At 32.9% G+C, this 479,547-nt stretch overlaps 1 protein-coding gene and 2 pseudogenes across 9 annotated transcripts; 2 read left to right on the plus strand and 1 right to left on the minus strand.

Moving 5' to 3' along the window:
- The first annotated feature begins 31,243 nt into the window (after positions 1-31,243).
- Positions 31,244-471,770, plus strand: LRRC7 (leucine rich repeat containing 7). Of its 9 annotated transcripts, none has more exons than XM_016148942.2 (27): positions 31,244-32,775; positions 131,363-131,460; positions 196,369-196,571; positions 225,551-225,668; positions 241,218-241,296; positions 253,840-253,929; positions 259,424-259,480; positions 315,313-315,376; positions 348,700-348,774; positions 354,385-354,529; positions 359,985-360,057; positions 369,031-369,160; positions 370,190-370,305; positions 373,678-373,747; positions 375,664-375,763; positions 377,713-377,837; positions 379,858-380,106; positions 384,793-384,993; positions 392,774-392,885; positions 393,083-393,263; positions 394,920-396,600; positions 400,393-400,533; positions 409,611-409,730; positions 426,767-426,988; positions 434,128-434,220; positions 451,036-451,110; positions 462,790-471,770. In XM_016148942.2, coding segments are annotated over exons 1-27 (4,728 nt in total). In that variant the 5' UTR covers positions 31,244-32,773; the 3' UTR covers positions 462,898-471,770. The 9 variants fall into 9 exon arrangements, 8 of the variants coding, with proteins under 8 accessions (XP_016004428.1, XP_016004431.1, XP_016004432.1 ...); XM_016148945.2 differs by having other exon boundaries at positions 451,053-451,110; positions 462,790-462,833; XM_016148943.2 differs by lacking the exon at positions 31,244-32,775 and adding an exon at positions 159,930-160,005 and having other exon boundaries at positions 131,370-131,460.
- LOC118606932 lies at positions 87,597-87,715 on the minus strand (annotated as a pseudogene).
- On the plus strand, positions 185,849-185,967 carry LOC118605153 (annotated as a pseudogene).
- Positions 471,771-479,547: the final 7,777 nt, after the last annotated feature.

A 479,547-nucleotide genomic window follows, 5' to 3' on the forward strand; every position in this document is an offset into this window, starting at 1 on the left:
CAGAGAGTGATAAATGAATTTTATAAGAAAACACAGCAGAACTGATATGCAGAAATCAGGGCCTGTTTGAGGTTCGTAATTATGAATTTAAAGTGAAATCAGTGCTATATGATTTTCTCTGGCAATATTCATTTCTTGGATACAGTCACAGAGGAGAAAATAATTTGGTTTCTCTAGAGTTGGGGATATCTCAGGTGATAACAACAGAGGGAGAGAGGGGCAAGTGAGCTGAGGATGTTTGCCAAGGTGTGATTATAATTATATACTAGGGAATTTAACCCGAACAAGGAATGCAGTAAAGACAGGAGGGAAGAGGCATAGTGTTAGTGAGAAAAGGTTGAGTCTGTGCTTTAGGTCACAAGGAAGTTGAAGAATTAAAGTTGTGATTCTAGAGTAAATATCTTAAAATACAGAAAGTATGGTTATATATTGGGATGTTTGAAATCTAGATCTAAAAGAAGTTTTAGTTTTTCATGATGACAACATTCAGTGTGCCTCCAGAAGAACAGATGGCTGAGGTGGAGTGGGAGTAATAGTCATTGGCGGTGGAGAGAAGAACGAAAATTCCAGCTTCTGCAGACATCACTGATAACGTAAATTGCTAAGAATGTGTGGAGGAGAGGAAAACTGTGAGCCAGGAACGGAAGTTTTCAATGTGCACAGTAAACCAGATTTTAGTCACTGTACCTACAAAGGACAGAGCATATTTCGTTCATTGAATTGGTCTTTTCAAGGCAGATTTATTTCTCTTTGGTTTACATGAGTTCATGAAAAATTGAACTTTTTTTAAATACAGTTTTTCAATTACAAATCCTGAAAATTTACTCGTTATAAACCAAATGCCTCACCACTGCAGCTCTGGGAAATGCTGAATCCAGAAATGATTGTGAATAGCTAGCCAACACCAGGGAAGTCACAGAGGAGCTAGACACCCAGGAGTAGAGGAGAGAAACACATTCCAGAGCAAATTACATGGGAATGGAAGGGGAATATAAATTTAGGAAAAAAAAAAAAATCACCTGATTGTTAAAAAGGCATGAGTTATATATTCAAGTCTTTTCTCCATTATATATGAGCTGAAGACTTGATCATTATACAGCCCAATTTCTTAAACATTAACATAGAGATAATAATACCTATGCCATCTGGTTGTTTTAAAGATTAAATGAGGGAAAATATGCAAAGCACATTTATTATGCAGCATATAGGCAAAGGCGCTATAACAAAAAGACCTAAAATTATAGTTACTTCAAAAATAAATTTATTTTTCTGCCATCTAACAGACCAGAGTGGTTAGGTAAGTCCTGCTTTGAAAGGCCATTGAGGGACTTACATTTTTTATAGTTTTCTTATATCCTACGGCCTAGTTTTGCTCATGTTTGAAGATGGCTGACCTTCATCTCTGTATCCTGTTTGTGGGGAAAAGAAAGAGTCCAGGGCAGACAGCTTATCTTCAGGAAGTTGACACATGCTATACTTGCTATTTCAACTTCTATCACACTAGCCCAGACTCAGTTGCATAGCTAGTGTAGTCTATAGCAGGCCAGCCTGGTTCTAAGCCTAAGTTTTGGAGTTTTGGAGTCTAATATCAAAAGAAATAAGAAAATGGATCCTAGGAATCAGTTGCTGTCTCTTCCACAGTACTTATCCAATACTTGATCCATATTATTAATAATTATTAGTTCCATTAATTAACCTTTTAAGGAATTCCTTTAGTCATCCTTTAAAAACTTTACTGACTTTTAAGAGCAAACATTAGATTTTTATTTATAACTATATAATAAAATTGGATTTCTTGATGATTATTGACATATCTGCACCAACATTTCAGGAACACTTTACATATACAAGTATTTAACATCATGTTTTGCTGAGCCTATTTCCATAACAAAATGTTGGCGCTTTGCATGGTTTAAACATACGAGAACTTTATTTATTTATATCTTTTCTTTTTCTCTTTCTTTTCTTCCTTCCTTCCTTCCTTCTTTCCTTCCTTCCTTCCTTCCTTCCTTCCTTCCTTCCTTCCTTCCTTCCTTCCTTCCTTCCTTTCCTTCCTTTCCTTCCTTCCTTCTTTCTTTCTTATGGTGACATTGGTCACTGAAATCTAGTAAATTTCAAGTGTACAATTCAACAGTAAGTCATATATATATACATGGAGGACTTTAATATGTACTTTAATACATTCAGACACTTGGTATGTTTGGAGATGGTGGAGATTTACCTATTGTTTGACTAAATGTGACAAATTTATATATGTGGACCCAGCCCAAGTAAAAATACTCATAACTAGCAAGTTAATAAAATGATCATAAATCAAGTTCTATTCATTTAATTTGGTAAATAACCTCACAGAAATATATTGTCTCTACTAAAAAAAAAAATTAAAAAAATTAAAAATAAAAAAATAAAAAATAAATCTGTGACTCTTGTTACATCTGTTTTACTTTATTAAGCATTTTTTTTTTTTTTTTGCTTATGAATACCTCTGGATATTCAGCATATGTCCAGTGAAGCAAGAGAACATTCACCTCTGATTCTATCAAAGCATTTCCAATAATGGCCCTATGCTGAATAAAGCAGCTGTAGCACCTCTAGGGACATGTAAATTAGGATGTTAATAAAGAACTGAATACTCTCAAATTTAAAGAGATCTCAGGAATAAAGCTCATAGAACTAATATAGGTCATTACTACCCAAAGTCATGAGGAAATATGGCACTTCTATTGGCAAATAAAGAATTTTGTAACAGGGACTCTATGAATTCAATGGAAAAAAATATACAGCTAATTTCATTTAAAACAGTAGGTTTTTTTTATATATGGATCTATATATAAAGTATCTTCTGATATCTCTCCTTTTTATCACAATACACTATCTTCTTTAAATTCATTTTATATTTTATTTTCTCCACGAAGTTCCCTGATTATTCCTTGGACCCTTGTGTTCTATTTTTAATGCTTTAAAAGTATTTTAAAACTTTTTAGACTTGTCGATATCTGGACCTGTAAAACAAAAACTATATTATTATGAAACTGATATGTAGTTAGCACATGTTATCTATCAGTTTCATTCACATACATATTTTCATTTAATCCAATGCAATATTGTATGATGGTTGAAACTCATGTCTGGAATCAGACAGTTGTAGATTTGAATTACCTGCTTGCCAATTTTTGTGTGTCACCCTAGACAAAGTAAGCCAAAAATCTCCATATTTTGATAATTACAAAAGATACTTAGCAATGATGAAGTTTCCTGGATAATGAAATGATGTGTATAAAGCACTCAGATTATCTTAATATGGAGGAAACAGGAAATAAATATTAGTTATTATTTTTGTTATTACTAATTAAGTCTGAAGTTAATGTATTATAAGTTCAGTTGTAACAATGACAAACCAAGCTTCAAATATTTTAGATAACTTGAAAAATCTAAGTGGAATGGAAGATTTAAAATCTAAAATCTAATGCCTCCTCCTGCTCTTCCTCCTCCTCCTCTTCCTCCTCCTCCTCCTCCTCCTCCTCCTCCTCCTCCTCCTCCTCCTCCTCCTCCTCCTCCTCCTCCTCTTCCTCCTTCTTCCTTTTTTTTGTATCTTGATCTTCACCAACACCTAAGCAAATTCAGTTATTTTCAGATCAATTACTAAAAGCAGCAGCCCACTTCTAAGCAGGGCGATTGTTGGATATTCTATATCCTGGATGGATTGAGAAAGAAAGATAATAATTGCTTTCTCATACATATTGGATTCTGTTGTTTTACATGGTATTGTTAGAAAAACCAATGTTTTTTTATTATTAAGTAGCTTTTGTTCTGCAAATCTAGCTGCCTGCCTCTCTGTGCCTTCCCTTTAAAGGAGCTGAGGGAAAAGAAACTTAAATGGGTCAGACCTGAAGCTAAATGTGTTGACAGTGGACAGTGAAGGAGCTCTGCACTGGGTTCTGAGAAATCTGCATTACTTTCTATCTGACTCCTAATCTAAAATTTTTACTGTACTAAAATATGCTATTTCTTCTTGAGAAAAATAATATTTATTATCTTCTTATAAGCAGAGTAAGAATTTAGGAGCTATAAGTATTGAGTCGAGCAAAGAGTTTAAAGAAAAATTCAGGTTCAAATAGCAAAGTAAAAACACAAATACCAAGTTTAAGGACTGTATTGTTCTTCCTGTTCCATGGGAGCGATTTGCAATGCAGCCATAGTTATGATGCTCATGTGTATACAAATCATGATACATGTTATATATAAAATATACATGACACCTTATATATATTTACATATATTATATATGTCATACATATTTATATATAATATATAAGAAATTTAAATGAAGTTAGTTGTGAGGCTTGGTACTTTGTTAATTCACAGGAAATTTATTTTATTTATCTCAAGACATGCCAGTATTTTGGGCAGACATGCTCTACTTCTACCCACCCATATCCTTTAGTGAAGCCAGGTGAAGAAAGCTCTATTTGATTCCAGTGCTCTGGTGAATGGACCTACTTTTAGAAGCAATAGATAAATGTTGCTTTGTTGGGGGTTGAAACTAGTAGCAGGAAAATAGAAGACAATTGCAATACTCCATGTGATAGGTGATAAGAACTAAATTAAGTATAAATGGGGCGATAGAGAAAATATATTTTAAAATACCTGGAAGTATCATGCTAGAGTACTTGGAAATTTAAGAGGAAATAAATGATAAAAAGGAAGAAAGTGGAATGGAACTTGAATTTGGGCTTTGAGGACAGATGAACAGATTTTTCATGGTAAAAGTAATTAGGAAAAAAATGAGTTTTAAGGATTAGAAATCATAAAGATCATTCAGATGAAAGTTAAGAATACACAGTAACCAAAAGTTATTTTATAAAAATAATTCAATTATTTTAAAATTTTATATCAAACACCTACTTTGTGCTTCATAGTAGCTCTTTATTTAAATATTTAAATATTTTGAGATTTAACATAGAGTATAATGTAGTATTTTTAAAGAAATCAATTGAAAATATTAAAGCTATAGTATTTTTATCTAATGCTTTTATCTTTACTTAAGTTTTGTTTTATTTTAATGTAAGGTTTTCTGACCCAATATAAAGATATTTTAGTTCGGTTATTGCTGTAACATTTGCAGACCAAAAGTTTTATGTATTATATAATAGGTTATATTTGTTTTAGTTAAAATGTTGTCTAAAAAAAGGATTTTTCAAAAACCTTGCTCATTGCTCTGATTTCATCATAATCAAGCAGCATTCATTCCACTTAGGCTGTTTCAGGCATCTAGATTGAGGTCAAACATTCAGTTAATTCAGATGAGCCATGAACATTGCAAATACCACCTCAAATCAACAATTCAATTTTAGCATATTTTTCATCAAAGAAAATGAATTTTCTCATAATTTCTTATATATTTTAGGATTGTATAGTTGTTCTAGATCATCCAGCTGTTTACCAAAATTCAAAAGGGAGACTTCATTATGAATATAAATGAAATATGTGCTTTACTTTTATTTAGTAGCATTCTTTTGGCACAGCCGTAGACAAAGCAGCACAGCCTTAATCAACACCTCATTTTTTTTTCTTTCTGTCACAGGAGATTTTTTATTTTAATTCTAGTGAATTGGGAATAGAAAATGATTTTGCAATGGCGATTACAGCTTTCTTTACCATTGTTCTCGTTTTGTACATACAGGCTGTTAACTAGTGTGAAGGAAGCATTCTAACAACATGAATTTTCTAATTGACGTAACTCTCTTTGTTCCTTCTTCTTCTTGAAAAAACTTTAAAAATTACAAAATATTTGTCTGCTTTCCTAGTTTACACAGTAAATATGAACACAGATTTGCATCCCTTAGATTAGGAAACCAGGACATCATTGCAAGTTTTATGACAATGAACAAGGCATTAAAACTCTCTGATCTTCAGTTCCCTTATTTATAAAATCTAATTCTCAGATAGTATAGCAGTGAGATGGTAATTGAGATAGCAAGTAAAATAGTAAGTATAGAGCATTTTATAAAAATGAGAAGCTCTATTAATTTCAAGAAGTAACTTGTGCATTCAACAAACATCGAACACATACTATGTGCCAGCCATTAGCAATATAAAGAAAAATAAAATAAAATTCTTCTTTTAAGAATCTCTCAGCTTAGATGAAGATGAAGATGAAATACACTATAGAAACACTGCCAATACAATATGACAGAAAGCATGATAAGGTGTGGCCATGGCTTTGAAAGTACATAGAGTACTTCATATCTAAATCTCCTAAGAAGTTTGCCTACAAGCATCCTTGAAGCATGAGTTGGAGTTATTCATTGGGTTGACAATTGTGAAAACTAAAAGTTTTCATTTAAGATCTAGAACAAGGTAAGAATGCTCAGTCTCACCACTTCTATTCAACATAGTATTGGAAATTTTAGCCAGAGCAATTAGGCAATAAAAAGAAATAAAAAGCATCCAATCTCTGTTCACAGATGACATGATCTTTTATGTAGAAAATTCTAAAGATTCCACACAAAAAAAAATTCAGTGAAGTTACAGGATACAAAAGCAGTATACAAAAGTCAGTTATACACTAAAAATAATCAAAAAATCAAAACTCATTTATATTAGCATGAAAAGAATAAAATACTTAGAAATAAACTTAATGAAGGAGTTAAAAGACTCATACACTGAAAATTATAAAACACTGGTGAAAGAGATTTAAAAAGACACAAATAAATGGAAAGGAGTGCTGTGTTTATGTATTAAAAGGATTGATATTTGTTAAAATGTCCACACTACCCAAAGCAATATAGAGATTCAATTCAATCTATTAAAATCCCACTGGCATTTTTTAAAGGAAAAAAAAAAAACCTAAAATTCATTTGGGATGAAAGAAGATTGTGAATAGCAAATAAATTTGAGCAAAATGAACAAAGCTGGAGGCATAACACTTTCTGATTTCAAAATACATTATAAAACCACAGTAATCAAAACAGTATAATACTGGTATGAAAAGCAATGAAACAGAAGAGAGAGCCCAAACATAAACCCATGCACATATGGTCAACTAATCAACAAGAGTACCAAGAACACATAATGAGGAAAGAATTATCTCTTCAATAAATAATGCTGGGAAAACTGGATGTCTGCATTCAAAAGAATAAAATTGAACCTTTATGATGCACCATACACAAAAATCAACTCAAAATGTAAGACTTAAAACTGTAAAACTCCTTGAAAAAAACATAAGGGGAAACCTTGACTGACTTTCGCAGTGATTTCTTGGATAGAACATCAAATGCACAGGTAACAAAAACAAAAATCGACTAGTAAGATTACATGAAACTGAAAAGTTTCCACATAGGAAACAGTTAACAAAATAAAAGGGGAACCTATGGAATGGGATAAATGGCTAATATCAAAAAAAGATAAGGAACTTCTATGAAACAAAAGCAAAAAACAAACAATGCAATTTTAAAATGTGCAAAGGAACTGAATAGACATTCCCTATAGAAGATATGCAAATGGCCGACAATTATATGAAAAGGTGCTTAACATCACTTACAAATCAGATGAATGCAAATTAAAACTACAATGAGATATCACCTCACACTCATTAGCATGGTTATTATATATATATATATATATTTGTATATATATTTGTATATGTATATGTATGTATATATATCTATAGATATATTGATACATAGATGAGTGTTTTCAATCATTTGGAGCAAAAGATACCCTTGTACACCGTTAGTGAGAATGTAAATTGATATAGCCACTATAGAAAACTATAGATATTTTTCAAAAATTTTTTTAATAATTACAAAATGATTCAGCAATCCTACTTCTGAGTACATATACATGAAATTTAAAGTCAGGATCTCAAAAAGATATCTGCACTCTCATGTTCATTGCAGTATTATTTACATTAGCCAAGACATGGAAGCAACTAAGAGTCCATTGGTGGATGAATGGATAAAGAAAATGTGATATATACATATAATGTTTTATTATTCAGCCCTAAAAAAGAAGAAAATCCTATTTGTGACAATATGGATGAATCCGAAAAAATATTATTTTAAGGGAAATAAGCCAGACACAGAAAAGCAAATACTACATGATACCACTTTTATAAGGAATCTAAAATAGTCAAACTCTTTGAAGCAAAGAGTATAATGGTGACTGCCAGAGCTTCCAGGTAGGGGAGAATAGGAAGTAATAAGCAGTGTACAAAGTCAGTTACACAAAATAAATAAGTCTTAAAGATCTACTATACACCATTGTTCCTATAGTAAGCAATAGTGTATTATTTGTTTTACAATATGCTAAAGGGTTTATCTTATCACGTTTTTAACCATGAAATACTAACAATAATAAATAAAGAGAGTAGAGAGAAACTTTTAGAGGGGATGGATATGTTTGTGATATACATTGTGGTGATGTTTTCATAGCTTTATACTTACCTCCAAACTCATTAAACTGTATACTTTAAATATGTACAGCTTTCTGTATATCAATTATACCTTAATAAAGTGGTTCAAAGAAGCACACAAAAAAATGCAACTCATAGCAGAAGTGATGAAAAAAGTGGGGAAAAGATAAATAGAAATCTAAATTAATAAGACCAAGTTTCTGTTTGCTATATTATGTGAACAATACTCATATTATTTCACTATATTATTTCAGTAATATTCACATAAACTTTTCAAAAGGAAAAAGGTTAATATTGTGTTCATGGATTGGAAATTTCAATATATTAAAGGTATAAATTCTCCCCAAGTTGATCTATAGCTTTAATGCAATTTTTTTCAAAATCCTAGCAAGGTCTTTTGTAGACTTAGATGAGTTTATTCTAAAATGCGTGTAAAAAGCTATAAATGCTAGAATAGCTAAAGTAATATTGAAAAGGAATTAAAGTAGAAAAAAATCACTCTGATATTGAGGCCTATTGTTATAGCTACAGTAATCAGGACAGTGTAATATTGGCGAAGGGATAGACTCCTGTATCAATGAAACAAAACAGAATATCTAGGAATAGGCCTGCTGCTGTACACAAGTCCAGCAAATTGATTTTTGACAAAAGTGCAAAAACAATTCAATAGAGTATGGAGTGTGAGTTTGATCTGCATCCAATGCTATCGTTTTCTTTTTTTCATTATGTAAAAATGTCTGACCGTGTGACTCTAAGATTTGTAGACTCATTTAATTATTTATACATTAGAGGTGTATTCTACTGTACTAACTTATGAGGAATATGTGCAAACTTTACAAATGTTTAAAGTAAAAGATAAAAATAAATATAATTAGGGATTTTAAAATTTTATTTCTACACCACAACCTATGTATCCTTGGGATGCAAACACTGCAGTTTGACAATGGCCTTTGTAAATAAACGGAAGTTATTAAAATATTTTTTCCTTTTGTTTTAATATCACTTTTGGATTTATTTTTTTCTCTAAAATCACTACCCTAAAACATTACAAAGGACTAATAATATAGGTGATATTCTCACAGTGTTAGACAGAGTATGCCATGGTTCTCTAGGGAATATTTTCTGTATTATTAATAGTGGAAACTTAACCAGTTTCTGGATGCAAGAAAAAATGTGAAGAATGTTGAATTTGCTCATTATATCTAAAATATGTTTGATAAGTTTAGTAGTGCTAAGAGTGCTGAAACCAAAATGCACTTTTTAACTTTGTCCTAATCAACTTCTTTTCACACTTTCTTCATTTTATCTCCCTGCAAAATATATAGTGATTGAGAGCTGTAACTGTTCACAGTATGCATACATATGTGTAATATTTTATTATTTAGAAAGATGATGAGGAATTACTGAACTAAACAAATATATTACCATAAAATGTTTATATCTTCTGTTTATTTTTTCTGTATCTTATGGAAGCAGGTCAGAAGAAATAAATCTGAGGTCATTCATAAAGAAAGGATAATGTCATTGTGTTGTATTTCTTCTTATATGACCAATCGACATTCTTTGATAAAAAAAGTTAGAAAGACTATTTTTTATATAAAGTATGAAATAATAAATATTCTAAATGTACCATGAAGAGCACTAAAAAAATAGGACTTCCAACCAATATGGTGAAATTTTTGAAATAAGTACATGTTTGCTAATAACCTCTTTTAAAACCAATGAATTTAACAACGAAGAAGTACAAATAGAGATAAAAATGTTGTCTATTCCACAATCAGTAGAGAACCCACCCTCCTGCCATTAATTCTGGTGATGCAAAACAATTCTGGACCAATTTAAGAAAGGATGCTGATAACCACTGTATAGCTCAGTTGTTGATGATCATGGTGCTGTGTTATGGGAATAAGTGATAAAGTTTGGTACTTTTAGGTGCTGATAAATGACAGCTAAAAATAAAAGTGGGCTTCGTTTTTGAACATAGAAGACTATTATTTCCTCATGTCATCATTACAACCATGGCTAGAAAAATATTATCTTACCAGGTTTCTCATGAGATAAGGTGAGAGGTGGAAGTAGACTTATCAGAAATAACTATACAGAGATAAATAATATTTGGGCTATGATGTAAAAAGCTTTATTAATTAGGTGGCATCTCTCTAACTTAAATTTTCAGCAAGGTAACTGCTTCACTCAGAAATGAATTAACAAAACATGCCAAAACAAACTCATAGATATGGGCAACAGAATGGTGATTATCAGAAGGGAAAAAAGGTGGGGGGGGGGATAGAGTAGGAAAAGGGGGTCGAATATAGGTAACAAAAGGAAACTAGACTTCTAGTGGTGAGTATGCAAGAGAATCCACAGATGTTGATTTGTAATCTCGTACACCTGAAAAGTATATAATGTTATTAACTAATGTTACCCAAATGAATTTAATTTTAAAAATGTTAAGTTTAGAAAGAAAGAAAGAAAGAAAGAAAGAAAGAAAGAAAGAAAGAAAGAAAGAAAGAGAGAGAGAGAGAGAAGAGAGAGAAGAGAAAGAAAGAAAGAAAGAAAGAAAGAAAGAAAGAGACGAAGCGAACGAGAAGAAAGACAAAAGAAGACAAAAAAGACAGCAAAACCTCCCGCCCTCCCTCCCACTCCCGCCTCCCCCATTCCCTCCTTACTTCATCCTCCCTTCCTTCCTCCCCTTCCTTCCTTCCTCCTTCCTCCCCTTCCTTCCTTCCTTCCTTCCTCCTCCTCCCTCCCTCCCCCCTCCCTCCCTTCCTTCCTTCCTTCCTTCCTTCCTTCCTTCCTCCCTCCCTCCCTCCCTCCCTCCCTCCCTCCCTCCCTCCCTCCCTCCCTCATCCCTCCCCCCTCCTCCCCCTCCTCTCTATCCTCCCTCCCCTCCCACGAACTTTCCATAAATGACCTTTACGTAACACCATCAGTGGGACAAAACTCATTTCTGGTTTAATGGAAAAAATCTGATGATTTTTTTTAAAAAAATGAGATAACCTAGGCTGCACTACTCAGGGTCCCAGCTCCTTGGGTCCTCAGTATGCAACCAAAGTGCTAAACAATGAATTTATAGCATTAGTTTCTAGCATCCTCAGGAAAGCCTTACCTAATACTAGCTAAATATGCATCAACCCTACTGTCATGCTTTACTACACTTTCACATGTCATTTTCTCTATAGTGCTTATTGATGTTTAAAATTATTCTATATATTAATCTTATTGCCTAAGTTTCCACACTAGAATATAACCTCCTAGAGAGTTGGTATATTGTCTGTCTTGTTAACCATTATACTTCCAGTACCAAAAATAGTGCTCAACAGAGAATGAAAACTTAGTAAATACATGTGCATTGACCACACAGATGAACACAAAGAGTGTCAAGCAGATTCTACTAATACTATGTGTGACATATGGGCTTAAATAGAATTTACCCTACCTAAACATAAATAAATGGAAAAAAAGGTCTTCAGCAAAAATAAATTAAACAAACAAACAAACAAACAAACAAACAAATAAATAAATTGCAAAAGATAAAAACGAGAAATATTTATAATGTAATTAAGGGAAACAGATTTTATGAAATGAAAGTTATGATAATAAGTATGATGAGAAAGACTAAAACAGAATAAAGACAGAACTATAGAAAACAATAGTGATAAAGAAGAGCTTATGAACAAGCCTAAGGAAAGAGAATGCAGTAAACTTTTCAGAAGATCAAATTACTGGCATGGGGTAGAGAATTCAGAAAATCACATAATACATTGGAAAGCAATTAAAAAAAAGATAATAAATGAGAAAGACAACAGATATTCAATACAAAGATTATCTGTATGCCTAGAGAACTGAGCTAGTAAATAAGAAAAAAATAAATTCAAAATATAAATGAAAAAACTTTTCTAAAATGAAAGATGACATATATCTACATCTCCAAAGAACCCACAAAAGTCCACTTGTCATAAAAAGATAGCAAAGATTGACAACCACAGATTCTATTTGTCATAAATTTTACATTTAGCCTATCTAAGAAGCATTCAGCTAAAAAATTACATCTCCTATAAAGAAAAATTACATCTCCTATAAATTGACCTCACACTTCTCTTCAGCAGCTTTAGCTATTGACAATGGAGCAGTGTCCAAAGTTGAGGGATAAGAATACAAATTGAGAACATTTTCTCATCCAGATGGTCATTCACATGTATTGACAATAAAAAGACATTCTCAAACTCACCAAGCCTCCAAAGGACGACCCATGTGTCATTGTTAAAAAATTATTTTGAAGTAATTGAGTCAAATGAGAGGTGAATCGAAATAAATAATTTATAGTAAGATTATAAAAGTAAAATACTGATAAAATAAAATATTTATGAAATGTTACATTTATTTTACTCATAAAATATTTATCCATAATGCTATTTAAGTTAATTAAATTTGAATATTGTGACAATTGTGGCTATAAACAGAATGTGGATGTAATTTAATCTTCAGCTTAAATTAGCTGGAGGAGTTTTTGTTACACAACTGAGTCACAATTATACACACAAACACACATATATAATCCTGATGTCTGCTACAAATGCCAGCTTCTCTTCTTACTGACCTTCACTGCCATGTATATGGTCACACCTAGGGTCTTGGATCTCACTCTGCATTGGCATCAGCTGCTAATATCTGGTGTCACTTGAGCTTTTGTCCCACATTCCACAGACTCTGTATCCTCTTCCTCTGTCTCTCAATATCTTTGTATTTCCAGCATTGGTTGTGATGGGGGGTTTGAGCTGGCGGCTCTGAATTTCTTAGTCACTTGTCTTCACCAAGTAGCAGTTGTCTTCAGATGATCTGTCTAGACACTTGCGCCCCATTATTTTTCAGTTTTGGTGGGAGTCTCTAAGAAGTGTATAGCCTCTCTGGATTTAGGAATGTGAAGTGAAATCCCTGCTACTCTATATAAGTACATTTTGGGAAGTCTGAGAACAGAAAGTCCATCTTTATCAAACACACATGCACCCACATGCATGCATATCAGGATTTGACCTGAAAGAGGTAGTGTAAAGTTAGGTTTTTAAAAATTGACAAACTAATAAGTGCTAGGAACTACCTTTTGAGCTTCCTCTTTCTATGGTTTTGCTTTATGGGAATCTCTGTTTTAGTCCTCTATACTTAGCTTTTTATAGTTAAAAATCAGCTTATAAATACAAGGACAACCTTTCCTTTCAACTAAAATCAAACATGTTTGACTTTCAAATTACTGTCCAAGTCAGAATTTAAATCTCTATTTTGAAACTCAAAACCGAGCAACGACTTCTTTGTTCTAGTCAGTATCTGCCTTCTCTCTGATTTCCAGTATTTCTAGGTTTTAAATTACACATAATAGGCTCAGAAATACTCTCCACTTTATCTTCATAAATATCTCTTTATCTGTTGGTTTTATTAATATTAATGTTGAGTTCGGTGTCTCTTTCATGGTGTCGGTTTTTCTTGAATTGTCAACAATTTTGTAATCTTTGCATAGATTCTCTCTTGGCCTCCCTGCCTGTGGTGCTCGTGATGAAACACCAGGAGTGGTTGACTAGTGACTTGTCTTTGGTGTTCAGGTGCCAAACCAGTTGGGTGCCAAAGTCCAGTGTGGGCTATTAGCTAATATAGATACTAATTTTCTCATGTTTCAATGTATACTTTTATACCTTTAAACCTATGGACAAATACTTCAACTACTCATTAGATAGTCAGCCAACCATGAGGAAAGAAAGGGACAATTCCTCAGGTGCTCCATATGCAGCTCACAGAGAGATCACCCTCATTCTTCTTGCCTCCACTGTATGCTCTCTGAACTCAGTTTTCCAAAATCATTCCCATCACCCCAGGAGTCTTTCCGTAATATTCCCTACTTTCTATCTCAACAGCTTCTCAAATTTTCTGGTCTGCTGTCCTTTCTGATTGTGTATAAGCAGAGTGAGAAGTTAAAGTGAAATAGGGTAAGGGAAGACATTGGGGAGAAGTAATATTTCAACACAGATCTGAACAAAATGAGTCATAATATATAATATTACATAACTTACTATATCTAAGAAACTAATATTCCAGGTAGTGGGAATAGCGAGTGCAAAGATCTGGAGAGAGAACAATTCTTAGCTTGTCCAAGGAATCCAATGACACTAGAATATAGAATGCTAGTTGTTTTTTGGTAGAATTGAGTGAGAAGAAACTTTGCCTGTGTCATAGTCTTATTAGGGTAACAAATACACACACCGTAAAAATGCAATCCAAAACAAAATAAGATGAAAATACACAAAGGGTCCTAATTACATGCTAAGTGACTATATAAGAATAGGTGAGATTAATTCTAGCATCGCAGATCAGGCAAGATTTTGTGAAAGACCTTAAAAAAGTGGATTTATTTCTTGTGTATGTTTGTTAGTTTGTTTGTTGACCCTACTGCATAACTTCAACAAGAGCCCCATTATTTGTGAAGTCCTGCTCTTGTCTTGAGTAGTATAGGAAGTCTCACCACTATATTGACACTGCAAGTAGCAGACAAGGGGCATTGCGCCTTCCTAAGAAGGGCAAGACTTGAAAATCACACGCATCACTTTTGCTACATTCCACTGGTCAAAAATTTAGTCATGTTGGCAACATAGCTGCAGATGGTAATTTGGAAGTATAATCTTTATGTGAGCTGCACTCTTTTTTTCAGCTAAAATCTCTATTACTGTAGAAAAAGAGAGGAAAAATATGTAAGGGAAAATTGGAAGTCTTTACAACACTTTCTAATAATGAAAACCTATCAATGATAGCACTGTTTACAGCTCTACTGATATGTAAAGTTTAGCTCCATTAACCATCTAAAGAATCACAATCATATTTGGGTGGTGGTAATATCTCACATTATATTTTGCTACAGATATTATGTGGAACATTCTTTGACTTATTGAATTACTTGACTAATAGATAGTAGCATGAATTAAGTAGACATTCTACATCCAAACAACATATACTTCATAGGTTACCTGTCAGATTCCAAATTATATTGAATAAAATTTTTATTACTTTACTCCCCATCACCTTCACTTATAAGGGTCCATTCTATTTCAAATTTGATGGATATGCATAGTATATGAAGTAATCTATATTTATGATCCTTGCAAAGACCAGAAGTTGACTATACACATCTAGAAGCTCCTGTCAAAATGTAGTTGTACACATCATGAATACATAATTGCTGCTGCAGCATCTGCAGTGCATTTGGCACAAACTGCTGCAGACTTTCAGCAGACTGCAGCAAATGGCAAATATATGCTGCTCTTTGATACAAGGGGGGCAATATAGCATTTTTATGTGTGTGATTGCAGTTCCCAAATTAGTGTATACTGCAACAAAATGCAAAAACCAAGTATTGCTGAACAGTTTTGATTTTCTATAAAAATCTACACTATGCTAATCTATAAGAAAATTTTATCCTGTATTATCAATTACTCCAAAATATGGATTCTGAATGAAACTTAAATTTCAATCTCTATTTATTAAAATAGCATTTCTGTGACCAGAATACCAAAGGCATCATCTACAAACATTTTAGATGCAAATGGAAGAAATAATTTCTAGTTTATTAAATGACATAAATAACTGCTATTTTGTATTAATTACATTGCCTAATAATAAATAGTTCTACAGTTAAATAAAAATAATAGAACGAAAGAAGTAGATGTTTTAACAATCAAGTACATTTTATTTATTTTTGAAAATAAAAGCCTTCAATTTAAAGTACTACAGTCAAGAAATGATCACAATTGAAATCACTCCTAATTGACAGTGTCCTATCCAGTATGTTTTGAAAAAGCAATGAGAACTATAATTAATACCATTAGGGAAAAAAATTACATTGATCAGAGAAAATTCTATAAAAATGAAACAGAGAAAGAATGAATTCTTAAAAGTGAGAAATATGATGACCAAAATGAAAATATTCAAAAAGTAGTTCAATGTGTTGAAAAATAGCATCACCTAGGAGGGAATAAAAAGACAAAGATATCAAAAATAAGAAGAAAAAGATAGAAATTAAAAGAGTCGCTATATGGGTTCATATATCTAAATAATGAAAGTTCTCAGAAGAATAGAGAAAAGGAAGAGAGATATTACCAAGGCATTCATAAAAGATGTTCCATAACCAAAAGACTTGCGTCTGCACTGAAAAGACCCAACAAGGATCTAATACGTTAAATAAAAATGATCCATACCAAGACAGCATTATAAAATATTAGAATACTGTGCATATCAAGAAGATCCTAAAAACCTTCAGGCAGGAAAAGCAGATTAGATAAAAGGGAATAAAGAAGAAACAAATATGGCGTTGTATTTCTCAGCTGCAACTCCAGATTCTAGGACACAATCAGCAATGCCAATATATTGAGGAAAAATGAGTTCCTACTTAAAATAGTGTAACCAAACAATCAATTGTGAGGGTAAAATTTTCATTCATGAAGAGTAAAAATCTTTACATCTCATGCACTTTCTTAGGAGACCAATAAATAGTGTACCTCAGCAAAATAAGGAAATCAAAGAGAAAAAAATCTGAGCAACAAAGAAGATAAGCGAAGGGAATTTCCAAAATAAAAGTGAAGGAAGTCCTTGAATGATCACTATTTAACAGGCTAGGAAAGAAATTTGTGCAAATTGGAGCAAAAAAAAAAAAAAAGAATTGTGTGAAGGAAAACTGGACAGGGAGGAAGATGGGGAGAAAGGAGATCAAAATAAAAGCATAGACATGTTAAATCACCTGATATTTAGCAATATTTGTGAACATTACTATAAGGTATTTTGCAAAACAGAGTATTTAGGGGAAAAAATAGCAATTGCTACATATAACACTAAGTAAGCAATATGGATAAAAATGAGACAATAATCAGCTTTAGGTAAAATTAAATGTTTTTTCAAAAAGGAAATATTATATTCATAGTATATTCCTTGGATTTGCAGGTTGTATAATTCTAGTAATGTAAATACTAACAATTTTATCAAAAATTATGATATGATTATATAAAGAAGATAAGAGGAAGAATACCCCTGTATTCTAAAGCAGGGCACTTGTAGAACTGTGTTGTACAGGCTAACCATGATTATATATGATTATATAAAGAAGATAAGAGGAAGAATGTTAGCTTATCCAAACTCTTAACTACTGTAATAAAAAATGTAATCAATTCTGGCAAAATTCATCTATAAGAGAAATTAGAATAAGCATAGCATTTAGAAATATGAATGTAAATATAAGAAGTAACTAGTTAAAAATTTGGAAAGTAGCTGCATCTGGGAGGCATGACAGTGGAGAAGAGGTGCTAGACACAGATGGTATTATTATATAGGTAGGATTCAATAAGGTGCAAGTAGAAATCAAACTGAGTCCTCCACTTATTTTCAAATGTAATCTGCAGTGTCTCTCTCTCTCTCTCTCTCTCTCTCTCTCTCTCTCTCTCTCTCTCTCTCTCTCTCTCTCTTTTTTTCCCTATACCTTGGGTAAAATTTCTAGTAGGCACAATAACTATTTTAGGTTATTCTCACATAATAAAATGTCCTCTGGTCATTTTTAAAACTAAGGATACTAATTACATTGTCCAGACTCAGGTGATAATTGTAGAGCTCCATAGTCTTCCCCATTTTAAAACCTTTCCCCGATCCTCAGGATTGTATTAAGCTGGGAATGGTTATGGGGGAGAATAAAAGTCTTCTTCTCTGTTTAATGCTGTTCCTTTTCCCTTATCCTATGATTTTTTTTTTTTTCTTGTGGACGTTTGTGAGTTTCTCAGAGATACTTTTTTTCTGGGGTTCCCCTAATTTAAGCTATTTTGCTGTGTACAGTAAAGGTTCTCTACTGGTTACTTGTCTTCTTAGGATGATATCCTCTGTTTCTGAATCTAATAATACTTTTAACCTGTAACATACACTATTTTAACTTGCCTCCAGACCTTCATATCTTATGAGTCCACTGGACTCATGGAAGTCTCACATCCCTGCCAGGTAAAATGAAAATTCAGCTTCCTTCCAAGAAAGAAAATTTTGGAAAAGCCTCCTCTGTTTTCTCTGCTGCCAGGCAGGCAACTCCACCTTCTACTTCTCACCTTTAGCCTTCCCTGATGCGAGTCAGTTACCACTATTTACATCCCTTTAAAACCTAAGAGATACATGCAAGTATGCAAGTTTTCAGAGTGATCTTCTAAAGACCCCATGGGTCTTGACAGGAAATGGAGGCATCCTTTACTCTCTACCTTATAGGAGTAAAAACTGCACAGCACATGGCAACACTCTTCAGGAATCCTCTCTTCTAGCTCTTTAGCGCGTGAGGGATCATCAAAGCTGGAAGAATCAGTTCTACAACTGGTTAGCCTGTACAACACAGTTCTACAAGTGTCCTGCTTTAGAATACAGGGGTATTTGGTAACGATTGTTTTGTTCTTGGCCTTTGGGCATCAGATAAAACTAAAAAGAAGTTTCATTTTACCAACCTACTGAATTAATTTTTTAGTACTCTCTTTTGAAACATGTGTATCTTTTATTTGGATTAAAATCGAAGGTTAGTTTTTCTAAAATGGAGGGAAAGTAATGAGACTCCACAGTATACATTAAATAATAGTTTGTAATTTCTTAATCTTTTTTGTCAAGTTTTTTGGTAAAGAAATACTTGGAAATGATGTATGTCATCAAGAAGCAGCAAGCTTCAGGTTAAGAGATTCAAGGGTCTGATCTGAAAAGTCACAAACTTAACTGCCTACAAGAACTAGACAGAGAACAGTCATACATGAAGTAGGATAACAACAAAAATTATGGTGCAAATCTCACAATAAATAGATAACTGAATGAATGAATGAATGAATGAATGAATGAATATGGTGATGGACAGACATTTGGTGTTTATTAGAAAACTAGAAAGAGATAGTCACAAGTTTGTTTCATAGAAGCTCAATGACAGGTTTTTTTCTTTTCTTTTTTTTTTCGATCCTGCCTCTCAACTATATACATGCACCTTGCTGGCTTTTTGTATCTGACTTGTTTCCTCGGGGTCACACAGTGTCCGAAGGAGGAAGAGAAGGAAAAATTCTTTCTCCCTCCTGTGGATTTCTACCAGGGAAAAAAAAATATTTCCCAGAAGTCTCTCCACAGATGTTTGCATATCAAGGGCCAAAGAGTAACTGAGATGAATGGGGCTGCTTAAACAAATAATGATAGGTTCTGACTAATGTTGATTCCTCTATGTGGCCAAACACATTGTTTCTTAAACAAAATTAAGGTTTTATTAGCAAAGAGGAAGGGATAAATAGTTATTGGGTAAGCCACTTAAAAAAGTTTTCCAAATTAATAGAAAAGCAAATATTTATTGTGCCCATTATATACGAGGTACTTTTTAATACAAAGAAATTGACAATGCAATGTATCAATGCAAAGATATCAAAAATAATATCCTGCAAGAAATGAAAATTTCTTGAAAGAAAAGCCATAAATAAAAACTAAAATACAATCTTGACTTGAGTATAGTATGGAAAGACAGTAGATTCTTACACAGAAAAGATCAACCATACAGTTGGTGATAATATCTTTTATTACTACAGTTTTTTAACCCTATCAGAATTGAGTATACACAGAGATGAATTCTCTTTTAATAATCAGTGGAATCAAGGATTTCCTGTGTAACTTTTAGAAACTGATCCCTCTTACTCTTTCAGTTGCAGGCAGGCGGGCAAGAAAATATCTCAAGATGAAATTACCTCTGTATCTGGGAATCAATAATATGTATACTTGATCAAATCAGAGTGCCAATTACTAAGTGCATTTTTTCCCTTTCTGTGTTTCTAGGGTTCTGCAGACAAATTAAATATGAATCTCTTTAATTCACAGACACACATCACTTAAAAGACAGTATGTCCTTCATGTATATTTTTAATCATTGTGTCCATTAATATTTGACTCTCACTTGTTTTCATTCTGCTCTTCCATGACACACATATAAAATATGATTTTAAATAGCAGGAAATTATTTATAGATACTCAACACACATCTTGTGTTTATAACCGGAGTCTTTTCCAAGTATATTACCCAAATAATGTAAAGAAATATAACCAGTAGAACCTCTCTAGGCAGAAAAGCAATTGATTGTATGTCTGGTTTACTTGCCCCTTTTCTCCAGCTATCTAACATCCCTAATTGCTTCCTAACCCATTGTGGCAGATGCTGTCAGTGCTTTGTCCACATTCGCTCAGATCCTTTACCAATTTTTCATACATGACCTTATGGTATTCTTTTCCTCTTAAGACCTAGCAGTTAGCACCCATGAATCTTTGCTCACAGGCTGGCCTCTGGCTACCAGAACCAGCTGTGTCCAAGCACAAGGAAAATATGATGTGTACAGGAGTTCAAAAAGCTCCTGCTCCTCTGTCCCTGATGAGACAGCTCAGAAGTGGCATCTATACTGTTCACAGACTTCTGTGAGATTAAACTAAAATTACCCTTTGGAGAAATGCACCCCCTTTCTTCCTTCCTGTCCCAATAACACTTCCTAAATCCCCTTGCACCGCATATTCATTCCTTGGGTCTGCTGTAACAAAGTACCACAAACTGGGTAGAAATTTATGGTCTCTTCTGGAGACTAGAAGTTCGAGATCAAGATGTTGATAGAATTACCTTCTTCAGAGGGCTGTGAGAGAGACTCAGTTCCATGACTTTACCCTAGTGTCTGGTGGTCTGCTGACATTTTTTGATGTTTTTTGAATTGTAGAAGTATCACCTGATCTCAGCCTTCATTTTCATATGGCATTCTCCCTGTGTTTATGCCTGTGTTTAAATTTTTCCCTTTTTATAAGGACACCAGTTATATTGGATTAGAAGCCTACCCTATTCCAGTCTGACATCACTTTAACAAAGTATATCTACAATGGCTTTATTTCCAAATATAGTCAAATTCACAGGCATGGAGGTTAGGTCTTTAACATAATTTGGGGGGACACAGTTCAGTCCATAACAAAATTTTTCTTAATAAATTACTTTCATATGAATTCTCATCTCAAGGTTTGCTTCTGACAAGATCATTCTGTACATGAAGTATTTTATTACTGTCTCAGTTGCAATGCCTTCAATTGGGAAGAAAAAATAGTTCAACTTAAGTTGACTTAAGTAATAAGAGGAATGTATCGCTTTATGTAAATAAAAAATTCAAAGACAGACCAGACTATAGGGACAATTTCATTCAGAGATTCATGAGTCATTCAATAACAAGGTTTTTAAATTTATGATGTTGTGAGGGTGGCAGCTATCAATATCGCAGCTGACAGACTAGGCAGTCCCCAGGATCTCTTTAATGGTTCTGGAGTGTGCTTTAGCTAAAGATCAGTGCCACGTGTGTTGGGCAGTGTTGACAGTCTTATCAAAAGCTATACTTTCACTGTACTTGATGTTCTTTTGCTCCTTTCTGTCTCTTGGTGGTTGAGAACTTGGATGATACCAGCAGAGGCAGAGGCACTGTCTCAATCTGGGCCTATCTGTTCTGAATGGTTAGTTGCTTTGTAATTCTCAGACCCTTCCAATCACTGGTCAGCACCAACCCTTTTTGGCAAGACAGATCCAGGGGCAAATTTTGGGGGCCAGGGAAGATGTGACGCCAACTTCTCCACTGCTGCGCCTCAAGTATATGACTTTGCTGTCTTTGTACATTTCCTGCCATAGTGGAGCTCACTGGTGTCAGATAAACCTGGATTCAGGTGGACAGAAGTAGCACCTTGCCCTCCATTGAGCTTAAAGTTGGAAGATAAAAGCAACAATACAATTGTATTGAGTGCTGGTTCTATGCCAGGAAATGTACTCTATTTTGGAGATATAACGACAAACTAAATAGAAACATTCCTAGAACTTAAATTAAGAGAAGACAAAAAAAATTTAAATAGTAAGTAAAATGAAAATTAGATGATGATAAGGACCCTGGAGAAAAAATAAAGCTGAGGAAAAAAATTCTCTTTTTGGTTTTCTCTTTGATTTTTCTCAACTCTGCCATCATCAGGGACCAGCTGCAACTTCAGATTTCTTTTCTCATGGCAGAAAAATGATTGTTTAATACTTCCTTGATAACTCCAGGAGGGAAAGAGGGCTTCTGTTTCTCCAACTATTGCCAATTATGTCCTTAGCTCCCCTCTGAATGAAATAACTTTGGTTATGTACATCATGTTTAGGAGAATTCTTATACCAGATGGCTTAGGATGAAGTAATGGGGCCATTCCTAAACCATTAACTGTGGCAGGAAACATAGAATTCCCCTGATCGTCTGAACCCAACTGTTGCTCATGGAGTGGTCACAATCATTAAGACCAGCATGGTGGCTATGGAATGGGAAAGACGTGACGTAGATGCTGGCAAGTCAAAAACCATGTCTACTACAAATGTGATTCCGTGATCTAAAAATTGTTTTTGACTCATAGATCGATGGCTCCCTTATTAAATATAATCATCTGGAAGCCAAATAATCATAATATAAGGCATAAAAATGCTTTGAAATGAGAAAAAGTGGATGGATAAACAGCACAGTGAATAAGCAAGTTGTGTTCATCTCTGTCAATAGATGATATCTTTAAGTCTTCTCTTGAAGAATTGCTCATCCTCCGGTTGCCAAATATGTCTTCTCCTTTGTTGAACACACAGAGTCATATTTGGAAGAATGATAAGTTTAATCTGATCTAATAATTTAAATAAAGTGTCTATAATTTATACTTAACTGCTCTATTGGGAAATATGTCAGAAAAGGTTACCTTAGTAAATCTCAGTGCTTTCTGGTTATGCTATCTTCAAATTGGTAATCTTTGATTATATTGTCAATCTTTGACCTTACTGAATACTCAAGTTTAAGAATGATCTGGATTATTGATATTGTCTTTGATTACGTTAGCCTCCTTTAAGATGTTAAGAACCATAACTCACATAAATCCAGAAAATGAAACAAGTCTTAAGTCATCCAGAATCACAATATCACAATCCTGTCCTTGACCAGGAACTAAATTCATCTGAAAACAGCATCATTTGGTTTGGGTAACTAAATTCTACATTAATTGAATTACTCTATAAATCTTAGTGACTTAAACAAGTCAGTATACATTTTCTATTCCAATTTATCATGTATCTAAGCTTTCATGAAGACTCTTTACTGTCACAGCCATTATTATGGTAATAAAGAATAATTAAAAATTATAAGTTCAAAGAGTGGAATGATATTTGCCAAGGGCTGGAGGGAGGAAGCAATGGAGAGTTATTTATTAATAGGCATAATATTTCAGTTAAGCAAGATAAATAAACTCTGGAGATCTGCTGTATAACACTGTAATTATGGTCAACAATACTGTATTGTACACTCAGACATTTGTTAAGAGGGTAGATCCTATGTTAAGTGGTCTTACAACAATAAAATAAATAAGAAATAATACCACCATCAACATAAATAGCAATAGCTGACTCATTCAATGTTAGCTGTGCACTAGGCACTCTTCTAAGTGATTCATGTATTCAACTCATTTCATTTTCACCCATTCTATACATGGAACTGAGACACAAAAAGTTTAAGTAACTAGCTGAGAATTCAAACAAACAGTCACTCCAGGGTCCATAATTATAACTACTATGCCAGTGGAAAACTGTTATCTATTCTATTATTTAAATTTGTTATATTACTGGAAAGAGTCAATATTTGTGGTGTCTCTGATTTCGAATCTAGTGACAAACATTGAAGTAAAAGTGCTAGATCTAACATTTTTTAATATTCTGATGTGAGCTCTATATCATTGACTCAATTGATTTCACCATGTACAGTAGCCACATTAAAAACAAAGAATTTTCAAGTGAATCAATTTTGTTGTCTAAATAGATACAACTTGATTAGTAAAATACAGAATAGTTGAATCTTAGTGGTAATGGGTACTTTAAACACCCCAATTTAAAGTAAATAAAATAACCATTTTATTTTGTTAGATTTCATTACTTTATGTTTCAAAATATTGAAAAGATTTATAACACTTGAAATGTGATAAGACTAGTATTTTTGTTTTGGTTCTATGTGTTAAAGTTATTTCATCTTCAAAATGAGAGAGAACTAGTTTATCTCTAATTTGCTTCTAGCTCTTACATTCATAGATAGAAAACTGATAAATTTTTTAAAATGTATTCCAAACATGATTTTGTTATAAAGTCCAAAGGCATCCAAATTGTACACTAAAACATTTATTAATATATTTTATATATAATGCACATGCATATACTTACACTGTTTCAGATGTATTAATTAAACAAATAGCCTTCTCTATCTCAGACAAATGACTGCAGGCTAAATTTCTATAGGCACAGTTACAGTAAATCTGTTAACAGTGGTACCAGTATTCTAAAAACAAATGATATAAAATAGCTACATAGTTTTAAATCCCAAATCTGGTTCTCATCTTTGTGTCAAGTTAATTTTAAAAGAAGTGGTAAGATTGAATTTTCGACATGGAACACAAAATTCTTACACATTCATTTTTCTTTTCTCCTATATAGTTTTTATGAAGTAGTTGTTTATCATGTATTCACCTTGATCCAAGGTCTTTGACCACATCTTAAATCTTAGGACAGGTGAAATAGACACAGCACGCAAAATACTAACAAAAATTCTGGCTTTTTTTCTGATATAGCTTTGTATTTTATAATACTCATTGAGGGTAATGAGTCAGACTTTCACTACAAAGCATAATATTCATGTTGTCTAGAAAGTCTCACCTAAAACTTTAACCAGCCTTAGGAAGGAAAGTTCTCTATTTGAAGTTAATGTCTTGAAGAATCATTCTAGTTATTATTGTTGCCTGTGGGTAATTCATTTAATCTCATCTTTGGTTTCCTTATCCATAAAAAGAAGATGACAGTGATGTTTAGCTAACAAAGTTGTTGTTAAGAATAAGCTAAAAATGTATGATCTTCTTAGTAAATGAATAGAATAAATGAATAAAGATCTTTCTCTTAAGCACTACATCTTCATATCCACCCAGCTGCTTAATAATAAAACCAAAAAATGATGTTAATTAAGCACTTATTATTTGTCAAAAAAAAAATAGATTTCAAACATTATGGCAGACTGAATGGAATGAAAAAGACTCCTGCTTACTAAACAGAAATATTTGTTGAAATATAGCATTTTTTAAATACATAATCAGACTCAAATGGAAGAGATGAAAAACTTCAGGAGACAAAAAGAAGTAAACAAATGCCATTTCAATAAGGATATTAGTTGATACTATGGAAACTTAGAGAGGCATTGGGCAGATATAATCTCTAGGGATTAGGGTTTGTGATTTTAATAGACATCAGGAAGCAGGTGATGAGACATCAGATCAGAATAAAATGAGGATGTGAAACTCAAATGCCTGTGCTAAGACAATATGCTGAAAGAGCTCATCTCTGCTCTAAAATGAGGTGGAGGAAGCTCTCATTTTACCTTGGGTCTTACATGGCTTGGGATTCATATTGGAACCACTTATATAGAATAAGAATTCTAAGATTTGAAGTATAAAAGTTGGTCCAAGACTGACAGAATTATATGGAGTCCAACAAAAAGCAAAACTTTGCATTATGGGTAAGTTTCAGAACTCAGGACTCATGGGGTGCTCACAGGGAAAAAAAAAACCCACAGGATATGAGGACACAACAGAAATGATAAACTGTGAAACTGGACTCCTAACTTACACCACTCACAAAATTAATCAAAATAAATCAAAGATTTAAATACGAGACCTGAAACCATAAAACTTGTAGAAGGAAACATAGGGAAGGTTCTACTCAACATTGGTCTTGGCAATTATTTTTTGAATATAACACCAAAAGCACAAATAAGAGAAAAAAAAATCAACAAGTGGTACTATATCAAACTTAAAAACTTCTGCACAGCAAAAGTAACAATCAACAAAATAAAAATGCAGTCTACACAATGGGAGACAAAATTTGCAAACCATGAATCTGATAAGGGATTGATATCTAAAATATATAAAGAACTCATACAACTCAAAAAAAATAAGTAAACAATTAAAAAATGAGCAGAGGAACTAAATAGACATTTTTCTGAAGATGTTCAAATGGTCAACAGGTATATGAAAAAATGGTCATTATCACTAATTATCAGGGAAATTCAAATCAAAACTAAGGTGAGATATTACCTTACACTTGCAAGAATGACAGTCATGAAGAAGACAGGAGATGAGTGTGTGCACTATTAGTGGGATTATAAACTAGTTCAGTCATTATGGAAAACAGTATGGAATTTCCTCAAGAAATTAAAAATAGAACTATGATAAAATCTGGCAATCTCATTTCTGGGCACATATCCAAAGAAAATGAAAACAGGTTAGCAAAGAGATTTATTCACCTCCATGTTTATTGCAGCATTATTTACAATCATTAAGGTATGTAAACAACATAAGTGTCCATCAACAGATAAAGAAGATGTGATATACGTATATGTGTGTGTGTGTGTACATATATACAAATACATATATGTACACACACACACACACACACACATACAGAAATATTATTGGGCCATGAGAAAGAAAGAAATCCTGCCATTTGCAACAACAACAGGGATGTGCCTTCAGCCTGGGTCCTAGAATGAAGAAAACTTAGAGGGAAGGCTACATGGACAATAAAACATGAGCAAGATATAAAGCATTATTTTTGTAAGACACTGATATTTGGGGATTGTTATCACACAGTTGAAGCTGATAGATATACTAGGCCACTGATAGTGTCTTCCACAATATTTACTATCTCATATAGATAGTAAAATAAATAATGAATAAAGTTTATTACTGTCATGTCCGAATATAGTAAGATCTTGGTGAATAAGAAGCAATTGACTTCTTTTGCTGCTTATTCTCAGCAAGATACTTTCTTCCTATCAGAACCTCACTTTTATTCAGGTATAACACCCTTCCCCAGACAGCTCATGTGGCTCAGGAAAAATGTCCCCATCTCTTAGCTCTGAGGTAGTACTGATTGTTTTCAGAGTCCCATTACTCCTTGTCTGGAATTGATTAAAGAATGTGCAAATAATTCAATTCTAGCCAGTAAGAACCAGAGAGAAATTTGGTAGAAGATTCTAGAAAAATTGTTCCTAACAGTTAAAAGAGAGTCATGAAAAGTCTATCTTCCTCATGCATCATATGTCTGTATATGAACAAGAAAGAATAAGGCTTCAATTACTACTAGTAACTACCCTATCATCTAGGGTGCCCATGAGTAAGGATACAGAAAGTACCTGGGTCTTTGATAACAATATTGAGATAGTAGGCCACTCGACCTTGAGAACTTTTCTACAACTAGAGCTCATATTATTTAAGCCAATGACTTTCCTCATTGGTTAAACTAATTTAAGTCATATTTTCTAATATCTGTAGCCCAAAGCATGCTAAGTGCCATAAGATAGTTATTTTTTATTAGCCGACTTCCCAATAAATAGAATTTTATAGATTTTTGACACTCATCTGTTATATTCTTGCCATAAGGAATAATTTGCAGGGCAGCTGATGTTCACTCTCTTCCATTTGTCTGGAACACCCTCCTCACTCATTTGGCTGATTGATTCAGGCCTCAGGTAAGACCTTTTAAAACTTTGGCTTTACATTTTTTATAGCAATAAAAATGTATGATGTTATACTAATAGATATGCTGTTTTAAGTACAATTGCCGGTGCTTTTACAAATGCATTCTTATCTTTTCAGCACTTTTGAAAACTTTATTTGAGAGTACATTATACCAAACCAAGTATTACATTGATGACTATCCAAGGATGTTGCTATTTTATTCAAAATGTATACTGTTTTAAATGTCATATTCGCTGTGTGGTGAAAATACTATATAAGTAGACTAAAATATAACCACTTAATTTATTTGTTTTAACTAAATCCACAGAAACTCCCCATGAATCTGTTAGAATGATTTTGATTTCATGTTAGAGAATGCCCAACAAAAATCACTTGTTTTTTCTATAATGACAAAATGTCTGAAGGTAAGTTGTCTCAGGATTAATTTAGCAGGCAAACAATGTTAGGGTTCCAAAGCAATACAAAAATTTGTTAGCAGTAAAGTGCATGAAACTTATAAATGTATAAATATGCAAATAAATATAAAATTTAGGAATGAGGTTACCTCTGTTGGGTAAGAGGAGCAGAAATAGAGGAAAAAAAGTGGAAGCTTCAATCTTTCCTCTTAAGGTGCATGGTAGGTACATCAGTGTTCGTTCTATTTTGTATATCTTAGTATGCAAATTAATATTGAAAAATAAAAATTAATTTTCCAAATGAATTAAAACCTACAATAAAGAAGTATTTTTCTTTAGCTGGATTTTTAATCTGAGAAATTAGTTTCATGGTAAGGGTCATCTAACAAGACTGAAGAAAAATCTTAATGATTTTTACTTCCTATTTAGAGTTTTTCCCCCACTTTTCAAAAGCTACACAACAAAGTAGCACTTCCTCCTACCCTTGTGGTATCCCACTGATTCTATCCTATTGAGCTTTTACAACTCTGAGCTCTACAAACTTGTATCTCCATACATCAAAATTTAGCAATGTTTTCTATTTCCCCAAAGACTAATATCTAATTAAGTCAATCCTGTTAAGACATTAACAACAGATAAAGCTAAAAGTGTTGTGCTTTCTATAAAGAGTTTTATTTTAATCAGGAATTGTCGGAGAGGAAATCTTTTAGGATACTGGTGACATTTCAGGACTTCAATGAGAAATATTAGAAAGATAGTTGGTATTGATTGTTTAAAATCACCCTGTCTTTTATTTTCAAATAAGGTCAGTTTTGCTTATCCTAGAAACAGATTATCATTTCAAAAGTTTTAGTGTTATGAGTCAGAGAAATTGATTAGCAATTTACAAAATTGTATAGGCTTAATGTCTAGTCATTCATAAGTGTTATCTGAATAGCTAATCTGTTAAAACTGCCTTGGTTTGATTTTTAAAGTTGTTACTGTTTTTGATGTTGAACCTTTGCTTGATTGACAGCCTAAAGATATTTAGCACTCTTCTTTCTTCAATTTTCAGATAGTCATCTGTATTTACAGAGGGTTGATGACAGGGCAACTTGGTGTTTAAAGACAGCATCTGCATTTGCATTTCAATGGAAACCATTGAAATCTCTTTAATATGCCTTATTGTTTAAATAGTGAAGGTGGCCACATTTTGTTCAAGATTCATAAATCTTAGAAAAAAATGAGCCATTGTATCCAAAGCCTATTTTACAGAGAATATTCTTCTCCCTTTTAATTTTTTTTTTTAATGCTAAAATCATGCTTCTTAAAACACAGGCACTACATCATGTAAAATATTTTATCCATTTGGATGTTTATCGCCTGAAATCACAGTTCTAGGCTAAGAAAAAGGGGAAGGAAGAACATGTGGTTTAAAGTATAGTATAGTAGCATCACTGATTTTTAATTTGGGATCCTCAAAAATATTTTTCTCCCCACTAGAAAGGAACAAGTTTGTTTTAACTTAGAAAAACAATTCGTCTTAACACATGGGAGATAATGTTGTTGGTAGGCATGTTGCCCCTTTGCAAGGATCTGTAGTTACTTGTAATTGGTGCGATTTTTCATAGAATTTTGATCAAATATTTTGGTTCAAGGGAATCTAATTTGGAGTTAAAAAATTCTGAGTTCAAGTGCAGGCAACTGGGTACCTTCCTGAGATGAGCCTTTGTGTCGTTCCTGTAAGTGTAGATAACACCAAGTAGTTTTAGGAAAGGATTAAATGAAAGAATATATGTGAAATATTAGATGACAACTGTAATTGAAAAAAAAATGCTGTGTGAATGTCTTGTGTACACTGTATTCAAAAGAACTGGAAGCCTATAAAGAATTGCTACAATTGTATAATTGTTGTGTCAGGTTTTTTTGGTTTGTTTTTTAGATTTTCAATCAGTACTTAAAATTTTTCATATGACTCCACTGACACACAGAGATGTGGCAAAATGTTTACATGAACAAATCTATGGATGAAAAAATAAAGCTACATAGAGGTCGAGTCAAAATTTTGTCCTTTTAACAGTTTTTTTCATCTCCTTGCCATTTCAGAATCCTTTCTCACTGGTGTTTTATAACACATTTTCAAATGATCTGGCTTTTCAAAATGTATCTCACCCCTTTTTCCTTGTACACGAAAATCATATGAAATACTGGGAAGCTGTCCTTAAAACTCGGCCCACCTTCATGGCCCAGATAAAGTGGAAAATAATCCTTCTTGGTACTCTGCAGATGAGATGTCAGCCTCCAAAGTGTCTTCCTAGAAAATCCCTAGCAGCCAGAGATGATTTTTGACCTTGAAGATTTTAGCATTGCAAATCTAAGAATATAAGCAAGTGCTTTTTTCTCTTTCTTTTTCTTTTTTCTTTTTCTTTTTTTTACTAAGCTGTGAGCTTACATCCTCCCCAGAGTGGCAATTGAATGTCATGCAGTCTGACTGTATTAGCAATGTAGAGAACTAAAGGGAAGATTCTTTCTCTCCTCTAATGAAGAAGCAACACCTATAGCCTATATTCCACAAAAGAATGATTTCAGGATGGTAAAGCCATTTTCAAAGAGAGAATTCAGCAGGTGGGTTTAGAGAATAAAAGAGGTCTAAATATAGTACAAGCTTTATTAATATGTTTAACATATTCTTGCTTATGAGAGTTTAAAGAGAAGTGTGTGAGAATAGTGTCTTTGTGTGCCTTTATGTGAGGGAGCACATGAGTGTGTGTGAGTATGAGAGTATGTTCATGGCAGGAGGAGCAGCGGTTGAAAGCATGAAGGGTAGTTGGAAAACCCCCTCTCTTTTTGCGCATTGCCAGGGCAGCAACCCCGGCCCCTAAAAAATGAAGTGAACGTGAGAGCAGGCACAAAAGGTCTCTGCCTTGACTGATGTGAAGCGACCGACCCGCAAGCAGAGACTTTTCTCCTTGGCAGCCAACAACCTGCAGCAGGAAAGGCGGGCGGGGGAGGAAACCCCGAGGAGGCGCTCCTGGCTGCCTCTTTGCTGAGAAAGCAGAAGCAGCATCCAGCGGAGCCACGAGCGCAGCGTCACTGAGCTCGTGCAGGTGCAAGGGCGCTCAGGCAGGCAAAGAGGCCGGGAGCCGCTTCTGCCGCCAAGGCGCCAGCGCTGCGGGACACTGCGCCGCGCGAGTCCCCAGGGCCAGTCCCGCACCAGGAGGAGCCGGTAGTCGCGTGCTACCCGGCGCGGTGCCTCCGGCACCTGCCACGCGCACCAGGGGCGACAGAAGGAACCCAGAGAGCTCTGCCTGTTGTCCCGTTCTCTAAAGGCAGCTTGTGACAGAGCCGGGAGAAAGCGAGCATTTTCAGTTCTCCGCCGGACTGCGATTTTTCTTCTCACAATTTGGTAGAGCCCAAGTAGAGGTCAGAGGGGCAAGCGAGAATCTCAAAAAGGGGCCGAGAGCTGTGAACGTGGTCACCCCCTCCTGTCGCTGTAAAATATCCTTGACATTTTTCACACTTTGAAGCAGCTGCAGCTAGTGTCGTCGGAAAAGGGGGTGGGGAAAAAGAGGGGGCGGGGAGAGCGAGGAGACATCCAAGAGCCAAGAGCAGCGCCTCCTCGCCTGCCAATCCTGGCACCTGTGCACCGAGCCACTGCACCGAGGAGGACTCCACTTGGGGCGAACCCCGAGCTTGAAACCACGGACACCCAGCCCTGGGCAGCAGGTTCTCGCCAGAGGGACCCGCAGTTGCCCACTCGGGCCAGTGCTGTCGCCTGCAGCCACGAGAGCGCACGGCCCCTGCGAACCGCCCACTGCACCCTGGTCCCCGGGGATCCTTGCCCAGCAGAGGCGCGGCAGCGGGCAGGGGGTGTTACAGAGTTGGGTGCACGATTCGGCTTTTCTGCTCCTCTCTTCTCCGCCTAGGATTTATTGTCTGTGGAGGCGTCTGGGGGTGGGGAGAGAGCTGTGCCTCTGCCATCGCCGCCGCCGCCGCCGCTGCTGCTGCGGTCGCTAGCGCGGCGCGCACGGCAGGCGGAGGCTGGGTAGTGGATGCGCTCCTGCCACCCCCGCCGGCGCTTCGGGCTTCCCCTCGTCCGCTTCCCGCCGGAACCTCTCCAGCCGTCCACCTGAAGGGCACCGGCGTTATGGTCTAACACAGCACCTGCCTGGAATCCCCTCTTTCTCCTCCTCTTCCTCTTCCTACACAACCCTTCCTCTCTACCTCCTCCGAGGACCCTCGTGTCCACTCCACTGCGGACCCAGACACTTTAAGGAATAGCCCTTGGCAGCTGCACGATTCAGTCTCTCCAGAACCTCATGGGCAGTTTCTCCTGCCGGCAATGTGAGTAGGATACTTTTGTTCGGTGGCCAAGGGGACTGCGGGGGGCCTCGCTGCGTGTGGCCGCGGCGACTGTGAGCGCTGGAGGTGTGGGACCCAAGCGGCCGACGGGGGGCGGGGGTGGGAGGACACGAGCCTTCAGCGCTCTCTGGGAGCTGCTGGAGCGGTGGCCCGCGGAGGCGGCGGGGATGTGGTAGGTTGCAGGGCGTTTGAAAATGGGGTGCTAGTTGTGTGGCTGCATGGGAACACTGAGTGGCCTGGGCTGATAGGGAACCCTAAAGGGTTACATATTGCAAAAAGGAAAGGTAAAGAGCGAATGTTGGGCGCTGGTGCTGGGACCATTGGTCGAGCCGAGGTTAGTCTTAGCTCCTCTTTATTATCACGGGAATCTCCAGTTTTTTTTCCCTGAAGATGTCTAAGGGTGAAGCGCTGTTTTGATCATCACACACACACACACGCACACACACACACACACACACACTTGTGGCAGGTCACATTTGTCCATTTATCTTGGAAGGTGTACTGTTGCTGTTTGATGTCTATTTGAAAAAATACAATTAGAAGATCTTTATGCCATTGGGGATTGAAGTGAAAGGGTGGGGTTAGAGGGAAAAGGGAGAGAAAAGGGAGTATGACAGACTAGAGGATGGAAAGAAGTGGGGAGCAATGGAGTGAAAGCTTTCCCTGGGAGTCAGGGAGAACCATGCCTCCCTCCCCCTAAGCCAGACAACTCCTTCCCACACATCTCCTTTGTGTTGCTCGGCAAAGCTTGTGAGCCTGCACTATTCCCATCCCACTGCTGAGACCTCTTCAGCATCCGTGTCCTCCTCTTAGAGTCATTAAGGATGCAGGACTAGTTTTGCATCCTATGTGGAAAGAGGGAGGGAAGCGCATTAACATTACTGTAATCATGGCACCCCAGCTCACGGACAATCAGATTGGCTTCCGAGATCGCTAGTCTTAACTGGTTTGCAGAGTCAAGAACCGGGGCGAGGGAGTGGGGCTTGAACAGAATGCCTTTAAAAATAGTGTGACTTCGTAATAACGGAGATGGCTGCAACGTTGCTTCATTATACTACTTCTTGGCCATCAGGGCTGAATAAAGGACCCGCCTCCGCCCTCTTCCTCGCTGTCTCCTCCCCACCAAGTGACAAAGCGAGCGGGCTGGGCAAGAGGGCGCAGCGCCAGGCAGAAAAGGGAAGGGGTCACTTTCACAACTCCAGGGAATCGGCTTCAGAAAGGAACCATCTGCGACTCCCACGACTCCCACGTTCCTTTCGAAGTTCTGCTTCAAAAGGAATTTAAAAAGACATAAAGGTCCTCCACCTGCTCTTTTTGGTTACTTTCATACTACACTTTCAACACATCGAATTTACCTGCAGTGGTAACTGGGTCAGCACGTAAATATGTGTACCTGTATATGTTGAAATGTGGCTCTTGTTAGATGAAAAGCAGTTTGTATGTGAACATATTTTTACCTGGGCGAATTTCTAAGCACAATAGAGATTTTATAGCGTGGGCGAGAAGAGTGCATTCCAGTGAAAGCAGGACACGTGATCTCTGCAACGGGAAAGATACAGTATTAGGAACTCGATTTTCTTTGTTTCAGGCTGAGCCTATGAGATGCTCGGCATCCCGGTTGCTTAAGTCCTCCTATAAGAAGGAAAAATATTAAAGTTGACGGTGGGAGGGAGTAAGGCCGCGGGGGTGGGGGAGAATAGGGGATAGAGAAGCACAGGTAGATAGATACCTGTGAAGGGCTTGAACTTTAGCCTTTGCCTCCCACCTCTCCTGTTTTACCGCCCAGCTCCCATCCTGCCCCTCAACCCAGCCAGCCCCCTGTTTAAAAGTGAGGCGGTCCTTCCCAGAGACGTGTCGGAAAAGTTCTCCAGCCCCTGCACACGTGGGTTCTCCAGCGCCTCAGAACCTGCTGCGATTCGCAACAGATTCTGCCACATCCCCAGTCCAAGTGTCACACTTCCATCCAGGCGTCCGTTGAGCTGACTTTACAGACTCTTAAGAGAACCACCACGAGATCGTTTTGCAAAAGACAGAACAGTCAAATTTGTGCTTCTTGGAAACCGTTGATCCGGGAAAGAATGAGAAAGTAGGAATGTAGGAATAATTTTATTTTTCCTTAAAAATGAGAGTCATAAAACTGAAGTATTTTGACAGAGATGTTTGACTATTTCTACATTCGAATTCCTGGGAAGATGTCTCAGGCCTGTGGAATGTCCTAAGGTGTGATTATTTATTAGTTAAATGGCAATAGAATTTGTTCTAGACCTAACATTTAATTAAGTTACCTGACTTGTAGATTTCTTATTTCATTTTTCACTTCATGTTTTATTAAGCCATCTTAATGTACTGAATTTTTTAAAATGTGGGCTATTTCTATCCTATGCTGCATTGCATCATACTAATTTATTGTGGTAGGAAAGAGTCAATTTTCATGACATATTATGAAGTGAGAGTTCTTTATACATTTTATTTTTATACTTAACTGTCCAAGAAAAGATGTATATTTACCATGGCAACCTTTACATTCTCCATCACGTGTGCCCGCACATATGCAGCTTCAGAATTAGAAGCAACTTCTTAAAGAAATAAACCTGGTCCAATTACAGTAGCCATGTTTTATTCAGAATTTTAGCACTACTTTAGGCTGACATTATGAATTTTTTAAATTAAAATATTCCACTTTTGTTTTGTAAGCTTTAATTTTTCTGCTTCTATAAAATACAGAACATAGCATAAAGTCTTTTAGTGTGTATAATTGCTTGCTTTGGATTTTTTAAAAATTGTTAAAGTATAGTTAATATCATTTTGAAGTTTTATCACTTATGAAAGTCACTAAATAACTATATTATCCACATGCTGTTAATTCCCAGGGATATTTCTTAGATATCTCTTATTTTCAGTATATAACACATGTTAATACTTGATATAATACACTTGGTTTCTTTAATTGTTACTTATAAGGTCCACTTTTAGAACAGTTGAAAATTGAAGATGTTATGTTTTAATTGATGTATCAAAATTATATTTATTTAAACTATAATTTTGTCTTATGACTATGGCCTCAATACAAGGATGGATCACACATTCCATGACATTATAACTTCATTCCATACCCAAAAGAACAGAGTACACAGAGTAACCAACTATTGATAAATTACCATCTGAGTTATTTCTGGATTCTTATTACACTTTCTTCCTTCACACAAAATATTTAATAACTTTTGGAAAATACTTTATTTAAAGAATATATACTATTTGCTGAGTATAACAATTACAATGATCACACCATCAGAAAAAGACATTATTTGGAGTATTTTGTTTTCTCCAATAACAATGACTGCTTTGTAGAGTATCAATCACAGTCTTTTTTGAGTGAGTGTAGTCAGTCAAGTATATTTGCAAGATGACTTTAGGGGAGCCATTAATTCAAATCTATGACACAGAACAGACCTTTACATTGTGCCAAGCCAAATGACCATTAAGTAATTAATTCCTATCTCCAAGGAAAGACACATCGAAGGTGATTCTAGGATCCTCTGAGAAGTTTTCACTTTCAGTCTCTTTAATCTGGGGACCACATCAGCATTCAATGGAGCATTTTTAATGCCTCAGGATGAAAAAATGGAATTTTAATATTATAATACAATCTGACCATATACTGTAGCAATTAAATTCTATTCTGAAAAAGCATAAAAGCAGAAAGGGGCTGCATAGATGGTAGGTTTTGCCATATGTGTTAGAATACTGAATCATAAATTGTCAGTGAAAGATAAAAATTAAAAGTGGCACTATAAATCAGTGATATTTGGAAGACGATGACTACAAATCAATATTTTTCCTTTATAAAGTTTTTAGCTGTGTTTTGTGAATCAAGTTTGCATGATTAGAAATATTCATATTTTTTATAGAAAATGCTCTAGTGAATCATGCTGAGGTAGTGAAAGAGAAGCAAGAAAAACTAAGGTACCTCCAGAATTAATATGCCATCTTAGGTAATATAAATCAGCCTCCTTTAATGCTATAAAATAGAGATCATATGTAACTGCTAATTTATAATTCTAGTGAACAGCAAATAATAAGACAAAGTGGTACATAGAAAGCATTTGGACATTTTAGAAGATTGCAACATAAACTTCATAAACTTTTTGGTACAAATAAGTTTTCCTATAGTGTGTGTGTGTGTGTGCGCGCGCACACACGTGATTGTATATAAATGACATTTAGTTTATATATAATATATACTACACACACACACACACACACACACACACACACACACACACACACACCTTGGAATTAGGTGATTATGCTCCAGAAATCCATGAGTTCTTGTGATCAGGAACCACCCCTGTCATCTTGCTTCCCTTACCAGAGTACATGAACTGTAATCATAATAACAACTATCTGTTGATAAACACCTACCATGAGTCAGGTGCTTTACTTCAAAGTAATCCTATAAGAAGCATTATTCTCACCATTTGAAAGATTAGAACACTGAGGTCAAAGACAACAAGCAACAAGTTCATGTCACATAGGTAGAAAGTGATGAAGATTTAAACCCAAATTTGGCTCTTGCACCTCCTTCTCCATTCCATGCTCACTGCTTTGTAGGCATAGATTGGAGCTTGTTAAATGACTGAAATCTGTAAATCATAGAACTATTTCCTAATGAATAAAGAAAAATTGACATTTTGAACCAGCTTTTCAAAGTGATCTACGTGTTTGCAATGATACACTATATTACTTCTGTGACTATCATTTAATATTGGTACAGAAGATTACTGGTGTTAATCTTCCTGACATAATTAATTCATGACAGAAACATTTAATAAGCTGTTAGAATCTGTCGTATTAAAGTCCATAAAGGAAGTTTTCAATAATGCAAGTTTTGAGTCAGTGGCTCTCATGTCCAGTTTGAAACTATGGTGACATATTTGATGCGTAAGCCTCTGGAGAGTTGTGTTATTTAAATTATTAACTATAATAGAAAAATTACCATTTATCATTCAATGACATATGGAAAATTATTAAGTAAATTTAATAACCCAAAGGATTTTCTGCATACACTCATTTTCATTACATTGTTCGCTGCTTGATAAATTACTTAAAATCTCTAAACAAAATTTTGTTTTACTTTAATACACATGAAAGCAACAGTAGTTACCAGAGATGAAGTATTGAAATTTACATTAGCATTGACATGATCTGTTTAAAGATTTTAATGATGGAGTAGATGCTTACATTGTTTAAAGAATTAATTTATTGGCTTCTTAAAGATGTAGTTTCTTCAGTTGTGCCAGAATATTTTTGCTCTACATGTTTAGTAAAACTGAGAGCACATTTAACATCAGAAAATAGTGATACCATGCCCAGGGTAGTAGCACAACAAATTCGTTAAGTTGAAAGCAAGGGAATCGTAGGGTACATGTGTAAATGTGTGTGCCAGAAAGGGAGGCGGGGGAGGGATGGATGCGTGTGGGTGTAAATGTTCAGATAGAATTAAATGTTGCGATATTCAAGTGATAAACTAGTATGAAAATGAGTAAGGAGCTGATGGTTGTAATCATAGAGAAGAGGCAACTGACCTGAAAAGAAAAATACTAATAGTGTAAGTAGTATCACTATCATGAGATTTTCATAGGAAGAAAGAGAAGATGGAACCATGGCATACAGAGTTAGCAGAGGAAAAGATGGGAAAAACAGTTGAAAAAGAGCTGTTTGAGTTAATTCACCAAGAAAAAACATAACTATTAAGGATATTATCATATTGAAATACATAAAGATATTTTTGGGTAGTGGCAAAATGTTTTATGGATGGATGGCAGCATTATAAATTATTTGGTAATACAAGGAAAGGCAAGAAATGAACCTATGGAGACAGTGCCTAAGCGTTATGAAGACATTTGTTGCACTAAAAGGTGACTAATGGACACAAAGCTAAAATATGTCAGCTGAATTTAAAAAATAATGTGACACAAATGGTGTAACTAAAATAACTTAAAAGTGCAAATGATTCAACTTCTGAATAGTAACTGCTTAAGTGTTTTGCATTTAATGCACTCAACACTGTAGTTCTGGAGATGTAGCTCAGACCACATATATTAGCACTGATATCACATCGAATATTTACTCCCATGTTACTCTGAGTCAGTGTAATTCAAGACATGAAAAAATTTTCTTCCCTACTTCAAGTGTGATTACTTTCTTAAGACAATTATAAAAGCTATTGTAATTAAATCAAATACCTATTTAAGCTTTCGGTGATTGTTAAATATTAGCAATGTCCTTAGGGTAATACCATATTGTTGAACATTGGGCATACCTCTCACATACCCACACAGCTATAATTGCTCTGTTTTACAATACACACACACATACACAGATGCACGTGCGCGCGTGCACACACACACACACACACACACACGTACACGCAGCTGTAATCTTACTTTTTCATTAAGCTCCTAACACTTCAGAGATAGAAAGGATTTGAGAGAATCTTATTTTCCAAAAGAGGAAACTGAGCCCAGCTACATTTGCTTTCTTGCTCAAGATCATACAACTGTTAGTGAGAGAGACAGAAATTGAACCAGATGTCTTGGCTCCCAACCTCCACCAGTAAAACCACACCATTGACACTGTTGGAGTCCTCTACACCACAGCAAAAGGAAATAGGAAAAAAGATCTTTAATCTAATTAATGAAGCCAGCCAAAATAGTGACCCTACCCAAAATACATTTCTTTCTCATTTCATTTTTGGCCAGAATTTTGGCCTGAGTTTCTATTTGGCCTAAGTTTTTTGGATAGTTGCCTTATCTTTCCACTTTGATTTGACTGTCTAGGCAGTTTAATGCTACAAATTTAACATCTATTACCTACTTTATTTTTAAAACATATCTTTATTTAAGAAATATGAAATTAATTTCACTAATGTTAAAGCATCCTAAATTTGGATACTATACCCTTTTTAATGAAAATTAAAATGTTCTTTGGAATTATTGATCTTTTTAATATAATGCCAACTAAATGAATATTAGATGATGAAGAACTAGTCAGTTCATTTCAGATAAATGAATTATCTTCTAAATTTGATAATTTACTTAAAGATTAGTGAGTTTTCTTACCCAAAAATGAGAATGATTTAAAGTAAAAGTTAGACTTTTCTATAAAATATTACCTTAAGTATTAATTATGAAAACATTCTAATCGAGAAAATAAAATACAGTATAGTTAGAATTTGTGAAACATACACACTTCTATGATTTTTTCTCACAGTTACATTTTGAAGGATCCTTTGAAATAAGTTCTTTCTTACTACTAAATATATATTTATGTATCTGTTATGACTTTGGTTTCATGAGACAAATTTGAAATAAATGTTTCTCATTTAATGGTTTTTCTAATGCTAATATTCTGAATCCACTCTACCTAGAAGATTTGGTTACTGGGAAACTTAAGGCAAGATGTCTTTTGCCCTAACTGCTAAAACATATTAGCAATAATTATAAAGCATTTTTGAAATTGTGATGTAATCTCTTAAAATATGTATTTGGTTTATATACAGTGACATAACAAACAAAAGTATTGATTTAACAAGACATACCTACATAGTCATACATAATTACACTCTTTAAAAGGCAAATTAAAATGTCTTAGTACAATAATGCTTAAAATTGAATAAAAAAAAAAACACCATGGTGACTAAATTAGTCCATTACATATCAGCACATTAGCTATGCTTTTTATTTGTAGAATCGTTCTTATTCATGCCAGCTTTCAATGTACTGTTCTGGGACTCGTGGGCGTGATAGAACGGAACATATTTCTGTATCTGTGAATATAATCCCACACACCATTTTACATGACAAAATCTCAGTGTCCTAAGACTAGGTGTTAAAGATAAGACAAGGTGTCAAGCTCTACCAGGGTTTGAACTACCACCATAATAATACCTGTTTTATCTTTCAAAGTATCTTATTTTATTTAATGAGCTTATTTAGACTTATAATATGAGGAGTTATGGGTATTTTGTGTTTGCTTGCTTTGCTCGCTTGCTTAGCTTTGCTTGCTTGCTTGCTTTTTCTGCCTCGACATATCTAAGGTTTGCTTCTTGCAAACAAAAAGCAAGCTGCTGAAACTCAAACAAATAGCCTCCAAAGTGGGATATGAAAAAGGCAGGAGAGCCGCAGAGGTGATGTATTTTTGTACCTTGGTACAGGATGAAACTACTAGAACTATAGTGCATGTTTATTTTTTATACAAAAAATGATAAAGAAAATATGATTTATTAATAGTTCATAAATACATAGATTAACAGGATCATATTCTATATTTAGATGAGATACATGCTCATTTATGAAAATATACTGGAATATTAAGAAGACAATGGGTAAAATTGAGAATGCATTTATCTCAAAGTCTAAAATGTGCTGGTAGGTAAAAAGTTAGAGCAAGGTTTGTATAAGCAGTGTTTAACATCTGTTTTTCCTAAATATAGTTGTATATATGTCAACCTTTAAGGCCTTTATGTATCTCTCCCTAAATATACTCCCTGAACCAGGCCAAGGACACTTCTGTAGCAGTTGGCAAGTTATATATCTTGTCTCCTATTTATTAATTAGCATAAATTTAGCCCTGAGTACATGGTTTGATGGTAGCTACTAAGGGAATGACATGTCGGTCTCTTTATAATCAGTCTTAGGGATGCAGTTGTCATTCCTTTTAGCTCTAAGTGTGACCAGACAGCTCCAAATTTGCATTTCTTCTTTGTATATATAAAATTATAGATAATTTTTTGAATGGAATATGTTCCTAATCTCCTCTTTTCCTGGTAGAATTTATTTGTATGATTATATGTGAAAGCTACATAGGAATGCAGAAATAAGAAAGTTGAATTTGGAATTCGGGAATATAGGTGAACATGTTCTTGTCTTAAATGTCACTTATGTCTCTGTTAGTGTTTAACAATGGATAAAATAGTATATTTTTTATGCAGAAGGTAGAACATTTTATAAGGAGTCAAGAATTACAATCTGGTGAGCTCATGTTATAAAAAGTAACATAATAGCTTCTAGTACTTACCTTGAAAAGGAAGGCAACAAAAAACTCTACAATGCTACTTGAAGAGTTTTGTACTCTCTTCTGGATTTGAGTCAAGAAAGACATTTAACCTAAAGTTAAGTAAAGATCACTGTTAAGTTTGTTGATTTTTGTTAGAGTTCTTAGTTGGATGAAAAAAATATAGACTATGACTATAGCTTATGAAACTAGAGTTCCTGGGTTACCCATTTTTTAACCAACCTTTTAAAAAATTTTATTAAATTTATTAAAGTAACTTTGGTTACTAAAATTATATAGCTTTGAAGTCTAAAATTCTATATACATCATCTGTATGTTGCATTTTTTAAATACTCCAACCTTGAAATTGTGTGATTTGTGTCATCACCCAAAGATCACTTTTCGTTGGTCTTTATTGGGATACTTCAGTATGTGAATATGCTTCATTCGTAGCATCGTTACGTAATTGTTTAAATGGCTGTCTCCAAAACCAGTACACACATATGACTCACTTGATTTTGTATCCCTGGCAAACTAGCTCATAGCATAATGCAGGAAAAAAAATATGAAGGTTGTATGAATGGTTTCACTTATGCTTCCAAATGCCTTTAAGTGATTCTTGTAGCCATTAGTGTGGTTCCCCTCAATTTCATTTCTTTCCTTTCTGGGAACATTATAGATTGTACTTCCCAGTGTCTCTTTGAAGTTAAACATGGCTTATAACTTACTTTGGCCAATGCAACAGGAACAAAAAATGAGACATGTCTTTTCTGAGTAGAAGTGTTTATGACCTAGTGCAAAATTTGCTCTTCCTTGATGTAGCAATTATAGAAGCATACATGCAAAGAAAACGTGAATGCATATCTATTTTCTAAATACTAAATTTTTCCAACTTTTTCTGCTATGTTTTAAAGTTTGGAAAGAACGGCTTACCCCCTGTCCTTTTATATTTGGTTTACTGCAATGAGCAGAGAAGTGTTAACCATAGGTACAGTTTGTTTTAAATAACCCATCTCAAGTACTTAGTAGCCTCTTGTAGCCCTGTAGCTACCCAGGTATCCATATTATCGACTTCTCTGGGCAAGGCCACACACATTTGCAATCATCCTGTGTGGTCCCTTTCCTAGAGCCCATCACATTTATAATATCCTGCTTTTCTGTCAGTTAGGACACACTAGAAATTGCTGCCCAGAGAGTGCATATATAAGAACAGTGGTAATTCTTTTTCCATGTACATATATCATGGATACATTATTTTGAAATATGTTAAGCTTCAAGTTACCAACAATTACTGGTTTGAAGGATCAAGGTAGTTATTTTACCCCTTCCTCCAGTTAGTATTTGCAGTTTTAACTAACAATTGCGGGACATCTCAATGGCTTACAACCACAAACATTTTTTTCTCTCTTATAGCTATGTGAGGCAGCAACAACTCTGCTTGGCCCTGTTCACCCAGTCTTCTGATTCCAGCATCCAAGATGAAGAAGTAACCCTCATTGGGGATTAGTTGTTTTCTTGATAGAGGGCAGCAGCAAGAGTTCAATCTGACCCACTAAAGTTCAGTGAAAGCTTCTGCTCACACATAGCATCTTTTAGCCATTCACACATTCCATTGGCCAAAGCTAGTCATATAACCAAGTATGGAGTGGCAAGAAAATGAATGAATGAACATCTAAACTTTTATCAAGACTTAGCGATGCTGTTAGAAACTCTGATTCTTTCCAAATCATTGTCTATCTTTTGAGTAGCGTTTTTAGCATGTATACTCTGAGTTTTCCTACCTTAACATAACTGCTTTCAAATAGACTGCCACCAAAAATAAGAGTGGCAGTACATATCAATTACAATTTCACTAGGTCTCTTTGTGTGTGTGTGTGTGTGTGTGTGTGTGTGTGTGTGTGTGAGAGAGAGAGAGAGAGAGAGAGAGAGAGATGTTGTTGTTTTAATCCTGGACAATCTGCAGATCTGTTTAATACAGTAATATTTGTGAATATATTTTGATTCTTTTTTTATTTGGTTGAGCCGAAATGTATTTTACAAATTTCTCAAACAAATTACTTTTGATAAACCCTGCTAATTCCCTAGCATGGGCACTGGTATAAAATAACATTCATCTTGAAGTTTAGGTTAATATTGATTCAGTTTTGTTTGGGGAAACAGAATTTTATATCCTTTCAAGCACTGAAGCTTAGTTATGAAATAAAATTTTATTTTTTTTATATAAATCTGGAGGATCTATAGAGTGATTTTGATCTTAAGAAGGGATGTACTTTGAAACTTTCAAGATAGCTATCAGTTCATCTTAAATGCCCTTTAAATGTATATTTAAACATTATATATTTTTAAATATATACTTTATATATATATTTTGCTCAGTTCCACTTTAGCACTTTGGTTTGTAATACATGTATTTTATGAAACATATTTTCACAAAGAAAATTTTATTTTTGTTTTGTTAAACAAAATTATTAAAATTGGATTACTTTTAATTAAAATCATTTCTTCAAAAGTTATGTTTAACCTCCTTTGGTGTGCTTTTGAAACCACTTGGGCTCCTACTTCGAATGGTAACAATTACTACTAGATGGGTGTTTTCAAACATTTTTGTAATCATGGAGTGCTTTTATTGGGTGAAATAGTACAAAAACTCCAATGCATAAATCAAAGACTAAAAAAAAAAAAAAATGCTATGTTTGAAAATAACCATATTTTATATTCAAGAATTATCATGCTAAAGTATAATTACTTTATAATTTCTCACTTTCTATTTTAACAGAAAAATATTTTACCTCCAATTGGAGAAATTATGAGAAAATATAGGCATTTTTTTTTCAGCTACAAATTATCAACAAATTTAGAGTTGACGAAGGTCATTTAAATTGTCTTTTGAATACAAATAGAGTTGCCCTGCATTAGCTCTTCATTTTTTTTCTTTCGATTGACAGAGGGCGATGTTATCGACACAAAGACTCTCCTATGGTTTCACTTTATCATACCAATTATCAGTGTGTATCTGAGGTCTCTCCAAGACAGAAAGGTATTTGAGACTGCCAGTTCCACCTCTTAATGAATATCTTCTGCGCCCAGCTAAATTAGCAAAATGGTAGAGAAAACACAACACCAGGATAATCTGAGACAGATGAAATGATTTACTCATTTTGTTGATATGGCTCATTAGGATGGCTTTTGTTTCTGTACTTGTCTGGGCTTGGGATCACTTCCTTCCCTCATCCTAAATATCCTGTTGAGACTGCTTACAGTTTTTATGAAAGTGAATTCCAGACTGATCAGCAAAAAAGAGCTGTAGGACCAAAGGTGGACAGAATTTCATTTCTCTATTATCCTATATAACAGAAATATTTGAAGGTATTTTGAGGGTCTTCTATTTTAGAAGACATGGAATTTTTATTACCGTTGTTGGCTAGCCTATATTACTCTCTTGCCTTCCATCACCTTAGTACTGAACATTTTATCAAATATCTGTCAAAATTTTATCTTGCTGGCATCTGTGGTTTAGTGACACGCATAGTTAAATTGCAGTGAGACCAAAATTATGAATTTAAATTTTTTCTGTTTCTTTCTTGCAAGGTATCCTTAAGAAAGTTATTTTTAACTCTACATCATAGTCATAGTTTACTCACCCTTGAAACGAGCATAACAATACCCATTTTACATAAATATTGTAATGATTAAATAATTTATGTAAAAGACAAAGTGGTATACTATTGTCCCAGTAATACTCTGGGTATGCAAATCAAATCACCTTATTTCCTTATTGAAAGGGGCTTATTGATTTACCATTTCTTTTGGGATAAAGACCAAAATCCATAATTTTTTCCTTAAGGTTCCTCAAGTTTGGCTAGTATCCACACTGCAGCTTCACTTTCTTACATGTCCAAAAATGCTGGCCTTCTTTCAATGCCTTGAAAAGGCCTCGTTCCCAACAACCTCAGAGCCTTACATGTGCTATTCTCATTAACTGTTCTTTTTGCATGGATAACTCCTACATTCTACCTTTTTATTTCAACTGAATGCTTACTTCCTATAAAAAGCTATTATATTGCCTTTTGGTATAGTGCTTCACAAAGTTTCATATGTGCTCATTGAGTGTGAACTGCTATACTAATTTACAGTTTTATCTTTCTGATGTTTTGAAATGTTTTATTTTGAACATTTACAAAAATGCTTCAAAATGAATTTATGTAAAATGAAATAAAATAGAAGAAAGGCTCTCGCACTTATTGGGAACCTGCTATCATTTCAGGAACTTATCTAGGCATGCTACATATGGTTTTCCTCGTGTAATCCTCACTAACTCTGTGAGCAAATATGATTTTTAGGAAAGAAATAATATATATGTATCATTAAGGTCTTTGTGCCAAATCAAGAGGCAGACGGGAAGCATGCAAATCAATTTATAGACTAAAAAGTACTTTTTTTGTTGTTGAAAAGCTAGAGAATTATAGGGAAGTTTTATTATTACATAAGAAACTTTTTATGTTGTAGAGTATTTTAATCCTTTTTTTAGGGGTATCATTTGAAGAGATCAGGCTCGATGAAATACAAAGCTTTTGAAAAGATGATAGTCTATATCTTGCACATAATTTATATATTTGTAAATTAAGTCACTATTATTAAAATAATTCCCATAATGTCTATACTTATTGCACCATAAATACAAAAAGAAAAGCTTTGAAAAAGCCTGCAGATGTCAAGAATAAATTGTGAGTGATGATAATAAATATTTCTTAGAAGTACAGTATGTGATAAAACACTTGCAGGCAGTTAAATGAGGGGCACTGACCTTGTCAGAATGACAGAGCCAGCCACCAGTGTATTCAGAAAGAACTACATGATCTATTATGAAGAAATATATCCTTCTAAAATTTTTAATTAGCAAACTGTTCTTGTTTACCTTATGTATTTTATAAGATAATGTCTTTGGGTTTTTTTATATCTCAAATACGGTGAACATGAACTAACTAAAAATTTTGGCTCACTAAAATGGTTCTTAAAATGAAAGGACTATGGATTCTTATATTAATTCGTAGAGAATGGAGGGGTTCTATAAATTTAAATCTACTATTGTTAAATAGTGGAGGTACGAAGAGCTGGTCTGATATTCAGCCAGGCTTACTGTCTCGTTATGTTCAATGATAAACCAGAATTTCATAATAAAATTAAGTTTCTGTCAATTTAAAATTTTAACCTACTTAAAAGTTTTTGTCTTTTCTTCTACCTCCTTCTCTATGTGTAAGAATGTAATATATTGCTATAATTGGTCTTTCTGACTTCAGTCTCCCTCACCCATCTGTCCAATTAATCTTTGTGAATGACTTCCTTGAAAAATTAATTTTCCTTCTGGGAGACCTCCAATAGTTCCCCACTGCTTAAAAAAGGCTCATTTCTTAAGTTGAAGCTCACAAGACTTCAAATTCAACTTACAACTTTCTCAGACTTATTCTCTCTTACTTCTTTACACTAATTCCACTCTGTTGAAACTGGGCTGAGTTCTCCGAAGGGACCAGGCTTCCTCATAGGAATGTTTTAAAGATCACACAGGATAATAGATACAAAGCAACAAGTGAAGAGCTTAGTACTACTAGTCGAGGCTTGATAAATGCTAGCCTCATACCACTTGCTTTACTGGGTTCTTACGTCCTAGATCACAATGAAATATATCTTCTATTGATTATAAAGACAAAACGTGAAGGGAGATTGTGTAGAATTTGTGGTCGGGAGCAAGGGCTTCAGCTTCAGCTGGTCTGGAACAGGTTCTAGCCCTGCCTTTCATCAGCTGTGAGTCTACAGATAAATTAGTTTCTCTGAGCCTCAGTTTCTGATGGGCAAATAATGCCAAGTCATCCTGTTCTGATAGATGAAGGGAGGATTAGTTGATACAAAAGATGCCATTTATTTAAAATAATTTCAGTAACTTGTGATAAATGGTATTTTTATTATAATGATAAAATAAGTCTTTTCAGTTTACTAGATGCCAATGTAAATATTTTTAAAATCAAAATATCAATGTAAAAAAGGCATTTTTATCAAACTATATTCTCGACATTTCAAGTATCATTTAAGGCTTTAATGGACACTACGTAAATGTTAATTCTATATTTCTCTAAAATACTATCCTTTGTTCATTACTAAGCAACAAAACCTAAGATCCTAAGAAATCCCATTTATTATTAAACCTTATATTTATTGTTTTCTGAATTCTGAGGAACAAAATAGAGACTCTAGTAACTCCCCACACATTCATGTCCTTTTCACAACTGTATCTAAATAATGCCATTTATAAGAGGTATCATTTTCTTGCCTTTAGTCTATTTATCTGAAGAAAAATATTGTACATGCTTGTATACTTAGATGCCTGCTTGTTATCTGGGGTATTTTTAAGTATGCTTGTGTTAAAATATGGTATAATATCATATAGTACTTTATTAATAGAAAATGTCTTTCTTCTTAAATTATTTCTCTTTGATTATTGTTTATGTTGCTTACTCAGTCACCCAAACTTAAAATCTCTTCCTTCTTCCTTTATCAGCATATGCTTTTGTCCCCCTAGTTTTATGATCTCTAATTCCTAAAGAGTTTTCAAATTCCTTCTCCCTCATCTGACCCACTACTGCCTCCCAAGTCAGGACCTCTTTATGTTTCTTCTGCCTGACTGCAGTGGCCTCTGACCCCTCCCTTCCTCTGAATTCTTTCTCCAGTGCAACCTCTATGGGGCTCCTCAATCTTGAGGCAAAAATACAGGTCTACTTAGGAGAGTTCTCCTGGTTGAAAACCATCCCTGATTGATTCTCTGTGCTCTGACTTGGACATGGATTATGTGTACACTCAGTGACTTCTGCTTTATCTCTTCTCCTATGTGCTTTTAATATTCTGGCTATATTGAGCTACTAGAAGCTCCAAAAATATACCCTGCCTTGCCCCAAGCCATGTCATCTGCCAGAAATATTGGCAAACTTGTTCTCATTCTTTGGGTTCTAGTTCCAAGTGTCATTTTCTCTATGAAGAGTTTCTATAACATTTCTCCTTTCAGTTAGTGGCTTTTCCTCTGTTTTTGTTTGTTTGTTTAATATTTGCATATCTCTCTATCAAAAGGCTAATTATATTTAAATTGCTTATGTGTTGTTCCTACTGAGATGAACATTATATCAGAAATAGTATCTTCTTTTCGTACTTCCAGCTCTTAGCACACAGTATCGATTCAATAAATATTTGAGGAATAAATGAATAGCAAGAATAAGTGAACTTGATAAGAATTTAACAACTAACCTATGCATATACATATTACTAATTTCATCAGAAATAATTAGTTTAGGCCTATATTCTAATTGTGTTTTTCCTGTTAGATGAAGATGAAGAATATACTAAACATTTAGTTTTTTTTTTTTAATTGAATATATCAACATAAAATAAAACCAATGTAAAATAATTAAGAAAGTATTAACTTTGGCATTGTAAATCCTAGATTTGGGTTCTAGCATTATAAGTAATAACTAGAAAATTTGGAACAGGCTACATAATTTTTCTAAGGGTTTTTTCTCATATGTGTGAAGAAAAATAATATTAATATCTACCTCCCCATTTGGTAATGAGAAGCAAATGAAATAAATAGATAGGTATGTTTTATAAAGTATTAAAGGCTAGCTGTTTTTAATTTTTTAGTAGGTTTAAATTTATAGTCACAGCCATAAACTCTGATGTGCCAAATACAACTCTCAAAATCTATTTATAAGATATGAAAGTATCTTACAAGGTCTCATTTTGTACTTGTTAAATTTATATTTCCTCGACAAATTTATCAAGTTACTTTTTGTCTAAAACAGTATGTTCTCCATCTTTTTTTTCCATGCCGCTGCTGCTCTTGGCACGTGTGTGGTGCATGCACACTGCCTGCAACAGAGACAGACAACAGACAGGGGTTGAGATACTGATCCCTCAGCCAACCTCTTCCTCCTCCTCTGGCCTCTGCTGAGGTATCGAACCACTGGGTCACCTGCCCTCACTGCAGCTGCCCTTAGCATTTCTATATATCCCACCTGGACCACTAACCACTCTGGTATCTATCTGTATTTTATGCTTTCCTTATCTAAACTCCTTATTCCTTCAGATACACCCATCCTTTCAGCACTTCATGTTTGCCTCAGAAACTTCATTCAGAAACTTTCTCACCTCACTGAGTATTAAGAACTTTATGAAGTGGTCCCTGGCCCCATGTCTGTAGAAACCTCAGTGTGTTGCTCAGATACCAGTTGTGGATCAGGGGAGTTTTAAAAGGCTTATACACTTTAATGGTTATATTTTGGGAAGAGAAGCACAATCAATCCCTGAAGAGATGCCGTTGAAGCTACTTGGATGTTTCTGTCACACACCCCCCCCCCCCTCCGAGATGTTAATTCTAATAATGGGCTGACCATTAGGCACCCATGGTATCCATTCTCTAATTTTGTTCACTTCGAGTCATTCTCTTTTCCTATATGATTAGATGGCTGTTTCCTTTGGGGGTAGTAAATCAATATTCAGTCATCAATCATTCTTTTGTGCTTTGTGGCTGATAGTCATAATCTATGCCCATTTATCCTAGCTTGATCCTTGATACTTAATGGCCAGCTTTTGAAATCCCAAGAAAAGCCTCTATCTCGACAAGTATTTGGCTTTCTGACTATTGTGCCTCATAAGGACTTTAAACACTCCACTTTGAAATTCAAGGTTGAGCAATAACTTCTTTGTTCTCAGCTATGTTCACTCTCTCTTTCTGCAATGAAGGCCACTGGTTCCACAGTTATAAGGGACACAAGAGGTATAAGAAAAAAATGTAAGAAAGAATATTATCCATGAAATATCTCCAAATATTATACAGTCATAATATCAGTCTTGGCAACTTAGAGATTCTACTGGTTCTTTAAGTTATTGATTATATCCTAAAATTTCCCAAAAGATCATTAACTAATTTGATTTTTTTGTTCTGTATCCCCAACTAGAGTATAAATTGAAGACAAAAGCTATGCTTAAGTTTCTTTATTTACAAACTGGGACTAATAATGTCTGTTTCATCAAGTTATTATATTAAATGTGATAATGTAAATAGAGCACTGAGTAAATTCCTAGCACATGGTAGATCTTAATAGTTAGATCCCTACTCTTCCTCTCACGTTGTTATGTTGTATTCTGCCATTGCTCTTAGCAAAGTTGGTTAGCAATCAGAATAAACAAAGTCTAATTATATTAACAATAAATGTTACAGTTAACAATTATTGCTTTGTCAGCTAGCTGTGGTGAACTTTTGCAACTTTTGCAGAAGCCTAAGAATATATAATGTTATGCATAAAGGAAGCCTACTATACTCCAAAAATTGTCAGCAAAAATTGGGAATTGTAAAGGCTTTAATGACAACTGATACACTAATATAAAATTGACTGGAATGTCAGGTGAAGACATGTCTTTGGGGCATTTTAAAGGTATTAGATGCCATGTTCCAGGTTTCTAACTTGATGGTGTGTCCAATTAATCCTGACAATGCCAACCATGGGCTAGTTGCATCTGTCAACTGATGTGCTGTTTAGAAATTATATTATGTCCAGTTCTAGACAGTTCATTAGCAGGCATAATATCAAATATGAGCCACAGGAATGAAAAATACATAAAGAGAATTATCTGTGCAGAAATTTAGTTTCTTTGAATTCTGTTACTCTTACAGAAATGTAAAGAATGAGAAAGAATAAATACGAAAACACCTTAAATATATGAGGTGCCATAAAATAGTATAATCATTTATTAATATTACTATTATGATATTAATAAATAATGGTTAGAAAACTATAGCTCTTTTCCTTAAAATTAGGAAAACTTAGCCATTCATAAATTGAAGTTTAATTTTCCTTAGATGAGGAAGATATAATAAATTGAAGTGGGAAAATAAACTCTAAAAATTCCTATAAAAACAGCAGTATATAATCATTGATCATTAATTCTGGATAGCATATGAAAGAAAAATGCTGTGCCCAGCAGTTATAGGAGTTAATCTGATTTACTTTTTGAAACTTTCCAAATATTTCCCCAAAATAAACAGGCAAAAACAAAAACAGTGATAATCCACATTTTAAAAAAAGTGAGGAGAATATTCAATCACCATTGAAGAACTTCCACTTTATCAACATTTTAGTTACATTTGTTCAAACCGGTGTCTAATATTGTTTGGAAGATTTTGTTTCCACCTCATAAAAGGGGCAAGAGGTAAGAAGCTATTTGGCAGAACAGTGGTTTCTTCAAAGATGTCAAGAGGAAAAAGCTCTACCCAGCAAACAGAAATAATATCTGCTTTGAAGTAAGGCCATATGATCCTCAAATAATCTCCCTATAGAAAAGCATAATAAAAACAATAGGTTTCATGATGGGTTTACTCCATGAACATTTATAAATCGCATCTTTAGTATTTTGAGAACTCCTTCTGATTTTACAGTTTTTTATAATCCAATATCACCAAGACAAATATTCTTCATTTTTCTATATTACCTGGAAATTCACCAGAAATCTAATCTGTGAATCAGGATTGATGATCAGGTAGGTACTTAACTACCCATTTCTTCATCCAATTAGAATAAATAGAAATTAGATGAAGCAAGGAATGACCATTTTTTATTCTTATTAATAAAGCATTAGCAAATTTATCACATCTACCTATGCAGTATCTCCTCAGGGCTGGTCTACTGTCTTACCTGAGTAATACAAAAAATTTCCTCATCTCTCTCAGTATTCTCATTACTCCTTTTATTTCCTTTTTAATATTTTTTCCTTCGTGGTCTGTAAACACTTATTACAAATATGTTAATATAATCACATTCCCTATTTGCAATGCATTATGTCAGGTGGTGGGGATGGACTTAATTCTTAAATGTCTTATAGTCTAGAGGGAAATAAAGGCAATTACATCATTTTATGCCAGATGCTAAAATATGGTGGTAGAGATTATCTTGCTTCTCACGTATTCTCTTTTCTGTGTTCTCTCTCTCTTTTTTTCCCTCTCTCTCTCCCTACCTACCCCCACACACCCCAACACACATGTACCTACCATATGTCTTCAGCCTGGAAAAAGCAGTAGATATTCCAATTTAATTAAATTTTTAAATAAAGTTAAATCATTACATAAAATCTGCTGTTTCAAAAGAATATAACATCACCTGAAAAGGGTCAACAATAAAAAATTAAGAGATTGTATTTTATCCCTAAAAAAAAAAAAAAATGACTCAAAAGAAAAAGAGAGAGCAAGTAACATTTTTTTTTTTTTTGCTGACTTTTTGAGAACACTTGACTGTTTTCATAATTGTTGAGTTTTAAGTCATTACCTTTGTGTATCTAATTCTAGCCATTTTTTATCTGGAGGGAGAATATTGCCCTATTTGAGTTAAGGACTAAATTTATGGCAGTTTTCTGTCTACTACGATTTCGACTAAAGTATAGCTGAGCAATTAGGGAGCTGTGGAAATTTAAGAACTTATATTGAGAGTAGAAATACCAAGCATCTTACTTTTAGATTACAGAATAACAGCTAATATTTCCATGTATCAGACATACTTTTATAAATGTCTTACATGTATTTAAGCTTCACAAAATTTCTGGGAGCAAGGAAGTTTCATGTTCTCAATTTTACAAATGAGGAAAGGATGAGTGATTTTCTCAAGATACTAAGAGGCAGAGCGAGGATCTAAACCCAGGAATCCTGACACTTAAATGCTATCTTTTAATGCCTCATAAAAGTTTTAGTTTTTTATTTTTGCATGAATATTTCTAATCAATATGTTGTTTTATGCTATCTGCGGGTTTTTCTAATCAGTTTTTTCAGAGAATTGAATTTGTTTGATTTTGTAGTATGGAAGAGAGGCTGAGTAATGGAGTATAAAATGAGAACTCTGTAATTTGCATTATTTAGAAATTTGATTATTCTTGGAATTTTAGTTAACTGAGAAATAATCACATTTTATTATAAGGAAATTAATAAAAATAATGTGTTTATGAAATCCACAGTAGAATCCAAGTAGTTTTAATAATAAAACTATATTGTTTTACATTGTTTTGCTTTTAGAATCAATTAACAGGTGGTTAAAGGGATATTTCAGAATTATTCTTAAGCAAATAGTAGATATTCAATAAATACTTCTTGAATGATTTTTAAAATATACTGGCAGTTTGAGATATCATCAAGAGACTTGGATATGTGAAATATATTATTAAATATTTTTTCTTAACTTTGATATACACTTGTTTTAAATGTCATTTCTTTTAAAACCAAATTGCAGCAATATGTGAGGAAATTTTTAAAACATAAAGCACAACACTCTCATTTCTCCTGTACCCTTCTTTTATTTACCTTTTAGGTGTATATATTCTATAGTTGAAACCACAGACTGCATGACGTTCATCTCTTGTCCTTTAAACATGACTTGGTAAGCCTGGTGCTTAGAGAAGGCTTTGTAGTCAGATGAACCTGACCTGAGCTTAAATCCTTGTTGTACTATTTCCCCTCTGTAGAAGCAGAGGATGGAAACTTCTTACAGCCACAAACACAAACAACTGACTCTAAATCCTTTAATACAACCTGTCCACCAACAATATGTCCAGTCCCTTTACTATTCATTAGCTGGGTGACCTTGGGAAATTTGCTTAATTTATCTGCAGCCTAATTTTTTCCCTTGTAAAAAGGGGCTACCAATACTATTGAGAATGATAATGGTTAAATAAAATAACTTACAAAGTATCTAATACCCTGAACTCAGTTAATGGTAGGAGTTATTAATATGTATATTTCTTATTGTCTGTATAACATTCTATGAAATTGATATACTACATCACTTATCTCCTCCTGAAGGTCATTCAGGCTATGCAGATATTTTTTCTGTTATCAATAATGTCCACATTACATCTTTGTGTATACAATTCTTTATCACTTTATTGCCTTTATTGACTAAACTCATTGAAATAATTTATTTGAAGTAAAATTCTTATATGATTGATTATGAACAGTTTTATGCCTCTTTATGCATGCCAATGAAATGTTTTCCAAAAGGATTATACTAATTTTTGGCACTTACTCTGACCAGTTTTATTTGGCAAGCATTCCAGAAAGCAGACAGTAACATAAGTGCAATCGTACTCTCTTCTTCAAAGTTACCCCCAGGAAAACTCTGTTCAGACTAATAATTCTGTTATAGCTCTTAACTATTCTGAAATGCCTTTGAATTACTTTTATAACTGACTTCTCAGGGATTGATATTGAATTCTGCCTCTTATTAGCCCCCTATATCTTTATTCATTGCTAAATCCTGTCTGTCTCTGTACATACAGACTTTGATGTTCACCAAGGCTTTTCTCTTCCTGTTGTCAGTGCCTTATTGTGAGTCCGGATCCTCATAATCTCTAGCCTGAAATAGTCCAATAGCATTTCAACTAGTCTCTCTGCCACCCATTTTTTCCCCCTATAACTCATAGTCTCTGATGCCAACAGGTGTCTCTCCTAATCTAGATATGGTCTAATCTTGCATTTATTTTCATTCATCTGTTGCTTCTCGCCTCAGTGCCTTTGTTACTCATTTGCCTGGATAACTCCTACTCAACCCGGAGGAGGTGTTACCTAAATAATTTTCAAGGATGAGAAGGAGTATTATATCATTCCCTTTTAATAGCAACATATGTAATCAACATACACTGAAGATGATGCCAGTGTACTTAAAGGGAGTTTTGTAAAAATGATCATTGTAACTTTTTTGAATATTTACCATATATCAGGCACTATTTTAAACATTTCATGTGAATTAATTTATTTAAACCTCACAATTACCTTATGAGATAGATAATGTCATTGCATCCATTTTTTTAAATTTTATTTTATTATTTAAATTAGTTTCAAATATACAGTACATTGGTTAGACATCTATATAGTTCATAAAACGATCCTCCCAATAACTCCCTTCCTCCCTTGGCCCTCTACCTAGTCATCATATAATTGCTAACTGCATTCCCTCCTCCATGCTCCCCATCCCCGTACCCAACTGTCAAATAACTACTAATCCATTTTTTTTTTTTTAATGAAGAAAGTAAGGCACAAAAAGTTTAAGTAACTTGCCTGAGGTCTCAGCTGGTAATAGGGCTATGTTTTAAACCCAGGAAGTCTAATTTTTTAACCACTACTAGACCAACAACTGCCTGGTAACTCATATTTATTCAGTAGTAATTACTCCACTGCGACTGCTAACTTTACAACATTATTTTCCTTACCTTGGTTTTCCTCCTCTAATGGTGTGATGTGAATTGCCACTCATAAACTTCAGTCTGTGCTGGCTTACTGTGTGTCAGATGTGATGAAATGGTGTGTCACTTTTATCATTTAACGACAATTAACTCTGCCGGGACAGATGGCACTTTACTAACACATTATGGTATATTATGAGATGTATACAGATATCTCATCACTTGCCTCTTATGAAAGGATTTAACTACAATTATTCCATTTGAGTTTCCAGTAAATTTTCTTTAACTTGCCCAGCTTTTATAATAAAATACATATTTTTATTTTTAAACATTTATATTCACTAATATATTCCATAAGTGACTGCCTACTCAGTCTATTAAGCTGTTTCATAAAGAATAGATCATACGATTTGATGTGAAGTTTTAATTACCTTTTTCTTGACTCTTCCAAGTAGTTATCCTCAATCACACACAAATGGACAGTGATACCTATGTGTCTATGTCTTATGGGAGGACTGTCCAGGCACTTTAAAGCAAGGACTTTGTGTTTTCTTTTCTAAGGAAAGTCTTTCGTAGTAAGAGCACTTAACTTGTACCAAGCATCATTCTGCTTTATTAAAATTACTTTCTTTGCTCTTTACAGCAACATGTGTTACTATCATTTTTGGATAAAAAAACTGAAAACCGAAAGAGATTGAGTAACTTCTCAAGACCACACAGCACATTCAATGGTGAAACTAGAACAAAAGCCCTGGCCATTTGATCCTAGAGCCCTTAACGTTAATCTCAGTGCAACAGCAGTCATGTGGAATGTCCTTGTGCCTGGACTCCTGAATAGAAATCTAATAACACTTCATATTTAATAGAGCTTAACTGAGACACAAGCAAATTGGCATATAATAAGATACTTTGAATTATGAAGATAAACCAAAGGATGGAAGCAGTAGTGTCTTTTGAAGTGTCTCAGAAAGATGACCAGTTTTATAACTAAACAGTGCTTAGAAATACATCTTCAATTTTCATTGTAACAAATTTCTTTCATTTCAAGTGAACAGGAAGTCAGTCGTCAGCATGTGTGGGAAATATGTCAATTTGTCAATGTGAGCAGCATTATAAGAGCTGCACTTGGATCTACTGTGAGCTAGTTAAGCATATTGATTGGGAACAGTCTGGTACCAGTCACTTGGTGTGTTGATGAGTCAGACAGATAAACTTTACAAATTAATTCAAATTTTCATCGACTACCCTATAAAACTGAATAATAAAAGCCAATAAATATCTCTTATCTTTTTTTTGATATTATTATAAAAGGATGTCTTTCTGATTTAAGATTACTAATGATACCTTACACTTGGTCAGCATTTCTCAATTGGCTTTCACAAACATAACCTTATCTAATCCCCACACAACTGTGGAGTTGATATTATCAGAATTTCCCAGCCAGGTCTTGAATCGAGGGTTTTAACCAACAAACCAGAGTTATTTCTAATGTATATTTATTAATTTATAATTTCATTCATACAATAAATATATATTGAGTAATCTCTAGGTGCCAGGACTACTCTAAGAACTCGGGATAAAGGACTGAACAAAAAAGTCAAAACTCCTTGTTCTCATGGAGCTTATATTTTGGTTGAGGGGAGGGAGTCAGGCAAGAAGGAAATAACTGAAAGTTGGTGAGTATTAAAAAAAAAGTAACATAGAGTACATTAATATAGTAAGTATTTCAATATCAATAGTTGACAACCTAGTTAATTAATTCATATCCAGATATGCTTTCTTAAGCAGGACATGTTGATTATTTAATTCTGATTTTGATACACAGATGTAGAAGCTTAATTCATAATTGTTGAATGAATAAAAAAAATGAACGAAGTAGAGACATGAAGGTCATTAGATTTAGGGAAAGGATTTATAATTTCTGTGCTGATTGTTGTTTAACTGATCCATTCTTTATTTGACATATATATATGTATATATATATACACACACACACACACACATATATATATAGCTCGAGTGTCTACTGTTTGCCCTAGAGATAAATATAAATCAAGAAATACATGGTTCCTGCTATCAGAATGTTAACATTTTCTCAGAAAAGACAAATTAAACCAAGAAAAGATTATAATTCTATAATAGGGACAAGTACATGATGATATGAGAGAGGAACATAGTCATCTAGCCAAGACTTAAAAAGACACAAAATTTTGAGTGGAAGTAACATTTGCATCTTGGGAAGAGAAGGGGAGGAAGCCGGAGAGAAAGAATATCATAGATTAAAAAGTAAAATTATGTACAAAGGTCCAGAGGCCACAAAGAGTACATTTGATTATCTAAACTATTGGAATCCTTTATAATTTAAAGGGTTTGGGTTCTATGAGCCTTTAGAAGGAAGAAAAACTTACTGTCTTTCGAACTTCCTTTAGCCTTTGTCTCCTTCTTCCATATACTATAAATAAAATTCCCATTAAATGAGACTGGTCCCAGTAGCTATAATTTAAGTAATAAATCTTCCAGATTGAATTTGAACCCCAACATCAAGCACAGTATCTCCAGCACCCAGGAAAATGCCTTACCCGCAATAAAAGCTTAATAAATTACTGTTGACTAAACAGTGATTTTTGGCTTAAAATCCAAAAGAGTGAGTGCTGAGACGGTACTATGAAGAGACATCTGAGAGGCAGTCTGCTGGACTGGCTTAACTTTCAGAAGATGTCCATTTATCTTTAACTTCAATATAAACTGCTAGGATATTAAATCAAACAATTAACATCACATAATAACCTACAGCAATATGATCATTTTCTTTGTAATTGTCACCTTTGCAAATATTTTTGTTACTCAGCGAGCTTATTTAAATTATAGTCATACAAAATAGGAAGAAAGAAAGTAAGAAGACTTGACGGAAAGAAAAAATTACTAAAGAATTTTCTGTGAGAGACTGTTCTTGTCCACAGAATGGAATTTTTAATGTGTGAAGTAAATTGATTTGAGGAGCAAAATTCTATTAATGTATCACTTGAATAGATTTATGTCTGAATGTGTTGCCCCATCTTCTAATACATACCTGGAAAGATGTGTTTAGTCACAGTTAACTAAATTATAGCTTTTTAATGAAGTGTGAGCTTTTCCTACTCTGTCGCTATAGAGTGTCAGGTTATCAAGCTTCATTTACCTTCAATCCTGAGACCAAGCTTCAGAAATATAGTCTATGGTATAACACCTAAGAGTATCTTTTGATCTGGTTTAAATATATTAAAATATGTAGTGATGGCAATATCTTGAGCAAACACAGTAGTATAATTCTGGGCTGATAATCTTAGCAAAGACCTTCTTGAACAGTAAGTTGGTATGTGGTTGACACAAGGGCAGGCTGACGGTTTTTCTCAAAAGTTATGAGATATTACTTTTTTGTATTAGAATTTTTTTCTAAGAATTTTTGAAAAATAAGTTTAAATTTTTGAGACATGGGCTGTGCTTCCTGGAAGCCCCCTTGTCTCCATCAAATAATTGATCTTTTTCTAGTAAGCAATGTGAATAATGATGCTTAACATGGTAAGAATTATTATGATAGCCATTATTATACTTTGTAATTAGAAAAAAACATTTACATACATTGATATTCATAGCTATCTTGTAATGTAGATGTGATTACTATCATTACTAAATATAAAAAATAGAAGCCCAGGGGAGTAAAGCAGCTAACTCAGAAGCAACCACGAAAACTTATCAAGAATTAGGAAATGGCAGAGCAACCTCCAACTGAAATCAAATCTTCTGTTCCCATTGTAAGTGCCTTTTCACTACGTCATGAAATGTTTAAGGTGGCTCAAGTTACATGCAGTAGTCACTCCTTATCCATGGAGGATACATTTTAAGACCCCCAGTGGATGTCTGAAGCCACTGATACATACATGCCTATGATAAAGTTTAATTTATAAATTAGTCATAGTATGAGATTAACAACTATAACTAATAATAAAATAGAATAATTATAATCATGTAATATAATAAAAGTTATGTGAATATGATCTCCTTTATCTGATAATCAATCTATAACTGAGATCACTACTAAGGGACTCATGGTGGTTAGCATATACAGCATGGATACAATGGACAAAGGGATTATTCACATCCTGGGCAGGACTGAGGGGGATGGCTTGAGATTTCATCACTACTCAGAACAGTGCATGATTTAAAATTTATGAATTATTCCTTTCTGGAATTTTCTATTTAATATTTTTGGACCAAGGTTGATAGTAGGTAACTGAAACCATGGAAAGTGAAACCACAGATAAGGGGGACTACTTTACTCTATTAATTAGCAAAACGAATCAATAGGATGTTTCTCTCTCTCTTCCTCTCTCTCTCTCTCTCTCTCTCTCTCCATACCCCTGTCTCTCTTTCAGAGGTTTTTTTTTTTTTTTCCCCCACTTTTTCTATTAAGGTTTAGATGAGGTTCATCCACATTATGGAGGGCAATCAATCTGCTTTATTCAAAATCTACTGATTTAAATGCTTATCTCCACCAAAAAGCACCTTCACAGAAACATTAAGAATAACATTTGAGCAAATATCTGGGCAATGTAGCCCAGCCAGTTCATATATGAAATTAACCACCACACATACCAAGGTGTTTCCAGCCAAAATCTACAAAGTGATATTGTATACAATTAATTAAGTCAAGGATGCCATTAGCAAAGTCAATGATCCAACATTCCATAGATTTCACGTTCCGATCTTTCTACTGAACACAACTAACTTTGGTCTTATTTGAGGCTCTTTCTTTTATACACACTTGCTTGAGACTATTTCAGAATCACCATGGCTTTGTTCATGTACTTTGCTTACCTGACCTGGCATGGCAAATGAACCATAATAATTGTCTTGAATGTGCCTGAAGCTCTAAGAAGTGTCTCTATAGAGAAAGAAAAAAAAAAAAAAGGAAAACTACATGTATTTCTCATTTCCTACTTTTAGCTAATGTGTACCTCACAAGGGTGAGGTAGAAATTATCTCAGTTTTACAAGTGAATCAAAGGACCAAAGAGTGAGAGCAAAAAGCCTAGCATTGCATAAATAGAATAGAGTGCAGACAGGGTTAATGCTAATTTCTTTCAGGCATACATGCACTTTTCATTTTGCTACACATACCAAGAATTCTTGTGCATACCTGAGGTTGCTGACTGGAAGCTTTCTTGATCACTTATTTTGTTGCAGTGCTTCTTTAATCTGTGAACATATGCACAGGCTAAATAGTCATGGAGAACTTTATTGTGTTGCTTGGAACCTTCTACTCTCATAAAATAATTTATGTAAATTATAAGACACTAGACAGAATATAGGTCTTACTCCAGTTTTTATGTCCCAAGCCATGTTGCAAGTTATTTGTCAGGTATTTTTTTTAAATTCAGTATAATAAAAATATAATAAGTCCTTCGATTATATAAGCTTTAGAAAATAATATATATATTTTTTATCTGGAAGTCACATCTGATAAACTAGAAGTAACATATTATAAATGAAAAGAAGTAAGATTTGGAGCCTGGAGTTTTAGCCTTGGCTCCACCATTAATTGGGGGATGACAGCAGACATAACTAGTCAAGTCATTTAACCTTTCTTGGGCTCAATTTTTTTAAATCGGTGGATATGATAATAAACTTACTACATAGGAATTTAATATAATAGTAGAATAAGGTACTTTAGTACAGTGCTGGGCATTTTATCAGCTCTAAATAAAGGCTAATTCTCGATAAAAGTTTATTGGCTATTTGTGCTACTCATTTCTGCTCTTAATTTGTTCGCCTTAAAAAATCTTATAAGCTTAGTTACCTACTTTCATTCCTATAGAAATCAAATATATATGTGTACATATATATATATATATATATATATATATATATATATATATATATCATTGTATCTTTATACAATCCTTAGAAGCTCAAAAAGGTTATAGATTGTTTCAGATAACATTGCTAAAAATTGGCAGAACCCAAGACCTCTGTTTCTGATGCTTTTTTTAATACAATATAGCAGACTTCCCAGAAGTAACAGAATTCGAGAAGAGAACTGGCTGCTAAAGGCTAGCAAAACATATGACAAAGTAAAAACTAGAAATATGGTCATAGGAGACAATATAGATGATCTCCACAAAGTTATTGCAAGGACCAAGTTTAGAACTGAAAGGCAGAAAAAAATACACACCTGTGTTTTTGGGGAATCACTGTATTGTAGAAAGGCGTATACATGGTGTTTAGAAAAAGTCGTTTTCACTATATTATGTTAATTTAAAAATTAAAATATATAATATGATATTCTCTAAGTGCTACTTACTATTTTCCGTAAATCTAGTAGCAAATTACTATGAGCTCTATTGAAATGTTGTTATATAGGTAAGTATTATTAAATTATGTACAGGGTCTACTGAAATGGAATCATCTGCAAGCAACAGAAAACTAAACCCATAAATTTTATATTTGTCTTTAGTAATACATTGATATTGCAGTATAGAAACAATACATTGAATTAAATGCAAATCTCAGTTTAGTTCATTTAATAACTTGTGACCATGAGCAAGTATGTATCTCAGTTTTATGTATAATGTGAGGTCAATGGAATAGGGGACTAAGTCTGCTTCTTTTTCCAGAGTTCCATGAATGCTCTCATTTTAAAAAAATTTTTAGAAGTGTAAGTATTTAGATTTATAGAAAAATTGCAAAGATATTATAGGGAGTTTGCACATACTCCCATGCCTACTTTCTCCTTTATTATCTTATATTAGAATGGTACATTTGTCATCATTAGTTAACCAATATTGATATATTATTATTAATTAAAGTCCATACTTCATTTATATTTCCTTAGTTTTTACCTAATGTCCTTTTCTTTTCCAGTATATCATCCAGAATAGCACACTGCATTCAGTCATCCTGTCTCCCCAGGCTCCTCTTGGCTGTGATAGTTTTTCAGATTTTCCTTGTTTTCTGTGACCTTGATAGTTTCGAGACATACTGGTCAGATTTTTTTTTTTAGAATAGCCCTCTATTGAGACTTGTGTTATGTTTTTCTTATGATTGTACTAGGGTTAGAGGATTTTAGGAGGAAGAACACGGTGATAAAGTGCCTGTACAGACTCATGGATTTTTATTTTATACTTTGGATTTTAATGCAACTTTGGTTATTTTGTTGCTCAAATCATTCCAGCTTTAACCTTAGGTGCTCTTTTCTTTGACATATACTCATGATTTTTATCACAGCCTTACTTTGTGGCACTATACAATGCTCCAGGCCTATCTTATATATTTCCTGTCCCAGCCCTAGAATCAGCCATTTTTTCCAAGGAACTCTGTTACCTTTAATTAAAGAATGTTTTAAAAACCAAACTTAGAGCACTAGGTGTGTTATTGTTACTAAAGTGTGATTGCTTCTAATGCCTCTCAACTGACAGAGCAAAGAAAAAAACATATATATATATATATATATGTGTGTGTGTATATATATATATACACACACATATATATATACACATATATATATATATATATCCAGAAATAGTTTATGTGTAACCATTTACATCCATATAAAGCTACACATGAGTTCATACTATCTCCAACTGTAATCCATTGTTACCACATGGATCATTCTGTACTCCTCCTCTTGTTTCTCTGTAATCTCCTATTCCAATAGTGAGAAACCTGTTTTCCACCATCCACCAACTATTTACTTAATCGTTCAATCCCGCTAAACCTGGATAGTGGCTTCAGAATTGTTAAATCATTTCCTTATGGGAAACAGCTTTATCAATTAGAGGAGAGTACTTATGTGCAATTACTTTTGCCTTTAGTGTTGTAGACACTTTTCATATACAGAGTTACTCAGGTTAGCACCTTTCCCCCTGCAAATATAGTCATTTTGAACATAATGTAATATTTAAATTGTTAATGATAAATATTTTTAAAACAAATATTAATATACAGAACTGTTGTAAATCAATATGAGAACATAAAGATATTAGATTATGCTACCAGTTTCTTTTATACTGTTTTCTTTTTCATTAACAAGAATAAAAGGAATACATGCATGTCTTTTGAGGCCCAAATGATTTTCTTTTTTTTTCCAAATGATTTTCAAATTTAAAATTTGTTTATGTGAAATATTACTTTTGCGTGGTAAGAAGCAGCCACTGCTTTTGACAGCCGGATTCTGTTTTGTAAAAGTATTTCCACTGGTTCACACATATATTGTCTTTGTAGTTTTCTGATCAAAACATTACTTAAATAAGAAAATGTTGAAGTACATAGCCCCAATGATGTATAAATCATCTGCTTATATGTTTTATTTTATTTCAAGGAAAATCTTAAGGAATTAGATGAGCAAATTTTGTCAGTGTTACTTTACAAATAAAGAAATTGATATTTAGTCCATCCTGTGTTCATATGACTTTAAAATGCCAGAGAAAGAAACAGAACCCAGATTTTTTTTCTCCTTGTTCATGGATAGTTTTGATACCATCTTTCTGTCATCTCCAAATAGATACACTAATACACACACACACACACACACACACACATATGTATATATATATATATATATATATATATATATTTTAAAGTTTATGATTAATTGGGGCTAAATGACAAAAATCAATGTTCCTAGTCAGCAGTGCAAGATTGACTATGATGCTTAATAATTCATATATTGTACACAAAGGAAGCTACAAGAGAGTAAATGTTGTTTAAAACAGACCAGTGATTCACACATGTGGTATATAGCTAGATGTTATGATACATATTTCATTGTATATCTGAATTTTACAAAGCTTTTAAATGGCAAATTTTAAAAGATAAGTTTGGATAAAACAAATTAAAATTAATTTAAAAAGTATTGATATTCATTATCATTTTTATGATAACTAATATTCTATAGTACAATATTAGTTTCCAAGGGCTACTGAAACAAATTACCATGAACTAGGTGACTTAAAACAACATCAATTTATTCTCTTAGTTCTGGAGACAGGAAGTCTAAAATAAAGGTGTTAGCAGCATTGATTCTTTCTGGAGGCACTGAAGGACAGTCAGTCTGTTTCATGCCTCTTTTCTAGATTCTGGTAGCTTAGGCTCAGGGAGCCCTTAGTAATTTTTGGTTTATATATGCATCACTCCAATATCTAACTCCACTTGTACATGGCTTTCTACTTGTATCTTTTTTCTTTTTCCTGTATGGACACTCATGATTGGATGCAGGGCCCACCCTAAACTTCCATGATGTTATCCTGAGATTCAAAGACCCTTTTTCTAAATATAATCATATTCACAGGTATCAGAGTTTAGGGCCGGGCATATCTTCAAGCAGCCACTCTTCAGCCTACTTAAGGTGTGTAGCTTAAATACTAGAATTCAGACAATTCAGAATTATATCAATAAATTTTGTTACTTATATGACCTTGGTGAAATTTGGTAATGCTCTTGATGGATAAATGGAAGAGTTCCTTTGCTTGTTAGTAAAAGAGCTTAAATATGTTGAAAATAATTTGATGTGTTATAATAATTCTATTTTATAACTTTTCATTACATAAAAATGTAACTTCTACATTTACTATAATTCACATTAATTATGTTTCATTACCGAAATACCATCTTACCAAATATTTTCTATGCATCATAACTTCTATTTGACTAATATCTTAATCCAAAAGACTAATGGAAACAAGTTTTTAAGCAAAAAATAAGTAGAAATGTATATTCTATTTACTGCTTTTTAGATCCTAGAGGCTAAATGTTTGGTACCATATAGCATAAAATTCTTTTATTCTTATGTAATATCTCTTTAATAATCTTCTAATCTCTGATTGTTTTTAAATTTAAATTTATTGTACATCCTTTGGAACACCAGAATGTAGGTGACAAGTTAGGCAGCATCATAACCACTCTACTTTGCAGCTGTTTTGCTTGGGCCTTTCTCTTTCCATGTCCCTAATAGTTTGATTTCATTCCCCAAGATTCGGTCAGAAAATAAATGAATTATTTTTCAAATATATGAGCCATGTAAAAAATTAATTTATATCAGCTTTATAAATTACTTTTTTTTGCCTTATCAAGCTCTTTAATATTTTGTTTATGTTTCTTTTTTCTTGGACCTGAGGAATTAAATTGTATATCTGGGATTTTTTTAGAAGGCAAATGTGACCTTTATGTTATTATTTTGGGACTTTGCATAGATGGATATGCTATTTTCAAATTAAAGATCCAAAACCTCTAACTTCTCAAAAATTATACAGTTTACTGTTTTTATTTTATTTAGCTGAGGCATTTCCGTTTTTGTCCTAACTCACAGAGCTAAATACTAAAGTTTTATTTCTGGTCTTCCCAACAAAATTTTTTTTTATTTTAAATTAGTGTCAACAAAAAATAATGTGATGTCTTGTATTGGCACTTTAAAATAATTTACAACTTGTAAAACCCCCAAATAATCCCCGTGATGGGTGAGGCAGATGAGTTATAGTAATCCTCTGTTAAGATTCAAATTTTATATGAAACGAGAAAAATACTAAGTCATTAATAACTTAACTTGATTTAGTTGTTTGGTTTATTGGGTTAGCTCTAGCAGAGAATAGGATCCCAAGAGAATAGCATGGATGATAGATTAGATTTTGAGGAATGTCTATGATGTCTTTGGCATCTCTTTTATTGTTTTATGGGTTTCGTTACAATCATTTTATGTACCAACATGTTTATCACAATCCCCTGGATTCGTTGGCATTACCTAATAGCTAGTAGCATATATTAGGTTGGCTCTAACAAACTTCCTGCCACTTTAGGATTTGAGAATAAGGTAATACAAATGAAAAAGTATCTATTCTATCAAAGAAAGTTAAACTATTTACTACTAATGGTATTATACAAATAAGGTAGGCAAAACCCATCATATATCTGTAACAAAATATTAAAATAAGTCATTCAGTAAATGTGTGAGAGCATTTTAGTTTTGAGATATGGTACCCCCATCTGACATTAGAGCGATTGGCCATCTAGGAAGGTGTCCTCCTACCTTATTGATGATGATTGTCCTGATAGAATGGGACTATTCTATTAAATACATAGAATGCATTCAACGAAGCTATTGACAACTTGCTTTATGGAAGACATTTGGCTACATGCCATAGAGGATACTAAATTAATAAGACAGAATGTCTTCTTTAGTAGTTAGGTCTGTTAGAGACATGTAATGCGTATACCGATAATCATAACTGAGGTACACAAGTAAGTGCTATATGACGATAATTCTGATTAAGTAGAGAAAACCACTGGCTCAGGTACTCAAGTATATTCTCTGGAAAAGGGAATATTTGATGTGGGTCCTAAAAGATGGGAAGTATTTCAAGAGCCCAAGATGAAGTGAATATATAGTATAAAACACACACACACACACACACACACACACACACACACGTAGGAAGGCATGAGTATTGTGTGTGTGTGTGTGTGTGTGTGTGTGTATGTATGTATTTTGAATGAAAATCTGCTTTGACTAGATAGAATGTAGGGGCTCAATGAGAGATATGGCCGGAAATATAAGTGTGCCAGATATAAGAAATGATCTTAATGCTAGGTCAAAGAGCTAGAGTAATATTCTCTAAAAATTAAATTTTAAATCAAACACAAAATTACTTTTTTATCTTATATTTAGGGGTCCCCAACCCCTGCACCATGTACCGATACCAGTCCATGTCCTGTAAGAACCTGACTGCACAGCAAGAGGTGAATGGCGGGCAAGCAAGCAAAGCTTCATCTGTATTTGCAGCTGCTCCCCAGCACTAGCATAAACTCCACCTCATATCATCAGGCATTAGACTCTCATAGGAGCACCAGTCCCTAGGCCCAAAAAGGTTAGGGATCGCTGTTATATAGAACTTCATTTTTAGAAGGACAAATTACAGTCACTTTAAAATTTTTAAATATGTGTGTGTGTGTGTGTGTGTGTGTGTGTGTGTGTGTGTACGTGTATGTATAGGTCTCAGACTCTCTGAACTGAAGTAATTCTCTCTTATTGGTTGATGAAAAACTTTATGTAAAGCAAGAACAAAATGTTCTTGTCATCCACACATTAATATTTGAGATTTTTGACTCAATAAGAGCTATCTTGAAAGTCTACAGCCTAATAATTTGTGATTTTGCTGAGACAATGTATATTTAGAGCTAGTTCAGAGCTAGTCACTTACCTGAACCCTGACTCTAAGAAACCACCAATTCTTGAATCATGTTCTCAAACAGATATTTGAGAAATTAAATACAACAGTTCAAAGCAAATAGCTGACATTCAAGGTATAACATTCTTTTCGTAGCTGTAGGCTATCTGGGGCTTTCTCACTTTGGATTTTTCATTTTTTGAATCTAAAACTAACACTCTGTTGCAGTCCAGGTAATTTTTTAAGTGTGAAATGTTAGTGATAATTTGGCATGGCACAGCTTCAAATGATTTGGCATTTGCCAATATCTGTAAGTTTTTATTCCTTTCTCTTTCATTTTTTTATGTCTTCAAGACTTAACTGAAAGGACTTGTTAAGGCACTGTTCTTTAGCCATCATCTGCTTTGGCCACCACCTCTGCCATAGCCTCTTCTTCACATTCCATGTGTCTGACAGGCTGTTGGCATGGCCCTTACTCTCAAAGACTGTGGCACCATCTCCTGTCACCTGCAACTTCTGTGACCATTCAAACTCTCCATTGAACTTGCCCATTGTCTGGCTGGAGGCGGACACATGATGAAAAGGTGTGTTGGGCACTCAGGTGGAGTCCTGCTCTGCCCGGCAGTGTCCCATAACACGCTAAAATAACTTAATAAAAAATATAAACCAGTTACCTTGATATATTCACTCCCCAAGTTATTTTCTTTTTAGCTTCTTCAGCAAATAGAGTAAATATTTGTTAAGTCCTTTCAATATACTGGACATTTTGCTGGACAGAAGTGAACAAGACGCTAAGAACCCTACCCTCAGAGATCATGATAGTCTACCAAATATTTTATTCAAATAGTTTTAAAATAAGAACTGATATTTTTCTCTAAGTTGCCATGTATATATTTATCTTTACATAGCATAAAATAAAATTTAACAGAAAACCTGTTCATATAGTCTAATATTTATAAAATTGGTATTTCTCCATAGGAAAAAATTTCCAGATGACATGTTAACTATATATATATATATAAAGAATTCTAAAGATTCCACCAAAAAGCTTTTAAAACTAGTAAATGAACTCAGTAAAGTGACGGATACAAAATTAATGTTCATTTGTCTCAGGGTATCTTTTGATTCTAGATAATGGAATATTTGATGATTAGAAAAGGCAGCATGAAAACATTAGGCTTTTTAGTTGTGAAAGAATTTTTCAGTAAAAAAACAAAGGAAGGAGATTGGAGGGAGACTATGGAATTCACAAGAGGACTTTGGGCCAACCTTACTTTTTATTAAAATTCTTAAATATTTCTTATGTTCTGTGCATTCAACCAGATAGTATGACATTTTATCTTCTGATTTTTCAAATCTAACCCACTTGTACGTATTTATAAAAGTGATTATTTAGAATAGTAGAAAATGGTTCAGTATGTTAATTTTTATATTATCCCAATCTTAGCTGAAGACAAAAATTACTTTATGAAATAAAAATGTTACATAAACTTATGAGTCTATCTTAATTTTTTATTTTTGTACATACAGAGAGAGTAATAGAGAGAAATATAGTAGGAAAAAAAAACAAAGAAAGGAAAAATAAACAATGATCCCACCACCCAGAAGTAAACACTGCTAACATTTAATCCTAAAAATATCTTGTTAATATGAGCACTATTATAATTACTATTTTATGAATGAAGAAGTTGAGGTTTCAATGGTTTGAGTAACTTATACAGTGGTTTATAGATGTGATCTAAACCTGTCTAATTAATTTCGAAGGCTGATTTTCAGCCAGTATGTATTGTCCTTGTAAATTATAATTTCTAAAGGATGATATATGTTTTTTATCTAACCAATACCCTATTTTTAGATATTCAGATTGTTTCTTTTTTTCATATACAATGCTACAGTAAACACTGAACATTTTTGCCCATTGTTTATAGAGAATAATGCCTAGAAATGAAAGGACTTACACAACATTTTTACACATACTTGTACTGGTAGTTTACAAACTATCTTTCAGAATTATTTTTCATATTTTTGTCTATATATATATATAAAAAAAAGTTAAAATAAACCCCAATGTATCCTATCAGCCAGCCGCAACAGTGATCATCATTTACTACTCTTGTTTCATCTATGCTGATTTTATATATCATTTTATTTCAGATAACTATATTATTTCAGATAATATATCATTTTACTCTTAAGTGTTTTAGTGTGTATAGCTAACAGATAAGAATTGAGCTTTGTAATTATTTCTGCTTCTTGCAATTTATATGTCGAAGAAATAGGATCATTTTTCATTAAAAATTTTCCATGACCTAGATTTGATTAATCCATTGTGGAGTTGTGTAATTTGTCCCCTTTCCCTTCTTTTTTTACCCTTATGAACTGGTGGTTAGATCTAAAAGCTTGATGATATTCAGGTTCAATTTGATTTATTTTACTTTTGGTGGGGGGGGGGGGGAGGGAGGGCGGTGAGACTATTTTGTAAGTGATGCTGAGTACCATATAAGAAAGTATACATTTCGGGTTGTCTCATGTTCTCTGATGACAAGATTGGTCTTTGTATTCAGGCACACGTCCTCTGTCTTCCTTCTTTTCTTCTTTCCTTTTTCTTCCCTTCTTCTCCAATCTGGTAGCCTGAAATTAGTAACTTGTTTTCATTTTTGTGATTACTAGTGATATTGATTTTTTTTCACATGCTTATTGACCTTTTGAACTGCTTTATTAAATTGTTTCTTTCGTTCACTACACTATTGCCATTATGGAAGATGAATACATTTTTATTGTATTTTAATGTAGTTAGATTAGGGACATGTTTAAATTTTTACATAGAACATTTTTCTCTATGGCCATGCTACCTTGAACAAACCTGATCCTGTCTGATCTTGGAAGCTAAGCAGGGAGGGAATTGGTTAGTAAGTACTTGGATGGGAGACCACTTAAGAAGACCAGGTGCTATAGGAGTAAAAAATAAAAAAATAAGAGATTGTAAATTGACAAGGTCCTTGCAATCTGTGAGGTCACCAAGGGTTGCCTCACCTAAAAAATAAAATAAAATAAATTTTTACATAGAACATTTTTAAGAGAGTGCTTATTTATTTATTTGTTTTCATTAAATTTATTGGGGTGATATTGATTAATAATATTATATAGATTTCAAGTATACAATTCAATAATACATCATATATTTATTGCATTGTATGTTCACTACCCAAAGTTAAATTTCCTTCTAGCACCTTTTCACCCTTATCTACCTCCCCCTCCTCTTCACTCCTTTCCCTCTGGTAACCCCTAATCTGTTGTCTGTATCTATGAGTTTTTGTCTTGTTCATTTTATGCTTTCAGTTTTATTACTCAGCCAAAAGAAAAGATAAAATAATGCCACTTGAAACGACATGGGCAAATCTTGAGATTATTATGCTGAGTGAAATAAGTCAGACAGAAAAAGTTGACAGCCATACGCTTTCACTCATATATGGAATATAAGAGATAGTACTTTAAAAAATGTTTTTAATCTAACACAATAACACATTTTTAATATACTGATTTAATTAATTATAACACATAGTGGTTATACTGGCATAAAACTGGTGAATGTATTAAATCTCCAAGGCAAAAAGTTTTCAGATATTCAAGGGAAAATACAGTGTTATACACAGAATATTTTAACAAATTTAGTTTTCTATAACAAACATCTTCGGGTTCACAGTTATACATAAACAGCTCTTGAAGTTTTTATTAAATCTAATAAAAAAGAAAGATCATTGCTCATATTAAGTACATTTAGGCAAGAAATTCAACTTTGTATTGAAAAGATAAAGAATAGGTATAAATTTTATTAAAGTGGTATGGAAAATGTACACAAATATTTGCTAAGTTCTTTTTCCCCCAACTAAAGATAATGAATAACCTAGTACTTTTATTCTCAAAACATGTATGACAACAGTTTTTTTTTACATCAAGTTTCTCATTAATACTTTTGAAATTTCTGACCAAAGATTTTAACTTAAATTTTAACAAAAGCAAAATTAAAGTCATTTGGGTCTTAATATATTTTATTTTCATTTATTTTTCTATCAATTTGGTTTTTTTCCCATATATTATTAATAACCTTTGGTGTCATAAATACTATAGATATTTTTCCTAGTTTGTCATTTGCCTTTCAGTTTATTTACCTTATTTTAGGTTTGTAGTAATTTTAAATTACATGAAGTAAAATATGTCAGGATAGTTGAGTTTTGTTAGTCATGGTAGTTATGTTCCTCTGAAGTTGCTACAAACACTGAGTTAGTGAACACTGAATCATTGCTCCTAGAGGAAATGTAGGTTTAGGTTCCTGCAAGCCTCTGGTGACAGCATTTTTATTGACCAATCAATATATAACCTTGTTTTATGTGTACACTATTTAAAGGCACCTTATTTAATATACAGCGTTGATTCATTAACATTGAACTCATGGCCAATGGCACTATAACTCATTTCTGAATGAAGCTTATCTACCTTTTTCTCTCTGTGAAGGGCATGACAGCTTTCTCTTGCTTAGGAACACTAAACAGCACTTTACATTATGCTTGGGGAACATTTTAAAGAGCAAAATCACAAACAAAAAGAACACAAATGCAAAAATGTAGTGCTAAATATGACAAAAGGGACACTTTTTTGAAGTATGAGAGATGAAACAAGAAGACAAAGCATCACCTTGTTCAACCTCAGCCAGAAATGTGCACATTGAACAATTCAATTTTTTACCGTTCTTTTTGCCACATGTCCACAAATGACCACAAAGGCACCACAAGTATTGGTATGGGGGTTACAAATAAATTTTTGTGAAAAGGCAATCATAAATTTAGAATCTCAAAATAACGAGATCAACTATGTTTTCTACTTTGATTTTTTCTTTGCTTTTCTGAGTCATCCACATTTTAAAGATGTCTTTGAATAATTCCTCTTATGATCTAATGTTATTGTCTTAGATTGTATTAAAAAGAAACAAATGTATTTAGCAAACTGCAATGAAAATAATATACCAAAACAGTGCTTTATGCAATCAAATAATATAAGTTAGATTTTTAAGAATTTAAAAGTTAAAGCGGCTATATTAAACCTTGATCTGCTATAAGATTAAAATAATTATCACTCATGCTTTCTTCCTATCAATAATAATTATGTGTTTTTTTTAATTATCATTTTTCTATATTGTTATGTTGGAGTTAACAATCTAATACCTGGAAAATATTTGAATACATGTAAATTAAGTTTGTGAGACATTTAAGAATTATGTTTTTGGATATTCTGTTATATGCTTTAATATAGAGAGTTTGAGTACCAAAAAGTGGTAACAGCTGTGCTTGAAAATAAGCCATTATGAAATGTTCTTATTGAGAAGATTGGGTTTATTCTGAAACTCTTGTTACTGACCTGGAAGCTCCCTTTTGACTTAAAGGAATACCTATAAAGAAGGAACATGTCAGGAATTTTAGACTGTTGGTGTAAAGAACTGTTTTTTTAGTTTGTATATTTTTATATCAGGTAATATAATTTGCCTAAAACATTTATGATGTTTTTAACTTAATTTTGTAAATTAAATATATGTACACATATAGTCATTTGTACAACTCTTAATTGAAGATATCGTTATCTCTGCTATACAAATAAGGAAACAGAGGTTCAAGGGTTTAACTTATTCAAGTCAAGTAACTTGCCCAAGATGATATAGCAAATAAGTGCCAAGGGCAAGGCTCATCTTGTCATTCTTCGCATTATAAAGTTTTCTTATTTGGCATTTTTTTTTCTTATTTCTTGGCCTTTCTATATGCTAGTTTCTCTTTATAAAATGATCTGACCTTCCCCCACCATCTTCACTTGATGAACTCTCACTCATCCTTCAGTTTTCACCCCAAGTATCACCTTCCAGTCTATAAGAGGTGTCTCAAAATATAGCAGCTGAACACTCAGTGCATCCCTGTTAATACCGATCACACTGTATTAGGTTTTGCCTTTTTTGATTGCACGTACAATTGATAAAATCAGGGAATATGTCTTGTTCAGTTGTATTCTTAGCCCCTAGCACACTGACTAACATAGAGTGGGCCCATTTGATTTGAAATATTTGCTGCTTAAATGAATGCATATTTCCAAAGGTTAATAAAGCCACATTCACCTAGATTCAGCAAATGTATGCATTTTGATAACTTCTGTAATGGTGGATATCCTGAAACCATTATAACTGACTTATGAGAAGAAGCTCTTAGAAGGACACATTATTCTGGAAAGATGTCTTTTCTAGTGTCATTAGGTTATAATTACAGGATAAATGGCAGAAAAAATATGTATCCAAGAGAAAGTGATAATGAAGAACAATTATGGATTTTTCATTAAGAACGTAGAAATAGTAAGGAGTAATGAGAAAAAATATATAAGAATATTTACCTAACATATGATTGTGAGAACACAGTATTATCATTCATGAAATTTCAGAGTTGAAGAACATTCATCGACTCATACAGCTAGTAGCTCTGTTCTTGACAAACTGGTTCACATTTTATTACATATTAATTAAGAGATATCCATGTGTACATCATATACATACAAACTCTTCACTGGAAAATGTTATTGGCTTGCTTACATTATCAAGAGCATTTATTAATCACTTTTGTGCTTAAAGTGCCACATGGAAGGGACACCAACATAACATAAGCATGACTGAAAAGGTCCTTTTCTCAGAGAACTTAATTTTAAAACAGATACCCAGAAGCATAGTAATAAACTTCAATTTCCAAACCCAATCCTGTTGTCAACACATTCAAGCAATATTAAATACAATTGGGATACAACCGTGAAGTACATGATAACTGTGTATCATTCTTTTCTGTGCCACTAAAACTGAATGCAAATCATCTAGGGAATGTGTTCATTTTCACATATCAGAGCTGTAGGCAGATAAAAGTCTTATTTGTCTTGGCCTCTGTGGCACAGTGATATCACTGACCAAACACCAATTCCTGCTGCCTTCTTTTGTGCAGGAAGGAACAGGAGCAATTTAAATCGCCCTTAGGCAACTTTCATTGTCTTCATTCAAGTTCCCTTTCTTGGCACTGATTACTTATCTTGGCTCTCCTATTAACTGCTGTGTTTCTTGAGGGATGCAGAAATTTAACAACCTGTGTGATCTATCTCATTTGTAAAAGGCAACTAATCTACTTACTGCAATGAGTCGAATTCCTAATAACACCAGGCAACTCTAATTACTTGAATGACTAGAAACAATTTACCACAAATTTGCAGTCTAGATATGGGTTATATAAAATGTCTCTCAGTGTGACATGTATACACCTTCGCTATGGTAGGATAGAAACTAGTTTAGGTACACTGTATTTGTGTCTTTGAAAAAGCCTGGGGTAGTTTTCTTCTACTTTTCCTTATTTTTACCTAAATATTTGGCATAAAATATTCAGATTAAATATAAATATGCTGGACTACTGTTTCATGTAATTACTCTTCTTGCTTTAAAACCATGTTAGATTTTTATCAGCAATTTAACCCATGGGGCGGGGGCTGTAAATACTCTTAGTTCACTTCTTCCTTGTCACTTACATTTATAAGGGCTAAAAAAAATTTCTCAGTTCCCAGCTTCCCTTGCAGAACATTATTATAGGACTAGCTGTGTGTGTTGGGGAAGGGATGGAGATGTCTTGAAATGGTTTTGCTTTAAGTAAAAGAAAGAGAGGCCACTTACTGACACTGTTCCTTCTCCCTTCTTATCACATTGAAAGAAATTTGTAGTATCTATCTTAAGAGAAAGACCAAAATAATAACAGAGAACAAAGAGCTGACTTTATTGAGCTATTAAATCAATGCCAACAACTTCCTACTTTCAGAATTTTAATAATGTGAGGAAAAATAAACTTTTATTTATAAAAACGACTATAAGCGGATTTATTTAATTATTTTAAGCTTAACACATTCTTGAAACAAGATGAAAAAGTGCATATATATGCATATGTACATATGAGAAAGTATATATACATATGTTAAAGAAGCAAGACATTTGACAGAAAAGGGTGCAAAAAATTCAGCTGTATGAAATACAAGTTTATGTTACTATGGGGTTAATGCATATCACTATTTTATCAAAAATAGTGTAATTGTAAAGATTTTTTAAAAACATGTTAAAACCACACACTGACTTGACCAGGCAGTAATCACTAGCCTCCCAGCACCCAAAACACAAACATCCACTTCACACCCTCACCACAGAGAAGATAAGAATTTTAGCTCTCTTGGAGCTGGTCAGAATATGGGTCTTAATCACCAATTATGTATTACTGAGATTCCTATTAATGAAACTATTGATTTACTGTCATTTAAAAGACAAAGCAACATTATCGAAGGAAGTGAATATTTCTCAAGTGCTATCTGTGAAAGCACTGCTGTGCTCTCATTGTGAGGTATAAAACAAGTATTTTTAATACCTACTTTTAAGAAGCTTACACTAAACATTGACTATATTTAAAATAACCTTCAGTGTTATAATGATAGTGCAGTAAATAAAATTTAATGTCAATGTTAGATACCTAGAAACTGGGTTTTATTAGTAAAATCCAGATTAATGAAAAAAGTATGGGTAACTTTTTTATTTTATGTTCTAAAATAATTAATGGATCAGTTATTTGCTGTTAAAATAAAATCTTTAGTTGTATCATACAACATATAAGTTCATAATAGTACTCTCATAATCATTTAGTAAAAAAATACTTTATGAAAATATCATAGTGAAGCCTTCAAGTCCTTTGTGTTTGCTTCCGCAATTAATTTAGCAATCTTTTTATTTAAAATTATCATTAATATAACATAGAAAGCTTAATATGAAAGTCTTTTTCCAAAGGCTTGATGTCTTGATATATTCATAGACTATAATTGGGGAAAATAATAATTTAAAGCCTAGAAAAAACAACTGAAAATAAATTTTACTTAAAATACTCCACATTACTAATGAATGACCAATGTTAGTTTGGGTTCTACCTTAAAGGCATGTTGCCAAAAAATGTTAGCCATACCAGCTCTTTAGAGAAATGAAACAGCCTGTGTTTCAAAGTGGAAGGGATCCATTCAAAATGGCAAGGAATGGCAAGAGATAGGCCAGAGCAAAGGCAGCGAGACAAATTAAAGAATTGTTCTATAATGAACTCTTTCATGCCCATTGAAACTTCCATGTTCAGAACACATTCCAGGAAACTGAGAGAAACATGTATTCCTGAAGAAATTGTCAGAACATGTGCCTAACTTTAAATCACTAGATGATATTTAAGTATTGGGAGTCAAGATTATTCTTTGTTCCTTGGGAAAAATTTAGTTTCCTGTTGTATTTGCATTTTTAATTCTACATCTACTTATTCTGGGCTATGTGACAAAGCAATTCAGTTTCTAATCGGTAGCACAACGGGCAATTGTCTTGTGACCAGTTTCATTGTTAGTGCCCCTCATTTTAAATACATTTTACTCACAGCTGTGATAGTTGAATGGATGTCCCAAATGCATTGGAATATGGATGGCAGACACAAGAGATTAAAGTTCAGCTCTAGGCTGGGCTAAAATGGCATCTAACATAAATCCAAAGGATATTACCACCAGCATCTTCTACAATGTCTGGCACATAGTAGGTTCCCAATCAATAGTTACTGAATCTCCAGTTTAAAAAATAGATATAATTCATCTTGGGAATATTATTTATAAGAAGGACACATTAGCAACGAGGATAGAATGTGGTACAAAAATATTCATAAGCCGAAGAGTGTTATATATTTAGAGTCAAAAATCAGAAATACTCCGAGAGCTTATGGGGCTTCAGTCTACAGTGGAGGAAATGATTTCATCTGCAAGACTCAGCATCTCAGCCTTTATGTTCAGGGTAGCTGATTGCTGTAATAACAAAAAATCCCTAAATCCCAATAGATAACTGCAATAAAGGTTTATTCTACATTATTTTCAAAGTTCGGTGCAGGTCAATATAGTGCACTCTACACAAGCAGTCATTCAAGGATCCAGATTCCTTCAATTTTCTTTTTCATCTCCTCGTTTAAATCTTTGGAATTTTCTGTATCAGCCAACAGATGGGGAAAGAGAATGAGGTATTTTTATACACAGAAATTGGCACACATTACTTCCACTCACATTCCATTGTCTAAGCATAAGTCACAAGTCCACACCAACGAAATATGGGAAATGTACTCCCAGTTTGCTCAGGGAGAAAGGGAGAACATGGAAATTGGTAAACACTAGCAGTCTCTGTCATAGTCCACTCTTAAAAACATCACATATCTGTTTCACACTTTTCCCATACATAGGACATACTGATTTTTCCTCCAGATAAGCGACCCAGAAACCCTTTTAGGTCACTGAAGCCACATTGATGCATAGGGCCAATACTTAGGTGATAGGAAGCTACCCCCATAGGATCTGGATGTGGTTCCTTGTGGGCCAGCAGCCTAAGAACTAAAATAAAATGTAATCCATAACCTCTACATAACAATAATATACAGTGATGGAGCACAATCAGAAAAATATGGTAGAAACTTGTTTTTAAATAAATCATGGAAGGCACTGGCTCATAAGAATTATGAAGTATGACTAGTAGAATGTGAAGATCCCTACTGTGATGGGGATGGGTGGGATAGCCCTTAATTAGACTTCAATTCTAAGAAGAACACACTCATCCATTTTTTTCCTAAGACCCCTGACTCCAGATTCTGGAAGTTTCTTTCTTTTAGCCTCCATGGCCAGATCTGATGTGAACATTGGGAGCATGCATGCCTTGGTGGCTGCCCAATATTCAGGGCTTACTTCTGGCATCTGCAAGTATGGGGGTGGGAGAGTTATTTTAAATATCAAATTGGTTCAGGCTCTTGATTTCATTGACCATGAAATTTCCTTGAAAACTCAGTAGGCTTTTGATCTATTTGATTTTAGTCATTTCTATGTCAGTAACTATACCCAGAATTCTTTCCTGTACATGCCAGTCTCTCTCTACTTAATGATAGCTATGTTAGGCCATCAGATGTGGCTGGAGAGGCTATATCCTGTGTCTAATCTTTTCCATAGGACTAAGACTTAGTAGGCCTTTGACTCTCAGAGACTTTTATTTATTTATTTATTTGTTTGTTTGTTTGTTTATTGGTCTTATTTCCTATTGTTTGGAATCTAGAAGTAGTTGTCTTCAGCACTCCTTCAATATTTCAACTTTATGGACTTTCTCTTCCCAATCATTTCTGCCGACAAATCTGCCAATTTTTTTTTAAGCTCATCTCTTTCTCATGATATTCCACTTGAAACAGCAATAGCATCCAACAAGCAAGATCATGTTAATTCTTTCTCGTTACTTCCCCTAGAGCTGTAGGCTCTGTGAGCAGATGCCTGCTTTCCAAGTTATCACTGGTGATAGTTTTACCAAATGTTTGAAAAGGCAGATAGATCTTTCCTCATAGCTCTGTCTCCTTGCCATCTATGGTGCAAACATTTAGCATTAGCTTAATGCCCCATATTTAACTTTTTGTCATGGTAACATCCAACTTCAAAGTATCAGTTTCTGTATTCAGAGAGGCATACTGCTGTAATAAACAATCTCAACGGTGAATGGCATAAACAAGAATTTATTTTTACTCATGTCACAGTGCAATACAGCTCTCTGGTTGGAGGGGTTGGCATGTATGCAGGTTTTGCTCTAGGGCTTTAAAGACACCTAGCCTATTCGTCTGTGTCTATTATCTACATCAGCAGTTCTCAAGTTGTAGTTCATGCACCTTTGGAGGGGTGGGGTAGCCTGCAAGGCCAAAGCTTTTTTCATAATTAACATTCTATGTCTTTTTCTGTATGTTGACATTTGCACTGATGGTGGAAAAAACAATAATGAATAGTACTGTTGGTCTTCACACAAATCAAAACAGTGGCATCAAATTGTAATAGTAGTCACTGTCCATCACTGCCACTCATTTGCAGCCAAAATTTCATCAGTTTCTTTTAAAAATGTCCTTGATGAAGGAAGAATAATTATTTTAATGTATCTTGTCTTTTGAGTGCAAATCTTTTCTACATTCTGCACAAAGAAATGAGAATTATGCATAAAGCACAAAGGGAAAGCCCTTGCTCTATTATGTGAGGTTCAAGCTGAACTTGTAATTTTTTTTTTTCTGGTTGAATACTATTTCTGCTTGAAAGAACAGACAGTTTAGACCAATATTTGGCAGAAATTTCCTCAAAAATTAACAAAGTGAGCCAATTATTTCAAGGACAACATTGTCAGTATTTGTGGCAAATGGTAAAATTCAAGGTTTCAAGTGAAAATTAGAATTTGGGGAACTGGTTTTTGCCACTATGAACTTGAAGTCTTCAAAATACGTAAAGACTTTTCCAATGGGATTGGTGGTGATATTGATATTGTAGAAATAAATGTACCGGCATTTAGAAGATATATAACTCAGTGATCCAATATTTTCCAATGACCAGTGCTTAGTATTACAAAATCATATATTGATTAACTATCCATTCACATTATAAGATAGAGTCATGGATTTTAATGTAATAGAAGAATAAAAGTTCATTGACATGATTTCAGATTTTTAAAAATTTTTTATTAAGTTTGTCAGGGGTGACAGTCATTAAGAAAATCATATGTTTCAAGTGTACAATTCAATAATAAATCATCTGTATGTTGCGTTGTGTGTTCACCATCCAAAGTCAAATCTCCTTTCATCATCATATATTTGACAGCCCCCCTTTATGCTTATCTACCTCCTCCCCAACTTTCCTTCATTGCAACAAGGCTTTTTGAAACAAGGAGCTTCCATGTAGTATCAAAGAATAGACAAAATTATCTTAAAATTCTCTTTCATTTTCCAACTAACTTGCCTATGTGAAGCTAAATTTTCTTTATTTGCAGAAGCATATAAGACAATCCAGTTATATTAAGCCAGCTTTAAAGAAATTGCAAAAATGCAAATAATGCCACTCTTCTCACTATTCTTTGTTCGTGCAATTATAACTAACTTTAATGTGGCTGAAGTTAAAAAGTTCTTCACAGTGTTCCTCCCTTTACAAGGATTGCTCTCATAATTTCCTATTCATTTCTGCTTATTTGCTTGTTTTGTAAATATGTGTCCTCTTTTTTCTGTAATTATAGTTTATTGTGCCCTCACTATGAATTGGCGCTGACAGGTGATTCGTTTTTATATTTAAAGTAATACTCAAAAAAACTTCCATTAGGTAGTGTCATTATCCCCATTTTACAGAAGAGGAAATACAGGTGCAAGATGGTGAGATAATTTACCCAACATTCTCTCATACCAGGAATCAAACCTAGATTTATCCAATTCCATTATCTCTGTTCTTTCCTCTTTCTTATACTCCATTTCAGAAAAATTATTGTCCCAAAATTATTGGCCATTTGATTTTCCATTAGAGTCTATTAGTTTTTATAGATTCTCTACTGTAACTCAGATTGTTTGGACTCTTAGGATTTTAGGGAATCTTTCGAACTGAGTTTATCATGTTCTTGACTCAGATGCATACAGGAGATTTACTTTCACTGAAAAATTTCCTGGCTGAAATATCATAGTTGTTTAATAATACACCCAATCTCCTTACTAGAGTATGGTGTTTGTTTTTCCATTCTCAAAGTGTTAGTTTGCAAATTGCCTTGTCAGGTTCCATCATGTTTATTTATAAAGATATGTCTGTACCAGACTTTCTAACTAGTCTAGTATCAACCACTCTAGTCAGTTCAGTCTCTAGAAGAAGAAAATTTATCACCACCTTTTTTTCATTTGCTGTCATCCTGGCTGTTAAGGATCTCATTGCCCTTCTCTAGAACTATTGCAAAAAGTATGCTGTGTAATTTACCTTCTTTTTATCTTTCTTTCTATTTGCCTCATTCCAGCTCTTCCCACTCATTACTGACTAATAGAATAACTTCCATCATTCAAACATTCAATGCCTCAAGTGCCTACTGTATTGAGTAAAAATTCCAGCTTGGAATGTACTCCAAGCCACTTTCTATGACTTAGTATTTCTTCCCTTACTACCATGTACTTTCTGTAAGCCCTTACGCACTGGACCGCTCCTTCTCTAATTTATATTGCATTTTCTCAGCCCCTTACCTACTCATGACTTTTCTTTTATCATTAATATCCTCTCCATCCTATTTATGCCTAATTAAATACTTTCGATTCTTGAGTGTCTATTTGAATCCTGAGCTTTTTCCAGTTTTGCCTAAATTCCAAAGATATGTAGCTTTGCTAAAAGAAACAACAGGTGTATGTGTCTAAATAGGACATTTAATTTCTCAGTCTAAATCAACTACTTCACAATCTTGAAATATGCCCCAAGAGCTAGGGCTTTATATTTGTGTAAATAAAAAATTCATAGCAGAGTTTTTTCCCCTAACAGTGGGATAACCAGGTATAAATTTAAACTTCTGTCATGTAGGAATCAAAATATTTCAAAAATATAAAATTGTATTATCATTTAAAAACCTTTCGAAGCTCACAAAAAAAGGATGAGTAATAATAGAATAGATGTCTATTTAGAGAGAAAGCTAAAGATACAAAGGAAGCTATTGTGTATGTGCCTTTTCTCCCATCTCATTTCTCTCTTTCATTCTATAGAAATAACTATTCCATTAATTTGAAATTTATCATTATGTACATGCCGTTAAAATTTTACTATATTTGTAAGAATTAAAAACTACATATGTAATTATTTTTATTGTTTTAAACTTGATGTGAAAGTATGATCAAACATATCCTTCCATAACTTGCTTTTTTTTGTTCAACATTGAGTTTTATATTTTTAGATTATGTTCTTAAATGGGTTTCTGCTTTATTAGCTTTGTAAAAAGCTATCACATTATAAAGAAGCCACTATTTATCTGTTTTTCTGTTGATGAACATATAAGTTGCTTTTAATTTTTTGTTATTAACAATAAAAAGTAATGTTTTCATTATTTAACTATCACGAGTTCCAAAAAAAAAAAAAATCTTGGTATCCAATGTCATAAAGACTAACTTTGTTACTCTAATGAGGATGAACTTTTTTTTCACATATATTTTGTAGTTTCTTTATTAAGTAGTTATGCAGATACTTTACCTGTCTTTTTATTAATTTAAAAAGTTTTTTATATAATAGAAAGAAAACACTTTATCAAATAGGTAAAATTGTTATTTTTCAGTTTATCATTAGTTATTTTTTGTTTTTTATTATTACACACAGAACACAAAAAATATAGAACCGAATGAAGTATCACAAATACAATATCCATGTAATTACACTGGTCAAGAACAGCAGGCATTGGACACACTCCAGACTCCTCTTCGTGTTCTTCCATCAACACTGTCTTTCTTTTCCCTAAGGAAATCACCAATTTGACTGCGAAGATAATAGTTAGTGTTGCCTATTTTTGAAAACCATAGAGTAAGACACACTTTTCTATGTCTTCTTTCACTCAATATTATGAGATTTAGTTTACCCATGTTAATTTTTGTATAATTTCCATTGTTTGAGTGTACCTGCTTCTGTTTGTAATGGTTGTGAACTTTGTGTTCTCAGTTTGGGGCTACTATAAATAATATTTCAGTGAACATTCGCTTCATGTACATGTGCACACATTTCTTTTGGGTATATACACCTAGTAGTTGAGCAGCTTGATGATATGATATATGTATATGCAAATCCTGTAGATAATGGCAAATTGTTTCCCAAAGTTAATTGAACTATTTATGGTCACTATAGAAGAGAATTCATATTGTTTTACCACCACTTTGCTCGTTTTTAATTTTAGGTATTCCAGTAAACATGTAGTAAAATCTTATTGTGAGTTCAGTTATTTTTTTTCTTGATGACCAATGATGTTGAGAACTTTTTTATCAGCCTATTAGTCATTTAGATATGTTTATTTATGAAGTTCCTGTTCAAGACTCAAATATATTTGTTTGTTTGTTCCCAGTCATCTTTCTCTTACTTCTTAGTAGGAGTTCTTGAAATACCCTGTTTAAATATTTTTTTCCACTTACCTTTTAATAAGAAGAAGGTTTTAAAATTTTTAATATCTAATTTTAATCTTTTTGGGTGGAATAAGCTTTTCATACCTTTTTTAAAGAAATATTTGGCTACCACAGTCATGAAGATATTCTCTTATATTACATTCTAGAAATTTTGTTTTTGTGTTATACTCATGTAGATTTGTCTTTTGTATGTGATTTAAGATAAATGTCAAGTTTTATTTATTTTTTTCCAATATGGCTACCCAGTTCATCTAGCAGTATTTATTAAAAAGTTAATCATTTATATTGGCTTTGTATTGTAGTTAATATATTCAGTATATGACATTTTTAATTTGAATTTTTCTTTTCAAAATCTATTGGGTCTCTCACATTGCTCTTAATGGTGAAAAATCAAAAGCTTTCCTGCTTAAACCAGGAACAAGGGAATGATATCCCCTCTTACCACTCCTCGTCAATGTCATTCTAGCTAACGCAGCAAGGCAAGAAAATGAAATAAAGGTATACAGAATGATAAGGAAGAAATCAAACGTTGTTTTCCAATGACCTAATCATTTGTATATAAAATCCAAATATTTCAACAAAGAAATTCTGGAACTACGAAGCAATTATAGCAAGGTTGCAGAATACAAGGTCAATATGCATTTTTCTTTTTTTTAGACAGCAGCCATAAAGAATTAGAATCTGAAGTTAGAAGTACAATATTACTTACATTAGCACCTCAAAATATTAAATGCTTAAGCATAAACCTAACAAAATATGTATAAGAGCTATATGAGGAAAACTAAAATTCTGATGAAATCAAAGAACTAAATAAATGGAGATACATTCCAATTTTATTGGTTGGGAGATTCAACCTTGTCAAGATGTCAGTTCTTCTCAACTTAATCTGTGCATTTAACAAAATCTCAATCAAAATCTCAGCAAGTTATTTTGTGGATATTGACAAGTTGTTTCTAAAGTTCATATAGAGAGACCCAGAATAGCCAATACAGTATTGAAGGACAAGATCAAAGTCAGAGAATTGGCACATCCTAATTTCCAACCTACTATAAAGCTACAGTAGTTAAGACAATATGGTACTGATGAAAGGATAGATAAATAGATCAATGGAACATAACTGAGAGCCCAAAAATAGACCTAAACGAATATAATTAACTGATCTTTGACAAAAAAAAGCAATGGAGAAAAGAAAGTCTCTTCAACAAATAGTTCTAGAACAATTGGATATCCACACGCCATAAAATGAATCTAGACACAGATCTTACACCCTTCACAAAAATTAGCTCAAAATTTATAATACAGTAAAATGTAAATTAAAAAACTATAAAACTCCTAGGAAGTAACATAGGATAAAATCTAGATGATCTGGGTTTGGTGATGACTTTTTATGTATATCATCAAAGGCATGATGCATAAAAAAAATAGTCCGATTTCATTAAAATTAAAAACTTCTGCTATGCAAAAGACACTCTCAAGATATGAGAAGACAAGCCACAGAATGGAAGATAATATTTGCAAAAGACCTATCTGATGAAAGACTTTTTTCGAAAATATACAAGGAACATTTAAAACTCACCAATAAGAAAATGAATGGCCTAATTACAAAATGGGCAAAGTATCTTAAAAGATATCTCACAAAAAAGGCATACAAATGGCAAATGAGTATATGAAAATATGCTCAATAGCATGTCATTAGGGAATTGTAAATTAAAACAAGATACCACCACACATCCATTAGAATGGCAAAAATCCAAAATACTGACACACACCAAATGCTGGTGAAATTGTGGAGCAACTGGAACTATCATTCATTGCTGATAGGAATGCAAAATGAATAGCCACTTTGAAAGACAGTATGGCAGTTTCTTACAAAACCAAACATACTCTCACCATATGACCCAGTAATCACACTTCTTGATATAAACCCCCAAAAGCTCAAAACTTATATTCACACAGAATCCTGCACATGATGTTTATGACAGCTTTATTCATAATTACTGAAACTTGGAAGCAACCAAGACATTTTTCAGTAGGTGAATAGATCAATAAATCATGGTACATTTAGGCAATAAAATATTATTCAGTGCTGAAAATAAATGAGCTATCAAGCCATGAATATTGAAGAAGCTTAAATACATATTATGAAATAGAAGGAGCTAATATGAAAAGGCTACATACTGTATGAGTCCAACTGTATGGCCTATGGAAATGGCAAAATTATGGAAACAGTGAAAGTCAGTGATTGTCAAGCTATAGGGGAGATGCAGGAAATGATCAATAAGCAGAGCATTTTTACAGCAATGAAACTATTCTGCATGAGACCATAGTGGTGGATACATACATGTAGTATATATTTGTATTATAGATTTATATAGTAATACATACATGCTAATATATGTATTATATATTTGTTAAAACCCATACATTGTGCAATACCAAGAATGGACCCTAATGTAAACAATGAACTTTGCGTGATAATGATATATCAACATAGACTTATCAGTTGTAACAAATATACCGTTCTGGTGTGGGATGTGGATAGTGAGGGAAGCTGTGGGTTGGAGGAAAGCAAGGTGTATATTGGAGCTCTGTGTACTTTCTGCTCAATTTTACTGTCAACCTAAATTTATTTAAACCTAATTGTATTTTAAAAACCCATTTGTTCTTCTCAAAAGATATTATAAAAACCACTTTGACGACAGTTTCAGTTGCATAGGGATTTTGTTTTGACTGCAACTTATACTATTAATTAAGATTGATTGACAGTTTTTGTTATTTAATATAGTATTTCTTTCAAGGAGTATGTTATTCATACCTTGGATTTTGTTATCAGCTGGAAATACAAACTATAACTTTACTTAAATACCTCACTCTCTGCAATCCGCCCTTCTCTAAGATCAGTCACTCAGCCTATCACTTTATCCTTCAAATATATTGAGACTCCATTCCCATGAGAATTCTTCACTTTTCTATCAATTGTTTCATCTCTATTATTGACCCGGTTTTGACTTCCTAATGTATTACTTAGACCACTGTCTCTCCTAATTTCTTTCTCTTTGTCCTTATTGCTCACTAACAAGTTTTCTCTTTGTCTTTATTAATTGTTGATAAAAGTAAATTACCCTTAAAGCAATGCCATTAGAGTTAATGTCTATCTGTTTGTTTGTTTGTTTTTCTTAGGCTAGGCAACCCCCGGTTGACCACACGGATTGCAAGGACCTTGTCAGCTTACAATCCCTTATTTTTTTTTTTTTTTACTCCTACAGCACCTGGTCTTCCTTTATGGTCTCCCATCCAAGTACTAACCAGATCCGACCCTGCTTAGCTTCCGCGATCAGACGGGATCAGGCTTGTTCAGGGTGGCATGGCCATAGACTAGAGTTAATATTTCTATATTTTACAATAATTCTCTAGTTATTGTATAACTGGCTATTTTTTATTCTTTTCACATCCTAAAAATCGTACTCGACTATATCTCCTCCAACTTTCAGTAACTAACCTACTTTTCTTCTTAAATCATAGAGAATATAGACACCCCAGATGTAAGACTTTTCACCAAATCTGTAATCATACTGGCTTGTGTACCTATTCTCTTCTCTTTTCTCTTACATCACAGGTCTTAAAAAGCGACTCTTTTGCTCATGCTACGAATTACATTGACTTCTACTTTGATCTGTTATCCAGTCTCTGTATTTCCATATTTCTCTTTATTGTTCCTTTACTTTCTCATTTAAACTTCCACAAGTATCCCATTCCAAACAAACAACTTGTCCTCCATTATTTTGTCCCCTGTCCTCTCTATTTATCGTCGATTTTCTCTCCTCTTGTTCACAGCTAACCTTCTTAAATGGGGTACCCACTTTTCTACCAGAGACTTTTTTCAGTTTTATGCTATTCCAGACAATAGTGAATTTAACACATATTTCTGTAGGGTAGATTTACGGGATTGCTGTTGATGGGTTATTGGATTTCAGTGTTTAAATGCTTGATAATTACTGCCAAATTGCTTTAGAAAAAAATGTCTTCGACAATTACCAACTTATCAACAGTTGCACCTATACTTGCTGCTATTACTTTGTTATTAATAACTAATTTTGGTTAATCTAAAAATTGAATATTATGCTTAATTGCTTTATTTTTTTCAGTAATGATATTAGTACTTTCTCAAGTATTCATTGGCTATTTCTTTTTCTATTGATTGCCTATTTGTATCCTTTAATCTCTTTATGTTTCTAAGAACTATTTATGAATTTATAAATATGTATTATAAATATTTTGCATTTATCTTACAAATTGCTTAAAAGTTATGTCACCAAATCTGTCACTCTTTTGCTTTCTGGCTCCTGAGTTACATGCTTCAAAAATCACTCCCTTTGAGGGAATTGTCTACATTGATTGCTTGCACTTCTCAAAACCTTGTTACATCTTAATCTTTTGCAGTGTGAATTTCTGTCTTTATCACTCCACTGAACTTGTTTTTGTCAAGGTCACTAAATGGCCACAGTGACCACAACTTCCATGAAATCCTTTTTTCTGTTTTACATGATACCATATTTTACTCATTTTGCTCCTTGCTTTCTAACCTACCCCTCAGTCTTCACACTCTTTTAACTAAAATTTCTTAATTATTTATATTATTGAGTTTTGTCATAGGACCTCATGTCTTCTCATTTTATACAAACTCTGTCTTGTGGCAATAATAATCATTTCTGAGTTTCATGTTAGTTTGATGATTTGGGGAGCGGGATGATGTTTAGTTCTCTGTGATACGTTATGGATTGCCAAAATCCTGCCCTGCCAGTCTCCCTTCTTTCCTCTCTCTATAATGCCCAGAAACACTTTTTTGACAAAGAACAGTAGCCAAAAATGGGAGAGAAGATACCATTTAGTATTCAACTTAACCGATGTCAGATAATCTTCAATAAAGTTAGCTCTGTTAAAACAAGTAATAGTACATTGTTTAGACTTCTGCCATCACCTTCCCCTAAAATTCTAATCTCTACTTTGGTATCTTACTACATTCTAGCTGACTGCTTCATAAATTAACTCACATAAACAGCTTCACAACCTATTTTTGATTCTGTAGCTAGCCGGTGTGTTTATCTTATTCTTAAATCTGATCATGTGTGTCTCCTTCTCAAGTCATTCTAAAGGCTCCCTGTTGACCTAAGGTTAAAATCTAAAACTTTTATCATGATTTGCAAGACTTTTTGACTGACCTCTGTTCTCAGTACAATCTGTTTTTTTCTTTTTTAATATTTTTCTTTTCTCTGCACTAGGCTGTCTGAATCTTGTTTAGATAATCTAATAAAATGTGTTCTCCCCAACATTACAGACTTTTCACAATTGTTCCTCTGGCAGTGACCCCATGCATTTCTTCCTATAACCCTTCCTTGAACTTCAATGAATGGCCACTCAGATATGCCCATAGCACCCATTGCCTCTCTCCATCCTGTGAGCACATATTACATTATATTTTACTTTCTTGGTTAGTTTTTGTAGCTCCCACACTAGACTTTGAGCTATGTAAGGAAAGAAAACAATCAGCTTTGTTCAATATTTTATCCCCAACACTTAGCACAGTGCATGGAATATATTTCTGGTCTATAAATATTTGTTAAAATAATAATTAATTGAGTGCTAAGTATTCCTTTATATATATTAAATTTCCTATATCATTCATTCTTAATTTTACATACTTTTAATTATTGAAATGTAATTACTATGTAAAATTCCACTCTTCTGGTTTTTATTTTTTAAGAAGATGTTTCACATTTATTTTTTCACTTTTACATCTTTCGGTGCTCCAAATCACGGTTATATTTATTATTGCATTTTGTTCTCATTTTCTGTTTTTTTTTTCCTTCAGTAATTTTATAACTTACTGGTTTATTGAGTGAGAGAGTGAGTGAGTGCCTCTCTTCCTTCCCCAACTAGATGGTAGGCTCCATTCAAATGAGGACTGTGTTTGTTTTGTTCATCACTGCAAATAAACTCAGTGACTAGAGTAATGAATATATATGAATTAATGAATATATGCATAACTTTAAGGTTATAATTTTGCTGAATAGTTTCAAGTTCCAGTTTTAATTTTTTCTCTAGCCTAAAAGTTAGTATTTTTATAATTTCCAAATAGTCAAGTTTTTTTTCTTTTTTTACTTTGCATTATTACTTTATTATTTTCATGCGATAAAATCACAAAACTGGAGCATTTATAATTTGTGCTTTTGAAAATTTGTTAGGACTTTCTTTGTGGAATAACATCTGATCAGTATTTTTTAATCTTCCATTATTAAATATAAAGTTTTCATAAAGTACCATGTTTGACATGCAGCTATTAAATTAACAATAATATAGTATATAATCTCATTTCTTATTTATATTTTTGGCTTACTTGTTCTGAAAAAAACTTTTTCTATAAAAATTATTTCACCTCCTATTATTATTCCCTTTATTTTAATTTTCTGTGTTTCTAACATATTTGAAGATTACATGTTAATTCTCTTATTATTACATTCATGATTGTGGACTATACCATTTATCAAAATTAAATCACCATATCGATCTAATTTAAAGCTATTTGATTTTCAATTTTTAAATATTATCTTGATTTTTTTGTTGTTCATGTTTGCTGGTATATCCTTTTCTAATACTTTACTTTTAATCTTTTCCATCATTTGCTCTGAATGGGACCTTAATAAATAGTGGACAGTTGGACATTTTCCTGTGATTCAGTTTGAGAGTCTTTACAGTATAACAGGAGGATTTAACTCATATATACTTAGTGGCATAAGAGTTAATATTTCGTAATAATATTTTGGAGGTACTTACAATGTGTGATGTACTGCTCTAAATACTTTTTATCTTTTAACACATTTAATTCTTATAATGGCATAATCAGATAAATAGTATTGATACACATTTTTCCAGATATGAAAATAGAGAATAAGTGAGTGAAAAAAACAGGAAGTGTACCTAAGGAGTCTCTTTACAGAGTCTGCTTTAACGAACAAGTTTTGTACTCATTGTGCACTCTGCAAAGATTTTTGATAGCCATTTAACAACAATGTTGCATGTATTTTTCCATGTAGTCCAGCTGTTCTGCTACGGTTTTCATCTATGCTCTGAATCCTAAAAATACCTCTTGATTGTGGAAGAAGGTTGTTCTACATACCTAATTTATGTTTCTGTCGAAACATTATGTCTTTTTTGTTTGTTTGTTTTCTGGGTGAGGGATGAAAGCAAGCGTCTCTACCAACCTAAGAATTCCATTATATAGCTGTAGATACCTGTTGTTTTATATTCATAGCATCCAAATTACCCTTTTGTCTCTTAGCTTTCTAGTTGTATGCCCGTAATTCCTGTGACCACATCTTTTAAAATACTTTGTAATCATTACAATACAACTACTAGCATTTCAACTTCTGGGAACATGGCAGGTTGTGGTTTTTAAGCTTAAGGATGATCATAGGAGGCCATTGAATCTAACAGTATAAGCAGAGACTTGACTGGAGATTGAAGTAAATATAAAAGAAAACTTGACTGAAAAGGAAAACTGAGGAGTGGGAAGTGTCTGACATTAAAGTATTTAAAATAACTTTAGCGTTTGCTTTAAACTTAGTGAATATGATTAATCCTTAATTACTAAAAGACTAAAAGGAAAAGAATATTAAAACTGCTTTTAATTAATTATGGAAATAATCATTTCCGTGCATTGAATTAATGAGATAAAGCAGTAATTATAAGAATCTAAAATAGATAATAAAGATTAGATCAAAAAAGCAGAAATCAGAGCTAATAGCATAAATGTTATGGGTAACCAAGTAATATAACTGTACTTTTGAAAAACAATTGACTAAACTTTTTATTGTTTTGTCCACCCAAAATACTTATGTAATGAAAATAATTTGAATTTTTTTCCTACTGGAATTTATTTTACAGGCAGCATTTTAATATAATTTTTTTCTCTTCCAGATTTTTAAAATAATAATCCCAAGCAAAGTATGATGTTTACTCAAGGAAAACAACCAAAAAGTTGATAGCGAGTGTGCACAAGTTAACAATATCCGTCCATTTCTTATGAAACTAATGTAATTAAAGAAATATTAAAAATAGGTACACATCATGCTTTACTATTTTTTTTTCATATATATCTTATTATGGCTACTTTGAATAGTGTTGCAGTAAAGATAGGAGTGCAGTTACCTTTCCAATATCCTGTTTTCAAGGGTTCCCTTTTTTTTATGCATCTCATCTCTTGCCTCTTGATGATAGCCATTTTAACAGGTTATTCACAATAGCCAAAATAAGGAAACAACCTAAGTGTTCCTAAGTGTTCGGGAATGGAAGATTTCTCAGTCATGACAAGGAAAGGAAATCCTGCTATTTGTGACATGGACAGACCTTAAGGGCATTATGCTAAATGAAATAAGTCAGATAGGGGAAGAGACAAGTACTATATGATCTCACATACATGTGGAATCTAATAACAGCAAACTCACACAAAGTAGAATGGTGGTTACCAGGGACGGCCTGATGGGAGAATTGGGGAATGTTGGTCAAAGGATATAAACTTGCAGTTAGAAGACAAATAATTTCTAGAGATCTAATGTACAACATAGTGATTATAGTCAACAATATTGTATTATATACTCAAGATTGCTAAGAGACTAGATTTTTAAATTGCTCTCCACCAAAAAGAAATGTTAAATATGTGACATGATGAAGGTGTTAGCTAATATTATGGTGGTAATCATACCGTAATACATAAATGTATCAAATCAGTACACTGTGTACACCTTAAACTTAAACAGTGTCATGTGTCAATTATATCTCTATTAAAAAATGATATTGACAACACATTAATTGAAATAAAATAGAGGGAATTAAATTAGTAAAAATGAGAACAATGTATATCAGTTTTTAACCACAATCCATGCACATGTTAGAAAATAGATTATAAAAAGTTTCCTTATATGTAGGATTAATTCATCATTTTAATTAGCAGGCTTTGTTTGGGACATATCCAATGAATGAGTTGAAAAAAATGAATGAATGCCGAACCAATTTCCTGATTTGAAAGAACTACTGTGCATAAATGCAATATTACCTAGAAAAAGCATAGAGTTATGCATTTCTTTTGAAAAGAGTAGCCGGATTTATGTTTACAGGCTGTGTAATCACATATATGATTTTATTCAATTTTGTTCTGCTCTAAATATGTTGAATACATTTTCTGCCCCTGGCATATGATGGTTTCTTCTGTTAGGATGCTTGCACTCTTCTTAGGCAAAAGGAAAGTATAAAGTTCATTTAAACTGCAAAATATGTTTTCCTTAACTAACAAGATAAATAAAATCCAGCATCACTACAGATCCAAAGGATCTTACAGATACACATGCACATACAATATATCAGAGATACATTTTGGAAGAGAAAGAAAGACTGTGGTTATATAAAGACTTCTAGAATCTTTGACTCATTTGTTTTCTTATTGTAGGCTGTGTAGGAGCTCTAGTACAACGTTAAATACAAATATTGTTAGTGGGAATATGTTTGTGTGTGTGTGTCCATGTGTATATTCATTGTTGTTGTTTGTTTATTTATTCGTTTCTAGTTATAAAGAAAATATTTCTGATGTTTACCATTAAGTATGATGTTTGCTGAAGGTAACCTTCCTTGGGTTAAAGAAATCTTGGTATTCCTAATTTTCTGATGTATGGAAAACTCAGAATTGAAATTCATCTAATTTTTTTTGCAGCTATTGAAGTAATCATATGGTTTTCTCCTTTAATATGTTCATTGGGAAAATTATAATAATAGACTGTCTAAAGTTAAACTAACCATGCATTTTTTTGTAATAAACTTATATTGATCATAAAAGATATAAATATTTATATCTGACTGGTTTTAGTTTGCTAATATTTTATTCATGATATTTAAACTATGTTTATGAATGAAATTAGACTCTAATTTCCTTCTCTCCTATTGCCCTTGTCTTGTTCTTTGACATAAAGGTTACAGTAACTTTAGATTAGTTGGGGCACATTCTCTCTTCCTTTCTCTCCTCTCTCCTCTGTCCCTTTCACCTTCCCTCTCTTTCTCTCTTTTCTTTCACTCTCTCTTCTCTACAGTAGATTGTCCAAATCATCTAGGCTTAGTGGGTTTTTTGTGGTGTTATATGTTTTATATTGTGTGTTGGGGATAGATTTTAAACTACTAGATAAATGTCTTTAATGGTTTTAAGTCCTTAAATTTAAATTTTCTAGTTCTTCCCTGAGTCTATTTCTATTGTTTATATTGTTAAATCCAGAACTTTAAAACAGTAAGGAGGAAATAAAATAGCTAGGAAAATTTTAAAAAACAAAAACAAAAACAAAAAACAGAAGCATGTGGATTGAGGCAGGATATTTTGTGACTCTAGATCCCTGGATTTTGTTCTGTGGATATTGTGTGGAAGCTGTTACTTCATGGAGTTGTCAACTTTATTTGAACACCTTGAGTGTAAGCTGTCAATTTATGTAGTTGTCTACCTGACTGAAGGTCTTTGTCATACACTTTATCATGCTCTCAAAGTTTGTGCTTCTCAAGAGTTCCTTAATGTCTTCAGCTTGAGGTCTCCATAAAGAATATAGATCTGTGGAACAAGGCTGTAAGTTTTAACTGTTGTTTGTAGTTAACACTACCTGATAATATCTCTTTCACTGTATCAAGGGAGATGTCTTTTCCAGATGATGTAATACCCAGAACATCACCGTAATGGTAGAGATTGAAATTCTCTATATAGGCATAACATGTGATTAATTTTTAAAGATGTATTATTCCATGATTGCCATGGAATGACATGTTATAAATAAAGTGAACTTTTTATTTTGTAGAATAGTGGGCACTATGATTGTACTTGATTAGAAAGCGTAATGGAACTGGTAACCAGACATGAAATCATTTTATAGTCATTTTACATTGTTCTTTGTGTTGTATACAAGTATATTTCTGAGAAATATACAATCATTAAAACTGATATTTGTATTTATATCTAATTAAGAGAACTGAATTTTTCTTTCAATTTGTCATTTTTTAAAAAAATTCTAAGCTTGGTAAATGAAATAGCTATAATTTTGAGTTAATTAAGATTTGGAGAATAAACCATGATATTATTTCTATTATCCTTTTATTTGTAATACAAAAGAGCAAAGATAATTTGGGTTTAAATGAAATCTTAATAGTTTTATTATGAGTTGGAACTTGAATTTGGAAAAGACAAAATCAATAAAGATTGTTAGTGGAGCAAAATAGTAACATAAGTCATGATATCTCTAAAGTAACTATAGGCAATATTTAATTATCAAATAACATAAATAAGATGATATTAGGGACTTACTTTTCTTTCAAAAATAAAGATATTTTTGACAAAATGATTCAGAAATCAAAAAGTGCATGGGAAAATAAAATATTTTTGAGTGGTAAAAGGAAAGTATTTTACCTAAATAGAAAAAATACTTGGACATTTTACAAAAAGAACCCCAATTTGAAATTTATTCCTCTACATCTTCCATGTAATACTTTGCAGTACCTGATTTATAAATGTATTGCATTAGAAATAAATCTACTAATATTGGGCCAACTGTAAAATTTTGGAAGACAATTTTTATATTTCTTCCAATTTACTATTCATAGGTACTAAAACTCTAGGCAAACCAAAGTTGCCAATCTCAGACTTTTTACATGCCACTGTGTCTTCAAATTTGTCTTTTATTATTTTTTATTAATTATAAATATTTAAAGTAATATTAAAATGTATGTGTGTGTTTAGACATATAAAATATATATAACCAAGTAAATATATGATGAAACAAAATCTCAACTTTAGGTTCGAAAGATAACTAAATTAATCCACATATCAAATAATATATATAATTTAATTTATTATATTAATAAATTTTACAGTTTCCTTTAGCCACAGAGAAACTATATTTATCAGTCTTATGTGTATTTTTACTTCTCTGTATTATACCTAACATTATCTCATTTATTTTAATTACCACCTAAAATGATTAACTTTTGTTTTTCTAGATAAAAGGGAGCACTAGAAAATATGAAATCAAGGGTTTTTTTTTTAGAAATTGTTCAAGTAGTCAAAGAGTATGTATTAATTAATTCATTTTAATAATAGCCAAAGGTTTTAATTTGAATAAATATCTAAAAGTTATAATTTAAGCCATCCATTAAGAACTCATGGTTGGTAACGTGGTAACATTAAAAGAATTCATTGCACTACACCATTTTAACAATACCCAGTTTATTGTTTCATTTAATTGAATACAATTTTATGTTTTTGAAATTTTAAAGCTTTGTGGAAACAATATTTCACAGGAACTGTTATTGAGATAAGAATTATACAAAGTTTGAATCATGAAATATTAAACCAAAATTTATTTTATTTGAAACATTGTGCTGACATTAATTTTACATAGCGATCAAATAGAGAAAAGATGTAGATTTGTGTTTAAGCTTAAATTTAATCATACCAGCTCCTCCAAAATATCAGAAATATTGCTTAAAATTTTTTTAACATAAATCTTATTTTTGAATATCAGATAGTTATGATCAATTGATTTCTAAAGATTCCTGAAAACAAAGGGAAAAGATGGGGATAGGAAGAAAAAATAGAGAAAAGGAGAAAGCTACCTTCAAACAAAAGTAAGGAGAACTACTATAGTCAATACAAGGACTTAATTTTTAGACAGACAAGACAAAAAATCTATTTGTGGGGAGTTTCTCTCTCTCTCTCTCTCTCTCTCTCTCTCTCTCTCTCTCTCTCGCTCTCTCGCTCTCTCGCTCTCTCGCTCTCTCTCTCTCTCTCTCCCCCTCCCTTTTTTTCTATTCTAAGGTACCTCTCAAATAAATACAATTGTTAATGTTAAAGTTTTCTCAAATAGTCACTGCAACTTCAGATTTTTCTGGACAAAATCATGCCAGATAGACAGATATGCATGTGACCCACAACGTGAAGAAAGTATGTGTTTAAGCAGAAGGCCAAATACTGAAAACTTCACGAGAACTGCAATGGCCAGTAAAAATAGTGCTTATAAAATGTGTGTCTCCAGAACCTGCCAAACATCAGTCAACACCAAATGGAGACCCAATGTAATCCCCATTTCCAGGCAGCTAAAACAAAGTAAAACAATGCTCAAGAAAACAAAGACAAAACTAATAAAAGTTTTTGTATGTTTTGAAAAGGTGAACCAAGGCAAAGTTATTCCAAAAAATGCCAGTCTGACAATCCCTCTAAGTTTGTTTGTTTTGAGGCTCTAAAATAGACTTAAAATGGACTTATCAAACATATATTTTCTTTCAATAAACTCCTTTTAAAAAATAGACTCACCGTGAAAAATGACAAGGACAAATAATGAGACCAATGGTGGTGTTGTTAGTTGTGTTATCATTTTTCCTAAAAAATCTCATCGAATAGTCAAAGAATTCCTAGACCAAGTAAAACTTGGCATTTGAAAGCTCTTGAAAAGAAATCAGAGCTTAAATTCAATGAAGAACCTTCCTCACTATCACAATTGGAGACACCCCGGAGCGGGAGATTGAAGGAAATACAAGGTAGAGAACTTCTTCCCTGTCAGGGGTTTTGAGCCACAGCAGTAAGAATATCTCGACTAGATCTCACTGGAGCTTCCAAATATTGCCTACTGTCAACTTTCCAAAGGAACATCCAAAAGACTTGTTGATCATAGCTTAGTGTATTCAACCTAGAGCAATAAGGAAGAAGACCATCTGGCGGAGTCTCAATAGTATAAAATAGAAAAGTCTTGGAAAAATATTTATATGATTTTAGAGCTTGGGTTGAATGATTTTAAGATGGATCTTGCAAGGAAGAGAACTGGCTGGGTTTGGACAGTTTATACATAATAACTTGGAATCATTGGACACTGGTGGGCAAGTGTCTTGAATCTGTCTTGATGAGTGAGCTGGTAGGCTTGATATATAAACTATTTAGTTAACTATTTAATTTTAGTAAATGAATTTAATTTTAATTAGTTCATACTCTCATCTTCAAATGTTACCTCCCATAACAGGTTGCTGTTGTTATGGTGCTGTTTAACATAAGCGTAGGAAGGTATGCCTGCACCCAGGATTGTTAAACACAGACATAAAAAATTATGTTGGCCTCTATTCTTAACAGTAGTGTAAGTGTATCTACATTAGAAGATAAATCTATTAAAAGATAATTTAATGTAATTGTAATATAAATCTCAAAGACTTTTGAATTATATGTCATTTCTTTTTTCTATTAGCAAGCAAATTATTCACTGTCACATAAATTATGTAGTTCTTAAAGGAAAAAGTATACTTTCTAAGTTCAATATAGTGTGATAGTAATACTTAAGTTTTTAAATTTTTTTTATGCAGATTTTAAGTGGCAAGTCTCAGCCTATGAAGCAAGAAACTTATATATTGGATGATAAACAGTGTGATTCCCTTTGTGGTAGATCATATTAAATTTCTTTTGTTAATAATTGTAATAATGCCTCATTGGACAGTTTGACATATTTACTGGCTTAGGAAGCTGCCAATAACTGATATGTCATACCAACAGTACAACGACTTATCCTGAATTAGTCCTTTACCTCTCCAGGATGAGCCCTCAGAAGAAGTTTTATTTTAAACTGTTATATTAAAATGTTAGTTCTAGGATGGTCCTGAAATGGTGAGCTTCCAATTCAATTAGTGAACTTGATGGTGGCGTGGTGTTAAATCATTCCTTAAGGTAGAGAGCTATAAACCATATATAAACCCTGTAAGAAAAAAAAAAAGTAAATCTTATGTATTAGGGATACAAGGTCTACTTTGGTTCATTATATGTATTAAAATATCCACAAACTAAATAAGTAACAGAGTGGTTAATACCATATTAATCCCAATTTGGAATGCGTCTTTCTAAATATGTACAGGAGTAATATATGGTGACAAGGGGCAAAGATTAAAATCTGTCACATGACTGTTCAAATACCAGTTTCACCATTTCCATCTCAAGGCTCAATTACTTCATTACTTCAGCTTTCTGAGCTTTCATTTTTACATCTATTCAGTGGGTAAAATGGTGTTGCTGAAAATTATTGAAATAGCATACATAAAATTCCAGTGAAATGCCTTGTAAAAACAAGTGATTTGCTATTATCCCTCTCAATAGATCATGTGATTATATTTAAAATCGTAAGCACTCTTTTCCTCTATATCGATCTTCTTTTTTTTCATATTCCTATATTATTTTTGTTCATCTTTCATAGCTTGTATATTAAACTTTGCTTTATATTTAATTCTGCTTATGAACTCTCATAATTCAATGGAATTCAAACATCAGTTTGGGTTCTCCCCAACCTTAATCCTTATCTTCTACCACACTCTGCCTTTCCTCCTGCCCCATAAAAACATATTTGGAAGATTCCATAATGTTCTCATCTTTCCGATATTTACATTTTTAGTCTAGTTTAAAACTCAACCAGAGAGCAACATTCTTCTCTCTCTTCTTCTAGAACCAGCTAGGTCTGTCTTCAAAGATAAGGTGAATGATCTGCTCTTTCACAAGTCCTCCTTCTGTTCTAAAACTCCTCTTACGTGTTGGGTCATGGAAGAGAGAGATGAAGAGCAAGTGCCTCTTGCTCATCTGTCCCCTAGCGAAGACTTGAGTTGACAGTTACAGTTATCACAAGTCATCTCCTATCAATGTCCTCTGGGTGGAGGATGTTCATTTGCTTGCTTCTTTTGGGGGTATAGATATAATTTTGCAAAAAAAAAAAAAAAAAAAAAAAAAGCTTGTAGAGGTCGTTTCTTTGTGCCTCTATTCTTGGACAATGGAAATGTCTATCCAGCTTATTCCCCTCAAGCTTCTCTCAGCTGTTTTCCTAGGGGTACAGTCCACATTCTTTTGCGGTTCAATCCTTCTCTCTTAATTATGAGCAATTTGTCTTATGACTGATTAGCCATAGGAAATTCTTGCTTCTTGTTAGATGAAGTAGTAGGTAATCTAAAATACTCGCAACTGTCTCTTGGTTCTAATGTTACTCTAAAATTCTTTGCTCTCTGCTTGACAGGTTAAAGGAATAAAATCAGATTATAGATGTAAACCATGGACATAAACTAAAAATTGTGTAATTGTTTGAAATACCCACTATTACTTTGTTTGGGAGGAAGGCCAAGTAACCTCTTTATTGGACTATGGGGTATACTCTCTGATTACTGCAAAATTAAATTAGAAATTAATTTTTTTAAATTAGGAAATTCCCAAATATTTTAAGTGAAAAGAACATATTTAAAAATAACCTGTGGGTGAAAAAACTACAAAAAAATTAGAAAATATTTCACCCTAAATAAAAATTAAGGCATATCAAATTTCTGGGATGCAGCTAAAGCAAGGCTTAGAGAAAAAAAAATAGTTTTAAAAGATTGTATTTTTCAATGCTCTGTATTTGATATATTTTGGAATATGCCCCTTGTGCACTTCAAAAGAATATATATTCTGCAGTTGTTGGATGTAGTATTCCATAAATGTCAGCAAGGTTAAGGTGACTGAGAGCGATGTTCAGATCTTCTATATTCTTATTGATTTTCTCTCCACCTATTCAGCTGCTGAGAGAGAAGAATAGAAATTTGCAAATATAATTGTAGACTACTCCATTTCTCTCTCCTAGTCTATTAGTTTTTACTTCATGCATTTTGAAGCTCTCTTATTTGGTTCATACGCAGTTATGATTTTTACATGTTCCTGATGAATGATCTCGTTTATCATTATCAAAAGTCTCTCTTTGTCACTGGTTACAATTTTTCTCTTGTATTTTACATTTTCTGATATTACTCTAGTCCCACCAGCTTTCTTATCTTTATGGCTTACATGATATATCATTTTCTATCCTTTTACTTTTCAATGTACCTGTGTTTTTATATTTAAAAGGTATCTTATGAACAGATAAAATCAGATTTTGCCTTTTTAACCAGATCATTTCTCTGATGAATTCTTTCAAGTATTAAAGGAAGTAATATTACCAGTATTAAACAGTCTCTTTCAAAAAACTACTGGAGGCGGAAACACTTCCTAACTAATCCTGATACCAAAACTTGATATTATAAGAATAGTAGAGACTATCTCACTAGGGAATAGATATAAAAACCCTTAACAAATTGTTAGCAAATTGAATCTCGATACATCATGAGGGAGGTTAATCTGAGACTTAACACTCAAAAATCAATGTAGTTCACCATATTAACAGAATAAAGGAGAAAAATTATATAATCATCACAATAAATGCAGAAAAAACATTTGACAAAATTTGATACCTTTTCATCATAAAAATCCTTAGCAATTCTGCAAGATAAAAGAACTTCTTCCATCTAATAACACTATCTATGAAAATTCATAGCTAATATTTAATAAGTAGTTGAATGCATGCCCCTAAGATAGGGCCAAGACAAGAATATCATCTCCCATAACTTGTATTCAACATTGTACTGGAAGTTTTAGCTGCTACAGTAAATTAAGACATAAGGTTCAGAAAAGAAGTAAAAATATTTCTGTAAAATCAGATGACATGATTGATTTTATAGAAACCTAATGGAATCTATAAAACAACTACTAAAACTAAGCAAAGTTAACAAATAAAATATGTAAGTTTAATAAACAAAAATCAATTGTATTTTTATACACTAGCAACAAACATTTCTAAGATTAAATTTTTAAAAATTTACTATAGCATCAAATATTATATAATAATCATATAGTGGGCCTTCACAACAGAGAGGCTCAAGTCTTCAATTCTGGGAAATCATCTTGTCATTCTATAAACTTTTTCCATTTTTTGTTCTTTTTGGAATTGCAGTGAGTCCAGATCCTGGACCCTCCAAATTGATATCTCTAATTTTTTTTCCTCTACTTATTCAACTTCAGGAAATTTTCTTCATGTTTTTTATCATTCTTTAGTTTTTATAGGTCAAGAAAGTGAGACACAGAGAACACAAGTAGTTGTTCAGATCATTCAGCTAATCATATTTGAACTGCTGTCTAAAAGTAGGCCATCTGACTCCAGAGCACATAATCTTTGTCACTGCACTCTACTACCTCTTTTAGAAAATCATTTTGTAATAAATAATTTCATGTTTAATGAAGAGATATGTCTTATAAAGAAGAGAAATCACAAAAAGATAGTATTATGCATAAGGCTATATTAAAGAGCAGGTTTTATAGAAATCATACTATAAAAGGTCCCAACTGGTTTGATTTAGAACTGTGATAAATCTTGGTGCCCCAAAGATTTTTCCAGTAATATTTAAAATTAAATCCAATGGAACTTTTTTTTATCCCAGATTACAAAAGTCTCAGAATCAGAGGCTATGTTATATTACTTTTCAGAACTTATAGTAGATAATTTACAATAATTTGTTATTAATGATGCATCACTAACATTTTAAAATTTTGATAATTATATTATTTATATGAATGACAAAAAATACACATAGTGGTTAATTCAACAACATATTTAGAATTAGGCTAATAGCTCTACACCCTTTTTTTTAAAACAAAGAAGTGTGAATAATGCATGTCATGTTTTAAATTTCATTTTTGTAGCTATAACAATAACAGAATTAAAGTGCTACAATGTCATATATTTATTTCATTTTATTCAATTTTTGATCTACTAAGAGGTGTTTTTAAAAAAATCTGAGGGTCAAAAATTTTTTTAATAAAAAATTTTTATTTTTGCATAGATTTCCTGATGAATATTTTTGCATAGACTTTTGCATAGATTTTCTGGTCAGAATTTTTGCATAGATTTCTACTTAAGCCATTGTTTTAAATTTTTTAAATCTTTTTTGGAGTAAAGCAATAAAATAGTATAAATAAGTGAATCCATTATAATTCAAACAATTACAATATGTGATTCATATATAATATTTAGAATAGCACTGATATTCAAACAAGATATTAGTGAATTACCCATATTTGTTTTCATAGTTTCTTGGCACTGTTAAAATTAAATGTTGACTTCCAACTTGAGTGTCAGCATTTTCTAATCTATCTAGTAGTCCTTGATGGAGTCAACTTAAGCATACCATAGATTAGCTACGAAGGCAAAGAAAGTTTGAAACATGAGATGGAAATTCATGAACAAATTTTGTGAAGAGAGGGATTCTCATTGGCTGCTATGCTGTGCTGCTGTAAAGAAAGAAACTTGCACCGAAAAACAAGAAGGGTGATCTCTGTGCTCTCTCTCTGCTCAGCACTCCCTCATTTGCACACATTTCCTGTTTCCCACATTATCTAGTCTTTGGTCCTGAAAAAAATTCATATTCAGTGCAGCTGAACCTAGTGGTTCCCAATTCTAGCAGCACTAATATATCTGTGCACATTCTTTAAATTATTTGACACCATCAGATTTAATTTGGGTAAGTTTAAAATGGAGCTTAATAAGAAAGCATAATCTTAAATATTCAGTAGAGGAGAAGAACACAGAAAATAATTTTCAATGAAAAAATTTTTTGAAAGATTGGTTGGCAAGTATTGATTGAAGAGTTATGGCCTATAAGAATGGAAGAAGAAAGCAATAGGGAAGGATTTGATTGAGATAAAAACAAAACCAAACAGAACAGAACAGAATAACTTATCTCATTTTCCATGCTATTATTTTCTAGCATTTTAGTTCTATTATTATCTTTACAGGCCATCAATTTAGTCTTATTTAATTTTTAAAGTCAATACTTATTTAGATTTACCAATATATTTTATCAATTTCTTTGCTGACCAATATTTTTAGCATTCTACTTTCCCTACCAAATTTAACTTCCTTCTTGCAGTACATCCTTTAAAGATTCTGTGAAGCAGAAGAATCTCAACTTTTTAATTAAAACGCCTTTATTTTGCTCTCAGTCTTGAGAGTTAGTATAGTGCATATAAAATTCTAACTTTTCACTTACTTTTCTCACTACTAAAGATATTTTAATTCTGGCTACCATTTTTTTCTCCTGAGAAGTCTACCACCATTCTGATTATTGATTCTCTGTAGACTCCCTGGTGTCTTTCAAGAACTTAACTTTTGTTTAATATTTTCTATTCATGTTACAATTTTTTCAGGTGTAGATTTGTTTTTTATGTATTTTGCTTTGAGTATATGGGCTTTTTAAATTTGAAGTTGTATAGTAATTTATTTCTGGAAAAATCTCTGTTAATTCTTTGAATACTGCATCTACCTTATTCTCTCCTTTTCAAAATACCATTTATGTATATTAACTCTACACAAGCAACCATGCGCACTCCTTGATATTTCTTTTGTATTGTTCATTACTCGTTAGTCTGTGTGCTGCATATGGGTGATTTTTCAGGACAATCTTATACCGTACTCATTTTCTCTTCAGTTAGTTTTAGTCTACTGTTTAAACTTTCCATTGACCTTTTATTTATTTTGGTGACTATATATTTAATTTCTATTTTCTTCTTTTTCAATTTCATCTGAGCTAGCCAGCTATAATTTAGATTCACACACATGTGCACACACAGAAGTATGTTACATCTTTTGTATTTTTGAATATTAAAAAATTCCTACTCTACAGTATCTATTGTCTGTCATTATTGGAGAGTAAATTGTGCCATTGTGCTATTTGTTGTTTTGCAGACCTCTCACATGGCAATTTGGTTCGTCTTGGAATCAACAATTTTATATTTAGAGTTTATTTTTAGTCAGTGTAATATTCCGTAGGAATCCCACTTGTCTCACTTGTTCTGGATGGTAGACTGCTCTATATGGTGCAATTTTGCATTTGTATTTCTGCCAAGACAATAAAGGAGTCATTATTTTTATATTAGTAAATGTATTGGCCCAGGTTAGAGTGATTCCAGCTCCTCTTGATTCACACGCTTACATTATCAACTTTTTATTACCTTTTTTCCTACTACTACTCTGGTTGGAGAGTTTGTCACAACCCCAGGATAGAGTAAAAAGCCACTCTAGCTTATTTCAGCTCTTATAGTTTACAGCTGTATGTATGGTGCTTAATTCTACATCCTAGCTACTAGAATGAACTCAAGAGATAGGGATCTTGTCTGCTTTGTTCACCGCTGTATTCTCAGGAAATAGAATTGTGCCTGACATATTATCAATAAATATTTATAAAAAATAATGAGTAAATGCACAGTAGTCAGTGTAATTCAAATATTTCTATTGATCAAAGAGGACTTATTAGTTTATAATATTTTGTAATAAAAATCTATTGAACATGATTTCTGTCTGAACTTACATTAAATAGAGTTCATCTACTCTGACTATTTATTCCCTGTCCATCATAAACCTAGTTCCTTTATTTTTCTTCTTACAAAGTAAGCACATTCCTGGTTAAAGGTTATCCTGATTTTACTTGATAGGATATATGTAATTCTTTTGTTTTTTCTTCCATAGTTGAAATAAGCCAAATAGGGACTTAAAATAATTTAGCAGGGTTTTTATTTTCTGTTTGTTTTTTAGGGGCTTAATGATGTTTAGGACTCTGATTCTCTTGGCCTTTCTGAATCTGAAGTTTCCAAAGGATTCCTCAGTTCCAAGCACCCCTAAAAGAAAGAAGAATTTGTCATAAAAAAGGATTTTTTTCTTTCTTGGGAAGGAATATCTTTCTCCAAAACCTCTCAATAGTCTTCTTCTACCCATAAACCAGAATCAGTTCACATGCTCACATCTGACAAGGCTTGATAGCTGGAAAAGAACTGGATTCCAATGATTTACTTAAAAAGTTATTGTTCATACCCTGGGGCTAAGCACATCATTCTCTCAAGCTAAATTGGGGTTTAGTTTTTAAAGAAACAAGAACAGCTGTTGAATTGGCACATGATAGTGTTTTCCATACTTCCTTGCCCACATAGGCTTCTTGATCATCATTACTTTCTTTTTCGATAGTAAATAAAAAGCTACTAAAATAAAATCTGTTTAAGACTTAGAAATCTTTATTCATTAAATGATTTTGCTATCGCTTTACATAGCTATAAGAATTAATAATAAAAAATGAGTTCTAAAGAGAAAACCCGCAAGTGACAAACTTCATACAAAATTGGCTTCACAATGACTCTTAACAGTCAAATTTTCACATTTTTCTTCCCTCAAATGTTAATGTATAGATTTATAACCTGGGACTCCATGGCTGTTTGTTTAATATCCAGCATACTAACTTGTCCCAGGTTAGATTGTAAAATTTGGTGATTCTTTTGAGTAAGTTTCTCTAAATACAAATGAAAATGCCTTTGACTAGTAACAAAAAAATTTTTTGAAACTTAGCCCAGCATTCTCTTTATCAGATTTCAAGAAACTTTAATGATTCAACAAAAAAAACTGTGGGTTTCCTACTACATGTTACAACCTATGCTAAACCCTAGGCTACTAATAGAAAACAAGATAGATATGGACCCTATCCTCATAGAACTTCTTGTGTAGAAAAAATGCATACTTAATTGTAATGATTGTCAGTAGGTTTACATGAGGATGTGGTAACATTTAGTGTCTGCCCCATTTATAATTGTGCATGAATTAACTTTTGTTAATTTTATTGCAAAATAATACTTGAGGTGCTATGAGAAGTAAATTTTATGGTTCTGTGGGAGAATATAAGAGGAGCAGGGAGATCTTCATGAGGAAAGCCTAAGGATGAGGCATTGGCCAGATGTGCAGGTCCGGGGCCTATGTGTCCTCGGGGCCAATCCTCATCCTTCCTCTGTCTTGTTTGGTGTTCCAGGAAGATGACCTGTTAGCTGGTTTATACCTGGAACTAATCAATGGGAGACTATGGTTAGAGAAGAGGTAAAGAGGAAAGGGAGAAGCAAGAATATTTCTCTTCCACTTCTCTGCCTCCAGTGGTTTTGCTAGCAACAGCTGTATCTCCTCCATGATTCTGTTTCCTACTGATCAGACTTACTGCGATTCCAGCTTCTGCCAAAGGAATTGACACCCTGGGCTTCAGAAACATGCCTTCTTGTTCTGTTTCTCATGTTGATAGTGGCTTCCTGCCGTTGCTGATCTTTGTCCATTGTTGGACTTCCCAGTCCTCCACCTCCTGTATAACCAATTTCCCTACATAAACATTCTCGGTAGTTTTTATTTTTGTTTTTTCTTGGTTATACCATGAAACACCAGGTAAAAATAGGTGATGAGACATGTTCTAGACAGTACAAAGAGCACAGAGAGTATATATGAAGGTCTAAATATGAGACAGTATATAGGGGATATTGTTTCTAACTCATCTCCCAAGATACTTTACCACATCTAGATTTATAAAAATAGGTGATGAATGTCACTCATCACATTGTTTCTATGGATTATAGAAAGCCAACAAAATGTTCAGAAAATAATATGAAAAATACTAGTGTTCTAACACAAAAATATTTATTTATCAATGATATTAAGTCACAGTTTTCTAAAGATTTTCAGTTTTCTAATACATTTTTTTTTTATTGGAATGTGAGCACACAGATAATCTTGGATTCTCTCTCTCACTATCTATACTCTTCAAATCCTGGCCCCATCACTTATTAGTTATGTAATGTTGTGTAAGTTACTTTACCTCTGTGCTTCAGTTTACTCATCTGTCAAATGGAAATAATACAATAACTACTTTATCTCATAAAGTACTTAAAATGGTGCCTAGCACACAATGAGTACTCTAAAATTATTAACTATTCTTCTTATTATTATTATTACTAACTCTCGATTGTGAGGGGGAAAAAACCTACTCTTTGCTCTGAAAAGTGAGGAATGATTTGTCTGTATGCTTTGCCTAATCAGATTCTAGGCAAACTTACAGGGCTATGGAAGAATAGAAGCGAATGCTGTAAGACTGATAGGCTTTGGATTTTGAAGGGCCTTGTACGATATGAAATTTCATTGAATATCATCTGGAATATGGGGAACCATCAGTTAGAGATATCTATCTTTTTATAATTTTTCTTTTTTGAAAATAATGTCTGATATATTTGGATAATGGAATTGGAAGGAGAAGAGGGTGGAGATTGGGAGGAATTTAAAAAGCTCTAGAAACCCTCCAGGACAGATTTCAACAGATTCCAATAGCCCATATGACACCTTCCTGCTAACTGAAATAAGGCTCCCCTTTCTCCATGTAGATGTAGATCAATGCCAGAGCATATGGCTTGGTGAACAGACCTCCTAAGCTGTGTCCATATGCAGTTAACAAACTGCCCCAGTTTACACTGCAAGCAGCCCTAGAGGCTTCACTCTGGGCCTGATGAAGACTGGTAAGAATGACTTAAATTAGAAAGCAGATTTCAAAAAAGAATCCCTCTTGACCTTCAATGATAGTCACATGGGGATAAAGGCTGACTTCTCAAGGTTTAATCTCAGTACATATATAAATGCTTTATAAATAATAACAGATAAGCATGCAATAAGAGATTATAAGATACAATAGGGAAATCTGTCACTATTTTCCAAACAAAATAGTCAAGTCAGCATGATTGTCTGCTAATGAAACTCCAGGACAGAGCATAACAGTAAAAACACTTCATTATTTATTTGGCGTTTTCTTTTTTTTTGAGGCAAATTATTTCCCCGTCATCTTACTAGTAATTCTATGTCTTCCTCATAAAAAAGAAAGCAACTTTATTCTTTTTACATGCTTTGGAGTAGTCTTGAAAAACTTTCTGATAAAGTCAAGCATCTATGTCATTTGTTACACAGGAATACATTGTTTTATGCAGTTAGCAAGTACAGTAAGTCCTCACTTAACATCGTTGATAGGATCTGCCACTTTAAGCAAAATGACATAAAATAAAACCAGTTTTTACCACAGACTAATTGCTATAAACAAGAATTAAGTTCCTACTGCATCTTATCAGTGTTAAAACAATGTTGAATGAACTGTTATTCATGGACCACTGTATTTATTAAGAACCCATTGGGGGCTGTCTTTGGAGTCTTTGACTCTTCGGTACATACATGTGTGTAAACTTTGTATTCAAATAGTGTTTCTATACATACATTTTGAATAAAATGTAATGTTTAATATCTTATAATCAGAAAATTTTAATATTCTTTTTAAATGTACTCTGAGTGCTTCAAATTTGCAGACACACTTTGGCAGGATTTGGGAGCATGTTGTAAGCATCATTTTTTTGGCACTGTGAAAAGCTTGCCTAATTTAATGGGTATATTTTAGCATATTTTTCATTCGATTATAGTTGCCACAGATAGGAATGCTAACCTTAAATGAAAGTTATAACAGTGATGACAAGTGTAGATGTCAATTCTAGGATTATGGACTGAGGCCTCCAGCTAACTCATCCCCAAGACAGTTTGGCACATCTAGATTCATAAAAAAAGTGATGAATGTCAACTCTTTCTAATTAGGTGACAATCCAGAGGTATCACCTGAATATAACTCAGATTTGGAATGAATTTAGGGACATAAATATAACTTTTTAATATTTTATTCATACTGTTTATATATAGTTCCAAATATGTAAATCTATTTAAAGATAAAAATGTTTCACAAAATTGTTTTCCAAGGCAATTTTAACCGAGTTTATAAATTAGCTATGATACTTAGAAAAAAAAGAAAAAAAGCATTAAAGTTTGGAAGAAAAAGTAAATAACTTTCTTTGTAGTTGAGACCAAAACTATGCATTTTTGGTCATAATGGAATTTTAAAGATCTAATAACATTTGTCACTTCAAAGATTATTTATTTTGTTTCATAACATTTACTAGAGTTTTTTAAAAAGGCAGTAGCAGATAAAATTAACTGGATAATTTATTTAAAAGTCAAAAACACAGTGAGGCAAGCATAGACATGATACTAAGGACCTTATATTTATCTTAGAAACAGCATAAGATATTAAAATGTAGCAATAAAAGAAACTTCCAAAAATATCAAAAAATGTGGAAGGTTTAAATTTATGTTACTGGGTTAGTTAGGTCATTAATTTCTCTTTTAGTGTATCTCCTTCATCTTACTAAGAAAAGTATATGTGTATATATATATGTATATATGCATATATATATATATATAAATTCAAATAACATTTTTAGGTGAAATATGAAAATGTAAACTGATTTCTTTACATGTTTTAAAACAAATTGAGATGAGAAAAGATATATCTTAATCGTGATTATTTCCATTTAAGTTTCTAATAGATATTTGCTTGCAAAATAAGAGTTGTATTAAGAAGAAACAACCACACTTACTGAAGTTGCCAGTCGAACCCTGCAAAGTATGCGCCAACTAGACTTTAAGATGCCTCTCTACCAGTGCACTTATGTAGTGATTCTAGATGAAATGCAAAGTTACAATTTTTAAAGGGACTATAACTTTTCAATTAAAAAAAAGCCATTTCTGAACTCTTGCCCAGTGTACTTCTTTTATGCATTACAGGTTCATTTTTTAAAAGATGATAGCTGCTATTAGGCTACAAGAGAAGCTGCACATAATATCCTTCTGCAAATAAGTGAGAGAAAAGTTATGACAGATTAATAGTAAAAATGGCAACTTGCCTGCCATTTATTTATTCACCATTAATAAGTGATAAATTGTTTTAATAACATAATGGGTTGTTCTTCTCAGAATTGAAATTAATAAAAAATATACATTTTGATGAGAAATTATCAAAATTATTTGAATCATATATGCTGGCCAGTATTTCAAATAAATTGGCTTCAATTTACTCATCATGATCAAGGTTTTCTTCTAAGATAATGCAAGATTCCATGTCTCACAGCTAATTGGTCTCATCAAGCCAATAAGCAAATGAAATCCTGGAGCAACTTAGGCATGTTGAGAAAGCTATGAACTTGCTCGAATTTCTTTGATAAATTTCTGCTGGATAAATATTTAATGGAGTGAAATAAAAGAATTCGCAGACCTTATATGTATGCTTGGATACATTTATTATTAAAAGACATTTGTATTACTTTGGATTATATTCAATTTGGAGTAATATAAATTCTCCAAAACTGACTTAAACCAGTATGTGTTATTTTTCTTACTTACTTCCCCTACAAGTAGTTGTATCAGGCCAATGAAGTAGTTCAGAAATGCGTCTAGAAACCTCAGCTTCTTCCACTTGTCTTCCCAGCCATGTGGCTTTTGCCCTACTTATTGGCTGCATATTGCATGTGACATGTATACCATATATCCATCAATGTTGCAATCACGAAGAAGAGAAAGGGCAAAGGGAAGAGACACAGAGAAGAAGCCAACAGGGCCTGTTTCTTTTAAAGAGTTTTCCCAGAAGCCCCAACTGACTTTGGCTTACAGAACTTTAAACTTGGACCGGGTCACATTGCCTCCTTGAAATTCAAAGGAATTTGAGAGACAGAGGATTCTAACATTTAGGGACTTACACCATCAAACAAAATTGGAGCTCTGTTAGTAAAGGAAGGGGGGAAAAAGTACAAGGAATCTACTAGAAAGTGTCTAAGAATTTGAAGCATTCACAGTACAATAATCACCAAAATAGAAACATTCTTAATAATTTGTCAAATTTTGAAATTTTGCCCTTGAACATTGCTCTAGGAAAATTTGATTCTTAAATTTATGAGATATATTAACTATCACATTATACATTGGCTTTTGTAACAATTATAGACTGTGTAATAACATGAACAAAACTGCAAGTGTTACAATAATGTTAACAAGGCCTGATGAGTTATCCTACAAATATATAATAATATTTGTAATAAGAGTTTACAGCCTAGAGTTGACTAATGCTGTTTGAAACAATGTGGCGGTTGGTTTAATTTGTATTGTTTAAAATGATAACTTTTTCTTGTTGATGAATTCATATATTTTTAGGTGACACTTCCTCTGAAATAATGCAGTGTAGTTTAAACTCCAGGTTTTATATTATCAAAATTTTATGTCAGTATTTGTTTATTTAACATTTATCAAATTGAGTACCAATTTGTCACAAGCACTTTGATTGAAGTTGAAGCTACAGTAGTGAACACGGCTCAGTTACTGCTCTCAGGTGTTGAGAGTTTGGTCTAGTGAATGCCAACTCATGGTTGCCAGAATTCACAATTCTGGAGGCCACTATTCACACTGTACTCTAAGTGAAAGATGCCACGCCCAGGTTGTTAAAATGAGAAGGCTCCATGTTGCCCATCTGTGTATTACAATAACTTTTCACTTTACAGCATAATTAGGAATGAGATTTTTCTCCAGGGGAAAAATATTACTCTCGCCATGTTGTTTGGAGGATTAAATAAGATAATACATAGGCATTATGTAGGCACAATAAATTTTAGTTTTTTTAAAAAAATGTTCAATTTCCTTGGGCAACAGCATGGGCTCTGGAACCAGAGGACCTAAATTCAAATTCTGGCTCCACCACTTTCTAGCTGTGAATGACCTGGAGCAAAGTATACCTTCCTCTGCGAGGAGCAAATAAGTTATATAATTCCTGTAATCACACATTCTTGATACATTTTGGTTTTTAGCTTATTAATTAAAGCTGGGTTATTAAGCCTCAGCATCTATTTTTTTGAATGATATTTGGTGGACATTTTCCTAGCCATTTTATGCACTTTGCCATTGTTAATAAAATAGAGTAAATATAATTTAAACTTTTTCTCATATTTAAATATTATTACAAATATTGATATTACACTACAACAAAATTAGCTCACAGTTATTGTTTGCTCACTGATCACCAAGTATTCCTGTAAGCATTTTATATGTCTAATCTCATTTGATTCTTAGAATAAACTTTGCTGTTATGAGATTTAGATGTTTTATTTTGTTTTGTTAATGGCTTCCTTGCATAGTCTCAGCTTTATTATTCAGATGGTTGAGGCTTCTCAATAACTGAGTGAAAGATAAGTAAATATGAGCATTTTTAGTACTTTGCAATGAACACTGCTAAGCTGATAGAAGCATTCTAGGTCAATGATTCTCATTTTATTTTTCCCAGATGGATATTTCTCAATAGAAAGAGCAACTATGATCTGACCTAGAAAGTTATCCCCACTTCCCCATTATAGCTATTTGATTTACCCTATTGATGATCACTGCTCTTAATGTTTGAAAAATTATGATTGACCAGTGTAATACTTCATTTAAAAAGATCCATACCCACAGAAAATTATTTAATATCGATTAATATCGATATAAAATTCCAAAATTACGGAAGAGATTTTTAAGAGTTAAACTTTTGTATTAAAACAGGTTCTAATTTTAAAAAAATCTTAATCTACACCCACACCGTAGAATCAGTCTCCCATCTCAGTCCAAAGTGACAGGCAACCTCAGAAAACAGTTTCTCTTTTGGCGGCAATCAGACCATAAAACCTTAGCTAATAAAACAGTCAACTTTTAGCACAAAAGATTAGTAGTGATGCAGTTTGTATGCTTTTGCTAGGGGTGTCATGACAAAATACCACAAACTGGGTGGCCTAAACAACAGAAATTTATTTTCTCACAGTTCCGAAGGCTCGAAGTTCAAGATCAAGATGACAGCAGGTTTAAATCCTCTCAAGACATCTCTCCTTGGCTTGCAGATGTCCACCTTTTCACTGTGTCCTCCCTCACATGGTCTTTTCTCTGTGTACATGCCCCTGGTATCTCTTTGTGTGTCCAGATTTCCTCTTCTTATAAAGACATCAGTCAGCTTGGATTAAGGCCTACTTTAACAGCCTAATTTTAACTTAATCATCTTTAAACACCCTATCTTCAAATACGGTCACATTCTGATGTATCAGAGGTTAGAGCTTTAACATATAAATGGGGGGCGGGTGCATAATGCAGTCCATAACACAATCTGTTTAGAGATCACTTTTCTGTTATGCCTCTTGGTTACTAAACAGTAAACTTCAGCTAAAATGCACAAAACGAGTTATGAAATAATATCTTTTCAAGTTGTACTAATACATAACAATTTTCTGATTGAGAACCTGATTATTATTTTAACAAGGACAGAGGGCTACTTATTTAAGTACAAGGTCTAATCTTAGCTTTAATGATGAGAGCTATTTCAGATTAGATCACAAATTGACATAAAATGTCTTATTAATGCTTCTATTTGTCTAACTTTGTGTTTTTACCAATGCTAATTTGCATAATGTTAGACAGTGTAGAAGAAAAATGTCATCCAAAGTCAAAGGTTTAGGAATTGTACCATTTAATGCTAGTAAACATTGCTTTAATTCAATACTAGCAAAATAGCTGATGATGGATCATTTTTAGATACTTCCATGTAAAATAATATTGCTTAGAAAATAAATTTTGTATAAAGGAAAGTACATTCAATAAAGATCGTTTTATTTGTTGTCATTTTATCCCCTTACTTTTCTACTGGAATTGAGCTGGATTTAAAAAGAAAATAATTTTTTTTGTTTCTCTCCAAATCTTCAGAGAGATTTTGTTGAAAGTATTTCATGATGTGTGTTGGTTATTGGTATTTGGATGGTTCAGTATTCATTGGTACATATTATAGTGCTTATCATTATAGTGCTGTCAGGCAGATAGCTCTCGAAATCAATTCACTGTGCCAAACATCTGAACAGGCAACACATATTCAAATATACTCACCCATTATTTACAATTGTACTTTTATTAATTTGATATTCAGTCAGCTACTATTTTCAGAATGCCTGCTGTGTGCCAGGTAGAGTCCAAAGCAGCTCATCTTGTTTTTTTTTGTATTATTTTCCTAAGCAGGGATATCACCAACCTCCAATTTACCAAGTTTGTCAAGAATGCCGTGTTTTCCTAAAAGATCCTCCCCAAGAACATGCAATTCAGTGATCTCCACATATTGGAATTTTACAGAGCAATGATTTTTTAAAAAATTGGGACATTTTATTAGAATGATAATGATAAATTTACGATTCATTATTACCACCATTTTGTGAGACAGAATATTTGAATACCAAAAAAATTCCTTAATGCAAACCTCAAAACATTGCTAATTATTCCCATTTCTATAGTGAAAAATTTGTCTTCCACAGTCCAAAATTTGGAAACAGCTAATCTGGAATACAGAACAGAGGGAAAGAGAGATAGTAAATATCAAGAGAACTAACTAAAGACCTGTGCATAGAATAGCACGTCCCTCCTCAATATGTTGCTGTGTAACATTTGAAAAATGACATTTAGCTTATTTAGTATATCCTAATAGATAATATTCTTTAAAAAAATTGTGATATTGTCTACTGGTAGCTTTAGTTTTTTAACAATATTCTCCAGGTTATTTAACATATCTTGTAGTACAAACATTTCTCTCAAAATAAAAAGTAGAGTTTCAAGGATTTTTACATTAAACAGAAACTTTACATCCTAAAAATTGATTATATGCTAATAAATGTCTCTGATATTAATGATAGTAGAGTGACAATATAATGGAAATCATTAAGAAATAACTACCATAATTCTTTACTACTACATTATAGTCATAAAAAAATAGAAGGAAATATAGGAAAAGAAAGAGAAGGAAAATAGAAGATACAAATTTTTAATTAGAAGCAAAATCATAGTGATTTTTTTTATACAGTCAGTTATAGACCCAAAATTAGATACTTGCATTGTAAGTCTGTGCTTGTGAGAGACACTGGTTACTGACCCATATTCACACTGACCCAATTTCTCACCAGCACTTGGATGTTTCCAATAGTGATAAATATTCCTGATATATTATACTCTATAATTAATCTGAAACAGCAGAGTATTATAATATTTTCAAAGTATAATTAGTAGTCAAAACATAATTATTTGTTTAAAACAATTTACTGGAATCTTAATTGCACTGTCTTTTGAATAGATGATTTTATGTGAAGAATTACCACCACCACTGCTCCAAGATACTTCTTATAGGTAGAATTACTTCAGAATGACACATAGAACTGTATGTGGGACCAGATTAGGAAGTTACCTATATTGTCAAATTAGAAAAGTATTATAAAGACTACTGAGGATTCCGTTCATTCGGTTGCTTTAAGTAAAATGCATACATATTATTTTTTTGCCTGTTGTATCTTAGATATCAAATACTGTAAGAGAAATAGTGAATGAATCCACCACAAGATATTATTGACTTTCCCAGCTCTATAGAGCATGTAGATAAAATAAAGGCAGAAAAAGCATAAGAAATTAGGAAAATGAACAAAAAGAACTTTCGGGCTCGTGTAGAAAACCTTTTTCCTATTTAAAAATGGTGTCTAGGTATAGTCCTGCTGAAATCACCACTTTTTATCATGTTATCTTTCGTGCCGTTCATTATTTCAGGTTATAGATTTATTTATCCTCCATACTTGTTCATAGAACATTCCTGCCAAGTGGAATAAATTCCTTTGATTTGTTAGTAATGAAAATGATAGAATCCATTGGTTAAAATCTGCATAACATTTTACTAATTCTCTCTAGTGTACCTTATAACAACTATTTTTTAATTTATTACTTTTATAGTAATAGCCTAGACATTTAATGGCTCTTGCTTGAACCTAAGGTACACACACACATATATATAGGTACATATATATATATACACACACACATATATATATACATATATATATATGTGTGTGTGTGTATATATATACACACACACACACACACACACACACACACACACACACTTGGCAATATTATTCTGATAAAATATAAAGAAGTCAGGGTCAGTAGAGGTCTTATAGCTTAGAAATTTTGGAATTAGAGAAATGTGAATTTGAATCCTATCTTTCCTACTTCCTATTCATGTCATCTTCAGCAGCTTATATAATTTAGCATTTCTAAGACTGTTTGCTCATATTTTGAATGCAATGGCAATATTCTAAGTAATTTCTGTTAGCTTATTTTTCATTTCTTCTAAAATACATCATCATGACAATCAAATTTGTCTGTTTTAATATAACTTCCATTATTATTAGCATGAAGCACTAGATACCTTAAAAGTACTTTCACATGAAAACAACCAAATATTTTGTAAAAAATATAAATATTTCTTTAAATGCATTGTTGAGCTGACTAGCCAGTAGCCAACAGCTGAAGGAAGAAGAAAATCCTGGAAGGTGGGTAAAATTGAAGTTAGATCTTATCATAAGGGTATCTGCTAAACTCTAGGAATCCTGAGCTTCTGTTTTAGTGGCTGGAGATGGCCAGGCAGTCAGGGAGGGAGTAAAGCTTAGATCTGCTCTAGAGTAAATATGCTCCACTCTGGACCTCAAAGATAAAATTTCCAAGAAAAATGAGTTTGTCATATAAGATCATAAAATACACAAAGGAACCAGAAATATTAAGAAGCATGGCACCATAAATCAAGAGTTGGTGGAAATAAGAACCAGAAGAATCAGATCACAAAGTCTTCAGATATTGGAATTTTCTTAGATGCCTGTATTTTAAGAAATAAGGAATTAAAATATGAGAAAAATAACAGGAGTCTATAAAAATTACCAGCTGGATATATTAAAAAAGGATAGGCAGAATTAAAGAAACCAACAAAGTATAATGAAGCATCCTAGGGTCAACAACAGCAGGGAGCCATTTTCATTTGTGTCTCAAGGAGCATGGAAAAGAGAGGTTATGAGAAACTGGAGAGAATTGTAATTATAGCTAGAGCAAAGGGTCATCTGAGAGGAGCTACAAACTTTGGTAGAAGACAGCAGCTTCTGCTGACTCACAACTCCTTAAGGACACAGCTGGGGAAATAAATACCCTTCCCTCTCTCCTCCCACACACAGTGTCTTTGGCCAAACACACATGATGCCAGATTCAAGACATAGAGGTCAGTGTGCCAGGACATAGAGCAAAGTGAAGAAGGGAGGATTAGAGGGGCAAAGAGAATTCTCAGCACAAGAAGTTAAGAGACATTGAAGATCTGGCACAAAGGCTTAACTAACATTTAAACATAGTTATTAAAGAAAAAATAAACAAAGAAAAACAAATATACAAAGATAAAATAATTGAGATTCTTTTAGAATTGTGGAAAGACAATATACCTCAGATCGAAAAGGAAACCCAATATAGAAAGAAATTCACAAATAGACAGTATCATCATGAAACTGAAGAACACCAAAGATAAAAAGTTCTTAAAATCAGCTAGACAGAGAATAAAGATTACCTACAAAAGGAGAGCGGTTAAAGTCATAACGGATTTCTCAGCAGCAACAACAGAGCCACATTTGGAAAGACCAACTTCAGTGAACTGTGGGATATCCATCCATGTTTAATTCGCACCTTTCAAAGCTATCTCTCAAGAAGAGATGCAAAATGTAAACATTTTCAGATGAACAGCAACTGAGAGGTTTAAAATCTGATCCACTTTAAAGACAATTTCAAAGAATAAACTTCAGGAAGAAGGAAAATGATCAGAGGTAGAAGGTCTGAGATGCAATAAAGAATAGTAAGCAAATATTAAATAGGTAGATATAGCTAAACATAGAAATTATAATTTCCAAAGCAGAAGTCAAAAAATAGAATGAAAACAGGAAAAAAAAACAACCCACCTCAATTCAAAAAAAGAGAAGAAAAATAAACTCTGTATAAATGGAAAGCACAAAATGAAATTGTAGAAATTATTCAAAACTATTATCAGTAAAGTCAATGAATGCAAATATAATGTTCTGATTAAAAACTTTAAGAAAAGTTGGTTTTAAACATATAATGATATTTTATTTCTAAGAAACGTACCTTAAATATAAGGATCTGCTCCCTACCCCCACAAAAACAAACAAACAAACAAACAACAACAACAAAAAACTTAATCCAAAGTATGGAAAATAACATTCCAGGCAATTGTTATCCAAGAGAGCTCTTGAAACTATACTATTATCAGATAAACAAATATTAAGGCAAACAGCCTTTTTAGACTGTAAGATTACTATATAATCACTACACTAAATAATAAAAGGTTCAGTTCTTCAGGATGTCATAACTTCTACATACTCAATAATATAGCTTCAAATTATAGATAGCAAAAAAATAAAAAGAGAACTATAAGCAGAAATAGACAAATTTAGGGTAAGTATTCACACTTCCTCATTAATAAACAGAAACAAAAATCAGTAACATTTGAATAATACATTTTTTCAAAGCACATATGAACTTTTATAGTCAATAAATAATGAATTCTTCAGATTTCATAGATTAAAAATTGTGTTAAAAGTTAGTAAATACTATCATAAAGAAAAACATAGGACAGAGTACAGAGGATCAAAAGTGTTGGTACAGGAGTGAAATATTGGGGAAGTTATTCAAAGTGTAGTGTTGAATGTGGTTGTCAGTATAGACATCATTCAAATAGTAACTTTTGAGTAAAGGTTTGACCATGGTGACTAAGGCGAAGGTATTCCAGAGAGGACATACTGTATATGCTCAAGTGGATTGGTTAAGAGGTGAAGAAAAGTTCATGAGAGGTTACAGGCAGAACTGTAAAGAACACAGAGGGCCTTATAGGCCATGTAAGGATTTAGCATTTGCTCTGAGTGAAATGGGAAGTTCTCAGAGTACTGGGAATAGTATAATGAAACAATCTGACTCATGATTTAAAAGCACTTTGCTGCTGAATTGAGAATAGACTGTAGGAAAGCAAGAGGCTATGAATGTATGCTTTAACATTTCTTTAGTGGTTGATGGATTTACTTACCCACGAAAGAGGCCTTTAGAAGATAAGTAAAAAGAAAGGAAAGAAAGCAAACGCCTCTGGCTGTGTAGTGGGAAGGAATTGAGAAAGAAATGCCAGGTGAGGATTTTTAAGCGGAAATTGTTATGTAACACGTGATGTGATTCTTTCTCATGACCCATAAATTTTTAAGAAATGCAAAAAGATTTTATAAATGCTCCTAGAATTAACACATAATTACTTGATGTCCATTTGAGTAGTTCAGGCTGTTCGAGTAGTCACTCAGTCTCAAAAATAGGAACTTAAGTGGGTTTTTCCTGAAACTTATCTTCCTAAATAAATGAGTCATATCAACTTTAGTAAAAGATACAACATGTTCCATTTTTCTCTTCCTAGTAAAAAATGCTAAGTCAGAGATTGAAATTATTTGTGGTTACACATACTAGAAATTATTAATGATTCTGATTACATTTTTCTCATCAATAAGAATCGTGACCACAAGCAAACAGTACTCACTTGATTAATCATACCAGTTAATTTAACAAAATGCTGACTATCTTCTATGTCTCACACAATATGCAACAACTCTAAAGAATCCACTAAGAGAACATTGTCATCACATTCACAAATCTCACATTCACAGTCTAGTGACTGAGAACCATTGGCTAATGGGAAATAACTACAGATGAAAGAGATTCATCAGCTAGGAGGCAGGAGAACAGGCTGAAGGCAGAATTCTAGTAAGAACTTGATTTTTACATTCCTGGATTACAAAGACTATGATGCTGTTTATATTTTACATTACGGTATGTGTTTAGATATGTATGCACACTTTGGAAAGAATATTTGTATTTGCCAACTCTACTCATTTTTCTTTGAGAAAGGAATGCATGCTTTTCTTGCAAAATAAGTCCTTCCACAAACATTTTTTTCTCCATCTAAACAACTACTTTACATGATAGTAGTCCCTTCTCTGAGACTTCAGACAGCTCCAAGTGAAAGTGGAATAATCTGGAAGATGAGCAGAGTGATTTCTTTATTTAGTCAACTGTGCTCAGGTAAGATCAGGAGGAATCAAAAATTTCAGAATCCAGCTTTGATATATATGAAGATGTATAACCGTAAATCACATTAGAGCTGTATCGGGCATACATTTATTTCTAAAACCATTCATTCAATCAATCATTTAAAAAGGAATATTTAATTTTTACTCTGCTCTATGAATTGTGCTATGTCCTCTGAGATGATACAACTTCTGCCCTCAGAGATTTTTAGTGGAGGCTGGGATGATAAGATGTATGTGTAGGACCCTATAATAGAACAGAGACAGAGAATATTTGGGGAGGTGGGCACATTTATAGGTTTTCCAGAGGAGAGATGATTCTGTATTCTGGTGTCATTAGTCTTCTCATTTCATAAGTGTTGACTGAGAATCATGAAACTCAAATGTTAACACAGGTGTTTTTCACTTTAACATCAAAGTGTGGGAGAAGGAAAGAGACTGGATAAAAGGAGGCCAACTAGGCTTATAAATGTATTAACTTGTATTAATTTCTAGATGGCAGGTAATTATATTGTATTTTTGTATTTCACCTTATTCCAAATACAAATTTAAAATGTTTCCATATGCTATTAAATTTTTAAAAATGGTAGATAGTTTAGGTATGATCTTTTATCTTTATCTGAGTGGTAATAATAATATTAAAGCACATAGCATTTTGTCTGTATTTTTTAGTATCAGTTTTATCTTTGCATAGTTATATTGATTCAGCATGAGAGATCTTTTTCAAGAATTCTCACTATTCTTTAATTGATATATTTCTTCTACATCACCACCTCTTTTTTTGCTCTTGAGGGTATTTTGAATGCATTGATTTATTTTTGACTATGCCTTTTTTACATTTTTGCCATCCTATGAATGTCATTCATTTTTCTAGGCAAATATTTCTATTAATTTATTTACTTAATTTACATAGTGTTAAGAGACTTATTTTCTGAATAATTCTGACTTTGGTAAACCTAATTGGTTGTCCTTTTGTGATATCAGCAATGAACATATTCCTAAATCTTACATGTAAATCAATTATTTCTGTAAGGACCTTTACTAAGAGAAACTTGCTATTTCTTATATTAACTCAATTTTTTCATGAAAGGTCTTCGTAAAGATAACAGACTTCTGATACAGTATTACTTTGAGTGTGGGTAAAAAACACAAAAATATATTTTTAAAAAGGAAATAATTCCATTTAAAAACTAGAATTTTATGAAGAGTGTGCTTCCTGAATTTATGAGGAGCTCGACCTCTTTTCAATTGCTACACATGCTTTTCTCATTAATTTCATAGATTTTTTGCAGGGATACAATTGTTTGCTACAACATCTACAGAGTAAATTATATACCATTATAAATGAGCACAGCTGCATAAATAAGGAACGGCTCTGCTCATTTTCAGATCATCCCACTTTCACTTGTCTTCTCAACTCTCAGAGAAGGGACTACTATCATCTATAGATTCTGCCAAGGTAGAATCTAGATTTTCAAGAAATCCATAATAATACCCTTCTACTCTGAATTCTATTTATTTGCAAAAAAAAAAAAAAAAAAAAAGATGAAAACCATATACTGTTGTGTTTGTCATTCTCTAAATATATTGATATGATAATGTAAAAAATTTCTCCTCTCTGAGATTATTAAATTTTGGTGTATCATTGTATTTTTGGTAAATCATTACTGCTTTAAAAATCAAGTACCTGACCCTGTTCTGTTAAACAGTTCACTTTCTTTCTAAACAGATTAAGTGTAGTTGAGATGTGATTTCTTTTCACAATAACCTTGCTGTTTAACTTCAGTTTGTCCTTATTAACTATCGACTCAACACATTTGGCTGAGATAATTGGGTATTGATTATTTTTGCACTGTCATTTACAGTTCAAATGGGATCTTTATAAATACTTGAGAGTCTTTTTAATGGCTTTTATAGGTTTAATATACATTCATAGTTCTAGTCTAGGGTTTGGTTCACTGTGCTGACCGAATTCAGGCTCAACTTTCCTTAAAGAAACAGCAGCTCAGTGATAAAGCGAGAGCACTTTCCACTGCTTCAACTCTCCCTTCTTCTTTCTTGAATTCTAAGCTAAATAAGAAATTCTGAAACTCTGGATGTTGGGGTCACTTGGTATTAGAACTTTGTGAGAATCGATGTTGACAGCTTATTGCCGCCTCTTTTCCTGGGCAGGACAGAATATTAATCGTTATTTCCAAAAATAATATAGCAATTTTATTCTTCCTTTTCCACATGCATGCTTAAGCACACTTTGATTTTTAAATCCTTGTTATTTTTATTTTACTTTGCCACGAATTATTTCTGTTGAGCTTTTAGACCTACAGAAACATAAGTCAAAGTGACAATAATTTATAAAGATTCAGTATTTTAAGATTTCGTAAAATCTATGACTCACTTGATAAGAATCCTACTCTATAGACACTTGTTAAATGAAAGACTGACAATATTATCTATGCATAGTGGTGTTATGAAATGAAGAATGGGGTTTGGGAGTCAAAGGATCAGAGTTCAAGTCCTTCCTCTGCCCTTCCTGTGTTAATTTGCATATACCAGTTAATTGTTCAGACTTCTAGTTGCCTCATCTATAAATAGTGATGTACTAATACATATTTCAGAATTCTTATGAAAATGAAATAAAATAAATTATAGGAAAGTATTTCGACAACTGTGGTACACTACATCAGAACCCTCAAAAGATATAGAATCTATGTGAGTAAAAGGCACAAACATTGAAATGGATATTAACACTAGCTAGAAAATCACTGCATATTCTTTCAAACATTTCCTAGATATAATATGAAAGATTCAGAAGGCAAATCCAACCATCAAAGTAGTTGGATTTGTTTCTGAATGGAATTAGTACTAAAAATTGGCCTTCAAGAATGGGTAAAATTTGTAATGTAAAAACAGAATCTTCCAAATATTCCTGCTGGGAAGAGCAGACTTCATTTATCCATTCGTTAAATCATTTGTTAAATATTTATGGAGTGTTTACCATAGTCTATGCACTGCGTTAAGGGATATCATGGAAAATGAAGAGGCTATGAAAAGAAAAAGAGTTTTAACTTTTGTCACATGGTATACATTATAATCTTTGACAAAAATATTACCCCAGACTAATAGGGTGGATTTTCAGATTGTAGTCAACTTTGTAGGACTTCGTACTTTAACAGAAATGTTGCTTGTACATTCATCGTCTGAATGAAGGCAACAGATGAAGGCAACTATTTTTTACTCTGTATCTTACTAAGGTTCTTATTAATGTTGGCTGTCATTTTAAATATAAGGGATTGTGTTTGTTTATTATAGGTATATAGTTTATTGGTTTAATTCTGCTTATAATCAAGTTAAGTAAAAGCTCAATAAAATGCTAGTCTTATTTTTTGAAATATGCCTTCATCTGTTCAAGATTATGTAATTAAAAATAATTATTAAAACATGAAAAATTTTACTTTCTTAGAAACTAATGTCAAGGATATTTTCTCTTTTTAATTTATCTTATATCTACTTAACTGATTAAAACATTCCTTAAGGAGTTGTAGGGAGCCCACAGAGCACAAAGCAAATACTCAACTTATTGCTTATGTACTGGCTTTCATTTAGGGTCTTATCTAAATTGTCCATTTATCAAATAAACCCATTTAAGCCCTACATATCTCCAGTTTGGATTATGCTCACAAAGCAGCAAATATAGTAATATACTCAATGAGAGGGGGAAAAATAGCTTCAGTATTTTGGGTAATTTGTAAGGATAACAAGTTAATTTTACTTTTCAATGGATTTTTTTTTGGGGGTGATGAGATGATTAAATCATTTTGCTTGGTCATAACCCCCTTCTACTGGTGGGGGGACCTGATCCCCATGTGGTTGCATCAGCTGAAAAGAGGAGCTCCCTGATAAGCTGCTCTCACCCTGCCCCTCCCATCCCCTAGGCCCTGCAGCAAAGGGAGTCTTGAATCAATCGGGTGACCCAATCCTGATAGCTGGTGGCGAGAGCAATGGTGAGAGGCTGCTACTGAGCACAAGATGATGGACTACAGGGAAAGTGTTAGGTGGTGCCAGGGAATGACTGAGGGAAAACACACAGGTTGGAATGGACAACAGCTTTATTTGGAAGGTCACTCACTAGTCTGACTTCCTGGCTCACATGGAGTGATCACGGGAACATTTATTTTCTCTTGTGGCAGGATTTGGGGAGATAGATTTATTCATTTATTCGAATAAGAAATATTTCATGAATGCCAAACACTGTACTAAGTTTTTCCAATAAAGTGGAGAATAAAACTGACATTGTCTCTGCCTTCAGAGAACTTACAGTCCAGGAAAAAAGCAGAATTAAACAGAAATTCCAGAAGACTAATATATAGTTGCAATTTGTAATAAGTGCTATGATGGAAAACTTTAGGCTGAAGGGTGAAATCATATCTAGGGCCCTGATTAGATTAAAACATCAAAGTGATCCCTCATTATCTCAGAAAGTGCTATTATAACAAAGACTAGAAGAATCAGCAGTTGTGCAGATAGAATAGGAGGAGGATCATATGAGGCAAAGGGAACAATATTTGTAGAGGCCCTGGGATAGGAAGAAGTTTTGAATGTGTATTCAAGGCACTTAGATGTTCTTGGAGGAGAGCTTCATAGATGAAAAGCATAGTTTCATGAAAAAGCATATTTCTGTAAGGAGGCACTTAAGAGGTTACCATGAGCCACTTCTACAGTGAGGAATTAAGTTGTTCATTTGTCTGCAGAGACCCTCATATAGAACACTTTTCCAAGACTTGGCTTCCCTGCTTTCGTTGACTTCAATTCAGAGTTCTTCAATAGAAAATTGTACTTTTATCAGTTACATGCTAAATAAGGGCTTCTAGATATGCTATGCTTTCTACTACACAATAGTCAAACATGACTATTGAAATTTAAATTTAAATAACTTAAGACAATATGATTTCAAAAATCACAAATTCAGTTCCTCAGTCATACTAACCATATTTCGAGTGCTTAATAACTGAATATGGCTAGCAGCTACTTATTGGACAGTGTAGGTATGGAACATTTCCATCATTGCAGAAAATTCTATTGCACATTTCACATAGTAAATAGCATGGGCTCTAGAGTCAGGCAGATCTGTATTAGAATCCTGATTTTTACACTTACTTGCTAAGCAAGTTACTTAACACTTCTGAACCTCAGGTGAACTCTAGTAAAATAAGAATAACATAGGTAATGTATATATGAAAAACATAACACAGCACCTGGCACGTGATAGACATATTAGAAATATTATACTTATACCTGAAAACTTTATTCTCTTAATCCAACTACCTGTCTTCTAGTGACTCTATCATTCTCTATATTCCTCCTCCATCTAGTGTAAACCCACTTCAACCATATTTTCACTCAAACTTCACTTTCTTTATTCACTAGTCACACTCCCAATCCAATTCTATGTCAACCCAAACTTGTTCTCTGATCCATCTGAGTCTGCCGAGCCTTGTTGAAGGAAATCATTTTTTTTATTGAAGCTATCAGCCTTATAAATGAGCAGCCTCCAGGTTCAACTGGTTGACCACCAGACAACTTGGCAAGCTTTGATAATACCCCTTTGACTACTCTTTTCCTTTTTTGTAGTACCTGTCCTATCTGCAGTGTGCTCCCCAGACCTTTACCTCACCTCTGTATCAGCAGATGAATATCTCTGGGGATGAATTCACTGAATTTGCTTTTTCTACATCTCCAACTGCATATTTTTTATTTAGAGGAGTTTTCAAATGTCAGTATTGGAACCAGTGTAAAGCTACTTTAGAAGCACTTGATTAATGTTAAAGAATACATCTACCTGGATTTGACCCCAGCTTACTGAGTGAAAATCTTTAGAACTGGAAATAGGAGAATTTGTCTTTAGTTAAAGCTCCTCAGGTAACTTTGTGACCTAAGTTTGGGAGATACCACCAAAAGAGCTGTGGACACCTTTGCTCATAACCGTTGTTTTATTCCATGCTTTTTAAATATGAATCTGGCTGCCTCTATTTCTTCCCAACAGTTGACATGTAGGCTGCACTTTTCGGAGCTCTTCAATGAGTTGTTAGAGCATCTGTCTTGCCTGTGGTCATCACACTTAATCTCTCCTTGCTGGAACTGTTAACACACTCCTGCTGGTGGCTTGCCAAATTAGAATAGCTTTTTGCTGTGTCCTGGCTGTGCTCCAAGACTTCATTCCTGGTCATTTTGTCTGACCGTTTAATGTAACTGTAGATTATAGGTGACACTGGTGGAAAAGTTCAAGCAGCCACAAGTGTAATCTCAGAAAGATGGAAGTCTCACAGTTATACAATAGTTTGGACATGAACATTGCTCTGTAAAACTTTTAATTTGATTCAAAGTGTTTTCTGCTGGGTGCTATATTTAGCATTCCAGAAAAAAAAAAAAAAGTCATTTAATGCTGTTTTAAATCGTTTTCATCCATTAGTATGTTGTATATACAATTTATAGTTAGTTTCTTTGGCTCCGGTCATCTTTTTAGTGCTTCTCAAAAACTTAAAATATCATTGATAGAGGCAAACATTTTAGTCAAAATAGCTAAGTGATCAAAAATTGACATGTAATTAGCAGATCAAAGCATATACAAATATACATGTTTGTGTAGTATTATATTTTTATATTTATAATATATATTATTTATATATAAGTATATATTAATATAAACATCAATATTATGTTTAATAAAATTTCATCACAATTAAGTTATGATTACATATAGAATCTTAAGTGTTCAGTCTCATTGTAGAATTACAATTAATAATCAGAGAGTCATGGAATTAATGGATTAAGAAGCAAGTAGAAAAAGATAAAGTCAGAGAATCTTGACTCAGCTAAGCATTTTACTTCTAAGAGCGTGTCACTGAAATTTCTGAGTCTTAGTTTTCTCATCTTCAAAATGATCTTCCAGAAGATTGTTGTAGGGATTAAATGGAATTAATGACACATGATAATACATTATAAGATATGCTTACTGTTCTTTCTAAGATCAAAGAGCACCGTACAATTCTTTAAATTTTTCTAGATTCTCTAAGAAAGAATAAGTTATGTAGCACTTTAGTTAATACCTGAAGATAATAACTCGCCTTTATCCATCTCAGTACTATTGAAAGATTATCATATAGTAAATATAAAATCTTATTGAATAAAGTATATTTTATTAAGTTTATTTTTGAAAACTGATAATTCACTCGTATGGCTATTTTGTGTTTTTCTAATGACCAGAACATTTAAATCAGAATTTTTTTTCTGAACAGTGCCATCTGCTCTGTTTATAAAATGAAGGCCAGTTTTTATATTTTTCTAACATCCTGATGATATAAAAATTTAGTATATAATTTAATTTTTATTTGAGATAATTATGATGAATAATAGTGCATTTGGTGAGCTCTTGCATTGTGACAGACACAATGTAAAGCATTTTACATATATTAATTAACATATTTAATCCTCACAATTCTATGAGGTGGCTGTTATTTCCATTTCCTTATGAGAAAATTAAGGCACAAAGTAGGTATCTTTCCCTGAAGTCATTCTTTAGAACAGCAGTCCTCAACCTTTTTGGCACCAGGGACTGATGCTCCTCTGAGAATCTAATGCTTAATGATCAGAGGTGGAGCCAAGGTGGTGATGCTAGCACTGGGGAGCAGCTGCAAATACAGATGAAGCTTTGCTTCCTTGCTTGCTCCCTGCTGCTCACTTCCTGCTGTGCAGCTGGTTCCTAACAGGCCATGGTTATTACTGGTCCTTGGCTCCTGGGTTAGGAACCTCTGCTTTAAAAGGCAAAAATTGAGTTTGAACCCAGGCAGTCTGTTTCTAGAACCTAGGCTCATCACAGCTAAGCCATACTCCATGCTAACAAAGTGTAATCTCCTGCAGATCAGCTGTGAGCATTCCCAGAATGCAACCTTTCAGTACCATGATTCCTGGAGGATTGACTTGGGAATCTTTGATACCAATAGTGACCATTTAAGTGAAATTCTCCTGGATCCCTGTTAGTACTTTCTAACTTGTATTTTAGTTTTATTGACATACCCTCAAGGCTACTTACATGGAAATCAACTAGCCCACTCTTATTTTCACATGTTCCATTGTTAGAGATATAAAGAAAATAATAACCCATTCAAGACAGTGGTTTATATAGATTTCCAACCAGGATAAGTTGCCATTCTTCATCAGAGTGTAATCATAATGAGTAAAATTGGTTTCTAAAATTACATCACAATTTTATGTAGACATTTGCATATGTAAGTTATGTTTGGTGTGATTTACTATCTTGATCTTGTAAATACTAGTGAATAATTATTAGGTCACTTAAATTATTATTACATCACCAATAGAAATTCATGGTTTTGCTGAAATGTAATCAAAATTGCACATTGAATTAGTTCAAGAGTCAGAAACTAGAAAATTTTATATAATTTAATTTATATGGCTAACCCTAATGGTGAAACTGCAGGAGCAGATCTAGAAGCTTAATTTTCCCTACTCCCACATATAATGTTAAAACAAATTTTGTATTAAGCTCTTCAGGTTTTCACTTGGTTTCCTGTTATTTTATTGTTGTTACCTTGCCAGAAATAACTCTTTTCTCACTTGAAATTACCTTCGAGTAGAAATTACCTTCGAGTAAAACTAAGTTTCAAGTTATCTTTGCACATTGAGAAATACTTTCTTTTACTTATATACACAGGTATGGACATATGAACACACACACACACACACACACACACACACACACACACACAAACACATAAAGTATCCCCTACATATAAATGGACTGATTTCAAGAAGTATATTTGCAAAAGTGTTTTTAAGAATCAGTGACATTTTCCCACAGAAATAGTGTTATGTTACTACTCTAGTACAAAAGGTTATTAATTCATATTTTGCATCATTCTAAATAATGCTTTTATGGAATTGTTCTTTTCTAGTTTTCCTCTCTAGATACCAGAAACATAATCCTCTGTACCACTAACCCCAGAAGGTCCTGCATCACCATAACCTATAACTTCCATGCTGTTTTCAAAGGCATCCATGCTATCAGTCAGCACACTTATCAAACCTAATGATATCCCATTATTTAGTTATATAGGTGTTAAGAAGCTATATTTATATTTTAAATGATAAATAAATATGCTTCTGTTCTAAATTTTCAATCCTTAATACTCACTAGTTTTTTTTTTTTTTTAACAATATTGAAGTGAACAGTTTACACTGGTGGCATAAAACTCTAAGATTTATTGAAACCAGAAAATACTGATCACAAAGAATACGCTGTTAAATATACTAGCCCAAGTTGCATTTGATGCATTCATTGTTACTTTCTGGTTGTTGAAATTGCTATAGTAACTGAGAAGTGTACTTTATATTAGCCGCTCTTTTTTTTAGAAACCACAATTATTAGAATTAGAAAATCCTCCCAATTTAGTCATTAGCCATGGAAGGAAAACATAATTCCACTCTTAAAACTGATATTCAAAATGTCGATGAAAGATAAGTTATTTTCTTCTAAAGGGTGACCTTATTTTTGATAAATTTATTTTCATGGCAAGTAATCACTCTTTAGTCAATAGGCCTCTGCCTTAATCAGTTGAACTGCTATAGCAAAATACCACAGACTGAGTGGCTTCAACAACAGAAATTCATTTCTCACAGTTCTGGAGCCTGAGAAGTCTGAAATGAAAGCGCCAGCAGATTCAGTTCCTGGTGTGAGCCCTTTTCCTGGTTTGCAGATAACTGTGTCCTCATATGGCAGAGAGAGTGAAGAGAGAGGGGGAGAGAGAGAGGGGAAGAGGAGGAGAGAGGGAGAGGGGGAGAGGGAGAGAGAATGAGAGTGAGAGTGAGAGAAGGAGAATGAATGAATGAATGAGAGACATTTCTGGTTTCTCTTTCTCTTCTTATAAAGACACTAATCCTACCAGGGCATCCTGCCCTCCTCATGACTTCATCTAAACCTAATTACCTCCCAATGGTTCTTCTCCCTCTAAATGCCATTACTGGGGCTTAGGGCTTTGCCATATGAATTTGGGAGTGGAGGCATAAACATTCAGTTCATAATAGTCTCTAGTTGGAGAATTGCATATGGATTTTGTCCACATGGCATTTTTACATTTTTAAAGTGAAATGTCTTGGAAAGGTAAAGCATTCTGCAGTTCACAATGGTCCCTACCACTCCCCACTCTATCACCCCTTGCTAGATGCTCGATGGTTATTGTATACCAAGGCTCTGTAGATACTCGAATGATTAACTCTTTATTTAAACCATTTAACTTCACAAAATTTATCAAGATTTTGGTATTAACATACTCTTTTGATTCTCTCCTATAGGATGGAGAACCTAATAAGGGGAAGGAATCCCCCACAATATCAGAGAAGTCCTTGTAAAGAAGTTCGTGCAGCACTTCGGAAGAGGCCTGAAGAAGAGTGTAAGTATGTTTAATGGGATTAACTATGTTAATCTAGATAGATTTTGGTGAGTAGCAAACTAAAGGGTTAACCTTTAAGTAATTAATCAAATAATAGAGATATTTAATAAATATCTGTTGTATCAAATTGAGTGTGTTTTTGAAAAGGTATTAAAACATGGTACCTGGATTCAGAAACTAAGAGCATTGTTAAGATGCTCTACTTATAATTGGTTTCCATGTTCAAATGAGATTGGAAAAGACTGCACAATCTATCACATACTTTTTAGATATTTATATCATAAATATTAATGTTTCTGAGGAGTCCTGGAGTTAAAAAAATTGAAATATGTTTAAAATCAATATTTCCAGTTTTCTTTGACAACAATGATCTTTCAACAGTTTTTAAACTGAGGACTCTAAAAACCACTGCATTAGACTATAGAATAAACATATAGTGGCGAATATAAACCCATTGGCCAAAGAGAAACATTTGATTTAATCTCATATTGGAAAAGATTTTAGAAGATGAAAGGCATGTATCCTACCATAAACTCATTTTACTCTATCTTTATATTATTAAATATTAGAATACATAATTATAGATATTTCATTGAAATATTTCTAACCTATAGCATTGTTGGAAATGTTTGACATAATATTTGCATTTTAAGTATCTAAGATGACCCATAATACTAACTTTCCTCATGGTATTTGCATATAATTATTTTCAGGGAAGTAAATCATGTTCCATTATGACAAAAATTTATCTCAATTTTGTCCTTTTGCAGGAACTTAACATTTTATAAGGATAGAGCTAATGCAGTGGGTTCACTGACATGTACAGTTTAGTAGACTTTTAGATTACATTGGAATTTTAAATTAGTTTGAAGTATATTGTTCTGAGTAAAGACCAAATCCACTGAAACTAGGCACACTCGTGACAAGTAGAATGCTTTGTTTTGTTGTTTTATTATAAAGTCTATAGACAACCTGTTTTGATTGGCATCTATGTCATTCAATGTAGTGTTAGTTTTATTTTAATTGGCAGATTTACAACTTCTAACACTGTAAACAATATCCAATTAAAACTTAAATTTGAATATGAAGATTGAGTTCAAGTGTATCTTAAAACAAAAACTATAAGATGCAGACTCTTGTATTAAAGTATTGCTTTTTTATTGGGCTCATAGGAAAGTTTTGTAGTTTTTCCTCTATGCCAGTTTAACAAAATCATCTTAGTCTCTGGTATAGTTCTACAGATTCCATTTAAAAACTTAGAAGGGATTTTTGTAAACAAATCTGTAGTTGATTCTCACAGAGGCTATTTAACATATACGAAGTAATTTTTCAGGCCTTTTGTACTGAGTTGGTCTATGTGACAGGTTGACCGACTATGGTCTGTTGACCAAATCCATCCTGACACCTATTTCTGTAAATAAAATTTTATTTAAACACAGTCATCTTCTTTTTATTTAGGTATTGTGTATAGCTGCTTTCACACTACAAAGGAATAGTTGAATATTTGTGACATTCTATGGCCCACAAAGGTTTGAACCTTGCAACTCACATATACTGAATCAAAATCGCTGAGAGTCAAGTCTTGTAATCTGTGTGTTTTGAAGTAAGCCTTTCAGGGAATTCTGATGCAAACTCAAGTTGGAAAACCGTCGTTTAAGTCAAATTACTAGCTGCAAATGATAATTAATCATCATAGATCAAAAGACTAATGATTATAAGCATATTTCAGAGTTGAATTTACGGCCTGTAATATAACTGATGCTTGTATTATAATAAGAAAGTCCTCATCAGCTGGATTGTGGCAGTCAGGGCCATTTTGGAACTATCACTATAGGAACTCAGCTGGATTGACTATGCTACAGAACATGGAAGGTCATAATGATAAATGAGAATTCTATGAAATATTATTTTTTTCCAGAGAGGTCTTAATTATCCTTTGTTAGTATAATGAACAGTTATTCTTGTCCTGTTACAGACCAGTGTTAATTCCCTAAGAAAGAAACCCTGTTTTTTTAAAGAATAGAAGCAGTGTATTATATTAGTTAATTAAGACCTTCCATTTAGAGTCACAGAGGAAGGGTTTATTCTCTAATGTGACACTTAGTGTGACCATATGCAGGACTCTCAGTATTTTTTTGACTCAGTTTACATATTTGAAAAATGAGAAAAATGATAGAGCCTATTTTGTATGATTGTTTCTAGAATTAAGGGGGATATTTAGATAGAGTACTTGGGATAGAACCTGGAACATAGGAAATTTTCTTTCTTTTCTCTCTTTGCCCTTGTTATTATTGTTTTTCTTATTTCAAACTAATGATATGTGTGAGGATAATAAACCATGTTTCTGATCACAGAAAGGAAAATCCACAGAAATTACTACCACTATTGTTAGAAACAATGCATGGCAAAGAATAGGTTTTAAACAAATGACAGAAAGCTGAAATTCTTGCAACAGTATGAGATAGTAATGCATATTAGATAGTAATTTGTCTCACGTGATGGAATAGTTTTTTTTCTATCATTCTGTGAATTCAATATGGGATACAGACAAAGACTTGTTGGTCAATTCTCATGGAAAACTGTCACCTTAGAACACCATCACAGAAGGACAAATGGCAATGGCTTCCCTTACTGAGAGTAGAAAGAACTTAGAGGATCTTCCAGATGCAAGTAGAACCCTCTTACATTTAGGATATTGCATAAAGAAGTTTTGCTAAGTTGCATAATTCATATAGCTTTCTTTTATAATATTTTATACTATTTTACAATATTTTCAATGCAAAGATCAACTTTAGGTCACCAGACATATCTCTTAACCAGTTATTTCATGTGAATTATATCTAACTATGTTGCATTCAGCATAGCCAAGAAATTTTCAGTAACAATAAATTGTTCCTTATAAAAGAAAAACTTTAAAATGTGCTCAAGTTACTTTCCATTAGAAAATAAATCTTTGTTCTCAAAACCGCCCATTCAGCTACAGTTGCACATTCCTGTTCTATTCCCAGGTGAACCTCTCTAAAGAGTCATCTATACTCACTCCATTTACTTACCTCCCACTCACTCTTCCAAAACCATGTAGTCTGGCTCCTATCCAGTCACTCTACTGAAACAGCTTTCATTCACACCACCAATAATCTCTGTTGCTGTGTTACTTTTCTATTGCCGTGTAACAAATTACCACTAATTTAGTGGCTTAAAACAGCACTTGTTTACTATCTCGCAGTTTTTGTGGGTCAGAAGTCCAGGCAGGGCTTAGCTGGGTCCTGTGCTTCAGGGTTGTACCAGGCTGTGGTCTCATCAGAAGCTCAACTGAGAAATGATCCACTTTCAAGCTTCATAGGCTATTGGCAGAACTTATTTCCCTGTGACTGTATGACCAAGAACCCTGCTTTTGGCTGACCTCCTCCTAGAGGCCATTTTTAGGTTGCATAGGCCTCTCGCGGTTCCTGCCTACATGTACCATCTTGATATGACTGCTCACTTTATTGAGCCAGCAAGGGACTCTGTCCTCAGGGAGGGCGTGCCCTTCTTTTAAGGGATTTCACCTGATTATCAAACCAGGCTCAACAAAGATAATCTCACTTTTGATTAATTCACAGTCAACTGATTTGGGACCTTAACTACACCCTCATTCTCTCCATATTTTGTTGGCTAGAAGCAATTCACAGGTCCTGACAATCCAAGGGGAGGCGATTATATAGAGCTTGAACATTTCAAGTGTAATAATCATGGAGCTGTCTTAGAATTCAGTTTAGCACTTGCTAAATCCATAAAGCATTTTTATTTTCAGGGATCTTCTCACTGAACTTCTTAGCATAAATCAATACAATTAATGAGTTTCTGTTTTTGAAAACCCTCTAATGTCTTGACAACTGTGATACAATACTCTCTTGCTTTTCCTCCATCTCCCTGGTTATTATGCATGCTCAACTTTCTCTTTCCAGTCACTACATATTAGAATTTCTAAAAACTGAAGCCTTCTTCTAAATAAACTCTCTCCCTAGACAATCTTATTACATCCACAACATCAGTTATTCCTATACTCGGATGACTCGAAAATTGATACCTCTAACCCAGACCTGTTTTCATATATCCAAATGTCTGCTTGACACATTCTCTTGGATATTTTGGCAGTGCTTCAAACTCACCAAATCTATGCCCTTTTTCTCAAAACCTGAGCTTTTTTCAGTGCTATGTTTGTTTGTTTGTTTTTTGCTCTGAGTGTGGTACTTTTAACAAGATTCAAAGGCTATAAATCTAAGAGTCATCTTCCATACTTTCTTCTCCTACATCCATTGTAGTTTCAAGGCCTATTATTTTACCTGAGTACATTTTGAACCTGTTCACAAATCACCTCCTCTGCAAAGAGTCTAATATTCTGCCAGATACTCCAGTAAGTGGCTTTTCTATACATGATTCTGAATGCTTTTCACTTTAAAATGATCCTATGGTTATTATCCCTTCAAGAAAGATAAAAGCATAACTATCTACCACCCCTTCAGCTTCATCTCATGCTTTATTCCCTTCCCCTTTGTGTTCTTTTAATTTCTGAACATATTTAGTGAGAGGAGAACAGAATTTATATATATTTTAATGTTACAGAACCAGAACAAAACAGTTACCTTGGAAAGGAAAAGTATACTTTGGAAAAATAATAAATGCAGAAACTAGAAGAAAAAATTCGAAAGCTGTTTAAACTTTTCAATAATCAGAAGAAGATAAGTACTCTATGAAATAGCTGCAAAATAACATAGAAAAAAAACAGCAAGCTTTTTTAAAAAAAATTAAAAGAATGAACATTGATGAGGAAAGGAATTATTTTTAAAAACTGAACAGGAAGAGCAGACTTAAAATCTCTACTGGAGTCATTTAAAGAATTATCTGTGAAAATACCTGGAATTTGAAGAACAAATACTGAGTATTCCATAAAAACGAAGGAAGTATGACCAGAAAATAAACATGAAGAAAAATGAGAAATGTATAGAAATAAAAAATGGATATCTATTATAAATTGTCCTAAGAAATCAGACCAATTTAAAGTATTAACATCATAAAAGACTTAATTGAATATATTTTCAAAATCATAAAAACAGCTGACTACATATTAAAAATGTCTTATAGTGTATTATACAAATCAGTTAAATGAGCTCCACACTCAGATACATCCAGACAAACATTTTTAATTACACTATCAGCTCTTTGAAGACATATATCATTATGTTGATAACGTACAGCACAATGCCTGGGAGTTAGATGTTTAACAAATATTTCAGAACAAATGAAGAAATTAACTTTTTATTTTTTTAATTTTTATTAACATATAGCCAACATACAATATTGTATTAGTTTCAGGTATATACCATAGTTATTCAACATTTATATACCTAAAGAAGTGATAACTATGATAAATCTAGCAACCATCTGACATCGTAAAACACTATCACAATATTATTGATTATATTTCCTACATTGTATACCACAGTCCCATGACTTAAATATTTTATACTTGGAAATTTGAACTTATGCTCCTTTACTCTCCTCCTTTTTTTTTTTTTTTTTGATTTTTCAATTATAGTTGACATTCAATATCATTTTCTGTTAGTTTCAGGTATATAGCCTCATGGGTAGACATTTATGTAATTTATGAAGTGATCCCTCTGACTAGTCTAGTAACACCTGGCACTAAACACAATTATTATCATATTATATTCCCTATCCCCATTTTTTACTTCCTAATTCCTTCCCCTTTTTCACCCAGCACCACCTCTACATCATAATTACTTAACTTTTAAAATTAAAGTGCACCATAGGAACCTGGAGAGAAAGGAAAAGAAAGGAAGGAAAGAAAGACGAAGAGAATCAAGGAAGAGGAAGAAGAAAAGAGGAGAGGAGAGGAGAAAAGAGGAGAGGAAATAGGGAGAGAGAGGAGAGAGAGGGAGAGGGGAAAGAAGAAGAGGAGGAAGAGATGGGGAAGGAGGAAAGAAGGAAGGAAGGAAGGAAGGAAGGAAGGAAGGAAGGAAGGAAGGAAGGAAGGAAGGAAGGAAGGAAGGAAGGAAGGAAGGAAGAACAAAAATCTGATTTTGGAACAGAAAGCACAGACTCACCTTTCCTAGTTCCTCCCTAAAAATGTGATTAAACACCTTGGAAATTATTCAACAGACCACGATAAAAGGACTCTGAAAACTTAAAAGAAAAAGGCGGACAGGCCTGAACTTCAGGACTTGAGGAAAAACAATGTGATGTGTTCCTTGGATTTTCTTTTTATCTTCCATATGTCTCTGGATTGGGCACCAGAGAGACCTACAGCCTAACACTGTGAAATGACCTAATACTAATATTAATAATATTAATACTAATACTACTAATACTAATACTAATACTAATAAAGCAAGAAGAGCCTGTCCTCTCAATCCAAAGGAACAAAAGATGGGAAGCCCAGCAGAGACCCTGCAGAGAGCCCAACCTCCATTCTATAATCCCAGCTGACAGCAGTTTGACCCACCTGCAGCAGTAGAAGAGTGAGACTCCAGGCCATCCCAGCCCTGCTCTCCCTGGCAGGCAGACCAACGTGGTGATAATGGTGGCAGCAGAGAAACCCTGTGCCTCTGCACTGTCCACCCAGTGGCATAAGGAGACTCATACCCAAAGGTAACTGAGTAACATTAGGGAACCCAAAAAAGCACTTTCCTGCCCTGGCAGATGGCAGCTGTAGGGTTTGAGCAAGAGCCTAGTAGTGCCAGAAGAACAAAGCAGACCAGAGTAATACTGGCATTAAAAGGGATCAGAAACCTTTTCCCCCTTGAGTGCCAGCAATGCAATGAATGTGAGTCTGTCTAATGGCATGGTTTCTAGTCTGGTGAGCAGATGTCTTTGGTCCTAGAACCCTAGTGGCCATTGTCATGAGTATATTGTGATGGAATTGCTAAGTCCTATGCAACTGCTGTCATTCTTCTCTTTCTCTTCTGGAGAATTAACCTCATCATGTTCCTAACCCAAAAGAGCTGTTGTTACTGTGGAACTGTGTGCCTCTAGAGACCTAATGAGGCTATGTGTCTGCCATTTCAAGAAACTTGATTTCCTCAACATTGGACTGTTCTGGCCAGGTCTTGAGTGGAATTTCTTCCTGCTCTTTTTTATAGAAGTGAAATAGTCATGTTGTGTTTCATCTTCCTTTATTGTTTTACTGCTTTTAGGGTAAAGTTGTCAGATAAAATACAAGAAAACTGGTTAAATTTAAATTCAGGTAAGCAACAAATAAATTTTTAGTATCAGTATGTCTTAAATGATATTCAGGGCACATTTATACTGAAAATTATTCATTCTTTTTCTGAAGCTCAAATTTAACTGGGTGGCTATATTAGGGTTCTCCAGAAAAAACAGAAACTAATAGTGTGTGTGTGTGCACGCGCGCGCACGCATGTGTGCATGTATGTATACACATAGACATACACATACATACACAAACACACACACACACACACACACACACATCTATATACACGTATATATGTTTTCCAGTGAAGACAAGGCCTATCGAAGGAGACATATGATTTATTAAAGAATTGGCTCACATGCTTATGAAGGCTGGTAAGTCCAAAATCTTCAAGTTAGGTCAGCAGGCTGGAGACCCAGGGAAGAGCCAGTATTGCAGTTCAAGTTCAAAGGCCATCTGCTGGCAGAATTCCTTCTTTCTCAGGGGAGGTTAGTCTTTTCTTCAAAGACCTTCAATTGATTGGGTGATGCCCGCCAGGTTATAGAGGGCAATCTACTTTCCTCAGTGTTCACCAATTGAAATGTTAATCTCATCCTCCAACACTCTTACAAAAGCATCCAGAATAATGCTTGACCCACATATCTAGGCACTGTGACCCAATCAATTTAACATAAAATTAACCAATAGAGTTGCTTTATTTCATTTGCTAAATCTTTAAAACCTACACCAGAGGGTCTGAACTGAGTTTCTAAGAGTTTAAGTTGATCCCTTATTTGATCTATTTCTTTCTTTAACAATGTAAAACTAGTACTATTTTCTAATACTTTTTATTTTTTAGTTTTTGTTACTTTGGGATTCAAATATATATTTTTCTAACATATTTTCCTAAACTTTGTCTCTTGAGGTCTCCCATATAGGAGATGTAAAATCAGTAATTTCTAAGTCTTTCAAAAGCCTCTACTATTCAGACAAGTCACATTCACCCCCACCTTCCTCAACTGGATAATCCCAGCGAGGACTAAGCTTTTCATGAAGTCGGCATCAGACTCAACCCTGAACTTGATCTTGTTCTGCACGCCTTTTCCTGTACTATATCTCCTTTAATATGGTTTATCTTTGCCGAATCTTCTTTTACAATGCTAATTCTGTAAATTTCTGGAATGTTTCTAAAGGGTAAGGCACTATCTGTACCCTTACCTCTAATGATTTTATCATTTTGAAACTCGCTTAAGAATGCTTTAAATATTTTTTTGTTGGTTTTCTGCTTTCTACCCTTAAATTTGTCCAGCTTTTGTGGACACTTGTATGACATCCTCACTCTTCAAGCTGTAGTTCCCACTTCCTGTCACACTGGACTCTATCCACAGCTTTAAAAAGCCATATTGTCAGTAGTTTCCCTGATTCTATTCTCTCTCAGAGATTTATTCTAGGTTGCTCTCTGAAATTTCATCTCTCTTCAACGGTTAGATTTCTTTAGGCTCTACTCAAAATGGTTTGATTTCTTAAAGCTGAAACATCTCCTTCTCTACTTGCCTCTTTAAATTAGTGAGAGCTGGATCTCCTTATTTCTTTTTAAATATTTGTTTCTCTCAACCTTTAAGATCCCATTTTCTATTTCATATTTAATCTATCCTATAAAATCTCAATATCTCTCCTAAGGAAATCTCTCTTTTCCTCCAAAGTAAGCAGCAGTTTTCTTTTATTTTGTTTTTATTTTTATACTTCTAAAAATTCACCATTCTTCTATGGGCATATCCACAATGAGAGTTCTCTAAATTTTAGGGCCATAGACACTGCTTATGTGATTACCTAGCCCAAAGCTCAAAATCATATAGCAATAACTCAAACACAATGACCAGCATCCACTAAGGTCAGCGGGATCAATACAGTGTTGTTAAAACAGTCCCATCTGTGAGAAAACAACCACTTATTTGGGAATAAATCAGCCGTGAACTATCATAAGCCCTGAAGTCAAATCCTGCATGGCCCACTTGCGGCAGCTGAAAGCCCATAGCCATATGCCCTGGCCCCATCGAAAACTTCAGCTGTTATTTGAATCACCAATATCTACTTTTTGTCTATTTATGTTTAATACTGATAAAAATGATACTGAAAGATGTGGCTCAAGTGCATGGCTACATTGATCCCACCCAGCTTCATCCTGTGGGGCCTGCTGCTGTAGAGCTGAGGCTTAGGCAGACAAAAGCAAATGTCCCCAGGCAGGACCCAGAAGGAAGAGAGGGGAAAGGTCTGAGCTCTGCACCTGTGCTCAGTCCTTCAGATCTTACCAAGCAGATGACTCCTTCCACATCCGTGGAAAAAAGAACGGCGTAAGAGCCCAGGAAAATGTCTTCTCGTGGAATCCTGAGATGTAAGAAGCAAGTCTGTCCCCTCCTACAAGACTACTATGGCCCTTATAACTATGAAACAGCTCAAGCAGAAGTTTTTGTGGGCTCAGTCTGCCATGACGTGACTGTACATCAATACCTAGAACACTTGTTCCAGGACAAAACGCCAACCTAGAGAGCTTCTCCTAAAATAACACGTATGTCCAGGAAGCACCAAAACTCTATGAAGAGTGTCCTATGCTAGTTTAATTTAATTTTCAACCCTCAGTACTTTTGTATGCTGATGCCTCTCTGGTGCCGGACAAAATTGACCCCCTGCCAAAACACTTGATCCAGAATGACTTCCAAACCATGCCCCAGAAGGCAAAGGCTCCATCCAGAGCTGCTATTAACTAAATCAACAAGAAGCCTCACATAATTTGAGAATCGGATCTGGCTCTCCTTTTATTTTTCTGCTCCCCAGGAATATATAGAAAAGTGCACCAAATTTTTAGTACCCTTTCTTATCCCTATAGCCAAACTCTGTATATTCTACTTCTTTCCTAGACATCCTTGTGTAAGATGTTGAACAACCATATTTCATGATGTAATTGAAATGCAGCTCTGTTTTTATTTCCCTCTGTCCATTTAAAGGGGATAATCTTCCCCTGCCCCTGTTGTCATTGACCCACTCTTAGAGCATAGAAAGTCCTGTGATTGCTTTTAGTCACAAAACACAGCCTCAATTTTGTCATTAGACGATGTCCGTCCAAATTATTGATCAATGCTTTAATCTTCATTTAAATTTAAGACTTTTCTTCCCTCACCTCATCCCATCTGCAGTTTGTCTGACTTTTGTCAAGAAGGTGTGGTCAGAGCCTTTTTAATCCCACCCTCTTCACTTTACCTCTGAATTTTGAGCAATAGTTTTGGAGCCCCTCAAGGTTAAGGTTAAGGAAGGAGCTAGAGAAATTGTAAGGGATAGGGAAGCTCTTATGTGGCTAGAGGGCCTTTACTCTTTCTAAAAGACATTTAAAATAACTATTTGGGGAGTGACTTTCAGAGCATTTCTTTGGAGAATCCTTTCACTCATAGAGCTTCTCCCTGGCCTCTGCAGATACATCTTTTTTCTGAATGTCATTGCAACAGCTTCTGCAGATCCTAGGAATTCAACATTTGCCTCTAGGTTCTTGCACTTGGGTTCATCTGTCCTTCTAGACAGCTGTATTGGACAGGACCTAAGATTACTGCCCATGACTTCTCTCCTTAATGTGCCCTACTTCTAATGGATAGGAATATCACACATCCTTTGCTCAGATGAACTTTGCACAGCCATGTAGCTTTCTGTAACCTGCTACACAGGCTTCATTTGCCCTCTAAGCATGAGTCAAGCACCAGTCTTCCATGTTTTCAACTGCAGGAAATACATTTCAAGCTGTCAGAAGGGTTCCATGGACACCTCTTTTATCAGGCTGAAGTGATGAAAGTAGCATTACAAATTTCACTGCCAGGTGGGACAAGTAGTCAAAGTACAGCAATAGCTGTTCCAGAAAAATCCCTTTACAACTTCTCCTCTTTTAACAGTTTGATCCCTTTTAAATTATTGATCTGACTGAGGGATCCGAAATTTTTAGAACCTGAACTTAGCTAGCACGGAACAGTTAGGAGTGGTTTAGAACACAGATCCTGGAGCTAAGCTGCCTGTATTTGAGTGATAGCTTTACTATTTACTAAGCGTGTGATACAGACAAACTTCTTAATTTCTCTGTACTTCAGTTTACTCATTGAAAATAATGATGAGGATTAAATTAGTTAATATATGTGAAGCTTTTAGAACAATTTCTGGAATATAGTAAATACTATGGAATTATTTGCTGTGCCTATTCCTTTGTAAATTCTGCATTTGTCATTCTGGCTTTGAAATATCACATCTATGGTATTTTGCTGCCTCTATTAAAGTCTCTTTTTGAACATCCTGTTATACTTGTAAGTACATCCAGTCCTTTTGTTGGCCTAACAGAAAACCACACTAACCTGGCACCTTCATATGTTGTCCACACAGCATTGGATAGTAAATCTCCTTTTGTTTAATAAAACCAGATTCCCTGGTTTTATTAAACAAAAATTAACTGTTTAACCAGAACACACCAGCGAAGCCATAAAAACTTTCTATCTGTGAGGTTGGTTCCACTACTTCATAGAATAGCAATGGTAGCCCCTAAAAATGTTACCCAGGAGCTTGGCAGCAGATCCAACTTCCTCACTCAAGCCAAGGGGGAGAAAGATGAGTTAAAGAGGAAGAAAAGGACAGGACCTAGAAAATTATAGGGAACTCAGCAGTGGGACTTTATGGCTGTTGTCTCTCACACCATTAAAGTGACTTAGTTCCAAAGACTCAAAATCAGTATCTCCCTAATTCAAGTTTTATTTTTTAGCAGAGGGATAATGTGACCAGCCCATTCCTTTATGCCCCAAGTCCAGGATCATGTTTTCTTGTATATTAAGGCCATTCCAAGAAAGAAGGAAGGAATTCTTGTTGGCTATATGACTTCCCAGAAAGTATCCACTCTAGTTTGGGTACATGATATTCTTATGGCCAATTTTGACCAACTCTATAATTAACTTCTGGTATCCTTGACTTCTGACCTGTTCAGCCCTAGCTGCAAAACCACAAGTGATTTGCTTTAGGGTCAGGTACTTTTTTAACATTGTACTAGATAAAACTACTTGTGGCTTTAAAATGATGAATAAAAGATACACACTAAGCCTCAAAAACTTCATCTATAAATTGTCAATTCAGATGTTGCATATAAAGGAACAAAGAAGTTCATTAAAAGGACAACTTATCAGGTAGGAAATCAATGCATTTCAAATGTTTCAAGTTTATTGGAATAAAGCTAGTATAAAATACCCACCCACCCCAAAGCAGAATGCTATTAATAGAATGTCATGTTGTGAATTTTGCTTTGCTAGACTCTTAGGTCTGTGGAGACAGGGACTGTGCCTGTGTTACATTTGCAATGCTGAGCCAAGCACCTGGTATATGGAGATGCTTGGTAAATACCTGCACACTGAATAAATGAATAATAGAAGACATCTTCATTTTTTAAAAAATACGTACACTTCAATTTTTGTTGTTTTATTGTCCATACTAAATGAAAAGAAGTCATTAAATTGATAGCATATCAAAGTCAGGGGTGTAATTATGGATTCATTCTTTCCTTGAAGTTTACTGATAGACCTATTAACAAATAAAACTCTGATCAATGTGAGGCTATTTTCATATGTTGAATAAGTAAGTGTTTTTAAGAAACAAACATTCTGAAAACAAGAGATGTATTCTAACCCCTTTAGAAGAGTCTCTGTTTTTATTAGATTGAAAAACAAAACCAAAACTTAACTGTTTAATCAGAGCATGATATCTTAAAAAACGTTGGTTTAATTTATTTTCTAATTAGCATACAGAATATTTGTACTCAAAGATTTTAAAAGTATCTCCTGTATTGTATAGGATGGAGGAAAGATTACATTTTCCATGTTTTAATTGTTTAAATTGATGGTGGGTCCATGAAGTACAGGGCATCTTTGCTTCAGTAATTTCTAAATTCTGTTTTTAAGTTCTTTTACATTTTTTATAACAAATGTCCAAAAATCAGGCATTGTGTTGTTTTATTATAAGCTTGAACAACCTGTTGTTAAGAGCAAAGCTAAATACTTCCCTTTTAATTTTAAAACCAAAAATGTAGGTGACTTGTTCTCTCATTTGTCTGCATGCCTGAAGAGTGAATAATGTTACCTGTCTGCTGACAGGTCACTACAGACCATGTTTAATCAAGAACATCTTTTCACCTATAGTATTTGGCATGTCACACACCTATCAGTTTACTGTCAGGTAAGATAGAACGCATTATAAAATGCATCAGTTCTCACTGCTGTCTTTTGGAGCCAAGCACTGCAGATGACAGTAAACATGACAGCTTTTGTGATCAGCAACATTTTTGCTGGCATCTTGTTATTGATAATACTTTGGCTAGACAGTATTACCAGGGATAATCCATGGTGGAACAATCGTTTCTGCGTCATCGGCCACAAAATGATTTTTAAGTTTTTCTAAAGCTTTCTGTTTTGCAGACTTTTTCTCCCCTTCAGCCTAACTCTAAACGTCATAAAATTAACTGGGAAGGGGAAAATAATGGAAAAGAGACTATTAAAGGCCACTCTAATTCTTGACTCAAATTGCTGACTTTTAAGAACCACAATGTATACTGAAGTATACAATCAAAACACAGTGTGATGGTGATGTGAACTTAAAGTATATAAAGAATGCAAAAATGATTTTTGATTGACTGTACAATTACAGTGTTTGGGAAACATTACTGAGATGCATATTTATGATGATATGTGAAATGCAGACAATTTTTTAGGCACTGTATACTTTGTATTTAATAGCCACAATGCCTTTTTGTGTTTTAAAAAAAATCAGGGGGTCAGGAAAGGGTGAGCAGCTTTATGACAAGCCATTATCCAGGCATGTTGTCCTCCCCTAGGATCAATTGCAATGTTTATTACATAGATGTAATTTGTATTTCTGATGTTATGTATTATCTACACAATCACTAAGCAAAGTTCAGGAGGTGGCCTGTTCCCTAGCTCACTGATCCATCTGCATAGATTCCAGACTTCAATTATTTAATGTGTTTTAGTTTTTGTGAGATCCTAGAAGAGTCTGAAAACACTAAAACTTTTAAATGAATTCACAAAACCACCTTTCATTTTTATCCTGATTTATTTTATCTCAAAAATTCTCATGGAAATGAGTCTCTCCTAGCATGTTTTTTAAGATAAGCTGTTAAAAAAAAAAAAAAAATAGATCATTTACTTTCGTGAATTGTTTAATGTTTCAAGATAAAAACAAATCTAGTTTTACTTTGTTTCATAAAATTTGTGCTCTATTTTTATATTTCATTGTTAAATTTAAGTGTTTTAGATAAATTTTTAGATGGGACTATGTGAATTGAGGAGGTTTTTTATTTTTAAATTTCAATTCTTAGCTAATTTATCTAAGAATGGGATAACTTTAGAGTTCTTTATGCTATCCCACTGATTACATATCTGCATATCTATTCTGAGAATAAATTTAAATCTCTGTTCTATAAAAATCCTTCAACAGTTTATGTAATTGTTGCTTTAAATTTCCAAAAATGTGTAAATACATGTTTGTTAGTGTGTGTACATATATAGCACATACATAATGTATATTAATTTTATTTTTGACCCTACCTTTTAATTAACATAAAAATACTTCATAGCAAACAACATAAAAGGACAGATAGATGATAGATAGATAGATAGATAGATAGATAGATAGATAGATAGATAGATAGACAGACGATAGATAGAAAATGATAGTTAGATGATAGATACATGGATACATAGATACGTGGGTAGATCAGCGATAGGTAAATATAAATAACATGCATTGGACTTAATCCTTATTCTTTATTTTATTGAAATGCCTCCCATTTCCTTTAAAACTTGAAAAAATAAAGGATTCTGTTAATGTTTAATTATTCGAGGTTATGAGATAAATAAATCAACCAATTAAACACATTTAAGAATTTTGTATCAAAATTGATGTGCTTCCTTGCAAAATATTAAGAAAATTTGAGGCCTATACTTTTCCCTTGCTGCCTGTCTTCCAAGAAGCAAAAAGGTACATTCAATGTGAAAATACAGTAAACATATTAGTCTATTAATAAAATCTTTCCTTTTTTTTTCCTTTTTATGATTCTAATGTTTTTTTTTTTTATTTAAAACTACTTTGTACCTATCTTTTATCATAAGCCTCCTCAAATACTTTTATGAAGGAGTAAAGAAAAGGAAAAAAATACGGTGTCGGAAGGTTGTTGGACTTATAGTGATCACTTCTTTAAGTATATAAATGTTGCATAATTATAGTGTATACCTGAAACTAATATTATATTGTATGTTAGCTATATACTAATAAAAATCATTTAAAAAAGAAAAACAATAAAATAAAATCCCTATGTTTTTTTGCACTTTATCTATTAGTTCAGAGTACTTACCGTGCAATTGCTATGTGCAGTTTCTTTTTTAGGCACTTTATGTAGAATAATTTTTTTCTCATTTTAAGGAATGGTTCATATGCTTGGAAAAGCAAAACTTTTTCAAAAGAAAAATCAACCAGATATTTTTTCCAGTATTTAAATATCTATAATAGCTAAGGCCTTATTTATATTTGATAATTTATAAAACTTTTATAAACACACATTAACATTTTAAAGGCAAAAAAAATAAAGTATATTTTAGGAGCATTTAAAAGTCATTTTGCAAATTGTAAAATTACCAAATTGAGTAAATTACCAAAATTTTGGTTTTGGATGACTTTATCTGAGCCTTCATTTCCTCATCTATAAAATGGGAAATGTATTACTACTTCATAATGACTTGTTGTGAGCTTTTAATGTTACAGAATGGCTTTTGTGCAAAGTAAAGACTATTTATAGCTATTTGCACTTCAAATTAATTTCCCTTTTATGAAAATTAAGTTTCAATGTTTTTTTTTTAAATTTCAATGTACAAATCATATTCTGTTTATAAACCTGGTAAGTTTTAATTCTACTTTAAAATTTTATTATTCAAAAACTATTAAATTTTAAAAAGCATTTCCATTTTCTTCATAAATCTAATAAGTTTTATCTTTATTTTTATTTTTTAAGTTAAATTTATTGGGGTGACATTAGTTAATAAAATTATATAGGTCTCAAGTGTATAATTCAATAATACGTCATATGTATATTACATTGTGTGTTCACCACCCAAAGTTAAATTTCCTTCCATCACCACGTATTTGACCCACTTTACCCCGTCTACCTTCCCTCTCCCCGCTTCCCCCTACCCTCTGGTAACCACTAAACTATTATCCATGTTCATGAGTCTCTGCTTGTTAGTTTTGTTCGCTTGTTGCTTTGAGTTTTATATCCTACATGTGAGTGAAATCATGTGGTTCTTAACTCTTTCTATGATTTATTTCTCTTAGCATGATAATCTCAGGATCCATCTGTGTTTTCTCAAATGGCAGTATTTCATCTTTTCTTATGGCTGAGTAATATTTCATTGTATATATGTACCACAACTTCTTTATCCAATCACCTCTCAAAAGGTATTTCAGTTGTTTTCATGTCTTGGCCATTGTGAATAATGCTACAGTAAACATCGGGGTGCATATATCTTTAAGGATTTTGGGGTATAGATACCCAGAAAAGGGATTGCTAGGCCAAATGGTAGTTCTATTCTTTTTTGGAGAATCTCCATACTGTTTTCTATAGTGGCTATACCAATTTACATTCATACTAGCAGTGTGTGAGGCGTCCTTTTTCCCCACAACCTCTTCAACACTTGTTAATTATTTGTCCTATTGATGATAGCCACTCTAACAAGTGTAAGGTAGTATCTTATTGTGGTTTTGACTTGCATTTTCCTAATTGCTAATGAAGTTGAGCATCTGTTCACGTTGCTTGGCCACTTATATACCTTCTTAGGAGAAGTGTCTATTCAGGTCCTCTGCCCATTTTTTAATTGAATTGTTTGTATTTTTTGTTTTTGAGTTGTATGACTTCTTTGCATATTTTGGATATTAACCCCTTATTGGAGGTGTTGTTTACAAATATCTTCTCCCATTCAGTTGGTTCCCTCTTTATTTTGTTGGTGGTTTCTTTTGCCATGCAGAAGCTTTTTAGTTTGTTATAGTTTCATTCATTTATTTTTGCTCCTACTTCTCTTGCCTTTAAGGTCAAATTCATAAAATTCTCTCTAAATCCAAGGTCTATGGGTTTAATACCCAAGTTTTCTTCTATGCAGTTTATTCTTTCAAGTCTTATATTTAGGTCTTTGATCCATTTAGAGTTAATTTAGTGTATGGTGATATATAACAGTATAGTTTCATTCTTTTGCATGTAGCTTTTCAATTTTCCCGGCACCATTTATTGAAGAAGATTTCTTTTCTACATTGTATATCTTTGGGTTCTTTGTCAAAAATTATTTGCCCATATATAGTGGGGTTTATTTCTGGGCTCTTAATTCTGTTTCATTGGTCTGTGTGTCTGTTTTTCTGCCAATACCATGCTGTTTTGATTATTTTCACTTTGTAGTATAATTTAAAGTCAGGCAGAATGCTCCATCTGGCCTCGTTGTTTTTCTTAAGGTTGCTTTGACTATTCAAGGTCTTTCATGATTTCACAAAATTACAGTGATTTTTTGTTTTATTTCTTTAAAAATATTCCATAGGTATTTTGATGGAGATTTCATTAAATATGTATATTGCTTTTGGTAATATGGCTATTTTAATGACGTTGATTCTTCCAATCCATGAACACAGAATTTCTTTCCATTTCTTTGTGTTTCTTCAATTTCTTTTAATAATGTTTTATAGTTTTCAGTGTTTAGGTCCTTCGCATGCTTTGTTAAGTTTATTTCTAGATATTTTATTCTTTTTGTTGCAATTGCAAAAGGAATTATTTTTCTATTTCTTTTTTTGAAATGTTATTGTTTTTGTATCCTGTAACTTTACTGTATTTGTTTATTGTTTCTAATAGTTTGTTGGTGGAGCTTTTGGTGTTTTCTATATAGAGAATCATGTGATCTGCAAAAAAGTCACAATTTGACTTTTTTATTCTTTATTTAGTTGTCTTTTATTTCTTTCTCATACCTGATTGCTTTCACTACGGCTTCCAAAACGATATTGAATAGCAGTGGTGAGAGCAGACAACCTAGTTTTATTCCTGATCTTAGAGGAAAGACTTAATTTTCACCATTAAGTATGATATTAGCTGAGAGTTTGTCAGATAAGGCCTTTATTACGTGTGTCACTTTCCTTCTACGCCCATTTTATTAAATGTTTTAATCATAAATGGATACTGTATATTGTCAAATGCTTTTTATGAATCTTTTGATATGATCATATAATTTTTATCCTTTATTTTGTTTATGTGGTATATCACATTAATCAATTTGCATTTGTGGAACCATATACATCCTTTCTAGACTGAATTACAAAGAACTAGAAAATCTAAATAAACTGATCAACAGTTAGGATATTGAAACAATCATCAAAAACTTTCCAAAAAAGTAAATTCCAGAACCAGATGGCTTCACTAGTGAATTCTACCAAATTTCAAAGATGATTTAATACCTGGTGAAGAGAAAGCAATACTTCCTCCTAACATTTTAAGAGGCCAACATTTCCCTTATCCAAAACCTGGATTAGGATAGCACAAAAAAAGAAAACTATAGACCAATATCTCTGATGAATACAAATGCAAAAATCCTAGACAAAATACTAGTAAATCAAATACAAAAATACATTAAAAGGATTATATATCATTTTATCCTCTTTATTAGGTACTTTCTGCCCTGATGTAACAAACAAAACCTTCCCAAGGACATAAACTACTCTTGTACATCTAAGCAATTAAATTTATAAATGTAGTAAATTTCAAGCTCTCTTAATCATTATAATACTGTTATTAACCAACTAAATTAAATTCTGCATATTTCCACTTAACCTCACAACTCAGCAATTCATTTCTCATTTCATTTGGAACAGCATATCTTTCTCCCCTAAAGTGTCAGCTTCTTTTGAATATTATCAAACCTTTTAATACCATTTATAAATTCTTGTTACATTAAACTTTAAATTATGAATGAACAGTAGTTTACTTCAGGATCTCGAATTTTAATTTATAAACTTTTCAGAATTAGAAAGATATGTTTACTCATTTCTTCTTATACAACTTTTACCATTGCAATGATAAACAACCCCAAATCTTAGTGTTAAAGCAACAAGGTTTATTTTTCATAGCATTACATATTGGCTGGGGCTCTGCTCCACCTTCTCTTTGCTACAGATTTTAGAAAGAAAATGGAATCCATATCTAGGATTCACCACAAAGGCAAAGAGCATAAATAGAAGCACAGGCTGGCTTAAAGCTTCCCATTGGCTTGGATTCCGTATTTATGACCTAGGCTAACATCAAGTATGATCTTTCCATAGGAAGAAGCACCATAATGGGGAAATGCCTCAAATATTTTTGATCAATCAATGTGTTCTACCACATCTTCCCTCCACGAATACATGTTTATATTATTACCTAATTATTTTTTATGTAAATTTTTGACCTAGTATTCAAGCTACAGCTCTCTTTTCTCAGTAATTTCTTTACTGCATGACAGAATGCTAAATTCCTTTTTTATACTTTTATCAAGCCCTTCAGTCATGCTGAATGACCTAAGGCTTAAATGAGATAATGTAAATAAAAGCACCTATACATCCTTAGCTAATATAAATAGGAATACATTGTTTTTGTTCTCTTGTTTCTGACTTCATTCTTTTTGGTTTCATTTTGCTTGTATAGTTGTGTGGGTTTTGTTAAGGGTCAGCCATCTGAAGCGAAATCACTTACATATGCGTGGATAAAGGAATTTTGATTTTTTTACCATTACTCTGTGTTCCAGTCATTTTGGCCTCAGAAACAGACTCTTGAATTCACCATCACTCATACTCGCCCCTCTGACTACTCTAGAAATTATATTTGCATTCAGTTAGCCTTTTATATTGGACTTTTTAGAGATTGGATCACACTGTTTTCTTACATTAAACTAATTATTGGTAAGCAAACTGCAAGTCATTTTCGCATATGGTTTTAAGCAACTTTTCATTCATTTTTATGTACTTGTGCACTAATTATTTTTTTTAAGATGCAAGACTAATATAACTAGCCAGCTTATAGAAGGAATAAAAGTCAGACAGAGGAGTTTAGATTTATTGATGTAAGAAATAGGAAATTATTGAATTTTCTGAGGCAGGAAATAGGAAAACGACATGGTATCATTATCACAATATAGTACAGAATATGGGATTTAATGGTATGCCATTCTAGATTGGAATCCTGTCACCATCAGTATAGTCTTAGTATTCCTATCTTGTAATGAAGGTCACTCTGCTTACTTCATCGCTCTGTCATTCCTTCACTGATTCAATAATTATTGCTTCCTAGTTTCTACTAGATGTTGGCGAACAAAATAAACTCAGTCCTTAATCTCATTATACATGCAGTCTAGGGACAAATACAGAAAATATATAAGAAAAGAAGCAAATTCGTAGTGAACAATTGTGATAAGGGCTCACAAAGAAAGGAACAAGTCATAGAAAACTGGAGTATGTGTCTTTAAATTTAGCGGTCATGGAAAGCCTCTCTAAAATGGTGATATTAATCAGGAATAAATGAGAAAATGGTTCTGTAACTGTTGAGGGCCCTCCCATGTCCACTTGTCCCTTAGCATCTGGTATGTATATGCCCACGGCATCAAGAAGCGAACACTGTCTAATCTTCCTGAGAATGCCCTTTCAGCTTGTGTTTAGTGTAGCCTGAAGTACAGAGTTAATGTTCCAAGTACAGCCTTCAGTCATTAACAGATGGGAGTGGGGCAATCAGTAGCCCACCTTCTTCCCCATGCCCCTGGCTCATCCTGTGGTACACTGCACACTATCTCCCCATGTCCCCCAGCAGGCCAGAGCCTTAGTTACCCAGAGTTGTAATTGCTTCATTACACACCCATTCCTGGCTTCCTTCCCTTCTGTTTCTTTTTAAATTTTCTGCCCATGTTTCCTAGGATTGCCTCTCAAATAAAGTATTTATTCTCAAATCTTTGTTTTAGGTAGAATCTGTTGCAGGGTGAAACCAGACTAATATCACTTCTAATCACCCAGGATAACGTCTGGAATAAAATATGCACCCAGTAAATATTAATTCTCTTTTTCTTCACCCTTCTTCCCCTGAGTCAAACATGCATGCTGGGAATGTTTTACGAAGTCACCTCTAGACTATATTACAGTCTCGGAGGTAGGTAAAGTTAAAGTTTAAGTTCTGGAGGCCATTGAGGAGGTTATTGCTTTAGAACTTGCAAAAAGCAATAAAGACCCACACAGGCCTAGATAAGATGCCAGTGAAATTTATTTACAATGGCCCGTTTATGGCTCATTTGTATCCCTCCCTGCACATTATCGACTCTGTTGGAGTCGATGGTTCTATAAAGTGGTATGAGAGGGTAGTGGTGTCATAAAGAAACCCCTAGGTAAAAGAAATTATATATAATATTAGGCCAAAAAAGGTAGGTGAAAAGATCAGCAAAGTGTTCTGTGAAATTTCTCAGAACTTCCTAGGCATCCTGCTCTTATCTGTCATACCTGGCCAACCAGGTAGCAGTAGCAGGTGGAAATGCAGAAGGGCCTCTTATCTCTATTAGCACCATCAAGCTCACTATGCATATGTAATATTGTTCCTTGGAATTTTTTTTAAGGATGCATTTTGATAGAACTTTATCCTTCATGCAAAAAATATATATATTTTTTCTCATTAGCTAACTTAAAAAAATATCAGCTTTATTTGGGAATGAAGACAGTGATCGGAAGTGTGAAGGAGAGGTGCTTAACCAAACCCACTCTATGTTAAAGTGTCTCCCATGTAGTATCCAAGTGATACCTGAAGGCATTATACATAATCAAAGTATAAATAATGTGTTATCTATATAAGTACATTTTCAAGTCAAGTATTTCTTGTCCTCTCTTCCAATTCGTTTTCCACTTCTAAATGGACATTCTGAAGTCTCTACTGGATCTTGGAAATTTAAAAAAGTTAACCTCCTACCAGGCCCTACAGATCTTATCTATTAACTGCTTACCTCTCCAATCTATTCTTGGGATACTCTCCTTCATGCTGATTAAATTTAGGCATACCTGCCACATTTAGTTCCTCAAAATATGCCACATACCATAGTGTCTTTTTAGATATAATTCTTTCTCTCTGGAGTTTTGTCATCAGCTATTTACATAGATAACTCTCTCTCATTCTTAGGTGTGTACTTAAATGTTACCTTCTTAATGACATCTTCCTTGACCACCTTATCTGAGATGTATCAATTAACTGGTACTAAAATAATGTTGCATAACAAACGACAACAGTGGCATGCAATAGTAAGCATTTATTTAGTCCAAATGTGAGGACTGGTTGTAGGCCTCTCAAACCAGGCTGGTCCTCGTTCAGTGACTCCTTCAATTTCATTTGGACATGTCCATGTGTGGAGGTCATTTAGAGGTCAGCTGATCTAGGTAGGCATCTGCTGTCCAACTCTGTTCCACATATCTCTCATCTTTGTTATAGGACCAGTGGGCTAATCTGGACATGTTCATTTCTTAGCTCTTACATATGACAGGGATATAACTATCTGAGCAGAAATTTGTAAGTCCCTTGAAGGCCTAGGTCAGAAATGGTCCATTACTTCCACCTAATCTGTTTGCCAAAGCAAGACATAGAGCCGAAACCAACATGAACAGTATACTATGGCAGATGGGAAGGGAATATTTCTGAATTATGATCCAACCTGCTGCAATAGGTCTTTTCTGTTATGCCATTTCAAAATACTCTATTTCCTTCTAAACGATTTTATTTTTTGCAGTTAATTGTCTAGTATTTGTCTCACCCATGAAACTATACTGTGGTAACAAATTAAACCCTAAATATTAGCAGTTTAACACAGTAATTTTGTTTCTCCCTCAAGTCATAGTTCAGTGCAGATTGGGAGGTCTGCCTCTATTATATGTCAACTGGTTTCATGCAGCCCACTCAGGAGAAGGGATGATCAAAAGATCGAACTGGGTTCCCCACTCCCCAGGGCCAGGCTTAGAGGTGGCTTCTATTATTTTTACTGATCATTGGTTAAATTGTAGTCACATTTTCCTAATCTAGCTGCAGTGGGAGGTGGGAGGCAGAGAAATGCAGTCTTCTTGTATATTCAGGAAAAGGAAATGGTAGGGTGAACATACAGTTTTGTTTCTACTGAGACTGAGAGGTCTTTGATGGCAAGCTAAGTCACTAGCACCATAATACTTAGAAAATAGAAGCTCTTCACTTGTTCAATGAATGAATGAGTGATACAAGACTTCAAAGTCAGTTTTTTCATCTATGAAAAAAGAATAATAATGATTTATACCTAAAAGAATCATTATAAAGATTAAAGATGTAATCTCTATAATAAGGAGTTTTATAAGAAAGATATACTGTCTAGGGCCTTCAATTCTGTTTCAAAAATACATAAGAAATATCATTATTGATTATGAATTATTATGATGAGGAAAAATTATTGACTTATGTAAATTATCTGTAGATAGTTGAAGCGAGACTTTAATTTTTATTTCTTAAGATAATGGTCAAGAGAATATAATCTAAAAAAGAGTCAAGACAGAAGGCCTAGGGCAGAGAGAGGCAGAAGGGGTGGCTCCATCCAGCCCAGAGTCTTCACTACAGCTACCTTCTCTTACCAGCACCACTTAAGCCAAGTAGTTCTATACTCTATACTCTATCCTTCCCCACTCCCTGTAAAGTTTAAGGGATTTGGAGAGAGAAGTAAATGTAAAAGGAACAATGAAAGCCTTATAGTGATCCATAAGGTTCTGCCATTTTTTTTTTTTTATTGGCTTTAAGGTAAAAGACACACAGAAGAACTTGAAAAATCTTGGTTTTGTTGATTTAAGTTTAATTAAAATTTAATAAAATATATAAAGTGTGTGGTGCATCCAAGACACTAATTGATCACTGGGGTCAGAAGGCTTCCAAAAACCACAGATTGTTCTGAGTGCCCCTCCCCTAGGCTCCCACAGTATAATCTGTATGCCTTGTCATATCATGTCTCAGATTGTATTTAAATCTACTCTTTGCCCCTCAACAATAAGTTCTCCGGGGGGCCTTATTCATATTGAGCCCACATGAGCTGCACACCCAGAAGGCCTGTTTTGCCCTCTAGTTTCTGCAAGACCTTCCTATCTGGACTTTAAAGCTCTGCCTTTAAATTCAAATGACTTATACCACTTGACTGCAAAGACAATTTTTGCTCTACCCAGAGCTTACAAACCTAGCTGTTGAATGTATGGTCTCATGTTTTCTAGAAAGCCCTTCGGATTTAATTCTTTAAGTTGGCATTTGCAAGATGTGACAACAAATCCTAATGAATTTTCTGAAGATAATGGTGACCTTCAAAATATAGTAGATTCTCACTTGTAAGAATGGTTGTGAAATTTTTCTTAAGGTAATGGACAGGCTATGCTATTTTAAATGTTTTTCAAGCTTATAATTTAACCTAGTCATAATTCTGGCTTGGGTCGGTGATTATCAAGTTTCTTTGCTGTACACTGCATGTTTTTCATTAGCTCTTAGAACATCATTGGCATTAAATAGTGAATGATTATTAGTAATTTTATCATAAAAACACCAAGAGACCATTAACCATGAGGCAGAATTAAAGTTCTTAGCTAATTCAATATCTATTTTGAAACAGTCTTAACATTTCAAATCTCCTGAATTTTTCACTGATGCAGTAGCTGGAAACCTAAATCTAAAATTTGGGTTTTATGAATGCCCCTTGTGCCCTCTGGATTTGACAGGTTTATTTTAATGAACATTTGAACAGTTGTATTAGGCAATCTCATTTAATTATAATTGAGATGTGAAGCTGGGAGTTTTAGGGCTTGACGTCCAAATCTGGCCTATTTACTGTGCAGCCATAGCTCAAGTGCTATAGCAACACTGTTAAATATTGCAGTGTCTACAGAGTGATGAATACTGATTAGAAACATAACTGAACAGGTCGTTGCCCCTGGGAGATTATGTCTTTTCATAGGAACTTAAACCTCAAAAACTTTTCATATGTATTTTCCACTTTTGAGTAACAGGCAAAAGAGGCAGTTCAAACTGGGCTTAAATGTAGCAGGGGGATAGAAAGGGATGGAAAATGCAGAAAGAAAAGGGCTGCAACAAAGAGGGCAAGCTAATGAGAATTAGCATCCACCCAGTGCATACAATTAGTGGTTTGTGTGTGTGCGATATCATTTACATAAAATTAAGGCACTGAGTGAAGAGGTTATATTTCAAGGATGCTGACTAAAAAACTGGAAACCAGAAATACCACAAACCAAGTATAGCCTAAAACAAGGAAACTTTCAAAAGCTTTCAAACAGTACTTCCATTTATAAGCGCTCCCAACAAATCTTTTAAAATAGACTTTAACCTGGAAACTCAGGTACTATATACCCTGGACCAACAAGGATAGTGATAGCACTAAAGAAAATACTTGAACATTTATTTTTCTTTTGGATATCAAATTTTAATTTATTTAGTAAAAAGGACATATGCTCCTCTCTATTATAACCAAAAGTTTCCTTTTCCTCCCTTTCAACATTAGCTTTAAAAATATGTTGTTACCTGTGACTAAATATAGTAGGTCTCTTAATAAAGAAAAATAAAACCCTGTATGAAAGAGCCTGTCTTCCCAATATTATCTCCCTTGTCTGAAGAGGGTGCATGTCACACTAGCCATTGCACCGTCCAATTCCAGTGATTTGTAAAGAATAAAAACAAGTATACTCATCCTAAAAATAACATAATTATATATTATACCATAATAATACAACTATAATATAATTATAACTATTACTATAGTAGTATACTAAACTATACTATAGCATTGTATAGTATAAGAGAATATAACTATAACAATAATTAATTATTATTCTAAATTTAGATATGTAGTCCTTTCATTATATTGAATGGAGAATCTGCCCGAAATTGAAGGGCCACTTTTCATTTTCAACAAAATAGCAACAAAATCACAGAAAACAAGATTATAATAATTTATTTTTAAGTATATATCGTTTTCTTGGGTACTATAATAATATATTTTAGGCTTATAATTTCACTTGTTATAATAAAACAACAAATACCTCTCTTCTATGAGGTATTTGCTTGACTGTTAAAACTGTTAAAGAACAAATATTTAAATTTGAAGAACCAATTGGCTTTATTGAGCAATTCATGAGTCAGGCGGCATCCCATCTAGCAAACAGAGAGTTGCTGCAAGAAATTGTAAAATATAAAAGGCTTTTATAGGTAGAAATTAGATAAGATGAGTATGTTATTAAACAAAAAATAGGGTTATTTCAATCAAGGTTACCTTCCCTTAAGGGAAGGCAGGATCTAACCAGGCAGATTGCCTCAGCTTCCTTGCGGGTGTAGGGGCAGGGATGGGGAGGGCCCACATGACAAATTACCACATTGGAGCTACCAAAAAATTCTAGAATGACCAGTTAAGATTAAATTCCTGGAGAAGGTCGAAACTATAATTAGGTCAGATATTAAGTCTAGGTTCCATGTAATGAGCTTTAGGACAAGTGACTCCATTTGGGGCCCATAGTTTTCTCTTTAACAGAATTTTCATATGTATTTTCAACATACACACACACATTATTAATGAGATATTTAAGATTAATTATTGTAATTTTATAGATAAACAAGTTAAAATAGATTATTTCAGTTTTCTAATCTATAGAACTAAACAATATTAAATGGTATGTAATCAGACTGTATCTTTTTATTTCTACAAAATTCAGGATAATGTATTGTAGACTATAAGCACTTCATAATGTAACACTGTAATAGTGGTATGTAAATAACTTTTAATTTTAGTATAAAAGTAAAAAATGAAAGTATTAAGAATAGTTATGACTGCAAAAATTTGTTAATTTCTATTTAATTTTAATAATGCATTTGTAATTAGAAAATTACTTTAGCCTAAGCACATAGTTTGCTAAGCTTTATTCTAAGACTACATTTTCTACAAGTAAAGAATTGTATCAATTAAATACATAATCTCCAGCATTTTAACTGCTGTTTAATATTTTCACTACAGTTTTTCTTTTCCAAAATTTCCTTTAGAGTTGTAATTCCTAGGAGAGATTATTTCAGTATCAAGACTTGCTATGTACCATTGACTTTATTAAACAGATGTTGAATATTTTCTTGGTCTTTTCACTCCCCCTTTTAATTATTTTATTAGAAAATTACACTAAATTATAACATTTGAGCTTCTCTTTATGACTCCTAATACATAACAGACAGTGGCTGACTGCATAGACTAGAGACTTCTCTCTTCCATGGATCAGTAAGGTTCCTATAGTCCTTACTTACACATTTAGTAGTTATGTAGAAATCCTTAGGTTTTTTTAAATATAAAGACTTTGCATTAAGTATTCAAACAAATGATTTCAAGGTATGGTTTTCTTCTTCATTTCTCATAGTAACCATGGTTTATAAAAGTATAGAGTATAAACTATAATACTAAATAAATAAACGTGGATTTCTGCATTGATCACATGGAAGTCACTTTTCTAAGATAGATTTAATTATTATAAATGTATATGAGTATTTTAGGCTCAATTATTGTAATTATAATACATCAAAGTCATTAAGCTATACATGTATACACACATAATATGTTCCAGTTTGAAAGCACTTTAACGATCACTGGGAATTACCAAATCAAGGTTTAAGATCTAAAAACAAGAACATAAAATTTTATTTTTTCAGAATAATTGCAGGAAAAGGAAAAGGCAACTCTGACTTGTAAGTATCTAAATTGTGAAGTATTTTACAAGAAATTCCATTTTTATAATTTTTAAAAACAAGGAAAATACTATTTAGTTATTAGGAATAAAACAGGAAAGGGTAAAAATCACTATACAAAGAATTTTCCTTGCAGCTATTGAAATGTTGCTTTAAAAAGGAATATTGGACAATAGTATCATCTTTTTGTTCCACATTGAATGTATACATTCACAACTCAAATATTTATAGTAGTAGCATTTGTAGGATTATTCTGATAGGATGTGTAACCTGACAATTAGAAAAACATCTGATTAAGCTCTTCACTTTCCAGCCTTGCTCATTATGTTCATTTAGATGTATTTGTTAATTTATAACTACAGTTAATTAAAATTTTTTAAATTTTCTTTTTTTTTAAAGGAGCCCGCTACTCGAAAAAAATGCAAGTCAAAGTGGTCACAACCTAGAAGTCTGCAGAGACAGGAATAACTAGCAAGTAGATACTATGTTATTTTACTATGCTTAAATATATAGAATTCACTAGTATTCTGAGAATTTTACTCTATAATGACCAAATAGTTTTGTAATTTTAAATTCATACTTAGTAGTATTTATGTTAACTATATTACATCACAAATAATTAGAAAGAAAAATAGTAACTATGGATTTAAGGAAAGTAATTTTATGTCAACAATGATGAAGTTATTTTGGTCAGAAAGACAAGTTTAAATATTGTATCATCTCTCAGTCTTATTTTTAGAGCCCTAATTCAATGATATATTTCTTTATGAAAAAAAAATAAGAATTTCCCTAAACTTTGTGACATATTTAGCCATTATGAAAATATATATTAATTCCTATCATAAATTCTTAATAGAAATTATAATCATGCTTCTAAGAACTAGAGTGAAATTACATTCACTTTTGAAGGTTACATTTCAAAAATCAAGGTGATGTCAAATGAAATCCAGACGCAAAACAGGAGCTTTCCGTTTATCAGTACTTACTGACATTTCCAAGAAATGAAATAAAAGGTTCACTGATGAAATCATGCAATATTAGGATAAGTGGATACAAAAAGGACTTAAGAATGTGGCAAGAGTAAATAAGATTATTTGAATGGCAAGAAGATCTTTGAAAAAAATCTCATTGTTCCACATTAAAGTGGTTGGAGTAGATTCTTTCTCCTCAAATGTATCTTTGAGATTTTAACAGAATCAGAAAATGTAAAAGCTAAAAGAATTTTAGAAAATATGTATAACTAATCTTTCATTGACATAGATTAAGGAAATAAGTTTGCAATTATAAATTTATTTTACATGCTAAAATTGCATATTATATATGTAAATAGGCAAACATATAAACATAAATACATTTATATATACATATATATACACACATATTTTTTAAACAAAAATACAGTTAATTCTTATTATAACATATTTTTTCAATGGTAATGTTGATTAAAATATATTTGCAAAGAGAAATGTATAAGAAATTATGGCAGTATCCAAAATCTAAATATTTTAAGAGTAGCACATATTTTTATATTTAAAATCCTATAGTAGGAGAAATTTCTATAATTACAAAAAAAAATGTTTAAAATTGTGTTTCAATTGCTTAACAGTGCAGATTCCTAAAGAAATATAAGCCAACAATCATTTTTCCCCTCTCAGTCTTCTTTTAGGGCTTTCTACATGACAAGTCATGGATGATAAATACATCACATATAAACTCTATCAAATATTTATATGATTGGAACCACACATTTTTAATAAGAAGAATGCTAAGCAATTCTAAAAGAGGAAAAAATGTATTATAATTAAATTATTAGTCCTTAATGTATTTGTTTATAAATTTAGACTTTTTATCTTGAATTCTCATACAGATATACAAGTTTACACTGTGAGGCAAAGGAAAGGAAAGCATTCTCAAAATTCAAAGACTTTTCAGATAGTTCAATTGACTACAAGAGAAAAATTGTGAAAGTATGTTTTAAAATACCTTGGTAATAGTGAACATCAATTTTAGCTCAGGAAGAAATGAAAAAGACCATAATTTAAAAGGTATTGAAGAATGTAAAAGAAGAGTTGGTGAAAAACAAAAGGAAAAACTTTTGGTAGACTGTTGGGAGAGAGTCCATTGGTGGAAGAACATGAAATTGATGCTTGTAGTAATCCAGATGGAAAATTTTGGGAATTAGAGTAGTGGCAGTAGGGATGCAAAGCAGGACTAATATGCAAAAAATACCTTCTTCATTGGATTCTACAGAAACTTGGCTTGAATGAATAGTGATTCCATTATTTGAGATCTGGAAGATTAAAAGAAGAACAGTTACCTTTCAGCAGAGGATGTTAAAATGCTAACTTTAGTTTGGAAAAGTGAAATTCAGGTGTCTCTTGCATAGCTAAATAGACTATCGCAGGAATGGTGGAAATTCATAACTAGAGCTCTAAAACTAGAAGGCATGTGGGCTTGATTTATCTGAACAGAGGTAGCGATTGAAGCCAGCAAAAATTAGTCTGGAAGAAAACATATACAGCATGAAAGGGGAACATGACCAAAAGTACAATTCCTAGGATCATCACTATTCAGTCATCGAAATTCTGTTTAGAGAAAGCAGAATCAACCACAAAAATTTAGCAATAGTCAGAAGTAAGAAGAAAACTGGCTTCCAGTGTTTTTTTTTATTATTATTTTTTAAAGAAATCTAAGAAGCAGAGAAATTCATAAAGGTTAACAGTGTTAAATGCTGCTGAAGAGCCTAGGAGGAAGATAACTGAGGGAGAAGAAACTTTTGGACATCACAGTCTGTCAGACATTGGGAATCCTAATGGACATAATCCAACTTTAAGACCAGATGGATTTATGAATCTTTTTCAAGACAAAGGCTATATTCTTTACCTCATCTCCTTCCTATATCAATTCTAATAATAGAATTATGTTTTTAGATTTATCTTTGGGTAGTTTTATATATTTTTTAAATTCAGATTTACTTATTCTCAGAATATCATTCAGTTATAAATACCCTAAAACATCTCATAATTTGAATAGCTAATTCAATTTAACATTCTTTGGTTAAGGAAATCTTTATTACAGGGTAATTCTATCAAATATATATGACCTGTTATTATTTCATTTAGTAATTTTATAAATGATTTCCCACAGTAGGCTGACAAATATTCTATTTGCCTATGTTGAGAAAAACTCAGTCTTCCTCCTGTGTTTTGCCTTACTCTCACACTACTACCACACTCACTACACTTCTGACAGCAGATGCGTGGGGTTTTTCTCCAGAACAAGCAATTTTCTGTGACACCAACCAGGTGTCCTACAATTTAACTCAGTTAAGACAATGTCTACCAGGAGATAGCATCAGATCCCACAAGTTAAGGGCTCAGTCATATAAGGGTGTCCCCCCCCCCCGCCGCCCCCCCCATACACACACACTTCAGAAGGCAATCTCAACTACTAGGTCCCCAGGTTATCTACAGCTTCCGTCCAACTTGAATACAAATTGGAAGTTCCCATGACCTTCTCTTTTTGGATTTTATTATTTGCTAGAACAGCTCATAAAACTCAGTGAAACACTTTTATTTACCAGTTTATTAAAGGACATGGTGAAGGATACAGATCAACAGCCAGATGAAGAGATACATAAGGTGAGATCTGGAAAGGTTCTGAGCACAAGTGCTTCTGTTTGCACAGAGCCGGGTTACATCATCCTCCCAGAATGTGGATGTGTTTATCACCTGGAAGCTTTCTGAACTCCATACTATTGAAATATTATAAAGGATCACTTATATAGACATGATCAATTATTAACTTCATTTCCAGCTCCTCTCCCTAGAGAATAGGAGATGGCTGAAAATTCTAAACTTCTAATCATGGGTTGGTCTTTCTTGTGACCAGGCACCATGCAAGAGCCATCTAGGAGCCCACTCAGAGTTCAGAGTCACTTCATTAGAGAAAAAGATATTGCTATCACCTGGGAAACTCCAAAAGATTTAGGAGACCTGTGTCAAGAAATATATATATATACACACACACACATATATATTATATATACATGTGTTATATATAAATATAATATATATACTATGTATATATAAAATATACATTATTTCACAGCCTCATAAGTAATAATTTCAACTAATACCTGGCACATAGTAGGCACTTCTAAGTTATTTTTGAATAAATGAATGAATAAATGAATGCTTTTCTCCCTTTGGATTATCCCACATTCTTTTTAAAGTGCAAATGCACCCAGCATTATTTGACTATCTTCAAATCCTTAAATAAACAAATAAGACTAAGAGGAAAATAAGAGTAACACTTTAATGTGAGATTTTCCGTCTCATGCTCATTAGAACTATTTTTGTTTTTCTTGCCCTGGCACTAATTTTCATAATTGTAATTAGGGCAAAATAGCCATCAACTCTTTTTAAACATTTTATTTAGAAACAGATTACTTTAAAATCTTTGTACTGCTTTTTTTTAATCCACGTAAAAATAGCCTTATCATTTTATTTCAAGTTATATATTATAAGCTCATTGTAAAAATTTCAAACAATACATGAAAGTGTGATAAAGATAGCAAAAATTGCTTGAAAAGCCACCCAAATGATATAACCACAATTAACATTTACATTCCTTATGGATTAACCACGTTCTTATTATGAAATGTCCCTTTTTAAATTTTTTAAATTAAATTTATTGGGGCAATATTGGTTATGAAAATTATATAGATTTCAAACGTACAATTCAGTAATACATCATATGTATTTGTATTGTGTGTTCATCACCCAAAGTTAAATTTCTTTGTGTTACCATATGTTTGACCCGCTTTAACCTAATCTACGTCCCCTCACTCCTTTTTCTCTCTGCTAACCACTGTTTTCTGAGCCCGTAAGTCTCTGTGTGAATGAATGAATGACTGTTTGTTTGTTGCTTTCAGTTTTACATCTGTCACCATACACTAAAATTAAATCAAAATGTATCAAATACTTAAATATAAGACCTGAAACAATAAATTGCATAGAAGAAAACATAGGTACTAAACTCATAGACCTTGAATTTAAAGAGGATTTTATGAATTTGACCTCAAAAGCAAGGGAAGTAAAAGCAAAAATAAATGAATGGGACTGTAGCAAACTAAAAAGCTTTCTGCACACCAAAAGAAACACCATCAACAAAACAAAGAGGCAACCAACTTAATGGGAGAAGATATTTGCAAACAACACCTTGAATAAGGGACTAATATCCTTATTATTTCTAATGATAACTTGCTTTGAAGTCTAGTATTTCTGATTTCAGTACAAATACTGTCAGCTTTCTTTTAGTTAATATGTGTACGGTATTTCTTTTTGTGTTTTTCTGCTTTTGACCTCGTGTTCTTGTTTTTATGATTTCTTATAAGCATCATATAATAGACTTTCTAGTATGATATGGATCTTTTACTTGGAGCATTTATCCCATTTACATTTATATTTAATTGCCGCTATAGTGGGATTTATATCTACCATTTTACTATTTATTTTCTCTTCAATCCATCTGATTGAGTTCTTTTTTCTTTCATTGCCTTTTTTTTTTTTTTTTTGAATTTTGGATTAATTATATACTTCTATTATTTAATTTTTTCTCTCTTAACTTATTAGATATACATTCTTTTGTTGATTTTATAATAGTTACTCTAGAGATTTCAACATTCATCATTGACTTATTACAGTTTAACATAATATATTAAAGCAAATAACCTGATATTACTTTTAACAATTACCTGATATTGATAGAGACTTTAATGCCATCTTTTGTCATTATTGTTGTAATGCACATTTCTACAGGAATCTTAACCCTTACTCAAGACGTTTCTATTATTCTTTCATACATTCAGTATCCATTTATATTTACATGCATATTTATCCTTTCCAATGTCTTTCATTTCTTCCTTCATATGTTCTCTATTTGGGAATTTGTGTGTGTGTGTGTGTCTGAGTGACTGACTCTCTTTAGTATTTCTTTTAGTGCCAGTGTGCTGGAAATCAATTTTCTTAGTTTTCATTTCTATTTCTCTGAAAATTATTTATCGCATCCTTGTTTTTGAATGTTATTTTTACTGGTTATAGAATTTCTTTCAGCTTTTCAAAGATGTCATTACAATTCCTTGTAACTGCCATTTTTTCTGTTAAGAAAAAGTCCTCAGTCACTGGTGCTTCTTTGATAATTATTTGTTTTATTGTTTAAATGATCTTTAAAATATTTTTAAAAATTATTTTTAAATTATGGTAATGTACACATAATGTAAAATTCACAATCTTAGCCATTCTTAAATGTATAGTTCAGTGGGATTAAGTACAGTCATATCATTGTGCAACCCTTACATACATCCACCTTCATAACTTTTTATCTTGGAAAAGTGAAACTCTGTACCCATTAGACAACAAATTCTCATGCTCCTTTCCCCCAGCCCCTTTCTGTCTCTATGACTTTAACTACTGTAGGGACCTTTTATAAGTGGAGTCATACAGTCTTTGTATGACTTTGTATTTTGCCACTGGCTTATTTAACTTAGCATAATGTCTTCCAGCTTCATGTATATTTTAGCATGTCAGTATTCCCTTCTTTTTAAGGCTGAATAATATTCTATTTTATGCATACAGTTTGTTTAGCTATTACACTGTTAAGGGACACTTAGTTTGTTACTACCCCATCACTTCTCTGCATTTTGGCTAAGATCAAGTACAGCTTCTTTTCACCTTTTAACTATTGTGAATATTACTAATATGAAGACTGGTGTACAAATACCTCTTTGAATCTCTGATTTCACTTTTTTTAATGTACATCCAAGCAGTGAAATTGTTTGATTATACAATAGTTTAGTTTTTAATTTTTTTTAAGAAACTGCCATACTGTTTTCCATAGTTGTTGCACTCTTTTACATTTCCACCAACAGTGCACAAGTGAACTGATTTTTTCACATCCTAGCCAACATTTGTTTGTTTTTTTTATACTAGCCATTTTAATGGGTGTGAGAAAGTATCTCATTGCAGTTTTGATTTCCATTTTCCTAATGATTAATGATGTAGGGCATCCTTTCATATGCTTATTGCCATTTGTACATCTTCTTTAGAGAAATGTCTATTTCAGACCTTTGCCTATCTTTTAATAAAGTTGTTTTTGTTGTTGTTTACATAACTTTTAAGATTTTTCTCTTTATTTTTTATTTATCAGCACTTTATGATACACAGGTTTTTCCCACTATCCAAGAGCAAAATGTTCCTGCGAAAACTTTCATAAGCTGAAATGGCATAAAGCAAGCAGTATTTTCTGCTTTCTGAAAATCTGTTATGCCACTTTAGTTTTATAAAAGACCTACATTAGTATGGTAATGACTTTTTTTTATAAAAGCAATAATTTTCTTTGGATTTCTTTTGATTATCAAAAACAGGTACTAATGTAATAGGTCTTTTGTAAAAGGGAAGTGGTGTAACGTAAACTTTCCGAAAGCAGGGATGCCCGTATGTACCTACATGTGAGTTTTTTATTTTTTATTTTCCCAAGTCATTTGTTTAGAGTTTGCAAGTATTCTTGAAATTCTGGGTAAAAACTTTTCATCAATTTTGGGTCATTTCTAGCCATCGTCTTTTCAAATACTATTTTAATCCCCTTCTTTCCCTCTTCTTTCTAGGACTTCAACTCTATACATGTTAGATCTTTTTACTGTGCCCCACATTTCTCTTTTCTTCTAATCTTTATTTCATATTCTTTTCCTCTTATTTTAATTTGATATTCTTTAATGATCTGTCTTTTAATTCATTAGTCCCATTTCTGACCTGATTTTAATTTCATTTATTGAGTTCTAAATATCAGATACTATAGTTTTCAATTCTATTATATCTATTTGGTTCTTTTTATATATTCTAATTATTTGATAAAATTCTATTTATTTTCATCTGATTTGTTTGTCCACTTTTTCCACTAAATATCAATAGCTATTCTGAAGGCCTTGCCTGATAACTACAATATCTTGATCACATATACATTAGTTTTTAGTATCTGTTACTCCCTTATATTTTATTGATTATGGACCAGTAATTTTTTTTTTGTATGCCAGACATTGAGTACATAGAATTTTAGGGTTTCCAGGTGATGATATCTAGGCAAATAAAGTAGAAAAAATGTTCCACCTAATTCTTTCAGGGATCAAGATGAATAGAGGCTGGGCGACTTGTCTATCTTTGGTCGTCTTGTTTCTAAAGCATAGTCCTCTAAGATTTTCAGCTGAAAGCTTGATATGTTCACCATGATCCTTCCCACTCTTGAATCTCTGTTGGTAAGGCAGGGCATTCTTCACTTTGTTGCAGAAGTTTCTAACTAAGACATGATTTTCTGTGTCATGAAGCATCAAAATATGGTAAGTCACTCAAAGAAGAGATTAAGTGTACATTTGAGGTCTTAATTCTTCAGTTTCTACTTCAAGCTCTTGATAGATTGGAATAAGGAGAAACAGGAAATGTAAAGGTCAGTCAGGAGGCTATTTCTCTTTTGAAATGAGAAGTCACAGAGGCCTATACTTGTAAATGGCAGCGACCCACAAAAATTGCAAAATTGTGTGGTTATTGAATTTTTATAAATAAAACTATTTCAATATACTATGGGGACTTACAGTTTTAAAATAAATCCTCTTAAACTTTTATTATGAATAATTATTTATTCATTTATTTAGCTTCCTTAAAATGTTGTAAGCCCATACTACTACCATCAATCAATCAATCATACCCCAAAACACCTCCAAGTGTTTAAGTACATATCCTACTAAGAGTGCATCAGTAATTGTGTTTGCTAGACATTTGGAAAGAAATTAAAAATAATATCTTTTCCACAAAGAAAACCTAAAATGGATAACCAATTTCTATAGCTTACAAATGGAATCTGTATGGGCAGAAATTCAAAATCTAAAGAATGAAATCGATGATACAGTTCTTCAGATTCTATAATGCCAGGATGCAACTTTGTTGTCTAAAGCTCATGAATACTATGAGAGGGAAGAAAAGTCATTGAAGGCTGGGTGAACCACAAAGTAGTGATCATAAGAGAAGGAAGCTAGTGGTAAAATAGGAAAGCTGACACAAACAGTACTTGACTCTCACGGCCATGATGGGCAGAGATAGACTACTACCAGGTGCATACTACACAGGCTCCTAGCCAGACTTGTGTTGCCTTGGGTATCTCCGCATGAGCCAGCAACCTGGCTTCTGTGCCCTGAGGTGTTCTGATGCCAAATGAGTTCCTGATGCTGCTATGTCTGTTTAACTTAATTCCTAAGGTTTGTGTGTGTGTGTGTGCGCTAAACAAAGAGCCCAGTTCCTACATGCGGTCTGGTTGAACACTTTCTATTTGGAATTTAAGAACTGAGTTTAGTGGTTTAAACTATAGCTGGAACAATAAACCTAGAGAGGAAAGGAAGAGCAGAAGGGTGGAAAATTGACATTTGCTGGGTAACTTTTATGTAGTTCAAGTACATTTAAACACACATTTTTTCAATTAACCCTCATGGTATCTAAGAGATGAGAAACCACACTGCAGAGAATTTAGTTAAGTGACTTTTCCACAGTTACCACAGTTAATTACTGAGAGGAAAACCAGCAATATGGTCTATTTCTATATGACTCATAGAACCATTCTATATCTACTGTATTGCCAGGAGGAAAGAGTTTATATGAAATTTTATCACAATTACACTCTATAGAGTCATAGCTTTATAAAATATAAACAGAACAACTCCTTAAAGCAACAACAATGCAACAAAGGCAATAACAGTCAGTATTGATGCTTGGAAAGCGACACCTCTGGTCTAGATTGGTGGGGCTCATGGTGGGAGGTAGGGAAAACAACTCTCAGGAGCAGCCATGCAATATCCAGGAATATCAAGTGGCTTTTGTAACATACAACAGAGGTCTGAGCTACAGATGTGGATTCAGGAAGTTTTACCATGCATATGGAAACTAAAGCCAACTTTGTAAATAAAATTTCCCAAGAAAAAATACAAAGCAAGTTCAGAAGACAACCAAGAGCAAAACAAACAAACAAAACATTTAAAGAGGTAGGAAGAGGATCAGGGTAAAGTGAGTTCACAGAAGAAAAAGAGGAAAAAGTGCTAAGGAAAAAAAAAATTACTCAACAGAGTTAAATAAAAGCGGCAAAGATATCTAAAAGTTCATGGATCTGGTGATTAAGTTATCGTAAGGGACCTATGGGAGAACTTTATGATAGTGTAGATTAAGGAATTGAGTGTGTCTTAGGTTAGGTTCTTTGACTCTAAGATAAAGATAGGTTTGCGGAGAGTGCCAGGTAGAGAGAAAAATTAAGCTGTGATAAATTTGCAAGAGTCCTCAGTAGAGCCTACAGAAAGCAATGGAGCTGGGCAAACCTTATAGAATTATGCCAAAGAGAACCAAGGTGGCTAGGCTTTTAAACCAGCGTCAACCAATCATTGGAGGAGAATCACTTGAGTGAGATAATTTTCTTCAGTAAAAGGCAATACCCAGAGAGGGATGAAGGTATGAGCCATTAGCAGGCAGCCATCCAGCAGAAGCTGGAAGAATGAACGGTTCCTTCCTATAAAGGATCTGGAGAGATCCATTTGGGGAGAGAGTGGAGAAAATGAATGTGAAGGTCCAAGCTATTAGTCTAAATACTTTTCTGTAGGAGATTTTATTGTTGCAGCCACAAATCTTTTCCAAAATTTTCCTCACCACATATCTCTTGCCAGCTAACTCCTTTACTGACATATTTTCTTAGATTAATGCTTCTTTTACTTGTAAGGCCTCCAATTAAGTAGCTCTCTTTTCTTTGACTGCCCTTTACTAATAGTTACTCTTAACCTATCTTGTACCATAGAGGCAGATGTAAGCCCAAATGGATTTCTAGAGCCACCTCCATTAATATACGTTATGCAAAAAACAACCATATTTTACAGAATTACTTTTTCTGTATCAATTCCATTAGAAGAGTCTTATCATGGGAGCTCTAAGTTAAAGAATTTAAAAGTTAGAAACCAGTACTTCATGTATCACTGCAAGGCTTTGACGGCAATGAAGAGTCTGGTTTCACATATTTCATGTGGGGCTTTGTATTTTCTTAGAGGAGACTAAATAAGCAGACTGTACAATTTTAAATATGAAATCTTACCATAATCACATGCTCATGAATATAGGAAAAAGTTAAATGAAAGTTGTTAATCATTTTGGCGATTATTAATTCATGGCAGCTCTGAGGGTGGGGTAGAGTAAAAAGAGTTTCCAGGAGAGATTCGAGTCAACATGCACTTATATGATTACATCAGCTACACTGATTACCTTCATCCTATGATCCTTTAAAGTACTTAATGCAATATCACTGTTTCCAACAGTCACCTGGGATGTGAGCCTACTGGTAGTTTTACTGGTATGTGTAACTACTGGTATGTGTAACTACTGGTAGTTTTATTACTTTTTTTTTTCGCCAAAATATATAGGACCATATTTTTATTTCCTTTTTAAATTATCAACAGAATAGTTTAATATTTAAGATGTATTATCAGCTTTTCTTGGGGTATTGTGAAGTTCTAATATATTATATTCCCATTTAACCAAAAACAAAAAACAAAAAAAACCTCCCATTCCTTCCCCTCTCAAAAAAGAAACCCAAACAAAAGCATTATGGGCTTCTAACTAGAGACCTTTTGAAAAAGGATGATTTGTTCTTGCTTTGAAAATACCATATAAACACCAAAAAAAAAAAAAATTGGTCTCATCTGTCAAATTGACTGGGGAATGCTTTTAACAAGGAATGAAGCTACCTTAATGGCCATAAAATATGCAGCAAGGGAAAGAAGGAAAAGCCATCCTGTAGTTCATTGGTTTTACCTACTGTGCAGTGCTCTCCTTGTGAACAAGACAGATTGGGTTATTACTATATCAGAATATCTGCCGTTGCGGAAAGTAAGAGAATTATAACGAGAACACTGGATTCCAAATCCTAGTTCCTTCCACGATTATTAGTCAAGGAAATGTGAAAATTAATGACATTTCCTTTTACTTTAAGGGAGCAGGTCAACTTTTTTTACTAGGAAATAAAACCCTACTTTATTTGCAACCAAGGAGCTAGAGACACCATTAAAATTGTTACCAATTTGACAAGTGGGAGAAGGGAACTGACTTAAGGGTTTGCAACTATGTCTGTGAGAAAGGAACAAACTGCTGAAGGGTATGTTTATAAGCTAGTTATTAACAATTGTATGAATTTATTATTGTTTTACCAAAAAGTAGAAGTAGCACTAGAATATAAGACTCATTTGGAGGATGCTAACAAAAAACTAAATTGTACCTAAATTAACCTTCTAAAAAATAAAAAATAAAAAAGACGAAGCATTTAGACACTCTTTTCCAAGATAGATTTTTGCTTGAATTGTAATTTTGAAAGGTGTTCACTTTGCTATTAAATAACAAATTGGAAAACTGTTATCTGGAACAAAATTTTCAATGCTAAACTTATTGAAAGTGGTCTCCATCTGTGAATGTTAGCAAATTTATCCAAAGATTTTCTGTTGATGCATTTTCAGGATGAGAGAATAACATCAGATGTTCAAACAGCTTATAAAACCCTTATGAAATAGGAGTGACACTATTAACAGCTATTGCTTGTTATTATCAAGAAATTATTATTTGGTATTTCCAGGTAAAATGTGAAAATGTTCTATATATTTCCCTAAATTTTCTGTGTAGGAAATAAATGACATTTTATTGTTAACTAGTTGATTTATTTAAGAACACTAGACAAAGTATTTGACCTGATTTCTTTATGAAAACTATGAGAATATTCTTCAAACCATTTAATGCCTAGAAGATGTAGTAAATTAGAAAAACAGTCTCTCTATAAAAATGTATTACAAGTTGCAAAATAATTCCAATTTAGTAGTAATAACAATCAGCTAATTTTAAAAATACTTTCTTTAAAAAGGTCTAGAACATAACTTCAAGAAAAGGAATTTCTTTTAATAGAGAAAACATTTAATACAATCCAGGTAAACTGATTTTTAAAAGTTTTTTAAATGTTTTAAAAAGTTGGACATAGTTATACAATCTAGTGAAAAATAGGAAACATATATGTAGCCAATTGTTCAAAAGAAGATGTATACAATTTAAAATATTCAATCACTGAGAAATTAAGTTCTCTAGCCATCCCCAGATTGTCTTCTACATTTGTGCTTTTGAATAGTTTGTTCTTTTTGTTCCTTAGATTTGCATGTAAGTGAAATCATATGGTATTTATCTTTCTCTATCTGACTTATTTCACTCAGCATAATAACCTTTAGGTCCATCCATGTCTTTGCAAATGGTAGGATTTCATTTTTTTTTTTTTTTTTATGGCCAGAAGGGAAGGAGTTTTGGGGGCTGAGAGAATGGGGCGAAGGGTTAAAGATGTACAAATTAGTAGTTGTCAGATGGTCATGGCAAATGTATACATCCAAAGGTGAGGAGCATGGCATAGAGAATGAAGTTAGCATTAATGTAATGGCGCTAGGTGGAGAGCCAGAAGAGAGAAGGAGCAATTAGGGGGATGGTATTATAAACTATATAAATGTCTAACCAATGTACTGTATACTTGAAATTAATAATACAATTTTTTAAAAGTGTACATAAAAGCTTAGCAATAAAAAATCTAAATACCCTGTTCAAATTTGTAAATGCAAACAGTTAATTATTTTAAAGTTTTATATATTAACCTTTTGTTGTGAGGGAATGAAATAAAGATTGTTTCATATCGACAAACAGGAACAATAATCTAGAGAAAAATTAGGTTCAAGTAAATGTAATAATGGATCCCCCTATTGAAGAAAATATAAGGAATTTCTGCAATGCTCAGTGGGCTTAAGATATAATTTTAATAAAGAAAAAAGATATATTTGCATATACTTACAGCATTTTGACTCTAAATTTTGATAGAATGGAAGTACAGTTGGCTCTTTTTATAAACAAAAATACTTTATTTTTCTTGAACTCAAAAATTAGATGTGAATGAAGACTAGAATGCAACCAACATGCTCCTTTGGATGTATACATTTGCCAAAATATATTTCTATAGAGTAAACCACTTTAACATCTTAGATGTAAAGTATTTTTATGGTTAATAAGGCCACCTGAGAAAATTCCTGAGTTAGTGGCTCAAGAATTGATCCAGAGGCTCTGTAGCAGCTATATGTGAAAGAAAAATTTAATTTTTAGGGGAGTTCCTAGTGTAGGATGGTTTTTGGTAGGAAAAAAAAATACAGAGCATATGTATTTTCTTATCTATTTAAGACATGGTAAATTTATAGTCATAGAAATGGGAACCAATGTACTCTTGTTATACATAAGGACACTTAAAAAATAAGATGATTTGACTCAGATCATGTGGCTACTTAATGGCAGAACTGGGGCTAGAATTCAGGTCTCCTAACTCTTAATTCAAACCCTTTAATGGAATTCTGGCAAGATTCTTGATGATACTTGATGTTCCCTGTTAGACATGCAATTAAGCTTATAATTGGTCCTTGTTCCACTTCTCTGTGAACATGCCTTTCTTCAGATTCCATGAGAGGGCATATTATTCACCCAGGGACAGAGCAGAGAGGGTGAAAATTAAGTCAGTGAATTAATTTTATTTAAGTCATCCAGAAAACAAGGATAATCATATGATTTTATTATTTATTATTTTCTGCTCATGTTTCCTTATTTGCATTAACTGAGTACCTAATTCACCTATCTTAGGTACAATTGTCTCCCAATTTATTTATAATTTTATTTCTGAATAATGGTGGAAAATTGTTGTAAATTGGGGCCTTTCACATCAATTCTTGCAGGCCTCCCCTGAATTTTGACATTGTGCCTGGCTCAACTTTTCTCTTCTTTAAACTATCAAAACATTCTTTGCTCATGCTAAAAACCTCTTTCACTGATTCCTCAACACTTCGCCTATTTTTATTCAGAGTAATCGTGTCTTTGCTAAAATTATGACTTTGTTCAAAGACATTTAGCTTTCCTCTATCAGATTATACATCGATGCAAGCAGAAGTCTTCTATCTCGGAAATCAGCATTTAATAACATTAACATTGCTCCATTATTTTTTAAAATAATATTTTTGCTGCCTTTCTGTAAATCTGCATGACATATGTTGAAATTATTTCACAATTTCTATTTCCAAAATGACATTGGGAATTTCCAGGATTAAACATTGCAGAAAAAGTGTTATATAACCTGCTTTTAAATTCCCATAATGTTTGATTACTTTTTCTAACTGATTGCTAAGAATAGATAATTATTAATTTATTCAGTAACTCTATAGTGTTTAATATTTGAACGTTTACTAAGTCATTTTGCTGTATCTTCACCTCTTTGAGAGAAAAAAAAAAACTTTATTATTACCAGTTTTCTACTTTTAGTTTTTTACACAAATAAAAATTACTTAATATTTTCTTCATATTTTAATATAATTCAATAGCATTTTAATGAAAATGAGACATTTTAGATCATCAAAAGCTGATTTTCAAAAACACCCCATCGCTGTTTCCTAATAAGTTATGGTTCTTTTTTCAGAGGTGTAGAATATCTTAAAAATGAAAATTTCTATCTGGAAAGTTGCAGAAAATTCGAGTTAATTTTAATCTTAAGGTTCAACCATTGTGTTTGAATCTTGGTGCTTCCAGTGCTTTGGGACTTAGTTTTCTTATCTATGTACAGGGATTAAAGCTGCCAGCTCTTTCACCTTGTTATGAGATTCATGATAGGCCCTCACCTAATGTGGCCATCAGGATTTGATATTATCAGCCCTTGAATTGAGTGGAGACAAGTTATAAAAAAAAGTTCTGAAAGTATGAGTGTCTGTGACATAAATGAGTTAAAGATGGTCTCTGTGTATTAGCCTCTATATTGTTTGTTTCTTCACAGCATGCTAGGACTACTAGTTTAAAGGCACTCAGAGCCAAACTTAAATTCTTACACAACCGATTGCCTCAAATAGAGCCCCACAAAGCATAGTTTTAACCATCTTTGCTTGACCCACAAAACTACACTCAGAATAAACTAGCCATAGGTAAGACATACCTTATGGCCTGCTACCCTTTGCAGCTCAGACTGCTCAGAAATCCCCAGCTTACTGCTGAGCAATATCACCTAGACACAAAAGCCCCTTTTCCAATTCCCTTCTCTCCAGGAGGTCCCTTGCCCTATTCCCCTTCTGGATGGTGTCCCCATGCCACCAGCTCTGGAAGGTCTCCCAATGTGAGGCATTTCCCAGGACTCTTGAAGCCTGTCCAAGTGCAGCTTAGTAAAGCTTGTTGTGAGATACTGCCGTCTTGTGGTTGTGTTATTCCCTTGAGCGGCCCTGATGTCCTTAAACTTACCAGTCTTATACTCAAGTTTTGGATCAAAAACTAAGAAGCTGAGGTTTTTCATAAGTATTAGGCCTGGAATTTACTCTTGCTTTTTTTAAGACAGAAAGGAAAGAACAGAATTTTTACTGCATTTATTTCACTACCTCACTTCAGGTAATTTGATTGTGGGTTCACATTGCACTTGTTCAACAGGAAAAGTGCCTTATTTTACTTCAGAGGGCAAAATATCTGTTGGGCTTTATGAGAACTGTTTCGGATGCCACATGAGGGCTAAAATGCTTGAGGAGGGCCAACTTTGTCTCACTTAGTCCAGAGAAGGAAATCATACTGAGTTCTAGTAAAGAATTTTACATTAATTACTTCACTCAGTTCTGTTTAGGAAACAATATTCCTATTTTGGGGGGAAAGTAACTGGGATGAAAGAGCTAGCAATTGGTAGAGATGAAATTTAAACCTTGATCTGATCATTTCATAGGCATGTTTTTGCCCTCTCATCATTTCTACTTTAGCTACTCCAAAGTTTATACTAATCTGCAACAAAGTATTTTATAGGATCTTTGTTAATTATACGAACCTTATTTTTAAAAAAATTTGCTGCCAGTTTTTACTTCTTTTTTCTGTTGTCAATTAATCAAATGTCTTATAAATTGAAACTTGGAACTATTTTTAAAAATCTACATTTAAAAAATTACCTTTATGTGTTTTTTTATTATACAAAATCTTAGTTTATTAGTAGGCTGCTGTATGAGTCAGTGGCTTAGAAATATTAAATAGTACCTCTTTGAGAGAGAGAAAAAAGCTATTTTTATTCAAAAATAGCACGCTGATAGATGTTGTAAAATGCAATCTCTCCCTCCCCCCAGGAGTAATTTATGTGAGAGAAATAAGATATAGAAAGAGCTAAACTGCTTTACTTGTTTTTTTGTAAAATCAGGTAATACAAATTTAACTCTTGGCAGATTGAAAAGAAACACACACAAAAAAACTGAACTCTGGAAACTCAGTAAAAAGTAGATAGGCAGGAGGAGTAAGTTCTTGAAGGACTCTTAATAGCTTGTAAACAAACTGGACCTAGAAAAAGATGGTCAAGTGAGAAATTCCTTAGAGAGGAAAAACAGACTATACTTATACCCCATACAGCAGTTTTAAGGTTATTGAATATAATGCAAAATTCCTATATTGAACAGTAAGAGGGATTGAGAGACCTGACTAAAAGCAAAATAGCAGTGTAGCAAGTGGTCACCATGGTAACCAGAGGTGAAATGATGCTGATGGGAAAGAACACTGTTACAATTAGGTTGAGGTTACATATAAAGGCCATAGAAAAAGAAATCAAATTGCTTTATCCCTTCTGTTTCTTTCTGACTTGGAAAAAGGAAAAAATATATGGAAAAGCACTAGCTAGAAAAAAGGGAAAAATATATGGAAAAGCACTAGCTAGGAAATATCACAATATAAATTATATAATTTTCTCTGGCCTTGTTGGGGTTAGCAGAAGGTAGGAAGAGATAAGGGTAAGGACAGTAATTAAAGGTATTAGTCATAGAGAGGGACAGCCATGGGCTTTCAGCAGGTCCACTGTAAGCCTAGGAGTATAGAAGAAAAAATGCTTCCAAACCACCAAGGATCAGGATGGCTTGAGGCCATCTTTCTACTGCCAACACTGTTTAGCAGCTACAGGGTGATTTAAACTGTACAGTCTCAGAATGGATACAACATGAGAGAGCACAAGATTAAAATAAGATTGGGAACACACTTTTAGACAGTTAATTGATTTGACTATAGACCTTTGCACTGATTTTTTTTTTTCAGTTGCTTTGAATATTTACATTTTTATTATCAAAGGGGAAGCAGGCCATTTACTGGTTAACTGGGTAATATATTGGTTAATATATGTGGTAGATAATCTACATCTCATTTAATTTAAAGAAAAGCTAGTTATTAAGATATAAAGTCATGTTTTGGCAAAAACATTTTAATTTATATAGAATGACGGCTGTAAATCTGAATTTTCAAGATGTCAATTACCAGAAGAGAAAATGGCTACTGATTTATGCTATTAAACAAAGAACTATTATTAGGCAAACTGAATTCACTTGAAAAGTTTACAGTAAAATAAAAGCCCTTGTCATCTGTTAGTGAAAATCTGGTTTCATAACTACCCAGCATGCACAGATATGAACAACTTCAGAAAAAGACCTCTAATACACAGAGCAACCAAATGGGGGAATAAGGAAGACATGGGAGGTTATGGGTACTACTGAATGATTGGTCAGTTTTCTAAATAGAAAGGGGAAAGTATGTCAAGTTATGATGGCTATACGCATCCACAATTTCTGTATTAGTCTGCTAGAGCTACCAGAACAAAATATCACAGACTAAGTGGCCTAAACAATAGAACTTTATTTTCTCTTATTTCTGGAGGCTACGAGTCCAAAATAAATGTTCTGGAAGTGTTGCTTTTTCCTGAGGCTTCCCTCATTGGCTTGCAGATGTCCTCCTCTCACTATGTCCTCACATAGCCTTTTTTTCTGTTTGTGCAAATCCCTGATGTCTCTTCCTCTTCTTATAAAGACACCAGTCCTACTGGGTTAGGGACAACTCCTTATGACTTCATTTAACCTTAATTATCTGTGTAAGGCCCTTTCTCCAAATACGGAGTCACATTGGAGATTAAGGTTTCAACCTTATGAATTTTTCTTTGTGGGGAGGACACAATTCAGTCCCTAAGAATTGCCAGCTGTCAAAACAGAACAGACTAGTAGAAGTAGCTGTTCATGAATTTACACAAGAAATGTTTATTAAACATTCATTATGTGCCATACACTACACTAGGCACTGGAGGAAAGACAGACTTGAAACTTGCTCTGCAGATTAATGGAGAAAGAGTCATTTAAACAACTATATCACTTTAGGCGAAAAGTACTGAGTTCAGCGAGCTATGTAGAGGCATGTAGCCAGGGTTCCCAAACTAGTAGTTCCAGATAAAATATACAATACCCTGTTAAATGTGAATTTCTAATAATTTTTTGGTATAAACATGCCCCAAATATTGCATTATATATACTCATACTATCCATTGTTTACTGGGCATCTTGTTTTGTGTTTTTTGTTTTTTGATTTTTTTTAATTGTTGCTTCTTTTTGTTTTTGTTTTACTAAACCTGGCAACTCTGTAATCCAATCCATGAGGATTAGGGAAGCTCCATAGAGGAGGTGACATGTAACCTAAGATTTGAGGGAATGAATAAAATCAGGAACGGAATAGGAAATTTAAAAAAAAAAATGAAAAGAAGAAAAGAACCCTGCACAAAAGGAAGATGCTAGAGTCCAGCAGTGAAAGTAGATATCACCAAAATGCAGAGTAGATGAGAACCAGTGGTGAGAATCAGATAATTGACAATGATTAGCTATAGAAATAAAGAATAGAAACAACTATGAGGAGGAGACGGAAGAAATAATATCAAATTTTACTAACCTCCAAAGTTATTCAGTATAGGAGCAAACTAAAGTTGATATACAAACCATGACCAGCTAATCACCAAGTTTTGGTACTGTAACTCTAATTTATTTATTTACTTAATCTTTTACTATGTTTACTTTTCTCATCTCTACCTCCTTTCTGGCTGCACTTTCTCAAAACCTCCTGATTGGTTTCTCATCCTTCTTCAAACTATTCTTCACTGAGCAACAAAGCACAAAACAAATCTGATCAGATGCTGCCCCTACTTAGAATCCTCAGGACATTTCAAGATGAACTTCCATCACATTTAAGCAGTACAAATTACTCGGAAAGTGATGCTAAGATTTGAAAAGTTTATGGAGAGTTTAAGATAATTTTTAAAGAGCAAGAACAGAAATATTAAAAACTATATGTATGTGTTTGTGTGTGTTTATGCAAGTGTTGTGACATAAAAACTCCAAAGGAAAACTGCCTAAAATCCTTACAGATTCTGAATCATTTAAAGCAGAGTGGAGCTATGTATATGAAATAATTAGAACCATATGTTATTACTTTTGGTAAAAATCTGAGCAATTCATTTTCAAAGCTATTATTTTACATATGAAAAACAACATAGATTAAGACACTAGTAACCATAAAAATTAAGATTAAAATGCAAGTTTTCTGACATTTTAATATAGTACAATATAATCATGTTGTTTCATATAAGTTATATGTAACCAACTAACAATATTTCCAGTGAAAATATTTTCAAATCAATTTTAGAGGCTAACATTTTTATGAGTAAAATAATTTTATATCACCTTACATATTTTATTTTGGGTGTGTTTAGTGTCTTTAATTATATGGTCATTAGAAAATTGTGTGCGTGTGTGTGTTTATAATTATTGTGAGATATCTCAGCAATGGCTATGAATAATTTTGGGGTATGAGACCCATTTATTTAATAATTTTGTATTAGCATGGTCATCCATTCTCAGGTTAAAGCAGAAAAATAGTGACTTATTTTACAGAGATCTGCAATAGACCTTCATTAATTTAAATCTTGGTGACTAAAATGTAATTACATTAGTGCTTATAATTTTGTCAATTTTTTATTGTTCACAGAACATAATTATAATGTATAAATGACAAGAAATTTTTTAAAATTTGATATATATTATTTTGTACCTGAAGCAAAATAATGTTCTATCATTAAAGCCGGAAGAGTTAGTGTCTGGCCTTGTTTATTATAACATGCTAGCATGTTATTTAGAACATAAATGTTGCTATAGAAGATATTTCATAAGAAAAATGATTCATCATTTAGATGTCACCCATATGTAATATCTAGTAAAGCATTAAAGTGCTTCGACTCCCTTTCTGATGAAATTTTAAAAAAATATTTGAATCATCGGCTGGCTAGGAAGGATAGTGTTAAAGTATAGAATTCTGAAATTGTCTGTCTTGATCATGGTTCTAAGTGTCATTATGATTCCTCAGCATGAGCTTTGACAATTTACCACAATAAAGGCTAGAAAGTGCTCTAAGGGCAAAAGAAGAGAATAACTTAACATCCTGAGGAAGCTGGAAAACCTTTGCAGAGGAAATGACATTTGAGCTGTTTTGAGGATGAACGGTTAAGATTTCTCCAAGTTAAAGGAAAAATAAAGATCATTCCTGGCAGAGAAATGCATTCACAAAAGCATAGGAAGGTGCAGAGACATTGTGGGTATGTGTCAGGTAGAAGAAGTTGCCAAAATTTACAGGGTAGGCTCTACGGAAATGAACTAAAAGGCTATTTAAGTAGTTAGAGGAAAAGAAGGAAACATGATCCAATGTTCCAGCAATGATTACAGAAAGGAGGGGCCATATTTGAAAATCTGACTCATTTGTAAAAAATTATAGAAAATGTAGAATGGAAGGTGGTTCCAAAGGTATGGCTTAGGAGACCGAATGATTATCAATTCATTAATTGAAAGATGGCAATATGAAGGTTAGATTTGGAGGAGAAAATAATGAGAGAATACATTAAACATTGTTATCAATTTAAAGAACAGTGAAAGTAGGTCAATAAGATAGTCCATACAGAAGGAGAAGCTCACTGGGAAAATTAATCTTGTAAGGGTTAATTGAAATATAAACTTTTAACAAGAAACAAAAATCTGTTGCCTCTTACTCTGATATTGAGGTTAAATTATTGAACATATCTACTCTATTTCTATGTAAAAGTGGAAATTGTATAAAAATATGATAAAATACTTTTTATTTCTATACTCTTCTCAATTATATGGTGTTAGCTTTACAAAGCAGACCACTAATACTCATGATGGCTCTGAGACAAATAGGAATAATTAATTATTCTAAATATATTTCTTTTACTATGATTAGGGAGAATTGTTTTTAAAATATAAATAAAATGCTTGATCTAAGAAGCTAAAAAGGTTGCTCTAATTATCTGATGTATTCACTTATTTCAAAGTATTCATCTTTTCCCTACTTTGACACTGCATGCTCTCAACCTCAATATGCAGATATACACACACACACAAACACGATGCATATAAACCCACTTAATGAATTCTTTTCTCCCATCTTTAAAAACTAGATGGTTCAGGAGAATGGTAAAATCACATTATTTTTCTGCTTTGGATTAGATTTGGCCCTTGGTTCAGAGCCAGCCTAGCTGGACAGTTGTAGCTACTTAATGAGAAACCAGGTGCATTTTGTCTCCATTGACGTTCATTTCTGTACCTTGTTTTGTTCTACGTTTATCTAGAAAATGTGAAATCGGAGGATGATTTGTTCTGACAGCACCCATATGTTAATCTCAATGTAATTGCTAGAGGTGGATTGAGCTCTAATTGGGTTCGTGAAACAAAGTAAAACATTGAATTTATATTACTAAAATAATTACTTGGTTTGTGGCATCCTGCACCAGTAAGAAAAGTAAATATTCTTGATCTAGGGCTTGGTGTAAAATTTCAAGGTCAGTTAACAGAAGTGCTATCAAGAGGCATCCATTTAAAAGGGTTTATTAGTAACAATAGACAAAGAAAATCTTAGCAATATTTTTGCTCCATTTATTTATGTTATTGTAACTATCATTTCCCTGAAAACACAAAGCTAAATGAGAATTTAAATTTAATTAATTCTTTACATATAAAAATTTACCCTTTATATAATCATTTACATAGTTCTCTTTAATGAACCCACTTGCTCAAAAATCATGGCTTCTAGTAAATTTCCAAAAAATGTGCATTATTCACACAGTATTCTGGAACACCTGAGAATGAGTCTATTTATCTGAATGAGACTATTCCTAGAACTGAACAATTAGAAAGCTATGCGATAAACTCTTGTACAAGAGGGAGAAGAGAATTTACAAAGATAATGTTTAAAGGCAGTGATTGGGGAGAAATGAAGTGTTTCCTATTTGTAAGCCATTGATTTAAATCCATTTAACGAACTGATTTTGTAAGCATAAATCAACAGAGGAACAAATAAAGGAAAAATTAAAAATACCTTAAATTATACTGTGCTCTATTGAACTGACAGAGATGAAAAATAAATTGATAATATCTGATGTCAAATGGATAGTCACATGTAATACTCAGGTATTGTATCAATTGGTACATATAATTGAGTAATTTCGCAATATTTATCAAGAAGAGTAAAAGTATTCCAATTCTTTTCCCCCAGTAAATGCACAAGAAATTATATTTGAGGTGGTTTATTAAGGCGTTAATTATAATTTGGAAAAATGCTAAACTACACAAATTTCTAGGATAGGAAAGAGATTGGTCAAATAAATTAATAGACATATCTGCAACAGAATCTTTCATCGTCTTCATATAATATGTTTCAAGGAATATTTAATGATAAGAAAATGTTTACAGTATAATCCTAAGTACAAAAGCATGACACAAAACAGTACTTTTAATCTTAATAACATATGTGTGTGGGGGGAGTGTGTATGTGTCTGCATGTATGTGTGTATTTAGAGTGCAACTTTGAATGATAAAAGAGTTCCACTATGTTAATAATGCTTTAGCTCTGGATGGTAGGACTATATTCAATTTTATTTTCTTATGCTTTTTTATATTTTCCAAATTTTTAATAATAAATTACATTACTTTTATATTCTGAAGAAAATAGCAAATGAAATTTTAAATGGCAAAATTTTGAGTAAATGATTCATATGTCCAAAATGCCTAAATAGCTCTTTTCTCCTTACTCTTATTTTTTCTCTATGCCAGTATAATAATGTCCATTAAAAAGTATCACTCAGCTATATTTCACATGATCTTGTGGTTAATAGTGTACTTTATAAAGTAATATAATTTCTGTTTTTATCCTTTCTCAAATGTTTTTTTCTGTTTACTTCCATTATCAGTTTAGGACATATAACGCTCTCTCTTTTCTATTAGAACTGCTTCTTCTAAACAAGATGAGCCCATCATTTTCATATGATAACCATCACACCAATTTTTCAAGCTACTTCCTAAATATTTCTTTAATTCTTTGGGTTCAATTTGTAGGTTTAAGTCACTTATTATATTCACTACATGTACTGATTAAAGATATCAAGTCATTTATTTTCCTGTACATTTGTTTCTGAGAATGAATGGGTAATTTATCTGTTCTGTACTTTCTGTGATGTCACAGCTTGTTTTTCAGAGTATCTAATTTTATACTTTTATCGGGCAATTTTCCCTGCGTCCGAAATTGCAGTTTTAAATCTTCTTCAACAGGTTGGTGACCTAAGGCCAGACAAAATTTCCATTTTTGCTTCTATTCATTATTCTGTATATTTAAAAAAAGGACACATTGCATATCTGCCTTGGATTAGGAATACAAATAAAAGTCAGTTTATGCTCTAATTGAGAACTCATGCTGCTTCAAGAGATTGAAGAGGAAACAATTGTAATAAATCTATGCCAGATTGGGCCCTAGGTTCTATAGATGCTGGAGAAGAGATTTGGTTAAAATCTATAGAGAAGATTATATTAGTTTGCTTTTGCTAGGGCTGCCACCATAACAAAGTACAAACCAGGTGGCTTAAACAACAGAAATTCATTGTCTCATAGGTCTGGAAGGTAGAAGTACAAAATTAAGTATTATCAGGATCCTTCTGAGGACTATGAGGGAAAGATATGTTCCAGAACCTTCTCCTAGGCTTGCAGATGAATGTTGTCTCTCTGTCCCTGCATCATCCCTCCTTGTGTGTCTCTCTTTAGATGGCCTTATTTTTATAAAAATACAGATATGATCTCATTTTAACTTCCATAGTCTTATTTCCAAATAAGGCCACATTCTGGGGTACTGAAATTAGGGCTTCAACATATGAATCTGGGAAGACACAATTTGCCCATAACAGGGATAGTAGAGAAAAATTTTTCTGCGAGGATGATCTTTAAATTTAATTGAAAATGACAAGGAAAAGTAATCCAGGAGAGAAGAGCAGACAATGTAGTTTAGGAGAAGAAACCGATAATGCAAAAGTCCAAAGGCATAGAAGGTAAGGTGTGAGTATGGTGGGAGAGGAGACTGAAATCTTGGCAACTGCTTACATACCTGGCTATGCAATAGTATGGGGTTGACAGTGAGGGCAGCAGGGAGCCAGTGAAGAATTTTACACATGTTCAGATTTGAATTTTGGAAATGGTTATTCTGGTTGTACTGTGATATTTGCGAAGTGCGTTTTGTCTTCCAGCAGACCCCATTATCTAGGCATATTTATTTTTCATTTAAAGAGCTCATCTGCCTTCTTTAAACCTTTTTAGATTCTTTTTGTAAAACTTTTACTCCTGCTTTTATTCTGTAATGCCTTCAAATCCTGTTGCCTTTCATCATCTTCTAAATAATTTATTCCATTAAGAATTTAAACTAAAAAACTTCATACATGGCATTCATTATTCACAAGATAAATAAAGATAAGTATTTAAATATTCAAAATGTTTTAAATTTTTGTTTGAAATTGTACTTTTAATCTTACTTCGTAGACTAACAATGAAACAAATTTCAGAATCATAACAAAATAGTTCAGTTTTAAAGTGAGCCTCTGATTCTTCCACGTTAAGCTTTCATGAACCTTTCTTTTAACCATTATTAAATCTATGAGTGCATTCTCACATGCTTCTAACTTTCTTGTTGCTGTAAACTTCTTAAATTAATTTTCCTTTTATTTTAACTCTCTTTTCAGCCTGAAGGTGACAACAAGCAGTCTTATATGTTTCATAAATATCTTAAAACCTTTCCAATTATAAAGTAACTGATTTATACTCAAAGCAACTTAATTGATTAAACAATGATCACTACAAGCCCTGTTTATTTGCTTGAAATATCTTGAAGACACAAATACCACCATCATTAGTATTAACTAGTATTAATTAAAATATTAACAAACATAATGTAAGAAGTTATCTCTAACTTCTGAAGAATGAGTATAAAGCAGTGTAAAATACCATTTAGAAACACTTTCTCATTTACAGCCATGCCACTTTGAACGTGCCCAATCTCATCTAATCTTGGAATCTAAGCAGGATCGGGCCTGGTTAGTACTTGGATGGGAGACCACCTAGAAAGAGCAGGTGCTGTAGTCGTTTGAAAAAAAAGAAAAAAAGAATGCTTTCTCTAACTTGTTTATATCAGATTGAAAACATGTCTTTCATCAGGTTTTGTGAAGGGTACCATATTGACATTGTGTCATATCAGAAAAGGCAAGGAATTCCTGAGATGAAACAACTCCATGAAGAATGCTTTCTTACTAGCTCCTACTAAATGCACCTACTCAAATCTTTGAAAGAAGGTATGGAGTGAAGTGTTTCACATAAAGGAGACTTTTTTTACAGAAATATATATTGACCATCATGTACCCACATTTTTATCAAATAAGACATTTTATTAAACTATATCTAAATGTACATCTCTGGCTTCTCAATAAATCATGTTGAATAATCAATCTTTTTCTTAATAACTCATTAATCATTAAGAATATAAGTCTTATCTCAAATTGTAGTATAAAAATATTTCAGGAGATTTTAAGATAGAAGAGTATTTTATTTAAGGATGAGACAAACGATTAGATTGATTAGATTAAGGTTCCAACCAAACCTAAGAGTCTATTAACTAAATACCCTCTATCTGACTATGTGTGTTCCATTCTGTTATTCTGTGTCTCTGTAAATAAGCCTTCAAATATTATTCCAGAAAGTTATTACTTTAAGTTGTCACCTTATGAAAGTTAGATCTTTGAGAGTATCCTAATGCTCAGAAATGTATTTCTTCATACTGTTCTTGGCTGAGGCTTCTAACTTGTCTAAAAGCAAAGTTCTTTAAGAAATATAACTGTAACAGTTTTTTTTTTTACAGAATTAGAACACTTTTTCTGAACTTGGACTATTTTAATCTAATCTTAAAGTCTGCTTTCTACTGTCCTCTACAGCTATATTTGCATATTTAAGTAAGTCAGAAGATAAAAATTCCAAGAGAGGAGGTGTGAAGAGAGAAGGACAGAAGTATTAAAATGTTGTTATTCAACCTATGTGATACAATAAGGGGAGATTTTGAGTAAGCTTGTATATGCCACTACTTAGTACAAATCTTCTCTCAAGAGAATTTTTCCAGATTGGTTCTATAATCCTTAGGCTGATGTTCTTTAACGTAGTTAGTTAACATAACAATAATAATGGTGATAATGAGGAGGAACAAGCAAAGTAGCATTATTTATGGTCTGGAACAGTTACAGAAAATTTTTAAAAGAATTTGAGCTTCAATAAGTGATCTAACTCAAACTCTATAGATTTTTTAACAGCACACACTGTCACTCACAGGCAATGACCTAAATAATTTAAAGAATAAAACAGAATATTCTATTTATCGTTCCAATATGTTCCAATTTACAGGTTTCTCTTTACAGCTACTGTGATGTTTTAAGATCTGCAAACAAGTTATAATAATCAACAGAAGATACAATTATTCAACATGTTTTAAAAAGATATTATTGTTTTACCATAGATTGGCAGGATTAGTATAGATGAAGAAAATGGATAAAGGGCAGTAAATATTGGGTATGGTGTAAGGTAGAGCATAGAATAGGAAAAGCATGCTTACAAAAGTACTAAGTAAAATAGCTTATGAGTAGGCAAACTAAAAAATCTTGTGGACCAGCCTTTCCTTAAACATGTGATTCAGAATACTAATTCCTAAGTGCAGTGATACTTTAACATTTTCAATTTTTTAATTAAAAAAAAATGTGTTAGGAAACACTGGTTTGAACAAAGACATGCATATTTCTTTGTCACAAAACCTCTCTGATCCCTCAATATGCTAATGTACACTGCTTATTTCTTAGAAGAAAATACAACTCAGAAACATGGACTGGGAAATTCTGCTATTGAAAATGTGGACTCAGTGAAACTTCTAGAACTGGGGAATGGACATATATTTTAGGAGATTAGCCAAGATAGTTAACGTATGTGTCAATATATAATAAGGTAGATAAAACTAAGTTTTTCTTTTATAGCAATTATCATAATGTATAATTATGTATTTATTTGTATAACTTTTTATTCAATATTCATCTCCTTCACTATCCAGTAAATTCATTAGAGCATGGACTAGAGCTCTTACTTATTTATGGTTCCCATTCATATAAATCAGCACCTACCTAGTAGACATTTAATAAATATTTGTTGAATAAATGGTTGTGAAGGAAAGATATCTGGAAATAGTTATATTTTTGGCAATGCTACTGGGATATGGTAAGGGTCTAAACCAAATTGAGTGAATGGTATAAAAAGGAAGGGGAAGATGTAGAGTGTTTAATATAAAGAAAACAGTAGAAAAACATGACTCCAAAGTACAAAATTAAGAGAATTAAAAAACAACTAATAAAAGCAAGAAATCAAGAAGGAAAACATAGTGTATACCACAGAGTAGGAGATTAGTAAAAATTTCTGTTTTGCTCTAGACTAATTGAGTTTTATTTAAAGATAGGTATATCATCAAGCAGAAATGAAATCAGGATTGATGTTTTATTTTATATTAGGAGTCATTTATAGAAAGAGAGTGAAATCAGTAGATGAAAATTCTTGGGAAGAATGTGCATACATAGAACAGAAATTGCTGTTCTTAAAATATGTAACTTGCTTAAAAGCATAAATTAGAAATATTTGATAGCTGCTTCTAGGTACCAGGCACCATGCTTTCCTTCTTGATTTTTTGGTTTGATTGCTAATGTGATAATATCATCATTAAAGACTGTAAAAGTTTTGTCCTAATGATAGTCCATTGATCTTTATCAAGACAAATCATGTATAACAAACAAATCCATGAAATCTAAGTATTATTGAAATGTGATCATTTCAACAATCAGAAAACAAACAAGTTTCAGATGCCACTTAGAGTTCTAGAATCAACATGCATGTTGTCTTGATAAAGGGGTTTCAGAGATGTACTTGAGGTTAGGTAACGGTTTTAAAGATGCTTCTTGAAGTAGGATTTGGAGAGAGTTTGGCAGTTTTCCATATCCCTGTGGCACATTTAGTGAAGCAAAAGGTTTCTCAGTTAATTAATTAAAAACATTTGTCATTTTAAAAACGAAAGACTGTGCCAAGTAATGAAAACAGCCAGAGTATTTGTCACAAAAAATCTTGGAAAGATTGAACTTTCCTTTACCCCTTATCTTTCAAGGTATGGAATATTATGCAAAGATAACACAGACAGACCTGAGTCTAAAATCCTAAAGAATACAGAGGTGTTGAAAGCCAGATATTTTGATACATGTATTCTTATAGCTTGAGTCAACTACTGCAGGCATAATTCTCGAATGGTTAACATTCTTTTTGGTTTAAATAATCAGCAGAGGAGGATTTGAAGAATGTAGCAAGATAAGTCTTTTTTAAATTTCTCCCAGGTTAGGTCATGTTAGCAAGCCCTACTGTTTAAATGCATTTGATTCTGGGAGAGTGTTAAAAGGAAGGCTGTTGACTGCACGCTGTGGTTGTAGAAAAAAAAATCCCCTTTAGCTATTCAATTTAGATGTTTTTTAAAAAATATGATTCGATAGAGAAAAGAATCCATGCAGTGTTGTGAGAATCCAGAAAAAGATGCTCTTATCTTTGATTTTAAGGAATTTACTGGAAGGGCCTTAACAGGAAGAGATGAATACCTGTTTTCCTTTTGCATATTTAAATCCCTTTGAAAAACTGAAAATATAACAATTCTTCTTTTGGCTGTGTGCTAAGGATATGTAGTAACACAGGAGATCAGATTGTATCTGAGTCAAACTCCAAACCCTGGGTTTGTGCCTTTATGGTATACTGGGCAGTGGTCACATTTCCAAAAAAAAAAAAAAAAAAAGCAAATATGCGCTTCAGTACATCATGTATGTAATGTGCCTTCTCGTGTCTTATGCCTTACTCCATTCCTGAAAATCTTTTTCAATTCTTCCTTATTTCACTTCTATTCTTTTGACATTCAAAACATTCTTTAAAACTGATCACTAGGTGAAAGGACAATGTTATTTCCCTCACTGCTATCTCTTTATTTTGGTTTGCAATATAAAGTGTTCTATGTGAAAATCACTGGTGTGGGTGTATGTGTGTATGTGTGTGTGTGTGTGTGTGTGTGTGTGTGTGTGAGAGAGAGAGAGAGAGAGAGAGAAGAAGGGAAAAAGAGGTAAATAATTGTCTTTGTAAATTCTCATATGCTAATCTCTACTCACTGCTATAAATATAATGCAGAATCTGCTAATGAGAAAAAAATCAGTGGTTTTGGGGTAAGGAGTTATAAGATCCAATCTCAGATCTACTAATAATTCTGTGTGTGACCTTATGCACATCACAGACTCACAGAACTTTAATTAGTTTATTATTAAAATACTGAAAATAATATATGAATGCCTATTTCTCATGAAAAAATAGGGCGAGAAATTATAAATTGTTTTCAGATTTTGCAAGGACTACACAAATACAAGTCATCATTATAATTAGTTCCCATATTCATTTGCTAATATAAGTAATATTTTTAAAGTATCTACTCTGACCAGATAGTAGACAAGTTATTGGAAATGTGCATTGTCGAATAGGCTGGACATGGTCCCTGTCCTCACAGAGGTTTCAAACTAGTAAACAAGATTTGTTATTACGTAATTAAAATGTGATTGAAGGGAATTATAGCATATAGTTGGAATACATGCTCAGGAATCACAACCTGCCTTGTTAAATAGGATGCTGTTTTCCCTTCTTCGCCTAATTTATTTTTTAAGGCAAGGAAAATGTGCCTTTTACAGAGGCAGCCCTATTTCTGAAAGCCCCAATATCAGAAAGGTCATGCGGTCTTAGCAATATGAAAGAAGCCGTGAATACAAAAAGCACAGAAAGCAATGAGAAGAGTTGGTAACAGGTGAGGCTGCATGAGTGTGGAAGGCAGCGATCAGACCACGGAACCAAATCATTCTTGCTAGGCCATAGTGAAAGTTTTTGACATTGCTTAGTAGTCAGAGAAGAGTCATTGCAGTCCTTGCAGCAAGAGGGTGACATCATAATATTTGTCACTCCAGTTGTACTGTGGAAGGAAAACCATAGAAAGAAACAGATGTAAATATAAGAGGTAATAGTTTGAGCTAGGTTGCTGGTGAGCAGTTGAAATGAAGAAAAATGGTCTTGGTTCAGGAAATGTTTAGGCTATTTAATGGTTAGGACTTGATGATAGATGTGGGAAGTGAAGGAACTGGAGGAGTCAAGAATAGTGCCAAGGTTTCTATCTTGAGAAAGTAGGTGAATGGTATTGCCTTCCACTGAGATTGAGAACACAGGAGGAAGTAGAGGTTTGAGCAGAACAGTAATTGTTAGCACTGTGAATGCTTAAAACTCGAAGGCACAATTTTACGTGCTTTGTATGTACTCTGTTTACAGATGACTAAATTGATAGAGATGAAATAACGTGCTCAGTGTCACACAGCCAGGGAGTTAGCTTCAGAGTCTTGAGTGTCATGATGTGCTTTGTATCTTTCAAGAATATCATTTCGATTTTCAACATGTTACATGTGAGATGCCCATAAAATTTAAAGTAGAAATGATAAGGGAAATAAATCTGGGTAGAGATTTTAAAAAATACTTTACAGCCATCCACTCATTAAAGTTAAATGAAGTGAGAGTTTGGAAAGGTGAATGAGATTGTAAAGGGAGAAAGTGTGTAATTAGAAGGGCAATAGGCTGGGGTGGGGGTGCAGGGGACTCTAAAATAATAAATCTCAATGTTTGGTAGAGAAGATGGCATCTTCTCGAAAGACTGAAATTCAGGAACTGAAGTAAAGAGATAAATCTCAGAAAAGTGAGATGTCAGGGGAGCCAAAGAGAGTGTTTTCAAAAGAGGTATGTAGTTCTGCGCCCAATGCTCTTAATAGGTCAGGTAACAAGGAATTAAAAGTATGAAAGGGATTAAAAAAAAACTTTCTTTTAAACGCAGAAGTTTATCTCCCGCCTTTCTTATTTAACTCTTCTTACATCCAAGATTCCACTAAACCAAAAGGAATTTTAAAATACTTATACTCACGAGGACAGAGAAAATAGAAGACATCAGCACACAAGAAAGTTTGAAGAAAAAATTTGAGGAGACAGGGAATGAAGATGCCTTTTATATATATCTACATGCAAAGTACATGGTTGGCCACATTATAAAGTACCCAAGAGGGGATACAAAAATGTATTTACTCCATAGACTTCTTTAGGGTCTTGGAAACAGCAGGGATCAGGCAAGAACTGAAGAGACTTAGTACTGAAAATAGACGAATTGTCTGAAATTCTCTCTGTATAAAACTATATAGCTATGCCCCAGGCAGAAGATAAGAATATTTTTTGGCTTGCTGCCAGATGACCCTGCAATGAAACCTGTTATGCATATAAAGCTTCCAATTAACTTTTGAGAGCTTTGCTCTTCGATGTTGAAGGACAGCCAGGGATCACCAAATATTCTTTTAAAAACCTTTCATGAAAAATAAAGATGTAAATAAACAAATATAATATAAAACTCAGGGGTAAAAGGATTTAAAATCTATAGTTAATATCTTCTGAGAGAACATGAAAATTTTATGACCCCCTGATACTATGGCCCCCAGGATACTATGAAAAAGGAGCACCCATTCAGGAAGCAAGAAATAACTTTTGGAAAGTAAAAGTATGCTATAAGATAAATATAATACAGTACATGGATTTAGAAGACAAAGTTGAAAAAATCTCCCAGAAAATAGACTAAAAAGACACAAACATAGAAATTACAAGAGAAAAAATAATTAACTTATCAGATAAAGCTAGGAGGTACTTCCTACAACCAGCTAATAAAATTTGCAGAAAGAAAATAAAACAATGGACAGAAAATTATCAATTAAATAATAGCAGAAAATTTTACATATTTGAAAGATAAATGCTTCCAAAGGGCCCATCAAGTACTCAGTACAATGGATTAAAAAAAAAAAATCAAAGCACATTGTCGTGACATTTCAGAAGACTAAGGATAAGATCAAAATTCGAATATGTTCTGGCGAAGGTGAAGATGGGTACAAAACCAGACCTTGTATAGTAATGGAAATGGATTTCCTGACAACAGCTTTAAAAGCTAGAAAGTAATAAATTTAAAATGCCTGCAAATTTATGAAGAAAAATTATTTCTGACCTGGAAATATATGTATCCAGCTTAACTTTAAACTCTTTGTGGGTGAAATAAAGCCATATTCAGAAATGCAATGTTTTCAAAAATATACCTACCATAGGTGCTTTCTCAGTAAGTTATTGGATATTATAGTCCACAATTGGATGTTGTGTTCCAATAAGTCAAGAAAGAAAAAGCCATGGGATCCAGGAAATAGGAGATATAACACAAGAAAAAAATGAAAAATTTCCAAAATTATAGTGAAGAGAAATTCCAGGATGACAGTTATATATGTATCAGATCTAGTAAAGCAACCACTCCAGACAAAAACAGGAAGATATATTGCTCCTGAAGGATAATTCCAGGGAGGGAAAATGACAGATTACATATATTTGACTACACCAAGAGGAAGTAGTCAGGAAATTAATTAGTAGAAGGAACATAGAAAGACCAAACAAAGGAAACGTGAGGCAATTTTTAAAGAAACAAAAAGATGCATGAGAAATAAGATGTGATTAAATTGCAATGGTATATAGTCATTATAAAATAAATATTATTAATTTAAAACAAAATTACTATATTTATTGGTTAGAAGTATGTGAGAATTGATTAGAAAAAACTGCCACAATGCATATTAGAAACCTGTAATTGAAAAAATCAAAAGTAGCACTATAATCAAGTTATTTAGAAATTTAGAGTAGAAGGAAGTTCTAAAACTTTTAAAGTTATGTGTAGGGAGAATAAATCAGGAATGGAAGGAATTATGATTGAAAGCTCATGCATTAGATACCAAAGTTATTGATGGTTGGATAGGATATTCAAGAGATGGTAAATGAATGACATGAGGAAGAGTAGTGAGATGCTACTGCCAGGTAATGAGATCATCAAAGGAACACGAATTTGGAGGATAGCCTTGTGGTTCAGCACAAAAGGATAAATGCAAGGCACTATGCAACACAAAACGTGATCAACTGATTCCTCACTCATTGTGGGTCATTGAGGTAGACAGGGTATATGCCTTTAGTCAGTTCTATGGCAACACAGCTGGTTGGTCAGTGTGACTACTAATGACTCAAATTAAAAACTGGGAATCTTTCAAGACACCTTCTTTTTTCCCACAGCCTCCCCTTGCACCTCTCATTTAAATGATCACCAACACCTTAGACTCTGCTTCTTAAATATTTTTCCTATTCATACCTCTCTCCATTCTTACTGCTACTATTATAGTCAAAACCATCACCACTTAACCTTTACCACTACAATAACCTCACCAAACATTTGCTAGGTGCCTAATATATGTCAGTTACTAGATGCATTTACTGGTTGCCTATTTTGTTCTAAATCCCACAGAAAAACATGGAAGTCACTAACCTACAATCAAGGATTTCAAGTAAGATCAAGTAAAATAACAGTTACAAAACCTTGTGATTCAGGCTCCCAGAGATGAAAAGTGTAGGCGTCCATAAGATCGAAAGTAATGGAGAAGAAAGGTCATCTTTTTAATGTTTTTAGTTGGCCTTATACAGATCTGCAAATAATCATCTGTGGGGGAGACGGAGTATCCCTGCCTCTACCTTTCTTTAATTCTCAGAGCTGGACTAATAATAAAATAGTAAAATTGACACAAGACCAAAATAACAGGAGGAAAACCAATTTAATATGTGAGCATAGGAGAATCATAATATGATGCCCAGATCATAAAATGAGGCTCAAAGAAATGATTGAACCAGGCACCTTTTTACACTATTTAGAAAAATAAGCAATAAACTCATGAGACATTGACAGGACAAAGAAAGCTGGTGTTCTTTAGAAAGGAAACTAAGCAAGGTTTGGGCATTTGTTAGTGAGGAATCTAAACAAAGTTTAGATTTGAGTAGTAAATTAGTAAAGGTGTTACAAAGCTTATTTATACAAGCTTTTGGCTCTGGGTTCTTTTAAGTCTTGCGATAAGGTTATCTTGGCCCTCAGGAATAGGAGGGCACGTATCAGATGAGAGATTTATTTCCTGCTTTTAGAAGGACAAAGAGTTTATGGTTTTCTTTTTACATGAGCAGTTTCTTAAGTAAGTTTAATTCAAAATAATCAATATGCTGTTGCAGGGTACCTTGGGGTGGCCTGCCCTAGACCCTAAGAGAACTCACTCAGTATATAGGGAAATAGTACACATAATTAGGAAGCAACAGGATAAGTGCTCTGGGAATCAGAGGAAGACAGTGGTCATTATTCTTCCTGGGGAAACAGTCACAGAAATAGTGATTGACCTTTTAGTTAGAATACATATTTCAAGAGAATTATCAGTAGCTGATGGTGGTTGTGTGGGGAGAATTCCAAAAGTGTCCATTTATTCATTTCTGCATTCCTTTGCTCATTGTACATTTTTAAATTAACAATCTACTATCTGTCAAGAACCAAGAGAAATACAAAAAATAAATAAATAAAACCTAGTTCTTACCCTCAAGAAGCTACCGTCTACAAAAAGAATGACATGAAAATTTAATAAAGTATTATAGGTGCTGTGATACAATTTTGTACACACTTTCATGACATTTAGTCAGTTTAACTTAGAGAAAGACACATCGAGGATGTCAGAGGTTTCTACCATGATTACAAATTATTTTCTCCTGTTAAAATCATAGGATTCATAGAGATAGGCCCTCATTGGCAGTGAATGGCCTCATTGGTACCTCATTGGTAATGAAGCATATTACCAATGCAACTCTAATCTATAACTCCAATATAATATAAGAGCCTTGAAAACAGAATTTGTTCCATTCATCACTCTGTACCAGTACCTAGATTAGTAGATTAGTGCCTAGAACAAGGTAGTTATTCACATGCTGACTGAAGGAATGAATCTGTGGGTCAAAAAGAAGATATCAGAAACTTTAGGGGTGAAACTTGAATATTTTCACAGAAATAGGAGAAAAGTATTTTTTTTTCCAACAAATTCTGAAGGTTTCTGTTCTGCACTGTAATTTGTGTAAAATTAAAAATATATTAATAGATCCATGTTTCAAGTGAGAGTGCAAGCATAATAATAGCATTGCACTGAGCCAGGATTGTATTCTGGCCCAGTTCTGCCATTCCAAACTGTGTGATGGGAAGTCTCTTAACCTCTCTAAATCCATTTCTTTATTTGTTAAATGGGAGTAAAACCTTTCTCATATACCTGTAGGACTGTTTAAGAATTAAATGATATAATGCATGTGCATATCCAATATAAACTTTAAAGTATTATGTAATTATAAAATATATGCCAACATTAAATTTCTAAGTTTCAACTATTACAAAAATTCCCTCTAAAGGCAGTTGATTAAGCAATTGTATTTTTTTTCTTTTTTTTTTATTTCTAGTGCAGTGCCTGGAGATGACCACCAAACGGAAAATAATCGGCCGTCTAGTGCCGTGCCGATGTTTCCGAGGTGAAGAAGAAATCATCTCAGTTTTAGATTACTCTCACTGCAGCCTTCAGCAGGTGCCAAAAGAGGTCTTTAACTTTGAACGGACATTAGAGGAGCTTTATCTAGATGCCAATCAAATTGAAGAGCTACCCAAGGTAATTTTTGACAACCTAAAATATACCTTGTAAATGAGTATTTCATAATTTCTGAAAACTTGGCATATCGATAATACTAACTATGGCTCTCTGTCTTGGTAACTGACAAACCATTCAAATTGGTATAACTTCCCTCAATATTCCACTCCATTTGTAATTTCAGGTAATATGTTAATAACCAATTGAAATCTATGGAAGTCATCATTTTATGGATTATGCCTTGTTATTTTAATTTAAAATGTCTTCCAAGAAAATACTGATTGGTGGGTTGAACTCAACAGTTTATGTTTAAAAAAAGAAAGGAAAAATATGACACTTTCGGAACTGAAAGTCGTATGTTGATAACATTGTTTTAAAACCTAAGTCTAAGAAATACTTTTACACACACACACACACACACACACACACGCCACATGCAGTTAATACTATTATGAAAAATCTTTGATTATTGAAAAACATTGAATTTATATGGAGTACAATTAATAAATACAATGAAGCAAAAATTTTTAACTAATTTCAAACTTGGCATGTGTGTGCATGCTTGCATGCGAGCGCGCACACGCACACACACTCACACACACACAGAGTGATTATAACATCGTTTCCTGTGGTGGTGGTGGTGGTGTTCTTCGTTGCAGAAAAGAGTGGATGATAAGAGATTAGCTAAAGCAGACTAAGATCACACAGCAGAGAGGTTCCAAATCTAAACTACTGGATCATAATAATCACCTAAATAAGTGACTCAGACTAAGTAATCAGAATGGCATTATCTGTGAAAGATTTGCACAATGGCTCAGAGGGGAAAAAATGTTATGCAATGCATTTTCATTGTTTATGCTAAATAAAGAGCATATTAAATATCCAGGAACTAGAAAAAGAATTTTCCCTAATACAACTAACTTCATTATCAAACTCTAACGTTCTGATCAAAACAAATTTTAATAATTATTTTCATTTAAAGTTATTAATTATAGTGTTTATAAATACCTCAGAGGCAGAAACTATTTAATGTGTACTTCAAAATCAATATACTTCATTTTTGACAACCTAAGTATACAGTGTCATTTTAGATCTTTTCTCAGGTGGTCTCAATCAGACATAAAAACAATTTTGGCCATATAATCATCTGAATTGCATGTGAAGTAGAGGCTAGACTGAAATGGGCTATCTCTTCCACCGGATTATGAACTGCTTGAGAACAGAAATTACATCTTATTTATCTTTGCCTCCCCATTCACAAGCATGTATGATGACTTCCACATAATGGTTACTCAATTTATTTGTTGTCACTGCCTGGTGGAACAATGCAGAGAACTTCGTGTACTATGGGACTTGATTAGCAAAACTATATAAGGGTAAGCAATTTATAAATGTGTCATTTAGCTCCAATTCAGAAAAATAAGCACATGTATTTTTGTAGGGTAGGCCAATCTCGCATTTCCAGATAAAATAAAGGACATCCAGTGACGTTTGAATTTTAAACTAAAAAGTAGACATTTTTTAGTACAATCATGCTCCAAATAGGTCATTGGATATGCTTATACTAAAAAAAAGGAGTTTGTTATTTATCTGAAATTTAAATTTAACTGGACATCCTATATTTTTATTTGCTAAATCTGACAGCTCTAGGCCCATTATTCATTTAAAATCTTTTTCTAGATCCATGTGACAGGTTCTGTAAAACAAATAGTAAAAACATGGTTAATTAATCAAGCGATATTTATTTAATATCAGCTACACAGTATTTTTGGCTTTGGGTAGTTGGGGTGGGGGTGAGGTGATAAGAGAAATAGATGTCAATTACTGCTCTCAGTGATCTAACAACCCAATTACAGAGAAACGGAAGCATTTGAAGTAAATGTACAGTAGTGTATAACCAGAGCCAAAGAGCCAAATACCGTGGCAGAGCTTATGTATAGAGGAGTTGCATTCTTGAAGGGGTGTGGGGAGGACCTGACCAAAAAGCACAGATATAAAGGAAGAGAAGAGGGATGCAGAGCTGTGACAAGTCTGGACCTGAAAGTGCATGTGGGTGAGTTCCTACCATATGTAGGCAGAGTACAGAAAGTAGAGGAGCCAGATTATGAAGAGTTTTGAGAGTTATGCACCATTGTTTGACTTAAATGCATTTATTAGGCAGATTAAGCCATTAGAGAGTTCTATACATCAAGTCAGTTACTAGGAGCTTAAATAGGAGAGCATTGACAATAAATGTAAATAATTCAAATGAACCAAAGACCTTCTCAATGTATCAGATATATTTTTCCCAATGCATTATATTAAGAAATCATCTTTTTATGTATTAGTAATACACTTTTATGTATTTCAAAGATCTTTCAACATTTCTATGAGTCCCAAAATTATTTTTTCACTTTTATTAAACAGCCTTGTGAGTTTGTTTCTTCCGAAGTATCTGATATTAAGCTATGATCTGAATTATTTGACATCAAGATATATTATAATAGTACACTGCTATATTTGTGCTTTTTTAGAAAAACAGGAAATTAAGAAATAAAAGAAATGATGCATCAATTGGCTTTATCATGTGTGCTTCGAGTAACAGAAAACCCACTCCAAACTAACTTAAACAAGAAATAGTATTGATTATCTCACATAAGTGGAAGATCCATCTCAGGAAAGCCTCCAAAGTTGATATGTTTTTATTCATCTTGTGTGGGATCAACTTTTGTCTGAAGCTGGCTTCTCCCATGGTGGCACACTGCCTGCAACAGTTAGAGTTCACTTGCATAGCATCCAAAAAGACAAATATCTGGCTTTGGAAACTTACTCTTTTTATGAGAAGGACATGGAAGTGTCTCCCGCAGAATCCCTCAACTAATTCATTTTTAGGTCTCATACCTTAATTGTTTCACATGTTCATTGCTATTCCAATCCCTTCGCTATGGTAAGAAAAATGGGATCATTTTGATTGGGTTAAACAATGATGGCCCACGTCTATGGAGGTGAGGTTGTTGGCAGCAACACAATAGGAATGGGTGGAAGAACTGTTGGGGAGATTATCACGATGGACACTACACATAAAATATTATAAAATCATTTCATGAGGAAATTTTGCTTTTAACAGAAGACAATGTATAAAATTTTTAAGGACATGTAGGTAAAGTGTTAAGTCCTTCAGAGATTTAAATCTTTAAAGTCAGATTAAATAACATTTTTTTTTTTTTTTTGGTCTGCCATCTTATTTCATTCTTTGTATTTCTCTAGCATAGTTGCCATTGTGATTTTGGATTTTTGGAGTAATGAAGTAGCCTTTTGTATTCTCGATATTACATTATGGCAGAACACCTTTTATAAGTGTTTTCATTCCTTCTGATATTTTATACTGAGCATATTCTAATTGGCCATGACTCCCTACTGTAAGATGTTATACAACAGGTAGAGAACAAAGTCAAGGTTAATGGCACTAGGAAAAGATATGTCAAGAATGTGTCAAAAAAAGATGCAAAAATAGATATGAAAGAACAAAAAGTGTTTTGATGGAGGAATAGTTCAATCTGTGTGCTTAATTTTCTGTCATAAAAGATAAAAATACAAAATCACATGCCTTTCAGACAGTGATAGAAACCGGCACAACTTATAATTTTATACTCTTTTGCCTGTTATTTTGAATTGGGAACTTAAATTTTTAGACAGAGTAATAGACCATAGCAGGTGTCTGTTATATATACAGTAGCATGGGAATGCAAATGTGAAAAACAATGAAAACCATAGAGGAACTTCCTGAAACTGAAGAGGAACTTTTAAAATGAGAAAAATAATTTTGAAAAAGCCAATATGTGATAAAATTGAAAGACATGGAGAGTGAATTTAGTAGAGACGGTCCATTTAAACATATGTGAAAGAGGATGGGACTAAACCTAAGGCACCATACTTTAAAAGTTTTCTCTATTTAAAATAAACATTTAGAGATTAAGAACCTGAGTTTTGGACCCAGACAAACCTAGGATCAAATCATAGCACTGCTATTTGATTGGGAAGGTATTTTATTTTGGAAGCCTCAATATCTTCATTAGCTAAACTGGGAAAATAATAACACTCACTTCCTGTGGTTCGATAGATGATTTCTAGATAGATAATAGATGAGATAGATGATAGATGATAGATAGATAGATAGATAGATAGATAGATAGATAGATAGATGATAGATGATAGACAGACAGATAGAAGATAGAGAGATAGATGATAGGTAGATAGGTAGATAGATAATAAATTAGATAGATGATAGATGATAGAGAATAGAAAAATATTTAATAATTGATATTCACTGTTGTCCTATAACAGATGAAAAAAAATCGACATTAATTACCCTGAGTCCAACAAAAGTAAGATTTTATAACCTCTCAAGGTAATTCTAGGTATTGACTCTCCAATAAAAAAAATGTTGTGGCATGACTTCATCTCTATCTGAAATCTCCAAAGAGAGCTTCTAGGAAAACAATCTGCTGCCTGTAATGGGTGAAAGGTTTTTGACCTTAACAGCTACACCAACACAATTGTGATAATGCCTAGAGAATTTTCTTGATATGCGGAATCACACTGTTTCATCATTTTTGAGTAGATGCAACCTTGGAGATTACTGTATTTAGCCCTCACTATTACTAATAAGTAAATCCAAGCCAGAATATTTTACTTCTCTCAGGCCACATTCTATCCAAAGCTACTCCCGAAGACCATTCATTAGTTAGGATAGAATAGGTTGTGCTGTCATAACAAGTCAAAACAACAGCAGATGACTGAACAGCTTTGCTTTGCGACCCATGGACATCTAATTTGCTGGTCTGCTGCTCTTTAGCAGCCTGTAGCTAACAACTACTTGAACTTCCCTCCCAGAACAGAAACATCTGCTTATTAATTATTTTGCAACAGTCAGCTAACCTCTTCATGCACATTTCTATTAATAGAAGAAATCACTAACTTAAAAAGCAGATCGCTGTATTATTACTGGAAAGTTCTGGTTATTAGAAAATTCTATAATTTGTCAATGATGTTTCTCTACGACCATCTGTTATCTGTGCATCTGACACTTTGCTACACACTCAGGGTGATAGATGATTAAGGCATGCTTTCTATGGATGAGGAATTATACTTCTGACATTACAAACTTGATACTTGAAATATTTTAAAAGACTTCATATATATTGCCTTTGAGTTCTTTTTTCCAGGACTAGTTTCCAAGTTTCTTTGACAATTTTCAAGGATATGCTTTATAGATGCTTCACCATTTTGGTTGCTTTCCTCTGGACACATTCTAGTTATTAGCTTGGTTTATCGAATTAAAATATTTATCCAAGTGTGAGTACCCAACAAAGGAATAAACAAAATCTAATAAAATTTAGGAGAGAGGCTTGAGTTGGAGTTAAGAGTCATTCTCCTAGAAGTGAGAATTAAAACACGAGACAAGGTAATGTCCCTTAGAAAAGAAGAAAATTGCAGAGAAATAAATGTTAAACTTTAAAAAGCAAAATGATAGTACAGATCCATCTTAGTAACTTGCTGGAAGTTACTGCTTTCCCCAGTGGTCATGGCAACTTTGTATACAGAGATAAATTTTGAAAATTTTATTGTACTCATGAAGCTGAAGTCTCTGTGGAAGAAAAGTCTGACATTTCAACTAATTTTTATCTAGGCTCTATAGCATACAAAAACCTATTTGCTAATAATGAATGGAAGAAAAGGATATAGCCCTTACTACGAAGCACTTTCAAAGCTAATTATGGATATTTCCAATCTTCCAAGACATTTGAAATTTAAGGTCATGAGCATTTCACTTGTAAAGACCTCAAATGAATTGTTTGTTTTATATATGAGGAAGGCAAGGTCTTAGCTTCCTATCAGAGTGTCATAAAACACTCAGAGGAACATGAAACAAATAAGATGTAGGGGGGTTGTACAGATATTTTCTAAATAATAGGCAGGAAAGCAAGAAACAAATATTAATTTGAATGTTAAACTATGTGTTCTTAAAAGTTGCTCATTTTCTGGAGGCACATTGATAATGTCTCTCTTTGGGCTTTGGTTTAACCTCAGTATGACCCAGATCGGTAGATCCCACACTTCTGGATTTGAAATCTAGCAAAATGTGGGAACTAACATTCTCCTTCTCTTCCTAAATAAACATTTTAAAAATCTCATATAAGACTTTTATTATTTTATTGTAAAAACATTTTAACAGACAAATGTGGAAAACACTCATAAATGCCAAATAAATGATACTTCGCAAGAAATGACAGACATTAAACTTATACTCTCTCTTTTTAAAATAGCAGTTTTATTGAGATACATTTTACATACCATCAAATTTAGCCGTACAAAGTGTAAAATTCAGTGGTTTCATTATATTCACAGAATTATACAACCGTCACCATTGTCTAATTCTAGAAAATTTTAGTAACTTCCCCACATAACACAGTATACACATTCTCTGCTTCCCCTTGCTCCTGGGAATCTCTTTCTCCAATCTCTTTGCCTATTTCAAACATTTCACAAAAGAATCATATGACATAGGATAATTCATGACTGGCTTCTTTCACTGAGCATATTTTTAAAGTTCAACCATGCTGTAGCATGTATTAATACTTTATTTCTTTTTATAGCCAAAGAATATTCATTTATATGGATATACCATATATCGCTTTTAAAAAATAGGATACAACACTCTTTGAAATGCAGACATATTGCTTAAAAATGTTATTTTTCTATAACACATGCGTAACTGTTTTCTCAATACAAATTTATCCATTTGAGTCTGTGTAGTCCATAGCAAACACGAACTTAAGCTCCAGTACCAAGTTAGTTCCAGTATGTTGTTTTTAATTAATTCTTGAAATTTAATTTTATAAATATATATATTTTATAAGTATGTATTTATTTTATAAGTTTATTATGTTTTTCTTAAATATATATAATAAAAATGAAAGTATATTTTTAACAATGTTACATCTAATATAGAATATGCTCAGTAAGCTGAAAGAAGCAAGAAAAAATGGCCTTCATATTTACAGTTATTTCTCCCAGGAAGATAACAAACATTGGGAAGCCAAGTGCCAAGCAAGGGCTACAAAAAACGGTTGCATGGTGCTCAGTCCTGCCTGTTGCCACTCATGCGGGGGCATGTAGCTGAAACATTGATCATCCAATAAGAAGTATTCAGGAATTTATCAAAGAGAGTTGTTTTAGACTGGTGAAAATTTTGTCATGACCTGCCTCCAGTCACTGGACCGTGAATAGGAAAAATCTTCATTGATTCTTCAGAAAATAAATGAGCAACAAAAATGCACCTGAATCATGCCAGCAGCCAGCAGGTGAAATGAAGCTCCAAGTTAATGACCAGCAAATGGGCTATAACAACGTGTGGGAGCTGTTTGCATTGAGCCTTTACATTAAAGCTAGGCAAACTCTCAGCTCATACACTTGGCCCCTGCTCTTTCCTCTGACAGCTTTGCTCTTCAACATGGCCTGCTCCTTCATTTTTTTCAGGTCTCTGCTCAAAAACACCTTACCAGAAAAGTTTTACCCCTTTATCTTATACAAAATAACAACACCCACCACCATCATGACTTATTCCCCTTATATTCAATTGTGTTAAGCACCATTAAGATACTCTCTAAATACTTTATTGTTACTGTAAATAGCTCTCTCCGCTATGGTGTTTATTCTACAAAGAGTAAGGCCTTTGACAGTGGCCAGAGGTGAGGAAGAATGGGAAAAGGTGGAGCATATCTGCATAAGACACAGAAAATAAAACTCTCTCACTTAATGGTGCTTTATTTATTTTATTCTATTTTTAATTTTTGATACTGATTCTGGGGGTTGAGGTGAAGCAAGATAATTTTTGTAGCTCCCTCACAATTTATTACCTAATAAATTTTTCTCCCGTACTCTCAGACTCTGAGTACTTTATCCATATAAATTATAGCTGCCACATAATATTTTCTTAAACAAAGGAATGTTTTCTCTGACTCTAGAAGCAGTCCAAGAAGGGATGTCATGAAAAGTCTTTTGACATGTATGGGGGCAGAGGAGGAAATAAGTCCTCCAAAATTCTTTTTAAACTTAATGTTCGCTCATTTCAGATTTTTTTAAATAGAAAAAAAAATGATAAACAATAGAAGGAAGTGTTCTGACAAACAGTTTAGTGACTGTGGTTACTGGTTATTATCACAGAAGTACTACAGAACAATGTAAGGAGTTCTGGAGAAAGAGCGCCCAGGTTTAACACAAGTTCTAACAGTCAATCATGTGACTTCAGACATATTTAACCTCTTTGAAACTTAGCTTTTTCATATATAGTACTTGCTAACAATTTTTTTCCTGCCCATCTCTTAAGACTTCAGTGAGGATCAATAAATATAAAGTTTATGGAAGCACTATAAAAACAGCAAAATGATATATAACTCTTGGCTTAAGAGAAATGGCTTGATAAGAAAGGGCATATTTTTAATAAACCTGATTTGCTTCTTTAATATAAATTTAGACAACACTACAATCAAAAAAATTTTAATTGGTAAACAAATAGCTATGGATTTATAATTGTTAGTTTTTTATTTCAATTGTAGTCTATAACAACCAACTGACCATTTTAGGTAAAGATGAACATTTATTGGAAATATATCTGGGTTCATAAAAGTAATAGGAGCCTGAAAACTTTACATGGGAAAAAGGTAGGAACCAGGAGAGCTCCGAATGACCACACAGAATGCACAGCACAGTGATGGTATGGGCCACGCACTGCTGCTCTTACGGGGAATGGAACATTCACACACCCCTATGTAACTATGATATTTATTTGATTTAAATTTGAGATGTCTCCCAAAATAATATACAACGAGGGATGCCCTCAAAAGGAAAATTAAGGTTCTAATGCAAAAAGGGGGAATGGGTGCTGCACAAACAAACAAAAAAATGTACTCTAATATTCTGTATATCACGTACCTTCACTTGTATTGATTCTTTCTTCTTGTAATTCACTGAGATTTGCTATTTAGTATTCAGGAGACTGAGGCCATTTTTTTTAGACCTTTAAATAAAATTATTTGAAATCAAAGCACTTGTTTTCTTTGTGAGAGGTTTTAATTTTAATAAGATCAGAGGAGCCATAGAAGACTATTTTAGGGCAAAAAATTTTAATATGCTAATTTATAATTGTGATTTCAGTTTATCGAAACTTGAATGAGCATTGATTATTGTCTTCTTTTACTCAAAAGGAATCTTTTAAAATGAAAGAAACTACTTGTATCATCATAGTTTCTGATTAAACAATTGTCATGATTGAGAAATATGAAATATGAAACAGGTTTGCTTTAGATTAAAGATGGCCAAAGTCTACAAATGTAGAACATAAAAACTGCCACTTGTTCAATAAAATTACCTCAAATTTTTAAGTTCACATTACTAGCTAGTTCCTTAAGTGTTTGTCTTCCAGAAACATGGAATTGTCAATAATCTTGGCATTTTCTGTAAGTAAACCAACATATGTCTATCAAGTGCTCTCCTAAGATTTAAATAATGGTAAAAAAAAAAAAAAGACTTTTTTCAACTTTGTCACGTCCTCAAAAATATTCAGGATACATTGTTCTGTCCTCTGGTGTCAAAGGTATAGAATATATCTGACTATATAAAACCATATTCAAAATAAAACTGTTACATGAGTGATGCATAATCAAAATTTAACTCTGTTTAATCTCTTGCCTGAAGCATCTTCCTCCAAATCTATACTTTATTGCAATTATTTTGGCATGCAAATGCAATTTTTTTCAATAAATTAATAATGTAAATTGACCTTCTGGGGGCCCAAGGAAAAGTGAGATGAAAGACAAATTTGTAAAAAAAATAATATATGGAAACTTTTAGATTTTTTTTCTTATTCCAATTTTTTAGTTTTGTTTAATATTTTTTATTGTTCCAAAAGTTTATAGTATCAACAACTCTTGATTATGTCTTTTGGTGAGATACTGGGACTTCTTTCATGCCCCAGTCATTTTTTGGATTGTTTTATCTTCCAACCAAAGACTTAACTCATCCCATCATTTACTGCTGATCTTAACCCAAATATCATATCTAGTTGAAAACTGATTTCAATGAGATTGAAAACTTATTTGTTGACTTTTACTGTCAATTTTTTGAGAAATGGTATAAAAAAACAAATTTTAGGTAAAATATATCCATTGCTTTGTTTGTTCATTCAATAAACATTTCTTGAATGCAATTAATGTAGACAAATATTTTAGGTGCTAGAGAAAAATTATTGAGCAAAATCTACATTGCTGCAAAAATAAAAATAAAAAAATTTTTTTAAAAGAAAATGTTAGGTAATCTCAAGTGTCATGATGAAAATAAAGCAGAGGAATTGCTGGGAGACTACTTTAGATTGAGAGGACAGTGAATGCTTCTCAAAGAGAGACTTTTTATGTTGAGGCTAAAATATTTACCAAATATTAGAAAATGACACAATCCTTAGAATACAAATTTAGGCCTAAATTACTCCAAATTCCATATTCCTTTTACTTTACTAATCTGATGGCAGACCTTCTAGAATTTAGCATTTGACCAGGCTTGGGATGAACAAGAGGAAATTAAGGATGATAAAATTTTTATCCTGGACAACTGAGAAAATGATAGTATTAAAAACATATATCGAAAGAAGCTATTGTATATGGAAAAATGACAAAATCTGTTTTAGATGCAAAATATGAGATACTTTGCCAAGCTTTCTCACAAAATCACCAGAAGATAGTGTGACCTTAAACTGAGCTTCATGAGCTCAGGACTGGCAATACGAATATATCTTTTCTACACAGAATAGAAACAAGCAGCTATGTTTTGTTTGGCCTCCCAATTTTAACAAAATGAATTAGTAGCCAATTTATAAAATATATTTTACAAAAAAAAATGTCTAGATTCCTGATTTCTCTTAAAAAAAGAAAAGAAAAAAGAAAAAAAGAGAAAAATCTGGTGGATCCATATGCCCAAATGGTAACAATTAGGTGCAACAGAATATCACTGCACTCTTGATGGAGCCACTCTATTTTGCAATAGATTCCCCCCAGGCCATAGATCCCCCCCAGGCCAAACATTGAAGTTCCTATCTAGGTCCTATAGGAAACTGAATTTGCAGCCCAATATTTACATTCGTTAATCTTTTCATAAAAAAAAAAAAAGTATCTACCATATCCAAAGACTTTGCTAGTCACTGGGAAAACAGTGATTGAACAGACTTATATACTCGTTAGCATGAAAGACAGATACTAAACAAGTAATTGCATCAGGTATGCTGTCTTTTACAATAGGAGGGGAAGCAATAGGTGTTTTGAAAACATTCAACAGAGCATCCTCCTTGAGAAATTTTATTGCAACTAATACTTAAGGATTAGTAAGAATTCACTAGAAGAAGTGTGCAGTTTCCAGAGAGAGTGCAAATAAAACATAATTAAAAACTGAAAGAAGTTAAGTATTGCTTAAATACATAGTACAGGAGTGACCATAGGAGAAATGACCCTGGAGAAATTATAAAGACCTTCCTTACTAAGATAGAAAGTTTGAATTTTATCTGGAGTATGTGTAAATTCACTTAAATGTTTATCTGGGTAGCAGCAAGAACATATATGTATTTTAGAAAGATAGTTCTAGCTGCACTAAAGATAGACATAAAAGGGCAAATCCAGAGGAAAGAAGACCAGTAGAAATCTGTGAAAGGATGACAGCCTAGCCCAGGGTAGCAGCCCTGAGAATGGAACAATGGACACAGATTGGAAAGGCTTTTAGGGAGGTAAAAGTCATATTTTTGATATCTTGATTTGGGAGGAAGAAACAAAATGAGTCTCAGATGACTGCCCAGTTTCTACTAGAGAATGTGGAATAAACCAAAAGACCAAGACATGGAACCAGGAAACGAGAGACCAGTTCAGCAGGGTAGCAGGTAAATATCTATGGAAGCCATGTTGGCATCACACTGAGAGAGCAATCTGCCCAGACTGGAGCCAGCTACACAAAGTACAAGAGCAAATTCCTCTAGAGTAAACGGTGAATCTAGCAATTTATCTGACACTCTTTTGAATTTGGAGATATAATTGCTGGACATTGACAGAGATATTTGAGCATTTGGAAAAAAAATTTAAGGATACATATATAGAAAACAAAGCAAATAAAAATAAAGCAACTTCCAGAAAAAAAAATTTAAGAGTAAGAAACAAACACAGTGTATAAATAAACATTAATATCAGCATTAACTACTGATATAACAAAAAAAAATGAATATATCAGAAAGATGAGATGAGTAAAAGAAGGAATGGTTGTGGTAATGAGAAATAGTATGATTTTTAACCTGCCGTGATATGAAATAAAAATGTAGTATCTATAATTGATAAAATAAGAAGTACACATACATGTATATTTTCTGAAAATACAGAAGAAAATACAAGAAATAATAGCTAAAAAAGTTGAAAGCAGCTACCTGTAGAAGAGAGATTGTGGAGTGTGAATAAGAGGACAAAGAATTGATATAATGCTTATTCAAAATAAAAATTAATTTGAAAGAAAGAAAAAGAAAGAGAATTGAGCTGCAACTAAAAAAACACCAGGGTTAACTTTTTGGTAGATCTGACCGAATCTGACCAATCAGAGTACTTCCTTTTGAAAATGGTCCATAAGACACACTGATAAATGTAAATGTCCAATGTTCAAGTAAATTACAAGGTATCATTTAAGCGAATTAAATAACATAAAGAGTTAAAATGTAAATTTATATAGGTGGGTCAATATTTGCTCTCTCTTTTAAATAGTTCCTTTAATACTAGTTAACTAATTATTACCTGTTTTAATGTTATTTATTTCCTGGCTCACTCCCTAGTAGGTGAAGTAGTTCTAAATCAGAGTGCATTCTACTAATGCAGCAATTTAGACTCACTTGTAGAATGAAATCAGCCTTTAGGGAACTGATGGAGGATTATTTCTCTAGAGTATAAATTTTTTTTCTGAAGTTGCTTCATTTTTTATTTGTTTGGTTTTCTATGTAGCTACTCTAAATTTCTAGAGAAATTCAAGTTTAATGTCTCTATAGTATTTATTACTAAACTCTAGAAATAAATTCCCTAAAAGTTGATTTCATTCTACAAGTGAGTCTGCATGAATAGAATGCTTTCTTTGATTTAGAAACACTTCAAGATTCAATTCTTGACCAGCGACTCCAGGCCATTCTCAACTCTTTATAGGAGCATGAGATTGTTTCAGTGTGATTACAAGGTTGACCTTCCAGAGAACTGGCTTGTAGTCACACGTAAAAACCACCATGTAAACATTTGCTTCCTAAATTAGTATAGACATATGAGGCTGTGAATTAGAATCTACTATAGCATCCATGCAGTACATTTTTTAAGAATGAAAATTAATTAAAAGATTCCTAAGAGAGAAACATTAATATGTTATGGAATCAAATGCAAAATTCATCTGAATTGCAAGGCTAAAAGAAAAAAATTTGCACTCTGTTCTGCTGATAGAGGAACTCTGGTAGAAGTTTAACAGACCCTATTCTAAACTTCAGAGATAATGAACAGTTCCTCAGGTAAGGATAGAAATGAAGAGAAGCAAAGGATATGAATAATGTAAATTTACACTTATTGCCTGCTAGCTAGTATTATTTAACTTTAAAGGTCAGCTCCAAAATCCCGCTAGAACCTTTAGTTGCTGAGGTGAAAAGCAATTAGACATGAAATGTCTGGTGTAGTGGAAAGCAGTAGAACTTTAAAATCAGGCAGATTTGAATTTGAACCTCAACCTAGTTTGGAAAAGGTTCTCAGTCTCTGTTTCTCCCCTATTTAGAAGATAACGTCCACCTTGCAGGTTTCTTTTACCTGCACTTATTTACATCACCTATTGACTTTGTGGTAATTCTTCTTCGTTGTTATAGATTAAATAACATAATGTCTGTGAAGTGTGAATATGGGGCCTGGCAAAACACAAAACCTTCAACAAACATTGCCAATTGTTACGAGCTGCAGTACTGTAAGGAACATTAAAAAGTTGACATTTTTCTATAAAATGAGAAAGGATAATCCCACTTTACAGAAAGGAGGTTATTTTTTCTTTTCTAAATTAATAGTGATATAAAAAGAGACAGTCTTTTGCAGATATGTATTCTTCTAAAATTTACGTGAAAATTAATTTTTCACAAAATCCTTGAGGTATTTATCTTTCTTATAGAAAGAGATAATTTGCTCTTTTTTGTAATGAACCCCAAGCAGCAATAAATGAGTTAAATCTTAATCAGAGATTAGAGGAAATACCAACGTGCTTTTTTTTTTCTCTTTAGAACCTGTTTATTGCTTTTTGATTTCCTGGTAATGGTGTAGCCTTTTGTTGTTGTTTTTCACTTTGGCATGTGCGTGCGTGTGTGTGTGTGTGTGTGTGTGTGTGTGTGTGTGTGTGTAGGGGGGGATGTTTATTGCCTAGAGAGTTTTTTTTGTTTTGTTTTGTTTAAATTTTAAGTGGATAAATTAAAGGCTTGTTCTCTTTTTTTTAGAAGTGATATTAAAGGTTAATTATGTTGAATTTAACTCCCATGGCCCTTAATTGTCTCTTTTCTGTCTGTCAGTAGTCTTTAATAGGAATAAAGGTTCTCTTTATTTGTTCTAAATAATAAAGAATTGACTACATAAAAGCTTGTAATATATGTTCACCACGTGAATTTATGTGTCAGCATTAATAGTGGCTGCTTCTATCATTGCCAGTGAAGCACCACCAGCCCACAGAAAAGTTCAAACTCACAGGAAAATAGAGCAGGGCCTAGGTTCACAGGACAGGGTGTGGGGGATGCTAACCGACAGAACAGAGTCACAGAAACCGAGGAGGTGGAGCGTTCTAAGGAGAGAGTGGTGACGGTGTCAAATGCAATAGGAAGGCCAAGTAAGGAAAAAATCAGAAATCTACTAGACTGGGCGATAAAATTTCATTTGTGACTTTTACAATAACAACTTCAGGGAAAAGGAAGAGAGAGCTTCTTGATCTTTCTTTTCTCTCTAGGTTATCACATTCATCCATTCTCATGTTCTCGGCCATCTCCCTGAAGACTTACAAATCTATTTTGCCATTTACGATCTATTTCTCGGTCTTCAGATTTATAGATGCTTTTTGGATTTACTCGAATATTTGCACTCAAAAAGTCTAATTTCTCCCTTGAAACCTATCTCCTGTCCTATATTCTCTGTCTCAGTTGGGTTACTATCCAGTCCCAATATTCATCTTTTATTCTTTCTTCGAAGTCACCTTCCTCGTCAAATCAGCTGCCAAGTCTTGTCAATTTTGCCACCAATTTCTTAAATCTAATCTCAGCTCTCCACCACAGAGCCTATGTCAGGCTCTCACCCATATTTTAGCAGACTAATGGGACAGTCTCCTGATTGATATGTCTTAAACCCACTTTTATTTTTCCCCAATTAATTCTTAACAGCAATCAGTGCTATTTCCAAATGTAAATATGACTAGTCCATAACCTCAGATGAGGTTGTTCCCTGTCTCCTTTGTAATTTAAAAGAAGGAAAAAAAAAACATGAAACTGAAAATATTATGCTGTCATTGTCTGGCTGCATCCTACCTCTCCTGCCTCTTCTGTTCTTAAAGTATTCTGGAAACATGAAACTCTTTCTTGCCACTAAGCTTATGCTGTTTTCTCTGTCATGTATGTTACTTTTAGATTCATCTCAGTTGTCACCTCCTCCCACAGTCTTCATTTTTCACTCACTGGCATAGTTATTTAGCTCTCCTCTGTGCCTCCATATTACCATGTGTACGATTCTACAATTGCACTTACCAAACCTATGGCAATTATTCATTCAATACATATTTATTGAATGCCTCCTCTATTCCAGAACAACAGGGTTGAAGAATAAAAACACTAGAATATGGGACTATTTCTATTTAATCTTTAAACTAGTACAGCGTTTGATTCAAAGTTAGGATATCACTAAATATTTGTTACGTAAATGATTATAATATGATTTTGTAAAAGTGGATTATAGAAATATGTATACAAGATCATGTGAAGACAGAGTAGAAAGTCAATGAATCCTGCTTTGCAGGGGGAGCAGGGACGTCTGCCTGGCGCTGGGTATTGTTAAAGGTAAGACTAGAATGCAATCTAATTGGGCTTTTTCCGTGATAAATTGAGCCTTAGTGAAAATTTATGGAACTTGCTCGATAGCAAGTGACTAGTTAACAATGGAGTCAGAACTTAAATTTAAGTCTCTCTGATTCCAAAGTTTATAATCTTTTCATTATGACCACAAGTGGAGAAGAGACTCTAGTTATACCATGAGCCATCTTCTCTCTGTTTTACTAATCTGGTCAAAAACATTATCTATCTATCTATCTATCTATCTATCTATCTATCTATCTATCTATCTTATTATATAACATATATAGGTATATAATAAGTTTTATAGCTATATATAAATAAATATATATACTTATATATACATCACCTTATACTAGTGTAAAAGTCTAGATTCATGCCATTCAACCTAATTGTTCACATCCCACATTGATTACTATCTATAGACAAAGCCAATATTTTTATAAATGTCAATTACCAAAATTTTACCAACTAGCAGTTACTATAAAAGCAATGAAAAACCCCTAAGGCACACCTGTGAGTGTGCACGCACACACACACACACACACACACACACGCCATGTCTTAAGACTTGTCCTAAGTATTGTAGAGTTATCAGGAATTTGCTCCAAATGCACAGCAATAATAACAATTAAAAACATTTGAAGTTGTGCTTTTATATTGAGCTTTCACTTTTTCCAATTTTCCTATTGGTGTTATAAGCTAGTTTATAAGTCAAGTAATTGTAGCTGTACAAGTTAAAGAACATTTTCATTTAAAAAGTTTTAAATGCAATTGTTAGGGTGCTATAGTAAGGTGCTATGCTTTCTATATTCAGACTAACAGCTGTTATTCCAGTAAAAGATATTCCCTTACTTCGAAGACAATGACAAATGCTAAAATAACCTTACTGTTCTAAAGGGAAAAATGATTCAAAAACACCTTTGTACAAATTGTTGCTGAAAAGATCTGTATTTTAAAAACAACAGCAGTTATATTTATTGTTTTCTAGGATAAAATGCCGGGTATTTATTGCCATTGCCATCTTTCTGCAGGAAAGAAAAGAGCTCATCTCTGCAGCAATTCAATTCAATATTGCTGAAATGCACTAGCAGGGATTAAGAGTATTCCCTTTTCCTTATCTTATTTGATGCTACCAGCACTTGTCCAGCTCCACACTTCTATACCACCCTAGAGCTCCACTGCTACTAAGACTTTATAGTGTTGTTGGACCCCAGAACCTCCCCTCCTTTGACTGCCTGTGTACTACTGGAACCAAGCCTTAATGATTCCTCCTCTCAGTGTGTGTCTTTCTTCATCTCTCCTGACAGTGCCTTAACTAAGACTTATTATTTTTCACCTGGATGTTCTCTAATCACTTACCTGCCTCCTTCTGGTCAGAGATGCCAGTTGTTTCTCAAAAACAAAAATCTAAGTCAATCACTTGCTATTTATGAACATTTAAGGGGTGGATATTAATGGGAGGGAGCAGTGTAGAGTAATTGAAATGCATGCAAATCCACACATCCAGATTCTCTAGGTTAAGCACAAGGTCTAGAAATGTTTCTTTTGGAATAAAGTGGAATGTGAAAGCCCTCTCTCTGTTGTAGTATTTAGTATTTTTACATTCTGTTTTATTTTATTGTTGTATTTATAATTACTTGTTGACTATATGCCTGAGGAAGTGGATACTTTGTTAATTCATCTTTTGATTCTGACACTGTGCCTGTCACTGAGTAGATGTTTAAGAGGTATTCACTGAACACAAGCAGTAAGGAAGGGAGAGAAATGGAAATGAAAGAAGAAGAAAAGAAAGAAAAGAAGGTGGGAGGGAGGGAGGAAGGGAAAGAAAAGAGTAAATTGATGTAATAATGAGAAGCTTACAATTTCATCAAGTGCATATATAAAACCACTTTTTTTAAATTTTTGAGTTGGCTCTTTTCTAAATAAAGATAATTATTGACTTGTATTAAACTAAAGAATTTTAAGACATTTTATTATAATGTGCACAAAATAATTATTTCTTTGAAATAGCTTTCAAATGAACTTGGAAACACTGTAGTCTGAATACTTTTAAGGGGATTCAAAGGACGACCTTCCAAGAAATCCGCCATTCACTGATGCCAAGTCATTAGATAACAATTAGCCCTTTTCCCCATGGCATCCACTTGTGCCAACATGTGATAGCAGTAACCCTCTCATTGAATATTTATGATTTTATATGAAATTTTTAAGTAAAAATGTTTCCTTTTTTAAAATTCACAGGTAGTTAATACTTCTTTTTATTTGTGATGGAAAAATAAATAGCTTATTTCTTGTTTTTTCTAGGGAACTGTTTTAAGATATAGTCACTCACCGTCACAAAGTTTTGATCGTATCCTTAATTTTTCAAGCCAGAGTATAAAGATGATAATACAATGCCAATTCAAATTATAATCTTTTGCATTTATACAGCATTTCAGAGGTAGCAAAGTGCTATAACATATACTCACATTTATTCTAATTTAGATCCTCACTGTCAATAGTCATTGAATCTTAGTCTTTTCCCTAATCCTCCGTGTCCATTATGATGGCCTCAAGGTTCCTCTCTCATTCACTCTACCCTCCCAGGCAGCCTCCAACTGTCGTCAGTTGTCGGTTATCTTTCCAAAGCACAGATCTAATATTGCGGAGGGAGCAGTGTGCTGCAGTGGAAATGACTTTGTATCAGACAAAACTGAATTTGAATTCTGGTGCTGGCACTTCCTAGGTGTATAAATAATCTTGTAAAAGTTAACTTCTTGAGTTTTCTCACATTCAAAGTAGGGGAAATAATACCTTACTTGCAATGTTGTTGCAAAGATTGGAGATGATATATTTTAAAATCTAGTTTAGTGCCTTGCACACATATAATAGGCACTCAACTATCTGGTTATTTGCCACTACCCTGCAAGAATATTCATGAAAGAGCAACTATTTACTGAGAAAGTACCATGTGTCAGGCATTGCATTATACGCCACAAGTACTGCAGTGACTAGTGAAGTTTACAGTCTGATAATCCCAAAATGGGGACATCCAGCCTTCAGTAAGGAGAAGTAGAGAATGTTATGAAAGCACACAAGTGGAGCATGAAAATGAGTCTTAAGCTGTGACTCGAAAGTAGGGAAGGTCTGACCCTGGAGAAGAAGGTAGAGAGGAGGTAGGATAGGGTGGAGTGGAAAGAAGCTTCAACTAGAAACCTGGCTTTTTCAGATTCATGCATGGGCTTCTGGCGATTTGCAAGTTCCTTGAAATTGGATGCAAATATGTATATTTGTGTGTGTGTGTGTGTGTGTGTGTGTGTGTGTGTGTGTGTGTGTTCTGGAGATAGCATCTATAAGGTCGACTCAAAAAAAATGATTAAAAAGTATCATCTGAACACTTCCTGTAAGACAAATCCCAGACTCTTACATCCTTTCTTTCACATTTTGGCTAAATCCTTCATTTTCTACTTCCTTCTGCATTTAGAATATAGCCACTTTTAATTTTTTGCCATTCCTAATATTCCTCTGTGCCTTTTCTCCTAGTACAGCTCTCTGGACTGCCCTGCTCTTCTCAATCTTCCCTTACCTTTCCATTCCACCTTCTGCTCTTGGAACTACCCCTCTCTCAAAGCCTGGGTGCGCTGTTTCTTCTCCAGGCATTCTCTCATCTTCCTTTCCTATTCTTCTCTAGCTCAAGCACAAATCACAGTCATAGAATTCAAATGACCCAGCTGGGATTAGAGATGGACAAAGACCCAGTGGACTATGAGTAGAAAGTCCAGAGACTGACCCATACTTGTGTGGAAATCCGATGCACAACAGAACTTGTCTTACAAATCAGCAGAGACATAATGAAGTTTTTTTTTTTTTTTAAATGGTCATCTATAAAAGGAAAAGAATTAATATTTACTTCACATCATTATTAAAAATAAATTTCAAATGAGTCAAATCGAAGCATTAAAATTTTCAAGAGAGAAAAATAGGAGATCATCTGTACATATTAACTGAAAGATAAATTTGACTACTATAAATGTCTTTTTTATTAAAAGATACCAAAAATAAATAAATAAAAGTTGAGCCATATATTGAGAGAGCTATCAAAGAATTAGTCTGCAGAATATGGGACAAACTGAAATGAATAAAATAAACAAAAAAAGTTCAGTTTTATTAGTGGTTTGGTAAAAGGTGTTACTATTTTACATTCCATGGATTGAAAAAAAATAGTCTGAAAATATCAAATTTTGGAAATAGTATGAAGAAATAAGAATTCTTATTCCTGTTGGGAATTTAAATTCCTATAGCAACATTGGAAAAAAATTCTATTACTTATTACATTTGAAATTATGCCTACCTCCTCAGAGAAACTTTTGTACTAGGAAATGTATATAAGAATATTCTTAGCAGCACTGTTCATATTAGAAAAAGTTGGAATCAACCCAAAAGTCTATGAACAGTGGAATATATAAGAAAATTATGTTATATGGATCATGAAGTAGTAAAAATGAATAAATAAGTTTTATACTTCAACTTGGAATATTAACAATGTAATATTGAATGAAAAAGTTAACTTGCAGAAAAAAGCATAATATATTATTTCATTTACATAAAGATAAACAGACAAATATAAATGTTCATTTTTAGGATTACTAAATCTGTGATAAACATATAAAGAAATATGAAAGAATTTTATTAATTCCAGAAATTATTTGCCTCTTAACGGGTCAGCTGGGACAGTGGGACATGATTGGGAAGGACATAAAGCAGCTTTCTTAAGCTGGACTGCAGAATATGAGGCTTTGTTTTATTATCAAATTTTAGAAAAACATACATATTATGTACATGCTTGTGTTTACATATATTTCACCATAAAATATAAACAGACAAAAGCAATCATAAAATACATGCAATGACACATAAAAGACTTGGTTCCTCTTTCTTGAAGAGCTCCCAGTCTGATGCTTTTTGCAGAATCTCTATCTTTCCTACTTCATATACTATTGCAAGGGACTCTTTATTGTTTCTTTCTTCTACATTCTGTTACCTTTTTTTTTTTTTTGTCTTCTTAAGCTACATGCTTAAGACACTCATTTTCACCCCTTTATCTTTTCTAATGTAAGTATTTCAGGCTACGATTTACTTCCAATTACTCATTATATCTTTCTATTTTTTTTTAATGTAATATTTTATCACTTGCTTGTACTTCTTAATTTCTAGTATGACAATTTCTCTGACTCATGAGTTATTAAAGTTTATATATGTACATATATACACAAATATAAAAGCTTTTAAAGTTATCTTTTAGTTAATGATTTATAACTTAATTGCTTTATGGTCCAATAATTCAGTCTTTTATTGGTAATTTTTTGAAGTTTATTAAGACTTTCTTTCTGTCTAGTATATGCTTAATTGCAAATTTTTTATATGTGCCTTAAAACATACTCTGTAGTGGTTGAGCTTAGTGTTCTATATGTGTCCACTAGGACAAGCTCATGGCCATCAATTCTTCTATAGCTTTTCTTCTATTTTTGTCTGCTTTTAATCATTAAGATATATGTGCTAAAATGCCCTGTTATGATAGTAGGTTTATAATATGTAGACATGCCAAATTTTCTTTAAATATTTAAAAACTATGATACTAGGTGTATATATCACCTAGTATATGAATTATATATTCCTGGTGAGTTAAAGTGTTTATTAACATGCCACTCTCTCTAGTAATGCATTTTGCTTAAAATCAGTATTGCCGCATAAACTTTATTTCATTTAACTTTGCCAGTTTTATCATTTTTTTCCTCAAGTTTTAGATGTGTCACTGGTAATAGCATATAGTTTATTTTTAATTTTAATCCACTCTGATAGTTCTTATTTTTTAATTGAAGAGATTAATCCATATTTATTGATGGCAACTATTGGTATATTTGCATTAATTTATTCCACTCTGTTCATTTTTATCTGTCTTGTATCTCCTAATTATTTGTTTGTTTTCTATTATATTTATTAAAAATATTTTTTCTCTGTATCTCATTTCCTTGATTTGGCCTCTGTCCATTAGGAAATTATATAACTTATTTCTATTTCTTTAGTTATTACCCTAGAAATTTTAACATGCACATTTAACATTAAAGTTAATCAGTATCTTTACCTTCCTCCCAAATAATGCAAAACTCTGACCATGTGTTTAATCCTGTTATTTTTTTCTGATACATATGCCTTCGTTGTTCACAGTTTTCGTTTTGCATTGATTTTCTCCAGCTTTATTGAGTTATTGTTGACATTTTACATATGTAAGTTTAAGATGTACAGTATGATGATTAGGTTATTTCTATATATTGCAAAATAATTACCAAAATAGGTAATAAGGTACCAATAAAGTACTACATCTCCAAACTCTCACAAGTGTGATTTGTGTGTTAACATTTAAGATCTACTTTCTAAAAAACTTTCAGTCATCCTGCTGTGCATGAGCTTCTCCAGATCTTATTTATATTTATCTTATATTTGTCTTCCCATTTTCCTCACCACCGCCCCCCAGCCACTAACAACCAATGTTCTACTCTCTACTTCTATGAGTTTGATATTTTTAGATCTCGCAAGTGAGACTATATACAGCATTTGCCTTTCACTGTCTGACATCTTTCACTTAGCATAGTGCCCTCAAGGTCCATCATGTTGTCACAAAAAGCAGAATTCCTTTCTTTTTTATAGCCAAATAACATTCCATTTTATATGTATATCACATCTTTTTTATCCATTCATATGTTAATAGACACAGGTTTTTTCTATTTCTTGGCTATCATAAATAATGCTGCAATGAACATGGAAGTGCAGATATCACAAGATAGTGTTTTTATTTCCTTGGGATATATACCCAGAAGTGGGGTTCTGGATCATACGGCAATTCTATTTTTAACTTTTTAGGAAACTTCCATACTGTTTTTCATAATGGCTGTACCAATTTACATTTTCTCCAATAGTGCACAAAGGATCCCTTTTCTCCACAGCCTTGCTAAAACTTTTTTCTTTCTTTTCAATAGTAGCCATTCTAATTGATGTGGGATTATATCTCACTGTGGTTTTGATTTGCATTTCCCAAATGATTTGTGATGCCAGGCATCTTTTCATGTACCTGTTGCCCATTTGTATGTCTTCTTTGGGGAGGTGTCTATTCAAATCCTTTGCCTGTTTTTAAATCAGTTTCGTTTTGTTTTTTTTTGGTTTTGTTTACTCACTGGTGATTTATATGAGTTTCTTATATATTTTGAATATTAACTCCTTATCAGATAAATAGTTTACAAATATTTTCTCCTATGCACTTTTATTTTGTTGATTGTTTCTTTTGCTGTGCACAAATTTTTTAGTTTTATGTATTCCCATTTGCTTAGTTTTGTTTTAACAGTTTGTACATTTGGTGTCATACCTAAATAATCTTTGCCAAGACCAACATCAAAGAGCTTTTTTCCTGCTTTCTTCTATTAGTGCTACAGTTTGAGGTCTTATGTTTAATCCATTTCGAGTTAATTTTTTTGAATGCTATAAAATAGGGTCTGATTTTATTCTTCTGCATGTAGTTTATCCAGTCTTTACAACACCATTTATCAAAGAGACTATCCTATTCCTTATTGCATTTTTTTGACTCCCTTGTCAAATATTACTTGATAGTATATGAGTTGGTTTATTTTGGGACACTCAATTCTGTTCCATTGATCTACCTCTCTTTTTATGCCATTTCCATACTGATTTAACCTATATTGATTTTTTAATCTCATAATTAGACATTTTATCATTTTAGACAATGTTTGTTTAGATTTAACCAGATGTTTTCCTTTTTAAAAAAAAATAAAATTTATTGCTATTCCTTCTTGCAGTTCAGACCTCTCTACAAGGTTCATTTGCCTTCTTCCTGAAATATATCTTTTGACAGCTGCTTTAGTGAATGTCTCTTGGTGATGAACTTAGTTTGTCTGAAAATATAGCCATTTCGCCCTTTTCCTAGGGAAAAAAAAGCTGTAAAAATTATATTATTCTCAGTACTTTAGCAATAATATCTAATGAATTATTGCTTTAATTGTTAAGTTTTCTGCCTTTCTCATTCTCAGTCTTTTGAAAATAATCTCCCTTTTCTCTGGCAATTTTTAAGATCTACTGTCTTTGATACTCTGCAATCTTGTATAAGTCTAGATGTAGGTTCCTTTTCACTTAACTTGTTTAGAATTTGTTAAACTTTCTCAATCTGAAAATGGATGTTTCAACAACGCTGGAATTCCTAAGCCATCTATTCTCTTCTATACACATTTTTCTTAGAATTTCAAAACAATCATGTTATTCTCTTTCATATGACTTAACCAGTCTTTTCTATTTTCTGCCTCCTTTTATGCTACATTCAGCTAATATCTTACCACTTCATTTCCTATTATTTTCTCCAGCAATGTTTAATCTTCTGATCTACTGAGCTCTCTTTGATAATCTTTTGTTTTATCATCTTGATTTCAAATTCCATATATATTTTCTTTTTTTTTTTTTTCTGTAATTCTAATATCTGAATCATCTACAGGCAAGATTACTTATTCTTTTGCATCTAATTTAGGTCAATTATTTAATCACATATTTAGTGATTTATTTTTTTTGATGACCTCATGTTTATTGGAACTTTATTTGTGAGACTCATTGAGGCCTGCATTTAAAGTTTATTCCTTCAGAGGAGATTTGTGTTTACTTCTACCAGACACTTGGGGGCAATACTAACACTGAACCACTTATAATTTGGATTGGCTTTCAGGGAGTCTTATAGATACTATTAATTCCAATCTCTGACTCAAGGAAAATTAGGTTTTTGGTTGGTAATCCCTAGAAGATTAATTTTATCTTTCTTTCTGTCTTTTTATTTTTTCTTTTTCTTTCCTTTTTTCTTTCTTTTCTTTCTCCTTTTCTTCCTTTCCTTCCTCCATTTCTTTCTTCCTTCTATCCTTTATTTCTTTCCTCTTTACTTTTCTTGTTTCTTTCTTCTCTCTCTCATCTCTTTCTATCTCTGTCTTTTCTTTGTCATTCTTCTTTCTTCTTTTCTTCCTTTCTTTTTTTTCCTCCCCCTCCCTTTGTCTTTCTTTCTTTTTTTCTTTTCTTCTTACTTCACACAGAGTTGAAATTTAGAAAGGCATGTACTCCCCTTTGACTCCCTTTGCAGGGCTCAGTTTGTTCATATAGACATCAGCTCTCTATGAAGTGGTCTCTAAGGAAATCTCCCACTCTATTCAGACCCCAGGCAGCCTTCTATCCTTGCACTTGCAAATACATACATACTTACATACATACATACATACATACATACATACATACATACATACATAAAATTAAAAAATAAAAGACTTCAGCCACCAGGGACCAAGAGATACCACCAGAGCAAAAGCTAAATACAGACCTATTTAACTCTATGTGTTAGTTTATCTCATTATTCTGGAACTTGAGGAATTCTTGTACTTTACAGTTATCAATTAAAGGATTGTGTGTGTGTGTAGTTTTGTTGCACATAAAGATTTTTCTTTTAATATTTAGTTCACTATACTGCTGAAAACAGAAATTGACAATATCTTTTCATGTCTTTATCTTCAGTACTAAACATAGACCATAGCTTATAATGGGAATTCAGTAAATTTATTTTAAATGTATGTAGATGTTATAGACTCAGAGCATTCACTCCAAGATCCAAGTCTCCTCATACTAGCAAGCGAATATCTGAAACTAGTTTGAGTTACACATTTTTTGAATTGAGAGTACCATTAGATGCTACATTATCTCTCTTTGGTCTTCATCTGCTGACTTCTGCTGGCTCTTGGATGATCACATTTTTCATCATCTCTTCTAGGAATACTTTCATGAGTCAACCCCACCACCATAAACATAATCTAGTGCAGATATCCTTCCTACCTGAGTCTTTTTATCACACCTGATATTTACTTTGGCATAATTTTCTTCATATTGTATTTAATTTATTATCTAAATATTAAGTTGCAAAAAATCTGAGCTTAGTTGCTGTGTCTTATTCATTCTGTGCCCCTTGCACTTGGCATAGCATCTAGTTTGTAGCTGGTATCAATTAATGCTTTTCCATGAATGAATAAATACCTTTCAGAATATATATTTTAGCTCAAATATGTTTTCATTTTTAACCCTCAGGCCTTTCTCTTTTGTGTCAGCTCTCTTAGAAATCACCTAACCATTACTTTTTTGAGTCAGTAATTTAAATTTCATACTCTTCTCAAACTAATTTCTGTCAGAGTTAAATTGCTTTTATTAGCCCAAGAAAAAGAACACTTTAGTACACAAATATTTTAAGACACAAAACAATTTTATTGTTTTTGAAATGGAAAATATCATTAGCAAATGAAAAGCAGGATAACAATTAACAGTCTTGCTCTAATTAGCTATTAATTATATTTGCTATTTTATACTATATTGAAGAATTACAGCCACTGCATAATTATCCTTCACTTCATTTTCATTCAAAATTTGAGTCTTGAAAGAATCATTAAAATATCTTTTTAATTTCTTTCCAATTTATAAACATCGTGACTCATATTCAAAAGTTCACCGCTTTGTTTATGAAATTAGATTTCACTGAGATTGTTTATCACTCTGAAAATTCCGACCTAGTAAAGAACCATTTTCAGCTGGAACTTAGCACTCTCCTCATTTTCCCTTTACTTATCTAAGTATATGTTAAGTATATTTATTCAGCATACACTATGTACAAGACACTGTGCTAGTGACTTTGGTATATACAAAGATAAAACAGGTTAATACCAAAATGAATTAGATTTGACATCTACCTTTAAAGACCTTGCCATCTAGAAAAGTAAGAAATAGACTAATAATATAAGCATGCCTCTGTATTTGTATACATAAATATTAATAATACCTAACAGTTATCAGCTCTTACTATGTGCCAATCACAGTTTTATATGTTCACGAGTAATTCATTTCATCAAATTAAAGCTTTTGATCATAAGACACACCATTATTGTAGTAGCACCAAGGAAGAAATACTCCTTAAAAATTATAACTTCTTTTTTCTTGGAAGATGATCAAGATGTTAGTATGTGAAAAAATGTAGGACTTAGAATTGATGAAATATATCAACTCATTTAATGTTCTCAACAACACTTCAAGTTAAGTAATGTTATTGTTCCCATTTTACAAATGAGTTCATTGATAGAATTCTTAGGCAACTAGCCCAAGACCATGCAGCTAGTAAATAGATGAGTAGAAATTGAACCCACATCACTCTGATTTTAAATGCTATGCTCTTAGCCTCTATAACAGAGAGGTCTTGAATTCTTTATGTAATAGGATGTTCAGGAGTTTCTATATCTTTCATTTCTGAAATGGCTTCATTTAAAGTTAGAGAAGAATACAGGAACCTTTTTTAATTCTTGAGAGAAACTGAAAATTTAGTTGAAATGATGAGACTTCTATTTCAAAATAAACCTCTGTTTTGAAAGTTATCTGTCTAAATTTGTCATAAAATGGTTATAGTAATCACAAATTGTATATCCCACCAGTCATGAGGCAATTATTTTTAATCTATGAATTTATAACTAACTACATTGCCTACAAATGTAATGATCCATATAGGATGATTGAACAAAAATTTAAATTAACTTTTACCCTGAGTATAGATATCTGGTTTTCTATTTTTTAAGGGAAAATTGGTAGTTAGTAACAACTACCCATCAAAGTTTCCTCTTTTAGCCTTCATTTAAAAAGTTGCAATATTTATGAATAGCATGTTGATGTTCTTGTACTACATGAAGAATTTCAAATAATCTTTGTAAAGATTATTTGTAAGAAAAGTAGTTAACATAGTTAAGTGTACTCTGGGCCAGTTGCATAGTCATCGGAGACTTCATCTGTGGAAATTTAGCAAAACAGAATTAGAAATGTCAAACAGAAGAGATCTAATTAAGATAATTCTTCTAGAAAAAAAATAAAAATTATGTCTCAGCTGTTCATATCTTGAATAGTCAAGATAAGATGGACATAGCTAAAATATCTTATTATTTCCCAAAATATGGTACTGGAAACTCCTACATCAAAATAACCAGATCACCAGAGTGCTGGTTAAAAATACAGATTTTGACCTCCAGCCCAGACCCACTATATCAGTCTTTCTTTGAGGAGAGCTCAAGAATCCACATTTTAAACAAGCACCTCTACCCATCAGTGATCATTTATATGCTGTATTTGAGAACCATTGCTTTAACACTCGACTTCTTCCCACCTAGTATGTTGGACCCATGGCAGAAACGAGCTAATTATTAGCGATTTTTTTTTTCAACAAACATCGGAGGTTAACATTACATTGACTAAATATTTATGAAGCAGTGTGGTGGGACACAAAAGAAATGTGAGTTCATGTACTCAAATGTATATCAGTTCTTGCTTGTCAGCTGTTCAGCATGACTAAATGGAAGTAATATTTTCTGAAATCTAAGAGTTGCCAGAAAAGAGAACTGAGGTAATCTTCATAGCCGTAAAGAAGGGACAACTCCAGAAATTATTTAAAAGGGAAAAAATACCTGTAAGATCAGTGGAAAATTGCACATTAATGGTAAACTGGAAGGGGAAAGTAGAATACTTTGGGTTTTGGATCTGGGTAGCACAGAGCAGTGAGGCCCCAACATGGGGGTGGAGTATGAAAACATTCTGAAGACAATTGAGAATATGGGTGGGAAAGAAGGTGAGATTTTGAATCTGACTCTTTTACTGCCATTTGTAATGATGGTGAATTGAATTTTGTTACTGAGTTTACATGTGAATGGATTTAACCAAATTGAGATCTAATTAATCATTGTGTTTTTTACAGCAATTGTTCAACTGTCAAGCTCTGCGAAAACTAAGTATTCCTGATAATGACCTTTCAAATCTGCCAACCACAATTGCTAGTTTAGTTAATCTTAAAGAACTCGACATCAGTAAAAATGGTAAGATTTCATCTCATCTCTAAATAACTTGAATTTTTTACTGAAAATATGCTTTGATGTTTTCTCTTAGCAAATGACATAACACTTTCTTTTATTTTGTTGTAGCTCTGTTAATTTTATTTAAAAGTTAAATCTTAATTTATAAATCGAAAGCAGAAAATCTCTCTTCCCTTCTCTTATTAGTGTACCTGACTTACTCAGCCCTTATTTTCCTCTGTATTCAGATATGTTATTTAATCTTTTCTAGAATATTTTATTGCCTTTATACTGTTTACTTTCCTTATTCTCACTATGTGTGGTGGAGGATCAGGTGGATTTTATATAAAAATAGAAAAATAGATTTTTTTTAAAGACATCATAATTGAGATGGAGATATGCTTGATATTAAACATAGTACCTATAATTAACAATATGGTATTGTGAACTTTATATTTGTTAAGAGGGTAACTCATGTTAAGTGTTCTAATCAGCCTCCTTTCTCACTCTGCCCCATGCAAACAAAAAACAAATGACAAACAAACAAACAAAACCACAAGGGACACAAGGAAACTCTGGGAGGTGTCGGATATGTCTATTATCTTGATTGTGGTGATGGTTTCACTGGTGTTTGTATATGTCCAAACTCACCACATCATAGATATTAAATATATGCAGTTTTTGGTGTGTCAATTATACCTCGATGAAGCTATTCTAAAAAAGAAAGAAAAGAAAAAACCAAAGCACTCTAAAAAAATAGAAATTAGGTAAGATTGGTTTGACATTCTAGGTAAATAGGGATCTTAATTTATTAACAACCACCAGCAAAATCTCTTGAGCAAATTAAATATGACATTTCTAAGAAATTCTGAACTCTTTTGTTTAAAATTAAGATCTCTGTTTTTATCCAGTAGAAGATTCTATTTCTCTTCCCAGTTTTATTTTCTTAATAGCATTTATGAGAATCTGGCATACTATATATTTAAATTATTTCTATATTGTCTGGACTCTTTACAAAAATTAAAATTCAGTGATGTCTCAGTTTTGTTTTTTTCATTACTGAAGTATCTATATTGCTTGAAACAGTGTGCGGCATATTGTAGGAGCTCAATAAATAGTTATTGAATGAATTCGTGAATGGATGGTTCTTCTTGATGAGCATGGAACACTTGTTGAAGTGTACTGGTATAAATTGCTAGTAAAATTTCTTCAGTTTAAGTCTATGAGAGACATAGAGAAATTTACAGTATAACTGGGGAGATAAGACTAACACCTATAAATAATCAGTGAGTATCATAAAACACTACACAATGAAGTGCTTAATTACATGGCACAAATTACAATTGTAAATTCTTAAAGAATATGAAGATTAATTAAGACTGCTGTATTATTAAGGAAGAGTTCAAGTAAAGGATGTAGCCCGAGGATTTCCATGAAGCCTGGAAGCATGGAGTAAAGGAGGGCATTTCGTTTGAAGGAAACAATATGAATGCGAACAGGGAACACACACATGTTCTTCCACACCATCTTGACTTACCACAGAGAGGTTATTCAGGGAAACAATTTCAAAGGGACCATATGTAGATTTAGAAAATAGCAAGTAGATTTAGGCCAATCGAAAGATAAAATTAGGTCTACTTTTATTCTTTTAAGATTAGATTTACAGGCCACATATTTATATCGATTGGTATTTCTGTACTTTAGTAATAATTAATACTACTTATATATTTATATACATTCACACATCAAATACTCTTTTCAACTTACAACTTCTGAGAAATTTCTGCCTAATATACTACCTCCCTTGGCCTTCAGGAAGGTTTTCCTAGAGAGTCCAAATAAATAAAAATCTACCTTATTTTTTTAAAGAAGATCAGAAAAAAATATCACCAAATATAAACATGAAACTCCTGAGGTATATGAGATTTTTATGAACATTATAATAATCCCCCAGTGTCTCTCTTTTATCACAGAATTTTGTTGCCAGGAAGTGAATTTCAACTTAGACTTCTTCAACTTAGAAGTAAGTTTATGAGCATCCTTAGAAGTCCTTGTGATTATTATTTAAGGACTTTTAGCTATGCTTATGATTTCTATATTTTGGAAATATTTATTCAAAAACATACAAGACAAGACATGGCAAGAAACTCTGCAAAATTAGTATAGTGTAAAAGGTTTGTTGAGTATGATGATATATGAGCCATTGCTAGAAATTACATAGACAGTAAAAGATTTCAACATGTCACCCCTTTCAGAAAATCATACCTAAAAAAGCTGTCACTGAATTCTGTGGCAGAGACCTTGACAATTACTTAAGAAGCATCATGCATCCTTTGGAATCTGTCAAGGGAAAGAGCAAATAACAGAATATAAGTGCAGAGTCAGCATCACAGTTGACAAGGTTGGAATAGCCCTGATGGAAATGAGTCAAGACATAGGAAACTATCATGAGAGAATACCTATATCGGTATTGAACTTTAGGAAAAGAAAATAGAATGTTTATTTTGAGATAGAGATTCACTTAAGCACTAGTCAATCTAGGTAAAAATTTGCCTGAAATGTACTTGAAGTTGAGAGTAACACCCTACAGTGAAACTAGTTCGCTTAGATGCTGAGTTTAAACCTGATCTTGGTTGTCCACGTGGCCTCCAACCTTTGATTTTCATTCCCAGTTCTTCCACCTGCCATCCTGATTCATCATTTTCCTTCCATAATTGAAAGTTACTGTTTTATATTAAAACCTTTAAATAAGTGAACTATTGTGTGTGGAAAGATATCTACATAATTGTGTAAATAGCTTTCATCTACCTCCCTAACCACTCCAACTAACCCTTCTCCCTTCCATTTCATCCTCAAGTAATTCTTAAATGCATCAACTTTTCACTTGTAACACAAAGAACTATACTATTTTCCCTGCGTAAAATATTCCTTCCTCCCCAGTGCCCTCCTCATTAACCAGACAGAATCTTCTTCACATTTAAAAATTTTTATTTTGGACTCTTTTCAGGTGTCATTTATTCTGGGAAATTTTCCTGACACTCTGTACACATAGAGGGTAATTGCTCCTTTCTCTTTTATACCTTGTATACATTTTTGCTTTGAACTTACCTCACTCTGTAATTCAATATCTATGTATCCCTATAGATTTGAATGGACTGTGAAACCCTTGGAATCAGGGACTATTTTATTTATCTCTCTATTTGGAGCTACTAAAACAATACCCAGTGTACATGGTAGTGTTCGATAAATATTTGGCAGGTAAATAACATTATACAGAAGGATCTTTTAAAATACATAGTGTGCATTTATACTGCATTACATTAGGGACCCTACAAAGGCTAGAGTCTTTACCTCTTATACTGGGAACATGTTAAATATTGTAATTGAATACTGGAAAAGATAGAAATGACATTGTAATAAGTAATGAGTAACCACTAAAATTAGTTTTAACCTGTCATGTAGTAAAATATTTAATATCCTTGTTCCTTGGGATAATGACTACTTTATGTCAGGCTTTGACCTCTCCCTTGAGCTTCAAACTTGTATTGCCAGTTGCATGCTAGATATAGCTAAAAAATGTTTCACAAACAGCTCCAAAAATCATATATTTAAAGCCATACTCATTATCCACTCCAATCTGCTTTTTCTTCATTAATCAGTTCTCTGCTAATGTTAATATTATCCACTCAAGTATTTGATGCAAAAATTCATTATTTCCTCAGATTTCCATAGACGTTTAGTCACCAAATCCTCCCAAACATACCCTTCTAAATATGCCATCTGTTTTTTTCTCATCATTCCCATACAATTGTAGTTTAGTCTCTTTATTTTCCTTGGACTACTTAAATAGCCTCCGATCCCCATTATTGCCACTACCATTGCCAAACCCATCATCCACAAAGTAGCTTTAGTACTCTTTCTAAATTGCAAATATGACTACATTACTCTCCTACTTAAGATTCTTCCATTGATCTCGGATAGAGTGTAGGCTCCCTAATACTGCATATAAAAGTCTTCACAATTAACTTCCACCTGGGCGTCTATTCCATATCTCCAATTCATTAAATATGATTTGCACTTTTTAACTTTATGGTCTAGATCCTGAAGAGCTGCCTCAAATATTTAATACTGTTTCACCATCTCTGTGAATCTCTATTATTTTCTCTGCCTAAGTCATATTTCACACTTCTTTCACCTAATTCAATCTTAATCATTCGAAACTCAATTTTGTATTAAAAACACTTGACAGTCATATTAAAATATTTAAATAGTCTTAATTTTAATCTGTTAAACATTTCAAGCATGAAGAAAATAACATGAGACAGCAACGTGCTCACAATGAGATTAAAGTGTTAGCATTTATTATAGATATCATTCTCTATTTTTTTAAATAAATAAAATGTCCCAGAAACTTGTAAATTCTCATCCCTATCCCTTCCCACTTTCTCCATCTCAAAGTTAGTGTGTTTAAAATTTCAATGAAGTTCGAATACATCATATACACTGTTCTGCAAGTTTTTCATTCATATTATATTTCTGAAATTTGTCCTTGATGATCAATGTGGATCTAATTATACTAGCAAAGTACCAAGTTCCCACTGCTTCATATCTCTGCCAACACGGGGTTATTAGATATTTTAAATGTTGGCCAATCAGATGAAAGGGTAGCTTGATATTTTAGTTTCTATTTTCCTAATCATTAGAGGAGTTGGAAATTTTTTATTTCTTCTTATTGGCAAGTGTGGAGTATCTTGCTTCTAATTGTCATTTTTGGTCCATTTTTATTTTGGACTCTTTTTCTGTTATGTATGTTCTTGGTGATTACATATTGTGGATATTAGTCCCTTGGTTAAATGGTTACAAATATTATCTTCCAATTTGTAACATTTCTTTTCACTTTGCTTTGGATACCATTTACCATTGAGAAGTTGTCATTTTTATGTACTAAAGTGTATCACTCTTCTCCTTATAGTCTGTTATTTTTATAACTTATTTAAGAAATTCTTCCCTACTCTGATATCATAAAGATATTGTTTGTATTTTCTTCCAAAACTATTAAGGGTTTTTTTCATATACTTAGGCCTTTAATTCATTTGTAACTTATTTTTTGTGCTATATATATTCTAAACTTTTTCTATATTAATAGGTGATTAATTTTCCCAGCAACATTTATTAAAGTCTCTGGTTTCCCAACTAATTTATAATTCTACCTCTTTTATATACGAAAAGACTTTTTTTCCAGACTATCCTTTTCTATCTGCTTATTTGCCTATTCCTGTGCTAATGGCACATTTTTTTAAAATCAGTATAACTTAATAATTAACTTTTAATATCTGATAATACAAGTTCTCTGTTTTTCTTTTTCAAATGTGTTTTGCAGTTCTTGGTATTTGATTCTTCCATATGAATTTTAGGTTCAACTTATTGAGGTTCACAATCTATTGGAATTTTAAAAATTGGCTTGAATTTAAAGATTAATTTTGGAAGAATTAATATCTTTATAAAAGTAAGTACTGTAATCCATGAACATTGTATTTACCTTTCTTTATGTTTTCTGTCTTTCAAAAAAATTTTCTTTCCCATCCTTATAAATTTATATCTTCATAAGTCTGTCTCATAAGCAATTTTCTGAGAAATCTAGTGCATCATCCAGATAGTCAATTTTATTGTCAAACATTGTCCTTAAGCTGTTCCTGTGTGTTTTATAAATCTCTACCGTGTCTGTGCCTATTTCTTCCTTGGTCTTTCTAACGTTGTTTAATTGAGCTATCTGTCTTTTACTTTTTTGTCATCTATCCTGCCAAAGGTTTTTTTTTTTTTTTTTTTTTTACTTTACTAATCATTTAAAGAATATTTTTGGTTTATTGGTTGATTTTTCAATCATTAATTTCAACTTTATTACTTTCCACTGCACTATTTTGATTATGCCTCTTCTACTTCCTGAGGGTTTACTCAGTTGTTTTTAGTATTCCAATATAGTTATTGCTTTTTTAGTTATCATATTTTTATTAAAATATGTTCCACGCTACATGGCCTGCATGACACTAATTTCTCATTATTTATTGAATTTCACATTGTAGCCAAGTATATGGTGAATTTTTAAAATATACTTTGTTTCTTATAAGATAATACATATTCTCTGAATTTTGGGTACAGGCTAGGGTTCTACTAATTATATACATTATTCTCCATTACATAATAACTTGTTTGGACAAATACTATTTCTTAGTGATATTTGCATACTTGGAACATTGAAAGCACCCAATGCTTGGAACATTTACCTACTTGAAACATTGAACACACCTAATGAACTAAAAAGAAATGACCTGGAAAATGAGATTCAAACCTCTTGTGTTCAGTAAAGCATCTATTCTTCCATAAAGATTAAATTCTTCCTCTTTAAAAATAAGTATATTATCCTTGAACTTTCTTAGAAAATTTTCAGTCAGTTTTCTGAAACATAGTGTGTGTGTGAGTGTGTGTGTGAATGTGTGTGTGTGGAGAGAGAGAGAGAGAGAGAGTGAGAGAGAGAGAGAGAGAGCGAGAGCAAGAGTGAACGCATGCAAACCATGGCTGCATATAAATTATCCTTTTTCTCTTAAGTCTTTCTGATAGTAAAATTACTTGCAGCAATCCATGGGTAAATACACCAGCTTGCTTTCCATATCAGTGGATTTTTGTCTTTTATTCCTCAGACATTAATTCAATCATGAAATAAAAACCCTATGTCCATTATAGATGAATGTATTTTACATAGTGTAATCTGTGAATAAATAGTCTCTGCCTGTTCATGAAGCTGGTTTATGGTCATAATGGAGTAAATTGTTTTATATAATAAAGCAAGATAATGAATGATAAGGTTTAATTAGTCAGCGATTCAATTTTAAGTATGATTGTTGATTTGTCATAGCTTCAGAGAAACTATGACACTATAATTTAAGGATTTTAATGAAAATGAATTAATGTGAAAGCCCTTTCTAATTCCGCACCAATTAAGTGATTTTTCTCTCATCCTCTAAAAACTTATTTCTATACAAGAATGAATTTTAAAAGCATCATAGTGGGCAAAATTACTATTGTTAGTTGTAATGAAAGGCAATCAGAGTTGAAGACATTATTACGTGTTTTACCAGCTTGCCAATTATTCTTCCCCTTCCCCAAATGCATGCAAAACACTAATATCCTCAACTTTCAATGAATATAGGGAGTTTCTCTCAAACACACTAGAAAAAGCAGGCATGAGTAACCTGTTAAATGATAAAGCTTTTTAAAATTTCAAGCAAGTCAAGAGGAGAATAGAGACTTTGGTAGTATCTATATAAATTCTTAGAGATGTCTATTTTGACATGTCTTTTTTGAGTTGGGGAGAAAATATTACTAGGGATTTGTTCTCAATTAGTTTTTTGATATTTGATATTTGGCAAATCATTAGGCCATTTGTTTAGAGCTTATTATTCTGCTCTATTAAATGCCTGGCTTTCAACACTAGTAATGTGTTATTTATCTGAAAATCACTAGCAGTTTCCTCACTATAAGATTACTTTCTCTTCTTACAGAATCTACTTCTCCCCAAGATTATAGTGTTAAAATAAACTGAGAATTGACTCCCTTTATTTCTATCAAAGAATATGATGGCATCATTATAAGCAAAATAAGCGAGACAGGAAAAGTTGAAAATCACATGATATCACTTATATGTGGGATATAAAACTAAAAGCAACAAATAAACAAGACAAACAGAAACACATGGCCATGGACAATAGACTAGTGGTTACCAGAGGGGAAAGAGGTAGAGGGGGTCAAATATGTGAAGAATGATAACATCCTAGAAAGAAATCTAACTATAAGAGGAGAGCACACAGTGTAAATATATATATAGATAGATAGATAGATATATTTATATTTATATTTATATATATGCCTGTTAAAATGTACAGTTGAAACTTATTGAATCTTGTTAACCAATTTCACCATAAAATTAATTAATTAATTAATTAAAAAAAGAAAAAGAATATGATGGCAACGAAAACCACGTCTGTTTTCCTGCCACTATCTCAGCCTGATACCAGAACTTTAAACTCTGTCTAATGTCTTCTTCAAGAAATAACATCAACAAGTCATGTTTATGTGTGTCACAAACACTTACTCCATGGGAGATAGAGTTTTCAATCTGGTAATATATCTAAACATAAGGAAAAAAGGAACTTCTTCTACTCCCTCATCCTTCTGAAGTCTGTGTTGGGCTCTGTCACCAAAACTGATAAATTTTCCTAGAGTTACAGCAGAGACTTTTCTGAGCTGAGTAATTAACCTGTCTTCTGTGCCCCTGTAAATCCTGAAAAATTATAAGAAAACAAAATTGAACTGGTAATGAAGCATTGTGAGCCCTCTCTCTACTAGGCCATGCTCCCTCCCAGTCTCAGTATAAACTCCTTGAATGCCAGAACTGTTGCACCTTACATTGTTTCTAGATCCACAATAGACATACTATTAAAATATAGGCACAGAAAGTACTAAATAAAGTGGTTGACTGATAATGAAGCAAAAAATCATTAGTCGAATATGAAGTAAGATTATTAAAAAGTTCATTTCACATGATATCGATTTATATATTTGTTGAAGCAGAGAGAGAGTAGTGGAGGGAATTGGATGTCATTTTAATTCTTTTTTTCTCCATTTGGGATCCCGTCTTTTATAAATATATATTATTAAATTTATTGGGGTGATGTTGGTTAATATAATTATATAAGTTTTGAGTATATAATTCTATAATACATCGCCTGTATATTGAATTTTGTGATCACCACCCAAAGTTAAATTTCCTTCCATCACCATATATTTGACCTTCTTTACCATTATCTCTCTCCCCGCTCCCCTGTCTACTTCCTTCTGATAACCCCTAAGTTGTTTTCCACATCTATGAGGCTCTGTTTGTCCATCTTATTTATTCATTGCTTTCAGATTTATATTTAATATACAAATGACATTATATGGTTCTCAACTTTATCTGACATTTCGCTTAGCATGATAATCTCAGAATCCATCCATGTTGTTGCAAATGGCAATATTTCATCTTGACTTAGTCAGATTCATTCTTTTGTGAGTGAACTTGTTGGTCAAGGTCACAAAGATATCTTAAAATTTTCTCTAGACATGTACCGGAGGCAGAATTATTAGCATAATTGATTCTCAAATTATTCATTACCTGTATTTGGTTTTTCTCTCTAGAATCCCACTGAAATAGCAAACTATTCCAGTGTTTTTTTCCTCCTGCTCACTGCTGCTGCTACTCCTTCTCTTTCTTCTTCTCCTCCTATTCCTTCTCCTACTCTCTCTCCTCCTCCCTCTCGAACCTTCCATACCTTCTCTGCCATCTTCATGACTATCGACTCTACTAAACTGGGAATATTAAGGCTCTAAGAGGATAAGTTCTACAGACTGTTACCATCATATCTACCCATCTTCCAGCATCTGCATGCATATTCTCTGATTCCTGCCTGTCAGTGTAGATGAACTATCCCTGTTCCTCTCCAAAGCCAATCTCTTTACTAGATAACCATCTTGACTTGCTTACTCACAAAAACCACTCTAGCAATTCTCAGTCTCTACTACATCATCGAGATTTTCTTTCTATTTGTTTATTTTAATAAGAATACACACATGCCATTATTTCTTTTATTCTAAAGAAAACTTGATTTCTCTTCTCTTAATAGTCCCCCACAACCTTGCAGCATTAGCTCTAGACATTATTCTCTTTATTTTCTATCTACAATTCCTTTCCTCTTATATCCTCTGGTAAACCCACTCCAGTCTTTAAGGCCATTGCTCCACCAGTATCATTTTAGACAAGTTCACACCAATCTTCTCATTACTAAATGCAAAGTCATTTTTGGTCATCATTTTACTTGACCTATCAGCATTACTTGTAACAGATGATCACTTCTTCCTACTTGATGATTTTCTTCACCTGAATCCTAAGACTCAAAACTATTTTATTTTTGTTTTTTTTCTCACATCTCATTAGCTTATCTTGTTCAGTTTCCTATGTTAATTCTTCCTATTCTACCCATTCTCATTTTGGAGTATTTCATGGTTTAGTCCTTGGCCTCTTTTTATTACTACTACTACTATTATTATTATTATTATTATTATTATTATTATTAATCTACACCTACCTTGTTGGCGCTCACATTTCATTTTGTGGCTTAAGTACTATCTATATAATAATGTTTAAATCTACAATCTAGACCTCTCTTAAACTCTTGGTTCATATACAAATACCTACCTGACGTCTCAGAATCTAACAGACATCTCGAATTACACACATCCAAAAGTAAACTCTATTCTCTACAAAACCTAATTCATATATCACTTTTCCCATCTAAGTTGAAGGCACTCCCTTCATTAAAGTTGCTCAGGGCAAAAATCCCAGAGTCATTCTTGATTTCCTTTTTTCTTTCACATTCCAATTTAATCCAGGGAATCTTATTGGTTTTACATTCAAAATATATCTAGATTCCATTCACTTCTCACTCCCTCCACTGCTCCCACCCTGTTGCAAGCCACTATCAACCATCTTCATGGTTTACCATAGCCTTTAATTGTCCTCTCTCTTAGAAAGGCTATGACACTCAGGAGCCAGAGTGATCCTCTCATGTTATTAATCAGACCACATTACTGTTATGTTTTTCATTGTCTCTATTTTATTCAGAGTAAAACTGAAAATCCTTGCAGTGGTGAGTTGCCACCCTGATCTCCCCTGCCACATACACCCCTATTATCTCTCTGACTTATTTTTTTGCTATGCTTTTCTTTCTCACTGTGTTCTAGCCATGCTGGCCTCCTTGCTATTCTTAGGATACACCAGACATATTTAAGCTTTATAGCATTGTCACTATCTATTCTTTCTGCCTCAAATGTTCTTCATTTCTACCCTCAGACATCCAGACATCTGTATCCTTATCTCTCTCACCTTCAAGTCATTGCTCAAATGCCATCTTCCCAATCAATCACGCTCACCCTAATCCCCTAGGTATTTCTGATCCATTTATTTTACTTTTACTATCTTTTTCCATAGCTAAAATGTTGTATAATTTTATGTATTTTATGTTTATAGTAAGTATCTCTATGGTTTATTGTATGTATTTCTCCACTACAGTATAAGCTCTACAAATGAAGAGAACATATAGATTTTTTTTACACTATATCTTCAGTGTTTAGTACAGTTCTGAACACAGAGTAGGTACTCAATAAACATTTGTTGCATGTATGAATGACTCTTCCCCGTCAGGGACCTTATAATTAAAGTTAGCTATTCAAATATCAAAGAACCATGTAAAACAAGATGATAAAGCAGTGATTTCTCAATTTATGAGCCATATTGTATCTCATTTTTTTTAGGTCTTATTAATTTCATAGAGAATACGATTTAAAAAGCTAGGCACTAAGAAGAGAGAGCCATATGGTCTACAATAGTTAAGTGAATTTTCATGCAGATGATAGAATTTAAATGTATTTATGTGGATGATATTCAGACTGAAGATTTAGATGAGAGGGTAGATAGGAACAGGTAAAAATTATAACACGTTAAATAAATATATCCAGAATATGATATTAAAAGACAGAGTATATGTTATAGAAATGCCTTACACTCAGGTTTACCTTTCAGGGATCTTTTATTTTTGATCATAGGGGTCAACATTGCTATTGCTATTGTTAGACTCAATATTTGATAATGAGATAATTATTTGATACATTTAGATTTCACACCTATTGCATTGGGAAAAACATTGTTTTTATACTTTAATATCAACTTAAAACCAACTTAAAGCCTAACACAAGATTTTAATGACACTTTAGTGTAGGTTTTTATTTTTACATCAATAATTTTTTTATTATTAAAGTTGAAAACTATATTAATTACTAACTTAAGATCCTCCTTTCAAGACCTTTCTGCATTCATAATAAATAAGGTAGTCCATGTAAAAACAATTAATTGAATATACTAAAACCTAGTCTTAGCCATTACTTTCCCATGCTAGGCAAGGAAGATTCATGTTTAATTGATTTTAGATTTTTCCCCTCGCCTTTTTCTGCCCATCAGTGAAATGATCTAAAAAAGGTAGCAGGAAAGAGAATAAAAATGAAAACCCCATAAAGTGAATTAATTCTTGAGTAATCGAAAACTGGGCAGGAACTTTTCAACCTAATTTTTTAAAAAGGGGAAAGGCAAAAAAAAAAAAATCAGGTAAAGTAATCTATTACATGTTTTCTTCTTAAAGATATTAATATTAGTATTTCATTAATGCAATTATGAATAATTCGTTTACATTAAATGCTTTATTTCTGAGATATTTTAAACTCAGAATATAGAATTGTTATCCCTCATTTGACAGTATTTCTGTAGACATATTCTAAATAGATTTGTGGTATAGTTGCTGAAATAAGCACATTGTGAAAATACTACTCAAGTGTCCCAATTTGGATGGCAAACATTTATTGATGTCAACTATTTGTGAATAGGTCAATTGTGCATTTTTAAACTAAATATACCATTCCATTTTATTTATTGAACACAGTGCTTTCTGTGAAATTATTTTAGAATACATTCATTTTGTTTAACCAAATATAGTCTAGTCTAAATATAATAAACTTTAATATCCAGGGGTTCCCAAAAGAAGTGAACTTGTGATACACTTAGAAGATAGTTCCTTATGGGCCTGTGTTACAAAGACTATGGAGATGTCTCCACTGAAAAATAGGGATTAGAACTTGAATTGTATGGAGTATACATACTCTATCCTGTTTTCTACAGTAATCACTAGTGAAAATGGCTGGAATAAGATATATTGTTAAAGTGAAAGATATTTATCCTCTATACCTGGAAGAATAAATTTGAAAATCAATACAAGCTTCATTTTAGAAAATGTATGTGTATGTGTATATTTAATATATGTAACCCTTTTTTATAAATTGAAAACACTATGTTCAGACAGACCAGTCCCAGAGATTGGTTAATAAAAATGTGGGTTCTACAATAAAATCTAACATAATTTTAATAGGAAGTGACATAATAGAGTAAAGAAGAACAAGACTATAGTGTTTAAAAAGTGAATTAAATGCCAGCTATATCCATTCCATCTATAAGCAGTCATTAGGTATTTAAATGTCACCTAATTCTTGTAAATCTGTGGTTCTTCATCCATAAAATGAAGATAATATTGCCTAATTTATCTTCCTCACTAGATTATTAAGAGAATTAAATTATTTTATACACTGGCATAGAAAAGTCTAAGTTAACTTTCCTCCTATTAATATAGTAATTTGATCTGCTATTTATAAGGTTCTTATTAAGTGCCAGACATGATACTAAGTTCTTTACATTCATATCATCTAAAGTTTAGAACAATCCTTTGAATTAGGCTAGTAATGAGTGAGTGACACTCAGATATTACATGACTGCCTAAGGTTATTCACATGGCTTGTTAAGTGATAATACTAGGATTCAGTCACCCTTCCAACCTGTGTTTTTAACTACTGTGCATACTACTTCTCTATGTTTAGATTAAACTGTAGCTTGAGGTTATGCTCTAAGAACTCTTTCTAAACAGTAGGGCACCTATTATTCCAAATGTCTTCCACCTTTTATAAGCAAATCGATTAGTTATAAACACCTCAGCAAAAATATAAAAATCAGCATAAACTAGTTATATATTTATATATTGGTTGTTCTCTTGTTGACTGATACCCTCTACTTCTATTTATTTCTAAGAATTATAGGTAACATTTATGCAGCACTTTCTGCCAATTACTTTACCTACTTCATCTCTTATCCCCACTGCAACGCTTCAATGATTGATGAAATTGTTTATATAATCACCATTTTTCAAAGTAGGAAAGTAAGACATTGAACATTTAAGTCACTTTCCTAGAGTTACCCAACCAATGAGTGATAAAGTTAGGAGTCCATCCTAATATGAAGGACTCTGCTCTGTGTCTAGCATTTTAATTTGTCTAGCAAATTTAAATCGTATTTTAATTTGCTTCTGTTTTCATGACTTGGTTTACACATCATTTAAGATGTCCTAAGACAAACACATGTGGACAGAAGGCATCAGGTACACCAGTATATAATGAGCCCAAACTGGTGACTGAATAGAAGACACTAACGGGGGAAAAGAAGGTGGCTTATACTTACTCTGTTAATTTTAGATATCCAAGTTAAAAGTGAATATTAAGAGGCAATGTTGAGGGTAACTCAAGGGTTAGTTTATTGACTTTTTGCCATTTTGTTAATATCTAGTTAATGAGGGCAGCTCTAGGCATTATGGCCTTTCCAAAAAAATAAATCGGCCATTCTCATTCAATTTACACATAACGGAACTCCTAAAATTCCTTGGGTTCTTATTAAGAAGGAAAATACTTTAGCAATAACTTTAGGGCAGTATAGTTTCTGGTGAAGTTTCATATATGATAAAATGGCATGAGAAATGTCCCCATACTCTCTTACATACCATTACTTTATACTGAATAAATGATCAGTCTTGGTTTGGCCGCCCTCCTGCTGCCTCACTGGGCTTCAAGGTACCATGGACATGGTGGTTCAGGTAAACTGAATCTAGGAAGGTGGAGGGTTTTCTTTTTTAAATATCTATCATCAAAAAGTTCAACTAAAACCTGCCACAAAATGTTCCTTCTGTCTAATATGAAGTGCTTAGCAGGACTAATACTTTACAATGTTTACTTCCTCAATAATAGTTTCAAAAATTGAGAGCATGTAGGACTGCAGGCATACAGAAATGGTTTCATAGAGCTGTTTTTCTAATCTTTTCAGGGCCTACTGCATTTAATTCATTTGCATCAATTGATTGAAATGTCCTCCCATCTTTTATTCCTGATGCCCACATTTATGGATTAGATTTTGCAACTTACTGATTTTCAGGAGGAAAAACTTGTGTGTTTTTCTGTCACATAGCCAACAGCACAGCTGTGAGAGCAGATGAACAGTTCTCCAAGAGCCATCAGCTAGGCTGGCTACCTCAGAGCCTCCAAAGCTGACCCAGGAAGGGCTGCTCACCTGGCTGCTCACCTCTTCACTTTTTCAGGAGATGCAGAGCTACATTCTGTGCCAACAAGGAAAAATTACATAAAATTTGTTAGAGTCGTATATTAGTTTGGGAATATCTACTTTTTTTGTGATTTATCCTTAGATATTTTTCACATGTATGTGTTCAATCTTTCCAACCATATAACATGAAGGGAGCAAAGATTTTTATCTTCTGTTTCCTTATATCTTTAGATATGTAAAGAGCAAAGATCTATCATGTCAGATATATAATTGTCCTCAATTTTATATCCAGTTTTCAATTATTACTATCATAAAATATTAACATTCATTTTATTTTTGAAGTGTATGTATATATCATATGACACTAATATGTTATTATTTTTACTTAAATGATTACCCCAATAACATTTATACTGTATATTTAATTAACTATTCTTAATGTTAGAACTATAATTTAGAGAATTTTTACTGGAATACTTTCATGTATTTTTTTTTTTACATTTTAGGTGTACAAGAATTTCCAGAAAACATAAAGTGCTGTAAGTGTTTAACAATTATTGAAGCCAGTGTCAATCCCATTTCTAAGTGAGTATGAGTGATTTGATTTTATTTTGTTTCCATTGGCTGATAATGTACCAAGATAAGAGAAATTTACATTAAATTTTAAAGGATAAACTTAAAATTCAATTCAGTAGAATGATGGAAAAGGAATAATTATATCAGAATTCTTCAACAAAATATGATTAAAAGCATTACTGAGTAACAATGAAAGCCTAATTGGTGTAAGATGGCATTACTTTGAAGCAAACTATGTCATAATTTTTTCCGTGGCTCTCAGACAAGTTTCCAAGGAAAAGCACTGAAACCAAGAGAACAGCTATTAGTTATGGTCATGGTAGAAAATTAGCATCAGGGATGTAATGAAAGTTCAAGAGAGTGTAAAGTTTAAGGTATTGACAGATTCATGAAAATAGCTGATAATGTAGTTCAAGCTGGTAAAGGAATTACATATGACCAGAAAAAAGGTAGTATTTGTGTACCAGAGATTACAGGACAAGCAAAAAGACAATTCTATGGGGATAGCAGAATGGAAGAAATGGATGATAAAGATGGTATGATCAGACACAGGGTATATGTGATTCATGATTTATTATTAGAGAAATGCCAGGGGAGAATGAGACAAAGTGTGTGACCATGTTGGCAGATTACAGTTATGTCATAATAACAGAGTGTGCTGTGGATCGAATAGGTCAAAAAAGCTATGAAGTGAATGGATTGGAGAGGCCATGAACTCAATGTTAAAGTCACTTAACAATGGAAGTGGGCATAAACTCTAAAAAGGCTGTTGACAGCTATAGTAAGATTTGGAAGAGGTTGAAACAAATCAGTAATATTGGGATGCAGAGACTGAGTTTCAAATTAGATTGGCATTATAATTATACAAAAACTGAAAGCAGGATTTAAGAAAATGCCCTCAGTCTTTTATTCACATGAAGTTGGAGAGACTGAGAGAAACCGAAGCCCCCTGGAAAATCATTTAGTGAATGGACTGTGTTTAGAAGAGGACAAAAGGAAGTTTACCAAAGCAAATTTGAAGGAAAATTTTTCACCAATAGAACTGAGGAGAGGGAATAGTGAGAGTGGTTTCTCTATGGATCATGAGAAGAGACTGTAGATGAGAATAGGAATGGAATAGAATATAAAAGGAAATAGACATATAGATGTAGGTCTTTATAGTGTAAGAAATATGTGCATGAAATGGTGTATGAAATAACTCAAGGCCTTTAGTAAAAAGTAGAGCATCGAGCAATAAAATGTGTTTGAAAGATACAGTTTTTCCACCTAAACAGTAGAATATGGGAACAAGAAAAAAATCCTGTGAAAAGTTTTTTCCAAAGCTTTTAGACTAAAATCCAACTTTCTCAAAAAAGATACTAACTTCTCACATCAATACTACAGCCATGTCCTTGACTTGAGTCATAATCCAGGGCAGATGACGAATTGTTTTGATTTCTAGTTCTTTAATTCTAACAGCTCATCTTATTTAAGAATCATGCTAAGATCTATGAGAATGGAAGTCAGATGATAAATTATACCCTTAAGAAGCTTAAACTTTATAGTTTCATTGACTATGTCTCTGAAGTGCTTTCATATGTTTAACTTTTTAAAAGATGAATGAATGGTCTTTCACCAAAAAAAAAAAAAGCCTAACATTAAGCTGTTTGAGAATTCATAAAAAATGCTTGATAGAAAAGTCACTTTATAAAGTATACAAATTTTAAAGTTTATTTTTTTAAAAGGTACAGTTTATATGCAGTAAAATTCACCCTTTTGAGTGTAGAGCTCACTGACTTTTGACAAATGTGTACAGTCATGGAGCCACCACCATAATCAAGATATAGACTCTTTAAGTCACCCCAAAAAGTTCTGTTAGCTCAATCATCCACTGATCTGATTTCTAGTCCCATGGTTTTGCCTTCAAAAATGTCATATAAATGGTATCATACAGTTGTGTCTGACTTTTTTACTTAACATACTAATTTTGAGATTTATCCATCATTTCAAGAATCAGTATTACATTCCTTTTTATCTCCAGGTAGTATTCCACAATTTGTTTATCTATCACCAGTTGATAGACATGTAGGTTGTTTGTGTAAGCATATGTTTTCACTTCTAATGGGTAAACACCTAGGATTAGTATTCTGGGTAGTATGGTACATGTGGGCTTAACCTTATAAGAAGTTTCCAAACTGTTTTCCGAAATAGCTATTCATTGTGTATTCCCACCAGCAACTTATTAGATTTCCATTGTTTCTCATCTTTGTCAGAATTTGATACTATCGGTTTTTTATATTTTTATTTTAGCAAATTTAGTAGGTGTACGATCTCATATTGGTATCTCAGTGTAGTTTTAAATTATAGTTTTAATGTCCAAGTGGCATCTTTCCTGGTATTTATGTATAATCTATATTACTTCTTTTCTTATGGCTGAATAATATTCCATTTTATATATGTACCACATATTCTTTATTCAATCATCTATCATAGGACCCTTCAGTTACTTCCACATCCTGGCCACCATGAATAATGCTGCTATGAACAGCAGGGTGCATACATCTTTGTGGATAAGTATTTTCAAGTTTTTTGGATGAATACCCAGAAGAGGGAATACTAGATTATATGATAATTCAATTCTTAGTTTTTTGAGGAACCTCCATACTGTTTTGCATAGTTGATGTACCAATTTACAATCCCAACAGCAGTATATGAATGTTCCTTTTTTCCCACAACCTCTCTAACACTTGTTATTACTTGTCCTGTTGATGATATAGCCATTCTAACAGGTGTGAGGTTGTATCTCATTGTAGTTTGAATTTGCATTTCCCTAATAGCTAGCAAGGTTGAGCATCTCCTCATATGTCTGTGGGGCATTTGTATGTCTTCTTGGAAGAAGTATCTGTTTAGGTCCTCTACCGATTTTTTAATTGGATTGTTTGTTTGTTTTTTATTGTCGAGTTATATGAGTTCTTTATATTTTGGATATTAGGCCCTTATCAGAGGCTTTGTTTGCAAGTATATTATTCCATTTAGACAATTTCCTCTTTACCTTGTTGATGATTTCTTTTGCTGTGCAGAAACTTTTAGTTTAATATAGTCCCATTTATTTATTTTTACTTTTACTTCCCTTGCCTTTGAGGTGCAGTTTCATTTCTGAATTCTCTTTTTTATACATTGATCTACATTCCATCTTCTTACAAATATTCCATAATGTTTTTAATTACTGTAGCTTTATACAATCGGGGAATGTGAGTCCTTCAACTTTGGTCCTCTTGATCAAAATATTTGGGTTATTCTATGCCCTTTGTTTTTTCATATAAATTCTATAATCAGCTTACCAATGTCTACAAAAAATTTAAAATCCTTATAAAATTTTGAGATCACATTGAATCTGTAGGTCAGTTTGGGCAGGATTGACATTTCGAAAATATTGAGTATTCCTATCCCTGAGCATGGTTTATTTTTATATTTATTTAGAGCTTTAAAAATTTATTTTATCAATGTTTTGTAGATTTCAGCATACAAATCTTGTACATGTTTTGTTTCTTTTATACCAAGTATTTCATGTTTTTTGTGAAATTGCAAATGATTTTCCTATTATTCAGTTGGTTATTGACTTCAACCTAGGAAATCACTCCAAAACTATAAATCATTTACTAGAACTAATAAGTGAATTTAGTGAGGTTGCAGAACATAAAGACCATATAAAAAATCAATTATATGTCTATATATGGCCTTTATGTTCTAGAACATCACTAAATTCACTATTAGTTCTAGTAAATAATTTACAGATTTGGAGCGATGTCCTAGATTTAATCATGTCAAGACAGTTTTGGTTTATTTTTTTCAATCGGTATGACTTTTTTTAAATTTAATTTTCTTGCCTTATTGTCCTGGCTAGGACATCCTGTACAATGTTGAATAGAAGTGAAAAGGGACATTATTGTCTTGTTTCCAGACAGAGAGAAAGCATTTAGACTTTCACCATTATGTGTAATGGTTACTTGTTTTGCCATACATGCCCTTTATCAGGTTCAGAATTTTTTTTTAATAATTTGACTTTGGGTGATGAACACACAATACAATATATAGATGATGTGTTATTGAATTGTATACTTAAAACGTATTAACCAATATCACTTCAATAAATTTAATAAAAAATAAAAATAGAGAAATATATAGTACACCATAAAAATAATTTTTTTCAATTACTGTTGACATACAATATTGTATTAGTTTCAGGTGTACAACATAATGATTAGATACTTAACTTATGAAGTGATCACCCCAATAAATCCAGTACCCATCTGATCTAGAAGGTTCTGTGCTGAGTGGAGTAAGTCACTCAGAGAAAGACAAATGCCATATGATTTCACTTAGATGTGGAATCTAAAGAACAAAATAAACAAACAGAAACTAACTCATAGATACAGAGGACATTTTGATGGTTTCCAAATAGGAGGAGGGTTGTGGGGTACATGAAAAAGGGGAATGGATTAAGAAGTACAAATTGGCAGTTACAAAATAGTCATGGTGTTGTAAAGTAGAGCATAAGAAATATAGTCAATAAGGTTGAGGAAATTTTTAATAATCTGTCCTTCACTTCATTTAAAGCCCTCCTCAACAAGGTCCTCAAAATTTAGATTTCTACCTTTATTTTCAAGGAAATCTAGGCTTTCTCTGTGATGTTTTTCAAAGCAACTGTTCAGTTTCTGACTACTTCCTAGTTCCAAAAAGTCACTCCACATATTTAGGCATTGTTACATCAGAATCCCAATTCCAGATACCAAAAATCTTTGTTAGTTTTCTAATGCTGCATAAGAAATTACAATAAGTTTAGTGGCACAAAACAACACATATTATCTCTCAATTTCTATGGGTCAGGACTCTGGACATGGTTTAGCTGGGTTCCCTACTTCAGTGTTTTATCTGGTTGTAATCAAAGCATTAGCCAAGCTGTATTCTCATATGGAGACTCAACTGGAGAAGAATTCACTTTCAAGCTCACCCAGGTTGTTGGCAGAATTCTTTCGCTTGCTGTTATAAAGTGGAAGTCCTAGCTTTTTGCTGGCTATCAGTTTGATTGTATTCTTGGATCCTAGAATCTGGTATAGTTCCCAGTCATGTGACTCTCCCCATAGGCAGTTCACAACATAGCAGCTTGGTTCTTTAATCCCAGCAGCTGAATAGAGCGAGTCACCTAGCAATGCAGAGCTTTATAATTTAATACAGTTTATATAATTTAATACAAATTTATATAATTTAATACAAATCTTGAGTCCTACCAAACTCAAAGGGAGATTATACAAGAGCATAAATACAGGAAGGGAAGAGCATGGGGTTCACCTTAGAATATCTCTACCACGTGTTGATATCTTGTTTCTGGAGACTTTTTATTATCAATGGATGTTGAATTTTGACAGAACTTTTTTTAAAGCATCTATCGATATGATGATTTCTTTTTCTTTTTCAATCTAATGGTACGTTGAATAACACTGATTGATTTTTAGTTGTCAATTTAACTGCTTTCCAGGGATAAACCCTACTTGGTCATGAAATATTACTCTTTTTGTAAGTAATAGCTCTATTTTGCTAATATTTTGTAAAGAATTTTCCCATCTATATTCATGGTGTATATTAGTCTGAAATTTATTTTCTTGTAATATCTTTGTTTGGTTTTGGTTTTGGTATCTGTAAAACTAGCTTTATAAAAATAGTTGTGACAGGTTCTCTTCTATTTTCTACAGAAGTTTTTATAGAATTGGAATTATTTCTTCCTTAAATTTTGGTAGAATTTGCCAGGGCAGCCATCTGGTCCTGGCTGTTTCTTTATGGGAAAGTTTTTAGTTACATATTTGATTTCTGTAATAGCTGTAAGGCTATTTAAATTATCTATTATTTTTTCTTGAGTGATCATTGATAGTTTGTGATTTTTATGAGTTTATACAGCTCATATAAGTTTTCAAATTTATTGATGTATTATTTTTCTTAATATTCTTTTATTAACCATTTAATATCTATGAATTCTCTAGTGGTGCTCTCTCTTTCATTCCTGTTATTAGTAATTTGTGTTTTCTTTCTTTTTTTGCTTGATCAGTCTGACTAGAAATACATCAATTCTATTGCTCTTTTCAAAAAACAGATTTGGGTTTCATTGATTTTTCTATCTATTGCTTCTCTGTTCATTTTCTTTCACCCACAAAATCTACAGAGAAGTCATTCATGAAAACCTTGGAATATAAAAGTTACAGTTTTGAGTGTTTTCATTTTAGTTTTATTTTTACAATGTGAACTTTATAGTGTAGTCTGAATGACTTAACCAAGTCATTGGTGAAAATTATCACACTAAAATTGAAACTAACAACTACTCAGTGAAAAGAGCATGGACCAACATTTATTGAGAACCAATTAGGTCTCAGGCTTTAAGATACATTATTTCATTTTCATCATCACAACAACCTTATGAAGTATGTGAATTTTATCTACATGCCTTTTTACAGATGAAAACACATGAAGATAATATTTGAATCTCTAGATTCCTCTCACTATATTTCCCTAACTCTGAAGTATCATTTTAGTTTTGGTTTAAATTAAAAGATACATTTTGAAAAATCTGAAATATTCTTAATGTTCAACAATAAGGAAACTGCAAATAAATTATGGTACATCTATTGGATGGATACAAAGGATATATATAGAGTAACCATATGGCTCTGTTTCCTCAAGTCATCCCAGTTTATACCTCTTGATGTGGCATGATTAATAATAGCTCCCTTTTAACTCCCAAAAATGTCCTAGTTTGAATGATAGATTGTGTAGTCACTGGTTATACAGCAAAGTTGAAAGATAATTACAAAATTAAGGAAGAAATCATATATGTTTGCAGTGATGTTAAAATAATTAATTGAAAATTAGATTAGAAATATAAGAAATAGTAGTGATAGTTATGTTAAGGAGATGGAATTGTGAGCAGTACTTTTTCTCTTTATATTCTAAATATTCTGTAATATTTATATTCATTTTATAATTTTAAGTTGTATAAATTTAAATATGTAGATGTAAAATATCTTTCCATTAAAGGTAGAAGATTTTACATTAGCTTCTTAATCACAGCTGATAAAATATGTAATTTAATTTGGTTTAACTGTTCTATTAGAGGTCAAATGCCTGTAATATGTTTTCATTTAACTTCTGAAGTAAATGGAATTAGAAAAGTAAAATGTTGAAACAAGGATGTCTGCAGCCAATTTTAATTTGCCTATTCTAACAATGAAAGTAAAATTAATAAAGTTATTTAAATTAGTATTCTAGCTAATATTGAAAGATCAGAATAAAAACAATTGTATACCAAGTAAAAGTAATGTAATTCCTCTCCTTTTACCAAGTTCTTACTGTTGGACAGATCATCACTTACTCATTGGAGTAACTCCGCAAGTTGATATGAGCATCATCATTTGAAAAATAAGCTAACTCTTACAAATATTTGCAAAAGTCACAGAGATAATAATGAAAAGAACTGTAATTCTAACTGTGGTCCTCTGACATCACTGCCCATTGTACTCAACCACTAAACCATATAGGTGTCTGGTTTTATTATTCTCTCTTTGTTGTAGTTTATATATGCCACTTTTAAATTAAATTTATTTGCATTTTACTGATAACTAATGAAGTTGGGAATCTTCTCATATGTCTGTCGGCCATTTGTGTGTCTTCTTGGAAGAAGTATCTGTTCAGGTCCTCTGCCTATTTTTTTAAATTGGATTGTTTGCTTTTTTGTTGTTGAGATGTGTAAGTTCTTTATGTATTTTGGATATTAGTCCTTTATCAAAAATATCTTCTCCCATTTGAAAATATCTTCTCCCATTCAGTTGGTTGCCTCTGTTTTGTTGATAGTTTCTTTTGCTGCACAGAAGCTTTTTAGTTAGATTTAGTCCCATTCATTTATTTTTGCTTCTATTTCCCTTGCCTTTGAAATCAAATTTATAAAATCCTCTCTATATCCAAAGTTCATGAGTGTAGGACCAATACCACTTTTAATTTTAACAATCAATAGAATAAGTGTTTTCTTACCAGAGAATGATATATCAATATATATAAAACATCTATTTGAATTTTTTAAAACAAATCAGTCAAATGTAGAAAACCACCAGTTTTCTACATTTTAGAATAGTATCATTTAATTATTGCAAGCTGCCTAAATTAGTGTAAAATATTAGATTCATTGAATATCCTGGAAGAGGATAAAGACAGCCCATGATTGTTATCTTCATCAAGTTTATCTACCTCGCTAGGGAATATCTTTTTTCTTGGCACTCCTAGAATATTCTTCTGGAAATGGTGATATTGACAAATGGGCCATTGTCTTTCTAAAAAGCTACAATTATTTTCCATAAAATTAGACTGTTGAAGTGTACAACTGAAACTTACTGGATTTCGTTAACCATATCATCATTAAAAAATGAATAAATATATCAATTAATTTTATAAATAAATAAATGGTTAAAAGCAGGAAAAATATTCAACGATGCTTCTAGCAACAGATATAGCTTTTGTCCATCCAAAAGGAAAAATATCGAGAGAAATGCTCACACCATGCACCACTGACAGATTGGTAATGGGGCCCCCTCTGACTCATCAATTCAAACTTTTAGAACTTTCAGCACAGAGACACACAGAGGGCGTAAACATATGTATATTCAAGGATGGGCAGATGTGAGAGCCATCTGGCTACAACATCTATCACCTCATTGATCGCCAGGGTTGACTCAGCTGACCTGGATGGCTAGGTGGGTGTCCCCTTCCTTCCTCACCACTCCACCGTACGTCCCTCTCCAAGCCGCGCTTTGGGTGGAAGAGGACGACCTTCCCCGATAGAGAGGATCATTCTTTGGTCAAGCGTATACGAGTAGTCAAGCTCCCCTGTTAGAACCTCCAAGTAAGCTTTCAAGGTCCATTTGTAGGAGAACGTAGGATAGTCAAGCTTCCAAGACTCCAGACACATCCAAATGAAGTGTTGTACATGACAGTCTGCCTTTCTTAAAAAAAAAAAAAAAAAAAGGATGATCAGTGCATTGATATGACCAAAAAAACTAGGAAATGAAGTATGGATTTAAAAAATGACTAACCATTCAGAAAAGAAAATAAAAATTAAAACATTAACTCATGAATAAAACAAAATTTGAAAAAAATAAAATTGACAATCTTTTTTAGCAGACCTACTGACTTTAGACATTTTAAAATAATGTTTCAAAGTACAATACTAGATCATTGAGGAGATTACAAAATTCCTTGTACTTAAGGAATTTATAATTTATCCCAAGAATAGAAAATGCCTAACACTTGTACGAAGAATAATTGGTGTAAGCATGTTGCTGAATCTAAATAGAATCCTATGGAGGAAGTGTGAAAAAAAAAACATTAATTGTGACTCTAAGTGCAGAGTAACCAGTCAACAAATTCTTGTTGAAGTGAGTTGAAATAAAAAGTATACATGTCATTAAATAAGACATACTGTATAAATATATACTTTAACTCTATATTTTTTAAAAAAGAAAGGTTTAATAAAAAATTTCAGCTCATCTCTGTTTGTAACCAGGCTGAAAAAGTTATCTTACTTTGTATTCTGGTTTTTCATATAATTTATTTTGGCAGTCCAATTTGGAAATTGGAATCTGCACAATGTGGTCAGTTCTTAAATCTTTGAAGAAGTGTTGTATGTAAGAAACCAGATTTTCTTATAGCATAAGTTTTTCCCGAGAAGCAGAAATTAAGAAATATTTTTTTGTCAAAGAAGTAGTGTAATGTAATACCATTTAGTGTATACATATACAGAATAGTAGACTAAGGGAAACTGGATAAATCAAATTGTAGCTATAACTAGAAAATTAGTATTTTCAAACTCTTTTTACTTATTAATAGTAACAATATTAAAGTAAATTACAGGATCAAAGGTTTTAACATTCTCATTTTGTATGTATTAATCTCCTTTTTTAAAAAGTCACAAATTATTACTTCTTTCAAATGAGTGTAGTAACCAAAAGGACATTAAAGTAAGATATTATTTAAATGTGGATTAAAATCTATCATTATCATAAAAACTATCAATCATACTATGAGGATATGAACTTTAATGTATTATAACAAAGAAAAATATAGAGAAAAACAGTGATCTCCTGTAGATTTTTTTAATCCTATAGGATGAAGTTCAAACCTTTGAGTCAAACATTTATTACCTTCTAACTCCTGTCCCCTACTGATATTCTCCAATCTTAACTTCAGTATTCTTCTACATAGGTAATTTCTCTAGAACTCACCTTCTCTTGGTCCTCCATCTCAGGTGATGTCTTACCTTTACATTATAAACACCCTCACTCTCCTTATTTTCTTCTTCTTTTTTTTTTTTTCTATTTTCATGAATCCTACATCTCTTTAAGAGCAAATTTATAGAAACATCTTCTGTAAGTTAAATACAAACAATTCCACTCCAATATAAAAACTGGAACAAGAGATTTGCAGCAAAAAGTACCAATATAAGAGTAGTCTCATAAGAGTGTATAAATTTTTCTACAAACTAATAAAAAATATCAATTGTGTTTAGTCTGTATGCCCCAGAAGTAGATGTTTAGAAAAGAATTCAAACAGTGTATTTAGGAGATGGTCTCAGGGAATACTTGTTGGAGGTGTGTTATCAAGCTACCTAGTTGTATGGACCACTAGACTTTACTCTCTCTTGGTAACTCTAGAGAACAGTATAAAACACCTGTGAGTGAGCCAAACTTTTTATACTCCTGCTACTAACTAATTGATGGCTCTTCCTGAGAGACAATAATCTCAGAGAACCAAGGATATAAATTAAGTAACCTCTTGTACAAAAGGATATATATTCAAAAATATTCACAGAAGCAATATTTGTAATAGAAAGCAAACAAGACACTAGAAACAACTGTAAAGTTCTTTAGAAAAAAGACAACAAATAAATCATGCTACATTCATACTCTAGAAAGGTATTGCCATCATTATCAGTCATCTACATCAAAATGAATGAATTTCACAAATTATGCCAATTTTTAAAAGTCTCAAAATGATCATAGTATGATTTGATTTATGTAATGTTCAAAAACATGCAAAAACCATGCCACTTTTTTTAAAAGATTGAAATAGGTGTAGTAAAACTTTTTTAGAAAGCAGAATAGTAAATTTGTGGGGGAAAATAGGAAGATGTAGTCAGGGAGGGGCACTAAGAGGGTTTAAAAGGTGCTGGCTCTATTTATTAAATTACATTGTGGGTACACACACACGTGTGTGTGTGTGTGTGTGTGTGTGTGTGTGTGTGTGTGTGTGAAATATTTCATAACAAAAGATTAGTCAGAGGAAGAAAAACCATGGAATGAAACTCAGATATAATACCACAGGGGTAGGAGGAGAAGCAGGAAAAGTAGTATACTAGAAGCCAAGAAGGAGAGAAGAATCGATAATGGCAACTGTTGCTAGGCAGTATGGGATGCAAAATGAAATGAAGTTAGTGTAATTGGTACTTAAGAGGTCATTGGAGGCTTTGGTAACTGCGGTTTTAGTAATTGAGTTGGGGTAGATGCCAGAAAACTGTGGCTTGAGGAGTAAAAAGCAATGAGTATAGGTGGCTCTTTAAATAATTTTGTCAGTAAGGGCAAGTAGAGAGATAGGTCATAACTTAAAAAGAAGGCAAATTTGAACACTATTTATAAGTATTCTATAAAAGAATATACTTTTCTAAACTGTAGATAAAGACATCGAGATGTTTAAACAGAAATCTAATTACAGAAAAATATTCAATATGCTTCTAGGGAGAAGTGTCCTGAAAATCTTTGAGTTAAATCTTTTCAGTGAAAAAGATTTAAATATTTCAAATAATTATTTCATCTAATTGGTAAAATTTCCCCAAGGGATATTTTCTCAGCTCTTTTAATGCCTCTTAAAGCCTTTACGATTCTGTTTAATTATTGTTTCAATGTTCTTGTTTCTTTTTAGTGAACTTGAATTGGACCAACTTGAATTATAGCATACATACATGTTAAGCCTGCAATAAAAAAATCAGTGAAGGGGACAAAATACTCTTTCCTTTTCATATTGGGCAGCTTTAGTCATCATTGGAAAACAAACTGTAGATAAATTTTCATGATTAAGTGAAAGAGTAAATAGAAACCCTTTCCTGACTGTATATGTGATTATTCTGCTGAGAAAGAACATTACATTTAAAATTACAAAACATTGCCTATAACTTGAAATTTTTATTAAAAATATAATATCTGGTATAGATAGGTTAGGGCAACAGTGAGATGATGTCGCTGACTGGTAGGGACATAAATCTCAGCAGAGTAGAGCAGTGTGGAGGTGGGCGAATGCCATTTATTTTAACAGCAAGCAAAATGTTCAAGCTGTAACAACATGCTCAATAAATTCTTCTATTGCTGTAATACAAAAGGAGAGTTGAAAACTGTATTACACTTCTGTTTTTTCTCCATATATATATATATTTGTTGTGTTTCTATGGCAACATTGATGCAATGACTAAACCTTTAACTTCTTTTCTAGACTTCCTGATGGCTTCACGCAGCTTCTAAACCTGACCCAGCTCTACCTGAATGACGCCTTTCTTGAATTTCTTCCAGCTAATTTTGGAAGGTAAGAATAAGAAATTTAAATGATGCGTTTTGAAAAAATTTATTAAATTTATTAGAGTGACATTAGTTAGTAAGATGATATGTTTTAAGTGTCCAGTTCTATAATACATCATCTGTATATTGCGTTGTATGTTCATCAACGAAAGACAAGTGTCCTTTCATCACCATAAATTTCACCCTATTTATTGTCTTCTGCCTCCCCCCACCACCTTTTCCCCTCTGGCAATCACTGTATTGTTATCTGTGATTATGAGGGTTTTTTTATTTGTTTGTTGCTTTCTGTTTCTATCTCACTCATGAGTTAAATCATATGGTTCTTGTCTTTTTTCATCTGACTTTCACTCAGCATAATATTCTTGAGATCTATCCATGTTGTCGCAATTGGCAATATTTCATCTTTTCTTATGGCTGAGTAGTATTTCATTGTCCATATGTACCACATCTTTATCTATTTCATCATCCATCAAAGGACACTTAGGTTATATCCCTGTCTTGGCCATTGTGAATATGCTGCAATGAGCATAGGGGTACATATATCTTTATAAATCAATGTTTTTAAATTTTTCAAGAGAGGGATTGCTGGATCATATAGTAGCTCTATTCTTAATTTTTTAAGGAACCATACTGGTTTCCATATTGTCTGTACCAATTTACATTCTCACCAGCAGTTTTTCCCAAAACCTCTCCAACATTTGTTATTTCTTGTCCTGTTGATTATAGTCATTTTAACAGGTGTGAGATGGTATCTCATTGTGGTTTTGATTTGCATTTTCCTAATAGTTAAGTGAAGTTGAGCATCTTTTCATATATGTGTTGGTCATTTGTATTTCTTCTTGGGAGAAGTGTCTGTTCAGGCCCTCTGCACATTTTTTAATTGGACTGTTTGTTTTTTGTTGTTGTTGAGTCGTGTAAGTTCTTTATGTTTTTTTTTGGATGTTAGTTCCTTATCAGAGGACTTTTTAAAAAATATCTTCTCCTATTTAGTTGGTTGCCTCTTCATTTTGTTGATAGTTTCTTCTGCTGTGCAGAAGCTTTTTAGTTTCACATATCCATTTTTTTTCACTTTTACTTCCCTTGCCTTCGAGGTCAAATTCATAAAATACTTTTTTAAACCAAGATCAATAAGTTTAGTATCATATTTTCATCTATGTATTTTATTGTTTCAGGTTTTATAAGTATTTGATCCACTTTGAGTTAAATTTTGTGTATGGCAACAAATAGAAGTCTAGTTTCATTCTTTTGTATGTGCTTTCCAATTTTCTCAGCATCGTTTATTGAAAGGCTTTCTTTTTTTCTCTATATGTTTTTGACTCCTTTGTCAAAAACTATTTTCCCATATATATGTGGCTTTATTCTGGGCTCTCAATTCTGTTTCATTGGTCCATGTTTTTTTGTTTTTTTTCTGCTAGTACCATGGCGTTTTTATTACTATCACTTTGTAGTATAATTTGAAGCTTTGTTCTTTTTTTCTCAAGATTGTTTTGGCTATTTGGGGTTGTTCCATAGACATTTAATGATTTGTTGTTGTTGTTCTATGTCTGTTAAAAATGCCATTGATTTGGATAGGGATTGCATTAAATCTGTGTATTACTTTGGATAATATGGCCATTCTAATTATGTTGTGTCTTCCAATTAATGAACAGAATATCTTTCCATTTCTTTGTGTCTTATTCAATTTCTTTTCATTTTTAATGCAGTTTCATTGTTAGTATATAGGAGCACAATGGATTTTTCACACTGATTTATTCTGTAACTTTACTCCATTTGTTTATTTTTTCTAATACACTTTTGGTGGAGTACTTAGGATTTTAAATGATACAGTTTTATTTTACTGTAAGTATGTACTTTACCAGAGCCAGTAGGTGAAACTTCAAAAGTAACCATTATGATAAGCCATTTTATTATTTAGTAAATAAGATAATGTTAACTTGTGAAACATTTTGCAAAAAATAAAGTAGAATTAAGTTACTAATAATCAAATAAATTTTGTAAGAGTCAAATATAAAAAAAACTGCAGAAAAATACACATTAATATTTGTTTCTCTTGGGTTGGGAAATGCATATATAAAATAGGAATAAGGAAAATATCATTAATGAATAAATAGATTTGACTACATAAACACTTTTAATGTAAAATGATATCAGAAAATATTTAAAAATTAAAGAAAAACAATAAACTGGGAAATATTTTTACCATATATGGAATGCAAATTATATTCTTAACATATAAGGAATTCTTACAAATGAGTAGGAAGACAAATATCTTATTAGAACAACAAGTAGGTAAATGAAATGTACAAGCAATTCATAATAAAATGTACAACCAGTGAACACATGAAAAATGTTTATCCTCATGAATAATAAACATAATACAAATTAAAATTTCAACAAAATGCCTTCATGTTCTAGCATATTACAGAAAGTTAGGTGAGGAAAGAGACAACCTCACATACTACTGATGGAATTGCAAATCCTATGAACTTCATGCAGGACAGTGTGCTTTTTGAAAATCTTTGCAACAACTACTGTAATTCATTTCTAGAAATGTATCATATCATCATTTGATATCACAATAGAATTTATGGACAAGGATATTTATCATTACTTACAATATGAAAAAAGTGGAAGCACACATTTATCTTTTAGGTTAAATATACTATTGTACATCCATATGACAGTACTATATAGAGATTTATAATGTTGCTTAGCAAAATATGTGTTTAATTCCTATGCTCTTATGTTAGGAAAATGTTATAACAAAATATATAAACTAAGTTTCCAATATGAACCTAAATATGCATGAAATAAAAGACTGGTTACATGAAAGTAAAATTATAGATAATTTTTATTTTTTATCATCATAGTTTTCAAGTGTTCTATAATAAACAATTTTTTTCTTTCAGTTTTCTTGCAATATAATTTACATAAAGCTCTGTACAAGTTTAGGCGTGATCTTAAACAGCATAATCACTTGACTTACATATCATATGAAATGATTACCACAGTAAGTTCAGTTAACAGCCATAATCTCATATAGTTACAAAAAAAAAATGGTTTTCCCTTGTGAAATAAACTTTTAGGATTTACTTTCTCAGTAACTCTCAAATATACCACATAGAAGTGTTAACTGCAGTCATCATATTATACATTACATCCCAGTACTTATTTATTTTATAACTGGGTGTTTGTTTCCTTTGACCACTTTCCAGCCCCCATCTCTGGTAACCACAAATCTAATTTTTTTTCTATGAATTTTTTTGTGGAGTTTTTTTGGATTTCACATAGAAGTGAGATCATACTGTACTTGTCTTTCTCTGTCCAATTTATTTCACTTAGCATAATGCCCTCAAGGTCCATCCATGTTGTCAAATATGGCAGACTTTTCATTTTTTTTTAATAGTTGAATAGTATTGTGTGTGTGTGTGTGTGTGTGCACGCGCGTGCGTGCGCACGTGTATCACATTTTCTTTATCCATTAATCTGTTGGGGAGACTTAGGTTGCATTTATGTCTTGGGTATTGCAAATATAAGAGATATATTTTAAGTGTTAAGACAATACATTTATTGTCAACTGCATTTGTGTAAGTGATCAACTTTGAAAATGTTCAAATAATAGACATTTTTGAACACCTAACTGTTGACTAAAGCTAATGTATGACATAAAAAGAACTCACTGGAATACTAATGTCTCTTAACATGTAGCAGTCCTCATTTGCATATAGAGAGTGCATCAGCGTTTCCCAAATTTCTTTACTTTTGTAGATTGTGATATCATAACCATTATGAATACCATATATTTAGTTTTTAAAATTTACAGACCTTCAAAAGAGTATTTGCCTAGCTTCTAAATGAATTAGTACTTTGCTATTCATTCATATAAATTAGCATCACCCTTCTGATGGTGACCACAACATTACAAATGTGCTTTTGATTTATTGAATCAGAAAATGTTTGTCACCCTAAGACATACTTTTTTTGTCTTGAATTTTTGTCAGTTCTCTTTTAGTAGTGCTAATATGAGGGAAGAGATTTAGGCAAACAGAAAACATAATACCAAAGCCAAATTTCACAGAATTAGAATTTAATTTTGTGTAAATTGTCTGCCAAAATATGTTCTATTTTATTACTGTAATCTAAAGTTTTTTAACCTTCAGCTGGATAATTGAACAAAAGGATGCCTAAGATCCCTTTTAAAATCTGATATTTGGTGCCTCTAAAAGTCAGAATATCATTATGTGAGTTCAAATGTTAAGAAGATTTGAGACATAGAAATGTTTAAGAAATCTGTTACTAGTGCTATACCTATTCTCTGAAGAACTGAATCACTTTATTTCATATAGAGATAAAGAGTTATAAGATTGAAATTAAATACTCAAAACAAAAAAGAAAAGGAAAGAGACCTGAATATCTAAAAGCAGAGTAAACATGGGTGATTATAGGTGAAATAGTTCAAACAGTGAAATAGTCCTCAAACACCAAGAATTCAAAGAATCGAATTAATTTGTTCCAAAGTAGTCTCAACTGAGTACATTTTAAAGCTCAATTATAAACACGAGTACTAATAGTGTGCCTCAGACCACAAACTTTAACAAGTACTGAGTGTAAAATACATTCCTAATCACAAATGTTACAGAGCAACAGAAACCAAGAACACCTTCACCTTCTTCACAGGATTTTCACAGCCCCACAAGACAGATAATGCTATAGATTTTCAGTGCACACCCACTTCAGAAATGTTAAGATGTTCATCATAGAGTCGTGAAATGTGGTATATTATATAGCACTTTTCTCATTGTGCAGTTAGTGATAATAGTAATAGGTAACACATATTCAAACTTAGGATACACCAGATATTATGATTTACATGTGTGACATCATTTAATCTAAACCCTATACATTTTATACTGTTATTGCATACTTATTACTGATGAGGAAACTTAAGTTAGGAGGGGTTAATTAATTTGCCCAGTGTCACAGAGTTAGAATATGAGATTTCTTTCAGATCTGTCTGACCATAAAGCTCAAGCTCTTAACCACTGTGCTACATTATTTACTTTACAAGTCCATTTATTGTCTTTTAAGAGAAAGTATTGCCATGTTCCAGTGAACAAAGCACCAGGAATATAGTAGATAGTTAATAATCTGTTGAATACATACAATTAAACGACAGTGAATATTTTTTTATAAAACATGAAACTTAGAAGATTTGAACTCAATGATATCTTTGAAAGAACTTTTTTTTTAGGAAATTTAAATTTTACAAATGATTTGCTAAATTTGATTTTGACAAATTTGACTTTGACAAATACATTTACTATTGTCTAATTTTGATGCAACCCTACTCATAATTAATTTGTACAATTCTTTAAAATCTGTAACCAAGGTACATAATGTTGGACATAGTTGTTTAGATAATACAGTGATATTTGACGTTACATAGGAATAGTGTTTTATAGAAAAGTATTAAGAAGCAATTTTTAAATTTACTTCTACAGACTTGTCAAATTGCGGATCTTGGAGTTAAGAGAAAATCACTTGAAAACTCTACCAAAGTAAGTGACCGTGTATTTTCTAAATTTTTAATTGTGATTTTTTTTTCACTAGTAGGGGGAAAAATGACTTTTTATTTTGGCTATGCCTTCCCATTTTCATTAATATTTTTATACTTTTTCCTAGAGATTGAAAAGTACAGTATATGATAAGAGATTCATATTAAGAATGTACCTTGCCTTATAAAATCAAATAATTACAAGTAATGGTGGGAAGAGCCCATTTAAGGTTCTTCTCATATCTGAACGTGCACATTAGAAAATCACTGCATTAAACATATGAAATTGAAGTAAAAAACAATCAACAGTTTCAAAAGGTTCAACCCAATAAGATGCTTAAATTTTCAAGTTAATTTATGGATTGCAATAGTTTTCAGTTTTCAAATCAAGACTATATAAAAATAGAAATCCTAAAATGGTTTGGAGAAAATTTATATTTACATATTCTTTCCAACTATTCCTTTTTTTTAGTCTGTTTGAAATTTGGTTTCTATAACAACATAGGATATTTTTATATAAAAACTAATACCCAAAATTTTATGCCATGTTTGGTTTAATGAAGTGCTTTGTTTCATCCCGCCTTGACTTACTCAGGTCTAAAAACAGAATTTTGTGTTGTGCAGGAAAAAAATTGTGAAATTCAAAAATTATTCAAAATGAGAAGGTTTTTTACTCAAATAAATCAATATGACTTGTATATGTTACAATTAAATTATCGAAAGTGCCATGTTGCTATTATTATCCTCCTGCAGTACTGCAGAAAAATATTGAGTACAGCGATTAGTTTTTCAAACATATTAGCAAGACCTTTCTTCTGCTGAACTAAAACTTACTTTTATTTTTTACTCTATAAATCCTTTCCCTAACCAAACTATCTGAATTGCATTGAATTTTTTCAGCCAATATGTCAATAAAATACCTTCAAATACATTTAATGTATCGTATTATTTATAAAAATTTTATGATACATAGAGATAAAATATACATACGGATAAAATACATATATACATAGAAATAATATATACATAGAAATAAAACATTTAGTCTTCCTCCATAAGTGGAAGACAAGGAGAAAACATGAAAAGAAGAAAATGTTGCTGTATCTGGACACCCTGCCTTTTGAGAAGCCTTTCTCTAAGCCAAAGCATTCATTATGCATAGGTATAATGGAAAGCACCTCTTCCAGGTTGGGGACATAAACAAAGGTGAGAATATGATTGGAAGTGTTACTGATTTGGTATTAATCTTCTGCAAAAGCAGCTAGTACAGCTAGTGCCATTTGCATACCTAATGCTTTAAATATTACATTTAAAGTACAGTGGAAAAAATGGCTAAGTAGAAACTAAACCATACAGAAAGGTCAGTTGTTGCCTTTATCTAAATATTTACATTTAGATCTAGGAGAAGCCATTCTTCTCTGCTCTCCAGCAACAATTTTGATATGAAATATAAAACTATTAGTTTTATATTAGTTTTATAGTTTTACATAGTTTGTCAGGTCTCTGAATATATATTTTTAAGATGTAAATTTAAATAAAAATTAAAGCCTGACCATATTGATATTATGGACTTGATATGAAGTAGGTGTGTGAATGATTCCGAGTAATAAGTAACAGTGTTCATAAATGGTTTGTGGGTATTCTGTATGCTTTGAGACTGTGGCCCAATATCAAACAGAATTAAAGTAAGTAAAATAATATGCATTCAACTATCTTTGGCTTAAAAAAAAATTGTAAAGATGTGTAGAAATGACAGTGGATCTCCTTGGTAGACTGTTATGCATGTATGACTTGTATAGCTGCTACAGTTTTTACATTTTAAAGAATTTTCAGAAAGAAGTTTTGTCTTTTATGTGTTTTCTTTATGTATTACATATAGTATCTTCTGATCACCAATCTAGACCTGTAACAGAGATATGTGAGAGTTTCTGCTCTCCTCTATTTTGCACTTCCAATGAAAGTAAAGAAAGAAATGTACTTTTAGTAAAAACAATTTAGTTTTAAAATAATTACTCCAAGAAGAGATAGGTCATGATTTCCTCAGGGATAAAATAAGATTCCAAATCTTTTGTGGGTCTTCGGTGATTTTCTCTTCGTTTTCTGTCTTATAGCCCATATGCCTGACAATCTGTGAAAAGGTAAAAATGTGTAAGAAATATGATATACTGTACATTAAAATGTATATCCTTTAAGTAAACTGATAGACATTTTTGATAAGTACAGATTCTAAAACAAATTCAGTTATTAAATAGGAGCTAGTATTATAATTTTTGACATCATTTCATTATGATCATTCCTCTAGATATATGAATGAATGGAAAAATTAAATTTCTCATCTACACATTAAATTACTAAAACAATGTCTCAATTATAAGTTATAATTGACAACTTTGAACATCTGAAAAAAAAACAGCTAACCAAAAAAAAAAAAAAAAACCTTTAGATTTCAAGATATAGTGTTTTTCTCAAAGCAGAATTATTCCCGTAATTATGTTTTTGAGGGCAAGTCAGAAATGAGTTGTTCTATTTTGATACTTTTAGCTATTTCTCTGTCTAGAATTCTTTTACCACAAATCTTTCCATGGCTAGATCTTCCTTATGTTTTGATTTTCTTCAGGTGTTGCCTCCTCAGAGGCTTTCCCTAATCACGTTATTAGATTGTTCCCTCTTAGCTATTATACCATTTCACTCTTAACATTTGATTTCCTTCATAGCACTTATGGTTCTCTGAGTTATTTTGACTGTTTACTTAGAGATAATCTCTTCAGGAGAACCTAAGTTCCATTAAAAAAGATTTTGTTGTTTGTTTGTTTGTTTTTTGTCACTGCTGAATCTCCAGAGCCTAAAAAAATGCTGGCACATAGTGAGCACTCAATAAATAAACAAGAAAGCTAATCTATTAATTCAAATGAAAACCATCTGTCATGCATCCTGAGCATTCTGTCAGTTGATTATTTTTCGCATAGAAAACTATATAGGATACCAAATATTGTAATCACATGAGTGTTTGGCGAGCATCAGATGGAGAAGGACAAGGATAAATGATTGGGGGTTTTCAATGACTGATAGCTGAGCCTTGAATTTTGAACTTATGCACACACATCCACACACACACATACACGCACACATTTGTTTCAAGTTACACATAATAGCTAAGTCATGAGAAGGGAGGAAAGTAATTTTAAATTAAGAAAATTAATATTTATAACAACTAAAAAATGCAAAAGTAGTATAACTTATTTATTTCCTTTCGTCATTAAAATGTGATACATTTAATCAAGAAACATGATATATCTCAAGATAAATATGAAGAGATAAGAACAATTTTTTTAAATGACATTTAGGAACCAATTCCATGGATTAATGTAACAACATATTCAAGGTTAGTAACAATAGTGTGTTTTATCTTTAAATAAAAAATTTTCCATATTCATGAGTATTTTCTGATACCTTATTAAAATATGGTCCATCCATTAATAATAGATTGTGACTATGATTAACTTTGTTTTAACCTGAGCTAAATTACAAGTTTATGTAAATGTTTCTGTAATAATCTTGAAAATATAAAGTAATATGAAGAAAAGAAAACACAATTTAAGCTAATATTAATGTTTACATTTGCCCTGCCTGCTTGGTGGACAAGGAAGGCACAAAGTGTGATTCTCCAATCTGCTATCACTAAGAGGAATATTTCAGACATGTTCCAGTAGAATTGCTGGGCCAATATTAAGAAATAGAGTAAACTTTGAAGACCAAAATCAAATGAAAAATTGAATGAACCTGGTGAATAAGGATCTTTTAAGAGTTGTTGGAACAAGAGATTCAGAGTGGAGATTACAGATTTGATTTTGGATCATGTACCCCTCTGAGAAGCTGAAAAAAACTACTGAATCTAGAAAAGTATTAATTCCAAAATTTCAATTGTATCTATTCCAATATATTCATAGGCCCATTGTGAGTTTTCACATTTTTATTTTCACCTATAAGTAAATTATTTGACTTTTTATGCAAAATAGGCCACATCAAAATACCTAAAATATCATAAAAAATCACCAATTTCAATTTTAAAGGACTAAATTTATCAAATGGATAATTTTAATTATATAAATATTTCTAGGATGTTTGCTCAAAAGAATATTTTATTGAGCAAAATATATTTTGGTTCAGTAATAGGATTATATTTCACTATCATTTTTCGAACTCTCCATAAAAAAAAAGAAAAATCATTAAGGAATAATTCAAAGAAAAATTTTCCCAAGTACAAGCATGAATGATACTCTGAAACTACTAAACTAGGTATGCTAAAAACTAGCAAATTGTGTATCCATTATACATTTTTTTGTTCTTTAGCTGTTGATGTTTTTATTTAGTGATGTGTCCCTGAAAACAAAGATTCAGAAACTCTATAGGATTTCCCCTCTGTGAATGCCTGAAAACCCAAACATAACACACATGTATTCACAGAGGTGTCAAAGCATTATACTTTATCTGGACATACTCTAAGAAAAAATATTCCCTCGAATTATAAATATAAATTAAAAGCAGAATTACATGAAAGCACTATTAATGAGAGACATTAGATCATGAAAGTCAAGAATACACAGGGGTTGTTGCAGGCTGAAGAAAACTAAAGGGATGGTATAACTAAAATAATTCAGAAACTCTATAGGATTTATGCAAGGCAAAACTTGCACAAAGTTTGAGGATTGGATGGTAGCAATGTATCGATGTTAATATCTTAATCTAGAGAGTTGCATTTTGGTTTTGTGGGTTCTTTTTTGTAGTTTATACATACTAAAGTATTTGGAAATGATAGGACACTAGGTTTACAGCGTACTCTCAAGTAGTTCAGAGAAGTTATTTGTATAGTACTTCGAAACTTTTTATACTTTTATGATTGTTTCTACCTAAAAACTTATTTTGAAAAGTAATTTTCAAACAAATTCTTTAAAGTAAAGAAATGAACAATATCACATGGAGAAATGTAGTTTCATTTCTTAGGTATAGAAGGCAAGTGGAGAGTTTGCATTTACGTAGTAAAAAGTTTAACTATAAAAATGAGCATTTCAATGATAAAAGTTCTTCATGTGTGAATGATATATGTATTAGGGATTTATTTTTTGCTACCTCAATTGCAATAAATACTACATATTATATTTATCACTCAAATTTCTATTCATTTGCAAATAATATTTTTAATTTTCATATAAGTTCATTTATTCTTTTTAAATAAGATTATAAGCAGACTTCAAAAACTGTAATGTACTAGTCATGTTTTACTTTGTGAAACTTTCTTCCTTGATTATCTATTTTACTACTAGTTATCATTGTCAGCCTAATGAAGAAAAATTCATAAAATAATGTGTATTCTGAACTGGACATGTATGATTAAGTCATTTTATATTCTCATTTCAGTGATCCTATTAATGAATTTATCTTACTTGGTATTACTGTACTAGCTACTTCAAAAAAATACATCAATAGGTTTATTGGTGCTATTGTAACAAAAAATTCCATCGTCAGGCACAGCTTACAGAATGGCTTTTTGATGTTTCTATTAACTCTATTTTAGTGACTGTAATACATAATTGGATACAATATGTCTTTATAATCATATTCCCTATGCTTTTACCAATGTATATAAATTTATAAGGCATAGTGTTTTGCTAAACCCATGGTACCATCCTATTCTGGGTTCTCTTTATCAAAAGTAACCATACAAAAAGCTAGCTAACCAAGGGTAACCATATTAGTGGCTTCTTTGTCATAGAGAATTGCATTTAGAACTGGGTATTTTGTTTACTCATTCTCACCTGGTCTTATACTTTAAATTCAAATGAAATAAGTGATAATTATAATATTCTAGATTTAAAAGCATTCTATAAATTATAATGCATCATAACAATGTAATTATTAGAGTTCCTTTGAAAACATCAAACAAACATACACCTTCCAACAATTCACAAAATGGAAGACAATAGCTTTTCTCTGTCTTGTGAAATAATTGTATTCTTTTTAGCCTGTGCTCAACGTAAAAGAATTAAGAATATATGGTTAGCTCAGGTTGTGTCAAGTCCAGTGTAGAACTAAGGAGAGCAAACAAAAGCCAAATAAAACCATTAGATCAGATTCCTCTTTCAGGCTGCTTAAATCAGTTGCCATGCTGATCCCTCATGATTAAATTTACCAAAAGATGAAAACTGCCTGATATAATAGTGACTTTGAGGGTTCTGTGGCTTCAGTTTCATTAGATCTCAAGGCTTTTAGCCTGTACTTAGTCCTGTTTCATATGAGAAGAGTTATAATACACTTGAATGGATATATACTTTGTAGCCAGAGCAACTTCCTTTTGTATTCAGGCCTTTGCCACTTATTTATGAATTATGTAACCTCTTTGAACTTCAGAGCCATTATTTTTAAAGAATACTGGGTAGTCATTACCTTCTTTAAACTGTAAACTATATTTTGGGTCGTAGTTGATGAAAATGTGTCTTGTGACCATTTAGGATCAGGGAATTGTTTAAACAAAAGTAGTGTACTCTGGCACTTAGAAAACTTGAGTGTGTGCAAGAAAAGATTGGCATGAGATTGGCAAAGATATTGACTTTTTTTCATTTTCATAAAAATCTCTTTATTGAAACAGAATGGTGGAGGTTTTTAGTATTTTTATAATAAAGGCTTAAAAATAATATGCGATAGTATTTTTCTTTTCTTAATATCAAGCAGTACTGTAATGAGAACTCATAAATGATTGTCTCTCATCCTCAATAATGTATACTAAAACTTTAAATATCTACTTATCAATTTTTTGAGAGTGTTTTTTTCTTTTTAAAATTGGTAGTTTTTTTGGGTAAACTGGACTAAGATACAATAAAATAAATACACAGAAACTCTCAACAAGCACCAGAAGAAATAAATTCATCATTTGTGACTTCATGTACTTTTATTTATAAAAGTGGATTTATATATTTACTGAAGCTTTGCAAATTTAAATAACTTAATATGGATGAATGTTCTCCCCTTGATGGATTAATGTAGTATCTTTACTAAAGATATGTTCTGATCATCATAATAGTATTGATTTTGGTCTCGGTCTTGGGCCAGAAAAATACACAAAGACACAAAGGACTTAGTTACTAGATCTATACCTGAGGTCTCAGACATTACTTTTCTGGTGGTGAATTGCAAACATTTACCTGATTTCCAATTTTGCATTCTAATAGCCAGATCTTAAATGGAATATTCACCACATATCAAAACTGAAATCATTTTCATCTTTCTCCCCGACACATCACTCCACTGAAAACCAAACCAAACCAAACCAAACCAAATAGACATCTCCAGCCTCTTATTATAACTTCCTAACAATAGCACCAACCACTTAATCACAGAAATTAGAAATCATAATTCTCTTTTCCTCTCTTACCACCCCGTATCCACCCACCATCAACTTATGTCCCATCTAAGCATTCCTCTGTCACTGACTTATTTGAGTTCCTTACTGTTTTCTGCGTTAGCCTCCAGTATTTCCTCTCCCTCTCTTTTCCCCCACTGGAATCCATCTTCTTACCATTGTTGGAGCTTTCTTATTAGAGTACACTATACCATATGTCAATTTAAAAGCTCACAAGAACTGCTCACAGCTTTCAGAAGGCAAACATATCAATACCCTTCATAGCTTTGAGCCAGCATTTCTAGTGTCTTTACCTGCCAACATTCGCCATCCCGCAGGGCTTTTCTGCTGCATCCAATATACAATACACCTTTGTACCTCCACATATCTTTCTTGGAACCTTCTTTTTTCTATCCAAAAATCTTCTAATTATCCCTTCATTTTGCCATCGCTTTCGCTATGAAATTAGTCATAGGTTCTGCATTCAGAGTAGCTTCAAAAATCTGTTGGAGTTTTTCAAAGCAAAGTTTTCTTATTATGGTTTGACTGTGAAATCTGAATTGATTTTCACTAGAGCCATTCTATAATATAGATGGTTGCCCACTTAAGATGGTTTGACTTTACGATGGTGCAAAAGCCGTACATATTCAGTAGAAACCATATATAAATTGTGATCTTTTCTTGGGCTAGCAATGTGCAGTACAATAATCTCTTGTGATGCTTGGCAGTGACAGCGAGATGATTTTGCCCAACTGTAGGCTAATGTAAGTGTTCTGGACATATTTAACGCAGGCTAGGTTAAGCTATGATGTTTAGTAATTTAGGTATATTAAATACATTTTCAACTTAACGATATTGTTAATTTGCAATGGGTTTATCAGGAGCAGCTGTATTTTAAGTGCAGAATAAAACGGAACTTCAGGAAATAGATTTTATTCTAGCATTTAAAAAGAGTCTCTTCTAACCATGTTTTGAGTTTTTAAAAAGGACTCGATGAGTAGACAACAAACTACATTATTTTTGATAGTTGGCTCAATAACACACACTAAAACAAAAGAAATGTATCTAATCCTCCTTAGACTTTCTACTTTCTTTGTGCCTCCACTTCTGTCTCTACTCAAGTCAAGGTTAATTCAGGTCTTTCGATATGCAAAATACATTCTAAAAAGGCTTGCTTTTTCTGTTGAACAGACTCAAGGGGAATATTTCTAAGTTGTTATAGTTTTCCACAGTTTCTGTGACATTTAGCATCAGTTCCTGAGCAATATTTAAAATAAAAATTCACATAAGATATTAACTTTGTGACATTAATTTCTTTGGATTTATATTTCCTTTTAGTAATACGGAATTTTAGTTTGTCCTTCCATGGCTTTTAAAAATTATGATTTCTCCCCTGCCAAACTTCTTAATCCATTATGTTTAGTTTTCCATCATTTATGCTCAGAAGGATCCCAAACCTTTATCTAACTACATTGTATTTCTATTCATTTTCTCTTTGAGCTTTTAAACATATGTTAAAATGGCTTTTGTTAATATTTAGTACATTATAACAATATATTCTAGTTTTAAAGTAAATACCTTATAATTTAATAAGATTAGAAATAAAAATTAATTAGATTAAAATGTTGAGACTCTTTCCAAGTATTAGCTGTTTAAACTTATGTTTGTTCTAAAAAAGTAGATTGAAAATATTATGTTGCATGAATTGGTCAAAAAGTAAGAATAACATGTTCTCTGTTAAGAAGAATGTGTTAAGTGGCAGTTTAGATAAATGACTTTGTGTCTTTTAATGCTATTAAATTGTTATTAAGTGTATTGACTCTTCTAATTGTAGTAAAACATTTATAAATTAAATAGATTTTTTAAAGCAAAAACTTGCCTTCAATTAAATGTTTCATGCAATTTCCAAAAGAAAAAGAAAAAATCATTTCTGATACTTAAAAGAATCTTAAAGGGCATTTCTTTAATTATTATATCCAACTAAAAGAATATCCTTTTTAAAATATACTTATATACTTTAGTTTTATAAAATGAAGATTTCATACCTAACAGCTCTACTTAAGAGACAATATAAAATTAAAAACCTTGGCTTCCCATACCTTATACAATAGCATCCAAACTATTAGACATGGCATTTAAGACCTCATTGTGACCCCTACCTTCCCTACAACCACTTTCCACTAACTTTCCTAAATTTGACTTGCAGATTTGTGCCTTTGTACCCTTACTGATAAGTTCTTAGTTCATGTGACTTTATATCACATACAAGTTGCTTTTAAAAACATTAATTAAAAAATAACTAATTGAATGTGTGTCGAACATGTGTCAGACACTATTCTCGGTGCTAAAGGGATATGACAATGAACGATAGAGATTCTTTATTCTTCAAAGCTTGGTGGATAGAGGTAGATAATAAACATATAAACAAGTAAGTGGATAGATAGCTAATTGCTATAAAGAAAACAGGATGATATGGAAAGTGGGTTTGGGTTTTTGGTTTAATTCATTGATTCTTAGTTTTTTGTTGTTGTTGTTGTTTTTGTTTGGTTTGGTTTCTGGCTAAGCTAGTCAGGGAAGACCTTTGTGAAAAAGTGGCATTTACATTTAGTCAGATAATATGGGGACAGAAAACTGAGCATGGACATTAGCAAGATATAGGTCACTGACATGAGCTTGATGAGAGCTATTTCAGTGATGCATTACATAGGGCCTCATTGAAGTGATTGCAGAGAGAGTGGAGATTAGCAAAAGGAGATAACAAGTACAGACAACTCCTTCACAAAGTTTAGTTGCAGAATGGAACTATGAAAATGTAGCAGTAACTGGATGAAGGTACAGTGCCATGGAAAGAATTAAGAATCTAAGATCCATGATGTTAAAGCATATTTGCAAGCTGTTGGGAATGATCCAGTAGAAACAGATGAATTAATGATGCAGGAGAGAATGGAAGTAATTACAAGACCAAATCTTGAGGAGATGAGGGGATCGGATACAGAGCGTAAGTAGAGGAGCTGACCATGGAAGCAAGGATCCTTCTAAAATGGAAAAATCCTAAAGAAAATAAATATAAATTGGTGGCCTGGGAATGGAAAGATAAAGATATTCTCAACTAAGTACTTTGATTTTCTCTATGAAACATTAAGAAGAATCATCACTCAAGAGAGAGTAGGGAATGCTGGAGTTTTGAGGAGACGTGAGAAAGTGTGAGAGAGTTCTCTTAGAGAATGAAAGGTGAATGTATTAGGGTAATGTTATAGAATCATCTAGCAGTATTGACTGCTCATTTGAAATTCAAGTTCATATATTTAAAAGAAATTCATTCATCAACATTGAATGTCCTTCCTCAGAAAGTCAAATACTTTGCTGCAGGCATAGAAGGAGATAGCTGGCTGGGTTTTGACAGGCATGCCATATAGAGGAGGAGAGGTTCAAGGAAACTTAGGCTGTTTACAGAAGAGTGCCTCAGATCTGGGACTAAAAACTCTAAGTTGGATGGAGGTAACTAGGAATATGAAAGGGTCAAAAAGAAATGTTTCATTTCCCTTTCCTTTTTGATGTACTATGAATCTTAAAAGTACAATTGGAATGCAACTTTCTCTATAAAGTGTCTCCTGACATTTAAGGAACGAGTAATTATTCCTTATTCTTTGCTACCATAGCATTTTGTACATTCCTCTATGATAGCCTTTATCACATTATATTATATTTTTTCTGAGTATATCCCCAAGAAGAATGTAAACTTTTAAAATAAAGAACTATCTCTTATTTATTTACCTTTATACTGTCAACAATGTGGAGCATAAGAAAGTTTCCTAAAGAACATTTGCTAAAAGGAAGGCAGGTGGTTGGTATAAAAGGAAGTGCTTTATTGCTTAGAAAAATGCCAAGCACTTGGTGAGCACCTGATGAATACTTGATTGATTATAAAGAGCAGAAACGAATAGGAGGTTAAGCTCTGTGATATTTTCTCACTAAATAATTTGTCCACTGCAGCTGGTTCTTGATTATTAAACAATTAACTCAAGCATAATGCACATGGTTTTTCTTTCTTCTTATTTCACTATACGTTTTAGCCATTCCACTCTTTGTTAGCCTTGAAGAGAATACACAGATGTCAAATAGGTGTTGCTATCTTTTGTTTTTTAAAATGATAGCAATATAAAGATATGGCTCAAATGGACACTTTTAGTAATATAGAACACATTTCCATAGCATTATGTAAAATAAAAATGTGTTCTAAAGAATGTAATGATGAAGGTGTAGTATAATATGGCCTCTTCTAGACTGCCAAAAGTAGTTGCTTGGGAAGCAAGCCATTTAAAATGCTTCATATCCAAATATCCATAATGCAGTTATAATTTGCTATAAATGTCTTTTACAAAATTTTCCATAGCTTACTAAATACATTGTTCTTGGAAATTTTTACAAAATCTTTAAATCTTTCCTGATAACCAAGTGCAACTTCTATACATTGTCCTGATGAGACTGCTATCAGGAAAAGAAAAGAAAAGAAAAGAAAAGAAAACCCTAATAGGTGATACACAGTATTTGGTGGTTTGTTATCTATCTGAAATTGTAAAATAATCCATGTTTCAATTGAATTCTGTTCTACCTGAGTTATCAGTAAGAAATTAGCACCTTTTATTTTTTTTCTTTTAGATATAGTTTCTGATAGAAAATTTTGCATTTAAACTAACTATTCAGACTGTCATAGAAAAAAGTATGTTCAAAGAGTCTAATCCAAAATGAAGGCAGACGTGAAATTCAGTAAATTGTAGGAGGAAATAGATGAAAAAAATACCAACTCAGTTGATTTGGGTAGTGGATAGCTATTACCTTTTGTAGTAAAATGAGAAACTTGAAATTCTTGCTTCAGTTGTAATTTAGTAATCGGCATAATATTTTGTATATTTTTAATGAAACATGATTAATATTTAATATTAGTTCATAAGTAAAATTTACTCCCTTATAAAATCTAGCATATCTTCCATTTATAAGATTTTTGAATAGATGATACAAAATCCCATTAAATAAACTAATTTTGTTCACTATTAGTATTCTACCTGCAAAACAAGTATTAAATAAATAAATCACTATCGTTCTGTTTTAACTCTGGCTTGTTTTTAGTTGAGACATTGGATATAATTGAAAGAAGAACAATTAATTTCCCTAAAATGTTTCCATTGTTTTTGATCCCTTTTTTCATCTGTATTTTCAAACAAAAAATGCACACCAATTTTCCCTCTGGGATTACTAAACAAATAAGATGAAACAGAAATATTACTTTTTTGGATGACATGGAAATGTTAATTTTTGAGCGTATCACAGACTCTTTTCTAACTATCATATTTAGGGTGACCTGATGCAGTGGGATTCCAGAAATCTTTATCAATTTCATGCAGAATAAAGTATTGCTGGAAAAGTATGTAATAAAAAATAAATATTGCTCTGGGAAAAAAAAGCTGTTCCAACAGTTCTATAGAAAAATAAAAAATCCTTTAAAATCCAAGGCAAATTTCCAAAATATACCAGTATTTTAAAAAATAAAAACTTCTATTAGTGATATACTATTTTTTTTTAAGCCAAGGCAATCCTTGGTTGACCTCACAGATTAAAAGGACTTTGTCAGCTTACAATCTCTTATTTTTTTAATATTTTTTTATTTTTTACACCTACAGCACCTGGTCTTCCTAGGTGGTCTCCCATCCAAGTACTAACCAGGCCTGACTCTGCTTAGCTTCCAAGATCAGTCCAGAGATCTGGCTTGTTCAGGTTGGCATAGCCATAGAGTAGTAATATATTATTTTAAATTTACAAAGTAAAATCTATACTCTTTATTCCTAACTCAAACTATGGTCCTCTTTCTACATTAGGAGCAGGGAAAACTTCAGGGCCAAGTGGAGAGGGCTTGGGCTTTAGAATGGACAAATACGAATTTAAATTTTTTTCACAGATACTAAAGTACCTGTGTGCTTTAGAGCAAGTGATTTAGCCTCTTGGAACTTCAGTTCTTCTATCATGATTTTAGGCATTATAAATAATATTTTTATATATATATGTATAATAGCTAACAATGTTTCACATAGTCGATGCATTATAAATGGAAGTGATTCTTAAGCTTACAGAGGGAGGGAACAAAAATAAAGCCAAAAGAAGCTTCTCAGAGGAACTCAAATACAATAGTCTTATTTAGGGTTTTAAAAAAAAAAAATCAGAGAGAAGCAGGGCATACCCATGCAGGCTACATCAGTATCCCCAGGCTAGAAATTTTCTCCTGATGTTCTCTTTTCCCTACATTCTTTGACTTGGGAATTTTAAGAAAGCCTCTGGGTTCCAAGTTTACCAGTTCTGCTCTTGTTTTGTCTGCTGTACCTCACGGTGGCAGTTACACAGCAAGATCCAGATAACAACTGCTCAGGAAGCCAAAGTTCTGATGTTAGAATCACCAGCTCTGGCCCACTAAAACATGAGTCATAAGATATTTGCACTAAATTACCATGGCACAAGTGCCCATTTTGCACTTTCTATGTTATCTGACCTCTAGCTCCTCTGAGTCTTTTATCTTATTTATCATAGTAACTTCCTCAATACCTGGCATTCTGCCTTACACTAAACAATTGATCAATAATTGTTGAATAAATGAAAAAAAATGTCATTTGTTTTCACAGAATGAATATTTTAACTTGAACCCAGAGTCCTAGTGATACACATACAGCATAACTGTAATAAAGGCAGTATAGTATGTGGACCGCCGTATACCACCGACCACACTCCAGTCAGATATCACGTGTCTCATATTCTCATACTGAAATCTGCTAAACTTATTCAACTCAAAGTTTAATTAATCAAAACCTTGAATAGACATATGTATTTTTAATGTGACTGAATAAAGATGTGATTATTTATAGAAACAATAAAATTTTTCAAATTATATTTTGTTCACACAATGGATAATGAAGATTTGTATATTTTTGGTTATTTGCTAATATTGATGTATTTTATAATACTTTTAAAGTCAAGTATTCAGTGTTCTTTATTATTTTATTACTTGATGGTAAATATAATAGCATGTTTTATGCCTAGGTTAAGGTCTATTATGTTTTCAAAGTGTTCTTAAAATAAAACAATGTAATTACCTCAATGTCCATGAATATTATATAAAGATCAATTCAAAACCATTAGAATTATTTCTGGCCAATTTAGAAAAGTTATTCTAAACCAGAATGCTATGGCAGATGAGAACCCCATCAATACTTCACAAGCATGCCAATTCCAGTAAACTTATAAATATTATTTTTGCTAAACTGAACATTCTTATCTTTATGGCAGTGAGTGTCAGGCAAAAAAATTGCCCAGACTAGGGACTATGGGACTGAGTGGAATGGGGCCCAACTTCTGTAAATAAGAGGTCAGAGCATACATAGTCAAGCCAATACCAAAAGAAGATGGCATGCTTATTGAAATAAGTGATGCTTTTTTCTCCTGAATATACTCTAGTTCAGGTAAGGCAGTAAACAATATCATTCAGATAGCCAAAGAGTACATAAGAATGAATAAGGAATAATTTAATATTATTGGTGCTTTCATAAATACTGTGTGATATTTTTATGCTCACGGCTATTGCATTGAATTATTGACTTGTTTAATGTTGCCATAAATCTGTTAATATGTTCAAAGCATGCCACTATAATTTAGAGGAGGAGAAAACCTATAGAAAACACACACACTCAGAAAGAACTTCTGCCTAAAATAACCCATTGAATTTATAAAAATTTAAGTAGTTCTATATAATTGATTTGATTTTATAATCCAGTTGTTCCCTATTGCACCTTTTGTTGATTCTTTTTATTAGGCAAGTCAGTAGATGATAACTAGTGGTAAGGAAAAGATTAGGGAAGGTCCTTTTTCGTGATTCTGTGACATAGAAAGAATAGTCATTAGAATGATGATCCTGCCTCACATATCTTTGAAGAGGCAAGATAACTTACTATTGCTTTTTATAGGAAGAACATATATATTTTTTCAATCAATACATACACAAGACACAGTTTAGTTGTTTCTGTGTCAACATTTAATAAAGAGCCCCTTTAGAAATAAGAAAGTTAAAATTTGGATTGTAGTTATATTCCAATCAAATGGTTAATAGAAAATGGCACTAATGAGACAGTCAAGGAAAAGTTTTCTATAAACATCTGGAAAGGGTAAGGAAATATTTTTTTTGTAACTATAAATTGCACTCTTAATCCTAGATTACTGATCAGGAAAGAAATATCAGTATTCACAAACAAAAATAAGTTCTCCTACTACCCTCAAAGTTTTCCTGGATCAGTCCAAACCCAAATCCATGGTTTCATATACAACCCATAACAGCACTTGTTTCTGCTGAGAGTGACTCAGTTTATATCATCTATGTACATGAGGATAGAATTTTATACACACACACACACACACACACACACACACACACACACACATATGTATGTATCAGAATTGAGAGTCTTGATAATTTTCAATAACTAGATGAAGACAAATTTAAATACATTTTAATATGCATACAATAAATACATGCATTATGATTCCTGCATTATATAAAGTTTGTTCAATAGCTTTTCTAACATATTATATTAGTATCACATACCTATATAATAGATTTACTATATTCGTGTTATCAAAACTACCATTATTATATCAATTATAATCCCCAAATCCAATATGTTATTGACAGATAGCTAATCTGAATATTCTCTCTTCTCTTTTTGGTTAGGAAAGGCTTTTATTATAAAGTGAACCAAGAATTTTTATTTTGTTCTGGTGGCAATTAGAGTTAATGGCTTCTGATATTGTCTTTCTTTTGACAAGTGTAATGTAATCGCTTTGGGAAGATTTTTTTTTTAGCCGAATTATAAAAATTTAAATATTGTCAACCTTTCTCTAAATGTAATTAAGAGAAAACTTTTGCAAAGTTGAGGAAGCAATACTGAATCCAAAACAGTGGAAATATTTCTTTTAAACTGACAATTATGATGTTAATTTTGACTCATTTTTAAATCAATAGAAAACTTTCCTAGAGAATCTACTCCAATTGTTTAGATTTTAATAAGATGTGATAATGTTTGAAAAAAAAACTGAATTATCTACCTTTATTAATAAGTTAAATTAAACTAACAATTTATTAAGTTAATGATGTAAGCAGACACACTTAATATATTTGTTTCTACTGCAATCGACATGAATTCAATTCTCTTTTTTTGCAATGATTTTCACAATTCATGAAATTTGATTCACTATTCTATTTCTCCTTTATTTTTCTTTGTTTATGTATACATCAACTCTCTATAAGGTATTTTTTGTTGTTTTTTAAACTTTAAAAGACTCATTAGATGAAATACCTATTCTTTTTTGGATCCTATTTTGCAAAATAGTTGGCTATCATTTTTTGTTTGGGTCATTTTTTGTTTCATATTGTCCCTGGAGAATCTCTTGCTACCCAAAAGAATCTAAGCTCTTCTAGCTTGCCTATTTAAAATTATATATCTATTCTTCATTTTAAAATTGTTAAGAAACAATATTGCTAGAAAATTTACACTCACTATTTAAACTGGTTTTCTGCATACAATTTCTTCAGTAGCCATAGTAACAATAGCAGCCATTATTTCACAGTGTTTTGTATTTGCCAGCACTATACTAAAGTGCTTTGTATTTATCAATATATTTAATCCACATAGTATCACTATAATGTAGGTTGCATTTTCAGTTTCTATTTTATAGATGGGGAAAATAAGATTTAAGGAAATTGAACAATTTTCCTAATATTGCACAACTCTTAGAGGTAAATTCAGGTTTCAAGGATAGATCTGTCTGACTTATAAATCTGAGTAGAAATAACTGATAGTGACAGTTATATTATTTGCTAACCATACAATCATACTTATGTACATTTAGCAAATCTGAACCCTGATATACTATTAAGATGAATAAAGGTATTTGCAGGATGATTGGAGACAAAATAAATATATAAATATCAACAGATTTTCTCCCATTCTAGAATAATAACACTGATAAAAGAAACTGAAATAAATATTTTATTCACAATAGAAACACAAACTAAGGAATATTTAGGAATAAATTTATGAAAGAAAACTGTAAATTATTATTGAAAGCCATAAAAGAAGATCTGAATAAATGAAAAGATGTATCATTTCTTATATGGGAAGCTTTAATATTATAAATCTTATTCCAAAAATTACTCATTAATGAAGTTCAATATTTATTTAACTCACTTTTCCTTCTAATTCCAAAGGCTTTTAATTGGATAAAATAATCTTAAAATTTATACGAGAAAAAAACAGAATTGTGGATAACAGTTAAGAATTTATAACAAAAAGTATCGATGATGGAAGATTTGCCTTGTCAAATGTCAGAACATAATATTAGCTATTCTTATCAGATAAATATAATCATAAAATAGAAAGTAAGTCAATGGAACAAAACAGAAACAGAAACAGATCTTAGCATTACTAAAGTTTTAAATATGACAAGGTAGGTGTTTTAAGTCAGTGGAAAAGTATGTATTATTTAATAAATGTTAAGTTAATAAATTTTATTAGTACAGTGACTCATATGAAATAAAAGAAAATTAGACTCTGGCTTATCCAATATGCAAAACTATTGATGATTACTTAACTTACAAGCTTTACTGCAGCAATGTTTAGAATGACTAAAACAACAGAAAAAACAAAACTGGGTAAAACAAAAATTTATTAACAGAAGAAAGGATAAATCAATAATAATACAGTGATACTATAAAATCATTAAAATGATAATTTCTATAAGTTATTATTGAGGGAGAGATGAAAAATTCAGAAAAATGCTTATAATACAAATCCATTTTTTATAAAACAAATAATGCCACATCTCTTATATTTATATGGATTCTATAAGCATCAAGAAAAATATAATAGACTACATACTAGTTTTATATTTGGGTCACTTGAGGCTAGAGTCTGGATGAGGAAAGTAAAAGAGTGGAAGGGAGAGGAGGAAAACATGCAAAAAGTAAATAAAAGTAAAAAGAATTAAAACTATGCCAAAATAAAGTGTATATAATAATCACATAAATTTATAAAAGCTATATTTATTTTTATGTATCTATAAAGCATTTCCAAATAGAAGTTGAAAGGACTGACAATTATTTACTTCAATTTTTAGCAGCAATTTGTGAATCTTTACATTACAATTCATCACAACTTCAACAAGTGTTATTTTTCTAAGTTCATAATAATGTTCTTTAAATAAATTCAATAATGATATTCTTCAATAATATCCAATGGGCACAATTTAATGTAACCTTGAGTCAACATATCGCTTTAGAAAAATGAGAGTGTCAGTAAAAATCTAGCAGTGGGAATTTGAGAATTGCAAATACTCTTTAATGGACTTTGACTCCTAAAATGTAACATTCGATCTACATGACGGGTCCTGCTAGACATGACAAGCAATTTAACAAATCAATTTCACAGAGAGCTAAGAGTAGAAATCAGATTAAAAAGGAGGAGCTCTAGCAAACAGGTTTGATAAAAGCCAAGGAGATAGAAAAGCAAGTTCAAGGGAGTCAAGTGTTAAACTGGTACCATTGAACTGAAAAAGCAGGCAGGATCCAGCTGTCGATGGAAGTATCATTGACATAAGCTAATGGAGAATTAATTCAAGACCAGAGGAACTTTGCTTTATGTCTCCGTGTGTTGTGGAGCTAGAAATCATGGATATTCTTGCAATTCAAGGAAAAGTGACTACCAGGTCCTACCCACACTTGATGAAGTCGGTCTCTAAAGTCTAACTTTCTGGCACTTTTTAAGTTATCTTGGCAGGTAGGACAAGTTTATCAGGTTGAATTCCTTATAGTTAAGTCTTTTTTATTGAGATAATATTTCATTGTGAAGTTGTAGTAGCTTTGCATTTACATGACAGGGCAGTCTCTGGCATTTCGGTACGTAAAGGACACTTTCTACCTTGGAAGGTCATTACTTAGTACAATACCTTGCAAAGTTAACCACAAAAATATCCCCGGGAAAGAAGTTGAATGTTCTTTCTTCTCATCTATGGTGTAAATAGTATTAAAGCATATTTGCAGTATACCACCCAGATCTGAACCAGACTCCCAAATCTAGGTTGAGTATAGAAAATTGATGGTAGGTTCTGATATATGACATATAGATTATTTTGCTGGGCAGAAGTAATGGATGAGGTTCCAAAAGAACTGGGCCTCTTTCAATAGAAGTGAAGCTATTTTTCCAGGAAAGTGGAAATTAAAACATTAGTGAGGCATGGTAGTGAAGAATGCGATAGAAGAGTCCAGATTTCCAGATTTCTGCATGGAAATAATTAATCCTGTCTAAAGCTTACCAATAATTAATAGCCATCATACATTTGGAGGACCGCATTAACAGAAAAGTATGAGAAAAAACAGAGTCTGCTGGCCCTTAATAACAGGAGGTACTGAGAAGACTTTAGCAAATGTAGTAAACTGAGAATATTGTCAGTTAAGAAGTTTCACCTGGAGACTATGGTACCAGTCCTTTAGAGGTGCAGTCTATATCCTTTCTGTTCTTAGAAAGAAAGTATCTCAGAGCTGGATTACCATCTATGTATTTCAGTGCATCACAGGCTCCTTAAAGTCGACAGTTCCAGTTCTGAACTCAGTTTGTGTCACACTATCTGCACTTTTTCCAGTTTCCCTGAGCTCATTTAGAAATAACAGAAAATACATTTTCTAGGTACTATGAATCATCCTAGGCCTATTTCTTACTCCCACATCCAATCAGTCAACAAATCCTGTCAAATCTGTCTAATTCGCTTATTCATTTCCTTCTGTCTGGAACTCTCTGCTCCCAGATCTGTCCGTGGCTGGCTCCTATTTTATTATCCAAATCTTAAGTCAGATGTCACTTGTCCTAAAAGTCGTTGGTGACCTAGCCACTCTCACTTCAGTATTACCCAAAAACCTTATTTTAATTCCTTTGGAATACTGATTATCACAAATTCTTATTACTTGTCTCTCCCCTTTTTAAAATTTCTCCATGAGAACAGGAATCTTGCCTAGCTTGTCCATCACTGTATCCTCACTGCCTAGTATACTGTCCAGTTCATAGTATGTATTTAATATGAATGCATTTTTTTAATTCATTTATTATAGAATTCATTCAACAGATGCTTATTAAGCACTTGTATATTAGGTACTGTGTTATGTGTGGGAGATACAAAATGGGCCCAAACAAACCCTGTCTTTGTATCTTGGAGCTTATATTTAATAAAGGAGACAGCCATATCATATAATCAAATAACTAAATGTAAAATTACAACTATGAGCAATTACTTTCAAATCTGTTTTCCATCTCTTAATCTCTGCTACCATTGTTTCAGTTCAGATTATCATTACTTCATACTTCAGCTATTAAAATTCTCCATTTTCCTGCCTTCACTCTTGCCATACTCCACTCCATTTTTCCAAAATTAAAGTGCAAATTAAGTCATTGTCTATCTTAAAATCCTCAATAAGTTCAATAACCTTCAATAAAAAAACATCTACAGCCCTCAAGATAATGGCTCTTCATGACCTGTCGTCTCTCAACTATCTCTTTTCCTCTCCCAACCACTTCTCCCTCCTCACACTCTGTGCTCCAGTTACCCTGAATTATGCTATTATAATAGTATATGTTATTATTTGTGTATGTTGTTCTTGTGCCTTGTACATCTTTCCCCACTTTTTGATCATCTCATTTACATATCCTTTAAAACTCCATGGAGATAAGTACCTCAAGAAATTCTTTTCTGAACCCACTCAGACTGTCTCACCCATCCATTTTTCTGTGTTCTCTTAGCAAAAGGAAAAAAAAAAAATTGTGTTTACTTGCTTGTTTCCCTTGCAGTCCTATGAGTTCCTTTAGGGGAAAATATCTTTCATTGTTCTATCTTCATTACCTAGAGTAATAACAAGTTTATAGAATAAATGGAAGGATGGTTGGATGGATGAATGGATGGATGAGTTTGACAAAATTTTTTTTCAAAGTCTAGGATGACATTTAATGCAGTTTCAAACATATACAAATTAAGAATGTGTATGAAAACTTATTGGCCAGAACAGAAGGCTAGTGAAGCTCATTTTAGACCTCCTAAGCACTGTTGCAGGTAGCACTCAGTAATTTACTCATTAAATTTATTCTGTGTTTGTTGATGTTAAGAAAAGAATATCAGCTATTCATAGCCCTGTCTTGAAGTGTGAGAAGATAAGGCAACACAGCAATTACATCAACAGACTGAAAGACAGTCTGAAAGATTTATACCACTGAAGAAACACTGCTTAAAAAAAAAAAGGTGTTAACATTCTCTAGTCTTTAGTGAGGAACTTTGTAACCAAAGAAGAAAAGCTTTGGTTACAAACTTTTTGTCACTAGACACACAGAAACATGGAGGCAACACCATACCACATGTTAGGGACATTGAATATGTAAATAAAATATAGTCCAGACTAAGACTTACTAATGAGTATATGGAAACCATTTCTGTCCAAGAGAAATTGACTGTTTTTTTCTTTTTTCTAGAGAAGAGGAGCATGAGGACACAATGATAAGTTGGTTCTTGAGAAAGTTTCTAGATCCAGAAAGTTGTTTGCTGCAGTTAGCCAGTAGGGACAGAAAAGTATAGACCAAAAGTATAAAAATGAGGTAATTCTAGCTAGTCTACCTGAGAACATCCTGGCAGAGGGGAATGACTCCCACCTTACCCCCAACAAACTAGATAAAATAACTTCCCTGGGCTGAAAAGTCTAATGTAAGCATCAATGCAAATAGTTACGTACCAGCTATTGTCCTAGTAGAGGTGTCAGTTGACCATCTGCAAAATATCTGTCCAATAGTCAGCAAATATTTTTTAAAAACCTGCTGTATTGTAGGCACTAGACTGACTGAAAACTAATTATCAGAAGGAAAAACTAAGGTGTTGGAGTTAAGCCATAGTCAACTTTTAGGAGTCAATACTAATAGCCACCAGATTCTGATAGCCGAGGAATTAAGATTTTAAAGGCATCAGAATAAGTGAGTTACTGGAGACAGTTTCTATATATAAAAAATGACAGAGAGAGAGAGCTACCAAACAAAGTGCCAGTCACTTTAAAAGTGACCTGAAAATCAGCTTGTAACTGAAATAACTTCAGATCCACCAGCAGTAATGAGTGAAGACATAGCTCCTAAATGCTACTGCCAAATGGAAAAGAACATTTAGTGGTAGATAGAATGTTTGGAAAGGAATAACTGTGCCTAAATGCACCTCATCTAACTTTTATTTGTGAGTAAATTTGCAGTTGTCAAGATGGCAAATTCTCAAATGGCAAAGGATAAAACTCACGATAAGTTCAACAGGATGCTTTTGCTTTAGGTCTTGTACTATTTCTGTAGAGTCTATAAATGGAACATAAAACTGGAGAGAATGTGGAAACCCAGCAATGAATGACACATAGCAGCATGCTAGGTGATAGAAAGGTATGTCCTTTCATTCTGCCAATGTAAAAGCTAAATAACTTTTAGAGGTTAGGCTCTAATGGCATCCAGACTTTTCAGATGTGGACCTTCTGATTCCAAGGGCTATCTTTTTCTATTCATAAAATTTCTTACTATAATCCTACCTTAAAAACATTTATATTGTCAGGTATTCTATATAAAGAATACATCAGAACAGTCTTAAAAATTATAATGAAAAATCACAACAATAACCATTTCTTATATTGGTGTTATTCAAAGAAAGGTTCTTTTCAATTACCTTCAAAATTAATTTGTTAGCACTGAATATCAATTCTGCATTAGTATTCCTTTGGTAATTGTTGCTTTCCATCAAGTCTCCGTTAAGTTTTTATGTTTGAAATGATAAATGTGTACCTCTATTGATTACTGCTTGTGATTTAATGGATTGTTCTTAGAATGATAATGTTTTTAACAATATGTTTATTGTTTTCTAACATTTGAGAATCGACTAAACCTTCAAAAGTTAACATATATTTAAATTCACAATAGGAGTGTTTTTCAGGCTCTTTGAGATACTGGTATAAATAAGCTAGTAAAGAACTTTACAAAATTATCATACGTTTCCATGCCAAAGGAATTCAGAAATGTAAAAAAGTGTATTTCAGTTTGTTGTGATTTTATTACAAGATACTTATTTTTTTAACTTCCTCTTTTCTTTTAATATTCTGCCTACCTTGAATTTACAGTGAAGATTTTCCTAACATAGATATTTAGGCTCTTTAACAATTTTTAGCTTAATAGTTTGTTCTTCCAAGTTTCCAGTCTGGGTATACGGTCAGGCACACAGACACATAAGTAAATAGGCACAGTACAGTTTCTCAAGAAGCACTGATATAAAATGGAAATGTCAGGAAAATGCACTCAGAGGGTTGCAAAAAAGATCGAATGAAATAATATATATATAACACAAATTCCAAAGCCATGAGAAACTGTTGGAACATAGTTTTGAAGAATCTGATGATCCGCAGAATAACATTAAGCTACGGAGTGACATGATCAGATTTGCATCTTTAAGGTTGTGGTAAAAGTTAAGAAGCAACTTTGAGAAAGATGGAATTGAGCAGTCTGAAGGGATGGATTTAGACAGCATTTTAATAGCACAGAGATCATATGAATCAGTTTAAAATAATGACCATGGAGTTGAAAGGAAAGACAGAAAGTATATGCAGGAGATAGAGCCAAAACACTTTGAAATGATTGAATTTGAATTAGGAAAAGTTGAAGGAAAACAAAATTCAAGATGACTCATTAGTTTCTAGTTTGGAAGAGTTGGTGAATTACTGTGCTATAAATAAATACAGAAGAAGGCTTGGGAGATAGGGGAGGGATAAGATAGCTACTAGGTAGAAAAACCAAGTTTCATTTTAGAGCAATTAAATTTTTTTGAAATGCTCTGGTAGGTAGGTCCAACTGATATTGACATCCAAAGATGGAAAGAGAAGTCAAGATTTAGAAGTTTGGGAATCATAAAACACATACAGTTAAGCTCAGGACAATTAATGAGTGCTTCTGAATTTCTTAGTTATAAAAATGATTAAATTAATTGAGGTAAGCGAACATAGTGAAATATATTATGAAGTCATTAAAATTATGTTTTTAATGACGAAAAATGCTCAAAGAATATCACATCAAATAAACAAAGGCAAAATTGTTTTTACAGTAAAATCTTATTATGTAAAAATCAATCTTATAAAGCTAGAAGAAAAAACATTGGTTACAATGATCATGTTAGGGTTAAAAGTTTATGATGATTCCCCACCCTTTCATGTATCTATATATTATAACTTGTATTTGTGCATTACTTAAAAATCAATTAAGTGTAGAAGGACATCTTCCTAGAAAGATAATGATTAAGCTGAATCAAAAGGACTGAATGGAAGCCAGATGAAGGGGACAGTAGTAACAGAAATACGAAGGTGAGGGATTTAGTGTCTACAGGGAATTGTAAGCAGTTGAAGGTTGTTGAAGCAGTCGAAGGTTGTTGAAGCATAGCATGATGGCAGAGAGTGGTCAGAAAGGAAGCTAGATGGGAAAGTGTGGTAGCCAGTTGTTGACCACTTGTTATGTTGAGATTCTATCCCATATACTCTGAGCAACTGTTAAGAAATATATGTAGGGTAGTATATTCATTGGCCAGGGCTACCATAACAAAGTATCAGATAGTTAGCTTAAACAAAAGAATTTTATTTTCTCACAATTCTGGAAGCTAGCAATCTAAGATCAAAGTTTCACCAGAGCTGGTTTTCTCTGAGGTCTCTTTCCTTGACTCATGGATAGCTGTCTTCTCCCTGTGTCTTCACATAATCTTCCCTCTGTCCTAATTGCCTCTTCTTCTAAAAACACCAGCTATATTGGATTAAGTTTCACTCTGATGACCTCATTTTAACTTAATTATCTCTTTAAAGGCTGTATTTCCAAATATAGTTACATTCTGAAGTACTCAGGATTGAGAATTCCACATATAAATTTAGAGGGGAGGAGACATAAATTCAGCCCATAAGAGAGTGACATGGTTAAATTTCCTTTGGTAACCATGTGAAATATGGATTTGAGAGAGAAGAGATAGATAGACAGTCTATTTTAATAATCTAGGCCAAAAAAAAAAAAAAAAACAAATTCACCATGTTCTGTTGAACCATGAATATAAATCAATGAATTTAAAATGAATGTAAAAAAAATCCAGAGAGAGGAGCTGGTTGAGATGGGAAACAACAAATTCAATTTAGGGAGATCTAATTCTATACCTAGAATACAGTTAGATATAGGAATCTGGGCTGAAAGTCTCGGTTTGGGCATAATTAGTACACATTTGAAATTATGGGAGCAGATCCTTGTGTATTGAATGAACAGAGCAATGAATCAAGAACAAAACACCAGCAATTACAGAACAGGCAGAGAATAAGCTTATGAAGGAGATGTTAAGCTGCAAGATGAAGCTGAAAAGTGTCTTGTCATAGGATCTAAGGAAGTAGAGAGCTTGATGAAGGGAATAATCAATAGTCAAAGAGGGCACAGAGACTGCAAAAATAAAGACTTAGAAATGTTGGCTGGATTTGGAATTCTAATTTTAGACATTGATACTTAACAACAATTTCTTGGATTTTTATAAGATTCCGGGTAAAAAAAAATGTAAAGTATGCATTACATTTCATTTTGAGCTTCAGTCAATAGATTGTCTTACAAATAAAGAAAATAATGGCTCAGGAAAGTCAAATAACTAATTTAAGGTTAGCAGACAGCAGTAGATGTGGGGAGTCAGTTCTATATTTTTATGTCACCAAAACTGACATGATTAAACCACTAGCAATACTAACTCCCAAAGAGCAAGGCAGTTTCATTAAAATGGAGGGGCTAGAAATCCAGAGGACAATCAGTTGATGAGTGAATGTTTAGTGAGGAAGCAAGATAGACTGTTTTATTCAGAAAAGAAGAAAGAAGGACAGAGACCAAATCATCTTGCTCCTCATTGTTTGGTACATTGCCTGGCACACAGTATATAGTCAATAAATTTTAATTCAATGAACAAGCAATGTTAACTTGAGCTAAGTATAAGATATACATATTTTTTTAGGGGTAGAAGAGCAAGTAGCAGAGGTATAGATTGTACATAGCCCAAGAGTAAGTAACCAGTAAAGAGGATAACACTGAAGGATAAAGAAAACTTAAGACACTAGATCCTTCCTAGAAAAGACTGAAAAATCCTGGGGTCAAGTGCACAAGTATGAATTTGACCTGAGTAGGTGAAGAAACACTTTCTTTAAGGTTGAACAAAAAGAGCAAAGTATAGAAATAAATGTGTAAGGAGACATGACAAATTGCTTTATCTTCCAATGACCCCTCTATATTAAGCTCCCTAATGAAAAAATATCTCACTGCTCCCAATGAGTTATTTGCTTTAAAATTTTAATAAATTTATACATGCAATTTTCTATGCCCAGAAGTCTCTTCTTTTTACTGTATGGCGATCTCTTCTTGTAAAATGAAGACTCAGATCACAGATTATCTCTTAGAATTATTTTTGAATTCTCCAAAAGGAATCTGTCACACCCTCCCTTTTATATCTCTTAACACAACTTCTGTAGTGACTTGGAGGTCATAGATAAAACACTCTTCCACTTATTTATTAAGCTCCTTTGAAATAGCATGTCAACAAAAAATTTTGAAATGTTATAAAATATATTTTAGAGAAAAGGAATTTCAAAGTTGTTTTAGCTTGAACACAGCTGCATTTATGTAGTTCAACCTTTTATATGCAAAATAATTTAGGTGGTTAAATTTTTCTTACTGGTCAACTAAAGATTTCTGTCAGACTACTGCATTTTGTAATAGAGCACATTCTTAATTCACTGTGTTTTAATAATCTCATACTGAAAATGACAGATAGATTGGGAAACTTAATACAATGTATTTAAAGAATAAAATGTTGTTTGTCATTATAAAGATTTATCCGTTGATCACACTGGTGTGCAAAGAAAATGATTTGTATTTGGGCTCTATCTTCAAAGCCAAATTGTATACTGTAATTCTTTCAGTTTTTAGGTGGTGTTGAATTTTGGCTGGTTCAATAGTGGGATGAGAATACTGACTGCTTTATTACTATTCTGTTAGACAAATATATTCTTGAATAATCTGCATGCCCTATGATAATCTCATTGCTTAGGCAGAGAGATTTGAGACAAAACACTAAGATTTAATTGTTTTGAGTTGACCAGCTATCCAGTTGAATATTTCAAATTCTCCAGGAAAAACATACAAAGTACACAATTATGTTCAACTTGAGTCTAGACTTGAGCTACATAGCATTACCTATTTCCAATTTATACAATATGGCAGAATATATAAAATAAAATATAATATTTTTGTAATATTTTGCTGTTGTCTTTCTTGTATCATCAAAATAAGAATGTGAATGTAATAAACATACATTGGGAAAATTATGATAATAATGTAAAATACCTATACTGATTTGTAAATAAACACCTCTTTTAAATGACTAATAATACACACAAAATATATATGAATAAAACTAAAATTCTAGCAAAATCTATGAGGCAAATATCCTCACAAAGAATTTGTATATTTATTGCCTATCTCAATTAAACATGCAGATAGGTAAATTTTGTTCAGTCTATGTGCATTCTTAATCTACCTATTGTAAGCACTGAATTATTCAACTTTTAGAGCAATTACCAAGTTCATCTAATGTAATTAACAATCATAGATTTGAGGACTCTATTTCTTGTCTTCTACTGTGAAAATACTGTAAGATTAATGTATACTAATTTCAGTCATATGCAGAAACATTGTAATGTAAAATTATATTTTCATTTTTAATTAAAAATATGAAATTCTCATTAGATGGAACAAAGAGAAATTTCTAATGCAGATAAGGTATTCAATCATCATTTAATATCATGTATAATCATAATTGCATTTAACTGAGAAACCATAATTGGCTGTTTTGCTATTTAAGTATATCCAACTTTACAACATTATGTTAGTAAAATTGTAGCATTTAATTAATTTGAATAAAATGTAGTATGTCTGAATTATAAATAAAATATGTATAAGTTAATTGAACTGTGATTTGTGGCTTTTCTGGAAAAAAAATGGAGGGCAAAATTAGAGTAATGGCATGATTAATTGATTCATGATGGCTTCTGCTAAAAAATTATGTTCAATAAGAATCTGTCATTATAATTTGTGATCAGTTGTCACTTTACAGTATATCAAATATAATGAATTTAGGTGCACAATCTGTATAAGTGACTCATAAAAATACCAATGTTTTAAATTAAAAAGATGGTTAGTTAACTAATTTAATTCAAAATAGCCATGGTATATTCATTTGAGTTACTGTTGTATGTCCAGAGATGGTAAATATTTTGTAAATAATTTTGTTATATATACATTCATCATTTTGCATTCAGGTCAATGATTTAAAAAAAAATGTTTCAAGGTACAAATAAACATTTTATTAAAACATGAAGATGCTGGTCAAAAGTTGCTATTTAAATTTTAATGAATAATAAATGGAAAGAATGATTATTTCCAATCAAAATTGTTTTAATATAATAAAGTGTACTATTCCAGAGTATAGCCACTTACCTGTCACTGGTTTTCTTTCAGTGATGTTTTTTATATACAAGAGCTTTTTTTCAAACACTTTAAAGATTGAGCTGAATTATTCTACATGTGATGGGAGCTAATATAGTTGAGAAGAAAATTTTATGTACAGAGGACAGTCGCAAACCAAATTTTATTTTCAGAGAGAAAAAGGGACTCTAGAACTCAAAGTAAAATAACAATGAATCTATTATTTTTCCTTAAACAATGTGCATTGATAATATGCTTTTTTTATAGAGAGTTAATTTAAATGAGCATAAATATCCTTGGAAATGAAAGTTTAAGCAAGTTAGCTTCATGAGAAGGGTTGATCACTCAGTGGCCTTTGTAAGAATGTTTTACTTTCGCCTCTAAGGAAATATGCATGTTTTTAGTCATCTGGTCCAATTTCACTCAGTTTAACTTTCTGTTTCTATCTTACCTAATATTTTTCAAATCCTAGAGCTGTATCTTTTTACAAAAATCTTATATAAAACCTGTTTTTATGAAATTACTTTAAAACAAACAAATATCTCACCTCCCAGTACTGTAGACCAGTGGTAATTATTTTAGTCACCTTCTGCATTAGGAGTTCCATCTTTTGGGCATTGAAATTGATTTTTCTCATCTTAGCATCTGAAGATCCTGAGTGTGCCCCTTGCCCAATCGCCTGAGACTATACAGTGACACCTACAACAGAGGATGTGGAGACAGCAGCTTTTCTGGCACCAGAAATGGCAGCATCAGGAGCATCAGCACGAATAGACTTTGTAGAGGTAGTTCTCCCAAACTCTATTATGAAACCAAACATTTTTCGTGCGCTACCTGCTGATGGGGGCTGCCTTCTTACTGCCTAATGTTATGCAAAATGTTTGGTCTATGTTAAAGGTTAACAACTACGTTTCTAAATATAAAGAAACCTGACTTTATTCCAAGTGTGTTCAGTTGCCTTAACTTTCATGAATATGAAATTTTATTAGTCTCAAAAAAACATTAATACTCATATTTTCCTCAAATTTATTTCACTATTATATAAAGCTGCTGTCACATATAATTTTTGTCTAAATATTTTAAAAATAGATCAGAATAATCCATCATGTTAAAAGTTATCCTAATGCAGTAAATAAAAGATTTTTGATAGTTATAGTCTTCAGAGACTGAATACAGTTGCCCAGATTTCTATTACTAATGATATTTTATTGTGAATTTATTTTGCAAAGTGAAGAATTATTCCCAGACAGTCCCAAGTTGAAATATGAAAGTCCAGTGATTGGTTTTATGTATCCTTTCATTTTATGTAATTTAATGTGAAAGTTATTTTGTAACTGTAAAATACATTTATTAATTAACCACATTGGCTTTACTGTACAGTTTAATGACCTTAGAGTATTTCAATTTGCATGTAAATGGGTTTCCCTAATGATTTTGCAAAATAAATAACAATCAATATGATGGGTGCATTTACTTTGAACAGTAAGATATCTTTCATATTGATATTTTGAAGCATTTGAAATCCAACATACAGAGGTCTTCATTGTGGTGTAGTACAGCATATTCATCATTCACACCATCTTAACTCCTTTTTGGAACAAGGCAAGATACAAAGAGTTTATACTACTTCTATTGGAACTACTTTTTGATTATATGTATTTTGAAGGTTCTTTTTATAAACCAGGTATGAGCAGGATATATTGAGCTTAATAGTTTTTCCTTCTTTTTCTGGTTTGTTTCTATTTTATTTTGTTATTTAAGAAATTAAAGACTGTTATTTTTTTTTCAAAATCTACACTACGGGGTAAAAACTTACTTCTCTGAATATTTCTGTTTGGTTTTCATGCATTTTCATTGTGACACATATAAAAGAAAGAAATTATGTTCTGAAATGTATAGCCCTCTGTAAAAAACAAATATGCATTTGAAAGTGGATTTTGTTTTATTGATTGATTGATTGATTGATTGATGTTGGTTTTTTTTAGTTAAAACTGTAAATGCTGATATTTCATAAATACTAATGAAGATCTATATGTAAAATTTATGAATCTACTTGAGTTTGTACAACATATTTTTAGTTGTGTGTGCCATACATTAATTGATTTCTGTCATTTTCACATTTATTGCACATATCTCTAGAAACTGTATGCTTCAAGCCATATTGACATTCTAAGAACACAAAAGTAAATTTCTGATTCTGCTTTAAAATCAATCATGCTATTTTAGTGTAGCTTTATAATATATTCTCACCATGTCCTGCAAATACCATTTTAGAGATTATTTAAAACAGTCTGCATGAAAGTAGTTTTAAAGATTAAAGACATACTGCTGTTCTACCTTTATCATGTTCCAAGTAAGAAACGACTTTACATTGTTAAAATTTGAGAGTCCTATAGAGCTGCAAGTGAAATTTGCAGCAATATGCAGTAATTCTGTTGGATAATTATTTTGTTGGCATAACCTTACTGTAGTTAGCCATGTTGCGCTTCTGGTCTTATGATAAGGTATTATAATTGAAAGCTTGCAAAATGAAGGAAACTTTTCTTAATGCCAGAAGAATTGACAAATAATTTGAATAACTGTTATCAAAATTGAAGTGGTTTAAAACTGAATCAGTAGAAGTGATTACAAAAGTAAAAAATTAAACTAACTACCATTAAATGTAAACTTTATTCACTCCTGCCTATCATTAATGCTTTATGTCACTGTAAGTTTTCTGAGTGTAAAAGAGTGTAAATTAATTCACAATGTTAATGTCACTCTAACTCTAATCTTTTATACTAAGAAGAGTAACACATACCAATTTAAAAAAAATATGATATATGTTCATTTTATAAAGTTACATATTTTTTAACCTCTAGATATATTTTTTAAAACTAGATAAAATTATAAAAGGAAAAAAATATGTTTCTATGCACTGGCAGTTATTTAAATAATAATAATTTCCTATTGAAGTTTTAGAAAAATATACTATTGATTATATAATTATGAATAAAGGGATATTTATATTAAGCCAGAGTTTGACTAACTGTAATTAATAATAAACAACACTGAAAACAATAATAAAAAAAAAAAAAACCCTTAAGAAGAAGGCAGCATAATATATGCTTACTCATTCTCTAGGGTGCCACGAACAACAGGGCCCTTTCCTCCCTCATCGGATGAGTGTCACTCCCAGGAACTTGGGCCACCATGTGTGCAGCAATCCGAGTTGCCCTTTTAACATCTTACTGACATCTCACAAAGAGAAGTCAGCTTTTATGGCTCTTAGGAGTACCTCAGAAAAATAGGACATATCTTCTCTATGTTTCTCAGAAGTTACAGGTTCCTTATAAAGAATTTGATACAATCTCCCTATCCTTTTTTTTTTTCAGTTTATATAAAATTTTACCTCAAAGTTTCAGCCATTCTGTATTTTCTTTTGAATCAATTCAATGTTTTCTGGAGTAAAACCGACAGACCTAAATTTTGTCACCAAAAAAAAATGATTATTCTATCAATTTTTAGTCAAAAACAGAAGTTAAAGAACTCAGGTGTTATTTTATTTTATATTGTTTGCTTCTGATACTAGCAATCAATAGAAATTGGATAAGAACTGATTGTTTATATTTATTTATTGGCATAAAAGGCAAACAATATTAGTAAGGCAAAGCTATAACACCTGGATGTCAGTACAGTAAAAATAACAGTTCCAGAACAGAAGTTTAGAATAGCTCGAAGATAGGAAGTAAAAATCTTCTATCAAATGAGTAATTGCCCCTGTCTTCCCAACTTGCTTGAAGTCAAGCCCAACTTGCTTTGACTTCAGCTGGATGATACATATGGTTATAACATTTGAAACCCAAACTCTTAGTCACTTCTTCTGCTTGAGCAAATTTTGGAGAGAATACAAACCTTTAATTCAGTCCAGTTCAGCAAACATTTGTTGAGGACCTACAGTTTGTCAAGCAACATGTTTAATGTTAAAGACACCAAGTAAAACAGAGCCCCTGCTGTTAGACAGATTACAGTCTGGTAGGAATATAGACAAGGAAAGTATTGCACGTAATATTGCATATTACATAGGATTATGGAAATGAAATAAATAAACATAAATAGTACAAACAGTACTTAATCCTATTGGCAAAGTCCAAGCAAAAATTTGCAAAGGAAGTAAAGCCTGAGGAGTCTTTTGAACAATAAATTGGAATGGAACAAGTGGGAAGAAGGAGAATGAGTGTTGCTTAAAGAGGAAATGTCACAGGGAATATATTCGCAAAAGAGTAGGCATGAGGAAGCAGTTAACATGAGGTAGACAGAGAAGATATTATGAAGAGGCTTGTGTGCCATGGAAGAACTTCATTTTGTGGGCAATGATGAGGTTTTAATGAAAGAATTTTGAGCAGAGAAATGATGTTAGATTTGTGAATGATAGCATAAATTTTATTAAGTAAGGACTCACAGGCACCTTCCCCTCTAAGGAAACAAAAGCCACTCAGTAGCTTTGTTTTTTTAACAACTGTGTTAGGATATATATTACAGAACAAAAAATTCACCCATGCTAAGTGTATAATTCTGTATTTTTTGGCAAATGTATACAGTATTGTAATCATCACTATATTATAGTTTTAAATGTTTCTATCAATCCCACTAAACCTCCCTAGCGCTCATTCATAATCAAACCTCATTTCAGTCTCAGTTACCACTCTAGCCCCTGGCAACCACTAATCTGCTTTCTGTCTCTGTAAATTTCCCTTTTCTGAATGTTTCATGTAAATGGAATCATGCAACATGTAGTCTTTTGTGTCTGGCTTCTTTTACTTAGCATGATGTTTATGAGGCTTCCATCCAATTATTATGAAGCGAATAGAACAAAAATGTTTTACTCTCAAAGAAACTGTGAATACTGAGAAAAAAAGATTTATGAGAAAATGTCATGTAAGCCTGGTCAAGGTATGGAAAATACAAGGGACTGAGAGACTAAGATGGTAAAACAGGATGGCATGGGAGTAGAATTTGGTTAGGGTAGAAGAATTAGAAGTGCACAGTGTTGTGAAAGTAAAGATATTTTTAGTAAAATTTACTGAAAACTAAATCTTGAACTTCAATTTCCTCCCTACCTTAAAGGGAGGAAATGAGAATTTGTAAATATTGAACTTCCTGTTTGTGGTTACTACTCTAGAGGTATCACAAGATTTATTAACTTCTTGGGTTAAAATCACTTCTCCAAAGAGTCCATTAGAGAAAGCCAGTAAATCATGATAGACTGACATCTGCAGTTAAAATATAAAGGAGCAAAAGTGAATCTAGGACAAACATCATTTTTCTTGGAAAACCACTTGGGACAATGTTGTGGTCACACTGAGACTGGAGAATGCAGGACTGGTTTTGGAATTTTTGTTCAGTTGGAGAAATGCTTAGGTGACATTATGAGACCACTCAAGTCATAAAAAAATTGAAGTTCTTTCTGCAAAGAAAGACAAGACTACTAGTAGATTCTCTAGGTCTACTTTCAAGCTCCTCTCCACTAGCTGAAAGGGCTGCTCTGCTAATCTGGCTGCTACTATAATTGAAGATAAAGTAGGTACTGGAGATGCTTGCATGGACTACCAATTACCAGAAGAATCACACCACACATATTTTGAGTGCTGGCCAGAATATGACCACCACTTGGGTGTACCAGGAAAGAGAAGCTCAGAAACTGAAAAAGCACTAAATAGGAGAGCCTGAGAGAAATCTCCAGGCTTAAGGTTATATCTGTCGAAGAATCAAGTTTGGAGCCTCAGAACAAAGCAATCAAGGCAGGTCTATCCTTATGTGCCCAGAAGCCAGAAGTAGCACTGTCCTGTCCCACCCATCTAAAGACCCTGTGATCTACTGGGGCAATAAGAGACTTATTGGGGTGATTGGAGACCCTCTGGAGCCATTATAGAGTAAGGAATGGAACTCAGTCCCTAAGCCACAGAGTTAGGGTCCCTTGGGTAGATAGGACACATCCAGGTCCCTGAATGTTAGTGTGACCTATTTGCTTTTGTTAGAGAAGTGAAGAGCATCTACCAGCTGTTAAACAGGTCTTATCTTAAAAAGAGAAGAGATTAACTACTAATAATAATGTGCTCAGATCACAAAAAAATTGTTGTTCCTATGTTAAAAGTCCAGAGACATCAGTTATTTGCATATTCTGGGGTTAGGAAGAGAAAGAGACACATTAAAATGGAATGGGATATGATGGAGATTATTGTATTTTTTTCTCTCACTTTGCTCACTTAGTTTCTCCCCTCACCTCTGTTGCTTGAGGAGAAAAGATAACAGTCATTGTAATACTGTTTCAAAGAAAAGTTGTCAAAAGAGGAGACTTGTACTCCCCTGTGGGCTTCATGTGGAATCTGGAGCTGAGGGGACATAACGCATCAGGAGCACATGCTGTGACACTTTATCCAGCATTGAGGAAAGAGGTGATGGAAGGTAGAAGTTGGTGAACATGATGGCAGGAATAACAGAGATTTATATAGGATAAGAGAGTATGTTTTTCCTAGGAGTTTTGGTGTGTTATAAAGTAGGACAGTAAATATCAATAAGAAGTGCTATGAACCAAGTTATTAGATCCTCTTAAACACTAAAAATAATTTTAGGAAAGAAATTGCCATTTGGAGGCTATGTTTCTTTAAGTATCTATTATAATAGCATTATAAGAGTGAATACTGAGGGCAGGGAAACCAGTTGCTACAAATTGGCCAAGAGAAGGTGAATGCCATGACAAGAGTGAAGAAAAGTAAATAGAATAGAAAGACATTTTTGGAAGTGAAATTAAAAGGACTTTCATCAGAATGTCATTTATTCTTGACATATATCAGGGAAAAGGTCGACAAAATCAAACTGCTTCCAGATTATAACTAAAATCAAGGCTTCACTCTGTGGCTTTATGATTTGATTTGAAAAGGATTTCCCATACAAGAGACATAACCATGTTCAAATGCAACTAATAACAAATCACAAAGCCAAACATAAAGCATCTTGCATTAATACCTATTTTTGATTAACTATAGCTCTGTTTACATTATTAAATGTCAGTGCCTCTGTGAAAACTTCTCTGCCCATCCATAGTCACTTTACCACATATGCATATAGAACTTTGAATATAATATCGCTAAAAACTTATCATGTAATATTATAGTTAGTTTGAGGGTCGGTTTACTTGAGCTCTTTGAAGACAGGACTATATCTCCATCACTGTATTTTCGGTGGCTGGTAAAGTGCTTTGTACAAAGTTAGATTTGTTCAATGAATAGAGGAGATATGGCAATCAGAGGAAATACAATTTTCTGCTAAGTATTTAAATATTATTGTATGTAATAAAAAACAGAATTGAATATCTAAAGGCATTTTCTATAACTATTCAGAAATTGTGAAACTGTCACAAGAATTATTCTGACCAGAACTCCCAGTGAAATGAATACATCTAAGTGCTACTAGTCTCACTTAATCAGTCTACTAGAATATCATTGAGTTTTAAACTGCTAGGATCAGTCAGCTAGCATTTGTATATGTTTCACTTCTATTTGAATTACTAAAATGTAATTTTTATCCATTATCCTAAAATTTGGCAAATATCTTTTTAAAAAATGATGATTCTGGCCTTTCTCACCTAACTTCACCTACTTGACAGGTTGTCCTAAAATCCATCTTTAATCTTCGAATATGTAAGGCCTATATTTCTATTATTCTGTCCTCTGCATTCCACCCAGATTTTATTTATTTATTTATGTACTTGCCTTCTGTATTTTTCTAAACCGAAAGTTTCTTGAGGACAAGTATGGTGTTTTATTCATCTTACAGGGTACCTACCATAATGATCTCCAAATGGTATGCATAGCTAACGAAGAAAATAATAAATATAGAAAGGAAGAAAAAGAACCACCTCTGGAAAAAAAAAAAGTACTTAGAGAAAATAAGATTACTTGTGGTCAGGCGGAAAGGATAGATTTCAGAATATTTGATTTCGGCTTTAAAGGAGAAGTCATATTTCAACTGTTGGGGAGAAAGCAGCAGTATACAAGGCAGAGGAAAGTCCACAGCATATTTATGAGATACAAAATGGCCTGATTTTAAAAATGGAAAAGCAGATTGAGGAACTTGAACCTTGTAGCTATTAAAAATTACTTATAAGAGTAACAAAGAGTTGGTATTTAAGGCAGGAGTCAAAAACTCAAATAACAGAAAATAAATGTTAGAGCAATATCTCATAAAAAAAGCAAATGATGTGTTTAAAAAGTGCAATATGCATTTTAAAATCTCTTGATTGTCTGGAACTTTGATAATCTGAAGATACATGAGGTCATATGCATTACACCTCAATCTTTCTCTTCTTCTTTAATAAAACTATAAGCTAAACAAAACTGATTTAGCCAGGAAATGATCTCATATTCCTTGACAATGAAGGAAAACTAATATTTATTTAGTGGATATGCCAGTCTATTTACCCAAAACATTATTTCATTAAACCTTCTAACAACTGTGTAAAGTATGTGTTGCCATATTTTTACCGAGGACACTTAAGTCTCAGAGAAATTAAGCAATTTACACAAGATCACTCTTATGGTATATGGCAGAACCTAGATTCAAACTCACTTCTCTCTCTAGTGCACCACAATGTACTGATTTTACTGTTTTACCTATAGATGATAGTCCTGCTTAAATTATATTTTAGCAACTTCAAATTATTTGTGCTGATGATGCTCATTTGATTGTTTTACCTCCAAGGCACTTAATTAGGAATCAAATTCTATTAATACCTCTTATAGATTATAGTTATTTGTTACACATGACACGAATTGTTTATTCTTTTTAGATGCTTTCATTTTTAAAAAAAAAAAATTGAATTCTGGAATTACAGGTAACCATCCAGTCCTCATAATGATAAATTGAGACGATCAATGAGTTTTATATGGTTATAAGAGTGTCGGTTTATTTGTAATAATGTAAGGCATTTATTGCTACCTTTAATTTATGACTCAGTATCTTTAACTATCAATTTTAGTTTTCCAGTCTTTTAAAATCAAGATGATTTCTTCTTTTGCATTTCCTAAGATACAAGATTGTAAAGGTAACAATAACCTCATACTGCTAATATGCATTAAAATTTTCAAAGCCTATTAAAGAGCATTTACAACACTATATTTTTTTTTTAGTCTGCACATTAACCTGCTAAGAAATCCATAAAAGGAATTTCCTATTCAGCTAATAAGAACTTTAATGTTATTTGCTACCATACAATTAATATCCTTAGAGCCACAGGCCATGCGTTGATTTTTGTGTCAGCTTATGCTATTTATTGATGTATATTAATTCTATATTACATTTCTCCTTGAGGACAAATGTTAAGATTGTAATCTTCATTATAAGTTGATATTTTGCAGAGGGATTTCACACAAACTGGTAAAATTTTGAAATATAAATTGTTTTATATAGTAATTACCATAAAATACAGTTAAGCTGTTTAGAATGTTCCTATACGTTAATTACTGAACAATGTATTTTTAGTATTTCTTGATATAAATAAATATAGGAACTATGTAGCTTATAATATCAAAGCATTTGTTATTCTAAGAGATTTCTAAATCTATTTTTACTATAAAATGTATTATACTTGGAAGTCAACATTTTTTCTGTGATGTATGTAATTTTTATACATTTTGCTCTTTTGGAAAAAAATACAAAGCAACTAAAGAAACAGGAAAAAGCAAAAGAATATCATTCTTATCAGTCTTCTGTGTATCAACAGGTTTATGTACCTATTATTTTCTTCTACATATTTTATTGTTTCAAGTCTTATAATTAAGTCTTATTCATTTTGAGTTAATTTTTATGGTAACGAATAGCAGTCTAGTTTCATTCTTTTGCATGTGGCTTTCCAATTTTCTCAGCACCATTTATTGAAGGACTTTTCTCTTCTCTATTGTATGTTTTTTTGCTCCTTTGTCAAAAATTATATTCCCATATATACGTAGATTTATTTCTAGGCTCTAAGTTCTGTTCCATTGGTCTGTATGTCTCTTTTTCTGCCAATACCATGTCTGTTTTTCTGCCAATAACCTGAATTTCTCTGGTTTCAATGTAGAAAGTAGATTATAGAAAGACATGTTTTAATGGAAGACATGGTAACCAGTTAACAAAGCCATGGAAGTATTTCACGGAAGAAATAAACCTTTGTAGTAGAGCTTTGAAGATGACTATAGAGATGAGAAGAAATAGATTTCAGAGAGAGTAGACTCTATAAGGCTTGATGAATAATTAGTCATGGATTTCTGATGTAGTTCATATCGAATAGATAAACAAGAAATAGAGGAGGTCTGGGAAGATGACTAATTTTGTTTTTGATATGATAAACTGGAAGTTTATATGCTGTATTCAAAGATGCTGTTCACTAAAAAATAAAAAAATTAGACCAGGAACTTAGAAGAGCATCTGTGACCGGAGGATTATATTTCGGTCTCCAAGTGAATGAAGTTACATAGGGAGATTATGTAAAATACTATTCCAATATTAACAGTTACTTAACTAATCACATAATAATCAACACAATATAATTTTTAAAAGATTTTAATGAGATGATATTGAATAAATGAAATAATCGACAATAAGACAAGTAAAACTTAGAAAATAAGAAAAGCAATTTTAGAAAGAGCAATATGGTATAATACCATGGTTGTCACCACTGAACACTGTGTCTTCATGTGGCAGAGAGTGAGGGAGCTCTGATCTCTCTTCCTCTTTTTTTAAGGATGCTAATCTCATTGTGAGATATCCTTCTAATGACCTCATCTAAACCTAATTGCCTCACAAAGGTCCTACCTCCGAATACTATCACATTGGAGTTAGGGCTTAAACATGAATTTTGAAGGGATACAACCATTCAGTTCATAATAGGTATCACTTTAATTCAGGTATCAGCAAACTTTTTCCTGCAACAGGCCACATAGTAAATATTTTGCACTTTGTAGGTCATAGAGTCTCCATCACAACTGCTCTACCATTGTAACAGAAAAGCAGCCAAAGACAATATATAACCAAATGAGCATGGCTATGTTTCAATAAAACTTTATTTATGGACACTGAAAATTGAATAATATCATTTTCATATGTCACCAAATCTTTTTCTTTCAACTATTTAAAATAGAAAAAAAAATTCTAGTTTGTAGACCATGTAAAAACAATCAAGATATGACTTGCAGGCCAGAGTTTGAAAAACCCTGTCCTAACTAAGACGCAATATTATTGATGAGTCTGTTGCCTGTGAAATGGTATGAAGAGAGAAAAGCCATGGTATTGATTAGTTCAGAAGAACATGTCATGTGAAATTAGAAAAGAAGTCACCATAATAAAGATTCCATTACCTCTAGGTCTTTATTGTAAAACTCAGCATCTACATCCAACTTAATAGCTTTTACATTAGGAAACTGATAGATTCTACCTGCTACTTCATCGATATTCTAGGACAACCTTCTTTACATAGATTTTTTTAAGTTTATTTTCCTTTTATTTGGATATAATTTATACTTATAACAAGAATTTTTTCTTCAGTTTTTTGACTGTTTTATTGAGATATAATTGACGTACATCACTATGTAATTTTAAGGTATACAGCATAATGGTTTGATTTACATTATTGTGAAATTATTGCTGCAATTAGTTCAGTTATCATCATCAGCTCATATAGATGTAATAAAAAGAAAAAAAGAAACAAAACTTTCCCTTGTGATGAGAACTCTTAGAATTTACTATCATATATATCAAAAGCAATGTTATTATAGTCATCATGTTATACATCACAGCGCTTACATAGATTTTTTTTTATTGGTTCTTATTAAATTTTTGAGGGTGATATCAATTAATAAAATTATATAGGCTTCAAATATACAACTCACTAATACATCATATTTATACTGCATTGTATGTTAACCATTCAAAGTCAAATCTCCTTTCATCATCATATATTTGATCCCCTTTACCCTTTGCTACCTCCACCCGCCCCCGCTCCTTTCCCTCTGCTAACCACTAAACTGTTGTCTATGTCTATGAGTTTTTGTTTGTCTTGTTTGTTTGTTGCTTTCAGTTTTATATCCCACATATGAGTGAAATCATTTGATTCTCAACTCTTTCTGTCTGACTTATTTCGCTTAGCATGATAATCTCAAGATCCATCCATGTTATCGCAAATGACAGTATTTCATCTTTTTTATGGCTGAGTAACAGTCCGTTGTATATATGCACCACTTTCTTTATCCAATTAACTATCAAAGGACACTGGTTATTTTCATGTCTTGGCCACTGTGAATAATACATTATTCAAAGTGGCCTTACATAATTTTTTAAAGATTATTTTCTACCAGTCAGCTCTACATTAGACTTCATATTTGTTACAAACAAATCAATAGCATTGTTTTTATTTTTCTTTTATATGTAAAAATTGAGTTTTTGATAACAATATTTTTTCAAGAGGTGAAATCATAATAAATATTTTTCTAACAATTCCTTCTCATAAAAATACAATTCTTTTCAATTGTAATTTTTTAATTTGAGGAGTTCTCTGAGATTATTTGAAAGAGATATATTTAGCCTCATGACCTCCAAAGCTAAATCTACCAAAGAATGACTCCCATTAGAGAGCCTTACTTATTTAGGGTTCTACAAAGGACTCATTATGACTAGATTATAATATGTATATGAGTTTTACAGGTAATAAAATCATAAAGGTAAGCTGGTGTCAAATTTTAAGCTACATTGAATACAGTGTTGAGGAATTTCAATCTTTTCCTGAAATAATTTGATATCTGAGACCAGAAATGATATGACCAAATTATTTTTGGAATTCCTCTGGTGACAATGATAAGTATGGACTGGAAGAAGATGAAAATGGAGGCAGGCAGACTAGTGAAGAGGCTGCTACATAGTTCAAGAAGTAAAAGAAGCTTAACTAAGAAGTAAATAAACTGAGAAGTGAGATGGAGTAAGAGACTTAATTGGAGGGTGTTAAAAAATAAAGATTTAGAATGGCTTCCGAGTTTCTGTTTTAGGCTACAGGGAAACTAGGTGGTAACATTCATCAAACTAGGGAAAAGAGAAGTAAGAGGCAGGTTTTTTCTACCATTGCTTGATTGGGACATTCAGTCTTTCTTTTCCTCTAGTGAAAGTGAGCTCCATCTTCTTATTTTGGCACTGATGTTTCTCCATTCCTAAGAATGAGGCTCTGATTAGAGTGTGAAGGTCAAGTACAGTTTGACCTTGGGAACATGGTGTATTATTCTGTGAATAAAGCTTCTCCATGAGTGTCTTGCTCTTGAAAAGAACTTTATCTTCTGTGGACATTAATGTTAAGGAAGCAAAGAACTCCTCTCATCCTCATTGTGTTGCCAAAATTTTTTTTGAGAAAATATTTTGCTATTTCCAGAACATGTCAAATACTTTAATGCTTAGGTGAGTACTGATGCATTTTCTTTGCTTGGAATTCCTTTTCTCCCTTCTCTATGTAGTAAACTCTTTGACTCTTAAGCCCTAATTCCAATGTTATCTGATATGAAGTCATATCTAGGTCAGGGCCTGAATTACAAGTTCTCATAACACTCTGCCATCTTCTGGGTAGCACAAATCACAATTGTAATAAATAAAAACATTTGTTTTATAATCATTTAATTATTGAATTTTTTGATAGAATGTAAGTTTCGTCAGGACAGGGCAGGGATAATGTTTGTTTTGATAATCCTCGAATTACTGTCATTCATATAAGAAAAAAACCTCAAAGTATCCTTTATTATTGTTAATCATAAGTTTTTACGACCACTCCACTAAGTAGTAGGATACCTAAAGGCAATAATCACATCTTAGTCACAGCCCTTAGCCTAGTATCTAATATATGCTCAATAGATGTTAGTTACATTAATGAAATAATTATTTGGTTAATGAATTTAAAAGGCTTAACTTAAAGAGAATTTGTAAAGTGCAGTATCAGTATAGTACAAAAATAGAGTTCAGATTATTAACTTGCTATTTTGTCCACAATGATAACAGTGATATGAAGAATTAGATTTTTCTTTTGCCTTTGGGCAATTAGCTAAGCATTTTTGTTATATTTACAAAAAGTTAACCTTTCCACAATGAAATTCAGGTTTAGAAATATAATTTCTCTTCAGAGTGTGTTGAGAAGCAGTGGTTGAACATATTACTAGCTTAAAGAAACTTTTACTTTAAATAAATATAATTACCAAAAGAAATATTGAATTAGACCTAAGTGTCCTTTACAGTTCTTTGATTGAAACGAGTTTTCATTATGAGGCACATTTCACAATGGTCTCATTTAGAGTAGATTTCTATTGTTATTTCTATTGTAAAGTCCTTTTTTCTGATAGCTGTCCTATTATATTTGATTTCAGAACTCCTAAGTGCTGATTGTTATAATCATATTCTAGCATGATGATCTCTATGCCAAAGTATAGCCATAAAAAGAAAAAATTAGTCTTGATTAAAGCCAACCAGAAAGTTATACAAGAAAAATTTGCTCTTAAATTGCAATTTTAAATGAACCTGTGGACCTAGAAATACATATCATTCCAATTATTAAATAAAATCTAATTTTTTTAATGTATTGATAGACACTATCAAAATGCCAAGTTAATGGGTGTTTAATGGTAAGAGAAGAATCTGTAGCAATAATTTTATATAAAAGAAAAAAATCTAGTTGAGTCCGAGTCAAATATTATTTTAAGAAAAAACTAAATTTAGAGAAAAAGATTTGTGGGGTTTCTTTGAAGATATAAAATATAAAAGAGAGGAGGAATACAGGCTTAAAAATATTAACATCTTTACCTGATTTCTGAAATTAAAGTAATAAAAGGTAAAATAAACAATATAATATAAAATCACAGTCACTGTTTCTGAAAAGCAGAAATTATAAACGTCAGAAATTATATCAAATTATTTTTGTAAATGAATTTGTTAAAATGGAAAACTAGAATATTAAAAAGTCAAATGCAGAAAGGAAAAAACATAAACCACTATGTTTTTTACTTTAAAAATATTTTTAAATTAATTTTGGGGCAGGTGACATTGATTAACAAAATCCAAAAAGTTGCAAGTTTACAATTTAACAGTAAGTCATATATATATCTCATTGTGTGTTCGCCACCCACAGGTAGATTTCTTTATGTCACCACATAACATAAACCACTCCTAACCCTAAATTATTTGTAGAAATGTTTTTTCTTAACCTTATGATTAACATATAAAACTATGCAAATACTTTTCTATATATTTTTATTTTTTTTTATTATTTAAAATACAATTTCTCTGTCACTATCCCAAATGCACCTTTGTACTTAATTGAGTACAAAGTAAGATATTCATTTCTTTGTTAGCCTTGTATTGTCAAAACTTTTTTCTAATAAAGCACTAAAGTGTTAGAATTATTTTTTCTATTTATTTTATATTTTTCCTAAAGTCTACTAAAACTCAAATTATTAAATCAGGATTTTCAAAATATATGTGGTAGATCAGACTCTTCTGGTACTTAAAAGACCTTTATTTTTGCTTTAGCTCTGCAACCAACAAACCATGTGACACATTCTTATAAGTACCTAATAGTGCAGTAAAAGGAGTATATTTGAGAGTATATTTTTGGCTATAAGAAACAGATTTCTCATTAAAAGTGACTTTTTGAGCAGTAGGTACGTTGTTGCCTATAACGGTCTCAACATAAATGGTTCCAGATTTGGTTTCAATAGCTGAATGATTTTATCGAAACCCTAAACTTTTTTCATTTTTCTACACCACTGTGAATATTGGCTTTCATCTTTGGACTTGTTATCTCATGGTTACATAGTGTCCACTGTAGCTCCAGATATAATATTCTCAACCAACCATTAAAAAAAAAGAAAGAAAGAAAGAGAGACAGGGGGAAAAGTTCTTATGCCTCACTCCCTCTTTTTAACCAAGGAAGAAGCTATTTCTCAATAACTTACTCAAGCAGATTCCTCTTTCTGTTCTGGTGGCCAGAACCTAGTCATATGCTCATGTCCTAGCTTCATAGGAGGTTTGCCTGGTGACTGTCTGGCATTTCCAGTTTTTGATGCAGGGAAGGTACAGGTATCAAGAAACAAAGGGAAGGGAAATGACAATTATCTGGGAAACCAACTATAGCTACCTTACAGATATTTTCAATGGCCTTTACCCTCTAAAGTTCATATTCTGACAGGTTAGTCACCAGCTTCAGTCCACATATACATCAGTTAGAGTATCAACAATGTTATGCCAAATCTAATAGAAATACATGAATTAATATTCAGAAAGCCTAATGTAACAAGTAACAAGTTTTTATAGAATGTATAGGAGAAAACAATGTGCTTGAAACACCTGTGTAAGTTTGCATATGTGTTTGTTAAAGGAGTCTCTTAGAAAAGAATCTTCTTGCTCCCTGCTCAGTTATCTATAGAAGTTTTGAAATAGCTTAACTCTGCTTAAGCATTTTTTCAGTAGTTCAAAATGTCTTCATGAGCATGTAATGTAGATTGTAATATATTCTAGTGAAGATTAATATCTTCATAGATTATTATGTTTCTCATTACTTTTTGATTGGACTGCTGCAATGTAAGCAATGAGCTTCGGTTTCAGTAGTACAACCATCTGTAGAGATAATTGTCATAGTTCCAGCTTACAGGGTACCTCTTACCCACAAAGAACTCAAAAACACCTATAAGTATGATTATATCTTTGCTGCATTGTTATGAATTAAGAATGCACAATAATGTTTGGCCAGTGGAAGATTCATGCACAGAGTGAATGAATGATTAGTTCTGGTACTATTATAGTGGCAGGAATGAAATTTAGACTTCTTCTCAATCTAATTAGACCTTTCATTAGAAGAAATAGTACAGAATTTGTCTTATATCCCATTGCTGTTCTTAAGATTCTATTTTTCACTTTAAACTACTTCACTGAACAAAAAAAAATTTCAAGAAGACATCACAAAATAAATTTAAACCTTTAAATGTTAAATGTTTAAAAGAAAAAAAAAAGTATTTCCAAAGCAAGTACTTAAAATATGTGACAACTTGATGCAAATTATGTATTTTAAATGTGTATACTTATAATTTAAATGCTGCAAAGAGGAATATCTTAGTTGAGAAACATTAAAAAACATTTTTTTAAAAAATAAGTCATTTCAATATTTTTTGACAAAATAATAGATGTTTAGTGTGGTTACATATCCTTCTGGAAGATTCCAGGAAACCAGTTTAGATTTTGGTTGTTGTTGTTCACAGAGGGAGGTTGAATTAAAATAATGTATACATTAAAATAGTAGCTGTGACATTGGTTAAGATATAATAACAATCAAGGGAGAATTTTTATATAAACCATTTTATCATAGAAATTATGTTTTACCAGTCATTGCACACTAGATTTTTAATTTTTCCTGGTTTATAAAGATAGTAGGTTTATGTTTCTTTAATAAGAGGTGTGTCAGCAATTGCATTTTGTCAATTCCCGGGTATTCTAGTCTTTAGCACCTATGCTATAATGAACAATTTGTTTCAAAAAAATTTATAATATGAGGTTCATTTAAAGAGAGATTATTACCAAGAACATGATAATGTGATAAAATTGGCAGGTCTAAATTATAAAATGCAAATGTCCATTAAACATAGGACACAGATTTAAGAGAAGTAGAAAGATAGTATACTCTTTCCCTAAGTTTCAATAAGAGAGAGTCATTGGACAAAAAGTTCTCCTGTCCTTGTGCCATGAATAGTCACTAATTAGAAAAAGTATTTGAGCACATTTGAAAGACGAGTTAAAAGCTGGAATGTGAAAGCCCATAATGCATAAGCCCATGCCAAAAATTTACAGAACCCTGTGAGAGTCAGCAAACCCAATTTATTGCATTGGGAATTTGTAGGCAAACAACAGTCCTGCCAACTTTATGTGGTTTCAGAGGTATATTTATATATATTTAAGTAAAATACATAAAACCTCTGAATCTGATTTTTAAAATCATAGATTGTATAATTTTATCAAAGTGACAGATCCATCCAGATATTGCATTATTTTCCATCATTGTTCCAACTGGAATCTTTTTCCAGATTTGTGATTGGATAAATGCTGTAAAGTAAGAGCATGATAGTAAGAACTTAATATTCATAAGTGCAACCAAATAACAGTATTAGAAACAAATGTCCCTGGATTCTAATAACACGAAGCCTAAAAAAATGAGAATTTCAAATAGTATATAAATAGTTATCTAGTAGTAATTCCCTAATAATAAATATTTTCAGTCCTTAATTTATCTGTCAATCTGTATTCAAGAGTTTGAAAATGTAAAGATTCTTAGGGACCAATTTTATGTTATAAACCCATAAAGCCATCTAGATGTAAGATTTTAAGGACTGATGTGACCAAGGGTTGGGAAACTATGGCTTACCTGTCTTTGTAAAGAAAGCTTTATTGGAACACAGCCATCTCCATTTGTTAATATATCATCTATAGGTACTTTTGTATTATAATGACAGAATTGAGTAATTGAGACATAGACCACATATACAGCAGAAACTGAAACTCTTTCTGACCCTTTACAGTAAAATTTGCTGATTCCTGTTATAGATTAGAGTGAGCTGTAGAACATGCACTTTTCATTTTAAAAGAATTCAGTTTTAAACAATGGTCAGGTCAAATGAATCAGGCCAGATTTAGATGGCTTGTCAGTGCTAGGAAAGGAGATGATATTATGTCAGCCAAACGCTAACTTTCTGTGTGACCTTGAGCAAATCATCAATTCTCTTCTCCTAAAAAGTGAGCATTTCCCTAGACTTAGGTTTCAGTAAATAATCCCAAAAGGCAAAAAACAACATGATCTCTAAGAGGAATGTAAAATTCAGGCCAGGGTGTCACTACCATAACAGTCATAAATGCAAGGAGAAACAGAAGTGAACATTGGGAACTGAGGTGACCTGAAATTCTAACAAGCCGGAATTTCAAGCAGACAAATGAGGATGATCCATTGAAATTTAAATACTTGTGATAAGATAGTTAAATACACTTAGGCATGTGTTGTCAATAAGTATGTACATGATTTCATGGACTGAGATGGATAAGAAGTTAATTTTGTCATCTTCAAAAAGAAGTTTGTTTGTTTTTTTCAAAGTGTGGTCCTCATCTAAGAAATGTACTACAGAAAAGAAAGGAAAAATATTCTTCGTCACAAACAGGAAATAGTCTAATCTATCTCCACCTGTTAAAGAATCACAATGAACATTTGTATATTTTATCTTGAGAAGTCCTGCCAATACGAAATCTATTTAACATTTTTTTCAGGAAGCTTTGCCAAAATGCACTGGCCATCTGATTTTTTTTTTTTTTTAATCAGGAAATGTCTATAGTCCTTAGGAGAACTTTAGGAAACTCTGACCCAGATAATCTCTTAAGTTATTTCCAACTCTGAAAGCCTTCCCTAAGTATTTCCATGGCTAACTCATACAGAACACTTACCATGTGTCAGGTACTATTTATGTGCTCTACATATATTAACTATTTTAATCATCACAAAAACCCTATGATGAAGAGATTCTTAGTAGCGCCCCCATATTACAGATGAAAAAACTGAGGTGCAAAGATATTATAAATTTGTTCAAACTCAAACAGCTAGTGAGGGGTAGAACTGGGATTCAGGATAAAATTGGCAAGTTACTTGCTCTCATGAAGCTTTAATCTAGCAGGAGAAAAATACTTAGCAAACAAATAAAAATATGCTGTTTTTCAGTGGTGTTTAAAAAAATGAAACTGTAAAAATATATATTAAGTGAAAGCAAGAAGACTCTATTTAGGGTAGTAGAAATGGACTACTTTAGGAAGAAACATAGGAGCTGGAGGAGAAAAAGGTACCAGGTCTGAGATTTATGAGAACAAATAGGTGGGATATATAGCAATAATAATAGTAACAATTACAGAAATTTTACATATTTCTACAATTTTTACAAACTTAATGTGACTGTATGTTTGTAAACATTATTTAATACAAACAATATTATTAGAATTTGCTCCATTAGATAATTAGGTGAACTTATAAATGAAGCTAAGATATTTGGTTCAGCTTAATAGAGATCAAATTGTCAGTATTACTGACTGAGAACATGGTCCAAACTTGTGACCACGTCTTAATGTTTGTTTGCTGACCTATGGTGGTGATCATGTCTTCAAGGCTAGTTATTTGTAAGGGCAAGTCACACCAGTTTGGATCCCTGTGGAAACAGAAAGATAGGACCCACATGTGCTTACTGTAAAAAAGAAGGAGCAAAGGCAAATGAGTACATCTCTCCAGCAGGCTGGCTTGAATTGCATGAGGACGGGCCAGCCATGTGGGAACTCATCTAGCATAGAGAGGAGGTGAACAAATGGAGATAAGAAGTTCACCTTACTAATCAATAAAGTGAGGAGAAAAGGTCTGAAGTGTTTCTCTAGCATAGTGGATCTCAGCTCAAGGTGATTTTGTCTCCCCTCACCCCAACCTAGGGCACATTTAAAAATATCTGGAGACATTTCAGTTGTGAAAAAGTGCAGAGGATGCTGCTGATATCTGGTAGGTAGAGGTGCTGGTTGCTGCTAACCATCCTATAGTGCACAAGATAGCTGTACCCAGAAGTCCCCTTATCCAGCCATAAGGATAGGTCAATAGGGTTTCCTACAACAAACTCTAACAGGAATTTTTAGAGTTACTTTGGACCAAAATTTGTTACATCCTATGAGGATACATGTGAAAATTGTACTCTTTTATTATTTTCATTGTTTCTTTTCATATGTCTAAATATATATATATATATATATATATATATATATATATATGATTTATATAGCAAGGTTCTCCAAAGCCCAGCTGAAATGTCACCTCTTCTTAAAGTTTTCCCTAATTACTGAACTGTTAGGTATTCATTCTTTCGAGTGCCTATAGCAATCTATACATACTTTTATCCTAGCACTTATCACTGTTAAGTTGTTATTCATTTAAAGGTCATTCCCATTTAGAAAATGAATCTTTCTGAGTAGACACTGTGTAGGATGTGGTAAACATCCTACAAGGCTCAGAAAAGGCCCCTGTGTTAAAGAAGTAACCAGTCCAAATGTCAGTAGTTCTGAGGTTGAGAAACTCTGAGCCCCAGAAATCTTTGTAATTCCAGTGTTCACATAGTACCTGCCATAAAAAGCATAAACTCAATAAGCGAATGAAGGCTCAAAAAGAATATTACTAACATAAAATACCATGAGTTCCACTTTATTGTTCTGGCAAAGCTTTACTTACTTGTAATTAAAAACTTGTTACATATATTCATCTAAAAAGAGCATTTCAGGGGGACAGTTTGACAGAATGATTATAGTTTAGCAACTAACACATAAACAAGAGAAGCAATAGGCTGCTACACATTGGCTAGAATCTTGTGGGTAAAGACACTCTGAAAGGTATAAAATATAAGAAATAATATTGAATGACATCTTCACAAACAAAAGTACAAATGTACTTTTGAAGTCCAATATGACTTCTTATATTTAATATCTTTAAAATTACTACATTCTTAAAAACATAAGAATATAATGACAGAAAGAAGTTCAGTGATAGTAATTAAACAATGATGGACACTAGGATCATAAAAGCAAAAAGAGATAAAATTAAACTAGAAGAAAAGATATTTTAAGTAATAGAACTTAAGCTCCAGGAAATAGTTCACAAAACCTCATGGGAAATCCTTTTCGTTGTTATTGTAGAGCAAGCAAAAAGGAAAATGTCGCTCTTTCAAAAGAATGGAAAAGGAATGTTTGGAAGCTATGTTATAAATTTAAAATATAGTTTCTAGGTATGAATTTCTGAACCAAAGTTTTCAAAAGCAGTAACCTAAAACTACTGGAGGAAAAAACAAAGAGTAGTGACATCGAGGTTACCTATCTCCACCACTACCCCCCATCCAAGCAAAAGGAATCAAACTTCAACTACACTAATAGAAACATAAAAAATAATAGTTTCTTTCTATATTGTTTTGGCCAGCCCATATCTGGAGAATCGTGTTCAACTCTGAATGCCACTTGACCCTTAGAGATAAGAAATGTTTCAGGTTCTGTGATCCATATGATCTCTGTCTCAATTTTGCTGTTGCAGTACAAAACAACCATGGATAATGTTAACAAATGGGTATGCTTATGTTCTAATAAAGCTTAATTTACAATAACAAGAGGGCTCGATTTAGACCTGGCCCTGTTTTGGAAGAGAAAGACTGATAAATTTTAGTAGGTTTAAATTAAGATGATCAAGGTGTTTAGTGGTCTGAAAACCCTATCACACAAAATATATTTAAGAAGTCACTAATAGCCTAGAAAAAAGGTAAATTTTATAACTAATAAAATTTGCTTTAGGATACTCAGGAACAAGATATCACTCATGTATTCATTTAATATAATTAATTATGTCTTGGCCATCAATCACTAGAGCTAGGAAAAATTGCTAATCTCAGGTTTATATGATACCTTCCTTAGAGATCAGCGAGAACTGCCAGGTTCATAGAATCCAGAAAATTGTGGAAGGGCCTCCTGTCTTCAGCTCATTGTGGTTCTCACTAGAATATTTGTTGCCTAAGGCTACAAGGTCAAGTCAAATGCAGGTGGCCGTGTCATTCTTGTGGTCATTTCACACTCAGTTGTCATGCTTGGCTACGTGGTCCTTCTCCTTGACTCCCAAGGCCATTGTTTGCTTGTTGGGCATGTAGTCTAGGAACAAAGTTTGTAAGAATTCTTGATTCCTCAATATTCCCAGGTTCTGAGGAAAATCTAATTCTGTCCTCATGGCCCCCAGCCACTTTTCCCAGATGCACCTATTCAGTGGTACAGATTTGGCAAGAGGTAAGGCAGATTCTCTTTTGCAATGCTGGCTGGCAAGGTTTCACAACCTTTGGATGGCTGATGGTTCCACATAGGACCTTCTGAGCATCTCAAAATGTATTTTAAGATCTAATAGAGAAAGGCATATACATATGAAAAAACTAATAATTCAAGAAAGTAAGTGGTTAATATCAAATAAATCATGGAAAATAAAGCAAATGATATGTGTGTTTAAAAGGAGATATTATTTTCAGGTGGGGTAGACAAGAAATATCACATTTATTTTTCAGACCTTTATTTCTAGTCAAGACCTTTTACCTGAGCTCCAATCACAGACACCATATTTTCTCCTAATTAAAGTCTCTTACATTCACCTCAAAGTCACCATAATATTTTAAATAGAATTCATTATATACGGCCTATCTCCACCTTAGATTTACTCTATTCCAATAATCCCACACTGCTATTCAATCAAGAAACTACCCCTAATTTCTTCCTCTTTTTTACCTCCTACATCTCATCAGTCATCATCATTACCATGTAGTTTTCAGGACAGTTTTTTATTTGGCTTTTTGCTAGCACATCCTCTCCCCATTTCTCGCCCCATTCCCAACTGCCAGAGTGAGCTTTCCTAAAGTACAATCTGATCAATTTTGCTGTCTAAATCTTAAAGACTTCCATTACCTTCAAGCGAAAACTCAAAATGCTTGGCCTAACATGAATGATCTTATGATCTGGCCCTCCACCACATATTATTTCTTATTTCTTACTCTTTTTCTTATTTGTTATTATTTCTTACTATTATTACTAACCTTCAGTTCCTTTAATAGGCCATTATCTCTTTCAACCCACTCCTTCATTTCCTCCAAAAAAAGGCCATTTCTTTCGGTTCTGTAGACTCATCAACAGCTCCAAAATGATGTATCAGTAGGGCCTTCTGTTTTTTACTCCCACCTCCCAATACTAAACAAGTACCTCTCCCCTGTGTTCCCTAGAAACCTACACATATATTTCTCTCAAGATTATGAGCTATTTGATAATCGGAATAATGCCTTTCATCTTGATACCCTAAGACTTGAGAAATAATAGGAAATCAGTATATTTATGGTTTTGAAGACATACTATTGAGAGATGTATGGGTAAAGACATTTTGAATGAAAAAAGCTTTGAAAACTGATTTTCTGAAAATCACCACTAATCTCCATGTTGTTAAATCAAGTGACCGGTTCTCAAATCTAGCAGCAATTTGGTCACAATTTGTCATTTTCTCCACCTGGAGACACCTTCTTTACTTGGCTCCTAGGACTTCACACTCTTTTTTCTCTTATGTCCCTGTATCTCCTATGTTGCTTCTCAGTCTTCTTTGTTGACTCATTCTCATGTTCTCTTAGACCTATTTTCTTCACTTCTCCACTCATTACCTTGGTGATCTTGTACTCTCAAGAACTGATGCCATCTCTATGCTGAAATTATCTGTCTTGCTCAACTTACCTATCTTGCCTGGACTTCTTCCCTGAAATTTGGGCTTGTGTATATAAAACTTCTTATTTAACATCTCTAGTTGGCTTTGCAATTCATATTTCAAATTTAAGATTTCTTTTTTTCAACTTTGTTGAGGGATAACTGACAAATAAAACTGTAAGGTATTTAGTGTACATTGTGATTATTTGATTATTTGATATGTATATATTGTAAAAAGATTCTTCCAATCTAGTTATTAATACATCTATAACCTCACATATTTATTGTGAATATTGAAAACAAACCTCAGATCTATCCAAAACTCTGCTTCATTTTGTCATCCCCATCAGTCAACTGCAATTTCATCCTTCTATAGTTGCTCAGACCAAATATACTTTGTCACAATTGATTCTACTTTCTATTACTCCACAATGCCATTTCAACAACAAAACATTCAACTCTAATCTTAAATAAATCTAGGATCCAACCACTTTTCACCACCTCTACTGCCAACACCCTAGTCCAAACCACCATCATCTTTCATTTGGCTATTCCATTAACCTATTTGATGATCTCCCAGCTTCCAGTAATTGTCCTCCTAAGTCTGTTTAATAGCCTATTGTTAGGCAAAATGGTTTCAAGTGCTTGACATCCACTTCATTTTAGGCATATTGCTATCAGTGACCTCCAATTTCCCTCCACCCTGCCCCTCAGGGGTGGACCAGTATCACTTGAAAGGAATATTATTATATAGATAAGTTGGCCCATTGAGTTGTTCACTGCTTTGGAATATACAGCTCTTAACAAGCATTATGCCACTTGGCTACAAGCTACCTATGTTCCTGAGGCTATATATATCAAGCACCATCCTTTCAGGTGTGGAGATTTAAGGTCTTGCTACCCACCCAAGACTGCTTCTGTCCCTAAGCTCCTTTAAGAAACTTTGTTTAATTTTGGAGTTGTTAGCCTTTTTCTTTGGTCTCTCAGCCCCATCCTCCTTTGGAGGTCAATTTGAGTACACTTTGGGAAATTTTCCCAACACCTACAATCACAGATATCCTTTTAAAAATACATCACTTTCATCATACCTTTGATCGAAACCTTTTAGTTACCTTCCTATCTTACTCTGAATCAAAGCCAAAGTCTCTGTATTGAGCTATTAAGACCTCATATTATTTACCTCCTCATTGAAATCTCTTTACTCTCCTCCCTTACTCTGCCTCAATCATACTGCTGTCCTAGGGTGTCTTCAAGGAAGCAATATGTCCCTGCTCTAGAGTTTATGCACCAGCATGCCTCTTCATTTCTTTTAAGCCTCGGCTCAGATTTTATCTTCTCAGCAAGGCATTACATGATTCCCCCTATTAAAAATTATAATTCCCCATAAGAATTTTTCCTATCTACCTCCTCGATTTAAGTTTTCTTCATAGCACTTATAACCTTATAGTATATTATTTTATTTTACTTAATTAATCCCAACCCCACTGCAATGTAAAGTCCTTTGGGGCAGGAGTTTTTGTCTCTTTTATACAGTGCTGTACCCCAGACTCCAGAAAATTATCTGGTACATAATCTTTCAAACAGTACAAACATTTTTGCATTTCTGAGTGCTCGACAGTGTCTAAATTAGAGTAGGACTTCATTTCATATTCATAGAAGCCTTATAAAATAATTGTTATATTCAGTCTAAAGAAGGAGGAACTAAAATTTCTAAAGTTTGAGTTAATTATGCCTCCAGAATTTCTGTGTAGCCAGGACTTAAAGATAGCATTTGGATTAGTGGAGAAATAAAAAAATGTAACACTCAGAAAAACACTGTCTTTTTTTATGTTATATATTGTATTTGAGACTGGTTTGATAAATGCTGATGCATGTAGCACATACTAGGGTATCTCTAACTTTTGGCAGCAACTTTTCCCCAAGGTTTAGCAATTATTCAGAGCTATCACAGCATCTAAGCCAGTATGTTTAGGAGACAGTTAGTACAACAGTTTCTCTATAACAAGTTCATTTAAGGAAGTAGAAAATGACAAGATCGATGATTAAATTGTGTCTATATTGTAGAGTTTTAGAATGCTTTGCTAAGGATTGAGTTCGTCCATTGGTTCCCATCCCTGTGGTGACTCTTAAAAATATAGATGTTGGGGATCCACCTCCTACTGGTGTAGATGTTTAACAAATTTCCCAGGTTTTTATTAAGCAGCCAACAATGTACCCCAACAATAGACTGGTATTCGGAAACATGGTAAGCTACTAAATGTTTTCAAGTGGCAGTTTGCATATAATATTGTATTTTTGCAGTTTATTTGCTGAAAACTAACCGCATTTCTGTGTACTATACAACCAGGTAAATCTGACAGGGGGATGGGTGGAATGTCTTTTGGAGAAATGTGTCATGCACTGCCTCACAATAGTATTTTTCTCCATTTGTTATAGGTCAATGCACAAACTGGCCCAGTTGGAAAGACTTGACCTAGGCAATAATGAATTCAGTGAGCTGGTAAGCAAATGCATTTTCTAAACTTGATAAATGCACCCTAGGAGATCATTTCTTTTGCTCTGTCTTTGTAGCCCCAGGTATTAAATCAGCAAGTAGAGATTTGCATTTGCTAAATATAAAAATAAAATACAATATGAGAAGTGATTGTTTAACTATATAGTAAGCCACAGAGAACTGGATAATAGAATTCACTAAAAAAAAAAAGATAGGCGGATGCAAATTAAGTTCTGCACACCAGCTATGTGGAAGGCACACCATGTTCAATGTACTACAGATGTTATCTCATTTAATCCTGATGCAACATGTGGCCATGTTAACTTTGTGGAAACAAGCTCAAAGTGGTCACTGACTTACATAGCTTTTATATTGTTGAACATGAACTAATCCAAGACTTGATTAACTCAAAATCCATACCTGGCAGACTCCTGCCTTGAAGGCTTCTTAGTGGAGGGTGGAAGCCAATGGTCTTCTATTTCTAATTGTACTGAAAGTGTCTTTCAAGTAAACACATATTATGACCTCAGTTGATAAGAATTCTGACTGCTCCTTTCAGGCTTAAGTTTTCTTTAAAATTTGCCTAAAGACTAAAATCACAAATGCAAGTTAGAAATACTCCTTTACAAGCAGACACAGCTTTCTTTATTCAGGAGTCTTCCACCTGAACATCTTCAAATTTCAAAAATCCAATTCATCTAAAATGTATTTGAGCTATGTTTAAAATAAAACATGTAAGTAGCCACCTTTTCTCTCCTAGCTATGTTGCCAGTGATATGACTTTGTGTAAATTACTTAACCTCTCTAAGCCTCATTTTCCTTTTCTAGAAAATGGAGATTATATAATGATTCCTTCCTTATGGGCTTGAGTGAGAATTAAATAAGATAATGCATGTGTAGGGCCTGGAAAAAGTGATTCTCAGTGAATGCCAATGCCTAGGGGCGACAGGGTGTAATTTATACTGCATCTGGAATGTGCAAAGAAATTAACTTGTTCTACTTTGACCATAACTAATCTGGTTATTTTCCCAGCCTCTATTAGCTGTTTACTAAGGGTAAAACTGACTTTTTTAAGTCTGCAATTAAAAATTAAAAATCTGTTTTTAGAAGTTACATGGTGCCATTAAGTTGTATTCATCTTCTTTGCATAAAAATTCTGTTTCTCATGTATCCTCTCACCTTCCCTGAATGGAATTTGGGTATGTGCACAGGAGATACTGTCCCTTTGACCTGAGGAAGAGACTCGCCGGCCTAGTGAGACTTTTCAGAAGTGTGCTGGGCAGCACATGTTGGCCTCTGGGCTGATGTCTGCGGCTGATACTGCCTCCTGTGTCACACCTGCAGCTCTGAACCTGTAGTCAGTTCTTTGGGCTCTGGCAAAACTCCCTGGGAGCACCGTCATTTCCCTCATGCTGGCATTGCCACCACTGAATTCTTATTGGCTGCAGATACATGAGTCTCTGCCTTGTCTTCTCTTAAGCACCAGGCTTGGAGTCCATCCCTGGGTTCTGTTGTGAAGGTACCTCAGCAACCACAACCCCAGTAGGGGCCCCACCGCCAGTATACACAGTCTCTAAGATTACATGATATGCAAATTGAAAGAGGCCAAGTAAAAATAAATTTCAGAGCCTTGCTCTGCCTGCGACATTGCACTGTCAAAGTTTTCCTGCTTTGCATGCACTCAACTGTTATAAGGCTGCCTGCAAGGTGACCTCAAATGCATACTGAAACAAGAGGACCCAGTACATAGTCGAATGCACCTCCAGCATTTTTAAAGTAGATACGTATTAATACTGGGAGAGAGACTGGTAAGGGTGGTGAATAACAGATAGTAGCAAAACTAGTTGATACTGGTAGTTTTAAAATTAGTTGTTAAGAAGCTAGGACCTGCCCGAGCTTCCATGAAGAGATGTAGCTTGGCCCAGTACTTGAAAATCCGTGGACAGTGGATTCAGACAACTGAAGTTAACTTCATGGCCAGCTTGCTGGGTACCGTTGGGTCTGTGGCTCACTCTCTATCCTCAGCTTCCTCTTTAATAAAATAAGGGTACCAATCTCATCTATCTCATAAGCTTTTTGAAAGAATTTCATGCAAGAGAATCTATAATAAACATAATATATGTTTCAGTGAATTTCAATTCTGTCAGATATATTATTTTGCAAGCCTTTCATACAGTTTGTGAATCAAGATTTTACTATAAATATTTAAATTAACAAACATAAATAGAGTATATTTATTGTTTGAAAAGACTTACTAAGCAGAAACATTTTTTTTTCGTTTTTAAACTCTCAATATTTCATACTAGTCACAAAATAGTATCTTTTTAATTTTTTTTTTTTTACATTTGTCCTAGGACCCTTTATTTGATAACATTCAGTTTTTGGAAGTATTGAGGGGGGTGGTATAATTATGGAAATTCACATTTCTAGTGTTATTCACTTTTAATCGAATGTCTGGCTTTTATTAGTCATCTGAGTGGGCCTAGCTATTGTTTCTTTGACAGTATAACCTTTAATGAGAAAATAGGAGAATTTTCTCTGATAAGAGGCCTCTAAAAATAATGTCATATGGAGGAAAAGTGATTAAATTCTATTCTGTAGCTAGATATTGACACCTAGGAGACTACTGTCAGATGATTCATATTGTATAACATGGTAAAGAGACAGTTGTTGAGGGAAGATGATAATAATAATAATAAAACTTTAGAATGTGAAAGCCTGATAAAGAGAATAAAAGTTTACTTAAGAATCAAAGTAAATATCCCAAAAAAGGTATGAAGTTAAAATATTTACTTTGGAATGCCTTTGTATTCATGAAAAACTCTTAACGAAAGAATTACCTTATATTTCTAACAGCAGTAATCACTAAAAGATACTGATAAAAGTTATGAGAACATAATAGATTCTTAGGTTTTTTTTTTTTTTCATTGTTTCTTTCATGGCTTGTTTTTATCAATATAAAATTAACAAATGTGAATTTTAAAATAATTTAGGAAGTTAAACGGAGTATAAAAATGATAGTAAACGTCATCCACAGTCTCTTCCCTTTATAACACCTTTGTTAATTTTTTTTTTGGTATATTCTTCCCACCTTCACTACCCATTTTCTTTTTATGTGGCCAAATGAGTATTATTTGGAGTCAAGTCAGAGGTGGGACACTAAGGTTGATGTATGGAGTTGGATAACATCAATCCTCAAAAAGCTTCTATATACTCTTGGTAGAACAGTGTTCTGTCACAGAGTAATCAGGAACTTCCCAAAGTCAAAGGATGGTCAGAGCCCCTAATACAGATTCAGTGATTGTCAGGGGGCCCAGAAACCCTACGGTAGGTCTATATTTCAGATATATGTAGATATATCTGATAGTCCTATCTAATGACAGTCCCTATTAGTCCTGAACTGGTGGAGGAAAAAATGGAGCCCCCAGAAGCAAATTGCCATGAATAAGAACACTGGAAAATGGAGCAGATTGAGCAGCAGAGCCTGGGGGATAATGGGATCGATAAGTGGAGCCAGAAATAGTGCGAGGCCCTAGTTGACTCTTCCTAATCTAGCCCCAGCTTCCAGCTCCCCACCTTTCTTACTCCCTCTCTCCTCTCCTCTCTGCATTAGAAAGAGGAGGACTATGATAAAGGAAAGTGTTACTTAGAGCTCCACCAACTCTGCTAAGAAGCAAAATAAGTTTTCCTCAAGCCAGAAAAAGAAAACAGCTGATCCCAGAGGAAGCAAGTAGCAGACACAGTGTGGTCTGTGCGTGGTTTAGAGTTCAGCAGTTTAAAAGTTGGCAGCAGCCCGGGCAACAACCCACTGACAATGGAGTAACAATGGGCAGCAGGAGAGGAAGACAGGATTACAGGGGTCTCTCCTGTTATATGGTAGATTCCCTTGTCTCCACACCTCCTCAGCCCCACGAAGGCACTCTTAAAAGAAATAACTGGGGAGGAGGATCCCAAGAAAGGCCAGGTTTCTTGTTCTCCTGCTATTCAAGTAGAAAGAGGTCAGAGAAATGAGATTTTTAAATTTCATTATAACTGTGATGAATACATACTGGTTTTATATGTTTTTATAAACATATTCCTATTACCAACTAGGAATTATAGTATGTATTCTATTTGATATTAATGTATGATTATCAAATTCAAATAATTAGATTCTTTATAAGCATTGTTATAAGCTTTCTCTGAAGCTGAATTAGAAAAACTAATAGGCAAAAAACAATAGGCAAAAAAAAAAAAGGCAAAAAAATAAATAGTAAATTAAACTCAAATTTAAGAGAAAATAATAAAATCAAAGAGGCTTGAAAATTTTATTATATGAAATCTGATACATATAAAATGATTTAGCTAATGCATATTTAAGCTACAAAACATAATAAAATGTGTCCCTGTGAACCCACCATCATGTTCTTGTGAACTAGAATGTCACCAGTTCTGTACAGCTACCTGTATGCTCTTACCTAGTTCTGCCTTATTCTAAGAAGCAACTGCATTCCTGAATTTTGTTTGACATTCCTACATTTCTATGTGTCTCTAAACATTATATTATTTCACTTCACTTGTTCTCCAGGTTTCTAAAAATGTGATGATACTACAGCTTATTTATCCTTTCTTTTCTTCATGGACAATCATTTTTGTCATTTTTTTTGTTACATTGCTGCTATGACTATTCCTATAAGTGCACATGTGCAAGAGTTTATCTAAGGCACATATTTAGAAGTGGAATTTTCTGGTCAAACTGTCTATATATGCAACTTGAAAAATAATGCTTTTTTCCCCAAAATAGCTGCAGCGTGTAGGAGTTCCCATGCTTCACATCTTCACTTGCACTTGATATTGTCAGACTTATTTTTGCCAGTATAATGACTGTACAATGGCATCTCATTATGATTTTACTTTGCATATCCCTGATTTTGAATGACATTAACGATGTTTCCATATGTTTGTGGCGATTTGTGTTTCCTGTTCTGTGAAATGCCTGTTTGCCCATTTTTCTATTGGTTTCTTTTTCTTATAGATCTACAGAGATATTTTATGTGTTCTAGATATCAGTCTTCCTTGGTTACATGTACTACAGATTTCTCCCTCCAAGCCTCTGCAGTCTTTTTACTTTCTTCATGTTGTCTTTTGATGACAGGAACTTTTTAATTGAAATATAATAACATGAGTACTTTCTTTATGTCTAGCACATTTTGTATCTTGCTTAAGAAGTCCCTGCCTGCCTAAAGTCAAACGAATCTTTTCATGTGTTTTCTTCTAAAAGTGTGAAGGTTTTATTATTCATAATCAAGTTTATTTCCATCTGGGATTAATTATTTTACATTGCATGTATTATTTTTCTTAAAACATACTCAGTTTTCTAAGCAACATTTGTTAAGCAGTCCTTCCTTTTCACCTGAATATGAGTGTCAATTCTTAACAAAATATGATTTCCATATACTCATAGGTTACTTTCCTCATTGGTCAGTTTACTATCTGGCTACCAGAACTGCAATCTTAATTAATACAAACAAGTTTTTGAGATCTAATAGAAAAAGTCTCTCTAATTTAGGCACCTGGACATTTATTTTTTATATGAATTTTAGAATTAGTTTATAAAATTCTTCAAAAATAAAAAACATTATTGAAGTTTTATTAGAAACACATTGATTCTATAAATCAATTTTGATTGAATTGACAATGGAGAATTGATATTTTTATGATATTGAATCTTCTTAGGCATCAACATGACATATATCAATTTATTTGTCCATTTAGATAACTTTGAGCTAAGTTTTATAATTTTCTTCAAAAAAACTTTTAGTTTATTCCTTTGAACCTTATCTTTTTGTTTTAGTTGTAAATGTACTTTTTCAAAAGTTACAGTCTCCAACTCTTGTTTCAGGTGTACAGTAATCCATTTGATTATTGTTATATCCAACTACCTGCTAAATTCTATTAATAATATAAATAATTGTCTATAGATTCTTCAGAGATTTCCATGTAGCAAATCAAATAGTTTGTGAATAAATAGAAGCAAATGTGATTTTCTGATTTCCATTATTAATGGAAATGCATTTAATGTTTTGTTATTAAGGCTACTTTTTACTATTAGTTTGTATAGATATCCTTTCTTAGGTTCAGAACATATCTTTTTATTTCTAGATTACTAAGAGAATTTATCATGAGTAAATACCAAACGCTATAAAGCCCTTTTTCTGCCTTTATTGAGATGATAGCATTTTTTCTCTTTTAATCTGTTAGAGTTATGAATTACATAGAAACAATTTCTAATGTAAAACCACATTTGCATCTCTAAAATTAATCCAACATGATTATGATATGCAATGACCATGACCTTCCATGTAAACTGTATTCAGTTCAATCTTGTCTAGGAACTTTAAAATATCTACACTCATGTGTGAGATTTGTATATGTTATTCTTGTATCCTTTCTCTATCAGTGGGTTCATGCTTTTCATCAGTTTTAAAAAATTATTATTCCTTATCTCCTCAAATATAGCCTTTTATTTATATATTCTATTTTTTTGCTGGAATTTGGATTAAATATGAATATGAGAATGATATGACAAATGATTTTTAAAATTCTATTTTATTAATTATTTTGTAAGTTTTTTCTGAAAAAGTAATCAGATAAGGGGTAATTTTAAAATATTTATTTTGTGTCCTTAAAGAAAGTCTTCTGGCATCCCTACCTAAAATTATTCAGTAATCATTCTTCAGAATTTTAGGCATAATGATGAGATCATTTTTAAAAGTATTTTCAACTCTGAACTATTTAACACAGCAGTTACTGATAGAGATATTTCTAAATTATAGGCTATTCAAATTCTAGATTAACAAATAAAATATGCATTTTAATAAACAAATACCTGACAGCAACAAAAATATTTAAATATTAAAAAAAATATTTCATCTAATAAAAAATTAATTTCTTTGAAACATAATGCAAAAATTGATTGAATTTAAGAGTCCAGAGAATTCGTAAAAAAATGAGTAGTATCATTTTAACAGTCTAATTTTTGAAACAATATGTCAGTCTCGATAAAAACATTTCATAAATTCAGCTATCCGTGGACTAGAGGATATATATTCTATAAAATTTCTTTATAGAAAAGCTTAAAAATATTCTGCACTCTACAAATCACCACTTTAAATGCTCATAAAGGCTACAGGTCACAATAAGCAAGAATTTCTAATCTCAGTATTCAAACTGAATTTATTTAGGTTGACTCTTTTTATTTCATAGAGCTGAAGAAAAAGTTCAAATAGATAAATAAAGAATAAAGAAACTGAGAAGAAATGCCAATAGTTGTGCATAAGATTCATTTGTCCTATACACATACTATGAACCTATGAACGTGTTCCACAGAAATTTGACACAGTTGAGTACTTATGCTACTGTTTTAACTTGTAATTAAAGTTGATGGAACTTTAATTTAAAAATTTAATTTAAAAATTAAACTCATTCTACTAAAAGCACAGTTACCAATAGTTTCACTTCCCTAGTTTGCCCAAGGTGTGTTCATTTTTAATTATCTAGGATGCATATATTCCTGAGGCAGACACTTTATTTACGTATGGAGTAATTTCCTTTATAAGTAATTACAGCATAGGTTTACCATACTTACTAATAAAATTTTGTCAATTATTCTTCAAGTAAAACTTATAAAAAAGAACAGTAATAAAATGCAATTTGTCATCTTATAACTGGCCGCTCACATTTTAGAGAATATATTTGAAACATCTTAATTTTTAACTCCTCCATTTCTTGCATTTGTAAAACCACTGAGGATGTAGATTTTGGAGTATAGATATATATCACATATATTGCCAGAAGTTATCATTATATCAGGAAAAACTTGAGAAATGGAACTTATTTGTTAAATTATTAGAGGCACATCAATTTCTATGTCAGTCAAAGTCCAGTGAGGAGGTAGAAACCATATCAATTATTTAACAAAGAAAATGTTATATAAAGAATGGTTAAATTTGTATTAGAGAACTGAGAGGTCAAGAAGGGGACACTAAAGGATCACAGAAGTAATAACTCTAGGAAGTAGCTAACGCCACTAGTGTAGAGAACAAATGGAAGAAGGTAGTGTAAGAAATTAGGAAAAGCGAAAGCTGAGACAAACATCTGAAGAAAGGCACCAGCCAGCTAGTGCTAGTGTCTTCGAGGGGGCTTGACAAGGCTGGTTCTAGTTGTGTGGAAAAACTACAAACTATATATGACTGCTGTTGATGAGGTTTAGTGTCACTGCAGAGGAAAGAGCTGCTGTTAAGATGCTAAAATGACCAGGAAGTAAATAGAAGGAGCCATCCTCATTCTCTAGCCTCCCAGTCTCGCTCCAGCACACCCAATCGTCAGTGCTGGATGGAGATCCACCTGTCAAGAAAGGAAATGTTAATCTCAGAATTACAAAGTAGAACATAGAAAAGTGGGCCCTCAGCTTAAAGGCAAAAGCTTAAACATTTAAAATAAAATAAATAGTTATTTTTGCCTACTCAATTTCACCACCATTTTCTCCAGAAAGTTTTTCTTGTTCCTGACAGACTACCAGGTTCCCAACTGGCACTTGATAAATGTTTTTGAATAAATGAATGAATTATTTGATTTAAAAAGTAAACAGTTCAAACAATTTGCATCATCAGAATCCTAAAAATTGGAAATATTTAATTCAAACTAAACAGTGAGAGATTTAGAGGAAATACTTTAATTTGTCTGAAAAACAATCATTCTATAATTACCCATCATTTAAGGAATCAATTTCAATTCACTTTGAGACGTATTTCCAAGAGTTTCCTGTAAAAACTTTTAAGAACAAAATTTGCAACTGTATTTCCACTAACTCAAGAATTTGAAAGGAGTCCTTGATGAATCATTCAATTAAAATGGATTTTCTGACCAAAAATAATTGTGAATGCTTTTTCTCATAAGAGAATCAAATTGGGGTCTCCACTTTTATAAATGCAACATCTGTTGACTTAGGATTTTAATAAGCAATCTCCATTGTCCACATACAAATAAAGAAACTCATTTGATTGCTTTGAAATTTTCCCTTTCCTAGCAATAAAATAAGTCATCTTTGCCTTTGTTTCCAAAGGAAGCAGTTTTTCTCTCATTGCCATTTCTTATTACTTCAGTATTATGACTGGGCACTATGAATAAAATTAATTAGCTCTGTTTGCCTTTCTATAAATAGATTTTTTTCTAAGAATGGCATATATCTCAACGTAATCAAGTGCCCTGGTAATTTCATCAATAGTTTCTACCAGAGAAATTAAAAGAAAAAGAAATACTCCCTGATTGAATAAGGGTAAGCCACCTTAAATATGAGTACAAATTTAAAATCCAGACTCAAAAAAAAAAAAGTAAGAGTATTATTCAATCATAAAGTAAATCCAAGAGAATATTCTTGGTTTGTGAATAGGGATTGTGAATTACCCCAAAACTAACAACAATTGTACTTAAAGTAATCAAATTCAAACTTATATCTTCCTCACTTAAATGTTAAATTGATAATATCTAGATGTATTATCTGATATTGAATTAGCAGAAAAAAAGTTACTTGATTTTGGGTTTCACATCAAACCAAAACTAAAAGAATTAAAATGCTTAGAAATATAAAGAAAGGAAGACAGAGACAGCATATGTGTGTGCATATGTGTGTGTGTGCGTGTGTGTAGGGTAGAGGGAAGCTCCACTCAGAAGGTGACATTTCAGTAAACACCTAAAGAAGATGAGGGAAAAGACTGTGCAGATATCTGGGTGGAAGATGGTTCTAGACAGAGGGAACAGGAAGAATGAAAGCAGGCTTAACATGTGGACAGAAAGATTAGAATGGCTGGGGTAGGTTAAATGAGAATAGTTGGTAAGTTATTTGTGAGTGGGAGTAGGGTGGGAGGATTAGAGGAAGAATCCAATAAGACATTTTTAGGATTTTGGCTTTACTTCTGTGTAAAATGGAAGCCCTTTAGAAGGTTTTAAACAAATAGAATCCGTGGTCAGACTTACATCATTACATTACATTATAGTGCATTATATTGCATTAGGTTACATTATGTTACATTACATTACATTACCAGGATCATTTTGCTGTGCTGAGGAGAGATGAAAACTGGGGCAAGGTGGAGCTAAAGAGACCAGTTAGGACATTATTGCAATAATATAGACAAGAAATAGTGTTGTGGATTGGGATAGTAGCAGTGAGATAGTAAGAAGGAGTTTATTTCTGGATAAACCTTAAATATATAGCCAGAAGAAAGATATGAACTTGTAAATTCAAAAAATATACAAAATTAGAAATATCTAATTAAGTACAAAAATGAATGTTTCGTTAAGATGACAAAAGAAACTATGAATTTGAATTACAAATAAAAAGTAATAAAATATGATTTTAAAAAACTGATAAATGCCATAAACATTTTTAAATTCAGGAAGATAACATAATAATACACATCTATCATGCATGCTTTCTCCCTGCATTTGACTTCATGCTCTTTGACACAGTCTTTTCCCATGACACATATAATATCATGGAGAAAATGGAAAAATAATCCAATCTTTCCTCTACTATAGTTTTTATTACTGATAGTTCAGAAACATTTATTTCTGCTTTACAATTTTTTAACGATACCCTTGTAAAATTTTAGGATTGTTGTCAAACTTGGGAAAATCTCTGACTCAACATTTTCAGCCTTGATTCTCCTCTTCCACCAGGTCCCAATGTGTCTTTTGGCTCTGCACCATCATATCATGATGGTCAGGGAAATTGGCACTATGGGCGGTAGAAGTATTTCTGGAAGCCATTTCTAAACTAGATGGCTACCGACAAGTTAACTATAAGCAGACTTGATTGCAAACCACATAAATATATTCCACCAAACCTATATTAAAGGTATTCCCATGCAACATTCTTTTATCTAGTTCCCCAAAATGCCTATGGCCATTTCATCACCGCGTGGCATGAGGGAAATGACAACATAGGGAAAGTCAGGATAGAAATTAAAATGTCAACATTCTAGGTATAGGCATATACCTGTAATCTTTCCTTATTGCTGAACTGTAAGAAATGACCACAAATTTAGTGGCTTAAAACAGTACAAATTTATTATCCTATAGTTCTGGAAGTCAGAAATCCTAAAATTAAGGTACACCATGGTTTTGATTCTTCTAGAGGCTCCATGAGGAATCTATTCCTTGTCTTTTCCAGCTTCTGGAGACTGTCTACGTTTCTTGGCTAGTGGCCTCTTTCTCACATTGACTCAATCTCTGCACCTGTTATTAACCTTCCACTCTGACTCTACTTCCATCATCATACCTCTTCTTCTGTCTTCTCTGACCCTCCTGCCTCTGTATGGACCTTTGTCATGACATCCAGATCTTCCAGATAATACAAGATAATCTCTATCCCAAGATCCTTAGATTAATCACATCTGCAAATTCTCTTTTACCATATAAGGTAACATATTCACAGGTTCTAGGGATCAGGACATGGACATCTTTGGAAGTTCATTATTCAACCTATCATAATCTGACCTCTGCCCCCGAAGATTCATGTCTGGCCCACATGAAAATGCACTCACCCCAACCCAACTTCCCCAAAACTCTCACCTGTTACAACATCTTCCGAAGTACAAAAATCTCATGTAAATCTCATTAGGTTAAAAGTCACAAATTTCATCATCTAAAGCATTTAAATCAGTCATGAGTAACCTTTGAAACTAGAAAAGTTAATCTTCCAAAATATAATTGTGCAATAGGCATAAAATAATAGTTACAGACATTCCCAGACCCCCCTACCCCCCAAAAAAGCAGGTGAGTTGAGGTGGGGAGGGGAGGGGAGGGGAATGGAAGGACCAAAGGCATCTACACTCACAATCAATTTCAAAATCCATTCTGGCAAACTCCATTAGGTTCCAGGCCTGGCACTAACCTCTGTGTCTCAAGATTCATTGTTTCTCTCCTATGGCTCCACCCTCTGAGTCATCCTTCCTTTTTCAGAAAGAAAAGCAAGTTTTTGCAACCGAATACATTTATCAACCTGTTTCCTTCCTATAGAATTTTATGAGTCTGACCGTCTTCTTTCATTTTGTCCTCTCTCTGTCCCTTTCAGTTTATGCCATTTCTGTTGATGAAACAGTCTTAAGAACCTTGTGTTTCTCCCATGTACATCTTGAAGATTTCTCCATTGCACAAGAGGTTCCTCCACAGATCTTCCCTGGATAATTCCATATCTATTCTTGGCTTCTTCTAAGATGTCTAACAGCCTCCATGAAACACATACCTAATCTCTTCAGAGCCCTTTGCGTGAATAAATAAGTATCGGATATTTTAATGCTTACAAGGTGTTAGCCAAAAGTTGCCCAGACATACCCTTGACTTTCTTTCTAGAATACATTTTCCTGGTAACGAATCTTCTAATTTTAGCATCTTTTGCAATCTGAAAGGATGAGAATTTCCCAAATCAAGTCCTGGTTAGTTTTTGCTTAACAGTTCACTCAATTTATCTCTTTCCTCTTGCATTTTACTATAATCAACAAGTAGAAACCAGGCCACACCTTCACAACTTTGCTGAAAATCTCTTCTGTGTGGTTGTTCTATACATTAGTGAAAGCAGGATTTTAAAAATCCTTTATTATTTTTTTGTTTTTGCTTATTTCCCCTTTCAGTTCTCTCAATGTTTTCTTAATCCATTTGGATTCTCTGATATTGGGTGTATATATACTTATATCCTTAATTAATTGACAGTTGTAGTCTTGTATAATTTCCTCTTGACAATATTTAATTTAAAGACTCTTTTGTCTAATGTAGTATGGCTGCCTCTATTTTCTTTTGATTATCATTTTCATGTAGTATCTTTTCCCCTCCTTTCACCTCCAGCTATGCGTGTGATTAAATCTAAAGTGAGTTTCTTATAGACAGCATCTAGATTTTTTGTTTTTTGTGTTTTTCAGGTTTTTTTTTGTTTTTTGTTTATGTTTTTTGCCATATATATATATATATATATATATAGAGAGAGAGAGAGAGAGAGAGAGAGAGAGAGAGTATTATCTTTATATATATATAAAGATAATACTCTATGTCTTTATATATGTATATATATATATAAAGATAATACTCTATGTCTTTTGGTTGGACAGTTTAATCCATTTACATTTAAAGTAATATTGATCAGAAATAAGTTATTGTTACCACTTTATCAAATGTTTTGTGTCTGCTTTGTAGCTCTTTTGTTTTTTCCCTCTGGCTGTCTTCTTTTGTGTTTCATTGATTTTTTGTAGTGGCAGGCTTTGATTCCTTTTTTCATTTTCCTTTGTTTATCTTATTTTGAATTTGTTTCAGGTAATTCATATGCTTCTATCACTTTAGCTTTGGTTTTTTAAGATGTATTTTGTTCCTTGGTTTTGGCCTTATTTCCCTGTTTCTTAATGTTCAGTGACACTTTGCTTTGATGTCTGCACAATTGAAAGACACATACCTTTACTATTTTTAACAGATCTGTACAGGAGAAGACCTTTACAGTCAGTCCAGCTAGAGATACTGGGGACAAGAGATGTACTTTAAACAGAAAGGTCAGGAGTTCTGTTCTGGAATCTGAAGTTTGATATACCTATTACATCTTTAAGTAGAGATGTCAAGAAGGCTATTAACTCTGAGTCTGGGCAGAAGTACAGATAAAAAGACTTAATAAATATAAGTATAGAGATATAATTTAAAACTATCTCAATAGATGTGATTACAAAGAAAAGAGTATAAACAAAATACAATGGCAACAGTTTATACAGGCTATAATTTTGTATAATAGATACAAGTAGAAACATTCTGGAAATCTGGTATCCAAGGGCTTCCTTCTACTTCCTGTGGCTCCACAGAACACATTTGTATGATCTATATTAATAAGTTCAATTAACAATTGGGAAATACTGTGGAAGACAGAATTCCAAGATGGCCTCCAAGATCTGTATCCCCTGAAAAGGATGTTTTATTTCAGTTATTCAATCAAACAGTAATATAAGTACTACTATGAAGTGATTTTGCACCTATAATCAAAGTCCCAAGTCAGCTGACCTTAAATAAATTATACTAGGTGAATCTGATCTACCTAAGTTATCCCTTAAAAGGTAATGGACTCTTTTTAATTAAAGAGATTGGAAGTGTGAGAGGGCTCATGAAAAGAGTTATATTTCAAGGAATGCAGTTGACCTCTAGGATGAGAGAGTGACCCCGGCAATAAAATATCTGACAGCAAGCAAGGGAACAGGGACCTCCGACCTACAACACTAAGCAACTTAATCTTGCCACATCCAAATGTGCTTGCAAGAGGACTCCAAGCTCCAAATGATAACGCAGTCTAGCCAGTACCACAACTTTAGCCTTCTGAAATCCTAAACAGAGAACATAATCACGCCATGCCCTGACTTAGGACCTACAGAACTCTGAACTAATAAATGAGTGTAGGTTTAAGCTATTCAGTTTTTAGTTGTTTGTTATGAATCATTGAAAAACTAATGCAGATTTGTTCTTCATTGTCCTTGCAAAGATTACAACATGTTGGATAATTGAAAGGGCTGGTAAGACTCCAATAAGCATATTTGAAGCCTTTCAACAAAGACAAATGATACACTAGAGCAGTAATGATATATTAACAGCAGTAAAAAGAAAAGAATGCAAGCAAATATCAGGGGCCCAAGAGCCTTCAAAGTACAGCTCCCCATGGTTCCTTCTATTCACACAAGGATGTGTTTCGTCTCTGGATAAAATGACCAAGATTTGTATGAAGAATCTTAGTTTCAGGAGAGCTCTCTAAAAGTGCAGTCTTTGATGCCCTTCTTTGTACATAACTAAGTCAGGCTATTTAACTGGTGATGCCAGATATTATCCCCAATAAATAAACCCAACCTCAGTGCCACCAGAGGAGTTTCAAACTTGCAGTAGTACATTATATAAATGTTTAATTAACTCACTCCCCTTATCTTGGCCAAGAGTCAGTGCCAAACTTATAGGCTTCCTCAAAAATAAGCATAAAGCTGAGCCATTTTAACTGTAAAATAATTCTATACCATATAGTTCTGTTTCCTTTCCCCTACTTTTTACTCTCTCTGGTTCCCCAAGCAGAATACTACATATTGGCTATGGTGAATGAGCAAACAGGTAGATGAGCAAGCGGATATCATTTGAGGCCTTCAAGAAAGGTGAATGACAGCAGAAGGCCCTTTTTTAGGTGACAAACCTTTAAAATCACAGTCTGCTCTCTGCTCGGGTAATAGGTGTCGTAGTCAGCTAACAATAGTGAGACATTCTGGTTGATTCCAAAGTCTGAAGAGTGCTTCTCAACCCATCATCTCTTCCAGCCATTGTTAGAGGATTCTTAGGGGCTACAGTTGTCCTTACCAGCAAGATGTGGAAGAATTACTGATGAGGATAAATACATTACAGAATTTCACTACTGTTTTTGTTGTGCCAACCTGAAGTTAGCTGGAATACTTCCTCTTCACCCTACCACTCAATTAGAAGCCAATTAGAAGCAGATCTTTAATGAGCAGTCCCAGTTAGCAAAATAACTCTAAGCATTAATTCCTGACTATCTAGAAATCTTTCAGTTGTTCCCTGTGAACTATGGCCTGTTTTGCTCCCAATCTTTGCTATTCCAAGTCTGGAAATTTTCTTTGTTTAATTGTTAAACTATTTATGTTGTTTTTTTATTACAAAAATGATTGTGATACAGAAGTATAAAAAGAAAGATTAAGCTCCCATAGAAACCTTCCAGTCCTATTTCACATAGGTAAACACAGTTTAATGTCTATCATGTCACTTCTTTTTTTATGCATTTAGAAACGTGTACGTGCATATCTTTTTTTTTTTTTTTCACTTAATGCATCATGGACATTATATATCTTTCATTAATTTTTAAAAATTATAAATTGTTTCCTACATCGGACATCATGTTATTTGTTTAATCTATAACCTATTGATGGACATCATTTTTAAAAATATTTTGGTATTTTAATAATATAATGGCCAATGTTTGACATATACATGCAAATATTTGCAAAATATAGATTCTTAGATTGCTGGATCACTGGGTGAGTATATTTTATATTAATAGATACTGCAATTTTTTTCTGAAAAACAATACTAGTTTACATAAACTGTTGGAACTCATTAGAGAAACCAAGCAATTCCCAGAGGGACCCCTTTTTGTCTGTATCAAGTCACAGTTTATTGGCATTGAATTTAAATGTATACATATATAAAATTTGAATCTACTTTGTATTTCTTACAAAATTCTGTCTCTGGTTTCTTAGTTTTACTCTTCCCATTTACTGATAGGAACATTTTCCCCTTTCATTTGTTTTCAATTTTGTTTCTGTTTTGTCATTCCAATGGAATTTAGAGATGTGAGATTGAACCCATTTTGACATCTGAATCAACTTAATGTTTATTACCATATGTTTACACTATTTTTATGCAGGCACTGTGCAAGCACTGAGGATAGAAAGATAAATAAAACATACATTTTACCTTTCAGAAATTCAAGCCTAAAAAGAGTTATGTAAATGATGTCACCTCAGTTAACAAATAAAAGGTGGACAGATGGATGGATGGATAAAGGATTGATAGGTATGTAGATAGGTAGGTAGGTAGAGAGATAAAGAGAGATAATAAAATAAGAGACTTGAAGAGTGACTCTTGGAGGAAAAGACAGAGAGGTTCAAGGTAAGGAAAGACTTTAAAGGTAAGTAGGGAAAAGGGAACAGCTCATGGAAGTTATAGAGAGATGGAAAAGAGTAGGCTTGAAGGGCTCAAAGTGTTAGATATGGCTGAGTACAGATTCCTTTGTAGGATAAATGGAGCTGAGATTAGAAAAATGAGCTGAAGGAAGAGCATTACAGACTTTGAATATCATTCTAAGAATTTGGTATTTACCTCACGAATGACAGAGAACCTGAAAAAGGCAGGAGAATAATATATGCAAGTCTGTATTTTAAAATGTACCTCTGATATGAAGGATTAATTAATCACTCAATCAGTAATTTTTACTGATAACCTACTATGTGTCACAAATTGTGACAGAAGCTAGAACTTTAATAAGAACGGATTAAAAACAGTGATAAGTGAAATTTAGTACAATAATTTAGAGATCAGATTTTGTAGCCAGAACTAAGAAATGAGGACAGAAGAAATGGAGAAAAAATAAGGATGAATTCAAGAAATAAAGAAGTTACAGAAAAGGGAGGGCTATAGAAAAAGAAGAAACAATCAGGTATGTTGCTTTTAGTTGTAATTAGGATTTGGTGGGTAATGTTGTTATTAACATAAGAGGGACATTGAAAAAGGACTAAGTTAATGAGAGAAAATAGAAGTTCTGAAAACAACTGAGTTTCAATTAACTTTGGAACATGTAGGTGGAAATGCGTAAAAGATAGAAATACAGATCTGAAATTTAGTAAATGTGTCTGCCCTAGAAACAGAGATTTGAGACTCACTGGCATAGTTGACCCTATGTAAAAGGATAATAATGGAAGAAAATGTATAGAATCAGAAGGGAAGGGAGTTGTGGGAAATGGCAATAAATATCAAAAAGTTTTACAAACTTTATATTGTTATTGGAACAATTGAGCATAACTACTAGATCTTATTAGAATGTAATTTTCACAAAGTCAGAGAATTTGGCCCCCTTGTTCAACAGTATATCTCAGAACCTAAAATATTTTCAAATATGTTGTAGGTTTTCAGTAAATATTCCTTCCTTTTCCAGATCTATTTTTGAATGTTTTAGACATATGTATTTGTAATAGGGGTAATTAGGGTCATGAAACCTCTCACAACCCTTTTCAAAAGCCACACAATTCACAAAGGATATGAGAGCCAGTTCTTCAACTCTAAAAGAAAAAAAAAGTTTCTTTTTAAATTTGTAGTCCAAATAAAACTCCAACAATCAGTCAGTACTTTTTCAAACAGTAGTTTTGAATTTTACAAAGTAGTTACTGTTATTTTCCATTCAAGATACATTTTTATATTATATCAATATGATAGAAATACAAATGTAAGAAAATATTTATAGTTAATGTGGAAAAAAGTGAAAAAGAAGCATACATTTATAGTAAAGTTCTCGATGAGCTAGGATCGCATCATTCATTTTAAAACACCTCCAACATAATCACAGCATGAACTCTGTAATTGTCAACAGTGGCAATCTTTTCATATGCTTAACGTAGTGCTAGCAGAACAGAGAAAACCCCAGTGGTGTAAGGTCCCCCTGTATGATATGGAAACCCTCCTTTAGAGAACAAAAACAGTCTCTCTTAGTCAGTTGACAGAAATTTTTTCAACTGCTGTGTGCCAAGCATTGTTCTCCATTCTGAGGAGCTTATAAATAAGTATGAAACATGCAGTGTCTTCAAGAGTAGTGTAAGCTTGTTGGGGAGACAAGGCATAAAAAGTAAAATACATTAAGTGTCGAAGGAGTTGTCCAAGGAATAAATGTTACCCTGAGGTCTAGTTCTCAAGATCTCCTATGATCTGGCCCAGTTTATCTGTCTGAAGTGTTTCCCTAAATCCACAACTATAAGAAAAAGAAAAATTGTCCTTCTTATTGTACCCTTCACTAAGCCAAATTGAGCTGCTTCCTATTCTCCCTACATGCAGCTTGTATGCCTGCTTCTGTGTCTTCGTTTGTACTAATGCTTCCTTCTGGAATATCCTTGCTTTCCCTCATCCTCATCCCTATACTGCATTATGGTCTGTAAATCTTACCCTTTCTCAAGGTCCAGCTCAAATGCAGTACCTCCTTAAAATTTCCTTGATGTTACTAGCTAGAAATGGTCTTCTGCTCTTATAAATTCCTCTATAAAAAGATCTCTACCGTACCCATTACCTTCTTTATGTCTTAGTTGTTCCTATCCATGTAGGTACATGATCACAGTATGCAACCGTCCATTCTCCTTTCCCTACTGTTTGGTGAATGTTGTCCATAAAGGGATTCGAATCCCTCAGAACCCAATGAAGCTAACTTGTGGTTTCATGCTTCCAGTACTATTGACTCTTCCCATCCCTGTGGTCCCTGAAAACATCTCATAAGCTTGTTCTGTTTTTTAATGTAATAATTATAAGACATTTTATTTTATTATGATTAATCACCTGCCCTAACTAGGATGTGAGCTCCTTGAGGGCAGAGAATCTGAACATTCATCTTAGTAACCCCTATGCCCAAGCAGTGTATATTAAGGAAGCATCCTTAAATTACCTTCAACACTTGTTAAAAATTTAGATTTCTGGGTCAGAAATCTAATTCAGTGGCTTTCATATGGAGCCGAGGAACCCACATTTTTCAAAATTCCACAGATGAGTTTTCTCCACAGATGATTCTCAGTAAATTTTAAAATGGTCACCAGTTAATAATTATTTGTTGACTGAATGCTAGCTTTTTTTTCTTTTCTTCAGCTATAGCATTATAAGAAGATGTGACTACCTAATCTTTGTGTTTCCACTAAGTATATGGCCTTGTGATTTGAAAATATTATAGTCTCAAATATAGTGGAATTGCTATATGTTAAAGGGATGATTAATGACTGCTGTAATTATTTTAAAAGCTTCCCCTAAGGCATAGGGTTTGCTGGGCCTTGAAGAATGAGTTTGATTTGGATAGGTGGGAAGTAGAAAGTGTATCAATCAATGGTCAGGAGAATGACATGATACTAGAAATTGATGGAAATGAGGAAACACAGCATACTGAGGGTTGATGATTAGATTAGTTTAACAAGAGCAAAGGTTCTTGTAGTAGAAGAATGAGAGATGAGGCTGCCTCCCCACTGTATAAAATAAACCTTTGTTAGCAGAACTCATTTTCATTTTAATTTAATAAAAGCAAAAATAAGTGGTTCTGATGTGATTAATGATCAACAAGGGAGCTACAGTGCTGACTTGGAGAGCATCCACTTCCATGGCATGTGTAGAAGTACAAGATTTAGTACAGAATTAACCTGCCCAAGCATCTGTTCACAACTCCATATAAAAAAAAAAAAAAATAGACTGAAGCATATGCTACAAGTTGAAGTCTGGGCAACTTTTTTTTTTTTTTCATATCATGTTGGTAGAAATTCGCATTTTTAGCAAAACGCTTTTTGACTTTCTAATGCAAATTTGAATATTAAATAAACATAATAAGGATAAGGCAAAAAATTTTAAAGTATTCTGTTCATACATAAAGAAAAGATTAATTTGTTACCAAAAAGATAATAAATTTACAGATAAAATATATTCCTTTAGTCTTATGACAACCTATAGGCCTATAATTAATCCATTTGGACATTAGTTCATTCATCGATCTGGCAAATAGTTATTAGCAATCATCTATTTCTCACAAAGCTCTGTATACAAAATGTTAATAACAAAGCACCATGTACACGATACAAATTGAAAGGTTTGTTCTTATCTGGAGGAGAGGTTAATATGGAATGATTAGAATAAGTAAATTATTATCTATTCATTCAACAACTCTTGAATGAATGAATGTAGTTCTATGACTTTTTTTATTCTCAGTTATATCCCCTCACACTAAGTATCATGTTTGATATATGTTAAGTGGTAAGTATCTGCTGGATGAATACACTTATCGATCACTTTGTCAGGCTTTCAGTATATAAAAGTAAAATGAAAACCAAAGTTGGGCCTCCCCTCAAGGAGTTTACAGTCTAGTATGGAAAACAAATATGAATCAAGTGCAATCAGAAATGTAAAATTCCAGCCATGACAAGTGTTGAGGAGCCTCTACTGGAATTTGACCATACAAATAATTTCCTGGAGGTGTGATCTTGAATTGAAATTTAAAGGATGAGTAGAAATTAGCCAAGTAAAGAGAAGGAGGAAGGGCACTTTAGATAGAAGAGAGAGCAAGAAAGAACATGATAAGTGCATAGTGACTGTGATATAAACCTAAAAGAAAGTCACAAAAATGTGGCCGGAAAGCTACATAAGGTAAGATAAAAGTATGTAAAGGTAACTTTTAGAGAGTTCTAGAGTTGTAGATATTTGACAAGATTATATATAAGCAAATATTTCATTTAAAGTTGGTGCAAATACAAATTGGTTTGAGCTATGACCTTGAAACTCATTGCTCATTTGTAATATAAAATTTTGTCTGATAAAACATACTGAATTTTTTACAGTGACAAGAAAAACAATTGAGCATGTAATTTCAAATTATATAACCTTGATCTTTGTAGATTGTACCAATAAATATAATTTTGCTAAATTACATAGCAGCAATTAGCCCTCAAATGGGGGTTAATAAAGGAATCAACACAGTATCATAAGAATAATTTGGGTGTACTGATGTAGAACTATATTGATAGATTAATATACCCTGGCAAAACAGCTCATTTGACTTTTGTATAAAACTAATAGAAAATATATAATTATTAGTGTATTTCGCTTGATAGAATTTGTGCAGAGAAAAATAAAGCTGAGACTTTTGAATAGCTTTAAAGAAAAGATGGAAGCAATAAAATGTCAAAACCTGACCAAGGAAATAATCAACTTTATTTTCTCAGATAGACTAATATTTTTCTTAATTTATTTTTTTCCCTCTGGCTTTGTGTACTACTATAATTTTTACTACAGTATTTAGCCCTGGATTTAATATCTCTCTTCATTAACCTGTATGTACATTTTGAGATCATATTATGGTACTCATGAGTTTTCCCTCTCCCACATGCATTTATACCTATGCCCCAATACACAGTGCTGGATGTGAGCTTGGAGCTTGGTAAGTACTTGTTAAATTTTCAGAAGTAGCCAGTTAGAATGTTTATAAATTAATACTATAACTTTTAATACTAAAAATAAAGAGTATTATAAATTGCTAGGTTTAGATAATTATTATTATTTTATAATTATTATTTAGATAATAGCTATTAGAGTAACCAGATTTAGAGATAGATGTTGTAGAATGTCATACATCTTCTAAACCAGTTTTTATCATTTATGTGGCACATGGTAAAACAAATATAACAAATATCCAGCAATATTATGCCATTTATGTTCTGACCTGATTCTTAATTGAGAATAAATGTATAACTGGAGTTGATATTAGAATTTATTATAAAATTAGAAGAGGAATAAATTCAAAAGTAATAAAATTCAAGAGTAATAAATAAACTAACATATTAAGGAGTAATAAAATATGCAAAGTGAATAACTCAAATTCTACTTAAAATAATCTGTGGAATGTCATTAAAGCTTAAAATTATTTACGTCCCTCAAAATTCAGTTGAAAAGTTCATGATGTGTAACATGCAAGATTTTATTGATGTACATAACATTACTGTGTAGCGAAGTTAAGGAGGATAAGTATAAGGGTTTCCACTCCTCTAATGGGAAAATTCAAGCACAGCAAGATTTAACATCTTCTACTCATAATATAATCTTTTCTTTTTTCATTTAACAAATATTTATTAAGGATCCAATAGACTAGGTAGTGGTAATACAATGGTGATGATTCAGTTTTAGCATTTCCTAACTGCTACAAATCAAAGCCAAGATGACTTTAAAACCAAATATGAATGAGTCTTGTTTTGACTCTATTCTTGCCAGACTCTAATATGCTGCTCTTGCTGCTAAACACGTAACAAAATGATCTTCACGTGGAAAGATTTATAATCTTTAATGTAGGTCCTCACTTCCACTGACCAAATTTAAGATACTGACAAGGCATAACAATCTACCTTATGATTTTTGACGTTCAGGCAGAAAAGATAATACATGCACATCTGACAGTTTCAGTTTCTTATTTAAAGTAGCTCTTGCTGTTTAGCAGACTCGTGACATTAATTTCTCTATTGTTTTCTGTTCAATTAATTGGGCATTATATAGTTTAGTAGAGAACTAATTATCTTATATGCCAGATATTGATTACAACAGACACAATATTAAGTGTTAGGGATTCAGAGATGCAAGTCGTGCTCCAGAAGCTCACATCAGTGTGTGGACCTAACAGTTTAAAGAGATTTCAAGTTACTGATTTGCCAGATAAACTAACTTCCACTATATTAAATAAGTCAAATCTGATAATGTTATCAAGTGATAATACAAAGAGAATTTTCTCAATATCTATAGAAAACAAAACTAATGCTACACAGAAATTCTTATATACATCTTAGCAGTTTTATTAAAAACATTTCTCACTATTATAAAATAATCTGTATTAAGGATTGACTAACAGTGGTCAATAAAAAGTAGTGACTCAGATTTGTTTTTCATTCAGCGAAATATCTATATTGAAAAAAATTTACTTGATACAAAAGAAAGAAAACGATTTCAGATATTTTCAGAAGTTAGCTCATAGAAATGTGTAAATTGTAGAATACGGTGCATCTAAAAGTATATGTATGTGTTTTCGACATTTCAAACATTAATAATAGAGAATTAAAGATAACATAGAAAGTATATAGTTTGCTATTATTATAATTTTCCCTAATGAATACCCATACATCACCTAAAGATTCTAGAATTAAAATTGCATTGGCAATTAAATATTTTTTCTCTATCTTGAAAATACTTAACAACCATAAAATTTCTTTTAATCAAATGGACCTTAATGTAAGTTTTTCATTTCTATATTTAATATTGTTTTTTCTTCTGATTTATTTCTTGTCTAACTTTAGCAGCTAATTCCTAAGTCTGACTTATATAGCTGTCTTTTAGGGACCCAGCTCTAAAATGGTGGGTGACAATGACTCTTACAAGAACAGTTTTCAGGGACACATCAGAGTGGCTTAAAGGATGAATGGGAGATAAGGAAGCAAAGACAATTAGTAGCCAAACTTTCCTTAAAGTGTCTTTGTGAAGAAGAGCAAACAAATGGAAAAATAACTGGAAGAGGCTGTAGAGGCAATGAAAATTGTGTATGTGTATGTGTTTGTTGGTGTGTGTGTGTGTGTGTGCCCACGCACGCGTGTGTGTACAAACATTTTTAATGATGAGAGAAACTAAAGCATGTTTGTATGCTGCTAGAGGTGACTTTGTAAGGACAAAGATTGATATATGTGGAAAGGAGATAACTCCAGGCCTGGATTCTTGCAAAGACGGGGAGAGATGGAAGAGATATGATCTAGAGCTCAAATGGGCAGGAAGGGGATGCAAATTTGAGAGGGCCAGAGGTGCTTAGTGAAAGAGAACCACCAAAGTGGCTATGAAACATGTAGACACATAGCACCAAATCCAAACTAAATGTATCCCCAACTCAGCTTCGACTAAACTGCATCCCAAATGTGCCACATTGTGCCCGAGGAAGTATGATGGAAAGAAAGTTTATATAGCAACAACAGCAATCTTAACCAATTGTCTTTAAATATATTCCTTTACAAATTTCTGTCACCATGTATGTAAGAGGCCTGAAGCTTAAGCTTAATTACCTTTGGAATAAATCCACCTTTGCTCGTTTGTTTGTTTCAGTGAGCTGTAGGGTAAGTTATGAACCGGGGTTAAGAGGAAGATACTTTTGACAAGATTGAAAAACTGTGAAATCATCTCAGAGATTTAAAAAGCAGTTTCTCAGGGGAAAGTAATAGGGTTGCCTGGCAATCCTCATTTCAGGTATTTGTCATTAATTTAAAATTAGACCAGTCAGCCAAACTATGATTTTTTTTTTTTTTCAATAAAACTTGATGCAGTAGCAGAAAAGGCAGAAAGATGGTTTCAGCCTAGGTTAAGTTCAGGTAGGTGATGTGACAAAAGAAAAAAGGACAAATTTTCTGAGTGGCATTTGTGAGAAACTGATTATAATGACAGATGTTTATCATGAATCTCAGCTTAGTAAAGAAATGATAAATGAATAAAGATAAATTTAGCATATCAGTGATATATCATTTCAATAACTGCTAAGGAACTGGAATAAATAAACTGGAAGTATTGGAGGATCGATGGTCAGTCATTAATATATTTGCAATTAAAATTTCAGAGGTGATACAGGTATTTGTGATGACATAGTTTAAGTTGGATCTTAGGAGTAAGTTACTGAGATGTAATAGAAGGAAAGATTGATTGTAAATAAAAAGCTATTTATTTTGTTCAATTCAAATGAAATTTTCAAAGCACTGGCATGTATGTACAAGTTACCCCAGAAGAAGTTGATGATACAAGAGTAAACAAGATTCAGTTACCCTCTTCAAGGAACTCGCAGTATAATATGTAAAGTTTTAGCTACAGTAGGGGTACCAACAAGAAGAAAGGATACCTCACCCAATCAAGGATCAGATAATAGGCTTACAAGCAACATCCTTAAAAGCCAATTTGCAAGATAAAGCATCATGCCTTTAAGCAAAGGTTGGGCTGTCCTTGAGATTCTAATTTGAATGAAGGTATAGTGAAAGAAAAAGCTGAGAAGTAAGCAAGGGTCAAATAGGAGGGCTTTTTAAATGATACAATAAAAGCATCTGGGTTTTGTAATCTTTGGATAATAGGAAACCTTTGTTTCAAGCAGAAATGTACATGGTGACGTGACCCACTAGCTGCAGTGGTGAAAGAGGGTAAAGGAAGGAAGTGACTACAGTATTTTGGAGAAAGAAGGCAAGAGAACCAGTTTGAATTATGAGATGAGAATGCATGTGCTATACAGTTTTCACTCTTAAATTTATATTCAGACATGATCATCAAAGTTTGAAATCTAGGTAACATATTAAAGTAAAATATGAAACCAGAATTTTTTCCCTGTCCAATTGTTAACATTTTATAGGACCCAGCCTAAGAAATAGGAAAGACCAGAATGTAATCTCTATGAGGGCTTGTTTGTTTTGCTCTTTTTTCCAGTGCCTGGTATATAAAAGACTCTTAATAATACTAATTAAATGAAATTGTTGAATGAATTAAAGTTTACCTTTGGCATCTGATCTCCTCCTTCCACACTTTCATTCTAAGGTAGCATCATGCTAGGCATGAACCACTTATACCTTTTCTCTGGAATACTCTTCTCCCTTTGAACCTTACTCATCATATCCTATAAAACTTTAAAATCGGGCTCTTGCCTTCCCCATATATTAGCCATATAATTTGGGGCACAGTAATTTGTTTCTTTATGCTTGAATTTGTTTGGAATAATAGCTAACATTCATTGAGCACTAGCACTTAGAACCAGGCAGTGTTCTAAGCACACTAATAAACATTTTAACTTTTAATCCTCACTATCCACCTATGTGAGCAATACTACTGTTATCTACCTATAATAGATGACAAATCTGAATCAAGATCTTACAGTACGTAATCATCAAAGCTTGAATCCAAACTCAGTCTAGCTTTTGAAACCATGCTTTTAGCCACTCTACTCTACTAACTGCTTCTCCAGTAATTGTACGTACCTCATTGGATAGTTGTGAAGATTCATTGGGAATGATTTATGTAAAAACACTTTGAAAGTGCCCAATGGAAGTTAACCTACATCGTTACTGTTTTATTCTTGTTATTTATATCTTCTTAGGGAGTTATATGTTCATTTAACAAAAGACTCACTATCTCCTATAGAAAATTAGATTATTTCATCTTGGATCTCACTGGGAAATAGCCACTCCTTGTGTGACACTTACTTAAATTTACCTCCCTGCAACTTTTCCTCATTGATTCTGAACTGAGGATGAAGATAGGACAAATCCATCCCTTCTCCCTTACAAAAGCCCTCAGATATCCAAAGATGAATGTCTTTGACACCTACATGTTCCATTCTCTAGCCTAACCAGTTTGAATTGTTTTAGCCACTTCTCCTATGGCATGGTTTCCAGATATTCTAAATAAGCTCAAGTTTGTTGAAGACACCTGTATTCTTGGGCACCTAGAATACTGTAGTCCCTATGTGGGCTAATAGTTGTGTATAGATCAGGTTATTGACAGAAAACATTTTGAGATAGCTTTGTAACAGTCTGAATTAAATATCCAGAGACTATTATAAATGCCTTCTTTGCATAGGTAGATAGTATTTCTTTACTGAATGAATGCACTTATAAAGAAATGAATTAATCAGTACCAAACTTACTTGAGTTAAATCCCCATTTTTGTTCACAGTTCTGCTTTGATTTATACTTGTATCCTTGATCGGAGATATATAGCATGACTTTACATTTTTCCCTATTAAGCTTCGTGTTGTTAGAACTATCAAATCTTTGAGTACTTTCAGATCATTTCAGATACTAATTCAGTTTTTTCACATATTGTCTCTTCCTTTTAACATCATATCATCTGTAGATTTTTTCCTTAATGCCATCAATATATTCTCCTGAATATTTAAATGGAATATATTATATTCATATTCATGTTAAAATATTCATGAATTTATGGCCAACAGTGTTTTAGTTATTTATAAATTAATCACATTTTCTTAGTCGTGTATTTTATTATCGTGTTACTAAGAATACCTATTTTTTATTCAATAATTTCTAAAATATAAAATTATTTTTCCTAAATGTTATCCAATTAGAGTCATTAAGTTTGAAACAAAGCTTTAAAATTTTATGAATATTTCAGTGTTATAGACATCTGAAATAAAACTGAGAAACATAAAACTAATGTAAACTCGAAATAGTCTCAGACCCTATAGACCTACATTTTCATCACCAAAGAAACTAACTGAAGAAGTCAAACTGTCCCAAGGCATGTAGGATAGAGCAGTTTAGAGAATGAACAAGTAGGCTTGTCATCAAGAACTAAACAACTTAGTCATTCAGTTTTGTGTATTAGAAAGAGTTTCAGCTGTGACTATGAAATGTGTTAATAAAAGATTTCCCGGTCGTGAGAGCTAAAGGGCTAATAATAAGCCAAATATATTACTAAATGAAAGATTTAAAGAAAAATGAGAGATTTCTTAAAATGTAATCATGCTTCCTTTGCAAATTGCATACTCTAAAAGTTATTAATCAAAGGTAGTAAAAGTAAAAAAAAATTTAAAAAATACTTTTAAGTAATGACCTCAAAGTTTAGAATATCTCAATAAAGTATAATTTTGTCATTTTAGTTTGAGTATATAATTTTTTTAGAATTTGAATTGGCTATTTTACATTTATCAATTTACGAAAATACCTTTACAATTAATTATCTGCATTTTTAAACAGATTTCATCCTGTTGCCTTTCAGTTTTGCATAGTTTCTGAGAATAGCAAGTTTTTGTTTTTATATCTGCCAGATAATCTCATCACTTTTAAGACACTTAAAACTTAAGTTTCTCAATTTAAAATGTTAAAGTTTCCTAGTTTAATTTTGGCAAAATTAGATAAAAGTCAGATGTTATTTTTTTCATAGTTAACCTTTCTCTTAACATCATTGGAAGAAAAACATGAATAGGTTTGTAAATAAATATAATCAAACTCTATTATCAAAATTAGTGGAATAGAAGTAACACATATAGTCAAATCCATATGACAGCCTAAAACAAAAACATAAGTTTGCAATATACATGACAGGAGTTATTGGAATTTGTTTTAATCTTGAAAAATATATGTTCTATTTATATATATACTAATATAATAACCATTATCAGAGCTTATTTCAACTAATTGAAGTAAGATCACTTCAAAAAGAACTCTAAAGTGGTTAGGTAAGTGTAAATTTGAAGAAAAGACAGTAAGATGTTTTCTAATTTTTTCTGATTATTAAATGTAATGCCTACACACTATAAAAATTTGGGAAATACAGAAAAAAATGCAAAAGAAAAAAATCAATCACAAGCCTATTATTTAAATATTTTGCTATAGTTTCTAACTTTTTCCCTAACTTTTGTTTAAGTGAAAACAAATATAAAAATGTTTTTATAAAATATAAAAATGTTAAAATAACATAGCAAACACCTACTAACCAAAATGAACAAATATTAACTATTTTCATATTTGAGTTAGATTTTTTTTTTAAAGAAGTGTTATATTGTAGTTCAAGTAGAAGTCATCTATGTTCCCCCTCCTAATCCTATTTCAATCCCAGCACAATTAATACTTTGAATTTGGTATGCATCTATTCCATGTATCCTTATTTTTACTTTATGTATATATGTATGTATTTATATATATATATATATAGCAGTTGTTCAAATTTATGTAAATCAATTTGTGCTACATGAAATTTTTATAATTGCATTTCCAATCAATATTTTTTACAAGATCTATCTATCTTCATATATAAAAATGTTTGTCATTTTTATTTCTGTATACTATACCAATACATTTTATTATAATTTGGTTATCTAGTTCTTCTGCTGTTGTTTATTTATATTATAACCAAATCTTTTAAATTATTAATTATTCTGCAATTAAATATTTCTGCAACAAGATTTTCTGCGTTTCAGATCATTTCAGTAGGATAGTTGCCAAATGTTTTCAAGACATGAAATACATACTTGAAAATGTTTTCCTAAAAGATAACACTAATTTATATTCCTTAAAGCAGTTTATAGAGTCCCAGTCTCACAGCACCTTCACCAGCATTGAACACACTAAGCCATCCTTGACTTAATTTATTTGTTTTTAATGTAGAAGATTGACTTTGGGAAAAAATTAAGTAGCGTGAAAACAAGCAATTTATGTGTTAGGTTGGGTGTAAGCCACTTAGTTATGTTCCAAGATCTACTTTAATATTATCTATTGATCATGAAATGCCATTACATCATCTTTATGTTGTGGCTTTTTTTTTTTCAGAAAAGTTATGTATTGATGTGCTAAATACGTTTTGTTTCTGATATTATTAGGAAGTTACTAAATTTCCTCTGTGGTAGATTTTATTTTAACGTCCAGTAATAAAAATATTGACTTATTTTTTAGAAAGCCAGCATATACTTTACTTTATTGGGCATTTGTGACCAACATTCTTCATTTACTTCAAAATATCAATTTTAAGCTGTAACATGATAACATCTTTGGAGCCAGAAAACTAGTAAAACAATCCTAACTGCAGTTATACAAACTTCATCAAATCGTTCTCATTTTTCCTAGGATATAATTATCAGAATCTTCATCCATAAAGCAGGACTATTATTACCTTATTATGGCATTAAATAAATCAAAATGAGAGCTTTTGAAATAAAGTAAATATATAAGTTAGCATTAATTATCTTTTCCAAGTACTCATAGATGCCTAGGGTCCCCATTAGAACCCAGTATTAGAGATATTTTAGAAGCATAATTCTTCGGCTTTATCTGTCTCTTTGTCTGATGCAGTCAAGGGAGCAAGTTATATATACAGTGCATCAAAAGCTACCCAGATCATCAGAGATCATGCAAGGCCTTATGTTCCCATGGCCTGCTCATACACAAAGACTTATACTATCCAGGGTTACAACCTGAATTTTGTCATTTCCTAGAACCATTTTGTGTTATCTTAAACTCCTAACTTTTGCTCTCTCATTATAGTTTTTTATTCTTCTAGTTCTCTCAATCCCTCATGCCTTACTGACCTCATGGAAACCTGAAATCTCTTATTTCCTCTGTTTTTTCCTAAATTGTCAGTCCCCAACTGGCAAAAAAAAAAAAAGTTAAAATTATTATCATGAATAGAAGTCTTTTGATTGCCCTTGACTTCCTCCTTAATTCCCCTCAGACATTTTCAGCATGTACCATAGTCCCCAAGTATATACAAAATTCTTACCCTTTCCTGCTCAACAGATCACCTTGCTCTCTGCTTCAAGAATACTTGATACATTTAACATGCTCTCTCTCAACTTCCAGCCACCTATCCACACATTATACATCTACATCCACACCTTCTTTTCCATCCTCCCTTGAGTCTCAGTGAATATGAGGTGTCTCACTTCTATTTAAGCTCAGCCCCTCTTGTTCTATCAGTCTCATCTTTTTCATTACTTCTTGGAATTTACTCCATTAATTGTATAGCATTTTATCTGTCTTAATCTGTCCCTCTTTGCTAATATCTATCAGCCTTCTTTTCTATTGACTCCCTCGTTTTCTTCCTAGCCACCTGACTTCTCTCTTCTCTTCTCTGCCAGACTTTACAAAGAATATTCTATCTGTATTGTCCTTGTCTGGCTGCCCCTCATTTCTAAGGCATATATGCCCCCCTCCTTTATAGTCCCATAATAGCATGTTTTTGCTCTTTATATATTTGCTTCAGAAATAAACCATGGATTCTTGAGGGCAGAGACTATGTTATACATTATGACTCCAGTACAGTACCTGGAAATTAAAAGATGTTTCATAAGTACTCACCGAATTCATGGATAACTAAGCTATAAAAGTTCTGTCTATTCATTCTTGTCATTTTTTAAAATATGATGTCACTGTGTGACGGGGAAAGTAATGCTCTCCAAATAGTCCATGAAGTCCTCCTATATTTCTTAGCCTTCTTTGAACTTAGGTCAAGAACCAATAGCTCTAGATAATAACCTATAACCATAAGTGATATATATCACTCCAGCCTAAGATCTTTAAGAGCAGAAACTGGTTTTCACAGTGCCTTCTCTGCTTTGGCTCATCAGGAAGCCTTATGGTAGTAACATAAGACTGTGGGTCAGACACTCGCTTTCAACATGTAATGGGGATGGGAAGTAAGTATGTTGCATTAAGCCATTGAGATTTTAGGATTAATTTGTTCCACAGCACAATCTGGTCCATCCTGATTTATGTTTCCCAACTTAACATACAAGCAGAGTGGTTCACTGCCTATTTCCTATAATCAAAGTGATAGTGAGGACATTTTCCTGAGCAGAGAAATCCCCGACAGTTATTCACACATGCTTCTGATTCCACGGCAGATTGTCATGCTCTACCTTGAGATTTTGATCCTTATTGTAAAATAAACTTTTTCCAGGAATAATCTCACATTCCATTGCAATTGCAGGCAAAAGATATCAGAAACTATCCCCTATCAGGGTTGTCCTGGAAGTCTCTGAAGCCCTCCTAATGTGTCAAAGATGTATACATAACTGCTACTGATGCACCTTTACCAGTATTCTAATTGTTACATTGGTATAACTCCATTCTTTTTCACTAGTATTATATAAAATACATTGTCTTTCCTAATTAGATCTCAAATTTTATCGAACTATGGTTGTATCTTACTTCAGTGATGATTCTTTCAGTTGGAAGAGACAAAAAAAAATGACTTCAGGTGAAGCTTAATTTCAAGCTAATATCATGTCATCTAATATTAGGATCTATCTTTTAATTCAAATACGCTTTCCAAGTTTCTTCATGCCTGAAGCTCTCAGAGCTGTACCCTCTCAATTTTTAATGCAACAGGGAAGTGCGAGAGCCTCTTCCCAGATTTCCTATTCAAAGAATTATCTGCTCTGAATGGATTGTGCTCACGTGAACCAATTCCTGTGGCCAGGTGAATACAAAACACTAATTAGCTTTGGCCTTGGTCAGTCTCCTGGAGTGGTGAAAAGGAATCAGCTTCAACGGAAACAGGTGGCCAGAGGTTGGGGAGAGAATAATTTCTGGAGAGAAGTTGAGAAAGGTCATCACAGATCAAGAAATGATGCTGACAGCAATAGTAACCTCTGTCCTTTTATATAGTTTGCCTCCCAGGAGGTAGAATTTAGAGACAGCTTCTAGTTAGGAAATTAAAGTATTTCCTTACACACTATGTGTAATGCCTTGATCATATTCTCCCTCTCCTTCTTCTGAACTTCTCTACATTACTCTTTTCTCCCGTACACTCCCTCGTGCTTTATTTATTTATATGCTTTTGTGTCCCCAATTAGATCATTGCTACTTCAAAACAGGAACTGGGTTCGAATATTTGTGAATCTTGCATTGTGCCTTTTATATAGTGGACATCCCCACTATTCAACAAATAATAATTTGTTGAGAAAATGAAGAGATTAGAAGTGAATGGGTTTTATTTATACTATTATCACATACATGGTAATGTAATGCTTGTGTTGGGGGGTGGGGGGAGGCAGGTAAGGTGCTAACACAAACATATGATAAAAACCTACTGTGTGTCAAGTACCATGGCAAACAAAGTGGATATGATGTATAGTGATTAAAAAACAAACATTGTGCTGCTCTTCAAAAGCTTACCCTATAATGAAGAAATCAGACACCTATTGAATAGACTATAATCAATATTACAAAGGAAGATTGCAGGGTATTAAGAGAGAGTAATACATTTTAATTTTTATTATTGTTATTCTGATTGGTTCCAGATCAATCCTAGACTGGCTACCTCAAGGACAATCAGTTTTGCTGAAGGTCTGCTAAACTTGGAATTTCTCAGAGGATTAATAGTAGATTCTCAAATAGAAGTTCCAGAACCAAGAAATTACATTTTACATTGTGATAAGAAAAGACTAATTTGGTTTTCTTCTCCTCTCTCCTTTATCTCTACCTCTCTCCCAGCCTGAAGTTCTAGATCAAATACAAAATTTAAGAGAGTTGTGGATGGATAATAACGCATTGCAAGTACTACCTGGGGTATGTAAGTTTTTATTATGCCATGTTGTCTAGCATCTATGCTATATGTTAATTATATCTAATGATATTTTAAATCAGTATTTGTATTTTAAAGTAACACATTTGTTAGGAACATTGTCACCAAGTGTTTTTTACTAATTTGTTTTTGACTATTTCATCTACCTTTTGTGAGTGTTATAAGTATGTAAAATGTATAAAAGGTTTTTTGTTTATTCTCTTAGCAGTATATTTATTATTTCTTTTCACATTTACTATATTTTAAAAGCTGAAAATTTTATATTTTTATATTTTGAAAAAAGAAATGTTATATATAATATCAAGTATTTGTAGTTTTGCAAAATCAATCTTAATTTTCTAGGTAACTAGGTAATGGTTTCTGCTCATATTGTTAGATCTCTTCCACAAAATAAAAGTCTCTCAGGTCATTTTTATTAACATTCATTTGACTTTTAAAAAATGGCAGGGATCAGAAAGTGTTAACTGAAAGTCGAACTGAAATCAAAATTTTTTCTCAACTAATGGGCAGTTCAATATCTCCTTAGTAGTAGGTTTACCAATCATCACAGTTAGTGTGACTATTTCTGCTTTTTCCATCCAGTGAAAGAATGGCTTCCCATTAAACACTGCCTCTTGCCACTCATAACACATGACTCAGATAAGCATATGTACGTACACACACACACAGCAGCTCCCCTTGAGCCTCATAACAAGGTGCCCAGTGGTGATAGCCAACTTCAAACTCCTTGCATTAAGCTAAATAGCCAGAACAGCTGGATTTGTAATAATTCTTCAGCCACTGAGATTTAGATGTGTATTCCCAAAGCCAATTTTATTCCTCTTTTGAACTGATATTAAAAATTTCTTACAATGATTGCAAAAGCAACAAGAAAAAAACACTCACTTTTTTGAATGAACATGAGGCCTCATAAAACAGAAAATCTGGCAAAAGATTAGGGAAAGAATATTTCTCTTCTTTTCAAAAGAATACATTTCTACTATCATCACAGACACAAAACAGAAAAGAACGCATATCTTCTATTTGTTGATTTATTCAAAAACCATTTACAAATACACCTGTATGAACCAGAAATCATGCTAATATCAGTTACAAAGATAATATATTCAATGACCTTGAATATATTTGTTTGAGGAGCTCACACATAACAGGAGAAAAAGGTCTGGATTTCACTACACATAATAGAGCCTGATTTGTGCCATATTCAAGGTATGTACAAATCCTGGGGCAACACAGGTAAGACCTTCATCAATTCCCTGTACAAGATTTAGGAATCAGAATGTATGTCTAGTTGGAAAAGTTTATAGCTGGTTCTTCAATTTATTTATTTATTCCAAAACACATATAGTACTTATAATGGGCTAGACACTATCTAGGTTATTTACAAATATTGATGCATCAAATCCTCATAACAGCTATGAAATTGAGTTTTTACCATCCCCCTGTTTTAGCTGAAGAAACAAAAACAGAAAGGGTAAGTAACTAAGTAATTGCTTCAAGGTCACATAGCCAGTAAATGGTGGAACTATAATTCAAACCAACTCCTGTTGTTCTCTAAAATGTTCCAAAATGCTGTCGCTATAGAGTCAGTAGAAGGTACAAATGAGAATTAGGTTCATCTCACTTTTGACAGTCATTATGTTCCTAAAATCCAATCTTGTGAATCAACTCAGATCTCAAATTCCTTAATAATATTATTTAAATGAAAAGGTAGCATGAAATCTGTGAAACAGATAACGCTGCTTAATTTGTCTGTTTCAGGGGTAGATTTTTGTCCTATAATGCCAAATTTAAGCAGATTTCTTACTTTAGATGGCTTCTGAATGTCAGTGCTGGCAAATAGTTGTTATGCAATCACCTAGAAACACATGACTTTGAAAAGCTAATCTTAAATGTGGTCTTCAGCCCATCATGTATCTAAGTTTCACAGAATAATTATTCCTAAATATTTAGTGTCATAAGACATAAGGAATCAAGCAAGTTCATTGTATTATTAGTTCATGTATCACAATATATTAAGTTAATATACTTTTTAAATACTTTTAGAAGCCTGGCTATCATTTTTTCACTCTATTTTTCATAAGTCAGACAAGCAAATAGATAATGATCAAAAATTAGTCTTATACATAGTTCTGTCTTATGACCATCACTCTAAGATCAACAACCAAAATCTGACTAAACAATGTATTGAATCCACATATATTCTTTAAAAAATTTCAATGTTTTATTTTGCTTGTGATGACTTCTACTCTTCATTCGCTCTCCACTGTTCATTTATAGACTCTTCTATGTCCAGAGGGATGTTGAAACAATATTCAATATCTTCAAGAACTCTGAAAGATTGGAACTCAAAGGCCTTTATTATTCTGGGCTACTATTGCCTTTATAAGGTTTTTTAAAGTGAGAGTTTAGAAAGAATAAAAAATGAACACCAAAGTGTTACTTTCCTTCCTTCCAAAAAAAAAAAGATATTTAGAAACTTCACACCAGAATATTGGGTTGTACTGGAGAGAGCTATGAAGAAATCTTCAAAGAAGAAAGAAATTTCCTCATGATAAAGGAATAAAAAAAAAAAAAGGAAACACACACACACATGCGCGCACGCATGCACATGCGCGCGCACACACACGCGCGTGCACACACACACACACACACACACACACACATACACACCTAAACATATATATTATTTTTTTCCTTGCTCACCAGAAAAGAAAAAGAACTAAGGTAACATAATAGTTCCTTGAGGTAGAAAGCTACAGATAAAGTGACAGTATTTTTCCAAGTGACAAATTTCTAGGCTTGCAAAGAAACTCAGCAATCTATCTTGACTCACCCAAAGTACTCATTTTCTAACCTAGCAACTAATCACCTACTCCAAGACCATGCTAACACTCTCTGTGCATGTGAAGAGCTGAGGGAGCCAGGCTAAAGATAGGTGCTGGGTTAATTAGGGAGTTAGAAGGCAGGGACTGCCAATATCATCAATAAGCTTTGCAATGTATAATCCAATAAAAGTGAGTTTGATTTTTAGCTCCACTCTAAATTAATGGGGTAACCTTGGAATGTTATTTGTAGTAGATACTGTCATGCATCATTCTCCGGGAATGAAGAATTTGCTCTATTTTCCCAGCTTCTGGGAATGCTGCTCACAGCTCTGCACCCTGGTCAGGAATTGCCTCAGTTGAAGAAAACCTCCTTGCCCAGGGTCACACCCCTATTCTGAAAGACCTGATCCAAAGAGCAATCAATGCAAGGGTATAAAGGCCTGGCTCCTTCGCCTCCACTCAAGACAACTGCAGGGCAATGTCAACTTTACCGTTCCTTGAAGGATCAGCTGAGGACTTTCTTAAGACTTAATCACAGCCCAACTTCTTCATCAGCCCAATCCTACTGTCTTACTTACCTCTTTCTTTCCACTGGTAGTGATCCTAAGAATACTCATTAACTTCACTTTGTCTCTGCTTCCCAGGGAACCCAATGTGTGACATTACTTAACCTCTAAGCTTTCATGTGTTAAAGTGCAGATTATGATTTAGTAAGTCTGGAGTGGGTCTGAGTTTTGAAATTTCTGACAAACTCCCAAGTGGTGTCAGAGCTGCAAAACATATTTTGAGTAGCAAGAATATAAAATATTAAATCAAATAATATATATAAAGTACTCTGCCAAGTACTGTGCTTGTGTAATAAATTTATTAATAAATAAATTTATCGTTGGTTTAGTTATACTTTGTCAAATAAGTAGAAACAATATAGTAAAGTGTACACAGGTAGACACAGACAAATAGATAAACCACTGAACACTGATATGTGGGGGACATTTATTTGTAAAACAAGCCCTTAAAGAAAAGAAAAATTAAGACTTTCATCTTGTTCTAAATACTGTAGTCCATGTCTCAGCCAAGCAATAGTTCACTCCTTGTCCAAGGTGTGACTTGATTCCTCCCCTGTCTTCAGCAATCAGTTACCAATTCAGTCATTCCACTTCTAAATTTTTCTTGAACCTATCCCCTCTATATTCTCACTTCCACTATATTAATTCAGGTCCCTCTTATCTCTTCGGCTAAACTGCTTCCAGATCTTTCTACAGGGTCTCTCTGACCCCCGTCACGAATCTTCTCTTCACACTTCCCTGAAGTTATTATTTCAAAGTACAAATATGATCATGTCATTCTCCATCTTAAAAGCCTTGAACAGCTTTTCTTGCCTATTAGGTAGAGTTAATATCTCCCCACCTAACATGTTAGGCCTTTTAACAGCTGGCTTCTTATAATCTGAACTCCATTATTATATTTTGTTGCTTTGAATTTCCCACTCTTCCTCCAATATACCATGCTTTTTCACACTTCTTTGTTAACGTACGTGCTGTTTCTCTTCTAGGTACAGTTTCTCCTTTTCTTGACAAGCGGTGTCTTCCAGGCAATTAACAGCCCTATGCTCCTATGGCATTTTCTACATGCTTTTTTATTGCACATATTATAGGACATTATAATTATTTGACGGTTTCGTTCACTACTATGAGCTCCTTAAGGAGAAAAATTTTGTATTGTGACAAGCCTCTCCCCATACTTAGCTGAGTTATTCATGATTGTTCTACCATATATAACACAAGCCCTGATACATAGTAAATACTCAAAAAGAACTGTTGAATGAACAAAATATCAAATCTGCTTAATAGAGTCCAAATCATAATTTAAAGCCTTTCTTATGCATTTGAAATTGTGAGAATTAACATGTCAACATATGTTGTTTGGGTGGCCATTTATTTATTTGTTTATTTGATTCAGTGGCAACTTTGAGATTATTGTTGTGTTTTCTTTTAACTGCTGTATTGAGATATAATTAACATACTGTAAAATTCACCCATGTAAAGTATATTCATTTAAAGTATACGATTCAATGGTTTTTAGAATATTCACATAGTTGTAAAGTCATTACCACAATCTAATTTTAGAACATTTCTTCTACAAGAAACACTGAAGCCATTAGCAATAACTTCCATGGCCCCTTCAACCTCTCAAGACCCTAATCTATTCTCTGAAGCTATAGATTTGCCTATTTTCGACATGTCATATCAATGGAATCATAAAATAGACAGTTTTTTATGATTGGCATCTTTCATTGCATATGTTTTCAAGGTTAATACATTTTGTAGCATGTATCAGTACTTTATTCCTTTTTATTGATAAATGATATTACGGCATATGAATATACCACATTTTATTTATCCATCCATCAATCGATGGATATTTGAGTTGTACTTTTTGGCTATTGTGAATAATACTGCTTTGAACATTTGTGTTTTCGTGTAGACATATATTTCATTCTTGAGTCTATACCTAGAGATTGCTGAGTCATGTGGAAATTCTAGTTTAACATTTTGAAGAACTGACAAACAGTTTTCCAAAATGGCTGCACAAGTTTAAATTTCTACTAGCAATGTATGAAAGTTACAATTTCTCCACATTCTTGCTAATGCTTATTAATATTGTCGTTGCTTTTAAAATTATTTTTATAGTGTTGTAGTTTTTACAACATTAAAATGTATTTCAAAAGTTTCTCCACTAACCCTGAGTTTATGCAATGTTATCAAGTCTATAGGGAAGCTAAAGATGTTGGTATATCTGGATATGTCAAAAAACAGAATAGAAACAGTTGACATGGACATTTCTGGATGTGAAGCCCTCGAGGACCTCTTGCTGTCATCTAATATGTTGCAACAGTTGCCTGACTCTATAGGTGAGAATATATTTCATAATGAATATTTATGTCAAATATACCACTTTCTTTCTTGGCGGTATTGTTTGTCTATAGAGGTAGGGAATATACTGTTAGCCTGGTATCAATAAATTAGCAAGTTCATTTTTTTAAGATGATAAAGTAATATTTTACCAATATCTTGAAATGGTAACTCTAGTAGTCAAATTCAAGAAGCTTCTCCTATTAAAATGATCTAAGTAAACTGATATATTTAAATTTTTTTAGGTCTTCTAAGTTGTAAAATGTTATAAGGAGTATATACCTTAGAGTTAGAACAATCTGATAACCATGCACATCTCTTTTTATTACTATAGAACGCAGTAGTTTTTATCTACATAGTATTGATATATCCTATTTTTAATATTGTTATAATACTATTCTAATGTAGAAAAACCATAAAGATATATAATAAATATAAAGTATCTTCGTAGTTCTCTGTCTTTTAAATGCTGTTAAAATTCACAAGGGCAGATAATTTGTTATTTATATTAAACATTCAATGAATCTTGTTTAAATTTTTATATGAGTAAAGTTATGACAAAATCTAATTTAAATAATGAGTAAATCTTTTTGTATAGATATCTTGCTATTATTATTTATGAGAGTACTCAGCAAGTAGGGTAATTATCAAATACGTTAACTTTGGAACATAATTTTTAACACTCTGAATTAGATGTGTTATATGTTCTAGAACTTATTGAATGCTTCTGAAAATTAAGTCACAACCTAGAGAGCCTGATTGAAGTGAAGCTTGATAACAAGGCAGTTGCCAAATTTTTTCTTCAATATTCTATTGCTTCCATTTTTGGGCTAGTAGAGAACACTAATTTTAACAAAACGGTCTAGCTTTTCTTTCTAGACTTGATTACTTTTTGATTTATATAATCACATACTTTATAATAGTGTTTATCATAAGACTCATCTACCAGCTTTAGTAAACATTTCCACATTTCAGGCTCTTTCTTTGAAAATTCTGATTCATCGAGTTTGTATTAGGCCCTCTCATCTGTATTTTTATTAAACATTCTAGGTAAAACTTAAGATCAAATATTTAGGAAATATTATTTTATTCAATGGAAGGTAAAGAAGTATCATGATTAAAAAGAGCATCCTCTGGTCAACATGACCATCTGGTTAAGGTACACACCTTACACTCCTACTCAGCCACTACTTCATACCTCTACAAAGACGTAATGAGAATAGAAAAGTGACATATAGTCAAAGAACATATTTGTTCATTACTGCCTCCTCAGTGCCAAGACCTACACCTGGTATATGATAAGTGCTCCTTAAGTATTTAGTAAATAATTTAGCCATGCTTAGGAAGAATGAACATCTACCTAAACCCAAGATAGAATGAAAGAAAACACAGCGAGGACCCCTGGCCTGATGGACTCCAGACAAACAGCAGTGACAGCCCTGGATTCCTTTCCTGCATTCAAACAAACAAACAGGACCTTAAGCATAACAAAGGAACTCAAATTTATAGGGGATTGAGAAAGGAACTCCTTTTCTGTAAAGAAAAGAAACTGAAAAAACATACAACTGATGTGGAGTTAGGGTGGGAGGCGAGAACATATGCAGATTCACTACTAAAAATTGTGGCAAGTCACAAACTGGTTTGAACTGGATTTGTAATATGCACATGTGATGAGAACACCGTGTTACTGATAAAAGACCTGTTTCTGAACTCCAGAAATGTGAGAGTCAAGTGGAGGTAACCAGAAAACTGCCAGACAGGAAGGGGTGAGCACAGGTAATGAGAAAATATTCACCTTCACAAGTGAGCATGCAAACAAATTTTTTTAATAGCTAATGTTGTTATGACAGGCAAAAATTCAAACAAATAGAAAAATTTATCCCAATTGAAACTGATGTTATCAAACAATATAAAAAAACAGATTTTAAGTGTGTGTAAATCCTCAATTAGATAAAAGGAAGAATAACATTTGTAAAAATAATAAGAATCTATAAAGCAAAACTAGGAGCTTTGACTAATAACAGATGGTAATTTAAAAAAAAACAATTAGAAATCCTGGAAATAATAATGTCACATAATAAAATATATAATTGTTTGTTAAAAATACCTTTCTTTAAGAAATTATGAAATTAGTCTGCTGGTCTGAGAAAGCAGTGTGTATAGGTGATAGAAAACCAGATAAGTAAATTGGCTGGCATAAAACAGACTGTAACAGGTAAGTATCATTATATATTTAACATCTCTATTTAGAATCTGAATGGTTTTCAAATTAAAAAAAAAAAAAAACTCTGTTATAGTAGCTTACTTTTCAAGCTATGTCTGAACTCTATTGACTTTTCAGGGAAAATTGTATTTATATATCTGCGGAGTTGCCAGAATCCTGATTTTATGTAGAATAGCTGACTTCCCTCTGAAACAACTCTTCTTGGTCAAGAGAAATATTGGGAGGGGCACTAGGAGCTCTGTTCTAAGACCCTAAATAATTAATAGTTCTGATTAAATGTGAGATATTGTCTTGAGTTCTTTATTTGAGCATAGATTATCTTTTGGACTACCAGCATTTAAAAAAAATAAAAGATTTAAAATGTCATAGTATTAATAAAGAGAAATAGCAACTATAATAAAATGTTTACTTCCTTTACACCTATTTTAGTTTGTCTGCAGCTGTCAGGTATTTGAATGGAGTGAGATACCTAATAACAAGCCGTGTGTGTGGAGTCCTTTTCTTTGTTCCTGTTCCAGGGGGAAAAGGGAGAGGATCTTTTCCTCTTCTATAGAGAGTTTTAATAATCAGCTTTTTTGGATAGCAGAGTAACCCAATAAAGTAGAGTATAATGTTTTTTACTTCCCCAAATAATTAACTTATTTATTTAGTGGTTAAGGACACAGGCTATGTAGGCAAGTTACCTGAGTTTAGATTCTGGCTTTTCTACCTTACTAACTTAGAGTAATCCATTAGAGCAATCCATTTTGAGGAATGAATGAATTAATATATGTAAAATTGCTTAGAATAGTACCTGACACATAGTAAGTACTTAATCAATACTAGCTATTATAATGATATAATAATCCTTATAATCTTAGATTTAATGGTTGCCCATATACTTGGCTTTCAAAATTCTATTACAAATGTGTAAATTCCATATGACTGTTAGGTGTATTTAATAACAAATTACATTAACATTTAATAGATTTGTTGCTAATTATGTATTTATATATAAGTAGATAAGATCATAGTAAAATACCTCCTTTTTCTTTCTCTCCAGTACTTCCTAGTTGGGAGTGTAGGATAAAGACATGGGGAACTGGGGAAGGGTGCAAGGAAAGGGAAGGAATAGAATGAAATACTTTTAATATTATAGGATAGATGAAGAGAGGCCAAGCAGATATAATATAGAAATGCAGTAAAAGAATTTTCTGCCAGAGTAAAATAATGTGGAGCAATGATGGTGAGGCCAGTGTCCTAATTCCACTCCAGGACAATCAGATTTCTACAGAAGCTCCAGAATCTGTCCAAAGAGTGCCCCTTGGATGAAATATGTAAGTGACAAAGTAGCCACATCACAAATGAGTGAGGTTTCTTTTAATTCACAGACTTGGAACTAAGCAGGGAGGCCTAACTTGCTTCAACTTTTAAAGCTGTAGTGATTTCTGTCAATTGTCAGAAACGTTACCACAGTCTTCAGAAAAATCTGTTACGTCAACCTTTTGGCCTTAGTCCCTAACCTGCCTGAAGATTTTCCCATTGCTACTTCAGACCTGGGGACTGTAATTCTCTTAATTGAGGATCTGGCCGGCCTCATGGTATTTGTTCAGCTGTTTATAACCCAGCCCAAAACTTCTTGTGACCCAGTCAAGTGATGTTGAGACTGTCAACTATCCCCTAGCATCACTGGTGGGCAGGGTCAGTAATTCGATCAGAGTTACCAAGTCCTACAAAAGTGAGCTTACAATTCACAGTCTCCTGTTTTCTTTTTGCAATTCATAAACAAGCTCAGGAGTTCTTTTATATTTCCAAGGTTGATAGTTTAATATACACACTAGAGAAGCTAAAATGACCCAGTCACCCCTTCAACACAGGTAAATATGGCAGTGGGTGTTCAAACTTCAGAGATAAATTACCCCAGTGGGGATAGTCCTCTTTTTCAGGTGCTGCTGTTTTCAGCAGTGTGTCCTGAAGGCACAAGCTCATGCATTAAGCTCCAAATATTGTAGGTATTTTCTCGTAGCAGTCTGACAGTGATAACATTTCTCTCTACTACAGTAGAGATTGTGAGTGCTTCTGAAGAATATATAACTGAGCATATTGAAATTTAAAGGGCAACAACAGCTCTATTTCATGTTTTTTTGTGACTTACTTTTTGCCTTTAAGGAGTCCTTGAAATAGCTCAGGTGGGTGGGCATGATCTATAGCAGTGTTTCTCAAAGCATGTTCATGAAACACTATCTGTACAAGATACTCTGTGGGTACACACATGAATTCCATGATAATTTTGGAGAGTCACATTGCTACATTAGAACACTAAAAGCTCCTAGAAAAACTTTATTAAAAAATGTTTAATTTTTTTTAGTTTGGCATTTCCCAAACACATTTGACCATAGAACCTACTACATCCATCAAAACACGTTTTCTGTGAAACAAATACTCTATAATGTATATGTATATATCCAATGTAAAACAAAATTAGCCAACTATTAATGCTTTGCCCTTGGATTTTGGCCATTTAAGCCATATTGATATCATAGGTTATGCTGTGGCCGGGTAAAGGAAGCTGTTCTTCAATTATTCTGTGGCTAATGTTCATTAAAACCCTGGGAGTAGAGCAGTAAGTTAAGGGTATGGAAGGCATAAATCAGTGAAAATAAATAGTTGGAACGTCAATTCTTGGCCAGTTGTTCTTGGTGTATTAAAATTTTTAAGTTTTTGTGCTTACTGTTGATCCAAGTCAAGGATTTATGAGGTCATATGTTGTAATTTTCCAAGTCTGTGAGTATTACCACTATGTTCCAATACCTTCATATCTATTTGTAAGTTATTAGGCTTAATTCAAATTTGTTTTCAATTTGTATCATAACAGAAGTGTTGGTTACTGGTGCTTAGGAATTAATTAAATATTAAATCAAAGCTGGCTTGGAAAATTTTATCTGGTTCATTTGCTGCATAATAAAAAAGGGAGATGTGGTAGGTTCCTGTCACTGAGGTTTCTATGGAGCCCTATGTTTTGTGTATTTGTCTGCATTGATGTACTCGAACTCCCATTGACATAAGTAAATATTTTTCAACCAGGTCAAAACTAGGCTACACACAAATATCAGTTTGTAGATTTATATAAGCCGATAGCATGCAATTAGCATGACAAACATTCATTACAAGTGATTCCTTTATTTCTTTTTTATTGTATTTTTCATCAGAATCTGTTCTTATGTGTTAATAAACCTTCTTCTTTATTATAGGACTGTTGAAAAAACTAACTACTCTGAAAGTAGATGACAATCAACTTACAATACTACCCAATACAATTGGAAAGTAAGTGCCAAAGTTTCATACCAGACTCTTTAAAGCCAGAAACAAAAAGATACGGTTTTTTACTTTAAAATATTTTCTACTAGTGATACCAATAATCTTGTTTATATGTAAACTTATTTTAAACTGTATTTTATTTAGTCATACCTTTGTACATATCTTAATTTGGTTTTACATCTGAACATTGCATTGACACCCAACTATATAATGTCATGAAAAATGCTCAACCAGGACTGTCAAGCAAAGTGATTATCCAGACTTTCAATTATACTATTACCTGTAATTTTCCAGACATTATTAATTTAATGTTGACTGAATAGAAGCACTAAATTCACTTGATTATGTCTTATAAAATCAGATTAATTTTTATAAATCCCTTCAGTATGTATATGTTACCATTATACTATTAGTAATATTTGTATTTATGGAAGTTTAATGTATTTTTAAAAGTTAAAGAGATAGGAATCTGTTTTAGCTTACATTTTTAAAAGCTTCAGGATGAAAAGCCATGATTGCCTTTTAAGCATAAAATACATTCTATTTAGTTGATCAATCTATATGTTGCCTTTAACAGTTGGTTCTCAATTCTTTAAGAAATATATATTATCAATATTTCACTGAAATGCTTTTGTTTATAATGTATGTGAAGTAAGAAATCTTCTCACTAAGCTGTCTTCCTTCTAAAATTATATAAGGCCATTTTATAGGAATTTTGCTCTACATTTCAGTGTAAAGAATTATATAAATCCATAATTTAACAAATTTAGGTATACTAGATGGGGGAGCCTGACTTTAAAAAAAAAAAAAAGACTTATTGGGTAAAATTGATATACAATGAACTGCATATACTTAAACTTTACAACTTATTGTTTTGATAAAGATATAAAGCCATGAAACCATCACCACAATCAAGATGGCGACAATGTCATTCAGTCCCAAAGGTTTTCTCATGCCCTTTCCTTGTCCTCTCCCTTACCCCAAGTTGGTCAGCAACCATTGATATGGAAAACCTCACTTTCCAAGAATGGAATAAGTTGGCTATATTCAAATTCCAATGTTCAGACTTTGGAGAGTGCTAAAAGGCTAGACCACTTTTAATATTTTAATGTCCTCATATGACATATGTTTTGTTCTATAATTACTTCCATTTTCTCCAATATAAAGTAGAGATAAATTTACTTTCTTTAAGGGTACACAAAAGTGATTGTCTTTAACAGTCTGATGATTCTTTAAAAAACTCTTCCTATCTAATTTTATTTTTAGGTGCTGATCTTTCTGCAGATCAGTACTGCATTTAACTTTATTTAACCCTACTAGGGTTATAACTGGTATTTTGCCACTTATTTTCATTTTTTTTTATACAAACGTATATAAACTAATTACCTCTGTGAAGACAATTAAAGAGGTTTGATAATCTAAAAATAGAAAAAGTTACTTTTTCAATATGAAATAAATTGTGTTAGATTATTTACATATATAGTTGTCTTTTCACTTTAATTTTTAGAAATTGGTAATTCTTTGCCCTTAAAAGTATTAAAAAGATTTATTAAAGATAAAGGGGCCGAATCAATTTAAATGTTGATTATGAGTTTAGAGGTATAAAGGTTAACAATCTTACAATAAAACCTAATTTTTTAAAGTTATTTTTTAGTGCCATGATCATCATTTGATTACTGTTTTGGGGGATACAAAAGGGGGATGTTAGAAGAATGGGCTAATTAAAAAAGCGAAACTTTTTTATAAAGCAGTAGAAAGTATATGAGAAATCTCTGTAACATCTGCTTAATTTTTCTGTGAACCAGAAACGGCTCTAAAAAATAAAGTGTACTTAAAAAAGAAGAGTGACAGACAAACTGTGGTTATTTAGACTTGGGTATTTGGCAGATATATTGTCAAAAATGAACAATGAGATTGACAGTTCAAGGAAAACAACTGATAGTATTTCCTGGCAACAATAAAATTAGAGCTATTAAGCAAAATTTAGAATTTTGGAAAATTTGTATCTGCCACTGTGAGTTTGACAGCTTCCCAATAGTTAAAGGCTTTTCTAATAAGACTAGTGTGATATAAATGAGTGTAATTTGTTGATACCATATTACAAAATGTGTCAACATTTGGAAAATCTGTATAACTCAATGAAGCAAAATTTTCCAAATGACCAATGCATGAGTTACAAAATCAGACATGAAGAAAAGACCCTTTCGAGTAGATCAGTTGATTTTAATGTATTTGTATGAAGAGTAAGAATATTTCATTGATATAGTTTCAGATTGCACATTGCAATTATCTCCTAAGAAATTGCCACTTTTTGAGTTTTGGTGTATTAGCAAAAAAATAATCACAATTTTCTAAAAATCCTTTTAAATTCTCCCTTTTTCAACTACATATCTGTGTGAGGCTAGATTTTTTAATATATAATTTAATCAAAGCAATATACCCCGACAGATTGAATACATAGTCAGATATAACAATCCAGTTACCTTCTATTAAGCCAAATATTGAAGAGATTTGAAAAACTAAAAATGTCAGTCTTGTCACTAAATGTTTTTGTTTTAGAAAATATACTCACTTTGTATAAAAATATGTTACATTAACATGTCATTGGATTTTTACTGTTATTTAAAAACAAATAATATTTTTTAAATTACTGTTTTGATTTATTATATGGAAGATACTAATAAATGTAAACCATGTAAACATGAGTTCTTTAGGGTTATCAGTAATTTTTAAGAACAGAATGGAGTTTTAAGACCATTAAGTTTGAAGGTTTCTGTTTTATATCGCACCATAGTTTAGACAGTAAAATTTGAACAATCATTGTCTAACTTATGTTCTCACTGAAAGATACCACGTGCATACAAATATTTTTGTATTTGCGCATATTTCAAAAAATAAACTAAATTTCTAAAATTTTATGTATGCCTTAATAAGTAATCTGTATGAAGTAAAAATAATTATAACAACGATTATTATTGTTATTGTTTATATATATATATATATAATGGCTTTTTTCCCCCTTAAGTAAGACAGAATTGATCAATCTAAGCTTTAGTTCAGGGCAAGAGTTGAAATTTGATCATCTGTTAAATGGCACCCCAGGTTACATGTAAAAAGTATATTGTAAATAGTGGTATACAGTAGTCTGTATTGTATTAAGAAATATTCTACCTAGAACTCTGAGCACCAAAATCCTAGAAATGTTAAGACCAGCTGCAGTCACCAAAAAGATTCTTATTCTATACATTGAGTGTTTCAATAAGTTAAACTTGCCTTTGGTAATTTTTAATAATTTGACTATTAAAATATTGCTGGAAGAATTTATTTTTCAGCATTTTTTACAGTTGAAGTAGAGTTCATGACTTTTGTGCCAAATGACTTGTAAAATTATTTTTGTTGTTGAAACAATTTGTGCCTAAAATAAATAGGGAGACTGCTCTTATTTTTTATACTCAGTACTTTTTAAATTTTGTATCATGTAATGTTATTCTAATCAAAAAATAAATAAAAATAAGACACACATGCAAACAGTTCATTAGATAAAACCTAAATTAGTTTGCACTAATATTTAAGTTTTTCCATAGTCTAGTGTCGATAGGTAGTTCTCAACACGTGGTCCCCAGATCAGCAGCATCAGCTTCGACAGCGAACTTGTTAGAAGTGCAAAGTCTGAGACAACCCCAGATCTATTGAATCGGAAACTCTGGATATTGGGTCAGCAATCTGAGTGTTAACAATCCCATCAGGAGATTCAAATACACACTAAAGCTTGAGAACCATCTAGACTCAGTTTACTTTTATAGTTATCAGCTGAGTTTTTTTTCAAATCCTAGTTCATTGTGCTTGCTTCCGAATCACCTGAGATGCTGGTTTAAAATGAAGCTGCCGTAAAGAAGTTAACCACAGCGGTTGGTCGCTTTGACTCTGGAGCCAGACTTTCTGGGCTTAGGACCTGGCTTTTTGATGTACGATTGGATAACAATGTTCGTAAAATGAAAACTATAATAATAATGACTATCTCGGGAGAATGTTGTGAGGATTAAACACATGAATAAATGGAAAGTGCTCACACATCGAGTGAACTTTTTTTTAAGTAAAAATTATTGAATTAGTTAATTTGAATTTCTGGGATTTGAATTCAAGAAATACATTTAGTTGTTTTTATGATTTTAATCCTTCTCCCTTCTGTTCACTTAGACCACTATAGCTTCCTCCTCTAAATTAAAGGCTCCAGGACACCTACAAACTAGACCAGTATTTCCTAAATTATATTCCTTGAAGCAATTGTTACTTGAGATTTTAATACATATGACAAAAAAGTAAGTTTCATGGACAAATAAATTTTGGGAACTCTGTACACAAGGTAAAAACACTCTAACTTGAGATGTTTTTCCATTTCTCATATCGGTCTCTTATTTATCTTTGTTTTATCATTCACCTTTATTTTGACATGTCTTTTCAACTAGAATATAGATTCCTAAAGGATTAGTTTCATGTCTAGAATATGTTGAATTTCTTTCATTATCCCTAGGCACGGGAATATTTGCAAGCCTTGGAACTAGACTAATGTCAATCTAGGCTTTTCCATTCATTAACCAATTGACCTTAGTCACTGTACATCTGTAAAATAGAAATAATGCTATATCTGAAAGGTTATGAGACTTAATGTTAGATAGCCTTAAATAAATTGAAACAATCATTGATAGTAATAAGCAAAAAGACACTTATTGATTGTTGCTTATGTTCATCTGTGTGAGGACTAGTAGTACTATAACGTGAATAAAACATTCAGTTCTTAAAAAGAAAAATGTTTTATACTTATTTGCAAGTTTGATAATAATATATTATCTTAGTCCACTCAGGCTGCCATAACAAAATGTTGGTTAAGAAATCTTCTGGTAATGTAACTAAAAGCATGTAGGATCTTTTTTTAAAGGTCTTTTGCGATGAGTGAAACTATTTTCTCATAGCTTACAGATATGTCCAGTAAATAATTACTTTTAAACAGTGTTTTGCATTTGAGTGATGGTTTTATTGTATAATAAAAAGGATTACAGATTTCTGTTTCAATAAAGGTAACTTTCCAAAGAGTCCAAAGAAAGGTGAAACTTAATAATTCCTTTGGAAATAAGAAAAAATTGCATCAAATGAAAAGTTTATTGTCTATACAATGATGGTAACTCTGCTCAAAATCAGTCAATATAGAGATGTCACAGGTAAAATCTCTAAATGATTGACTAGTCCCAAGAGATACTGTTTCCACCACAATCTGACTGAATTCTGCTTAGACTATAGGTTAAGTACAAAAACTGAGTTGTTTTATTTAGTAAACACTATAGAAAAGAATTAGTCTAAATTTTGTTAATTTCTTTCCTTTGTTAAGAAGCAGCCCAAGCAACTTACCTAATGTTAATGAGAAAATTAAAGATGTAATAAAAACTTGATTCCTAGCCTAAATTAAATGAAGTTGATTTAACAATCTCTGAAAATAAGGATAATGGCAAAGTTCCTTAATATTCACTATGTGCCCATACTTAGAGTTTTACATGTATTAACTACTGTACATGTACCTACTCCTTATAACATATGGTTCAGTACTGATATTACCCCCTAGTGCCAGTGATGAAACTGAGTTGCATAGTAATTAAGTAACTTGATGAGGCTATTGCCACTAGTAATTGCTAGAGTCCAGATTCCTGTCCCAGGTGGCTTGCTGCAGTTTGGCCACTTAACCCGCTGGCTATACAGATACTTTTAGGCAGTAGCTTGCTTTTTCCAAACAAGAGTTTTACATCTCTTTCTAGTTATTACATTCCTTTCAACTAAATCTCTACTAATGCAATTACAATTCTTCATAGTCATTTGACATTTGTCTAGCTCCCATGTCTTACTAACGAATGCTGGTAATTTTACATTTTGTCTGCTAGAAGGTTTTATTTACATGAAACGACCATTTTAAAAAGGGAATATCACAAGATAACTTTTACATTTTTCAAAAACAGATGGTTCCAAGTTTGCTTCCCCCCTACCCCCAAGATACTCCCTACCTCCTAACAGGTCATTTTAATGGAGTGCCATATCTATACCAGGGACTTAGCATATATTTAATTCTTATGAAATTCTGTAGATTAGGCATGAATTACCAATTTCATAAATGAGAAAACAGGAATTAATAGTAAAGTTTACTCAGCTATTAAGTGGCCACACTAAAATTGGAACCCAAGCTTGTCTGAATATTTTTCATTGAATTTCATTATTTCTGTTAAGAGTTAAAAGTGAACTAAGAAAGTAAAGCCCAAAGCCACTTATTTTTATTAGCATCTACTTTAATAGAAGATATAATGATATCTAATGGTCTCTAAAGGTCATAAATTATGTTAGAGTGAAATTATAGATTATCTAGGTAATATATTCAGAGTCCCTCTTCCCTAATAGCTAGGCAATAGAGAGTTAATGATACAGTAAGATTTTCCCAACCAAGACTAATTCATGAAGACCAAATTAGAGAAAATGTAGAGAATATTTCTAGAGAAGTAAGTTGATACTATTTAAATTCAAGCAATACTACCTCCAGTAATGTCACCTGTACTGATATGTGAAGGCAGAGCCTTACTGACCACAACTCTTGTAACATTTATATGGATTTTAGCTGACATGTCACGTGTGTGTGTGTGTGTGTGTGTGTGTGTGTGTGTGTAAATGTTACTCTTGAAGGAAAGTCTTGTAGCTCAGTGTGTGGTCTTAGCACCAGCAGCATCCACATCACCTAGGAACTTATTACAAATGCAGAATCTGGGTCTTACCTTAAACCACTGAATCTCAATCTGCATTTTAGCAAGTTCTCCTGGTGATTCATGTGCACACTGAAGTTTGGGAAGCATCACTTTAAAGTACTTTAAATTTCCTTGGCAACTTTTTTTCATTTTTAATGTGTACAGTTATAAACTATAGATAAAACTTCAAAAAAACAGTAACTTTCAGTCTATCTTTTTTTTTTTTGCACAAAGTATAATGAATGCATTTTCTTATTTATTGAGATATAATCAACATAACATTATATTAGTTTCATGTGTACAATAACAGTTTGATATTTGCACATATTGTAAAATGATTACCACAATAAATCTAGTTAACATCCATAACCGTACAGTTATATTTTTTTCTTGTGATGAGAACTGTTAAGATCTACTCTTATAGCAGCTTTCAAATATGCAATGCAGCATAATGAACTATAGTTACCATACATTACATCAGCATGACTTAATGATTTTATAACTGGAAGTTTGTCCCTTTTGACGGACAACCTTCAACTATTTTACCCAACTCCCAGTCCACCTATGATGCCCACTAATCTGTTTTCTGTATCTATTTGCTCAGGTTGATTTGTTTGTTTCTTTAAATTCCACATATAAGTGAAATCATACAGTATTTGTCTTTCTCTGTCTGAGTGTCTTCACTTACACATGGTCTAGGCCAGTTCTAATCTGAGTAAATGTGATACAACTATATTCATATAGATTCTGTATTCAAATACCTTAAGTGATTTCTAATAAAATCGATAAAATAAACTGCAATGTCAGATTATGAATTTGAATCTTTTGAATTTCAGAGATCATTGAAGAATGTGTGTTTTGCACTTAGTAGCTTTTCTCTGTAACCCAAGATGTAAAATTTTTTCAGGCTATAAATTATTAATTCTGATTACCAATGGTACAGCAAAATGTCTTTTCAATGCAAGAAGTTCTTGCTTTGTGCAATAGTGGGAGACTTTGAAAACAAATATGCAAGCTGAAACTATCCAAAACAATCTTAATCAATGAGGAAAATTATTGTTCTGACAAAAGCCTTTAAAATCTTTTTCAAAACATTAAATACTTTTACTGTTGGTTTAAAAATGTATAGGGAAATGGAAAAATAATAAAATCAATATTTATTTAGTATACTGTCATTGTAAACATTAGGAACATCAAGAATTGCAATGTTTTATTTATTTTGTAAAAACACCTATCAAGATCATTTTGAACAGTGCATCATATAAGTTATAATTTGGAGTGAACATTTTTTTGTGTCAGTGAATTGTCATACTCCTTTTTAAAATTGGACTACCTTCCAAATTTTTATCCTTTGTGCTTCAATGTCATGAAACATCTCTGAGAGTTCCTTTAATGTGAAGTTTATTGCCAGCGTCACTTCCTCTGAGACATCATCATTTTCATCACAACCCCTTTCTTCATTAATGTCAACAAGTTTGTCTTCACTAAATTCTGCTGGCAGCATGTCTACAATATCTCAAGTAGTGCAAGCAAATTTCAACAGCCAGGTATTTCTTCTATGTAGAGTTTACCACTTTTTAAAATACTAGGTAAACCAAAGAAAATACACCTGCAGGTTGAAATGAGCCCTGTCGATGGCCTCTGCTACAGAGGCACAGGCTAAGAGGCAAGGTAATACAGGGAGCCATGCTATCTGCATTTAGGTCCCAGCTTTCCTACTTTGTGTATCCTTGGCAAGCTACTTAGCTTCTTTAAGCTTCTATTTCCTTATCTGTAAAATAGATTTTAAAAGATTAGTTATTTTCATCTCCAAAATGCTTATTTCTCCTTTCCTGAACCTGCCTTCTATGCCCTTCTACCTACTCATGCCACCTATATACATTCATTCCAAGGATATACAGGATGAACATCCAACTATAAATAACACCTAAGTTGTATTAAAAACAAAACCTTCTCTCATTTTCAGTGGCTCAAATGACAGGTGAATTTAGAAAGATAAAACAAACTTCTGTTAATTTTACCAAATTGAACCACTTATTAAATGGTATTGAATCATTTGGCAAAACTAATAAAATAAATTAATTTACATAAATTATGCAGTCACTAGATAAACAACTTTTATGATTAGTTTGGATGTGTGGCTTTTTCAAAACTTCTTGGCCATGTGACCTTTTAAAATGTCTGACTGATGTATTTATTTTTCCAGTTTATCTTTATTAGAAGAATTTGACTGTAGCTGTAATGAACTGGAGTCTCTGCCTTCTACTATTGGCTACCTTCATAGTCTTCGAACATTAGCAGTCGATGAGAATTTCCTTCCAGAATTACCAAGAGAAGTGAGGAATAAACTTTTTTCTATTAGTTAACTTTTAATGGTTCTGTTTTGAGATTAAATCCTAACAGGTGCGACAGCTGTGTAGATTCATGAATTAAGTTTGAATATATATAGGAATTGCCTTTGTGTGTATTTGTTAATCATTCTCTTCTAAATGACAAGTGATAAGTTCTTGTATTTGATCCAGGAAATACATTTGACTTCAACATTGCTTGCAAAGAAAAGTAATAAAATATTGTAAATAAATTAATGCTAAGAATAGAATTTCAAATAATTTAATTTATGCATTTTACTTTTAAGAATAGTAATAAATAACATTTTGGAATAATTATATTTTCATTTCAGAAGTGAAAGATTTTTTAATGTAAATTAGTTTTTTAAAGTATTATGTTGGATAATAATATTATTTTAACATCAGGATTTACTAGTAGGTTCTTTTAATTTCTATCTGTAAATGAGATTTTAATTTATTAATGTCAAGAAAAAATTGTGAAGTATATTTTCTATTTAACATTTTCTACAAAATGCTTCCATAATGAAGAAGCAATAACCCATATATTACTACTTTTGAGCCAAAAGTTATAAATAAAAATGACAAATGTTATTATAATTTGAAGTAAAAAGTAACTTTGCCAAGGAAATGTCAACAAAACTTCATTTATTGAATGTATAACCTATTATAAATATAGAAGTGTTAGTATTTACTTGGATGGGCAAAAAACAACATGATTTATGAAAACAATGATGTAAACAAGTATTCCAGTACTAAAATTATAAATAAAATTCTTCATAATATGCAAAAGAATATGAGATAATATACATTCCCTTGATACCTAAAAATATTATAATACATTTACATATTTTTAAATGAAATTATAAAAATAAAACAATACAGATATTAAAAGAGAATCTTAAAAGTGTTAAGAAAATCTATAAATTAATCAAATTATTACATAAATTATAAAATTTAATATAACAAATAGCCTACACCGTGATTCTTACTTTTTTGTTCTTGTTATACTACCTATAGATTGGAAGCTGTAAGAATGTAACAGTTATGTCTCTACGCTCCAATAAACTGGAATTTCTTCCTGAAGAAATTGGTCAGATGCAGAAACTAAGAGTCTTAAATTTGAGTGACAACAGGTAATTCTGCAACATATCAAATCACATATTAGTTATTTACCAAAAGCAAATTATTATTTCTTGTGCATAGATATGAATATATGCAGACATATATATTTTTTATGTATGTTTTTATGTCTCTAGTAAATTAAATGGGCAATGTGTATATCATCGACAACACCAGAATTCTGGTAAAAATATTTCCAGGAAGCTAATAGTAAAAAGACAGGTTTATATATTGTGGTAAGGGCAACCAAATGGTTAGTCATGTTCAGAGCAGGATGAACAAAGAAAGCATGGATCCTCTTCTTATAACAAAGGTGTTATATTGGTAGATGGAGAAAAAGAAAAAGTAAAACTGCAAGTCATCTTTGTTTCTACCACAATTGTCCTCAAATAGGAAAAGATAAAAATAAATATTGAATAAAGATAACTGCTAAGAAGTGATTATGGGATAGAATGTTTGAAATCTTTGTTTTCAATAAGTTTCAATTAGACTAATAATAATATGAGAAGCTGAGAGACTTTGCAACAATATCGTCAAGATTACCTTCAATGGAATCATTAAAAATGTTCAGATTCTGAAAGTTTCACTAAACGTGGGAGTTCTCATTGGTTTAAAAAAAAATAATGTGAATTTTAAAAAGCTATTCATTTAGCAGCTCAGTAATATTCTCATGTAAGAGAATAAAACATTTTATTAAAAGGTTTTGAGATTTTATTTTTAAAACCAAGATGACAAGGGACCTTCCTAGCTTGGTGCAACAAGAGTAAGTCATGTCTTACCAACCTCGTTTTCTGTTTGGACTGGATTACAAAACAGGAAAATGAGGGAAATGCATTGAATGTTGTGCCTGACTTTCAGCAAGACTTTTATCAAATTTTTCTAATTACATTCTTAATATGGTCAGAGAGATATCATAGAAAAAATAGACTCCCAATGAATTCAATTATAGTTCCTCAGTGAAGCCACACTCCATTAATGTAAACCTGGTGGGAGGGTTTTCGTGATGAGCTGTAAAGGTCTCTCCTAAATTCTTCATGTGCTCAACTTTAATATATTAATAAACTAATTGATGACATAGAAAATATGCTTATCAAATATTTTTAAAATGATTTATAGTTAGGACTACTAATGAAGTTATTTCTTCAACAAATATAGCATACTTGAGCACCTACCTACCTAACATGGGACAGACACCTTTCTAGCTGCTGGTGTAAAAGATATGAATAATACATTGAGAATCTCATAATATCAGGATTTTAAATACTACATCAGGCCAGTACAGTGACTAAAACATAGGTTAGAGACAAATAAATTTTTTAAATTAATGAATTAATCAATGAATCTTATCCTGAGAGTCAAATCAATATTTAGCCAAAGTTGAGGCCAAAGTTGAATATTATCATCAGATAAAAGATTAAATATGAAATGTTATCCAAAAGTCATGATTATTCTAATTTTATATTTAAAATATAATACATTTCTAAAGTGTGGCATTTGTTCAAGAAAAATGATTTCTTCGTACTGTCAACTGTAAGATTGATTCTGTTGTCAATTTAATACATATTTGTGATACAAAATAAAAGCCACTTTCAATAGTAGCCACTAGAAGAGCAAGGAAAATGAGGGTAACATCCTCCTCCAATAATTTCTTTTCTTTATACTCTATGTTTATGACTGGATTGATGATGACTTATCATGGATAATGTTGTTTGTGATTCTGGAGAGTGTTCCCCTCATGTAATTTTGGTACAGCAGAATTAATGTTCTACTTTCAATTCATCTCCATATCATAAGAAAATTCTCCCCATAGACCTTACTTCATAATTTCTGGCTTAAATGAAATTAAATAACTAAAATTGGAAACAACTTTTATGGGTAATTTGGTTTGATGTTATAAATGCTAGTGTAACAAATAATTCTATAAAAAGAGAATTATGATGTAATTTAATTTCTGTTATTTTTTATATTCTTATTTATGCTTTACAAATATTTAAAATCTCAGAAAGATTATATTCATCTTAAAGTTATATAGCTAATGCATACTCTGTTATTTGTATTGGTTGTCATATCTTCTCATATTCACTAAATTATTTGAAAGTGCTTAACTGCTTCTGCAAAAAAATTAACTGTTAATCCTTATTAATTATTGTAACATTTTCCACTTCTATTATCACAATATTTTATTTATTCACCAATTGACTGATAGACTTTTGACATATTAAAACCTTAAGAAAATTTTATTATTATAAGTTATATCTTTAAAAGTTTATCTGCATTCGAAAGTAGAAATGCAGATTAACAATAAATCCATTGGCATATTTTGTTCATATTACTCACTTTGCTGACTATCTGTCATGTAAATCATAATTTATTGTTCATGTACAGTTTCAGGATATCAGGTAGTATGTTGAAGATGGCTTTTGACTATTTGGCCTTTTAAAGGCCGAAGCCAATTCTAAATAGATAACTTTAACTGAATACCTAGACCGATGCCAAATTTCACATATTTCAAAATGCTATTTTTAGAGATTCCCTCATTGCATATCTATATAATACAAGGATGAAGGAACAAAGGGACACACTTTCAAGAGTCAACCTAATGTTGGGAGCTGTAAATTCCTTTAACAGTAAGACAGACATGGCCCCTTGCCCTCATGGAGCCTATAGTTTTCTGGGGTGTATCAGAGGGTAAAAAAAAAAAAAAAAGAAAGAAAAGAAAAGAAAAAAGGAGAGGAGAGGACAGGACAGGACAGGAGAGGACAGGACAAGACAAGACACGACAAGACAAGAGAAAAGAAGACAAGAGAAGAGAAGAGAAGAGAAAGAAAAGCCTCAAAAATGAATATATAATTAAAAACTGTGATATGTTTATGAAGGAAAATACAGGTGCTTTGAGACTAAGATGAAAAAAGTAATCTAAATGAGGAGTCAGGAAAAAGCCTCTTTAAAAAAAAAAAATGACATTTAAGCTAAGAGCTAAAGGATATGTGGGATTTAGTCAAGTGAAGTATGAGAGAAAGAGTATTCCAGGCAGAGAAAAGAGCTTGGCTTATCCTCGTCGTAGGCTGAGAATGCCAGTGGTGCTGACAGGACTAAGGAAAAGAATAGCAGAAGTTTCCCAGAGGGGTTTTGGGGGCCGGATCCTGTAAAGTCTGAAAGGCATGTTAGCATGGATTTTGGATTTTATGTTAGATGCAAAGGAAAGCATTTAAAGAGTTGTAAACAGAATATTTTCACTTTTTGAAATTGCTCAGGCTACTCAATGGAAAAAGAATTGGAGAGAAGAAGAATGAAACCAATAAATTATAGTATTTTAACTAATTCTTCATGAAAATTAACTACATTTATCTTCACCCATACTATTAGAATTTTCTTGTTTTTTGCAGATTGAAGAATCTGCCATTCTCATTTACCAAACTTAAGGAGCTTGCAGCTCTGTGGCTTTCTGACAACCAGGTAACAACTTTTATTACCTGATTTATTCGCTTTATTAAGATGAACGATAATTGAAACTGAATTACCAGCTTATTCCCAATAGATACCATCGACAATTAGTACAAAATAATTAGAGGAGAGATTTTTGTAAAGGTAGTAATTCAAATGTTTATTTTTTTGCTGTAACAAAACAGCACTATAATCTTCACCCTCTTTAAATATTCAATTTTGCTTCTACTTCATTCTCAGATATCTAAAATATAAAATGATCATTTTTATAGCTTTTTACCTCAAGGTGGTACATGTCCTTAGAGGATGTACTTTAATTATATCTCTGAATATAAAAAATAGGAAATCATTACCACAATCCCCACAAGAGAGAATTAATATCCTCTATATTCCTTTTTATTCTTATACTCTTAATTATAATCAACTTAATTCTAAAACTATTCCAGAAATTTTCAGGTATCTTTTGTAACTATTATCAGTATTTTCTGTAAAATTGCTTTGATATTATTTCTTCGTTGTAAAAACAGATTATAATTAAATAAATAATGGAGTATTAATGAATACTTTTATTAACTGGAAGGTAACCAGAAACAGTTGAAGACATCTGATTTGCCACCAGAAAACTGATGATAAACAATTTTGACATAGCCTATTAGTCTTCTTTTAATCTTTTCTTATAATCCTGAAATTTTGAAACTTCTGTCCCAAAATATGAATAGCCAGATGAAAACAAATTATAGGGAATTTAGTTTGTCGTCATTATTTCCTGAGCATAAAATCAACATTACTAATAAATGAATCCTTCAAATTTCTACATATTGGGCTACTTTTGGTTAAAAAAATTAAAACAAACCTCTACCAAATGTAAATTGTTAAGTGTAAGAATAAGGTTTGTGCTCCCGCAGTCATTATAGAACTTGCTTCCACCTACTGCGTAAAAAATTAGATTGTCATTTAAATTCAAATCTTATTAATGAACTAAAAGTCATCAATATATCCTTATAAATAAAGCACTGCTGGAATCAATGTGAATTACGCTAATGGAACAGACTATTCAGTGTTCCTTGTGAAAAAAATCCCCTAATATTACAATTTATTATTCTTCTGGGAGAATGAAGAGAACAATGACTGCATCATTTAACATTTATTAGAACAGTGATTTATTTAATGAGTTTTTGACTCAGTTTCATGAGACAAGGTATCCCAAATCCCCTTTGTGCTTCACTCCTGTTAATAAATGTCAAGAAGCTGATTTTTAAAACATTAGATAAAAGAATCACTTCCAGTATATTTCCATATATAATGTATATATAATATCAGATTTTTAAAAACCCTTTTAAAATAATATTTCTGAAATCAAATAGAGAATTAAATTTTACCATCTATAGGTAAACATATTGTGATATATCAGATGCAAGTACGGCTGCTGTTTTGTATGTGGACTCTGTCTTTGGTGACAAAAATAGCTCTTAAAAATAAATACTTATTCTTTTACCTAGTTAAATTCATAGATGATCTTGCATAGCATCAATTTGATAGCAAATTCCATTTCACTTTTTAGGACAACAGCTCATTGAAAATGAATGAGCATATAGAATCATACTGAAAGCTTACTTACTTGAAACAATTTAGCACATTATGGTCTCTTCAGGATTAACACTGACATTGTTCAGTGAGGATGAATAATTATGTGAAAGAGTATACTAGAGGAAAAGAAAACTCATTGTGAAGACCTTAGAATTTGAAAATATTCTCTAGCAATAGTCTCATTTTATGTTACACTTTATTTCATTACTTTTTCCTTTGCTTTTTAAAAAATTTTTCATTCAGCTTGGTGAGTTCAGACTATTGACTATTATCTTATATAAGAGAAATATTCTTTATATTTGCTAGCTTATTAATCTAATTTATATGTTCTTTGCTTCTAGTCCAAAGCCCTTATCCCTTTACAAACTGAAGCCCATCCAGAAACAAAGCAAAGAGTATTGACTAACTACATGTTTCCCCAGCAACCTCGTGGCGATGAAGGTAAATTATCAGTAGAAATTTCTCCTATACGTATATAATTATGGACAAAAGAGATGAAATTCGTTCTGCTCTCTGGCCAGGAATACTGGCACATGAACCAAGCCATAAAGGTAATTACATGACATACATAAATCATTTGGAGGTTAACTATAAATGTGCATCTTATCTTCCACACTATAATATTTTAAATAAGATTTCAAAAATATAACTCTTCATTTTATTACTTACATAAAAAGAATGTTGACTTTTGGGATCAACTTTTTCTCTTGATGGATCTCAAGACACAGAACCAGTTAATCAAATGTGGTAAACAGGTAATTGAAATGAGCTAAAAAGAATCAGGTCTTAAGGAAGGTTCAATGAACTTGTTTATTGCCTGTGTTCCCTAATTTCATGAACACAATTTAAACATTTAGTCCCATGATTCCAGGCCTGAAATTATTTCATATTGTATCAACCATACAAAGATGACTTACAAATGATGAGCATTCCTTCTTCTTCAAGTTGTTTCCCTAAACAATGCCAGCAACTATGATAGGAATAGTTTTTATAAATTCTAAACCTTTTATAATAATTAAAATTTCTATCCTATGATCCCATTACTCATAACATGTTTAAAGATTTGTCCTTTATCATTGTGAACTCAATATAGGCTTCTTTGCCCAAACCAGCACAGACTGTCATGCACATTTTCTAGTCTAACAGTCATAGTAATTATTGGAAGAGTAAACGCACTTTAATCCACCCATGAATTAAATTCACTCAAGCTGCTTGAATGAGACAAACTTTTAAAAGAAACTATTCACTTATATATTTCTTATCTTTAGGGATAATTATAATAAACGTCTTTAGCCTTTTATTTCCAAATGTAAATGAATTATTTTAGGATAGTTTAGGATATTTCTATTTAAATTTTGACTTAGAGAAATAGGAAAAAGGAAGAATGTTTTCGTATGTATTTTTCAGACTTTAAAAAATCGATCTTTTGAATTTATGAAATAAAAGCCACCATGTTTACATATGTACAAGAAAAGTCTTAAGTAAGACTTATGTTTAATTCATCTTACCTTTACTTATATTTACATTTTAATATCTCTAGATTATCAAAATATTTCATTTCAAAAGGAGGTAGGGAAAAATGAAAGTGCCTCATATTCATGATTATTTCTGAGATCCAGTTTCACAGATTAAATCCCTAATTTGTTCTGGGGAGTGAGGTAGATCTAGTTAGATAAGGTATAGCATTTAGAAATTAGTCTTGTTTTGTTTTGTTTTGGTATCCTTTGGAAGAGAGAGTTGATATTAGAAAAGTTTTTTTGAACTTTAAGAAACTCGCCCTATGGTATTTCAGGCAGAAGTATGATAAATGAATGTTCAGAATCTCTTGCGACAAACAAGAAAATATATGATAAAGTTTATCTTTGCGGAAATAAGTTAGCTCAAACAAAATACTTTTATTTATAAGGTTTATAAGCAAGTCTTAAAACTCAGCTGTAGTATTCTTAGTAAATTGAGGATGACATTGGTACTACCATTGTGTAGTTATGAAGATTAAAAAGATAACATTTTTAAGTGCTTAGTCCAGCTCTCTCTATTATTACTGTCCTATGAATAGTTCATTCTCTACACTTGAAATCCTCCGAACTCCAAAACAAAATTAATGTATACTTAGGAAAGCTGAATTTGAGTTAAGACATTAAAAGACCATGTAATAACTATCAAGAGAATTTTATTCCTTCTTTCCTCTTTCTTTCCTTCTTTCTTTCTTCCTTTTTCTTTTTATTTCCTTCTTTATTCTTTATTCTCTTTATTTTTCTTTTTGTTTTTAATTTTTGTATTTGTTTGTAGTACCTATCACCATTTTTTTTGCATGAGGTACTAAGCTCAATTAATAACACTTGATGTTAAAAAAAGAAAAAAAGCAATAATACTTTGAAATCTAACTGTAGATTTCCAGTCAGACAGTGACAGCTTTAATCCTACACTGTGGGAAGAGCAGAGACAACAACGCATGACTGTTGCCTTTGAATTTGAAGAAAAAAAGGAAGATGATGATAATGCTGGGAAAGTTAAGGTGAACCTTTTAATTTTTGTTCCTTCTTTCTTCTTATTTTTTCTTGTTCAATGTTATTCAAATGGACTTTGGGACAAAGTCTCAGGGTGGTACGTTTCATTATAGCAGAAGGGTAATTTTGGAAGCATGGGTGTGCTTCAGAATAAGACTAATACCTCAATTCTGACTGAGCATATTTGATATGCCACCACATCTTACAGAATAACATGAAAGAGATTCAAGGTGAGAGAGTCAAAAAAAACCAAACAGACAAATCTGGGTGATGGGCTTTACCTGGGCATCATTTTACATCTTTGAAACACCAACATGGTTTTCTTTTAATCACTGAGCAAGGAAACATGCAGACTCTAAGAGGCCAAAATACACATTCATAGAAGATCCAACAGATTAATATATTACATTGGCATCAAAATCTCTGAAAGATTTTATATTCCTGGGATTTTTGAGAAGAATGTATGAGTTTTCTTAAATGTAAGGAAGAGTTTTAAAGGAAGTGAGTACCTAATAATAAGTGATGTTCCTTAGAGAAAACTTCAATTTTTTAACACCAAAGCATATTTTAAAAGATCCTTTATTGGAACGAATCTAAGTCAAGTAACGAGGTCGAATTTTAAAAATCTATATTTTTTCATTATTTATATTTGAAATATCAGAATCGATATAGATTTTATCAATATCAGGTTTCATGCTATAATTATAGCAAAATCTTGAATCTCTCATTAATTTTTATGGTATTATTCGTGCATTTTTTCCAACATGAGTACTAACAGCTCTCACTCTTAGCAACTAATTAGCTAAGTAATTGTATATGCATTCTATTAATAGATCTAGATTGTGCAATGTATTCTTTTCTGTCCTCTCACTCTCATATTTTCTAAACATTTTTCTAAAACCAACACACTCCAGAACTTTACTAGAATTAGACAGTAAGGTAATAGACCAGGCCTATTTCAAACCTATATCACTGTGGAGAACCCAAAATGGATTCCCAAATCAAAATGATAATTCTGTTAAAGATTTGGGTTAAAAAAAAATGTTTCTGAATGGTTCGTTAGTGCTATCTAATAACCAAAGAGACATTTTTTATTGTGAATTCCTAGAAAAACTAATGCTAAACTAAAAATAAACAAAAACTTTTTAGAACATTTCAGTTTTATTTTTTTTAAGAATTTCATAAGTTAAATCCAGAACCTATGGATGATGCATTCTATACTGGACCTCTGATTCATTTTTTTGCTCCATCAAATGTCAAAAACTATGTACTTCTTCCTAAAAATCTGTATTCAAAGTATGCAAGAGGAAAAGAGTGTTTTTAACATAGTCTTGCATGTGTGTCACTGAAAACATAAAATATAGTAAATTCAAACAATTATTTAGAAGCCCTGTTTGTGTGTTATGTAATCGGGTTTCCTTATAATCAGAGTAGGTTCATTATACTTTAGAGTGCATTTTTCTCTCAGTTTATTTATATTTGGTTTATTTATATATTTGCAAAACCCATGTGTTTCCTTAATCTCAAACTACTCGGCTTTGACTAATTTGAATATTTCCAATGCCATTGGCTATTGGACAAATTAGAACACAAACAAACTTCTAAATAAATCATCATGGAAATATGATGAATGAAATATATTAAAATACTTAAATTAATAACGTTTCTGGTTCATTACATGTACATTAGATTTAGCATCATTTTGCCTTTAATTTGCATAAAATTTAAAAAGGAACCAGTGACCTGTGCCATCAACTTCCAAATGAACTAGAGTATAATGCCCTACTTATATTGTATACAGTGTAGTATGAATGCTGCATTGTGTGAGGAAATTGTGACATATGATAGCTTCATATGATATCGGTACTGTTTTATTACATAGAATTAAAACTAATTTTCTGATGGTCGTTTTAAATGCATTACCCAGAGTGAAAAAATATATATATCAAGAGTAGAAAAATGATAAAGTGAAAGTATTGCTACAGTGCTCCTCTTTCTCCCAGAAAATGGAGATTCCTTCTCCCACAGGATCACTCCTGCCAAGCCCCATGGGAAAGGGGCCAGCGTGGGATTACTCTCCAACCTGCCAGACTGTCTGGCGATTGCTGCACACCATGGGCCAGGTGTGATCAGCAGATCCAAGATATGCCTGTCCCCCAGAATGACCCACAGCTGGCATGGGGTTGTATAAGTGGCCTCCAGCAGGAAAGGAGCATATGTACTCCATTGCCAGTTGCAGCACAGTCCACCACTCTTCCCTCTCTAAGTGGCAGACAGGTAGGCCTAGGTGTTTGGGGTAGGAGAATCTCCCATGTAGAGGCACTCTTGGAACAGTGGTTTATGGGCTATGTTCTGCATGATTTGGGGTAAGAAATGTTAATCATATAGAAACCCTCCAATTACCAGTGTTTGCACCAAATTTGACTTTTTTGTTCATTGACCTTGGCAATGGGGTGGGAGAACTGAGTCAGAGGGGAGGGAATATCAATATGAGGTGCCTAATGGTGGGATATCTGGCATGGTTTTTGAGTTGGGTGCTTCATTTTTATTTATGTTTTTATTTTTAAGCTTTTTTCTTTAAAGTGTGGGAATACCAATAGTCAAGCAGAATGTTGATGACACTTGATAAAATCTAAATTGTCCCCACACATACATGCATTTTTTAAAAAATATCAATTCTGGGGGAGATGAACTAAACTGGATTCTTAAAATAGCATGAGATTTGAATTGAGATTTGCTGAGAGTAAACTTTGAGCACAAAGAGCATGACATCTGTTGAAAAGTATCAATTTCTCTTTCATTTGAAGGCTCAAGTGATGAGAATTCCTGTAAGAGAAGATTGGTTTGGGAGTTGTGGCAAATAGGGCTTTCTTATCTCTGTGAGTTGGGTGTTTAAGAGTTTAATGGGGGGAAAAAGTCTTATTGGGATGTTAAATACTTAATTTTTTTGTAAACTTTACCATCCACATGTAATGGACTAGATTCTTATTCTGTCTTATATTCTTTCTGCAATATAAGGCAAGCTGAGAATGCATTTTCCTAACTAAAACTGCTACTAGTTTCCTTGGTATGTAAAATGTTCTAATTAATTCCTAGAATAAGATATTTTACAATCAATAATCAAAGCATTAATTATTATTTCTCTTACTGGAATTTACAACCAAATCAAATTAGAATTTAATCATTATATAAGAAATATGTGAATTCAAAATATCACTTCTAAACACCCTAGCTTATAACATTAATTCTTTCTTCATTGCTAAATTTTTGGGAGTCTCCAACATCTTGCAGCTGCTATTTGCATTTACTGCACTTTATTTAGATCTGAGATATATAGATATATAGAATGTTGTGAAACATTTAATTTTCCAAAATTAAAATAAAATAACATTTCAGTAAAGATCTTGCATTTTAATAAAACGTATATGTAAAATGAGCAAATACTTTATGGTGAGTGATATATACAACAAATTGGTAAGAATGTAATTGACATTTCCCCCCACCTATGTGTATAATTAATAAATTTACATATATTTCATTCCATATTAGAATAAGGGAATATTTCTAGCTTATACATTTAGAAATATAAAGAAACTGCTTTTGTATGTAGGCATTACTGAGAGATTAATATATTGTGTTTGTGATCATGTTTATTCATTTCTGAAGTACTGTACACATAAGGTGAAAAGTAAGAAGGGAAACAATCTGTGAAAGGGTATAAAATATGCTTTTGCAGAGTTTACAAACATAGAATTATAAAATATATAGTTTTGTTTAAAAAGCAATTATAAAATATTTTGTTAGCTTTATGCTTTAAAAAATTAAAATATCATGTTAGCTCAATAAAATTCACATTTTAGACTTACAGTATTTTTTCCTCAAGATTGTACAAATATGTGCTGCACCTATACCAGAGAACAGCTCTGAACCAAGTAACCCTTGTATAGCATAAGCTTTGGAGTCAATGACCTGAATTTAAATTTGAATGTTGCTGCCTACTAGTTGTATGACCTCCGGCAAGTACCTTACACTGTCTGAGTCCTTGGGGGTTTTTTTCCCCATAAAATGGAAACAGATGCTATAATGAGTTGTGAAATTTAAATAAGATTTAATTATATTGATTGCAAATTATGAATTAATATTCTTAATCATTAATCGTTATTATTTATATTTAAATATGTTATAAATAATCAGTATTGTTTATTGTATAAATAACTAATAATAAGTTAAATATCCCTACATTTTGCATACTGTCCGACACATGGCAAATACTGATTAAATGATACTCATTGCTGCAATCTAAAAAAAAAAATTCAGAACAGTTGTAGGTATTATGGTTAGGCATATGTATGGTCAAATCTAAATTGTCAAAGATACCCATATTTTAAAATACATAAGTATAATATAGTATTAGAAACAGTATCTAATCTCTTCATAAGACCAATGAATTTTCATAGGACTATCATATTTATTCTCTTATTCTAGCTCTAGATTAACCCAAGCATGTGGGAGAGATGTTAGCATTCTCATTTCCTATGAGTAGAAATTGATAGGAAATCGGGGTAAACCTGTGGCTTAAATTTAGATCTTATGAGTTCAAGTCCAGTAAATACTGCCAATAGACTAGTAAATGGGAAGCAAAGAGCTTATTGTCTCTGGTGGAACGAATCTAAATTTTGTGAGACCTGACGCTTCCAGAGTTTGCAAAGGGGTCTCTTTAAGGAAAATAATATAAAATAACCATGTAAGTACATAAGTAAGCCTCCTCACGAGGCTTTGAAAAGAACCTATGCAAGTGACAGGCCCTAAACTTAAGCTTTACTAGCTTTCACAGAGAAAAAATACTCAAACGTATTCTGGTGATGTGACTAAAATAACATTAATTTGTTTATAAAATAACCAGAAAATGTTGGTACCATATTAATAAATAGTCATCTCATTGTGTCAGATGGGATATAGCATCTACAAAAAATAGATTACATTATTCAATGAAGTATTTAATTCAATTAAGGAAGAACACTTCACATTTTTTTGACTTCGATTCAATTTAGAAGTATAATTTTAGCATTAAGGATATTTTAAGGTTTGTAGAACCTTAATTTAATGCCTTACTTGAAAATTATTTTTCATTCATGTATGACTGGTTATTAAAAATTAAAATGTTTTTAATTGTTGTAATAGTCATACCATTCTATAATTTACATTTTTTAATGTAGTGTTTAGCTTTAACCTTTTAACATCAAGTATTTTTAAACACGTTCACATCCCAATGGACTTTGTCTAGCATGGATATCATTCTTTTTATGTTTATTTAGGAATCCATTATAAATTAAGTACTGAGATATATTTGTATTATCAGCTAACAATTTACACTTCCTTTGGTAAATTCTAACTTTTTCCTGGGTTATATTTCTGTAGACTTTTTCCTGTATATTATTAATTTTGTCCTTATTTATTTAGGAATATAAAAGATTAAATTACATTTAAACAATATTTATACCAGCAAAATTATCTGGTTTTTCATCAGCTTTCCAAAAATTTATTGGAAAAATAATTTTATATTTTTAGTACTGAAAGGAATATTAGAAATCATCTAGGGAAATTCTATTCCAGTATTTGATAAGGAAAAGAAGCCACAAGAAAGACAAAATACTATGATAATGAAGTTGGTGGATTTGCTAAAACTTCAGATAAGCAAAAGTGTTTGAATTCATATTTGTAGCCCTCAGATCTATACCACCATCATAGTTTCTTACATGTCATGAATTGCATGAGTGGTGAGGTGGGTATGCACCTTACCCTCTTCCTTTTTTTCTCTCATTCCCACTCTTCTTCCACCTTCTCCTCCCCAGCTCACACACACACACTTTCCATAGACACATACTCACCACAATCACATAAACCATTCCATTTGGAAAGTTGGTTCTACTCAGATGCAAAAAGCCATGATTTTTGGAACAAGCCTGGCCAAATAAATCTGCCCCTTATTTTTCTGCCCACTCCCTTTTAATTAGCATTAAACAATTTGCATCTATTACATTTAGGTATATTTTAAGTACTCTGATGGTGAGATATTCTGTATGGAATGTCTCATATTTTCTCTCTCTAAATTAAATGGGAAAATAATTATATATATATATATATATATATATATATATTCCCTAAAGTCATATTTGATATACCAAAAATGAACTCAAGAATGGAGGTAAATATCTGGATAAATATAAGCCAAAATTTGCATGCTTTCCTACAACATCTTAGAAAATGTTCTCAATTTTTTATTTCTGTTTATTGTATGACATTACCTATAAAGCATGTTACTCTATTAGGGTAAAAACTAAATATAAAAGCCACCTTGATGCACATCGTCTTAAATATTAACAAGAATTAACTACCCTATTTTTGATGTGACATGCTGATTAATGTAGACCTGTTGCATATTTGGGTAGTAGATATTGTCACCTCCCCATTTTTTAATATATGATAACTCACTCCACTTGTAAATCTTTTGAGGTCTCCTCTATCACCTGCATTGTTACTCAAAAGATATTTTTAACATCTTTAAAATAATTAATAATAATAAATTTATAAATAATTAAGATAAAGAAGGGAACAGCCTCTAAAGTATAAAAGCAGCTGATAGCAATGATTAAATTTTTCAGAGATCCCAGTCACTTACATGATCGAAGAACTGCTATTACAATCATTTGAGGGTAGGTCTCAAAGACAGGATATAATCCAAAAATTTTATTAAATCTAGAAGGGTGGGCAGAGGGAGGCGAAGTCCCACGAGGCAGAATGAGAGAAGAACACTATGTGTTCTACTCTACAGAACAGTTTCTCGGCCAGCTCAACACTCACTATACTGCATTTGGTTATACTACTACACATAAAATGGAGTAGTTTTGTGAACATGCTTGCTGAAGGTATTTTTGTGTTAAATTTCTTTTTATAAACTTCTAGGTTGAAATAAACCTAAAACGATATCCAACTCCTTACCCAGAGGATTTAAAGAATATGGTAAAATCTGTCCAAAATCTGGTGGGTAAGCCAAGCCATGGAGTACGTGTTGAGAATTCAAATCCAACTGCTAACACGGAGCAAACTGTGAAAGAAAAATATGAACACAAGTGGCCTGTAGCCCCAAAGGAGATTACAGTGGAGGTATTTCAAGGTTATTGGTAATTGCCAGTGTGGTTTGGATTTTTTGGAATTTCTAAATGATATTTTTTTTTAACTGAATAGATCTTCCTTGAAAAGTATATTTCCTAAAATATAAATGAATCTATCTACACTTTCAAACTATGAGGGTTGCATTTCATAAACCACAGATAAATGATACCCTCATAGCCTAAAATCACTAATACAGCTCCAAAAGTTTCATACACAGAAGGAATAATTTGCTCACCAGTTCAGCCTGGCCAGTAAGTGCATTATATCATTTTCATAATATCCTTTTGGCTACCCCAAACTTTTATTGTATAGGTCATTAGAAAAGACTAAATAAAGATTTTTTTATTCGGCAAATCTCAGTAAAATTTCTGATCAGATTTAGAGCCAATTTTTTCTTTAAATGTTTCCATGTTGAGTTATAGCCATTATAGGAAACACTACTATAAACAACAAAAAAGGGAGATAACTTTAAAATTTAGCTTTTTGGACTCTAGTTGTGTGACTCTTAATTCTGAATTTTTAGAATGAAATAGACATTTATTTTTATAAATTTGGTCTGAAAAGAATTCAACTACATTTATGTCACCTCTGTACTATTTCATCAACTTTTCAGATAATTTGGTTACACCTTTTTATCTTCATTAGAAACATAATTGGTATGAATATATCTAGAAGTCAATATACCTGCTTCTCAAAAATGCAGATTTGTAAAATTCCTTTACAAACCTGCATTTCAGAGTATCAATTTGTTGCATTGATTAAACACCAACTGTATATTTAGCACTGTGCTAAACACTGTAAGAGAGAAAATATATAAAATGTGTGCATAGTTCAAAAATGATTTAGAGCCCAGCTAGGTAAACCTAACAAAGATGAAATAATTAGAGAATAGATTATATAAAATATGATTACATGGCTGATTGTATGATATTGAATATAATATTCTAAGAAACTAGAGAGATAAGCAATCATTGCCAATAAGTTAAAAAGTTATGTGAATCAGTTTAAGGTTGAACTGCTTATTAATAATTAGGTAATTATTTTAAAGTCCAAAAGAAGAAAGCATCCCAGGCAAAAGGGAAACCTTAAGTAATAATAAGCATGGTGTACACATCTGCCAGCAGAGGTACTGCCCCAGAAAAGAGGCATATAGCTAGACATCTAGGGAAAGAAATTTAGTAAATATTCATTTTTAATGCTTTGTTTCTTTTGTTTATGAAATTAATATTATTTACTTTTTCCTTTCCCAAATACTACAGATATGCTATAGTAGAGCAAAAACCTTTCTTTTGTTTCTCAGCTACTGCAATGATATAAAAAGGCTTAAACCAACACTGAGCAAGTACACACTGAAAACATATACACTTCATATTTAAATCTCATGTAACCACAATTTAACATCAAAATAAGTGTGAGGTCATGATAATCCATAAACTGAGTAATTTTGCTACAACTAAGGAATCCTAAAATTACTTAATACAGGGATGGGATAGGTATGGCTTTGGGAATGAATTTCATAATAACCCAAGTATAAGAAATATATCTTAAAGTTGTCTCACAAGCACTTCAACGTTAGCAAATCCAAAATTAAATTTAATGTTTCTTTCCCTAACTTGCTTCTGCTCCTGTATTCCTGATCTTAATCTCAGCTGCCACCATTATCTGCTAATTCACTCAAGCTAGAAATCTGAGAGGTATCCTGATTCTTTTCTTTCTCTTGACTCCTTGCCCCTTCTAAACAATCATCAAAGGCTATACATTTTTATCTAAGCGTATCTCTTCTATCTTCTAAAGCCTTCAACTGGGCCTTGTATTATTGTAAAAACTGTCAACATCTTGGCTCACCTCGTCCCCATTTCCTTCCTTGCTTTGCTAGCCACCTTTCTTAAATACAAATCTAATTTTGTCCTCCTTAAAAACACTGCAGTGGGTTCGTATTGCCTGCCTAAGCCTCCTAATTAGCTAGAATAGCCAAAACTAAATAGGGCTAAGATTGAAGCTCACTCTTCAGTTTTATATTTATTTCTGTGATTCACCCCACCTTTTCTTAGTTTTCTTCTTCTACTGAACTTTTCCTGTTAATTTCACTGGTAATTTCTATATATATATATTTTAATTGAGATTCTGGATTTTCTTTCCCAACTTTTAGCCCTCCAAGAACAAGGAGAAGCTGTTTCTTTCTCTACCATCTTCTCTTCTCAAATTACTATACCCACACTAAGGGGTCACGCTCCATATTTTCAACTTCCAAATATAATAAATACAGATAACCAAGTGTCTACCTGATTAGTGTATTTTAAGCATTTTTGTTACATGTTTTACCCTTATATGTCATTTTTGAGTCATTATTTAGTTCCTACTGTCAAGATTATTGAAGACGGTTTCATACACTGCATGATATATTTATCCATCTGGTTAAATATGGAAAACAAAGAAAAAACAAAGAATAGAAATAGGCAGAACCAGAAGCAGAAAACAGGAGGAAAAAAAAAAAGTAGATTATAAATGCAGCGGAGACACAGGGAAAAGGTAAACCAACATGTATTGATAACTTTTTATTTGCCAACCCTATGCCAAGAGTTTTAACATGTTACTCTAAACAGAGAATACAGCTGGTTTTGACATACAAACAAGGAGGACAGGGAGATATGAAGATTCCCCTCTGCTCCCATTTTTCATTATACATGCTTTGTGGGGTTTGATTTTGCTTCTTCTCCAGTGTCTTAGTCCATTCAGACTACTACAATAGAACATCATAAACTGGCTGGCTTGTAAGCAGAACATTTTTATTTCTCAGTACTGCGGAAGTCCAAGATCAAGATACCAGCAGTCAATGTCCTGTTAGAGCCCAGTTCATAGATGGCCATCTTCTCTCTGTGACTTCACATGGTGGAAGAGGCTAGGGACCAATCTAGGGCCCCTTTTAAAAGAACACCAATCTTATTCATGAGGGTCCTGCCCTTACGACCTAATCACCTGCCAAAACCCCACCTCCAAATACTATCACATAAGTTTTAACATATTCTGAGGGGACACAAACATTCAGTCTATAGCACCAGCTCTTTATATGGCTAGAACTTCCTCATCTTTTAAGTTTTGGCCTAAAGATGACCTCAAAAAGAAGGTCTTCCTTGATCACTCTGATCAGTAAAAGCATTCTTTACCATGTTTCTTTGCATTAAATAATTTTTTAAAAAAAGACATTTATGATTTTTGTTTATTAACTTCAGACTATGAGTTTCATGAGGGCAAGGACATGTCTGTTTTGCCCACCATTGTCCTCTCAGTGCCTAACACAGTGCCTGCTATAGAGGAGGGCACAATAAATGTCTGTTAAATAAGTGAATGACTGATATAATCTAATGTTGTAACTCTCTCTATTTCTCCATCAAATCAGAAGTTCATTGAAGGCAAAAACAATGCCTCTGAGTTTTTGTCAAATTAATAATTGAGTGTTCGCTGCCATACCTGTCCACATTTTATCACCCATTTGTTGAATAAAATTTATTTTAACACTGTCTACCATATGGCCAATAAAATGAAATCTTTTTTAACTCTGATGACATAATACATTATATTATACATTAATATAATGTTATGAGTCATGATAAAATATTACGATGGAGAATATTATTGATTAAGGAAGGCAAGGAGAGAGAAGGGAAGGAAGGAAGGAGAATGGTACAGTAAATAAAGTTGTGACATAAAATAAATAGACTACAGGTTCCTGAATTCCTGGTATACAAATGCCTTTAGTGTCTTAATAATTTTGATGCAAGGACCTTAAACCAAAATACGTACCTAACAGTTCCATTTATTAAGTAATCAACTCCAAACAACTTAGTAAATATTTATGTCCTACTTAGTGGTCATTTGAAAAATAATACATATAAATTAAAAAAGAAAATAATATGTTTATTTCATTCATAAATAACTAAAACTACTTGATGAAATATGTGCACCTATTAGAAAATGCCTACCTTTTCAAACCTTGGAATCATATTGTATACTACCACTGCAATTTCTGTTTCACATTGATTTTCAAGTTGCACTTGATTTTTAATCATAGCAATTACCAAAAACCAAGCTTTGCAAAGATTGCCAGCAAAAGGAATGTGCAATCTAATGTTGAAATTGAGAGCTACCTGGAGGTAGCAGTTTATGCAGTATCTGACTGATGTCAAGTATTACTTTTTTTCCTCAAATATTTAAAATAACCTATGTATCCCTGTGATTTAATGAAAGCACCATGAATGTCTCAGAACACAGTTTGGGAACAAGGAGAAGGTCTTTGATGTCTAGCAGACATTAATTCAAATCTTGACTCTGACTAACTTATTACCAATTGTATAACCTTGACAAGTCACTGAAACCTTTCTGAGCCTTGGTTTCTTTACCTTTAAGAATACAGAAAATAATCACACTGAGTTTCTCCGAGATGAAATCAAATGAAAACACGTGTTTACATACCGCCTCAAGCACATCTCTTGGCATAGAAGAGAGCTACAGTAAATGAAAATCCCCACCACCTTCCACAAGAGAATGATATGTTGATCCTGCTCTATCCTCTTTTAATCCTTCTGTGGATCACTACTGTGCATAACAGAAAACTTTCATTGGATGTTGTGTTCATGTTCATAAAGATTCTGCACTCTTCCTTCTGTTAGGTGACTGAGCCCAATTTTTTCTATAGAGGAACCACATCTTTCTCTTAAAAATAGAAAATAGTCAGTTACCCTTAAAATATCATTGAATGCTTTTATTAATACTAGACCTATACTCTCAAAAGCTCAGATGTTTTTTTTTTTTCCTTTGACTTCTGCCTTAGGCTCCTTTTCACTACACCAATAGCAGCCAAGATGGTAAAACGGCAATCAAGTTTAAAAAAAAAAAAAAAAGGATTTTACTTTCTCTTTCTCCTCTACTTCTGTCTTCTCACCAGAGAAAATATGGTTCAATGTGGTTACAATGGGATTCCCAGGAAATTTGACTTCCCACCAATCACTTCCACTGTCTTAGAAGCGGTCCCAAAAGCTTCATTGACTTTTCCAACATGAATTTAATTCCTTCAGCCCCTGTAAAAGAAATTATAGAGAAAAAGTCAAGGATTAAATTTCTTTGTTGGACAATTAACTTCATCTGTTCTGTGAAGTGCACTTGAGAAGTAAGCTTTTTTAAGATAGGCAATATAGCATACACAGTATCACATAGAAGACCTTCAAGTAGGGCAGATCACAGTTCAAAACCTGTCTCTACCATTTATTAAGTTTGTGATTTGGATTTATGACTTTACCTTTCTGAGCCTCTATTTTCTTATTTGTAAAGCAAAGATTATTAAATAAATAACTTTAAAATAATAACAACAAATAAGGTTATTGTTTACATAACTAACATGGATAATTCAGAGTGTTTAGCATAGTAGCACAGTAGCAGGCATGTAATAGTTTCTCTGTGACTGATGCCCATTATCATCTTCATCATAACCATTGTCATCATCGTTATTTTTCTCATAAAGATAAGAAGGTCTAACTGGATCATTGCAAACCCATTATTCTTGCTTCAGTAGTGTTATTCTCCTAGGTGGAAGACCACAGAACTCGAGAAGAGATGCAAGTTCATGATTAGCTGATGTCATACTCTCTTCTGAGTTGCTGGTGCCCTTTTTGATTCAAAATAGAAATTCTTGAGTAGGACCAGAAACTTGAATCTGAGTCAGACAATAGCTGTCATGCAGAGCTCCAGTCACAGTTTTGGGATACAAGTATAAAAGTTTGATCTAAACATACAAAATAATTTGAGTACTAAATGTCTAAGGCATGAAGGAAAAAAAACAGTAAAACTCCTTAATAATATTTATATTTCTGTATTATATAACTATTTGGCTTATTATTTTGACTAAAACAAAATACCTGTAACTTCTATGTTAAATGCCATAAGAATATATTTAAAATTATTTCAAAAAGCAAGTTCTGTTTATAGAAAATTATTCCTAGACAGAAATTTGCACTATTTCCTTATTGTCTGTTACTTTCATCTTATTGATGAGTTGAATAAGAGATAGAGGACGCACAATGACTTACCCAAGGTAACTTGATTAATAAATGGTAAAGCAGAACTAAAAAAGAAATATGCCACTTTGTCACTAAATTTTTTAAAATATGAACATATTTTATGCCTTTTGTGGTTCCATTTATCACACTTGCATCTGCTTCTACTTATAAATTTCTCCAAAGATGTGTAAAGACTTTCATTCTCTATCCTGTCAACTTAGAACTTTTTCATAAGTTTCTTATGCTAAACCTTTGAAATGTCAAAATCCACAAAAACAGATTTCCTTCATCATCCCCAGAATTTCCATCAACTCCACCCTTTTTCCTGGCATTCTTCAACTCTGATACTACATTTTATGTTTCTAATGTTCTCACAGCCGAGCTCACTAGGAGGAGCAGCACAGTATAAGGGAAGATCTCTGGACTATAGAGCCTAATAGAATACTGCCTCCATGCTGGATCTTTGTCTAATTATCTGGGTGAACCTGGGCCTCACTGATTTTCAGAATCCACCTTCAGGAAAAAGAGATTAGATGATCTTTAAGTCTTCTTCCCCTTGAATATTCTTTAAAAACAAAATCAAAATAGTACCAGATATACTCGGGTTTTTCATAGGTAAATATTCCCATATAAACCTAACCAAAAACAACCCAAAAGATAAAACTTAAACCAAAAATTAAAGAAAATGGATGTTTCTCTGCAATACCCAAAGTACTTAGCCTATTACTATGAGGGCCTTAACATTTATAATAAGAGCTTCCATCTGACCGTTACCAACAAATGAGTTATAAGGCAGGACCCATTTTATTCTTTTATATTTTTGCTCTCAAGTATATTCTTTCTCTGATTTAACAAAACATTTCTCAATGTGTTACATTAATGTTCCAAACTAACAAGTTTTAATGAATGAAAAAACTGAAAATTCTTCTTTGAATTCAAATTAACCTAAATGTTAAGGAGATAAAAAAGACATAAAGTAAATTACAGTGCATAAATTTACATCAGTACTTACTCATGGGCACAGATGAACTATATTTATACCTAGAAAAAATTGGGGACAATTTGAATTATAAAAGTTTGAAATGTATGTGGGGTTTTTTTGCATATTTATTTGTCATTACAATGTTATATTCTTGGACCAATGTTGCTCATTGCATTCAATGAATGAAATTAGAATGAAGATTTAGCAGGCTAGGTTGATCGTGAGAAAACTAGAAACCTTAGAAAGAATATTTCATAGAACTAAAGAAATTAAGATTACTTGGAAAACTTACATATGTATATATTAAAACCCCTTAGAACTCTTATATGTGTATATATTACATATATATGGTTGTATCATATTACTCACATATGGCTTGTCTTAATTCAGTCCTGTGTTACAATGAGTTATATCTCATATCCCCAACTAGATTATAAACTCCCAAAAAGCATGGGTGACATCTTGTCTTTCTTTGGAACTTCTATAGTTTTTTGCATAGTGTTAGGAATATAAAGAGCATTAAAAAAAAAGTTTGATAAATAAATGGACGCATTTGAATTAGGGAAAAAAAATTAGGGCTTACTTCAGAGATAGGTATGATTCACTTATCCCAGTGCATCAAAGTGATTTAAATTTTTGAGCCCCATATTTAAATCTGAGCCAAATAAAGACATTGTCATCTTGGTTAACCATTGTTTCAATGTTTACTTTCCTTGTCCTATATTATTATATCTCTCAGGATTCTTTTGTTCATCCAGCTAATGAAATGAGGATTGGGGAGCTTCATCCTTCATTAGCTGAGACCCCCCTGTACCCACCCAAACTTGTTCTGCTAGGGAAGGACAAAAAAGGTAACATTGTGAACCTGATGTGGAAAATATGCCACAAATGCATGTGCATGACAAATCACCCATTGTAAATTATGAGACACCATAGTCTATACAAATATTTTATAAATAGTATTTCTAACATTAATCAATATGCTGTTTTTCTGTTCATAATTGTCAATGTTCAAGAGCATTATAATGTTTTCCACTTTACATTTCAGAATCAACTGATGAGTCTGAAGTTGACAAAACTCACTGTCTGAATAACAGTGTTTCCTCAGGCACCTACTCAGACTACTCGCCTTCCCAGGCTTCCTCAGGATCCTCCAACACCCGGGTTAAAGTGGGGTCCTTGCAGACAACAGCTAAAGATGCAGTACATAATTCTTTGTGGGGTAACAGGTATGTTTAGAATTCCCTCTTTTCTGTTCCCAAATGCTTATTGTTAGCAACTTTTTAAAATGAAGTTATCTTAATTTTGGAATTATTTTTAGCATATGAGTGGCATAGAAGACAGAAGGGACAGGTAAGCAAATCTAGTCCCCTGGGATTTCCAAGAGCACATGAATCCATTTTATGAAGAAAGCATTTGATTAAGGGAGAGATGGTAAGAGATAAACAGGTTTAGTCAGGACAAAAAAATTTTTAAAAAACTGTGTTTTACCAATGTGCACGTGAGCATTTCACCATTCAAAATGATGGTATGGATAAAAGTAAGATGCACATACTGCCCTTATATGCCTAATTCAATGTAAATATTTAATAAATTTTCCATTGACATCATCATCATCATTATCGTTTTATCACCACTTGGAAAAATTAAGATATAAGTGAAAGTATTTAATTTTTCCAAAATGGATCTTACTCTATATTATTTTCATTTTACAGATGAAAAACCAAAACCTACAGGTTACAATAAAGTGACCCAGGGAGGTAGTATTTGCCCAGTTCTGATTCCCTTGTTTTGTAACTTTTTTAGCTATGTTTTATGATACAAATAGCAAATGTCATCTAATATAGGTAGACAAAGACTTCTGATCATGTTTTACTGATGAAATCATTACTGTTGGCAATAAGTTCTTTGGTAATTAATGAATACATCTATTAATTGATGCCCATGATAAAAATCTTAAGTCTTTCAATTTATAAATTTGTTATTTGTGATATCAGCTGAGCTTAATTTAGGTACTTTTGGAAGATACCTTCTAAATATAATTTTCTTTGCATTAGCAAAAGCACTTAAAAGTCTTTTACTGATAAAAAATATATATTTAATTTAATATTATTAACATATAAATGATTTAGAATAAATTTAGAAAAATGAGCATTTTCTAAACATACTGTGGCCACTGGTATAAACATGCCAATGACCAAAAGTCATAATATAATGTAATATAATATAATACAATTTACATCCTAGAGAAAGATACGTGAGTATATTCCCTATACAATGAATTTAATGTCTTCAATACCTGACCTTCAAATAAATTTTATTTGAAGACAGTTTGGGTTCATTAGGTATACCAATATTTATAAGAAAGGTTCTCTCAAACAATAGTTTAGAGATGTACTGAATCAGAAATTCCGGGGATGGGGACCAGGAGGCAGGTAATTCTAATCATTAGGTTTCAGGACCGTTAATGAAGACCTATATATTTTATTTATTTATTTATTCATCCATTCATTCATTCATTCAACAAAAATATTTTTAATACCCACTCTGTGCCAGGCACCATGCCTGAAGACAAAAAAAAATCTCTACCCTCATAAGTTTACATTCTAGCAGAGGACACAAGACAATACACAATAAATATAATAGATAAGTAAATTATATAATATGGTAGAAGGTGATGATTACTAGGAAGACATAAAAGTTAGAGCAAGGTAAAGAGTGAATTTTGGGAACATGAAATAATAATGCTATCTTAATCATAAGTAAGGTGTGGATGAATGATTTGTTAAACAAAGTATAGTGGCATTCTTGGCCTCTTTTTCTCTCTCTGTCAAAGACCCAGCTCCTCCTAATTTTCATATATCTTCTTCCCATTGTCTTCACAGGATTGCACAATCTTTCCCACAACCTCTTGATTCAAAGCCATTACTTAGCCAGCGGGAAGCTGTTCCCCCAGGGAATCTACCACAGCGTCCTGACCGGCTGCCAATGAGTGACGCTTTCACTGACAACTGGACTGATGGCTCACATTATGATAACACAGGGTTTGTTGCAGAGGAAACAACAGGCGAGAATGCCAGCAGTAATCCTCTCTTAAGTTCAAAATCTAGAAACCCCGCTTCTCACGGACGCAGGCCTTTGATTAGACAGGATAGGATCGTTGGTGTTCCTCTGGAACTTGAGCAGTCTACACACAGACACACGCCAGAAACAGAAGTGCCTCCTTCCAATCCTTGGCAGAATTGGACCAGAACCCCTAGTCCTTTTGAAGACAGGACCGCTTTCCCTTCTAAATTAGAGACAACCCCCACCACCAGCCCATTGCCTGAAAGGAAAGAACATATGAAAGAATCTGTTGAAATACCTAGTCCTTTTTCTCCAGGAGTACCGTGGGAGTATCACGATTCCAATCCCAACAGGAGTCTTAGTAATGTCTTTTCTCAAATCCACTGCCGCCCAGAATCTTCTAAAGGTGTTATTTCCATTAGCAAAAGCACAGAGAGGCTTTCCCCACTAATGAAAGATATCAAGTCCAACAAATTCAAAAAGTCACAGAGTATTGATGAAATTGACATTGGTACATACAAGGTTTATAATATACCATTAGAAAACTATGCTTCTGGAAGTGATCACTTAGGAAGCCACGAACGACCAGATAAAATGTTGGGACCGGAGCATGGCATGTCCAGTATGTCTCGAAGCCAGTCGGTCCCAATGCTGGATGACGAGATGCTCACTTATGGGAGTAGTAAAGGACCACAGCAACAGAAAGCTTCCATGACAAAAAAAGTCTATCAGTTTGACCAAAGCTTCAATCCCCAAGGAGCAGTGGAAGTTAAAGCTGAAAAGAGGATACCGCCCCCTTTTCAACACAATTCCGAGTATGTGCAACAGCCCAGCAAAAATATCACCAAGGATTTGATCAGTCCTAGAGCTTACAGAGGATACCCACCAATGGAGCAAATGTTTTCGTTTTCTCAGCCATCTGTCAATGAGGATGCTGTGGTGAATGCCCAGTTTGCCAGCCAAGGTGCCAGGTCAGGCTTCTTGAGAAGAGCTGACTCCCTGGCTAGCTCCACAGAAATGGCCATGTTTAGGAGGGTCAGTGAACCTCATGAGCTGCCTCCGAGTGATAGGTACGGCAGACCCCCATACAGGGGAGGTCTGGATCGCCAAAGCAGCGTTTCAGTGACTGAGTCCCAGTTCCTGAAAAGGAATGGCAGGTATGAAGATGAACACCCTTCATATCAAGAAGTGAAAGCTCAGGCGGGAAGTTTTCCAGTTAAAAACCTTACCCAGAGGAGGCCATTGTCTGCAAGAAGCTACAGTACAGAGAGTTTCGGTGCCTCCCAAACCAGGCCAGTTTCAGCTAGGCCTACTATGGCAGCTCTTTTGGAAAAAATACCATCTGACTATAACTTGGGTAACTATGGTGACAAGCCATCAGATAACAGTGATATAAAGACGAGGCCTACTCCTGTGAAGGGAGAGGAGAGCTGTGGTAAAATGCCTGCAGACTGGAGACAACAGCTGCTTAGACATATAGAAGCTAGAAGGTTAGACAGGGTATGTTTGGCGTTTCTCTGTAAGAATATCCCTCCTGCCTTTAGTTTTACTTTATTGGCATTTCTAAGTACATGTAGTGAAGCATGAACTACATGAATGAATAGATGATCAGCATTTTATTTATCTTTATATGGTGGGGAATTTGATCACAATAGTTTTTCATGGATATTGTTTAATGCTTTTTGAACATCCATAACCTGTAGGTGAATTATTTATCAAGTCTAGCCTAAATGTTGTCAGTAAGAAAGAATTCCACTCTATTATATGGGATGGTGCTTCAATTGCTTTCTGGCCATTAAGGCAAAATGCCTCTCTTAGGACACTAAACTGTTCTCTAGTGACCTAAAGAGTATGATTTTCATTGGATCTATAAAAAAGTGAGTATTTTGCCCCTTTCTGCATGGAGTCACTTTTATTAAAGTCAGGCCTAATTTGTTTATAAAATTTGCATACAGTTACTGCTATGGGACCACTAAGGTTATTACTTCAAATGAGCAATAATCTTCCCAGCAAGAAACAGAAAAATAAAATAAGCAGAGATTGAATGCCCTCCTACACATTATTTTATTTAATAAAATTTCTGCCATTTAGAATGTTAGTCTTTATATAGAAGGAAATGTTTAAATTCAAGTCATACAACTAACAAAAATAGATGTCTTTATGAAGACAACTGTACAAATTAGTGTGTATGTTGCAGCAAAAAAGGGAAATTAATCCCAATTCAGATAAAAATTGAGTCACCATAAAGCATGGAATGCACAAAATTAAGGAGTAAAAAAATTTGCTGCCTGTTTTATTTCTGAGAGAAATCTCCTCTTTCATTTTCTAGAACTATGATCAGTGACCATCATTACTGAGTGTACTTTGTGGCTTTGATATAGAGGGCTCTGTGTGCTCTGCATTGACCTTAGAATCTTAAAGTTCCTCTTTTTGTGAAAATAGACCCTTTTGTTCTCATTTTCTAGGTTTAAATGCACAATGTAAAATGGAAATCTGGGTAATAATATACTATTAGAATGTTTCATGCAATAGTTTTATTATTTTATTTGGTGTTTTTGCTAAAAGCACAGGTTACTACATTTATATTTCCTTAAACTTTGTGTTTTCAGGTATACTCTTTTTAAATAATTGTTTGTAGGTCGTGTCTACATGACAAGAAAACAATTATTTTTAGGGAAAGAGTGAACTAATAAGTGTGGGTGTGGGTTTTAGTTTCTCATTGTGGAAATTGGTTCTGCCTTGCAAAATATTTCATCAGAATGTCTGTTTCAAATAGGTGTGCTCAGTCCCATTGAAGGGAGACTCATCAAAGCCTCATGACTGGCTGTCAGTGGGAGACACCTGGTCGGTTGTCACCATGCCTTACCTCAAGTTATACCCTCCATGTAGACAGATAACTTGGAGGGCGAAAATATTTGGGGCCAAATAATACTGTACAGTTTGGGAACTCTGGCCTCGTGTAGACACGACCATACGTAACAGGGTAAGATGAACTAGTCAAGAAAGGTTATAAGAAGCTTTTTGGAGCATATGTACAATGACTAGTAATTTGAGGCAAAAGAAGAGTGAGCGAAAACAAAGCATAAAAAAAAGACAAAATTCTGAACTTTTGGTATCATCATTGATTTACTGGCTTCTCAGATAAATGGTTCCTCTCCTTTGATCAGAGCTACTAAAAATAGGTGACTATTCTAGTTGGAGCAGAAATTTGGAGGGAGGAAGATAAGACTGGGAGACAGGGATTTGGATCACCGCAATCTGGAGGCCCTGACTGTCCCAGGTCCAGATGACGAAAAGTAACTTAATGTATTTTCCATTGCTGTGACAATACCTCCCTTTTTAATTAGTCTCCATGTATCCCCAGTTTGTTTATAATTTTCTTGGTCTGTCTTTTATTTTTACAGAGCAATTTCACTATATATTAAGTAGCTTCTCATTTAATTCTAAGAATTGAAATTACCTTAAAGTATCACTTCAAGCCATTGGATCCTGGAAGCTCTTCTCTTGTTTTCTCCAAGTAATATTTCTTTTCCCCTCTCAATTGAGTTACTGAGCAGTTCAGGCTGTATATTTACTTAAAACTTGCCAGCTACTCAACAAGATGAATTCAGGGTTCCGAAGATGTTATGTAAAATTAATTTTGACATAGCTGTGCTACTTAACATTCTGTCCGAAGTCAGGCTGCACCACAGACATGGTGTGCTTCCCTCCCAGTTAAATTTAGTTGAGCGATTTGAAAACTGGAATTCAAATTGTTGCACTGGAAACTACAAGATCTCTGTCCAGTCCTCATAAAAGAACTATCTAAGGGCCTGAACATTGGATAAACTTAACAGCCCAATGTATTGTTGGGTAAAGATTTCATTTGATACTTGGAGAGGCAGCTCCAAGTACTAACTTCAGTAAAAGATACTTGTTTTCTCCTTTAGTTTAACCTTCAGGCTCAGTGCCCCACTGTAACTGAGAGAACTTAAAACATGAAACCATGTGTCTGAGACTGCTACTCTTCTACGGGAGCTGAGAGCACAAGACTGGAAGAATTTTAAACTTTAAGCAATCGTTGAAGGCTAGATTGAAATGTTCAGTGTCATAATTTTGATATAATGATGATGAAAAATCTCTAGATGACATAATCAGGGATCCATAAAAAAAATAGGATTGGTAGATAAGGAGTATAATCATTTTTGAGATGAGTTCAATGAAACTTTGATGCTAAAATTCATTACCTTACAAATAATGTCCTCACAATAAAATAGTTGCCTGATGTTTGTTCAATAATATTGAAGTTTTAAAAAGTGTACTAAGTTAACTTCTGTAGATTTTTTTTTCAAAAATAAGAGAATTACTTACAGGGCCAAATGCTTTCACTTATTACATTTCCATGATAAACAGAAGTGTAGATTATACTGATGGAAACTATTTGATGACTAGGCATCCAAAATTTTTTAATTTTTAATGAAGTTTGTAAAAAAATTAACTATCAGATACTTGGAATGGTTTTGGATGACTTATTAAAGGGTAACTACAATGAAAATATCTTGTTTTTTAAAGATATTTAGGTATATTAGATAAATAGCATTAATAGTTCAAATCATAATTCCTTTAGTTTCATTAAAAATATCTCCAGTTTAAAATGTAAATTTTAAGAAACAAAAAATTTTAAAATATTTAGATCCTCATGCAACTTAATTGGCTATTTTAAGTAAATTAACAGTAAATTCAATCAGCCATTGGTCAAATTCAGTGAGTTTTTTGACCAGCTCTTTTTCTATAAGTAAGCCTGTAGACTGGGAAATAAAGGAGACTGATTTGGGCTTTAGCATTGCCCTGCATTAGATGTAAGCCAGAATTATGAAGCTAGTATTTGTCTTTTGTATGTGATGATCTCACAGTGGAAAAGAGACCATGAGATTTTCAGCTGACAAGATTTCATTAAGACTTTACTGTTTGAATTTTTCAAATTGATAGATTACTGCAGATGAACAACATTTATCCAAAGTCACTACTATCATGATATATAAGAGATAGCTTTTATGCCTTTGAGTTAGCAGCAGATGTAAAATGGAATGTATCTTTGCTTTTTGTCTTTTCTGTAGTTTTGGATGGTACTCATTACGTGCATAACTAACACTGTTTATTGTATGCTTCTGTCTGATCAAGTGCATGTTTTAAGAAGAAAGTTACTGTTTGCTCGCTTAAAGTTAAATGTTATAAATTTAAACATGTTCATGTAATATTCAGTTTGTTGAGCATGTGTTCACACCCTGTCACATGATTATTTCCTCTACTCAGAATGCTGCTTACAAACACAATACAGTTAACCTTGGCATGCTGCCCTATGGAGGTATTTCAGCAATGCATGCAGGCAGAAGCATGACTTTAAACTTGCAGACTAAGTCTAAATTTGATCTACAAGAACTACCTCTTCAGAAAGTAAGTATGGATTGCCCTACATGTGTCAGCATACCAAAGCCAATTAATGTTGTTTGTTCATTTAATGTGTTTAGGCTGTACATACTATCCTGCTTATAGACTCTCATGAGTCCAAAAAGCACAAGAGAAAATTATGTAGAGCCTGAACTCTTAGCTGCTAAATGAATATTTGTAACTTCACTGATTATCAGGTTCCTGCTTAACAGCTTTGCTTTTTGGATTGAGCAGGTACATGGCTTTTTGTGTTGCTTTAAGTCTCATTTTTCTAATTATTCATTTTCTTTTTCTTTTATTCTTTATTTTTTTCATATATATATATTTTTTTTTGAGATAGCTCTATCTTCTCTTACCGATGCAGTCTAAGAGCTGAGCTAGAAATCATTATTGAATTTCAGTTGATTCCATTGGAAAAGACAGAGTCCTAAATTAGAATGGAAATTAAGTAGTCGACACTTCTAAATGCTTTTTCAGCCCATTTTTCTTCACAAGAAATATTACATAGAAGTAAAACATGAAAAGCAAGTTTGTTGCTTAGCTAGTAAATTGTTACTCATCTAGGCTAATGGAAAAGTAGCAAGTTCACATAGTTTTAAAAGAAAAGTAGGCTCATTTGAAAAGGAATATGCTGTAAGAGGATACTGTCCCACGGTCAAAGGAGTGTTCCTGCTTGTTTTATTCAGGCAAAATTGAGAATGAACATTTTACCTATTTAAATTGATTAATGCCTTCTGTCTTAGTTACATTTTGATGGAGACTAATGAGTCATTTTCACACAATATATCATTATGACTATATTGTTAGGATAGTCATTAACCTAGTAATTTTTTATGAAAAAAGCAATGCAAAGTGGGGATAATAGAATGAAAGTAGCCTCCAAACACTTCTTTCCTAATAAAATTAATGAACTTATGGAACAAACTTTCATCCCAGCGAGATGAGGGTCAAAAGACCTCAAATTCATGTTTTATTGTTAAATTAATCTTAATAACAACCCCTAACTCTGGATTGTTTGGTTCCTACTGTGAGTAGAGTAATAAAATCAAAGGGACATTTATAGTCACAACTTTATCATCACTCTGAAAAAAAAAAAAAAAAAAAACTAAGTTAACATTCGAATGTTGTTTTTCCTGTCCTCAGTCTCCTGTTGCAGGACCAGTGGTATATGGGTAACTTTCTCTCCAGGGAGTAAAACAAGGTCCTATTTTGTGATGTTTGTCAATGTCAATGATATAAACACTCCCCCTATAGCAAATTTCAAAGTACTTATTAAACATCACTGAACTCAGAATTGGGGCTTGAGTACAGAGGACTCTCCTGAGCTAATACAAGTCGGCTCCAGCAAACAACTATTAATTAGCAAGACTCTTTTTGCTGGAGCCCCAACTTTAATGGATCCTGTTCTTCATGTTTTCTCAGGTGCCCAGGGCTCTCAACCTCTGCCATAACAAAATCGGTTTTCAAAAAGGTCTTGAAACTTTTTTTCAGTGAGAAATAGATGAGATATCACAATTTTAATGGGCACCTTTCCTGGAAGGCTTGACAATTAATTAATAGAAAGAAATCAAACCCTCAAACTAAAATGATGGAATTTAAAATTCAGTGAGAATAAAGAGATCTTGATATGAAGGAAGATATTGCTTGAACCCATTGAAACTATCTCATATGAATAGCTCCTCATTTGGCTAATTTGTAGCCCTGTTTACTCATCAGTCTATAATATACTACAGATATATTCAGTATCTGAAAAATGTTAATACACTTTGAAGCGCTCTTTCTCAATGTCTAAATTATCTGTAGATATAACTTAGGCACCTCTATATTGCTATATTAATTTTCTGTTGTTGTTTAGGGTACCCTAGAGAGTAGATTTATGAACTATTACTATAGCTCTAAGATGATTTATAACAGATATATGGCAGAGACTCTTCAACCTTTCTCAGTTGGGCACAGAGATAACCTGAAGGGATTCTTTTTGGAAGCTACATTAAATTGCAAACCAAGAATGATATAAGTATTGAAAGGCTCCATCTGAAAATGAATTATCATCAATATTTTATTATCCATATGGGAGAAAGAGAGAGAGAAGGGCAGGGAATGGAAAAGAAACACAGGCAGGGCAACTATCCCATTACCATCAAAACATTTTATGACCCCAAATCATCAGTTTAAGGCCTATAAACTTAAACATTTAGGCATCTGGGACAATCTTCCTAACTTAACCACCATTGCAAAAATCTTACCATGTGTGGGCACTGAGTGGTGTTGACTCAATTTTGAGACTACTCTAGGCTCTGTTTCCTTACGTGGATTCCAATCTAAGTCTCTGTCCCTTCACCTTTGCGCTCACCTTTGTGCTGCAGAGTTTCTTTAAAAGGAAAATTTGTTTGGTTTTTCTGCGAAGCTTTCATATCGCCCTCTCCTAAGATACAGCCTCTCTGATCTTCCCTTCTTGGATCCACTGACCATTGCTAACTGGTTCCATGCTTGATGCTCAGTTTCCTTGAACCCTTCTCTGCAGGAAAGGAGATAGACAAATATTATTTTCCTTTGATTTACAAGTGCATGAAAACCTATTACAACACTTTCATCTTGCTAGTTAAGATAATAAAAATTAATATTATCTATTTACAATTTCTTTGCAGCCCCTAAATATTTGTTAGCCATGAAAATTCCACAAAAATACAGGATAAGGACAATTTACACGCAAATATTTTCAGTAGATAAAATTGACAAAACTGTGCATTCTCCTGTGAAAATCCTGGAGTTGTCTTTTTATTCATAAAATTCCTGAATGATAATACTGGCCATTCTAGTTAGTTGTTATGGCAAATGACTCTAGGGTATCCTAGAAAGAATAAATGAAGTATCCTGAGGAATGTAAATTAACATCTTCATATATTACAAGTTAAGCACAGGAAACAGTTGCTGCATACATTTGTTCAGTGGTTCCCTCTTCAGGGAATATCCAGGGCCTGAAATCCAGACTCTTCCCACTGTCTTGCAATTAAAAGAAAGGAGCACTTTTTGGTATTTTCTCTGTCATAATGAGACTGTCTTTTCCTAAGTTATGCACCCAGAAAGGGGACCTGTCTGTGATTCCTACCAGCCTCCCTCTCTACCTTGGTAATTGACAGAAAGCCACTATTTGTGTAAGCCGGGGTCTTTCCTCAACACATTATTTCATTTTTGGTTTCTCTCTCTCTCTCTTTTTTTTTTAGTTACCAAACGTATCTAGTTATTTTTTTCCCTCAACTTTCTTTTTAACAAAATTGTAGTAAACTAAGTAAGCTTTGTGACTTAAAAGTGAAGCACTGTGTACTTGATAAAATCTCTATACAGTGAATACTTAATGTGGATAGAAAGGGAAGACTCTCCCAGATTTTGCTATGTTTCCAATATTTCTAATGTTTTCATATTTATTACATGCCAGGTTGGATATTGAATATTTTTCATAGATTATAAGCTAAATAAATAAGGGCTTTCTGTACTATAAACAGTAAATTACATTGTTAATGTAATTTTATGGAACTTCTTAAGAATTAAATGAATGCAAATAAGCAACAGAATTAGTTTAATTAATTTAATTTCTTTAATATTTTCATTTATTGACGCTTATTCTAATTTCCAAAAAATAATAGTACTTATGATCAGACATTTAAGACATAAATTAGTTATTAAATTATAAAGTTATTTATATTTCCTATCTATTTATTTATTCATTCATTCATTTATTCATTTATCATTTATTTACTGCCTTTCCAAAAAGCATTTAAGACAATTTTCTATGATGTTATTAATGGTTCCATGTGCTTCTTCGGATGTGTTCTGTTGTAATTAAACCTAGCTATTGTCTTGAAATTTTATGTTATCAGAGAGAAATATAATACAGTTGACCCTTGAATAGCACACGTTCACACGTTTGATGTGCACAGATCCACATATATGTGGGTTTTTTTCAATAAATACTATCAATGTATTTTCTATTCCTCATGGTTTTCTTAATATTTTATTTACTCTAGCTTACTTTATTGTATGAATACAGTATACAATACATATACAAAATATGTATTAATCAACTGTTTGTATTATTAGTAAAGCTTCTAGTCAACAGTAGTTTATTAGTAGTTAGGTTTTGGAGGAGTCAAAAGTTATATGTGGATTTTCGACTGCATGGGGCGGTACCCCTAAGATTCGCATTGTTCAAGGGTCAACTGTATTGTAAAATTTCAGTTTAAACAATCATTTTTATTATCCAGATTAATGGTAGAATAGATATTTTGATAGAAGAATAAAGACTGGAATTTATTGAGAATTTACTATCTACTTGGTACCATGAGGTACTTTAAATAACGTTTTTTCCACAAAACCCTCATGAAAGCCCTCAAAGAAAGTATTTGTCTGCATTGTATAGATGAGAAATCTGAATCTCGTTTGTCACAGAAAGGAACTCAAATGTATTTTTACTATTTTACTATTATAACCCCTGCAGCTAGCATAGTAGCAGGTAGAATTTGAATCTGACTCTGCTTGGCACACAAATTCCTGCTGTTTCTACTGTATGAAGATGCCTTCTCAAATGTTTATAAAATGTAACATTTTCCTAGAACATAACTCATAATAATTGATAAAGCTCCTTTATACACATTATCTCACATCATCTTCACAATCCAGAAAAGTAGATATTAGGAGATGAAAAAAAGGATAACACAAGTAGAATATATTAATTTATCCAGAACACATTATGACCCAAATCATTCCTTATGTGCTAGAGATACATGCCTTCTTAGTTAGCTGAAATAAATAAATGCTAGTAGTTACTTTGCACTCTTTAAGATCCATTTGCATTTCCTAAGCATTCAGTACAGTGAAAGGCCAAAGGTTGTGAACCCAAGAAAATCATAAATTAATCATTCATGCTACTGCAGCCCCAGAGACAAACAGGACTAGGGAAGAAATCACTGGCCTTTTCTAACTTCCCATCTGCAGGTGTCCAGCTGCCAAAATAAATAGTGTGGTCTCTTCTGCACTGGAGAAATTGCTATTTTTTTGCTTTTTTTTTTTTTAAATTCTACCACCATAATATTATACCATAGCACCAACTGCTTATTGGCTTATTGAAACAGACACTAATATAAATTATAATTTCAGAGAAAGAGAATCTAAATTCATGAAAATATATGTATTAATAATCTTTTCATAGAATTTTGCCTGGAAGAAGATGGCCTCACTATCTGTTGATAGTCATTCCACCATTTTTTGAATTAAATTTAGATAGCAATGTTTATACTAATACTATTGTACCAATACTATTTTAAAATTTCTAATGTTCTTTCTTATTAAATCTATGCAGATGTCTCAAATCAAATAGTACCAATATTTTATATACATTTATTTATCCTAGTTTTAAGGGTTACTTATTTTATGCAATTTTTTTCCTATTGAAAGCAAAGCACAATTTATATGGCAGCTTGTGGTAACTATGCCTATAGTCTCTATTGATTTTGCTGCATTTATTATTGGCTACTAACCCTGAAAAGGATTCCCTTAACTTTCTAATTATAAAAAAAAAAAAAAAAAAAAAAAAACACTTTCAGACTATAAACCATATACATTTTCAAAGACATTGGCTAAAATTACCAAAATAATAATGTTAAGACTCATACAAATGCATTTTCACAATTAGAATGAAATGCTGGTTGAAAAATCATCTGGACATGACATAAACACTTTCAGATTGAACCTCATGAAATTATAATCATTTAGATCCAAGGTTGGCATATATTTGTCTATACAACACCTACTTTTTAAAAAAAAAAAATGTGTATTCAAAAAAGAATATTATAACAATAATTTCACTGGAAATACTTTGAGGAAAATTATTTTTAACACGTTTTTTGAAACTGCCCTTTGCGAACTATACGCCAATTACTAAGCAAAATAGATCCATAAGGGCTATATCCTAAGACCTTTACAAAGTGCTTAATTCTAGTCCCATGCTCAATAATTTCTCCAACGAAATGCAATAAGTGAATTTCCAAAGCTTCAGTGCACCCATGAATTAGTACACAAGAGCAAAGCCACTGGATTAGCTAAACTCATTTACAGTTATATGTGAATCCTATACATATACATACACTTACATATGGACTCACATATGGATACTTTCATGCACATATTTGTGTACATGCTCATACATACACAGATATAGAGAGACACACACAGAAATGCATATTCATGCACATTATGTCACCAAAATTAGAAATTACTTCTTCCAATAGGTACCTGTGATCATTCACAGTAGTAAAAATCATAAATGTCAAATCTACAAATGTCCACAGCAGTCTTTGGAACCAGAATCTATTCAGCAAAATTTTTACTAGCATTGCTTAATCTCTGAATGAATAAAATTTCTGATTTTTTTACTACATCACACTGACCATTTTCTCTATTATTTTGAAATATTAAAGATCTACAGAATTTAGAAGCTGAGAGAATGGTGCACGGTGATGATTTCTCCATTTCTTTTATATTTAATTAGTTGTGTATGAAGAAAAGGCTCATTCTTAATCTTTAAAAGTATCTAAATAAAATATCTAGGATGTGGCATTAAAAATAATTAAATGAATAACTGAATCTCAATTTCGTGTTTTCTCTGAAATAATAAATTTCAACAGTGTTAAATTCATTACTTTTTTCTTTGCATTTTCAGTTGCTCTTTTTAACCTTTTTTAGAATTTTAACAACTGAGCAACCACATTTATATACAGTAGCACTTTATAAAAAGTACAGTTTTTTGTAAATAGCTATACTACTTTTGGGAAAGAATGTGAACCTACCACATAATTCTTTTTTGGATTCCCCTATCCCAAACATTAATAAACTGTTTTCATGGTCTTTCTATTTCTGCAAATTTAAGTCACCCCCAGGTGTCTCACGTAAGAAAAACAAAAAGCCCAGAACATTCTTTAAATCAATTAAGGAAGTTACTTTCATGAAATTTCTTTAATTTTGCTGTTTTATAAGGTTTTTGTTTCATGTGTCTGCATGTTTATGTTTCTTTTGGCCATTATATAGAGAAATTAGTGTGGTTGCTAATCTTAATTTTAAAAAGAAAGAGATTAATTTATAAACTAATTAAAAGCCTACATTGTCATGACATTAGGATTTTAACTAAAGGGTTTTAGCCTTGTTTTACACCAGAAAGAATTTTGCAATTTTCAGTTGTGTTCTGTAACTAGGAGTCATGTCTGGCCAGCTGCACCAAGTTTAGTGGAAGAAATAGAGATGGAGATGAGGATTATGTGGAAGAAAAAAAGGGATACCCATGTTGAATTCTGACCACTTCTCAAAAATCTGTGTTGCACAGACCTAACCCGATGAACACACTTATTATTCCACTTCCCTGACTTAGACACCAAGCCAGAAAAGACATGGATATTAAAAGTTAAAAACAAAACAAAACAAAAAACACTGTTCAGTAATGCCTACCCTACATAATTATATTTTAACCACTTAATTTTAATAATTTGATCTGTCATATTTTAATATCTAGAAAAATTGTGTGTAGGCATATGCAAATATATTAATCTGGAAAAAGGTAAATATTAGAAATTAATGATTAAAGACAGACAGATGGGTATCGAATAATTATTTAGTTATTTTCAAGTAATATGTACTTTAAATGTGCTATCTACATATGATTTTCAAAGAAATACAAGTAAATTCATTCTTAGCTCACCCAAGAACTTCAATACCTATTTTTCTCTTTTTTCACACTTTCTGATAGGCTCGTGAAAGAAGAATTCACATGGCCAAAGTATAAGAAAAAAAATGAGTTATCTCTTTATTTTTCACAATGCCCATTAGACCTTAAGAAAGGGTCATCTATTTTAAAATAGTTTCAAGCAATGCTTCTTTAAATGCAAGTAGTCAGAATACAGATAGAATTAGTTATATATTTGTTTTCTAAAGAAAAACAACTAAGATGATTCCATATAATCAGATGAAACCTGGCAAATAGCCCATCTCTGCCATTTATAGAGAATGGGTTGGAGGACAATACCTCACACAGAGTAGAGTTGCATATACATTCTTGAACCTGGCTTTACTTATCTAGGGTGATCTTTCAAAATATGTGCAAAAAAATGGAATAGGAAACACTGAACAAAATATCTCACCTATGTAAACATACCCCAGGAAATCAAGTAATACTTGTGTATCCTGCAGGTTAAGGGAGGGAAAAGACTTTGCGAAAAGTTAATCTTCCACAAGAAAAATATCTCACTACTATATCACTCCATAGTATGTGATTACTTGCTATTACTCAGGTCAGACTATTGGAGGACCACTAAAAGATCTACCATTAATAATAATAAATATAAGAGTATTATTATTTGCCAAAAATAGCAGTAAATTAGTAAAAAATAAAATTTAAAAAGAGTTTAAACACTAATGCATAAATGACCTATATAGATAAATTTAGAATCAAGACAGTCATGATTTATTTACACTGTGATTCTAATAGTACAATATTTTTGTGTTGTTTTAATTTTTTCCTCAAAGCTATTTTTAGATGCTGTCATAGTTCCATGAATCTTATACTATGCTAGTGTTAACACTATTTTGGATTTGTACAAGACATATGCTCCCAGAATCAGTACAACCTTATAAAATTTGTTTGGAATATTGTATATTATATGGTTTCAACTTATATTCTAAATGGTAAGATCATGCTAAAGAAACAAATTAAGCAAGCTTAAAATGTTGTTTTTAACAATTGGTTAATTTTATTCTGATTATTTTTATTCAGGTACTGTAAATAATCTAAACTTTTCTTTAAAATTTAGTAAATAACTCTAAGATTATTATTTTAATTGAATTTCTCATTGATTCCAAAAAGCTGTCAATTTTGAATTTTTGACCAAGCAAATAGTGTAAAATAATACTTCTAGTTCAGGATATATGTTTTTCTGCATTAAACAAAATTAATTTTACCATAATCATTAGGGACTCTTTTCAGAAAACTCTGATAAACTTCTATCACATCACTAAAGAATGCCATACCATTTTTGCAATAGACCCCGTCCCAGCAAAGCAACATTTTAGACAATGGACAAGAAGATGTATCTCCTAGTGGCCAATGGAATCCTTATCCTCTTGGGAGGCGGGATGTACCTCCGGACACCATTACTAAAAAGGTAACCAATTTTAAATTAATGACATAAACCATGAGCCTTGCACATTCATTGTAATATGTAATCCATATCTTATGTCTTAACAGCATTTCTAATTTTGTGATAAATTTAAGCTAAATATTATCCCACATAAGAAGTCTGGTTAACTGTAGGTGTGTTGAAAAAAATGAAAAATGAGTATTGCCAAATATTCAGAGCTGGTAATAAATTTGTATAAACAAGATTCTGCAACCTTTCTGCACCTCTTCCTAGTGCCTGACACCCATCTTTGAAGTTCAAGTCCAAGAAGGTGTGTAACGTATACTTCTAACTTTCTTGGCCTCAGCATTATGGTATTTGCATGAAATGAAATTTGACTGTACAAAGATTGTTTCACAATTCCTAAAGTCGTGGCCATTTATTCATCCAATCATTCATTCAATAAACACATAGTAAGCAAGCAGTACTACTGTTTTGAGCACTTGCTAGATTCTGGGGAACAAAAATGAAATGATATGGTTTCTTACCTCTAAGACCTTTTAGCTAGTGAGATAGACTAAGTGATAAGTAGGTAATTATGTGCTACATGTTAAGTCACCAGAATAAGAGTAAAAAGACTCTAGAAGAAAATAATTGTGACATATACAAGGGAGAAGAATATATTTTTATTTATTACTACTCTGAAAAATATATTTTAGAATATATTTTTAAAAACTCATACAAATCAATAAGAAAAGATATACAATACAATACAAAAGATGGTAAAATACAGTGAGAATCAGAAGAGTAAATAAAAATTTAAAAACTGAATATTTTAATCAAAGAAATGTAAAAAAAGGATGCTATTTTACGTCTACTAAATCTGGAAAAATTAAGAAGTCTGAAAAATGTAAGTCGTTTGCAAGTACAAGAGCAATGGAAACTTCAGTACTTTTAGTGGGAATAATTTTTTCCACTTTGATAATTATCTTATAAAGCTAAACATGCACACAACCTATATTCCTATAATTCCTTAAGATATTATTTAAGAAAAATCCCTATACATGCCATTCAAGATACATGTAATTTTACAATACTAGAAAAGTAGAAAAACCTAATATCTATCACCAGGAAAGTACACACATAAATTCTATTATTCACACAAAGAAATATTTTATATCAATGACAATTAGTTAATTATAATTCTGATAATGTGTATAAACTTTAGAAACATATTTTGAGTAAAAAGTAAGTTTCAGAATGTACACATCAAAAATACCATATGTATAAATTTCAAAAACAAGAAAAACTAAAAATATACTATTTAGGCTCAAGTACATGAATGAGGATATTACATTTATAGGGAAAAGTTAACATAAAATTTAGGATTATGGTTATCTCTAAAGAAGAGGCTGGGCATAAGATGAGGGAGGAAGCTGGTATTATTGGTATTGTTCTATTTCTTAAGTTAAATTGTGGTTCTTACACTCTAGTTCTTAAGTTCATGAGTGTTCATTTTCTAATCATGCTTTATAACTTATATATACACTACATAATTAACATACTTCCTTTGTAACCTAGGTGATGATTTTCCCCTTGATGATAACTTTGGTGGTTTTAAAAAATTACATATATATAATATCAAATTATTAACCCCAAATAGTTGATTTTCCCTCCCTACTCTTTTATTCATACTGTTGGCTTTATCCTAAAACTGGTTCCTCTTATTACAGACTAAATAGAGATGGAAACCTAGAAAACTCAAGAAAGAAGTTTCCTATTGAAATAAAAGGGAGAATTATGATGGAATCTATTCGAAGGGTCTCTAAGGAAGACAGAAGGAATATTTAAGATGGCAGATATTTGATCATATTTAAAGGCTGATGATAAGAAGCCATTGTTGAAGAGGAAGTTGAAAATCTCAGACAGGAAAGGAGAGAAATCTACTTATGAGGAAAATTGAGAGGATGAAAGTGATTGCAGGAAACTGAGTACCTGTTAGAGCCTAGAGCAGACTGCCTGACCAAAGGAGGGAACCACATGCACTAACATAGTTGCAAAGGGCTACTAAAAGTTTCCCATAAAAGAAAAGCCTTTCATTTATTATCTAAATGGAACTTACAGGTGTTTACATTATCCATCAATACATCCATTTTATATGAAATCTATTTTCAGAGTTCATAATATTATGTTGAGTCCTATCATAAATACAAATATTGATGATCATTTGCTTGCTTCTCTATGTGCTTTAAAAACCCCATGCAATCCTATATTGATTAAACATTTGTGGGCTAGTTAATCTTATTAAAGGCTAAAATATTTGTTTACTCCATTGGATAACTTTATTGACCTTTTATATTTCTTATCAAATGTGAAATTATATCTTTAAAATTTTATCATGTCTTTCATATGTAAACTCATTTGTACTTTCTACTATCATAAGCATTTTCTGACTATGTTATAGCACTTTTGCCTAAAATCTGAGATTTTAGAACTTATAAATAGGCATGTCTACCTATTACCTTACAGAGTAGAGAGAATAATGAATGTTTTAAATATTCGAATTTAGTGTTTTATTATTATTATTTATTAGTTAAATATATGAAGTTAATATTCAGTAAGAATTAACCTAAAGAAGTGAAAATGATAATGGGATTATTTTCCTGGGCTACAGGATTTCTCAAGATAAGCGTGAAAATTATACTATTAGTTATTGGGTTTATATTTTATTCTATGATTGAATATATATTAAAGTCATTGTTACTTTTGCAGTTGTCATGAAGTAAGTAGTCAGTCATCAGTCTCAACAGGATAAAAATGGAAAACTAGAAAATGAACTACAAATAGAATGGAGAATCAAAGGAAAACAAGTGGTGAAGAAATCTTAGCCAGCACCCCATTCAGGCTATTTCTCAAAGTCTCTGCAGATTTTTTTAATCTTATCTCTGTGCCTAGAGATACTACTGTGATGTTACTACTCTGTAGTAATTACTACAACTACTAGATATTACTACTAGTACTGCAGTACTACTGTGATCAGAAATTACTGTAACTCCGCAGGGATTCCCTGGGAAATCCCTTTAAGAAAGGCTTTGATTGAACTTGTAGATCTCTGTTCTGGTTATCATAGCTTTTCAGTTGAACTGGTATTGGTAATACAGCTATGATTAGCAGTACTCGAAGCACTATAGGGGAAAAAATGTGGGTATCCTCCAAGATGTGGATCCAGAGATGTGAACACATCAAATAATTAGACAGGAAGTGTTTATCAGAAAGAGTCTTGTTTCTGTATCTGTGACAGGTCTAGGTACCAGAGTGGCTAATCCATGACAAAATATTGAGGGTGTTAAATCCTACTTTATTTTTTAATGAAATAAAAATAATTTTTATTTTTAATAGTGTAATAGTAGGTGGTAGTTTTAAATTTTTCTCTTTCTATGTTAGTCTCCACATTTTCAAATTCTGATGTCTATTAATTCAAAAAGTCTTGGAATCACTGACAGAAGAACATGTCGATAGCTACATAAGTAAATCTTCCCCCCAAATTCTAGGCAGCACTATTTGATTACTTAAGAATTGCAATTACAAACTTGCAATGGCTGAAAACAATAGTGCTTTCGGAATGAATATTTGTATTCCACAGTTCTATCACATTACTGCTTTCACTGCTGCAATGTGTTGAATTATGCCACAGTCACTGTGGCAAAAAAACTATTATGTACCATGTATTCAACTGTACTGTATGCCAGGCATTGTGCTAAGCACTCGTATATTTCTTCAGCCAATCCTCACAACCATTATATGAAGTAATCAGTATTATTTTTATCCCCTTTATGAAAGAAAATGCTGAGTTTAGGCTTTCTCAGTTAGAAACTTGCCAAGATCACATGAGAGACTAAATATTTTAGACTACTTTCCTATACGTAACAGGAAATTGTATGAAGGGCATAGTGTAAAATATAAATGAAAACGATTTTCATTTTAAAGTCAGACATTATATTCTGATTTGGTAGAATTCTCCATAGGAATGAAAAGACTGTTTTTCCCTAATTCTGAAATCACAAACTCTCTTAAAAGTATTGAGAATCTTAAATAGGTTAAATATCTCTGAGGAGATTTAAAATTGAAGGATAATATTATAAGGATATGTTAAAATGTTGGAGCAGAAAATGATTGCAGAAAAAAGGCTAAAGTGACTGATTAAAACAAATGAAACTTAAAACATTTTCCTTCTGGAAAAGGCAACTAAGAGACTTTAAAATCCTAGCTATATCAAATCTGAAAATTTTTTAATATATAGAGACTAGACATTAGAGGGTCTCTTTTAGCATTGACTCTTTAGCATGACTCTTCCTTCCCCAAGAGTCTGTTATTCTAGGTTAAGTGGACAATGACTTGGCAGCTAGAGTGATAAAGATGATTATCAAGGGTCAACATCAAGATGGACAGAGAAAGTATTAAAAATGCAGCTATTTAGTCTTGGCTCACAAACTTGCCCCTTAGGCTGAATTTGCCGATGATTTTCTCACATCCACAATGCCAGCTCAGTCATTAAGGGCTTCAGGGTGGCTAGTTGCTCGTCACTCTGAGGCATGCCCAGGAACTCATTAAGAGAAACTAAAAGAAATTTAAAAGAAATTGTATGTATTTTTTGGTCATTTTCATGTTCTTTTTATCCTTTCTTTCACAGGCCCCCAAATTAGAAATTTTCCTTTTTCAAACCATACAAAGTATTTTTTTATAATTTTTAAGTTTCTGGGAAGGAAATTTATTCCTTATTTTAATTTTGGCATTTGTCATATTTCTTAGTATAATGCATTTTACCATTTCTTTTTATTCATATTTGGAAAAGTAAGGCCTAAAATACCTTTTGAAAATCTTAAGTTGCTTTGTTATTGACTGTATGGTCAGTCCATCATTTGTGTTTTAAAACAACTGAATGAAATTACTACTGGGATTGATCTTTCACTTGGTAGCAAAAATCAGACTATTGTGGAACTTTTCAGAGTATAATAATAAACTGATGTCATTTTTAAATGAGAAGTAGATATTTAAAAGTATGACATAAAGAAAATCAACTTACACATTTAGTAATTTTAATATGAGCATTTTATTGTTATGCCATAAAAATCATATCTAAAATATATAATCATTATGCTTTAGTCATAGAAAAGTAATTTGTTTTGCAAGGAAAAACAAATATTTCTATTAGCACTTTATTGGTACTGGAATAAAAATAACTATGATTCTTGGCTTTTAATTTAACTGAGTGCTGTTGGAATCCCTTACTTCAAAGGCACAAAGGAGGATGGATGTAGCTCACTTACAAAGAAATAGAGGAAAGTCTGGAATGGATAAGAAAGAGAAATAAAGATTTAAATATTAAAAAACTTCAGGATGGAAGAACATAGAGTAAATCTTGAGGCTATAATTGAGCAAGTCAAGATACAAAGGATGCAGATATGAAAATCAATGGGGTAAACTTAACATGTAAGAGATAAGAGACAGGGAAATAGAAATGTTTCTTATCTCCATCAACATCAGTCGAGAATATCTGTTCTAGTTTAAAATAAAATTTAATTTTAAAAAATGATTCTGAAACTTTAGTGATTGTCAATGTCATAGCTAAACTCTTCTTTTGTACAGAAGGAAATATGTCAGGTAGTTAAGTTTTTCCTGAGGCTTTATATTTTTCCCTTCCTAAAGCAATATGTGTTATTAACAGTGAAATTAACCCCCAATAAGCATCATTAACCCCCCAGGAATAATGCCTTGACTTCATCAGTCCATAAGCAAATGAGTACCATCTTCTCTACCACTGTGAGTAATGACAAGCACAAGCCTGACTCTCTCTTTTCTGATTCTCTTCCCAAGCCTCATTTTTCTCCTCTGACAGGAGCAAATCTCACACTGGTTAGAGTAAATTTTTATTCTGGTAGACTGAGCTATCACTGAAAAACAAAAACAGATTCGAATACTTTGTTTATAGTCATTTAAAACTCTATTTTTATAAACATTAGGAGAAAAGATCTTTCTGAGTTGCCTGGTTGAGATTCTCCTCACTTCCCTCATCCTCTTTCTGTCACCCCAACTCAAGTTGGTTTCGCTTAGCGCCTTGTATTGAGAAACACAAAGACTGCACCAATATTCAAGTAGTAGCATATTCTCCTGAGGCTGCTGAGCTTCAAGAAAAAATAGCTGCCAAAATATTTTCTGTCAGTGAACAGACCCCCCGCCAGAATGAGAAATGAATCAATGAAATGGGAGATTGATTAAATCATACCATTATAGACTTTTAAGTTATATTTAAAAGAAACTTTTAGCACAATCCGTTGCTCCCAAAGAGACATTTCTCACACAAATATATGCAGTTTTTTCTCTTGACCAAAAACCAGTTTTTTCAGGGGACATAATTTAAAAAGGAGAGTGGAATAGTTGGAAAATTGTAAATGTGCTCAAATAAAAAACAATGTCCGTCCTTAGAAGGACTTTGAAAATAACTCTTCAGATCTATAATAATGTAACCCCACTTTCTTTGAAGTTTTGGTTTCCAGAGATAATCTGGAACTGATTATTTGCGTGAACAGTAAGTACCCACTTCTTAGTTTCACCCTTAGTTTGAAAAGGGGAGTTTTAAGCAACAGTTCCAATCACACGAGGATATAAACACACCCAGGGTCACAAATATTCCTCTGCATCAAGAGGGGTTAGGAGTAGGAGAGGTAGCTAGGTGAAAATTATCTTATGTGACTTTGTGCTTAAGGATCAATTATTGATGACATTATTAAGCATCTGCCAAACACCCACTGGAGGCTCTTTTAAATTTCTGCTTCTTATATTTAGAGAGTGTATTAATATATCCTCTATTTCCCCTGCTTAACAATTACATGCCTCTGTCTCTACTAGACTAGCTTCAACATGGTGATTATGGCATAAACAACAATTTTTGTTTTATAACAGAATAAAAATGCACTATTTGAGGTTGTACAAGTTAAAATATCTAGAACAATCCAAAGAATAATTATAGGAATTAAAAGCTAAGAGCTCAAATCTAGTCTCGAGAATATCAAGTTATACTCTTTTTATGTTACCAGTATCAGAACTGTTTTTCAGATGAATTAAACATACTCTTTTGAAACATAGCTTATTCACTGATAATTGTTACCTTTTCCAGTAAATCAATTAAATTATGTTCTTTTCCTATACTATAGGAATAGAAATTAATATATCAAATTAGATTCAGTGCCCCCCCCCATAATTACCAATTATTGATATAAGAGAGAGAAGGCTGGATATATATATAAAGGCTTGCCTGTTAAACAAAAATTAATTGCCAATGCAAGAGTACATGGCCTGTAGGAAGTTAAAAATTTTATGAAAATGGGATCCTTCAGAGGAAGTTCTATGCACTTAACGATAGTAGCTGAATCAAGAAGAAAGGCTTGAAAAAGTCAATGAAATAATTTCCTTTGTTCAATGATCCATTTCAAATATTAATTTTGTTAATCTCAACAACTAGGGTGATGAATTTTAATCAGCAAATTTTAGTATTAGGTAATTCATAGATATTTTTAAAACTTACTCTATTTTGTTATTAAGTTTGTTCTCAAAAATAATGCAGATAGGAGGTTGTAGAAATGTAAATGAGAAAATTCTTCTCTAACTTAAAGCTAAAGTGATAGCTGGATAAAATATTGTTTAGTTTTACAGTCATTTTTTATTAAATGTTTTACTCAAAATGATATAATTCTTTAACTCACAAAGCTCATCCCTTTATCTCCTAATACTAGTGGAACAATACGATTGTCTCTAGTAGTGGACATCACTGTCATAAAATCAGCAGAATGTTCTCATCCAGTCTGACTCTAAATTAATTCCTTAATAAAAGTGCAAAACTAAAGACTGTCTGTCAAATAGCTATTCAGTCAGAGGTAGAAAAAAAAAAAAAAACTTTCCATGGACTAAAGCAATAAAAAGAGTGGCAGGTTAAAACTGCTTAATCCATCAATTCTTGACATAGGTATTCTTTAAAACAAATGACTATTCTACTTCAGAAAATTGAGATAACTTAATAACATTTATACAATCTTCATTTTGGAAGACATATAAAGCATAAAAAATGCAGAATTAGTTCAATGTAGTAAAAGTGTTCATGAACAAGTATGTGATTTGAAGAACTAAATGACATGACAACTGCCAGATGATCAAGGTTCGTTGCCAAATAGAGGATGTCAATGATAAGATCCCATTTCTTGCCACTTGATTTTTATCTGACCTATTCCACTACTTACAGTTTTTAGAAATCTTATGAGTAAAAGAAATTATCAAGTTTTTATTGTTAACATCTTCCTTTTAATTTCATTTCAGAAATGTATATGTCAACATCATCACAAAACAGACTGTAGATCGAAAGGTGTAAACCTAGCTCTAATTCCATCATTTTTGCTATTATGGATCCTCCACTGCTTTTTTTTCATTTTGGTCAATAATTTCCAATTTCATAGTTCTATTTTATAAATTGACATTTAATCATAGAAGATGTGCTTATAGAGATTCGATAAGCCAGAAATGACTTCCAACACATATCAGCCAGTTGCCATCTTAAAGCATATGCACTGAGAGGAAAAGCACTATTGCCTCACCTTTTTATTTGCCATTTGAGACACTAGAGTACATTGTCAGTATTTGACTTTAAAAATTTTAAGATTCTCCTCCCAAATACTGCATGGTGCCAGCAAAATGCAGTGTCACCAAATCCCCAGGGCAGGAGAAAGAACAACTTCCTGCCACACTTCCAAGCTTCAGAGTTCTCTTCTATGTGTTTGTGCAAGTTTATTCTTTAATGCCCAAATGGGGGAACATAGATTTTTGGCATCAAAATTGTTCTAGCTGAATACAAATAAAGAAAAAAGAAAAAAAAGTAATAAAGCTTAATAGGTTGGTTGTCATGATCATAAAACAATATTTGCAAAATATATCAGACACTGTACTAAGGTGCTTAATACAGACACTCTCTTATCATCTTCATAGCAACCCTAGAGGACAAAAAGGCATAGAATTGAGGAACATAGGATTGGAGCCCACTGTGTCTGGTTCTACAGCCTGTAGTCTAACCACCTCACATACCACTAATACGTTCTATCCCACCCACCCCACCGAAAAAAAAAAAATCAGAAAACATTACAGAATCACCCTGTTGTAGTAGTAAATAACCCTCAATACCAGGAATATATCTGATAATAGGTTTAGCTAGTACTTTTAGCCACAACTTGGTATTGTTTCTTCTGTTTTACTGGTCAGAAGAGAGAAAGAAACCCTGGCACTAGTCGTAGATTTAAAAAGAATTTTTGAGCCCTCTTCAGCTTGTTCTCGGTGACCTACACAAATCAAATATTTTAGATATTCCTCAGTGTGCTTGTTTCCCGAGCCTTCATTTTCTTTACTCTGACACATTTACAAGTTCTTTATTTACCTTTATGAATCTCAGAAGGAATAGAATCAAGAGCTCTAAGCATGACCGAAACCTACCCACGATCCTTCTATCGTATTTAGTTTTGTTCCTTTTGTTCATTTTGTTCCTTAATAAATTAGCTCATCAAACTTCTACAGTATAGCATTTAAGATCCCTACTATACTCTTCTGTTTGATAGTCTCCATTTTCCACAAATAACCAAAGTCCTGTCACCAAAACCACTTGCAAAAGTAATTAAACTTCACTGAATGTTGAGGCAAGCCCTGCAAAATAATAATTACATTAATACATAAAAACTAAACTATGCACTATGCTGCACCAAAAAAAAAAAATTATCTCAATGTTTTTCTTAGTTCTTAAGCAGGAGTGCAGGAGATACTGAGCCTTAACTTTGTCTTTAATTGACCCTTGAACTTGTTAAATTCTGCTGTTTAGTTTCCTCGTCTTAGAGGGATAAACAATGATGCAGCTGTTGTAGAGAGGTTCTGAAAATCAAGATTATGATGTAAAACATTTATCACAGCTCCTGTCATATAAATGTTTAATTAATGGTAGCTATTATAATATTTATTATTTTCCATAAAATCTGTTAATTATGGACAAGATAAATCTTCATTTAGCTCTGTTCCTAACAGCAGGTTGTTAACGAGACCAAGGTCGTGAGTTAGCATCCTTTTGAATTACTTATACATGAACACAGGCTATCCTCTTCACCTGAACAGTTGCCTTGAAAACATATACAATGATGAGGATGGAAGTATCTAAGGGAAAAAATGAAGGTGAATCATGGCAACCTAAAATGTTAGCCATATTAGTGAAGAGTAGGTAAGATCTCTACTTATGTCAAATTCTTTTTTTTTTTTTTTCATTAGTATATGCTGGCTCCCTCCATAAAAAGGCCACATCTCAAAATTTGAAATAGCTGCATAATTTACTGCTTGCTAACAAATAACTTCTAAGGCACAATCTCTCGGAATAAGACAGAGTTTAGGGGAAGCATGGAGTTCTGAGATTGGTGGATTTTCAGAAGTGGAAATATTTAGGCCTTCATTATCTTTGAACGAGGGAAGCATGGCTACTTGAGTGAGACTATTGCTGACTGGCTAACTTTCAGGAGCATTTTCTAAAGCAAGTGTCATTGATTAATAACAATAGGTTTGAAAACAATTCTAATTGATAGTTATTTATTGCTATGGCCAAAGGTCAATCAGACCTTTACTCAGCTGATAAGAATCTTTTATTCTCATTGCCATTATTAAGTACTTACTATGAGTACATACCAGCAGTATGCTCAATGTATTACAGTATCTTTTTTAATCTTCATAATGTTCTATGAAGTACTTATTATCACAGTTTTCATATAATAAGCAAAAGACATAGGTAACTTTCATTAGATTACATAAGTAAAAAGTGACAGAGCAAAGAATAAAACCCAGTTTCATCTGACTCCAAAGACCATGTTATCTGTACTGCATCAATTAAATTTTAAATTAACTCCTGGCATTTCTATAATGCTTCATTTCTATAATTTTGTCTCTTCAAGAATATCATACAAATAGAATTACACAGTATCATATAAGTAACCTTTTGTGATGGGCTTTATTCAGCACACTTCTTTGGAGATTAATTCAGATTATTATGTGTATTGATAGATACTTCCTTTTTATTACTGATTTGTTTTCTAAGGTATAGATGTATCACAGGGTTTTGTTTTGTTTTGTTTTGTTTTGTTTTGTTGTTGTTGTTTTGTTTTTAACCACTCATCCACTGAAGGAAATCTAGATTTCCACTTTGGGGCTGCTATGAAGAAACTTGCTCTAAACATTCACAGATGGGTTTTTGTGTAGTCTTAAGTCTCTAAGTCTCTGGGATAAATGCCCAGTAATGTAATTGCTGGATCACATGGTACTTGCATATTTAGTTGTGTTTTTGTTTATTTGTTTGTTTGTTTGTTTGTTTTAAGGAACTGCCAAATATTTTACAGAGTGGCTCTACTATTTTACATTTCCGGCAGCAGCCTATGAGAGATTGTTCCTCATCTTTTTCAGTGTTTGTTGTCACTGTTTTATTTTAGCCATTCTGACACTTGCATAGTGATATCTTACAGGGTTTTAATTTAAATTTCTGTAATAGCTAATGATGTTAAACATCTGTTCACGTGCTTATTTGCTACCACTTGTATATTCTCTTTGGTGAAATATCTCTTTTTGTCTTTTGACCATTATTCTAAATGAATGTTTAGTTTCTTACTGTGGTTTTGAGAATTCTTTATATATTCTAGATACCATGCTTTGTCAAGTATGTGGCTTGCCAATATTTTCTTGAACTCTGTAGCTTTTTTTCATTCTATTAACGTTTTACATTTAAATCTATGATCTATTTTGAGTTAATTTTTATGTAAGCTATGAGACATTGGTCAAGTTCATTTATTTTGCCTATCGACATCCTTTTGTGCCAGCACCGTTTGTTGAAAGGCTATCTTTCATCCATTGAATTGCTTTTGCGCCTTTGCCAAAAATCATTTGGGCATAACTTTGTGGGTCTATTTATGGATTCTCTGATCTGTTTCATTTATCTATCTGTCTGTCCCTCTGCCAGTACCACACAGTCTTGATTACTGTAACTATAAGAATCTTGAAATCAGATAAGCTAATTCTTCCCACTTTATTCTTCTTTTTCAAATTCATGTTAGCTATTCTAGTTTCATTGTCTTTTAATATAAATTTTAGAATAATATTATATATGTGTATATATAAACTCTTTCTGGGGTTTTGATAGGAAAGTGGGGCACTGCCTTATTTTGGCCAGATAGGGGCAGAAGTGTAATTTTCCCATTTAGGCTCCAGTGACACTTGAGGCAAAGTTCCTGATTATTGATAAGTAGGGATTGATATCCTAACTTCCAAGATGGTCTCCACTCATACCTCACTGGGGATAGCCTCATCATCAGTGGGTGAGGAAGAGGATCGTGACTCTCTACTAGATCTTCTCTAATTACCCTGTTGGGAAAGTAGGGGGATGTGTCATTACTGCTAGATAGGAGTGTAAGTCCATGTTCCATGTGTTCTCTACTGACATTGTTTGAAAGAGAGAGAGAGACTTACTACTGGCCTATAGGAATTAATGCAGGAGCATCTTACTTGGCCTTCTCTAATACCACAGCAGCAGGAGTGCCGGTGTGCCTTGTTACATCCTTATAAGGATAGACATCTTGGCAGTCTACTTGGCCTTTGCTGACATGATTGGGGTAGGACTATGGTTTTTGCGAAGGTGTTGGCCATAATAGGGAAGTCCTTGTCTAAGTTTTCTAGCTTGCTAGGCTGCTCCTTTTTCCTGATCCTTCGGCTAATAGAGTAGGCTTTTCTTTTCTCTTCTTTTGGTATTTTCAGGTTACCTGATTTTTCAGTCTTGGATATATGACACCAAAATAAAACCCAATGAATTCACCACCATATTGCTACTTGGTCCCCAGGCCCCGAGCTGATCTACTTTCTTCAGCCTACTTTCCAGTGTTTTTTTTTAAATTTGTTTATATATAATGTCCAGGGTTTTTTAGTTTTTCTTAATGGAGGGAAGAAGGGAAAATATTTCTACTCAATCTACCTGGGGGCAGAAGTCCTACTACCTCGATTTTTAAAACTTAACTTTCATTTTAAAAAGCAAGTAAATAAATAAAAGAGGCACTGTACAATATATGGTGTGGATAGAAAGTGATAGGACTGTTCTGTTGTCATTGTTTTACAAAATTGGTGAAACTGATTCATTTTAATGAGTGAGTTATCGTTTCCAGATGATTCTGTGTTGTTAAAAATGCTCCCAAATATTTTTAGAACTCTACACATTCGCAGTGTCATAAATTGTCATCTTTTGAGGCAATGTTTAATTTTTGGAAGCAATTCCAAGTGGCTCAAGAGCCAAAGTAGTAAAACAGATGACTAAATTAGGTAATATACTACTCTTTTCTAAGAGAATAGTGTGAACCAAAGTATTGTTGTAGTCAGAAAGTTATCTCTTTTATATCATACAAAACCTTCCAAACACTTTAAATTTCCACATAATAATCCTGATGGGATAAATTTTGTTGAAAGGTATCAAATCAACAATTCTTTTTTGTGGTGTTGATATAAATGTTTTCTTCAGTCCTATGGATATTGGAGTTTTTTCCTGTAAACTTTGACATGATGTTTTTGGGTCAACTTGAAAACACCATATTCCATCACTATTCTCCTCAAATACATGTTATTTTGTCCAACCTCCCCTTGAAAGTTCAAAGCAAATGTCAAATCTCTATTTCTTTTTACCATTCAAAAGGTGTAGCACAGCTTTACAGAACCCTTCGTGTTCAAATTCCCCTTCAGTATGAGTCAGTGTTCTCATAGCTAACCCTCTGCTTGAATAAATCCAGTCTCTGACATTTTCTACATTTTCATCAGTCTTTTGCACTTCATCATGAGCATCCTTATTATCTTTCTTAAGACTTTGTGCCAGTCAGAAAAACTCCCTCATTGCAGTCCTCCCATGCCATAATTGTTTCTTTAGATGTCTTGTGTCATTTATGTTTGCTTAACTTCACACAAAATTTAGTGTTAATTCTTTGCTTTCTACAGCTGTCATCCCCCATTCATTGCAGCCAATAGCTCAAATACAGAGTGAAAGAACTGCTGCTGATGCAAACAGACTCGTTTTACAGCATGTTCCTTCCAAGGCCCACATTGTGTTTTGCCAAGCCATATAAGAACATGAGCTTCATTACTTCAAAATCACAGATATTACTAAATACAAAGAATGTCAGCCTATTTGCCTAACCATAAAGCTCTAAATCAACAGATGTAGGATCTAAAATAGATAATAGGCCTAGTTCAATAAATAGGAATGTCCCTTTGGCAAATTTAAGAGCTGCTAAAGATATTTAATAGATTCTCCCTCAACAACCTGATTCTTTTGTTTCTTTTCATGGCTCCTTTTTTATTTGCAACTGAACTATTGTGGGGTGAGGATCTTATATAGAAGGAAGGAGGTTGCAGTATAATTTTGTGTTTAATAGCATGACCTTTGATAGTCATACAGCCTTCATTCAAATCCTGGTCCTGCCAGTTTACCAATTGGCGAATGACTTGGAAAAGTTACTTAACCTCTCCAAGTTTTAGTTTTCTCCTAAGTAAAATTGGATAATAATAATAATTTCTAATGCTGTTATAAGGATTAAAAGAGATTATACATATAAGGAAAGTTTCAACATCTCGTGTTTGGATGGTCCCTGCTATTTATTAAATGCCAGTTACTGTGCCAGTCATTAAAGATGGCAAGTAAGATATAGTGACTGCCTTCAAGTTCTAAACCAAAACATAATCCTGAGCTCAAACTGACCTATCAGAAAAAAAAAAAAAAAACCAGAAAAAGAAACTCAAAGGCTATTACAGTTCTACAATATATAGAATTAGTTTTTCACCCTCACATAGACCATTACCAGAATATTCTAATCAGCAAAGTAGTGTTAAGCCATCATTGATTTTCTCATGTAGCCTGTGCATCATGGCACTAGCTGTGTTCTGGATCCCTCTACATTTTCTGGGAGTAAAAATCCTTTACTTGACTTGACTATGTGGTCACTTTCAATAAAACTGCCAGTCTTCCTCTTCCCCACTGACTCAAGCACTTACTGAAGACCAACAAATATTATGCCAATGAAAGTGAGAAATGGGTAGAAATGAAAAATCAATTGACTGCAGTGGCCAGGCCAGTCAGCCTTAGTCATCTATACCCCCAGCTCCTCTAACTCCAGAGAAGCATTTTCTCTAACTAAGCATGCCAATGAGTTCATTCAGAGTATAACAGTTCGAAATGTGATCCTGGGTTTCATGGCTTTCCTCTCCTCCCAAACAAGAGAACATGCAATTTCGTGGAGGTAGCAGAGAAGTCAATTTGCAATAAGGAAAAATTTGACTAGAAGGGTGTTCAATCTTCTAGAATGGCTGAGGAGAGAATAGATACAGAAACACACATATGCCTTTTATGAGGTAATCTTAGTTATGTTCATGATGCTATAGTTTTGTGATCACTGGTTAATGTTTGGGACACCGTTGAATTGCTGATTGTTTTCACTTGTGCTGATATGGCCCAAATCTCTTTTTTTGCATCTTTTTCTTCCATTTCTCATGACTGAAATATAAAATATTCAAAAACACTGTACATAATACCAAGACAACCAATGGAACACCTGAAACTATAATCAAGTGGTTATTTACTTTACCCTACATATGGTCAAATAATAATTTTGAATATTTTCTTCACTGAAATTACCTCTTGTTTGAAATCAAGCAATATGCCTTCCATTTTCTTCAAATAATTTTCCTGATGTCTCTCTTATGTTGCTCTGCTTAAAACTTTTTTTAAATTTAAAATTAATCTCTTCCTTGAATACTTATTTAATTATTCCTTTATTTCTCCAACCTGACTTTTTCATAGTAATCAAAATCTTAATTAGTCAAGAAAATTCACAGGTGAATTCTAAGGTGAAATTCACTTTTGAATTCCAAATTACCTACCCTTAAAAAATCAACAACAAAAAATGAATTCGGGAAGTAAATCCTCAGATCCTTCCGTTAGTAACAGGTAAAGTACCAAGCATATCACTAACACATGTGTTTTAAAAGTATTAATAATAAGCTTTCATTTCCCGTGTTAGACTTCCATGTTAAACTATACTTAATTTTAAAAGGTATATTCTAGGTTACCAGTTCACAAGCAGAACTTCTTGCTTAGTAGAAAAGATATCAGTTAGAATAACTCAAGGAACTGATGTTAGAAAGAAGGTGATAAAATAGGAGTGAGCAAAGGAGCAGGGGTTTGCACCGTATCATTTAAAGAGGAGAGACTGCAATGAATATCCCCTTTCTCCTCCAACGCCTGTCTTTAAGAATTAAGAAGTGACCATTGGCACTTTAAAAAGGAGGTACTGATGAATCTCTGGAAGTTCATCACTGGATGATGTGCAAACAGAACTCTCTTTGAAGACCTTTCCAGCTCTAAGATCTCTCCATAGGTTATTGATACTCACAGAAATTTACCACATGATTAATTTTTAATATAACATAAAGATCCCCAAAACCATACTCTTCATTTTAAATTGCAAAAAAAAATAATAAATATTGGTTATACTCATCTGAACAATATTACTGTGCGCTTGCGGCATAAAGGAAACTATGCAGTTTAATTCTTTTACATCAGACTTAAGAACCAGGCTCTCTCTCCCTGGTATTTTTCAAAATGAAATACCAGATAGAACTCTACTTTATTTTTAAGTGGTGACTTCTTTTTTCTTCTTGAGATTTTTGAGACTGAATTTTGTTCCCTTAAAATAGGAGTTAAAATAATCTTTGGCGAACTACCAGATGACTACGAATGAATTCAATGCAAACTTGCTTTGATATTAACATTTTCACAAACCACAGTAGGCAGACCCATGCTGTTTTTTCATTATCTTTTCCAACCGTGGCCGAAAGCCTAAATGATGCCACTTTACCAGAGAGGTATTCTGTACGTGTTTTCTACTTTAATCACATCCTTTCAACACCACGGATCTCCATCTGACAGATTATTTTCTCCACAGGCAGGCAGCCATATCCAGACCTTGATGGGGTCCCAAAGCCTTCAGCATCGTAGCCGGGAACAGCAGCCATATGAGGGAAATATTAACAAAGTGACCATTCAGCAGTTTCAGTCACCGTTGCCTATTCAGATCCCCTCTTCACAGGCCACCCGGGGACCTCAGCCTGGACGGTGCTTAATTCAAACTAAAGGGCAAAGGAGTATGGATGGATATCCAGAGCAGGTGAGAAGAGTTTTTTCAATTGATGAATTTCAAGAAATGCCCAGGAAAGTGTAATCAATCCATGGTTTGTCTTCCCTCATTAGTGTAGTCTGGGACACACTAATGCTGTCCCCATGTTGAATGGAGTAGAGCACTCTGTAGGGATTTTATCATTATCTGCAGTGGTTAAGAACAACAGCAGATAGGAATTAATGGTTGGTAAAATGCCCATTTTACATGAGGAAAAATTGATGGATCAGAAAGTTTTTCTGGCTTATCCTATACCCTCTCCTACCCACTCCCAACTCTAATTTAGCTCTACAGCACAGCTTTTGGATGTTACGAAATGCTTCAGTGGATTAGACATAGTTACCAAAACCTTTGGTGAAATTGACAGTGCAAAACATAAACTGTATATTCCTCTCTATTTGTGGAACATTTTTTAAAAGTCTTATCTTCTGATTGTTGAATAGTACAGAGATAAAGTTTCGCTATGAAGAAAATGATAAAGCACAGTTAAAAGTGAAATGCTTTTTTTTTTTGAAATGCTTCCAAAGCTACTGATAAATACTTTGTAGCAAAAATAATTGCTTTTCTTCTGACCTATCTAAAATTAGGATTTGCTTTTTCATTACAGAATCTATTTTTCTGCTTTAGGACCAGAAAACTGAATAGGATCTCAGCTATTGAATTTTATTAAGCATAGATATTAAGATCTTAATACTCATAAAATCAATTTCTCTTATTTCATTCCTCAGATAATTAGACAAAGCCAACTTTGCCTACTTACTTTATTTACTCCTTGCTATGGTTTATAAAGGTTCACTTAATTATTACTTACTCAAAGCTTCACATATCGCCTCACCTTATTTTCTGAACATATCAGGCAAGATTATCTTTATAGTTCTTTTCCTTTTTACTGTGAAAAGCCATTTATTAATTTTATCCCTGCTGCCCTAGACATCTCCACTATTTCTTAATACCCTTCTTGAAGCTGAAATTATGTATTAATCATTCTCAGAATTGTATATATTTTTAAAGGTAATTTTTTTTCTATCCTACCTTGATCTAGGCCAAGTATTGAATTTAAGGTAAAATAAATCAGACAGATGCCTTTAATGAAGTAATATGGAGGTTTTTAATTTTCTAGAGATTCTAAAAAGTTAATGAAGTTTTAAATTATACTTTACCAAAGGCATCTTCGAAGGTTAAAAATTGTTCATATCCCCTCCCCCACAAATACTATAATCTCAATTTAGTTCTCTGGCTTAGTTATTCTTAATAGCAGCTACATTTTGTTTTCTTTTGTTTTTTTCTCTGACAATCAATGTATTTAAAAATTCACTGATATCGATGCCTTCTGTTTTCACCTATTTTGAATAGTAAGTTTAGTATTAGCATACACTTAATCCGAACCTTCTAAATTTAAAGGTCTTTTTTATGTTATTGCTCCAAAAACACATAAATTGTATAGTTTGACTGATGAGAAGATTGCAGGGTTTTAAAATTTACATGCTTAATGATTTAAAATATCACGATTCTTTCAAAGACTGCATTTAGAGTCCCTTGCAAGTGTTTTAATTCATGGCTTTAAAAACATCAGGTGCCTTTCAAGCTGAGAAATGAAAACTTAAACATTCAATCTTTGTGTTAAGGAAGGGACGTAAGTATAAAAACAGTTCCATGCTCAGAAGAGCCCCACACTTGGATTAGTGCTCCGCCGTTGCCGATTTTTAATTCTTAATAATCATTGAACAAGGACCCTCATTTTCGTTTTGCACCAGGCCCCACTATAGCTGGTCCTGCTTATAGATACTTTTTCATTTAATCCTCAAATTAATCTCATTTCTCTTTTACAAATGAAGAAACCAAGGTACAGAGAAAGTAAATAACTTGTGAAAGATAAAATTGGTCACACTGAAATTTTAAACCAGGGTTGCCTGACCCAGAATCCAAGTTCTGTGTCCAATCTTACTATTAAAGTAGCAACACAGTCTCAGACACGTGCTGCTGTAGTCTCAGTGTCCCCTTCTGTTAACGATATTAATTAAACCTGCTTCAGCCATAATTCAGAATTATAGAACTGCCTTACGACTTAACTCACATGAATACTTCCAATCCTTTGAAAAACAAAAAGTACTAAACAAATGGAGAGTTTTATTATTAACAAAGCCATACCTCTGTATCCTTAATGACCTAAGGAACTAATGCATTTCTAATCTGACTAAAATAACTTCCATATAACAATGAAAATACTTAATAAATGCTGCCACTAATGACATTGAATAAATTAAAATAAATGTCATTTTTCACCTAGCCAGAGTACTTAACTTTATTTAGCCATTATGAAACACTTAGTAGGCTTTGATGTTACTGCCCAATGTTGAAACAATGTCAGCTCTGACACTACCCACCACAGAAAAACAGGCGAGTATAAATAAATAATTAATTAAAAAATAATAAAATGGCTAAATACCCAAGAACTGTAATTTAATGCACTTATTTTTACATGTTTATTTTTTATAGACACTATCAAGCCTGTTTTCAACTCTAGGATTAAAAGAAATAAAATATATGGCCCAGAGGGTATTATGCTAAGCAAAGTAAGTCAGAGAAAGTCAAATATCATATGGTTTCACTTATATGTGGTCTCCAATATAAAACACAACAAAAACGAACTTACAGAAACAGAGATCAAACTGACGGTTGCAAGAAGGGAGGGGGTTGGGGATAGGTGGAAAAGGTAAAGGGAATATAGTCATTAATATTTTGATAAGTTTGCATGATGACAGATGATTACGAGACTTAGGTTGGTGATCATATTGTAAAGTACATGTAAAATCATCGATTTTATTGAACACTTGAAACTAATATAATATTGTATACCAATATTCTTAAATTTTAAAAATATTTTAAATAAAAATAAATAAATAAATAATATATAGAAGTGATTTTTAAAACATAATGTGCTACCTGGATTCAAGGTACTGATTTCTACAGACTAGAAATCTGACTTTTAATATTGAATGTTCTTTTTAACAAATTACTACAACACCAAACCAGGTACACATTACTTAAAGTTTATTATCAGGGAATTTTACTTAGAAAAGGGATTTTAATGTATAAATCATTTGGATTATTGACAAACATAATAATAGAGGATAAGAATCAGAGTTGTATCAAGTAGTAAACTGAAGAAAGCCAGAAAATGAATGCTTGACCCTTGTTCTACATGAAAAAAACTCTTAGCTATCATCTCCATCCTATCAATGCTTCCCTTCGATTCTCAGTCCAAGTGAAGAAACTTAAAGATCCTATTCACCCTCTCCTTCGCGATATAATAATATTTTATATCAGTTGTTCTCAACCTCAGCTGTGCATTAGAATTTGTTCAAGAGATTGAAAAAACACTGATGCCTTGGCCTAATCCCCAAGAAGCTAATTTCTGGATATAAACTCAGTAGCGGGGATTTTTGAAACTCCCCTGGTGATTCTATTGTATAGGCAAGGCAAGAACCAATATTTACAATATTCTGTAGTTAACGATGTGTCAGCTGAATAATATATTGTTATCACTATTTACAGTATATATAAATTGTGCATAACCTGTTGAATACTTTTAAAAGAAACTAAGAATAACTTGTTCTTTCTCTTTTTCAAATGTATAATCCAAAGCAAACTGTATTTATATATATGGAACATATAGATACCAAAACAGAAATTGGAAGAAAAAACATCAGCATGATTATTTACCTTTTTGGTATTAACTGGCTTAATCTAACCAATAATGCTGTGATATGGGGAAAGCTATTTCTATTTTATTGGCTAGAAAACTAAGATTCAGGAGTCTTAACTGTCTTGCCTGTAGTCACACAACAATCTAGAAACTAAACCAGAATTAGAACCCAGTTTCATAAGTCTACCACAGTACACACTGCAGCCTGTGGCACCATAGCCAAACACAGAGGTCAAGATAAGCCCATGCTGAAAGAATAAAAGAGTTGAAAAATATACCCATGAATCCATGTCTGCCACAGACACAAGTTTATACCCACTAGTTGACCTAACATATCAGGATGGCAAAAGCTGCATAACTGTCTCCTGACAGTTAATTTGAGTACACTTTCAAACTAAAGTTTGTGCCTGAAAGAGAATTTATAAGATTACATTAGAAATACATTAGAATCAGCCTCTATGAGTTATACAAAGTGATTCACATCCATCATAAAGGGGGTGGGGGGTGAGTTGGGGGAGTAAACCTTTTCCTTTGTTCTTGCTACTAGGTTTTAGAGCATTGAGAGACCAAATTAGATCACTACCTCTAGAGATTATAGACGATGACATCATAGGGCTGCACTGCTACATAACAACCCATTTTGTCGTGAACTTCTCTAAGATAGATCCAATATTTATTAGAGCAAGATTAACATATATCAAAAGTATCAAATGAAGTCAAATGATGAGAATAACCTCTGAAAGAAGCAAATGCACCATTGACTGCCAGACTGTTGCTTATACCTGCAGCTAGAAATTTCATTCATCACTATCAATTATCTTAATAGATAAGTGAAATGCTGATTCTTATTAAATAAACTATTCATTTACTCTAGATCTGACCTTTTGATAGAACACTATATTTCTTCTTTGCTAATTCTCTTTAGTTTCAGACTGTTTCTTAGCTGTGAGGTATTCTTTCCTCTTACATTTTATGCCTCCTTTGGGCCTTACCAGGCAGGTGGAAGTCCTCATATGTGAGATGAATATTCTTGCTGACATGCTTTATAAGTCACAGCACAAGTTATTAGCTATACCATAGCATACCCAAGGGTAGTTTAGCTTCAGATAGAATTTATGGTTGTTTGCCACATTTATAAAACTACAGTGTTATCTATATTATTACTACTATTAAAAAATATATTGAGGCATTTCTTCATATACTTGGCACATATGAAATGTGTTTCCCTTAGATTTTTAGTGCCTTCTAGATTGACAATAATATAAAATAGATATAGTCACTATCTTGAAAGAGAAGGACTGGAAAATATTCGCAACAATTTACTTTGTAAATAAAATCAGTTACATACGTTTCCTTTCGGGTTTTATAATGGCCTGGGGAAAGCCAGAGTGATATACCTTCTATATATTACATTGTGGAATATAAACGTTCACTTTAGAAAGATATAACCCAAATTTTAAATAGAAATTCACAGATATATAGGAAAACACAAAAGTAAAATGTTTAAATTATATTAGCTCCATTCTTCCCATTTTCTAATTGACCACTAGTAACAAAAAAAGGACTGTAAGGTAAACTGGTGTGCTGAATAAAGCTAAAATATTCCTTTGAGCTACATCAAGCTATTTTATGTTCACAGATTGTGAACCATATACATAAAAAAACTATTGTAAACTGTACTTTTTATCACCCCATGATAATTAGTTTTAACAAATCTAACTCAATTAAAAGAAAAGTTGCAATTAAATATGTCTTTAAAATAAATATATGGAAGAGTGCTTATTGTTATTGTAGTTACCCATAATTCAAAAACTGTTCATTAATGACTCTAACATAAAAATCACATTAGTAGATAGTTTTTGCCTTTGTGTTGCCAGTGAACTACGTAATAGTTAAACATTATATTTCTATTATGAAATATGACAGTGAATTAGGAACAGTAACATTAAATGGCCAAGCCTAATTGATCCAGTTCCCAGGGACTCACAGTATATGCTGGTTAAATCAGATTAGGACTTAAGTTTGTCTTCTATTATCTGAGAGGTAGGGATTAAAGGTACTTGGAAAACAAAAATATAGAGAGCATTTGGGGCATTTAAATTTTTCCATAAGTAAGTTAATAGGCTAAGCAAGGTTTCTGGAGGAAAACATGAAGCTACTGAAGAAAGCAAGCATTTTTAATCATCTTTATGAACTTTTTCAGTATATATTTATATAAATGCAAAATATATAATAATGTATTTCTTTGGATATTTTTCCTTAACTCAATATTAATCTTTTGCCTGCTAATCTGGTAGCACTTGGTTCACCTAGTTCCAGTACTTTTTCTGTACTTAAAAATTATAAAAATTTTTTCTTCTTTAGACTACATCTGGAATCTTAAGTCTTTCAATCATCTGAGGTCAACCTATCCCACTTTACATGGAAAACTAGCATTTTCACTACAGCTCACACACATATTCCAGCTCAGGATCATCAAGAATTCCTAGATTTGTTACAGTTTCTCTAAGTCACTCTTGGCACATTTCCTTCTATGGAATTCCTGATCTATGATCTTTGTATCAACTCTTACAATAGCTATCATCTTTACCCCAAAGTGGACCAATACCTAATGCCATCTTTTTGTGTTTAACAGACTTTCATTGATGATTGGAGGTTTGAGGAAGTAATGTTGCAGAGAATACAAAATTATTAGCCCTCCAGTCCTAAATATGTTTTGACTGTTCCTTGTCACAAATAATTTCTCCATATTCTTGACTTCTTTCTTTTTTCACAGTGTTCTGTTCTTTCTTCCAAGACCTCTAGCCACCTCTCCAGAAGCTGCTGCTAAATCCAAAAGTCTTTTTACTGACAATTTCATTCTTCCTATGTTTCACCCTCACTCGAGCTATCCTCAAAAGTTCTCCCCTTTCTCAAACTAAAAGCTCTGCTATTTCTAACCAATAGAATTATCTACCAAGGAGATGGCTTGTACTACTCTCCTAGGAAGTGGTAGCAACTTATTTAAGTACTCATATTTCCCTCCTTCTACATTTGCAAATTTTCTTTACTTTTTTATACAGTCCCTTCAAATTACTTGGAATATATGTGTATTTTAAGTGGATAATTAAAATAATTAACAACCTTTTTATTGTTAGAAGGCTTTTTATTTAAAAAAACTGCTGTCAAGATTCTGCACACAGCAGCAAATAAATACTAATATCTGCTTACCCTGGTAATTTCAAGCTAGTTTCAATCATAACTGATGCCTATAGAAATACTAACTATTTTGTCAGAGCTTATACTGTCTTTTGTATGCCAAGGTAACTTAGGCTAACCCTGAGGACCTAAGTGAAATGTGAAGTTTTTCTTCTAGTATGTAGTTATTTGAAGATATTTAGTTTTGATATGTATTTAATTAACTTTTTATATCTTTTATACATAGTTTTGTGTGAGAATAGAAAAGAATCCTGGCCTTGGATTTAGTATCAGTGGTGGAATTAGTGGACAAGGAAATCCATTTAAACCTTCTGACAAGGTAAGAAGTGAATTTCTTATTGACAATTTTCATTAGAAAAACAGTCTTCTACTACAGCCAAAAAAAAAATGAAGAAAAAGAAAAGAAATAATTTTAAATGTTTTTACTGTTTTATTTAATAAGCTAACTATGAAGTCAATTAGAAAATTTTTTAGCACTGGGAAAAAGAATTTACTACAGTGCTTGATAAATCCTAAGAATAAGAAAAAATAAATTTAAACATTCTCTTTGAAAGAAAAATTGTTTTTTTTCCTCCTTTTGTTTCATTCACAATTATGTATATTTGTAAAGAAAGCTATTCAGGCAAGTTCTTATAAGTTGTTTCCAAAAGTTTACTTGTAGATCACTTATTTTGAAAAATATTTTCTCACAATAACAGAATGATTAATGATTCAACATCAGGGTTAGCTGACTGGCATCTCTTTAATTCATCACGTTTGTGAAGTATTTCACTAATGGAATTGTAGAACTAAAAGACCACCAAAAATAAATATTCTATGAGATAGTCAGAGTTAGCCATGGCAGAAGAATGAGGTGCTCCTCTTATGCGTCCCCCTGATTGTCACAACATGGGTAAAGGTTCCCTACTGTCCCCAGCTCTAACCTCAACCATTGCCTGAACATCAAGCATGCTGCCCATGCTCACATCTCGGCTGTCTAATCCATTGTGGACCACCTGACTTTTTTATTTTAAAAAATTACTCTGAGCTACATAACATGCCCTGCTATCACCACCAGTGTTTAACACTCTCAATTTTGAATCAATTAGTAATTATAATTTATGATAATTGAAACTCTCTACTTTTGACCTCATCACATTTAATCATATTAAGTGACATCATAAAACTTTAGGATGATGAAGAAAAACAGAAATTAGATATGAAGAAAACGTCCACAGGCTCTCAATCTACCTTTAAGTCACAATCTAGTACAGATCTCTGCAACTCACTATTAAAAAAATAACCCACGCATCAATTTCTAACCATAAGACCTGCTTCTGAAAAACGTTCAATGTTCCTACCCTGGAGATTTCTATAGCATGAAAGAGAGCCCTTAATCCCTTATTTTCCTACACTTTTCCCCAATTTTCTTGTTTCATACCATTTTTTATTCCCTTCTTCCTACCCAAAAAGGAGAGGAAGAAGGGAAAAAGAGGTCAGACCCAAAAGAGGAATCATTTGCACTATATACATTGAAATAGAAGTGACTGGAAAGAAATCCTCAGTGGCTATAGATGGGAGCTCCTTTGGTCAACTGGTTGGAGCAACTATTCATATAGAAAGAATGTGTGTGAGGCAGCCCTATGTAATTAGGGGAATGCCAGTTAGAAATGTCTGTACATAAGCATTTCTATTTTGAAGTGATGTTGAGGATAACCGTTGATTTAGTAGAATTAAAAGGTTCATGGTTTAGTAGGACCAAGTGTTAACTGGGTTTTGACAGGTTATTAATATATCCTAAAACAAAAATGATATAAGTTCAAAATTATCAAAAACATATGATGGTAAATTTAAGTTTTAAATCCTCAAGTCATTGTTTATTTCATCTTGGCCTCTCTTTATTATCTCTGGTTTTACATCTCTTTCACTAGTTCTTTCACTAAAAAGTTAATACCCTTATCATTATTAAGATAGTTGAAATTCAAAAGATGTTTTTTCTCTCCTTCTTCAGCAGGATATAAATCTTTTCACTATATTTTTGGAAGGGTAATAAATATTTTTAAATTAAGGATGAAGAGATTGCTAAATAGTCAAGTGTATGAATGCTATTGCTTTTCTACTGTTATTTTCAGCTAAAGGAAATAGTAGATGTGAGGCTTTCAAATAGTTGCCAGTAATTCTTCCATTATGATGAATATGAACACTTTATAACTCTTAATGTAATTTCTCATTTGTAACAATTCAATGACTCTAGTGAGACTCAACCATTTCTATAATCTTATAATTTTGCTCATTTGGTTAAATGCAACAGATACAGAACTTGAATTGTATAATGTGTCCATTGAAAGATTTCCTCTCAAAAGCACTTTTCTATGCCTGATTACTCTCTAAAACACTTTGCAATCTGAAAAGTGAATCTCTATTATTACAAAATTGATGAAGTACTTCAAAAGTTCCAAATGTACAGAAGACTCTCAAGACTGCTCTTAATTTATTGACGACTTTTGGTGTCATGCCAAACATATGGGGGGTACTTAGTTAAAAGTGTTCAGAGGATCTAAAGAATTTAATTCACTCATAAGGAAAGAGATTATTCTCCTGAGAATTCAATTACATTTCTTTAGCCCCAGTAACCCTTCTTGTAGTGGTTGCATAAAATCAAGAGTGGAGCCCAGTACCTAAGCCAACCCTAAAATACCAAACTGTAAAAAAATGAAGTTTAAAAACACTCCTCTCTTCAACGTTGAAAAACATTGTTTTTTTCTGAGTTGACTAACTTAGAGCTGAGGGTGGGGAGAAGCAAATTAAACATATGTTTAAACAGAACAGATATTACCTGAGTTGGAGTTGGATGTTTTGTAAGAAGTTCTAGTCATGCAAAAGCTTAAACTTTAATATGGTACATACTCCCTTCCAGTAAAAAAGTCATGGATTAGAAATACTCTCAGAAGCACACTGTATTATTTTATTTACTGTTCATGAATGTTTGAATGTTTTGTAATGCCACTCAAAATTCTAAGTATCAGAGATATCTGAATGTCTTAGAGGCTTTGAGGACTCTCTGTTCTTAAGTAGCCAATAGATTTGTTTCATTCTCTTCCTTTTGACTGATAAGATCTACTGTTTCAGCTAAATGCCAATGATTAATATGAGATTGCATCCAAAGTGATTACCTAGTATACAGTCAGTTAAGGAAAGCATAAAGTAGTTATCCCAAAAGGCTGGGAGTATGGGACTGGAGCAAAAGTGAGCTGTGTTATTCAGTCTGGTAGAAGTTTCAAATTAAATTCTATGGTAGTGTGAGATTATTACAGAAAACCCCATGGGGCAGCCCAAAAGTTAACTGAGACTTTAGGGAGAATTCGGGGTTAAGCCATAGATGAGAACTGTTTTGTGCCAGACTTTGAGACCTTAGAACAGCATCTAGTCTTGCAAACTTAACTCCTCTTAAAGACCCCATGGTAGTCCTGATCAGTTATTATCTCCTTGGGTTAAATGGATGGAGCACAATTAGTCCTGTCATTCATATCATTACCAGAACAGTGTTTAGTAGTTGAGCAACTCAATCCACTCATCTCAATCCACTCATCATGAGTTCGTTATTTGGATTCACTGTAATGTAAAAAATCCCTTTTACATACTTAGAAAGAGAAAACTGTACAAAACTGGATAAAAAAAAATGGCCCTATATAATGCTTGCCTCTGCCTTCCTAGTGAAGTGGATGGAAGTTATGATGTGGTTTATTATTATAGAGAAACGTTATTGTCAACATGGCAGGGTGCTGCAGAGGCGTGAAAGATTTTGATCCAACAAATTTGATGATAATAATAAAAGTGACAAAAATAATAGCCTTTTATTAAGTCCCTACAATGTGCTGGTTACTATTTTAGGCTCTTCATATATATGAAATTATTTGATCTTAATAACTAACTTGTTGGTTAAGTATTATTATTCCCCATTTTTCTGAGTCCCAGAGGGGTTAATTAACTTACCCAAGGTCATGTAGCTGATCTGTGGCAGATAAGATTCAAGCCCAAATTGATCTGATTCCAAATCCTTTTCTCTTAATAAGCACTATGATGCATGTTTCTATCTGCAAAGTCCACTTAGCCAAAGAGCCACATGACAAATTTATACCCTGTAGAGTTGAGACTAGTATGATATTTTAATATTGAAAGTATTACAGAGCCCTCTAATTAGTCAGAGTCTAGATATTTGTTTCAACAAGTCCTTAGAAGTCAGCATGTATTCTCTATCGAACCTAGATAATTAGAAGTATACTGTACACAGTGGATTGCTAAGCAATTATAAAACTTTTGGACTAAGATATCATTAGTGGTGATTCTGCCAGTGGAAAAAAAGCCACAGTAATCTTTTCTTATATTTAAATTTTCATAAAATAATCGTTTGTGATTGCAAAATACAAGCAATTTACCAATACAATTTCCACTGGATATTGTTACAAAGAAGAGACTGACTAACTGGTTGAGTGATACTGTTATGTAGTAAATTCATAAAACAACCTAAGACTGCAAATAAATGAATTTTTAATGATGTATTCACATATTTCTTCATTCAAGGACTGATACCTTCCTTGCCTCATTTGAGGAAATAGGACTAAATTCTTAGAGTAGAAGATATGAAAGAAAACTCATAGCCTTTTTCTCTATATGCTCTAAAGATATAGTACTGAACAGTCCCATGAACAATTATCTAGTCATAGGATTATAATTTGCTTACCATACAAGTAAAATTCCAAGCCTAGGATGAATTTTAGAGGCATGGCAAATGTAAAAGATAGTTGCCAATAAAGTCAAAATAAATGTTCTGGAATTTCAGAATAAATTACTATATCTTCTTCTACATAACTTCCAAAAGATTGACTCCAGATGCCAAAACAGCCTGCAAAGTACTTAAACCCCTGTTTACACCCCACCTTTCACTCCTAGGAAAAAAAAAAAAAAAACGAGAGTTTTTTCTGTGTAGACATGCATACTTCATCAAATAAAAGTACTTTTATGATTAATATTAAGAAGATAAGAAGGGTTAGATGTTCAGAATGAAAGCATTTATTTGATACCTATACTGGGGATTACAATGCCCAAAGGCATGCTTGGCATGACTTATTTGAAAATGCACAAGAATAATTTTCCAAGTTTGCTCAGCCTCATGACATTGGGTGACTCATAAATAAAAGGTTGGAAAAGACATGTTCTTCACTTATGAAAAAGGTACATTCCATATGTCTATTTCTTGTCATTATTCCTCCATAGATATAAAAATCAAGAATAGCAAACATATTTAACTAAAACTCCATACAGCATATGATTTATATTTGCAGCATAAATATTAAACTACCTAAAACACATTTCCTTCATATTGTATAACTACTAGATAAATATGATTTATTTTATTTATTTCTAAGTTTATTTTATATTATAATTTATATATCTTTCCCATGTTTAATTCTGTTTCAAGTGATCGTGTAATGCAAAGTAATTCGGAAAGTCTATGCACTATGTGTAAGTAACATTCAGGAGCAAGGAATATGTATAATATTGTTTATACATTGCATTTTGGACTAAATTTAAGATGAGATTAAAATATGTTTTTGTATATAAGCTGAATTTTTAAAACTAAATACAGAGCATAAGTTATTTTACAACATGATTGATTATTCTAGCTGCATCTTAGTCACATTGCAATTCAAGTTCAGAATGCCACTTGATTGTTTGAGGACAGTAAAAGTGAGATTTTAAAAAACTAAAAAAAGTATTTTTGCCTATTCTGTTCTATGTCTTACATTTTGAGAAAAAAATCCTGAATCTATTCAGAAACGTCGATAGAATTCCTTGTTAATAGGATTCCTACAGGTATGATATCTTACATAAGCTTTTTTAAAAAGCATGGCAGTGTGCTTTAGCCAATTGGATAATGTTGATGTCCAGACATTGTAATATAAAGAAAACATAAATTTCCTCTTATGAAAAAATATAATTAATATAACAACACAGGTTTTGTTCTATCATTGGGGCATACATATAAAAAAATAAGGCAAATAAAAAGTACAATTTTAAATAAGAAGATAGATTGGGACATTTTAATTTAGCAAAAACTTAGAGAATCACTGGAATTGAGATTGTAATATTTTATAACAATCAGTAAAATTGTAATATTTTATAACAATCGGTAAAATATTTTTCAATAAAATTAAAGCCCAAGTGTATAGGCAGCTATAGTAGTTGCTACAGTTATATTTTATATGTTGTTTGCTGCATCATTTTATCCATTTAGCATAGAACAAAATAAGTAAAATAAGCAGACAGAAAATGATGTGGGAAAAGATTTAGAGACTTTTTAAAGTTTGTTGCTATTCATTGGGAAAATGTCAGACATTTCTCAATCAAAAAATGAAAGCACTTATAGTTCATAAATAATACCTTATATAATAACTAATAAGAACTGACAGGTCCACCAATGAGAACAAGTTAATTGCTGAGAGCCAAATTGATCTTTTGGAAGTGTGTAAAATCTTTCATATTTTATTTACAAAGTTACTACCATATATTTTAAGTGATATTCCAGAGACCACTTAATAGTTCTAGTTTCTTACTTCAAAAAGTTATAACCAACTAGAATTATTTGTAATATTATGAAGACAAGTTAATAGAACTAAAACAAAACAAAAATAAATAAAAAGGAATAGCTGCCAGGTTTCTGCTTATAGCAATGACATTTAACTTTTTTTATTCACCCATATCACATTTAAGATATATCTCAATAATACATATTTAATAACAGTATTATCCACTTTTCCCCCATTCTGCCCCAAAGTTGTTCTATGTTAAGGGAGGGGAGAGTGCATTTTATCTCCTGACTCAGGCTTTCCAAGCAAAATGTGGAATGTACCAGGTGAGAAGATACCACAGAGCTTTAATTTTTGTAATTTGTATTTGTCTAAAGTCAGTTTCCCAAAATGAAGAACCTAAAATGGGTATTTTTGTGCAAGTGGTTAATTGAAAAATGGCTCTCAGGAGAAATCTATAAGGGAATGAGGGAGGCAAGATAGAGCAATGCAGAAACTAAGCAAAGATGTAGGTTTAGTGGAAGCCTGATCACACAGGCTGCTCTGGAGCATGATGGTACCACAGTTTTCCCACCTTGAGGAGAGAAACAGCCTTTTATACCCTGGTATCCTTCATTCATTGGCTGCAAGCGAGCCACCCCCAGGTGGGAAGGTGTAACCTCATAAGCATTTCCCACTAAAAAGGCTCCAGGCTGAGGGTAATTTTCAAGAGAAATGTCAAAGTGAACCGTCAGCAGCACCTGCAGGATGTGAGCCCCCATCTGATAAAGGGATTCTGGGCAAGTCACAAAAAGTATCTATAATAGTATTATGAAAATAATACATTGTTTTCATCTTTCAAACTAAAAGTACTTTAGTACCAGAGATTCTGATATGCTTCCACCTATGAGAAGTACTGCCCTAGAGCCCAAGTACTTTCTACCATAGCATCAGACCGAGAGGGATTGCAAAGCAATTGATGCTTCAGTATGGACCCTGAAATTGGCTATGTCAGATTTTTGCAGTGAGACCCATTTATATCTGCTTTAAAATCCTTTAAATTTGTATAACTAAATCTTTTTTCCTTTTTTCAAGAGACACTATTGTATTCTACAGAGTCCTGGTCCCCTGAGAGATAGTAATCTCTAATTGAACCAAATCCTTGTTTCTGATAGGTAAAGGAAGTGGTTTAAAAAATTAAACATTAGTCAGAAAAGCAGCGAAGTTTAGAGTAAACACCTTTAAATGAAAAAAAAATCAGATAACAACAGATAAGATCAGAGGAATATAAGACAAGTGAAAGAAAGAAAGAAAGAAAGAAAGAAAGAAAGAAAGAAAGAAAGAAAGAAAGAAAGAAAGAAAGAAGCCAAAGTAACTGTGTCATTGTGTCATTTTTCTCTTTTGAGTGTGTGAAAAAATCATGAGAACTCAGAGTTGATTCTTAAATTCTATAAACTCAAACTTAAACCCTCTCTAATACCATTTGAATGAGTTGAAGGAAAGCTACAAACAGATGAGAATAGATTCCCAGGAAGGAACTGAACATCAAATTCACCTGAAGTTCCTAGAGCTATGCTGGAAGGTTACACTAGTATATTAAAATTTAGAGTGATTTATTATTTTAAATGTATATATACATATATACACACACATATACATATATATAATATTCAGTGGCAACTATATACATATATATATATATATATATATATATATTTAAGGATAAATCCAGAGTTAAATCAAACTAGCAGTAAATAAATAATAACAGTTTATATAAGGTACAAAATGATAAATTTTTTCTTTAAATGCTTGTCATCTTTACAATGTAATTAGGATAGCTATATATGGTCTTAGTAACTTTCTTAAGCATAATTGAATAGAAAGTACTTCCTATATTTGAAACCTTGTAGATCTAACTCCATCACCTTACACAAACCACATTTCCATAACAAGGTACTATCATTTAACTCCTGATGACATTTATTAACAGAAAATAGAAAGCAATCTCTTTCAATGTTGGGCTAAACTATAAAGTGATTAAAGAGAGTCATACCTCAGATTTTTATTTGTATTTTGTTTATTGAGGTATACTGAGGCTTCTTTATTGTGAGAGAAAAAACATGTGTTCCTTCTACATTTATGTGACAAGAATGCCTCTGCCTTGCCTCAGAACAACTAAAGTAATGGGATACCTAGACTTGAGAAGATTTACTTATTCCTGTACCACAAGATATGATATGCTTGGTTTTGAATGACTTTCATACATCAGCAGGTGGTTTCAGTTCTCTGAAGGTGACGATCTCTGAGGCATTAAGTGAGAGTGTGGTCAACGAGACAGGGAATCAAGAGCCCCTTTCACTTAGGAACCTTCTGCTGGATGTGAACTGCTTCCCCTTCATTCACTAGCCGCATGGCATTCTCAGTGCTTTTGCTTTGGGGGACATAATCATGTATCCTTTAAAGACATGATATATTACTCTCAAATGTATACGACTGCAAAGTCCTTTCCCTTCAACATTCCTTTTCAAAAATTGCACAAGTAATGAAAACATTGTCACTATAAAAATTCAGATACTATAGAGACAAAGAATCAAAAAAAAATTCTCTCTTTTCACTCCATCACGCACTGCCCACATAACAGCTTTGGCTTGAGAGCCACTTCGTCAATCAGTGAATCAAGATTCACAACTGTAGTGTCTTCTGGGTATTCGCCACTGGCCTTTTTGACTTCCTGATTTCACTGCCACCTCAAAAAATAACATGGTCTGACTCTACAATGATGTGTTATCGATTAAATAAAACCATATAAAATCTAAAATAATCATAGTTTGAATATAGCTTATGACAAAATAATTTTTCACTTCAAACCTTATTTTAGCATAAGTGACAAAAAAAGGTTTGATTGAATTCTTCACTTTCAGTTCATTATTTTAAAATGGTACAGATAGTGTCAAAAAAGTATACAGTTGAAAAAGCTTTGAGGAAGCCTGCAGGGATGAATATCAGAAAGCTGATTAATGGTACTATTTTAGAAACAGCTAGGAAAGAGAATCCACAGCACCTACAATTACCTACTCCTGCTTTTAGTAGTTTCTACTATTTTGTGCTATATATGAAGCTGAGAAGGAAAGCCTTAGAAGCTCCGACAGAATCAGCAAATTGTATAAAACTCGGCCTTCCAAATATTCACCACCGATGAGGCCTCGTATTAAATATGAGCTTTAAAGAATATTTCTTTTGTTTTTTCCAAAGAGACAAGAAATCTAGAAAGATAGTATTCGAAGAAGTATGATCATTTACTTTTAAAAGAAAATAATGAAAGTCAAATCAAATAAAACTCATTTTTAAACTCAAGAATTTCACCAAGAAATATACAGGAAGCAAGGTTATTTTCAGTCACATCTCAGATATGTTTAATTGTTAGATCATAATTGGAATACTGGAGCTACCAATAAAAGAAAAACTATAATTATAAAGTAACCACAGCCAAATATAGTTTTAATTTTTACATTCAAATTTCCCTAAAGAGAACAGCCCAGGATGGTCAGCATCGAACTATAAAAAATATTCTAGTAGTCACCTTGTCATCTAACAGGAACCTCAGATAAAAGGAAATAAACTGCTTACTTTTTAAATGCTTTTTGCAAGTCAGAAGAGCAGTATCTTGAAAAAGTTATTTTTTTTTTGACTTCCTAAAGAAACTTTTACAATGACCTAAAAGTATGATGTAAATCTAAAGGGCAAACAATGTGTTATTTCTTCTGCTAGAATCATCTTTATTATATTGCCACTAAGATATTTGTAATCACATAGTCATTTTTATGGGTTTCAGTAGTCTCCTTGTTGCTCTAATACATTATTAATAAATAATTTACAGATGCAGCCAAGTGATTTCTATTTTATATTTATTTAAAAATTTTGTGAAAGTTTAAAATTCCTAATTTAAACATCTGTTCGTAAGATTTTTATAAATTTTTTAGAGGACTTTGGTCAATTCTAGAATTTTTATTTGTATTTCTGTCTTTTGAGGCTTAAGTATTCTAGGTTTCTAAAGGAATTCTCCCTTGTGTTCATCTTTTATATATTTTATATTTCATCATTTTGTCAGGTGAAGTTTAGTCATACATCAAAGCATCATATTCACCTCCTAAAGCCCGCTTTTTCCCCTCTCTCCTTTCTGCCTCTCACTCCATCCCTCCCCCTCTTTCTTTTAGTTTCTAATGGCCCCGGGATAAACTTCTTTTCTTGCTGTGTATAAACTTCTGTCATTATGATAGCAAATTGTTCAAAGATTTGACACTCAGTAATTAACCTTAAATGATTTTGTCATCACACTTTTGATTCATAGAAAGAAAGCTATCAATGATACCTTTATCCCTGATGTGTCAAGTCCTCTTGTAATCAGATGCTAAGCATTATGTCTACGTAAAGCTGCTTCTAGAGCCACAACATATTTTTGTATTAACTTTGCCCGATTTAAGAAAAAAATGTATTATTTACCACACTTTTGGCAAAAAAAAAAAAAAATTTTCCTTTAAAAATTATTGAATCGGTGGCTATTTGTTGTTTTAATGAGTCAGTTTTTCCTCCAAAATACTCTTTGAAATTTCAAAATGATATGAAAACATAAAATACTATATTCTATAATATTTAACCGTGTTCTGAATCATAATTGTAATAGTATGCAATTTGTATTTAAGATACTGCCTTCCTAGAAACTAATTTCTTAACATCGGCTAAAGCCCAGATTTTTCAGAATTTTAAAGAAAAGAATATTTCATAAATCGAAGTTGCAGTTCCCTTAAGACAAGTTCTATTTCGGTGCCTACATTTGCAATAGCCGAGGCTGTCACAGTCATTCACCTTCATCATTAAAAAGCCATATAAAGTTTCTTTCTCCTCTAAAGTTAGAATGTTAACTGTTGGCCATGTAGGCTAACTTTGCAAGCACTTTAAGGTTTATGTCCAATGTGGTATAAGCCAGCTAGGTAACCAGCAAGACAAGGTCAGATCTTAACACTGAAAAAACCTCCTATACCATAACTCTTTCAAAATCGTTTATGAAGAGTAAAACTTTTTAAAACACCTTTATGGGTACCTTTGGAAAAACTATTTATGATTTGCATGAAGACTAGTTTAAAAATAGGGAGGATATTTGCAGCATTCAGCCAGGCCTCTCTAGGTTCGCTTTGGTTCAAACCTGCGGGAATATCTCTGTGATGCATAAGTCTATAGGGTCTACGTCCAGATCAAGCATACCCAGATATTGGTGTCTGAGGAGAACAAAGCCTTCCAAAAGGCTGCAGCACTTATCTTGCTGTGTTGCGAGATGCCCTCTAAAGGTAGTGCTGAGGGAAAACCACTAAGGAACCTGAGAGCTAGCTGGTCCTGAGGTACGAGGCATTAGAAAAACACACTCAGGGATGCCCTCAGCCATTAACTATATTCTAGTACCCATTACTATAAAGAGCTGATGCACCTGACTTGCAGCTACCAAAGGAAGTAGACCCTGAAAGTTACTAAGAATCATCAGAAAGCCCTCTAGTTGGGACTCATGTCCCCTACTGAGAGTGAACAATCTTTGGAGCCATTATCACTGAGAGCCACCACTAGCAAACCACAGATGAGATAGGAGAGAGCTTTATATCCCTCTCCCCATCCCTTTTCCTAAAAAAGAGATCTTCTTACCTGTTGGGAATGCAAGAGAAAGATAAATGTTGGCCTTTCAATATACTGCAGATTGAGAGTAAAGAAGAATTTCCTAACAATAAATCTGGTACAGTTGAAGACTCCGAAGCTCTCAAAGTGAGCTTTACTGGATAAAAAGACCTTAGATTGTAGATTGACCTCTAGACTTTCAATAATTATGATAACATCTATTGACACTATGCTGAGTTCCATTTACTTTTCTAGGAATTTTGTATGCATTCACTTACTTAATCTCATGACTGTGAGTATATACCATTATATATCCATTTTACTGATGAGAAAAAGTACACAAAGTTAAAACTTACCCAAGGTCACATATTTATAAATTATGAACACACAGTCTAACTGCAAAACTAGCTATGCTTTTATCTACTTCATATACTATGTGGTAAGCAAAAAAAAAAAAAAAAAAAAAAAAAAAAAAAAAAAAAGGCCTCCCTAAATTCCTAGAATCTGTGAATATGTTACATTACAAGGCAAAAAAAAAAAAAAATGTTGTAGATGATATTAATTAAAGACCTTGAGATGAGGATATTATTCTGGATTGTCCAGGTGGGCCCAATCTAATCACATGAATCCTTAAAAGCAAAGACCCCTTCCTGACTTTGATCAGATGTGTATCTGACTATAGAGAAATATTAAGAGAGATGAACAATAACTGGTTTTGAAGATGGAAAATGAGGGGCCATAAGCCAAGAAATGTAGACATTTCCTAGAATCTGGAAAAGACAAAGAAACACATTCTTTCTTAGTTTTTTCAGAAAATAATGCAGTCCTGCCAATACATTTGTTTTAGCCCAGTGAGACCTGTGTTGGATTCCTAACCTATAGAACTGTAAGATGAGAAATTTGGGATGTTTAAGCCACTAAATTTGTGGTAATTTGTTACAGCAGCAGTGAAAACAAATACACATTACGTCATTCAAAAGGAGAGTTACTAAAGTATTTTTCTTTGCTGGGGTAAGATGGTTTCACCGTAATCTTAGGTGTGTATGTTATTTCACTAGTTTTGAATGTACCACATGGTTGATTGTCCCACATTTAGCGTTCTACTAAATGTTACAAGAACAACATATTTAGATTTTGCTAGTAGAACTATAAAATTAATCAGATGTCATGATTTAGATCTTTCATACATACAAGATAGCATATTACTATTTGGAAATTAGATGATTTTTCCCCAAACAATAGAAAATTATTTTTGTAATTTTCAGAATGCAAATAGTCTAATAATTTTTCATCAAATTCTGTCATTAGTGCAAAGTATTCTTTGAAGACTCAGAAAAAAAACAAATTTGTTGAAAGGTTGACATGTTGCTATAATGAGCTTTTTCATAGCAGTGTCAAAGTTTTCATATTTCTCATCAATATTCATCATAACAGAGACCACAAAATAGGTTCAAAGTTATTTACTCTCTTTCATAGCATACTGTTTATATACATAAATACAGTGAAAAATCAGGCGACTGGCCTTTGCAGGCAGTCTTTTGGGAAACATTCTACCTCCACAAATCACGAATGCCACAGACAATTATCAGACATAGCACTTATTACTCTGTTTCAACTAATATGGCAGTTTTCTTGTTGATAGACTACACAGAGAAAAAAAAACTGTACTAATTGGCAGTAGCAGTTTCTTAGCTGATGAAATTTATCGATTGAAAAGAAAAAGAAAACAGAAGTAAATGTTTTAGAAGGGTCAGGACACCATAAGAGTAAACTTCAAAACAAGTCTTCAGAACAGCAGTTGAATCCTGCAGAGCTTCATGATGGGTGAAATTAAACTGGCCACAGACACTACATTTGTATTCTTTCAGCGGTCAGGTTGTGGAGCGTTGCTAGTTCTTCCCAGCATTGCAGATATGATGGCCATAATTCAGTTCCTGTGGTCTGGATTCATGTGAATATTATTAAAACTATTTCTGTACAATGAGCTGAAGAATGGAAATCAAAATTAACTAGGTAGTACAGACTTTGCCTGCTGGGATAAAATAATTGTCAAAACAACTTTACCTCTAGCACCCAGAGATGTGGTGGCTTATTTTGGGCAATAGATCATTCTGCCTATTGTACAGAGTCCTCAATAGCAAAGAGAGGGGCTACCAAGGGGAATGATTGCACACATAGTGTCGTGGATTGATGGTGTATGAGAGTTATATATGCTCAGTGTGAAAAGGATTATATTTGTAGCTAGGTTATATTTGTTTTCATAACCAGTACTGTCATTCACCAGTCCGCTGGATTAATCACTGTGCTTATTTAACTGTTCTTTTTAAACAACCAGTTTTATTTTTCCTTCCAAATTGACCATTTGTACAACCGAAGTAGCTATTTGAGCATCCCTCTCACCAGTACCACATTAACCTAAAAATAAAAAATATATATTATTACTCTCTTAATGGTATAAGTTGTACATAATTATTTTAGAAAATTTAGAAAACAGATAAGCAAAAAGAAACATATATATTTATCATATCTATGATGTCTTGCTCTTTATGTATGTGTGTGTATATATATGCTATCTCCCACTACAACCACTGTTGATGTTTAAGAGTATGTCTTTTGCAGATATTTTTCTATACAAACAGACATATAAACATATTTCAGCAAAAATAGTATCATACCACACATAATGTTTTACAATCTGCTTATTTCACTAAACACTAGTGTACTTCTGTATCTGCCATCAAGGACTCTATTTTTAATAACTACATATTATTAGTTGCATGAATTTACCATAATTTTTAACCAGTCCCTTGTTTTTAGACATTTAAGTGGCTTTGTAATTTTATTATTATAAATAATACTATAATAATGAACATATTAGTAAATGCATGTTGCGTATTTTTCCGGTTATTTTCTTAAGATAAGTTACAGAGGTGGAATTAAAAGTTATGCACTTTTCTAGAGATTTTGATGCCCATCTGTAGTTTCATCTTTGAATAGGAAAGAAAAGAGATTAAAATCAGAAAGATAAAAATCATTTAAAAGGCTTAAATGAATAAACTTCATAAAAATCTAAAAGGCTAAATGAAAACACACATAGAAGTATTTCAATTAAAATCTATTTATTAAACCATTCACACACACATACACAAAATTAGGAGTTTAAGTGGGAATCATTAAGTCTACAGATCAAAATATTAAATGATTTTTAAAATTTTTTTTAAATTAAATTTATTGGGGTAACATTGGTTAATACAATTATATAATTTTCAGGTGTACATTATCACTTGACATCTGTGTAGTCTATCATGTGTTTACCACCCATAGTCCAATTTCCTTCAACTACCATATATTTGATTCCCTTTACCCACTTTACCCTTCCCCTTTACCCTACCTACCTCCCCCTTCTTCTCCTACCCTACTAGTTTTTAAATAAGCAAGGACATTAAATATTATCTTCTATTCTATTAAGAATAGAAGAATTAAGAATTAAGAAAACAAAAACACCTATATTGAGATCTAATTTACACAACATAAAATTCACCCTTTTAAAGTTTATGATTAAGTGGTTTTTACTATATTCACAGAATTGTGCAACCATTATCACTATCACATTACCACATTTATATTTCATTTAAATGGAATTATATGTGGCCTTTTGTGACCAGCTTCTTTCACTTAGCATAATGTTTCCCAGGTTCATTCATGTTGTCAATACTTTGCTTCTTTCTACTGCCAAATAATAATCCCTTGAATAGATGTACACATTTTGTCTATCCACTCATCATTCATTCTTCAGATCTTGTCATGCTTAAAATACTTCAGTAGCTCCCCCAACTGATAAGCATGTCTATGAAAGGCCCTTCTTACTCATATCCCAACCTACCTTTTGGCCTGACCTTCTCCCATGCTCACAACCCCATCAACTCACACTCTCCCACCACCACTCCAGTCATAATAGAGCTACGTGCCATTTCTTGGATGTAACAGGCACTTTCTCTATTGCATATGGTATCCCTGCTATCTGGAATACCCTTCCTCCCCTTATCTGTATCGATGCCTTATACTTGTTCTTTATGATTCAGCTGCCAGGTATCTCCTCTTCTTAGAAGCACCAACACACTAAAAATAAACTAGGCACAGCTTTATTGATAATCTATTGTATTTCTATTATAACACTTGTCATATCGTTATGTAATTGGTGGTTTTCTTGACTTTTCTCCCACTATATTGTAAGCTCATTGAAGCCAGAAACAATATTCTGTATATCTTTATAACACTAGCAATCAAGGTCTAGCATGTGGTAGACATTCAACAAATCTTGCTTTTATATATGATTAAAAGAATTAGATTCTTTTATGAACTAAATTAATCAATTTAAGGGTTTTGTAAGTATGTAGATATATACTTTATACTTAAAATGCATGTTGGAGTTTTCTTTTGTTTAATTTGTTCATATACCATTTATATTAAAATTCTCAGTAACATACAAAGTAATATTCATTAAAATAAACAGTACTTATGTGTAATTCTAGTAAGGTTTTTTTCGGTGCACTTCAAATTTACAACATATCAAAAAGCAGACATTTTCAATGCAGAATAACTTAAAGCCAATTTCAGAAGTTGTACAAAAGATGGTTAGTGCCATATTTCAAATGTTTTAAAAAAGAAATTAAGACTATGCCATGAAATTAATTTATAAATCATGGATGCACCTTAAAAACAGATGAGCTTTTTTTTATGAAAGATGTTACTTTTCTTAAACTTGACTTGGAGAGTGGTGCTTTGCTTAAAATACTGTAATAATCTTTGAATTATACATGTATAAACTGCTTTTAATATGTTTTCACTGTATTCTATATAAATGAAAAAAAATGTAAGTAGGCCCAGTTCTTGATAATAGAATCCTAACCTCTGTTACTTCTGACTTATAGGGTATCTTTGTTACTAGGGTTCAGCCTGATGGACCAGCATCCAACCTGCTACAGCCTGGTGATAAGATCCTTCAGGTAAGACAGGTTTTTTGAGTTAAAACATTGAAACCAAAAAGACACAAAATAATCTAAAATGTTTCTTTACTACTTTATTATGGAAGTTCTATATTTTTGGATTGCCTAACTAGACCTATGATCTTAAGCATTTTATACAATGTCTGTGGAACTCGCATTCATTATGTGTAAATGAACTGTGGGTTACTTATATCTGAGGTTCCTCCAGCTCAAAAATTTAATTGTTCAATAATTCTATCAATTTCCACAAAAAATGGTCAAGAATTACAGTGTAACTTTAGAACGCTTGATAAATACTGCTTGTTCAGCAAAGAAAATGACTAGTTTTCTTCTCTATTGAATTTCAAAGAAATTATTTTGAATCTCAGAGTCTGAAAAAAAAATGTAGCTGATTAATCTCGGATCTCTCATCTATTAGAATGCCAGATTGGGTAGAGTAGCATTCCATAGCTTAAGACAAGATTGGCGAGTTGCCTTTATCCATGGCAGAAGTAACAAAAGGAAGAATTTTCTTTTCAGATTCAGAAAAGGATGTTAAAAAAAAAATGTTATATCTATCTATAAAGAAAGAGAGAGAGAGAGAATATCCTGCAGAAGGAAAGTAAGAATTAAGTTAGTGTCTAGTTACAGGGTCAGAATAGTCTTTTCTGGGTATGAAATTCTAGAAGAGTTATATGTGGGGACAGGTGGGTTTAGTATTTCTAATTTCTAAGAGGTATACAGCAACGGTGAAGTACACAGAGGAATGAAGTCCTAATGTAAGAAATAGAAAGGAATTATAAGCCCAGTCAGTGGAAAGCCAAAAATACTACAGAAGAGCTGCACCTGGGATGTCTCCTCTCTTCACAAATGACTATCAAGAATGTAACATTTTATTTTTGCTATAGAACTCATTTAGATCTAGTAAAATAAAATCAAAGTCCATTTTCAGTAAAAGAAAAATGCATATAGACCTCAATCAAATAAATTACTATGTTTACAGTTTCATTCATATTAGTTATAAAGCACAAGTAGCCAATTATACTTTCTGAAAGAAATAAGAATGACTAATCTAAACTGAAATAATTGCCAACATCAGATGCTAAGAGGACAAATTACATTTTTGCCTCTTTGTAATACTGGCCTTTTGTTTAAAGAACACTAGAAAAAAGAGGTTTATAACATTGTTATCTGTCATTTACAAGATCATTAGAATATGTTCTCACTGGAGCAAATTTATTTACAAGTCTTAATTACAATGTACAACCTGGACCTCAAGGTAAAAAGAAAAAACAAAACACAACGAATGAGTCCCCTAAGTAATGGCAGTTATTGGGCTTGCTCTAAACTGATAGCAAATAACAAAAGAGATATGAAATAGCAAAAGAGATATACCTTTTCCAAATCTCCTCCAAACTCAGACTCCACTAGGTTAAGAGTTATCTCTTTCTTTCTCTGTAACTCATTTTACCCACTCCTCTCTCCTTATTCTGCAATGGTATTATGAGTATGTGAAGATGTGTGCATTAAGGGATAATGTTAATCAAAACATTTTGGGTTAATAAAACATATTCACATTATTTTCTGTCATCTTACTAGTCATCTTCCCACATAGACACACTCTAAATAATGAACATATTCAAATGACTTCTTGTGCTTAGTAAGTTATTTTGCTTGAAGACAGCATGGCATGAGGAAAGAGCACCGTGCTAGGAGAATTGACCCTTCACAGCTTCAGTTTCCATAAAATTGAATAAGAGTGAGCGAGAACAAATGAAAGCACAAGGATCATAAAAGTATTATTTGATTGAACCATGTGAATTTGCTGATATTTGGCCATTTCTGAAGTGGCAGTTATGTTGGTTTAACATCATAGTTTCTTTTTTAATGTTCTTTCTAATGTTAAATAGTTCAATCTAACATACATTTTACAATTCAAAATATGTTTAAATATAGAAAATCTATTTATTATAGTTACTCTGTTGAAAAGATAGACTTTACAAAAGGAATATATTGTGCTCGATAGTTAACATGATTCACAGGTATAGCCTAAAGTTCACTTGTAAGTATATCATATTCTATTGTATCATGGTCAACCACTATCCTCTTCATTTTCCTGCCCCTCCCCTTCCCAAACAAGAGCTTAACTATGGCAGAAGAGAAATCAAATAATTTATACATAATTCATGTTATCTAGATATTACATCATCAAAACAGATTCATTCAATATAAGAGATATAAATATGATACTCAATTGAAGATAATTTGGTAGTCTCTTCTACCTTGCCATAATTTTAAGAACTTTGATTTTGTAACTCAAACTATAGTCCTCTAAGATATCAAAATAGAGGAGCATTTAAGATCTTGCTCCCCAGCATATGTCATCAATTTGGCTCAAATAAACTCATAAAAGTGCAAAAAAAAACAGATACTACAATATAATAATCAGAGAAATGATAATTCAAACAAACTAGATATTTCCTTTTTATTCCTAGTCTTAAAAACCTAGGCTCTACAATTCATAAAAACAATTCAAGAAACCACTCACTCAAGTTTTGCTTACTTGTTGGGAGGTTATTTGGCTCAGAGTACCGTATAAAGGCTGAAAACTAGGCCTGTTACTACTGCTTTCTCTGGTAATCATCAACAACTCCACATCCTGATTAGTGTCTTATAAGAAGTCGTGTGCCCTCAGGGACCTCCTAGGGAGAAAAGATTAGTTCATGCAGTACTATTAGAAAATGAATAAAGTACTTGAATTTGTGATGTGACCAAAAGGTGTTGTAGCAGTGTTAAGAGAATGGAGTGTTTATATGAGGTTGTTTATTGATGTGCATAAAAGATGGTCACTAGGTATGAAGGGAATAAAGAAAAAGTTTACTCTTGAAGGAGCAGGAGTTACTCCAGGCTTAACATAGAGAAAGATTAGTAAGAGGAGCTATACCTGTGGGCTAGAAGACATCAGTCTCCAAGAGCAGAGGTAAGAGGCTTGTGTCCTAACACATAAGTGTGTAGTACAAAGGAGAGGACACTAGAGAGGGAGATTCCAGGCATGGAGAAAGAAAACCAAAGCTCATACCAATTGTTCATGAGAGAGACTTTATTTCATACTTGGAGTCCTTTACCTAGTTTTCCAGTCCAAGGGGAAAGCCTCTGGGTGCAGGCACATTGCCAGAAGCAAGACATCATAGTGGGCAGATTCACTGACCAGGAAAAGAGAAAATTGTGTTTCCCAGTGGCATTCCTTAAGATACCTTCAAAAAATTTCCTTAGTCAAGTAAGTTTCAGAGCCACCTCAGGCTCTGTCTTATTTCAGGATTTTACAATATACTAAACAATCTTACAAACATATATTTCCTAACATATTTAACTATACAATCTTCTTTACTAACAACATCAATTAACCACTTCCACAGAACACATTTTGAGAAATGTTTCTTATAGAAGCAATTAACTGAGCCCATGGCTTTAGCCCCAAATATTTAGTGTTCATAATTATCACTGTGTGTCATTAAGACTGGCTTAGAATATGTTCCTGTCTTTTATTTTTTTTTAATTTCTCCACCAAAAAGCAAAAAATGATAGAGTAAAAGTTTTTTGTTATGATTAAAATGAATTGTGAGACCCTTAAAGAAATAAACATTACGTATTTGGAAATTTCACTAAAGAATTTCCCAACAAGGCCAAGTAAATTAACAATTTTTAATATTTGATTTTATTTAGCAGTTAAAAATCAATAACAATAGAGAAGTTAGGAGGAAAGCAGGCAAGATGGGGTGGAAGGGATGCAATAATCTTGTGACTCTTTGTGTTCAGAAAAATGATTGCTTATAATGATATAATACATTTAAAGAATAGGTTTTTTTAATACAGTTTGTTTAGAAGACAACTAAAAATAAGCTTAAATAATGTACATGACTTTATATGCATATCTTTATTCATTTCATTTTGTTCATAATATATAAAGTTTAGCACAGATTACTAATAAAAGATTGGGATATATGATATTTTTGCGCATCAAGAAATTATTGTAAGTATTAAGTAAAACATGAAAACCAGTAAAGACAAGTTCATTAGGCTGGTGCTAATTTCCATAGTATGGCTGAAATGAAAATAACATTAATTAAGCATTTATATTGTCTCATTTATATCGTACAACAACCCTGCAAGATATCTGTTATTGACAGATATTAACAGAGGTTAAATTACTTATTTGAGCTTTTCATTATATAATGCTGATGCCACTGGAGCAAGTTTTACTGATAGCGTCATATTCATCTCGTTTTCTATTTCTTTATTTGGAAAATGTACATTAAATGCCTACTAGGTGCAATGTATTGTGCCAAACAATATGAACAATGGAATAGGGAATTTAACAAAGTTTCTGCCTTTACACAGCCTGGGCCAGGAGTAGACAAGCCCAAAATTACACAGAGTAGAAAGTGAGGGAAGAAGAGAAACAGGAAAAGAGGTGACTATCACACATTTAATAAAATGAACGCATAGTCTGTGTTCTTTTAAGACCAAGCTCTTCACCAAACCAGAGACCAATCTGGCTACAAAGAGTCCCCTGAATATGAGACATTGGTTTTGCAGTTTCTCTTTTTGTGGCTTGTTGGGGAACTGCTTCATGGACCAATACGGGGAATTCATTTGTTAGAGATGTTCAGTCAACATGTTTGATAAGAAAACAGTCATTCTAAAATCAGAATAGGTAAATAAGTAAATATCTTCAGGGTTACTATTTTTTTATTAGTTCTACACCTACATTTGTATACATATAATCCACAGTCTTCAGCTGAGTCTGTTCTATCTCGCCATGTCTTTTTTGAGCCTGTATTTGTGATGAAACATTCTAGCTATAGTACATTTGTGCACTTAAGACAGAAGAGAAATTCTTATCTATGTTTTATCCTATGAAGATTTTTGTAATACTACAATAAAGCCACTAAGACTTCTAACTCTCTCATTTAAAAAGTGCAATATAAATTTTTGATAGGAAAATTTTTTAAATGACTTGGTATAAAGTCAATGTAGTGTTAATTATGCAGTATATTCAGCCTTAAATATATCCCAATATTTAATGAGAGTGGTCTATCAGATTAAAATTCTGAAATGGGAATTAATTTTGGATAGTTAACGTGAAACATAATTATAATTATCTGAGATTCACACTTTTTCTGATAATGCCTGACTATCAGGATTAAACAACATAAAAGTTTGCCCTTATAAACTCTAATTTGGTGGCTGCATTTTTTTTTAATTTTTCCCTCATCCCAAGAACTATCCAAATGAAAGTTTTTTGTGTACTAATAAAATCTAGGGTACACAATACCTGAACACTGACCCTTTAAATGTTTGTCCCTTGAAGGTGAGTTTAAATCAAATAAAAATCACATGCCCATGTCTCTAATCCTATTTCTTTTTCCAACTCCGAAAAGAGTCTTGCTGTCCTTACTGGATAATCCCACCACCACTGTGCCCAAGCCTTCTTGGAAATTAGTTAAGTTTAGAGCTTCGACTAATATGGATACTACAGAATTCCTATGAGAATTACAGCATCATCTGGAGAATATCTGCAGTATAAACATCCATAATTTATTCACTTGACAAAACATTTACCAGAAAGAAATCAAAGATAAATGTAGGAAAGACCAAGAGGATGAAATTCAGAAGCTAAGTGTGTTTTACAGTAAACTGATGAGCTGTAATTCCAAAGCTCTAATTTTGTTGGAATCACAAATATTATTTTAATTAACCTCAATCTTTTCATGTCTAAATCATGAAAAAAAAAGAGCAATTTTCTTTCTTTCTTTTTTTTTTTTTTAAAAAAAAAAAGCCTTTTGTGGCACAGATGTCAAGGGAAATTAAAATAAAGAAGAATATCTTCTAGGAATAACAAAGATTATAGTAAAATGTTCCTTTATACTTTCAAATCAGCCAAAGCCAGAAACCCATTAATTATATGTTCTTAAAGAATAAAATTTTCAGAATATCTTTTCTTTCCTGGATTGTTTTCTTATTAACTTCAATTTGACTTAATAAACCATTCATTTATTTCTCATTTTTCATTACTTGCAATTTCCTCAAAATTGCACACATCATATTGTAACCTATGATAGACTATGCATTTATAAAAAACGCATATGTAGTTAAATGTGACAATATATTTTAAATTTTCATTAATTTAATGGGTATTCTTAAAATCATCTTTTTCATTTACATAATACACTATTCAAAATGTCAAATACGTAAATGTAAATTATATGCATTTATTTTTCAAAGCATCATTGGCTTTATACTCTGCAATTAATATTGCCTGGCACCGGTCTTTATTTTCTCAGCTCTTCTATTCACATACACAAACAACCTCAACACTCTACTGGTTGGAAAATTGTGATTCTTCTGGTCTTCATTTTAACTGGAAAAGCCCTATACAAATATAGTAACATAATTCTCTGATTCCCTATCTGAACTGCTCAAGATGTGACCCAGACAGCCATATTCATTTTAACAAAACAATACAAATTCTCTTTGCTCTTCTGTCCTAAGAAGGGGAGAAGTTTCTCTAGAACTGAGATTCTATCTTCTCCTTCCATTCAAACCTCTCTTCTAACCTCTGCCATCGCCTCCCCTGGCGTCAGGCCTGTCATAGTGTTCCGTGTCATGAAGTAGCTGAATTAATATTAAAAAGTGAATTTATTTAATGAAACTACAACATTTGTTACAACCTCACAACAGCCAATGAAACGAGTTATATCAAGATACAGGGGGTTGACTGATCCTTACATTTTTATCTTTTAAAAAGTTAGGCTTGACTAAACAAAAAACAAAAGTTCCTTCCTCTGACATTTTCTCTTTCCATTCCTGTGGCTTGGTGAAAATTGTATTTTTTCAATTCAAGAAAGTAATAGTGAAGTAATATTAACAGTAGGGACTAACACTTATTGATTAATTGTTTATAGTGTGTCTGACCCTGTCCTAAGCACTTGATATATTAATTCATTTAATATGTAATAAACATTCTAAAATGACATGCTTTCTGATCTTTTAGAGTCCTTCTGTTACTTTGAAGCCATCACCACACAGTCCCTAGTTTTGATAGTTTAAGTTTTGGTCTTTTAAAAGTTCACCAAAGCTCTAGTTTAGATTCAAAATATTTGGGGGGACTAGAATTAGAGATAGAATCCTAATGCTTATTTGACTCAGCGATCTAATTTATCAGTCCTTCTGGGAAATCACCTCTATGTTTGTGTTTCCAATTGTATAACTCTCATTTATACTTACCAAGCGTGAAGACTAAAAGTTGATACTTCAAAGCTATATTAAAACCTAAGTTATATGAGGAGTCTTTCTAGCCTTGAATCAGAACTTGGACTGTGGTTCTGAAGATCTTGATGCCTGGTTTATAGGAAACAAACCCAGATTTACGGCCAGAATTAATCTGGCTATGCTGTTTCCCTGCTCTTTCCTCTGTGCTACAGAGAATTAGGGTTATTTAGAGCCACTAGAAAATATTCGATTCCCTTGGATTTCTTGCTACCTTTATGAGCACTCTATCTTGATTCCCTTTCGTATGACTCTTCCCAGCTCTCCTCCTGCCTGGATCTCTTCCCTCAATGCATTGATCCGCATGAGAATCCCTGTTCCTTAGGACTGGCTAGAGCCAGTTTTATGCCATTCTCTGGCAGAAAGGATTAGGACCTATTTCACCTTTCCCCCTCTCACGTCAGACACATTCTCCTAGATACCAAGTCAACAACAAACATTATCTTTCAGTTCTGCACCACACATCCAAAGTTGCACGCAACCCCATCCTGCTCCCCGAGTCGGATTTCCCTTCATTCACATGCTTTTTTAAAAAACTTATTTTACGATAAATCTCTCAGCATTCCATGCAGCTTAATAAAGATGCAGTGAAACCTGACCTCTGTTGCTAATGCAGCCACCCTGACCTTCCTGAATTCCAATCTCTAAATTCTAAGCATGTGATCAACATTTCCACTGCATGCATTGCCAGTACCACAGATTCGGTCGTCTTCCCAACTAGGCTTGCTCTTCCTCCAAAGTTTTCGTTTTCTGTTAAGGGAGTCACAATTTGATTCTCATTTGTTTCTTATTCCCTTGTTCAATCAGGTACCAAATTTATAGATTCTACCCTAAAATTTCCTCCTTTTTAATCTATTTTCTCTCGAGGCTCCTGGCACTGCCCTAGGAGATAGTCTGACATTGTCTTTTTACTTTTGAGACAGCTCTCAAATGGCTACAACAACTCAACCAGATTTAAAACTATAATAAGAATGAATGATTCAGCAATTCTGTAGATTCTAATATAGGACTAGTTATTTCTACTAGTATTTTTAGAACAAGTTCAATTAAATCCAATAGGAATCTGAATGAGGATTATGGCTCTGCAATCACTGGAAAGAACAGAATTATATTAGGAAGTGATATAGCAATAATTTTAAGGGGAAAATGTTTATTATTTTAGCATGATCAGTGAAACATCAGTTCAAGTCACTGGAGGTGATTGTGGTCTTATTATTTCAGTAACATATTGAGAGAAATAATAAGAAAGAATATTATGGTAGCAGATATTTCAGCCCTGGCTGTGTGACCTCAGTCAGGTCACTGGTCTCTCTGAGATATAGCTCGTCCACTTATTAAATAACAGAATTAGCCTAGATCAGCAATTTTCACACTGTTTTTAGGAGCACCATGGGTTTGGAAGGTGCTGACAAGCTGGTCTCTGGGTGCAATGCCTCCTCCAATTCTCACTGCTCTCTTTCCCTGGTTCCCTCATTCTCTCTCGCTCTCTCTTTCTCTCTCTCCAGAAAAGTTCTATTGAAATGTTTTACATATTGGGCTATCTCTCTTCCTTTTGAAGAAAAGGATTTATGAGCTAACCCTTCCTCCTATAAAGCCCTTCCACATTAACTTATTTTTATAGTTGCTGCTCATACTAAAACTTAGGGCCTAAATTCATAGATCTTTTTTATTTTTAAATTCTCCTAAAAATGATGACATGTGGTTTATCTTAAACCCTCTTACCTGCATGGACTGTTGCAGAAGTTACTTGTATCACCAACTGTTCACATGTCCAGGGCTAGAGGAGACTCCAAGCTTGAGATAAGGCAAAGACTTATGGTTTCTTGCTAATCATACTTGCCAGGTGTGAGTACCAGGAAACTCTTTTGTTAAATACCTCAGAGAAACAGCTTCCTTGGAAATTTTCCCTTTTCTCTTTTTCCTCTGCTGAGCGACCCTAGTAAGTTATTTATCTCTTCCGATGTTAATTCTACTCAGCATAAGTTTACTGAGTGCTTACTACATGTAAGGCATTTTCCACTTCATTTTTAGTTTTGTCCACGGCCATTTCCTCTTCTGGGTGGTCATTTTTTTGATGGGAGCCTACCTGTTTCATCTTTTTCTTACTTCCTCTCCCTAGCACAACCCTTAGGCACGGTTAGCATAGAAAAGACATTTTTGGTTGAAAAATGATAGATCATCACGATTGGAAGTGAACTATTCTTCTTTGAAGGTCTAAAGTGTTATCCAAAATTAACAGCTGTGATTAATTTGCTATCTGGGTTTTGTACCCCTTATGTCCTTAACACCGATGTGATTTTGAAGCCAATAGTTCCTAAAACCAGGAATGGTCGAGTCTGATGATGAACAATGTACAATTAATGGCCTCCAGATCCTGGAGCATTTATTATCCCTGAAATACTGAGATCTTTAAGTTTTGAAAGATCTCAGTGGGTTTGAGTTCATTGAAATTCTAGGTTTTGAGTCTACAGGTAGAAAAATCGGAGCACTCACAAAATTATTGTTATTGCCAAGTACTAAGATTTGACATTTAAGAATTTCGTTATTAAAGTTAAATTTTAATTTTAAAATTAAAATGTATTTTTTGGTCAAATTGAAGACATGAAGGTAGTTAGTATATAGTTTAAAACTACAGTGGAATAAACATATACCTCACCCAAGTTTGCTATTTGCCTGATGTCAGAAATTGGATTAATGTAAAAAGGGGAATGTACCATATGCTATTCTCTATTTCATGTCACTATTTGATCAGAAATAACATCGAATTGAGCCCAGTTGTCTGGATTTCACTATAACTTAAAGCAAGAAATTTGGGCTGTGTCACATCCCTAAAGTTCTACTCAGCCACTATTTCCTGCCACTAAAATGGCCAATGCCAACTTGATAGACATTTTCATTAATTAAACGTTATTAAAGAATATGTATATATAGAGAGAGATTCTTTAATTCAAAACAAATTTATACTTCTAATTACATACATTTCCACAAGTTTACAGTTTTGTTTCCTAATATTTCCCTTATTCATAAATGTACTATGGTTTGAAAAATCAATATTCAGGGCCATCTTTATCATATCATTAGCCAACCAATTTTAACAAAGTAATGATAAAATATAATGTATCATATAACTTTCACCAAAATTATAAATTACACAGTATTGCTAGAGATATACTTCTGTTTTAAATTCAAAAGACCAAAGGCAGTGAAATACTTTGAGTGGTTATTTTAAATATTAATCATATTTTATGAAAGCATAAAAAAGTAAAATAACAAAGGAATGGGTGCCCCAAATTAGTATGTTAGTTGAAAATTGAAAAAGTCATTCAATTACCTGTACTTTGCCAGGCAGTCAATTAGGCTGACTCTTCCAAGTCAACTGTCTCAGCCTACAAGGAAAAGTTAACATGATTGTCATCGCTGAGTTTCCAAGGTTTATTCCTATCAAGTTTCATAAGGTCTTTTTTTTTGAAGAGGGTGAAACTTTATGGGATCCACTTCTCACTATATTAATAATAAAAATTAATCCAATCAAGAAAATCTGCAATTTAATGTAGAGAAAACCAAAGACCCATGAGCACTTAACTACAGAGAAGCATATACAAATATCAAATCATAGCCAATTTGAATCCTGAAATTGTAACCTTAGGCTAATTATGCTTAAAATGAATTTCGATTGCATAGATTGAGGATTCCTAGAAGACAGCGGGCATTTTCACTGTTACTGTCAGTGTGCTCTACTCCTGAGGGATGGATTTCTTAGCTGTATCAGATGGAACTGAGACCCAGTAGTGTAGATTATGAATATGCTTGCATTTAGCAATGGGGGAAATAAAAGTGATCTCATTAATATAAATATGCATAAACTAAGAATTTTCAGTGAGTCAAAATAAGATTTCAACTATACTGCAGGTGTCCAGTCATGTTTTGCATGACTGAGATATTTAGCCATGCCGTCTAGTTTGTATCAGTGATTATATCAGCAAGAAGGCAATGGCCCTTTGGACACCAGAGCCATCTCAACTAAGTCCCTGCAAAAACAAAACAAAGCAGAGAAAAACCAAACTACCATATTTCATCTGCATACATCTATTATCCATCAGTATATCTCTATAAGTAGCACAGTGACTATTACTATACTCGAGCAGTCCTAGCTAGGTAGGACATACTAGACACTTAATAAATATTTATTGAATTAATAAATTGAATTAAAGCTGGATGAAATTAATTATTTCGTAGTTCCGATTCTATTGTGAATTTTTAAAACTGATCACTTTTGGTTCTTCAACACTCCCTTGAATCTTATGATTAGAAACTGAAAAAGTGAAAAACAAGTGTCTTGTATTGATAGCTCTTTTTTATTTATGTTTACAGGCAAATGGACATAGTTTTGTACATATGGAACATGAGAAAGCTGTATTACTACTGAAGAGTTTCCAGAACACAGTAGACCTAGTTATTCAACGTGAGCTTACTGTCTAAATATTTTTTATAAATAGTGAAGATATGTCTAGCCAGACCTAATGTTCAAAAATAAATTTATACATAGAAACAAATTTTGCCAATTGCTGGACCAATGGCAAACATTAGTGCCAAATGTATAATACTATATGTTAGCACTGATCATCCTTAAAAATGTTAACTATATAAATATAATGTTTATGTGGTTATGTATAAGTTTTAATTGTCAGCCTCTGGCTGTGCATTGGTGCAGTTTTGTTTTTGTTTTTTGTTTTGTTTTGTTTTGTTTTTTACCAAATAAGTTTCTTCTCGAAGTGGATTTCATATAATTTCAGAGCACGGAAGCACACATAAGCTCTTTATGAATTCTGCTCTCCATCAGAAACACTGCCTCAAAGTTGTATATGCCTTTATATAGAAAATACAAATATGAAGAATTGTAATTCCCATAAAATATTTCTAGCACAAGGTACATGTTGGCATATCTACAAAAGAAATATAGAAGAAAACAATATTTTCATAAACTAAACATCTTGGAATGAGAAAGAAAATATATCTTAAAATAAGACTTTACTATATTGAATCTTTTTCAACAAAAATTACATGATAATGCCTTATGAAAGTAATTGTACATATGGTATAAATGTTTATATTTGGTTCCATATTCATTTGCTAAATTCTCATAACACAGAATGAAATATTTCATAAATTGGCCATTTATCTCTGGGACCTGAATAAAAATAGGACAAACCAATTTATTCAATGCCTTTAGATAATTACAATACATGCAAAGTTTAAAAAAAATAAAACATACTAAAGGTCATTGCTGATAAATCTTTTTCACCACAAATTTAAGCAGTGAATGATGGGTGGCAGGAAAGGTATTGCTTTTTTTCATTCAAGTTTATATTGATTATAAACTGTAGCCCCTGTGATTTCTTTACCTGTAAATGTGGAATTTATTTGTGTGTTGCTTTATCTAATTTGCTATTTTTGAACAATTTAAAATGAGTTTGGGGTATTGATAAAATTTATCATTAAGAAAGGCTGTTGTTAGAAAGTTATGGTGGGAGATTTAAAAAACTTTGGTATTTAAATATGAAACTTCAAATATAATTTCTCAGAGCTATAGCCTACCCGTATTATTAATTTCAGTGCCTGTTTTTGTGGGCAGAAATAGAGAAAATACTTTTTTTTTCCAGAAAAATATCATAGTATATAAAATCCTGAACTTTGTGTCACTGGAGAGAAAAATAAGCATAGTTAACATAGAATTAGTTATTTTTACATTGTTTTCTTCTATAAATGACCAACTCATTTTATAATCCTTTAAAATATTTCTTTTATATATTAGTCATTAATTCGATTAAAATATTAATTTAAAATTCCAGAATAATTTCCCAAAGTCAGTTGTTTGAATTCTCTCTTGTATTTCCACAAAGCTCTTTTTAATATATATATACATATATATATAGATATATAAAATAAATTTACTTTACATGCTAGTATTTCAAGTATTCCAGTAGGGTTTTCACAGTAGTATCACATATTGACATTGCCAAAGCTCTGAGAATAATATTTGTAAGTTAATTGTTTTATGGGGACATTGAAAATATTGTATTTTTGTAGGGCCTATTAAAATGAATGTCACTTATTAGAAGTACAGTGGTATTTTTTGGCAGTAGAATTTGTCACTTGAAGGCAAATGATACTTCACTTTATAGATGATGCACTAATTTTGATGTTGCTTTATGTCAGGGTGACATTATACCATGATTTTATAGAGTTTGACATTTAACAAATGATTAAATGATTGGCCTATTTAATATGTTTCCCAGAAGTAACTTTTAAATGCATTTTAATATATTTACAGTTTCTGATGAGAAATGTTTTTCAGAGCCTAATTTTCTTTGTCAAAAACTTGCACCAAACCACCATATCCAGCCGCTATTATCGGATGATCATCATTAATCAAGACAGAGGCCCTCACTGACCTCACAAGATCATTTAAAGGAAAAACAAAGTCAAGGGTGTGGTTTGGTGGCAATGAAGCATCCCAAATCATCCCATCAGTTTTGTTTAATCTTTTATGGGTGAGGTGAGAGGAGAGCCAGTGATAGGACGTCCCAAGTCTTTTTTCTTATGTCAGGTTTCCACGTCATCTCCAGGGCTTCAGGAGATCCTTCTGAGGCACAAAGCTGAGAGGGTCATGATCCTAGTAAACACCTCTGCCACTCCTAATATGACAGCATTGTCTTGGCCAATGCTTTAATCCTTCCTGTTCTGCAGTTCAGAAATGAGGAAAAGCAGAAAGGGATCTCTCACCACCTGGAAAAGAAATCTGATATGCCAAAGCACTTCATCATCAATTTTATTGCCATGCTGCATGCTGAGAAAAGGCAGGTAATTTGCAAAGAGGCCTTTATTCTTTTTAGGTTGAGTAGGGAAAAAAATCACTAGACACCTGAGTGGGGGGATTCTAATTGATTCCACTGGTGACCAAAACCAATAATATATTGATTTTTGAGTACTGACTTTTTTGGAGTAACTGGTATTGCTGCCAGAAAATTGTTTCTGAAATAAGAATCTGGTTTATATTAACAAAAACAAAACAAAACAAAGAGATAAGGGTATGCCTTTAAAAAAGAAAAATCAACAACGACGAAAGAATGGAATTCACAACGGCTCCAGAAGACTCTGCCTCTGGTCTTTGATTTTTATTGACATCTTCCTGCTGAGAGATCTGTCTGTATCCTATGGATCAGTAAGACACAATGGAGGGAAATGAGCAAGATCAGAGGTGGAAAGAGCAAGCACTGAAAATTGTTAGTAAAATTGCTGCGGATTTTATAAGCCAAACGGGCATTAGCAAATATTTTTAAGCTATTTTAATGGCTTATAATATGTTGTCATGAAATTTCTCTTACCATAATTTCAGCATTCCAGATAACACAAGTCACCTAAGAAACAATAATTTCAAAATATAAGTGTACTTTCAAGAAGAGATAATCGGTCAGTATGACTACAAATATTTATATCGTGCTAATTTATTGCTCACTGAAAACTATAAACTATATGTGTCCCAGTTAATTAGATTTGTAATTACATAGACATCAAACAAGTTCAGTTGTTTCTGGGCCTTCCTTTGGATTACCACCTTCAAGACACAAAGCATTTTTAAAGAGGGGGTGACAAACCAGCATTAATTTGTTTTTAATCTTGAAGATGATCACACACATATCACTAATATAATGGCTTATTTAAAGTAGGACTAAACTATTTTTTTACCAGGAGGGCTAAGGAGAGAATATTTGGAGGAAAGAAAACCGAAGAAATTAGATTCAAATATTAAGTGACAATTCAAATATTATCTGAATTTGCCAAAATCATGAGATGAAGGAAGCCAGAAAAAAAACATTTTACTTTTAACCATAAAATCTACTTACTATCTTCACCACAATTTAAAGTTTTGGGAAAACGGTGTGTTTGCCACCACCTTGTCTTTTCATTGGCTTTCAATGCTGCCCTCAGCCGATGTCTGCCCCTCATTGGCACACAGATAAAGAATGTCTATTCTGATGAATATACTGTTTTCATGAGACAACAGTTCAGCATCACTGAATAAAAAGCCAAGCTGGTATTAGATGGCCACTCCAAGTGTTTGGTAAATTCAGACAGGTTCAATTCCTGATGTACTGACCAAACAGCAGGTTTATTGAAACACTGGGTCAGTAAAAAGTTAGACAAATAATGAAGTCCAATAAGTTAAGAAGATGGATCCTTCATCTAGTATCAAGAAAAGCAAGGGCTAGATAGAGTTCCAGTAAAGTTCCTCTCACAGAAATCCTAGCTATCTCTGAAATATTCAAACACTGGGTTGGTGATATGCCCTCTCTTACGGTTGTAGTTATCTGATGACGTAGGAATTGGAGGGGAATCTTCAGATTTGAGAGCGCTTGCATAAACTTTTCTCCTTAGCCACACAATTGTGTTCCATTTTAAAAAACTATCTTGCTTCAGCCAGGCATACTTCTCCATCATTCAGCGAGAGCATCCCCCAGGTTTACATTATAGCAAGAAAATAAGGTGTGGGCTGTGGAAAAATAGGTGTGTGAATAGAAAGTATGTGGGTTAATATTATGGGAGATCCTGGGCGTTTGCCTTCCTATGTATCCTTTCAGGTCAATTTGATCTAAACTCTTCAGAGAATATATTTTCTGAGAGACTCCACTAGACAAAACTAAGGCAGATGCAATCAGGTTCTGTAGTTACATCCTGAACCTTCTGGGGGCGTTTCTGTTTCTAGTGTGTAAAACTGACCTCTCCTCATTGCTGCTGCTGTTGCTGTAGATTCTCTGATGTTCCAAAGGAAGCAGGTGGCTGCTCTGTCCTGCTGACACAAGGTTGAGAGTCCCTCTTAGAGTTCTAACTGTCCGGAGACCCTTGAGTATCAACTGATGGTTCCCGCTGCCAGTTTGGGAGAAACTTTGTTGGGTGATCAAGGAGCCTGGAGTAGTAGCATTAAGCAAAGGCAGAACACTTATCACGTCTCTGACAACAGCAAACAGTGCTTGTGTGCAAGGGCGAGGGGTGGCAAAATGCCTTAATAGGATTTTGTTTCCACATCTGTTTTTAAAATGTTTAATTTTGCCATATCTGAGCCTCCTAGCTGATTGTCATTTGGGGCAGGTTCCAAACTTCCTCCCTTTTGACACTGTCTGCAAAAGAGTGGTTTGGAAACACTCTCTCGTGAGGGTCTAAACTGCACAACTTCTACTTCGCAGAATTCAGGCATTTCTGATAAACGGAGGGAAAACTTCACTCTCAGATTTGATTAGAAAGAATAAATGAAAATCGAGGAATATTGAATCCCCTGGGCTTTTAACTATGTGATTATCAAAATCTTCCCTGAGAGCAGTTTTATGGCAAGTAAAGAGAAAAATGGAAAGAGGGGAAACAAGTCACTGGTTCCAGCCTTAGCAGCATTGCTTCATCCGGTAGTTTCCCCGGTTGGATTTGCTGGAGGACGGTCCACTCACACTGGGATGTAAGGCAGGCACAGATGAGGAGGAGCCGTCTGGCTCTGTGTCAGTGCCTCCCCAAATTATCCTGGGCTGCAAAACACTTTTTTCTTTCTTGCTTGATTTTGTCAATGGCAGCACCTCAAAAAGTGAAAGCTTGTGACATTCAGGCGTTTATGTAGAAAGCATTGAAATCCTGTGACTCTTATTAGTCTGGGGCTGGAAACAGTGTAGGCCTGACGACCCCCTCCCCGCAAAAAAAAAATTGATGGACCCAATTTCCACAGGTGCAATTTTTAAATCTAGCATATTCTCCCCCTAAAAAACAAAAACAAAAAACTCTTTATTCTTTAAGCTGGCATAATTTTCAGTGTATGTACGAATGGATATTGAGGAAAAAATTAAATGAATCATCCAATCTCTGTAGTTTTTAAAGCACACATATTTTTTTAAACTATCACTGTTGCATAGTCATATTATTTGTGTCAGTGTTTTTCCAAAATAACATAAGTAAGCAGCCTGCATCTCTACACCTAAAATAAAATGTCTTAATAAAGAGACTTTATTTTCATCAGCAAACTGCACATTTCCTCCATAGGAAAATAATTACTGTAGCAGAATCTCAGTAATGCCTAAGATATGTTGTTCATAAATTCAAAACATTTGGGGACATTTTATTGAAGAATATAACAGAGGCATTAAATGCGAAGTTTATAAATATTTATTGAGCATCAACTATACACCAGGTGCTTCAAGGGATATAACGTGGTCTCCTCTGCACAGAATCTCACAGTCAAGTGGAAAGATGAGAGAACTTCCACAACAAAGACAGTACGAGGCAACGTGGTGAGTCTGTGTCCCTGTCCCCAACCCTCTGCATTGCAAAAAGAAGCAGAATCTTTAATCAAATCTTTTTGGGGTTTGAGCATGGTTGTTCCATTTGGACCTACAGGTAGATCTCCTTACTGGGTCCTAGGGTCTTTGGGAGGCCATTACGAATCTTTTTTGCCAGGATTTAGGGCAATATTTGATAGCCTATCAGGGAACATGGGAGTCCATAGGATCCAAAATTAGAATGATCTGTTCAGAAATACAGTGAGTTGAATAGTCCTTCAGGTGGTAGCATTTCATGCTTATTTATTTCACTCCCTTCAGCAGGGCGAAGAACATTTTCACTGCACGCTGTTCAGCCCATCCCATGAAAATACTGTTTGCATGAGGTTAGTCACACATATCCCCATATCATAGACATCTGTGTATTCTTCCAAGGAAAGTTTGATTCTCTGAATCTAAAAATTGCCTTTTTTTTTTTTTAATTTACCCTATACATTCTCAGTGTTTTAGACACCTAGACATCCTTTCCTTTCTCTGAGTACTCCCTGTGTTTTTCACCCTCAGCCTTTGCCCACATGGGTGCCTACTAGAATGTCTTTCCCCATTCTCTCTAAATTATCGAAATTACATGCAGCCTTCAGGGGCCAGCTCAAAGATCACCACCACCATGAAATTTTCCCTGATTTTAATTGGAAGAAATTTCTCTTCCTTAGAACCATCATATTAATTTTTACCTATATTTTATTTTATTTATCATATTCTAACTGAGGTCATAGTTATTCAGTGTTTGTTCTTTCTCTCCTATCATCTCTAAGCTCCTTGAGAGAATGGATCAGACAATATCAAGAAGAGGCATTCTAGATAGAGGTGCTCCCAGAGGTCACATCGGGTTTTGCTTACCATGTATCCATAGTGCTCGTCATAGTGTCAGAAGCATAGTAGGTGCTCAATAAACATTTGTACAATGATTGCATGGATGACAGGCCTGGCGCATAAACACACTTAATAAATATTGAACTAAACAGGAAGTGGATGTTCAATTTGCATAACCTTAAGCCGCTAACCTCTCTCTTTCTCAGTTCATTTACCAGTTCCAGTTTGTTTTGAATTCTCCCTTTCAGCCCAGTCCTCTTCACATCCTCAGAGTTTCTTGAGACTTTTTAGGCTCTTGTGCTCTGTTTCAGTTGTTGCATTTAATTTCCCTTCACGTGTTCTAAGGAGCTTAACACTGTCTAAAAAGTTTAAGAAGTGGCTTTTGTTCATTGGAGTATATCATACTTACCCTTTTGATTTGTTTGGGTTTTATTTTTCTTCTTGGAAGAAATCAGGCATGTATGATGTCAGACATCTCTCAGAGAAATGAATGCATGAGGTTGAACTTAGAGAGCCACAGCCTGGGTCTTCCAGGCATCTTAGAGAGCAAGCTCAGTTTCCACATTTTAACTGAGGCCCGAGGCCTGTAGAGTGAAGTAACTCTGTGACCTAAAAAAGACAAAAGTATGTGGCCGGATCCGGTTTTAGAAACCTTTCGAAGGTTCTTCTGCCTATACGTTGTGACTTGGTAGATTACCTTGCCCAAGCTATTTTAAAAATTTGGAGGTGTGGCAAAGAGTAAATGGAGTTGCGATAGGGACTAGGCTGGGGGAAGGAAGTTGGGAGGAGGAAGGCTTCAACCCTATTTTAGCTCTAAAATTTAACTGCTGCCTCGTGCTGCCTGTTCTAGAATAATGAAAAATCCGTCCACAGGCCTTCAGTCACAGCTCGTTGTGACAATGTTTACTCACTGCATTTCAGCCTCATTTCACGGGTAGATTCCACCACCTGCATACCAACAGCGAAAATATCTACAGCCAAAATTCTCAGGCCACTGCAAAAGCTATAAAATTAACATAATTAGCTATTCAGATAGATCACAGAAATTCTAGGTTATCTTGGCAAAAACCACACTTCCCCTCCCAAAACTTTTACAGAGGTCATAATACGTCATGTTGGTTTCAAAGTCGCAAAAACGCTGTTTATACTGCCACTGGCATCAACTTCACTGGATACTTCTCTTGTAGGGGAAAAGAATGGCATCCAGACCTTGAAAAGAAAAACAGTGTCTAAGTCAGGCGAGCCCTAGGTTGGTAAACTCTTTACCACAGTTCCTTTATTACCTCGTAGGATCTAGCTTTTCTTGCAAGGAAAGCATTCCTTTCTAAGCTTTGTCTCAGAAAGATTTCCCATATTTTTCTATTCAGTTTTCATAGCAAATTGACTACAGGAGTGAAATATTCCCAAACATTAAATCCATTTCTCATCTACAATTTTGCTTATACTAATAATACTAATTACTCCATCTTCTGCATTTTCTTTTTTTTGTTTCAAGAAAACTCGCTGTCTCTTCTTAATATGAGGAGATGCTTACTGATTGATTATGGTTTCTTTTCATGAAAGGAAGTTTCCTTAAACAAAATGTCCATCATTATTTTCTTTGATTATATGTTGCCTCTAGCTCTCTAGAGGCTTGAACTTGAGACTTACAGCTCAGTGTCTATATAGTTACATGAGAAAAAGAGTGCCAATGTCTGTTGGAACAAAAATGAAGTGGAAATAAAAAGTGAAATATGAATTGAGAGAGTAACATCACTTTAGAGTAGTAAGTAGGTAGGTGTATTTTAGAATAATAAGAGTACGGTAAGAATTTTAAGTAAGAGTACTTTAGAACAGTGAATAATAAATAGTAAGAGCAGACATAAAGGCTGGATGAAAGAGAAATTAATTAATAAGCTAGCAATGGAGTAAGAATGAGAAAGGGATAAGAAGGGAAATAAAGGACTGAAAATGCAGACGAGAAAGAAACTAGATAACAGAAACCAGACTCAAATGCAAATGCATCCTCCAGTGTCTCTGTGACTGTGCCTTTCCTTCACACAGCCACAGAATCCCCTGCCTCTCCCCACCTCCCTGCTGGCCAGACGAGCGATCTTTCAGGTCTTCTTGGTTTCTGGCCTCCTTCCTACCCTTTCAAAAGTAGAAAGAATTAAAAAAAAAAAAAAACAGCATGGATGAGAAATGTATTTCATTTAATTGTCATTTATTTTTAGAAACTATTTTTGTAGTATAGTCGGTAATTTTTTAGTCATACAACTCCTTGGTAAAAGGAAAATAGCTAAAGTTATAGATAATTACCAGAGAACTTTTCTGAAACAAAGGCTAGTATCAAACAATATAGACATAGATAAAAGTTCTGTGGGTAAATAAGGAAAATTATTCTATCGTAAGACAGAAAGGGACCTTAAAATGATCTGACTCATGTCTACCTTCAGGAAAGAATTAAGGCTGTGTTTAAATTCCTCCAGAGAAGAGTCTATCAATCCCTAACTAAACCATCCTGATAAAGCAACAGATCATGTATTTCATCCCAGTAAGACCCTCCGTTTAAGTTACCGGATTGAAGTCTGACATAACGCTATCTTCATACACAGTTGGACAGATCTACATACTTTTTAGAAACTTGTCCGTAGTTAGGGAGAGATGCCACTAGATGGCGCCCTTACACCTATATTTTAGAGATGCGTCTTTGCAATTCTTTAGCTTAGACTACCACACTGTGGACAGTCCATTTTTATACCTGTTGTGTTGATACAACTCTCAATAAATAATTTTTATAAATCTGTTTACATCCCCTTCTGTACTCTTGAGAAAGTTAATTTGAAACAACGCTATAATTTTTTAAAATATAAGAAAAAATTTAAGAGATTTTAGCTTGTTTTAAGCAGATTCTATATTTTTTGACTAACCTTTTCAGGTTTTATCGACCACCTCTGAGACGCAAACAAAAGAGAAAAAAAGAGTTCGCTCTCTCTAAGCCTTGGGTGAATGCGTACTTCAAAGTTTTGATATTCCTTATTGTTCAGTTTAATTATTGTCTGCCAGTTTAATAGTTCTCTAACTTGTTTGTGCTTTCCAAATATTTTGTGCCTATCTGCTATTATTTTAACTAAGTTTTTTCCTTCAGATATGCTCAATCCAAATAGGTAGGAAGATATTTGTCACAAATTCTTTAAAATGTTTTTTTAAATGAGCTCTGCAAAACTTAAACATCAGGAATTAAGTTTGCCTCGCTTATAGCCTTCCTAATATAATTCTAAAACTAGTCCAGCCTGAATATGTATGTATAGCTTTATTTCCAGCTGACATCTGGCAGTAATTAGGCACCTAGTATAAACCCCTAATTTTTCATTTTATCTATGTGTACAATAAATCAGCATAATACAATCAGATTTTACCTTATTTTAAAGTGAATAAGGAATGTATTTCAAGATGTATTTCATAAAATCATCAGATTCAAGAAGTAGTTTGCCATCTCCCCAACCTCCCTTCTTTCAGACAGAATGTTTGGGTACTGAAGGCACAGAGCTTCTGGCAGCTTTGGTGACGTGTCCTTAAGTTATTTTGGTTCTTAAGTATTTGGAACTTCCGGACCTCTAAATAGCTGGATCATTGATTAAAAAGTCAAAAGTTTCTGTTTACTTTTTCTAAGCTAATTATATCCTCTCACGGCTTAGCCAGCACCCTTGTTTGGGTCTTTCCTTTGCTAAATCCATCAAAGCCCTACTTATTTCAGAATTCCTGATGTTTGCCAACCATTTAATCTTTTTATCTTCCAACCCAAGCAAAGTAGAGGGAGAACAAGGTGTTCCTTTCCAAAGTCTTTGTAAAACTATTTAAATCCTCTGGTGTTTTTCTTCAAAGGAAACAGTTTCCTTCTGGCCACCGGATCCCCAGCTACTAATCTAGTGTGCTCTTTTCTTAGCAAAATCAGTTCAACCCTCTTTGGGCCTTGATGTTTCATAACTTCTTTATGACCTCAAACTGACCATTTTAGTGCACAATCTTCGGTTTGCCTACCAAGTGTGCTTCCTCTATTTTTAAGGAAAATAAATGTCTCCTGAACAAATTTAAATTGTACACAATGTGGCCACACATTTTAAAGCAGACACAGCAGGGGGCCACCATTGTTTCATTCTTTCCAACACAGCTTTTGGCTTTCTTATTGCCCTGTTTCCTATTTCTCCTCCTCCTCCTCCTCCTCCTCCTCCTCCTCCTCCTCCTCCCCCCCCTCCTCCTCCCCTTTTTTCCATCCCTTCTCAGGCTTTCATAAGCTTTTCATGACAAGTTTAGTTGTAGAATCTGGAACTAAATATTAGAATGGAAATGAGGAAGAATTTGTACTGAGAATGATGAGAAAACTTGCTTGAAAGTTATTTAGGTACTCCAATAATGGGTTTGTTTGGTTTGGTTTGGCAAATGCTGGTAGCACCTCTAAATTTTTGGTATCAACTATTACCTAAAGTATTTCCCTCTCTCTCTCTCACACACGCACACAGTGTGTGTGTGTGTGTGTGTGTGTGTGTGTGTGATGGAGAATCTTCATTTTGTATTCCTGGGAACAATGTCTAGGTCAGTGCTTCCTACCAGCATAGTTTCCATAAGTACTGAGATACTGATTCCCTTAGAGCATGAGGGCTTGTGGCTTATTGCTTTCACCTGGGACCTAGGGAGGCCTGATCTCTTTTACCCACCTGTACTCCATTAAGCAGAACAAACATGATCGTTTTATATCCGTGCCATAATGTAAAGAGGCTGGGTAGCTCTGCTTTTAGGCTCAACGAACAGGAAGATCGCCAACACTGGGTTGGAGAGTGGGGTCCTAAGCAGCTGAGCGAAGAGAAGAAAGCAGTGAGGGACTGCCACTTAAAATGCCTGGATCCCTCTGAAACATTCTTTACACTCCTCCCCATTCCTACCAAGGTGTTCATTGTCCATCGTGTTACCTCCCTGCAAAATTAGCAGTGAATGACAGTCATTCTCAACACTGGCGTTCGTTAGCCAGAATTCACCTGTAGAAGAGGCTGTAGGTAGGTGGTAGGTAAGTCTTATTCTACAAATTTGATTCTTCCTCTGTGTTATCATTATACAAACTGCTCTTGCCTTATAGTACTTGCCTTTCTTTGTTGTCCTTCCGTTTGTTTAAACTATCCATCTTTGATAGCAAGCCTTTGGACATTGCTTGTGTCATTCAACTTAGCAAGCAGTATTTTGCACTTGATGGAATCACACAGTCTGGTTATGACCAAGACAGACTCTCTAGCTGATCTACATTCTGATATATTCTTTATAAAACCAAGAATGTTGCTGGCAAACATTACAGATCTATGTTTGTAACCATTCCCTAGAGAAATCCAAACTCATCCTCTTCTCCCCCCAACACACACACATACAATCAGCACTGTTTTTTAGGTGTTCACATATTTTCCAAAAATGATAGTTAGTATGCCTGTGACCCATGGGTCTAGATCATCATAAACTACTCAAAGGCAAGGGACCATGTTTCCTTTTTTTTGTTTTAACTTTTCATAATATCTCCAACATGTTCACCTACATCCCACAACAATATATACTTATATTTAGAGTATTTATTCAGGCCTGTAGGTAGGTTTAAATAACTCTACTTGAGAAAAATGTTTGAGTAACTCTTTCCCAAGTCTTTTTCAGGACCATCCTAAGATTTGTCTTGTAGCCAATCTGTGTGCTTATCCTTTAAAAAATATATAGCTGTGACTAAAACAGTTCAATTCTTTTCTTGCTGTACATTCAATTTAATCAACAGATGTCAATGAACAAAGGATTTTAAGAAGGTGTAAATATAAATAAGCTTAGTCCTTCCTGTCAAGAAACACAGTCTAATGGGGTGACAGGTACATAAAAAGTCTAGTAAATGCTACTGTATAGGTATAAAATATGAGAGAAGTATAGAGAACAGCTTATTATCATTTTCTTTCCCAGTCTAATAAAATGGCAAATGCTTCCTTTCAGCTTTGTTATTTTTATAATACAGAGGAGAATTTTTTTCTATTTCCTTAGGATAGCAGGCTCCTTCCTATCTCTCATATATGTTCCAGGTGACAATGGGTGCATAAATAACAGCAGTGCCATCTTGAGTGAACCGTATCAGGAAGGAATAATCACTAGGCTAGCCAAGTTCTCTCTGTCCACTTTGACTTGGCTTTGTCCTTCCAAGAGGTTGCCCTCCTCGAAGGGTTAAAGCATGAGGGTCTGCAGGGCTCCAAGATGCTCCTCCCCCCTGTTGGGAGTGAGCTGAAGTCTGATAACTAAGGTCTGCTCTTCCTCAAAGAGGTCAGTCTGAGGAAAGGAGAAACTAGAACAGATAACCTTTAGTATCTCTTAAAATGAAATTTTGCTTTAAAATAATTCATATTTGTTTTAAATACCTAAGGGAAATGTACATATTTCTGGTGGAGTTATGTGTTTTGCATACTTACATGAACCTACATAGAAAGAAAAGATAGCACTCTTCCTGTTAGCAAATACCCCGCTGTTAGGGGGATGCTTTGTGTTTGAGAAAAGGATAGGACCCATTAGAATCCAGTAAGAACAGCAACTTGAACAGCACCCATGATAAAATTTTCCAGGAATTAAAAAAACTAAAGAATGCCTGGAACTCCTCAGATAACTGACAAGTCTCAGTCGTGCCGTTCAAATGGGCAGCTGAAGTAGCTGCGTGGTGCATCCCTCAGACCCAGAACTGGTCTTCCAGTGTTGACCATTTAAATGGCCCTGGCAACATCTCTAAGCATTAAGAAGTGGTAGCCATCTAAATCCCCACAGGTTATTCTGAGAGAAGAATCTCTTCAGAGATTACATTGGCTAGGGAAACAGCAGATATGGTTTTATATCTAACAAAATCAAAGAACTTTTTATTTGTTCTTTGAGGTTAAAATCAAGGATTTTTCTTTTAAATCAAGTTAGGATATCCCTAAAGGTGAGACAGCGACTATAAAAATGGTGGATTCAGCCATGGTTTAGAAAATTAGCTGCTAGTTGATAATTAAGTGGTGGGTTTTACCTGGGAACAATTTAGTGTCTTTCATATATCAGGTTAGAAAATGTGAGTTTATTAAAACTATTTGTAATGGATTGGGTAGCATGCTTACATTTGAAAATGAGATTGTGCTTCTTAAATGCAAAATCACAGGGCTCCTGACCTTCAAGTACTACTTTGGTTGTATCGCTGGAGGTCAAGGTTGAAAAGAATTGAAAAGAGTCTGGTATCTATGATATTAGTGGCCAACCTAAAAAAGCCTTTTTTTTCACTATTAAATTGGGCTGTTTATTTATTTAATACCTCACTTGAATCCAGAAAAGAACAGCCTTGGACAATGGAGAATGATGTCCTTATTTTGGTTTGGTTTGATTTGTTTGTTTAGTTGTTTGTTAATAAAAAAAAAAAAAACCCACATGTACTTAAGGTATACATAAACATAGAAAAATGATTACTACAGTCAAGCTAATTAACATTTCAGCTCACATATTTAACTTTTGTTGTTTGTTTTTCATGGTTAGAGCACCAACTTTTCTAGTTTTGGCAAATTTCTAGTATTCAGTACAATATTATTAATGACAGTCATGATGCTGTACATTAGATCTACACACTTATTCATCACATGCCTACTATTATCATTATCATTATCATTCCACTCATAACTCAGCTTTCCTGACATTCAAGTACTTGTGGTTGAAAGCAGTAAATGTCCTAATATTGGCAAGACTGGATCTACTGTGAACTACATACTTAACTGTATGAAAACTGGAGAAAATTATGTAAAGTTACATCTGTAACTTTTTAAGGAACACGATATAGCAGGTACTCAATACAACATCAAAGAAAGGTGAGAGAAGAAATCAAATTATTTCAAAAATCTGAAGCCGTCAAATTTAAATTTGCAATATGTTGTGAGATTTGTTACAACAGGACAAATTCTTGTCCAAAGAATAAACAGATGTTGTAAAACTATTAAATCCAGTAATGTCAGGTGGCCTTTCAGCATAGAGGAACTCAGGTTTGTCCAAGGAATGATCTGCCAGTGAGGGAATCAGTACAAAGTCACAGAAACACCTATTCATCCTTCAGTTTATCCTGACCAGTTAGTCTCCCTCCAGGCATCTGCTGCATGTTTTTAGAGATCATATCAGAAATGAAAACCGGTAGTGTCTTATTTATCATATGTTATACTTAAAGGCATAGCTGCTTGTGAAGATCCTGTTATGTTTTATTTGCCTGTCTCAGAAAGAGATCTGCGTATTTGTTCTTAGTTTAAAGCAGTGCTCCGTGTAGCTTTAATGATTAGTCTTGCATCAGCTTATTGCAATGCTTCCTACCTGCAAAAACTAAGCATAGAAGTCTCAAATTCTGAAATTCACTAGAATATTAATATAAATTATTTTAGTATAAGCAAAATCACTGTGCTCAAATCTCTCTTTATTATCAAGTTTGCCTCCATACTCTGCAAGTGGTAGAAAATTCAGGCATTTTATTGGATTTTAGAACTCTGTAAGCACTCTTGGGGAAACAGAAATTACAGAGCTTTTGGCATTTCGAGAACTCATTGTTGAGATTGTCAAAGCGTTCAGAAAAGAACTCCAACAGATAGAACTGTAACGAACACCATGTAGTTAGTGAAAAAGATATAAACATTTCTAGTGAAATCTGTGTCCAGTGTATTTAACACTGCACAAAGAGCATATTTTATTCAGACTATTTGTAGTTAGAAGTATCCTTAAAGACAGCCATCCAATAAATGGCTTGTCTCCTACTTCCTGGGTGATGTTTCTAGTTTTAAATTTGTGTGTTGGGAGGGTGGGTCAAGTGAAAATGTCACTACCACTTGAAAATCAGCTCCCCAGGAAGGGTCAAATCAGGTTGTCTATAGTGTGACCTTCCTTCATCTCCTCAGGGCGATTGCATTTAACTATGGGCCAAAGGCCGAAGTCACAGGAATGAGGCTCTCAGAAAACAGCCTTTTGGGAAGCTTAGGGGACAGAACAGGTGCAGTCTCCCTGGAGCCTCTGAAAGCACATGCATAGGTCTGCCTTTCTCAGCCTAGTCTGAAACTTCAAGTCCTTGTTACAGACTGTCCTGGAACCCTAGAGTCTGATTTGATTAGTTTATTATCAACTCCGGAATGACAGAGGTGTATACACAGGGAGGACTTGTATCAGGTGAAGTAGAATAAGTATTTCCTTAATGAAAAACTAAATTGTGGGTTACTTACAATAGCTGCCTTGTTGGGAGAAGGGAGTTGTAGTTTTAAAAGGGTTTGTTTTTGTTTGTTTTGTTTTGCTTTGTTTTAATACTTGGGAAGATATTTTAAGCAATAATAGATCAGATGTGCAATATTCTTGCCAGGGAACATGGGCTGGCCTTGGAAGGATGAGAATCATTATAGCAGGCTGCTTTTCTTTATCAGGCTAAGATGATGTGCCTTTCAAAAGGTACCCTTTGATCATGTTTAATTTACCATTTGGGCTGAAGAGTTCAGCCTCACTGGGAGCGAAACTGGATTTTACAGAGCTCCCCTTATCCAAACCACAGCACACTTGCTTCTTTCTCCCTGCATCCCCCACATTTCAGCCTCCAGGACCAGTTACCAGCAAGCTATTGTCTATTTTCATAAGTCTGGCCACACGAGAAACATCCTGTTTCTTTAAATCTCAAATGTTCAAATTACCATGTAGAAACCAACTCCCTATCAATTTGTTCCACATTTAATCCTCAGCTTCTTGTCACTTTTTCATGTTTCTGCATTGGTTCCCATGGTAACAAGTCTGTTGGCAGAGAAAGTGTGACTCTGCTTTTAGCCTTCTACACAATACAAAATTTTTCTTCAAGTGATCCTTAGGCAAATGTCCTATAAAAAGGCAGGAAGAGACTACAGTTTGCTAGGTTACTGCTTCTAATCCCTTACCCTAC

This window comes from Rousettus aegyptiacus, unplaced genomic scaffold (assembly GCF_014176215.1).
Source record: "Rousettus aegyptiacus isolate mRouAeg1 unplaced genomic scaffold, mRouAeg1.p scaffold_m13_p_1, whole genome shotgun sequence".
Lineage (NCBI taxonomy): Eukaryota > Metazoa > Chordata > Mammalia > Chiroptera > Pteropodidae > Rousettus > Rousettus aegyptiacus.

What these genes read in the sequence shown, in the direction of transcription:
- LRRC7 (XM_016148942.2), top strand. An exon ending in GCAACCTCGTGGCGATGAAG is followed by an intron (nt 375,764 to 377,712) that starts GTAAATTATCAG and finishes ATCTAACTGTAG; the next exon opens with ATTTCCAGTCAGACAGTGAC. An exon ending in AAGAACTACCTCTTCAGAAA is followed by an intron (nt 400,534 to 409,610) that starts GTAAGTATGGAT and finishes TTTTTGCAATAG; the next exon opens with ACCCCGTCCCAGCAAAGCAA.